Below are 555,362 nucleotides of genomic sequence, written 5' to 3' on the forward strand. Positions count from 1 at the left end.
CCTCCACCTTCCCGGGAAGTCCTCAGTAAAATCAGCATCACTAGCAAATGCTTTTGACCTTCATTCACCCATTCATGACATACATGGCATTCCTTCTGTGTGCTAGTCACTGACCAAGGTGCCGTCTCCCCAGCACAGCAATGCACAAAACACCCCCCACCCTGCTATTGTGGTGTCTGCCTGATACATGTTTTGTCTTCCCTTCAGTAAAGTAAAATTCAAAGCAAATAAATATATAACTCTTCCCTTCAGGAAAGTAAAATTAAAAGCAAATAAATATATAACTTTTCCAAAGACAAAAACAGGCAGGCCTGGAGAGGGACAGCGGGTGTTGGAATTATCTTCCTTGGCAGTGGTGCTGAGTGTTCCCGTCGGCAAGGTGAGTTCACGGTGGGCTCTGAGGCTGCTGGGCAGTATCACCACATCTGGTGTCCTGGGATACCTGTTGGCCTTCCCTCCCCTCCCCTCCACATGCCCACACAGGCCTGCTGCCAGCTGGGCATCACCAGCAGATGCTGCCTCTAGCCAGGAGTGGAGCACCATCTCATTTCAAGGTACAGTGTATGATGGAATTTGTGTCAGAGGCAGAGAGGAAAGGGGGAGTAGCCTAGGGAAAAATGGGGATATTGTACCCTCAGATTAATTCAACATCATTGCATTACCAAATGGCTTCTCATCGTTCACGTTTAGCAGGGGGCAGGGAAAATTATTCATTATTCAATATGAACTGAAATGAAAATGCCACACTTTTTAAAACATGCAAGGTTACCTACTATGGTAACTGCTTGTGGAGTTTTAATGTGTCTGCAGCACAGCTAATGAACTTGCTCTGAGCTTCGTTGGAGTTCCTATTTGAGATGATTGTCTTGGTAACTGAATGCACCACAGAGAGTGAGAACATCAGAAATGCTATCTGAGGCTGCTGTTACCAGTCTGAGCCTTTTTTCAGGGCTTTCTCAGGGCTGTTCTGTGTCCCTGTCTAGTCCTTTTCAGATGTGTAGGGTGGTCAGGGTTTTCTAGAAGTTCCATGGCCCATAATGTTATATGTGCTGTGGTTTAGAATCCAGACTCTGAAGTCAGACCAGTCTGGGTTCACATTTGCCAGAAGCCATTCACTGAGTGACTTCAGGCATTTAACATCACTGTTTCCTCATCAACATGTTAGAATAATTTTAGTACCTACCTCAGAGAGGTGCCGTATAAACCACAGCAGACGTGTTTGTAAAGCCCCTGGTCCACGTAGGCGCTCAGTAAACAGAGCTGTTCTCTTCTCATTCTCCTCCTCCTCCTTTGTCACCACCACCACCACCACCATCATGACTGGCATCATTTGTTCCCCTTTCTGCCTGTGTGTGTAATTGGTGTGTTGGGATCTGAGGTATTGTGTCCAAACCAGGCAAACACTAAAGGGAGGTGTTGGCACAATGGGTACCATCTTCTAAGGCCCCAAGGAAACAAGCAAGTGGGTGACTGAGCTCTGGTTGGTCCAGGCTTCGTGGCAGCCATGTGATTTGGGCCAATCCTTTCGTCTCTCTGGGCCCCACCCTCCTGTTTGGTAGGACAGAGAAATCAAACATAATGATCCCAGGAGCTGTCTGCTCCAAGGGGAGTGGCACCTAACAGACCACACCTAGCTAACCTAGGGTGTGTTTGGCAGCAAATAGCAAAGTAAACAACGGACAATGGCTTAAACAAATGACACAGGCTTAAAAAAATTCCAAATAAATTTTTAGCAAACCAAATCCAACAATGTGTAAAAATGATTATATAGTACCACCAAGCTGGAGTAATTTACTCTTTGCATCCTCTGAATACAGCTCATTCAATAACCCACTTAACATGTATATAGTTTCTTCTTTGACAACATTGGATCTTTCTTGAGAATGCTGGTGGTATCATATATTTTTGTACCTCTCAGAGTTTCTAGTTTAGTATTTTGCAAAATAAGCATCCATTAATTTAGCTGAAAAAATTAGAATGAATGCAAAATCCTGGTAATCATCATGGTGCCCAGCATGTTACTGCCAGGTATGTCTCAGGTCTATCAGCAATTTGTAAATTGGTAGATTGTTGAGACTTCTTTTTTTAGTCTAATGGTTTGCATATGTAATTCCTCGTGAGCTCTTATATCACAAGAATATTATAAAACAGCAATTGACCTTGTGAACAAAAGAGAAGTCACAAACATTATTTATTACTTTGCCAGTCTTAATAAAGACTTAGTGTGCTAATAGTTTCTCACGGAGACAGCTGCTATCAGTTAAGTAAAAACATTAAGTTGCAATCACAAGTATCAATAGAAGCAGAAGCAACTCATTTTCTGATTGCTGCCAGGCATTAACTGGTTTAGGGGTATCCATTCCAACAGCTTTCTGTTGTATTGTGTTATTTTATGACTGTCTATTCAATGCATCCACATCTACACACATTTATTGAATATTATAGCTGGAAGCACTTTAAGAGCATCTCACCCAACATTTTTCAAACTGTGGCCCAAAGATCTCTTAGGGGTTTCTGGAAACCTCTTAAGGGAGTTTCTGGGTGTTGTAACACAGGACTGGTGTACAGTTCTTTGGGTGAAGTGGGACACTTTGACAAGGCTATCTTGATATGAGATTCATCTTGGCTCAATCCGTTTGATGCAGACCTTGTGTCATGGCATGGCTGCACAAAATGATCCTGTAAAATCATAACATCACTGTTCCTCATCATCAATAATGTGTGCAATAGCTATTCTTGATCTTTACCCTAATCCCTACTCCTGTTCTGGGGATTTTCACTTTCTATTTTATTCACTTATCAATAGTCTGAATTCTTATGCTGCATATTTATTACTTATATTGAGAACAAATATTAAAGATATTTCTTAGAAGTCTGATTAAACTGGGATACGTTCTTAGGAGCATTGTGCGTATCTCCCCAAACCAGCAATATATAGAAATATTATGAAGTGAAAGTGTTTATTACCTAAAGGTCTGAGAGAACTGTTAGAAATATAAGTGGCAATTTCCTGTGCAGGCTGGAGCTGAGAATAAATGGCTAAATATCTCTACACAGAGGGTTTTTAACTCTGATAGGTGAATTAAAGAATTTGAGACGTGGACCAGTCAATGAGTAAATTCTTAGAGAACTCCTGAGCCTCACTCTGTCTCGGAGCACATCCACCCTTCACCACACCTTCAGCTTCACCCCATCCCTACTGCTCCATCCCAGAATGGTGTTGGCAGCATGAATGTATCATATGGGCTTATTGGTTTTTCACATTACTTTGTGTATTAGTTTCCTGTGACTGTTGTAACCAATTACTACATACTTGGATGCTTAAAACAACAGAAAGGTATTCTTTCACAGTTCTGGTTGCCATAAATCCCACATCAAGGTGTCAGCAGAGCTGTGATTCCTCTGAAGGCTTAGGGGAGATTTCCCCTTGTCCCTCCCAGCTTCTGGGGCCTCCAGTGTTCCCTGGCATGTGACCACTGAATGCCAGTCTCTGCCCCTGTGTTCATATGGCCTTTTCCTGTGTGTCTGTGTCTTCTCTTCTGTATCTTATAAGGACACCTCTCATTGGAGGTAGGGTCCACCTAGACAATACAGAATCATCTCCTCATCTCAAAGTCCTTAACTATCTGCAGAATCCCCCTTTTTAAATAAGGTAGCATTCCATCTTTTACCCTGTAACGTAATATTCACAAGCTCTGGGGATTAGGCTGTAGATATGCCTTTTTGAGGCTCCCATTCAACCTACTGCATTGATAATTAAAAAACAAAATGGGTAGTTGTTTTAAAATCTTAAAAGTTGAAATTTCAGCTTATTGTATTTTCTTCTGAGTCAAAATATTCCTTGGTCAAACAACTGCCAATATCAGAACGTCACTCATCTGACTCCGGAGCCTATCTCTCTATCAGCTGGAGCTGCTTACCTATTTCGGGCCTCTCTCCAGCAGCTTAGACTAGAATAAAACTTCTACAACTACATGTAAGATTGGTAACTCCTACTTCTTGCCTAATAACTTCATTTTTTTCTATGAGGAAATGAAGGCCCAGAGGTTGGAAAGAACACCGTTTTTGAGTGCTAAAGGCTGCAAACTTTGTTCCATTGTCACCAAACACCAGTTCTGGGACTGCAGTTACATCACCTAATTTCATTGCTCTTTAATCTCTTCATTGATAAAGAGATGCTAATAATGGTTCTGCCTCTCATTAGAATTGTTATGAGTAAAAAAATTCTTTAAAAGTAGGTATAATTCTATTTATGATATTATGAGGATTTCTCAACATAATTTTGAAATCACCCCAGAAATGTGTTTATGCCTTGACATTAAAAGTGAGCAGGGAAGACAGGTAATTATGAACTCCTGAGCTAGAAGAGACTTACTCTTTCATTATAACCTGCGGCTACCTGGGGAGCTATTGAGAACACAAACACAAATTATAATAATTTAAAGGTTCGGAAAGGGAAGTAAGGAAGAAGCTATGAATATTAGGGCCCATTTAGAGCAGAGGTGGCAGATTCACAAGCCTAAAGAGGCCAGGCAGGTAATAGAAACAAATAAAGCAGGTTAAGCATAAGAAAAATGGAGACAGACATGTAATGGAAAATGGTAATGGATATAATGGTTGGGGAACAATGAGTAGTGAGGAGTGTAGAGAACTGGAAACTGGGGAGCAGTACTTGGTTCCAACTCAGTGAAACTGTTCCTCTTTAGTTGTCTGCTGGTTGTTGCCACGAAGCAAGCTAGATCTTCCAAGGAGGAAATGTGTATTTTTACATGAGCTATTCTTGTATCAATAGGTGGGTAAGCCAGCCTATGTTGTAATAATAAACAGCTTTCAAATCCCAGTGGCTTAAACAATGGTTTATTTCTGCCTCATGTGACCTCTGGGAGTCTGACAACTCTTTAGTGCAACTTCCCGCTGTGCATCAACCCAGCATCCACACTCTGGCATCTCAACACCAGGCCTCCATGTTCCCAGTGGCCAAGTGTTAGGGGCTGAATTGCATCCCCCAAATATATATATATATATATATATATATATATATATATATATGTTGGAGGCTTAAACCCTAGTAGCAGAAAATATGACCTTATTTAGAGATTCAGTATTTATGAGCTAATCATGTTTAAATGAGGTCATCAAGTGGACCCTAAAGAACTACCAGAAGGAAGGAGAGAGCCCTGGATGGATCCTTCCCTAGTGTCAGAGGGGGAATGACCCAGCCAACACTTTGATCTCAAGGTGAGACAATGATTTCTGTTGTTGGAGTCACTCAGTTTGGGGTACTTTTTTACAGCAGCTCTAGGAAGTGAATACCCCGAGAAACAGAAGACTAGGGAACATGCATAGGGGCTTTTCCCTGCCTCAGCCTCAAAGACACATGTCATTTCTGCTCACAGTCCATTGGCCATATGCCCTCATATGGCCCCACTGACTGCTATGGGGCTGGAAAATATGTCCAGGAGAGGTTAAGTGGATGTTGGTAAGCACTAGTAATACCTATTTTCTACTCCTGATTTTAGAGTGTTAGCATCTAATATAGTTTGAAAAAAGGAAAACAAGACTGAACAAGCCTACATCGAATGAGCCAAACAAACCCTCCTTTGCTCTGGGGTCTCACCAGTGGGTACTGGACTGGGACCTGTAGGCAGTGCTGGACTGTTCATGGGTTAAGATTTTTGCTTCTGAAGGAATGTGGGTTTTGGTTATGGGCAGGCATCAGCACAACTGGAGCATGGCACCTTTGGTATCAAACGGAGGTCTGAGCTTGGAAAAAGGATTCCAGAACATGAGACAGTGCAGATGGAGGTCTTGGAAAGCAGAGGATGCAAAGACCACCACCCACTGATGGTTTTTGGCTGGAGCCGATTTTGTTCCTGTCCTACGTCCTGTGTCCTCTTTTGCTTCCTTCCTGAACAGCTACTCCATTCTCTCCAAGAACCAGGCCAGCCCTACCTAGTTCATCTGAATTACAGGTGAGGTTGGTTTATGCAGATAACCTGGGGAAGCTACCTACTATTCATGGCATTATTACTGGAAACACACAATTTAAATTTCAAATCACTGGCTTAGAAAATAAGTTTTACAAAACAGCTCATGGGTGAATTTGGGAATGTGGGTATATGAACATGTACATATTTACAACCTTGATTTATGCTCAACCTAGCAACAGCATTTTAAAATTATTGGTGTGCAATATACTTTACTCATGGGCATATAATTTAAAAATAATATGTCTGGATGCTTTCAACTGAATTTCTCTCAAAATATGTATCATATTAACTTGGCTCATGGATCGTGCTCAAAATTATTCTTGAAGAACATGCTTGGTTGGTTTTACTGAGCCAATTTTTTTTTGAGTATTCTAAAAAGCAAGAGAAAGAAATGAGACAAATTGTATTGTTCATGTCCTGTGGCACAAGCTAGAGAAATATAATTGGGCTTCAAGCCAAATTCTGAAGGCAACTGGAGTGGCTTATGTCAATTGGGCATAATTATTCCTCAGCTCCTATTGACAGAAAGAAAAATCGGTAGTGATCTGCTTCCTGATGCTGGGGATTCAGAGAGAATATATGGGTTCCAGATTACGACAGATGGGTGCGTGCAGAAGCTAGTGATTTGTCATGTGTCAGGAGCAGGGGATCCCCCGGTTTAGAGGAGTCCTTGTGGATCAGTTGCCTTGGCCATCTGTTCTATGGCTGGAGGCAGCACCATGCACTCAGCAAATGTTTGCGGAATGAATAATGAATGTTTTTCAGAGACTTTCCCTGCAAATGTGTCCTCCTTTTCTCTCCACCTGACCGCTGTATGGTCCATTCTCTGATGACCATAGGAACGTACAGAGTCTGGACCAAACAGGCTAAGGCTCCACCCTTAGATTCATTTACTCAACAATTATTTATGGGACCTACTAGGTGTTGGGACTGTGTACGTCCCAGATGTCTAGCTAATCATAGTCAAATCTGGGAAAATGTAGTTTTTCTTGAAAATGAGAGAGATGTCTGAGCAGGACAAAGGTCTTCAGTACAGCAGAAATGGTTCCGTGAGAGGTAGGAGCCTCGGCATGCTGATTTTCTTTTTAGGCTTCAGAGATGTAATCTGTCCATGCAAAAGATGTTTATGCCTGATGCCATTCCTTCCTCCTGGACCTTGCTGCCTTGGAATCCTTATACCATCAGTTTCCTACCCTCTGTTATATTTTCAGTCTGCTGTTTACGGGCACACCTCCCCCTCAGCATATAAATGTGTTTAAATCTTTTACCTGAACAGAACCAAGTCCTAAATTTGCTTTTCAGTTCCTCTTTAGTTTCCACTTTCCTTGTTGTTTCCTTCACGCAGAAACAAGCAAATAGCAAGGGTTAGTTTACTTGGTACCACCCTTTCCTCATGCCCCCTTGTCAGAGCCGCCAGCATGGCTTCTGCTTCTTGCACTGTGCTTGGAACTGTTCTGATGGGGGTAATGCATCACGATTGCACGCTTAATCCTTTTAAAATCGACATCGTTAATTATTTTGGTGGCATTTGACCCTGCTGACCAGGCCTTTACTAAAACCCTCTCCTCCGTGGCTTCTGTGACCTCTTGCTTTCTCATGTACCTTCCTGATTCTTTTTCTCAGGTACCTGCACAAGCAACTCTTATTCCACCCACTCTTTAAATGTCCTTTTCTGAGTTCTGGATTTTGGACACCTCTGCTTTGCACTCTATTTACTTTCCATGGGTGATTTCATCTACTTGCATGTCCTTAGCCAGCCCCTATGCTGACAATATCCCAATCTGTTTTTTCAGCCTAGGCTTTTTTTCTGGGTCAGACCACATACCTACTATTGTTAAATTTCTCCACTCATATGTCCCCCAGGGACTTCAAATAAACAGTGGAAAAGTGAACTCTTCATCTTTCCCCTCCATGTTTTCTCCCTCTGCCTCAAGGCATGTTTTAATTATTCCCTCAGTTGCCTATCATACTGCAATTAACAGCCACTAGGTCTCATCAATCCTGCCAAGTTGAGGCACTTCCCCCTTTCTGCATCCCTACTCCCACTAGCTTGTGAAGGCCTCATAACTTTCTGCTTGGATCACTGCTGCAGCTTTTACCCCTCTGGCTGGCCTGCCATCTAGGTTGCCCACTGTCACAGACCGCGTGGTGACCCACTCCCCCACCAACCCCACCAAAATACATGCATTGAAGCCCTAACCTCCACTGTGACTATATTTTGAGATAGGACTTTCAGAAAGTAATTAAGGTTAAATGAGGTCATAAGGGTGGGGCCCTAATCTAATGTGACTGGTATCCTCATAAGAAGAGGGAGTCAGCAGGAATGAATACATCACAGAGAAAATATCAAGTGAGGATGCAGCAAGAAGGTGGCCATCTGTAAGGCAGGGAGAAAGGCCTCGGGAGAAGCCCAACCCGCTGACACCCTGGTCTTGAAATTCCAGCTACCAGAACTGTGAGAAAATGAATTTCTGTTGTTTAAACCATCTGGCCTCTGGTATTCTAGTACACCCACTGTTGGGTAAAGGGAAGTTTTCAACTAGAACGTCCTACCTGGCCTTGATAGTGGTATGCATATAAGGGCCTGTTTATACTCAGTGTGAAGTTTACCATCGCTGGTCCATCTCAGGGCAGGTCAGGAGCATGAGAGAAAATGGCCATTTTCTCCTCCTCTTCTGTCTTGGTGCCCAATTGGTCAGGCCGTCACCAGTCATAAGAGATGTGCCCATGGTATTACTCCCAGAAGAAGGGATGGGGTGATGGGGAGTGCCCACCACTGTCACAGGGAGGGCTGGAGCTTGATTTGTAACGAGGCCAGAGAGGGAGGACTAGAGAGCACCACAGCAGAGGGGACTGAGCTGTGACAAATAAAAACCCTTTACCCTAATCTCTCATCCTAGTCTTCCTTCAGTCCTATCAGATCCATAAGGAACTTGCCCTTGGCAGGGAACCCACTTCCTCTTGGAGCCACACCCACTTAAATAGATTCTTTCAAAAACAAATTTGATCACATTGCTGCCCTGCTTAATCTTCTTTTTTGTGTAAAGTCCCCTCTGCATTTCCTGCCCCTCCCCTGCACTCAGTACTCTGGCCTTGCTAAATAACAGAATGGGCCAAGCTCTCTCTGTATCTTTGCAAATGTTTATTACCTGGCTGGGTTGTCCTTGCTAGTCTAGACCATCCCCCTTCCTTATAACTTCCATTTGCCTTCTGCGGCCTGGCTCTCGCCTCTCTGGCCAGCGGGGTGCTGTCCTAGAGCTTCCATAGACCTCGGCTTCTCCATTCTCCAGACTGTGAACTCTTGAAGGTCAGGACAGAGTTCTTACTCATCTTATTTTCAGCACTCTGTATGATGCTTGGAAGATAGTAGACATTCAAAAGTGATTTTAAATGAATGGGCAAACAGTAAAACTATTTTCGGGGGTACAAAAGAAAATTGGACAAATTTTCACAAATCACCGTGTTAAATTATGTTAATCACATGTATATCACAGTGATAAAAGCCAGTCAGGGAGTAACCTATTTTTGGTCCTGAAATATATTGGATCTTCACATGTTGGTGGCCCAAAGACTAAAAAAAACACAGTATTGTCATTGTTGCAATAACAATAGCAGTTTTCACTTACTGAGCCATACTCTATGCCTGAAGTATGTCATGGGTTATTAAAGAGTCTGAGCCCAATTCTTTTGTGTCCATGTTGTGGGGATTACCCACATCACCACTAATTCTCTGATGCCACCAATGGCGAGGAGGAGCAGACACCACCCCCCACCCTGTCCACTGCATGGATATGTAGTATGAGTGAGCAACAAACTCTTATAGTCTTGATGCTACTGAATATTTTGCTACAGCATGTTAAATTCCATCTTGACTATTAAAGATCCTTGTCATCCCCTCCACAGGGCAGCCCTGGGGTCCATTGCAGCAGTTCCCTCCCCGGTATAAAGAGAATGTACAAAGCAGAAGGGAAACTTGTACTTCTCAACAATCGAACCATCTCTGCCAACACAGAGTAAGTCTGCTGGATTCCAACTGCTCAACCAGGTCTTGCTGGGTTACTAAGTGTCTAGTATCATCTCTTTAAAGACCTTAAATTTCTAAGTTGGAGAGACAAGAAGGATGAAACTATAATCAAAAAAATATGTACAAATACAAGCTGTAATTATGTGAATGCATTGTGGAGGTGGTTAGCCACCAAATGATATTAATTATAATACATTAATGACATCAATGAGGGATGAAAGGTAGAGACCTTGAACTGTCACTTTAAAGTTGAAGGAGTTTACTGCAGGTTTTTCAATCTTAGCATTACTAACATTTTAGGCCAAATAATTGTTTGTTTTGCAATTCTTTGCTGTTCTGCACATTGTAGGCTGTTTAGGGTATTACAGTATTCCCGCCTCTATTTGCTAGCTGCCAGTAGCATCACACCCGACTCCAGTGGAAAACCAGTGATGTCTATATCATTGCTACAAGTTCCCTGGGGCCAACACCACCCCACCAGCTGAGGACCACTGGCTTACTGAATGCACCTGTGGATGATCTGATCTTATATTTCTACCAGGAGGTAGACCAGTGTAGTATGGAGAAAACAGCAGTTGCTTAGACAGAGGCTTGAGGAACAGGAAGGTGATGGCCACAAATGTTTCCTCTCCATGAAAGACATATTCCCTGGAGACCTTGGCCAGGGATCCCTTGTTGTGGGTTAAGCAGAGAGGCCTTGCTTTCTGTTTTAATGTTTAATATCCTTGAAAGGATTGCCCAGGAGGCTCTGGCCAAGTATTTATAAAGCAACAAAGGGAGAATCTAAGAATAAATTAGAGCTAAGAGAAAAAAGTAGCAAGACACTGCACTGAAAGAGCAGCAGGGCCCAGGAGGCAGAGCTGATAGCAGGAAGGAAGGATAGCAGAAAACTACTAGAATAGTGTTGTCTGCAGGCTGGCGGAGGATGAGAGCCTGGGTGTTTTCATGGGGAGGAAGGAGGGTGAGAGACGATTTAGGAATGTAAGAGGAGAGTGTGCAAAGCTGAATCAGAAGCAAACTGGGGAAACTCGGAGGGCACTGGCTGCTGGGGTGAGAGGAGAAAGGAAAGCCAAAGGTGAGAAAATCCTCAGCACCCTGGCATGTGTACAGGGGTCTGTTGGCCAGACCGTGTTCCTTCTATGGCCTCATCTCACTGCACTCCCCCGATGCTTGGGGCCTAGCCACTGAGGCCTTCATCTAGTTGTTAAAATGCTCTGAGTTTCATCCTGCTTTCCCACATGCTGATCTCCTTCCCTTATACCCCCCTTCCTTACCCTGCCGGAGTTTTTATCTATACCCCTTTTCCGACTTAATGATTACCCATGCTTCACAGCTCAGCTCTATCTGTTACCTCCTCTGAGATGATTCATAGCATCCTGCTTTTCATAGAACATTTCTTATTCATAACTGGACATTGATTTGTGGGGTTACTTTATTGCTGACCGTCTCCCTCCCAACTTAAGGCCCTAATGATAGCAGAAAATCTCTCAGTTTTGTTCACCATCTTCTCCAGAGAACCTACCTTCAGGCCTGGAATATAGTATGTGCTCCATAAATTATTTTTTGAATGAATTCATAAGGGCCAAGATTTTTCTACCTCAGAATTGTGCCTGGTTGTGTAGCAGCAGGATCCAGAGTGGTATAGAAAAAATAGTAGGGGATAAAGAAAGCAATCATAACAAAAGATACAAACTTATCACACCAATTGTCTTATCTTTATTATTAAAAAGATTTGTTCTCATTAAAATTCTAGGTTACTAAAAAATGGCATTGCTGGCTTATATGGTCAAAGTTCCCCTAGAAAGGTGCTAATAATTAGGTCAGGGGACTGTTTTGGCCAGACACCAAGTTTCTGTTTCATTTTGAGTTGAACCCTACTGGCCAATGGAGCCCTGGGTATGTGGGCTCAATGAATCTGATCAGCTATGCTCCCTGCAACTGGGAGTTTGTGAAACCCATTCTCATGGCTGCCACAGCTGGTAATTTATCAGAAGTTGGTTTGTAAAGCATGGCTTCTCTATGCAACAGATGGAATTGTTTTCAAGATTCTAAGGAAACATTTGGCAGGACAGATCCCAGTCGCAATTTCCAGAATGTTGGCTAACTTCTGTCTTCAAAATGGATGAAGTCATAGAAGAAATGATATTTGTGGAATGGAGTGACTTTCTTCTGTATCTGATATACGCAAGTTTTATAAATCTAAAAAGGCACAATGAAGTCTGATGATGGATGCAAATTATTTGAATTGAAATAATACCAAAAAATCAAGGTTGTAAGGATTACATTTATCTCGTAACTTCTTTCTACTTCGTTATGTTAAAAGCTAAAAGCAATTTGAAGTATTATGGTGGCTGAGTCATTTCTCTTTTCTCGCTCCTTTTGTTACAACTAATCAGATATCCATAACTGAAAAAGAAGCACCTCTGCACAGCATACCGGGCCATCTGAGTGATCCGTCCATCTATCTGCATCTGAAAGTGGGTGGATTGGCTGTGTAGCAGGTTGGAGTGAGGAGGTGGCAGTGGAGATGGCTGTGGAAGAGGCAGTGACAACAGAGAAGGTGTCAGCAGGTCCATCAGCAGCCAGTGTGACCTTTTTGGTAAAGGGAGTGGAGGGTGAAGGTAGGGAGCGGGGGTCTGCCTGGCCATGCCTGCTGCAGCTGGAGGGGCCGGGTGCTCTCTAAGAAGATGCCACAGTGACTGGGGGAGGAAGAGGAAAGGGAGCTCAGCAGACAGAGCCTGAAGGAATTCTCCTTCTACTGTCAGCCCTGGGAAGCAAGAGGACCACCCAGGGACCTCTAGACACTCCCTACTCCCAAATTTGAGGATACCCCTATTCTGCTGTAGGCATACCAGGAGCCCCAAAGCTCTGAATGCTAAGTAAATATACCCTGTCCTCACCTTTGCTTTTTTTTTTTAAATCGGGCATGCTTCCAAACTTGACAGCAAGTTGGCTCCAATAAAAGAAACCAAAAACTTGTGCCCTAGTGCCACCTTGTGGATAACAAAAGGATGGCTTCTAACTACCAATCTGTTGAACTGTTAGACTCAAAGTAAACAAAGCCTTGCTTAAAACAAGAAATATTCACTATTTCAAATGCTGGGGCAGAGGAGTTCTGAAACATTGTAAAAAGTCATGATAATATGGTATCAGGAAAAGAAAATGACAATTTCCCAGCAACTAAATCCAAAGACGTGAGATAACGTGATCTAACTGATATACAACTTAGAATAGTTGTTATGAAGAAATTCAATAAGCTGCAAGAAAAGGCAGGGAGATGATACAGTGATCTCAGGAATAAAATGAACAAACAGAAGGAATGACTATTTTACCAAAGAGAATGAAATTCTAAAAAAGAACCAAACAGAAATTTAAAACAGAACCAAACAGAGCTGAGGAACTCAATAAATGAGATGAAGAATTCATTAGAATGCATTGGAAATAGCGCAGATCATATGGAAGAGAAAATTTGCAAGCTTGAGGACAAATATATAGAAATAAGTCAGGTGGAAGAGGAGAGAGGACTAAGATTTTTGAAAAGTGAAAAAAACCCATGAGAACTGACTCTTATTAGAAAAGCTAACATAAGAATAATGGGTACACCACAAGAAGAAGAGAGGAAAAAGGGAACAGAGAGTGTATTTAAAGAAATAATAACTGAGTGTTTCCCACACCTGGAGAAGAAATGACATACACAGGTCCACAAAGTTAATGCAACATCCTATTATCTCAGTACAAGAAGACCTTCTCAAAGACACATTGTATTAAAACTGTCAAAAGTCAACAATAAAGACTCTAACAGCAGACAAAGGGAAAAAAAGATGGTAACTTACAAAGGAACCCCCATGAGGCTATCAGCAGATTTGTTAGCAGAATTTCTATGGGCCAGGAGGAAATGGGATGACATATTCAAAATATTGAAAGAGAAAAACTGCTAGCTGAGAATACTCTAGCAGGCAAAGTTACCCTGCAGACGTGAAGAAGAAATGCAGTTTTCCTGAACAAAAGCTGAGAGAGTTCACTGCCACTAGATGTGCCTTACAAGAAATGTTGAAAGGAGCACTTCAAGTTGAAACAAAGAAATGGAAAGTACACAAAATTCTGATTAAGGTGATAAAAAGCCAGTCAGATTTAGAATACTGTAATACTTATAAAATGTATATACTATTTTAAATATATTTTAATATGTATTTTAAAATATACATATTTATAAAAATATCCTGTTAACTATATTATAAACGTTAAAGAGAGCATTAAAAATAACTATATATTTTTAAATGACTAAATAACACTACTACAATGTGCTAACAAAATCACAGCATAAGAAGAGATGATTTGTGATGTCAAAAATATAAAAGGGGAAGAGTAAAAGAATAGAACCTTTAAGGGTAAATGAAGATAAATTGCCACCAGAAGAAAAAGGACTATTTTATCTATGAGATGTTTTATGTAAACCTCATGGTAACTACAAAGCAAAAATCTAGAACAGAGACACAAAAGAGTAAAAAAGAAGCCAAGGAGACTGAGCAAATCGCTGTGGAAAACCACCAACTTACAAAGGTAGACAAAAATGTAAGGAAAAAGAAACAATGGAGAGACAAAATAACCAGAAGATAGAAGATAAAATGACAAAAATATAAGCTCACATACCAATAACCACCATAAATGTGAATAGATTGAACTCATCAATCAAAAGGTACAGAGTGGCTGGATGGATAAAAGAAACAAGACCCTGACTATCTGCTGCCTACAGGGGGTTCATTTCAGCTCTAAGGACACACATAGGTTCAAAGTGAAATGATGGAAGATGATATTCCAAGCAAATGGAAATTAAAAGAAAGTGGGCATGGTTATATTTATATCAGTCAACATATACTTCAAGCCAAAAAGGGTAACAAGAGACAAGATCATTATGTAGTGATAAAGAGATCAGTACATCAAGAAGGTAAAATAATCATAAGTATAGTCCTAATACCTGAGCACCAAAATATTTTGAGTAATTAATAACAGATCTTAAGGGAGAAATAGACAATAATAAAATAATTGTAAGGACTTCAGTACCACACTGTCAGTACTGGATAGATTTCAGACAGAAAATCAACAAGGAAACATTGGGATTGAGCCACAATTTAAACAAATGGACTTAATAGACATATACAGAACATTCCAAAAGTGTCAGAATCCACATTGTTCTCAAGTGCACATGAAACATTCTTCAGGATTGATCATATGACAGGCCATAAATCAGATCTTAGCAAATTTAGAAAATTGAAATCATACCACATTTTCTCTGATCACAATGGTAAGAAACCAGTAATCAACAAGAAGAAGTAAGAAGATATTCAAATATGTGGAAACTAAACTACATACTTGTAACCAACCATTAGGTCAAATAAAAAAAATCAAAAGGGAAATAAAAAATTATCTGAAAACAAATGAAAATGAAAACACAACATGCCAAATATTGTGGGATGCAGTAAAAGCAATTCTGAGAGGAAAGTTTATAGTAATAAATGCATATATTAAGAAATGAGAACAATCTCAAACAACCTAACTTTGTGTCTCAAGGAGCTAGAAAAAGAAGGACAAATTAAGGCCAAAGTGAGCAGAAGGAAGGAAATCATAAGGATGAGAGCAGAAATAAATGGGAATAGAAACAGAAAAATAATAGAGAGGATCAATGAAACTAAGAGCTGTTTCTTTGAAAAGATAAAATTGATAAACACTTATCTAGACTATGAAAAAATGAGAAGACTCAAATAAATAAAATTAGAAGTGAAAGAGACATTTCAATGGATACTACAGAAATACACAGAATCATAAAAGACTACTATGAAGAATTATATGCCAACAAATTACATAACCTAGCAGAAATGGTCACATTTCCAAAAACACAAAACCTTCCAAGACTGAATCAGGTAGAAATAGAAAATCTGAACAGACCAATAATGAGTAAAGAGAGAGAGATTGAATCAGTAATTGGAAAAACTTCCAACACAGAAAATTCCAGGACCAGATGGCTTCACAGGAAAATGCTACCAAATACTTAAAGAAGATTTAATACCGATCCTCCCTGAACTCTTCCAAAATATCAAGGAGGAAGGAGCATTTCCAAACTCATTCTATGAGGCCAGAATTGCTTTGATACCAAAACTACAGAAGGATACTGTAAGAAAAGAAAACTGTAGACCAATATCATCAGTGAATGATGAATATAGATACAAAAATTCTCAACCAAATATTTGCAGGCTGAATTCAAGAACACATTAACAGGATTATATACCACGACCAAGTGGGATTTATCCCTGGATACAAGGATGGTTCAATGTATGCAAATCAATAAATGTAATACATCACAGCAATAAAACAAAACATAAAAATCACATGATCACCTCAGTAGATGCAGAAAAGCATTTGAGAATACATCTTTCCATGATAAAATACCTTAACAGCTTAGGTAGGAACATAATAAAGGCCATAAATGATAAACCCACAGCTCACATTATACTTAATGGAGATAAATTGAAAGTATTTTCCTGAGATCAGGAACAAGGCAAGGATGCCCATTCTCACCACTTGTATTAAACATAGTACTGGAAGTCCTAGCAGGAGCAACTAGGCAAGAAAAAGAAATAAAAGGCATCCAAACTGGAAAGGAGGAAGTTTTTGACATGATGCCAAAAGCATAAGCAACAAAAGAAAAAAATCAACAAATGGGGCTTCATCAAACTCAAAAGCTTCTGCACAGAAAAAAAATTAATGAAATGAAAAGACAATCTACACAATGGGAAAAAATTTTTGCCAACCATGTATGGTAAGGAGTTAGTGTCTAAAATTAAGAACTCGGTTAACTCAATAATAAGAAAATAAACAATCTGTTTAAAAAATGGGCAGAAGAACTAATAGACATTTCTCCAAAGAGAATATCAAATGGCCAACAGACACATGAAAAGATGCTCAACATCCCTAATCATCTGGGAAATGCAAATCAAAATCCTAAGATATGACCTCACACCTGTTAGAATGACTATCATCAAGGGGACAAGAGACAACAGGTGCTGGTGAGGCTCTGGTGAGAGGGGAACCCTTATACATTATTGTTGGGAATGTTAATTGGTCCAACAACTGTGGAAAATAGCACAGTTTCCTCAAAAATTAAAAATAGATCTACTATACAATCCAGCAATTCCACCTCTAAGTATATACCTAAAGGAAACGAAAATAGGATTTTGAAGAGATATATGCACTCCCATGTTTATAGCAACATTATTCACAATAGCCAAACTAGGGAAACAACCCCAATGTGCATCAAAAGATGAATGGATAAAAAGGATGGGTACATATGCACAATGGAATATTATTTAATCATAAGAAAGGAAGGTACCCTCCTATTTGCAACAATGTGGGTGGACCTTGATTACATTATGGTGAGATAAGTCAGAGAAACACAGTAAGTGCTGTATGATACGGCTTATATGTGGAACCTAAAGAAATTAAACTTGTAAGAAACAGAGTAAAATGGTGGTTACCAGGGGATGGTGGGGAGGATAACAGTGATAGTGACTTAGGGGTACAGACTTTTAATGAGTAGTAAATAAGCCAAAGAGATCTAATGCCCAGTATAATGAACATAGACAATAATATTGTACTATGTGCAATGTGATAAATATCACTATGTTGGCAATCATATTACAAGGCTAAAAGTATCAAAGTGACACACTGTATACATTAAACTTATACAATGTTACATGTCAAATATACTCAATAAAAACTATTTGTAAAAATTCCTGTAATAAATTAAATTTTAGATAAAAAGAAATCAGTATGCTATGTATGATGAGAAAGAAAGAAGTTAGGGCATTCATTAGTTAAAATAGCTAATAAATAAATAGGGCATAATAGCTTTAAAGGGTATATAGAAGAAGAGTGAGGAAATACTATTTATGCAATTACATCACTAGATTGTGTATCTTGAAGAAAGCACAAATTGCACAAATTCAATAAACTTGTATTAGAAACATATATAAAAAAGAAAGCTATAAAAGCTACATGTCCCAGATTCATAGATGTAAATTTTGTTCTGCCAATTAGGTGTACTCAGGCTGAGATCTGGAAGAAAGGATACACATGCCATTTTCAAAAGCTGTTGTTGGCAAGCTGGGTCATGACATGCGAGAGTTGGAAGGGTCTGGGTGAGGGGCCCGGGGTCCTGTCTGGTCATCGGATTTGTGGGTATGAAGGGTAGCTGAAGCTATGGCCAAAGCTGCAGCTTCCTAATCTGTGGCTTGTCGTGCTGGAGTGACCTTGAAATCTGTAGTAGAATGGCAGCTCTGACGCTCCTCCAGTCTTGCCGATGTCTTTGTAAGTCCCTAACACCCAATATTAAGCTCTCTGCTTCAACTATCTGGAGTAGTTTGTTTTCTGCACTCAGTCCTGACTGTATAGTAACTAAACTCACCACAAAGGAAGACTGTTGTTCATTAACGCATTTATTCATTTGTTTCTTTATTCATTCATTCAACAATTGCTCATGGACTTATGGAGTATAAGCCTGGTGCCAAGGCACTGAGGCCTCCCTGGTGGATGAGACACAGATTCTGCCCTTAAAGAATTTAGAGTAAGAGCCAGTGTCTGCAGTGGGGTGTGGAGGCAGTACAGAGAATTGTTAATGATTAAAAAGCCAGTGTGGAATGCCTAATAATATAAAAAAATGGAAAGTAACACTCATTGATTATTCATTATGTCAAATATTGCACTGGGATTTTATATGTCTTATTATATTCATTCTTCACAACAATCTAGTGAAGCTGGTTATTACCCTCATTTTGCAGAATCAAACTTAAACTCGAAAGGTTGAGTATCTTGTCTGAAGATCTGAATCAGCACCTGCCTGTCCCCAAAGCCCACGATCTTGGAAAACATTAATAACCTCAGGCTGTGCTGTGCAGTCGCCAGGCCCCCAGAAGAAATGCACAAAGGGCTCGGCCTCAGCGCCCCGTCAGCGTCTCAGTGTCTCAGCAGCCCACCAGCGTTCATTCGTCCATTCTGCTTTCCCTTCCATTTTGGGTTCTATTATTTTCCCTTCCTTTCGGGTTCTCTTGGCCTGCCCAGCAGAAAAGTTTTCTCTTTCCTTCTGCTGTTGATTTCCTCTCACTACACTTCTCTTCCCCTCAGTTTGGGCCTCTTCCGTTTCTGTCTCCCTATGTCTTTCTTTCCTTCACCACCTTGAATCATGTATTCTCTGTCTCGTCCCTCCCTCTGGGTGCCCTCAGGCTCCCTGCGCCTCTGTGCCCCTCATCCTCCGCCTGCCTGTTTATCTCCGGGGGAGTCCGTGGTGCGGAGCCCTGGAGCCTCTGTGTTCAGGGCGGGGGGCAGATGATTTCATCTTTTTCTTTTGGTTCTGCCTTTCGATGGGAGAATTAGAGAACTCTTACCTCTTAGTCGTCAGTGAAAATGCCCCTTTGTTAACAATGTAAGAGTTTTTACTTTCTGCCCCTGTCGTCTTCAGACTCGGTTTCTGCCCCGGGTTGCTCTTGCTTTCATAAAACTCATCCTGGTGACGCCACTTTTCCTTCTTTCTCCGCCTGGCTCCGTAGGGAAGTAATGGCTTTGCCGATGTGCCAGATGTAATGGGGAGGGCTCGGAATGTAGAAATCCCTGACAGATTTCTAAAAAAATTAGTATTGACCTTGGTACAAATTGAACAAGGAATGAAAAGTTCTAAATGGATCTTGTACCCTCTTAATCTCGTCTTGTGCTGTGATCACGTGGTAATTGTGGGTCTGTCTGCTGGGGCGTCGCTTCTCTGCTGACAGGCACCATGCCCTGGTTGGGCGTCTTCAGGGAAAAGGAAAAGTGGTTTCAAGGGTAAAAGGGCAGTGTTTAAAAAGATCATCTTAAGAAAATGAAAGAAATCCTGTTATGCTTTTTTTTAAGGGCAACTTTAACTTTTGAAATGACCTACATCTTCTTTTTTTCTTTCTTCCTTGCTTGTCAGATTCTATCCCAATATTCTGTTTGTCTCCCAGGATTCTAGTGGAATGGTTGCCTTCCAAGATTCCCAAATCTCCTTCCAGAAATTTCAGCAGTAAGATGCAAATTACTATTTATATTTTGTCATAGGCATCTCAACCTTTTTAAAGAAGGTAATAATCACAAATGAATCATATAACTCAAGATCGCATTTCTTCTCCATTTAGTAAAAACATAAATGGGTGGAGTTAGGTGGTTTCTTCCAAGTAAATTACCTTTTCTTGGCCCTTAGGCTAGAAGGGCCCTTTCCCATCCCTGTGTGGAAGGGTTGAAAAAGTTAATGATATCCAAGACTGAGTTGGTGAGGAAGTCAGCATGTTCAAGGGAAAGTAAATCCCATTGTACTTTGTGATGGTGAGCCTGGCGTTCCATCACAGATTCAGAAACCCTACTTTTTAAAAATTACCTATAAATTGGAATTGATAGAGGAGGACAATTGGGGTGATGGGGTGGCTGAAACCCACATTATATGAGGACTGAGGAAGTACCTAGGTAGGTAAAGAGAAGGGTCTAGAATGGGAAACAGGAGAGGCAGGTAAAAATACTGCTATATTATCATAGAATGGAACTCACCTTTTAATGTAGAACATAGGACATTGAGATGTGAAGTAATAAGAAGAATCCTTTATTGAATATTTAGTACTTATGCTTAGTGCCTTATATTCACTTTGTTTTAATCATCCTAACAACCTCAGAGGAGGCATAACTATCCCCATTTAGCAGGTGAGAAAACCAAGGCTCAAAGAAGGTAAGAATCTAGCCCAAGTTCAGGCTGTTAATAAAGGTCAGAGCAGAATTCACACTCAGGTCCCTCTGGCACTAAAGGCAATGCCTCTAAACACAGCACACCCATGTTTCAGAAAGAAGAAATGGTGATCAAACAAATGCTTGGATGGGGAGAAAAACAAACGTCCTTTGTTTTGTGAATGGCTGTGTTTTTGTACCTTCCCACTTGATACTGTGAGAAATACATTGCCTCTTATTTCTGTACATTAGCAAGGTGAATGCATCCCACTCATCTCAATTTACAAAGCAAATGCCGTGGCACAGGTTCAATGGAAATTTTCTCCCTTGTGTTCCAATCTGTTGCTGATGTGACAAGGACAGAATTGTCAGAGCAGCTTCTAATTAAATAGTTGAGAGCTTCATTAGGAAGATGTGGATGGATGTGGGACTCACCTGGAAAGTGTTGACATTAATTGGTCCCTTGGCTGGCAGCCTTGGCACATAGAGGGACGGGACACTGAGGGGAGGCAGAGTCAGCATCAGGAATGGAATTCCCATAGGTTCCACTGGTGAGGAATGGAATTCCCATAGGCACCACTGGTGAGGAATGGAATTCCCATAGGCACCACTGGTCAGGAATGGAATTCCCATAGGCGCCATTGGTCAGGAATGGAATTCCCATAGGCACCACTGGTGAGGAATGGAATTCCCATAGGCACCACTGGTCAGGAATGGAATTCCCATAGGCACCATTGGTCAGGAATGGAATTCCCATGGGCGCTAGGATCAAGCTTATCACTTTGGTTTTCTCTCCTTCAGTGACTTCTAGAGGTCAGTGACCTTCTAGACACAAGGCACTCCTATTGTGGCTGACTTGCAAGCACACACATGTGGGCTCATGCGTGTGTGAGCTCAGACTGTGGATGAACAACAGAGTTGAGGGTGTCTCTTTTGTAGAAGCAGGACTAACCTTTTTAATTAATCATTCTCCTTTTGGGTGTTGGATTCTTCCTGCATTGTGGGGCTTCCTGACTCAGGGACTCAGGATTGACAATTCCTTGCCCATGCCATGCAGGCCACCCTCAGACTATAAAATACTAACACAAACAATATTTCTTCAAAACGGATTCATAAATGTGTTAAATATCAGGATTCTGGGTCTATCACTGATTTGTCTTTATACTTTACTCCCTGAGATCCTCCATGATCTCAAATAAAAAAATTAATATTTTGATTTCACAAGGTCTATTTACTATCCATAGGCACCATAGATGATGAAACTGAGGCTTAAGAGAATATGAAGGACTTGTGCCATCTTACAATTGGTAAAAGGCAGAGCAATGACCTATTTTCATTCTTTTGGCCCTAAATTGACTCTTCTGCTATATGGATATATGACTTCTTATATCCCACTTTTCACCGTGGCAGACTGTACCCACTTTCAGGATTCCCTTCTCAGTGAACAAATTGTTTTACTCAAGTTCCCATATATACTTTGTATGTTTGCTGTCAGACCCTATAAAAACACAAGGTAATTAGAAAACAATTGAACAGTGGTTAACCTTATCTCCAGATATCACACCATCTGAGTTCTAACAGAGACACACCAAAAAGCTTGTGTTTGTTCCACCTTCCCCATGACCCCAAATAAATGAAGGAAGGCACTGTGGCTGCCATTTCAACCACCAACCCTTCACATAGGGTCTGGAATGGATTAGATTTCGGGGTTCATGTGTGTCCTATGACATAAGGCGTACATACTAAGTATTTGTAAGATTACAAAAATACTGTGACGGTCTTTACAAATCACTTGTGACTACTTGTTCATCTATAACCTGGTTACTGAATAATGCATTTTTGAAGGTGTCCAATTCTTTTTTAATCACACTGCATATCTAACACTCATAGCTGCCTCCCAGCCCCAGGGGAATTCCACCAGATGAGAGGAAACATGTTGAGTTTTCATTTATTATTATTTTTTTTTTTGTGGCACTTGAAGCAATACTTTAAAAGTTTGGAAATATAAACATAGTAAAAAAAGCTTTTTTTAAAATTGTATGAAGCTCTTTCTTCTATTGATTTAATGTTTTATTTCTGAGGATGGTGTCATTTTCCCAAAATCTAGTCTGGGTTATTGGAATTCTGGAATGCCATGAATTCTGGCTTCCTAATGGGCTCCCGGCAGCCTAACTCCATTTCCTTGAGCACTCTTAGGGTGTGACCATCTTGCGTTAGTCACCGGCCCTGTCTTGGTTCTTCCTGCAATTCTCCTCTAGGTTGAGCTGGGACTCTTCCTCCCAGTTGGTTAGCTCAGGTGTGACCTCATTCCTGGGGGCCTGACCCAGGGCATGCTTCCTCTATTTTGGACTGGGCTGTCTGAATAAATGCCCACAAGTGGGTGAGATTTCTCTCTTCTGATCTTCAAGGGTTAGGGTTAGGGTTAGGGTTAGGGTTAGGACCATAAATTTTCTAAATGGAATGTTTAGTCTTCCTGCCTCCTTCCAATCCAGGGGGACAGCGGCTTTGACTTTCAGGAGCTCCATCACAAGTGGGCAAGGACATCGTTCCCTGGCCTCCCTGAGACCTACTGTCCAGCACTGTGAGCTACAGAAATGGCTCTGAGCCTCTGCTTTCAGAGATGCTGAAGGGCTGTTATAAATGGGAATTTCTAGTTCAGAGAAAGGAAAGGAAATTACTGTTTTAAAAGGAGAGATAACATGTGTGGATAAAGAGAAGATTCCTATGGCCAGGATTCTCACCTGGCCCTGGTTGGCTAGCTCACTGCACATGCGTGGGTGATACATTGCTATTGACTCTATAAAGAGCTCTGCCCAGTGCTCTGGGTGACATGGTGGCAGGGCTTCATGGCTGCAGGAGAGTAGCGGCTGGAGAGGGGGCAGCGCAGAGGACAGAGACGGAATGGCTGCCGGGTAGAGGCCCAGAGGCAGAGACCAGCTTGCTGCATGCAGACTCGATCTGAGTGGACAGGATTCTAGTGACTGACCTGCCACCGTGGAAATAAGTTGGATACAACCCTTTCACCCCAATAACATTCCATTGTCATTTTTTGGTCTCATTGAATCTATAGTGAACTTACCCGAGGCTAAAACCCATTGACAAGACAATTGGTGACACTGGCAGGATTCATAGTTGACCAAGGAAAAGAACAGGCTGCCCTCATGGGAGGAGTGTTTCAGCGGACTGCCCCTGTGGATGGGGAGACACTCGAGTGTCCCCCAGTGGACGTGTGGTCTGAGGTGGCTTGCCTCCTAGAGTGCCGGGCCCCATCCCAAGACTGGGAAGGGGTGGAGGCGACACCCAGGCAAGTAGGGATGGCCCTTGGTATAATAACTAGGTTCCTTGAGAAACAGCGTGCCGGTGAGGTAGTGGGAAATGTGGGGAGTTTTTTCCTTACAATATTGAGAAAGGCTGTAAGGGAGAAAGATGCCCTCCTGCAGGAAGCGCAAGAAGAGGCAGCAGGAGAACATGAGCTGCGACATGCCATTGAAGAAGTAAAAAATTCACTGGTGACTGAAATGGCATCACTATGAGGTGCTGTGGAAATGGTAAAGGATGCCATGGTAGCCCAAGAGGAAGCAGCACGAGAAGGAGCAGCAGCCGGAGAAGCCATGGCCGGAGAGAGTGCAGGCCGCCCGGTGCCGTGAAGCAGGTAGTGGAGCCGTCAGAAATGGAGGAGCAGAGGTTTGAAGAACAGGTGGGATGGAGGCCCTGCCGGTGCCAGAGGTATCAGCCCCTCAGTTGAAACCCCATCTGGCTGAAAGCTGGTGGAAAGCCCAAAAGAAAATAAAGACAACTGCAGATTCTTCCAGGAGGAGTGCAGACCCCTCCCCAGGTCGTGGAGCACTCTATGGTCTGCTCCTATCCTCAGACTCAAGCAATGAAAACGAGAAAGGAAATACGGTCTGCTACTTGAAGGAAGAGTTTCAAGGGCCCCATGAAGGTCACGAGGACCCAGATGTGGGCTGATTTGATAAAGGCAGGAGCAGATGGAGAGAAATTGGATGGAAAGTCAAATATACTCTTACTGAAGCTGTGGCAACAGTTGAAACCAGAGCAGTGGTTTCAGCTGCTGAGGAAGCAGCAGAAGCCAGAGACAAAGCGACAAGACCAGCCTGTGGGTCTGCAAGACTTTTTGCTGGAAAGACTGGAGACACTGGAGAAGGTGGGTATTGTAAGGCCCACATGGTCCTTTCGGTTAACTCATTTGAGTAGAACTGGTTTGCACACAGCCAGGATGACCACTTGGTGGCAGTGGATCTCCTCAGGCTTGAGGGTTATTTTGGTTTGTCATAATTTTTGTTATTTGTATGTTATTATGGAACTTGGTTACAATGTTCCAGCTTCCTTACACAGGGACCATTGCAGAAGATTGAGGGCATATAGATTGAGAGGTGAGAATCCTAGAGGGGAGGAATGTGGATAAAATGAGAGTTCCTGTGGCCTGGATTCTCACCTGGCCCTGGTGGGCTAGCTCACTACACACTTGTGGGCAACACATTGCTGTTGCTATTGACTCTATGTAAAGAGCTCCACCCAGTGCTCTGGGTGACATAGTGCCATGACTGCAGGGGAGCAGAGACTGGAGTGGTGGCAGCCCTGGGGACAGAGGCTGAGATGGCTGCGTGGGTAAAGGGACTGGCTTGCTGCATGCAGACTCATCTGAGTGAACACGATTTTAGTGACTGACCTGCCACTGTGGGAATAAATTTGGGTATAAAATAAACGCTTTCACCCCAAGAAAGTTCCATTGTCATTTTTCAGTCTCACTGAGTCCATAGTAAACTTGCCCAGGGCTGAAATCCACTGGCAAGAAAACATGCTTTATAATTTAAATAGCAATTAAATGTTACTTGGGATTTATTTATCTCTTTTTTGCCTCAAATAATAGCTGTCTTTAAAAGGCTCATTTTATTCATTTATTCAGGCAGGTATTTAACATGTTCCTTCTATTTCTTTAATAATGATAATTATAACAAAAATTCACAAAGCCCTTACTTTGTTTGAGGACTGTGTTAAGTATCTTGCAAGGAGTATTTGAACCTCTCAAAAATTCTATGGTGTTATTATCAATCCCATTTAATAAATAAGGAAAGAGAATTCTAAGAGGTTAATGAAAATTAAGGGTAAATAGCTAATAAGTGTTATGGGGGATATTAAAGGGACAATTGCTGCCTCAGAAGTCTAGAATGTTAGAATGAGAGGGATCCCCCTTACAAACACCTCCTTTTGTAGAAAAGCTCTGAGAGGTTCCATCCTTCCCCCAGGAACATGCAGTGATTAGAGGCAGGGCCTGGACAGAATCAGTAACTCCCAGCTCCCATCCCAGTGTACTTCCCACTCTACGCTGCCTTCCTCCTGCAATTTGGAATATTGTGGAGACACTGCCCCTTATGCCCAACGCCCAGCATTGTTACAGTGAAAGCGGGCATGCGCATCATGTAGAAAAGGGGTGCAGTTGGAAATTTCCACAGGTGCTGAGAGAAGGAGGTGGTCTTTAGGGGCTGCTGGTGTTCCAGCAAGGCCTGGTAGAGAAGGTAGCACTGTAGCTCAACTCAAAGCACTGGAAGATGTGACTATTCAGGAAGAGAAGAGAAAAGGTATTCTAAGGACCAGTCTGAACAAAAGCTTTGCGTTTCAGGGAGGGATAAGGTGACACCTGCCTATTGGCAGGGGAGTCACATAAGGGAGGGAAGGGAGACAAAGGAGGCAGTTTATTCTAAGCTTTCCCTGTCATGTGTAGTGGGGGCGGGGGGAGCAGATGGAGGCAGAGGGAGCGGGTTTTGGAAATAATCTAGATGTGAAATGATGATGGCCTGGGTTCCAGTGGTGACCCTGGAGGGGGAGAAAGGGCATTTTCCTGTGATGATAGGATTTAGGGCATTTCAGGGGGAAACACACATTTGTGCAAACAGGCAGGTGTTGGGGGGAGGAGGTTGAGGTGGGCGGGAGGAGCTGTCCTGGGGCAGGGGAATGATGTGGCTCAGCTCTGGCGGTGGGTGCAAGGCCCCAGGGCTGAATGCAGTGGAGTTGCACCCTATTGATTTTTCTGAGCAGACCATTTTCACCTCATTGATTTTCTTGGTTGATTGGCCTATGTTTTCTCCTTGGTTAGAGGTCCCTTTGTTCCCTTTAGATTCATTTTTGGCCTCTTGCTACTTCCTCTTGTTAGTGTGTGCTGCTCCAGTCATGACTGCCAGCTAGTGATCAAATGTGACATTTCCACCTTTGATAGTTTTAATGTTTGGAGAAAAGTTGAAGTTGCAATCAAGAAACTGAATTTACAGAGGAGTTTGAGCTTAGCTCAGCCATCCTGAGAGAGGTGTCACCAGGGGTAGCACAAAGAGGCAGGGTAACACAGGAAGGTGACACCATCCATGTGTTAAATGCTCGGGGTGGACCATTTAGGACAGGTGGATAAGTGACCAGAGGTGCCTGCTCACTGCATTGTCACTCCCACCATTACAGCTGAGCCAAGTTTGTTGAAAACAGTGGAGAAAAGACCTCGGACAAAGCCATTTCATTTTCCTGGCTCAGGTTTCATCCTCTGTAAAGTGAGATGTTGTTATTGATACATGAATCCCCCATCTGGCTCCTCCTACCATTAAAATCCCATCAGCCCTCCCAAAGGCTGAGATTCCAGAGGTCTGTTGTGGAGCCTAGGAGTTGGTATGTTTAACAAACTCTTCACGTAATTCTAACAAACTCGTCTGAGGTCTGCTGTCCAGTGATCTCTGACCCGCCTGCCCTGAAGGATCCTCATGGTTTTACTTGTTTGCCTTTTTCTCTAGGTTCAGGGGGACTTTAGGGTGCACTGTCTCCCCTTTTCAACTTAGGGGTTTGGGGATGGCACAGGGTCTTCCTGTGAGAGAGTCTGTAAAAGGGAAGCCCTGTATTTTGGGTCCTTTTAATTCTTCTGGTCCTTCCCAGGGAGAAGATGGGAAACCACAGCAAATTTAATTTCTTCTTACCTACAGATTTTATGTCTCTTGCCAGGTTCCCAATTTAAATAAATAGTCTCTAAACAGCACAAGTATTTTAGCCTTATGGAGAGCTTCCCTGGAGAATTTATTTCCTAAGGATAATAATAATGGATGGTAATGGTGATAACTATCTTTATTGAGAGCTTACTATGGTCTGCACAGCCTGTGCTCAGTACTTTCTTACATCATCTCCATTTAATTTTCACAAAAACCATTTGCGATAGATACAATTGCTATCTCCACTTAACAGATGAGCAAATGAAGTTTAGAGAGGTTAAGTAATATATCCGTCACCACATAGCTAGTGAGCAATGGAGCAAGGACTGAGCATGGCTCTTGAGCCCCTTAAGGCCCGAGGGCTGAGTCACCACACTGTCACCTGAAGCGTGTGATCCGATAGAGGAGAGCCGGGCGTGGTCAGCAGGGGCCTTGGATTTGGATCCCTGACATTAGTCTATATTTCACTGCATTTCTCTGTATCTGCATCTCAAGTCAAAGCAAAGCTTAGGTACTTCCTGCTGGATGGGAGGGCATGTGACAACCCCAAGGACTTTTCCTGCTGCTTTAACTGCAGGTGAATTGGAAAGCTTTTGCGTCACAGGCACGTGCAGCACAGGCTTTGAGACCAGGGGAAAAGCCCACTGAGCTCTCCTCCCAGCTTGGAGTCCTCAACTTTCTAGTTAAACTCTGGTTGGGATCCCTCTTTCACAAAGTTAACTTACTTCTGCTATGGTTAGGGTATGTACTTTGTGTGACTTCCACTCCTTTAAATTTGGTAAGGTTTGCTTTGTGGTCCAGAACACAGCCTGTCTTAGTGCCCTGTCACCTCAACTCTCTAATGATTTCAAGAAAACTTTCAGATGTGCTGTTTGGCTCCTTGCCAATACTTTTTTGTCCGTGTAGAGTGGTGCTCTTTTTGGGTTTCTCTGTCTCAACCAGAAACTGGCAGTCTCCCCATGCAGCTGCAAGCCTCCCTGCTTCTGAACGCATTGTGCCTCACTTGGGCAAAGGGAGGGACGTTGCTCTCCCTTCCTGTCTATTTGGCAGACCCCTGCTTGTCTCGGTGAGCTCATGTTCTCATCTTCTCAGAAGACAGGGTGGGTTTACACAAAGATTAAACTATTAAATAACCTTGTGGATTTATAGACAAAAATCGGGATTTACTCTCAGAAAACAAAATTTGAGTCTCACCTTTACCCTCAGCAAATCCCTTGTCATACTGAAGCCTCAGATGCCTTATTTTAAAGTAGGAAGGCCAATATCTGCCTATCGCCCTCTGCTATGTGAGACAAGGTGTGTGGCAATACCTGAGATGCTTTCAAAGCTCAGTTCCAGCCCGTCAACCCAGCAACAGGCCTGCCCTGAAGAAGACCCAACTCTTCCCAAGAACTCAAGAGTATAGTGGCCGGCGGGGAGCTGGCTTGGTCTTGTGCGGTCTTGTGTGGTCTTGTGGTCTCTGACAGTGGAATCTCTAGGGGGACAAACCCTGTCCTCAGCCAGCAACCATGAAGTAAAATGCTGGCCTGGCCCTGGAAGCCCCATATATCCTTATTTTGTTAACAAAGCTTACTGCCAAGCAGTAAGGAAAATAAACTGATTTCCATCTTTACCGAAGTGTCAAAATTGCTGCAACCCCTCATAATACCAAATAGATTGACTGTATAAATTGGAACATAGTTTGTACTTCAGGCAGGTCACAAATCTACTTGGCGAGAGCATATCATTCATGGTACACTGGTTATAAAAATTAGTTAATTCAAGACAAACATTCCATTCTCTGATTCCTGGCACAAATCCTTCCAAATTCTCCATGCATTACTGCCACAGAGCCAGAAGATAGAGCTCCATCAGGTCACTTGATTCTCCGCAGACCTGATTTAGATGGTACTTACCTAGTGCATCCACCAAGAAGAGACAGATCTCATTTGTTAAATCTGTCAGGTGAGAACTTAAATGATGAGATTTATTAATATTGCACTAATCTGTTGCTTTTATTTACTGCACCCTGTCTTACTGCTGTAAATCTTCTCATGGAGAACGCCTCCTAATTCGTTCATTGTGACTCTCCTCATGAGGAACAGGGTTGGTTCCTGATCAGGGACATCTCATGAGAACAAGCATTTTTGAGTGCTTCTGTGCAGTGGACGATGTCAGTACTCCACCCCGATCCTGAATAAGTTTGTAATGGTGTTAGTAGTGGTGGCGTGTGTGTATATGTTGGTAGGGGGGCATGAAGCACACTGAGCCAGACACTGTGAAAGTGTTTTATATGTATGTTTCATTTCATCTTCACAACCCCATAAGGTAGGTACTGTTATTATCTCTGTTTGTAGATGGGGAAGCTGAGGAAACTGGCCCAAATAACTTGACAAGGATCGTGGTGCAAGGAAGGCGTAGTGCCAGGTCTGGCTCCAGAGCTTCTGCTTGGGACCCTTCTGCTACACTGTTTCTGTGCATTTCAGTGGCTAGGGAGACGATGCCCATGGGAGACGGCAGATGGCTAGTGGGTGGCCAGCCTCATGGTATGTGCTCTTCCCCATCTCCTTTGCCAATGCTTCTGAGTCCTGCCTGACCTGCAGAGTTACCATCTACCCTCTGTAAAAACTTGTGAGTCTTTTCTTGCTACTTATCTGAGGATCCTGTTCAAGTTATAGTTTAGATCCTCCAGGATATAATTGCTATTATTTTATACACTAACACAGGTCTTCTTTTATTTCATACAGGGTCATTATAGCTAAAGCTTCTGCTGCCTGTCAGGACATGCCACTATCTCTTAATAAAGAGGGAAGTTGAAGATAACTGAAAGCCACCAGCCCAAGTTTGCTGGCTGAGTCCCATGTTTAGGACCCAGAAACATCTCTTTGGTGAGCTGGAGAAGTGACTTTCTGAACAGGTAAGCAGAGATTGTGCTAGGTGTAAGAAAGGGGGAAATGAACTTGAAAATGAAAAGAAAAGAGGATGACCAGGCACAAAAATGAGATCCAGATACTAAATTTCCCAGCACTGCTTACCGTGGGGGGTGATGTGCACTACTTCTGGTCAATAAGATGTAGGGCAAGTCAACTTGGGATATCTGAAAATGTCTTTGCTTTCTGGATAAAAGGTACCTATCACCTTTTCTCCTTGAACCTGTCCCTGATGCACAGGGTACAGCTGTCCTCTTTTGACCATAAGGCAGCAAGCATGGGAGGAAAAGCTAGCAGGCTGCTGCTGGTGGGGCTGAATGCAGAAGGAATCTCCATCTTGAAATACTGCCAGTAACAGCCTATCTATAACTTCCTTGTTGTAGGAGAAAAATAAAACCCTATTTGTTTACAATAAAAGTACTGTGGAGGATGGCGGCGTGAGTAGAGCAGTGGAAATCTCCTCCCAAAAACACATAGAGCTATGAAAATATAACAAAGAAAAATCTTCCTAAAATAGAGACCACAGGACACAGGACAACATCCAGACCACATCCACACCTGCAAGAACCCAGCGCCTTGCAAAGGGGGTAAGATACAAGCCCCGGCCCGGCGGGACCTGAGCGCCCCTCCCCCCGGCTCCCAGCGGGTGGAAAGAAACCAGAGCGGTTTTTTTTTGGCGAGTGCTTTTTGGAAGCCTTAAAGGGACGGGCCCCCGTTGCTAGGGAGGCAGGGTGGCGGGACCAGTGAGCAGGTGCCTGGGACCAGCGCCTGAGGACAAAGAATATCCCGCGTTTCTCCCTGCAGGACCGGGCGGGCGGGTGCCTGAGACCGTCGCCTGAGGACGGAGGAAATCGCGCGTTTTTCCCTCTTTTTTTTCACTTTTTGGCGAGCGCTTTTTGGAAGCCTAAAAGGGGCAGGGACCCCGGTGCTAGGGAGGCAGGGCGGCGGGACTGGTGAGCGGGTGCCTGGGACCAGCGCCTGAGGACAAAGAATATCAAGCGTTTCTTCCCTGCAGGACCGGTGGGTGGGTGCATTTTGGAAGCCTTGAAAGGACAGGGACCGTGGTGCTAGGGAGACAGGGCAGCAGGACCAGTGAGCGAGTGCCTGGGACCGGCACCTGAGGACAAAAAAAAAAAGAAAATCGCGTGTTTTTTCCTTTTTTTTTCTTTCTGTTCCCTCTCTCATTGTTGCTGTTGTTGTTTTGGTTTGGAGAGTGCTTTTTGGAAGTCTTAAAGGGGCAGGACAGGTCACTTAGACCAGAGGCAGGGAATCTGGGGATCTCTGGGCACTCTAACCCCCTGGGCAGCAGGGAGCACAGAGGCCCCTTACAGAGATAAATAGCCCCCCGGCTGCTCCCCCTCCAACGGGGCTCCACCATTTTGGAGGAACAGCCCCAGCCAGGCCAAGCCCACAGCAACAGCGGAGATAAACCCCAAAGCAACTGGGCAGGAAGCAGAAGCCCTGTCTGCGCACAGCTGCCCAGCACAAGCCACTAGAGGTCGCTACTCTCGCAGGAAAAGGCCACAAACCAACAAGAAGGGAAGCTCTTCCAGCGGTCACTTGTACCAGCTCTGCAAACTATCTCTATCACCATGAAAAGGCAAAACTACAGGCAGACAAAGATCACAGAGACAACACCTGAGAGGGAGACAGACCTAACTAGTCCTCCTGAAAAAGAATTCAAAATAAAAATCATGAACATGCTGACAGAGATGCAGAGAAAAATGCAAGAGCAATGGGATGAGATGCAGAGAAAAATGCAAGAGCAGTGGGATGAGATGCAGAGAAAAATGCAAGAGCAGTGGGATGAAGTCCGGAAGGAGATCACAGAGGTCAGGAAGGAGATCACAGAAGTGAAACAATCCCTGGAAGGATTTATAAGCAGAATGGATAAGATGCAAGAGGCCATTGAAGGAATAGAAGCCAGAGAACAGGAACATATAGAAGCTGACATAGAGAGAGATAAAAGGATCTCCAGGAATGAAACAACACTAAGAGAAATATGTGACCAATACAAAAGGAATAACATTCGTATTATAGGGATACCAGAAGAGGAAGAAAGAGGAAAAGGGATAGAAAGTGTCTTTGAAGAAATAATTGCTGAAAACTTCCCCAAACTGGGGGAGGAAATAATCGAACAGACCATGGAATTACACAGAACTCCCAACAGAAAGGATCCAAGGAGGACAACACCAAGACACATAGTAATTAAAATGGCAAGGATCAAGGACAAGGAAAGAGTTTTAAAGGCAGCTAGAGAGAAAAAGGTGACCTATAAAGGAAAACCCATCAGGCTAACATCAGACTTCTCGACGAAACCCTACAGGCCAGAAGAGAATGGCATGATATACTTAATGCAATGAAACAGAAGGGCTTTGAACCAAGGATACTGTATCCAGCACGACTATCATTTAAATATGATGGCGGGATTAAACAATTCCCAGACAAGCAAAAGCTGAGGGAATTTGCTTCCCACAAACCACGTCTACAGGGCATCCTACAGGGACTGCTCTAGATGGGAGCACCCCTAAAAAGAGCACAGACCAAAACACACAACATATGAAGAATGGAGGAGGAGGAATAAGAAGGGAGAGAAGAAAAGAATCTCCAGACAGTGTATATAACAGCTCAATAAGCGAGCTAAGTTAGGCAGTAAGATACTAAAGAAGCTAACCTTGAACCTTTGGTAACCACAAATCTAAAGCCTGCAATTGCAATAAGTACATATCTCTCAATAGTCACCCTAAATGTAAATGGATTTAATGCACCAATCAAAAGACACAGAGTAATAGAATGGATAAAAAATCAAGACCCATCTATATGCTGCTTACAAGAAACTCACCTTAAACCCAAAGATAAGCATAGACTAAAAGTCAAGGGATGGAAAAACATATTTCAGGCAAACAACAGTGAGAAGAAAGCAGGGGTTGCAGTACTAATATCAGACAAAATAGACTTCAAAACAAAGAAAGTAACAAGAGATAAAGAAGGATACTACATAATGATAAAAGGCTCAGTCCAACAAGAGGATATAACCATTCTAAATATATATGCACCCAATACAGGAGCACCAGCATATGTGAAGCAAATACTAACAGAACTAAAGAGGGAAATAGACTGCAATGCATTCATTGTAGGAGACTTCAACACACCACTCACCCCAAAGGATAGATCCACTGGGCAGAAAATAAGTAAAGACACACAGGCACTAAACAACACACTAGAACAGATGGACCTAATAGACATCTATACAACTCTACATCCAAAAGCAACAGGATATACATTCTTCTCAAGTGCACATGGAACATTCTCCAGAATAGACCACATACTAGCTCACAAAAAGAGCCTCAGTAAATTCCACAATATTGAAATTCTACCAACCAATTTTTCAGACCACAAAGGTATGAAAGTAGAAATAAATTCTACAAAGAAAACAAAAAGGCTCACAAACACATGGAGGCTTAACAACATGCTACTAAATAATCAATGGATCAATGAACAAATCAAAATAGAGATCAAGGAATATATAGAAACAAATGACAACAACAACACTAAGCCCCAACTTCTGTGGGACGCAGCGAAAGCAGTCTTAAGAGGAAAGTATATAGCAATCCAGGCACACTTGAAGAAGGAAGACCAATCCCAAATGAATAGTCTAACATCACAATTATTAAAACTGGAAAAAGAAGAACAAATGAGGCCTAAAGTCAGCAGAAGGAGGGACATAATAAAGATCAGAGAAGAAATAAACAAAATTGAGAAGAATAAAACAATAGCAAAAATCAACGAATCCAAGAGCTGGTTCTTTGAGAAAATAAACAAAATAGATAAGCCTCTAGCCAAACTTATTAAGAGAAAAAGAGAATCAACACAAATCAATATAATCAGAAATGATAATGGAAAAATCACAACAGACTCCACAGAAATACAAAGAATTATTAAAGACTACTATGAAAACCTATATGCCAACAAGCTGAAAAACCTAGAAGAAATGGACAACTTCCTAGAAAAATACAACCTCCCAAGACTGACCAACGAAGAAACACAAAAGTTAAACAAACCAATTACAAGCAAAGAAATTGAAACAGTAATCAAAAAACTACCCAAGAACAAAACCCCAGGGCCGGACGGATTTACCTCGGAATTTTATCAGACACACAGAGAAGACATAATACCCATTCTCCTTAAAGTGTTCCACAAAATAGAAGAAGAGGGAATACTCCCAAACTCATTCTATGAGGCCAACATCACCCTAATACCAAAACCAGGCAAAGACCCCACCAAAAAAGAAAATTACAGACCAATATCCCTGATGAATGTAGATGCAAAAATACTCAATAAAATATTAGCAAACAGAATTCAACAGTATATCAAAAGGATCATACACCATGACCAAGTGGGGTTCATCCCAGGGATGCAAGGATGGTACAACATTCGAAAATCCATCAACATCATCCACCACATCAACAAAAAGAAAGACAAAAACCACATGATCAACTGCATGGATGCTGAAAAAGCATTTTACAAAATTCAACATCCATTCATGATAAAAACTCTCAGCAAAATGGGAATAGAGGGCAAGTACCTCAACATAATAAAGGCCATATATGATAAACCCACAGCCAGCATTATACTGAACAGCGAGAAGTTGAAAACATTTCCTCTGAGATCGGGAACCAGACAGGGATGCCCACTCTCCCCACTGTTATTTAACATAGTACTGGAGGTCCTAGCCACGGCAATCAGACAAAACAAAGAAATACAAGGAATCCAGATTGGTAAAGAAGAAGTTAAACTGTCACTATTTGCAGATGATATGATACTGTACATAAAAAACCCTAAAGACTCCACTCCAAAACTACTAGAACTGATATCGGAATACAGCAAAGTTGCAGGATACAAAATTAACACACAGAAATCTGTAGCTTTCCTATACACTAACAACGAATCAATAGAAAGAGAAATCAGGAAAACAATTCCATTCACCATTGCATCAAAAAGAATAAAATACCTAGGAATAAACCTAACCAAAGAAGTGAAAGACTTATGCTCTGAAAACTACAAGTCACTCTTAAGAGAAATTCAAGGGGACACTAATAAATGGAAACTCATCCCATGCTCATGGCTAGGAAGAATTAATATCGTCAAAATGGCCATCCTGCCCAAAGCAATATACAGATTTGATGCAATCCCTCTCAAATTACCAGCAACATTCTTCAATGAATTGGAACAAATAATTCAAAAATTCATATGGAAACGCCAAAGACCCCGAATAGCCAAAGCAATCCTGAAAAAGAAGAATAAAGTAGGGGGGATCTCACTCCCCAACTTCAAGCTCTACTACAAAGCCATAGTAATCAAGACAATTTGGTACTGGCACAAGAACAGAGCCACAGACCAGTGGAACAGATTAGAGACCCCAGAAATTAACCCAAACATATATGGTGAATTAATATTTGATAAAGGAGCCATGGACATACAATGGCAAAATGACAGTCTCTTCAACAGATGGTGCTGGCAAAACTGGACAGCTACATGTAGGAGAATGAAACTGGACCATTGTCTAACCCCATATACAAAGGTAAACTCAAAATGGATCAAAGACCTGAATGTAAGTCATGAAACCATTAAACTCTTGGAAAAAAACATAGGCAAAAACCTCTTAGACATAAACATGAGTAATCTCTTCTTGAACATATCTCCCCGGGCAAGGAAAACAACAGCAAAAATGAGCAAGTGGGACTACATTAAGCTGAAAAGCTTCTGTACAGTGAAAGACACCATCAATAGAACAAAAAGGAACCCTACAGTATGGGAGAATATATTTGAAAATGACAGATCCGATAAAGGCTTGACGTCCAGAATATATAAAGAGCTCACATGCCTCAACAAACAAAAAACAAATAACCCAATTAAAAAATGGGCAGAGGAACTGAACAGACAGTTCTCCAAAAAAGAAATACAGATGGCCAAGGGACACATGAAAAGATGCTCCACATCGCTAATTATCAGAGAAATGCAAATTAAAACTACAATGAGGTATCACCTCACACCAGTAAGGATAGCTGCCATCCAAAAGACAAAGAACAACAAATGTTGGCGAGGCTGTGGAGAAAGGGGAACCCTCCTACACTGCTGGTGGGAATGTAAATTAGTTCAACCATTGTGGAAAGCAGTATGGAGGTTCATCAAAATGCTCAAAACAGACCTACCATTTGACCCAGGAATTCCACTCCTAGGAATTTACCCTAAGAACGCAGCAATCAAGTTTGAGAAAGACAGATGCACTCCTATGTTTATCGCAGCACTATTTACAATAGCCAAGAATTGGAAGCAACCTAAATGTCCATCTGTAGATGAATGGATAAAGAAGATGTGGTACATATACACAATGGAATACTACTCAGCCATAAGAAGTGGAAAAATCCAACCATTTGCAGCAACATGGATGGAGCTGGAGAGTATTATGCTCAGTGAAATAAGCCAAGCGGAGAAAGAGAAATACCAAATGATTTCACTCATCTGAGGAGTATAGGAACAAAGGAAAACTGAAGGAACAAAACAGCAGTGGAATTACAGAACCCAAAAATGGACTAACAGGTACCAAAGGGAAAGGAACTGGGGAGGATGGGTGGGCAGGGAGGGATAGGGGCGGGAAGAAGAAGGGGGGTATTAAGATTAGCATGCATGGGGGGGAGGGAGAAAGGGGAGAGTGGGCTGCACAACACAGAGAGGACAAGTAGTGACTCTACAACATTTTGCTAAGCTGATGGACAGTAACCGTAATGTGGTTGTTAGGGGGGACCTGATATAGGGGAGAGCATAGTAAACATAGTATTCTTCATGTAAGTGTAGATTAAAAATTAAAAAAAAAAAAAAAAGGAAAGAAAGAATGAAAAGGGGGATTACTCCTTAACAGGATAAAACTATTGGTAAATCAAAGATCAACGCATGCTTTAAATATCCTTAATGTTGATCACTTAAAGGGTGTCAGATGATCAGCTATGGAGGTACTCTTTTCTGATAATATTCCTTTCTCTTAATTAAAAAAAAAAAAAAAAAAAGCAGTTACTGTGTGCTGACCTCCAATGAGTTCTGCACAGTGGTATAGAGGGCATGTCAAAGTGTGGCAAAGGGTCTGTTTGTTTCTATGCAGAAGATCAAGGCCTAGCTTGGATACCCAGAAAATGAACTAAGATACGATATGAGGAGGAGCTTCCGGCATCAGCACTCTCTGGAGGACTTGTGCCGGGGGATGATCATCAAAAAGCCTCCACAGGGATCCGGACGATGCTGCGGTTGTGGCTGCATCCAGCCCACCGTCTCCTGGACTTGCCATAGGAATGAGGAGGGAGATGTCTAGGCTGGCATGTGCATACAGTGAGACAACGAATTTGACCGGATCTGTACTGTTGGAACTCAACCAGGAGTTGGGAGGGGTGCAAGTTGTAGCACTCCAAAATCTCATGACTATAGACTATCTATGGTTAAAAGAACATATGGGATGTGAACAGATCCCAGAAATGGGCTGCTTTAATTTGTCTGATGGTTCAAGTACAGTTGTACAATATCCATCATATCATAGATAAATTTTCACAAATGCCTAGGGTGCCTAATGGTTTTCTTGGCTTCACTGGAGATGGATGGTAATTATAGATTTGCTTTGTTTATGTCACCGTATTCCTATTATGTTAATATGTGTGTGCAAATTAGTTAGTAGTTTAAAACCTATACATACTTAAGGTACTATACAAGAAGATATGTCAAAGAAATAATCAATCCTCCCATGTTTCCTTCATATGCTACATCTATAGCTTTTCTTCTTCCTTCCTAATTACAACCCTTAAATAGAATTCGTGCCTCATATTGAATTTACCGAGTATCATAATTCCTCCAGGGGTAAAGATACCTCGAGACAAGTGCTGGGCATAGAAGCCACAGGGCATAAATCTGCAAAGAAGTAAAAAGCTAACCTTTGCAAACAATATGGCTTCTCTCTCACTTACCAACTTTACATTTCCGTGTATGGCCCCGGAAGATGACTGGTTAGCCAGAGACGGGTAAGATTCCTCAAGGGAGGAACAACCTAAGACAGGCACAGTCGCAGGGGGGCCATCAGGTGAGAATTTGGGGATCAACAGAGGTGAGGCTCAGAACCTCACCCCCCCTGCTTTGAGAGAAGTCTTCTGCATCCGTGGATGTCTTGCTGCCCTTGTCTAGCCTGGATTAATACTTAGTCCATAGGCACACACCTGATCATCTGATCATCTACATTTGCCTTCTTACAGCACTAAACTATGTCTTCTACCTTTATCTTGCATCTACCTACCACTTCAGCATTTTATTAAAAATAAAAATAATAATAATAATAGGAGAAATGTGGGATCAACATATAAATCAAGTACAAAAATCAAACGAATATTCATATTTGACCTGATTGTTTATAGGTCATATTGCATGATCAAAACCGAAAGTTTCTGTGATGACTGCCCTTGTACTGTTCACCATGTAAGAATTTATTCACTATGTAAGAATTCGTTCACCATGTAAGAACTTGTTCGTTATGCTTCAGAAGATTGGAGACTGAAGAGAATTAGGCTTGAGATGGATTAATGATTGTACATTGAGCGTTGACCCCCCTATACTGAATTTTATTGTTGTTAACAACCATTTGATCAATAAATATGAGAGATGCCCTCTCAAAAAAAAAAAAAAAAGGCAGCATTAGGTACATTCCACAATGGATGTAAATTTATGCTCCCTGAGAATGCATTCTTATTCTACATCTACTCCCGTGGGGATGTTAATATTCAACGATGAAGGTTTTGAGTTTTTCCAGGTCTTTATAAACAAATTATTGTATAAACTGCTCTATTGTTATGAATGAGAGTAAAGTAATTTTTAATTTTTTGGTTCAATTTTGTTCCTGTATTTGCTTTTTACATTTGTCTTTATACCCTTTGGAGCCATGTATGATTTTTTTACAAAAAATTAGATCATTGCTTTATATTCTTGTGTAAAGAGCATTTTATTTAAAAATATATTGGAAACTTCCCCATGTCAATTAAGATAGCTCTGCATTATAATTTTTGATGGTTACCTAATACTCCACCTTATGAATTCCTAGAAGCTTTTTTTACATTTAGATTTTCGACTTTGTGTTGCTATTAACATAAATTGTAAAAAATGTGCTTATACCTGTATCTTTGGACAATTTATTTCCTTAGATTTCTAGTAATAGAATTGCTACATTAAGGTGCACACTCCTTTTAAATCTCCAAATGCTTTTATAAATTATATTCCAAATTGTTTTATAAACTACATTGTAAGTAGAAATTTATGACAATAAACATTTCCCCAAACTTAAAAAAAAAAAAAAGTACTGTGATACTTCTTATGTCAAAAATTTAAGAAATTAGCAAAAATAACTGAAGGGAAATCAGAAGCTAAAAGTTCTGATTAAAAAGACTGTACTGAACCAGTTGGAGAACCTGAAGAATCTCATCAGTTGAACAGCTAGATTTCATGTTGAACTTGCTCTTGTTTCTGCAACTAAAATTGGAAGTCCCCCACAGGTTTCTCCTTTGTCTTCCAGGAACCAGTAAACAACTTGGCAAGATGAGCTCTGAGTAAGTATTCCCTCTGGATTTTGGGCAGTGGGCAGTGGGCAGTCAGAGCTCTCCACTTTGCAGAGAGGCAAAAAAAAGCCTACTTGGCTTTGAAAAGCTCTCCCTTGTGCCTGGCACCCTCACTGCACATGCCAGCCTGGATTATAATTTGCTCTTAGGTGGTTGCCTGCTGCACAGTGAGCTCCTGGAGGAACTGTGTCTAATCCATATTTGCAGTCCCAGAGATTAGCAAGGTGCCTGGTGCTTGAGTGGTGCTGGTATGAGTCAGGGTCCCTACAGAAAGCAGCTGGTATCCTCAAAGCTATAACTCAAAGTTTATTAATATAATTATTTGCAAAAGTCTGGGTAGGAGGCAGGGAACCAGAAGGTACAGTGCAGCACCCCAAGCTAGCAACAGCAGGGAGCCCAAGCCTGAAGGCAGGAAGGGGTTGCTGGAACCCAGAGGTACCCATGGCTGGGAGAATGGGGCCACTCGATTCATGGCTGCAGCCTGTCCGTGGCCACATTTGGAGAGGAAGCAGGGGAACCAATTCTCTGATCTTACTCTCCTCCCTCCCTTACTGCCTGCTGGTGCTTCCCAGTCACTGAAGCCACCTGTGTGCCCTACTGGTGCAGTCTACATACGGTTTGCTCTTCCAGGACTCAGGGCAGGATGGACAAGGATGGGGGTGCATATGCAGAGGTGAAAGGGAGATCTCCATCTCGGCCCTCAGTAAGTCCCTGGTGAAGGAGTGGCTGTCAGGCCCACACAGCATGTTTGCTGAGGGAGTGAGCCTTAGGCTGCTGATGGCTCGCCTTCCTTCTGCCCTTCTTCCCTGCTTGCTCCTTCTCTTTCTCTATTTGCCTCCCTTTTCCCCCCTTGCTCCATAGGTGTTGGTTACTGGCTGTGTGCTGTGTGACAAACCACTGTGATAGGCACTAGACTATCTACATCATTATAAATGACATGTTTAGGTAGTATTGTGATGACCTCTGGTCAGGGAACACAGAAATGTCCAATCTCTGTCCTGCCCTGGCCATACTTCTATGCAAGGTTCTTGAAGGAAATAGCTGTTATGGGGAATGGAGTGATGAAAAGCAGGTGTCATCGTTGGTCAAGGCCAGGCAGCTGTGCCGGACCATGTAGACAGCCCCTTCTTGCCTCGTGGAGAAGGCCTAAGGAGCTTAAATTAGAGGAGGCTAAGGCCTTTGCTTTCCACCCATGATTCCAACCCCCAAATTCTGACATAAACAACCTGATTAGACCAAAAACTGCTTTTGCCTTAATTCTCTCTACCTTCATTTTCAGTCTGTTTACTGCTTAGGGATTTTTCTTTCTTTATCCCTGAGAAATTTTAGTGCTGCCTCTAGATTGTCTTGCTTCTTCTCATACCTAGATCATCTGTAGGAAGAGGAGAGGATTTTCCATATTAACAGCATGATTTTAGGAGGCACAGCAAGACCTTCTGATCCCAGCTGTCAAAACTTCCCTCCCCTCTTGGCTGGCATCTGAAATTCCACCCTCACTACTCATTTCCTCGGCTTGACTTTGTTATGAAGGCACTGCCGGCCAGAAAGAAGAGAAAGCAGTACTGAGGGATGAAAAGACAAGCTCAGAGCGCTGGGGAGAGCTTTCACCAGGGCAGTTTTGCTGAGAGTTGGACCTCCTTCTGCTCTGGCTGTTTAGTGACCCTGTTTTCTCAAGAGCATAATGACTCCCTCCCTCCCTCCCTTCTTCTTTCCCTTCCTTCCTTTCTTTTTCCTTTTCTTTTTACAGTTCTGTGTCTTTAAACACAGTGGAAACACCATAGTGAGGATGCAGACCAGTTCCCTCATCCCCAAAACTCCTTCAGTCTCCCTCAGCCCTGCCCCTGGGAGCCCCTGATCTTTCTCCTTCACTACCGTCTTGTCTTCTCAAGACTAATATATAAATGGAGTCATGCAGTGTGTAACCTCTTAAGCCTGCCTTCTTTCCCGCAGCATAAGGCCTTGGGGACTCATCCAGGTTGTTATGTGTTCTACCATCTTTTGATCTCTCTTGTATTGGATCTGCCCTCACTCAGCAGCACAGTGCCTGTAATCTAGAGACCTGTCTGGTCGACTCTTATTAAAAGTCTGTGGTCTCATCATGGAATAAAGACCCATCTAACTGTGAGAGGTTGAGTGTTTATTATAAGAATCCAGGGCTCTCCCAAGAATCCAAAAATAAGACTTTCATCATAGCCAGGTCTGGAAATGGGAGGTGGTTTTGGCTCCAAGGCAGCTTTTGGGGAAAGTATGTGATCATGATCTGTCTCAGGACCTGCACCGTCTCTCGTACTCCTTCCTCCATGCGTAGATGTGCTTTGTTCTTGCTCTTCCCCAGGATGCTTTTCCTGATTACATTGGTATCTACTTCCATCTCCCTCAACCTCAGTACTTGGCCATCACAATCTTCCCTACCCCTGTCCTTAAAACACTCCTGATTCCGAACAGGGCCCAGTGAACAGTTTGATTGGCTCTGTTCCTCTTTCAAGCCAGTGCTCAGAGCTGTCTGGCCATCTGATGGAATGCCTGCCCTGTGCTGACCACCTGTGTCCGGGGCGGATGGGGTCATGGTGACATGGTACAGTAGATCCCTTAGAAGAGGGGGCATTGGAGGGTGGGGTAGGCCCTGATTGACCCCTCCTTTATTTCCATAAAGAAAGTGCTCTTTGTGGAGGACTATTGCAAGGTCCATTCATTTCTTCAGATATTCTATTCTTCATTATTTGGTCAAACCTCAGGAAGGATGTAGTTGGGCCACCTTGCTCGGCTTCCAGGAGACTGCTCTCACTAAGCTGTGCTTTGCTATCCTGCTGGCTTGCACTAAGAGAAATTGTAAGCACACTATTGAAGTTGTGACTGCATTTTCTGTTGAGGACCTTATCCATGTGCAGTCTTCTAATATGAAGCTTCATGTGTGAAATTTATTTTCTGGAAAAATTTAAGGACAACTTTACTGACTTTACGGAACTGGCACATTTCCTTCCTCTTGAACAAGGAAAACTGGCGAACTCATCAAGCCTCCCTCTGTGTTGGGGTCCAGGAAACTGGGGTCTCAGTGAACTGAGGTTGAACTGCAGCAGCTGCCCAGTCGCTGATGGTCTCTGTCTCTGTGCTCTTGGCCTGGTCTTCCCATATTCTAGTTTTTCTTGATCCTGAATTTTAGAAATGCATTTTTTCCCCTTTTAACCATCTCATAATATCTCAAAAAATGAAGACTGTTATAAACAGACAGGTAGACAAACATAAGGAAACCATACTGGAGAAAGCAATGGGCTATGAAATTTCCTGGACCCAGGCTGCCTTCTGGACTGTCCCACCAGGTCTCTTCTAATGAGCTAATGGTAACAGTCCCCAACTTTTCAAAGTGAGGGAAACCTAAGCAGTCACCAAACAGCCCCTACTGGGCCTTACACCAAGGGTTCTAAGAGTTTACTTGTGTCACCTCATTTAATCTGTACATTTAATCTGAATGTGTTTACTGACCAATAGGCCATTGATACTAGGGCAAGTTATTTAAAACTCACTGATACCACATAAAAAAGAAAAAGGTAACTGTGTGAGGTGATATTTAAAAGTCACTTATACCATATAAAAAAGAAAAAGGTGACTGTGTGAGGTGATGGGTTATACCTCTTAGCTTGATTGTGGTATTTCACAATGTATACATATGTCAGATCATCAAGCTGCATGCATAACTGCATCCAATTTTTAATAGTCAATTATGCCTTTATGAAGCTGGAAAAACAAAACCAAAACAGCCAACCCAAAGCAAAACAGAAAACTAAATTAGCCTTTAACTTCCTCATTTTTTCAAAGGAGATAATACCTTCCCCCATGGGTATGATAAATGGGATAAAGCTATATAATACCTAACACAGCATGTGACACATAGTAGGCACTGAAAAATATTAATACCCTTTCCAAACTGCAGAGCAGCCTTTCCTGTCATCTGTGCTGAACCTCCTGTCTCACACGGTGACTTGATGTTGATTTTATCTAATCTAAGTGTGTCTTTAGTGCTTTGGTTTTCTTATCTGTGTGAGTTTACCTTATCTGACTATGGCTGGGCAAGAGTGATGCTTAATGTCCCTTGCCCAACCACAGCATAGGATCATTCCTGGTAATACATTTTCAATGATAAAATGAAGTTTTGCCTGTGGAAATTTTTTGCAGCCACTTTTGGATCTGGGAATTGATTAAGGAAAGGTTTGTTTTCTGAAAAATGTAGGGCTGGCTCTGATGGACCATTTGGCTTTCTTTGGAGGGATTGGAGTCAGGAGGGGTTGTCTGAGGGCAGCTCTGGGATCATTGCTGGTGACGTGACCTCCCTGAAGGAGATCACCCATGCTCCTCTAACAGGAACTGCTCCTTGTACTGTGAGGCAGTTAAGAGCTATTAGACTTGGCTGCACCTTTATAATCTTTATGACAACCTATCATGGGGCCCATAAGTATTTAGCCAGAGAGACTGCTCCTAAGCTTCAGTGACACAGAATAGGTCAATAGCAGGTCAGCTATTTTATAAAACTGCTGGGGCTGCTTAACACAGTACACCTGACAAGGAATCATTGTCAGGCAGATCTGAAATGGACACTGTTATCCCTGGTATGCAGAGCTCAGAGCAGGGAGCCAGGGAGAACCTGGGGCCACCCTCATCTCATCTCTACCTGCAACCCCTTGAAGGAAACACTGGTATTGTCATTAAGAGCCCAGAAGAGAATATTTGTGCAGAGCCCATGAGATGGTGCTTACCTTTCACACCCCTTTAATAGACTGTGACTGCTGTGAATGATGTTTTCTCATTATTAATAATTTCCTGGACATGATTCCAAACCAAGCTGCCTTGAGACCCGGCAGATAGAAGGAATTAGGGTGCCACATCTCAAGGTTCCATCCAGATGAGTCAGACTTATATGTCATGGTTGAATGTGTTTACTGACCTGCATCTCAAACATCGAATGACTGAGCATCTGATAGCATAGAGAGCTTCATTTTCTAGCCACTGACCTTGACTTAAATTTTAAATTACACAGAAAGTCAGTTTTTGTAGCCAAGAGGCTCCAGAAAGGGTAACGACTGGAAATCTCCCATGGGAGGCTCTAGAGTCATGGAGCTCCATCCGGAGCCGTGAGCTCCTGTCTTTCTTGCTTAAGCTTGAACTAGAGGGGGCAATCCTTTCTGGGGGAGAGTAGTCTTGAGCAACAGACTGGAAGCCCTAGTCCTCAATTCCCTCCTCAAACTTCCATTCCTTGTATGAATTTAGACAATTTCTCCTGAGCATTCAGCCTTGTGAAATACAACCCTCACCTCTTTCAGCACCAGAGCCTTCTGAGAGACCCTTATTTGGAGACTCGGGTCACATTACATCAATCACCCCCTGCAAAGGTAGGGTGAGAGATCCGGAGACGTACTTAATTATAGTCCCGTCCCTCCCAGACAATGACACTATTGTCCAGAATCTCCAGGGCCGTCAGCATCAGCCCAGTCAGGCTTTCTTCAGCTTTTGTGTTTCCCCTTTCAGGAAACCGGATGTCATGAGCTTAGTAGAAGCTGCAATTCCATCTAACACCTCGACGCCTTCCCTTCGTTCGGAACTCGACTCTCTGGCAGCAGCCTGAAGCCTCCCCAAAGAGCGTGAGGCTGAGCAAGTGAAAGAGGGAGGAAGGCACGAGAGGAAAAGATGCCAAAGGGAGAAGAGAAAGTAAAACCAGAGCCAAAATTAACCACCAAACCCAGCAAATGTGTATATATTTGGAGAATATAGAAAAACTTTCCTATAATGTGTTAAGTGAGTCTATGATTTAAATCTGAGCTTCGTTCACTTTGGACTCTGCCCCATGATAAGAAATAAATTTCATGTTGTTACTCAGTATGCACACACAGTTTTACAGGCCAGTGTGCACCGCCACTTCATGGGAGCAGCTGACGTTTTTTCTATCCTATTCTACTTCATTTTTCCCTGCCTTACCCCATCATACTCTATTCAAACATTTTCTATTTTATTAAAAAAAAAAAAGAGAGGGAATGGTGGCTACCCACTAAATTAATTTTATGATACAATAATAAATCATAACTGGCAATTTAAAAAATAGTGGTTTGTTTAAATTCATAGATATGCAGATTTGTAAACTTTCAGAACTGTAGATCATTCTTTTTTGGTGTAAGTTCATTTTCCAAGTGAAGAGACTGAGCCCTAAAGAAGTTGCAATTCATCCTTGACCATATGGCTGGTTGATAGCAGGAACTGTGTTCTTTCACAAATTCTCATGGTGATGCAAGAGGGAGTGAGGGTGGGGCAAAGAGTTCAGGGCTGGAATTTGTAGACATGTTCTGTCTAGAACTCTGTGACCTTGAGCAAACCACTTAAGCAATTTGACCTCAGTTTTCTATAAAATGGGCTGTTGTGAGGACCAATTAGGGAAGATGTAGGAGAGGCTTTGCAAGTGGTGAAGTCCAAAGAGAGACCAACTGTCTGTCTCCCCTGCCTTTCTACAATAGTCTGTGAGGCAGGGCAGGCTTTATGTGTATGTCTAGACCCCTGGCTTGGGGACAGGAATTGCTATAATTGGCCTCTTTATTTTCATCCTATAGAGCCTCCCATCCCTGTACTTTACCCTCTCCTTTTTTTTATGATTTGTTTTTTTTCTTCTTGGTTGAATCTAATCATTTCCTGACATTTTGCAACAAAGATCTTTGTCAGTGTACCGTGATTTTGGGGTCTTCCTAAATTTCCCAAGGTCCATGCATAGTTGGAAATGTGCAGTCTGTAGAAGGATGATAAACATATTCAAAAGTGACTGTGCAGGCCCATAGACCTGCATCTTTCTCAGTGGGAATGAAAAGGGGCAGACTAGCCATGTGGAAACTCATCTGCAGTGTTCCACCTATGTCTTAGGAGAATGTAACAGCTCAGCAGGGATGGATAAGCTGTGTGAATCTTTGCATCCCTTGGTCCTGGGGAGAACCATGCTGCCCCTGGAGCTTTCAGACATCTTCTCTGATTGGTAAGCAAGCAAGTAGGAATGGTCTCACACCAGGAGAAGCCACTCTTGTGTGCGGTGGCTTTGGAAGGCATCTGGAGAGCAGAGTCTTGTTCTCAGGTGGCTTTGTCCAGAGGGAGTTTCGAATGGCATCAACCACTTGGATGTTGTTCAGGATCCTCGGGGACAAATATCTCAGGAGGCCCAAGAGGAGGGGGCATGCTGTGGGCTCTCCTGGCAGCTCTTCACACTTGGGTGACCCTGGCTCAGTGCCTTCAGAAGGAGAGCTGAGCTTGATCTGGATTTGTGATCACTCTGGAGCCATTTCTCTGTACCACATCGGAGGGGTTCAAGGGACTGAAGTTCACTTCTTTAAGGACTTTGATGTCTTAGAGCCACAGGAAAAGTTTGCCTAGAAAACATTTAAATAAATCCATCTGCTTATTCCTCCTGTTTCAAAATTGAAAGATATGGGAAGGTAAAACTCATTTTATTTTTTCTCCTATCAACATAAATTCTGCTCAAATATCTGTTTCTGTTTCTTTCGTAATTTATGACTTCTCAGCTCAGTTATTTTCTGCAGAACCAGCCTTTTATGAGAAAGTACAATTTTCCCAGGGAGAAAATTGCCTTTTCTGTTACTGTAGCCCATATTTAGTGCATAACCACCTGTGTGACATGACTTCAGTTACCACATCTAAAATGAAACTATTTCTCAAGAGGACATCTTTTTTGGTGGCAAAGAGTGGAGATTTGGGAGCCAGGCTGCCTGGGGTTGATCCCTACTTTTCCACTTACTAGTGGTGTCATCTTAGGAAGATTACTTAACCCGTGTATGCTTCAATTTGTTCATCTATTAAATTGGTGATGATAGTAAATATCTATATCGTGAAAATGATATGAGTTAATGTGGTGCCCCCATTGTAGGCTTAGTGTTTTTCTCACTTGATGACTTGTAAGGTCCTCTGTAGTTTTTAAAGGGGGTGATAAGATAATAATGCAATTTTATACTGGAATAGCTATTTACTGTTTATAAGGCTTGTCTCCATGTATTGTTCTCCAGATAAGGAAACAGGCTAAAATCAGGTACTTGTTAAAGGATATACTTTTTAAGAGGAGCAACGGAATCTAGGGGTGAGCCTTCTGATTCTCAGTTTCTGCTTCTCTTCTCACAGGATAATGTCTTTCAGCTCGGTTTTCCTTCTTAAATTGTCCTCCTCCTAATATCTCTCATCATATTAAGACAGGGCTACCATTCTTCAAAGTACTGGATGCCAGTGGGGAGCCCAATTCATCCATGACTTTTCCTGCTCCTTCCTATTTTCAGTAAGATAACACCAGGTCCTATAACAGATAAACTAAAAACCTCAGGGGCTTAACCCAATAGCAGTTTACATCTCGCTCATATAAATTGCGGTATCCATATTTTCAGTTCCCAGTTGGTGGGTAGCCTTCCACATGGCCATTCAAGGATATGGGATTCTTTCAAAGTGTGTTCACCCTCCTCTAGGACCTTGGAATTCTCTCCTTCTGGTTAGTGGATGAAACAAATTTTTCATGCACTTTCAACTGAGAGTCACATACATCCCTTCTTTCTACATTTGAGTGACAAAAGCTAGTTGTGTGGTCCAACCTAGGTGCAAGGAGAGAGGGAAATGGAGTCCTTGGCTAGGCAGTCACTTCCTGATGATACCCTAGGGAGGCATGAATTTTTGGTCATCAGCTTGTCATCTCAGCCGCACTTCCTCACTCCACATCCAGTTACATGCCAGCCATGCCTGTTCTCTAAGTTGCCTCCCATATTGGTGCTCTACTTCCATTTCTATTGCCACCACCCTCGTTTAGACCCATCTGATCTCACCCGAAGATCCCATCTTAGCTTCTTCAGTGGCCTCCTTGTTTCCACTCCCTCATTCCACTATGATAAGCCCAACTAATCATCCTGAACTATTCTTTTAAAATGTCATTTCAGCAACAGCTCAACCAACAACAATGGGACTCCCACTCACGTGGTGAGAGGCGCTGAAGGGACACAGAGATGACTCATACCTGGGTCCTGCATTTAAGCAGATTACAGTGAGCTATGGAGCAAGGCAGGGAGTAAGTTCTAGGAGCACCAATAAATTGCTGTTTCTCAGAAAGGAAAAACAATTCTAGTTAATTATTCAGGAAAGTGAGGTACAAGACTTGGGAGGAGGTAATAAGAGTGTACTTAGTTTCTGAAAGTGAGCTCACATCTCTGGGCCTAGGGGAATTTCATTTCAGGGAGCTGAAAGTGGTACAGTTGAAACAAATGGGCAGCTGGGGAGGCTTTAGGGCATGGTAGTGATTTGGAAAGGTGCTGAGAGATTAAACATAAGTAGATATCTGAATTTTTTAAAAGAGAAGAAGATAAGAGATTCTATCTTCTATAGTCTAGTGAGTTTGAACATCTATAAAGAGAAAAATTATAAGACTTAGTAAGTAGATGGCATGAACCTGGGCAAACTATGAACAAACCATCTCAGACTGGTCCTGTTTTCTCTCTTTTAATATAATCACTAGAGTTAAAATCAATAGGAGATAGATTCAGTTTATCTGAATTTCAGTTAGAATTTTGATCAGTTTGAAATTCTCATGCAGAAGTTGGAACAATGTAGTCTGAATAATTATATGGTTTGGAGGATTTAAATTGTTAAATGAATTAATATAAACCGGGAGGAGGGAGGTTTATAAACCTGTTGTTGCTTCCACTCTCCTTTTCAAAAAGTTAATGATTTTGGTGGAAGACTTGGTGCTCAAGTTTTATGGTTGATGTGAATTTGGGAGCTAAGCTAGTATTTTTCAAGTAGTGAATTCTTCTTAAAATTCTCTGGGTGCCTTTCTAAACTTGAAGCTGGAATAAAAAAAGACAAATGAGATATTATGCTATGTATGATAAATTTCCTCTGTAAATGTTTCTCCCCTTTGAGAAATATAGAAGTCAAGGCATTTCTAATTATATTTTGACTCAGAAGTGATCGTGTATTGAAAGTTAACTTTTTCTTGTCAGCACGACTCAGCCAGAAGGATGTTCTTGCTTATTAAATTAAAAAATGAAGTGGTCAAATAGAAGTTAGAATCCCAGTCCTCTGCCTGAGTCTCAGGAGGAAATCAGTTGATGAGTTATACCCTCCTTCATGCCTTCCCAGTCCCTACCGTGATCCCTGCTTCTAAAGTAATAAAGTAATACCCGTGGGGAAAGGATCAGTGAGAAGCTGGCTATGCTCTGATGAAAAGAAGTTAGGAAATTCAGCATTAGCACCTGAACATTGGGTAATAACTGGAGGCAGTTGGTAGCATCAGGAGATGTCTGAAGGTACAACTCTATTTGCTGGTTACCTCAGAAGGAAAATCACGGTCCTTCTAGGCCAAACGATGGTATAGATAGAATGATTAAAACAATGACACTGTAAGTTAACTCCATTCTAAGGAAAAGTTAGAAGACTCTGGAAAATCTTCTCTTGGGCTAGGGATGAAGGAATATGGGGTGGGTCCGTGCTCCTAATATGTGGACTTCTTTTCATTTAAAAAGCCCATTCACTTGAAGTGCCTAATTTAGCTGAGCCCTGCAAGAGACTCTTCTGAATCACCAAGGTCCGTATCTGGAAGTGTGGACACAGAGGCTATGTGGCCCCTTGCTAGTGATGTAGAGGGTACAGGATAGGGGGCAAGCAAGTGGGGGACAGAAAGGCTTGAGGAGGAGGAACATCCTTTTGGGTACAAAAAATATCCCAACTTCTAAGTTGCTATTTAAAGCCTCCACTGTCTGGTTAAGAGCTTAGACTATAGCAACAGAGAGATCTGAGTTTTGGTTCCACCTCTGTCATTTAATTTTGAAACACTGAACAGGTCAGCTCACCTTTCGGTGCCTCAGTTTTCTCATCTGTAATAATAGGGCTATAATATTCTTATGCCAACAGCTGGCTCTTCAAAAGACAGCTTAAGAAAAACATCTGATATCAAGCACAGAGGAGTTGATTAGACATAACTGCTGTAAAGGAGAGATCACCATTTCGCAAGGACTGTAGTGTCTCATAAGGGAATGCCAGAGCTTTTAGGGCCTGGACTGCATGATTTTAAGGTGGGTTGGAAAGACAGGGGAGTTTGGGACTGGGCAGTTTACAAGAACAGCTTTGGATTGGCTGGTGCCATGAGGTGAGGATCTTAGAGTGAGTTTCTGTTCTTCACAGTCTTATCTTCCAGGAGTAAGTATCTGCCTGATTGCAGCATTGTTTCCAGGGATAGGAAAGTGTGCTGGTTTCAGTGAATACTTAGCTTATAAGGTTGTTCTGAAGATTAAATGAAAGAATGGACGACAGTACGTAAAGCACACATCAGGTATTTAGCAAATGGTAGGCATTATTAACCCATATTATCCACTCCTTTCCACTTCCTATGTTACCTGTGACCAGAGGAAACCCCACCTACTTTTATATGTCAATATCTTGATAAATATCATCCCGTCATCTCAAAATTCCCTCTCTCAACTTACGCAGTTATAGAGAAATACAAAACCTTACAATAGCTCCGTGTTGCTTCCTCCAGCCTGCCTCCCTAGGCCTCTCCTCACAGGAAGGGACTCTGTCTTCTGAACCACAGGTCGGTGTTAGCTTGGAGCTCTCCTTGGTCATACTTGCTGCATCCTACTTTCTACTTAGGATTGTTATGTGCATCTAGATATCAATTCTCCTGTTAGACTCCAAGATCATGTTTTTACTCCCACATAGCCCCCCAGAGTGTTCAGCCCACTACTCCTGGTCCATGGAGTGTTTCTCTAAAAGCTTGCTGATTTAATATACTAATGAATTATTAACCAAACATAAAATTGAAGACCTTAGATGAGAATTGCTTAGATGAGATAGCAAAAGCTGAGTCTTTTTGCATGCTTTGTACACAGTAGGTGAATCCAGTGCCTTAAGCTATCTGTAAACGTGACTGGGTGATGCCAGGCATAATAATATGGAAGACAGCTATGTGTGAAAATAGCAAATAGGCAGTGGGATGTCATGCAGAAAGTGGTGGTGAGAGAATACAAAGAGCTAGTAGTTAAGGTCAGGGATATGGGTAAAAAGGACCATTTCACACATGAATCATTGGCTATAACTTATAGCTAAAGATCTAACAGGAAAGACCAGCTAGCAAATTCATAAAATGAATCCAGTTTCCTTTAGGTTAAGGTCATTGCTTGTTAGGTTACCATGTTTATAAACATTTCCCCTCTTCAGATCCATCTAGCAGGTTGCACAATATTTTTGAAGTTAACCTTGGAAATAGGGACCAATTTTTTAAGTTAGAAACTGATTATGTCAATATAATACTTATTAAAGGTCCCATACAAAATTTATTAAACATTTTAATGAAAAAACATGTCACATTGTTTTATAATAATAGCCACCATTTTCTGAATGTAGTGCTTTATTATACATTAACTCATGTAATCCTCACAATAACTGTCTGAGGTATATACTTTTACCCCAATTTTCCCTGGGTCAGGGGAACCAAGGTTTACGAGGGTCAAGTTATTTGCCCAACATCTCTTGGCCATGAAACAATGGAGCCAAAATTGGAACTTAGGTTGGCTTTGCTCCAAAGATATTTTTAACCACAGAAGTAGTTGAATATATATATATACATGTATACTAAATAAGGCTTTCATCGAAAAACAAGATTTTTTACTATATAAACCTGGTTGTGAGGGAACAGGGGAGAAAATGTGGAAGAGATAGTACATAAATATTATATGTAAAGTTATATTAGTTTTATTAAGAAACTTATGTAGGTTTAATTATATGTATATGTATGATATGTATATATAAGCTCAACTAAGTATAAATATTAATAAATATATATTTTTTAATCAAATTTTTTCAGTGATCTTTAGTTATACCAGTTTTATAAACTCTCACATGAACATTATGGTTACAAGAGATATATACTTATTCATAAATGTAGGCAAACAGACCAAATAGTCAAGGAATATCAGAGACTCAAACTTTATTACTGCATTTACTTACACAAACTAACAAGTATAAAGTGAACACAGGGCTCTCAGACCCTTGAGTGGGCTCTGGAATTTACACATAATTTTTTAATAACTCTTTCCTACCGAAATCCCAAGCATAGCCAATATGTTCACAGAGAAGCATATCAAAGTGTCAAGGGTGACAAAAATGAACAATCAGCTTTGCATTTAAAATAGGATAACATATCATTTCAAATAGTTCTCCTATTGTTTCAAATAGTTTCACACCTCAGTCCCTTATGCCTGCGCCTTCCTCACAAACTGCCTGTGACTCTTACTAAATTGACATCATTTTGACTGATAATACTCTGGTATTTCTTGTGCTTTTCTCATTTTTGTTTTTGAACAGGTGGGTCAGAACCGCTCATTTCTGGCCTGCACTGTGACTGCCTAGAGCCCAGGCTCGCTGTCTATCTAGATGTAGGGCTTTGGGGGGGCCGCTGAACCACTTGTGTGCTCCTCCCTGACAGCAAGTTAGCTGTGGCTTCCTGAAATTGCTGCGCCCAGTGTCACGGGGTAATTCTCTTGCTACTGTAGGGATGGCTTGTTTTTTTCCTGGCTTGCTCATCTCAGAGAATTTTAGAACAGGAGGAGAGCTGAGAGATTACCTGCTTTCCTTTTTCACTTCATTGATTTGGAAACAGGCCCAGGCAGACCTGGTGGGTTCCAAAGTTTGATCCTTGGACCAGCAGCATCAGCCTCCCCTGGGAAGTGTTTGGCAATATGAATTCTCAGGCCCCACCCCCACATAGGGAATCTGAAACTCGAGGGGTAGTGCCCAGCAATCTGCATTTTAAGCAGCCCTCCAGAGCTATTACCTAATTATATTAACTTCATGTCTAAGGATTTTAACAATGATTTCTTCAAATGGAAGTTTTAATTTGACCAGGAACTCTGTATATTTTGCTCATTACTGTATCCCCAGTGCTGGCCCTCAGTAGACACCTGATATTTCTGTTGAATGAATGGGAATTCCTTCTAAGTTGAAGTCTGTAGAAGGCTGTATCTCTCTTGAGACTCTTGTCTTTGGTCAGGAGATGACAATCCATAGCTTCCCAGTGCTAAGTAGGTGGATAGCCAGACATAGCAGGAAAGGGGAAGGAGACTTCTGCTGGTGTTTACATTCAGCTAGATGCTTGCTTCTATTCTACAAATTCCCTGCAAGCTGTTCCCATGGGAGGTGAAATGGGAATATAGATAACAGATTGTCAAAACTGGCCAGTGTCAACATGAGTAGGTGACCCTAACTTCATCCCCAAATCCATTAACATAGTAACTGATAGAATGCCCCCCCACCCCCCGCCAGCCATGATACCACCCAACAGGAGGGTGGAGGAAGCCCAAACTCCAGGAAGACTCCCCATGTTCCATTTGAAACCTAACCTCATTTATTAAATATTCAACTCCCTTCCTATAAAAAGGCTCCCCATTGTTTGACCCCCTCTGGGCACGTACTCTTGTCTTTCTTCAAATTCTAAATCTCCAAATAAACTCTTAATGCTCAAGAGCTTTTTGCATCTGTTCTTGAATTCTTTCTGGAAAGGAGATCAAGTATGTGTCTACAGTAACACTAACAGTCTGGGCTGGGGGAAGCTGAGAAGGAACCCAGGAGTTACAACCACATCTCTACAACCACATTGACACAATTGATGCCAAAATACTCACCAGAGTGATAGTCGCTCAGGAAATATGGATGGGGGTGTTGAGAAAAACATGGCTATTATTTATGACCTTCAAGAAAAAACTGATGTGCTATGTTTAGTAAGACTCAATCGTAGCCATTGTGAATGATAGTATTTAGATTTACTACTTTCAAATTTCATAGGCTTTGTCAGCACAGTTCCAAAGAACTTAGCTAGTATCTGTTGGAGACCTTACCAACCTCTCTTCATCTTCAAAATGCATAAGATTAGAACCAATTACCTAAAGCACTCAAGACAGCATTCCAGGCATCACATTCTATCAGTTACTGTGTGTGGTTAGCATGTCCCTGCTCATCAGAGGCATACATGCCCATCTCCTCCGTTGGATTCTGAGGCCCTGGAAGTAAAAGCTGGGAAGGTTCTTTTGTGTGTTCTCTGAGGCAGGAAGCCAAGGAAAGGGACAAAGGTTTTGTTGAGGCTTCAGGAATGTTGAGGAATAACAGGGTGCTTGAGGTTGAAACAATTCACCCCCCGCTGGGACCCAGTGATATAGAACAGCGTGTTAATCATAGTCATGTGGGCCCATTAGTTTACAGTGGGGTATCCGGGTAACCTCTACAGAGATAGGTTACAACATAACTACATCCTGGCTACACCTCTAGTGACCTAATAGCTCCCACTGCTACATTTCCTGGGGGCTGACTCACCTTTTACTTGTAGTGAACACATAAAAGGCATGGCCCTGCTGCGCTTGGGGCTCAGCCTTTGGATGTGAATCCATGGAACCAGTGCTGACACTAATAAACTCTGCTTCTCCCCAAACGTCTTGGAGGCCTGACTCCTTGTTGGTAGTTCCCATGGTTCCTGCAATGATCCTGTGTCTTTTCCATGTGGTTCCTTCCCTAAATCCACGGTGAACTGGCCGTACTAAAATCTCATTAACACATATAGCTTCACACTGTCCATGAAACAGCCAACAAAATAAACGTTTAGGAATCTGTTTGTCATAAATGTGTTTAAATGTGACTTACGAATCCCCCAGGCTTGTAGATAAAAAGGGAGATCCTACAAAGAGTAGTATTTAGGACTTTACTCTTAAAATTCTCAGCTATTCTTTTTCTCTCTGATTTCATAAATCATATTTCTCCTCATTGTTGTTAAGAGCTTGGACTATAGAACCAAGTTGTCTCTGTTAAAATCCTGAATCTGCCTTAGTCAACTTGTTTAAACTCTCTGTGCCTTAGTCCTTATCTGTAAATTGTGTAAATAATTGGACCTACCTCATCAGGCTATATAGAAGATTAAATATAATGATGTGTATAACCTGCTAGCACAGTGAATGTGCTCAATAAATGTTAGATTTTCTTATACATATTTTGTTCTTGTATCTACCCTTCCCCCTGAAAATATTTCTAGATTTTTGTGAGATATAGTTGATTTACTACCTGGATGTATCTTAGCTTTTGTGTGTATTTATGATCTCTCCTAGCAGGCCACAAAAATCCCATTTAACCAACATTTGATATCTATGAGAAGCCTGTAGCTTTTAGCTGGAAAAAAATCATTACCTTTCTATAAAATATATCATGATTTTGGTGGCACAGGTCTTGCTGGGTAATGATGATCTTTGAGTTCCTTAGAATTAACTTGAAAAGGTGTTTTATAATGCTTGAAGTGAAAATGACCTATCAGAGTGGCTAAAAATACATTGCACAGAAAGACAGCATCTTTAGAGAATGTGTTATTTACTATACCTGTGCTCCAGGATCATTGGCTATGGTCAGTGGGGACGTTCTGTGACTAGATACATAATTGAAAGAGATCGAAGGAGGCATTTTTCACTGCAAAACAGCGTGTTGTAGTGAAATGAGAGTGGCCCAGAAGTCAGATCAGAATTCTCAAGTTGATTACCATTAACTTACTGTGTGATCTTGGACAAGGCTTTTCACCTGTGTGGGGGTTCTGTTTCTTCATCTGTAAAAGATGGTGATTGCATCAGACAGTCTGTGAAGCCTTCCTAGTTCTTTGATTCTATAGTTTACACCTACTTGGCTAGAGGTACCTGGATTTATGAAACTGGGAAGGCAGGACACCCTGATCCTTTATTAGTTGATGCTGTGTGTGTGTGGGGGGGGGGTATTTTTATCTCTGTCCTTTCTCAAACTGATTTATCTGATAACTAAAAGGCTTCCGTAGGGCCTTCTATGGATGGTTTCATGAATTCAAGATCAGATGAATTAGAAAAACAAGTATAATACGAGCGCACATCTTCTTTCATTACTTAAGTCAAATTGATTCTCTTCAAGCCTGTCTCCTGGTTCTGCTCCTAGTAGGTCATGCGAAAAGAGGACATGTTTCATCTCTTGGTACCACAGGCTTATTTTTTCAGATATGAAGGAGCATCGTCATTCTGGGATAAACACTCATTCATTCATAATTTATTGATTTACATCTGTATATGACACTGACATTTGATAAAGTTTCAAGGACCCAAAAGGCACATTTCTCAACCAATTCAATGCAAATTGCCAAGTATTGGCCCTTCTTGCTTGCATTGTGCTCCTCTTTAATGTAGATAACTACACTCTCTGAGCCTGGGGAAAGAGTTCCTGCAAAATTTCTGTTATTCCCTGAGGGATCACATGCTTAGACACTATGAAGAGAGCTCCTTATTTCATTCAGTTCCTTTAAAAATTAATATTTACTGTCTGATTAGAAAAGTATTTTAAATAGTATTTGTTGTTTCTGCTTATATAAGTGATACCTAATCTTTGTAGAAATTTAGAGAAAGTATTCATAAGTAAACAGAAGTACCAGAATCACCTACAATCCCATCAGTCAGTGATATCTCACCTGAGGATTTCAGCTCAGGGCAAGTTCATTCTGGATTTGCTGAGACCAAATAACAGCAATGGAATGTTGAGAATAAAGGGGCTCATACCATGTTTTATTCTCACAGTGGTCAGTCGGGCACTACAATCCCATCTGCCTCCATCTCTGCTTCTGGCTCAGCCTCTGCCCCAGGCTCTGCCTCCGCTCCAGGCTCTGCTCTCACCTCCAGCCTCTGCTCCCCTCTCTCTTGCTCTCTTGCTCTCCTCTCTAGGCTCGGCTCTTAGCACTGGGGGAGCTCTTTTTACAGCAATACTGACAGTAATGGCTGATTGCCAATGAGTGTACAAACATGCACCTGTAGAGTAGCTATGTGTTACATCATCACACGGACACAATGGGCAAGATTAAGAACAGCTGAGGATCCTAGCCATGGAACTCCCATTTTCCAACACTCCAGGTTTTTCACCTCACAGTCTATAATCTACACGCCCTCAATCTTGTGTGATGGTCCCTGTGCAAGAAAATTGGAGCACTGTAACCAGATTCCACAACAGCAACAGAGGCTATAACAACATACAAATAAAAATAGAAATTATGATACAAATAGCAACAAAATTATGATAAATAATAGTCATCTTCAAGTCTGTGGAGATCGATCACCACCAAGTGGTCATTCCATCTGTATTCAAACCAGTTCTACTCAGATGAGTCCATGACTCGCTTTCCATGGAAGGCCAGAAGCAGAACCAGTAGGGAGCTCCATGCACACGCAGCTCCATGCACACCCAGCTCCATGCACACCCAGCAAGTAGCAGTTTTTTCTAGGGTATATGATCAATCCACAAAGACATTAGAATAGATTAACCTTAAGGGTGATAAGATACATTTTAATGGTTTCTTGAGAAACCTTCATAAGAGTGTATATCAATGATACCTTAATAAAAAACAAAGAATAAAACGAAGATACATTTTAATGACACCAACATAGGCAAATCTTGTCCATTAGGTAGGATGCATGGAAAAAGGTGGTCCTATGGTAAGAGCATGGCAGGAAGGGGATCCCATCTGGGTCCAGTATACCATACCTTTATTCCTCTCCCTGTGGTGGTTACTGAGGCGTCTATGTATAGTGTTACTGGAGGTGCATGCCTGGCCAGAAAGATAAATTCCCCAGTAAGATGCTCCTACCTTCCAACTGCTTAGGGCACACTACCATGATCTTTGGGGGCCACTCTGCTATTACTTCAGTAATACACAGGAGGCCAGCCTCCAGGTCTTGTTCTCAAGGTGTCAGGAGGACTAGACATTGCTGGTCCATGTATTGAAATGTCCAAGGCCACATCCACTGAATGGAGTCTCCAGGTTGCTGTCAGACTTGGTCACAAAATGCACTCCTGCCAGGCTCTGCTGACTTCTTCAAAGGTCAAAGACAGGCCCCACCTATGGGCTACAGCCCACATTGTCTTCTACCCTGAGGCAGACTTTCTTTCTAGCCAAGGTACTTGGGCCAATTCATCGGCTTCATCATTTCCTGGGGATGCCAGTGGCAAATAGCCTGTGCTCTTTCCCAGAGTTGTAACCAGAATCCAAGAGGTTGGCAAGTTTGTTCAAGCCACTGCCATGCCACAGCCATAACCATCTTCAGTCACATGGACATCCAGCTCACAGGGCCTATCACACACAAGGCCTGCACACCCCTGACTGCCCATTTTGCAGAGGCAAAGGCAAATGCACATGTTTCATTGCAGCCCCACCTGATACCCTTTCATATTAAACAGTATAAGGGCTTCAGAATTTGTGCAAAGTGCAGATAAGCACTCTCCAGTAACCTAGAAGACCCAAAACCTTTTGCATTAGTGCCACATTTGCTTGTAAGAGAATCAGAATTGAGCATAATATTATATACAGTTTTAGATGCCGTTTTCCCAGTGGAAATTGGGCTTGTTTCACTCTAATAGCCTTACCCCCTTATCCATCTATAATGCAGGGGGTCCTGGGAAACTGCTCAGGGTTGCCATAAATCAGTGAGCACTCAGCTCCTACATCCACCAGAGCCAGGACATGTTGCACATTCACTGGGGACCATTGTATTGATATTCCAACATGTGGCCTCTGGTCCCCACCCAGTCCCCTAAGGTGGGTGCTTTGACCCTCCCCTCAGTCAAACTGTTTCACCCAATTATCTTCCCGTGAGGGTCCAGGTGGAGTCAGCTTACTCTCCATCAGGGAGTCCTGAAGACACATGGGCTGGACTTGTGGCTTTGTCACTGGCTTCCATTTCTTGGTCCTCTCCTTAGCCAACTGCCAAAACCACTGCTCTGGCTTCAGTTGTTGCCACAGTTCCAGTAATATTTTATTTGACTTCCTGTCCAATTTCTCTTTATCTGCTCCTGCCTTTATCAAATCAACCCACATCTGGGTCCTCATGACCTTCATGGGGCCCCTAAGCCCTTCCTCTCAGTAGCGAACCACACTCTCTTCCATGACCACATCGATTCCACCTCTCCCAAATCTGCTAAAGTACAGATAACCTCACTTATGGGTTGCCCTAAGTGAGGGGTAAGAATGGCCACTAAGGGCTCAAAGAGGGAGGAAGGAGCCATCTGAAGCACAGCACCCCTCTTCCCGGAGGTAAACAGCTCCTCATCTGGGACATGATTTCCTAGGTTATAAATGGCATTCTTCATGCTCAACTCCCATACTGCCTGTTAGAGTTTGGCATACATCTGCCACCTAGCAAGGAGAGATGGTCAGTCACCCTGATTAGGCCATACAGTGCAGTGTGGCCATTAGCCAATCCAGGAGGGAGGGGTTTCCTGGGGCCCAGTGTGCATTTTCTAACTGCTGCCACAGGGCAGGATGAGTTGTCAGGAAAGCCAACTTTTCCATTTCTAATGCAGACAGAATAAGCCCATCCACCCCTACATCCCAAAGATGCAGAAGGCAGGCTGACCTGGACTCCAAGGGTTTCTGCCAAAACCAGGGGTCCAAATCCACCAGCTCTGCCTGAGTATAGGAGTGGAGCATGGAGAGCTCCGTGACCTGGGGAGGGGGCTATACCTCTCCTGGAAGAGCCTGCAGTTGCTGTCTCTTTATTTTCTTAACTACAACCAGGTGGGATTTCAATAGAGGAGGGATTGTGCCTCTGGCACCATCTCTACCCCCTTGTTCTTATCTGATACAGCTTCCACAACTTCTGGAGCTGACAGCACCACTACATCTTTTACCTCCCCCACAGCACCTCATGGTGATGACATCTCAATCATCAACAAATTTTTTTACCTCTTCTATAGCACCTTAAAGCTTGTGTTCTGGTGTTGTTTCTCATGCTTCTCACAGGAATACATCCTTCTCCTTTATGGCCTTTCCTAACACTTGAGAAATAGCCAACCCAGGGTTCCTGCCATCTCACAGGAACTCTGTTTCTTTAAGGAATTCCCTATTTTGCAAAGAGCCTTCTCTACTGCCTCAGGCATCACCTCCACTTGCCTGTCACCCCATCCTGGGACGGGGCCCATTTCTCCAGGAGGCAAGCCACCTCAGACCATATGCCCACTGGGGGATACCTGAGTGTCTCCCTACCCATAGGGGCAGCCCACTGAAGTACCCCTCCCATGAGGGCAGCTTTTTCTGTTTTTCAGTCTGCAGTGAATCCTGCCTGCTGCACCAAATATCTCACCTGAGAGTTTTGGCCCCCGTAAGTTCACTCTGGATTCAGTGAGACCCAATAACAACAATGGAACGTTGTGGGTGAAAAGGTGCTCATACCAGTCTTTATTCTCACAGCACTAGGTCAAGCACTAGAATCCCATCTGCCTCCAGCTGAGCCTCTGCCCCAGCCTCTGCCCCAGGCTCTGCCCTCACTTCCAACCTCTACTCCCCTCTCTCCTGCTTTCTTGCTCTCTTCTCTAGGCTCGGCTCATAGCACTGGGGGAGCTCTTTTTACAGCAATACTGGCAATAATGGCTTATTGCCAGTTGCCAGTGGGTACACAAGCATGCACCTGTGTAGTAGGCTAAGTATCACATCACCACGTGTACACAGTGGTTAGATTAGGATCAGGTAAGGATCCTGGCATTGGAATTTCCATTTTCCCCATGAGAGATAACCACCATGGTTATGGTGGAATATTTCCTCCCACTCTGCTAGTTTTTTCTATGCATGTGGATATATGTGTATATGTGTGTGTGTGTATGTGTTTAAAAAACACAATAAGATTCATTTTGTATACAGTTTTGTGAACTGATATTTTCATCTAAAAATATATGGATAGTATCTTCCAAAATCTTTTGATCTGAAGTAATATGAAAATCCTTCAAAACGCATGTTTGGTTGCTTCCTACATGTTGATATATTGTCAATGTCAACATTTTGAGTTATTAATTTTCATTGTATTTATACCACAAAATCCCATAATTCTAGGACCATAATGAGCTAATTTTTAAAAAGAGTATAACTACTCAATAAAGAAGGGAAGCAGGCCAGAATAATTTCTTTAGTTTATTTTTCATTTAAAGTTATCAAGCCACAGTTAATACCATTTTTGGTTTTGGTTTATTTCTTTAATTTGAACCATTTCCAGATGATTTCTTTCATTTTTACTTTTTTTACCTATCACACATTTTCCATTGACACTTTTTCTTTGTTTAAATAGTAATGTCCCTATATTAATACTACCAAACATAACCTTCATTTATATTAAATAAATATTGCCATTTCCCCTGTCATCTTGTTTCCTTTATCTTTAATTTTTATTATGCTTATCAAGATACTTTATTTCTCTTTATGCTGTATTTTATTGTTACTTATCTTGACTATCTTCATTCAGAGAAACTAGAATTAGGAAAGACATTATTATCCACCAGTCTACTAGTCTCCTATAAGAGAATTCCGTGGATAAAGTCAGTCTCATCCAGTCATCCCTAGTTTTCCTTTAAATAATAATTCATATTCTACCTTTTTGGAAAATTAATTTCATAAAAAAATATATTCTTTCTCTGTAGTCTATGCATTTTTGCCATGCTGGTGTCATCATTTCCAAGTTCCATCATCCATCTTGATCTTTACTATGATTAGCGTCCCTACCTTTCCTATTTGGGGCATCCCTGTTCTCTCTTCAGGTGACCTACTCACTCTTCTCTCTATGTGCTTCCTTCTTTATGATGATTCCAAGACCAGCTGATTTCACTGGAAACTTCCAGGCAAGAACTGGAGATCAGCTGACTGGTCTGATTAAAGAAGAGGCTGAGAACCCAGAGCTTATGTGTTTGCAATTGCATTTTAGTGAACTGCTTGTGTAAATCCTTTGACTTAATGATGGACTTATTTTTTAAATTTTCAATTTGAGTTTATGTTACTGTTCAGTATTTTGTATTGATATCACACTTTGAATGAAGTGGCTGCTGATTTTGTGGATTTGGACCCTTGATACCTGTACAATAAAGGATGATTACATCTTCCTATAAGAGAACATGGGTTCACAATAAACATCAATGCTGTAACAGGCCAGCAGCGGTGTGTGAATTGGGTCAACTCTGATTCAGTTATCACTGCCATTTATTATATAATGGATAAAAACAACTGCATTAATTAAGCAAGCAGGCATTGTGCTTACATGGCTACATTAAGGAGTAATATACCAATTTATTGAATGTGTTTACTTGACAGCCATCTGTTTATCCTTTGATGCATTTCATCTTCAATGAAGATTTATACTAATTAAACAATTTAAGCTACCAATAAAAGTTACACTACTATATCCCCACATGCTCTGTGGAGCTTCTGTGTGCAATTTTTAGAGTCTATTTAAACTACTCAGATTGCTTTTTGGTCCAACATCTGACCTTTTTTATGAGCAAATTATGGTTTAATCTCAAGTTCGCTTCTCTCCAATGATAACAAGGGTGGCATCACTGTAACTCCAGATACACCTGGATATTTCCACCTGTTGGATTCTTTTCCATTTGGTTTCAAAGCTAGTCTTGGCACCAAATATTGTGAGGCTGTGTCTATCACAGAATAGATCCTGACAGTCTGTGAAAAATAGGCAGCAGCTGGTCAGCTGAGGGGAAGCTCTGTTCATGGCCAATCCCTAAGCAAGTCACAGCAGCAAGTATTCAGGAATTGCCTGCTCGAAGCTTGGAATATGAAACATTTGAAATATGGTAGTCATGCTTACAGCTGGCCTAGGACTCTGCCATTTTCATGGCCAGTGGAGTGGCCTGTTATTCCACAGCCTGTGGAGGAGGCCACAGGCGATGAGTGCCAGAATGTTGGGAAGGAAAGGACTCGGCTCGGTGTCGCAGGGAAGTGATACAGTGAGATGAGAGACCAAAGTCAAGAAAACAAAGTTTTAATACACTCTCTGCACAGAGTAACAGGGTGGGCCTGCCTAAGGTAAGACAGGCAGGTGTGGATGCTCCTTATGAGGCTTCTTTTATGTGGTTTTGGCAGGAGAGAAGTCCTTGATTGACAGCTGTCAGCTCTCTAGGCTTGTTCTGATGGGTGAAATGCAGACTTGGGGGTACCCTGGACATTTCCCGAGTCACTCTTGGGCCCTGTGGCTTCATCTGATTAAGTCTCTGAGTCATTTCTGGTTTTCTGGTTCTATTTGATCAACTCCCTGAGTCACCTTTGGGGGCACTTTCTCCTTTCCATCCTTCTCATTTCTGTCTTTCTGCCTAACAAGAACATTGTTTTTTTTCCCATCACACACATTATAAGGAAACCATTTTTAATGAACTTTATTCTCCAATCTATGGATTAAATTCTAAAATCTTATAAACCTGAACTGTGTGTATTCACACATGGTTTGTATGACAAGAAAATGCCTCTTTCCATTTTTTTAAAGACAAGACTGAATCCTTTCCCCTTGGTTTCTTCTGGGAGTGGTTGGCCTTGGACACCCCTCTCCTTGCTTCCGTTACTTCTCATTGCTTCTCAAAAGTAGGGACAGTTCCTGGAACAATTGGGGTTTTTCTTGCAGAGCAATTTCTGACATCTGCCTTGTGGGGGTAGGGCTAATTTTGTGGTCTTGAATCACTCTTCTAAGGCCGCTGGCTGTCTACACCTTCTCTACCAGGTTGGCCTTCTTCAAGTGATGGTACTGGAGCCTGCCTTTTGGCTGTATTGCTTTCTGAAGCCTTCCCAGAGACCACCTCCAGGTCTCCTTCAGTCAAAAATAATTATTTGCTCTAATGTCTTGCAACACAGATTCTTGCTCCTCGGTGAACCGGTAATACTCTCTGAAACAAAAGATTGTTGACTATTTAAATGGCAAATTATGGGAGCAGGAGTACCCTAATCTCAGCTGTGGATTGCCAGGGGTCTGCTGTCCTGGCTGCTGCCACATTCCTTCAGGGGCAGGAGCCTGAGAACAGAGCTTTGTCATTTACATATTTGCCCCCGCTGTCCTTGGTACTTTAGGGAAGACAGACAGCCTTCTGCAGCTTCCTGCACTGCTAAAATAAAAGCAAGGGCCATTTATTAAGAGGGGATGTCTCTCGGAAAAATACCCTGAGGCCACACGAATAAGTGAAATCTAATTAAAATACAGATTCTCAAAGCCACCCCAGCAATTCTTATTCATTCATTTACCCAGGAATCTGCATTTTATGAAGTACCTGGAGACACTGAGGAGAGATCCTCAAACTTTGAGAGACAAAGGTTGAAGGTCTATGCATGGCATTCCAGAAATGTACTTTACATGTTAAGACTACATTTAAAATCTCTACTTAAATTATACCAAGGCAGAGGCCTCATAGATTGCAGGTAACAGAAATAAGGGAAAAATATATTCCCTGGTTTATTTCCTTTGCTTGGCAAAACCATTTTTTTCCAGCCCACATTTTTACTCCTAATTAATTACCACCTTATTTCTGGGAAATTTAAGGCAATGGATTTGGCCCTCTCACCACTCACCTGACATGAAACCAATTCTCTCATTTTGGCAAAGTTGATTGAAATAATCCAACAAGGAGAACCTTCCCCTGATCCCTCTTTGGGGAAAGGTGCCTAAGCATGTATGGTACTTATGCTGTTACCACTCTGGGCTCAGGACAGACACAGCCTGAGAACTTTCCTCCCCATTTCTTCCTTGTGGTTCTTTGTATAGCCCCTGGCTGTGCAGTAAAGTTACCTGGCAGGCTTCTAGAAAAGACTAATTCTCCAGGCCTACCTGGAGACTCTGATGTAAAGGTCTAGGTTACTGAAAGTGTTGCCAAGAAGCTACATCTGGGGAGGTCTCTCCCTGCGCACTAGGTGAAATCTCAGCCTGAATGTGGGAGGTCCTTGACTCTGGAAGAGAAAGAATTCTCGAAAAGGTCAGACAGATAAGGGAGGAATTCATTAAAGCAAGAAAGCAGGGAATAGCAGCTGCTTTGCAGGCAGCAGAGGGCAAGGAATAACAGAGAGAGAAAAGGGAAGTTCATTGAACTACTGCTCAGCATAGGGCAAATCCCTTGCCGACTCCTGAAGCCAGGGTCACCTGGCGTCCAGTGTCTGCTTGTATTGGCATGGCATAGGAGCTAAGCCCCAACCACCCCAGGATTTGGGGAAACACAGAGCACTGCATGGAATGAAATTATGTTCTGAGAGCTTTCAAGGGCAAAAAAAGGAGATTTTTGGACAGGCTCCTAAAGAGCATGATTGTACAACCACAGCTCTGTCCAGGTCACCCAGGCAATGGGAACTTGCAAACCCAAATCAGAGCTTTCAGTAGCCCCTCCCTACTTATCTGGAATAGAACAGAGATAGAGGAAAGATTTGTGCCTAAGTCTGGAAAATAGAAAATAGAACAGAGATAGAGGGAAGACTTGTGCTTAAGTCTGGAAAACAGAATGAAATAGCAAAGTGACAAAGACACCACTGGAAGAGCACAGAGACAAAACACAGTAAGTTGAGCAGTAAGGAGGCTTTATTTAAAAAGTACACACTCAAAGAATGGGAGTGTGGGCAACTCAGAGAAGAGGTGCACCAAAGGGCTTAGGATTCTGTCTTTTAAGGCTTTCAATGGTGCAAAGGGCAGCGGGGGTGGGGCACATAGGCATGACATGTGGTCTCATGATGTCTCTCTCTGGTGAAAGACATTATGTCACAATGATGCCGGAGTTCTTGTTCACAAAGCCGAAGAATGAGCTTCACAAACACTCAAGGTAGGAGAGCAAGGTACAGGCTTTTATTTAGAAATAAAGTGAGAGAATAGAGCTCCTGGCTCATGCCAGGAGGGGACAAGAGAGCCCATGATGGTGCATTGTCTAGGGGTTTTATGGGCAGTTGAAGATTTTTCGAGAACATCAAAAAAAGCCTTAGGGGTGTGGACTTGTACCACCTTTCCTGTCCTCAAGGTGGGCTGGGTCTAAGTCTGATTGCTAGGGTGACAGCAGGGTCACGGGTTATGCTGATACCCTTGCAGAACACTCAAACATTCCAGGCCAAGTTGCTCCTGGCCTTTTGACCTTTAACTGATTTCACTGAAGATGTCTATATCTTTACCCTAGAGAATTAGTATGACCTTGACTTTGCATAATGCTTAGCACAGAGTTTCAGTAGGGACTTCTTTGCCCATTGTTACATTGCTCTGACTGTAAATATTCCACCCTGCTTTTTCCGGAGGCCCTCACCCTACTCTGACTACACTCACCATTCCTGTCTCAACAATCCACAGTCAGTCCTCCAGATAATTCTGTAAGATAAACTTAACAGAGGAATTCACTGATGTTGTTCTTCTCCAAGATAGTGGTTTCCTTCAAGCACTGGGAACGTATTGGTTAAGACTGCTTGCCCTGCCCTAAGATAGGGTGGATTATTGTCTGATAAACAAAGAATATGTTAGGAATTTACCTCCTAACTCCCTGGTTTTTAAAATGGAATCTTAGCCTTCAGATGGAGTCCTTCCTGTTCTTGATATACTGTATATCTTGGCCTTTTTCATCATAGTCAGGAGAAGTTAATTATGATGCTTGTCCCATGTCCCTGCCCTACTTTAAAAGGAAACACTAATATGTAAGTTGCTTTAAAAGGCTTAACTGCCTCTAGGGCAGAAAGAACATTCTGGAAGGGAGAAATACATTTGTAATAGCATAGAAGTATTCATTCATTTAATAAATATTTACTGGATACCTGCTCTATGCAGGGCTGGGAGCAAATAGCTGGAGAAAAAAAATGGAAAAATGAGATGCAGAGCCTGCCCTCAAGAAGCCTGGAGCTCAGAGGCCATGAAGGAACATCTCCATCTGGGCATCAGCAGTTGCCTACCCCTGGTCCCTGTACTTCTGCTCTTGCTCCCTTCAAACTATTCTTAGTTCAGTAGCAGCATGAACTAGTCACAACCTAGATCGGATAATACTGCTTCTCCCTCAAACCTGCTAGTGGTTTTGCATCTCACTGAGGGTGAATCCAGTTTTTATGACGGTCTAGTTGGCCCAACATTATGGGGCCCTTTCTTGCTTCTGACTTCATCTCTGGTCCTTCCCCTTGCTTCCCAAGGCCCCTCTCAGATTAAATGCAGCAGGTACCCAGCTGACTTCCTTTGCCTGTGGGCCGTGAAGGCTCCACAGGTCCCTCATTCCATCCTTCCAGCTTCAGGTCTCTGCTCCAATTTAACCTGGTCAGGCAGCCTTCAGTCTTCACTCAGTGTAACAAACAAAGACCTTCCCACCTTGCCAGCCTCTCCCATATCTGATTTATTTGTCCTCATAGCACTTTTGGCCATGTGACATATTGTATTTTCTTCTTTGATTTTGTCTTTCCTTTATCACAGGCCAGGACCCTATGCTGTGATATAATGCAAACTGCCCATAGCTGCATGCCACCTGCTTGGCACTGCTAAACACCTGGCAGCAGCAGCCAATAGTTGGCATGCAATAACATACTTGCATACTTGAATGAATGAATGAATGAATGAATACTTGGCAATCAATGCACAGGGGACAGGAGGGTGTGTGCAAGAAATGGAAAGTTCAGGAAGGGCCATTTTTGCCTTGTGGAAGAACCTCCATTTTGTTTTAAAGGAAGAGACAGGATCAGATCTGTAATTTAGAAAGATCGTTTAGTCAGAATGGAAGATTTGTAAAGTTATTTCTCCATTTTATAGATGACACGATTTGCCCACGTTTACAAAGCTGCTAAGTGAATTAGTAAGATTCAGACACAGGAAGTTCACCTCTAAAGTGTCTTCCTGAGTCACCAGGCTCAACCACCATTGGATTAAAACATTTTTTTGGCAGGATGTCTCTGATTCATCCTATACTTTAAACAAACACACAGCATCTAAGCTTAAACACAGTATGTGTGCATTTAATTCCCTTGTTCCAAAGAGAAGACAGTCACAAAACATCTGTGGACAGTCCCCCACACCTAGGCTGGCACTTCCCTCTCCTCTGTTCTATAAGGGGAAATCAGCTCTTCAGGGGGCAGTTTCCATACCAGTGCCTGGTATGTGGAGGCACCTGCCCAGGTATGCATGAGTATTGTATCAGGCTCTGAGGATGCAAGCAAACCTTCACCCAGGGGCCAGCTCCCTAGGACAACTGTTAACAAGAATGGTTATGGTTTTAAAAATGAAGGTATGAGAGAGCACGGGAGAGGACCCAGTTGGAAGGGGTATCTGTCCCAAGGTAGTGAAGACCAGGGGAGGGAGAGGCAGAGAGGCTGGGGGAGAACATTCTAGGCAGACAGAATAGGAACATGGAGATAGAACATACTGGTACGTTTTATTAAAAGCAGCAGTTAGTCTAATTCACAGAACTGCTTCTGTCCCTTAGTGTGAAGTTTCCAAGGCATTCTAGTGTTAGATATAAATAAGTACTTTCAAGAGAGTCTGCATTAGGTCTCACTTAAATGTCTTTGGGCTTAATTGAAATTCATTTTCTTTTGTCTGCCTTGAAAATAATGGAGTTTTCTCAGACAATGAACTGTGTGCCTCTGATTTTGAAAGGTCTCTGAGTGTAGCTAGCCAGAAGCGCTGGAGAGATTATTCAAGATTATTTTAAGGTTTTGTCCCAGGCAGTTCTGCTTATATTAATCTACACACTTTTGGGGAAAACTGGAAAACTGAGCTAATTTTACATCTAAGAAGTCCCTGAAATTTTTTCTTTTTCAGGGATTTTTGAAAAATGAACTAGCACATATATTTATGATTTTACTATGTTGGACATCAGAGGCCTTAAAATGAGATGACTAAGAAGAAAAAAAACAACAGACTATGACCTCCAACTATGTTTTAAAAGCAATATAATGAGAGTGAGACAGGGCAGGGCATAGTTTGAATTCCTGTCAAATTGAAAACTGCTTTGCTTGGCAACCTTTTGAGAAGTAACAGTCTCGTATCATTGCACATACAGAACATATACTTTTTCACCCTGTTTGAAGAGCCCTTGTGAGGTGTACACAACATATATTATTCATCCCAATCTGAGATGAGAAAACTAAGAACATGGACTTGCCTAGATTTACATGTTTAGTTCTCGAAGGGTCACCCTGAGGTCAAGGCTGATGTCCTTATATTCCAAGTGCTTTTCTTCTAGAAGATATCCAATGACAAATAAGCATACTTAGGTTGAAGGAAGGGATTTTTTAAATGTAATTAATTCCTTTGGTTTCTTTCACTTGACATTAAAAAGTGACTTAATATGTTAGAATCAAAACACTATCTCCCATTAAGCAAGGAAGAAGAGAAAACTTTTTTGCCCCACAGCACAATGTCTGCTCATGGCAGATTTTCTGTATTTACTGAAAGTGGATAAATAAATGACAGAACAAAAGAGAACTGGAAGCCTACACTCAGTACCCAGTTTGTACTTTCTGGGACACGTGGGCTGTTGTGGTAGAAGGGAGTTGACATCTAAGAGTTCTGACCATTGTTGGCGGTCGTAGGCATAGCCTAAGTGCTCACCACCACCTCATACCACGTTCTCAGTCACCACCTTCCAGCCCCAGCCCAGGCAAAAGGCCCATGTTTTAAACTATGTAGCTTTATCCAGTTGGGCCAGGGATGGGTGCCTGACCTCCAAAAAGCTGGTGACCCATATGATTATCTCTGATTATTAACAGTGTGAACAAGAGACCAGAAGCTCTAATCAGAAATTAAAGGTCACCATAGCAAGCTGCAAGCACGCACAGTAAAAGGGAATCAAAGAGGAAGCAGGGGAAATCCATATGCAGAGATGGAACTGCATAGAGGTGCCGGGAGAAGGGCAGAGGAGAGGCTCTGGGGCCAGGAAACACACACAAAACACAGAGACAAGGGAGGGAAATATTAAGTGAAAGACAGACAGACAGACAGACAGAACTTGGTTGCTGATTCCCCAGCTTTTTTAGTACAGTTTTCATGAAGACCAACTTAATTTTATTTCCTTGAGACTTCATTACATTGTTTCAATAAGCCTTCCTCTCCTTGTTGCATTTTATTCCACTCTTTTCTTTTAACCAAGAATTTTCATATTTCTAAGCTACAAAACAAACATTTTAAATCACGCTGAATATGAAAAGTGGTATATTCATCAATTTTGTTTCAGGTGGATTCTTTTAATTCAGAATTTCGTGCCAAAGCTTTCACACGGCTGTTGCTAGCTGACGTTGGTATCTAGGGCGTTTGAGCAAGTAAATGTGTTCTGTCACCTTGCCGACAGGCAGGGCTATTTGTAATGATTTCCAGAGAATTCTGACACCTTAAACTAATGAGTATCTTTACAGATCCAAAGCATTTATGAAAGGAAGTTTATTGTCCAATCTCCGGGAAAATAAGAAAATATTTGGTTTCCTTGAATGTGACAATAACTAGTTTTCTAATAAATGGGCAATGTCATCCGGGCACTTATATGGATGAATGATTACCTCCCTTAGCCTTTTAGATATACTGTTTGCTTTTTTTGCTAATAGAACTATGATTTATCATAGCAATACCTTTTATATAGTAATTCTTTATTCAAATTAATATAGTTGATATGCACCATGATAAATTTCTGTTTGCATGACATTTTTTTTTCTTTTAACAAATATCCTTTGAGGGTCTACTATGTACATGATGACAACAGATGTTGGTTGGGGAAAAGGGACACAGGACATCATCCCAACTCAATTTTATATTTAAAAAGCAGATTGATTATTGATTTTGTAAGTATTCTGCTAAAACATAAGTATATTGTGTTGTTCCTCCAGGGCTGGTGTGGAGAATTGTTTTCAAGTCTAGAAGTCTATATTCTCTTAGGAAAAGTTGATTTGGATAGAAATTCTCTTCCCTGTTGATCAGTAGTAATCTACTATGCTAAGCCCCAAAACTGGTGAATAAATGAAGGAATGGATAAAGAAATGAACTGATAAGATTTTAAACAAAATTTTTACATGTGAAATCTGGCACACTCAGAGAAGCAGTTAGCCTTCGTGTGACTAAATTAAATAACAGGTTTTTTTCCCCCTGGTTTTTACCCAGAGCATCAAAATTTCAACTCTGCTTGGTTTTTCTCAGTCTCAATTCGTGTCTGAGTGCCCTGTACAGACTTTATAGTAAAATATCCTCTGTTGAGACCATGGTTCTTACCCCTTGACCCATCCGAGAGAATTAATTAATAAGGAAGCCTTGCTTCCCTCCAGGATGTCTTGAAAACTGTCTTCCTTTAAGGTTTAAGACCAGAGAGAGATGCCTTTTCTTTCATTCAGCCCATTTTATGATTCAGGTCATTTTAAACTTCTTGCAGTAGGAAGAGTAATGGCCTGCAAATACTCCTAACTGAAAAAGATACTCCAATTGCACACTTTAATGATATTTTCTATGGAACAAATTTAAAACATTCAGACTATTATATATAGTACCACCAGATCTGCCTATTGTCACTGAAGGAGATAACCAAGTCCTATTTGTTGCGTATGTGATTTGGTATTACCTGCCAATCATTGTGATTTCAATAAATCCAAGGTTGTCGGTTTTTAGATTTGATGTGTACCATTAGTGAATTTAATCTTAAAAATAAATCTTGAATTTCACTTTTAAAATAGCAGACTAAAAATGGTGTTGCCTTTTTCTCCACTTCTAAATCATTCTAAAAAACACAGAGAGTTGAATATAAAGACATACATTTCCTCTAGGAGGCAGCTGTAACCCCAGACCATAATGGGTAAGGATGGTCTTTAGGAGGTGAAGTCAGATTTGAGTATGGAAAGACATAAGGAGAAATGCCTGCAGCTGTTTAGACAAAAGTGTAAGAGCTCCAACATGTAGGTGCATCTGGAGAGAGAAGGCCACAGCCCACTGTTTGACACAATGGGAACAGGATGCAAATGCTGGGGACTTACCTGGATGGGGTTTGGCACCAAGGGGAAGAAGGGAGCTGAAACTGAATGAAGGATCACATGTCAGGATGAAACAAGCTGGGCACTATGTAAAGTGCCAAGGACACTAGCTAAAGGGGTAAGTCAGATTTTAACTGTAATAACTTTGGGGATAAGGGCAAGAGCCCAGCATGAATGGAGCCCAGCTTTGATTTGTACAGAGGGAACAGGAATTTTTCAGGAAGAAAGAGGGAGTAGAGAGTGGTAAGTAGAGTCACAGAAGTGAAAAATTACAAAAAAGTGGGGAAGTGGGTGTTTGTCATGGGAAACCCATCTGGGTTTGCCGACCAGTGCTTATCAAAGTTAGGCTCCTCCTGTCCCACAGAATCTGGACAGAAGGGTCCCTGTCTTTGGATGTTGGTTGGAACATTCAGTTGATTTAGCAGGCTCCTTAAGGGCGAGCGTCATCCTAGGGATCCAGCCTTGAGCTGTTAGAAAGTGGGTTAGACTTTGTTCAAGTTTTTAGAGGTAAAGGTTGAGGCCTGGTTGAGGAGAGGGCTCAGAGGATCCTGGCTGGGGTTCGGTCAAGAAGAGACTGTTTCCTGCCACCAAATAAGAGAGGGAGGATATGCTAAGCAGTGAAGGAAGTGGACTCTACAGCCTGCTTCTCTGCCCTTACCACGTGTGTGACCTTGGGGGCAAATCACGAAAACTTGGCCTCTCCATTTCACTAGCTGTAAGATCATTGATTAAGAAAACATCCAGATTCAGCTTTCAAAATCCAGAATATTCTTTATGATAAAGGGTTACCTCTAAAGATAAGGATTTCTTATGGAATATGCATCATGGCAAAAAGCAAATGTGAAACAAAAAAACAAAATGTTCATAATATTTATCAAATGAAAATGTGTTGAATGTTTTATTGTCATATTATGCTATTTATTAGAGTCCTATGTGGCCTATAGATTGTGCCAAGGATAGAAATTGTTATGTCAAGCTGTGCACTGGAACCACAATCTGTAACTCCATTCTTAAAAAAAGTAAAAAATTTCTAATTACATTTGATTCATTTCTCCTGAAAGGAACTCACTATGTCAGGTAGACCCATATTGCTACCTTTCTTTAGATTAGCAGTAAAAAATAAATTGCTGAAACACCACCAGAGAATAGGGTTCCAGCTCACTGAAATTCTGCTTGGAGCTGCAGATGTTCAAGGAAGAGTGAGTTCTGCTCAGTCACCAGCAAGCTCCCGGTCCACAGATCCCCTTGACCCCAAACTGCCGGCAGGACAAACACCCACCCTTTGTCAGCTGGAAAATTAAGGTTGCTGCTAATGCACCTGGGCCACCTCACAGCTGGCACAGGCAACACAGGGGCTAACAAGGCATTGCCAGGCTGGAGTTATGGTAAGTGACAATTGTGCTCAGCTAGAAAAGGGTCTGACCCATGAAAGGGCAGATCCAGAGGGTCTCAGAGGCCAGCGTTTGGACTGTATTTCATCTTTCCATTTCTGCATATTCTCATAATTGAAAAGTTTATTTGCTATTTCAAAGCTCTTTTTAAAAATCAGTTGCCTGTTCACTGGTACTTCATTCCCCTGCAACACACACGGCCCCCTGCCCCATAGCACTCCCACTGATTGTATTAAATGGGTGGCCAAATTAATTAGGGAAATAGAGTCTCCTCACAAGGAAATTTCTGCTTAATTTAGACCAAGTGGTGGGAAATAAAGTTGGTTTTGTTGCTTCTCTCTGTTTGGTTTTTATTGATGGGTTTCTGCTTTTTTTTTTTCCTTTTTTGTTCTTTTCTTTATAATTTATTCAGGTGTACTATATTCTTACCTTAGTTTATTAATTGACTGTTTAGCTAACTTATTTCCAAATTTTCTTCTGTTTTTTTAAGGCAAGTGCATTTAAGACTATAAATTTGCTGTCACGTACCATGTTAAGTACAAATCCCTTATTATTATTATTTTTTTATTATAACCGTCCTCGTTGATATGAACTGTATCTCATTGTGGGTTTGGTTTGTGTTCCCTAGTAACTGATATCACCTTCACATGATTAACGTGCATTTCTCCCCAACTCTGCATTTAATGAGCTTTTTTTGGTAGCTTGAAATTGGCCATGGTGGGGATATTTACACCCCAGAAGTCAGCAATCTCAAAGAATTCTCTTATTTTTTTAAATGTAATGCCAGTGCAATGGAATCTGGAAACACAGACAGACAACACAGAAGATAATGTGAATCAGACCTGTTTGCAAGTCCCAGGTTGTGTCATCTACATTTGAATGAGTTTGTGTGAGTGTGTAGCAGTCAACCAGCGTATATATTCTCCAGTGACTTTCGGAGGATAATATCAGCCTGTGTCTGGTGTAGCATAGAATTCAGCTGTAGTTCGACTGAAGGACACTCAAGGAGACATTGTGAGCTTCCACTGGATTTTTTTAAGAAGCTAGAGCTTCTTTCTTATTTTTATGACAACCAAAGATGGCTATTAAGATTCCACTTGGAACTGAGTCATTATTTCAGCCAGTCATTCCCTTCCTCTTGAGTAAAACAACCATCTAGGTACAGAATCCAAGGAATTTGGGTTGGGAAGGTGATCAAGTTGATCTCTCACCAGTTGGAGGGTTCATTTTTATAACTTCCCTCAGAGAAAGTCTGAAAACAAGAGTCTCTCTCTCTCTCTCTCACTCACATACTCACCCACATATGCATTTCTCTGTCTCTCTGTAATGTGCTTCACTTACTAACTCTACTTTCACCAGTTTAAATAACAAAGAAATGTTTTCTCTTTCTTTTGCATGATAATTCTTCAAATATCAGGGCATCTGGATTCATTTTCTTCTAGTTAAATAAACATTCCTTCATAACTTGGTTTCATGCCTCCACTGTCCTAGTCAGTCCTCTCTGGATACACACTTAGTGAGAGAAGGAAAACTTTCTTTAGTTGATATTATTTCAGGCTTTTGGGAGGTTTAGAATAATTACATTGGTACCAAAAGTGACCATCAATTGTGACTATTTTATGGGATACAAACCTTGGATCCTGCACGTATTTGCCCATGCTTTAACCACAATTCATTTCCTTTTCCTGAATTTCAGAAAGCATGAAGGACTCACCCATTTGTGGCCCTGGGTGTTGCAGATAGAGACAGACCTTCTTGGTCTTAAACGTAGGCTCTGTCTATGACAGTCCGGCTAGGTTCCATGCTAACGGTCCCTTGTCACTATTGATGTTGACAACATTCATAGTGTTAGCCTTTTACACACTGCACAGGATACAAGATGAGTTAGGCACAGTCTTGCTTCAAACAACTTACCATCTAGTGTAGAAGCAAGGCAAAAATGTTAGCAGAGTACATATTTATAATAAGGCAAAATTAAAAGCCACACTATGTAATTATCTTAAATGTTTTGCATTTTTTTGTTTGTTTTTGAGTGTATATGGTGGTCCATGTCTACCATTTATCTCTCACAAGCTGAACAAAATAAATACTCTTCAAAACAATTTACACCTAAAAATGAATTTGAGTATGTAACTGCTTGGAATGAGTCTAATGTTACATACCTTGGTTGATTCTGCATGGGTAGGAAAGGAAATGATCTACTTAACAAAAAATAAGTTGCCAAGCAATAGCAATTGACTCCTTTAAGTACAAGATTCTTAAAATTACACCACTTTATGGGAAATTACCCTTAAAAATTTCCATACTCATCTGGCTTCTTAAATTAGTGGACTGAGTATAATTTAATCTTTTATTGATAACTCATCATCAGTATTGCAAACACCAGTCCTTGCACTCGGTATTAATACAGATATGCCGGTAAGGCCCACTGAGGAAGTAAGGCTGGATTTTGTATAATTGGAGTTTCTGCTCCTCAGGGGTTCAGCTTTTGGCTTTCTATTGTGACCCTGAGTTTATTGAATCAGTGCAGTTTAATGTACAATATTCTCAGCCCCCTTCTCTGAAATTAGGTGGCTCAGTGCCTCTTCTCAGAGCAAGGTGCATGGATGCTAATATGGCCAAAAACTATTCTTAATCAAGAGGGGAAAAAATATGAATAGCTCTTAGCAAATCACCCCAAATTTTACATCACATTCAACCTAACATCAGGGGACTGCAGATTCAAGGAAAAATACTGGGCAGGGAAAAAAAAGCTTTGAAAGGGCAACATAAAATCTGAGTATTACCTGTGGGCTGGATTATTGCCCCTATGCTTCTCCCTCACCCACACTAGTCACGGTGCTCTGCGCAGCCCTGCAAACAAAAAAGAAAAGAAAAATGGGTATATCCCTTTCCTTATGTATGATTCAGCCATTCAGAAGACACTTACTCTTTACCCAGGACTCTTGCTGTTTGAATGATTGAGCTAGCTAACATCTGACCACTAGACAAAAAATGCATTATCAGGACAAAATATCTTTGGAGTTGAAAACTATCATGGGAGAAAAGCAGTGTTTTTTAAAAAATTATTTACACCTTATTTTAAGAGACAAATCAAGTTTGTCATAAGATCAAGTTAGCATATCAAATGGGACTATCTATAGCCATTCAATACAACACAGTTTACTAATGGTCTATGATATGCTGGCTACAGAGACACAGGTGATGCTGACAAACTCATTTATAGCTCAGGGTATACGTATTAATGTGGGATTGATGGGATTAATACATAAATCAAGTAATATAGAAATCAAATGTACAAATGCATATGACCTGATTGTTTCTCCTACAACTCCTGATGCATGATCAATAACAAAATGGGTAAAGACAAAACAGTTCCTACAGCTCGTGACCACCCTCACATGGTTTCGGTGTCCTTGAGGAGCATCACGCCCTAGGGCTGGACTCAAGGTCAGATAATGTTGATCTTGAGTTGTTGATCATGTGTTGAACTCCCTACTCAAAATTCTTTGGATATTTAGGTTCATTTTCTCAATAAATATGAGGAGTGCCTTTTCGGCATGACTCTTGCGCTGTTACGCCTTGAGTCCCCTGGCTGGCCCTTTCAGATCTTCGATGTCTCATGGCGTCTCCCCCCTTATCTGCGGGACAGAGGCAGGGAGGGACTGACATATTAAGGTTTGGAATTAAAACCCACTGGCCTGTTAAAGTATAACAACAAACACTGGCTTTTAAAAAGTCTTGATTGGCCCTCATCTTAAAAATAAATTAGAAAAATGGGAAGAAAGACATGGTAACACAAGGAAGACAGAGAAGCCTACTAAGGCAGAGCTGCAGATTTCACGGCAGCTCAAGGCAGCAAAGGGAAGGTTTCATTTTGTGCTTCCAGGTGAGCGTTTTGATTCAAGCATTTCCTCTGCTTTGCTTTTTTATTGGAAATTACACATTTAGTCTATATAAAGGTTGTTTACATTGTTTTGTCTTGTATGTTTTGCAAACTTTTGTATTTATGGTATACAGCTTATATGATTTTTTTGGCCTTGGATACATTCTAATACATGAATTTAAATGTATTTATAAGCACTTTAAAAAAGTATTTGTTGTTGAAATACTGTCATATGAGAAAAGCAATAAAAAAAACTGATGTGTTGTTTGAAAAGAAAAATACAAGAGTAAGTTAGAATATCAAATGTGACCTTGTGTAATTGCTCGACACATATTCACTAAGGATCTGTGATATGCCCGGAACTGAGACACACAGATGAATGAACAATCAGCCCCTTGAGCGGCTGCCACAGTTGAAAGGGACACAAACACATTAAGTCCACAACCACAATTCAAGGTAGTAAGTGCTATAATAGGCATGGAAATTGAGCGAGGAAAGCATGGAGAAGACAAAAATATCAGATGAAGAAAGTGTTAAGTAAGGTTAACGTACTTAGGGATGGAATGTAATTTAAACAAAGAAGATATGATTTAGGGTTATTTCTAAATGATGCATAGAAGTGGAAGAGAGAGAAAAGGACGATTTTTACAAAAGTGCCAACAGAAGCAAAATACAATGGAATCTGGAATCTGTACACTGCGCTGAGGGCCTAAGGTTTCTGGAGTGAGGTTTAGGGATTGAATGGCCGAAACTGAGTTGAAGTTAATAACCAAATGCCATGAGAAGGAATTTGGAGAATGTGGGGGAAGGAGGTATTATGTGTTTTAAATTAGGAGAATAGCAAGCTAATTCTTAGCTTTTTAACTAAAAAAAAATGAAAGCAATGTGGAAAATGGCCTAGAATTGAGCAAACCAGAAATGGTGACATCAGTTAAGTGTTTGTTGGAATAGTTTACACAAAGCAGGGAGTGGGCCTCATCTGCAGTGGTATCAGTTATGCACAGGTGGGAATGAATGTATTCTAACAGTGAAGCAGATTTGTTTGGGTTTGGCTTGAAATTGAAAGAGAAGACAGATTCTAGGATAACCGTTAGATAACAAACTAAGATTGCCTCAGACATAAGGGACTATAACACAAGTCTGAGAGGGAAAATTCATTGTTCTGGATAAAATACCTTTGAGATGCCCATGGGGCATGTAGGCTGCCAGCTGAAACCCACACACCTGCAGATACCTCCACCAGCCCTCTCTGAACATGCAGTCACTACATTCTTTATCAGATGGAACAGATTTCACAACTGGGGGAAAGGCAGGCAGCATTTTTTGTTTGCAGTTGGAAATATGCATGCTCTCGGGAGTGAGGTTAGGTGACTGGATACATGTACCAGGTAGGATTGGGAAAAATAACAATGGAATGACAGGGAGAAAGCCTGTGTCTGGCCATGGCCTGGGTCTAGTGTGAGCTTAGTGACCATACCTTTCCATGTCCAGATTGTGATACTTGTTCTGAAAAGCATGTATGTATTTCCAAGTAGAAAGGACAGATCACTTCAGGTCAAGACTGTTCCAGAAAGTAGGGGTCATGGTTGCTTTCTAAGTGAGCAAACAAATGGTCGAGAAACAACCAGGGAAACAGTGTGGCTGAGACAGGGTTTCAACAGAGACTATTGAATTGCTCACCACTCCGTTTGCACATAGACGTGCAGTGGTGCTATTCCTAGATATTTCTCTGTAGTGTCTTCATTCACTTCGTTTCATCTTTCATTAAGGGGGCAGTTTTGCATAGGAGGGGAGCACAACAGACCCAGTTCATCCTGCCTGTAGGAGCCACGGCAGTTACCTACTGAGTCCTGGATCAGCGTTTTGGCCCCTGTGACTGGGTGGCCCAGTGAAGTGGCTGTGTGAACCGCAATGACTTCCTTTCCCTGGTACAGCCAGTTCTTTCATATTCTTAAATCTTCATTTAAAAAAATCCTCCTCAGCTCTATTGCAAGGAAAAAAAGGTTCTGTTTTCTTACCATTGTCCCTTTGGCTTGGGCTTTTAACTTTTGGAAGTCTGATGCAGCTTTTATTGAATAGAAAAATGTGCACAACAAAGGGTCACCCTTCTTCCTCAGAAAGGACCAGAGGTTCAGGTACTCATGTTGGTGCAGCAAAATAGTTACAGAATCTGCTCTCAAATGCAAGCAGTTTTGCTGTATCATCTGTATCTTCAATGGAGGATGGTCTGAAATATGAAAATATGAGGCACAGCCTATTAAAGCCACAGAAATGGAGCCCACACACCTGCAGATATCTCCACCAGCCCTCTCTGAACACTGTCACTCTCTGACAGTCTGTGACTGTCTGACAGTCACTACATGCTTTATCAGATAACAGATTCACAAATGGGAGAAAGGCAAACAGCATTTTTTGTTTGCATGCGAAGTTTCTCTGTGCTCCTCAGGCTGGCCAAGGCAGACGTTCCTTTCCACAAAATGAAAATGTCAGAAATGTGATAGCCAGGTACTTATGTTTAAGAGAAGTGGCCACAAATGTAAGGAGGAAATTAACATTCCAGTCACAGATTGCAAGCAGTTTATTCTGGAGTTCACTCTGAGGAGGTAATGACTAGGAAAATGACAAAGAAAACTGTTATTGACCATTAGTGAGCAATCACTCTGTCATATTACTGAGATAATTTAGATAAATGTGGGGTTTTGCTGTCTCCTGGGGAGATGGGCTGCTGACGGCTTTGATAATGGCAGCCCACTTAGAGGCTGCTTTTGACCAATGTACTTTTTCATCAGGAAAATGCAAAATAGTCATGTCTATGCCTTCTTGTTGGATGTGGTAATAGCTCATTTTAGAAGTTTTTCAAAAATGTCTGTCAATTCCTGTGTTTGGTGGCTGGGGATACATGCTGAAATGCTCCACGAAGACTTTTCAGCCACTATGGAAAACAGTGTTTGGAAACATAAGGTATTTAATAAATGATGGCAGAGCATAGCATATTTTTGTTCCATTGACTTCTATTATTTTAGCAGCTGCTAATTATGCACTGTTGATATTCAGAGGCTGGTAACAGCTTCCTCTGCTCCATCTGGATAATCAGGCTACTTGAGAATGGACTTTTCCCCACCCCATGTTAGTGGGATTTTGGCTGCTGTATTTTGAGGGCACTGATCAAATAAATTCAAAATGAGTAGGCAGACAGCAGTTTGCAAGGGAAAGGATGCCATCTGAGTAGTGTTGTTTGGAAACTATTTCATTTTATCATGGATGTCCTAGTGCCCCCCCTGGTGACATGTCACTTAGTGCCAACAGGAGAACAGGGGTGGCCATGCCCATGTTCAGAGCGAGTAATAGACACGTAAGTGCTGAGAATATTTTCAGAAAGTACCATCAAAAATGGCCACAGTGTATATTCTATTTATTAACAGTTTCCAGGAGCTACAGTGGGTGTGGGATTCAGCCTTCATTTGTAGTGGGATGGGGCAGGGCCAGGCAGGGAGCTGAATGTGGCGCCCCAAACCAGGTACTGCAATGCACTAGCTGTGTGAATGGGGAGCTTTGTACAATTTTCTCAGGTTTGGTTTCCTCATACTTAAAAGGGGTGAAAACAGCACCTCATTTTTAGGATTGTTGTAGAAATGACATAAGATAATGAATATATAGCTAATATTATAATAATGATAATGACAATGTTTTAAGAAATGCCAGACCCACCCTGCAATAACTGCAGGTGGTTTTAGTTCCTACGGTGCCCTGCCTTTGGGGATGACAGGCAGGCTTCCCCTTCCTTGCCTGCCCCACAGACAGGAAGGCAAAGAGCGACACAGAGATTCCAGTTAGTAGCTCCTATCCTATTCATCACCTATTTTGCTTCATACTTTGCCCTTGCAAGGGCAGCAGGCACCTTTAGTCCTCGCACATGGGTGGTTTATTTATTTTAATGAGGTTAATTAATGGAAGTACAAGCTAAAAAAGGGCTGCCTCATCTGAAGTCTGGGCAGTGGAACCTCCTGTGAAGGGAGGGGACTAGGGACCAGCTGTGCATTTAGGCCTGTCCAGTCCACCACCAAGGTGGGCTCCTTCACTATGTTCTTCTGCTCAGGTAGCCATAACACAGTGCCAGAGACTTGGTGGCTTACATAACAGAAATGATCTTCTCGCAGTTCTGGAGATTAGAAGTTCAGGATCAAGGTTCTAGCTAATTTGATTTCTGGTCATACCTCTTTTCCTGGCATACAGATCGCTGCCTTCTCACTGTGTCCTCACATGCCCTTTCCTTGGTACATGGGCACAGAGAGATCTCTCTCTTCCTCTTCTCATAGGGCTACCAGTCCTATAGTTTAGGGCCAACCCTATGACCTCATTCAACCTGAATTACCTCCTAAAGTCCCTGCTTATTTCCAAATACCATCACAATGGGACTTAGGGCTTCAATATATGAATTTGGAGGGGGACACCATTCAGTCCATAGCAATCACTGTCAAAAAGATGTGCATTTTCAGGGATCCCAAATCCCTATTCTTAAAAACTAGTCTTAGAAACAATACATAAAACAAATTGCAGGAATTCCCACAGCCACACATATTGTAAGTGGAGGTTCATTTCCAAAGATAGAAAAGATTATAAAATCCCTAATTGTATCATTCCTTTTAGGCATAATAACAGATGATACCTTTTGAGGATTTCATATGTAGTGTTGAAATTTGATTCTTTTTAATCCTAAGTAAACACATGGTTTGTTGGTTTAAGTTCAATGAGCTAAAGATCTTTGCCTTCAAACATCTAATGTAGAATTGTTTATTCCTCATAGTGCCTGAGACTCACCCGGAAAGTTGGTTTCTTTCTTCCGGTTCTTTGGCATTTTTAAGAAATACTCATTCTTAGGCTCTTTCCCAGGTTACTTAAATTGGAATCTCTGGGGGTGGGCACCAGCTTTAGTAGGCTCTAAAAGCAGTCCAGGGGATTCTAATTCACTACCAGGGTTGAGAATGACAGATATGATTCCCAGCTTTGTCTCAACTGTGTTAGGGCCAGAACTTAAGTTTTACAAAAAAAAAAAAATGAAGTCAAAATGTAAATAAATAATTACAGAAGCATTCTGGACGAATTAACAGCACTGCTGAAACACGGTTGACATGCACAATGATCATTAAACTGTCCCTCTCTCAGCCAATGTGTGAAAGTCTTTTTTCAATACATAAAGGGCTGCACAACCCTTAATGACTCCCATCTCACTCATAAGAGCCAAGGTTTAACACTAGTGAAAAATGTTATGGAAATAGATAAATCTAAGCATGAATCCTAATTTACTATCACTTTAAATTGATGGGTTTAGGCTTACCTTTGGCTTCTGACTCACATCAATCTCAAGAAATTACTCCATAGAAAGCCCTGGTTCTAAGCAGCAAAATCTGCCCCCTCAGGAAAACAAAGACAGTGGCCTTTGAACGCCACACCCACTTTGCTTTACATCTCTGATACCATCTTTCCTACTTTCTGCCTTGTATTTCTCTGTTCCAGCCAACTTACCTCCTTACTCTCTTTACCTTGGGGCCACTTCCTCCTCCTGGAATGCTCTGCCCAGCCTAAGGTCCTTATGTCCCTCTAATCTGATTCATATGACAACTTTCTAATGGGAGTGCCCCTAACTACCCTGTTTAAAATATGAAACTCATACTCCACGTGTGTCCATAGTGCTCCCGGTCCCTATTGTCCAACTTAATTTTTTCCCATAGCATTTCTCACCTTGAAACACACTACAACATTATAACTATGTAACTCAATGATCATGTTTGTTGGGTACTAATAATTTCCTACCATTAGAATGTATGCACCACAAAGGTAAGGATCTTTATTGCGTGATGTGTCCCAACTGTGCAGAAAAGCACCTGACACATAGCAGCCAATCAGAACATCATTGTTAAATGAATGAACGAAGTGTTTCCCTAGGCTTCTGATCTCAAGTCCTGCTGGATTCCCCAGGCAGGACACATGGCCAGCCCTGGAATTCTATCAGGCATCCAGACTTCTGACTTCTAGCTCTGGTAGGGAAGGATGAAGGACAAATCCTAGGCACAGCCACTCTAATTTTGTTTCTGATATTCCAGGGCCGATGGGAAGGTAAAGAAACTAACTACAACACCTGCAACAAAAGGAAAGTATTAATTCTACAATTTCTGGAGATAGTCCATGATATCCCAATGTCTTGATTATAATCTGTTTTATATCTTGGATCTTGCTTTTTGAAAGAGAGAGAAAATTTCCTCAAACAGAAATCTTTTAACCATTAGTAGGGGGAGTAGAACTAGTAACTGGATGCTGCCTATGCTTCCCATTTACACCTCTTAGTTCAGCATTATTCAGTGACAAAATTCCCATCAAAAGATTTCCTACTTAGCTGATTTTAACACTAGTGAAAAATGTTATGGAAATAGATAAATCTAAGCATGAATCCTAATTTACTATCACTTTAAATTGATGGGTTTAGGCTTACCTTTTGCTTCTGACTCACATTCTTCTCAAGAAATTACTCCATAGAAAGCCTTGGTTCTAAGCAGCAAAATCTGCCCCCTCAGGAAAACAAAGACAAAGTTTGAATTGAGTGTTTTTTGTTTATCTTTTCCTCTTTACATCTTAGCATGAGGACTTAAGAGAATACAATGATGTCGAAAATTCTAATTGGAACTAACTGGGGTTTTCCAATTTTATGTGTGATTGTAGGAGGAAAAATCTGTCCTGTAAACTCGTCTTTAGCAATATGAGTAATAGAGGGGAAAATTGCAGTCCAACATAAATGGCTTTGAGTACACTTATTCTTTGGGTTTCCCCAGATTTGGCACATTATAGAGTAACCTTTTAGTGGATTTGCAAAGCTTCCATGTTGCCCTCTTTTCTTTGCGGATGACTGGTGAGAGAAGAAAACTGTGTAGCTATAAAGCATTGACTTTTTAGTCCATAGATTTTTTTTTCCTTTCATCTAGCTGTGTTTGCCCATATCTTTAATGTCTTTCATCCTTTGGCTAATTCGTTGGAAGTAGCCATTCAGGGCATGGTGGGGAAGGGTGGACAGAAAGAAAACCCTTTTATTATTAAGGCAATGAAACTGAAACCAAAAAATGAAGATAAGCTAGCATTATGTGTGCAATAGGCCCTCGAATTTTCTGGTTCCTGAAGAGTTCAGAACAGCTGAGTGGGCAGGAATAATATAGAAACAGAGGTCGCACCGTGCATCTCAGACTCTGCCATAGACGTGAGCAACCAGTGCCTTCAGCTCTGCTCCCTGTGTGAGAGGAGGAGGGAACCGACTACCCAGATTGCCAAGTGAACCTGAAATGTGTAAATTAATCTGTGCAGATGGTAGGGGAGCTTTGTCTGTGGGAGGAAAGAATTGGGACCCACTCTTCCTGTTCAGCCAATGGTGACTGAAAGTCTTTCCAATTCTGGGAGAATTGCAAAATGTGGGGAGTCTGGATTTGGAGTTTACCCTTTCAGGACCCCCCAGTTCCTTCAGTGGCTGCTCTACTCATGCCGGGGTGGGCCCCTTATTGTGCTGTAGCTGGTCCCACCTAGCACCGGAGGTCCTGAAGGTTTCACGCACCTCCGTCACCCGGGCTTCCTCCTGGCATTCTTGATGACTAAGTCTGTTCTGGAGCCATAGTCTCTCCTGCCACCACTACAGGGTGGAGTGAGGGACATTACCAGTGAAGAGGATTTTATAGTGCCTCTCATGTCCCTGCAGGTAAGCAGTCACCCCTTCATCCTACACCCAAAGCCATAAACAGAACTTCAAGGGAATCTGTCACCACTCAAGATTTCCCACCTTCCTTCCAAGCTGCGCCAGTGACTTCTGCTTCCATTTCCCACCCCAGCATCTGATTCAATCACATGAACCCACTGCAGGAGTTGCTAATTCACAGTGAAAGGAAAATTTAGTGCCTGCAGGTTTTTACCTCTGGCTGAATCAAATGTCTCTGGAGAATGAGAAACCCCAGAGAAAAAGGCACTTATGTCATATAATATTTGTCACAAGAAGGAAAAAATGAATAGATATTATGATTTCATTGAGTCAGAGTTGAGAACATGAGGTCTGGGGAGATGAAATAACTTCCCCAGCCACCCAGGTAGTATACACTGGAGTCAGGTTAAAAGCACAGATTCCCTGAACCCCTTGTTCTGTTTTCTTTTCTCTGGATCATGAGAACCCTCTTTGAACATGCACTATCCTTTTAGAGAGTCAAATTTACCCTCAGGCACCAGGGTTCTTTTAGCTTGAGCCTGACCCATGTTCACTGCTGAGATACAGACATGTGTAACCATGTCTGGAGGTCCAGTGGCATGAGCCAGCCAAGGATTTCTTTACATGAAATAACCAGAGTTTTGCAAAATAACTCATCCAAAGGAGGAGTGAACTAGGCCACATGATAGGACTAGTAAGAATGTTGTGTTCTAAGGAAAAGGGTGATCTTTCTGTCAGTGAATGAACAACTTTCAATTCAATCCTAGTTGATTAATATCTGAGTTCTAGGAAGTGAACTATAGTCTTAAAAGACTTTACTAAGGAGGAAAAAATCAGGGAAGCTGTGTCTCCCTACCTTAACCCAGGGTATCACTGTCATGGTCCTAGTCAAGGGTAGGAGGCAGCACTATCCATTCTCTGCATCTTAGACTATATGAATGCCACCACCCAGAATTTTACAGTGCACAATCTGTGCAGCCAAATACAAGCGTCCTTGTCTAGAATATTAAATTCAACTCCCTGCTGGAGTAGGAGACAATGATGGAGAGGAAAGGCTTAAAAGCAGGAAATCTGGTTTTGACAGTTCATTTAGTCACTAATAACTGGGAAACCTTAAGAAAATCATTTCAACTTTCTGGACCTCAATTTCCTCATCAGTAAAATGGGCAGGTTAGTAGTAAATTTTCTGGGGTTAAAATTATATGACTCAATGTACCCTTCTATGCCTTTGCCATCATGCAGTATGAAATAGCTGTGCCCAGGAACCGGTTTTTGGGGCAGCACTTGCAACTTTGAGAACATTTTTGTACAATCTATGGATCATTTCCCAGGAAGGAACTTCCTAGGATGGGCATCATTTTGCACATAAGCCAGAGTTGCTGAAGTGATGGCTCAGCCACAGAAGCTCATAATAGACGTCTGATTAGCACCCGGGAGTCATGAGCAAGAGTTGAGTCAGCTGCACCTCCTTCTAAATATGGGTCTGGTCATGGCTGTGCCCTGACGGGACCCTCTCCCCTCGCCTTCAGAGAAATCAATTCCTCAGACAGCACCTCAGGGAGCTGCGTGGCTGATCACAGGCTGCATCCCAGAGTCAGGAGACAACACAGTGAACACACTTCTTTGATTTTCAGTCCTCTGCCCTCTTGTCAAATGATGCGTTCAGTTTCCTGTTCCAACAGCACGGCTACCGGAAATACCACGTGACCATTTCAAGGCACCTGCCCATGCCTTTGGGAAATGAATTGCGTTCATAGAAACATCTTTTAGGTTATTAAGATGAGGAAAGAAGACTACGTATGTCTTTTCGTACATTCAACAAAAAGATTCTTTTGCTGCCATTTAAAATGTTTGGGAACAGAAAGATCGAAAGCTTCCAAAATAATACCAAAATCAGATGAAGATAGTGCAAAAGAAAAACTTTTAGAAACAATTCTCATGGATGATGAATGCCAATGGGAGTTTAAATAAATAAAATAAACTTCTAATAGAACTTTTCAGGAAACTAAAAGAGTAGCACTGTAAGAAACAGTGTTCAGCATAGAGACTGAGCCCTAATTCTAGAGCCAGAATGTGTGTGTGAATGCTGGCTCTGCCATTTAACAAATGTAGAATCTTGGAAAAGTTACTAAACCTTTCTGTGTGTCCATTTCCTTATCTGTAAAAGGGGGATAATTACAGTACCTACCTGATGGATTGTTGTATGGATATAATTAGTTACTGTACATGAAGTGCATACACTAGGGCTTGGCACATAGCAAGTTAGCTTTTATTTTTGTTACAATTTTTCCAGAAATACAAGGTATGAGTCAGGGGTCAAACTTTTTTCCCAAATAAAATGATCATTTGGTTCAGCAAAATATATTAAATAATAGCTAATTTTCTGACTTATTTGAAATAACAGGCTTTGCCATATTCTAAATATTGGGGCTGTTCCTGGACTTTCTATTCTGTCACGTTAATTTGCAAGTCTATTCTTGAACCAGTAGCATATTGTTTATATTTTTAAAATAAGATTCAATAATTTGTATAATTATTCCTCACTAGTAGCTTACTTTTTCTAAATTGGTTTGGTCATTTGCCCTTATTACTCTTTCTGATAGTACAAAAAGGACTATAAACCAATTTCACTTACTAATAGAAAAAAATCTAATAGCAAATCACTGTTGGGTATTTTTGGGTACTTTCCAACTGCTCAAAGTATTCTTTTAATTATCTCAGTATGTTTTAAATTTTCTTTTGTAATGACTATTCTACCACTATTGTTAAATTGATTTATTGCTTCTTTCATTGTTACAGTGAAGGGCACTTCCTTCCTGTTGTGTGTTCTGGTTATTGTCTACTTACAGAGAAACTGTTAATCAATGTTCTGTATTTGTATTTTAAAATATGATTCTCTCTTTTCTTAATTCTAGTGTGTTTCTTCCTTTATTTTATTTTCTTGAGTTTCCAGATAATCACATCTGCAAATAAATGAAAATTTGGTGTCTGATTAAAAACCAAATTGCATTGACTCCCATGTATGCTTTAAGCCAGTATATTGGGATGCCTCCCTTAAACTTGAATTTAGAGTCCAATACTTGCTCTCTGGAGAGTAATGTCTAGTTTATGAAATATCTGGTTATGTAAGCATAAACGCTAGGTACAGTGAAGGAGTTTGGAATTGCTATTCAGACCTGTAACACCACAAGGTCCAGGGAAAAGCAGCTCCCAAGTCAGCTATTTGCTTTACAGGAGGGGAGGGAAAACTATTCTTTCATCATCATGAAATGGATGCACGCTGGATTTGAAGAAATTTCTGACTCATCATTTCTTTCAAAATCTTCTCTCTATATCTAGTTACCTTTCAGCATAAATTGATAGTAATTTTCACATTTTCCATGCCTTTTTGCCTCTAATAGCACAGATAATACAATTTTTACTTATATGAGCAAAGTCATCTCTATTATGACTTCAACTGTAAAAATCTGGCAGCCAGTAAATATTAACTAAATGCTTTCTCACTCTGCCCTCCAACAAATAATGCTCCCCTCAAAGGAAAGGATTAGCCACAAGACTTGCTATGTAAATTCTTGCCTCATGATGTATTTGTTTTGCAGAAAAACCTTTCACATAACAGCTTATAAATGCATCTCCTGATGAACATAATGCACATTTTACCAATCACATTGAAAGCAATAATGAATGATGAGAAAGAGTTAGATATTAGCTACACGACACCGCAGGTCAAGCTCTTGGAAAGTGGTAGGGATTTTTTATTTTCCCTATCAGTGCACAGCTTATGTGTGCTCCAAGCCTACTGCAGATTTTTGTTCTGAAAAGTCAATATCCAAGGGCATATTTTAAATTAATCAAACCTGTTTCTGAGAGATAAGCTAAATTTGTCCTTTGAAAGGAGAATGTGAAATGCAAACTTATGTATTTGTCATTATATTTAGCTTCAGCAGTAGCCTCACATAACCCCAAAGTTGGTTCAGATGACTAAAACCCAACTTCATGTTTGAAGCTGACATAAAATCTCTTAAGCTGTCATAATTTTCTGAAGTCATTGATTGCACTTAATATATTTCTGATTGTTTCATGAATTGACATCATAATTTTAACTATGGGAGTGATATTGACTCAAGCCAATAAATATTCATTAAGCACCCATATCTACCATAGACACAGGAATGGAGTACAAGATACAATTTGTCTGCCCAGGGAGTGAAGTCTTGCTGAGGAGGAAAGACTCAGACATGTGGAAACAGTTATAGATAAATAAACAGTACATGGAAATGACTCAAAGTTCATGTGTTCATGGCTGAAAGCCTAGCTCTTTTCCATCTAACCGCAGCCTACAGAAACCTTAGATTAAAGCAGGTTTTCTTTATCAAATGGAAGGTTACCCTTATTTCTCGAGAGTACTTTTAAAACAAAATTAGGACATAAATCTTAAGCAGTCTATAAAACAGAAGAGCTCCAGAGAAAATGAGTAAGGCGTCTGGAGCCACGTCAACTGGTAGCAAACTTCCCTCTGCAAATACCCTAAAATCTTTAGATACTCACTGATTTCTTAACCAGCAGGAACTTGAGGATGTCTAGTCTACAGACCCCTTAAGGGAAGATAATTTTTATCTTGGTGGTCCCAGTACCCACCAAAGTATTTAGCACACCTTAGACATTCAAAGTTCTCTGCTTGCTTGATAAAAAAAAAGAACAAATAAATAAGAGCATTCTTTATGACTGTTAAAATACAAGTTGGCTGTACCAAACATCAATAAATTCTTAATTCCAGAGCAATGATGTTGAAAAACTGCTGTATTCTTTTGGCTTTGTATGTATGAATATGGGAATTAAAATTTTTTGCAAATGTATAAGAAAGATTATTCCACCAAAAAACTACTGATTTAAGTAAAGAAATGTTATTACTTCTGAACTTTCCCATGATATTAGAGTTTTCCTTTCCAGAGTTGCAATCTCTAATCTTTGCAGTTTATGGTTGGCACTGAAATAGATGTCCTCATAAAATATATTGTTGAAATACCACTGGTAGGTTTCAATATTCTCATGTTGAGTAACAAGAGTAGTGCCTGATGACAGAACTATCTGTGGCCCACAGAATGGAAGTGATTCCTCAGAGTCTGAAATGAGACCAATATCTAGTTGATCAAGTGACATTAAAAGATCAATTAATGATTATAGATATGCCATAAGCTTAATGTTTGTCCCAAAATGCATTTGGTGAAACCTAATCTCTAATGTGACAGTATTTGGAGGTGCAGCCTTTGGGATGAGGTTAGGTCTTTGGGTGGAGCCCTCATGAATGGGATTAGTGCCCTCATAAGAGGACCCCAGAGAGTTCTCTTACTTCTTCTGTCCTGTGAGGATGTAGTGAGAAGATGTCTTTCCCTAGATATGAAATCTGCTGGTGCCTTGACCTTGGACTGACCACTCTCCAGAACTCTGAGAAATAAATGTTTGTTGTTTAAGCCACTCAGGCTATGGAATTTTGTTATAGCAGAATGGACAGACTAGGAAAAGATACAAATAGACTCCTAATGCAGTGAGGTGAGGAGAGATGATCCCTTCTTGCTCATTTAATACATCAAAAGCTAATTTCTCTGTTGCTGTGTCTCAGCAGCCAGTGTGAGCTTTCCCTCCTTAATCTGAATGGCCCTCACAAGTGAACCACAGACAAACTCCACTGTGGATGATCCAGGACCTCAGGCAAAAATTATAAGCAATTGCTGCCTGGAAGCCTGGACATTTTGAAAGCGTGTCATTATAGCAGTCATTTTCGTGGACGTTGCCATGGTTTCTGTGCTACACTTTCTCCTCTCTCTATAGTTGGATGATTTTAGTTCATCAATGGCAAACCACAGTGTAATCATTTTCTTTTCTGAGAGCACAAGGAAAAAGAACAAGCCTGGAATTTCTTGTAAAATGTCACTGCTGACAGTTATTTTTTTTGGCTACAAAAGAAAGACCTGTTCTTATTCTAAATGAAAAGCAGAAGAGGAAAGCTGAGAGAAAATTTAAACCACTTTTCAATCCAGGCTAGCCTTTGGAGAAGCATCAGAAAAGCTACTCTTCCAAATGATCTTCCTAACATGTATTTTCATTAGGGTGCTCGCAGGGGGATGTGAAGAAGAAATAGTCCCTGACCTCAGAATCTTTGGATTATTTTATTATTTCTGCAAGGTGTCTAGGCATTAAGAAGCTGTAATGAGGGCTTATTATTGTTCTAGCTACAGGTCATTACTGCTTCAGGGTTTTACAGTTTGTTTATGGAATATTATTAAGAGAAAAAGGCACTATTCCACATAATGTCAAATGCAAATAAAATACGGAAATGAATCCTATTCAGAGAAGCAGAGGAATAGAGAATCATAACGAGTAAAACCACAAAAGAGACTTGGGAGAACATTCAGAAAGCTGAATGTTCAAAAATTGGCACCAACTTTCCTATCTAGTCCCAAGAATTGATTGGGTAAAATTGAAGTATGTTGCACTTATTAGATTGCTGCTGTATTTAATACATTTAACTTTTGGTGTAGATGCTTGCATGAGACCCAGCATGATGTAAGCTATGGCTACCTTCATGCAGAGCCCGTTTCAATCCCCCTCACCACAGACAGCGGGCAACAGGCAGAAGTCATGGGAAATGGAGGTCTGTGTGGAAGTATTTCAAGACTGCTGGGTTTCATTGTCAAAGAAGATGAGTGGTGGGGATTACAAAAAAGGAAGGCAAGGTTCACATTTTGAGCAACTTTGCTGTAGAAACTATGAGACTTGAGTGATTTACAAAATTTTTCTAATTGTGAAACACAAAACCATGAAGTTCAGTCAATTTCCTTATTAAATTTTGTAAGAAGCAGTGAAGGCCAGAGTTTTGTGGTCTCGTATAAACAAGTCACATCACTCCTAACTGTTCTGATTTGAAAGGATGTGTTTAATTCAATTGCACTTAATTCGTATTTGAAAATAAGCTCATTTTCAGATAGACACAGCTCTCTACAAAAGAGCTGTGTTCCTTGCCTACGTGAAAAGAAATTCAGAGCCTTACCACACACGGTCAGATATATAAGAGAAATAACAGACTTGAAGTTTCAAAAGACAAGGTAGATTAAGTACAAATATAACTTTTTCCTTAATTTCTCTTATTTTAAAATGAAAATAAAATATAGATAATTGAAAATATAATATTTCAAGAAAGTATATCAATCTGTTAGAATACAGGCTGCCCTTGGATTCAGCAGTTAGTATTACATCCTTAAGCCTACAATACTGTTATTTTCACATTTGGCAGTATGGTGCATATCCCTGACTTGTTTAAAGAAATGGAATATTCTTCTTCTTGGCTCATCAGACAGGCTGAGAACTGATCAGTCTTCACAGAAATGACTTTCTGTTCACAATGGCCAACTTTTGAGCTCTAATGTGCATGACTCTTCCAAGTGAGACTCCCTTTGAAAGTGTTCAGAGTTCTTTTAGAGAACATGCCATCCACTCATTTTGAGGTCTGGACTGATTCTCACACTTTTGATGAAAACACATAGTACGCACATAAATAAGTTAAAAGTTCACTTCTATGATACACATTTAAGAATTTTTTCTGTGATAAAAGTCAGCTGGTATGTATTCCTTTCAAATACACACACCTCAGGAACACTGCAAACAAATAACTTTTCCCAAAGAAATATAAGATGGGAGATATTATTCACACTTCTGCTTGGGATATTTTCACAATATCTTTGAGACTGTTTTCACTGATTTTTTTTATTTGCTTACAAAAACACTATCTAATTAATATAGAAATGTAGTTAAATGAACATTAAAAGGTGTATATAACCACATTATCCAGTGATGACTACTGTTAATATATAGTGTATTTTCTTTAAAATGTTATACACTCACATTCATACATATACCCAAGTACATAAATACAGTGAGCTGTATATGTGATAGCATATACATACAATGAACTATATACAGTAACTAACTATCCCCTTTTCTCATTTATTTAATAGTGTGAACATTGGCCCATTATTAAATATCCTATGTGTTCTTAATGACTACATAATATTCCAACATGTGGTTGTACCATAATTTAATCATTCCCCAGTTTTTAACATTAAAAAAAATCTGTTTTCTTTATTATTGCAAATGAATGCTTTAATGAACACAATTATACATAAATATTTAGTCACATCTCTAATCCATTCCTTAATAAAAATTATAAAAATGGTATAGGATAAAAAAAAGAATATTTTTGAAACTTGACATTGAGTTGTATAATCTTGCTTTATTCATTTTGAGAGGTATAATAATTGTCACTCCCACCAACTCTCACTCCATTTGTCATTCTTATTTGACATTATAGTCTCCTAGTTTTTAAGAATATTGATGTAAATGATTCTACATTGTATGTTACTAGATTAAAAAATTTTTTCTTTTGTGACTCCTCTAACCACTTCCATGCTTAGAAAGTTGTTTCACACCAGTGTCTAACAGAGTTTGTGTCTTATACTATTTCACTTAAATTTTTCTGTTGAATACATCTGAACATTTTTTATTATCTAGTCTAATTTATTGACTAAACAGCTTACAAATGGTCTCAACAGTATTTCTTGACTATTCCTTTCTTTACTCATTGACTTTTGATATTACCTTTATCACACACAATTTATATCCTGAGATTTCTTTCTGGGCTAAGTATTATGTTACACCGATCTGTGTCTTTGTAAACTCATTTATTCGACAGCTGTTTATGAGGGTCTACTATGTGCTAGGCATCATTTTAGGCAACAGGGATAAAGCAGTAAATAACACACACAAAAATCCCTCCCCTTATGGAGTTTACATTGTGGCATGGAGTGGAGAGGAGATTATAAATAAAAGTTGAATAAGTAAAATATATATTCTACTAGATAGTAAAGAGAGCTGTGAAGAGAAAAATAAAGCAAAGCAGAGGAACAGGAAGTGTGTATGTGGAGGAAGATAGCAACTACTAGCTTGTTCTCAAACTTTCGTTGAAACTGCCTCTCTGACTGAGGGACAAACTAATCTTGAAACATGAAATAATCTTGTCTTGAGTGATGTCAGAGAATAATTTACTGGTGAGGGCAGTGCCCAGAGCAATTCTATAATAAAATAGAAGTGATCTGTGCAGTAACATACTATTTTCTTCTTATTAGACAGTACAAGCAGGTCGAATCTTTTCCCCTAGGACTTTTTCACCTTAGGAGCAGCTGGATTTTATTACCACTTGGGCAGTGCCTTATAAACACCTCTTGATTGACCAGCAAAGAGCTTCTTAGTTTATGGATGGCAGTTCAAAGGTGATCAGAGAGCATCCTGTTTAGAAGGCTACCACTGTGATCGATGAAGATAAAAACAAGTCAGCTCAAAGGGCTGAATTACAGGTTTTCCCCTATGTTTGGGTTATTACCAACTCATGCGCGGTGGCCAATGGCCTACCCATATGGCTACACCCTGGTGATTCAAAAGAGAAAGACAAGAAAAAGAAATAAAAGGTGTCAGAATTGAAAAGAAAGAAACAAAAATATTATTACTTGATTACTTAAAGACAATGTTGTTATACAGAAAACCACAAAGAATCTACATATAAATTGGTAAAATCAATAAGAAGTTAGGTTGGTTGTCAAAAGTTGTATCTTAGATGGGGGAGAGGGGACAAGGGTGGTGATCTAAGCTATCTGTCTAAGACTTTTGTGGGAAATGATAGAAAATTTTACCAAATGTAATTAAAGGACACCAGAAGAAATAGAAAGACAAACCATGGTCATCAATATCAGAAGGATATCTTTTCTTTCCAATTAATCTATAGCTTTGATGCAAACCCCAATAGTCCTTTTATAAAACCTGAGAAGCTAACTCTAAGTTTAATGTCAAAAAGCAAAAATGAAGAATAGCCAAGTCATTCCTAAAGAAAGTTGGGGTGACTTGTCCTACCAAATACCACTGTGTGGCTTGTTCCATGAATAGATAAATCAGCCAATGGGCTGGTTAGAGAACCCACAACTATAGGTAGGCATGTATGAACACTTAATATACGACAAGGGTAGAATTGATTCATGGAGAAAGAAAACTATTTAATCATGCAAGGACAATTGGTTTACATGAGAAAAAATTAAACTGGACTCTTACTTCACACCACACACTAATCATAATTCCATGTGAGGATTTAATATGAAATAAAACATTAAAAACTTTAAACACAAAAATTTATGCACATACGCACACTCATGTATATAATATTCGGGGAAGGAAATGACTTCTTAAGTGAGACAGACAGGCATACATCATTAAAAAATGATAAATATGATCATATTCAAATTAAAACTGTTCATCAAATGACTCCTTAAGGATATAAAAAGATAATCTACAAGCTGAGAGAAGATATAAAAACATGTATCTAATAAAGGACTTATATTCAGAATATTAAAGAATAATATGGCTCAATAACAACAACAAAAGAAAAACTAAAGAGAGAGAGAAATGGAAAAATACAATTCCCGAAAGAAGAAATATGGGTGATCAATCAGCAAATAAGATTACCAGTCTTATCAAGTCAGAACAATGCAAATTAAAACTGCCATGAAACACCCACTGATAGGAATAAAAAACAGAAAATAAAAATATGAAAGAGGTTACAGAACAGCTAATGTTAATACATTCCTGGAGGGGAGAGTAAATTAGTGTGACTATTTTGAAAAACCATCTGGCTTATCTACTGTATACCACACAGAAACTTTTATACATATGTTACTTGTAAGATTATTATTTGTTGTAGCAAACATCTAGTAACAACCAAAATGCCCACTAACAAGAAAATGACAATTCATGATCAGTATACAGCTGTGGAAATGATGTACAGTTACTTCAACATGTATGGGCTTCAGAAACATAAAATTTTGAGCCAAGAATATTCAGTGTTTTAAATAAAAATATTCAAGAAAAAACAACATATTCCTTTGGATTTGTACATAATATGGTCAAACTATAGTAAATTGAAAGAGAGTGATGAACATGAAATTCAGAGAAATTCTGGAGAAAGGAGGAAATGGAGACAGAGCAGATAAATGTTTCAAAGATATTAGGAATGTTGTGTTTCTTTAGCTTGGCAGTGGCTGGGTAGCTCTATTAAAAATGTGGTTAATAAATAAATGCTTATATAAGGGGCTAAAAACTATAAAGAAATGCTTTTACTTTTAACCTGTATATCTGAAATAAAAGATCCATATATTCTTTAGTGTTTAGTAATTCACAGTTACTAAAATTACTAAAAATATTTTCAATTTTTTAAATTAAGAGAAATGTATTGCATGACATCAGTAGATTTACATCCTTCAGCAGATACCTGTTACACAATTAACAGGTACCCTGAGAAATTCATGAAGATCTATGTCTTATACCTCACCAAATTTTCATCACAAAAAGTAATTGGCTTAAAAACAAAATATTAAATCTTATCAAACAAGTTAGCTTGATTGTTTTGTATCACTCTAGCATTAAGCTTCAAACTAATATTCTCCAGTCTTGAAGAATTACAAATATCACATCTCTGTTTAAATAGCCCCTTTAGAACTGTTATCTCCCATTTTATCAGGACCATCTCAAAGAGTAATAGGTAACAAGGATATTAAAATCTCATTTATTGAATAGAATCCTAAAAAGTGCACTTAGTGTTCAGAAACAACTTAGCAATTGCTGTGTGTGAGCACAAGAAAAGTGATCATATACAAAATAGAATGAATATTCTAGAAAATGGTTATTGAATTGGTGGTTATCGAATCACAGCCACACCTACCCACAGAGGTAAGAATCACCAGCTTTAAAGATTAAGGTACAGAAATGATAAAAAAAATAACAGTTCAACAGCAGATTTATATAAAACATAAAATGAAAGCAATGAGTGAATTAAATATTAAAAATTTCATGAAAAGTGTAAACAAAAGCATTTTAATTTCATTAGGAAGTATTTCATAAGAGATTGGTAAATTCAGCTACTCTTACTTGAAGAAAACAAATAACAAAATAGCAGATGGATTTTCTTCTCCAGATTTACTTTACACTGAACACTTAAAATGTCAGTGCTTTAGAAAACATTTAGCTATTACCATGTTTGCGAACATCACCCCAAATTCCCTCTCCTGTCCCCTATATAATAGCATTCACCATGCAGCAGAAATCATTATACAGCTATTTAACATTGGGCCCCTTTCAATAGAATCCGATTATCTCATAAAAAGCTGGGCCTGAGGACTGTGACACATGTGTGTGTGTGTGTGTGTGTGTGATGTCTAATAAAAATGGAAATTTTATACATATATGAAAAGAATCTCATTAGTGTCTGTAAAGTGATGTCATGGTTCATAGAAGAGAGTTTAACAATTTCTTGGTTTTATTTCCTAATTTTCCATTTTGCCTAGAATCTCTATTATGTGAAATCTGTTTCCCTGTTTCTGTCAAAGCTGTTCTGGCTAACAAACATCAGTGTGTCTGTCTCAGTAAAGACTGTACTATTTGAGTCATGTGAGCAGTATAAATGAGTAAAATATTAAAACAAATCCTGTCAATAAGCAGTATGAAATGTTTCAGAGATCATATGAAACTGAAGAAAATACACTAAAAGAAAGAGTAGTCCTTTGTGGTCGCTGGTCAACTGTGACTTCTCCACAAATGCAGAAAAGGAGCTTGCTCACACACAAATCTGGGACACTGACTTCCCCACAGATATGCTACGTCAACTAGCCGGAGGGCTTGCATAAGTCATTTATGCCCTCATTTCAGAATGAAGACCACATACATCTGGCACTGTTATGCTTGACTGGTGCTAGTTTGTGGCAAAGGAACAGCTGAGGAATAAATTTAGGGACATTATTAACCAAGACCAAAATGTGCCATTTTCTCTCACTGGCTTAAAATAATCACTCCTCTTTTTCTAAAATGTAGTCATCTTAGTATTCTAATATGTGCATTTCAATAGCAGTCACCTGTAAATTTATAACCAAATAACTCATATACCAGTTATTTGTAATCTGTATGTATCTATGTCTAGCAAACTGAAAAAATTAATTCAGGAATTTTAAATGGATAGTTTAAAAGATATATAAGGACATTTGAATCTGAAGGAAAGTCATTTTTGCATAGCTGTTTGAATATGCAAAATAAAAACCTGCTAACAAACATGTTCAAGGACGTGCATGAGCAAATACCATCCTACGTGCTAGAGGATATACAGAGACCATACAGTCCAGAAAAGGATATTATGCAGCAAAGGCTTGTACTATGGTTAAATCAGCAGGAATGGAGAGAAAACAATGAATACAAGACAAAGCCTATCGTCAGAGTCAAAAAGTCTCGGACCTGGGGACTCAGTTTGGGTGTGGGTAAGGTGGTAAGTGCAGTAACTGGATGACATAACGCGTGACTGGGAATAAAACATCATTAACAGGACAAGAACCAAGTGGGATCCAGTTTGGGGGTAAAGCATGGTGTTTGTGGTTTGACCCTTAAATAGTTGAATGCTTCCAGCCTGAAGTAAACTATCTAAAGTTGTTAGAGAAAAGAGGACTTCGTAATAATGGTGAATTAGAGCAAGACTGGGAACAAGAGCATTGATTTCAGAACACTCTGGTAGCCCAGCTGGTGAGAAAAAGAAAGAAGCTGCCTCCCGAGCCCTCAGCCTTCTCAGTCCAGAGCAGAGGGTGCGGAATTGAGGGAAGGCATGTTACTATAATCCAAGCAGAGTCATTTGCACTGGGCTATGTTTTTTTAACATGGAAAATGGCTTTTATTTCATAGAAAAAAATTTGTTTTGTTATCATTAATCTACAATTACATGAAGAACATTATGTTTACTAGGCTTCCCCCTTCACCAAGTCCCCCTCACAAACCCCATTACAGTCACTGTCCATCAGCACAGTAAGATGCTGTAGAATCACTACTTGTCTTCTCTGTGTTGCACAGCCCTCCCCGTGCCCCCCCCCACATTATACATGCTAATCTTAATGTCCCCCCTTTTTTTCCCCTGCCCTTATCCCTCCCTTCCCCCCCATCTTCCCCCAGTCCCTTTCCCTTTGGTAACTGTTAGTCCATTCTTAGGTTCTATGATTCTGCTGCTGTTTTTCTTTGTTCTTATACTCCACATATGAGTGAAATCATTTGGTACTTGTCTTTCTCTGCCTGGCTTATTTCACTGAGCATAATACCCTCTAGCTCCATCCATGCTGTTGCAAATGGTAGGATTTGTTTTCTTCTTATGGTTGAATAATATTCCATTGTGTATATGTACCACATTTTCTTTATCCATTCATCTACTGATGGACACTTAGGTTGCTTCCATTTTTTGGCTATTGTAAATAGTGCTGCGATAAACATAGGAGTGCATATGTCTTTTTCAAACTGGGCTGCTGTATTCTTAGGGTAAATTCCTAGAAGTGGAATTCCTGGGCCAAATGGTATTTCTATTTTGAGCTTTTTGAGGGACCTCCATACTGCTTTCCAAAATGGTTGAACTAATTGACATTCCCACCAGCAGTGTAGGAGGGTTCCCTTTCTCCACAACCTTGCCAACATTTGTTGTTGTTTGTCTTTTGGATGGTGGCGATCCTTACTGATGTGAGGTGATATCTCATTGTGGTTTTAATTTGCATTTCTCTGATGACTAGCGATGTGGAGCATCTTTTCATGTGTCTGTTGGCCATGTGAATTTCTTCTTTGGAGAAATGTCTGTTCAGCTCCTCTGCCCATTTTTTAATTGGATCATTTGCTTTTTGTTTGTTGAGGTGCATGAGCTCTTTATATATTTTGGATGTCAACCCTTTATCGGATCTGTCATTTATGAATATATTCTCCCATCCTGTAGGAAACCTTTTTGTTATATTGATGGTGTTCTTTGCTGTACAGAAGCTTTTCAGCTTGATATAGTTCCACTTGTTCATTTTTGCTTTTGTTTCCCTTGCCTGGGGAGATATGTTCATGAAGAAGTCGCTCATGTTTATGTCCAAGAGATTTTTGCGTATGTTTTTTTCTAAGAGTTTTTGCACTGAATTTTTAACTTACATGGTCTCTGATTATGTTGGTGCATATCACACTAAATATCCTTTGCTCAGCAAATTTGAGGTTGAAAGTTTCTATGTATTTTCATCTCCAGAGATGAAAAAAAATTCTCTCAGTTTTTTCTTGAAATTAGTTTAACTGAGTACATAGCAAGTATAGGAATGGCTAAAGGTGAGATTTCAAATTATTGAAGAAGGAAGTGATTTAAATGATCACATGCTCCTGACTTGTTATACACTATGCATAGAAGTAATGATCATAAAGACAGATTTTATTCTTCCTTGCAAGAAAAACCATGCTTTGATTACCTTAGATGTCTTTGTCAATTATCAACTAAAAATAACACTTAAAGATCAGGAATTATATCTGACTAAATTTATCTCCACTGAGCTCAATCCCAAGTCTAGTGCATGAAGACTTGGGACATTTACTGATAAATGAGAAATAGTTTGATAAGTCATTCAATACAATAAAAGTTTTCAATTTCAAATTGAGGTTTGAACAAATGTGGTATGTCATTGGGACAATAATTTCTATTTAGCTATTCTAATTAATGCAGAACTTTGTATACTTATATATTATTACTGACTATAAAATACAGTGGGACACTTTGGGAAGAGAGGAAGACTGGTGACTAAATCACTATTCACATTCACAAATTTAGCTCCTGGACTCACATGTTTCATCCTTCTATACATGTCCTGAATTTCAAAGTGTTGAGAGGGGCATCAGGTGTTCCAAAACCTTCCACAGTGGGTTCATTCCCCATTCATAGATTGAGAAGTCATGATGAGCTTTCCTTGCTGCAACCAGGTGACACAAGAATGACCAAAATGTGAGGACTCTCAAGCTTGGGACTAAAGCCAAATCGCTCTGTTGACCATTCCCCTGTGCAGATGAGGTTAGGCCAGTGTTTCTCCACTGGCAGGTATAAGGACAGACATTTTTTTTAATTAAGGTATAATTGATATACACTCTTATGAAGGTATCACATGAAAAAACAATGTGGTTACTACATTTACCCATATTATCAAGTCCCCACCCACACCCCAATGCAGTCACTGTCCATCAGTGCAGCAAGATGCCACAGATCCACTATGTGCCTTCTCTGTGCTACACTGTTCTCCCCATGATCCCCCACACCATGTGTACTAAACATGATACCCCTCAATCCCCTTCTCTCTCCCTCCCCACCCACCCTCCCACAATCCCTCCCCTTTGGTAACCACTAGCTCATTCTTGGAGTCTCTGAGTCTGCTGTTATTTTGTTCCTTCAGTTTTGCTTCATTATTATACTCCACAAATGAAAGAAATAATTTGACATTTGTCTTTCTCCACCTGGCTTATTTCACTGAGCATAATACCCTCTAGCTCCATCCATGTCATTGCAAATGGTAGGATTTGTTTCTTTCTTATGGCCGAATAATATTCCATTGTGTATATGTACCACCTCTTCTTTATCCATTCATCTACTGATGGACACTTAGGTTGCTTCCATATCTTGGCTATTGTAAAAAGTGCTGTGATAAACATAGGGGTGCATATGTCTTTTTGAATCTGAGAAGTTGTATTCTTTGGGAAAATTCCAAGGAGTGGGATTCCCAGGTCAAATGGTATTTCTATTTTTAGTTTTTTGAGGAACCTCCATACTGCTTTCCACAATGGCTGAACTAGCTTACATTCCCACCAGCAGTGTAGGAGGGTTCCCCTTTCTCTGCATCCTCACCAGCATTTGTTGTTCTTAGTCTTTTCAATGCCGGCCATCCTTACTGGTGTGAGGTGATATCTCATAGTGGTTTTAATTTACATTTCCCTGATGATTAGTGATGTGTAGCATCTTTTCATGTGTCTGTTGGCCATCTGAATTTTTTCTTTGGAGACTGTCTCTTCATATACAGGACAGACATTTTATAAATAGTGTGGTGTATTTCTACCATCACCAGAAATGCTACATTAAAATTTTATTTTGAGGATTTTTGTGTGTATACATGTTCTGAAGTCAAAGGGCCTAATTTGTATAAATTATGATCTGGAATAACAAGTTTGTTCATTTGTAAGTTTATCCATGATTATACCATTTTCATTTTATTCATTCTGAGAGCCATGAAACATATCCTAGAATTTTTTTAATTGTCTGTGGTCTTCTTCATGGGCCTGCATCTCATCAGAAAATATAAAAGGAGTAAAAGAAATAAAATTTTACAGTACTGAGCATGAGTTACTTTTTACTCACTCTAAATCAAACTGTAAGCTATCCAAATTAAATGATCAGGCCTGCTGGGCACTTAGCTGGGGAAAGATACTCAATGGTTGGCCACACATTATGTATAACTTTTAAGCTAACCATAATACTAGTTGCTTTATGCTTCTAAAATTCTATAGATGGGGAAAGAAGAATAAGAAGGAAATTGGAGAACTGAATTTTCCAAATACTTTTCATTGAATTATTATACTGTGTTTAATGTTTGTGCCATATGCAGATCTCTTCCCAAAGTCCTATTTCTGAAATTTATCTGGTATTATGTCCTTCCCAGTTAAACATTTAGTCTTGTCTTGAGTTCTGTATTTCATAGGGAGAGCAATTAAATGATGGAAATACTAACCTTAAAAGACATTACCTTTGCTTTTTCAAAGTTTGAAGGCATGGATCTCCAGATGACTGCAGTGAATACAAAAACCCATTTGCACAATACATTTAGTTTCCATTTCTTTTGGATAATTTAAGGATCCTTGTATTGCTCTAGCATGTCAAGCTCATAAACTTTAAGATAGGGCTGTAAAAGGCTGCGGCTGTCCATGGCTCTGTGTGGTCAGAGTCTAGAGATTAAGCTGCATTGAAACCTTTGAGTCAGCTGACTTTTTACACTAACAATGTCAAAATTAAGTAGCAAAGTTTAAAATTTAGCCTTTTCTTTTACTGTATATACATTAATGTAAAAAAAATTTTAAGTAAACTAATTGAAAAGAAAAAGCTAAAAAAAACCCTGTATTTAGAAACTTGGAAAAAACAAAACAGTCTTTTCACCAGAAACTGCTTGGAATTCAGACACTTAAATTTTATTTTCCCCATTCCTTTTAAATATTGAAAAGCAATATAGATCCATTTTAAATCAGATCAAATGTTTCTTTGGGAGATGAGAAATGCTCCCTGGAGGCTATTCTCTTTTTCTAGACTGTGGACAATATTATCATGGGAGATCTTTAGTGCTAAGATATACTGAACGCCATTCCAGGATTTCCCCTTGTAATAAATTGTGCTAATTTGTATGCCATTAATGAAGTGCTAGGAACAAAGGAAAGCATATTAATGGAAATAGGACTCCAATGATTAAGGCACTTTGAAGTGAGCAGCTGCTCCTATGTGGCTGGCTGGGGATATTTACATATGGCCAGGCCTCGGAGAATGAGACTGGCTGCTGGCCAGCACACTGGACCAGAGGCACGGACCCCAAGTGCTGGGCTTATTTGTACAGCTCCCTGGAGTATCAGCCTGAGCTGGGAGAATGTTGCAAGGAATAAAGCTGAAGCTCTGGTTGCCCCAGTTTGATGCAAACCTTCTCTTTTTCTTTCATCAAAAGCTCCAGGTATCCCTGAAGTAAAGGAGCTGCCCCGGCATCCGGTTGGCTTTGAGCTGAGCCACTAGTGACCGATTTGAGAACATTGTATAAATACATGATAGAGAAAGAACTAATGTCTAGATGACTCATTTGTGTCTAGGCCACTTCCATTAAGAAATATTTGATGATGAAGAGGAGGAAAGGATAACAACAGCATCAGCAAAAGAAACAACTGTAAAAATGAAAATGTGCCATATTTCAGTTTTTAGCTCTTTGGCCTTTACCCTATGACAGGGAAAATTCTATCCCATAAGTCATTAATATGAACTTAATTCATAGAGCCCACACAGTTACCTTAACAACCATTTGGAAGAAGTTAAAGATATCAATAAACAAATGCTTTAAATTTATTTGCTCCATCATTTCTAATGAATCAAGACCAAGTTAAGCTCCAGTTATGCACATCATTTCATTTCTCAGATTTTATACATCCCAGTCATTTTACTTTCTCACTCCTAACATACGGCCTGATTTCATCTTACAGCAAACTTGGTGAGACAGATACTGCAAAGATTACTTTCATTCCCTCATTGCAAATACCAAGAATGAGACCAGAAGAGGTTTGCTGACTTGCTCGAGGTCAGGCAGCACGTGTGGAAGGACTTGCTTGGATATCCTAAGACCAAGAACCAGCACCCTTTGCCACTCACCAGGATGTTAGAGTATTTTTAATGCATGTTATGAAGTTTTCAGGCTATCTGCCCATTGTGGGAAAGTCACTGGGAATACAGTTGCATCCATAATTATGGTTTACTGAACCCTCACAACTCTGATCTTCTGAATTAATTCAATGCACTCTGAACTTGGCACAGGCATGAACTATGCTTCTGAATTTCTCTTCCTGGGGTTTCAAACCATGTTCCCTGGAAGTAGGACTGTGGGCACCAGCACTCAGATTTTCTCAAACAGGTCCTGGGGACACTCATGCTCTTATTCTGCCTCATATTTACAATCTACCCAGGGCTTTGTGATAAAAATATTCAAAGTCATTACTCCAAGCCTTCAAGTAGGTCTTGTCTTTCTTCTTTATCAGTGATTAATGACCCACATGAGCTTGCCTCTTTGGCTTTTCTTATTTTTTGATTTCTCACATTTTATAATGCACACAGTCTTGAGTAATACAATCTCATCTAAGGAAAAATCCTTGGCCATTCATCTCCTGGCCATCTATAAATCTTCATCTTCCCAGCTGCCTTCCTGTCACCCCTAAATGTGCTTTCAGCTCTCTAACAGATTCTCCTCATCCCATCGCCCTCGCTCCAGTCTTAGGCTTTACTGGCCAAATCTCTGTTAGGCAACAGTGGTTCATCTCAGTTTTCCTGGGGATGTATTCAAGACCTAAGACAGCACGTGATAAAAAAAAATTCGGTTTTGTCAGTGATCCTTGCTATTTGTAGCATATAACTGAAGCATATGCGTGGGTATATTCTTTCTTTGGGACACTTTGATGCTAGTGGCCTGAAAGTTTGAGTAATGTTTTTAAAGTGATACAATTTAGCAGTTCTAGCTCCTACCCAGAAACCTGGGGCAGTCTCACCGATGGACTAAACCAGAGGTTTGATTTCAGGTCGATTGCATTATGCTAAAGGTATAAATAAATAGAAACAATAAAATATGAATAGAAATATACAAAGCACCACTAAATGGTGAGACTATAGGCTCCTGACATGCCCCACGGTGTTTTTCTTTGCCATCACACCCTGTGCAGATCCCATGAAGGCTGTTCCTTTACTAGTATTTATTTGGTGGCAAGTATTTACTTGCCACACGTCTCTCCTACTGATTTGTGGGGTCTGCCCTCCTTACCGCTAGCCAGACACTTCCTCATGCAGCCCCACTCTGCATATGGCCTCCTGTACAGTAAGATCAGAAATTGAAAGGAAGCACTTAGAAACTTTAAGTAATTGTATGTCTATTGAAGATAATAACAAAAATTATTATATTGTGTATGTTTTGATTTTTAAGTTCTTTTTCCAGTAATTCATGGCTTATTCTATTATATAAAAGCATTAGCCTATGATGGGTTGGAACTTCCTTTTTAATGATCCTTCAGATGGTCTGAGAAACTCAATTCTGATAGGCTGTAGGCAATGCCCCAGTTTGCCCCGAAATGGTCAAATTTTCTACATAACAGTAACACCCAGTGTTGGCCAGGGTGTGCAGAGTTCTGCTCTTGCCTGTAGTTGGGATCCATGGCCACATGTATTCACAAAGTGTTTGCAGAAACGTGGAGTCAACAGAGAGTAAAGCTTGTTCAGGGAGCTGAAGATAGTTCTGTCTGCCTGGCAAGCAGGGCTCAGGCAGAGCCTGAGGGGGTGGGCAGGGAAGGAGGCAGCAGGAGGTGACGGCTGCCTGCACTACGGCCTTAATAACTCCGGGTAGGGGGGAAGTAGATGGTCAGGACCTTGTTATGGACGGGACGGGGATGAGGGAAAGGGACGAATCCAGGGTGGCTTCCAGGTTCTTCCTCACATGGGACGCCTGGCCAGGCATGCCCAGCAGCAGTGCAGCGCACTTCCAGAAACTCTGTCATCCCTGGTGCCTGCCTAGCCAAGACAATGCAGAGCTTTGTATTCTGCAATGTACATACAAACAATGATATTATTCCATTCTTCAGATATAAAGTCACTTTATCTGCTCCCCCCCACCCCACCCCCGCCGGTGCTTTTCACACCATGCAGGGAAATGTACCCTCTGTGGTTTTGGAGCCATCCCTCTGCCCCACCGGGAATGGCTGCAGGAAAGGAAAGACCAGGAAGCCCAGAGGCAGGCAGCCTTGGGCTCAGGCCCTGGATCCTTTTCATGTGACTGTGTAATTGGCCAAGTCGCTTTAACTGCCTAAGCCTTTGTTTCTTCCCCTTAAAGTGAGTATAAACATGCCTATTTATTTTAACTTGTGGGGTGGTTGTAAGAAACATGTATTCTTCACTCACTCACTAATACTCACTAAGCATCTATGTGTGCCAAATAGTGCATCCTGCAGAGTATTCATTTGTGAACAAAACAGACATGGTTGGTAGCTGGCAGTCTTGTGCAATAACAATAAAAATAAACAAGTAACCTAATGATGATATGATTATATATATGGTAAATGCTCCAAGGAAATAGCAGGGTGCCACGAGAAAGAATAACTTATCTGGGTGGTGGGCGGAAGCAGGTTAAGAGGGCTGGGTATAGACCTCCACAGACAGTTGGGCCAGGGAAGGTCTCACCATGGAAGTGAGATGGAAGAATAAGAAGCCACCCATGCTCCATAGACTGAAGGGAAGGGTGTTCCTGGAAGAAGGAACAGCAGGTGTGAAGACTGAGGGAAAAGAACCCTATGTTCCAGCCAAAGGAAGCTGTGTTGCTACAAGCAAGCCATAAAGTATCAACAGATGAAGGTGCATAAACAATAGGAACGTTATACTCATTTCTCTAGTTTTCACAACCTCTACAAGGTATTATACCTTCTTTTTTATGGTTGAGGAAGTGTCTAAGAACTTAAATGATTTGACTGAGGACCTGAAGCCACTGGATGTTAGACCCAAGGCTGTGTGGCTCTGGCACCCTTCCTGGTTCCCTATGTCATGCTGCCTCACTGCAGTCCTTGCAACCCATCAAAGACTACAGTCTGTGCCATGGGGGGTGTTCTTGGTATTATAGATGAGACGAGATGACCCATGGCTGGCTCTCCGAAGGGATGTGCTATTTGATTTGTGCAGGGGTGCAACTCCCACACAAAGAAATGTGCATACAGACCCCTCCTCTTGGTTTCAGGAGCTTGTCTAGTGAGAAGAGAAAATGAGGCCAATGGTTCACAAAGAATTTCTGGAATAACAGAAAAGAGAATTAGAAAGATGTCTTTGAGAATGCAGAGTGACCCAGATTGCCAGGTATAGCTTTAAACTGGAGGGTTGTTATTTATCTCTTGTAAATACTCCAGTAAAAGAGATGTTACTGATGTCATTTACTGGGCTTTGGGGACAAAAACCCACCATGTCAATTACCTAGCATAGTTTGAAGACAAATTATTTTCATGTTGACTCCAACTTTACAAATCATCTAATTTAGTCTCCAGTGGGGAGTGTGGCTCCATGTCTCTCCTAGTCTGGCACCAAAGTGACTCTAAGGAAAGGAATACTTGGGACCTGGTTTCTCCCACTGGCTGATAGACAAAGTTGGCAGAAACTGAAGGGGTTTTGAGAGCACAAACACAGCAACTTTGAATGGTATTTCATTTGGTTCATTGGAGGGAGTTTCTCCTGATCTGGTGACCTTGGAAAAGCTGTTGTGAACCTTAAAACAGAAGAAACATACACAAACTGAAACTAATTTCCCCAGACAGGAAGTAGGGACAGTGGCGTGGGGAAACATTGAGAAAATATGATGAGTAATGTGACTGTTCAGTGCCTTGATTTATAGTATTGGTTCCTTACATATGCCTGAAAAAACAAGTTTAGATGGGTCACAGAAAATCGATCCTCCATCAAAGCCTTATCACAGCATCTTATAAAGCACATGCTGTCACCAAGAAGGAAAAATGTGTCCCATAGAAATACATTTTTGAATATCTCAAAAAACACCCTCTTATTTGGGAGAAATTGCTTCTCAAACAGAAAATCAAATATGCCTTCACAGGAAATCATTTTCTCTCCTCCTAATGACATGTAATCATTCTGTCTTTATTTTGCCAAGTTTCCATTCCACAGGTTTCCACGATGCCAACTTCAAAATGTCTATTCTTTCTTCAGCTCACAAAAACAGAAATAATTTCACTCTTGGTACAAAGTCACAATATAACACATTGTACATTTCTGTAATAGGCTAGAAATAGACAGAAATGTAGTAATTTACATTTCTGTTAATATACTAGAAATTTATGTAAGGAATTATTTTTAAACCCTCCATGTCCCTCATGCTGCAGGGTTCTACAGGCCCTTATTTCTATATTGGACATAACCAACCCCCTGGGCATCTCAGAGAGAATGTTTCTCATAACAGCAGCAAAGGGATCTATCAGATAACGAATCATTCAGTACCTTGTGGGATCAAGTCTATTGTTCCCTTATGATCTGAAAGCTTCTGTGTTTTGATCATTTCATGAGTTAACAAGGACTTTCTCCCAGTAGGGATGGCAATTTAACAACTATTAATAGAAATAGGGCATCATTCTAAGGGTTATTGAGGTAATGCAAAGAGGAGGTACAAGAAATTGCTTTGTAAAACAAACTATTTTTGGGGCTCCCTCTTTCTGTGAGAGGCTGTTTCCTTGGCCCAAGTTCCCAGACACCACAAGGAACAAGACTGTGGCCTGAGCAGGTGTGAGGCCGGTGCTGTCATGAACCCTGCTGACTGGACACTGCAAGCGAATATGACAGCCGGCTCTGCTTCCTGCTGATCAGGACCCCAGCAAACCCCACCTGGTGAAGAAGGTGCACAGACCACTTGGATATCTTTAGGAGGAGGCTGAGATCTACAATCTGGTGTAAGATCAGTGAGGGTAAGGACTTCACCATAGTCACCATGCTGAATCCTAGGGCCTAGAAGAGTACTTGGCACAGAGCAGATACTAAAATATTTAATGATAGGAGAAATGAGGGAAGGAAGGAAGGAAAAGAAGGAAAGAAAGAAAAGGAAATCTCTTTTTCTAAAGGGAAAAATCTATCAGCAGGCTCAGATTTCCTGGGTCGACAGACACCATATCCTACTGTGTGATGACATTTGTAGAGAGGGAAACAAGGAGGTTAGGACACATTAATCACTCATTAGGCCACAGTGCTTCAGTTTAGAGCTAGGGTGTGGGAGGACTTGACCTTTAGGGATGGTCTGAAGTGAGAGCTGTGCTGGAGGACATCAGGCCTATGGGTCTCCTCTGCTCTTTTGTTCAGGGAGAACAAAGGCTGTAGCTCTAGCTGGTGCCTGAAGCCACAGGCCACTCAGCCTGCTTTCAAAGATCTCACCCACAGTAAGAGATACAGGCGTGTCCATAAGTGACTGTGGCCCAGCTGTAAAGGGATCAGAGCCCTAAGAGAGATTCCAGAGAAGGGGCTGTGGGCTGCTTGACTGTGCTAAGTGGTGGCGGTGGCACGTTGCCTGCAAAGGGGACATTTAAGCCAGATCGGAAAGATGACAGCATATAGAGTTAGATGCTCCACACTGGTCATTTCAGAGGCAGGCAGACTGTCAGAGGCTGACCTTACCCTTCTCCTGCCCAAGTGATGGCTGTAGTCATGGGGAAGGCAGAGCCAAGGACACTGTCTCAAAACGCCTGCCAGCTCGAGTCTCCACACATTCCCAGCAGAGCCAGAATTGGCCACCAAATTCCTGAATCCGAGCTGTCTTCGTTAACATTTCACCCCTTCAGAACACATAAACCCCAAACCTCGCCCTCTTCTTGGTCTTGGTTTGAGAGCAGACCTCTAAGGCTGGAATGGGGAGAGGTACCGAAGAGAAGTACCTCAGTTAATTCCAGGTTCCCCACCAGGAACTCCTGAGATCAAGTCGGTTTCCCTTATAAGCTGAACAGTTCTGTGTTTTAGTCATTCACCAAGTTGACAGGAATGTGCTTCAAACAGGGCTGGCAATCTGACACAGAGTGCTAAGGGTTATTGAGATAGTAGAAACAGGAAGGGCAAGACGGCTTTGTAAAACAACAAGTCAATTTGCTACCGTCAAAGATCTGATGAATTTCTGGTATCTTCCTGACCCCTCACATTTTACACTGCCCTATTGAAAGGTATGTTGTGTTTGTGTTTAATCAGGCTCCCAGGATTGTAAACCTCAAGCACACTAAGTAGGAAAGCAATAAATGGGGGAATGGAAAGTGGGTTTTGTTTTTGAGAGGATAATGTAATGAGTCACTATTTAAATGAATCCTCAACGCTTTGCAAAGTCTTAAAAAAGGATCATTTAATTGTGTAATACTGAGTCCTTAACTTTATAGTGTCTGGAAGAAGATAGCCTTTGTGAAATGGTGGGGGGTAAGTGCTGCCATGTGATGCTAAGATGAGGACAATAGCTCAAGATGTGAGGAGGAAATTGGTGTATTGGATCCTGGAATGAACTGCAATAGCTGTCAGGAGGTCCTTGCTATGCCTGGGAAGATCTGTCACGCAGAAAGGCTATGTAAGTGCATTCATGAGATTGGTGGGGGAATTTCTCTCCCTTTTGGGAGAGTACCTTGACTAAAAGAATGTTCTGGATGTAAAATCGATAGGAATAGATCAGTCTAAGCCTCTTTCTTCTTTTTATCTTTTTTCCTTACTGGGAACAGTTTCCTCAGTTCTTTGATGGCCTGCTTCAGGTAAATTAAATATGGTGTGAGTTTAAGGCTCTGGTTCTCACCCAGGGTGATTTTGCACCACCACCACCACTCCCGCAGGGACATCTGACAATGACAGGAGACGTCTGTGGGTGTCACAAGTGAGAAGGTGCTAGAGCATCTAGAGGGTAGAAGCCAATATACTGGTAACCACTCTGCAGTGCACAGGGCTGCCCCCCACCAAAGACTTCTTGGGCCCCACGTAATGACAGTAATGAGGGGGACAAAACCTGGCTTAAGGTCTTTTTGTTGTTTAAATTGTCCAGGTGAGTCATATTTGTAATGACTTCCAAGACCAAAACGGAACCCTCCACATGTACTTCACCCACACCTGTGATGTCTACTTCTTCCAAATTCATGAACCACATATTTACTCCCTTAAATCAAGAATCAAACAACACTGTTGTGCTATCTGTCTCATGTAATTTTATGAGAAACTATGCAATTATATTTAAACAATAATGATAAGGTATCATAGACCTGGATACCACTGCCCCGGAGAGCAACATAACAAAACAAACATAGCAAAACACAGCATATGGATAATATCCATATATTCAGAATTACTTCTGATAACCTTGGCCACATATCAGGTCTTGGTGAGACAGATGTATTGCAGGGTCCCAGGAACACTAATCACTATACTGAAATATCATCTGAGTTTCAGAGAAAATTGATTTGATTCAGAGGAAAAATGAGAATAGCTACCACTTTCTAAGTGCTTGTTTTTTACTAGTTTCCTCTTCTCAGTATTTGGCATGATTTATTTTACCTAATATAAAAGTCCTGCAAGGTGGGTGTTAGTAGCCTTATGTTAGGGATGGATTGTCTCAGGCCCACAGCAGTAAAGGAACTCACCCCATCACAGTGAATTCCAGCGCATTGTATGTTTTCTATCCTACCCACATTCCCTTTTTGGCACCTGACAAGTAGTAAGTCAGAGAAAACAGAGGGGGCCTTTTGGAAACGGAATCCCAGGCACAGAAACAGGTTCGCTGAAGAAGGCGGATGGATGGCCCTGCACAACGAAGGGCTGTTTTCTCTGCCACTGGAGTCTGTGAGGTGGCAAGCCTGCCTGGCCCTGGGCCTGACAGAAGGCGCATTGTGTGGAACTAAGCAGTCATAGACCACGCTGCAGGGGGCAAGGAGAGGTGGGTCCTGGAGATGGCCAGCAAATGCAAGCATAGGAAAAGCCTCAGAGAGTGGGGCCAAGGGGGGCTACTGGGGAGCTCTCTGCCAAATGGGAGGGGAATGGCCACAGGCAACTGTCCTGAGAGACAAAACAGGGATTGCAAGCTCCAATGCCTTTTGGAATCTGGTTTGGGGGAGGCAGTAGATAGTGTGCAGGATCAGGGACTCTGGTTTCAGCCACTTGCATCTACATCCCAGTTTTACTGTTGATCAGCTGTGTGGCCTTGGGCCATATACTTGACTTCTCTGTGCTTCAGATGGTGTTCATTTTCTTAGGTTGTTTTTACCCCTTTACTTAATTCCTTTTTATACTGAGGCTAGTTGAGATTAACTTTTAAAAGTCACCCAACATTTAATAGAAACAAGTATTAATCCCAGTTCTTTTGACTTAGTGTTTAGGTGTTTACTGCATACCATCAAAATGCTCCTGAGAGGGATAGGTTACTCATTGCTGCTATGGGTGATAGTACAGTGGGTGGAGGGAAGGCTGTGAGGGATAAGGAATAGAGAAAAGAAGGGTGGGGAGTAACATGCTGAAATAATGAAGAAGAGGTGATAGAATTAGAGGGGAACTGAGAAGGAATAAAATGAATGTTGAATATGAACAGAACGAAGGAATGGTTGGTGATTAAAAGACACGCATCTTAGTGATGGGTGAAATGAACCTTATGTGTTAAACTATTTCTAATTTGAACAACAATTTGTAAGCTATAAATGTTTATAATGAGTATAATTTGTTCCACTTATGTGAATAGGATAAAGTAAGACATAGTGATAGCCATTAGGAGATACTTTGCAGATTTACAAAGGGATAATTACTTTTTTGGTTGGAACATAATCAATTCAGACATAAATCATTTTATTACTGTTAAAGTCAGAGAAATTCAACTTTCAGATAAATCTAAAAGGTAACCCTATCAATAGCTGCACTGATCACTGGATTTGAAATATAAAAGCAGGTTAACTGATCAAGATTAATGGACACTAAAGAAAAATAACCTGATCCTTGATTAGATCCTAGACTGAATAGCTACAAAGTGTATCATTCGGACAATTGGATAAAATTCACTAGCACTGTATATTGTATAATATTATCACATAATATTGATGTAACTAATATTTTTGGTATATATTGGTATTGTCATTATATTAGCGAATGAGCTTGTCCCAGGAAGTACATGCTGAAGTATTTAGAAGTGAAGTGTCATGAAGTCTACAAATCTACCTTCTTTCAAATGGCATAACAAAAATCAAACAATTGCCCACATACACAAAGAGGGAAGAAAAATATAGCAAAATAATCGGTTAATCTAGGCTAAGGCTATCTGAGTGTCTGTTGTAATATTCTTTCAATTTCTCTGTTGGTTTTTAAATTTTCAAAATAAAAATCTGGGATATATTTTAGTATTTACATGAAGTCAGAAATCCAAATGAAAAATGGCTGAGATTACTGAGGGAGTCATGGTGCGAATAACTGAGCTGCTCTAAATTCAAAACACTTAACTCTCTAATCCCATGAGAGAGAGCTAATCTATTCATCATCCTGCTAGTCAGCCAATCAGATGCCTGTCCTAGAATCTCTCTGATTCAATTCCATGAAATGACAACTCTTCTAGGGGAGAAATTAGCAGAAGTCAGGAAAATTTCTTCTTCTCTGAATAGATCAATTATCTGATATAAAGAAAATCAGCTATCTCCAAGAGATATAGTCAGTGTTACAGAAAGAATACAAAGTCCCTAAAATCATGGAGGAGCCAAAACAGGGAAATATTCAAATACAGAATTCCAGGTTATCAGTGCAGAATACCAGCAGAGACGTCTTCCAGTTTCTCTTGAAAAGCATCACATAGGTAGAGAATTACCCAACCAACCAAACAACAACAAAAACAGTCATGTCTTTTAAAACAAAATGTAAGAACAGATTTGGAGACAATCTCACTAAATGTACTTGGGAGTGGGGATAAGAGAGAAATGAATTCCTCCACATCATGCCCTCTGTCTTCAGAAAGCCTTAAAGAAAATAAATAGTCTTAAATTAACTCTAGGATGTAAAGATGCACAGTGGGGCAACAACTTGAACTTTATAGGGAATGATTTCCTGCCAGATCTTCCCTTTTCTTTTTTTAATCAGGTGTTTTTCTGAGCTGCACCATCTTCCTTCATTGTAACCCATCAATTCATTTTGGTAACTTCTCCATGGACAGCACAGTGTGTTCTGAAATGCCTGGCCACCCACAAAGAAACACTATTGATATTGCATTATATGTGTATATTTATATTTATACATGTATATGTTATTAAAACTCAACAGTAACCACAGCTACTAGATTGATAACAGATTGGGGGCAGGGAGTCATTTATCACTGTTACTTAAGAATTGCCAGCACATGGCAAAAATAAACATCAGCTGACTTTTCATCAGTTTGGTTGCTGGCTGAATTCTCTGCAGTGGATGTTCCCCCTTACCACCTGCACCTGGTAAATTGCTTTCACCATCCTTCTCTTAACAGAAAGTTATAAAAATCTCAAAAGGTCAGAGATGGGCTAGGAAGTTGTATTTTGGGAAACGGCAAGAAAAGTGTCATGCAAGCTGAAAAAATGGCCGTAGAAATTAAAATCAGGGTGGGCTGGCTTCTGGGAGAGGATTCGGGTGGAAAATTGAGAGCAGAGATAAGGGATAATATAGGGAAAATACTCCTATCTTCGATAGTGACGAGACTAATAAGGATTTTCAATAACAATAAAATAAGTAATAAAAGATAATAATTTACTATGTACCAGACATTGTTGTAGATGGTTTCTGTGCTTTACATGTTTTTAGTCACTGTAGTCTCACAATCATTGTACAACACTGGTATCATTATTATTCCCACTTTGCAGATAAAGTAACTGAGGCAGATGAAGTAACTGCTAGGAATTGACAGGGCCAGGTGGTAACCCAGGCAGTCTGCCTTCAGACTCTCACTCTGAACTACTACACTTGCATTTCTTGAGGGACTAAGTAAAGACTGGAACTGACATCAATTTTATTTTTTAGTCAGACTGCTGTTCATCTAAATTGATGTAGCAATAGGGGCTCAAGCACACAAGGAGTATTTGAGCTACACAAGGACAAGGTGATGAGGTTATGAAAATAGGAGAAAATGAATGGCATCCGGGAATATTTTGCAAAGCAATTATATATGTAGGATTCTATGGTGACTAGAATCAGAAGATAAGAAAAATGAGTCAATGATGACTCAGAAAATGAAGCTTTAATAAGCAGAAAATGATGGTGCTATTGACAGAGAGTGGGAAATGAGCAAGTGGGTGGATTGGAGGGTGCAAGGTGATGGTGAATTTAGCTTTGATAATCCAAGGAGAAAGTTTCAGGAAGCATTTAGAAGTACTGCCAGCACTATCGAGAAGAGGAGAATGGAAAAAAATACTTCAGAAGTAGTATAGATGTCACAGGACACAGTGGAAATTTTGCCTCGTGTTTTGTCTTTAGTATGTGATGTGCTGGTGGAATGCTCTATACCTCACTTCCTTCACAGAGGGCTTGAGGCAGTTTACAAGAAACTGAAAAAAGGTTAGGTCAACATTTTAAGCTTCTACATAAATACACTTAAAAATTTTATCTTCATGTTCATCTTTTCTAAATAAAATGATTTTGTTTTTTTCCTCAGCCCTTATTCTAGGTTCAAACTTGTGTTGATCAAATAATATTCATTTTTAAACAAGCTTTTTGTAGTTCTCTGACTTGGAGTGATGGCAATATTTGCCAGTTGTGGCATTTTACATGTATTGTTTTGTCTTCTCCCATTTGCTGTGTTTTATATCTTATAAAATTTTGGAAGTCTCAATGGTAAGGATCGTGGTAACAGCATTTGAAAATCGCAGTTGAAATTGTCGGTGTGCATTTTTTCCCTCCGCGAGGCATTTGCTCTTCCTGTGATCTCTTTTTCCATTTTCTCAACAATGGCTATTTTTAGGCAGATCTTTAGTAGAAAGTTCTGAAGTCAGTCTTCCTCCTCCAGGATCTAATCAACTAAGTATATAGATGTGGCTTTGACTTAAATAGTAGTAATCATGATAATAGTGTGTCAGGTAAGAAAATCAGTGGGTGGAATTAAGCAGAAACTTTGTATTCTTCTCAGTTAAACTTTAGTTTCGGTAGTTTATGTTGAACTGGGAATCTTTATTTTTTTGTTCTGTAAAATGAGTTTTGAGTTGGTAACAAGATTTTTTGGGTATTGTCCATTTGCTGCTTCTGATGACCTCTTTATTTGTAAGCAAGACTATTTTCATCTGTAAATATGGAGAATGTAGAATCTCAGCAGTGGCATTCATGATGTCCTCTAAGGAATCAATGAGGATCTACTATCTTGGTAAGGGTAGAGTGGATGGAATCAGATAGCAGGAGATTGTGATAATGGGGAACGTAGAAAGAAGGCTAGGAGCTGGTGATCCAAGTATCAGAATAATGTAGAATGTTAACAATAGTGGAAATAGTGTGGAGTATATAGGAACTTTCTAGTACCTTTTCAACTTCTTTTTAAATCTAAAACTACTCTAAAATAAAAAAAAAGTTTACCTTTAAAAAGCTAAGTCTTCCAATGTGTTTTAATAAGTTTAAAAAATGTAAAAATAAAGGAATGGAGAATTTTACCAGAATATCCAAATTATTTTTTAAAAAGAATCAAATATAGAGCAGTTTATATCAACATGGTAATTTGGACACAGCAGAAAACCGAATTTGTAAATAGGAAGGTAAGTCAAATGGAAAACAACCAATATGGAGCACAGAGAAGAACATTTGAAATAAGAGATATAAAGGACATGTTTAAATTTCTACATATACATGATCAGAATCCCAGATGGAGAGAGAGAGAAAATGGAAAGAAGAAATGCCCAAAGAGGAAATGGCTAAACTTTTTTCAAAATTGATAAAAACAAAACACCAAGCCAACCCACAGAATTAAAGAAGCTCAGAGGAACTGAAGTGTTACTGCAAGCCAAGAACAATAGAAAATCTTAAAGGATCCAGAAAAAACAATCAGATTGCCACAATATACAAAGAACTCTTACAATTCAAATAATAAGAAAATAAACAATCTGATTTTTTAAAGGAAGGAGCAGAGCTGTTTTTCCCTTTTGCCACAGTGACCAGCACTACGAATGACAGTGGCTGCTCCATTAGCACAGAAATTAGAGACAAGTGGGAGCAGGCCTCCAGCTCACCTTCAGTAGGTCTGTAACCTGAACGAGAAATTAAAGCATGGATTTTAGGAGCTCCTGACATTTTGGAATTGTTTTTACCATAGCAAAATCTAGTTTATCCTGATTAATATAAATATGCCCAACTAACTATACAGCCCATTGATGGAAAGATGTCTGGTTGTATTTTATGTACTTAAATCTAATATCTTGATCATTTTGCCTCACTCTTGTTTTTCTTTTCTCATTCCATACAGTTTAAGATATCCAATTGAGTCATATTGTATGCATCCTTCCTTGTAAGAAGTTTCTGAGAATAGATGGAGAATAAATAAATAAGGTAACATAATAGATTTGTATGAACCCTGGAGGAAGGTACCATTGTGAATCGGCTATGCAGGATAAACAGATTTTAAGCACAGACTGCTCTGGAAATTCTCTTCTTTTACTAGAAAATACTTGTATAAGCATAGAACCCGCAGCTGTCTTTCCAGAGGGGTGCACTAGAGGGAGTGTGGCATTTAGAGTACAGTAGTGACACTGTTGGCCAATATAGGTACAGGAAGAAAGGATTTCTTTGTCTATTTTTCCATTATTTGAAATTTAAGAAATCCATATTGACTGACTTCCTTTCATACAAAGTCAGTTTTAGGCAAAATAGCAAAACAAAAATTGAGAAATAAAGCCTGTATCATCATTTTATTATTAAATTCAGAATTAAAGGGCATTTTACTTGGAATTTTACAGTCTTTTCACACAGAAATTTTATTTCAGTGCAGAATTCTACCCAAACTTCCCAATGTTCTTTAGTTTTTCCACCTCTTCCCTCAAAACCAAGTGTGGCCCCTACTCCCTGGGAGAGACTGCTAAGTGGCAAGCTTGTTAATTTGGTAATCTAATTTGAGCTAAAGTGTTAATGACTGACAATGCCTTATTACTAACCACATCTATTTGTGCAGATAGAATTATGTTTTTAACTGGCTGTAGCTTCCAAATCAAAAGGGGATGATAGAGGTAAGAGAGGGTGTTGTTCAGAGGCTTCCAAGTGTGAGTACTATAACCAGCTCCCCAGAGGGTATCCATGTGCCTAAATTCACAGCATTTTAGCCATCACCCAAGACAACAGTTCTATTCTCAGTAGTATTACTACTCATGTAGCAAGTGCTACATGATGTAACACCGTTTACATATTTCATAGAAGAGTTCTGTGAATCTGATGACCAGTGTAAGGATAATGCATCTGGAGTTTCGATATGCTATCAGCTGGTTTTTTCACTGTTTAAGTCTTTTGTACCAGTGACAGGAATCTGACACAGGGTTGGAGTGCATTTGATGGTCTCCAAACAGTCCTACAGTCAAGGGCTTCCATCTTTCCTCTTTGGGAAAAATGAAAGAACACAGATTTTGGAGTCAAATAAATCTTGATTTAGACCCAGACCACCACATTATCCTGAGTTTTATATTCCTTGGCTCTAGAATGGGGACACCAATACAAAGCTCAAGGATTGAGGGGAACTTTATGTCATATGAACAATACCTGGAATATCTTAAGAAAATGTTGACTTTCTCTTTCCTACCAAACCTTTTGTCAGATGTAAGACTCATTCACAAATTAATTTAAATTGCCTTTCTAATATATAGACTTGAAATGGCATTTCTAGTTAATATTGGTGAAGTGAACCTCTGATAAAGACTACTAATGGTGAGGTGCCCAACACTGGCAAACTGGATTTGGGCTTGGTGTTAGCACCCCAGTGAACATCAACACGTGTGACATATGTCCACTGCATAAGGTCTGGGATTCTGATTCCCCAGTGGGAACAGATAAGCAGGGAATACTTTATTAGCTGGCAGCCTCCAGCCTTCATTCTCATGAAGGAATAGCCTTTATTCTCATCTCAATTTAATATTATTAACAAAGGGATTCCACATAAAAAGTAAATGAAAATTTAAACTAGAAAAGACAATATAACTAAAATATTCCTTTTGCGTGGACATGATCTAAGTTTCCTCTTTTAAAATTAGCCTTTTCAAAAGAATAACAAACTAAAGAAATGTTCAGTTGTAGGAACATTATCCAGGTCACAAATTATTTTTGTTTCTGACAAAGAAACTATATACTTGATTAAATGCAATTTTTATAAACTGTCATTTTCAAAATAATTTGTTAAGTTCAACATGTGATTGTTTTAACCAGTTAGAAAAAGTAGCCAGAACCAATAAGAAAGCAATACACACACACACACATACACACACAAACACACAGTATAGGAAGAACAGTTTCCGTTTTAAATTCCTGCTACAGGATGTGCTTTTTAGAAAAAGTTATTATTCCAGAAAATGAAATGACAGCAATTCTAGTTACACTCTAGACCCCTCCTATCTGCAGAGTGAATACAAAGAAAAATATAAAATTCCATGAAATCCCTGATTATCTGCTCTGAATTTTTATTGAGTTGTGCCTTGATCCTTGACACCCTTTGCTACAAATCTTTCATATTTCCATTCATTTCCTGGAGCCGGTACTGACTGAACTGAGGTTGGGGTGACACATTCTCTCTGTAGTTTCTGTCCTAGGTCTCAAAATCATTCTGAGGAAAGAAGAATCATTTTCATCACTATTTCTTTGGAGAGACAAATAACTCTGGTCAAAGTATTAATTTCCATGACTATCCTATTACGACACCTTGTTTGAACTAGGGATAGTGGTCGAAACTGATTAAAATACAATTACTGTGCAGTCTCTTGGGTTTCACTGTAAAATATAATTTCGTGCATTTCAAATTCAGTTAAGTTTTTATAGCTACATTTCCTGAGCTTTTTCTTTCTTTGCTAACTTGTATCATTTTGAATCTTATTTATATTATTAAATAAGGTTAAAGGAAGCCATTTCAGAGGGAGATCCATTCTATTTTTCTAGTTTGCCATCTTTAATTTCACCCAGGTGCTGGAGAACCAAGTCACCCCTAACCTAAGGATAAACTTCTGAGACCTTGTTCTGGGTTCTCACTTCTCTCCCTTTGCCCTCTCCATCTCCTCATCCTCCCCATACAAAAAGGATGTTTTGATCCTTTGTCCTTTTAAGCCTGGAAGGTCAGCAGAAATTGCATGAAAACCTTAGTCATTTTGAGCAAAGGAAATAGATAAACTGTCCAATAGAAGGCACAATAGGGAGGCGGCCATCCAACGATAAGTGTGGCAGAAGCAGGTTCAGTCTGGAGGAGGCCAGAAGAGCAAGCAGGTCAAGTGGAATAACAGCATGTGAGAATAGAAGAGGAAAATCAAACGTCAATCAGGGCTGCAGGGAGGGAGAGCCCAGAGGGCTGGTTATGTCGCCAGGCATTGAGCTGAGAACAGGGACCCATGTAGCAGTTAGGATTTGAGATGAACCAAAGGAAGGAGCTGTTGCCGGTGTTCCCAGTGGGAGTCACTTGGTTTTGTGACCATGAAAGACAGTAAACCCAGTAATGCCAATGAGAAGGATTCTGAAATACTTGGAATCCCTCGCTCAGGATGGAAAGGTTTGCAGGGACATAGCTTGCCCACCCCGTTATAATCTTGTCAACACTGAAGCTCATTTGGGTGTATTTTAGTGGTGGGGGGTGAGAGGGGAAGGGCTCTCTAAACAAGGCATTTACTGCTCTACTTCCTGGCATCCCTGGAAATGGGAGAGGTCAGAGGAAGGAGGGAGGGGACTGTCAAGAGGTAATTGATATGACCTAAGAATTGGCTGGTATGATGGGCATCTAGTTGATAGAGACAAGTCAAAATGTCAAGGTGAAGAAGAAGAGACATTTGTAGAGAGGGCAATTGAGGGAGAAAATGCACTGATGGCATCTCTCTCTCTCAAATGTTTTCAATTCATAATGAATATATCGTAATTATTACAGAATATAAAATCATATATAATAGATATGTTATAATTACACTAAATGTAAATGCATAATTATAATAAATACATTAATGTAAAAAGCAATCTCACCTGCTAAGAATAAGGGAGAGGGGTTCAGGGGTTTGAGGAAACTAATAATGTTCATAATATTAATATTGTATATCAACTAAAATCTAAAAGTATTTTGAATAACAACTGAATATCAACCCTTCAATTTATACTGGCCCTATGGACCACTAGCATAGAGACAGAAGAAAAAAGTTGTCTTTATATCCAGCAATTTCACGAGGCTGAGAGACTGTAGGGACTGTACTGACAGGATAGGTTTAGAAGAGAGAGAAATAATGAAAAAAAAAAAGGCACTGACAGGGTTTCGAGAAAAACAAATGGGGTACAAATTAGGACCAAATTAAATGGTTGCAGTTTTTTGTTTTTTGATTGTTTCACTCCTGTGTAATACATACTATACCATGTAATCTAGTTCATGGAGAAACAAGTAAAACACTGTATTAACAGTTACCAAAATCACACCAGAAAGAAGTGAAACCTGCTATTGAGATAAAGATACCCATTTCTAGAATATGCACATTTGTTGCTCTTTATTTTCATTTTCAACAAGCACTGGCAGCATTGAGTGAGAGAGTTTAAATGTACAGTTTCAATCAATTCATATTCTATTCTCATTTCATATTCCTTAAATTTATCTGTGTAAATCAATTTAGAGAAAGAAAACACACTCACCACCATCACTCTACCCCAAACCCTCAAAACTTTTTCTTCCTTTTCTGTTACCCATTTTTGCCTTATTTCATTATGATGGAAAGTACCCTGAGCATACAGATTTAGGCCCCAAAACACCAAAATCTACGTAAATGATAATTGAGCAAGTAGCCCAACCTGCCTGGACCCGAGTCCTCCTGTTAACAAGGAATAACATTCTAATTCCTTTGTATGTTGACAGATGGTCACTACACTAATCGTGGTGAGCATTTCATAGTTACATAATTGTTGAGTAACTCTGTTGTACACCTGCACCAATATAATATTTTATGTCAACTATATTTCAGTAAACCAAAAAACAAGAATTAAAAATGGTTTCTTTCTAGGATATGGGAAAGATATCCCTAAGCCCCTGCCTTGCCTGTAGACTTCCTCCTCTGACTCACAGGAGAGGAGAGAGCTGCAAGGCTAACCTCTATGGCTAAGAAGGCACCTGTAACTCCGGGACATTCCAGAATCCAAGTCCTGGGAAACGAGACTTGCTGTTTAGGGAAGACTTCTGAAGATGCAGAGTCACATCACGGAAATAGTAAAGTGAATGTGATGTTATTCTGTAGCCACAGGTCTGGGACAGCTGGCTCTCATCCTCAAATTACAGACAAGGAGGCGGGGATGCGGTGAGCCAGTGTCTTACTCAAAGTCATTTCAAGGTCACCCAATTGAAAGTGCAGAGCTGAGATTCTAATTAGCAATTTCTCAGAACATTCTTCTTGTCTGCAGGACCAGACTATTTAACCCCTCTGGCCAGGAGTATTAAGGTAGCTTATTAAAACAGAAATTCTGTCTTTTGTTAGATTGTTGGATGCTTCTTTATTTCAGTTTTTTCCCTTTTGTTGGGAGACTGTTCATCTTAAATCCTTTCATTTCTAACATACATTTTATTTTCTAAATGTAGAATATTCTCACCATTTGCATTTACAAGGCAAGAACATTTTGCACACATTTACTGCCCTCTAACGTGTTTTGCTTGTTTGCAGAGTGAAGGTCCCCTGCCACTCCCATGTGTGGGGATCTTTCTGAGGTCCCGCCCATACCTCAAGTTCAGCGCCCACCTGATGCTTATGGTTGTGGGCAAATGGCTCTGCTGTCCATGGTTTGTAGGAGGAGGGAAGATCCGTGTGTCTTACCTTTAAGATTCAATTCTCCAGTGATTACCCTGACTACTATCATAAGGCCCTCCTGCCCTTGCACTTTTTGCCTCTAGGGTTGGAGCTCCCCTGGACTCTCCCACCTGGACAGCATATTCGAAGAGCTGAGATTTTCCCCACTTACATTTCTCCATAGACCTGATCCTGACTGATTTATATAAAAGATTCTTCAGAATTTCTGCACTAATTAGACTTTTCTTGTTTTCCCATGCAATTATGGATTTTTTTTTGGTTTGGCATAATGTTTTCATAGGATAATAATTAGGAATGAGGAAAGGTACATGTGCTCAGTCTGCCAGTTTGACCCAACATCATTTCTGTCTGACCGTATCCCCTTTCATACCCTAATAACAGGGTGCATTTTGCTTCTTAACAAATGTCATTTGACATTCTAAGAAACATGGCATACTAAAGTAAAAAAAAAAAACAGTTACACAGGGTGCACCTAATAACATTTATGGGAACAGAGCTTTGCTTTTCTTCAAGCCTTGCCTGTTCTAGTAAGAGTCTTGCTACACATTTCTTTACCCATCCTGAGGATTTTCTATTCCTCAATGGCTTCCCTGATCCCTAAGTCTGAATGTTAATATTCTTCTCCAGTGAATCCTTACTGTCCTTAATTTGAATCTCTGTTATAACTAAGTGATAAGGTAGAGCAGAATTTATTATCTGCGAACTTATTACTCCTTCAGACTGTGTATGGTGTTTTTATTATCTTTGTAATCTCATTGCACCTAACAGTGCCTTGCGCACAGTAGGGACAAACATCCATGACTGAAATTGAAATAATTTGAATTGTGACCAGTTCCCACCAACAAAAGAAAATTCATTGTATACTGTGCTTGAGCTGAGTGTTCTATGGTAACTGTTTTTTTTTTTACTTTAGTATGCCATGTTTCTTAGAATGTCAAATGATATTTGTTAAGAAGCAAAATAAAATAAATTATACTTGTGATTCATTTTCATCCCTAAAATTGAATTGATGTCTCTTTCATGTTTCACATTTGTATATTCAGATCCCCTAAGAGAATATTAAAAATATTTTGTTTTGCTCATCACCTAAGACTTTAACTGATGAATTTTCTTAAACAGTGTTATCTGTGTCTGTGCCCAGCATGCACACCCTTAATCTCTTGCAGGGGGTGCCATGCTGACACATATTATTATTTATCACAACACTGCCCCAAATCATTCATGCTGCTCAACTTCATCAGATGTCCTTCCATCAAAGTTTGTCTCCATAGTAACACAAGCCAGATTTGGCCCTTTGTTCTCTGTTTAGAACACAAAGGTCTCCTGAGTGTTTATGACATTTGGGTTTGGTAGTGTATTTTCAAAACTAAGAGTTTTGTATGGCTTTGACATTTGAATACTCTTTATTAATAGTATTGTCCCTTGGTATCCATGTTTCAATTTGGAGGTATATTTGTTTATTGGAAATGAAAGCAACCAATGTAACCAATTTTAATGAGATCTGCATTTCTTTTTTCATTATGTTTCTTTTCAGAAAATAATACTTTGTGCTTTAAAAGAGTGCTTAAAGAAAATCACTGTAAAATATAAATCGCTAAGATTGCTAAAAATATCCTCAACTAACAAACCTGAAAAATTGACTATTCATTATTTTATAATGTTCTTTTATTCCTCAAAATGTAATTATATTTTGAATATTTGTTGAAATGGGGTAACAGACTTATTTAGGTTGTCAGCATACATTGTTACCTTTTTATATCCAGAAAGGATTTGATTTTCAGTTGGAAAGAACAAGCGTGTTTTCATTGAAATATAATCCTTTGCATCTAAATTGGAGATTGTCTAAAAAAGAAAAGCTTAAGTCTTTAATAAAATGTGTCAAACTCTAGAGTCTTGCAAAAGGAAATTTGGTTATAATAAATAACACAGTTGTTTCTATATAATAAGATTCAATGAGAGAATCAATACTTTCCAAATATAGTCTATTTAAAATAATACTAGCTAACACTAAGCACTTCCTATGTGCCTGATTCTGTTCTAAATTCTTTAGATATAGTAACTCATTCAATCCCTAAGAAGCACCCCTAAGAAGTTGATGCTATAATATCCCTCACTTTACCAATGAGAAACTGATACCTAGAGATTAATACCTTGCCCACAGTCATACAGCTACTAAATGGCATAATCAGGCTTCAGTGTCAGGCAGTCTGGTTCCACAGCCTAAATTAGACTGTCTACAGCTCTTTTAATTGAAGACATTCCAATTGAAATCTAAATAAATATTTCTCCAGAATTTTTTATGTGAAGGAATAAGCACCTGAGAGTAGCTTTAAAAGTCTCCAAAAAGAAGAATAACTTAGTAGATATTTATATTTTGAAAACAGAAAACTAGTTTAAAATTATAGGTTTATTTTTCTCAACAATTTTCTTAACCAGAAACCTTTGTAAGCAGTTGATTACCTGGACAGTGGTTCCATGACACCATCAAGAGAAAATGGGCTCCCTCTAAGGTCCCTTTTATCCATCCTCACTGAAGGCCTTAATTCTCAAGCTTGTTCCTCATGACTGCAAGATGTCTGCTTCACATCCTACATCACTTTTGGATTCCAGTGGTAAGAGAGAAAAAGGCATAAGCAAGATGAGTTGTCTCCTTTTAAAGAGCTTTTCAGAAACCATTCACAGTGATATTCACTCATATTACAATTACCTACCCTATTATATGACCAAATCTAGCTGCAAGGAAGGCAGATAAAATTTTTTTTTATATATTGGTTTTTGAGTGGACCCATTGCCACCTGGATCAAAATCAGTATTCTAATGGTAAAGAAGCAATGTTGGGGCAGGTCTAGAATAGCCTTTACTACAGGGCTGGTTTAGCCTTACACCAAGTCTTAGGATTCCTCAGTAGACCCTGGGTGTTCAATGAGCTTTCTCACTCTGACTACTCAGCACTCAGTTGTGTGTAAATGTTGAGTTTACAGATCCCTGGTAGTTCTTTGCTCTACTTCATGAAATTTCACACTAAGGAGACATTTTTTTCTGGGTGGCTCCCTCTCTCTTAACTCTTTCTGGAAAATTTTAGCTGCCTCAGCCTCCATGAACTCCACAGTCTCTGATAACACAGCTCAGGGAGGTGGTCATACTCTGCTTGGGTGCCCCTATGTTATCACACAGTTCTTGACAGGAATCTGAAGCAATTTGGGGCTCACATAGCTTATTGCCTTTGTGTCAGGTATTGAAGCCCTGTGCTGTGTGTCAACCAAAGTCTAAAAACAGGTTGTCAAGTTCTCCAGTTGTTTTCAAGGGAGGGCAAGTCCAGTACCGATTAGTTATTCCACCTCTAAGGAAGCAGGGGTCCTCCCTGACCATTGTTTTCATTGTTAAAGTGGCACTATGACACTAACAAAGCAGCAGCTTCCCTCATGTGAGTTGTGCATAAATCTTCCCTTATCAATCGGTTGCTTGTAAAATGAAATACATTTCTTATTGAAAGCTTGTCATGTTACAGAAAAACTGGAAAACCCAGACTGGATCGCTGACAGAAGAACCAAGTGGCACTAGGAGGCCTAGGAGGGTTGAGGTTTTATTTTAGACCAGCAGGCTCAGAGGAGAGTAAATCTCCAAAGGTCTGAGCCCCGAACACAAGCAAGGGGAGCAATTGATATCATTTTGATATGTTGCATTTTGGTGTGCACAAGGTGAGAGAGGAGCCCGGAGAAAGAGGGGAGTGGGGGGCTGGGAGTGTCCTGCTGATTTTGCCAATGGGAGTGAAGAAAAAAGCAATTTGCTGGCCTTGACAGCTGTGTTGAATATTTTCCTTATCAATCAGGTATTTGTAAATTGACCAAAGATGTGGGTTCCCATTGCCTACAATTTTAATCACAATTTATAACACTGAGTTGGTAGGAAAATGCCAGAAGAATTCCAAGTAATTTCCAAATGTGATAGATGACTTATGTGTCACTAATCCTGAGTTATAACAGAGGCCATGCTTTCAACAGCTGACCCCAGTCATTCCATATATTTTGGAAATGATTATTATTTATCAATTTGAAGTTATAATTACATAAATTAGTCACATCTCATGATAAATGTGCCATTGCATATTTTTTTTCAATATGAAGTGAAGTTTAGGTCACCATTTTTGAGTTTTATGCATAATTTTACAGTAGGTCTTACATTAGATGCCCTGTGACTAGGATTTACGAATCCATTCATGCCAGGTAAATTGTAGTCATTTTTGTAATTCTATTAAATGTATAATAAAGTTTAAATTATATGTTTACATATAAGTATATTACATAAAATATAAAATAAAAATGAAAAATAAAATAGGAAATAAACTATAACAATAATATAAAATAGAATAAATAAAATAATAATACATAATATGGGAATTTAGGGTTAATTACAAGTCATCATGGAGTTTTATTGTATTTTTGTTTTTGTGTTTTGTTTGTTTACTATTTCAAATGCTTTTAAACATCTCTCTAATTATGTCTAACTCAAGAAATTGAAGATGTTAGCTCTCATGTAGAAGAAATGACTGCACAGACTTATTAGATAGGTGGCAGAAAGACTGGCCTGTACCTCTCTCTTCCATCTCACTCACTTTGGGAGCACAGCTGAGAAAGATTTGTTAGACAGGAAAATAGATATGAGCGGGGTGGAAAGAGAGTAAGGCCAGGAATTAAAAAACACTCAAAAAGTTAACTAATTAAAATTAAAGAGCCAGAAAAGAACCAAAGTTAATGAGTTAAAAATAGAAAGTTCCGAGGGCCAGGAGTAACTTGGCCTAAAAGTTTAAATACTCCCCGGATAAGGCTCAGCATAGCCTATGCTTTATTGTGTCAATTAGATCATGCCATTGTAAGATTTATTTTAGCCTGCTAAAGGCTCATTTTGTTTTTTCCTTTACCCAGATATTGCTGTAATCAAGTGGTTTGCCACCTGGGCAATTAATATAGCAAGCAAGCCCAGTCATAAACAATGTAATAAACAAAAAGGATCCCATCTTAAAGACAAGATGGCCTTTTAAAACCTAATTAGTTGAAAAGTAAGTTTCTTAATATTCTTCTTAGCAAACAAACAATAACTCAGCTCACCTCGGGGGCAGAGCAAGAAGTCTTGTTTGAAAGCTCCCAGACCAAGACACCGGTATCCAGCAGCAAATTTCTTGTGTTAAGTCTTAACAAGTCTGTACCCGCAGCCCTTTGTCCATTCCTGAAAAGTCCTTAGAAGAGGGAACCCTCAACCTTTGAGGGTGTTTCTCTCTCCGAGGTCGCCCGCACTTTCTAATGCGTAGACTTTCTCCTCTTTCAATAAAACTTGAGCCTTTCAGGGCATTCCTCTCTCGGAGATCGCCTGCACTTTCTAAGTGTGCAGCTTTAACTTCTTCCCAATCTTTTAGGGGTGCCTCTTCTCTGGGGCAGCCCACCTTTCTCCGAGTGTGCTCATTTTTTACTTAAATAAACTTCTCTCTGTTCAACTTAGACATTTTGTCTCTTGGCTTTTCCGGTGGTAAGTGTCCTTAGTACTTCGCTTTGTCATTCTAATTCTCCAGATTTCAGCTCAAACCTTCACTCTTTATGTCCTATCTCAGACAAGTAGGGAGGGGCCGCTGAGAGCTCAGATGTGATCTTGCAAATTACCGTCGCCTCGGTGTTCGGGAACTGCAGTTTGCAATCGTGCTCTTTAGCAGCCTACCTGAAAGTCTTCTTTCTTTACCTATAGGAAATTCACAGAACATAATCTCACTCCATCCAGTGCTCTGCGGCTGCCCCAAATTCTGGGGTGGTAGGGACTCAGTTCCCACGCCCTGCAGATCCAAGGGGACACTGGACACCAGGTGACACAAGGAGTTAGCGGGGGATGCTCCCCATGCTGAGTGGCTGTTCATTGAACTTCCTTTATTATTCCATCTTTCATTCCCTAACACCCTCGCTTTAATGAATTCCTTCCTCACCTTGTACTCTGACTTCCCTGTGTCTCCGAACTGAGTCTCCAACAGATTCAGTTAACTCCATTGCATAAAGGTGGACTGGAAGGTGCTATTTCTAGACACGATATCTTGGGTTGCCCAAGGACTCTAAAAACAGGTTCGAGAGGGGAGGTTGGTCAGGTGGAAAGAGCTGACATCCAGAACCTATTGAGAATAGACACGAGGTACTCTGGGCAGTTGACGTGGTGCTGGGGCAGGGGGATCCCACACAGGCAAGCAGAAAAGGTAATTTGAAAGTGGATGGCATTAGAATCAGGCAGCAAGAGAGAATTAGCACCCAGGAAAATCTACTGGACAGAGCATAGTGGAACCCAGCAGAGGGTTTGGGGCAACAGCGTCAGTCTCTTGAAGCAAGATTAGAAAGAAATGCAGGCCTTAATTCTAGAAGCAGAATAGCACTAGGACAGCATCAAGGCAGAAGCCTGGGTCCAAGTTGAACAGGCAGCTGAAAGACCCATTCAGACTCTCAGAGTGTCAGGCAAGAACTCTCTAATCCCTTTGGTCTCCTGTATCGGTTGATCTTGGCAGTTTTTTATGAAGCTAAACCCAATGGAAGAGATAACGTAGAGCTATGTGGAGAAAAAAAATAAGACCCCTGTTACGGAAAATACTGTTACGGAAAATACTGGAAAACCTGGACTAGATTGCTGACAGAAGAACCAAGCGGCACTCGGAGGTCTTGGAGTGTTGAGGTTTATTTCACTCTGGCGGGCTCAGAGGGGAGTAATCTTCCCAGGTCTGAGCCCTGAGCACAAGGAAGGGGAGCAATTCATATAATTTTGATATGTGGCGTTTGGGCATGCGCAGGGCAAAAGAGGAGCCAGGAGGAGGGGAGGAGGGAGCTGGGGGTGCTTTGCCAACTGGAGGAAAAAGCAGGTTGCTGACCTTGGTGGCTCTGTTGAATATTTTCCTAATCACCCGGAGTGAAAACACTGGCAGGGCCAGAAATCACTAGGTTGCCTGTTATGGACTTAAGTGTTTCATGTTTAGAATCATTTTTGAGGTCTTTTAGAGGATTTGTTAAGATAAAAACTATTACTAGAGAGATACCACTTTAAGCCCCTAAGGGGTGATCATTAGCATATATTAGTTTATCCAATTATCTGTTAGTTTCAGAGTAAGATCCTGGGGGGATGAAATCCAGATGTTAAATTTAAAGGATACTTGAAGTAAGCAGAATTGCAGAGCTTGTAATCTTACCCATATTGAACATTAGGGGTGAATTTGCCTTTTATTCCCCTCATTTAAAATTTCCCTCTAGGCAAAATGCATCGAGAATTTACTATGTACCAGACACTTCCAAAGCCCTTTAAATATATTATTTCATTTAATTCTCTAACTTTATGGGTATGTTTTATCCTTTCCATATTAGGAATAGGAAAACCAAGGCTCAAATATTCCCCAAGATCACACAGCTTGTAGTTGCAGAACTGGGATTCAAATTCACCTATGTCTGCGGATACAGCTATTTTTACAGGAGGGGCTTTCAGAGGAAAAAGAGAGGCTTTGATGGTTCCATGAGGGAAAGTGTCACTGGGAATGGTGGGATGGGAATGAGGCAAAAAATATGTCACAGAGAGCAGATCAACAGTCAACTGCTATTTGTTCCAAGCCCCTCATTCTCAGGGGCTGTGCTAGGTACTGAGGAATTCAGTCAATAGCCTAGCAAGGAAAAGACATTCAACCGACAGCAATAGATAACTGTAAGTATCAATTTTAAAAAGAGTTGAAAGTTGAGATACTGGCTAGTGGCTGCCATCCCCAGAACAGACCCTTCTGTTTTGATAACTCACATTTTAAGCAAAAGGAAGGAACTGAACAGAATGGAGATAGGAAAATCAAGAAGAGCAGTCATGTGGGAGAGAACTGCTGAGGTGGGTTTAGGACATGCGGAGTTTAGGGGCAGTTGGAGACGCCCAAGAATTGTCCACTAAACAATTGGAGATAAGAGCAGGTGCCAGAGGCAGGGGGAGGAGATCCTGTCTTAAGCCCCGGAGGAACACTTTGTGCTCAACCAAGCTGGCCATGATGTAGGAGGCGGCCCAGGGCTGGCCAGGCAGGATCTTCAACCCCTACCCACGTCCACAGCTGCCCTGAGGTAGTGGAGGGGAGGTGGTGCTCCTGAGGGGCAGACAGACAAAGCTGGTAGCAACAGGGATCTGAGACATTTTAAGGATTCCTTTTAAAAGCCACAGCCTTTCTTGTTAAATAATAATAGCTAACATGCTTTGTGCTTATTCTGTGACTGGATGCCATCTATACCACCGTGAGGACATCAGTCTTACTATTAACTCCCCTCTGAACACCAAGAAATGGAGGCCCAGGGAGGGTGAGTAACTCCCGAGTCCTGTCATCTGGAGGTTGTATTCAGGTTCAGACTCAGTCTGGGCTGAGGGAGCAGGACTTTCTCCCTTCGGTCCTGGAATGAAGCTCCCTATTTTATCTTGCAAAGACAAAATGTATAACTTTATGTCCCCATGCTAGAGGGGAACTGACACTGTCAGCATCTCTGAGTCCTAAGCAGTTGAAACACATTTTGGCAGACTCTGATGTTCTGTATTTGGTCTCACCTCACACCTGAGCCTTTCAATTGATCTTGGGTATGCTCTATCCACAGGTTCCGACTAAACTGCTTTTGTGGCTGCTCCATAAAAACTTTGAAGATGGGGAGAAAAGGGGTTAGGATGCCAGAGGAGACATCAGCTATCTAATACTGGAAAAAGCAGCTATATCGAGAAATTTCCAAAATAGCCTCTGAAGTCTATGGGAATCTGGACCAGGATAACCAAATACAGAAAGAACTGTCTCATTTCTTAGCACTTGGTAGAAATGGAGCATAACCATGGGGAAATTACCTGACCTCTTTAACCTCTGTTCCCTCATCTATTTAACAGATTTAAGCTGAATGCCACCCTAGATTGCCCTTATGAAGATTTAATGAGATAATCCTTATATGCTTTCTGCACAGTGTCTGATGCTAAGCCAGGCCTTAATGAATGTTTGCCTTTTTAAAAATATGTGGTAATATATATATAAAAGCATTTTATAAACCCAAAGAACGGTATAAATGCAATGATTTTTATTGAAATATACTTGATATACAATGTTATATTGTTTTCAGGTGTACAACATAGTGATTCGACAACTATATACATTACTAAATGCCCATCATGATAGGTGTACTTACCATCTGTCAACATATGAAGATATTACAATTACAATTTTATTGATTCTATTCCCTATACTGTACTGTCTCAATTATTTATTTAGATGCAGAAAAAAATGACTCAGCAGTGCATTGTGAATACATAGGCACCTAGGAAGACCTATTTCAAACTGAAGTATTGATATTTAAGTTTCAATTTAAGGCTCTTTTTATTTTTCATGCCTAACATAATATTATCAAAAAACCATTTATTTTCTGTGCAAAGGTATATTGCAGAACTGAATAATAAAAGTTGCACCTTTGAAGACAATATGAAACATTTAAGCACCGATGACCTAGTATTCTCATCCAGCTGTGTGAATTGTTATCTTCTGACATCAGTGTTTCCACTGTCACTCTGCTGTTTCAGATAACAATGCTTTCTGGACGTTTGCCTGCTAGCCATTTAAGAGATTAGGGGCCTTTTTTTTGTCTTAGTCTACCACTGTGTGGATTCCCAGCTATACAGTTACCATGTGCAAATCAGTGGAGCAAGAAATTAAGGCCATACTGGCAGCCTTGCCTGTGAAATACCAAGAACAACAAAGAAATAGGATCGCCTCGCTGCCTTCCTGCTGCCTACTGTACTCTAACTAAAACACTACTCCTCCAAATTGGCATCATTATCTTAATCACCATGAGGAATAAATGAGGCACAGTAATAATGAGATTAGTATATGATGAAATAAAAGTCCTGGATTTGATAATACAAAAATGAAGACCTTTTTTAATGCTTTGTTTCTATGTTTTTGTTTTAAATCTTAGAGTAAGATTTTAATGTCTATGCTATCTGTGGTTTGTTCCCCTAGGTAGGCTTTGAGGTGCAAATTGTTCTGCCCAAATGATAGGTAATGATTAGGAAACAAAAGAGAGGGTTGGAAATGTGTTGAATAATATTAACTTAGTCCTGGAGCTTAGTTGTTCTTTTTGTGTGGAAGGACCCCAATCCACCTTCCCTGTTAGCTATTCATATCCCTGCAGACGCTCTGGTGAACTTTCTGGTTAGAAAGGGGCCCCCAACGTGCCTGTGTTCTTCCAGTATGTTCTAGGTGGCACCTATTCTCCCCTCTCAAGAGTCTAGGGCAAGCAAAGGAAATGGCTACACATGTAACAAAATGTGGGCAATGACACAAATTCCTCACACCCAAATATTGTCCTTAGTCATTTGACAGTGCTTCCAAATGTTCTGGGAACAGCAAAACTGTACCTTGGCATGCAAGATTTCTGGTGTAGGAAGATTGCCACAACAGACATTAAAATATAATGTAATAAAATATAATGTAATATAATATAATGTAATATAATATAATATAATATAATATAATATAATATAATATAATATAATATAATATAATATAATATAATATAATATAATATAATATAATATAATGCTACAATAATGAAAACTGGGTGGCTAGGCAAAAGAACCAACAGACAAAATGGACATCTCTGAGACCTTAATATGTAATATGAGAACATATTTGAAAACAGAGTATTATAGATGAGAAAATGATGTATTATTCCATAAAGTTTATTAGAGTTTGACTAATTGCTTGAAACAATAAATAAACAAGAATTTCATCTCATAACATACTCCAGGTAAATTCCAGATGAAGAAGTAAACAATAAAAAAAACACCAGTAAATGGGAATATGTGAATGAATAATTAGCTTGATGGACAAGGACTTTATGACATAAAAATAATGGAAGAAACTATTAATTTTAAAACATGATAGATTGAATATATAACAATTCTGATGCTTTCAAGATACATAGTTCTAGAAATAAATATTGACATGAACATACATGTGTATGCGATTCCCCCCTCTAGTTCTGTTTGCTCAGCAGGCCTGGGAGCACTGATAGCACAAAAGCAATGAGCACACCTAGTACCAGACCTGGCTTCTAAATACCAGGTCCCCTAAGAGGAACTAGGACTCTTTGGAGAAATAGCTGATTCCAGGGCTAGGGTGGAAAAGCATAAAATGGGCCTAGAACATCTTATTGTGCCAAAAGTAGGAAAATGCTCAAAGAATATTGAAGATAAATCCAAAGGACATAGAAGCTTCCACTGGCCAAATCTGGGGTGAGCTGAGCACCAAAATAAATGATAGTAACAGATCATTCCATTGACTATAATAGAAATGCACGAGTCCTATTATTTTAATTAATAATGAATTAATTGAAATTTTGAAGTGAAAACTCCTTTCTCTCAAAATGCTGATGACAAAGGAGGAAGAGTCCTGACAGACACCACCTTCATCAAGTGTTTAAGGTGAACATCACCAGTAATGGCACAAATCCAAGGTGTGCTCCACCCAATAGAATGTAATTAGAACACACCGCCCCTCTGTGATATTCCTGACCAACTGCATAACCCAAATCTACTCACGGGGGGGACATCAAACTTGCCAGGCCATTCTACAGAACAATTGACCTGTAATCTTCAAAAAGACCAAGGTTGTGAAAACCAAGGAAATGCAGAGTCACTGTCCTACATTTCAGGAGATTAAAGTGATGTGGCAGCTAAAAGCAATGTGATTCTGGATTGGAGCCTTTCAAGGAAGGACATTAGGGGAGAGTGGTTGAAACGAATGGGGCCTGAAGATTAGAAAGTAGGCATGTAGCAATGTTAATTTCCTGAATTGAGGGTATTGTGTTATGTAGCACAATATTTGTACTTTCAGGCAGTGCACACTAAAGAATTCAGAGGTGATGAGGTATCACGAAAGCCACTTAGTCTCAAATGGTTAATGAATAAAAAAAATTCTTGAAACATTTCTGTAAGTTTGAAATTATTTCAAAATAACTACATTAATAAAAATGCAGGTGTATTTCTCCCAAATTCTCTTTTGCCTTCTGCCAGTTGGATACATCTAAATATTATGCATCTTTATGTATTTTGGAGGAATTCTTAAGATGTAGCTATATTCTACAACACTATAAACATTTTTTATTGTTTTTATTTCAACAAGTGGGTCCATGGGAAATGTACCTACATGACAAGGGAAATCCTCACTGCGTTATATTCTTTTAAAATAAGATTAAAGTAGTACATACAAAATTAATCTGACTCCACATATAAATTTATGACCTGAAGGAATTACATTTCAAACATGGTTATATCTGGGTAGTGTGAATGTGGGTGACATTTTTATTTTTATTTTGGTGTACTGTCTCGATTTCCTACAATGATCATTCATTTTTTAATAATAAATATTGAAAGTATAACAGTAATTAGTATAAAGTGATATGGAGGTATAAGAAAAAGTGGTTGATGAAGGACGTAGTCTCTGAGGATGAGAAAAACACCTGGATGTATTACAGAGGTCATGGTGGTAAAGAAAGTATTAGTTTAACACTGGAGACCAATCATTTTGCCCAAAAAAGAAACTCCCGGTTGTGATTCTGCAACTGACCCCTGTGGTTTTGCTAAAATACAGCTTTAATCCTTGAGTGCCCTAAAGTGAGGGCCAAAAAATAATGGGGGCCACCAGGGCAGACTGGCTGTTGGCCTGGGTTTCCCTCTAATAGGGTATGAAGTTCAGAGACAATGTATGTGACACCACCTGCACAGTGGCTGGCACCCAGTTACAGCCCTTTCTGACTCATGCTCTGTTGGTGCAGAGAAACCTGGGTGGCCCCAGGTACACAGAGCAGCAGCTCTCCTGGAAGCTGGCCACTACCACTTGCATTCATGCACACAAGAGACCCTCTTTCCCACCCAAACCAGGTGGCCAGAGGGGGATGGCAGGGCTTAGCCTGCAATAAAGAAGGGGCAATAGATGTTAACAAAAATCCACAAAATCCAAATACTAAGTTTCCTGGCAGATACAGAATCATTCTTACTCTCAAAGCAAAAGGCTTTGTGGACTTCAGACAATTATTGCACCTAACTGCCTTTAACATTAATAGAAACTATAGGCAGAAATCCTCCTTACAAACAACAGACATTGTGGATTTGACAATTCTTCTTGCTCTCTATTCTAGGCTCAGTCTCAGCATACTTGAAATTTACTAGGAGGCATTTGTTGATATAAAATATTTGCAGACTTTGATCTACTGATGCTAAACTGATCATATGACAGATAGTGAAGTATGAAATGAAGTCACCATATGAACAATATGAAGGAAATAAGTCTCTTTGCAGAAATATTTATTTGAATGTGTCATAAAAACTGTCAAAAAAAATCTCAAAAGGCTTAAATTCAGTACGTAGAAAAGCTGTCAGCAGTGAAGTCCAGCTTCTTGGGTTCAGTGCCAGATAGATGCGTCATGTTACTTTGAGCAAGGACTTAAACTGTAGACTTCGGTTTCTTCATATGATGGTAAAAGGGATAACCTTTGGGATTATAGTGACAATTAATGAAATAACATATATACAGCACCCAGGACAATCCCTCGTCTGTATGGATAACACAATAAAATTTATTATCATCATTGTTGTTTTTATATTATTAATGCATTTGTTGTGTTATGCATAATTTATGTCTACATGCTGTGAAGGTATGTGCAGGCATGCTGATGGAGAAGGTGACAGGAAGGAGGAAGAAGAAGGAAAAAATAAATTCCACTTCACTCCCCAACTCTTAACACTCAGTTTTTCTTTTTTTCTGTTCATAGTCCTTTCTAGCTCAGCAAATGGAGCCACCATCTACCCAGCTGCTCAAGTCAGTATCTCTGAGCCACTCTCAACATGCCCCTTTCTCTTCCTGGTTGGCCCCACTCACCCACTAGGCAATTCCAATTACGCTAATCCCACCACCATCCCTCCCCAGCTTTTTGTAAATTTCCTAACTCTTCTCCTAGCTTTTGCTTCAAGCCCATTCTCTAGTCCATTCTCCATGCAAACCTAGAACCATCTTATTAAAATATAAATCAGACAGTTCTCTTCCCAGCAGAGAACCCTTCAATGACCTCCCATTGTACTTGGAATAAAATCTAACAGACCTCCGAGACCTTGCATGATCTGCATCCTAACATCCCCCAATGCCACCTGCTATCACTCATTCCTTCCCTGGATATGTCAGTCATTTGACAAGCCAGCACCTTCCCACTTCATAGCCTTTGCACATGCTGTTCACTCTCCCTGGGACACTTCCTTTTTTGCACAAATGTCTGGTCCCTTCCTGACCGTCAAACCAGAGCTTTTAATCTAACCAGAGTTTCAAGGTCACCTCCTCAGAGAGGCCTTTCCAGCATTCCAACTAAAGCAGCTGACTTCTTCACCTCATTTATTTTCCATATTGTCATGCCGCCTTCTTAACAGCATGTAAGACAATTTGTAATTATTTTATTTCATTTTTTACTTTTTATTTCTCTGTGCCTCCCAAAGACTGTAGATAACATGAAGGCTAGAGCCATATCTTTTCTTTCCTTTAAAGCACTCCTCATGCTTAGTTTATGCATTGTGCTGGGCATAGAGAAGATGTAAATATTTGTAATGTAAAGACAAATAGTAAATAATTGTTGAAAAGCATGGGGAATTGAATAATTCAATCTTGTACATTTCCAAAGTTAAAATACATTAGATGTATAATAATTTCTTTTCACTCTTTATTACAAGGTCAGAGATGAAAAAATGTGAGATAACACATTTTTATATGTTTATATGTATCCTGAAATGGTTAAAAATAGCTCACTCTATACAGAGTGATTATTTAAGAATTCTGTTATCTAGAAAGAGGTCATGTTGAAAAGGAAAATGTAAATCCAGGCATTTTGCTTATTGAAGTTACTTAATTGACAATTTCAGGGCCAGTTCCATTTAAAAAATCTGTTCATTGTTAGAGGATTGTTTGGTTTGAAACCAACATTACAACCACCTGTTTCATAGGATTCACCCATTTTTGATCAAGGATGATCAAAAACTAGTTTCTTTTTCAGGTGGGTATTTGTCATTTGGGGATTTATCATCTCAGGGGCCCCTGGCTGTTTCTGAATAATTTTGTCAATACATGTAAAATTGACAGTGGTAGATGCTGTGGTGTGTCACCTGGACCCTTGTCTCCAGCTCTGGGAGTGCAGGGAAAGAGAACTGCCTTGTCTGAGGTCATGTCTCATCCCAGGGATGGTCCTCCTCTGAAAATTGGTCCTGGATGTGTGTGTAGGGGGGCACTCCAGTCTCTGGTCTAGCAGGGGCATGCCCCAGAGGGGCCACCCCATCTACCGAGCTCCGGGGTCAGCTGAGGCCTCTGCTACAACCATGCTGACCATATTGAGTCCAGCTCCTCCCATGGCCAAAACCTGCTTCATTTACTTCACAAGTGTTGATTCAGAGAGCGTTTCCAATGAACTTTGGCACCCAAATCTCCATCTCATGATGGAGACATTGTCTCCTGCTTCAGACACTAAGCTGATTTAGTATCAGTCTTTTCCACCGTCTTCCTTTTCCTTGGCTTGAAAGGCTTCATCTCTGGAAAAGTTGGACAGGTAGAATCTGCTGCTCAGCTCTCTCCCAACCAAATAGAATCAGATGACAGGATTGGAAATGGTGAAATGCAGTCTCCTGCTGACCCATCCCCTAGCCTAAGCCACCATGTACCCACCTTGCCTACCCAATGCATTGTCCCAGGGAAGAGAAAAATGTACTAGAGAGTATGTTCTCCTAATTAATTAGAAAGCAACTAACCCTAAATATATACTCCAATACAATTATTTTTAAAATAAGTGCTATGAGCAGAATTGTGTCCCCATGAAATGCATATGCTAAAATCCTAACCTCTGGTACCTCAGAATGTGGCTGTATTTGGAGAGAGGATCTTTAGAGACAACTAAGGTTAAATGAGGTCATTTGAGTAAACCCTTATCAAATGTGACTGGTGTCCTTACAAAGGAGGAAATTACGACACAGATTCCTACAAAGTAAAGACCATGTGAGGCCACAGGGAGAAGGCAGCCATCTACAAGGAGGAGAGAGACCTCAGGAGAAATAAGCCCTGCTGACATCCTGATCTTAAACTTCTAGCTTCTGAAACTGTGAGAAAGCGAATTTCTGCTGCGTAAACCATTCAGTCTGTGGTACTTGGTTACGGCAGCCCCAGCACACTAATACAGCATGCCATTGTAAAACCTGTGGACTGCAAAGCCTGCTTCATGTCCTCTCAATGCATTGGGCACACCTAAGGGCCCAGAGGTATCTATGGGAGGGCTCTGGAATGTATGGCTGTGTGAATTCTTCATCCCTTGCTTTGCCCCATATTTGTGACCCTGTCTTTATTTCTGCTTGATGTGGGTCCCTCCAGACCATGGGATTTATAAGACCACATGGTTTTATAGTGTTTCCTCCAGCCCAACCTTGCATCTGTATCTGTATACATCTTCTTTTGTTTTGATGCTGTTTGGCTGATTCCTTATCCTGTAGCACAAAACCCAGACCCCAGAAAGCTCTCTTGGCCAGCTTCCAGACATCTAGCCTTTCCTGTAGGAACACATAGGGCTGAATGCCATAGCAGCGTCATGCAGCTCAGAGGACCTGAGTTACTGACTGGGGGTTAATCACATTGGTTTTATCTTGACTTCCCATCTAGAAATTCAGGTATTAGATCTTATGGACAGCCTAGTGCCACTTAGATATAAGGTTTTTGACTATAGTGTTTCAAAGAATGTAATTAAGGGAAGGAAAAGTTAATGAGTATATATTCCAGAAACAAATATCATTGTGACAATACCCATTTTCCCAGGCAGCCATTCATGCAACACTTTAGAGTCTCCATTCAGTCTTCTCCCAGCACTCTGATGGTCAAATCATCTCAGATGATGGCCTTCTAGCACTATCAAGCCACTGTCATCCCACACCTGGGCCACCACAGATGGTTATGAGCCCCAGGGACCTGAACTGTGTGGTGGTCTTTGGCAGAAGGGACACCTCTGTCTTCTTGTGCCATTTGTGCTTCCCAGGCACCAACTGTGTGCTGCCTGCATGGCAACTCAGCTTCCAGTGTCGCAAATGTTTGGTTGCTTCACTGACAGCTTCCATCCTTGCCCTTGGGTTCAGTCAAGGCCCAGGGATGTAGCTGAGTGACAGCTTCTGGTCTGTGCTCCGGTCTGATGACTAAGGCTTTGTTTCTGGGTCAAGCTTGTCACGACTCCTTTCCCCCTCAGGGAAATTCTCTCTTTATTCACTTCTCAATCCCTGGTGTGAAGAATCGTCTACTAGGTGGTCCTGCTGGCTCTTCGAGTATGCCAGAGGGCTGCCTGCTGGCTTCAGGACATGCCAGGGGCATCCTCTCTCCAGCACCTCCACCCACAGCCCTCTCGCATAAGTCTATGGAGAGTGGACTACAAATGAAAATAAACTACAAATGAAAATGAAAACACAGTTGTTTATTTAGGGACAAGCAGAAATGCTGGCTGTATTCCCCTCTGAATATTCTATGTTGCTCTTGTCCCTGTTGTCTGGTCTGAGAGAGGATGTCCAACTGTTGTACTAGTATTATTGCAGATAATTCTATTGCCTCTACTACTAGTTTACTAGAGAATGGCCATGACACGTCCTAGTTCTGTCACCTCAGTGCCCCGTGCCTGTAGATTTCCTGTCAGCTGAGTCTTCCGTGAAAAACCAGTGCTCTGTCCTGGTTTCCTCCCAAATCCCCTCGGTGCGCCTCATCAGGCAAAGAATTTGAGAGCATTTTCAGGGACAGTAGTCTCCTCCTGCTGAGAGGCCAAAGGGAACACTCCTCAATGTTTTAGTTTTAAAAGCTCATGTCTGATTTGACATGGAAATTGATGGAGTAAAAATATGATGTGTAAATGGCATTAGATTTTGGATCAGGGAGGGAATTATCTGGTATAGGGTCATTCAAGAGTTTTCTGTAACCAAGATCATCTGCTGGCCAGAAATGACTTTGTTAAATAAAATCTTCCTTGAAAAAAGTGATGTTTTCTATTTTTACTGTATATAAATCTAAAGTGCTACTATTAATAAAACAAGCGGTTAAAACTAAAGTGCAGTAGGGTTTTTGTTCATTTCTTGGCTGTTTTTTTTCCATCTGGAAAAGGACATGCACATCCAGCTTTCATAAGGACTTAGGAAAAAGGACAGGTAAAAAGGAGTTAATTCTTCTACTGATGTGGAAGCAATGGCCCTTAACATTGTCATTGTGCCTTCATCCCACTGAGGGGTGCATATGACCTGGTGGAGAAACTGCTCAGGGGATCAGCCTAGGGGATCAGCCTAGGCCTGCTATGACCTGGGTTTCCTTTGGAGTCATTCTTTCTGCAATGCACTAATATCGTTGAATAATACTAAGCCTTGCATGGGGTCAAAGTTAAACACCAGAGTCAAAAGCAGAGCTAGAGGGCATAGAGTATGCAAACCTGAGAAAGCACTGGGAGAAGAGGCTTCTTTTTCTGTGGATAGATTTCACAAACATAATGTTGTGAAGCACTCTCAAAGTGCATTCTATATGATTTCCTTATCAAGTTAAAAAAAAGTTGAAAAATTTGGAAAAGTGGGCTTCATTCAAATGCAGTAAACTAAAGTGGTCTTGATCAACCCCAATTCAGGGTAGTGGTTTTGAGGGGCAGCGGCCAGTAAGTGATAAATAATCCAGAGTAGAACCTGTATCTTGAGGTTGCATCATCTTAAAAAATTATATGTGTGTATAGACACACATACACACACACACATTTTTTTATGGTGTACTTAAGTGACTAAAGGGATTTAGAACTCAATAACTGCACTTCAACGCTGGTTCAGGATAAGCTCCCCATAGAATTGTTAGAAGGAAATAAATAGGAGACTGTAAGAAAGCACTTAACTATAAATCACCCTAAATGACAGCTTTTAAGTTTTCTGTTACGCTGTTCAAACTGAAAGACAAATATTAATGATGAAGCAGGAGCCATTTCACCTACTTTTTTTCCATTCACAGGGTAATGTAACACAGTGCTCAACACATATGGGTAATATTAACAGAGGAGAAATAAATACCTGCTCATTGAGAACAACCATGTTATCAGTAGGATAAGAAAACATTTAAAGGAAAAATATGAATAAAAATGAAAGAAGAGGAAAAAAGAAAGGAGGAATCAAGGGTTGTGTAGGTGGTTTACTCATGAAAATGTCTGGCATCTGATCAGATTCATTTTGCCTTTCTCAGATCCTCATTCACTAGTAGATTTAATATCACACATCTTGAAGTCAGACAGCCACTGGCACAAAAATGATTTTGAAAAAGGTGGCCTGTGGAATCCTGGATCAAAATGTCAAGTATAATTATTTCTTGTATTTACTCTCAGAAAGACTCAAGAGGATCAGATACTAAATGTGCAACCTGTTAAAGAATCAGGAGGGTAGTTCATAATCAGAGAGGAAGAAATTATATGTCACTCAGATAAACATACACTGTCTATAAGTGTTAATATACATGCAGCTCTCATATTGGATTGTTATGATCTGCAGCACCTTCTTAACGTTCTCTAGTGGGAGCAATAATCAACTTAGCTGGGCAGTCTTATTTGAACTTTAACGTTTGTGTTATTTTTTGTGCAAGTCACCCCACATGGGGGCCAGAAATGTTCTGATTGAAGGCTTTTCCTAATTGACACAGAAGGAAACCTGGGGATCCCAGATCAATCATGAGCCTGAGGTGACAATTTGATGATGGAGGTAGCACTTGGGCACACACATTCTGAGTCAGCCTCCGTCTTGCTGCTAGATTTGTTCTGCCTCTGTGCAGCCTGTGGTTTGAGCTAAGAACAACCATTTGTATGATCAAAGCTGACTTCTTAGGATAAGACACCCTCTGAAAACTAATCAGCCTAGTATTGGAGGAGGCCCTGGCTGCTTCTAGAAAAGAGACTGAAACTGGGGGTTTCTAGCCTTGGCTTAGCAGGGGAAAAAAATGACCCAATCAGAAATGGTGGGGTCACTTGCATTAATTTTCTTGCCTCCCTTCTCTCCCCAGACTGGATTCCCCAGCCAGGTGTCCTCAGTATGCCTGTCACCATCCCTCAGTGGCTTCTTCCTGCAGCTATCTGCCCCTTTCACTTTGTCGGTTCCCGGTTCCCTTTCTTCAGTTGCCAGCTATTGCAGGAGAAGAGATTTTTGCTCCAGTGATTGAGTTTATTTCAGCTATTTCCCCACCACACTTCCTCATGGGTGCCCAGCAATGCCACTACTCTTCCCCTGGAGCTTGGTGATATAAATTCCTTCTCTCCTCCAGGACATCCGGCTCCGCCCCCAATTGCACACATACACACTCTCAGGATGTAGTCCTGCTCTGCTCAACAGCACTGCCTCACTTTCACTTTAAATTCATCTCTCCAGTTCAGAATATTTCTATGTCCTTACTCCCTAAGTCGTCTTTTATTTACATTCCCAAAGGTGAACATCACCTTTCCGCGGCTAGCAGTGCCTCTGTGTTCAGGTGCCTGCCCTGTTTGCCCGCTTCAGACTAAGTCCATTGCTTCCTCCTCTTCTCCATGTCTTTTCAACCATTCATTCATTCAATCACCAAACAGAGCTCCCACCCTGTGCTAAGGCATCCATGACACCAAAATGAATAAATGATGGTCTCTGCCTTTGAGGAGACATAGAAAGAAAAATTCTAATGCAACGGTGTCAGATCTTTTCTAAAGGTACTGTGAGAGAGAAAATTTATGGAAAACTGGTTGTGCAGGGCATGATGTATGAACTTAATATATTCTGTATTTTTTTCCAAGCTAGATTGGCACATGATTTTCACTTGCTCCTCTTCTGTTGCTCCTTTCTCTTGCTCTGGTTTCTACTAGCCTAAAAAAGCCTTTTGAGATTGCTATCTCTTTTACTTGCCTTTATCATCAGGGTTCTTAACTGAGTGTCCCATGGCTAATTTTTCTATTTTCCTACTTATTTATTCAAAAAATATCTGTGACCTTGAGTGAAATAGGAATCATCCCAGTATATATGTGTGTGAAATTCATTTTATAAACAAAATCTTTTGGATTACCTATATTTATGTGTATGTGTGTATAATTTCTAGACAGTGGCAAACATTTCTGTACTGATTATTCTGGGGCTTTTCCTGATATGCTTTGCAGAAGTACTTTAACCAAAACTTGTTCTTTAAGATCTTCTTGGTCAAAGAGAAATTTTAGAGATGTCACATTCTCCAGGGTTGGCTTTAACCAGACTCAATTCCTTGGGGATGACCAAGGTTTTATTTTAATTTGCAGGACTGATCTACAATTGGACCTGCCTCTGGGAGCCAAAGAGTTGAGTAACATTTGCTGAGGCACGTGTCTAGGTGAGAACATTGAGCCATGAATATAATCTTTCATATCACACTCACCAAAAGATATAATACTCTCTCTTTTTTTTAAATTTTGGTATCATTAATCTACAATTACATGAGGAACATTATGTTTACCAGACTCCCCACATCACCAAGTCTCCCCCACAAACCCTATTATAGTCATTGTCCATCAGCATAGTAAGATGCTGTAGAATCACTACTTGTCTTCTCTGTGTTGCACAGCCCTTCCAATGGCCCCCCTCACATTATACATGCTAATCGTAATGCCCCCTTTCTTCCTCCACCCCCCTTATCCCTCCATTCCCATTCATCCTCCCCAGTCCCTTTCCCTTTGGTAACTGTTAGTCCATTCTTGAGGTTCTGTGATTCTGCTTCTGTTTTGTTCCTTCAGTTTTTTCTTTGTTCTTATACTCCACAAATGAATGAAACCATTTGATACTTGTCTTTCTCTGCCTGGCTTATTTCATTGAGCATAATACCCTCTAGCTCCATCCATTTTGTTGCAAGTGGTAGGAGTTGTTTTCTTCTTATTGCTAAATAATATTCCACTGTGTATATGTACCACATCTTCTTTATCCATTCATCTACTGATGGACACTTAGGTTGCTTCCATTTCCTGGCTATTGTAAATAGTGCTGTGATAAACATAGGGGTTAATATGTCTTTTTCAAACTGGGCTGCTGCATACTTAGGGTAAATGCCTAGAAGTGGAATTCCTGGGTCAAGTGGTCAATTTCTATTTTAAACTTTTTGAGGAACCTTCATATTGCTTCCCACAATGGTTGAACTGATTTACATTCCCACCAGCAGTGTAGGAGGTTTCCCCTTTATCCACAACCTTGCCAACATTTGTTGTTGTTTGTCTTGTGGATGGTGGCGATCCTTACTGATGTAAGGTGATATCTCATTGTGGTTTTAACTTGCATTTCTCTGATGACTGGTGATGTGGAGCATCTTTTCATGTGTCTGTTCGCCATCTGAATTTCTTCTTTAGAGAACTGTCTGTTCAGCTCCTCTGACCATTTTTTAATTGGATTATTTGCCTTTTGTTTGTTGAGGTGCATGAGCTCTTTATATATTTTGGATGTCAAGCCTTTATCGGATCTGTCATTTATGAATATATTCTCCCATGCTGTAGGATGCCTTTTTGTTCTATTGATATTGTCCTTTGCTGTAGAGAAGCTTTTCAGCTTGATATAGTCCCATTTGTTCATTTTTGCTTTTGTTTCCCTTGCCCAGGGAGATATGTTCATGAAGAAGTCACTCACGTTTATATCCAAGAGATTTTTGCCTATGTTTTTTTCTAAGAGTTTTATGGTTTCATGACTTACATTCAGGTCTTAGATCCATTTCAAACTTACTTTTGTGTATGGGGTTAAACAATGATCCAGTTTCATTCTCTTATGTGTAGCTGTCCAGTTTTACTAACACCAGTTATTGAAGAGGCTGTCATTTCCCATTGTATGTCCATGGCTCCTTTATCATATATTAATTGACCATATATGTCTGGGTTAATATCTGGAGTCTCTATTCTGTTCCACTGGTCTGTGGGTATGTTTTTGTGCCAGTACCAAATTATCTTGATTACAGTGGCCTGGTAGTAGAACTTGAAGTTAGAAGTGAGATCCCCCCAACTTCATTCTTCCTTCTCAGGATTGCTTTGGCTATTCAGGGTCTTTGGTGGTTCCATATGAATTTTAGAACTATTTGTTCCAGTTCATTGGAGAGTGCTGTTGGTAATTTGATAGGGATTGCATTGAATCTCTAGATTGTTTTAGGCAGGTTGGCCATTTTGACAATATTAATTCTTCCTCGCGAAGAGCATGGGATGAGTTTCCATTTGTTAGTGTCCTCTTTAATTTCTCTTAAGAGTATCTTGTAGTTTTCAGGCTTTAGGTCTTTCACTTCCTTGGTTAGGTTTATTCCTAGGTATTTTATTCTTTTTGATGCAATTGTTAATGGAATTGTTTTCCTGATTTCTCTGTCTGCTAGTTCATCATTAGTGTATAGGAAAGCAACAGATTTCTGTGTATTAATTTTGTATCCTGAAACTTTGCTGAATTCAGATATTAGTTCTAGTAGTTTTGGGGTGGAGTCTTTAGGGTTTTTAATATATAATATCATGTCATCTGCAAATAGTGACAGTTTGACTTCTTCTTTACCAATCTGGATACCTCATATTTCTTTGTTTTGTCTGATTGCCGTGGCTAGGACCTCCAGTACTATGTTGAAAAACAGTGGGGAGAGTGGGCATCCCTGTCTTGTTCCCAATCTTAGAGTTAAAGGTTTCAGCTTCTCGTTGTTCAGTATGATGTTGGCTGTGGGTTTATCATATATGGCCTTTATTATGTTGAGATACGTGCCCTCTATACCCATTTTGTTGAGAGTTTTTATCATGAATGGATGTTGAATTTTGTCGAATGCTTTTTTCAGCATCTATGGAGTTGATCATGTGGTGTCTGTCCTTCTTTTTGTTGATGTGGTGGATGATGTTGATGGATTTTCGAATGTTTTAACATCCTTGCATCCCTGAGATGAATCCCACTTAGTCATGGTGTATGATCCTCTTGAGGTGTTTTTGAATTTGGTTTGCTAATATTTTGTTGAGTATTTTTGCATCTATGTTTGTCAGGAATATTGGTCTATAATTTTCTTTTTTGGTGGGGTCTTTGCCTGATTTTGGTATTAGTGTGATGCTGGCTTCATAGAATGAGTCTGGAAGTATTCCCTCCTCTTCTATTTTTTGGAAGACTTTAAGGAGAATGGGTATTATGTTTTCTCTGTATGTCTGATAGAATTCCACAGTAAATCCATCTGGACCAGGAGTTTTGCTCTTGGGTAGTTTTTTGATTACCACTTCAATTTTGTTGCTGATAATTGGTCTGTTTAGATTTTCTGTTTCTTCCTTGGTCAGTCTTGGAATGTTGTATTTTTCTAGGAAGTTGTCCATTTCTTCTAGGTTTTCCAGCTTGTTAGGATATCAATTCTCATAGTATTCGCTAATGATTTTTTGTGTTCCTGTGGAGTCTTTTGTGATTTTTCCTTTCTTGTTTCTGATTCTGTTGATGTGTGTTAATTCTCTTTTTCTCTTAATACGTCTGGTTAGGGGTTTCTTGTATTTTGTTTATTTTCTCAAAGAACCAGCTCTTGATTTCATTGATTTTTTTCTATTGCTTTATTCTTCTCAATTTTATTTATTTCTTCTCTGATCTTTATTATGTCCCTCCTTCTGCTGACTTTGGGCCTCATTTGTTCTTCTTTTTCCAATTTCAATAATTGTGACTTTGGACAATTCATTTGGGATTGTTCTTCCTTCTTTAAACAGGCCTGGATTGCTATATACTTTCCTCTTAGAACTGCTTTCGCTGCATCCCACAGAAGTTGGGGCTTTGTACTGTTGTTGTCATTTGTCTCCATATATTGCTTGATCTCTATTTTAATTTGTTCATTGATCCATTGATTACTTAGGAGCGTGTTGTTAAACCTCCATGTGTTTGTGAGCCTTTTTGCTTTCTTTGTACAATTTATTTCTAGTTATATACCTTTGTGGTCTGAGAAGTTGGTTGGTAGAATTTCAATCTTTTTGAATTTACTGAGTCTCTTTTTGTGGCCTGGTATGTGGTCTATTCTGGAAAATGTTCCATGTGCACTTTAGAAGAATGTGTATTCTGTTGCTTTTGGGTGTAGAGTTCTATAGATGTCTATTAGGTCCATCTGTTCCCTTGTGTTGTTCAGTGCCTCTGTGTCCTTCCTTATTTTCTGTCTGGTGGATCTGTCCTTTGTAGTGAGTGGTGTGTTGAAGTCTCCTAAAATGAATGCATTGCATTCTATTTCCTCCTTTAATTCTGTGAGTATTTGTTTCACATATATTGGTGCTCCTGTATTGGGTGCATACATATTTATAATGGTTATATCCTCTTGTTGGAGTGACTCCTTTATCATTATGTAATGGCCTTCTTTATCTCTTGTTACTTTGTTCATTTTGAAGTCCATTTTGACTGATACAAGTACTGCAACACCTGCTTTTCTCTCCCTATTGTTTGCATGAAATATCTTTTCCGTCCCTTGATTTTTAGTTTGTGTCTGTTTTTGGGTTTGAGGTGAGTCTTTTGTAAGCAGCATATAGATGGGTCTTGCTTTTTTATTCATTCTGTTACTCTGTGTCTTTTGATTGGTGCACTCAGTTCATTTACATTTAGGGTGATTATTGAAAGATATATACTTATTGCCATTGCAGGCTTTAGATTCGTGGTTACGCAGGGTTCCAGGTTAGCTTCTTTACTATCTTACTGTCTAACTTAACTCACTTATTGAGCTATTTTAAATACTGTCTGATGTTTTTTTTATTTCTTTCCCTTCCTATTCCTACTCCTCCATTCTTTACATGTTGAGTGTTTTATTCTGTACTCTTTTGTGTTTCCTTTCACTGCTTTTGTGAGTTGTTGATTTTATTTTTTGCCTTTAGTTAGTATTTGGTTGATCTGCTTTCTTTGCTGTGGTTTTATTTTCTCTGGTGACATCTATTTAGCCTTAGGAGTGCTCCCATTTAGAGCAGTCCCTCTAAAATACCCTGTACAGGTGGTTTGTGGGAGGCAAGTTCCCTCAACTTTTGCTTGTCTGAGAATGGTTTAATCACTTCTTCATATTTAAATGATAATCGTGCTGGATACAGTATCCTTGGTTCAAGGCCCTTCTGTTTCATTGCATTGAGTATATCATGCCATTCTCTTCTGGCCTGTAAGGTTTCTGCTGAGAAGTCTGATGAGAGCCTGATGGGTTTTCCTTTGTAGGAGACCTTTTTTCTCTCTCTGGCTGCCTTTAATACTCTGTCCTTATCCTTGATCTTTGCCATTTTCATTACTATGTTTCTTGGTGTTGTCCTCCTTGGGTCCCTTATGTTGGGAGTTCTGTGGGCTTCCATGGTCTGAGAGACTATTTCCTCCCCAGTTTGGGGATGTTTTCAGCAATTATTTCTTCAAAGACACTTTCTATCCCTTTTTCTCTCTCTTCTTCTTCTGGTACCCCTATAATGTGAATATTGTTCTATTTCAATTCATCACACAGTTCTCTTAGCATTCTTTCATTCCTGGAGATCCTTTTATCTCTCTCTGCCTCAGCTTCTCTGTATTCCTGTTCTCTCATTTCTATTTTATTAATGGTCTCTTGCACCTCATCCAGTCTGCTCTTTAGTCCTTCTGGAGATTGTCTTATTTCTGTATTCTCCCTTCTAGCTTGATCCCTTAGGTCTTGTATATTTCTCTGCAGGTCCATCAGCAGGATTATGACCTTTATTTGAATTCTTTTTCAGGATGATTGATTAAATCTGTCTCTGCAGGCTCCCTCTCGGGGTTTGTCTGGATGATTCTGGACTGGATCAAATTCTTCTGCCTTTTCATGGCTTTAGAGGTAGTCGTGGGCAGTTGGCATGTGTTAGCTGGGAGAACAAAGTCCCTTCCTGTTTGCTTGTCACCTTGCCCTCCTCGGAGAAGCTTCTGGTTTTATTTCCTGAGCTGCCACGGGTGGGGCAGCTGTCAGGGCAACCCGAGCCCTTCGGGGAGGGGCAAGCATGCTGGATGTGCTCTCCTGCGAGAATGGCAACCCTTGGCGCCCTGTCCCAGCTTCCTCTGTCTGTGCGCGCCAGTGGGGCCTCTTAGTCTGGCCTGGAGGGGCTGCGGAGGAGGCTCTGGGTGGTTGCTGTGGTTGCGACCGCTCTCAGGCTGCTCCCCTGCTATGGCGGGGCTATGCCAGAGGGGGAATGGATGGGAGGCTGTTTATCACAGTGAGGGGCTTTCTCCAAGGGGGCTGGAGCACCTGAATTTCCCTGGGATTCCCAGATCCTGGGCTGAGTGTGCCAGGATGTTTCCATTCAGCTGTGAGGACCTGTCCCTTTAAGAGTTTCAAAAAGCACTCGCTTTTCTTTTGTCCCAGGGGCACCAGGTGCAGGGACCTGCTCACAGGTTTTACTGTTCCATTTCCCTAACATCCAGCGCACCATATAATGCATGTCTGTGCTCCTGGTGTGGATAACTAGGGCTGGGTATCTGGCACTCCTGGGCTCCCACTCCCTCCCTGCTCCAGTTCCTTTCCTCCCAGTGGGCTGGGGTGGGGGGAGCACTTGGGTCCCGTCAGGCTGCAGCTTATATCTTACCCCCTTCGTGAGGCGCCGAGTTCTCGCAGATGTAGATGTAGCCTGGCTGTTGTACTGTATCTTCTGGTCTCTCTTTTAGGAATAGTTGTATTTGTTGTATTTTCAAAAATATATCTGGTTTTAGGAGGAGATTTCTGCTGCCCTACTCACACCGCCATCTTGGCTCCTCCTTCAGCAGGGTTCAACACTCTCTCTTTTTTTATTTAAAACCTTTTAAGTTAGGCTCCATTCTTGATATTTTATATTGTCTAATTCACAATCTCTTTTAGGACAAATGTGTATAATTTCATTGGTGATGTGCTATCCCTGCTGATAAAGAATGCCTTTGGTAGTTTGCATAGTTTTAAATTAACAGTCATGTTGAATGTGTGAATTACATCACCACTGGGCACACTCTAAACTAAGAAATACTTTTAAATGGCTAAGGTACTGTTAGGAAATGACTTTTATTATGGGCACTTGATTGCATTAGGCCATTTTATAGTTATTTCCACATCATCTCATGTTTTTCCTGTTTATTCATGTTTCTAATTTTGTCTCATTTCTGAATTCAACACATTGCTATTCCATTCTTCCAAATTATTTAATTAAGAGTTCATGGGTTACTCATGGTTGGCCATATTTTAAAGTTCTTAGTGTCAATTGACAATGATGAATGGGGTCATAAGGCCCCATCTTTTAATTTCTTACTGTCTAGCTTATCTCAAATCACTGGTCTTGAAGTGACTTTTAAAATTGCATTATTAGAACGTCAAACATTACTAAAAGTATATTTTTTAAGTGTGGTGTCCACAGTAATTTTAGAGCTGTAATATAAAATTTCTGGAAGGGAGTTTAACAGAATCCTACACAGTGCTTCATTTTAAATACTCAAGTTTCATGATGAACTCAGAAACATTGTTTGATTATCTTTGTCATTTGTAGAGTTAAAGCAAGTAAATAGAATATAGTAAGCATTTTTCTTAGAAAATGTACATACACAAGTACTTTGCTTTTTCCTGTAAAATGTTAGTGATTTTGGTTTTTCAGGTGGAAAATTGAGAGGAAGAGAAACAATCTTGCCCAATGTATCTAGTTGTGCTGGTAGCAAATGTCCAAGAAAACAAAGCCTCCCTCCGTAAAACAGGGAAAAGGGTTACAATTGTATTCATTATTTCTCGATTTCCATGTCAATGTTCTTCACTTTTGAAGTGAAGGGACTTGCCGCATACAAATGTGCATTTAGGCATCCACTTCTTTTTGGAGACAAGAAGCAATAGTTCTGGATCTCGCCCTTCCTGTCTCTCCACCACCCAGTTTGTGCTCTACCAACACTGGAGAGAGCCACTGAGAGCAAGGAGCGAAAACGATTAGCTCTGCCTGAAAGCTGCTGCTGCACATGTTTTTAAGCATCAAAGACTGAACCTTCAAAGGTGTGCCACATCCTTGGTAGACTTGGGGGAAAGTGTATATTGCTGGGTATGAACACATTTTTAAATTAGTGTTAAAGATGGGTTTTGTTGTTTGTTTTTATTTACTCTGCTAGTTTTCCTGCTTTTCAAAGCTATCTTGTATAGAATCTACTGCTCCCATTACACTAATTGGCAATGTAAATATTTCAACAAACTCTGTGAGTCACTTTACCTGGGCAGTAGGGGATGTGTAATTAACACCAGCAAGGCAGCTGGTATCATCTCATTGTTTCATACTTCTCAGCCTTGAATTAATTACGTGACAAAGAATTTTGCAAAAGTTTGAAATAAGAAATGAATTTGTAATTCAGAAGACAAGGCTATGCCTTTGTTTCAGTTTCAGAAACTCTCAAAAAGGAATGTACATTGGAATTTTATTGGTGTTGCTCAAATCAAAGGAAACAAAATTCTTCCACATGTATACACCTATTACCTAACTACTGTAACCATAAGGGAGGCTAATTATACTGCTGGCCAGGAAAAGTTCACCCCGAACCAGGTATACCTAAAACTTTATTTCATGATCATTAAATGACATTTATGCAATCCCTCCTTGTCCTTCTCATTGCGCTAGAGGAGCCTTGCTTTGGAGTGGGATATGCAAAGATTATTTTTTTTCTGGTGGTTTTTCCATCACTCCTTCTTTCCATTTCTTCCTCCTCTTGCGCTTACTGTCCGCAAAAGTGGCTGGTTGATGATCTCTCTTCCTTCTTCATCAATTCCAGGAAAGAAGGGACTTTAGCTACATGACTACTTCTCAAATAACTTCTTAAATTTTTCAGCTTAGTGGGAAATCATTCCAGTTGGACAGCAGAAGAAGTTACTTGATTGTTTGCATGTGTCTTCCGCTACCATTGTGTTTACGTGCATACAAATGAAACCTTATTAAAAATGAACACCAAGGGAAATCTGATCTGTGGAACTCAAGAAAGAAATACTAGGACTCACAGCTTAGGAGGAGAATTCATGCTCAGAGCAAATGTCACACAGTCCGAGAGGGCCACAAGGATGCGGTGGGGAGGGGAGCATCAAAGAGAAGGGATTGGACACTGGGGTTAACTGTTTGGCACAACCTCAGGATCACTGTTGACCAGCCCTTAGCTCCTTTTTCCTGTGCCTCTTCCTTTATGACAAGTGCTCCTCACTTTTTAAAGTTCTAAATGCTTAGGGCAGCTCTGAACAGAAGGTGAGCTCTCTCACTCGGGCTGCATCTCCACTGGTAGGAGTGAAGATGGAGTAAGGATGGCACCTGGAGATCAGGTGCTTCAGAGGAGACACTGTCTCCCCATGAGAGGATACAATTCTGTGTCCCATGTGCTCTGGCCACCACCTTAAGTCTTGGCCTTTCACCCCTGCAGGGCCCACCTTCTTAGTCGGCCCTGCCCTCCTCACACTACCTTTTACAGCCTTTATCCCCCCACCTCGCCCTTTATCCTTTTTCCCTGCTGTATTTCTTTTCATATTTATCACCATCTGAAATGAAATATATTTTACTTATTTAGTCTCCACAGCTAGAACAATCTCCATAGGAATAGGGATTCTGACCATTTCTTGATTGGTATATTTTCTACACTTTACTTTGCATACAGGAAGCTCTTGATCCACAGTTTTTTTTTTAATAGCTGAACTGTTTCCTTGGATACCAAGGAAAACAATTTAATTTAGCATCAGTCTATATTTATTTCTCTGTTGCTCGAATATAAACCAATGATGACAAGAGAAGAAACTCTGGGCGTTTATTTAACAAAATTAAATTCACATTTCTGAGGCCATCATAGTGCATCCAATGTCCATCTATCTGGAAAGTGGCAGTATAATGATGTTCCTCTGTTAAATAATCTGGCACCTTCCAATAAATACTTATGATCAGATAAATCCAAGTAATAGGGTACATATGCCAGGTCTTCAGATTATCAATGCTGCATATTTAAGACAACAAAAGGGGGTGCCCCATGGCAGAAAACTCGTTGGGAAAATTCTCTTAAGCCACTACACCTCTTTCTCCTAAATGAGGAGTGCAGAAAAAACATCCAGTTAATTGAGGGTCCTGATAAGCTGGGTCTGCTTAACTAAGGTTTTATTGTACCCACTTTCTTCACACAGTTCAATCCTGGAACAGAATAACTCATCCACAGCCAGTCGTATCAAGTTTCCATGTGGTATTTCTTGGGGGAGGATTTATATTAATTGTGCGCTGCTGATCTTCTTGCACTCGAGTGGGGCATCGCCAGTTGGAACAGTAACTCTCCTGTATGGTAGACATGAGATTTTCAAGATTTTTTGTAAAATTTTCATGTTCATTCCCAAACAAATCAATTATTAGTGAAGCTTTATGAACTTCAGATTTGTATTGCTGTTTTTCCATCTTGTCCCAAATTCAGAGTAGCTTCACAGTTGTAAAACTGTACGTGTCCATTAAATAAAGAAAACAGTCTACAAACTCTCTACCTAAATGAAGAGAGAGTTCCCTGGAGAAATTTTCATTTTCATTAAGAATTACATATAATAACATCAAGAATCCATCTATGGTGCAGGTATTTTTCAGTCTTATTTCAACGTACAGTGGTGTACAGGATACTGCTTTGCGGCCAGCTTTGATAGTAAAAACACCTCCCCAAGGAAGAACAGGCCTCCAAAATGAGCGATCTTGGTTATAGTTATTTTTAACTGATGCTTTGATCTCTTCAAACAGTGTCTTCATCCTCCTCGGGGACCGAAAAACACCGGTGCCGCCGCACCCGTTGCCTCCGCCGCTTGCTCATGGAGAACCCGTTGCTGCGCCCCCGCCACTTCATCTACTAGCACCATCGGCTGTCTCGGCGGCTCCGGCGTGACCGCTGCGCATCGGCATGGCCTCCATCGCACCCGCCGCGGCGGGAGCCACAGCAGCTGCAGCGCCCAGGCTCGATCCGACCGGACCCACGGAGCCAGGACCGCAGGACGCGTAGCTTCTCACTACGGCGATACGTTCAGCCTGACCTCGCGCCCCTACCCCCAGCCCCCAGTGCCCTGCGCCTCTGATCCAGTTTTGAATGAATGAAATTAGAACTTATTTCCCTCACTCTTCTGCGTATTGAATCTGTACAACTAGCATTCCGTAACATTGGCATAAGGATATCTCTATACTCTGTAGGAACTGTGTTGGGTTCCATGAGCATAAGCTTAACAATAAGGATCATAAATATTTGCAACTCTCTGTACAGCTACCATGGGTGCCTTCCCAACTGAGTTCCAGTAGCCCAAAACCTACCATAAAATTAATTAGGCAGCGAGTGCAATGTTCTGGCAAGAACAAAGGCAAAAAGAAAGAAGGTTGGGGCTCCACCCTTGGTATACTTCCAGCTTGATATATGACTTCAGACAAGTGTGCTACTCTATACAACAGGATGTCGGAGTAAATGATGTTGAAATTTCCTTTTGCTCCTATCACATCCCTCTGTCTTCCAGTCCAATATACTCCACAGGAAAAATGCACAATTATACATGGCCTGCAACAATATAGAAAGGGTTGAAAAAAAACAAAACAAACCAAAGAAATCTCCCAACACATTTCAAATTTTAAAAAAAGCCACCTTAGCTATAAATATCTTGAAGCAAAGCTGTAAATACCTTCCTCTGCTTTCTAAAGAGGTTTTACCCTGTACTTCATGTCCTCAATTCTTGTCCCTTCTACCTGTTCCCAAAAGGTTTATATTATAGAATGCTTACCTTTATTGGTTATCTTCATTGAATTTTCTTGGGAAGCATAACTTTTAGAATGAAATTATTTTTAAATTGCAGGTGTATTTCTGATTAAGCATCGAAACCAAACATTTTTATTCTGATAGTGATTATTTTGCCAGTTCATTGGATTCAGTGGAAGTATCTGCTATTAAATGAATTTAGGTCAACTTAAAAAATGAAAAGCCAAAGGAAAAAAAATCACCCATCAAGAAATGAGTCATAATCTTCCTTTCTATTCACCATATTACTGCCTGGAACATAAGGGGTAGTAGGAAAATAAAGCCTTTGCAGTAGATGCTATTTGAAACAACTTGCATACGTTTTACAGAAGTGTAGCTTTCAATTAAACTACATAGTGAAGTTATACAGCTCCTTCCTCCCACACAATATAATGCAAAGGTATGGCAGAAGTTCAAAATTCATAGACAAAATCAAGTAGATAACACCAGTGAGATCTTAAAATGTGGAATATTTTACTAATGTATGTAAGTTAAATCTTGGACTCCATCTGCCTGAATAGATGAAATTAAAATGATCATTTTGATGGACTTTAACTAGCGGTATGCATATGTAAATGTTTACAGGTCCTTAGTTAGAGCTGGGAAAATGACAGTAAAAGGGGCAACTAGCCAAAATTGCCCAAAACAATGATTTAGGAAACACTTGGGCCACCTTTTCAAGAAAGTTAAAAATCCAGATAATAGTTTAGATGATTTCAATAAAGTTAGTGGTGAAATAATGTGTTAGTTTCAATTACTGAGTATCATTTATATTAATAATCTTCCACTTAGTTCTAGAGTGCCAGCTCATACCGAAAGCAATTCTTAAAAAGTGCCTCTGTACCCATCATACTGATTCTTGCAGATTCCTTCTGTGGAAAAAGAACAAGTGTATCAGAATTGAGATTCTAATGGTTGGGTAATTACAGAGGAGAGTGGGTGTTCAGTTTGGATAGAAGAGAAAGGTTCCAAGAAAGATTCCCCAGGCAAAGGTCGAAACCCATTCCCAGCCCCTCAGTGGGAAGCTGGTAAATGGAGTTTTGATCATATGAGACAGCATGGTTTCATCCTGGGCACCTCTGTGAGGGTCCAGCTCTAATTTGAGCATTTATAGAGGTCATAGCCTTTGGAATTTATTATCTTAAAGAAGCAGTTATTTCAATAAGATTTTTGCCTTTGAGAAGTCATTACTGAGGCTGTGCTTCAGTTTCCTTCTGCATCAACAGAGGCACCTACCTTACAGGCATTTCCATCAGAGAGGAATGTTTGCATATAAAAGGATATGATGCACTGGAAGAAAGTTGGTGTGTTAAAAAGAGGAAGATGTTAGAGAGGTTATTTACTATATTTTCTTGCTTCAGAGGGTCATCACATTGGTGTGCTGTCAATGCATGGAGTCTTCTTACAAGGAGCTCGAGTAATACACTCAATGATTTAACTTACAAAGTTGAAAGGGCAAGGCAGGGGAAAACATCGTGAACACTGTAGGGTGGTGAAATCCACATTAAGGCAATACCAGTGGTGTGGAGAGAAAGATACATTTGTGAATGAATTTACTTGGGCTGTAGTTTATGTACAAATATGGCAGGGCAGAGTTTTTGGGGTTCAGAAAACAGGAATGAGTGCTGTTCTGGCCCTTGCTTGCTGTCCTGAATCTCTGCACCCCTCTGCTGGGCTCAGTTACAAGGTGCTGTTTGCTTCCCCCACGCCCTTTCAGCACTCTGCTTGCCCTGAGCCTCTTTGTTCAGCACTGGATGGGTGGATTAAAACTGGAATGAGAGGTAAGAAGACTGGGCTTATTATTCAATTTGGATTTAACAGTAATAAAGGTGACATTCTACTTTAAGTGTCAGCTACTTGCCGCTCATTTCCAATTTGGTAGAAATGAATTGAGGATGTGTGTGTGATTAATTCCTCTAAACCTCTGACAGAGAGGATGAGCATCTCTGGATAAAATAGGAGAAAATACAGGAAAAAATAACAGCAGAAAAAAATACTGTGAGAAGGCAGAGAATGAAACTGATAAAAAGAGTCTGTGAGCCAAACAAAGTGACATAGAAGACAAAGAAGAAGCAAACCTGCCATTTCTGGAGTTGCAAACAGATATGAACCTATTCTAAAAGACAGAAACTTTGAACATTCTAGAACACTGCATCTTAGGCCTGATCATCATTATAATTCAAACTCATTATGTAAAATTTACAATTCATTGTTTCCATCGTAAGCCCATGTCTCCTGCTGTATTTTTGTCTGGTTTCTGGGACCACAGTTTGTAACTAGCTCAGAATGGACAGGGTCTTTATGAGGTACCTGGAGTCCAAACGTGATACTCATATTACCTCATCTCACACCTGCCTTATCCCTCCTGTATATTCTACCAAAGTTTTCATCAAGAGATGGCAGAGACATTCCATTCCCTAAGCCTCCAGCAAAATGTAATCAAGTGGCTCCTGGGCTTCTCAGGTTTTACCCTGAGTCTTTCCCAGAACTTTTCAATTCTACTCAGCACAACAAAGCCCTCAACTGGCCAAATCCAACTTTGCTAGAAAACAATCCTGCAATTACCTGTTACCACTCAACCATGCTCTTTGGGTGGTGGTAATTGTGTGTGTGTGTGTGTGTGTGTGCAAGTATGCTCATCACACTACTTCTCCATCAAAAATGTATCTCTTGAGAAGGAAGGAAGACATGTCTACATCTTTTCTTGGAAAAGAAAAGGAATAGCTCAAACTGAGAAAGTAAAAATCCACCTGGCTGTTCATCAGGCTGGTATAGCTAGCTGCAAGATGAAGAGGAAATCCTTATTTCTCCCAAGGGCGCGCAATAGCTGTGAAGTGTCCCAACATCCATCTTTTTGGGGTGACTACTGCTTTCTTACTCCTTGGAAGATCTTGTTCTCTAAAGTCACAGAGTATCAGAAAATTTGATTTTTAAAATTATATCAGTAAGATGGAAACATCCTATTCTTAGTTGGGGGTTCTAACTCACTTTGACATGGAGAAACAGCCCTGATTTACGTCTCAGGAGCAAAGCTCCAGACAAGGCTTTTTTGAATATGGCATTCCACATTTATTCATGGAAACAAACCCCGGGTTTTGCCGTCCAAGTCTCATGTCGATTCCTTTACTCCCAACCCTGCTATCAAAACTTGGCCTTACTATTGCTCTATTGAGCAGTCTCAATTTTTACAATAAGTCATTAAGCCTGATTGTGGAACTATAATTTTTGTCCTTGATGGTCTTGGACTGATTGGATTGGACACAGTCTTCTATTCTTGTGTCAGTGAAAAACTCTTAATTATTATAGTTTAACAAAATGGTTATTTTTCATTGTTATCTAAAGGTTTTCCAATTTTTTGGTCTTTCGGCCCTCCTGTACACTCTTAAAAATCATTTGAGGGCACCAAAGAGATTTGTGTCTTATCTTTTGGTATTTACCATAATAGAATAAAAACTGAGATGCTTAAAAAATATATTTCTTTTAAAGTTAATTTTAAAACACTGGTAAATTCAGTACATGTTAACATAAATAATATTTTTATTAGATGTCTATAGTTTTCAAAACAATAGCAATCTAGAAGGAGAAAAAGTATTATTTATATTGTTGCAAATTCTCTGTCTGACATAACAAAACGTATGTGCTTCTGCATTCAATCTGTTGTGATATCACATATCACATAGCCACTGGAAAACTTCACTGTATACTTGTGAGAAAATGGAAATCATAAAAGGAGTGAAAAGAGAAGTCTTACTATTATTATGAAAACAATTTAGATGCTGTGAACGTCTTGACAGGGCTTCCGGGACCCCAGATGCTCCCCCCAACGACAGCCTGAGAACTGGTCTTAGCTATTCCAGTTTCTTTAGATTCTCAGATGAATTCTAGAATATTTTTTGTCTTATAATTGGGAAGTAGTACTTATGTATTTAAAATCTTTTCTTCTCACTTAAGGATATCCTTTTCTGTCTTATAATTGGGAAGTAGTACTTATGTATTGTAAATTGGTTATTGTTGGCCTATTTTAATTTGTATGTGGTTCCTTGGCTACTCTTTATTCTTATGTTAATATATTTGATATGATGTTTTTTAAAGAAACAGCTTATAATTTGGTGCCTGTTTACATAATGTTGGTATTGATACAGACATTCTCAAGATTCTGAGAAAAATACACTGTTCAATGTCTAGATTTTGAAGATATTTTACGTGAAAGGATCTAGAACATGCTAAATGCCTTTTTGGCCTCAATTAAAATGATTGTTGCTTTTCTTAAGACAGATGCATTGATTAGGACTAGATAACCTCTGGTCTTTTCTAAAAGTCCTTAGGTAACATCATGAATGCCAGACCCATTTAGATTATTAACAGAATCAAAGAACATTTTGATTATGGTTCTCACCTTCTGAAGCGGAGACCTAACTACAGTCATAATGTCCTTTGAGGCTGTTTAGGGGAATCTGGCCAGCGTGGACCCACCAGTGAGCCCTGTTAGGAGACTGGACAGGACTCCTAGGCAGGAAACCCACTACAGGGCTGGTGGTGAACAGGCATCCTCCTGAGGCCAAGGGTTCCTGCCTTGACTTCAGCCTGAGCCCCAACTTCCTTAAGCCGCCAAAGGGAACTGGATTCTGGGGCGTCTCATAGTCACCCCCCTCTCGGGGCTGAGACCGCTGCTGATTTTCGGGCTCGGGGTCTGCGGGCCAGGAAGTGATGTCCTCGAGGTCTGGGGGAGTTCTTGGGGAGGGGACACCGAGCAGTACAAGGAGGTGACTTTCTTCCAGGACACTGGGCCCGCCCGCAACGGCTGCAGGGATCCGGGGGCGCGCCAGAGTGGGCGCCAGGCCAGGGAGGGCGCCCGAGTCCCGGGACCCCGCCCAGGGCCCCGCAGGGACCGGGCTCGGCTAGCGCGGCCTCCCCTTGGCTCACGGGCTGAGGGAGGGACGCTCCCCTCTGCCTGGAGGGGGCGGACGGCAGGCGCGGTCCTCGGGACTCCCTGGGCCGGGTCGCCGCCGCCGGCTCCTCCCGCCCGCCGTCGGCCCGCCCCTGGGGGGCGGCCCCGTCCCACCCCGCTGGCCGCCCGGAGGGCAGTGAGCGGGCGCCCGCTTCCGGCGCAGGTAGGCTGCGGGCGGGCCGCGCCCGGGCTCCGAGAGTGCGAGGCCTCCGCGCGCAGCCGCCCCGAGACCGGCCGGGGACGGTGAACCGTGCGGGGACGGCGCCCCGGGCCCCGGCGGGCTCCCGGAGGACCTGTGGCCTGTGGCCTGCGCCGCTGCAGGTCCACCCAGGGGAGCCCGCTTCGGGGTGATTTCTGTAGGACCAGGTCGGTGGAGCTGGGGTCCCCGCAACTCCAGACGTATGCAAAGTTTTCTTTTTAAGGAGAAAGTTGAGACAAGAACGTTGTGGTCCCTGGGGAGACCGAGAAATCCTTCCAGAAACCATGTCATTTCAATTTGCTCACTGCCGGCGCTGTTCTGTTCGCCAGTAGTTTCTGCATGCATTTCGCTGTGATTTTTGTACAAGAAAATGTTTAATTTTTATCTTTTATAAGTCACTTATACAATTTTTCTATTTTGTAAGTAATTTGTTATTATTAAGATGGTAATTGGACGTAAGGTTTGAAATAGCCGTTATAATGGACACTAACATTAAAAAATACATGTATTTTTGAAAACCCAAAGAGTTCTTGTGGGTTTTGTTGTTTCTGCGGTTTTCTTGGTGATTGTAGGTTGTCTTAAAGCCTCCTAAGTTCATTTATAATTTACATTGACTCAGTAACTAACTTGAGAAGTGTTTTATGCCAGTACAGGAAATGAGGTGCTTTGTATTCCTTATTACTAAAACTGAGGAATACATTATAGTCCTGTCATCCTACCTAAGTTTCCAAGTTCAATTTCTAATTTCTTTCTCCAGGTTCTGGATGCCTCTCCCTGAAGCACTGTGACTTTTTTGTTGTGTGTTACTGGCCCAGGGTCGCAGCTGCAGCCTGGACACTTATTCTAAGTCCTGATGTCTGAGCATTATTATGCATTATTTTCAAGCCTTGGTAAAGGTATGTGATAAAGTTATCAAGTTTTCTGAATTTACTGCAGCCTAAGGGCCAAGGCTTGACAGGTAGTTGAGCGCGCATGTTATTTATGACATACTGATGTTTTTATTACATTATGAAAGATAATTGTTTTCCAATGGGAAAATTTAAAGATGTATAAGATTTCAAAGATAACTTGTTCTGTATGAATATATTGATGTGATATCTAGCATGTGAAAAATTACTCTCATTTGTCTTAGTCCTCTTTTTATTATTGGGAACCAAAAAGTGCAAAGTAAAAGATGCAGTTTGCTGATTTTTACACCAGCTTAGTGTATCATTTGCAGAGATTTTGGTCACATCACATAAGGGGATAACATTACCCTGTGCTTCCTTTACAACTATAACTTTACAGCCTGATTTTTTGTGCAACTATTCTTTGAAAAATAACTTTGCTCTGAAATCCAAAATATTTGAATACCCATTAGTTGCTACTAATAGTTTGAGAAATAAATATTTAAAAGCAAAAGTATATCTTAGATTCTATAAATGTTAATTACATAAAGTTTGATGGAAAATGTTTTATCATTTTAATAATTTCTCCAATGTTAGTGCTCTAAACTATTTCCAACTTTTTGTTTGTTTGTTTGTTTAATCTTTACAAACAAGGATTCCTGCATTAGTTTTTTTGCCTGGATTACATATAATTTGTAATTACGTGTAACTTGAAGGATTGTATCTAACAAGCTCCCTTTTCTTGCTAATAGAAAACAAACTCAGCTGTCCGTTAGAGGGCAAATAGAAGAATGGGGCAAATAGGCTTTCAAACTTAATTCACAGAGACCTCTTACCACTCTGGGGAGTCAGCAACTTCAAATTGGGAAGCAGTGCTCTTTTGAACTGAAATCATCTGTCATTAAACACCAAATTTCTACCATGGACTTTGACTTGGTTTGTTTCTTGACTGTACCATTTACCAGCACTATGACCTGAAAAACTCTCTTTGATCTCTTTGATCCTCAGTCTTTTCTTCTGAAAGTGAGGGCTACACGTAATGCCTTTCTGAGGGCTTCTATGAGCATTTAAGGTTACTGACATAATGCATGTGAAACTCTGGTACCTGTTCTATGATAAAGAGTCAGAAAGTGTTATTCATTTTTTTTGATGCCTAAAACCTCTCCATAAGGATAGGTCTATGTTTATTGGCTATTTCTTAACAAAGAACAACAACAAAAAATCATGTAGATGTCATAGGCTGATACTGATGAAGGCTGAATTTGGCCTTCAGATGTTTATTTGTGTCAGCTCAGTGCTTTAGAATTGTTTACAAATGTTTTAAACTTAGTAACTTTTGAATAAATTCCCAGAATTCTAGCTTCCCCTGAAAAACAAGAGGACTGGCAAGGCAGGGCTCGAAGCTGCTGGCAGCTGAAGCCAGGATGTGGTTGCCCACTTCGGGGGCGGCATACATGCTCCTCTTTGCCGCAGTACCTCCACTTGCTGCTTTTACGTCATTCAGACCTGCTGCGCTCATGTATTTCACCTCCTGTGCCCCTGCAGACCTTTCAGTTTGTGATTTCTGACTCAGACGATGTACCTTACTAATTTGAACAGGAGTTATGTGACCAAAACTATAACCTGACTTCCATCCTTCAAAAAGGAGGAAGGTAATCCTGTATGACAATTAATGAAGCATTTCTTCCTAAAACTCATTGGACACAATATCAACTCTGAGAATTAGTTCTGACATGCATTATTATTCCAGTTTACAGCTGTGGACATTGAAGCTTGTAGGTTTGTACTAAAGCTTAAAATTTCTGATAAAGATTTTTGAATTCTCATTAATACCACTTTTTAAGAATGGAGAAATTTTCTAGGAAATGATAGCCTTTCTTTTGGTTCTAGTATTTATTTTAAGCAAGTACTTTTATCTCCATAATTACAAAGTAAGAAAATGAGTGGTAGAAAATAGAATACATGTGTAAAAAGACAAAGTAGACCATTTTTCTCCTCTCTATAAAACATTTTTGAACAAATCAAAGGAAACAAAACATTGATTATGGCTCATTTAAAACACCATACATGTAACTAGACAAAGTCTATTTTAAACCATATTTTTTAGGTTAGGGTTTTAGGCTTGTGTTAGGGGTAAGCTGAAAAGGATATGTGTTTAGCTCATCTGGTCTGTAGTTACATTGCATCAGAGACTTCTTTGAGTCTGTGTTTTAGAGTTCTGTGGGAAAAGAGATAACCAGCACTTCTTTCGTAATTCATCCTGGTGTCTCCAGAAGGTGGTTTCATATAACAAACTCACTTTTTCACAAGCTTCTTTAAATCAGGAAGGCTTAATTTTATTATTTCATAATCAAACCAGGAAAGTAATTGATATAATACATTAAAATCAGGAATAGTTCATTTGTGGGTGTAGTAACTCTGTGTGATCCTGAGGTATGTGAGTATGTATGAAGGAAGTTCAAACAAGCCATGCAGAGTGGGAGAAGCCTCCGGGTAAAGATAACAGGAGGTCCTGCAGCAGAAAAGGGTTTTCAGTGTCCTAAGACCTATCAGAAGGCAGTTGAGGCTGAAGTCACTGTGAGTGGTAAAAAAGAATGGAGGATGAGTTTAGGGAGGTCAGAAAGGGCCAGCTTTGATTCAGGGTCTGCAGGACATAGTAAGAATGTGGATTCTGAAGAATATTTAACAGGAAAATAATTTGATCTGATTTCTGTGTTGAAATCATTCTGGCTGCTCTGTGCAGAGATTAGTTCTATAGTGAACCAGTTTGACATTTCAGGATGTCTCCCACATCACAGGCAGGCACTCCTTTTGAATCTAACATAAACTTATGTGATGCGGTTTGAACAGCTTGACAGAAGTGTGTGCCTAAAGGGAAGGATCTTCCAATAATGTTCTACAGTAAACAAATGATGAATGTTTTTAAAAGTGAGAATCACAGCATTAAAATATTTCTTGGTTTTGAGTAAAGCCATCTGTTACTTTCTCTGTGTGTTCTATATCAAGGGCAAATTGCATTTTCATTGAGAAATGGTATTCTCCATGTATTTTCAGAAAGTTTACAATTTGATTGACATTTGTGTTATATGAGAAAGGAAAATGTGCTCATGTTCATTTATGAGGCAGTAATCCATAAATTAAATTTCTAGCCCCTTTTCACTGATAAATTTGGTTATTATATATAAAATATTAAAAGATACTTGGAGAAAATGATTTTCTGCTGTTAATTTGTGTACTCTCCTTAGATATTATATGACTTAAGAATTGTTACCTTAGGTAACAGTTGATACCTTAGGAGGTACCTTAGGGACCTTAGGAGGTAAGAGTATGAAGGCCCATTAATGCAAACATATGAGAAAAATAATTTTCATTTTTGTTTTTTTCTTTTGCTAATATTACTTCTAAGAAATTGTCCATTTAATATCAGTTTTAAAGTTTATTGATACAAACTTATGTTATCTTTTTCATCTCTGCTGTAATTTGTCAGTCTCTTCATCCTTAATATTGCTCATCTCTACCTTTTCTCTTGTTCTTTTTTTATTTCTTGATTAGTCTTGACAGATATTTGTCTATTATAAAAAATTTTCTTTGAAGAGCTGTTGTATTAGTTCCCTATCATCTTTTTTCTCTATAATGTCTTCCTTTAATTTCTACTCTTACCTTCCTTTTTTCTCTACTCTTTGGTTTTATTCTGTAATTGTCTCATTTTTAGTGTTTCTTCCTTTCTAATACAAAATTTGAGGCTAATGTTTTCTAAATGTACTGCTTTAGCTGTATCCCATAAACTTTCATGAGTAGTATTCCCATTATTATTTAGGTCAAAGTCTATTTTAAAATTGTGAGTATATTTCCTCTTTGGCTCCTGAATTGCTTAGTAGTGCCTTTCAAAGTATCTAATTGCATGGGTTTTTAAAAAAATCTTGTAATTGACTTCTTACTTAATTATATTGCAGTCATATGTGCTTAGGAAAAATATTTATCCATTTGTAGATATAGGCTATCATGTGTATCCCAGGATATCCATTAAATTCTCCTCATTAATCATGTTGTTTAAATTTTACTTATCCTTAAGAACTTTTTTGTCCACTTGATCCAAAAATCACTGAGAAAGTGTTTTAAAATCTCCTTTCTAACATTGTGATTTTCTCTATTTTTTTTTGTATTTCTTTCAGTTCTTATTTTATGTATTTTGGGGCTCTGTTTTGAGCTTTTATATTTTCTTGCCAAATTAAATCTTTTGATTATTATATAGTGAACCTTTTTACCTCTAATAAATATTTTTGCCTTAAAGTATATTTTATCTGATGTTTATCTAGTGATACTCACTTTCTTTTGTTGAGTATTTATATATACCACTATTTTACTTTCATTCTATTACTGACTGTGTGAATCTCTTGCAAACAGCCTGTAGCTATTACTTTCTGTCTTTTCTCTAGTAAGTTTGGTCCATTTACAATAATTATGATTCCTGGTAAACTTATAATTATTTCTACTGAGTTTTCTCATACTTTCTATTTCTCCTGCTTTTCCTATGCTTCCTTTATTCTCCTTTTCTGAGTTTTTTGATTGACTGAGTTTGTTAACATCAGTTTTTCTCCTCTAATATTTTGGAAGCTATGCAGGTATTTTGAGGTTCTAGGGTTTAATATATATTTTCTTTGTCAATCTACCTAAAGACTGATCAATTTTGTTTCTCTCTCTGAAGAATCAACTCTTGGTTTTGTTGATTATTCCTTATTGTTTTTCTGTTCTGTATTTATCTCTGCTCCAATCTTTATTATTTCTTTCCTTTTGTTATCTTTGGGTTTAATATGTTCCTCTTATTCTGATTCTATTCTAGGATATAAAGTTAGGTCATGGGTTTGAGATTTTTCCTTCTAAAAATATCTTTATATTTATTTACTTATTTATTGGAATAAAGTTGATATACAATATTATATTGGTTTCAAATGTACAACATAGTGAATCAGAAATTATCTACATTACTAACTGCTCATCACAAGTGTAGTTACTCCCATTACCATACCAAGATTTTACAACATTATTGGTTATATTCTCTATATTTCCATTCCTATGACTAATTTATTTTATTTTATTTTTTGATCTATTTGTATCAGAGGGTTTTACTTATTTATTTTTCCCAGTATATTTTTATTGAAATATAGTTGGTATACAATATAATATTGGTTTCAGGTATACAGCATAGGGAGTAAACAATTATATACATTACTAAGTGCTTAACACAATAAATTAGTTACCATCTGTTAACATAAAGCTTTTACAACTATAAATTTGCCTCTTGGCACTGCTTTTGTTACATCCCATAAATTTTACTATGCTGTATTTTTGTTTGTTGCCAGATATGTTCTAATTTTCCTTGTGATTTCTTGTATGATGAATCAGTTGTTTAGTTGTATGCTGTTTAATATCCACATATTTGTGGATTTTCTACTGATGTAAGTCCTAAAGGAAGTGAGGGAGTAAGCTGCGTAGATACCTGGAGAAAAAGCAATCTAGGCAGAAGGAAGAGCCAGCTTGGGAGATAATCCCTGCTGTGTTTTAGAATGAGTATAAAGGTAGTTTGGTTATTTTAGTAAAAAAGAATTAAGTGCAGGTTTACAAAAGCAATCAGAATAATTTGCTGAGATAAATGTTAATATCCTGAAGTAAGATTCATTGTATTATGGTCTTTTTTCTATCACAAAATACCCCCAACAATTCAATATGTAATAAATTGATTCAAAGAGATGATTCTTCATTTTTAAAATATAGCTTTATAAGTACCTTTTCAGAATGGTAAATATATATATGAAAATACAGTAATATGCATGAAAAAGTTTTTTAGCTTACCTAATCATATAATTAAAAACAATTGTGTGTTTTAGTTTTATGAGGGACAGAATTACTTTTTATTCCATGAGTGCTAAAGGGCTAGAAAAAATGTGAACATTCATTGCTATGTAGAATGCAATTTACTGCAATCATGAAATAATCAGTTGTTTACTGACTGTGACATTTTACTTTATTCTTAAAGAATAAAGAACTATGTAGTGGAAAGAATAGTTTAGGAGTCAGAAGACTTTCTTCTCTTCTAATTCTTGAGGTTCTTTAATGTTTAATTCTGAGGAAGTCATTTTACATTTCATTTCATTTACTCATTGGGAGTTTTGTTTGTTTTAAATGAGATTTGACTAGGTGTATTCTCTTTCCAAACTGTCTGTGCTTTTGTCATTCTGTTATTATTGTTTTATAATGTGTTACAGTAATGCACTGCCTTAATTATATGTCGTACTGCAAACTTTTAAAGAGGAAATTGTATTTGGACAAACTCCTGTTCATGTTTAATGTTCAGCTCCAATGCTGCCTATTTTGTATATCTTTTCATGATCACTTAAGATTAGTTGTTTCTTCATCTGGGCTTCTATGGTACTTTCTACCTGTTTCCATTTCTCTTTCATAGTATATTACAGCTACATATTTATTTATCTATCCTTGAGTTGCCTATTTTGGAATTCTCACAACTTGAAAATACTTTTCATGTATTTGGTGTTTAGTCATTTTTTAACTGGATTCTCATGCCTGTATATTGAAAGGTCAGTAGTTAATACACCAGAAATTAAAATTGTGTTCAATAACATTGCCACTTGAAAGGTAACATTCTACATAATGAATGTTTCTCCTAGTTGAAAACTCCTATTTCAGGCATTTAACAAGATTTAATTTGGTCTTTTGGTCTAACTTTTACATTACAAGGATGGCATAAATGCTTATTTGCATGACTCAAGTAGACAGATGTAAGAAGTAGTTATCTTGTCATTGATTATGAAATCACTAAAGTGGATGATTACTACTGATTACCTCCTACTTGTCCCTTTGCATTTTGGATCAAAGGCACATATTTCATAAAGATTAAGTCTTCCAAGGACTATTCATAAGTGTGTTTTTACATAGGAATGTAATTTTTAGCAGGCATTCATAGCCATTTACTGCATGGTGTGCCTGTAAGTATGATGAATCAGAGTATGATCCTTATTTTGTTTAGATTTTCAAATTCCTTTCATCTACTCACCTAACCTAATCTTTATTTCTCCCCCTCATTTAAAAACAGTTTTTAAAGAACCATACTGATGCATCTATTCAACAGCTACATATTTAATATCTATTACTTGCCAGACACAGAGTTAGGCATTATTAGATTTGAAATTGAACAGATAGATAGATAAGGTCTCTGTTGGCAGAATTAAAAGGTAAACAAAGATTTGCCCATTTAGCCAGCATTTACTAATTGCATACCATGTGCTAGACATTGTTCTGGAAATTGTGGACACAGTAGTAAAAATAACAAAGTCTATATACCCTCTTGTAGCTTACATTCTAATGGAGAAATAAACTATGTGGGACAGGTTGGTCAGGAATGGCCTCCCCAAGAAAGTGATGTTTGTGCTAAGATCTGAAAGCTGCCATAGGACAAATGGAGACGACTAATTGAGGCCAAACAGTGGTTACCAAAGATAGATAACGAGAGCATATTCATGTTTGATGCACATTGGTTTGTAGTCTTCAAGATGAGAAGATTAAGGAATTTATCATTGATTTTATTTTTTAAATTATTAACTGAGGGCATCAGTTGGGAAGTTTTGTGGGAGAGGGTGGGCAAGCAATGAGAGAACAATTTAGAGAGAGGTCACTGTGAAGCAGTCACTCCAGAGAGAAGCAGGTATACAAACCAGGGACATGCAGTGGGACTGCTGGGCAGTGTTGAGGGTCTACTTGTTAATCGTGAGTTTGAAGGGAAACTAGTCAACCTGGTTGTGTGGTTTCTTCCAGCTACGTCACAGGTGTAAAGATGTAAGGTTTAACCAGAGTTGGGGTTTTTTCACTCCAGGGGACTGGCCCTGGAGAGAGAGCAGAACAAGAGTGTTGATGAATTATGAAACATAATTCAAGAATTAGGATTTAGAGTGGGGAAGGAGAAAATGAAGAAGAATGCAGGCTGAGGAAAGTTGATGGATATAAAGAAAGTGAGGAATCCATGGATTGGAGGCATGGATGAGGTTGAAAGTTGTGGATAGAGAAGTGAATTTCATGGGTTAATATTATTATGCAATATTAAAAGATACTTATTAATAGATATTTTTCTCTGTATGCATTCACATAAAAACATACCAACTTTTTAACATTGAAAAGAGTGAGGCTTTGCTTAGATAATTGAAAAAATGTGATGGCCACCAGAAGTTCTGGGAGCCCTTCCTTTTTTTAGTAATTTCATACAAATGGCTGAATGCAATATAGCAAGGATGTAAAAGGTTAAAAGCACTACTTGGAAATCAAGAAATCTGGGAACTTGTTTCAGGTTCTGTGCAAAATTTCCTTTTTAAAGTCACCTGACCTCATTGGCCATATTCTCCTAATTATTTCAAGCACTGTGCCCCGTGCTGGGCATATAGTCACACCAGAAAATGAGAACAGGGTGCCACTGGAGTATGGAGATGGGCATTCAACCCAAATGGGATTGAGAGTGGTCCCATTTGGAGGAAATCATGTCTAAGCTGGAGTTTTGAAAGATAAGAAGGAGTTAGAAGATTGCTAAGAAACCACAGGCAGAAATGGGAGGGAATAGTGTATATAAAGATCCTCAGGCAAGAAAGAAATGACCTGAAGGATCCCAGGTGGCTGGTTCAGAGTGTCTGAGAGAAGAAATGTTGAGATACAAGACTAGGAAATTAATAAGGGCCATATTTTAAAGGACCTAGTAGGTTATGTTAAAAGAAATTCCATCCCCAAAGCAATGCATGGGCTTAGTGTTGGGTTTTGCCTAGAGCAGGACTGTAAGACGCAATCACTTTAACGTGTGTGGGATTTGCTTTGATGAAGAAGTTGAGTTTTACCATTTCTAAGGTGCATTCTAAAATTCTTTGATTCATTATATTAACACCTAAATATAAAGCATTACATCAAAATGAGTTAAATATGGTCCTCATATTTTAATCTGAAAAGAATTTTAATAGCAATTAATATGGGACTCTAATAAACATAAAAGTAAAGCCCTACTTAGAAAGTCTTATTAAACTTATATTCGTCTGTTTGCAAAAATAATGGCAATTAAAATTTCCTGTGACTCTGAGTACATTTGGTTACTGCTGTGTATCTTCTTCCATCATATCAGTGAAAATATTAGGTAATTTCCTATGAGTTTGTGTACCATTTAATATCCCTGATCAAATGTAGATGAAACTGCTTTCTGTCTCCAGTGATTTAGACTTTTGAGATGCTTCCATTAATTGGAAAAACAATCATCTTTGATAAGTTCCCTGATCCTTCGGATACATGGGAAATTACCGAAACCATTGGCAAAGGAACCTACGGGAAAGTTTTTAAAGTGTTGAACAAGAAAAATGGCCAAAAAGCAGCAGTCAAAATTCTGGATCCAATTCATGTAAGTCACATTACTTTTTTTCCCACTAATTAACTTTGTTTTTATCTGTATTGAATAGTTAAAAAGTCTATAGTCATATTATCTTGATTTATTTGTTACAGTGTCAGTTAGAACCTGAAGAAAATGTAAAAAGAAAGTCTACTTAGTTTTTCCTCATTTATCTGCTTAACATCTATTATGGGGCCAATAAATACTTAATAAGTCAATAAATATAAAGTACAAATAATTACATAAATATAGCTCTCAACAGCTCAAGTTTATTTAATATGATTTTAGATTTCAAAAATTGTAAAATACAGTCACATGGGTCTGTAAGTATTCCTCAAATGTCGTTTTGACCAGACCTTTTCTTCTTGCCTTTATTTAGGTTTCAGGTAGAATTTCTCTCAAGCTAAGTCAGAAATGTTTTTTAAAAATTAAATATCTTTCAGAGAAGGGATGTTAATGTTCAGGTTTGCTTAAATGTTTCTAAAGCAGAAATGGTGTATAATCAGGGTAAAGTTCCTTGTGACAAACTGGATTTCAGGTTTAGTCCTCATGGCCTATTTGTAAGTGATGCCCCAGTGGAACCTTCCTTTGATTTTTTTGGAATAGCAGTTGTGATAAGGGATCCTACGGAGCCTTGCCTTTGCCTTAAAGAGCATGAGGAGATTGACAAGATTCTTTTCAGGGGATGAAAGCTGGCCATTTGGAAGCATTTTCAGCTCCTGGGAAAAAAGTGGCTCTCCCATGGCACACGGTGAGCCAGAATGACTCAGCCATCACATAATGCCCCAACGTCTATGGAGAGAACCTTCTCCAATTACTTGATGGTTGCACGTGATGGGATTGTGGTTTGATGAAGTGACGTTATGTGTGCGGTGAGGACACGGAGTCCTAGACCTTGTCACAACTCTTACATGAACAAGCATACAACAGTGCAAAAGGTCCTGGGCCTCTGTTCACCTTAAGGTTGCTCTTTATTTTTCAATAGTTTATTTCTACTAAACCCATTATAACCACAGTGCTTCATGTATTTTGAGCAGAGAGGGAGAGTGGGGGTTTATTCTTAAGTAATAATTTAGGTACACTGGAGGAAAAAAAACGAGAAATACTATGCTCAGGTTAACTGATACTGAAGGTCTTCATATTCCCCTGTGGAAAGTTCTAACCATTTAAACTGAGAGAAGAGAGACACAAATAAGCTGCATCAAAGTGACTGTACCTCCTGCCTCCAGTCTTTGTAGCTACAGGTTGGGATTCATGGTGGCAACAGAAAGGCCTTCCCCTAGATCTCAGTGTCTGGCCCCACAATTAGGGTTTTTCTCTCCCATTTCCCTGCTTCTTAATGGAGAAGAATGAGTGGTTTACAGATTCATGAATCCACTATTCTTTCATAATGTACTCCTGTTGGTGTACTACTATCTTATAAACCATGTTTTGTTTCATTGTTTTATTAAAACATACTGAGTTCATAACTGTAGTATGAAGTTTTTTCTATGGCTGCTTTCATTCTTTTCATAGTACATATATACCTTTCTAGGAATTATTAATTTACTCTTCATCATGTCCCAAATCGAATAAAAAATACTTATAACCATAAGATTATAATCTTAATCAAATAAATGTAAATGCACCCAAGCATTTTACAGAATGGCTTTTTTATTAAAAGGATCCTACTATTATGAATTTTGAACTAGTACATTTCTTTCCAAGAAAGAGATGAAATGAACACAATTAGAAGATAGTAAGTGGGCTGCTTGTCTCGAGCCTGCCCGCACTCCCTTCTTGAGTGTGTACTTCACTTTTTTAAACTATTCTTTGTTTGTAAAAAAAGAAGGTAATAAGTGGTAGACTTCGAATCTAGACCTGCATCTTTTGCTAACTAGCTCTGTGACTTTAACTTCTCTGAGCTTTAGTTTGTTCCTCTCAAATTAGAGCTCTGGTCCATAACTCTTTACAGCTCTGTGATTGCATGGTTCTGTCTTCAAACAGTGTGGACACTAAATGTTACTGTAAAAACAGTTCAAGCTTTCTCTCATCTATTATTCTGTGAGTTGTTTCATGTATTGTGTGTTTTTCTAGAAACATGACTAAAGTGTCTATCTTGCATTTTTCTTGAAAAGATAGCAACCTCTTCTATTTCTGGTAAATGGACCTTTAGCTAACTAAAGGCTATATGCCATCTTCTATAATTTAACTCTATTTTACTTTTTTCGAAAGGTGGGAATGTATTGCTTATATGACTAGTATTTGAAAGCTTCTAAATATCCTGTATTTCAAAAACAAAATGAACCAACTAAGAGTTTTTATTTCATATCAGTGGCTTTGCCACTGAAACAAAGTTAATACTACAAAGAAAGGAAAATCATCTGGAGTAGTTCTCCATGCATGTTTCTTTCTAATTGCATACAAAAATAATATTTTATTTATTCCTTTCTAAGTCAGTGAGATTAACACAATCAGAGATGTATTTGATTAGCAAGAAAATTGCAATCTCTCCCCATAAACAATGTTATGAGAAATTTCAGTACATAATACTGAGAACAAGAAAAGCTATTAAGACCTTGCTTTGACAAAATTCTGTATTGGTAGTCTATAATAGGTTTCTTTGACATTAATCGTGCTTTTCTCATAGTTCTCTTCCTATGACTTTTTGAAACTAGGATATCGATGAAGAGATTGAAGTGGAGTATAACATACTAAAAGCACTTTCTGACCACCCTAATGTTGTTAAATTTTATGGGATGTACTTTAAGAAGGATGAAATAAATGGAGATAAGCTGTGGTTGGTTCTTGAGGTAAGTGTTCCACATGATTTTATAGTTGGATATTTACAATGTGGTATAGGAATGACTTAATGTTTATGTAACATTGACACCATAAAGCAGTTCTAGAATGTTCCTTACTGGTCACATCCTCAGTAAAATGTTGTGTCCAGTTCTGACCTTGTCACCTTAAGACACATAAGGAAATTAAATGTAAGCCACAAAGACTATTAAATATAAAAAGAAAATGTCTTCACAATAAAAGACTAAAGAAACTAGGGTTATTTTCTTTGCAGAAGAACAAGCTTAAAAGGGACTTCATTATAATATTTACTTATTCATCCATATTTTGTTCAACTAACACGTGATAGAGGCTCAGTGCCAGGTGCTAGAAAATAAGAGGAAATTAGTGTCAGTGAGGCTTCATTAGACAAAAATGGTGAGCTGTGATTTTGTTTTTCTGTCTTCATTGAATACTAATGACAAAGTACAGAACCAGATATTCACATTTATGGGGTAAAAAAATACCCTATTAGAAATGGTGTTGAATACTTAATAAGTTGTCCCCAAAGAACTACAGAGTGTGTCTTTTCAAGTCCCAAGAGTTGGTTTGGACAATTCTAATGTAGGAGTACTAAAAGGTATCTCTCTAAGGTAACTGTCAGCCCTAGTACAATGTGCTTTTTCTAATTTTCATTGAATATTATTATTCAAGAGGTAATCTTTCATTCTAATAAACTTCATAAGAAGTTTTAAAGTTTGCTTTTATCGAACTAAAGACTAGTAGAACCTTTATTTAACCACTGTAATGGCATATTTTGTATCCATTATGATGTTATTAGCATTTAATTATTGTATTTCTTTCAGAATGTTCTATTGGTTTTCCTGCAGGGGCATGATAATCACTATTAATTATAATGTTTCCATACTTTATATATATATTTTTTAATTATGGTTTTTAAGTGATTCTACAAGCAATGGATGATCATAGTAGAAAACACTTTAGACTATACAAAGAACCACTTGTAACATTTTATGAATTTACTTCATCCTTTTTTGTATGTTTAAAATGATTGGCAATATTATTTATGAAATTTTTTTCACTTAATATAATTCCAGATAGACAATCATTTTTATCTTTTTCAAAATAAATACATTGATGTTGTTTATTAAAAGCAAATATAACCAAAAGGCTTGTACTGTAGAGCAATAATAATGTAGGTGCACCTTCTCCTGAGCAGGTGATGTACCTGGAAATGTATGGCTGAGCTCTGCTCTTTCATTTTGTAATCTGTACTCTGAAATTTGGCAGGGTCCTTAAATTGTACTTCTGGAGTCCTACATCCCCCTGCTCCATTCTGGAGGTCTGTCATCTGACCTCTCTGATAGCTCTCTGCTGTGCCCTTGGGTGGAGTCAAGTTTCCTGGGCCTCCTGGCCTCCTCTTTGCAGGTTTGCTCTCTGTCTGGCCCATCATGTAGTAGTATGCACCATACACTCATTATCCACTGCCCTGGTGTCACCACATCTTGAGTCCCTTCCATTCAGTTTCTCTAGGGAATGAAACTTCCGTCTCTTGCCTGGGTGTGTGTGACAGAGGAGGGCCCAGGCAGGCTCCTAGATGTGGGGTAAGAAAGTGTCAGCACTTTGATTAGAGACTTCCAAAGGATCCCTTGCTTTCTGCTCCTCCTCTTCCAACTCTGCCTCCACTTTCACTATTAACTAGCTCTTCTTGGGCTGATCTGCTCAGGTGACCTCAGAGTAGCCCTCAGCTAGTACTTCAGCATGCAGCTGCCCCTGCATCGCTAAACCAGTTGTCACTAGGTTATCTGCTTTCCATACTGAAAAATTTTGTTGAAATTGCTTGTCCACTGCTCTCTTTCCTTGTGGTTTATACTGTTAAATATTCTTTTGCTATCGTTTTAATGAAGATTTATAGTGAGAGGAAATAAATTTATCTGTTAAATCTGCCACCTTTAGTTGAACCATAGAGCGTTTCAGTTGTAAAAAAGCATTTTCAAGAACTTTTTCAAAATCTGAAACTGTGTATTAAAGTATTTTATAGAAATTTAAAGATTTTTAAAAACCAGTTGTGCTCTTTAAAAATAGGCAATTTATTATGACAGCAGAATTATTTTGATTTCTCAAGTTAAGATAGCTTTGTTTTTAGTTGAATTATGTATTAAGACAAAGCAAAGCTTTTACTGATCTAAACTTAACTGCCTAAGTAATAGTACACAAATTATGAACTTAGACTATTTTGCCTTATGTCAGTGGATAATTCTTAAAAATTTACTTTCATGTTTGTGTTTGCATATTTGAGATGTAATGGTGTGCAAATCTTAATGTAGTCTTGAATAAAATTTTTTATCATTATTTCCTTCAAAACTTTTCAGTAATTAATTGTTTTTTTCCATGCAGAATCATTTACAGTTTAGCATTTGAGTGGAGATTCAGGTATTCTGCCTAATGGGCCTGGGCACAAGGTATAAATCTCTGTCCAGAGATTAAAATATTGAATGAGATCGATCATTGTCTTTTATGCCTATCAAATCCTTGTTCTAATTATATTGTTATTTCTCAGTATTGTCACTTGGGATTCGGAGAGAGTTGAAAACTCTGGATTATAGTTAAATGTCCTTTTGAGAGAGTAGAAAGGTTGATTAAAATGGTTTTAGAACATCTAGTACAAGTGAAGCAGTTTCCTGATATAATGAATTAGTAGAGAATTAATATCTTCTTTGAATTTTGTCCTTATATTTTATTATCAGGTGGAAGTATTGGAAATATTCCAAAGGGACCTGAGGGAAAAGAATATATGGTAGTTTATTAAAATAATATTTAAGAAATCTTATGTAACTGAATTTACAAAGTAGTGAAAGAAGAGTATAAAGAAAGTACAAAGTTGGCAAACTGTATGTAAGATAATTGATTTGCATATGTAAATTAGGCTAATTACATGTACACATAAGTGACTCAGAGTGCAATTATTTGATTTATAAACATGAATGGTGCAGGTGCTGCTTTAGAGGCTTGTTCAGAAAACTGGCTTGTGACATCAATACTTTGTTCTACAAAATGACTAATTATACTTCTTCGGTAATAAAGCCCAAATAAGTTATTTTACCCAAGGATACAAATGAGTGGCTAACGAGAGGCTGTAATACTATACAGAAAGTCATTTTATCAGTGCCGGGCTTCAACATGTATCTCCACAGAGAGGGTGTCCTGGAGAGGTGAGCAATCGGTGTTACACCCTGTTATTAGCTTGGCCTGTGGGAGGCTACACCTGCTCAAACTCCTGCTCAGTGACTTTTCCCCATGAAAAATCATTTTATTTATATTTTGATCCAGAATTGAAATCCTAAGAAAAATATTTCCCCAGCTCTTGCTGGGTGGCCTGTTTTCTTTATTATTTCGTCATGAGTTTTAATTATTCTTCCACCTTGATACAGTTTTGCTCTTTCCTGTATTTTTCCTTCATTTTGTTATACTCTTTGATCATGAGTGTATACAAAGCCCTGTTTAGCAAAATTTCCTTATAAATTCTCTGTATGTTCATATTCAGACTCTATTGCCCATATTTATTAAAAGAGCACTAGTTGCCCTCTGAAATTCCAGTCACATGCTTATAACAAAACTAATAAGAGAAGGGAAAGAAAGTTTTCTGTGGGAACTGATTTTTTAAAATATATTTTTTATAGAATGCCTGTGGGAGTTTTATTGTCACTTATATCTTAGGTTCTCCTAGTGATACAGGCATAAGGGGAGAACTAATTTTTTTTTTTACTTATGAAATACTATACTACATGATTTTTTAAAAATACCATCCTTACATTAATTGCTGCTTATTGCTGCCATATTTCTTGATGACATGCTTAGTAAACTATCGATACCTCTTTTGGCTTTGCATTTTCTTTAAGTCCTAGTGTGTGGTGTTGAGGGTCAGTGGCCAGGTTGGAGGGAAACCTGAGGACGTGGGAGTTGGTTAGGTTTCTGTATGTTTATCACTGAGCCGAGAGACTTAACAGAGTCAAAATTGAATTAAATCAGTCTGTTATTAAGCATTTGCCACTGAAAAAACAAGGGGAAAACAAATTTACCTGTAATTTTCCTTTTTGGTTGGATGAAGAGCCACAGTGCAATCATGTAAGGAAAGCAGTCTTTGTTCCAGGGACTGTTTATGTGGGACTTCAGCCGTAAGGGAGCCAAAATTCAGAGTTTGGGTATCTTTCTTTTAAGGGTCTCTTTCCCTCATAATCCAGTCTTAACTGTAATTACTCCTTTCACAGTGGTCCTGCAGACTGTATTCTGTTATTTATCTGAGTTGGTCTTGATTTGTTCACTCTTTTAATAGTGACATTGCTTTCTCTCATTGCTTTCCAATTTAAAAAATTTTTGTCTTTAAATTATATCCCTTCCAAGAAATCAAATACTGGAAATTACAGGTGGTACTTGGAAGCACAAAAATTAGGCAGATAGTCATAAAGGCTCTCAAATGCACATTTCAGGTAATTGAAGTGGTTTTCATAGATATAAATACTGCTTTCATCTGTCATGTGTAGTTCTGTTTTTATACTTACATCTAGTAAGATAAGATCTATCATTAGAAAAAGAAACATAGGGTGACAGAAAGAAAATAAGTTAGAGTAAGTGAATAAGTGGCTGCTATTTGTTTAGTTCTTAACCCTCTGATGTTTCTGCCCTGGAGATAACATGTCCACAGAAGGGGACATGAAGCCGCTGCAGGCTTGTCTATGTGGGAGGTCACGGAATCAGGGCAGGATTGGGAAGCCGGGCTTCTGGATTGCTCTAATAGCATAGCATTGTTCCTTCCTTCCTGTAGCTGTGCACAATTGCAGTGGAGGAGCAGACTGAGGGGATGGTTCCTTTTATGTTCATAGGGCTGAAACAACCATTCCCAGATCTCATATAAAAGGCTGTTATTTGGTGTACTTGCAGCACAACAGATAGCCAATTACCTACAGTCATTTCATTTAATTTTCTGTTTAAAGGACAAGTTGGAAAACCAGGCTAAATGTACTTCCTTACACTCATCTAACCCAGGAAATATATAAATACTATATGTCATATTTGTGCATCTTTCTTCCCTAGCCATACTTAATTCTTCCAACAGCATCAGCTCCCTGAAGAGGAGTGCAAGTATAGTATTATTTCAGGGGGAAAAAGTCAAGGGAGCCGAAGAGTTTTGCTGTTTGGTGAATCAATATATTTTTACCATATACATTAAAATATTTCACCCGAGTTCCTTTTTTATCATCAACTTCTTGTTGCTACTATTGTCGATGTTTATGGTGTTTTCCTAAGGATTTTAAAACCTGTTAGGGTGAGGGAACTGTTTAATATCTTGATTTAGTGATTACATCATTGTATACAATTGCCAAAACACATCCCACTGCATACTTAAATGAGTCAATTATGTCATATGTCAATAGTGCCTTAAAATACTGCTTCCAGTTTACACATTAGAAAAGTAATGTGAAAATTATATGTATTACAAAACTATACATTAGGAAATACCTATCAGGTGATGGTACCATTCTCATTAGTATTTTCTCAGGAATTTTTTGGAATGCAGAATTTGGTATGTTTTATTGAAATTAGGTCAAACATGTCAAACTTTGAAGAGGTACCTTCCATACCATGTGAAAAGATGGCCTTCTGTTATTGTGTGAGTGTGTGTGTGTGTGTGTGTGTGTGTGTGTGTGTGTGCACTCACGTGCATGCACACGTGTATGCATAAGGGTACAGAACTTAAGTGTATTCACCCAGTTACTTACTAATTTCTTAAATGTTATCTGTCACTTCGAGCCAGGCCCAAGTAGAGTGACCTATACCTGTTAGTGCTCCTATCTGTGCTGGTAGGGTTTGCATGTTCAACGGAGAGTCTGTCATCATAAAGCTTATAGTCCAATGGGGGAGAAAGACAACTTAAAAGAAATAAATATATAACTATATGTATGTATTAATGCTATAGGGAATATTAATGGGCTATTAATAAAGATGAAAGGAAAAACCTATGAAAATAGAAGTGAAAGGAGGGCTGAGTAGGTAACATTTCAGTCTGCCACCTGAAAAAATAGGATAGTTTTTATACCTTTATTCTTTAATATATCTTCCAAATACTCTGATGCTAGGAATCACTCCTGTCTCAAACCCACTGAAGCAAAAACTTCAAGAATGACATTTTAAAAACTAGTTTTTAAACAAATGCTAAGGTGATTCTTTTCAAAGGAAAATTTGGAAAACACTGTCAAAGGTTCTCAAATTTTAGTGTGCATAAAAATGATCTGAGACTTCTGCTTCTGGCTATTGCAGTAACTTGTGTCATCATGTACCAAAATTAGCTAGAAAACTGGATAAAATGTATTTTAAAAAACACAATACTTCTCAGACATTGGAAAAGAGACAGCTTAGGCCTGTGACATTGAAAAAAGAAAATCAATGAGGAGAATTTTACAGTCACCTCATTTTCATTGTTAGAGGCAGTAACGATCAAGGAAGGAATTCCCAAGGAGATCACAGCAGTCTTATTAAACTGAGAAGATTGGAAAGGTAGTTGTGGCTGAAATTTGCAGAAAAGAGGGAGTTAAGGAAGAAGAAAGTGCTAGAACTCTGCCTGGGGACTCCCATGAGCCTTTGACCAAAAACCAAACTCAATAGGTAGAGGGCAAGACTTCAGGTAGTTGGGCAAACAACAGTTACCAGGGAGAGAATTACAGAAAGCTATAATCGAAACAACTACCAGAGTTTGTGCAGGGTTGAGAGATGCTTGAGAAACTTTGTTAAACACCTGAAGCAGTTAGTAGAGACCCCTAGAAAGGTTATGTTTTAGGGGAAGGGCTAAACTAGACGTAAAGAGCTACCCTAAACCCACCCCAAAAACTATAAAAACAAGTCTTCAAAGGTTCATGTTGGTCCACAAGTAAATTAACTGCTTGCCAGAACAACATTCAACATTCATGAATGGAAACAATAAAACCCAAACATTCAAATATAAAATTAATAACATCCAAAATATAATAAAAATAATTAGATATGTGAAGAGGCAGGAATATGTCACCCATTATCAGAAGAACAATCAATCAATAGAAGCAGACCCACCAAATAAACTAAAATAAAATGACCAATCTGATGGAGTTAGAGGTAAGGACTTCAAAACAATTATAAATATGCTCAAGGATCTCAAGGAAAATCTGAACATAATGTTGAAAGAAATGGAAACTATAGAAAAGAACTGAATGCAACTTCTAGAACTGAAAAATACAGTATCTATAGTGAAAAATGCACAATATTGAGTTTTATGGCAGATTAGACATATGGAAGAAAAGATCAGTGAACTTAAAGACAGGAAAATAGAAGCTGCCCAGACTGAGCACCGAGAGAAAAAAAGAATGGGGAAAAAAGCCCGTTTGACCATAGTATATTATGTAGTATTCTAATCTACTTGTAACTGGAGTCTGAGAACTGGGGTGGCTGGGGGGTGGGGTGGTGGGGGTAGGGGAAGATACAATATTTAAATAAATAGTGGCTGAAATTTTTCTGAATTTGGTAAACACTAAAAAGCCACAGCTCTAAGAAGCTCAAAATCCCACTTGTAGAATAAACTAAAACCACTCTAAGATGTGTCACAATTAAGATGCTGAACATTAATAATGAAAATTATAAAAATACCAAGAGGAAAAAGATCACATTACATGTAGAGATCAAAGATCAGAGTAGCCACTAATTTTTGAAAACGAGTGCAATAGAATGACATCATTAATGCAATGCAATAGAATGGTATCTTCTCAGCTTGCCTCTTCTGGCATGGACCCATGCCTTGCGAGCAAGCTGGGGTGTGGGTAATGGGTACCCCGTTATTCTTGGCATGCCACTCCTGAGTTAAGACTCCATTGTATGAATGGAGGCTAGGTAGAGGGATGGAGTCCCCCACATGCTCTAGGAATTTAGCTCTGCAGTACAGAGTTGGGAGAGGAGGTGAGAAGTGCTGGTGGTCTCCCCATCCCAGGAAGCTACTGTAGACCTTGGATGAATCTGGAGGGACAGGAAACCCAGTCTTCTTGGCAACACTCACCCAGAGTGAGTTGGGAGGTGGAGGAAGAGAGTGGCTCAAGTGCACAGAGTCTTGCTGTTCCTACCAAGATTTAGGTATATTCTTGAGTGCTTCTTGATTTGCTGTATATCCTTTACAACAGTTTCCAAAGACTTTAAGTGGTTGTTCATTTTTATAATTTTCATTTGTTATGATTGTTTCACTGGCGATGGGTCCACAGAATTCTTCATAGCACCATTCTGGGAAAGAAGAATCCTATGAAGTCTTTACAAAAGAACTAATGATCTTTTGTCTTGTGTGAGGCCAGCATTATATTGACAAAGGAAGGCAAAGACATTGGAAGAAAAAACTATAACATTCCAGACGAATGTGTATACAATTCTTCACCAAATACTAATGAATAAAATCCAGTAATATATAAAAATGTTAATGTATCATGACTGAGTGGAGTTTATCCCAGGAATGCAAATTTATTAAAACATTTAAGTTTGTTAAATATTAAAATTCACTGCGTCATAATTCACTGCATTAACAGAATCAAAAAGCAAAAAAATCATGAAAAACATACCAAAATTCAACACGCTTTTGTGATAAACATTTTTAGCTCAGTAGGAGGAGATGGAAATTTTACCTAACAAAGTGCATTACCCAGTTTTTTTTTTAAGTAAGCAAAGTTTTGGACTTTTCACAAAAACATAAAATATGTTCAATATCTTTAGTGAAGTTCAAATTAAAACCATGGTGAGACTACTAGTACACACCCAATGGCTAAAAGTAAAGTGATAAAACAGTATTGGTGAGATTGTGGAGCAAGCTGAACTTTTACACATTGCTTACGCAGTGTGAAATTGCACAATCACTTTGGAAAGAGTACAACAGTGTATATAACATTACACATACATTTACCATATGATCCAGGTTTCACTTGTGGGCATTTACTAAAAACTAGTTTCTAGAAAAAGATCCATACATCAGTGATGGTAGCACTTTTATAAAATAAGCAAAGTAAAAACAAGAATGAATATTGCAAAATAAGAGTTTCTGCTTTTGTGGCCTCACACAGAAAATGGGCAGATGAAGCAAAAGGCATTCCTAAAATAAAAAAACAATGAAGTCAGGAAGCCTTCCCCTACCAAATATAACTCTTGTTAAGAAGTTATAGTTATTGACATAGATATTGATGCAGGAAAAGCCAGATAGGTGTACAAAGCGGATAAAGAGTTCAGAAATAGATCCATTAAGATCTATTTATAGATAAGATAAAGAAAAATGGAAAAACAACAAAAGTCAGGAATACCAACTGCAGAAATTAGCAGTCCTTTTTCAGAAATAGGAGTAAAAATCACATATGCTTTCCCAACATAGTAAAGACAGTGCATTCAGAAAATTTACAAGGGCTGTCTTGGGACGGTAACTGTAATGGTCTGTTTACAGACAATCATCCCTTTTGATTTAGGGCTTTTTGAAAAAAAATGTTTGACTACAGCTTCAGTAGAGAATTCATTTTCACTGCTGCTCTGTTGTTTAATTAGTGTAGCTCCGGTTTAAGAAAATTATACTTCAGTTTTGTTTGATTAAGGAATGTTAAGGGCTTAAAATAGCTTCGTGTTGCAAAGTTATACTTAACAGTTTTTCAGTCCTCTGTTACAAATCCTTCTTTTAGTCTTAGTGATTTAAGAATTGTATAGACTGTTTATGATGTATTCATTCACCTGGATGCAATTCTTTTAAAAGAGAAATATAACATCATTTGTATTTTTAAAAATCTGTTGCCTAGATCAAAAACATTTAAACTTCATTTTATATCTTTTAATCCTTCATATTCATGGAAAAAATGTACTTGAGTTAAATTTTTTTTTCTTTTGCAGGGAATGCATTTTATGCTAGTTGAGCAAATTTAAATTTCATCCCAGAGCATATTTGAAATTTTACTAATTCTAAATGAGGATTTAGAAAATTCATGACGTGATTTCATTTTATTCATCTTTAGAAAGAGTTCAGATACAAATTAAACATTGCAAAGGGATAACAACAATAAAATCAGGGACAGAACATTAAGAAAAAACTTGATAAATTTGAGTTCTCCCCTCTCCCCCCCATAAAATAAATTTCTTTATTGCAGAAGACACCATAACCAATGTAAATGTATCAAAATAACCTAGAGGAGACTTTTTGTCAACATATATGAAGGAAGATTCTCTCTGTCATTAAAACTTTTCTTTTTTTCCCTTCAACTTGATATTATCAGTCTGTCTGTGAAATGCTACAGTGCTGGCTCATAATTATCCACAGAACTATAATTCAAGACCTAGCATATAATCCAGGCAATTATACCTCTAATTTAGGGTTTTTCAAACTTGGCACTGTTGACATCAATGGTGGATTGTTCAGTGCAACGTTGGCAGCACCCCTGAGCTCCCAGTGCCAGTAGCATCTAGTCCTGACATTCAGAGATACCTCCAAGCAAAATCATCCTTGGGGCAAAATCATCCCTGTTTGAAAACCACTGTAAACTGTATTTTAAGCCCAGCAAGGGCTAAAGGTGCTTTGTCTGCCTTTGATCCATGTTAGCACCTATTTTGGTGCTTTGTACATAGGGACAATTCAGGAAATATTTGTTGAATATAAAGAAATAAAGAATAATTCTTCTAGAAACCTTTTCTTAACCAAAAATGCTATTACAACAGAAACTTATGTTATCAAGAATAATTTCTGCATTCATGCCTCACTTATGGGAAAATGTGTTGAATATAAAATGCAACCGTGAGTAGGATAATGTGCTTCTGAAATAGTATTATAGGGGGTCTATCATAACTTGTATTAATTCTTTATTGCTCCTTCATTGTTATTTTAGGACTTTTACAAAAATTCTTGCTTCTGGCACAGCTAGATTTTTAAAAAAATTAATGGACTTTATTTTTTGGACAGTTTTAGTTTTGTAGAAACATTGAACAGTCGGTACAGAGTTCCCATAAACTCCTTATCCCAGTTTTAACTAGTAGTAACATTTTGCAATTGTATGGTATATTTGTTACAGTTGATGAGCCAATAATGATACATTATTAACCCAAATCCATAGTTTACATTAAGATTTGTTTTTGTGTTGTTTATTTTGTGAATTTTTAGACTGTACTTTTTTTTAAGCAATTTTAGATTGCAAGAAGACCACAGACAAGAGTCCCAAAGAGAGGTGGGGTGAAATGCAAAAAAGCTAAAGGTCAGAGATTAGGGGATCCAGTACCCAGGGGTCACAGCTTCATTGGGACCATTTACTGACTTATCTGCCCTCTCAAATTCCTCTGCTAATACCAGTGTTTCTTTGTTCTTTAAATCGGAAGCTCCTTGAAAGTTTCCTGTGGGATTTACTGTTATTACCTAACACTGGTTAATCTGGAGATGAAAACCTCCCTTATCATGTTTTTCCCTCTTGTTTTTCCATTAGATTCCCCTACTTTGGGGAGGAGGCTAAAGAACTTGAGAAACATATTTAAACACAGTTTTCTAGAATGTTAATTGTGATCCTTATTTCAATACACTCTGAAATTTTGCCAGAAAGGAGGCATGTTTTAATATTAATGCACATATGAAATAGTACATAGCCATGTTTGGAAGTCATAGAATCTACTGCACTATTAAGCTATCAGAACTCAAAAATGGTTTTATGCCCTAGATCCTAATATTTGGGACGAATTTGTAGAATCATGATTCTTGTCCTTGAATTCAAAAACCAAGCCCGTGTGTCTCCAGATTCTCTTCTAAAAATTAATTCATATGAAAATTGTGTTCGAGTCACTAATCAGTCTTGCAAGTTTATATATTCATATAATTAATGAAACCATACAGATGATGGAAGTAATCATTTGAAACAAAAAATTGCAACAATTTTTAAAAGTATTTTCAGGAAACCTCTGATAGTATGTACTTAAGATGTCATACCTATTTTAATATATATCTTGAAATATGTTTTTATAGCTATGCAGTGGAGGGTCGGTGACTGATCTCGCAAAAGCCTTCCTGAAAAAGGGCGAAAGAATGAGTGAGCCCATAATTGCCTATATTTTGCATGAAGCACTATTGGTAAGACCATTTAAATTGTTTGTGTGTTAGTTATTGAGCATTCTTGTTAAATAAAAAATGTGAATCCTATTTTTAGAAAAAATCATTATATTAGTATTTATTGGTGCAAGAGTATATGCAAAATCTGAAATGTTTAGCAAAGAAATTCCTTTTTTCCATTCAAAAGCTACCCTCTTTTGTTAACAAAATGCTCAGTTCTGATTTCGTAAGTGCATTTCACTGATTGTAATTGTGATGAAGGTAGCTAATTTTTGTTTTTTTTACTAATAGTTAGGTTTTTATTTGCCCTTTATTTAAAAGAAGTTTATAGAATGCTCTTTTTCTATGGAGATCAACACTCTTTTAATAAACTATTTGATAGAAGCCATGGGTATACTCTGGTTTTAGGAATTTTTATATAGTCCAAAGTACAAATGATGTACTTTGATTGAGCTAATTCAGTGTGAAACATTTAAGAATGTTTGAGTGTTAAATCTTAACATGTATTTTCTATTAATTTTGCACAAATGCATCCACCTAAAAATTTGTTGTTTTTGTTGTTTGATGTTTTCTTTAAAAGTTATTATATATTTCCCACCTTTTAGGGACTTCAGCATTTGCATAGGAACAAAACTATCCACCGTGATGTAAAAGGAAATAACATCCTATTGACCACCGAAGGCGGAGTTAAACTCGTAGATTTCGGTAACTTCTGTTTGACATGCATGAGTTTGGGCTGCAAAATGAGTAGTATGATATGACAGGATAATTTTCCGTCAGCCTTGCTTTCTAGGCATTGAAAGTAGAAAAAAAACAGTATGTCCTTGAAGTGAGAAAATGCAGATATAAAAAAATTTGGCCTACGAGATATTCTTAAAAGGAAGGACTTCTTTCAAGCCAGCTGACTTGTGTTCCTAATGCCACTGTAGCAGTAAGTGTGGTTGATTTTCTCAAATAGACCACATCCCAAGAGATTACAGTGAGCCTTGAGCGGTCATCCCATGGCCCTTACTAATTGCTTTATAAATGGGCATGTCCCCAAATCCAGGATATTGAGACTTGAAGAGAAATCTTCAAAGGTCTCTGGGAAAATTTCTTCCTTCCTAAGGAGGACCAGGGAAAAGGGGTCCCTTTCTTCCGTGGGGCCCTTTGTGACTTATTGTGATGCCTGTAACTGCTGAAGCTGTGTTGTTCTACCTCGACTGGAAGACCAACCCTGAGACAGGCAGAGCTGAGAGGCAGGAAGAATGAGGGTCCTTGATGCCGTCACTGAGCCTCTAAATCTGACTTTGGAGGCTGCCCTATCTCTGGGCCTTTTGTTATGTCAGATGATAAATTTGTGTATTCACTAAGCTGATTTCAAGTTTCTGTGTGCAGCCCAGGGCACCTTAGCTAATACTCTTCCCTTCAGCTAGGAAGTTACTTAGACATTGGACAGCACCCCCCGCACCTCCTCTCATTTGATCCTTAGCACACCTGACTCCCGGGAGGACAAGGGACATTATGCTAGGAGAGCTTGGAATTCTTCAGTCATTCTTTACCTTCCCTCTGCCTGTGCTCTGGTGGGGATTGGGGGGCAGGGTCCCTCCCTGTGTATTTCGCCATCTTTGTGTTTATCACATGGGACTCTATCTTTTTGGTCTCTACAAATAGATAAAGATACTTAGAAAGATAAGTAGGGCCTTTAAGAGGTGGGACTGTGTCTTATTCTATTTTGTAGACCTAATGCTTTGGATATCGTTGTTCAGTGAGTCATAGTTGAATGAATGAATCTTCATTCATTTTGCTTTTCGGAGCTGAAAAGTTAGAGAAAGTAATTGATTAACTTTAGAAAGTAATTCTTTTAATATCCAAGTATGCAGCTCTCTGTAGATCTCATGCAGATCTGGCTTAACTCAGGAATGAATTTCACATCATGTAGAGAGGAATGGATGAATAACATCCTTCAAACAACCAGGCAGGTAGCTTTTCTTTCTTAGGTGAGCTTTTGAAAACTACTGAGCACTAGTGAGTTTGACAGTGAATTCCTGACTAATAACTGGGATACAGCTAATCTGTGTTGGTAGTTGAGTTCAGAGGTATGTGTTTGAATAAGCTGGCTGGGTTGGAATACTAAGAACTTGTGCCTGAAATTTAAAGAAAAAGAAAATACTCTTCACTGCTTCATAGGCATGGCCATGTTTCTCCTCAGAATAATTTTGGCTCTGCTCTAACAGACCCAACTGGAGAACTTAAAATATAACTTGAGATCCTATAATTCCTTGCTTTAAAAAATGGCTACAGTATTTATAGCCTAGATGAAAATTGTTAAAACAAGGGTAAGTGTCCATCATAAAGAAAAACTTGGTAAACCAATAACTTTGAGAAATGCAACTTCCTGGGATACCCTCCAAAGCAATCTAGATTAAAAATATATGCATAGATAATAAATAAAGTGACCTTTCACATGCTGTTTTTATAAAGTAGTCATACCACCTGGAAAACTGACAGAATGAGAGCCTTGGCTTTAGGTTAACAAACTTAAAGACTTAACTTTCAGCAGCAATTAGAATAGAAGGTCAGTTGTCTATTAAATGTGTTCTTAGTGTCTGATATTAAAATGTTATTATTTGCATATGAGAGAATGCTTATATTTCTGTTCTCCATGGTAAGGGGGCATGGATTCAGTTTGACAAAAATGATTTGTAAGTTTTCATATGAATTAATACCTTAGGGTCCTATGTAGTGAAATTTCTCAAGGGCAGAAGGAATAAGATGTGGTAAGTCACAGCCTGCAGAAACAAACTGAAAATCAATGTCCTTATTTTATGTTTAAATTAAGCTTTCAGAGAAGGTTATAGCTGGGAATAAAGGGTTTTGGGATACATTTTATTTGAATGTCTCATCTTATAAAATATATGGGGAGCTCATTGTTGGATAATGAAGATCTGTGTTTGGATGGCTGCCAGTCCTTAGAATGTCCAAAATGGAATTTCACCATCTTATCCATCCCTAGAAATCTGCTCATATCAGAGTTTCTTGTCTTAAAAAGACATCATCAGTATTTATTTTGTTGCTCAAGCCAGAAATCTTAGGCTCATCCTTGAGTCTTCTGTCTTCTTCTCCCACATTGGCAGCTAGTCCCAAAGCTCTGTCTCTCTGGTCTGTCTCCCCAAAGTCCATCTTTTCTGCTCCCCTGAGTCCCAGCCATCATTGCTGACCTGGGACCCTGCTGTCACATTTCAGTGAACTCCCTGAACCTCCTTGCCCACCTGCCACCAGAGGGACTCTCAGAAAGCACGTCCGACCCTGCTGCTCTTGCTCAGTGTTTTATGGACTGGCTTCCTCCAGCCTTTGGGGGAGCTTTGCTGATGGTCCTTTGTGCTGGCACAGAGTATACACTTAACGATTGGTACTTTCTGTATCACCATTCATCTCACCAGCTCCCTCCCTTCCTATTAACTTCAAGCGGGTCCCATCCCTGTCCCCAGTTGGCGCTTTCCACATGTGATTGAGGAAGTACTTTGAAACTTACTAACATGCTCTTTTCTTTTGCCTGTCTGAGAACATGATCTGCAGCTCTTAACAGGACTGCCTTCCATACTAAGGTATAAGCTTCATGATTACAAGGTGTCTCTCTGGTCTCTCCCTTTGTCCCTGGAGCCAAGCATGGTACTGGCACACTGAGCGTGTTCCCTAAGTGTTCTTGAATGAATGAATGAATTTAATGAGAGGCAGTATTTTCCATACAGTTGTGTGACCTTGTGAAAGTCACTTACAGTCTCCAAGGACATCAATCTGCTCATCTACAAGTATAAACAAAAACATTCTCTACCTCATATGGTTGATTGCCGTGAAGAGTAAATGTGATGATATAGGTAAACTACTCAGTATAATAATTGATTACTTTAAAATTTAAAAAATCTGAACTATGACCATTATCAGGAAATAATATTCTCACCTAGCCTCTAGCTCAGTGTTGTACACACTGCAGGTACTTGGTAAATAGTAAATAGATACTTTACTAAATAGTTCTAAATAACGAAAATCTGAGTCATCAAAATAGATGTTTGTTTCTGTGTCAGTAAAAAAAAAACAGCCCTTTGCTAGAATAATTTAGTATTACTTTAAGTATCAAACTACTAAATTACACTAAAAGTAAGATTCAGTTTGCTAATACTTGTTACGAATAGTCTTTATGAAAATCTTCTGTTTTTTCTTTATTAAGTGGGATATGCTCTTAGAGAAAACCACCAGATATTTCAGAGAGTGAAGAGACAAGTATGCTTGTAAACATTATTAGTGAAATCCATTAACAATTACTGGTATGTAATAAATCAATAAATAAAATGACCTCCCAGGAGAGAAACCCCTTTAGGCAAGCCATTGACTGTCTGAAAAAGTGGTCCTTACCTGGAAGTGAAAATGAGAGTCTAGATTTAAAGGGCAGTTCTCTGCTCTCATTTCTATGGATCTCTCTCTGAGGAACAAGGTTTCTAATAGGATAGTTAACATTTCAATGCAAAAGTACAGATTGTACTTTCTGTGATTTATTTAAACATCATTCTTGACAGAATATTTTATGGCTTTAAATTTCTTATTATTCACATGCCCAATTTTAGACCAAATCCCAAATCCCAAATGAGTAATGTAGGTCAAAGAGAAATTGTGATTTATTTATTAATAACCCACTTTTTAGCATCAAGTGAGGTAATTACACCTGAATTTCAAAACTGTGAAGTTTCCCTCATGCTTTCTGTTCCCTGAGTAAATCAGAACAAAAGCTTTAGGTGGGTCCTACAAGCAGGGGAGTCAGGGTGCAGGTAAGCATGGCCTGAAAGGGGTGAGGAGGTGTCCATGCCGGGAGGGTGGTGGTAGTGGTGGCTTAGCATGGTGTGTTGAGTCCCCAAGGGGGACAAAGACAGCATCCGTCTAGGAGTTGGATGGTGACCCCACTCAGATTATTAGAGCCAAAGCTATTATCTGGGGCATCTGCAAAGAGGTCAAGATGGAGACAAGAGATTGGTTACATAAAGGGGCTTAATACCATCAGGATGTATTATGAGGACAGTGGGAGCCAGGACCCTTTTGTTGGAAGGACATATTTGGGAAAACTAAAAAACTTCAATTGGAGTCTGTAGATCAGGTGGTAAAAATGCAGCAGGGTTAAATGTCCTGATTTTATTAATTGAATTGTGGGTATGTAGGGGAATATCCTTACTGTAGCAGTCACACACTAAAGGATTTGCAGCTAAAGGGACATCGTATAGCCCACTTAGCCTCAAGTGATTCAGGAAAAACTTACTTGTACTTCTCTTGTCAACTCTTCCAAGGATGAAATCATGTCAAATTTGTTTGAACTAAGGAATAAAGTTGGAGACTTAGCACAGAAGTCTGAATGTATTTATAGATCTATATGTCTAAAGACAACATATATATACTATATATAGATCTAGATATATATACACACACACACATACACATCAAACACCTGTATTTGGTATTGAACATTATGAATCTTGAAAATTTGAGAGCTAGTGCCTTGTTGAATGAAATTATTGAAAAAAAAAAGCTAGCGGGAAGAATCATTTTTAAAAGTTGACAGTTTAGAATTGTCACTTTAGAGTTTTCACACCTATACAAAAAATTAATATTTAATTCAGTGAGAATTTATTTTTGTATTTTGAGGAGGTGACCTTTAGTTGATAGGAAAGACATTTATAATCCTTTCATTATATAAAGCAAAACCATGAATAAATGGACTCTTCTTTCTAGAGTTTCATGGTTCCAGGTAAATCTGTGGTCCAGGTATTCCAAAGTGAAATTGTCCAAAGTTGAGTTAAGTATTCAACATTATAGATAATGTTGTGTATCTTAGTCAAGGGTCTTTTAGTTGTAAGGACAAAAAAACTAAACTAGCTCCAAAAAAGGGTAAGATGCAAAAGGCAATCTCCTGGGTGAGAAGAACAGGAAAATGGGGGCAAGAACCATGCGTGCTTGCTGCCTCCTGCGCTTTCACTGGAGAAACCAAGTCTCTCCTCTCTGCTTCTCTTCCGGTGTCTACAGACCAGCCTCTGAAGTTTGCATGTTGCCCATCAAGACCACTCAGAAATAGCAGCTTCAGTCTTCCCAGTCTGTATGACCTATGGGTCTAGTGCCAACAGACCCAGACTTTTAGCCCCAACTCAGAAGGGATTTGGAGTAGAAGAAGGAGCTCAGTGGGACGGACGGGCTGGATCAGATCTCCCCTTTTGATCCGGTCAGCGTGCCTGGGAATGGGCTGATACGACACAAAGCAAGCCTGCCTGCATCTTCCTGTTCTGCAAATAACTGTGAATAAAAAGATTTTTTTAAAAAGAGGGTTATGGAAAGTGAGAGACAAATATATTTTCTAAATAATCTGGAGAATATTTTTTTTCTAATTGATGTGCATTGCTCTGTATTCTGAGAGATGTTCAAAATTTTAGTTTTTGATTGTTGAAATTAAATTACATAAAAGACACCTAAGAAAGTTATATTTTGAAATTAAGAATGGATTTCAGACATTTTGAAAATGTTATCATTTATTAACAGATAAAAGAAAACTTTTCATCTAGGGATTTACCTAACACAAAAACTAATGACTTCAGTGAAGCTATAGAAATGTTCATAAAAGCTACCAACTGCCTTTCCGTGGTGTAATAACTTTCAGTGCATCAAGGACTTTCCTTATATTTTTTAAGAGTTTCTTCTTTGCTCCCTCAGTTTTCCTCAAATAGGAGTTGGTCTGTGCACAAGGGCATGCACAGTTGAGGGGTACAGGTGGCTGCAGGTGCGTAGTTCCAATGTTCAAAGCCAGTGAGAGTGCAGCGAGCAGTGTGGTCCTGGTGTCTTCAGAGAAAGCACTATCCTATCCTGTCTCCATTTAAGATATAAGCTGAGTATTAAAGAAAGGGAATGATCTAGTGCTTGGTGGACTGGAAAAAGGACAGATTTTCAGGGGAAATCACATTCGTTTTGAGGGGCATGGTGGTTGCATAGAAGCAGTTTCCTTGTGTCATCTTACAGACTCCTTGGATGTGAAAGCTGGAGATAACCTTGAATACTCTTTGCTATATTTCATAGTAGAACGTCAGAAGATTTTTGATATCCTTATATGCAAAATGTTTTGTGAATATGAATTTCCTGTTGAGAAAATATAAAGCTTTCATGCAACTAAGTAGTTTGTGACTCAAAGTAATAAAGAATAACTGATTTATTCCAATCTCCTAAATTAATAATGATAAAACAGAAGCCTGGGCCCTCTGTGAGATGGGTTTGAACTAAAACTCCATTGCTCACTTGACCTCTGTTAAGTCCCTACTCTGACTAGTGGAGCACAGTGACATTTGGGGTCTCCTGGAATAGTGTCAATTCAGTTAGTATCCAGATAGCCTGGAAAAGTCTGATTATTCCCTTTTCCCCAGTGCACCATCACCTTGGTAAAAGGCCATAGGTGCCTTTGTGGGGGAAGGTTGGGGGAAAGATTAACCGTAAAAATTTTTGGCAGTGTTGCTGGGGTCCTTCCTCAAGGAGTCAGAGTTGCTCCAGTCTTGAAGTTGATTGAAGGACCATGACTTTTTATGATTCAAGTTAGACTTTTGTTCACATGACTTAGAACTGTTTTGCTTATACAGATCAGGTAAGAACGTAGGCTTCCCACCTACTTCACTTTTAGGAACACCAAGATCAATGAGGCAATGCCGTAGGTCTCTGCGAATCAGACTCGGCCGTCCATTGTAGTGACTGCCCACCTTGCCTGTAGTGATTAAGGGCCACCACTTGGCTCCTGCCACTCTGTGATCCACTTATTTCCATTGCATTTAGCTTTTCCAGTTCACTGGCAGCAGTTCCCATTGTGAGTTCTAGTCTACAGAGAAGACTGATCACAGAGCTCTTCAAGGATGCTGGGGTCCTCAAAAATTTTTTCTTGTGGTTGTGTTGAAAGGTATGTCCTCTGCACCCTCCCATGTGTGTGAGTAGTTCTTAAATGGCAAATCCACTCTAACATTTCTATCTTCCTAAACTTTGAGCCCCTTCATTTAGAGTAGACCAATGTAGTTCTGGGACTTCAAATTCATTTACTAGGGGTTACTTTTTGGTCCATGGCTGACCCAACCAACTAAACAAAGTGGTGGAGCCCTTTCTAACTCCACAATCTGCAATATCAAATGCAAAGTCTCTGCTTCATAGCCCATGTCAATAAATTCAGCCTGATACAAGTTTATGATCCTTCCACCTTTATCCAACACCCTTAATATCCATTCCCACACACATTCTCTGAATTCATGTCTGTGTATATTCGATAAACCATGTACCTCACCTTTAGGGGACTGATGATATTTGAGTCTAATTGAGAGGTGGTTGGGGTGGGTCCCAAGGAGAATTAGCAGTGTCTTGTAAGGCAACCCCATCAGGAAACATTGTAGTTTGCTCAGGCCATGCAGGGTTAACTCCTCAGATGGGGTCAGAGAAGTTACCTTTACTGGTAAGAAAGACTCCAGAAGTTAGGGTTTCAGTGGCTCCAGCTTCAACAGGATCTTCCCATACGGCCATGTTCCTGTTTTCAGGATCCCATTCCTTCCCAATCACTGTGCTTGCTTTTACAGTAGATACCCTGTGAAGTTGGGCATTCAGTTTGCGTTATAATTCAGCGACGAACAGGATGAGATTCTGGGTTAGGTTTTCAGCAATCTTAGTGCTGTGGTTGCAGGAGAGAAGGGTCCTTTTCAGGGCAGACATGTGGTCTTCAGGTCACTTAGGCAGCACTTGAGCTGGGAATTAGGATTCCTGAGCACATCCTTTTCCTTCTTCACTCTGTCCAGTGGCATTAGAAGCAACCAGCAGTCTCATGACACTTGTTAGTTTGACAGAAATGTTCAAAGAAATCATATAGGTGGTTGCCTTGAACTGTGCCTCTATTAAGGATTTATGAGTATCCAGTGTTGATATTTTGTGTGTCCCTATTGCCACTTCATCCCATCAGTGATCCGTGCTGTGCTGTCTTTGCTACTGGAAAGAGAGGAATTTATGTCTTTAAATCTTATCAGATTAGAGAGCCAGTTCCAGAAACCCCAGAACCAATCCAGAAAACTCTTCTTTAGGTTTCTGTTTCTCTTGAATCAATCTCAGTACCTCAGGATTCTCCAGAGAAACAGAACCAACAGGATGGGCATGTGTGTGTGTGTGTGTGTGTGTGTGTGTGTATGTATAGATAGATAGATAGATAGATAGATAGATAGATGATAGATAGATTGAGAGAGAGACAGAGAGAGAGAGAGAGAGACAGAGAGCCGGGGGGAGAGAGAGAGAGAGAGAGAGAGAGAGAGAGAGACAGAGACAGAGAGAGAGACAGAGAGAGAGACAGGGCAGACGGGAGGGGTGCAGAGAGAAACTTATTTTAAGGAAATGGCTCACGTGACTGTGGAGGCTTGGCAACTCCAAAGTCTGATGGTAGGCTGGCAGGCTGGAGACCAGGGAAGAGTTGCAGTTTGAGTCCAAAGGCAGTCTGATGGCAGGATTCCTTCTTGCTCAGAGGTGGTCAGTCTTTGTTCTATTAAGTCCTTTCACTCACTGAAGGAAGCTCACTCACATTATGGAGGATAATCTGCTTTACTCAAAGTCCAGTGACATAAATGTTAACCTTGTCCAAAGACACACCTTCACAGAAATGTCCAGAATAATGTTTGCAGAAATATTTGGGTACCATGACCCAGCCAAGTTAACACACAAAATTTATCATCACATATCTTAACCCATCAATAAAATAAGGATGTTAGATGGTATAATAAATTTTATGAACCCTTCATGTTGAAAAATTCTATTTTTTAAATAATTTCTGTTCTCATTCCTGCAGTATTCTGTTTTTACAGCAACAAAAACCTATTGCTCCCCCCTTTGCTCTCTTGAGATGTCAAGTGTTTGGCTGTGTGGGTAAAATTGTAATATTTCCAGAATCTCTTGCCTGGCCTTAGTTCATCTGCATATCAATAGGTGTTTCCAAGGGGTGGAGAGTAACATCTACATATCAATAGGTAATTACAAGGGCATGTGAGGGTTTATCTGGACCAGAGAGGTTGGGTGGAGCTCTGTTCTGCTGCAGCCTGGTCAAGAGAGAGAGAGTCAGGATCACTGCTTGTAAGAAATAAAGGAGTTTTTTAACTTTACTTCTCCCTTTGACTGATTTTGGTTTTACAGGTATTGTGCCCCAGATTTCCCCCCAGAGTCACAGGCTGTATGGTTATAGCAAGCCAAGTTCTCTTAAGTTGTCTGGTCTATCTGAACCATGTTGGAAACCACATATTTGATGTCTTTTCTGACTCCCTAAGACCTTAAGAAACCTGTTGGTGACAAGTGTAAATCCTTTACATTTTTCTCCCTAGAGACGGGACCTATGCAGTAGGGAACAGAGTTGCTGTACAACCATCAAACAGTCCAGTAAGCCTTGTTGGAAGGGCCTAAAATAGCATAAAAATTCCCCAGAAGTGTAATCAAAGCAAAGAGCTGAAAAATCATTAACATAAATGTCCTCAATGTTCCTGTGGCTTTGACTTTTTAATGTATTATTGTCCTCCCTTCTAGCCTGTTTTCTGTTCAGTCCTGATCTCTTCTTGGCCTGCTGATCCTTTCAGTATCTGCTCACTATCCCAATGTTATGCCTGGAATTTTCCATCCATTAGGTCTTCTCCCTTGAGATGCTTATGTAACTGTTTACTTTGGTGACTTACTCCATTAGTTCCTCTGGACAAGATGATTTTCCTAATCTCCTTTACTTCCTAAGGCTTCTGAACTCATAATTTGAATTCCTGTTGCCTTTTAAAATAATTTGTTAATAATTTTTAATAGAATTCTGTATTTTGCTACCTTTTTAGCTTCTTGTCTGGTGAAAATTTATATGAAGTGAAAATGCCAGTTGCCCTTGGGAAACTTGTTTTCCTTTCTGGCTAAGTTTACTAACCTGAAAATGAACATGTTAGGCTTTATAACTATTAAGGTGCCTTCTAGCTCTGAAACTATGTGGTTGCATTGGTAAAATCATCTTGAGGTTTAACAACCATTGCAGAAGTATTCAAGACACATGAAATTCAGCAAATGCCTTCCTCTGCTGCTCTTTCCTAGTCAGATGTGTGTCCTGTTTTTAATGTAACAATCATCCAATATTCTCAGATGCAAGAGCTTCTTACTCTACTTACTTGCATTTTTCATTTTTCACTTATTTTGGGACTTTTTGTTTTTCCTTCTCCACATTTCCTGGGATGAATTTTTCTTGTTTCCATACAGTTTTCAGGAACCGGGTCTAAAATATTCTTTCAGCAGGGTCCCAGGACACTAAAAGATAGATGAGACTCCAAGAGCACTGCAGTCCTTTGCCCAGCACCCCTTAGACCAGTGGTCTTTGAAGCGGGTGCTAGTACCAGGGTGTTTACAAGACCTCATTGGAGAGCAAAAAGAAACGTTCAGACCTATTTGTGAAATTCATGATACAGTTCATAATACAGTTGTTACTTTAATCTCATTCTTTAAAATTATCTTCCTATATATGTTTCATAATGTATATATTAATATACTAGTAAGTAGTGAATAATCTATATTATATGTAGTGTGCTTGCTCAAAAGTCTCTTAATGTTTGGCATGTGTGGTTAAAGAATTTGGAGTCCAAATGTTTGCCTTAAAGAATTCTTCATCTTATATTAATATTAATATAAATATATAAAGGTAGTATAACCTCATGTTAACATAAGGCCTAATAACTCTTAGACTTTTAAACTCACTATTGACTATTACCCTTGTTAATTTGCTCATTCATATGTAAAATTACTAGGATTGTGTATAACTTAGGGTTCCTTGGTTGTAAGCAACAGAAACTGAGTGACCAACTTAGGCAAGAATACTGGAAATTACACCGGCTGGCTTATAAAGCTGAGGGAGAACTCGGGCAGTCCCGCCTCCTAAGAGGAGAACTATGGCAGCTCTGGCCCTCGAGCAGCATCACTTGGACTGATTCCTAGAGACCTGCTGTGGTTGACTCGACTCTAGTTCTCTCCCTTCTGATTGTCTTCACTTAAAATTCACATTTCCAAGAAAAAGAGTCTGAGTGGTTTACCTTGTGTCATGTGCCACACCCTAAAATACTTCTCTCATCATCCTTCCATATATATTTCCTATGAGGTGTAGTGGGAAGGTCCTTTCCTGCCATTCATGTCTATAATTCAAACACCATGACATGACTACTTGCTGAAAAATGGCAACATTTACTGACATAATCTTTTTTTCATATCCAGAAGGAGGATAAAAGTATCATACAATTAGTCTAAAATGTTACTTTCCTGCCAGGCACAAAACTTTTGATTTTTTACTTAGTCGTAAGGTTTTATTCCCTTTACTTTTCAGTTAAATGACATTTGAATTCTCAAACTATTTTCATGAGATTGAAACAAAAATGCATGCTAGGGGTCAAATACAATTAAAAAACTTTTCATATATAGTTAGTAACCTTTCAGTGAAGTTAGAATCAATTTGAAATTGCTTTTAAAATCCATTTGCTTTTCCCACTTACATGAAATTACTATGCTCTAATACTATCATAAAATCTAAGCTTAATCACTTTTGCCTTTATTTCATTGAAAAAGACAAGAAAGAAATTTTGGGATTTGAATTTAATATTTCTGAAAGGTAAAATGCCTGGAGTAGAGGTAGATATATTTTGGAAAAATGTGATATTAAGTGTTGATTCCCTTTTTTCAGATAGTTTGTTAGAAAATAGTTAAGGGAAAACATTCAAGCATAGATTAGATAATCACCTTTGAACCTGAAAAGTGATTTAGTAAGGGTATTTTTCTGTCAATGTTTTTAAAGGAAAATTTGAAGGGCCAAAGATAAAATCTGTTTACATTGGTGGAATAGGTCAATAAGGATGCAATTATGTGGTACCAAAACATACTGCCTGCCTCTCTGCCCAAGTATATTTCCATCAGTGAAATGCCCATTTGGCTGAATATGGCCTTTGAAATTCGTAATAAATGTCAAATGGCATTACAGAGGAATCAAATATATCCAACTTTAAATCTCAATCAGTGCCTTTGTTCTACTTGGCTTACAAGCTAAACAGACTCAGCCTAAAACAAATGTGAGACAAATTTCACAACAGGGAAATCAGGAAGCAGAAACTTGAGCATGACCCATCAAGCCCAGAGCGGGTCACAGTGAGCGGCACTGTTCAGCCAGAGGTTACCCAGCCCACCTGCGTGAGGAGCACAAGTATGCAATTCGAGCAGAGAGATTTTAATCCTCTTTTTCTGAAGGGCCAGCTCTGATTACATCTAACCAGCTGGAATTAATGGGATGACATGACTAAATATTTAACCAGATGGAATTAATGGGATAACATGACTAAATATTTGGCCATACCTTCTCAGTGTAGTCCTTCCATCTGTAATCTCACTAAAGGAAAATGACTGATTCTATTAATGGTGTTGGTTTCAATAGATAATGTTAGTTTGAAGCCTCGAGTGAGGTATAATTTGCCCAAAGTTGATAGGTGGAAAATAATTTTATTCACACTCATAAATCACCGACTGTCCTCATACCAACACATAAAAACTCTCAAATTGGCCTGAATAGGGAAGAGGAAGGGGAGGAAGCATACCATCAAAATAACAATTAGATGCCAAAATATGTAATATAGCAAATTGTTAAAAATTTGAAGGTCAAAAGAATTAGAATTTAGTATGATCAGGAGCAGATTAAAAGTCAATATGGGAGAATGAAAATTTGAAATGGACCTTTAAGGATGGATAGGAACACATTTTGGCTGCAGAAATCCTGATTTAGAATATGAACTTCATGGTGAAGTTCAAGTCCAGTGGCAGCAGCTTCAAGAGAACAGAAATTTAATATTAGTTTGTAAGGCAGGTACTGAAATTGGTATCCCTTTACATGAGTCATTAGTGCAGGAAGTAAGTCTTGTCTCTTTTTTCCAGGTGTGTCAGCCCAGCTCACGTACACCTGGCATGGCCGGAATACATCCGTGGGAACACCATTTTGGATGGCTCCTGAGGTTAGACAACTGAGCTTTGAGGGAGACAGATGTAATATTTGATCCTTTCTGACTTTCTTTTTCATGCTCACTGTCTCCATACGTTTTGAAATATACTAGAAGAAAATGTCAGTTGTGCTGTTTTTATGTGAGATTTTTGCATGAGTGAAGATGAAAATGTGAGATGCTCAATGAATATATGAATAAATGAAGGATTGAATGAATGGGTGCCACAAATGAGAGAAACTACTTGCCTTAATTTTTCAGTTAATTTACTTTTAATTGCTTAGCATGCATCTGTTTTAATGATATTTAGATTCTGTTTTTAAATTATAACAGAATTATTATGAAAACCCCTGGCCTCTAAGATCAGATTCAGGTCTCTTAACCTACATATAGCAGGTTCCCATATTGAGCCACTTGGCTTGAGGCTGTATTCAGCTTCCATAGATGCTTTTCACTATTAGTTTTGGGAAACTGTGGATAAACTGCCAAAATAGTTGAGGGACAAACTTTTCTAGAGTCATATCTCTGCAGTCACCGTTAATGCCTTTAATCTTTTTAATTATGCTTATCAGTAAAAAACACTTCTGTTTGAAAACTCTGCAGCCGTTGGGAAAAGCTCTGCTATTTATCTACATTTTCTAAGGAGTGAAGGGAGGAAAAGTAATTAAAATACTGTGTTAGTATTGAAAAGTCTTAGAATTAAATTAAGGATTAAATCCTGGTGTACTGTTTCCATTGTAATACTAATTCAATTATTACTGGCCAATAAAGTTAAAATATGAACATAATATAAAATAGAGGGAAAGGATATATTAAGTGATTTTTAAAAATTCCAGTGAATTCAAAAATATTTTCCATGGGATTTTTCTTAGAATTTTTCTTAGGATTAAAACAATGTATAACCATTTAAGCAAAAATAAAATTAAGTAAGAGAAGCTCAAGTCAGAGTTTCTTTAGTTTGTTTTCATATATGATTAGTGCTTTTTTTCCTTTTTCTTTTTTTTTAATAAGGTATCATTGATATACAATAATGTGAGTAACATTGTGGTTACTAGATTTCCCCCTATTATCAAGTCTCCACCACACACCCCATTACAGTCACTGTCCATCAGCATAGTAAGATGCTATAGAGTCACTATTTCTCTTCTCTGTGCTATACTTCCTTCCCTGTGCCCTGCCTACATTATGTGTGCTAATCATAATGCTCCTTAATCCCCATACCCATCCCTTCTGACCCACCCTCCCCAATCCCTTTCCCTTTGGTAACTGTTAGTCCATTCTTGGGTTCTGTGAGTCTGCTGCTGTTTTGCTCCTTCAGTTTTTGCATTATTGTTATACTCCACAGATGAGTGAAATCATTTGGTACTTACCTTTCTCCACCTGGCTTATTTCACTGAGCATAATACCCTCTAGCTCCATCCATGTTGTTGCAAATGGTAGGATTTGCTTTCTTCTTATGGCTGAATAATATTCCATTGTGTATATGTGCCACCTCTTCTTTATCCATTCATCTACTGATGGACACTTAGGTTGCTTCCATTTCTTGGCTATTTTAAATAGTGCTGTGATAAACATAGGGGTGCATATGTCTTTTTGAATTTGTGATCCTGTTTTCTTCAGGTAAATTCCTAGGAGTGGAATTCCTGGGTCAAACGGTATTTTTATTTTGAGCTTTTTGAGGAACCTCCATACTGCTTTCCACAATGGTTGAACTAATTTACATTCTCACCAGCAGTGTAGGAGGGTTCTCCTTTTTCCACATCCTCACCAACATTTGTTGTTGTTTGTCTTTTGGATGTTGGCCATCCTAACTGGTGTGAGGTGATACCTCATTGTGGTTTTAATTTGCATTTCTCTGATGATCAGTGATGTGGAGCATCTTTTCATGTGCCTGTTGGCCATCTGAATTTCTTCTTTGGAGAAGTGTCTGTTCAGATCCTCCGCCCATTCTTTAATTGGGTTATTTGCTTTTTTTTGTTGAGGCATGTGAGCTCTTTATATATTTTGGATGTCAACCTCTTATTGGATATGTCATTTATGAATATATTCTTCCATACTGTAAGGTGCCTTTTTGTTCTGTTGATGGTGTCCTTTGCTGTACAGAAGCTTTTTAGTTTGATATAGTCTTGCTTGTTCATTTTTGCTTTTGTTTCCCTTGCCCGGGGAGATATGTTCATGAAGAAAGTTGCTCATGATTATGTCCAAGAGAGTTTTGCCAATGTTTTTTTCTAAGAGTTTTATGGTTTCATGACTTACATTTAGGTCTTTGATCCATTTCAAATTTACTTTTGTGTATGGGGCTAGACAATGATCCAGTTTCATTCTCTTAAATGTAGCTGTCCAGTTTTGCCACCACCAGCTGTTGAACAGGCTGTCATTTCCCCATTGTATATCCATGGCTCCTTTATCATATATTAATTGGCCATATATGCTTGGGTTAATGTCTGGACTCTCTAGTCTGTTCCACTGGTTTGTGGGTCTGGTTTTGTGCCAGTGCCAAATTGTCTTGATACGTGTGGCATTGTAGTAGAGCTTGAAGTTGGGGAGCATAATTGCCCCTGCTTTATTCTTCCCTCTCAGAATTGCCTTTGGCTATTCGGTATTTTTTGTGGTTCCATATGAATTTTAGAACTGTTTGTTCCTGTTCATTGAAGAATGTTGCCAGTATTTTGATAGGGATTGCATTGAATCTGTAGATTGTTTTAGGCAGGATGGCCATTTTGACAATATTAATTTTTCCTAGCCAAGAGCATGGGATGAATTTCCATTTGTTAGTGTCCTCTTTAATTTCTCTCAAGAGTAGTTTTCAGGGTATAGGTCTTTCACTTCCTTGGTTAGGTTTATTCCTAGGTATTTTATTCTTTTTGGTGCAATTTTGAATTGAATTGTCTTCCTGATTTGTTTCTGCTAGTTCCTCATTAGTGTATAGGGATGCAAGAGATTTCTGTGTATTAAGTTTGTATCCTGGAACTTTTCTGAATTCAGATATTAGTTCTAGAAGTTTTGGAGTGGATTCTTTAGGTTTTTTTTTATGTACAATATCATGTCATCTGCAAACAGTGACAGTTTAACTTCTTCCTTAGTAATCTTAATGCCTTTTATTTCTTTGTGTTGTCTGATTGCCTTGGCTAGGGCTTCCAGTACTGTGTTGAATAAAGGTTGGGAGAAAGCAATCTTAGAAGAAAAGCTTTCAGCTTTTCACTGTTAAATATGATGTTGCCTGTGGGTTTGTCATGTACGGCATTTGTTATGTTGAGGTACTTGCCCTCTATACCCATTTTCTTGAGAGTTTTTATCATGAATGGCTGTTGAATTTTGTCAAATGCTTTTTCCAGATCTATGGAAGTGATCATGTAATTTTTGTCCTTTTTATTGATAGAGTGGATGATGATGGATTTTTGAATGTTGTACCATCCTTGCATCCATGGGATGAATCCCTCTTGATCATGACATACGATCCTCTTGATGTGTTTTTGAATTCAGTTTGTTGAGTATTTTTGCATGTATGTTCATCCAGCATATTGGTCTGTAATTTTCTTTTTTTGTGGTGTCTTTGCCTGGTTTTGGTATTAGAGTGATGCTGGCTTTATAGAATGAGTTTGGAAGTATTGCATCCTCTTCTATTTTTTGGAAAACTTTAAGGAGAATGGGTATTATGTCTTCTCTAAATGTCTGATAAAATTCAAAAGTGCAGCTATCTGGTCTGGCTCTTTTGTTCTTGGGTATTTTTTTGATTCACTTTCATTGCTGGTAATTGGTCTGTTTAGATTTTCTGTTTCTTCCTTGGTCAGTCATGGAAGGTTCTATTTTTCTAGGAAGTTGTCCACTTCTTTCAGGTTACCCAGGTTGTTAACATATAGATTTTCATAGTATTCTCTAGTAATTTTTTGTATTTCTGTGGTGTCCATAGGGGTTTTTCCTTTCTCATTTCTGATTCTGTTTATGTGTGTAGATTCTCTTTGTTTCTTGATAAGTCTGGCTAGGTGTTTATCTATTTTGTTTATTTTCTCAAAGAACCAGCTCTTTGTTTCATTAATTTTTTCTATTGTTTTATTCTTCTCAATTTTATTTATTTCTTCTCTGACCTTTATTATGTCCCTCCTTCTACTGACTTAGCCTCATTTGTTGTTCTTTTCTAGTTTCAATAATTGTGAATTTAGACTGTTCTTTTGAGATTGTTCTTCCTTCTTTAAATAGGCCTGGATTGCTATATACTTTCCTCTTACAACTGCCCTTGCTGCGTCCCATAAAAGTTGGGGCATTGAGCTGTTGTTTTCATTTGTCTCCATATATTGCTTGATTTCTGTTTTATTTTGGTCATTGATCCATTGATTATTTAGGAGCATGTTGTTAAGCCTCCATGTGTTTGTGAGCCTTTTTGTTTTCTTTGTACAATTTATTTCTAGTTTCATACCTTTGTGGTCTGAGAAGTCGGTTGGTAGAATTTCAATCTTTTTGAATTTGCTGAGGCTCTTTATGTGACCTATTTTGTGGTCTATTCTGAAAAATGTTCCATGTGAACTAGAGTAGATTATGTATCCTGCTGGTTTTTGGTGGTGTGTTCTTTAGATGTCTGTTAGGTCCATCTGTTCTAATGTGTTGTCCAGTGCCTCTGTCTTCTTACTTATTTTCTGTCTGGTTGATCTGTCCTTTGGAGCATGTTGAAGTCTCCTAAAATGAATGCATTGCATTCTATTTCCCCCTTTAATTCTGTTAGTATTTCTTTCACATATGTAAGTGCTCCTGTGTTGGGTGCATAGATACTTAGATTGGTTATATGCTGTTGTTGGACTGACCCCTTTATGATTATGTAATGTCCTTCTTTGTCTCTTGTGACCTTCTTTGTTTTGAAGTCTTATTTTGTCTGATGCAAGTACTGAAAAACCTGCTTTTCTCTCTCTAATGTTTGTATGAAATATCTTTTTCCATCCCTTCACTTTTAGTGTGTGTATGTCTTTGGGTTCAAAGTGAGTCTCTTTTAGGCAGCATATAGATGGGTCTTGCTTTTTTATCCATGCTATAACTCTGTGTCTTTTGATTGGTGCATTCCTTCCATTTACATTTAGGGTGATTATCAATACATATGTACTTACTGCCTTTGCAGGCTTTGGATCTGTGGTTACCAAAGGTTGAAGGGCAGCTTCTTTACTATATAGCAGTCTATTTAACTCACTTATACGCTATTATAAACACCCATCCGGATGATGCTTTTTTCTCTCCCTACTTTTTCTTCCTCCTCCATTCTTTATATGTTAGGTGTCATATTCTGTACTCTTTGTGTATCCCTTGACTGACTTTGTGGGTAGCTGATTTAATTTTGCATTTGGTTAATATTTAATTGGTCTACTTCCTTTGCTGTGGTTTTATTTCTCTGGTGACAGCTATTTAGTCTTAGGCACACTTCCATCTAGTGCAGTCCCTTTAAAATACACTGTAGAGATGGTTTGTGGGAGGTAAATTCCCTCTATTTTTGCTTATCTGGGAATTGTTTAATCCATCCTTCAAATTTAAATTATAATCTTGCTGGGTAGAGTATTCTGGTTTGAGGCCCTTCTTTTTCATTGCTGTGAATATATCATGCCACTCCCTTCTGGCCTGTAAGGTTTCTGCTGAGAAGTCTGATGATAGCCTGGTGGGTCTTCCTTTGTAGGTGATCTCTTTTCTCTCTCTGGCTGCTTTTAATACTCTGTCCTTGTCCTTGATCATTGCCATTTTAATTATTATATGTCTTGGTGTTGTCCTCCTTGGGTCCCTTGTACTGGGACTTCCATAGCCTGAGAGACTATTTCCTTCCCTAGATTGGGGAAATTTTCAGCAATTACTTGTTTGAAGATACTTTCTATCCCTTTTTCTCTCTCTTCTTCTTCTGGTACTCCTATAATGCGAATATTGTTGTGCATTTGGATTGGTCACACATTTCTCTTAATATTCTTTTACTCCTAGAGCTTCTTTTATCTCTCTCTGCCTCAGCTTCTCTGTATTCCTATTCTTTAATTTCTATTCCATTTACTGTCTCCTCTAACCCACCTAAATGCTTTTAAATCCCTCCATTGTTTGTTTCATTTCAGTTATCTCCATCCTGAATTCATCCCTTAGCTCTTGAATATTTTTGTGTAGCTGCATTAGCTGGCTTATGACTTTTATTTGGAATTATATTTTAGGAATATTGGTGATTTTGGTCTCAGTGAGCCCTCTTTCTGGTGTTTGAGGGATTTTGGATTGAACAAGGTTATTCTGCCTTTTCATAGTCCTGGAACAATTGGAGTGGTTGCAGGTGAGTGGCATGGTTGTCAGGTGGGAGGAGAAAGTCCCTTCCTGCTTGCTGGTCACCATGCCTGTCTCCACTGTGCTGGTTAACTGTGCACAGGGACCTGCCTCTGGGTTAATCACCTAAACTGCTGTGGGTGGGGTGGCCCTCCGGATGGCCTAGGGCGATGACGGGGGTTCAGGCAAATCACGTGGTTTCTGCCGCCATAACAGAGCCCATTTGTGGTATCATCGCCCATCTCTGCTATCTGTGCTGCTCAGCCATGCACAGGGGAAGCCTCTGTGTTAAGCTGTGTAGTGGCTGTGGGCGGAGCTGCCCTCTGGCTAGTCTTTAGCAATGGCAGGGACAGCTGGTCTGCATGTAGTTGCTGGCCAGGAGGAAGGAGCAACAGGCTGCTTATCGTGGTTAGGTGCCTCGGGGCTGTGTTGCCAACCAGAAGCATAGGGCACCTGAAGCTACTGAAAGTTCCCAGCCTGCTGGGTGGAGTATGCCCGGATGATTTTGTCCACCTGTTTTTTCTCCTAAACCCTTGCCCCTTTAGCAGCCCTCTGACTGTTGAGAGTCCCTTAAAGCACCTGCTTTTCTTTTGTCCCATGACAGCCAGTAGTGGGAACCTGTTTGCAGTCTTAGTCTCAGACTTTGGTTTTCAGCCCCTGTAATCTCCAGAGTACCATGCAATGTGGGTCTGTGCTCCCAGAGTAGATTTCTAGGGCTGGATATTTAGCAGTCCTGTGCTTCTACTCCCTCCCCTCTCTGATTCTCTTCCTTCCACCTGTGAGCTGGGCTTGGGGAAGTGCTTGGGTCCCTGCGGGTCATGGCTTTTCACGTTACCCTTTTCCGTGAGATGTTGACTTCTCCCAGATGTAGACTTTCTGATGTACTGTTACTTCTGGTTATTCTTTCAGGAATAGTTGTATTTGCTGTATTTTCAAAATATATGTGGTTTGGGGAGGAGATTTCCACCACACTAGCTTGCCACCATCTGTTCTCCCTCTTCTTCATTACTAGTGTTTTTAAAAGCTCAAAAAAATTTTTAATGGGAAATGAATGCAGTACATCTATAATATCAACATTGCATCATATACACATGCCTTAAAGTTAATATAATAAATAGCATAATATATAATACTATGATATAATAAATAATTAATAGTCTGGCTTTATATTTTTCATATGCTAATTTATTGTAGTAAAGCCATTTAAGTTTGCCATTTAGTAAAAGTAATTTTGATTGTGGATCCTGGAACCACTCTATGAGTAAAAGGAAATATTTTTTATCTATCTAAAATTTGTTTTATATATTAAATGATTTAATTTTGTATTAAATGAGTTAATAATTCAAATTGACACTTCTTAACATGTAACCCACAGACGTTTTACTGATAAGTGATTGTTTTTTATTAATAAGCCTACCGTAGGGCAACAAGGTTTGGAATTTCTTCTGTGGCGAGCAATCAATAGACACCATATAAAAGAGAAAGGTTCAGTGTTGTCTTTTCAAGCTGTCATGTAATATATGTTTGAGATTTTGTACATATTCTATTCATCTCTCTGTAATAAGCATTTTCCAAAGTTGTGAATGATTGGAAGTATTTTAATAAATTTCTACCCTTCTAGAATTTTTGAAGAATAAATTTGAATAAACACCCATCTAGTTAATGAGGATATAATATGTATACTAGCTCTATGGTATTAATGATAGATTTCTAGGAATTAGAAGTGAGGTCAAAAAATTTAGTATATTCTCCATAATTAATGGTATAGGATTTTGCAATGATTTTTTGACCTCTGAGGTGAACTTGTTGAAATCAGTTATCAGTTGAAAAGTGAAAATTTTAATTTCACATTTTTAAATTAAATTCAAGACCAAAGGTAGCATTTCTTGGTTACATAAAGCCATTCTTTCCAAACTGGAGTATGTATCAGGTTGAAGCAGACAAGGGAAATAATTATTGTTGTAGGTGACCCTATAGCTTATTGTACAAGCCAGGACACTTCTCAGAGTGAAAGGGTATGATATTTGTAATGACTGGAAAAGAAAGCATAAACCAAGCTGTCCCAGGAAAATTGGCACATAGATTTACCCAAGCCTTTGGGAGATATTCCTGGACCACGTGTGTGAAGGTGTAAAATAATGAATTTTCCTGAAGCAACAATCTTACTAGAAAAAAAAAAGATGGGTCAAAAAACATTTTTATTCTAAAGCAAAGGTATACTACAGAAAGGAAAATTCATAGATTGTATTTTTTACTTTTAACGGCTTTATCAAGATAGAATGCACATGCTATGTAATTCACTCGTGTCCAGTTTAATGATTTTTTAAGTGCATATTTGCAGGATTGTGCAGTTAACCATCACAATCTAATTTCAGAACATTTTTATTCCTCCTAAAAGAAACCTCGTACTCCTTCAAAGTCACTCCCCATCCAAACTCTCCTACACTAGGCCACCACTAATCTGCTTTCTGTTTGTATATTTGCCTGTTATGGGCATTTCCTATCAGTGTAGTCATGTGATATGTGGCCCTGTGTCTGGCTTCGTTCATCCACAATGTAACAGATATCAGCATTCCGTGCCTTGTGATGGCAGGATAATATGCCATTGTATGTGTGCACCACATTTTATTCATAAGCAGGGGATGGGTTGCTTCTAGTTTTGGGCTATTAATGAATAATACTTCTATGAGTATTTAACATATTAAATATGAAATTTGAATAGAAAACTTGGGACTCTTATGCTTGCACCTGATATTTCAGGCTGGGCTGTGCTCTGATTCGGCATTTACCTTCCCATGATGTTACAAATACTTTGGTTGGAAAAGTTGAGAAGTGTTGTGTAAGATGTTGTCACCATCATCATACTCTCAGTTGGGAAACTATATTCTCTCTTCTCTTTCTATATATATGATTTATATATGTCTGTATTTATTATTGGCCTTCATGTCTTTAGAAATGGATTGGTTCACAGCTATCTTGTTTATTTGCCCATAAGCTCACCACCCAATCTAGAACCAGAATGTTACCAATAGCAAGATTTGCCTCTATGCTCTTCCTCTATCCCACCATCTGGCTTCCTCCTAGGGTAACTTTTGTCCTGTGTATTGTGTTTATCATTACTTGTCTTTTATTCTTCCTCACACTCATAAATTTATACTTATATTCTTTTCTGCCATTGCCATTAGTATCAGGTATGAATAAAGATATACTTATGAAGGATTTACCCTTCCTGGGTGACATGTATGTAAATGATACCAACTAAACTGTGGTGTGTCAACACAAGGGCTTGTTAATGTGTTAAGTCTGAGGTTAAGTACAGTGAGAAAGGTGAAGTACTGTTCCAGACAGGCCATACTTTTCTTTCACTTTATGGGTCATTTCATAGTACTGTAGTCCAGTGATAAAACTCTAACTTGCCATTATGCCCAAGTCATTTTTTATTTTTTCTATGGGTTGGCATTCACTAAATGTAAAGGTTTTAAAAAATAGTTTAAAATGTAAAGTTGAATACTCTTTAGTGATCACTGACATTATAATTGTTTGTAGTCCATCTGTATATTTACATATTTTAAAGTAAATTCTGAAGTAATTAATAATTCTTATATGTAATACTACTTTACAATACTGAAAAAAATTTCCCTTTTCTCTTGTCTCTCAATCACATTCTTTGATTAGTGAACTTTTTTTGAAATTCATTGTAGTTATGTTTTTTATCTTTGCCAAGATAAATGTCTTCATTCACACTTAAAAGGTCTGTGGAGTGGCTATCCTCTGACAAGCCTTAGCTGTCCATTTAATCCCATCCTTTCCATGTGGGACACTGTTTCTTTTCCCTTTCTGTTTTGCATTTTCAGAAACATTCCTTTTCATAGGCTTCTTCTTTGATATTTGCAGCCTGCTAAGATATTCTCTGCTCGCAGCATACAAATACTTACTAATAATTTGAGCTTTTATTTTCCTAAGTCACTGCCTTTTCTCATAGTTGTCAAACCTTATCAGTTTGAACTCTTAAACATTGCTCCAAACATTTGCTGCATGTTTGTTAAAATCATAAGCTTCATCATTTTTTTTTCTAATTTTCTACTAGGTGATTGCATGTGAACAGCAATTGGATACCACGTATGATGCCAGATGTGACACATGGTCCCTGGGGATCACGGCTATTGAGCTAGGTGATGGAGATCCCCCACTAGCTGACCTGCATCCCATGAGAGCACTCTTTAAAATACCAAGGTGAGAGGACTAGCGTGGGGCCCAGTACCAGCATTGTATCTTTCTTCCTCCAGCCCTTGAGTGCTCTCATGGAAACAGTCAATGTAGTTCAGCAAGTTAGGAGCAGAATGGCCTGGAATGTCATTCTGCTTCTTCCAAATCACTGTATTTCTTCAATAGTTTCAGTTCCCCATTGTAAGTGAAGGAGCTTGCTGTTGACACTCAGTGTGTCTTTTTTCTTTTGCAAGGATTTGACCTCTGAAAACAGCAATTCCTCCTACTCTGTCTGCTCCCAAATCAGTCTTGAGGCTCTCTTGTCCATGGCCAATGCAGCATGACTTGTTCTGTCTCACTCTACCAGTCAAATAATTTTTTTACTACTTGCTAAGACTTCCCTTTATTTATAACTTTAAAATAATATTAAGAAAGTTATAAATGTACTGATAAAATAATAATTTAAAATATTCTCATGTTTGAATAATTTAATGTAAAACAGTAAACTTAGAAGAATGATCTCTTTGGAGTCATGAAAGCACTTTCCTCTCTGAAGCCCATTCTGCTTCCATGTGTATATTGACAAACTTTCCCCTGCTTATCCTATAACTATTCAAATGCTGTTTTGTATGGGCTTTGGTTAGTTCCCAGATATATCAGAAAACTGATGTGAAAAGTCTGCCTGTTTATTATTTTGTTATCTTTTTGAAGAGTTTCTTAAGGATTTGCCCTAATTCTAATGGATTGCACACACAGGGCCTATAGACAGGGGTCCAGGGCAGAGTGCTAAGGTGGTAAGTTATAGTTTGTTACCATGCTCTACATTAAAACAAATATTGTGGTCCTGGTGCCTATAATCATTTGTACAAAGCCCTGGCAGTGAGTGTTTGTGTTGGGGGTGGGAAGGTAGTTTTCTAGTCCTAAAGAAATAATGCCAATATGTTGTATTCATTTCCAAATAGATTCATTTGGAATATGTGGCATGGAGTTCAGTTAATATAAAACCAAAGCATTTGAACGTGTTTTTAATTTTACCTTTGAATTTCCTATCTTATGTATATGTTCTGAATTATAATACCTTAGATATATGTCATCCTTTGCATAATTTCAATGTATATCTCAAATCTTACTGTTTGTAAAATATACTGCTTATTTGGTAAATAGGAAACAAGGTTACAAAAAAGAACAAAAACCTATTCTATACCAAGTCTAAAACATTTCATTAAATATGAGGAAAATAGAAAAAAAAATCTACATTTCCTAGCTCCTACTGTCATTCAGTATATAAGATGGATCTCTGTACATCCTGAGCCATTGTAATCATTGTTTTAAACAGCCAGTTAGCCTAATGCTGTCATTCTTGGTGATTGTGCCCACATGGAGCAGGAATGACATTGTCAACACATGCAAGGCACTTCTGGAAACTGCATCATATTAGTCATTTCTTATTGCTTCTACAACCGGTATATCTCTAAAGCCAAATTTTTAGAATATTAGCGGTAGACAAATTTAGAAAGAGGGGATCTGAAAAGCTACCCAGTTCTGAGTGGTCTAATATCGTCTAAACTTCATTATACTCAAAGCAAGCCAATAAATCTCTTCCAAAGGAAATTTTCAGGACAAAAAACAAAACAAGATTGTTGGAGATAAGAATTGCTTCTTTTAATGTGCAAATCGGCAATCTTGAACGAGCTCTGAAGATTGTAAAATGAGCTTTAGGCCTGATCCAGGGCAAATGAGTAGCTGCACTTTTCTTTAATGAGCCTGTACAAACTGTACATTAATTTCATTATAAGCTATTTAAGGAGTAATGCAGAACTGAAGACAAAGTATTTCCATTCCACTAATGAAAACAAGGGCTGTTAGAATTAACATAAAGCAGTACTTCAGCAAATTCAACTATCATGGTTGATCAATGTTGCTTGATTACAGAGTTAGGTCAGCCTCGTTTTCAAGTTATATGCCTTTGTATTCATGAACATGCCAAAAAGAAAAGATTTGTTCAGCTTAAAATGACAGGAATTAGTAACAAAATCTTTTAAGTGGCATTCAGAGTTTATAGCTAATCATACTTTCCAGTCCCTTACTTTTGCAATCTTGTTTCCAGCCATGTGTCAGTACCAGAGCAGCTCATGAAGGCATTCTCTGTGTCCCTTTCTGCTGCTGTGCCTTACACATTCCCTCAGAGACTTCTGCAGGACTCGAGTACAAAATATTATTCCTCATATTCATTGTTTCTATTTTTCTGAGTACTGATGTTTTCTCCCAGGGCTCTCAGGTGGAAGCAAGAAAGTTCCTTAAAAGAAAAAAATTATCAGTTAGAAAAATTGGATCAAACATTTTTTTTTATGATTGATATACACTCTTATGAAGGTTTCACATGAAAAAACAATGTGGTTACTACATTTACCCACATTATCAAGTCGCCACCCATACTCCAAAGCAGTCACTGTCCATCAGTGTAGTAAGATGTCACAGATCCACTATGTGCCTTCTCTGTGCTACACTGTTCTCAACTGGGTCATACATTAAATGCTTTTGGAGAAACAAGGAATCTGTCATTTTATATAAAGAATGATTAACAACGAATTATCTGTCTGAACTGGGAAATGATGGTGCTGCTTGATTACACCTGGCAGCACCTGGCTGCCTCTGCCTCTGACTTTTCAGACTGACCAATGTGCACAGTCCAACTCTAATTTTTACTGTTCTAGAAACCCACCCCCAAAACTAAGGCAGCCTGAGATATGGTCAGCAGAATTCAATGACTTCATTAGCAGGTGAGTAACAGCAGAGTCTTTTTAAAAAATCAGAGATACCTTCCCATTGGAACTTTGAAGTGTGCCAAATACAATTCCTCCATGCTTCTGAATCTCTTCCTTATTTCTCATATACTAAATTTCTTGTCTATTAAATCTCCTCCTTATTTCTTACCTCTTAAATTGCCCCAGAGCTTTCCATTATTGTCTTCAAAAGAAGCATTTGTAGAGTCTTCTGAATGTTCAGTGAATTCATTGTTGTTCAAATAATGATCCTGGGGTCATGTTTAGTCGCTTAACGATGGCTATGCTTCTGCAGATGCTTCATCATCCATGAACACAATCTCTGTCCACCTGCTTTTTGCAGTTATGCCCTTAGCATCTTCCACCTGCTCACTTACATCTATTTTTTTCAGTGATTTAATCCCTCATTTATCTGTTACTAATTCTCATTACAATCAGAGAATTTTCATTGCAATCAGTGAATTAGATAATGATATTGATAAGATGCTTGTACATTTGAGATTCAATGAACATTTTTAATATGACAAATATTTAGCACAAGTGCAGTGCTTACAAAAAATTGCCTAGAAGCTATGAGACAACCATTTCTAAATATCTGCCCACAAATTTTTTTCATAATCTTTATTATGTCTTCACCTTAAAAAATAAGGTAAAACCCCAGGCTGTAAATGAGGGAGAGGAGACATTAAGATTTGGTGTGTCAAACACTACTCAGATACTGTAGAAAGTGCAAAGATAAAAGGTACTGGCAATACCCATCCATGCTGTCATCATTGGTTTTTCTACCAAGAATATCTTTGTATTACTATAAAGACAAGAGGCTTAGATTTAGAGTCATGCAAACCCAAGGAAGGTTGATAATCTGCTAGGATATTTTTTCAGATTTCACTTACCTATATATTACTGAGTGTAGTAGTTCCTCCTTATCAGCCAGGGATCTGTTCCAGGACCCCTAGTGGAAGCCTGAAACTACAGAGAGTGCCAAACCCTCTATATTCTATGTTTTTTCCTAAACATACATACCAATGAAAAAGTTTAATATAGAAATTTCAGTGAGAGATTAACAATACTAACAAAATAGAGCAATTATAAAAATATAATTAGAACAATTATAACAATAAAAAGTATGTGAATGTGGTCTGTCCCTCAAAATATCTTACTTTACTATACTCACCCTTCTTTTGATGATGTGAGGTGATAAAATGCCTTCATGAAGAGATGAAATGAGGTGAATGACATGGCACTGTGACTAGCCTTAGGCTACTGTTGACTTTCTGACCACATGGTCTCTTTCGAACTGTGGTTTACCATGGGTAACTGAAACTGTGTAAGGCAGAACCTCAGATAAGGGGGAACTACTCAATGTACCACAAAATACAGAATATTTAGTAAACTGCAGTCAAATTTCACAGATCCCTTGGGAGAATCACTGGTAACAGAAGGGCTCCCCACGATTCACAATCAGGCGCAATGTCTGCAGATCCTTCCACGCAGAGCCTCGGTGACATGTGGTGACTTTGACATGTTTCACAGAGTTTCACCTGTGAGAAACAGTTCCTGATTTCCTCCAGGCAGTCAGTCTTCAGTCCTGTGTGCTGTCATTGTATTTTGTTTCTCTTCCAGTGGTAGTATGGCCACTTTTACTTAACTCCTTGTTTAGGTATTTTTCTCCCTAAATAGACCATAAGCAACCACAGAGTCCTGAACATGCCTTACTTGTTGCCATGACTACAGTGTCTAGAAGAGTACCCATACTCATCAGCCATTCGATAAAGTTTTACTTGAATAAAGTGATTTAATATGTGACAGCTGATGCATTGACACAAACGCTACAGATATCTGAAACTGACACATACTGTTAAACTGAATGAAAACTAAGAGCACTTATTATCTTTAGACATTATCATCCAATTCCTTGGCATATTTTAGCATCCCTGGGAAGTAACTTTTTTGTTTAGCCCCAAAAATTAATCACCAAACTGTCCTCCTAAGAGGAGTAACAAAACAGATAAGAAATGTCACTGCTCAAGTCAAGGCATGAGCTTCTTCTTTTTTTCTTTTTCTATATCCCCAAATGGCAGCCTGGCTGACCAGCTTTCTCGTAATCCTCTGAATCTCGGGGTTAAAAAGGCATTGGAAATATATTTGGGTCCAACTCCTATCCAGAGTGTAAATCCTTCTAGAACATGTGCACTGAGTGGCCGTCCAGTCAGTACCTAATCATCCCTAATAAAAATGACCACACTTCCCAATGCAGCCCATTCTATCTTTGATAAGCCTCACAGTTGAAAAGTTCTTCCATATGCTGACCTGAAATGTTTCTCTTTTAATTCCACCAACTGATCCTAGGTTTTGTCCCTTGTGATCATTGAAAACTAATCTAAACCCTTTTCCAAATATTTGAAGACAGCTGTCACAGCTAATTCAACATCCTAAAATTGTTCAGTGGTGCTGTTTCAGATGCTCTCACTCACCATATCTTTTCTCATGACCATGGCTCTGGTTGAAGCTATTAAGTGTGATATGCTGTAGAACATCTACTGTCTGGCCTCCAAAAACATCTACTGACATGGAATTTAAACATCCTCAGCACATCAGTCTTCTCAAATGTGTTATCAGTTTTATCATGTAGGAAAACTACATCAATTGAGAAGCCTTTAAAAGCATTTGGGAAGAGAAACTGAGAAGTTTGTTTTAATTTTAGATAAGCATTGTAACTGTAATGACTTGATTGTCGCTAATATTTAGCTACTGGCTTGTGAAGGAGACTGGTAGAGACCAAGTTTAATTATCACTCTGCAAGAATGCTTGCTGGGAGACTGGGGACGGAGCGTTCAGTTGGAAGTTGGTGTCACTGCAGCCTAATCACACCCACAGATGTGTGCGCTTTCACGAATATTTCTTTCATTGTATTTCAGTTTAACATCTTTTCAGATATGCTCCTCGAGTTGAGCTTTGTGAGGAGCACTGTTCTTTTGTGTTAGAGCAGTTTTTAGGAATATGAAAAACAATTTCAGACTCTAACTTATCAAATAATTGCATGTTCCTTTTTTGCCAGTGCAGGTGCTTGACTAAAGATTATGAAAAGCGCCCAACAGTGTCAGATCTTTTACAGCATAAATTCATTACTCAAATTGTTGGCAAAGATGTAATGCTGCAAAAACAACTCATGGAATTCATCGATGTTCATCAATGTGTGGGAGGCACAGAAAAAGCCAGGTAATCAAATCATATCTTGACCCCCAAAATCTAAACATCTAAAGACTCTGAATGGTTTTATAATGCAATAATTGTTAAGGTAAGAAAAGAACTTGGGTTTGGAGAAAATGGGGTAATTGTATGAAAAGTGAATGTCACATGTTGGGTTGTATCCCAATAGGAGTAAAAATCACTGACAGCATTTTTGAAGCAATTTCATCAGAACAAAGAATGTAAACTTCAGTTAATGATTAGTATTGGTATAGGTCTTCTTGTATTTTCTGCTCATCTGTAAAGTTAGGTAACTTAGGTTTGAGACTTTAAAAAGAACACAAAAGTTCAAAGACTTTTTGGTACTATTATGTATTGGTATCCTTCTCCGTAGTTGAATTATACCCTCAAAGCATTTTTAATATCTTTATTCATTCCTCCTGTTTGGATTTTTAATAAACTACTATGTTTAGTTTTTATAATAATGGAGTATGTTTTTTACTTATTATAGTTGGTATGTATGTTTGTTTTTATTATTATTATAATTTTTTATTTTGGTACCATTAATCTACAACTACATGAGAAACATTATGTTTACTAGACTCCCCACATCACCAAGAAACCCCCACAAACCCCATTACAGTCACTGTCCATCAGCGAAGTAAGATGCTGTAGAATCACTACTTGTCTTCTCTGTGTTGCACAGCCCTCCACGTGCCCCCCCCATTATACATGCTAATCATAATTCCCCCCTTTTATTCCCCCACCTTATCCCTCCCTTCCCATTCATCCTCCCCAGTCCCTTTCCCTTTGGTAACTGTTAGTTCATTCTTGGGTTCTGTGATTCTGCTGCTGTTTTGTTCCTTCAGTTTTTTCTTTGTTCTTCTACTCCACATAAGAGTGAAATCATTTGGTACTTGTCTTTCTCTGCCTGGCTTATTTCACTGAGCATAATACTCTAGCTCCATCCATATTGTTGCAAATGGTAGGATTTGTTTTCTTCTTATGGCTAAATAGTATTCCACTGTGTATATGTACTAACCACATCTTCTTTATCCATTCATCTACCGATGGATACTTAGGTTGCTTCCATTTCTTGGCTATTATAAATAGTGCTGCAATAAACATAGAGGTGTATATGGCTTTTTCAAACTGGGATGCTGCATTTTTAGGGTAAATTCCTAGGAGTGGAATTCCTGGGTCAAATGGTGTTTTTATTTTGAGCTTTTTGAGGAACCTCCATACTGCTTTCCAAAATGGTTGAACTAATTGACATTCCCACCAGCAGTGTAGGAGGGTTCCCCTTTCTCCACAACCTCGCCAACATTTGTTGTTGTTTGTCTTTTGGATGGTGGCCATCCTTACTGGTGTGAGGTGATATCTCATTGTGGTTTTAATTTGCATTTCTCTGATGACTAGCGATGTGGAGCATCTTTTCATGTGTCTGTTGGCCATCTGAATTTCTTCTTTGGAGAACTGTCTGTTCAGCTCCTCTGCCCATTTCTTAATTGGATTATTTGCTTTTTCTTTGTTGAGGTACATGAGCTCTTTATATATCTTAGATCTCAACCCTTTATTGTATCTGTTATTTATGAATATATTCTCCCATACTGTTGGATGCCTTTTTGTTCTATTGATGGTGTCCTTTGCTGTACAGAAGATTTCAGCTTGATATAGTCTCACCTGTTCATTTTTGCTTTTGTTTCCCTTGCCTGGGGAGATAGGTTCATGAAGAAGTCGCTCATGTTTATGTCCAAGAGATTTTTACGTATGTCTTTTTCTAAGAGTTTTATAGTTTCATGACTTATATTTAGGTCTTTGATCCATTTAAAATTTACCTTTGTGTATGGTGTTAGACAATGATCCAGTTTCATTATCTTACATGTAGCTGTTCAGGTTTTTTTTTGTTTTTTTTTTTGTAGATAATAATTTTTTTTGAAGGGTAGTTGACATACAGTATTACATTAGTTTCAGGTGTGCAACACAATGATTCAACATTTATATACATGATAATTCTAGCTACCAGCTATCACCATACAAAGTTGTTACAATATTTTGACTATATTCCTTATGCTATGCATTACATCCCAGTTACTTATTTATTTTACACTTGGAAGTCTGTACTTTTTTTTTTTTTGAGAGGGCATCTCTCATATTTATTGATCAAATGGTTGTTAACAACAATAAAATTCTGTATAGGGGAGTCAATGCTCAAGGAACAATCATTAATCCACTCCAAGCCTAATTTTTGTCAGTCTCCAATCTTCTGAAGCATAACGAACAAGTTCTTACATGGAGAACAAATTCTCACATAGTGAATAAGTTACATGGTGAACAGTACAAGGGCAGTCATCACAGAAACTTTCAGTTTTGATCACACATTACGAACTATAAACAATCAGTTCAAATATGAATATTCGTTTGATTTTTATACTTGACTTATATGTGGATACAACATTTCTCTCTTTATTATTATTATTTTTAATAAAATGCTGAAGTGGTAGGTAGATGCAAGATAAAGGTAAAAAACATACTTTAGTGTTGTAAAAGAGCAAATGTAGATGATCAGGTGTGTGCCTGTAGACTATGTGTTAATACAAGCTAGACAAGGGCAATAAAACATCCATGGATACAGAAGATTTCTCTCAGAACAGGGGAGGTGAGGTTCTAAGCCTCATCTATGTTGATCCCCAATTTCTCACCTGATGGCCCCCCTGTGACTGTGCCTGTCTTAGGTTGTTCCTCCCTTGAGGAATCTTACCCGTCTCTCGCTAACCAGTCATTTTCTCGGGCCATACAGGGAAATGTAAAGTTGGTGAGAGAGAAGCCATATTGTTTGAAAAGGTTAGCTTCTTACTTCTTTGCAGATTTATGCCCTGTGGCTTCTATGCCCAGCATTTGTCTTGAGGTATCTTTACCACTTGGAGGAATTATGATACTCGGTAAATTTGATATGGGGCACGAATTCTATTTAAGGGTTGTAATTAGGAAGGTAGAAGAAAAGCTATAGAAGTAGCAGATGGAAGAAAACATGGGAAGATTGATTATTTCTTTGACATATCTTCTTGTAGAGTAACTTCAGCATGTATAGGTTTTAAACTACTAACTAAATTGTGCACACACATTAACATAATAGCAGTACAGTTACATAACCAAAGCAGACCTATAATTACCAGCCATCTCCAGTGAAACCAAGAAAACAGTTAGGCACCTTAGGCATTTGTGAAAACTTACCTATGATATGGTGGATATTGTCCAATGAACTTGAACAGTCTGAGAGAAATCAGACAAATTAAAACAACCCATTCCTGGGGACTGTTCACATTCCAGATGTTCTTTTAACAGTAGATAGTCCATAGTCACATGATTTTGGAGTGTTACGACTTGCACTTCTCCTAATTCTTGGTTGAGTTCCGACAGTATAGATCCAGTCAAATTTGTTGTTTTACTGTATGCACAGGCCAGCTTAGATATCTCCTTCATTCCCATGGTAAGTCCAAGAACCAGTGGGATGAATGCAGCTATAGCTGCAGCACCGCCTGGGTCTTTGTTGAGGTTTTTTGATGATCATCTTCTGGTATGAGTCTTCCAGAGAGTGCTGATGTTGGAAGTTCTTCTTCATATCGTATCTTAGTTCATTTTCTGGGTAGCCAAATTAGGCTTTGATCCTCTGTATAAACACAAACAGGCCCTTTGCCCACACTTTGATATGCCCTTTATACGATTGTGTAGAACTCATTGGAGGTCACCACACACAGGAACTGCTTTTTTTTTTTTTTTCTTAAGAGAAAGGAATATTATCAGAAAAATGTACCTCCATAGCCGATCATCTGACACCCTCTAAGTGATCAAAATTAAGGATATTTAAAGCATGCATTAATTGTTGATTTACAGTTAGTTTTATCCTATCAGGGAGTAATCCCCCTTTTCTTTCTTTCTTTTTTTTTGTTATTAATCTACACTTACATGACAAATATTATGTTTACTAGGCTCTCCCCTATACCAGGTCCCCCCTATAAACCCCTTTACAGTCACTGTCCATCAGCATAGCAAAATGTTGTAGAATCACTACTTGTCTTCTCTGTCTTGTACAGCCCTCCCCTTTCTCCCCCCCATGCATGCTAATCTTAATACCCCCCTTCTTCTTCCCCCCACTTATCCCTCCCTACCCACCCATCCTCCCCAGTCGCTTTCCCTTTGGTACCTGTTAGTCCATTCTTGGGTTCTGTGATTCTGCTGCTGTTTTGTTCCTTCAGTTTTTCCTTTGTTCTTATACTCCACAGATGAGTGAAATCATTTGGTATTTCTCTTTATCCGCTGGGCTTATTTCGCTGAGCATAATACCCTCCAGGTCCATCCATGTTGCTGCAAATGGTAGGATTTGCCCTCTTCTTATGGCTGAGTAGTATTCCATTGTGTATATGTACCATATCTTCTTTATCCATTCATCTATTGATGAACATTTAGGTTGCTTCCAATTCTTGGCTGTTGTAAATAGTGCTGTGATAAACGTAGGGGTGCATCTGTCTTTCTCAGACTTGATTGCTGCGTTCTTAGGGTAAATTCCTAGGAGTGGAATTCCTGGGTCAAATGGTAAGTCTGTTTTGAGCATTTTGATGAACCTCCATACTGCTTTCCACAATGGTTGAACTAATTTACAATCCCACCAGCAGTGTAGGAGGGTTCCCCTTTCTCCACAACCTTGCCAACATTTGTTGTTGGTTGACTTTTCGATGGCAGCCATCCTTACTGGTGTGAGGTGATACCTCATTGTAGTTTTAATTTGCATTTCTCTGATAATTAGTGATGTGGAGCATCTTTTCATGTGTCTGTTGGCCATCTGTATTTCTTTTTTGGGAAACTGTCTGTTCAGTTCCTCTGCCCATTTTTTAATTGGATTATTTGTTTTTTGTTTGTTGAGGCATGTGAGCTCTTTATATATTTTGGACGTCAAGCCTTTATCGGATCTGTCATTTTCAAATTTATTCTCCCATGCTGTAGAGTTCCTTTTTATTCTATTGATGGTGTCTTTTGCTATACAGAAGCTTTTCAGCTTAATATAGTCCCACTTGTTCATTTTTGCTGTTGTTTTCCTTGCCTGGGGAGATATGTTCAAGAAGAAGTCACTCATATTTATGTCTAAGAGGTTTTTGCCTATGTTTTTTTCCACGAGTTTAATGGTTTCATGACTTGCATTCAGGTCTTTGATCCATTTTGAATTTACTTTTGTATATGGAGTTAGACAATGTTTCAGTTTCATTCTCCTACATGTAGCTGTCCAGTTTTGCCAGCATGATCTGTTGAAGAGACTGTCATTTCGCCATTGTATGTCCATGGCTCCTTTATCAAATATTAATTGACCATATATGTCTGGGTTAATGTCTGGAGTCTGTATTCTGTTCCATTGGTCTGTGGCTCTGTTCTTGTGCCAGTACCAAATTGTCTTCAGTACTATGGCTTTATAGTAGAGCTTGAAGTTGGGTAGTGAGATCCCCCCTACTTTATTCTTCTTTCTCAGGATGGCTTTGGCTATTCGGGGTCTTTGGTGTTTCCATATGAATGTTTGAATTATTTGTTCCAGTTCATTGAAGAATGTTGCTGGTAGTTTCATAGGGATTGCATCAAATCTGTATATTACTTTGGGCAGGATGGCCATTTTGACGATATTAATTCTTTCTAGCCACGAGCATGGAATGAGTTTCCATTTGTTAGTGTCCCCTTTAATTTCTCTTAAGAGTGACTTGTAGTTTTCAGAGTATAAGTCTTTCACTTCTTTGGTTAGGTTTATTCCTAGGTATTTTATTCTTTTTAATGCAATTGTGAATGGAGTTGTTTTCCTGATTTCTCTTTCTGTTGGTTCATTGTTAGTGTATAGGAAAGCCACAGATTTCTGTGTGTTAATTTTGTATCCTGCAACTTTGCTGTATTCCGATATCAGTTCTAGTAGTTTTGGGGTAGAGTCTTTAGGGTTTTTTATGTACAGTATCATGTCATCTGCAAATAGTGACAGTTTAACTTCTTCTTTACCAATCTGGATTCCTTGTATTTCTTTGTTTTGTCTGATTGCCGCGGCTATGTCCTCCAGTACTGTGTTAAATAACTGTGGGGAGAGTGGGCATCTCTGTCTAGTTCCGTATCTCAGAGGAAAAGCTTTCAGCTTCTCGCTGTTCAATATAATGTTGGCTGTGGATTTATGATATATGGCTTTTATTATGTTGAAGTTCTTGCCCTCTATTCCCATTTTTCTGAGAGTTTTTATCTTGAATGGATGTTGAATTTTGTTGAATGCTTTTTCAGCATCTATGGAGATAATCATGTGGATTTTGTCTTTTTTTTTGTTGATGTGGTGGATGATGTTGATGGACTTTCGAATGTTGTACCATCGTTGCATCCCTGGGATGAATCCCACTTGGTCATGGTGTACGATCCTTTTGATGTATTTTTGAATTCGGTTTGCTAATATTCTGTTGAGTATTTTTGCATCTACGTTCATCAGGGATATTGGTCTGTAGTTTTCTTTTTTAGTGGGGTCTTTGCCTGGTTTTGGTATTAGGGTGATGTTGGCTTCGTAGAATGAGTTTGGGAGTATCCCCTCCTCTTCTCTTTTTTGGAAAACTTTAAGGAGAATGGGTATTATGTCTTCCCTGTATGTCTGATAAAATTCCGAGGTGAATCCATCTGGCCCGGGATTTTTTTTCTTTGGTAGTTTTTTGATTACTGCTTCAATTTCATTGCTGGTAATTGGTCTGTTTAGATTTTCTGTTTCTACCTTGGTCAGTCTTGGGAGGTTGCATTTTTCTAGAAAGTTGTCCATTTCTCCTAGGTTTCCCAGCTTGTTAGCATATAGGTTTTCATAGTACTCTCTAATAATTCTCTGTATTTCTCTGGGGTCTGTCATGATTTTTCCTTTCTTGTTTCTGATTCTGTTGATTTGTGTTGACTCTCTTTTCCTCGTAATAAGTCTTGCTAGAGGCTTATCTATTTTGTTTATTTTCTCGAAGAACCAGCTCTTGGTTTCATTGATTTTTGCTATTGTTTTATTCTTCTCAGTTTTATTTATTTCTTCTCTGATCTTTATTGTGTCCCTCCATCTGCTTACCTTAGGCCTCATTTGTTCTTCTTTTTCCAATTTCAATAGTTGTGACATTAGACCATTCATTTGGGATTGTTCTTCCTTTTTTAAATATGCCTGGATTGCTATGTACTTTCCTCTTAAGACTGCTTTTGCTGTGTCCCACAGTAGTTGGGGCTTTGTGTTGTTGTTGTCGTTTGTTTCCATATATTGCTGGATCTCCATTTTGATTTGGTCATTGATCCATTGATTATTTAGGAGTGTGTTGTTAAGCCTCCATGTGTTTGTGAGCCTTTTTGCTTTCTTTGTACAGTTTATTTCTAGTTTTATGCCTTTGTGGTCTGAAAAGTTGGTTGGTAGGATTCCAATCTTTTTGAATTACTGAGGCTCTTTTTGTGACCTAGTATATGGTCTCTTCTGGAGAATATTCGATGTGCACTTGAGAAGAATGTGTATCCTGTTGCTTTTGGATGTAGAGTTCTGTAGATGTCTATTAGGTCCACCTGTTATAGTGTGTTGTTCAGTGCCTGTGTGTCCTTACATATTTTCTGCCCGGTGGATCTCTCCTTTGGGCTGAGTGGTATGTTGAAGTCTCCTAAAATGGATGCATTGCAGTCTATTTCCCTCTTTAGTTCTGTTAGTATTTGTTTCACAAATGCTGGTGCTCCTGTATTGGGTGCATATATATTTATAATGGTTATATCCTCTTGTTGAACTGAGCCCTTTATCATTATGTAGTGTCCTTCTTTATCTCTTGTTACTTTCTTTGTTTTGAAGTCTATTTTGTCTGATATTAGTACTGCAGTCGCTGCTTTCTTCTCACTGTTGTTTGCCTGAAATATGTTTTTCCATCCCTTGAGTTTAAGTCTGTGCATGTCTTTCAGTTTGAGGTGAGTCCCTTGTAAGCAGCATATGGATGGATCTTGCTTTTTTTATCCATTCTATTACTCTGTGTCTTTTGATTGGTGTATTCAGTCCATTTACATTTAGGGTGATTATTGAAAGGTATGTACTTATTGCCATTGCAGGCTGTAAGTTTGTGGTTACCAAAGGTTCAGTGCTAGCTTCTTTACTATCTTACTGTCTAACTTAACTCGCTTGTTGAGCTATTATATACACGGTCTGATGATTCTTTATTTCTCTCCCTTCTTATTCTTCCTCCTCCTACCTTCTTCATATGTTGGGTGTTTTGTTCTCTTCTATTTTTAGGAGTGCTCCCATCTAAAGCAGTCCCTGTAAGATGCCCTGTAGAGGTGGTTTGTGGGATGCAAATTCCCTCAACTTTTGCTTGTCTGGGAATTGTTTAATCCCTCCTTCATATTTAAATGACAATCGTGCTGGATACAGTAGTCTTGGTTCGAGGCCCTTCTGTTTCATTGCATTAAGTAGATCATGCCATTCTCTTCTGGTCTGTAGGGTTTCTGTTGAGAAGTCTGATAGCCTGATTGGTTTTCCTTTGTAGGTAACCTTTTTTTTCTCTCTGGCTGCCTTTAATACTTTGTCCTTGTCTTTGATCTTTGCCATTTTACTTATTATGTGTCTTGGTGTTGCCCTCCTTGGATCCCTTGTCATGGGAGTTCTGTGTACCTCTGTGGTCTGAGAGGCCATTTCTTCCCCTAGTTTGGGGAAGTTTTCAGCAATTATTTCTTCAAAGACACTTTCTATCCCTTTTTCTCTCTCTTCTTCTTCTGGTACCCCTATAATGCAGATATTGTTCTTTTTAGATTGGTCACTCAGCTCTCTTAGAATTCTTTCATTCCTGGATCCTTTTATCTCTCTCTGCATCAGCTTCGCTGCATTCCTGTTCTCTGTTTTCTAGTCCATTAATGCTCTCTTGCATCTCATCCATTTTGTTCTGAAGTCCTTGCAGAGCTTGTTTTATTTCTATATTCTCCTTCCTTAGTTCTTGCATATTTCTCTGCAAATCCATCAGCATGGTTATGACTTTTGTTTTGAATTCTTTTTCAGGAAGACTGGTTAAATCTATCTCTCCAGGTTCCTTCTCAGGGGAAGATGTAGCAGATGCTGAAGCTGTCTGGGTTAGTCTTGTCTGGATCATATTTTTTTGCCTTTTCATTTTGGTAGGTGCTATTGACTGTCAGCTGGGGGGTGGCAAACTTTTCACTTGCTACTGGCCTTTCTTTACTGGGACAACTGCGACCCCTAGTGGCTTGTCTTCGGTAATTGCGTGTAGACTGGGTCTTTGTGTCTTGCCTGGCGAATATGGAGGAATCTCCCTTTCTGGGGGTGTGGTCTGCCTTAGGCTGCTTCTCTGGTTTCGCAGCGCCCGGAGGGGTGATGGACCGGGGTGGGGGGTGTTTGGCTGTTTTCCTTCGTGAGGGGTCTCAGAGCTGTTGCCCAGGGGGTTAGTGTGCCCGGTTTTCCCTGTAATTTCCAGCCACTGGGCTGTGACCTGTGTTGTTTCTGTCTAGCTGTTACGTCTCTGTCCCTTTAAGACTTTCAAAAAGCACTGCTTTTCTTTGTCACAGGGGCATGAGCTTCGGAACCCTCTCAGAGGTCTTGCTGCCCTGTTTCCCTAGTTTCCAGCCTTCCATACATGCACTGTGTCTGCGCTCTGTTGCGGGTGACTGGGCCTGGGTGTTTAGCAGTCCTGGGCTCCCTCTCCCTCCCCGCTCTGACACCTCTCCTCCTGCCGGGAGCTGGGGGGAGGCATGCTTGGGTCCTGCCGGGCCGGGGGTTGTATCTTACCCCTTTCACCAGGTGCTGGGCTCTTGCACGTGTGGATGTAGTCTGGCTATTGTCCTGTGTCTTCTGGTCTCTCTTTTAGGATTAGTTGTATTTGATGTATTTTCAAAAATATGTATGTTTTTGGGAGGAGATTTCCACTGTACTACTCACACCGCCATGTTGGCTCCACCCCTCGTAGCTACTTTTGAATTGCTAAGGTACTGTTAGGAAATGACTTTTATTATAGGCACCTGATTGCATTAGGCCATTTTATAGTTATTTTCACATCCTCTCCTATGTTTTCCTGTTTGTTTATGTTTCTAATTTTGTCTCATTTCTGAATTCAACACATTACTGTTCCACTCTTCCAAATTATTTAATTTTGGCTCCTATATATGTTTATTTTTAACAAATTTAGAAGATATAGAGAAGTGTATAACAATATCAATCATGCGTAACATTTTAATCTATTGCCTTCCTGCAGTTGACCCTTGAACAGCACACTTCTGAGTTGCACAGGTCCACTTATAGTTGCGTTGTTTTCAATAAATATAATGGAAAATATTTTGAAGATTGCGACAATTTGTAAAACATGTCTTTTCTCTAGCTGACTTTATTGTAGGAATACAGTATATAATCCATACAACATACAAAATGTGTGTGAATCGATTCGTTATGTTATCAGTAAGGCTTACAGTCAAAAGTTAGCTATTGGTACTTACATTTTGGGGGAGTCAGTTATACAAGGGGTTTGTAGCTGCATTGGGAGTTGGCCTGCTAACCCTTGCATTGTGCAAGGGTCAACTATACCAGAGAACTGTAATGGGGAGGGTAGGCATTGGAAGAACAAGAACTTCCTATTTTAAGGAATGGATACAAGAACTTCCTATTTTAAGGCAAGGCCTGAATAGAACAAGTCACTCATAACTTACCCAACTGTTTGGAAAAATCAAGATGCATATGCATGCTGCAGTTGCTTCTAGAATATATTCAAACCATGGGAACATGTTTTTCCCCCCAGGAGTTGAAATTGACAATGTTAGAATGTAAGACTGAATCAGTGGGAAATTTGAATTATAAAATTTTTGAAAGTTTTACTCCTGAATCCACTCTTACAGTTTTCAATTATCTGATTTAAGGGGAATACATAAGAGTCATTTGTGATTGAAATGTAGTATTTAGCATTCTTAACTAAAAAGAATACAAGCCAACTTCAGAAGAAAAGCAATTTAGTGAAAATTACTGGGTGGCTCAGAGAACCGAGAGGAAGGCATAGAGCCAGGCTTGGGCATGAAGTGGAGGAAGCAGGGTGCCTTAGATATGCTTCCTGAGCACCGGCCTGATAAGAGGCTGCCTTGGTGCCCACCCTCCCTGCACTTGCTGCAGCAGCACTGGTTTCTTGAATGCACAGCCACTACCAAATATTTGTAAACTGACCTTGAGCTTTGGGTCCCTCCCTCGAGATTCTAGGTTCCATACAAGACCATGTAATCCCCAAGCTTAGATGACAGTCCATGGTGCAGGTGAAAAAAATGCAGTGAGAAATACTGGTTTTCCCTCACTTCCAGTTCCTATGTGAGGCAGAGTCCTTACAAGCATCTGGGAATTTCTTGCCATAGAAGGGCATTTTGAGCTGCTGACGCAGTGAATACCTGTTTGGTGAAATATGTAAACTGGCTCCTAAAACTCTTTCTTTCCTATATCTTGAACATTTACCTGAAAGTATTTTCACAGCTATGACTTACACTCCTTGTAATAACGGAAAAACCTAGCCTAGAATCTGAGTGATAAACTCCAAGTTAAAATAGCTTTTTGTGGTAGTTACATTATTAACACATTATCATTTAAAATTTGTTTTATATAGAAAGAGAAATCACTTGAATATTTTACTTGATACCCTCGATATGCTAGTGATGAATAACTTTGATATGTATAAATTATATTTGCATATAATTGTATGGAAGCAAAAAGGAATATTTATAAGAATTTAATAATTCAGACATAGTTTTTAGGCCAAAAATACTGGCTGTATCTGTAGTTCTGTTGTAATCACTCAGTTGTCTCAGCATATATGGTCTTCAGACCAGGATCTGAGGCAACTTTGAGAAAATCTCCAAGGATTAACAAATGGAAAACAAACTAAAATATTGTCCAGCCATAAGGGGTTAAAAGTGCTCAGTTCAAGCTGTCAATTCCTTATTTAGGTGTGGGATATTATATAATATAAATTTACCTGAATGGGATTCTGATTTAAGCAAAATAAAAAAAAAATGAATGGAGAAAGCAGAGAAATCATTTATCATAGGCAGTGATAGTAGAGTTCTTTCAGTGCAATACAACTTGTGACTCATTTGCTTTCTCTTTTCCGGGCAAGGTAGTTTTTCTCTAATGGCTGTGACTGTGTCATGGTGAGAATTATTCTTTGGAACATTACTCTTTTCCTTTGACATATGCGACTTCTCAAATGCTGTCCTGGCTGCTCTTATATAACCATCCTTTTGATTCCCATTTCCATGTGACTGTTTCAAAGACTTCAAACTCAACATGTCTAAAATTGAACTTAAGCTGGCAGAACCAAAATCAATTATTTGTTTCCTTTCTTATTCATGCACAACAATTAATCCAGAAGTCTTGGGGTTATCTTGACATGTTCCTCTCTCCTACTTTCTGTTTCCAGACCATAGCAAGACTAAATGTCATACATCCCCCACCCAATCCAGTATCAATTATGATATAATCCTTGCTACTATAGGAATCATGAGTTGAGAACACACCAGTGTTGTCTCAATATTTATTGAGGCCATTGTGTAAAGCTCTGAATCAGGCCCCACACAGTGTCTGGCAGAATGGCAGCTCTAGAATCTGCACACCAGAGGCTTCCTTTTTAGAAAAGAATAAGACAAGCGTGTAGATAGCCACTACACAAAGTAGGAAGTACCAGTCCCGTAAAAGGAATACAAATAACATCCTGGGGGAGTTCAGAAGAAACAGAGCATATTTCCACTAGCAGGGATGGGAAGCTTATCCAGGAGATGGCCTTTGAATCAGCACTGCAAGGGATAAACAGGATTTTGTCATGTGAAGATAGAGTTACCACCAGATAAATATAATTGCTGGAAAGAATAGCCCGAGCCACACCATGGAAGTCAGGAGATACACCCACACAAAGGCAGGCATTTAATCCAGCAGAGAACTCATAAACAGGATTAGAGAGAAATGCAGAGACCAGACCACAGACAGCATTGAAAGTCAGCCTGAGTGGTTTGACTGTGTTCTTGACAGCCTACATTAGGAGGTACCCTGAAGCTACCTGTGTCCCACTCTGCTGTCTTTTCATTGGCTCTAAAAGGTGAACTATGGCTATACCGAGGCAGACTACAGCAGTGATTCTGTATGCATTTTGTTTGTTCCTAATATTTCTTCTTAAATTTAAAAGCAGGGGATGCAGGTGGGGGTGGGAGGCGGGGCTGGTTGGTTTCTGTCATGTTTGATTGTCAAGGCAGTTAGTGGCTAGTGTTTGGATATCTGGGTATTTTAAGATGAGGAATCTATTGATATATATTTCTTTTTTTAAGTTTTATTAAGGTATCATTAATATACAATTTTATGAAAGTTTCACATGAGCAACACTCGTTACAATATTCCTTACAACATGTAATGCAACATATTATATTGATACATTATTTCTGTGTTTTTGTGAAGTGTTGTAATTTGTGTGTGTGTGTATGTGTGTGCATGCATGCTTATATTCTAAGTAAATTGCATTTTGGAAAATTCCTATCTTATCTTGGCCAAAACAAGGTGCTAAAGTAATTGTCAATGTGAAATCTGGAGAAAAGGTCCCATCAAGCCATGAGCTGATGGCAGTGCCTTTCCAAGATAGAGAACTCAGAGAACTCAGACTGTGGTAAGGGCCCCTCTAGGACCAGGAAATCTGGAAAGAAATGATAACTTACCCTTCCCCTTGAGATGTTCCCTTACACCTGTCTTTACTCCTTCCTCTTCTGGAAAAGCTCCCAGAGAGGAGCTACATAGCTTCCAAACATGGTCTCTTACAGGAATTTTGTATGGATAGGTGGTTGAATAAGCACTCTTTGCAGAAAACCATTGTGAATATCTCTGCTCCTATGCAGCAAATAAATAAAGGAATTCAAATAAACAGAGAGTTGCTAAACTGAACTGAGAAGCTGTAAAAAATTCCTAGGAGTAAGTTACACTGAAGCTTCAAAACAAAACAAAACAGAGTATAGAACCATCACACTCATAACAATCTTCCACCTCTGTTGACTCATGTCACTAGAGGAAACTGAGATTAAGAAAGAAAGAAAAAAAGTCTTGTTCGACAGGTCCTATCATGTTATCAGAAGAACTGGGGCCAGAACCCACTTGTCTTCAACATCTAGTTCAATTCCTGTCTGTTTCATGCTGCCTTGTCTTTTTCCTCCAGAGAATAACATATAATCATAGATTATTATTTGTGGAAAGGTTCCTTATTTTAGAGGTCAGAAAATTAAAGCCCAGAGAAATCCAATCCAGCCAATTCCATAGCCAATTAATGACCAGCCCTGGGCCATAAATCAGATACTGTAATTTTCAGACCAGCACGTTTACTAATATCTGTGTTCCTCACTAGTAGTAAAAGTTAATACTCACAAAACTGGTGACCGGAGTCCTACAGTAGCATGTGATGGCAGTGAGCCAGCAAAATTTGCTAGTGTAATGATCCTTCAGGTGCCCAGAAGTGTTCTAAGATGGTCCATGCTATGCGACTCCAGGAAGTACCATTCATTTCACATTCCACATGAGTGCTTTCACCCTGGAGCACAGACCCCACATTAGTGGTGCTCCTGGAGCTGGGCAGTACGGGCTGTGGATCAGGACTCTGGGAAAAATCTGAATACATTTGTTTAACAACCCAGAATAGATTACCATCTGTGATGTTAGCTATGTACAAGTAGAGAATTGGGTACAGTAAAAAGCTGTCCCTGGCTCGTTGTTTATGATCTGGGTCCTAATTTAGCCTGAAAAACGTTGTCCTTAGTACTTTCCCATAAAAAATGATTTTGGCAAATCTATACAAGGATGAAATCTCAAGACATTTCCCTGAAGTTCATGTGACCAATTTATGTAATTTTCTTGGTATCTTCAGCATCATTCAAAGGAAGATGTTTTTCATTAGCACTTAGTACTAAAACATACTAATTACTCACAGGGAAATTTAAATTTTATCAGATATTAGGACCACTTTACAAATTCTGAAAGTTTTTATCAGATTCCAAAATTCCTGTAATGTTAGTGTTTCTAGTGATGTTCTGGAAATCATTATTTTAATGACATTTACCTATTTTTAACTATATTAAACTGACTCAAATCCTTGTTTAAAACTGAAAATTACCACATTTGATTTCATTGGCTAAAATGCTATTTACCCAATAGTATACTTACTTTATACAGAGCAAAATACAACATGTGTTTCTAAAAAGAACACAAATTCCTAAAAAATTCTGCATGTGCATATTTGACCTTTCTCTTAAAAGGCATTAGTCTTGAAAAAATTTTTGTCCTGGAAAGAAAAATAACCTAAGAAATTATCAAGAGCCTTAACCTACTTTATAAAGGTTGCAAGAAATAGTACAATGTTGACTATTTGTTTCTTTTCTTTCAAATTAGCAATAGCCTAGGATTTCACTGCATCCATTTTTTGTATTGTCACCATAAGGAAAGACCCATTTGCGTAGAAGTACATTTACTGTTGATTTCTGTAGTGCAAATGGGAGGTAGGACACTGAGTGTGAGTGAAACTAATTTGTTTGGCAGCAAAACAGATGCATGAATCACCCAAGTTGAGTGGAGGCAGAGCAGCTGGTTCCCCTGAATGCCTTTACATTTGTAATCCTCTATATACATTTTACCCTCATATCAAAGGCCTCAGTGATAAGTCTATTGAGAGTAATTTGATAGAAAATTTTGTGCTTTAAATAGCTAAAAGCTAACCATATTTTTGCTGGGGAAGAGGAAAGAAAATGTTAAGGTAATAGTCAAGGTTTAGAGAACAATATTTCAGTTTCTGAGTAGAATTCAAAATGACATGTCCCTCACTCCTACGGCCAGGCACGGAAAGCTTTATCTCTGGCTGTTCAGCTGCCCTAATCTTGTTTGCTTCCCTATTTTGTTTTGTAATCTCTGCAAAAAAAAAAAAAAAAAAGGGTGAGAGGGGACATAATGTATTTAACAGATTGTTAGTTTGTGGAAGATTTTGATTCAGTTTGCAGCTAGAATTTTATACATTTATATAAATACAGCTGGGCTTTTTCTTTAATTGAAAAATCTGAAGTCAAAATGCCCAGTGTTTTTTTTTTCAAAAAGAAGGAAAGAAGGGGAAATAAATAAATATCTAACTATGGCAATTCCAGTCTTGGGAATAGAAATTAAAGTAAAATACTATTATTTCTTAGTTCATTTTTATATAGATTTGAGTATCACAAATTCCCCTCAAGGAAAAAAACTATATATTTGTATTTATGTTTATATATATAAAAAACATTTCCTGAGAAGCCCAGCCTAAAATGTGGGTATTGTTCCCTTTCCATGGATGGTAATGTAATTCTCCTGTGTTTGTTCACATAGGGTGGAGGGTAGTCACGAATTCTGTTTGGGGGATGTTAAATTTGATAGGCCAATTAAACATGGAATAGTTACCAAGGAGGCAGTTGGATATAGGAGTCTGGACTCCAAGAGAGAAATTCATGTTAAGGGTAGTTTTTATGGGTAATTAGCATATGGAAGTATTTAATGCCATGGCGCTAGGTGGGGTCACTGAATATGAGTGTTAAGAAAGAGAAGGGAAGGGGGCCCAAAGCAGAGCTCTGGGTGACACCAACATTTAGGAACCTGGCAGTGGAGAGGAAACAAGGAGCATGGCCCTCTAGGGAGAAGGAGCAGGGGAATGTGGTTGGGGGCAGGCCACATAAATCAAGCATTTCTAGAATGAGGAAATCGTCAACTCTGCCAAATATTGTTGAAAACTCAAGGCCAGTAGAGTAATGCTGAGTTTGGACACAGGATATTCTTCAAAGACTTCAACAAGAGCCATCTAGCAGAGGGGGGTGGAAAGAAGCTCCAGTGGGTGAGATTAAGGAGAGACATGAGATGAAGAAGATATGAAAAACATGAACTAGCCTTTCCAGATGCTCAGCTGTAATAGGAATGGGGCAGTAGCTGGAAGGTGTGGAGCATGAAAGGGATTTTTAAAGATGGGATATACTAGAGTGCATTTGTATGCTGACAGAGGGAGAGGTTGATGATGCATATTCAAGGGCAGTAATAGCAGCAAGTCCTGGAGAAAACACATGTCCACCTACAAGAGTCAGCCTTCGCTCTTAAGGAGAGTTTACCCATGGTGACCAGAGCAGATGCTGAGAGAATAAGTTGACTCAGAGATGGAATTGTGTTGACTTGTTTAAAAAATAATGTGCATAGAAAAAATAAGAAGGAAACATCAGCATGTTAATAGTGGTTATCTCTTGGTGGTGGAGTTATAGGTGATTTTTTTATACCTTTTGGCAGTTTTCAATTTTTTAAAAAAACTAATGTACATCATTTTTATTGTAGGAAATAAATAAATGTGACAAGGAGAATTGCATTTTTCTGAGTGACCGTTCAAGTCACTGTTCTTGAAAAGGCAAACTACATGAAATTACCCAGCCATGTTTGTTCTTCAGCAAATTAATTTTCTGTAATGGTGTTTGCCCTACAGACACTTAGAGTGGTGCTGGCAGCTCTTCATACTGAAGAAACTGTGCACTATCCTTGCAACAAAATTATGCTTTCTGAAACTGTATATTCTCTACCCTCTTGTCTCTAAGCTAATAGTGAGAAGAAGAAAGATGTTGGAAACTCTTGGCGAATGGAGAATAGCCATCAAATATTCTTGCAAACACAGATGTCAGTTTTATTTCAACATCTAAAAACAGGTCACTCTGTCTAAAACAGACAGCACAGAGAAGTCACAGCCACAGCAGAAACAGACAAGATTTCCCAGTGGAGATACTTTTCTTTGGCCTCCAGATATCTGATTCCTTTTTAAGAGCACACAGGCATACTTTCACCTTGCCCAGAACCACCTAAAAGGGATTCCCAGGTGGTATATGTTGCTTAAAATTTGCTAATAGCCTTAATAAAATGGCCCTTTTTAATAGGTGAGATTGTGTCTATTGCCCAACTCTTTAACAAAGGATCATATACTTCTTGATTGATGCAGGTTGCTTGTTGGTTATAAATCAAAATCTAAACTAGATCATAACACTTATTTTCTTTTATTCTGTTCTTGAATAGGTTACCCATACATATTGAAATAATGCAAAAGACAGTCAGTGAAAAATAGTGTCCTTGTTACGTTTGTCTCTCCCCAAAGGCAACCAGTGTATCCAGCTTCTTGTGTGTATTGCCAGAGGTACTTTATTGATAGACAAGCAAATAACTGAGCATTGATGGAAAATTTAACAAGGCTTTGCAACATTATTTAATATTCTTCATCATTTTATGAAAAACATCAAGGATGGTGGTCAGAGGAGCCTATAACATTAGAAGCCACTGAAAGATAAAAGTCAGAGGGAATTTAATATTTTTTGGAAATCAGAGTGTGACTGGGGAAAAGACTCAGTTTTTTCAAAGCTGATGCCCATGCGTCTTCCACTCACATTTCCCATTGTATTAAATGAGATATTTAGCCTGTTCTGCAACTAACTTGTAAGCTTTAATAGTAGTAGTAAGCATTTCATTGTTTAACTTTTAAAAACAGTTTCACTCTCCCTATCATAGAGCATACATTAATACATACATTTTTAAAAAAGGATTGTCTGCTTTGTGAACCGCTAATCATAGACAGTATCTGCTGTCCCTCTCCTCCAGACCCTGCTCTTTCCCCCGGATCTCTTGCCCAACAGCTTGTCAGCAACCTATGACTTACAGGTCAGATCTGGCCTGCTGCCTTTTTTTTGTAAATGAAGTTTTATTAGAACATGGTGGCCCCTATTCTATGTATAAATTATCTGTGGCTGCTCCCACACCACAATGAGAAAATTGAATACCTCTGTCACAGGTCGTATGGCCCTCAAAGCTGAAAATATTTATTTATTTGGCCCTTTACAGAGAAAATTTGCCAACCCTTGCCCTGGAGGGTGAAATCCTGGTCATGGTAGTGAATGGGCAGAGAGCACTTGAGAAAATAGTAGGGAGATTTAGTACAAAGATTTAGAATAAAGAAGTCCCGAGAGTTGGAAGAAGTTAAGGAAGATGCTAATATAGGTCTAGATTTTCATTTGGTTCCATATATCACTTTTCCAACTTCATCCTTCCTTCCAGCCTTGCTACAAGTATTATAAACAAGTGTTTATCTGTACAGTCCAGATGGAAGTATTTCTTTAACAGATTATATGTGAAAGAGGAAGGGCTCTGGGAATGAACAGGGCTACAACAATGTGGTGTGGCCAGAGTGACTCTGGTATCTGTTGCCCTAGTCGGTGCCAGGCTGGTGTGTGCTCCTGTCCCCACCACTACTTCAGAACTGCACACTTGGCCAGAGATGTCAAAATTCAGGTAAGTGAAAAACAGTCCTCCAGAGCCCACCAATGAGAGCCTGTCCTCCCACTGATAATACCAGTTGTGACTTAGTTACTGAAATTTAAGGATGGTTAAGGAAACTGAAACAAAGCCACTGCTTAGATGTATTGTTAAGAGAGGATTTCTATATGACCCTCAGTGGCTCCTGAATCACCTGAGAAGATAGAGCTTGATATTTACAAGAGTATATTCAACCAAAGTAAAAGCAAATAAAGCTGTTGCATTAGAATAATACAACTGAATAGTAGGGATAAAAATTTAACAGGCAGCAGTAGTTGTTTCTTTTTTCCGTGTGTAGAACTGAAATACAAGTGAAGCCATAATAACTACCCCTAAGGGCGTTTGTGACCTTTGACAACACAGAAAGAAAATATTTCTAGTCTGAAACTATGTCTCTCCAGTATTACAGTGTAAATGGAAAATATAATCTGTTTAACAAGCTGTATTTTTCACAAGAGAATGAAATCTTATACAAGTCGCACAGAAATTAAATATTTAATAAAGTAACAAAAATGGAAGCCAGTTCTATAAAATGAAGGAAAAAGGAAAACATTAGAAGTGTAAAACTATCTTGAAACATATGTATATGTACGTGTGTGTGTATGTATGTTTGCTTTGAGCATTTGAATTGCTTATCACCAGAGTGGAAAATAATACTAAAATGTCTTTGGTCTTACAGTAGAAGAACATTTATTGAAAGCAAAGTATTTGCTTGAAATATATTTTGAGAATCTTCCATTTGTGAGAACCTGGTCTAAGAACAGGGGTTTATTAGTCAAAAACTGATATTTAAAAAAAAAAAAACCATTCTCATGGAGTTTGCATATCAATGGGAAGACCTAGACAGAAAACTCTGATGCACTAGTGAATGATGTGCCGTATTAGATGGTGGTGCATGTAAAGAAAATACAGAGCAGGGTCAGGAGGACTGAGAGCCCGGTGTGGGTAGGGCATGGACTCGCAGTGTCAGAGAGAGGGTGGTCAGCTGAGGCCTCACACGGACAGAGGTCCATTCACCTGGTGGAGTTCCAGGAGGGAAGGGTCAGCGTGAGCCTCTGGGGCAGGTGTGTCACAGTGCTATAGGCACTGCCAGGAGTGAGCAGGGGGCCAGTTAGAAGGTAAAAGTGGAAGCAGCTGGGTAGCTGAATAGTGTGGTAACTGAAACATTGCAGTAAGCTTCACAGGACCTTTCTCTGAGTGACATGAGACCATTGGAGGGTACTGACCAGTGACACATCCGAATTACATTTCAAAAAGACTATTCTCACCATGTGCAGTGGTCCATGTATGAAATAATGAGGGCTTAAAGATCAGGGTAGTAGCACAGGAGGTTTTACCTCAGAAATAGACATTTGAGGTTTTATTAAATACTTTCTATTTAGGAGTTAGAAGAGGAGCAGAATACTGTGCAGTTGTAAGAAAGTCCTTTTTTTTTACCCATGTATCAAGTCAGCAGCCCCAGGTGAACCATCTGAAATGTTCTTACATATGTTCTGTAGCATTTATGGCATCTGATTTTCTTTCCCTCCTTTCTCACTCTTCCTGACCTCAGTCACTTCATCTCAGGCAGTGAACCATCATCTCCTCCATGCAGATGGAAAAAAATGGAGACTTAAGAAATTTTGAGATGAAAACAGCATAATTTGATGGTGGAGTGTGTATAGGAGGTCAGAGAGATGGAGATTCCTGGTGTGTACTTGTGATTGGGTGGTGGGGTCAGCTGATGAGATAAATACCAGAGGAGTTCCAGGCCTTGTTGAAAATCATGCTTTGCTTTCAGGGCTTTTGCAGTTTGGGTGCATTTAAAACATTCGTATGCCTCAAAAATCATGCCCTCCTCCGACCTCATACCCTCTATATTCTGGCCATAGCACACCACCACTGTCCTGGCCATTGTCAGTTTACGCATGCTATTCTTTCACAGTTGGCCACCCACCAGTCCCCACTCTACATGCAAATACTCTTTCTCAGCTTTTGGAATCCTCTCCTCAGCGACAAAGACTGCAATTTATTGAATGCACGGTCTAGATCCCGTTTCACCTACAGTAACCCCTCAAAATTTAGGACGTGTTGCATATAGCAGGGTCTCAATCAATATTGGTTGAATTGAATTGCACACTTAGATTTTAAGATAGATTTTAAAGAGTTTTTTTTTAAGTCATTTAAATGATATGATATTGTAAAGAAAATGTCCTTCTAAAACCTATAGCTGTCACTCTCTATAAATGTGTATTTTTTGCCTTACAGTTCTACTGTCTGGTACCTGGCATATAGTCAACATTGAACAAATTGTATATGCATATTTAAAAAAATTATTTGTACTGGAAAACTGAAAGTTGACCAGAACAACAAAGTCATGATTGATTAGATATTCACTAATGTATAAAATTATAGAAACATTTAAATATTTTTGTGAAAATCTGGGTGTACTTCCTCATTTTAAGAAATACCCAATGTGATACTAAGAAAAATTCAAAGCTATTATTTACACAAACTCAAAAATGATCATTTTGTTTCAGACAAATGTGGATATCATATTATGGTAATGATGAAGATTGTATAGACATATTCCCTTGACAAATAATAATTTATTTGTCCATTTCATTCCATCTACATGTATTCATTTAGTACCTACTGTATCCCAGTTACTGTTTTAGGTACTTAGGATATAGCAAGGACCAAAAGGGACATGAAAGATGTAAAATATTTTCACAATTACAGATTCTTTTGGAATTTTTGTTATTAGAATATACATGTTTTTCTTAATCATTCCTTACAACTTTAATAGCTTTTAAAGTGTTTAATTCACAGAGAAAGCTTTTATGCACTTAATTTTACGTGCCTGAATTAACTACATAGGAGTTACGTATTTTCAAAACCCATGTGAGCAAATACGGCTTTGTCAACTAATCGAGTAATATTTGAAGCGGTATCCAGTGCTACATTCTTAATTTTAACATATTCTCCTCCAAAAATGAATCTGTCCACACATAGTCCTAGCGAAATTATCTTTATTTTATTTTGTTGATGTTTATTGTTAAGTCTTCCATCAGGATGTGGGCAAGGACCTTGTCTGTTTTCTTCATTGCTTCATCCCAGCTCATCCTAACTGCCTGGAGTCTATTACATGTTCCCAAAATGTAAATATCTGTTGAATGGATGAATGCAGTAATGGGTGTTGAAACATGTACAGTTTGTATTTGTGTGTTTGTGTATGTGTGTATGTGTGTGTTTGGGGTGGGGAGAAAGTCTAAGAAACCAGAACAGGAAAGGAGATGTCATATCAATCACCTAGTTCATTGAATTTTGCCACAAGGTTGGATACATCACAAACTTGCTGACCTCCCTTTCCCCATTCTTAAAATACAAGGAAACTCACTATAATATATTTAACTGTTCTTCTCTCCTTACACCCTATGATCTATATTATTAATTGTATAGCATTTAAAATGTTAAGCTAACTTTAAAGCTGAGCAGCAACATTTCACATGTAATTAATTATGCTGGTTGAAAGAGTAGAAGCGTGAGTCATTCACTAGTTGTATTGTTATGATGGTCATAAGTTCTCTCTTTTTTTTTTTTTTTGCTTTGTTGCTTCCATAATGTTTAAGGCTCAGCCAAGTGACAGCAATGCTGACCATGCTTTCCAGAGCAGCCCACTGTGGATGACCCTGCCTGACAGTAACTGATGGTGCAGAAATACAGATATGGGGGAGATACAGGCAATTCCAGTGGCCAGCGGGCTTCTTCAGTTAAACTAACCTGGCAGAGAGTAGCATTCTGCCCTGAACCAGAGAGAGAGAGAGGAGGAAAGTGTGCTGGAGCCAAGAGGTGCTAGACGGCTGTGTGCCTTTTCACTGCATTCCTCCAGCACCTAACTTAGCTTCAGGGCTGTTCCATAAAATCAGCCTGAACAACATGAAAGAGAAAGAATGAAAAAGGAGTTTGCCTTGTTTCCCAATGTCTGATGTGATGCATAATTCCTGCTGAGATTAAATCCCATAGGTTTTAATAATAAATGCAATGAAGTCCTGCAAAACTAATGTCTATGAAACCTCCATTAGCAAGGCCTGGCTCCAAATTCTTATTTCTTTGGTTTATGCTGAGCCCTGAGTCATGTATTTACAGTTAATGTTTGTTTAGGGGGCAGGGATCACCTGTGGAATAAGAAGAAAGTGGAGACAACTGAATATAAAGTAAATTTAAATATAAACTAAAATGTAATTAAATAAAATTTAAAGGAAATATTAACTATAAAGTAAATGATTGAAGCCATGATCGTAAGAGTTGTAGTAATAATATGTGAAAATATATTAAACAGCAGGTATTGAATGAATTACTTTACGTGTGTTGCATAACTTAATATAACAACACCTTATGAAATAGGTTGTTATTTCCATTGTATAACTGAGGAAGCAGAGTAAGTTACTTGTCAAGGCCACATGACTAGAAAGTGGTAGAGCCATAGCTGGAATTATCATAGCTGTTATACATTGGGCATCCCCATATGCCCATTTTAAATATGCATTTTATATGAAGTAACCCATTTTATTTATCCTTACAAACTCCTCTGTTTGATCTGAGCATTCTGATTCTAGAGCCCTTGCTCTTAACTATGAATTTGGCATAATTTAGACCATGATCTTAATAAAGGAAAAGGTTTATGTAGCTTCAGAAGTAACTTTTGATTTTCTTTATAACCAGAATTTAGTTTAGTGTCTACTGATTTGTTATGCCCTAACCTCCTGATTTTATGGCCATATTGCTACCTGTTTGGCCATATCCCACATGCCTCAGCCCCGCTACCATTTAAGTGGGGAGAAATCTTTTTTTTCTTTTATGGCTTGACATTGCTTTTATTTTTATTTTTTTTATTTTGGTATCATTAATATACAATTACTTGAACAACATTATGGTTACTAGACTTCCCCTGTTATCAAGTCCCCCCCACATACCCCATTACAGTAACTGTCTATCAGCATAGTAAGATGCTATAGAATCATTACTAGTCTTTTCTGTATATAATTCCTTTCCCGTGTCTCCCCTAACCCCTGCTACATTATGTGTGCTAAACGTAAAGCCTCTTTTTCCCCCTTATTTCTCCCTTCCCACCTATCCACCCCAGTCCCTTTTGCTTTGGTAACTGTTAGTCCATTCTTGGGTTCTGTGAGTCTGCTGCTGTTTTGTTCCTTCAGTTTTTTTCTTTGTTCTTATACTCTACAGATGAGTGAAATCATTTGATACTTGTCTTTTTCTGCCTGGCTTATTTCACTGAGCATAATACCCTCTAGCTTCATCCATGTTGTTGCAAATGGTAGGATTTGTTTTCTTCTTATGGCTGAATAATATTCCATTGTGTTTATGTTCCACATCTTCTTTATCTATTCATCTACTGATGAACACTTAGGTTGCTTCCATTTCTTGGCTATTGTAAATAGTGCTGCGACAAACATAGGGGTGCATATATCTTTTTGAAACTGGGCTCCTGCATTCTTAGCATAAATTCCTAGGAGTGAAATTTCTGGGTCAAATGGTATTTCTATTTTGATTTTTTTGAGGAACCTCCATACTGCTTTTCATAATGGTTGAACTAGTTTACATTCCCTCCAGCAGTATAGGAGGGTTCTCCTTTCTCCACATCCTCGGCAACATTTGTTGTTGTTTGTCTTTTGGATGTTGGCCATCCTAACTGGCGTGAGGTGATATCTCATTGTTTTAATTTGCATTTCTCTGATGTTTAGTGATATGGAGCATCTTTTCATGTGCCTGTTGGCCATCTGAATTTCTTCTTTGGAGAACTGTCTGTTCAGCTCCTCTGCCCATTTTTTAATTGGATTATTTGCTCTATGTTTGTTGAGGTGCATGAGCTCTTTATATAATTTGGATGTGAGCCCCATATCAGATATCATTTATGAATATATTCTCCCATACTGTAGGATGTCTTTTTGTTCTACTGATGGTGTCCTTTGCTCTACAGAAGCTTTTTAGTTTGATATAGTCCCACTTGTTCATTTTTGTTTTTGTTTCCCTTGCCTGGGGAGATATGTTCATGAAGAAGTTGCTCATGTTTTTGTCCAAAAGATTTTTGCCTGTATTTTTTCTAAGAGTTTTATGGTTTCATGACTTACATTAAGGTCTTTGATCCATTTTGAGTTTACTTTTGTATATGGGGTTGGAAAATAATCCACTTTCATTATCTTACATGTAGCTGTCCAATTTTTCTAACACTAGCTATTGAACAGGCTGTCATTTCCCCATTGTATATTATGGCTCCTATATTGTATATTAATTGACCATATATGCTTGGGTTTATATCTGGGCTCTCTATTCTGTTCCACTGGTCTGTGGGTCTGTTCTTGTGCAAGTACCAAATTGTCTTGATTACTGTGGCTCTGTAGTAGAGCTTAAAGTCAGGGAGCATAATTCCCCCTGCTTTATTCTTCCTTCTCAGGATTGCTTTGGATATTCAGGGTCTTTTGTCATTCCATATGAATTTTAGAAGTGTTTGCTCTAGTTCATTGAAGAATGCTATAGGTATTCTGATAGGGACTGCATTGAATCTGTAGATTGCTTTAGGCAGGATGGCCATTTTGACAATATTAATTCTTCCTAGCCAAGAGCATGGGATGAATTTCCATTTATTAGTGTCCTCTTTAATTTCTCTTTAGAGTGTCTTGTAGTTTTCATGGTATAGGTCTTTCACCTCCTTGGTTAGGTTTATTCTTTGGTGTTTTATTCTTTTTGATGCAGTTGTGAATGAAATTATTTTCCTGATTTCTCTTTCTACTAGTTCATTGTTAGTGTTTAGGAATGCAACAGATTTCTGTGTATTAATTTTGTATCCCGCAACTTTGCTGAATTCAGATATTAGATCTAGTAGTTTTGGAGTGAATTCTTTAGGGTTTTTTATGTACAGTATCATGTCATCTGCAAACAGGGACAGTTTGACTTTTTCCTGTCCAATCTGGATGCCTTTTATTTCTTTGTGTTTTCTGATTTCTGTGGCTAGGACCTCCAGAACTATGTTGAATAAAAGTGGGGATAGTGGGCATCCTTGTCTTGTTCCAGATATTAAAGGAAAAGCTTTCAGCTTCATGCTGTTAAGTATAATGTTGACTGTGGGTTTGTCATATATGGCCTTTATTATGTTGAGGTACTTGCCCTCTGTACCCATTTTGTTGAGAGTTTTTATTATGAATGGGTGTTGAATTTTGTTGAATGCTTTTTCAACATCTATGGAGATGATTTAGTGGTTTTTGCCTTCTTTTTGTTGATGTAGTGGATGATGTTGATGGATTTTTGAATGTTTTTCTGTCCTTGCATCCCTGGGATGAATTCCATTTGATCATGCTGGATGATCTTTTTTATGTATTTTTGAATTTGGTTTGCTAAGATTTTGTTGAGTATTTTTGCATCTATGTTCATCAGGCATATTGGTCTGTAATTTTCTTTTTTTGTGGTCTTTGCATTGTTTTGATATTAGATAGATGTTGGCCTCGTAGAATGAGTTTGGGATTATTCCCTCCTACTTTTTGGAAGACTTTAAGGAGTATGGGTATTAGATCTTCATTAAATGTTTGGTAAAATTCAGCAGTGATACCATCTGGTACAGGGAGTTGGTTCTTAGGCAGTTTTTTGATTACCAGTTCCATTTCTTTGCTTGTAATTGGTCTGTTCAGATTTTCTGTTTCTTCCTGGGTTAGCCTTGGAAGGTTGTGTTTTTCTAGAAAGTTGTCCATTTCTTCTAGGTTATCTAGTTTGTTACCATATAATTTTTCATAGTATTCTCTAATAATTCTTTGTATTTCTGTGGTGTCTGTAGTGAGTTTTCCTTTTTCATTTCTGATTCTATTTATGTGTGTAGACTCTCTTTTTTTCTTGATAAGTCTGTCTAAAGGTTTATCTATTTTGTTTATTTTCTTGAAGAACCTGCTCCTCCTTTAATTAATTCTTTCTATTGTTTAATTTGTCTCAATTTTATTTATTTATTATTTAATTTTTATTATGTCCCTCCTTCTACTGACTTGGGGCCTCATTTGTTCTTCCTTTTATAGTTTCATTAATTGTGAGTTTAGACTGTTCATTTGGGATTTTTCTTCTTTCCTGAGGTAGGCCTGTATTGCAATATATTTCCCTCTTAGCAAGGCCTTTGCTGCATCCCACAGATTTTGTGTTCTTGAATTATTTTTGTCATTTTTCTCCATATATTGCTTGATCTCTGTTTTTATTTGGTCATTGATCCATTGATTCTTTAGGAGCATGTTGTGAAACCTCCATGTGTTTGTGGGCTTTTTCATTTTCTTTGTGTAATTTATTTCTAGTTTCATACTTTTGTGATCTGAGAAGCTGGTTGGCACAATTTCAATCTTTTTGAATTTACTGAGGCTTTTTTTGTGGCTTAGTTTATGATCTTTTCTTGAAAATGTTCCATGTGCACTCGAGAAGAATGTGTATCCTGTTGCTTTGGATGGAGGGTTCTGTAGATGTCCATTAGGTTCATCTATTCTAATATGTTGTCAATGCCTCTGTCTCATTACTTATTTTCTCTCTGGTTGATCTGTCCTTTGGAGTGAGTGCAGTATTGAAGTCTCCTAGAATGAATGCATTGCATTCTATTTCCCCCTTTAATTCTATTAGTATTTGTTTCACATATGTAGGTGATCCTGTGTTGGATGCATAGATATTTATAATAATTGTATCCTGTTGTTGGACTGACCCCTTTATCATTATGTAATGTCCTTCTTTGTCTCTTGTGACTTTCTTTGTTTTGAAGTCTATTTTCTCTGATACAAGTACTGCAACTCCTCCTTTTTTCTCTCTATTAGTTGCATGAAATATCTTTTTCCATCCCTTTACTTTCAGCCTGTGTATGTATTTGGGTTTGAAATGAGTCTCTTGCAGGCAGCATATAAACAGGTCTTGCTTTTTTATCCATCAGTTACTCTATGTCTTTTGACTGGTGCATTCAGACCATTTACATTTAGCGTGATTATCGATAGGTACGTACTTATTGCCATTGCAGGCTTTAGACTCGTGGTTACCAAAAGTTCAGGGGTAGTTCCCTTACTATCTAACAGTCTAATTTAACTTGCTTCATATGCTATTACACACACAACCTAAAGGTTCTTTTTTTTTCCCTCCTTTTTCTTCCTCCTCCATTCTTTGTATGTTATGAATCATATTCTATACTCTTTGTCTATCCCTTGGGTGACATGTATTTAGCCTTAGGAATACTTCCATCTGTAGGAGTCCCTCCAAAATGCACTGTAGAGGTGGTTTGTGGGAGGTAAATTCTCTCAGCTTTTGTTTATCTGAAAATTGTTTAATTCCTCCTTCAAATTTAAATGATAATCTTGCCTGGTAGAGTATTCTTGATTCAAGGCCCTTCTGCTTCATTGCATTAAATATATCATGCCTCTGCCTTCTGGCCTATAAGGTTTCTGTTGAGAAGTCTGATGGGTTTTCCTTTTTATGTGATCTTTTTTCTCTCTCTAGCTGCTTTTAAAAGTCTGTCTTTATCCTTGATCTTTGCCATTTTAATTATTATATATCTTGATGTTGTCTTCCTTGGGTCCCTTGTGTTGGGAGATCTGTACATCTCTTTTCCTTGAGAGACTGTCTCCTTCCCCAGATTGGGAAAGTTTTTAGCAATTACCTGCTCAGTGACACTTTCTATCCCTTTTTCTCTCTCTTCTTCTTCTGGTACCCCTATAATGTGAATATTGTTCTGTTTGGATTGGTCACACAGTTCTCTCAATATTCTTTCACTCTTAGAGATTCTTTTTTCTCTTTTTGCCTCATCTTATGTGTATTCCTCTTCTCTAATTTCTGTTCCATTTACCTTCTCTTCTACTACATCACATCTGCTTCTAAATCCCTCCATTGTATGTTTCATTTCAGATATGGAATTTCTTAATGATTGAATCTCTGACTTAAATTTGTTCCTGAGTTCTTGAATATTTTTGTACCTCCATAAGCATGTTTATAATTTTTTTTTTAACTCTTTCAGGAAGATTGATGAGTTCAGTTTCATTTGGTCATTTTTCTGGGGTTTGTGAGATTTTGGTCGAACCATGTTCTTTTGACATTTCATATTTCTGTGTGGTGCCCACTAGTGCCCAGAAGCTCCAGTCTCTGGAGGTGCTCAGCCCCTAGAGTGACATTGGGGGTCCTAGGGGAGCAGAGCTGGTGCCTGAGGGCAGGAAAGATCTGTTTCCTGATTCCTGTCTGCAGTGAAGTGGGGAGAAATCTTAATGGTGGTGTCAATTTCTAGAACAGGGCCAAGCCATCTTCACAATTACCCTAATAAAGTCTTGAGGAGTGGTAAAAAAAAAGCTGGTTTTTCAAAGTCATAGGAAAGACTGCATTTTCTCTTCAGAATGAAACAATCAGCCATACCATAAGCCATACACCTGTCAGTACACCAATCAAGCCTATTAGGTTGACAAGTTATAGAATTCCAGGGTTGGAAGAGGCAACAGAGATTATATGATTCAGCTATTTCAATATCATCAGTCTAGTTAAGGTTATTAACTTTGAACATTTTTGGGGGATAATGTCTTTTTAGGAAATGATAATGATGGATTTGTCTTCCTAAATCAAAATAGAGAAGTCTAAAATTTGTATGTTCAGTACAAGATTACTATCCTATTATCTCATGGTATCTCATTTTCAATGTTCTTCTTATTGAGTTTCAAGAGTTCTTCATATATTAAACATGTTAGTTCTTTATCCATCATACATATTGCAAACGTTTTCCCCATTGTCTTGTAACTTGTGTTTTTCTTATACTTATCCAAATATTGTTATCTTATCAAATTTATTCAATTTTTTTCATTCTCTTTTTTATTTTATATGTATGGATTTCATCCTTTCCCCATTCACAACTATTCTTTTGCATCTTCTAGAACTTTTATGATTATATTTTAAAATCTGTATTTATTAATCCATCTGGAATTCATTTTTACATTCAACACATGATTTCCAAATTATTAACTAGCTATTTCAGCAAAATTTCTTAAATTTTTCTTTCTTTACTAATTTGAAAAGCCGCATCTATCACATAACATGTTCTTAGACTATGTTACCTTAAATTGTCAAATATTCCCTACTAGAACTTTAACTTTTTTGCCTGTCTTAGTGGTAATGTTTATTTTTTACAGGATAGTAAAATGATTTTATTTTCTCTATTAGCATAAGCTTCCACTCTGTTGCTTCTGCACTTTACCCTTTGATTAAAACTTTCATTGGCTCCCCATTGTGCCTGGAATCCAGCCTCATGGTGAACCACCAGCCCTCACTGTTCCAGCTGCAGGGCCCTTTCCTGAGCCCAGGGAACATGGCATGCTCTCTCCTGTAACTCTAGGGGCGATATATTTTCCCAGCCCAGGACAAAATACCTTTGAAACTGAAGTCAATCAAAGGGAGAAATAAAGTGGAAGAAACCCATTTATTGCTTACAAACAGTCATCTGCTTCTGCTTGCCCGAGTCTCTCAAGACCAGGCTGTAAAAAGGGGCCCCACCCAACCACTCAGGTCCAGATATGTCCTCACTTCCCCATGTAATTACTTATTGATATGGAGATGGACTACTTCTCTCCATCCCTTGTAAAATCCTATTGATATGGAGACGCAGTAAGGCCAGGCAAGAGATTCTGGAAGTATTGCAGTTTTACCCTCACTTCTACCCCCAGACTTCCACACATGTTCTTCCTCCTTCTCCCCATCACATACCAGCCCGACAGCCTCACCACGCTTGGGTCCATATAAAAGGCTTGATTTAATGTTTTCCATTAAAAGTGAAGGATGTACAGAATTACAATTGTACAGAATGTACAATTTCCATTGTCCTGAAGGATTAAAATGGCAAAGATCAAGGATAAAGACAGACTTTTAAAAGCAGCTTTTAAAAACTGAGAATTGAATTCTGTGAATATTAAATGTGCTTTGTGGTAAGAGATGGGAGATGGTGGGTCACATAGTTGTGGCTGCCTGAGCTAGACTGTTATTAGAAGGCTTGCCAGAAATGCTGGCCAAGTGAACTAAAGGGAAGGACAGGATTGGTCACACCTAGATACTGTACTTTGCATACCGGCTGGTTGGGAGAGCTCAGTATTGTGATTCAAGCTGCCAACTATATTTTCCATTTTCTTATCTTGGTGAAAGGCACAGGAAGATGAATAACACCTGATATTTGCTCACAAATTTCTCACGATCTGGCTGGAAGGATGAGTATACCTAAGTAATGTGGAAGCTTCCCTAATAGTGTGCATTATCCTTGTGAAGTCCTGCAATGGCTTCACAGAGAGAGTCAGAGGTTTGAGCCTGGACTTTGCATGATAAACAGAATTTTGCCAGACATGGAAGGAAAATAACTCCAGACAGAACAGAATGAGCAAAGCACAGAATATTGAAAGTATTCAGTATCTTGGGGAATGTTCTGTACAGAGATGATGGGTGATAATGCTTTGAGACAAGGCTGTGAAGGTCCATGACTTCCATGCCAAGGAATTTTAGCTCATGCTACAGAAAATGGGGAGCCATTTAAGGTTTTCAGTTGTCACAATAACAAAACCTTTTCTAAGTTTTTGCAAGCTGATACCGAAAGCACCAAGGAGGATGAATTCACAGGAGTGGAAGACTGAAAGTACCAGCCAACCAAATATTGATCCCCCAGTCCTTCACCATTTCCTGTTCATGGTCATTCTCCCAGAAAAATATTTAGCTGCCAACTGGGCCCATAAAAACAGTGAAAAATTCAGGGCTCTTCATTTAAATTGAATGGATAATTGGATTTCTTAATTTTCTTAAAAATAGTATCTGAGTTTCTTTGGAAGTAGGGTAATGAATAAGATGATACCTGTTGCATCCAGAAAATGTGGGGACAAGCTCTGCAAATCCTGGGCCAGAAGTGATGGGGGATATACATTCACTCACGCATTGAGTTAACATTTACGGAAGACTTACCATGTTCTAAACAGTACTCTTGTTCCTGGGATGCAGTAAAGAGCTAAAGACGTGTAGTTTCATGCATCTTGGAGCTTACACTGTAGTAAAGAATTCAAATATTAACTAAATTATCTATGCATTGAATGCATAACTGTAAATTTTTGGAAGTGCTATAAAAATTATTGAGGAATCTAAGAGTTACAAATGGGAATAAAACTATTCCTATCATCAGATACAAGTCCGTTCTCAGAGAGGTGATTCACAAATATTTTCTCCCAGTCTGTGGCTTCATTTTTGTTTTTTTAACAGTGCCTTTCTCAGAGCAGATGTTTTTAATTTTAATGAAATCTGACTTACTGATTTTTTCTTTCATGTATGGTATTTTTGGTATTGTAATCTAAAAACTCATTTCTGAACCCAAGTTTATCTAGATTGTCTCATATTTTCTAGGAGCTTCATAGTTTTGCATTTTACATTTAGGTTTATGATACATTTTGAATTAATTTTTCTGAAAGGTGTATGGTTAATTTCTAGACTCATTTTATTTTTTTGCGTGTGACTGTCCAGTTGTAGCAGCACCATATGATGAAGAGATATCCCTATCTACTGGAACTTTACAGTCTAGTAAAGGCAGTAAGACCTATATACAAATGATTGAAATGACTTCACTGAACTATTTGTCCTGAAGGATGTACAGAATTAAGCCGAGAGGTTTAAAAGTGACATTTGAGGTGGACTGTGAAGAATGAATAAAGTTTCATCATACAGATAGGGCTGAGAAAGAAATAACAGAAAACACACAAACTGTACTTATTTTTAAAAGGCCACCCTGATTGCAGCATTAAGAAATATGTAACAAGGCAAAGATGTCAGCAGGGAAACCATTTATTGGTACTTTAGCGAGATGAAAGGCAGTGGAAATGATGGTAGTAAGAAATACTTGGCTGTAGGTAGAATTTGTTAATAGAGCTGATGGGATTTACATATAGATTGCATGAAGGGCGTGAGAAAAAGAGAAGAGCCAAGGATCAAACTGAACACTCTTTGCTTAAACAGTCAGAAGAACGGAGTCACCATTTCCTGATTTGAGAATCACAGACAGGAGCAGGTGTGGGGCTGGGGCATCCCTGAGCATGGTTGGGATGTGTGAAGTCCACCTACTAGACTTCCAAGTGAAGTGTTGCAGAAGCAGTCGGATGCTTAAGCTTGGAGCTCAGCAGTTGTCTGTGCATGACTGGTATTTCAGCCGTGAAATCAGGAAGCGAATGTAGATAGAGAAGAAGACGGCTCCATGGACTGAAGCTTGGGGGACTCCAAAATGTGACAGTTAGAAAGATGAAGAGGAACCAGGGAAAGATACTCAGATGGAGAGGCCAGTGAGGGAAGGAAGAGGATTAAGAGAAGGGTACAGGACACCAAGAGTGATGTATTCAAGAAGGAGTTTGTCAAATGCTGCAGGTAGGTTAAGTAAAATGACGACTTACAGTTGACATTGGATTTATTGGTGTGAAGGTCATTTTTAATGTCCTTAACAAAGGCTGCTTCCATGGAATATAGAGATGACAGTCTGCCTGAAATGAGTTTTCTCAGTGGAGAGAAACTGAAGAGATTAAGTATAGATAATTCTTGTGAGGATGTTTTTTGCAACAAAACAAGGAAATGGAACAGTAGGTAGAGGAAACTGGAAGACAAGGAAGGCTGTTGTTTTTATTTGTTTGGTTAGTTAAGATGGGTGTAAAGCTGAGGGAAAAAATGACTAATGTAGGAGTGAGAGAGGAACCAGTGAGACTGATGTCCTTGAGTGAGAGGAAACAGAATCAGTGCACAAAAGGAGGGGCTGGGCATAGGAGGAGCTGGGGACAGTTTATCAATAGTGACAATTCTCTAAGCCATGAGGAACCATTAAAGTTTACTGAGTGGTATGATTCTGATTATTCCTCATAATCTATTTATTCCTTCCCCTTTTACAAATGGATGAATTCAAATGCATGAAAGTGTGTCCAAAAATAAACACGGGAAGCAGTTTTGCTCAAAATAAAATAGATGACATTTTCATGTCCAGAAAAGTTGAAGCAAACCGTTGTGTTTATTTCAGCAACTTCTCTAGCTTTCATATCAAGATCTTTTTGCTGTTATTAAATGTTGCTGAATTGTTTTACTTTGAAAATAAACTTCCTAGTATAAGAACAAAGAAAAAACTGAAGGAACAAAACAGCAGCAGACTCACAGAACCCAAGAATAGACTAACAGTTACCAAAGGGAAAAGGGACTGGGAAGGATGGGTGGGAAGGGAGGGATAAGGGGAAAAAAGGAGCATTATGATTAGCACACATAATGTAGTGGGGGGACACGGGAAAGGCAGTATATACAGAGAAGATAAGTAATGATTCTATAGCATCTTACTACACTGATGGACAGTGACTGTAATGGGGTATATCGGGGGGACTTGATAATAGGGGGAGTCTAGTAACCATAATGTTGTTCAAGTAATTGTATATTAATGATATAAAAAAAAGCCAAAACCTTCCTAGCACCTAAAATCAATTTTCTTTATGCATTTGAAAATGCACAGTGTGGTTTATTACTTTTAAATTTTGCTGAATAATAATTTTAAAATCACCATTCCTTGACTACCAATAGCCTACTACTATGTCAGACAAAACTGGAAACGTAAAGAATTCTAATCGGATTCCCCACTTTGAAACAGGTTCAGTCACACAAAGGAAATAGAGGAAACTTTGAAGCAAATTATATATATAGGATAGTTCTTTTTTTTTAAGTTAAGGCATCATTGATACACAATCTTATGAAGGTTTAACGTGAGCAACATTGTGGTTACTAGAATCACCCATATTATCAAGATCCCCCACACCCCATGCAGTCACTGTCCATCACACAGGAAGATGCTGTAGAGTCACTATTTGTCTTCTCTGTGCTGTACTGCCTTCCCCCTGACCCCCCTTCATTGTGTGCTAATCATAATGCCCTATATAGAATAATTTTTGATTGAAATAATGAACTTTTCTGATCATTCATGAAGTTTGACATGTTACATTTTTTTCAATGGAAAAACAAACATCAAATACATTAGTCTAATTCCCGGTAAATTGTTATCATTGAATGTACTAAGCTCCATAGAAGTTTTCCAGTCTCATACATATCTAAAATTACTTCCTCTGTGAATGTTACTCAGTTTTCAAATCTGAAAGGGTTTTTCTTTTTGTATCTCCACAGACACGAACGTATTCACACCAAGAAAAGTAACTTCAGCAGAACTCTGATTTCCGGTTTGAAGGATGTAGATGATTTAGCAATCCTAGAAGTTTTAGATGAGGCAAGAAACTCAGTTTAATTAATTTTAAACATTGTAGTTTTTTTGTGATTTATAGAAGTGATGTGAGCAGGAGGTGGTTTTAATAGCACCTGGTAGTTTCATGCTTGCTTTGTCTCTTAACCTCTGATTTCTCTCTCTCAATTTCAGTATAACTTGAAATTCCGTATCTCTCCAGCTTGATGTCAGTTTGCTTCGATACTCAAATTACAAAGGTTTAAGTTCCCACTAGCACGAGTTGCTCATAGTCCTAGGCCCTTCTTACCCTGAATTCTTGCAGTCTCAAAGGGATGATTTACTGAGTTAAAAAATAACCTGCCTCCTACAACCTCCAAGTGGCATCCTCCCTCTTTTTCCTCTCCTGTTTCACAACCAGCGGCTGTGTCCAGAGGCCCAAGATTCCTGGAAAGCTTGCTGCACCATGGTCAGTGTTCCCCCTTGTGAGATCACAGAGCTAATCTGGTAGAGCACTGAATTCTGCCTGAAACTCCTTATCCCACTGATCTCAGAAATATTTCAGACATCTCTTGTGAAGCTATAAATCCAAGCCAGTAAATTGCAGTCTGAGCATTCCTTCCTCTCATCCCCCTTTATTCCAGACAATCAGATCATTAGAGAAATAAGTAACTCCTCTTCAGTAAATGATTAGGCTCTCTATCCTGACTGAACAACAGATTTTTTTTAATACTTCTGATACATGCCTGAGCATTTTGCTCAGAAACGTAATAAATCAAGAGACATTTTCTGAGCAGAAGTAGTCATTTGGTAAATTTAGGGTTGCATAAACAACTCAAGTACTTCCTCAAAAGAATCTCTCTTGAGAACATCAAACATCTTGTAATCAAGTAGTGTTTCCAAGTCAGAGATTGCCAACACTTTTATAAATCTTTATGTATCCGATTTTCTGATGATGTGAATTTGGATTTCACAGCAGGCTTTGCTTATCATATTGCTGACCTACATATCAAATCCTGGGTTGGTTTGTTTCTACTACCTGTGTTTTCTTCGTCTGTATTTTGACCTCAGATCTTTTACTCCTCTCTTGTGTCATATACCATAAATGATTTCTGACATTATTAAAATTGATTCTGTGTACTCATGATTTATCGACTATAAAAGCTACTTTTCTGTACTTTTCACTATGCCTCATAAAGGACAGTGTCTAAACTGAGGGCTAGGATATTCCACAGAGCACTGAATAACCATAATTTGGAATAAAACCATGTTCACTCTGTCTTCTCTTCCCGTTTTGAGTGATCTTTCTCTTTACTTCATCTTCTGCATTTACTTAATTCCTTGAAAGTATTATATGTATACCCTGTCAGATCTAGTGTGTCCTTGGAAACTAGAAAATGCAATGACCACCCTCTAAGGCTCTCCAAACAAGAGAAAGTGCCTGATCAGGTAGTTGCTGACCCAGTTCTTACCATCAATATGTCTATTTCTTATTCTGATCTAAAACAGATTCCACATGTTTTATTATTGTTTACTTTCTAGAATTATAATCAACCATAAATGTTTTTTAAGAAAAATCCTTATTTTTATTCTTTTATAGAATACAGTCTCAGAACAACTTGAGAAGTGTTATTCCAGAGATCAGATTTATATCTATGTGGGAGATATACTCATTGCTCTTAACCCTTTTCAGAATCTGGGTCTTTATTCCACAGAGGTATGTGATGTGACTTGCATTCTCTTATTTTGTCCTGAAGATTATACTATTCAGATATTTAAAATAATTTAAATGATGCCAAAGGAAGTTTTCTTAAATACCTTGAGTAAAGAGTTAAATTATATTGTTAAAACATAGAGACAGGAAAAAATAGAAGATAAACCAATCTGGATGTGGGTTGTGGTCTTCCTTTTTCCAAAAGCATATGGCAGAATGCTAATTACTTCCAGTTATTGGCAGCTGGGCTATACTATGTATCATATCAATAAACAGATCCTAAAAAAGCATATACATAATGTCTACTTCTGAACCAAATATGAGAGAATCAAAGTATGATTACATTGTTTATACCAAACTGTATAAACTTAATGACTGTAAAACTTGTCACTTGAGTTTAAAAATTCCTTTTACAATATTGATGGTTTTTTAATGTCAAATAGTGGTTTGTGAATATAATTATCCATTATTCAACCCCTAATGATTTAAATGTAGAATAGTATTATGGAATTAAACTAGGCTATTTTTCATTTTTTAATTGGACACCTTCTTTTCTAGGTATTTGTGTACTCTAGAAAATTATTTAATATTGTACCAATAGTTATTTTTTAAATGTGGAAACTGGATAATTCTGTCATTCACTACCACCTTAAAACATAAAAAATATCCAATTTATTAACCTTGACCTAAATTTCGAGGGATCTGGGTTTTTGTGCAAATTCTGCCATCAATTAACTGTGTGATCTTAGACGAATTAAAGAAGAGAATATATGTTAAATGATATGAAGGGGAAAAGTAGTTATCGTATGTCAGGCACTATTATATTTAGGAGCCAAGAAAATGATGCCTGGAAGGAGGGTTCTTTTAAATACACTTTTAAGTAAGTGATATTGTCATATTATGTCATATTATGTTGCTAGACTGTATATGTCTAGCCTTATTTTACATAATTGTACATGATTTGTGCATGTGTGTGTGTGTGTGTGGTATGTGTATATAATATGCATGTAATGTTTTGGTGGTATGAAACCATATTTTCTTTCTGTTTTGCTTTAAACATTGGAGGTCTATCTGTAAATAATCTAGGGGTTTAAGCACAAACAAAAGCAAGAGCTCTACAACATGTGCTCTCTTTAACTTTTAGCATTCCAAGCTATATACTGGAGCAAAGAGAACTGCCAATCCTCCTCACATATTTGCAGTGGCTGACTTGGGATACCAGTCAATGGTAACCTACAATTCAGATCAGGTAAGGAGAGTCTCACATTTTTAGAAATATTCCCCTCTTAGTTTTTGTGTGTAAGCTGAATTATGTCAATAAAGTCTTCTTATGGTTCCCGTCTCACCGTGCAGTGCATTGTTATTTCTGGAGAAAGTGGTGCCGGGAAGACTGAAAGTGCTCATCTTTTAGTTCAGCAGCTGACGGTGCTTGGAAAGGTACACCTTTTTTCTCCATTCCAGTGGATCTATTTGTTATGTTTCATAGCCTGATTAAATCAATGTTCACTAATTCCCACATTTAATAATGCACAGAAACTATAAAACACACTTGTTATCCTTGTGAGTTAAAAATATAACAAACAATATAAAAATTATGTGGCCTATTTTGAGGATATTCTAACATTTCTCATTCTCAGTGAGTGGTAAGGCTTTATAAATATGATTTTCTCTCTTTTTAGCCTCAATACATTCACTGAATACTTTATTTTCTCACCTCTTTTTGCCAACAGGTTAAAAAGGAGTTAATATATGGAAATCAATTGTATTTACCTATATAAAAGAACTGTTTAAACCTAAATCTTACAAACTGTGCAAGATGTCTATGCTGAAAAGTAGAAAAAGTTGATAAAAGAAATAAAAAAGGACCTAAGAAATGGAAAGATACATCATGTTCATTGTTTAAAGACTCATATATTAATTAATATGTCAGTTCTCCACAAACTGACCTGTACAATCAGTGCAGTTAACAATACAAATCTGAGCAGTATTTTTTTTTTAAGGTAATGTAACTTTTTTTTTTTTTGAGAGGGCATCTCTCATATTTATTGATCAAATGGTTGTTAACAACAATAAAATTCAGTATAGGGGGGTCAATGCTCAATGTACAATCATTAATCCATCTCAAGCCTAACTCTCGTCAGTCTCCAATCTTCTGAAGCATAACGAACAAGTTCTTACATGGTGAACGAATTCTTACATAGTGAATAAATTCTTACATGGTGAACAGTACAAGGGCATTCATCACAGAAACTTTCAGTTTTGATCACGCATTATGAACTATAAACAATCAGGTCAAATATGAATATTCATTTGATTTTTATACTTGATTTATATGTTGATCCCACATTTCTCCCTTTATTATTATTATTATTATTATTTTTAATAAAATGCTGAAGTGGTAGGTAGATGCAAGATAAAGGTAGAAAACATAGTTTAGTGTTGTAGGAGAGCAATTGTAGATGATCAGGTGTGTGCCTGTAGACTATGTGTTAATCCAAGCTAGACAAGGGCAATAAACCATCCACGGATGCAGAAGATTTCTCTCAAAGCAGGGGGGATGAGGTTCTGAGCCTCACCTCTGTTGATCCCCAATTTCTCACCTGATGGCCCCCCTGCAACTGTGCCTGTCTTAGGTTGTTCCTCCCTTGAGGAATCTTACCCGTCTCTGGCTAACCAGTCATCTTCTGGGGCCATACAGGGAAATGTAAAGTTGGTAAGTGAGAGAAGCCATATTGTTTGAAAAGGTTAGCTTTTTACTTCTTTGCAGATTTATGCCCTGTGGCTTCTATGCCCAGCACTTGTCTCGAGGTATCTTTACCACCTGGAGGAATTATGATACTTGGTAACTTTGATATGAGGCACGAATTCTATTTAAGGGTTGTAATTAGGAAGGAAGAAGAAAAGCTATAGAGGTAGCATATGGAAGAAAACATGGGAGGATTGATTATTTCTTTGACATATCTTCTTGTAGAGTACCTTAAGTATGTATAGGTTTTAAACTACTAACTAATTTGTACACACATATTAACATAATAGGAATACGGTGACATAAACAAAGCAAATCTATAATTACCATCCATCTCCAGTGAAGCCAAGAAAACCATTTAGGCACCCTAGGCATTTGTGAAAATCTGTCTATGATATGATGGATATTGTCCAACTGTACTTGAACAGTCTGAGAGAAATCAGACAAATTAAAGCAGCCCATTTCTGGGTTCTGTTCACCTCCCATATGTCCTTTTAACCGTAGATAGTCTATAGTCATAAGATTTTGGAGTGCTACACCTTGCACCCCTCCCAACTCCTGGTTGAGTTCCAATAGTACAGATCCGGTCAAATTCGTTGTCTCACTGTATGCACATGCCAGCCTAGACATCTCCCTCCTCATTCCAATGGCAAGTCCAGGAAATGGTGGGGTGGACGCAGCCACAACCGCAGCATCGCCCGGATCCCTGTGGAGGCTTTTTGATGATCATCCCCCGGCACGAGTCCTCCAGAGAGTGCTGATGCCAGAAGCTCCTCCTCATATCGTATCTTAGTTCATTTTCTGGGTATCCAAGCTAGGCCTTGATCTTCTGTTAGTCCATTTTTGGGTTCTGTAATTCTGCTGCTGTTTTGTTCCTTCAGTTTTTCCTTTGTTCTTATACTCCTCAGATGAGTGAAATCATTTGCTATTTCTCTTTCTCCGCTTGACTTATTTCACGGAGCATAATACTCTCCAGCTCCATCCATGTTGCTGCAAATGGTTGGATTTTTCCACTTCTTATGGCTGAGTAGTATTCCATTGTGTATATGTACCATATCTTCTTTATCCATTCATCTACCGATGCCCATTTAGGTTGCTTCCAATTCTTGGCTATTGTAAATAGTGCTGTGATAAACATAGGGGTGCATCTGTCTTTCTCAAACTTGATTGCTGTGTTCTTAGGGTAAATTCCTAGGAGTGGAATACCTGGGTCAAATGGTAAGTCTGTTTTGAGCATTTTGATGAACCTCCAAACTGCTTTCCACAGTGGTTGAACTAATTTACATTCCCACCAGCAGTGTAGGAGGGTTCCCCTTTCTCCACAGCCTCGCCAACATTTGTTGTTGTTTGTCTTTTGCATGGCAGCTATCCTTACTGGTGTGAGGTGATACCTCATTGTAGTTTTAATTTGCATTTCTCTGATAATTAGTGATGTGGAGCATCTTTTCATGTGTCTCTTGGCCATCTGTATTTCTTTTTTAGAGAACTGTCTGTTCAGTTCCTCTGCCCATTTTTTAATTGGGTTATTTGTTTTTTGTTTGTTGAGGCGTGTGAGCTCTTTATATACTCTGGACGTCAAGCCTTTATCGGATCTGTCATTTTCAAATATATTCTCCCATACTGTAGGGTTCCTTTTTGTTCTATTGATGGTGTCTTTCGCTGTACAGAAGCTTTTCAGCTTAATGTAGTCCCACTTGCTCATTTTTGCTGTTGTTTTCCTTGCCCGGGGAGATATGTTCAAGAAGAGGTCACTCATGTTTATGTCTAAGAGGTTTTTGCCTATGTTTTTTTCCAAGAGTTTAATGGTTTCATGACTTACATTCAGGTCTTTGATCCATTTTGAGTTTACCTTTGTATATGGGGTTAGACAATGGTCCAGTTTCATTCTCCTACATGTAGCTGTCCAGTTTTGCCAACACCATCTGTTGAAGAGACTGTCATTTTGCCATTGTATGTCCATGGCTCCTTTATCAAATATTAATTAACCATATTTGTTTGGGTTAATGTCTGGAGTCTCTAATCTGTTCCACTGGTCTGTGGCTCTGTTCTTGTGCCAGTACCAAATTGTCTTGATTACTATGGCTTTATAGTAGAGCTTGAAGTTGGGGAGTGAGATCCCCCCTACTTTATTCTTCTTTTTCAGGATTGCTTTGGCTATTCAGGGTCTTTGGTGTTTCCATATGAATTTTTGAATTATTTGTTCCAATTCATTGAAGAATGTTGCTGGTAATTTGAGAGGGATTGCATCAAATCTGTATATTGCTTTGGGCAGGATGGCCATTTTGACGATATTAATTCTTGCTAGCCATGAGCATGGGATGAGTTTCCATTTGTTAGTGTCCCCTTTAATTTCTCTTAAGAGTGACTTGTAGTTTTCAGAGTGTAAGTCTTTCACTTCTTTGGTTAGGTTTATTCCTAGGTATTTTATTCTTTTTGATGCAATTGTGAATGGAGTTGTTTTCCTGATTTCTCTTTCTGTTGGTTCATTGTTAGTGTATAGGAAAACCACAGATTTCTGTTTGTTAATTTTGTATCCTGCAACTTTGCTGTGCTCCGATATCAGTTCTAGTAGTTTTTGAGTGGAGTCTTTAGGGTTTTTTATATACAGTATCATATCATCTGCAAATAGTGACAGTTTAACTTCTTCTTTACCAATCTGGATTCCTTGTATTTCTTTGTTTTGTCTGATTGCCATGGCTAGGACCTCCAGTACTATGTTAAATAACAGTGGGGAGAGTGGGCATCCCTGTCTGGTTCCCGATCTCAGAGGAAATGCTTTCAGCTTCTCGCTGTTCAGTATAATGCTGGCTGTGGGTTTATCATCTATGGCCTTTATTATGTTGAGGTACTTGCCCTCTATTCCCATTTTGCTGAGAGTTTTTATGATGAATGGATGTTGAATTTTGTCGAATGCTTTTTCAGCATCTATGGAGATGATCATGTGGTTTTTGTCTTTCTTTTTGTTGATGTGGTGGATAATGTTGATGGATTTTCGAATGTTGTACCATCTTTGCATCCCTGGGATGAATTCCACTTGGTCATGGTGTATGATCCTTTTGATACACTGTTGAATTCTGTTTGCTAATATTTTATTGAGTATTTTTGCATCTACATTCATCAGGGATATTGGTCTGTAATTTTCTTTTTTGGCGGGGTCTTTGCCTGGTTTTGGTATTAGGGTGATGTTGGCTTCATAGAATGAGTTTGGGAGTATTCCCTCTTCTTGTATTTTTTGGAACACTTTAAGGAGAATGGGTATTATGTCTTGTCTGTGTGTCTGATAAAATTCCAAGGTAAATCCGTCCGGCCCCGGAGTTTTGTTCTTGGGTAGTTTTTTGATTACTGTTTCAATTTCTTTGCTCGTAATTGGTTTGTTTAACTTTTGTGTTTCTTCCTTGGTCAGTCTTGGGAGGTTGTATTTTTCTAGGAAGTTGTCCATTTCTTCTAGGTTTTCCAGCTTGTTGGCATATAGGTTTTCATAGCAGTCTTTAATAATTCTTTGTATTTCTGTGGAGTCTGTCGTGATTTTTCCATTCTCATTTCTGATTATGTTGATTTGTGTTGATTCTCTTTTTCTCTTAATAAGTTGGGCTAGAGGCTTATCTATTTTGTTTATTCTCTCAAAGAACCAGCTCTTGGTTTCGTTGATTTTTGCTATTGTTTTATTCTTAATTTTGTTTATTTCTTCTCTGATCTTTTTTATGTCCCTCCTTCTGCTGACTTTAGGCCTCATTTGTTCTTCTTTTTCCAGTTTTGATAATTGTGATGTTAGACTATTCATTTGGGATTGTTCTTCCTTCTTCAAGTGTGCCTGGCTTGCTATATACTTTCCTCTTAAGACTGCTTTCGCTGCGTCCCACATAAGTTGGGGCTTAGTGTTGTTGTTTTCATTTGTTTCTATATATTCCTTGATCTCTATTTTGATTTGTTCATTGATCCATTGATTATTTAGTAGCATGTTGTTAAGCCTCCATGTGTTTGTGAGCCTTTTTGTTTTCTTTGTAGAATTTATTTCTAGTTTTATACCTTTGTGGTCTGAAAAATTGGTTGGTAGAATTTCAATATTTTGGAATTTACTGAGGCTCTTTTTGTGAGCTAGTATGTGGTCTATTCTGGAGAATGTTCCATGTGCACTTGAGAAGAATGTATATCCTGTTGCTTTTGGATGTAGAGTTGTATAGATGTCTATTAGGTCCATCTGTTCTAGTGTGTTGTTCAGTGCCTGTGTGTCCTTACTTATTTTCTGCCTGGTGGATCTATCCTTTGGGATGAGTGGTGTGTTGAAGTCTCCTAGAATGAATGCATTGCAGTCTATTTCCCTCTTTAGTTCTGTTAGTATTGGCTTCACATATGCTGGTTGAGCAGTTTTTTTTTTAATAGAAAGTGACAATCAGTAGAAAAATTTATATTGAAAAGCAAAAGAGCAATAATAGCCAAATAATTTTGAAAAAGAACAAAGTTGGATGTTTAATACTATTGGATTTTGAGACATAATTTAAAGCTACAAAAATTGTTAGATACAACAGAAACAGCATAATACATAACGGCAAAAATAGGATTTCACCAAAACTAAGAACTTCAGTTCTTTGAATTACACTGTTAAGAAAATGAAACCACAATCTACAGATTCAAAGAAACTATTTGCAAGTCACAATAACAAAAAATCAAAACAATTAAAATTGAACAAAATATTTGAACAATCACTTCACCAAAGATGATATGTAGATGCCAAATAAATGAATGAAAAGATGTACAACATTGGCAGTCATTAGAGAAATGCAAATCAAAACCATGATGAGACACCATTACACACCTATTAAATGGCTAAACAAATTTTTTTAATCTGACAATAGCAAGTGTTGCCAAGAATATGGAGCAACTGGAACTCTCATATATTGCTGGTGAGAATGCAAAATGGTACAGTCACTTTGGAAAGCAGTTTGGAAGTTTCTTATGAAGTTAAACTGTATTTACCAAACAACCCAGCAATCCTATTCTGAGGTATTGTTCCAAATGACATGAAAACCCATGTTCATACAAAAAACTCCAAACAAATATGTATAGTGGCTTTATTCATAGTCTCCAAGAAGTGGAAGCAGCCAAATTAGGTAACGGATAAGCAGACGGTGGTACATCTGTACAAGGGAATATTCCTCAGCAGTAAAAAGGAATGAACACTGAGAGAAATAATGAATTTCATTAGATATTTGGATAAGCCTCAGATGCATTATGCTAAGTCAAAGAAGCCAGATTCAGAAGACTGCACTGTGTATGATTCAATTGCAAATTTAAAATTGTATGGGAGAAACAAATCTGTGTTTATCACAGGCTGGAGATGAAGGGAAGGGTTAACTACTAAGGGTATTAATACAGTTTTGGGAGGTAATGGAATTGTTCAATGTATTGACTGTAGTGGGGGTTGTATGGCTATATGTCTAAAAACTTTCACAACTGTACCTATGAAGCATGATTTACTGTATGTAAATTATATATTAATTTTCAAAAAAAGGGAAGTTGATGTTAGAGACTTGGTTTGATTTTCTAGGTAGAGTCCTTGAAATGAGGTAAGTCAAGAATTATGTGTTCTTATTGGTCTAATGGCTAAAAAAGAAAATCATTGTGCATAGCTTATCCAAGTGAAAATTTTTATTCTGATCTACATAGCTACAATTAGAGTCATGTCAAAAATTTTGCCATCACTATAATTATAGGAACCTGTGTTACAAAGTACTGTGGGTACAAGGCCAGACCTAATTTCCCTATGAAAGGATAAGACTTCATAGTGTCAAAACAACTGATCAGTTGAATCTAATTCATTTTTTGAATAATGAGTTGAAAGAAGTCCATGTTCCTATTAAAAATCAACTAACTGGTTTTGATCTTGTCAGTCATATGTGTTGGTGTGGAACAGAAATATGCTTTGCTCAGTGGATTAATATGACCTCTACTGAACAGACCTGTGACCCTTCAGGACTGGAAGAGCCAGTAAAGACCAGGAAGCTAGTGCTATGTCAGGGCTGTCATCTCAGTCTCTTTCCCATCCCCACACCTATCAACTTCCCCTCTCCTTACTTCTAGAATAAGCATCATTCTAAAGGTTTTAAATAAGTGAAATGAGATATAATTTTAGAGGGAGAGGGTAGTAAGGCACAGCATACTACCCTGGCATAGAAGAGTTGAACATCTGAATTAATTTACTCAAGGGCCTTCTGCAAAGGCCTTTGCTGTTCTTTCTGGATTTGTGGGCCAATAGAGGTTCTCATTAATAATGGATTAACTTGTACATGAATGTTATTTTGTAAATGTCAACAAACTTGTTTATTTAATCTATCTTGTTCTAGATCTGAAAATGTGATTTAATATTAATTGGGGATGGTGAAACACATATATGCAAATACTATACTTATCAGATGATCTCATTGTATCTTTTATTTACCTTCTTGATAAAGATTTACCAGGTACAACAATGGGATGTTTGGTGGATTGAATTGTACATTTGTAATATGCAGTCCTCCAAACCTTACTTCAGCAGGGAAGTGCAGTTTCATGTAGGTGGATGATGCTTTCTCAACTTTTTCACGGGTTTGAAATGCCAGCCCTGAACAACATTTAAGAGTCAAGTTTGTCCCAATTCTCATTACTCTCTTCTCTCAACTCTTATTGCCTGTTTTAGAAGATCTGTAAAGTCCTTATATGCCCTCAGAATGTCCCTGTGAATGCTCCCTCCAGCCCGCTACATTCTAATGTAGCCTATGTTCTTGCAACACCTACTGCTCCTCTTCCTTACTTAGCGTTTAGCTGCACCTGTAACACAGCTGATCTCAGCAAGCGATTACACTGAACCTGATACACTTGGTCCAATTTCTACCAAGATGTGAATGACTGATACTAACTTAAACCTCTCAGAGAAGGGTTCTTTCTAAAAGAAATTGGTCTTTGACCCAGATAAATTTATACTCAGGAGAATGTCAAGTAAAGTGGTAAAACATATATGACACTTGTTTGAGGGTAGGAGAATATGAGATGAGGTGGGAGAATTTAGAGGGACAGGCAAGTAGGCCCGCTGGCCTTGACTGGGGTCCCACTCCTCTTGTCCACACTTCTAAGCTGTTCTCTTGTTTTCACAATACTCCCATTTTCTCTGCTTCTGAATTCACAATCTTCACTCCCTTAGTTGCAGGCTTAGCAGCGTCCATGGGAGCAAGGGAAATAGTCCTGGCTTTGGGGAGCATTTGAAAGGGGGCCCAGGCAGATAGAGGAAGAACAACAAAATGAGAGGTACATCCCAGTATGCACAGACTGCTTATCCAGTTGTGTTTGTAAATCAGGCACTGAGCAGAACTCTATTTCCGTAGAAAATGTATGAAACATTCTCCACTCCTCTAAGAAAGCAAGTAGGTGAATGCATACCTGGCAGGGGAAAAGAGGCCAGGTTGAAACATCTGGCAGTATGCCAAGAAGATGGTCTTGTTTGTTTATATCTACATTAAGTACTTATCAAAGAAGAAATGTTTTATTATATACCAAATTAATTCTTTACATTTAAAAAAATATCGTGACATTTTCTCAAGGCTAATAACAGATCCCTGCAAGAGAAGATATTACAAGTGAACAACTTGGTGGAAGCCTTTGGCAATGCCTGCACTATTATAAATGACAATTCCAGCCGATTTGGAAAATACTTAGAAATGAAATTTACCTCTTCTGGAGCTGTAGTGGGAGCACAGATTTCTGAATACCTTCTGGAGAAATCCCGAGTTATCCACCAAGCCCTGTAAGTTCATGTGAGATATTTCCTATTTTGGGGGGAACAGGCAAAGATAATGCTTTCATTTTAATAGTAAAATGTCTCACATATCCAACAAAATTCAAGAAAATTTTATTGATCCTCTACTATGTGCAAGGCAGGCACTTTCTGTTAGAAACAAAGAGATCCCTCACATATGTTACATCCAGAGGATTAATTAATAACCTTACGTGATATCAGAAAACCTATGCTCATCATAGATACTAGAAGGTAAATTAGAATAATTTCTGCAGTAGGAGAAAAATTATTTCTGTACCCAAAATAATGGTAAGCTTAATTAGAAATAAGTCTTTTTTTTTCTTTTAAATGGTGATATATATCTATATCTATATATATCTATATATCTATATATATATATATAGATATAAATAAATAGATCTTTGTATTAATATACATAAGAGACCAAATAAAAGATTCAGGAATGGGCTTTATTGTGTTCCCCTTTTTACTGCCAGCTGATTTAAGCCACCTGATGGTTTGGTATTAGGTTGCATGAGTTCCTTGGGGTGGTTTGCGTCTAAATGACAAAATCTCTCTCCTGTCCTAATGATTCCAAAACATCTTTGTTAACTTTTATGAGGAAGCTATACTCACAACACTGTATTTGGTTTTATATATATATATTTAAAGTGTGGCACATTAGAGTCTTCCATTTTTCCTATGTTGGTTTTATGATAAACACATCTCCATTATTGTAATAATACGTCATATGTTAAATTCATGAGGACACAAGCTCTTGTTTTGTATTGGTGCATTTTTATTTAATATAAGCTCCTTCGAATTTGCTCCTATTCAATTTAGGAGTAAATTGTGGATATAAGTTGCCTAGGGTCCTGCTCCTGAGCTCAGCCCTCAGTGTGGAAAATTTTCCTCTGATTTCCGTTCAAAATGTGTAAGGAAGGATCTTGAGACAAATGTGGTTTTGCATTGTGGCTCACTTTGGGTGAGATGTTTAAACTTCAAAGCCCTTCTAGGTACTTGGCCTCACAACTTACTGTATTTGATTTGTAATACTCAACTTTTGCACCTCAGTTTTTCATCTTTAAAATGGGTATAGCAAAAGTCCCGACCTATTGATTAAGATAATGCCTGTGTTCAGCACAATGAAAGAACCCCGTAAGTCTAGGCCAATATTAGCAATAGAAGTTTGACAGTTGTGTGAAAATTAAAAATAACGTCTAGCACAGTACATGGGACACTGACTATGCAGTAAACAGTAACTGCTATTATGTGTTCCCAGTGCCCAAAACTTAGTGGGCACGCATGGCAGTGCTTTTGCAACCAGATACAATAGGAGACAGCAACAGGATGGCAGGTATGGGGCCCTCCACTGTGGAGGATGGGAAAATGCTATTCGTTGGGGAATTACTCTCAGGCACTCTGCTAAGCACTTCATTTCCATTATCTTTTAGTTCAGTGCTATGACAGGATATCATTGTCTAGTTCATACATGAGGAATTGAAATTAGGAGAACTGTTGTGAGTTGCCTAATGTCAAAAAGTTAATGACTGGTTGAGTTGGGGTTTGAATCCCAGTCTCTATCTGACTCTGAAGTCCACCATTCATTCATCCATTCATCTATTTGGTGAATATTTGTTGAATGTCTACTCTGCATCCGGAACCATAGTAGACACGGGAGATGGAAAGTTGAATAAGAGGGTTCCTGTGATGAAGCAGCTCACAGTCTCCTGAGAGCCATTTGATACAAAGCCTGCTGATCCCTTCTTAGCTCCTAGCCTCTCAGGAAAGTAGGCAATGAGTTTATCTGCTGAGTGTGAGCAGGTGGGTAGCAAAGGGGAGGGACTGAGGAGACTGCATGTCTTGGAGGACGGAGCTGTTATTAAATGTGAAAAGTTGAAAACACTGTTTCATGAATATAATAAATGCAAACCTTTATTATTGGCTTTCCAAGCCTTATTGCTGCCACTTGGTCAAAGATTCAAAGGTTTCACAGTTGGAGGAAGCTGTACCGTTGTGAGGACTTAGCCATAGTTTTGACAGTGTTGGAAGATTTGGCTGCATAGGTGATTCCCAGGGTCTAGGGCAGGTGAGGCAGCCCTGAGGACCCTCCTGTAAATGGCTGAGTGGAACTCTGAGGAAGTGTTAGAACAATTAAGGGTGGGCTCAGAGTCAGAGAAATACTGTTTGGTAATTTGCTGAGACTCTATTTCCTCAGGACATTCTGACCTGGGGACTTTTGGTCCTAGGTGCACATATGGGATGCTGTGGTCCTCTGTCTTGGTGTAGTTAGGGCAAGACACAAGATGGGTCATTTGCAGCAGTATCCTCTTTCACTGTTTCTTTAACTCTCTGGTTGTTTATCCACCAAAGGTCAGTATATTTCCTATAGCACCACCATGTCCTGTCAAATTACAATTCTTAGTAAATGTAAACTGATAATTTTACAGAAAACCACCAATTTTGTGTGTCTACATTCATGAGTCACTTCTCTAATTGTACACTGTGTCATTTAAGCAGTGACACATAGGTGTGACACATAGGACAATCAATGTGATTTCATTAGAACAAAGCAAACTGAATTATATGCTGTGCCAGTCTTAGAGAAGTTTTATTGTTTGGTGGTGAGAATAGACAAGGACTAAACTTTTAGTTTTGTTCCAGCCTCACGCATGTGCAGTGTGAGCAGTCACTGCAGTGGTACTGGGACAGGCAGGTAATGGCTGGGGTGGAAAGTGTGGCTACGGCCGTTCTGAAGGATGTGCCCAGCCTCACTTCAGCACTGAGCCAGTGGACCACCCCTCTTAAAAAGCTCACCTGGCTTTGCTTCCATGACTGGGTTCCCCTGATTCCTCTCCTCCCTCTCTGAATTTTTCTCCTCTCAGATTCATCCATCTATTCCCAAAATGTGTATTCACCAAAAATGTGCCCTTGGAGTGTTACCCTTTTCTCTCTATTTTCTCTTATGTAGCAATTTCTTCTCATATCATGGCCTCGATTGAGGACATGTTATGTCATACACCATCCTGAGCCAGAGAATCACCTTGTTGTGTCCCATATTCCTTAATTGTATTATTCCAGAATCTGGGAAATGCTATTTATACATAGAACTGCAGAGTCATGGAACTTGAGTCTTATAAGAAGCAGATTCCTCATACAAGTGAAAATACAGCCCCTGGGAAAAGCAGTCACAAGGTGGTGAAAGGCGTGAGCTTTGGAATCAGACAGCGCTGGTTTGAATCCAGTGTAGCTATTGACTCTGTGCCCTGCCTCAGGGGAGGTTGGTAGCTCTCTAAGCCTCACTTTCCTTGTATGTAAAATAAAGGACTGCAAGAGTAACTAGGGGCAAATGGCAGGTACACGATGAGTTTTTGGCGTGCTATGGGGTTTTTTTTCTGTCTGTTCCCACTGGCAAGTAAACTCTAAGAAATCAGAGACTTCCTGCAGTGGTGGTCCTGCTGCCTCCCCAGGGCCTAGAAGAAGTGCCTGGAGGTCACTCACAAGGATGTGCTGAATGGTTCATATAAAGTGCTTAGCAATGTCCAGATTTTAATGACAGTGGTAGCTGAAAAAATGACAAGAATAACCATAGAAAGCCAAAATCCAGTATTCTGGGATGCCTGTGCTGGCATTCAGTTGTTCTGATGATTTTATTGCCAAGTAATTTTGACAATTAATAAATATTCTTACTAACCACCTTGCTGAAAATGTCTCTTTTTCAGTGGAGAAAAGAATTTTCATATTTTTTACTACATCTACGCTGGTTTAGCAGAAAAAAAGAAACTAGCCCATTACAAATTGCCTGAAAGTAAGCCTCCCAGGTAATCCAGGAGATGGTGTTCATAAATAATACTTTCACTTTCAACTGAATTTAGATGTTTACCCATCCTTTCATATTTTTTTCAGATACCTACAAAGTGACCACCTCAGAACAGTACAGGACTTAATGAATAATAGTTTCTATAAAGCCCAATATGAACTAGTTGAGCAATGTTTCAAGGTCATAGGTTTTACAATGGAGGTAAGTATGAAAGACCCTTGAAACTCTTGAGGAAGTACCTTTTTGTCGTCACTGATGGTAAGAGTTAGCACTTACTGAGTGATTAGTACATGCCAGGCACTGTGCTAAGTGTTTTATGTGAGTCATTCTTACAAAGTAGCTAGAATTATAATATTTACTTTATAGATTAGGAAACAGTGGTCTTGACATATAATTGAAGTTGGTTTTGTTCTTAATCTCTTATTTTTTATTTGTACCTCCACATATATGTATGTACAATTTTATGTAAATGCACAAATATGATCATATTACTGGTCTTTTTTTTCCCCACAACTTTATTAAGATACCACATACCATTCAAGCCAGCCATTTAAAGTGTACATTTTAATGACGTTTAGTATATTCACAGAGGTATGCATCCATCACCATAATCATTTTTAGAATATTTTCATGTTCTAAATTTTTCATGTTCTAGGACATTTGGGCTTACAAGGGGTTTTCAATCTCAAAAACAAAACAACAGCTGTTGGATATACTTACTACTTATGCTGTAGTATTTTTTATTATCTGTATTATTGATTTCAATTTTATTTTTATATTTTTATTCATTTGGTCATTTGGTTTCTTTTATTTTTCATTTTCTTAAGGAGAATACTTGCTTCCTCTATTTATATTTCATATTTAATAGTGAAGGGTTTTAGGGCTACAAATTTATCCCTGAGTAATAAAGATACTTTCTGTGCCGTAGGTTTTATATATTAATTTTTATAACAAACTACTTTTGTTTAATAGGGACTCCTAAAGGCTTAAGCTTTCAGACTCTGCTTTTAGCAATTTATTGTTTGCTGTGTTAATTCAGTCCTGCGATAAAAGGATGCTGTACTCTGAATCTGAGTCAGGCTTTTAGATGAACTCTTCAGGAAAGTCCTGTGAACTTTGTTGGTTTTTTATTTTATTTTATTCTCACAAATTACATCCCTGCAACTTTAAGCAGTTGAGATGTTGTGAAATATTTGCAGAGTATCTCTCCTGGCTTTAGTTCATTTGCATATCCTCACGGGTGGAGAGAAGTTCATCTCCGTGTCAGTGGGTAATTACCTGGGCCAGGAGGGCTTATGTGAACCTGAGAGGTTAGGGGGAGGTCCTTGCTTGCTTCTGCAGGAGCAGGAGGGAGAGACGGCTCGGACTGCAGTTTGTAATCAATAAACGGGTTTTAAACTTTATTTCTCCCTTTGACTGATTTCGGTTTTAGAGGTATTTTGCCCCAGGACTTCCTCTCCCAGGGCTTTTATCTGACGGTAGTTGGCACGATTCCTCTGAACCCTAAATCTGTCATAATAAGTGCAACCTTTGGGAGGGCTGCTCCTACAGATGATGGAGAAATGCCCTGAAGCCTCCATGTGGATGGTGGGGAGGCCCCAGTGGATGCAGCGGCAGAGGATGCTGCTTCACCTGTTTTTATCCCCCCAGCTGTGGGGCTTCCAATTTGGGAACCCCTAGTGGGGAATTGGTGTAGGATAAAGTACCTCTTAGAGGGGTGGGGCCTTCCCCAGAACTGGGGAAGGGTGGAAACACCGGAAGCTGCAGAATTAGCCCTCCATGAGTTGGAAGACTGCTTGGAGACCTTAGGGGGTCGTGTAGCAGCTGGCATTGTAGGGACTCTTTTCATCGGGATAGTGGAAAATGTTATCCAGGAGAAAGGGTTGTCGAGAGGGTTAGTGAGGAGAGAGAGGGACTTAGGTGGGAGAGAGACACTGCAGCATTGCTTGGAGGAGCTGGGCGATAACCTATGGGATGTTATTAAAGAAGAGAGACAAGTCACTGAAAAGACAGGTCACACTCCTAGAAGAGGCCTTAGCGGCAAGGGGGTTGGCAGCAGGAAAAGCCGCGTTGCTGGAGGCCATAGGGGAGGGGGAGCAAAGGGTGGTGACTTCAACCCTGGAGGTGGTGGATGAGCCTGGGGGGGAAGAGGAGGTGGTGGGGCCATGGGCGGGTCTGCTACCCAGGCCACCACTGGAAGTACCATCCTCTCCTATTTTAAAGGCATGCCCAGCTGTAGTTAAGAAAACAAAAGTAAAACAACCGCAGGCTCCTCAGGGGGAGGAGCCGCCCCCTCCCCAGGTTGTGGAGCACTCCATGCCCCGCCCCTATACCCAGGATGAGCTGGTGTACATGAGTGTCAGGTATAGGCAGAGGCCATGGTATCTCTGCCTACATGGCTTTTACGTCTCTGGGATATAGGGGTGGAAAACATTGTTATGTCAGGTAATGAGATGAGTAGAATGGCTTCTCTGACAACTCACCCTCCCCTCTGGCAGTGGTTGCAAAATGCCCGTCAGGCCTCAGGGAATCAGACACTCCTGGAATGGCTGACAGCTGCCATCAGGGTAGTCTGGCCTAATCAGGGTGATTTACCATATTTTTCCAGTAGCTGGAAAACGTATGCAGAACTTCAACAGGTATTGTGGGAATTTGGTATGAAAAATATCATCTGATGAGGGCCCTGATGAGGTGTTCACTATAGGAATGAGAAATCTGGTGCTGCATACAGCTCCCACATCTCTCTTTGGGTCCCTAGTGAATATTATTGCCCCCCCACCCACGCACCTAGAGCAACCCATAGTGAGGCTACTCGTACGTTAGCAGATCCGGGGGAGGTTGCAACAGTAAGTAAGGGAAGTACATTTTACGACTGAAAGGAGAAGTGCAAAAGGCCCCATGAAAGTGTCGAGGACCCAGATGTGGGTTGATTTGATAAAGGCCAGGTTAGTGGAAGAAAACTCGAGCCCAATAGAATCTTGTTAGAACTGTGGCACCAATTAAAGCCAGAGCAGCACTTCCAGCCACTGAGGTCCAGGATATGGAAAACAGAGTCTAGGCCTCATGCCTGGCCTGTGTCCCTGCAAAACTTCATGGGAGGCAGTACTGAGGATCCGCCTGAGCCCTCACCCCCACAGGAGAATGATAGGGCATTGTGGTTCGACTGAGGGTGGGGGTTAAAGTCTCCACCTTGGGTGACATGGTGGGGACCAGAGGCCACATGTAGAATTAGCAATTCGTTGGTCCCCTATGAATGTACAACATGTCCTGGCACTGGTGGACACAGGAGCTGAGTGTTCTCTGATTCATGGCAACCCTGAGCATTTTCCCAGGACCCCTGCTGTGATAGATGGCTATGGGAGTAAGGCAATTAGAGGTAAGAAAGCCCAAATCCCATTAGGGATAGGGTATTTACCCCCAAAGGAGTATATTGTGTACATTTCTCCCATCCCTGAATATATTCTGGGGAAAGATATCCTGCAGGGCCTGTGGTTACACGACTACTGCAGGACTGCTCATGAGTTCAGACTGAGGGTACATGTGATAAAGGCAGTTCTGAGGGGACATGCTAAGCACCCACCTGTCTGGGGGGCACATGGAAATTGGAGAAACTCTACAGGAGTTGAAGAGTGTAGGCATCATAAAGCCCATTCATAGTCCTTTTAATTTCCCAGTGTGGCCAGTGAAAAAGCCAGCCAGCTCCTGGTGTATGACTATGGACTATAGGAAATTGAATAAAGTCACACCCCCTTTGCATGTTGCCATCCCCTCTATGGCAGACATCCTGGACACTCCCAACCATGAGCTGGGAACGTATCATTATGTAGTAGACCTTGCTAATGCTTTCTTCTCTGTTGACATAGCACAGGAAAGCCTGGAACAGTTTGCCTTCACGTGGGAAGGCTGGCAGTGGACATTCACTGTCCTTCCACAGGGACATCTCCACAGTCCCACCATCTGTCATGAACTTGTAGCCCAGGACTTGGCCACATGGAAGAAACTGCTAATGATGGTTGTATCACTACACTGATGATATTATGTTCACATCTGATCCTTTCATATTTAGAAGGGGCAGTTCCTAGACTGTTGTAACATCTACAGGAAAAAGGATGGGCTGTAGCACCAAGGTTCAGGGACCAGGTTTGTGAAATTCTTGGGGGTTGTCTGGTAGGGTAAAACTAAAGTTCCTGAAGCAGTCATAGACAAGGTCCAGGCTTTCCCCCCTACCACTGTGGCAGTATTACAAGAGTTTTTGGGTCTTTGGGGTTACTGGAAAGTGTTTTTCCTGCACTTGGCACAAATTCTGAAGCCCTTATACCAGATGGTACAAAAGGGCATCAGGTGGGACTGGGATGAGACCTGTGCAGCTGCTTTTACTGCTGCCAAGCAGGCACTCAAGGCTGTACAGGACTTGAATGTAATGGATTCATCAAGGCCCTGTGAACTAGATGTTCATGTAACTGAAGATGGTTATGGATCTTTGGGGTCTTTGGCAGCAGCTTGAATGGACACGCCAACCTATTGGATTCTGGTCACAACTATGGAAAGGAGCAGTGGTCCGGTACCTTGATACAGAAGCACCTGACTGCTGTGTACCACACATTGCTGGCTATAGAGCCCATTGCTGGAACAGCTCCGACCAAGGTAATTACCACCTATCCCATCACAGGGTGGGTGCAAGACTGGACTCAAAGGCCATGGAGTAGCATGGCGCAGACACCTACGGTGGCCAAATGGGGCGCATATTTACAGCAGCACAGAGCCCTCTCTACTAGCCTCTTAAGTGGAGAACATCAATGCTTACTGGGGCCAGTGACCTATACCAGTGGAAAGCAGGAAGAACTTGCTTTTGAGCCATTGGTAGCTGAGATTCCTTATCAGGAGGGAAAAGCCCCTATACCTGAAGATGCTTGGTACACAGATGGCTCCGGTCATGGGCAGCCCCCAAAATGGAGGGCTGTGGCTTTCCATCCTAAGACTGAGACAATATGGATGGAGGATGTATAGGGGAAGAGCAGTCAATGGGCTGAGTTGCGGGCAGTACAGCTCGTGATCACCCAGGAACCTTACCCCATAGTTGTCTGCACTGACAGCTGGGCCATCTATTGGGGCTTAACCCTGTGGCTACTGACATGGTATCATGCCAACTGGATGGTTGGTCACCGGCCCCTTAGGGGGCAAGAGTTGTGGCAAGACCTATGGGCCTCTGGTCAGACTAAGACTGTTACCATATATCATATGACTGGCCATTTGCCTTTGGCATCCCCAGGGAATGATGAAGCAGACACACTGGCCCAGGTGCATTAGCTAGAAGGAAAGCCTGCCTCTGATGTGGCCCAGTGGCTACACCAACATTTGTTGCACATGGGGCAAAAGGCAATGTGGACTGTAGCCCATCGGTGGGGCTTGCCATTGACCTTTGAAGAAGTACGAGCCCAGAAGGAGTGCCTTGTGTGCTCTAAGAGGGACTTAAACCTAGTCCCACAGCAACAAGGGACAATAGTAAGGGGGCCAATATCCCTTCTCAGGTGGCAAATAGACTATATTGGTCCTCTGCCTATATCAGAAGGATATTGGTATGCCATGACTTGTGTGGACACGACTACTGAACTATTGTTTGCTTTTCCTGCATGATATGCAGACCAGCAAACCACCAAGAGGAACCTGGAGCATCTCTTTGCAGCCTATGGCCGGCTGCAGGTGATTGAGAGCAATCAAGGCACCTGCTTTTCTGGACATGCGTTACAAGAATGGGTGCAGCAATTAGGAATAAAATGGAAATTTTGTGTACCATGTAATCCTACTGGGGCAGGCATGATAGAGAGGTACAACAGTTTGTTGAAATCTGGCCTGAAGTTGGACACCAATAGTCTATGGGGCTGGTCAGTTCACCTATGGACAGTGGTGCAGTTTTGAATGAGGAGCCACGCAAAGGAGCTTTGAGCCCTGTGAATATGCTCACACACATTTCTGCCTCTCCTATACAACTGTATGTGCAAACCAAAGAGGAGTTATTGAAGCCAGGATATGGCCAGCAGAGCAACATCCTGCTGCCAGCCCCTACTGCATTAAACCCTGGGGACACAGTTTAATGGACGTGGCCCTGGACATTTTGACACATGCACCAGTGATAGCTGGCCCTTCTGGCACCTTGGGAAAAAGGCTTGGAAGCTGGCCTTGTATGTATTCGTACAGTAACAGTGGAGTGGCCCCCAAAGATCACAGTAGTGTACCCAAAATGTCCAGGAGGTAAGAGCATCTTGCAGGGAAGGTTTGTTTTATCTTTATGGCCAGTGCATGTACCTCCCGTAGCCCTATATACTGACCCATCTGTAACTCCCACAGGGAGGGGGGTGAAAGTCTGGTATACTAGACCAGAATGAGATCCCATTGCTGCCACTCTCCTGTCACAGGACCACTCTCTTGCATGTATCCTACCTGATGGACAAGATTTGCTTTTGCTGGTGTCATTAAAACATGTATCTTATCACCCTTAAGATTATTTTCTCCTACAGTCTTTGCAGCCTGAATGCACCCCCTGGCTTCAGCTGCCACATGATGATTGCTCTGAACCCTCAGCTACTGCCTGGCTATGGAATTGACAATCTGCATAAGACTTTGAACGTAGCTGAATCCTCCCACTTGAGGATTATCATGATTTTATTGCTGTTGCTATTGTATGTCATTAGTCTCGTCAAAATGCTCCAGTTTTCTCACCCAGGGACCATTGCAGAAGAGGGGGAACGAGTAGATTATAAGGTGAGATTTCTGGAGGGATGGCCTGTGGGTAAAATTGTAATATATCCAGAATATCTCACCTGGCTTTAGTGCATTTGCATCTCCTCAGTGGTGGAGAGAAGTTCATCTCAGGGCTTATGTGAACCTGAGAGGTTAGGGGGAGGTCCCTGCTTGCTTCTGCAGGAGCAGGAGGGAGAGACGGCTCGGACTGCAGTTGGTAAGCAATAAACTTCATTTCTCCCTTTGACTGATTTCGGTTTTAGAGGTATTTTGCCCCAGATTTTCCTCTCCCCAGACTTACAGGTGCCTAAATTTACTGCCATTCCTTGGGCTATCTGATTTCTACTAAGAGTTTGAGCTAAAAATAATACCTAATTCTTCTCCAAAAGATTGGAGAATTTTATCAGCAGGATATAAAATGTAGAGGTGCTGACAGAAGTGAAACTTAACAAAAATCATTCAAATTTAGTGCAGTGAAGTTACTGAATCTAATCACTTGGTAGCACATTCTTAAGAGAAACATGACCCTTCTAAAATGAAAGGCTGTCAATGATAACCTTTAGTCCATTGATCCATTTGCTTACCAGAAGTAGTATTTCTAAAGATGGTCATGTTATGACATAGAGAAAAATTTGCTATTAAGTGCATTTTCTCCAAATTTGGAACTAGAAGACTGTACTATTAAATAATAGTAAGTAAGCCTTCTTTTTGAAAGCTTTTGCCTCTACCTTGGGTGTCCTTGCTGCAGGCCATGAGGAGGATATTCTCAGGACCTTGAAACTAGGGAATCAAGTGTGGTCTCTGGCACCCTAGGTAGTCTGGGGAAGGAGAGATGAATGGCTTTTCCTTTGACTTGAAATTAATTAGGGCCCTACTTTCAAGGGAGGTGTAGGTAAATCCAGGGTAATCTTTGTCCATCAGGAAACATTTCACATTTTAGAGTTAATTTTTCTAGTGTGGCCTTTCTCCATAGCCAAGAGGAATTCAGATTTTGATGGGGAGACTCCCTACCTGATTGCTTTGACAGCCCCAAAATTCAGAGGTCCTCTTTGAGTTCTGTATCAACATTGCTTCTCTGTGTCTAGGTGAATTTATTCATTGTGGGAGATTGGGTGAAAGGTTGAAGAGCCATAGGGGAACTGGCGGGCTGTTTCCAGGACCAAGCAAGGAGAAGTAACTCCTCTTGGGGTCACAGAGGAATTATTACCATGATATCCCTAAAGAGTTCTCAGTTTTTGCTAGAATAGTATGAATTATGTGAGCAAGCGGGAAGCAATATTGTAGACTCAGTGGCAAACTAAGGTTGCCACTGCATCGTAAGGCAAATAGTTTACTCACAGAAAGTCTTAAGCTGCAGTTGAGTAACTTTTTGGTTTAGAAATAGAGGCGCTAACTTGATCATCTTCATATCTGAATGCTACATTCTTCCATAGATTCGTGACCCGTTCTGGAACTTTAGGATTATGATTCAAGCTGTCCACTCTATTACTACTAAACTGCAGCTCAAATCAGAAAATTCAGTGATTCTGTGGTCTGTAGACAAAAAGGAGATCATTAGGACCTTCACTCTGTTGATGAATTAAATAGCTTTCAGGCTGTAAAATAGAACAAAGAAGCCATTGTTTGACAAGATCTTTGAAGGTTTTTGAGGGAGATTGCAGACTGTTCTTGTAGCTGTAGAGACAGATGTCTGGTTCTTAAAGTGGCCAATATGTGACTCTTATTCCCTTACTCTACCCCCCACCCCCACCCCCACACGCACGCACACCGAAGTTGGCAGGGTCACTGGATTGATATATGAGAGCAGGAGAATTTGCTTGACCAACAGCAGCCTTTGCTGTAGAGTTGGGAGAAAAATGATGAGGACTGAAAAGGAGTTGAACAACTGAGAGATTGCTAAGCTTACTAGTAATTGTAATTAATTTAATAATTAGATATTCTATTAATTACAAATAATATGTGATTATTAATTACTAAGTCTTATTAAAATCACTAAGTTTTATAGAATTTATTGTGGCTATCTGTGTAAAGAGTAGAGTAGTGCACATGAGGGCTGGGGGATGGACATCAATCATGCTGAAAATGGTGCTGCTAACTTTACCTGGCCACCTTTTGGGAACATCTGAACTGTAACATCTGGACTCAGAGATGATCTTAATACATTTCCTAGTAAAATAGGTATTTTTCTTACTAGTGAAATGTGTTTGTAATTGATTCATCAATGGGAGAGGAAGTTCCTAACTCAGAAGACATGAGTTTCAGTCATATTCCAGATAACATAAGATCACCGTCCAGAGATTGCCGACAAGCTATGACAGATACTCCAGGAGACTCCACATGCCACCTGTTCCATAGGTAGTCCCATTCTTATGCTCAATTCTTATGTCCCAAGCACCATAGGTGACCCGGTGGGTTTTTTGCTCTTGTTCTGGCTCAGAGAACCAAGACCTTGTCCTCCTATGAGTGTTTCAGCACAATGTAAATCCTAAATTAGCTGCATCAGGAGTACAAATGAGATTATTTCTGCTCCAGCTGGCTGGCAGGATACCAATTGGTTTAACCCTGTCTCTTTCTGGACTCTGATCCCTTTCTGGACGTGACCACTTCCGTGCATCTCCCTCACTGCCCCCTGCCAAATGCCAATTCAAATCTGGCTCTTCCCTGCCGTCTCCCTGACCCTGCCTTCACCCACAGCTTGTACCTGTGGAGACAAGTTGATATAAGCCCTGGGGTAGGGGGTATCCTGACTCCTAAAGCAGAAGCCAGTTATTTGGTGGTGCAGTGAAGAAAGTAAAAAGCAGCACCCACCCTTTTCTCCAATCCTTACTCATACAGTGAATGTTCCTAGTGGCTGATGCTCCCTTGGACTGTGGCCTGGTTAGGAGAAGACAGGAGAGGTTAACTGGATCTCAGGGCATCCTCCAAACTGGCAGCATGTGGTACACCAAGCAAGCCGCTCTGCTTCTCACCGGGTGCTGGGCCTTTCTAGGATTTTTCCCTGTTTGTTATCAGAAGAGCTGATTTCTCACCAGTTCTCTCCCCCAGAAGTTGCTATCTTAGAAACAGGGAATCATTTTTAATTGGTTTGTTTATTTCTAAGTCCCACTCATTAGAGGCAATGTTTCACTTATATTTGGCTCAACTCCTTTCTCTTGCTTGGTAGAGGGATGTTTAGTGACATTAAAATGAAACCTGTCCTGCAGTTAGCATCTACTGACAGATATAATTCATTTATTTAAAACTGTATATTGCAAACTTAAACATACTCAGTGTTTATTGAACATCCAATCATCCAAACATATAGCTTAAGGTAAAGGAAAACACGTTTTGTCTCTGGAGCTGAAGTACAACCCCTGCTTACTAGTCTTTGAAGATTTTTGTAGGTTCAAGGTGATTCTCCCAGGACTGGCCATATAAAAGCAGAGACTCCGAAACTCTCACTGTCCTTGTTCGGGGACAGTAGAATTTAATTGAGTGGGGTTTATTTCCTCTTTCTCCCAGTCCTGATTTTTTTTTATGCTCTCTCACTGGCTTTCTTGGATTTGTCCTTTGTCATAGCTGCTTCAGTTCCATTTTGGAAAGACGCAACTTCAATATCAAGTTAAGCAGTACGATTGCCACAGCCTCTGAGCACAGCTTGCTGCCTTCAGTTTACCATAGCACTGTTTTGGTGACTCTCCAATAAAAAGAGTCTCCCTTCCTCTTCTCTTGTCTTTGTCTGATTGGTGTTGGCAGCACCCACTGTGTGTGTATCCCTTTAAATATTCCTGGGGCCTACAATTCACTTGTGCATTTGTGAGTCAGCACAATCCAAAGGAATGCCAGGAAAAGCAAAGTCAGATAATCTCTAAAATAACACAAATTAGAAAACTCTAAAGAGCTTTTCAAAAAATAATTTCCAAAACTGTTTTCCTGCCATAGTTTTAAAATAAATGATTACTAGTTTTATGATTCAACCCACTTAGAGTTTTAACATGTCATGACAGGAATTTTATTTGTCTTTCTTTGCACAAAGTCATCTGTCTTATGTCTAAGAGGCTAATGCCTTTTTTCCTTCTTTAATTTTGCCTGCATTTCCTATGATAGTCTAAAATCATAATCTAGCACATTTCCTTTGGACTGTCAGTTGTGACTTGAGTAATTCTCAAATAATATCTGTGAAATAAATTTTTAAGTGTTTTAAAGCATCACACATTCCATCTCTGTGGAATACCTCATTTAAAAAATCATTTTGGTCTGGGTGGGAGGGGTATATAGATCACTTTTAGTTAGTCATTCAGTAATAATTTAACATACTAATTTGATACCTAGTCTTCATTCAAGATACATTAAGTTACAAGTCTAGAGTGTCAAAATTCAGCCAACATTGATGACTTGGAATGAATGACAGGACCAAGGAAGGCAGTTGGTTAAAGTAAAACTTAATTCTGTCCTAGTGAGTCAAGATCTGTGGGTTAAAGTTCTTGGCACTACTTATCTTCAACTGTTTCTCTTAGACCAATAACTAACCTTCTCTGGTCTAAGTTTCTTTATCAGTAAAGGATTGTGGAGGGGTGGCTTATTTGTGAGTCATTTCCTACTTTCACTGTGTATGACTAAAACTGAGGGCAATCTAATCTCACTGCAATCTTTGAAGATTGTTAAAATCATTTTATTCCTTCAAGCATCTGCAAAATTCATCCTCAGCCTAGAGTACATATTAATATCCCTTAATATACACAACTGCAAATGCTGATTGTAGAGCTGCTCCTTTTCTCCCACCAGTTCCAATTTGCTTGGTTCATGGACTCAGATAGCATCCTGCCCTATGCACTGGCCCCAGCCTGCTGCTCCCCATCCTTTTTTTTGGGGGGGGGGAGCAAGTGGAGGCTTTTACTTAGAGATAAAGCAAGAGGAGAGAGCTCCCAGCTTATGCCAGGAGGGGACAAGAGAGCCCCCTCCCCATCCTGTCTTCTCTGTCCCTTTCTCGATGGCAGATCAGCGTCTTGGCTTTCCCAGGACTGGACTGGGTAGTGCCACATTCCCCAGCCTTTGATGGCATCACTTTGTCATGGTCCATGGTAATCCCCACCTATACTGAGGTCCAAGGGTTGCCCTCTCTCTCACCCCTCTCAAAAGGAGTAAAGGAAATTTTGCTATCACTTGACTAATACCAAAGAATAGTTTGACAAGCACTGAATGCCAGCTATGTACCAGGCCTTATGCTAGGAATTTGACATATGAATTAGGCATAGTCTCTGTCCTTAATGAGTTTATCCTCAGTGAATTTAAAGACACATAGGCTAAGAATAATTTCAATGAAATGTAGTCAATTCTATGATAATAAAGAGAAAGTTACAGAAACATGAAGTCAGGTGGTTGGTCATTGAAAGGTTCTGAGAAGAGATCATGTGTGAAGAATGAGGAAAAACACGGCACAGGGTGAGACCAAGGGATGACAATCGTATGGAATTCTTGGGACTCTACAAGGAGTTTGGCTGGCTGAAAAACGTGAGAGAAAAGTAGCTGGAAATGAAAGTGCAGAGGCAGGCTGGCACAAGAAGGTATAGAATCTTATCTGAGTGCCTTGGTAAGGAGCAGAACTTCCTCTTAAGGAAAGAGGGGCCACTGAAAGATGTTCACTGGGAACAAAAGGTAATGGGATTTGCCTGCTAGAAAGATGACTATGACAAGCAGTTTGGAAGGTGGATTGCAGAGTTGGCAGGAGCAGGGGTAGAGACTAGTTAGCAAAATACCAGAGGCTGAGTATGTGCATTGACCACATTTGTAAGTCTAGATCTGACCTCAGTCTTGATGGATAAATATGAAACTAGGAACAGGCAGTTCACCTGTTAGTTGTTTTAAATATTCAAAGAATGCATGCTTTTGATCATTAATGCAACATATTAATGATTTTGAAACCAAGTACATACTGTTTTCCTTAAGCTTTAAGTTTTGCTGATACACCTTTTTTAAAAAAGCCTTATTTTTTAGAGCTATTTTAGGTTTACAGGAAAACTGAGTGAAAAAAGCAGAGGTCTCATGTAACCCTTGTCCCCCACATGCATAGCCTCCCCATTATCAACTTCCTGCACTAAAGCAGGACATTTGTTAAATGAGTAAACCTACACTGACACGTTGTAATCATCCAAGGTCTACAGTTTACATTAGGGGTCACTCTTGGTGGTGTACTTTGACTTTGGACAGATGTTTAATGACATTATGGTATCACACAGAGTAGCTTCACTGCTCTAAAAATCCTCTCTGTTCCACCTGTTCATTCCTCCCTTCCTTCTAACCCCTGTCAACCACTGCTCTTTTTGCTGTCTCTCCATAGTTTTGCCTTTTCCAGGATAACATATAGTTGGAATCATATGGATTGGAGCCTTTTCAGATTGGTTTCTTTCACATAGTGATTTGCATTTCAGGTTCCACTATGTCTTCATAGTTTGATGGCTCATTTCTTCTCAGTGCTAAATAATATTCCATTGTCTGGCTGTACCACAGTTTATTTATCCACTCACCCACTGAAGGACATCTTAGTTGCTTCAAGTTTTGGCAGTTATGAGCAAACTTGCTACAACACATCCATGCATATTTTTTGTAGACACAAGTTTCCAGTTCCTTTGGATAAATACCAAAGGTCTGAATTGCTTGATCCTATGGTAGGAGTGTGTTTACTTTTGTAAGAAACCCCCAAAGTGTACTCCAGAGTAGCTCTACCAGTTTGCATTCCTTCCAGTGATGAATAAGAGTTTCCTGTTGCTCCACAACTTCAACAGTACTTGCTGGTGCTGGTGTTTTGGCTTTTGCCATTCTAAGAGGTATGTAGCAGTACTTCACTGTGGGCTCATTTGAATCTCACTGATGACATGTGATGTCATCTTTTATATGCTCATTTCCCATCTATACATCTACTTTGATGAGGTGTCTGTTAAGGTCTTTGGCCCATTTTTTAATTGGGTTGTTTGGGTTTTTTTATTCTTGAGTTTTAAAGGTGCTCTCTTTATTTTGGATGACAGTCCTTTATCAGATATGTCTTTTGCAAATATTTTCTCCCAGTCTGTGTCTTGTCTTCTCATTCTCTTGACACATCATTTTATTCAATTTCTGAACCTAACAATCTTTGAATAGGAATAGGAGAAACCTTCAGTCAACTTTGTTCACCTGATGACTCATAAATATAACCTTAAGTTGCCCAAGCAGACATAACTAATTTAATTCTTTTAAATGCCTGAACCTATATAAAAATTTAGTATGTTTCAGTCTTTCAAATACGCCAAATGACTGACACAGAGATCTTACAAGGATTAATAACACTTTCTAGACTTCCTAATCATTTAACTAAATATTCTTAAGCATTTAAACTTGTTAGCCCTGAAAATCTAATAATTAAAAATTATTAATGTAGTAGGCCAAGTTATCCTACACTTAAATACAATTTGCAAATTGTTATGCTTTTCAAATTAAAATCATACGTCATAAGTGTATTACCAAATAAGCATTTGAATTCAAGTCATAAGACAGTCAATTTTTAACATGTCTCTAATATTATCTTAAAGGTTTAAACATTTAAGAATGAGCACATTAATTATCCCAAGGTGATAACATGTTTTTTTTTTATTATGGTGTCATTGATATACAATCTTAAGCTCAGGTTTCACATGAGCAAAATTGTGATTACTACCTTCCCCCTATTATAAAGTCCCTACCACATGCCCCATTACAGTCACTGTCCATCAGCATAGTAAGATGCTATAGAGTCACTATCTTCTCTGTGCTATACTTCCTTCCCCATGTCCCCCCTATATTATGTGTGTTAATCATAATGCCCCTTAATCCCCTTATCCTTCCGTTCTCCCCCAACCTCCCCAGTCCCTTTCCCTTTGATAATCATTAGTCCATTCTTGGGTTCTCTGAGTCTGCTGCTGTTTTGTTCCTTCAGTTTTGCTTTGTTGTTATACTCCACAGATAAGTGAAATGATATGGTTCTTGTCTTTCTCCACCTGGCTTATTTCACTGAGCATAATACCTTCTAGCTCTATCCATGTTGTTACAAAAGGTAGGATTTGTTTTCTTTTCTTTTTTTTTTTTTGAGAGGGCATCTCTCATATTTATTGATCAAATGGTTGTTAACAACAATAAAATTCTGAATAGGGGACTCAATGCACAGTCATTAATCAACCCCAAGCCTATATGTCAACAGTCTCCAATCTTCTGAAGGATAACAAACAAGTCCTTACTTGGTGAACAAGGTCTTACATAGTAAATAAGTTCTTACATGGTGAACAGTGCAAGGGCAGTCATATCACAGAAACTTTCGGTTTTGATCACACATCCTGAACTATAAACAATCAAGTCAGATATGATTATTCATTTGATTTTTATACATGATTTATATGTGAATCCCACATTTCTCCCTTATTATTATTATTACTATTATTTTTTTAAATAAAATGATGAAGTGGTAGGTAGATGCAAGATAAAGGTAGAAAACATAATTTAGTGCTGTAAGAGGGCAAATGTAGATGATCAGGTCTGTGCCTATAGACTAAGTATTAATCCAAGCTACACAAGGGCAACAAGACATCCATGGATGCAGAAGATTTCTCTCAAAACGGGGGGGTGAGGTTCTAAGCCTCCCCTCTGTTGTTCCCCAATTTCTTCCCTGATGGCCCCCCTGCAACTGTGCCTGTCTTAGGTTGTTCCTCCCTTGAGGAATCTTACCCGTCTCTGGCTAACCAGTCATCTTACGGGGCCATACAGGGAAATGTAAAGTTGGGAAGTGGGAGAGAAACCTTATTGTTTGAAAAGGTTAGCTTTTTACTTCTTTGCATATTTATGCCCTGTGGCTTCTATGCCCAGCATTTGTCTTGAGGTATCTTTACCACTTGGAAGAATTAAAATACTCAGTAATTTTCTATATGAGGCACTAATTCTACTAAAGGGTTGTAATTAAGAAGGAAGAAGAAAAGCTATAGAAGTAGCAGATGGAAGAAAACATGGGAAGATTGATTATTTCTTTGACATATCTTCTTGTAGAGTAACATAAGCATGTATAGGTTTTAAACTACTAATTAAATTGCGCACATACATTAACATAATAGGACTACAACTACATAACAAAAGCAGATCTATAATTACCAGCCATATCCAGTGAAACCAAGAAAACCAGTTAGGTACCCTAGGCATTTGTGAAAACTTATCAATGATATGATGGATATTGTCTAACTGAATTTGAATAGTTTGAGAAAAATCAGACAAATTAAAACAACACATTCCTGAGAACTGTTCACATCCCATGTGTTCTTTTAACAGTAGATAGTCCATAGTCGCCGATTTTGGAGCACTGCAACTTGCACTTCTCCTAATCTTGGTTGAGTTCCGACAGTATAGATCCAGTCAAATTTGTTGTTTTACTGTATGCACAGGCCAGCTTAGATATCTCCTTCTTCATTCCCATGGCAAGTCCAGGAACCGGTGGGATGACCGCAGCTACAACAGCAGAAGCGCCAGGATCTTTGTTGAAGTTTTTTGATGTTCATCTTCTGGAATGACTCTTCCACAGGATGTTGATGTTGGAAGTTCTTCTTCATATCATATCTTAATTCGTTTTCTGTGTAGCCAAATTAGGCTTTGATTCTCTCTATAAACACAAACAAACCCTTTGCCCACACTTTGATATGACCTTTATACCATTGTGAAGAACCTATTGGAGATCACCACACAGGAACTGCTTTTTTTTTTTTAAGAGAAAGGAATATTATCAGAAAAATGTACTTCCATAGCTGACCATCTGACACCCTTTGAAAAATCAAAAGTAAGGATATGTAAAGCATGCATTAATCATTGATCTGCAGTTAGTTTTATCCTATCAGGGAGTAATCCCCCTTTTCTTTCTCTTTTTTTTTTTGTTATCATTAATCTACAATTACATGAAGAATATTATGTCTACTAGGCTCTCCCCTATACCAGGTCCCCCCCACAAACCCCATTACAGTCACTATCCATCAGCATAGCATAATGTTATAGAATCACTACTTGTCTTTTCTGTGTTGTACAGCCCTCCCCTTTCTCCCACCCCCCTCATTATCCATGCTAATCATAATACCCCCTTTCTTCTTCCCCCCTTATCCCTCCCTACCCACCCATCGTCCCCAGTCCCTTTCCCTTTGGTACCTGTTAGTCCATTCTTGGGTTCTGTGATTCTGCTGCTGTTTTGTTCCTTCAGTTTTTCCTTTGTTCTTATACTCCACAGATGAGTGAAATCATTTGGTTTTTCTCTTTCTCTGCTTGGCTTATTTCACTGAGCATAATACCCTCTAGCTCCATCCATGTTGTTACAAAAGGTAGGGTTTGTTTTCTTATATGGCTGAATAATATTCCATTGTGTATATGTACCACATCATCTTTATCCATTCATCTACTGATGGACACGTAGGTTGCTTCCATTTCTTGGCTATTGTAAATAGTGCTGCAATAAACATAGGGGTGCATAAGTCTTTCTGAATCTGTGATCCTGTATTCTTAGGGTAAATTTCTAGAAGTGGAATTCCTGGGTCAAATTGTATTTCTATTTTGAGTTTTTTGAGGACCTCCATACTGCTTTCCACAATGGTTGAAATAATTGATACATTCCCACCAGCAGTGTAGGAGGAGGGTTCTCTTTTCTCCACTTCTCACAAGCATTTGTTGTTGTTTGTCTTTTGGATGTTGGCCATCCTAACTGGTGTGAGGTAACATCTCATTGTGGTTTTAATTTGCATTTTCCTGATGATTAGTGATATGGAGCATCTTTTCATGTGCCTGTTGACCCACTGAATTTCTTCTTTGGAGAAGTGGCTGTTCAGATCCTCTGCCCATTTTTTAATCAGGTTATTTGCTTTTTGGTTGTTGAGGCTAGCAAGCTCTTTAAATATTTTGGATGTCAACCTCTTATTGGATATGTCATTTATGAATATATTATCCCATACTATAGGATACCTTTTTGTTCTGCTGATGGTGTCCATTGCTGTACAGAAGCTTTTTAGTTTGATATAGTCACACTTGTTCATTTTTGCTTTTCTTTCCCTTCCCCAAGGAGACATGTTCATAAAAATGTGCTCATGTTTATATTCAAGAGAATTTTGCCCATGTTTTCTTCTAAGAGTTTTATGGTTTCATGACTTACATTCAGGTGTTTGATCCATTTTGGGTTTACTTTTATATATGGAGTTTGACAGTAATCCAGTTTCAGTCTCTTACATGTAGCTGTCCTGTTTTGCCAACATGTAGCTGTCTAATTTTGCCAATGCCACCTGTTGAAGAAGCTGTCATTTCCCCATTTTATGTTCATGGCTCCTTTATCATATATTAATTGGCCATGTATGCTTGGGTTTATATCAGGGCTCTCTGTTCTGTTCCATTGATCTACGGATCTGTTCTTGTGCCAGTACCAAATTATTTTGATTACTATGGCTTTGTAATAGAGCTTGCAGTTGGGGAATGTAATCCCCCCTGCTTTCCTCTTCCTTCTTGGGATTGCTTTGGCTATTTGGGGTCTTTTGTGGTCCGTATGAATTTTAGAACTGTTTGTTCCAGTTTGTTGAAGAATGCTGTTATGCTGTTGGTCTTTTGATAGGGATTGCATTGAATCTGTATATTGCTTTCAGCAGGATGGCCATTTTGACAATATTAATTCTTCCTAGCCAAGAGCATTAGATGAATTTCCATTTATTAGTGTCCCCTTTAATTTCTGTTGTGAGTGTCCTGTAGTTTTCAGGGTATAGGTCTTTCACTTCCTTGGTTAGGTTTATTCCTAGGTATTTTATTATTTTTCATGCAATTGTGAGTGGAATTGTTTTCCTGATATCTCTTTCTGCTAGTTCATCATTAGTATGTAGGAATGCAACAGATTTTTGTGTATTAATTTTTTTTCCCGCAACTTTGCTGAATTCAAATATTATATCTAGTAGTTTTGGAGTGGATTCTTTAGGGTTTTTTTATGTACGGTATCATGTCATTTGCAAACAGGGACAGTTTGACTTCTTCCCTGCCTGTCTGGATGCCTTTTATTTCTTTGTGTTGTCTGACTGCTATGGCTAGGACCTCCAGAACTATGTTGAATAAAAGGGGGGAATGGGCATCCTTGTCTTGTTCCCAATCTTAGAAGAAAAGCTTTCAGCTTTTCACTGTTAAATATGATGTTGGCTCTGGGTCTGTTGTATATGGCCTTTATTATGTTAAGGTACTTGCCCTCTATACCCACTTTGTTGAGAGTTTTTATCACCAGTGGGTGTTGAATTTCTCAAATGTTTTTTCAGCTTCTATGGAGATGATCCTGTGATTTTTGTCCTTTTTATTGATGTAGTGGATAATATTGATGGATTTTAGGATTTTAGAATGTTGTACCATGCTTGCATCCTTGGGATGAATCCCTCTTATCATAATGTATGATCCTCTTGATGTATTTTTGAATTTGGTTTGCTAATATTTTGTTGAGTATTTTTGCATCTATGTTCATCAGGGATATTGGTCTGTAGTTTCTTTCTTTGTGGTGTCTTTGCCTGGTTTTGATATTAGAGTGATGCTGACTTCATAGAATGAGTTTGGAAGTATTCCCTCCTCTTCTATTTTTTGGAAAACTTTAAGGAGAATGGGTATTATGTCTTCTCTAAATGTCTATTAAAATTTTGCAGTGAAGCCTTCTGGTTCAGGGGTTTTGTTCTTGGGTAGTTTTTTGATTACCGATTCAATTTCATTGCTGGTAATTGGTCTGTTCAGATTTCCTGTTTCTTCCTGGGTCAGTCTTGGAAGGTTGTATTTTTCCAGAAAGTTGTCCACTTCTTCTAGGTTATCCAATTTGCTAGCCTATAATTTTTCATAGTATTCTCTAATAATTCTTTGTATTTCTGTGGTGTCCATAGTGATTTTTCCTTTCCCATTTCTGATTCTGTTTGTGTGTAGATTCTCTTTTTCTCTTAACAAGTCTGGCTAGGGGTTTATCTATTTTGTTTATTTTCTCAAAGAACCAGCTATTGCTTTCATTGATCCTTTCTATTGTTTTATTCTTCTCAATTTTATTTGTTTCTGCCCTAATCTTTATTATGTCCCTCCTTCTGTTGACTTTAGGCATCATTTGTTCTTCTTTTTCCAGTTTCAATAATTCTGAATTTAGACTGTTCATTTGGGATTGTTCTTCCTTCTTTAAATTGGCCTGAATTGCCATATACTTTCCTCTTCTAACTGCCTTTGCTGCATCCCACAGAATTTGGGGTGATGAGCTGTTGTTTTCATTTGTCTCCATATGTAGCTTGATGTCTGTTTAAATTTGGTCATTGACCCATTGATTATTTAGAAGAATGTTCTTAAGCCTCCATGTGTTTGTAAGTCCTTTTGTTTTCTTTGTATAATTTATTTCTAGTTTTATACCTTTGTTATCTGAGAAGTTGGTTGGTAGAATTTCAGTGTTAATTTGCTGAGGTTCTTTTTGTGACCTAGTGTGAACTCTATTCTGGAAAATGTTCCATGTGCACTTGAGAGGAATGTGTGTCCTTATCATTTTCAGTGGAGTGTTCTATAGATGTCTGTTAGGTTCATCTGTTCCAATATGTTGTTCAGTGCCTCTGTCTCCTTACTTATTTTCTGTCTGTTTGATCTGTCCTTTGGAGTGTGTGGTGTGTGGAACTCTCCTAAAATGAATGCATTTCATTCTATTTCCCCCTTTAATTCTGTTAGTATTTGTTGTACATATTTGGGTCCTCCTATGTTGGGTGTGTGGATGTTTATAATGGTTATATCTTCTTGTTGAACTGACCCCTTTATCATTATATAATGTCCTTCTTTGTCTTTTGTTACTTTCTTTGTTTTGAAGTCTATGTTGTCTGATACAAGTATTGCATCTGCTGCTTTTTTCTCTCCATTGTTTTCATGAAATCGCCTGCTATTGACTCACTCCCCTAGACTAGAACAGTGTCTGACAAAATGTATGTTTATTGGATAAATGAAAATATAGGTATATGCACAGATATCTATATATTAATTCAACAAGTATATTTATTTATATATTTAATGTTCATTTGGCATATATTTATTAATGTTATCTATGAATGAATAAACATCCCTGGAAGATTTTTTTCATATCCAATTTTTATCTTCACTTAGAATGTTGGAGTGGATGGAATAATCATTTTTGTTAAGTGTAAGAGCTGTTTTAGAGTAAATGCAGTAACAGAAGAAATAAATAAAGGTTTTCATTTCTTTTCTGTAGCTCACTGTACCATGAACATGGTTGGAATGACACCTAGAATCACCTTGACAAAGTGCTTCCAGTGCCTCTGAGAAGAGCCTATGTGTTTCTGAATAAATTTTTGATGTACCTTATTTAGGATTTTGCTACTATAAATTCTAAGCTGTAGTCTTAACTGCACAAATTTGTTAAGCCACACATACCCTTTGGTTTTAGTGCTGGGATCTTTCTCCTTTTATTTTTCTCCTGTATCCATGTGTAACCTCACTTTTAAGATGGCCTCAAGGAAAATGTACATATAGTAATGATCGCATGAAGTTCTGAAGGTAGATTTCACATGGCTTTCTCTGTGGCCTAATGATTAGATATTCCTCCCTCCACTGAGGGGAGCACCTCATTTCTGTTTTTTATTCATATTTGCATTCATAAAGTATTTGTAAGCACTCACTGGATAACAGGCCTCAGGCTCACCTCTAAGATTAAAATACTGAGGCTAACTTAGCCTGCTTGGATCCTTGCCTGCTCAGGGGTCTCATCTGACCGCATGCTGGAGCCCTAGTATTCTTCCCATCTGTCCCCCAGCATAGTCACTGTCTTGCTGTACTGGAGGGGTGAGTGATGCTAACACTTCTCTGGTGTATTTCAGCAACTTGGAAGTATATACAGTATACTGGCTGCAATCTTGAATGTTGGAAACATTGAATTTTCTTCTGTGGCAACTGAATACCAGATTGACAAGAGCCACATTTCCAATCATGGAGCTCTGGAGAACTGTGAGTTTTATTATCTTTCATGCAAAACTGAATTTTTAAACAAAATTTAATGACATGCTGTGTCACATAAGGGTAATTTCAAACAACTGTACTTATATGGGGTTCTAAAAAGTGAATGCTCAGATTCAATTTGTGTAAAATAAAATTTTTAAAGTCCACTATTTAAAACAGATTGTCATGCGTAGAAATAAACTAATTACTGTAAAAAATATTCCTAAATATTAGGCTTTTATGATTGTTTTAGGAGCTATTTACATTTCACTGTAAAAATACAGAAAAAATAAATAGTGAACTTTCAGAAAAAGAGTTAACGTTGTTATCTTATAGATTTAGCATCTATATCATTTTATAAGTAATAAATACCTACATATTTATTTTCATACTGGATGGAGTTTTTTAGACACATTCATGCTGGGTTGATTAATTCCAATCATTTTCTATATAAGAAAAGTAAATCATGGTATCTTCTTCAAATCAACTTTTCTCCTACTAGCAGAGTTTGATGAATTACTCCAATAATTTAAGGTTTCCCACTGATAGCTTCTAGTGACACAGCTTTTTTATTCAGAATATACTCTATTTTTTATTTTTAATATTGGCATATATCCTCATAATTCCAGATGTTATAAATGTCATTTGTAACCTAGGGAATCATGATACCAATTTTCATATATATATTTTTTCTGATTTATACTTACTCAGAAACAGAATGTAATATTTTAGGGTAAATTCAGAGGGCCAAATATCAAACCTTCCTTGTCTGGACCCGTCCTCAAATCCTTATCATCTCCCTCCACTGTGTCTCTGGAGCCATCGTGGTAACGCAGCAGAACAGGTGTCTGAGGTTGATGTGTAATAAGTGACAACATATACTTGGAAACTTGTTCTGATTTTTCATATATTAAAAAAAAAGCTTAACTGACACATAAGATATTAAGTTATCTGAAGTGGAAGAAATAATGAAAAAACTCCAGTGGTAAGATTAAAACTCACCATTGATCATAATTAGAAGAATGAGCTCTAATAGAGATATGTTGTAGACATGAGTATACTTAGAAATTACCAAGCTAAAAGTGATTTTGATGTTGAGAACCTTTTTCTGTATAGCAGGAGATAGTCACATATATGGGTCACAGAAAGTTAATGTGAATATAGTTAAAATTAATTATAGCACTTTCTGGAACAACCACTCATGGAAAATAGAAATTTTACTCACATTAAAATTATTTATAATCAAAGTTACAAGGAATTAATCTCCAAGCCAAGGCCATGTTTTTCTAGATGGTGTTACAAGTACCTTGTTCCAATCAGTCACCAGTTCTGGCAATTCTATACCATAAATATCAATCAGATCTGACCACTTCTCTCTGTCGTCATCATTCTCATCCAAGACATCACCACCTCTCATCTGAACTGAGTGAACTCCTAACTGTTCATCCACATCCATTCTTGAACTTTCCCAGGCCATTCTCCACAGTTCATTAAGAAACCACTCAGTGCATGTGTCAGTGGATTCTCTCAGACTCCCTGTCCTCCTCCTTGTCTCTCTCCTCCTCTCTCTATCTTCCCACCTCAATTTCTTGGTTGGCTCCCATTCCTTCTGTATAGAGACCATCAAGACTAGAATTTTGTTTTACAACATATTACATTTAGCAATGTATCCCCAGGTAAAATGCCTGGCAGATACTAGGTCCTCAGTAAATATATGTCAAAAGAATGGACAATATGGGACTAGAAATATATATATATATACATCAATCAGTGGGAGACACTATTCAGAAATAAGTCCAAGTGTAATTACCAGAAATGACTTTACAGATCACTAAAGAATCAGTATCCTAGGGACAACCAGTTGGCTAACTATTGGAGTGGGGGAGAATTTGAGTCCTTCTCATATACCATATACCAAAATGAATTCCAAATGGATATCAACTTAAGTGCAAAAACATCATAAAAGTACAAGACAAAATGCATTTATATAATCCTGAGATGGAAAAAACTTGAAGGGCTTTATGTGCAGAAAACCAAAAGCAGAAATGATTTTTAATGGATATTTGGCTACATAAAAATTTAAACATTTTCAAACTAAAAAAAGAAAAATAAATGAAATTGTAATGCAAACAGAAAATTGAGGGGAAAATTTTTATATATGTATGAAACATATCAAGGCATTATTCTCTTGAAGCTATAAAGATTTATATACTGATTAGGAAAGGGTAACTCTATCAATGAGAAAAGTCAGTTTACAAAATCAGATCACAAATCACCAATAAAAATAAAAGTTCTATGGTCTTTTGGGTATAAGTTACAGAAGTTACTTAACATACATTTGTTTGGGTATATCCTGAAGCCTGGGTTACCTTCTACAGTTAATTTCTACATTTTGAAAATGTATATAAAATAGTGGTATACATATCATACCAAATATATTCATTGTGCTTTTAAATTACTTACACAATTTAGTGAAATTATGTTTGGCGTCACAAACAACCACTGGCTCATGCAGATGCTTCACTCGGTCCACCAGTTCGGTTTGGCTTGGGCCCTATTATAGAGCGGCCGACATTTGACCGGTCAAGATAAGCAGAGAAAAATGATCAAGAAGAGACCTAGGACTACTATTGAATAGTAACTTTTTTTTTTTTTTCAATTAGCAATAATCGCGCCTCGGATAAACCTCATTGGCTACGATACTGCCACTGCGCAAAGCTTTATAGTAACTTATTTTTACATTATAAAACCTTCACATATTTGTCTCATGCCATTTGAAGAAGGCAAATTAAGACATTTTCATTCCCTGGGAACTTACTTTCTTACCATTATTTCTTCTAACAACACATCTGTTTTATTTCCAGCTGCCTCTTTGCTTTGCATTCAGGCAGAAGAGCTGCAGGAAGCTCTCACCTCGCACTGTGTGGTCACTAGAGGAGAAACCATCATACGACCCAATACCGTAGAGAAAGCTACGGACGTCAGAGACGCCATGGCTAAAACTCTCTATGGACGCCTCTTTAGCTGGATAGTGAATCGCATTAACAGCTTATTGAAGCATGACACATCACCAAGGTAAAGACCTTTTTGGAAACATGTTTTCCCAAGTATCAGGTGATACAAATCCATTTTCTAATTTTCCAATTTGTATATGAGTTCCTTTTAAGATTTCCTAATTGGTATCATTTCATTATTAAAGTTTTATTTCAGTCGATCTGCTTTATTTCCCAATGGTACCATTTCATTGTGACATCTAGCTATAACATTTTTAAGCTGCTGAAACATAAAAACTGTAGTAACGTGAATAAACATGATAGAATGTGAATTTTTAATGTGACATCTTACTGTCAATGTGTATGTTCTTTTAATTAGAAGTTGTAAAGTATATACTATGTTATACTTGCATAAAAAGTCAATTCAGCAGTTCTTTGTTTTTGTTTTGAGTGATTGAATTAAATCTTGAAGGCAAAGGAAAACTTTTTTCATATTTTGACACTCACTATATTGCCATGACAGTAGGAATTATGACCTCCAGTGAGATTTAGTTCAGAAATGTGCTAGTTAGCTAGCAAACAGTAGAGCCAGGATATGAGCAATAATGTTATCTGACCGTAAGTCTATGCCCTGCCTAGTATCTCATCTTAGAAATAAAGGTGGTCACAGTCACCATTGAATGAGTGCTCTTTATAGGCCAGGGGTTGTGCATAGGTGGCACTCCTTAATTTGCATCTAATGTTTTGTTCTGCCATAAATTATATAACTCTTAGAGATTTGTATTTGAAAAAACATGATAGAGGCCTACCTTAAGATCATCTCATTCATACTTACTTACTAAGCATAAAAGGCCATTTTATACACATTCAGGCATGTAATTCACTGCTATTTGTCCACTAAAATACATGCCATGCACACCATGATATATCCAAACTGTTCAAGAGACTATCCATTATTCCTCCATATGTTTTACTCTCTGTCCCTGAGAATTGCTTCTTTACCTTCCTGCTGAACTGTAACCTATTTGACTGCATGTGCAAATGACAGTCCAGTTTGCGCATTGTGATTTAATGGTCAGAATAGTCTGTATGTTGATGTGTGGCCATCTGTATGATGCCAAGCTTTCAGTTGAAAATGGAAAAATTTAAGAATTTTTCAATATCAATATAGTCCACAGAATGTAAGTGAAGATATTCAGAGATTTGACTTCATTTTGTCAGTTATCATCCTTATCTTTGGCACTAAGTGGTACCCAGAATGATCTGACTTTGAAACAGGTGATCTGCTGAAAATTCCACTGTAGTCTATTACTTGGTAACTTTCCGGTCTATACACTAATGAAAATTACCCAAATTTTAGATTTTTTAATTTCATACAGAATAGTTTTACAGTTTAGTGTAAAAAACAAAAACAAGACCACTAAAATAATTTATCATTTGAATAGTTTAGTTCAGTCTGTCAGGGTTTACACTGAGATTTTGGAGAGCCTGTGTTCAGTGCGACCAGCTTGTTGTGTGACCCTGGGCAAGTGACTGCATTTTCTTCATCTCTTCCTCCTCAGCCATAAAATAAAGGCATGGAATGGCAAGTCCGTGGTATGAATAGTTGGTGGGTATCTTGGAACCTTTTAAGAATCTCGAAAACTATACCCTTCACTCCAAAATAGAAAATGGATAATGTTTCTATGTACTCACCAAAATTATTGCACACTGTTGTGACTCCAGACCACCTGAAGGCCATTAACAGAGCCCCGTTTGAGAATCCTTGACCCTAATCATCTCTAAAGTCTTCCCGGCTCAAACACATTATTTTATGAGTTAAGTATCTATCTAAAGGACAAAGAGATTTTAAGAGAATAATAATTTTGATTAAACGTACATAAACTTTAGCTACATATTTTGCCTCATATGAATAGGTAGAATTGCACTTACAATTCAGAATTTGGGGAATTTTCAGAAATATCCGATAGCTTTCTTTGTGTTGATCCCATCTCATATTCAAAGTGTTCTGCAACTCTGAGTTCTGAATTCAGACAATTCTTCCAAGTGTAGAAAGCATCCTTCAGTTCAGAGCCCTCGGTTGCTAGTTGTCATTCCCAAATCACTTCCTTGCACCACACTGAGAGTTGGCATAGATTACATTAATAGAGAGTGCAAAGAGACATGTTGGTACTCTCCTTTTTAAATTCACATGAAATAACTTTGCAGTGTATATATTTACTGGCGGAGGGGCAAGCTTTTTGACAAAGTATCTACCCTTTAGTGAAAAGAGGTAACCATTGTGGAGGAGTAGGAAAAAAATGCTTTTGGAATATTTAGTTGTAAAATAGTATTTAATTGTATTTAAAAATATATTTAATTATAAAATAAATTCAAATACATTTGCATCTTCAGTTTACTATTTATTCTATATTAAAAATCATGAGTGAATGAGTCAAAAATAAATAACAGTTCTTTAAAATAAGTGTTTTTAGCAAGATCTTTTCATTGTTATCTTAAAATGAAGAACTAAATATCCTCTTTCACAGAAGTTTTGCTTTTCCACTATGGTCTTTATTGAACATGTTTTTGCTATGTTTGGACTGCTAGCCAGGCTTTCCCTACGATTCATAACTCACTCAGGGCTGTGATTCCTGTGCTCCCAAATTCATAGGACAATGTTTCTTTTGTGGGAGTATATAAGATAGTATGGAAGTGGTTTCTGTAGTACAAGGAAAATATTGTACCATTTACATACTAAAAAGATGCTACCTACTTTATCTCCCTGTTCTATGAAGGAAAATATTTTCAATTAAGAAAAGTTTTCACTCTTTGTCCTGGTAGTAATTTCTTAGCTAAATTACAAGTGTCCTTTGAGATACCCTGCTTTATATTACCTCTTAAGAAAATAAATAACTCAAAATAATGCCTCTTTAATTTTTCAGTGGGAATGGTGATAAACTGAGCATTGGCATTCTGGATATATTTGGCTTTGAAAATTTCAAAAAGAATTCCTTTGAGCAGCTGTGCATTAACATTGCAAATGAACAGATTCAGTATTATTTCAATCAACACGTGTTCACATGGGAACAGGTAAGTTAAGATACTGTAAAGATGAGTGCTTATTCCATTTATACACAGACTTGTACTAATGAAGCAGGACCTAAATCATAGATGTAAAGCTGTAAACATTTAAGAAAGTCAAAGAAAAGATTTTCTTTCTCCTTGCCCATGGTAAACACAAAACTAGTTATTCATTTAGGGCATCTTGATATATAATGTTGAATGTACTCCATTAAAAATCGATGCACCCTTCTCCAAAACTTAGCAAGTGTGAGCTCTTGGAAAGAAAGAAGTTTCCTTTGGTAATTTAAATAAGCTGATGTGTCCAACTGTTTCCCTTTCTGTAGACTGCATAGCTGAAATTCTTTTTGAAATTTAAATGTCCACCTAAAATGCATTAAACTTCAGAATCCCAGTAGCTCGGCAATGGAACACAAGATAATGGGTTTGATACAAATGCCATGAAATGGTAATTTGTCAGGATATATGTGTAATTTATGATTCAGTTTCAAAAATCAGACTTGAGTTGTATTTGGCAAAACTGGAGTATTAATATTATTAAATTACTTTATCAAGTCTAAAAGAAATAGTCATTTTATATGTCAGTATGTCATCTGTCTCCTTTAATAATATTAAATCTCTTTTTGTTTAGTAATTAGAACTGAAGGTTTTATTTAAATTTGAAATAAATTAGAAGTACATGAACCTCTTTTGATTCAAAATATTTAGGTTTATTGAGAATTTACTTTGAAATTGCATTTTGGAAACAGTGGTCACAGAAGAAAACATTTAGATCTTGACATTTCTAAAGCCAAAAAAAAAGAGAAATAAGTTAAGAGTTTTTATCTGTCTTTGTGCAGCTCTCATCTACCCCAGGATCTTGTTCTATCAAATATTCATTCTTTGTCTTTCTGACCCTCTCCATTAGTGCCATATCTTAGGCTAGATACATGATGAAATCTTTACAAATCTTTAAAGATAAAAAACTCCTAACCAGCTTGTCTGTGTAGTCATGGCGCTCTCTCTTCCCTTCACAACCAACCTCCTTGAAAGCATATTTAATATTCATTGCACTGTATTGATTATTTCCCCAACTGGGTATCTTGAGTCCATAGTATCTGGCTCTGACTCCCTAACTCTGCTGGAATGGCCCTTCCTAATTTCATCAGTCATTAGTATCAGGACCATTTTAACTTCCACATTATTAGCCTTTCTGTAATTTTCAACTTTGTTGACAAGATTCCTGTTTCTAGAAAACTTCTCTTTTGGCATCCCTAATAGTTTCTGTTTCTCTTCCTCTTTAATGGGTTCCTTTTTTACTCCTCCTACACCATCACTTACCCAACCCTGGCTGTATACTATAATCATTTGTGATTGTTTATCTTTGTTGAATACCAATGTCAAGACCCTGTCCTAGACCAATTAAATCAGATCTTTTGGAATGACCCTGGGAACAATAAGTTTTTAAAGGTTCCCGATCTATTCCAATGTGCAGCCAAGGTTGAGAATTATTGCCCTAAATTCTAGTTCCTCAAAGAGTTCTATCCTTGACCCTTTTCTTATGTTCCCTAGGAAAGATCACCCATTTCCATTATTTCAACCACCCTTACATGCTAGTGAAGCCCACCTTCCCACCTCCAACCCTCTCTCTCAACTCTTGGTCTCCATTTAGGACAGCTTCCAGAACTTTATCTGGAATTGAACTCAACATCTTTCCCTCTACTTATGTTCTTTTTCAGTGAATGATATCTCTATCCATCCACTTCCTCAAGCCAAAAATCTTGTTACATGTCATTTCTCATCATTGAAATCCAAAAAAATCAGCGAGATTTGTTCATATTCTTCCCTCCTCTATGTTCAGGTAAAAATAATTGACAGTACAATATCTGGTTTACATCTTTGCCTTTCTCACTAGGCCACAAATTCCTTGAGGTCAGAGATTGTGCTTTTAATGCATTTATCATCTTCAGAGCCTAACACTTAGCAAGTACTCAATAAATATTATTAAATTACAGTTGACACTTTAATAATGCAGGGATTTGGGATACTCGCCCCTGTGCCATCAAAAATCTGAGTGGAACTTTTGACTTCCAAAAAACTTAAATACTAAAAACCCACTGTTGACTGGAAACTTTACTGATAACATAAACAGTTGATTAGCACATATTATGTATGCTATATGTATTCTTACAATAAAGCAAGCTAGAGAAAATAAAATGTTTTTTCAAATTGTCATGAGTCTCCAAAACCATTTTCTATTATATCTGTTGAAAAAAATCCACATGCAAATGGACCTGCATAGTTCAAACTTGAGTTGTTAAAGGGTCAACTGTAATGTCATTGTACTTTATTGCCTAATAATGTTCACAGAATCCATTCTAGCCAGAGACTAAAAACAAGTAAATTTTTTTGTTTTGCACTCTTGGATAGGGATCTATTAGGATTACATTCTGCACAGGACCAGCTACAGGGTCATGTATTTCCTATTTAAATTAATTAACGACTTGTGTTGGTAGACGTCCATTCTTCTCCTTTTTGGGTTGAGGTGAGAACCTGGTTTTATTGGAACTAGACTTTAAACCAATAATATAGCTTGCAATAATTATTCATCTTTCACTTTTCATAGAATGATACAGTTTACAATTCACCTTAATTGAGAGCTTTAAATTTCATAATCCTAGTGCTCTTAATTCTTTTGTCTTTGGATTTGTTACAGATGCCGCTATTCTATATAGGGCTTTTTTTTAAAGGTATCAGTTTACAATTCACCTTAATTGAGAGCTTTAAATTTCATAATCCTAGTGCTCTTAATTCTTTTGTCTTTGGACTTGTTACAGATGCAACTATTCTATAGGGCTTTTTTTTTAAAGGTATAGTTGATATACAATCTTAAAGGTTTCACATGAGTAACATTGTGGTTATTACATTCACCCATATTATCAAAACCCCCACACACACCCCATTGCAGTCACTGTTGATCAGCATAGTAAGATGCTATAGAGTCACTACTTGTCTTCTCTGTGCTATACTCCCTTCCCTATGGACCCCCCCCCCACATTATGTGTGCTAATCATAATACCCCTTAATCCCCATCTCCCTTCCCTCCCCACACACCCACCCCACTCCCTTCCCTTTGGTAACTGCTAGTCCCTTCTTGGAGTCTGTGAGTCTTCTGCTGTTTTGTTCCTTCAGTTTTGCTTTATTGTTATCCAATAAGGGGTTAACAAATGAGGGAAATCATTTGGTACTTGTCTTTCTCTGCCTGGCTTATTTCACTGAGCATAATACTCTCTAGCTCTGAATCCGGGGTTCTTGTTCATGAAGCCAAAGAATGAGCTTCACAAACACTCAAGGTAGGAGAGCAAGGTACAGGAGGCTTTTATTTAGAAATAAAGTGAGAGGACAGAGCTCCCAGCTCAGGCCAGGAGGGAACAAGAGTCTGTTGTTGGCTCATTGTCTAGGGGTTTTATGCGTGGTTGAGGATTTTCAGGAATGAGGGTAAAGGGTTAGGGGTGCAGACTTGTTGAGTGGTCCCAGAATACTCATTCTTGATGAGAAACAGAGGAGATTTTCAGCTCTAGATTCTTTCTCAAGATAGCAGTTTCCCTCTGGGAGCATGTCAGTTAAGACTGCCTACCCTGCCCCCATGGGGGGCTGGGATGTTGCCTGTTTGCTGAAGTAAGTTAAGAATCTTACTTCTTAACTTCTTGGGCTGTTTATAGTTGGGCTTGTTTACTAAATTAGTCTTTTTCCTAGGTTGCAGATTACTTGGTTAGGATCAGAGAAGGAAATATAGCACATAGGTATGGTTAAAATAAGCTGGGCCTTTTAGCAGGCTAAGGTAAATTTTACAGTGAAGTCACGGGTTATGCTGAGACACTTTTCTTTATCTGCAGAACACTCAAGCATTCCCGGCTAAGTTGCTGCTGGCCTTTTGAGTTTTAACTGATCTCACTGAAGATGTCTATATATCCCTAGTCTGGTATCTTTACCCTAGAGAATTACTGTGACTCTGACTTTGCGTAATGCTTATCACAGAGTTTCAATAGGGACTTCTTTGCACATCGCTACATTGTTCTGACTGTAATTATCTTGCTCTGCCTTTTCTCCAGAGGCCCTCACCCTACTCTGCCTAATCCCATGGTCCCTGTCTCAGCTCCATCCATGTTGTTGCACATGGTAGAATTTGTTGTCTTCTTATGGCTGAGAAATATTCTACTGTGTGTATGTCCCACATCTTCTCTACCCATTCATCTACTGGTGGACACTTCAATTGCTTCGATGTCTTGGCTATTGTAAATAGTGCTACAAGAAACATAGAGATGAATATGTCTTTGAATCTATCATCTGTTTTCTTCGGGTAAATTCCTAGGAGTGGAATTCCTGGGTCAAATGGTATTTCTGTTTTTAGTTTTTTGAGAAACCTCCACATTGCTTTCCACAGTGTGTGAAGGTTCCCCTTTCTCTGCATCCTTCCAGCATTTGTTGTTGTTTGTCTTTTAGATGTTGGCCATCCTAACTGGTGTGAAGTGATATCCCATTGTGGTTTAATTTGCATTTCCCTGATAATAAGCAACGTGGAGCATCTTTTCATGTACCTGAATTTCTTCTTTGGAGAACTGTCTGTTCAGATCATCTGCCCATTTTTTATTTGTGTTATTTGCTTTTTGGGTGTTGAGGCGTATGAGTGTTTTATATATTTTGAATGTTAACCCCTTATTGGCTATGTCATTTATGAATATATTCTCCCATATTGTAGGATACATTTTTGTTCTGTTGATGGTATCCTTTGCTGTACAGAAGCTTTTTAGTTTGATGTTCATTTTTGCTTTTGTTTCCCTTGCCTGAGGAGATGCATTCAGGAAAAAATTGCTCATGTTTATATTCAAGAGATTTTTTGCCTGTGTTATCTTCTAAAAGTTTTATGGTTTGATGACTTATATTCAGGTCCTTTATCCATTTCGAGTTTACTTTTGTGTATGGAGTTAGACAGTAATGCCATGTCATTCTCTCTCTCACATGTAGCTGTCTAGTTTTGCCAACACCAGTTGTTGAAGAGGCTGTCATTCCCCCTTGTATGTCCATAGCTCCTTTATCATGTATTAATTGGTCATATATTTTTCGGTTTATATCAGGGATCTCTATTTTGTTCCATTGATCTATGGATCTGTTCTTGTGCCAGTACCAAATTGTCTTGATTACTGTGGCTTTGTAGTAGAGTTTGAAGTCAGGGAGCATAATCCCCGCTGCTTTATTCTTCCTTCTCACGATTGCTTTGACTCTTCAGAGTCTTTTGTGGTTCCATACAAACTTTAGAACCAGTTGTTCCAGTTCATTGAAGAATGCTGTAGGTATTTTGGTAGGGATTGCATTGAATCTGTAGATTCCTTTAGGCAGAATGGCCATTTTTACAACATTTATTCTTCCTATGCATGAGCACAGGATGTATTTCCATATATTGGTGTCTTCTTTAATTTCTCTCATGAGCGTCTTGTAGTTTTCAGGGTATAGGTCTTTCACTTCCTTGGTTAGGTTTATTCCTAAGTGTTTTATTCTTTTTGATGCAATTGTAAATGCAGTTGTTTTCCTGATTTCTCTTTCTTCTAGTTCATTGTTAGTATATAAGAATGCAACAGATTTTTGTGTATTCATTTTGTATCCTGCAAGTTTGCTGAATTCAATTATTCTAATAATTTTTGGGTGGATTCTTTAGGGTTTTTAATGTATAATATCATGTCATCTGCAAACAGTGACAGTTTAACTTTCTTCCTTACCAATTTGGATGTCTTTTATTTCTTTGTGTTGTCTGATTGCCATGGCTAGGACCTGTAGTACTATGTTGAATAAATATGGGGATAGTGGGCATCCTTGTCTTGTTCCAGATATTAAAGGAAAAGCTTTCAGCTTCATGCTGTTAAGTATAATGTTGGCTGTGGGTTTGTCATATATAGCCTTTACTATGTTGAGGTACTTGCCCTCTCTACCCATCTTGTTGGGAGTTTTTATCATGAATTGATATTGAATTTTGTTGAATGCTTTTTCAGCATCTATGGAGATGATCATGGGGTTTATTGTCTTTTTTTGTCGATGTGGTGGATAATGTCGATGGATTTTTGAATTTGTACCATCCTTGTGTCCCTGGAATCAATCTTTCTTGATCATTATGCATGATCTTTTTGATGTATTTTTGAATTTGGTTTGCTAATATTTTGTTGAGTATTTCTGTGTGTATTTTCATTAGGGATATTGGTCTGTAATTTTCTTTTTTGTGGTGTTTTTGCCTGGTTTTGGTATTAGAGTGATGTTGGCTGCATAGAATGAGTTTGGAAGTATTCCCTCCTCTTGTACTTTTTCAAAAACTTCAAAGAGGGTGGGTATTTGGTCTTCACTAAATGTTTGATAAAATTTGGCAGTGAAGTCATCAGTCCAGAGGTTTTGCTCTTAGGTAGTTTTTTGATTAGCAATTCAATGTCGTTGATGGTAATTGGTGTATTCAGATTTTTGGTTTGTTCCTGGACTATAAGGCTCTTTTAAAATATCTTTGAGAGGCTTTTAACAACTCAAAATTGCTCCCAACAAGTTCAAAATTCAACTAGAATTAGGATTATACTTTGAGGAATTGCAGCCATCCTTCCAAGTGCCTTCCTAAAGTAACTACCCAAGAATCCCTTCTTTTTAATCTTATGGACCAGTCACTGCAGCTGAGTGATCAGGTCAATGAATGGTGATCCAGTGGATTTTCATTATTCAGTGATTCTCTTCATTTGAACCCTGGGTCCACATTTGAAATTTTTTTCTTTCATTCTGTTACTTCCCTGTGGAAGCAAAAATTGTAGCTGAGAAAGGCTAACTGTATCTGTATGTATTAGCTATTACAGATAAAGAGAACACATTTCTATAAATGACAAACAGCTATTAATCATCAATGAAGGTCATAATCACACCTTCTTTGCTCAAATATAATCATAGGTTTGACCTGAGAGCTCTTTCAGGTAATAAAGCCATTATTGTTTATCAGTTAGACCTATAGTATTCTCAATTTCATGAATATACAAATGACCCAGGCAATCCAAGCAAGAAGCTGCCTTGGGCAGCACATTCACAGGTAAAACAACTTCTGGTCGTGTGTAAGCCAGCAAACGTTATCTTTATTGACTGATCCACAACAGTGGGATATAAATAAAGCTTTCTGCTGTAGCCCAAGTTCAGTTTACATGTAATACACAGTGGAAACACTCCAACATAGTTGGTTAGGAAGCTATTTCAAATCTCATATTCCCATTATTTCCACTGAAAGAATAATCATCAGAGTATAATAGAACAATTTTAGTGAAAGAACTCATGAGAGTGACATAATCCATAATTTGCTGAGTGCATAGTTTAAAATAATATATAGCCCCTTAAATTGATATTTCATAATGTTTGAAGCTTCCACTTCCATACTTCACCAGATCTAGAAGAACCATTGTACATATACTGCCTTTGAGAAAAGATAAAGGGACAATTTGTATATGAAAATAATAGTCTGAAAATACATGGTAATCTAGGTCTCCATCCCTGCAAATAAATGATGAGTATAGTTGTAATCTTTTAATTAAAAGTTGAGACTCAATCAAACTTTCTCAATGAATTGCAACTGAAACGTGTATAATTTTCTCTCAGTTTTATTAATTGCACAAATAGAGCACTCATATTTCAGCCTTCTAATATATTTATAGAACATTATGTTTATGTACACTATTTCCTCCCATATTTTTTAAAAGACTTTAAGTTAGCAGCTCAAATGGAGACAAGTTATAGCATTTCCAGTAGGTCAATCCTCTGTACTGACTCTTCATGGTAATTATGTAGCTTAGATTTTGGTTTTGTTTGTTTTCTGGTTTTCCTCCATGTCAAAAAGAGCTCAGCAGCAATCAGAGTGTGATAGAAAGCCTGAAGTTCTCTTCGAGTTAGAGCCATAGTGCTGTTTTTTGTGCGTGCTGCACTTTGGTATAATCATTATGGTATAGAACATACAAAAAATATTGAGTCCTGTTCCCTAGTTTACTTTTCAAGTCTAGGGGAGTGAACACCAACCATTGATTAATCACCCGTGGGCATGACTTTAAGTTGGAACAAATGCTATTGTTGCTCAGGCCCACGAGGCCCCCAGAACATGCATGTGATACTACAAAGCATTGTTCTGGAATCCTGTGAGAGCCACTCTGTATCCTTATGTGCCTGTTTATATCCGGATAAGCTTTCTTATCCATTAGTGCAGCACGTCTTTCTGGCCATTAACTGAACTAAAGTTCATGTTTAAAGTGAGCAAATAATATTTGTTTTTGTACAAAAGTAAATTGTTACTTATATGATTTATATATGCACCTGTGGCTTTTGAGTTAAAAGTCAGAAGTCATTTTATAAGCAGGAAACCATTTACAGCACATAATGGAAACAATAACTACAATTATGGCTCTGGGTTCTCCTGAGAAAGTGATGTGTATGACTTTCATCACCAGCTGTTCATACTGTAAAGTTTAAAGCTTTTGAAATTTTGAATGTGGTCTCTCACATGTAATATGTGGCAATTACAGAGAACAAAAATTCGTTCAATTATATAAAGTTTATACTTTCAATATTTTTTACATTTAAAGTAAAAAGAGTCAGTCATCTGATAAAAAGAATGTGTGGATAATTTAAAATAAACCCCTTACAACTGCCTCCAAAATTGTTTTGCCTGCAAAGTGTGAATTTTTATTTTATGTCCAACTTTGTTCCCTATTAAACAAACCCCATGTGTGGTGATAGCTTGTGCCTTATTTTAGCTTTCCAAGTGATGAAGGCTATATTTAGGTATTTCCTTTAAGCCTTAAAATAGCCAAATGTTTAAGAAACGATTGATACCACAACCCTTCCTTTTTAAAATGCTTGGCCAAGTTTTGAGTTATTGTTTGTGATCACATACAAATACCCCTTGAGCTTCTCACATACTAAATGAGTATGGAAGTTGATACCCAAATGACACATGTGGGCACATCCCTGCAGCAGCTCTGCCTCTGGACCTGTCCTCCTCTCCCTCTGGTCCTGCAGGCAGTCCCTGGCCTCCCGACTTCCCTCCCTCCCTCAGCAGCTTCACTGCGCACAGGTGTTTCACTTTCATGGATGAGGTTGGGTCAGCACCCTTAATGTGATGGGAGGATTTGTGGTCCTTATTTTCGTAATTTGAAATTATTTTAAAATATTTTTTTATCTTTTAAGTATGATAAAAATAATTTTCAGTGGAATATGCAATTAGGAGCACAGATCTATATAGATGCTGTAGTTTTCTGTATGTGAGGTTAGGGCATCCCATTTACAAAATGATGGCAAATTTCTTCGTAAATATTTTAACACAACAGTTAAGGAGAAATTGTGCCAGGTGAAAGAGATCCCAGTATATAGAAAACTACACTTCTGATTTCATGACTGAAATTCCTTTTTCTTCTAAGTTGATACCTATACTTGTAAAGTCCTATATGACTTTTAAGGAGTTTTCAAGAATAGGTATCCTACACAAAAAGTGGCTAGATTAGAATTTTCATCTTAACATGCATTGTATACCTCTTTTTCTGAAAAAGGAAGCTGCTCTAGGAAACATCATTTAAAACTCCTTCTTCCAAAGTTCATTAAATATAAATAAAATAAAACATGGATATTTTATTAGGAATTATCCAAAATATTTTCTCACTAGGTTATTTTTCTAACTCTGGATTAATGACCTATGTCATCTCAAATTAATGATGATAACATTCCCTGAGGCTTGCCATTAGCATTACACAAAAATCAAAAGGATCATTGATACCAGCTTTGAATAGAAAATACAGGAATAGATTTCAAGTCACGAATTTTATTTTGCATCAAAAGTATAGATTTTTTTTATTAAAGTATCACTGGTATACACTCTTATGAAGGTTTCATAAGAAAAACAATGTGGTTATTGCATTCACCCTTATTATCAAATCCCCCCCATACCCCATTGCAATTACTGTCCATCAGTGTAGTACGATGCCACAGAGTCTCTGAATGTCTTCTCTGAGCTACACTGTCTTCCCCGTGACCCCATACCATGTGCACCAATCATGATACCTCACAATCCCCTTCTCCCTTCCTTCACACCCACCTTCCCCAACCCCTTTCCCTTTGGTAACCACTAGTCCTTTCTTGGATTCTGTGAGTCTGCTGCTATTTTGTTCCTTGAGTTTTGCTTCATTGTTATACTCCACAAATGAGGGAAATCATTTGGTATTTGTCTTTCTCTGCCTGATTTATTTCACTGAGCATAATACCGTCTAGCTTCACCCATGTTGTTGCAAATGGTAGGATATGTTCTTTCTTATGGCTGAATAGGATTCCATTGTGTATATGTACCACTTCTTTATCCATTCATCTACTGATGGACACTTAGGTTGCTTCCATTTCTTGGCTATTGTAAATAGTGCTGCAATAAACATAGGGGTGCATATATCTTTTTGAATCTAATAAGTTGTTTTCTTTGGGTAAATTCCTAGGAGTGGAATTCCTGGGTCAAGTGGTATTCCTAATTTTTAGTTTTTTGAGGAACCTCCATATTGCATTCCACATGGTAGAACTAATTTACATTCCCACCAGCAGTGTAGAAGGGTTCCCCTTTCTACACATCCTCACCAACATTTGTTGTTGTTTGTCTTTTCTATGTTGACCATCCTAACTGGTGAGAGGTGATATCTCATTGTGGTTTTAATCTGCATTTCCCTGATAATTAGCAATGTGGAGTATGTTTTCATGTGCCTGTTGGCCATCTGAATTTCTTCTTTGGAGAAGTCGTCTTTCTGATATGTCATTTACAAATGTGCTCTCCCATACTGTAGGATGCCTTTTTGTTCTGCTGATGGTGTCCTTAGTTGTACAGAAGCTTTTTAGCATGATGTAGTCACACTTGTTCATTTTTTATTTTGTTTCCCTTGCCGGAGGAGATGCGTTCAGGAAAAGGTTGCTCATATTTATATTCAAGAGATTTTTGCCTATGTTTTCTTCTAAGAGTTTTATGGTTTCATGACTTACATTCAGGTCTTTGATCCATTTTGAGTTTACTTTTGTGTATGGAGTTAGACAATAATCCTGTTTCATTCTCTTGCATGTAGTTTTCCTGTTTTGCCAACACCAGTTGTTGAAGAGGCTGTCATTTCCCCCTTGTATATCCATGGCTCTTTTATCATATATTAATTGACCATATATGCTTGGGTTTATATCTGGGCTCTCTAGTCTGTTCCATTGGTTTAGTCTATGGGTCTGTTCTTGTGCCAGTACCAAATTGTCTTGAATACTGTGGCTTTGAAGTAGAACTTGAAACTGGGGAGCATAACCCCCCCCCCATTCTCCCACCACTGCTTTATTCTTCCTTCTCAGGATTGCTTTGGCTATTCGGGTCTTTTGTGGTCCATATGAATTTTAGAACTATTTGATCCAGTTTGTTGAAGATTGCTATTGGTACTTTGATAGGGATTGCATTGAATCTGTAGATTGCTTTAGGCAGGATGGCCATTTTGACAATATTAATTCTTCCTATCCATGAGCACTGGACGTGTTTCCATTTCTTGGTATCTTCTTTAATTTCTCTCATGAGTGTCTTGTAGTTTTTGGAGTATATAGGTCTTTCATTTCCTTGGTTAGGTTTATTCCTAGGTATTTTATTCTTTTTGATGCAATTGTGAATAGAATTGTTCTCCTGATTTATCTTTCTGCTAGCTCATCATTAGTGTATAGGAATGCAACAGATTTCTGTGTGTTGATATTGTGTCCTGCAAGTTTGCATAATTCAGGTATTAGATCTAATAGTTTTGTGGTGGATTCTTTAGGGTTTTTTTACATACAGTATCATGGCATCTGTAAACAGGGACAGTTTAACTTCTTCCTTAACAATTCAGATGCCGTTTATTTCTTTGTGTTGTCTGATTGTTGTGGCTAGGACCTCCAGAACTATGTTGAATAAAAGTGGGGACAGTGCACATCCTTGTCTTGTTCCCAATCTTAAAGGAAAAGCTTTCAGCTCTTTACTGTTATGTATGATGTTGGATGTGGGGTTTTCATATATGGCCTTTATTATGTTGAGGTACTTGCCCTCTATACCCATTTTGTTGAGAGTTTTTATCATGAATGCATGTTGAATTTTGTTGAATGCTTTTTCAGCATCTATGAAGATGATTGTGTGGTTTTTGTCCTTTTTGTTGATGCGGTGGATGATGTTGATGGATTTTCAAATGTTGTACCATCCTTGCATCCCTGGAATAAATCCTACTTGATCATGATGGATAATCTTTTTTATGTATTTTTTAATTTGGTTTGCTAAGATTTTGTTGAGTATTTTTGCATCTATGTTCATCAGGGATATTGGTCTGTAAGTTTCTTTTTTTGTGGTGTCTTTGCCTGGTTTTGGTATTAGAGTGATGCTGGACTCATAGAATGAGTTAGGGAGTATTCCCTCCTCTTCTACTTTTTGGAAAACTTTAAGGAGGATGGATATTAGGTCTTCACTAAATTTTTGTTAAAATTCAGTGGTGAAACCATCAGGTTCAGGGGTTTTGTCCTTAGGTAGTTTTTTGATTGCCAATTCTATTTCATTGCTGGAAATAGGTCTGTTCAGATTTTCTGATTCTTTCTGGGTCAGCATTTGAAGGTTGTATTTTTCTAGAAAGTTGCCCATTTCTTGTAGGTTATCCAGTTTGTTAGCATATAATTTTTCATAGTATTCTCTCATAACTTTTGTATTTCTGTGGTGCACATAGGTGTTTTTTCTTTCTAATTTCTGTTCTGTTTATGTGTGTAGACTCTCTTTTTTTCTTGATAAGTCTGGCTAGGGGTTTATCTATTTTGTTTATTTTCTCAAAGACCCAGCTTTTGCTTTCACTGATTCTTTCTGTTGTTTTATTCTTCTTGATTTTATTTATTTATGCTCTAATCTTTATTATGTCCCTCCTTCTACTGGCTTTGAGCCTCATTTTTTCTTCTTTTTCTGGTTTCATTAATTCTGAGTTTAGACTGTCTATATAGGATTGTTCTTCTTTCCTGAGGTAGGCCTGTATTGCAATATACTTTCCTCTTAGCACAGCATTCGCTGTGTCCCACAGATTTTATGTTGTTGAATTATTGTTGTCATTTTTCTCTGTATATTGCTTGTTCTCTGTTTTTATTTAGCCATTGATCCCTTGATTATTTAGGAGCATGGTGTGAAGCCTCCATATGCTTGTTGGCTTTTTTGTTTCCTTTCTGTAATTTATTTCTAGTTTCATATCTCTGTGATCTGAGTTGGTTAGTACAATTTCAATCTTTTTGAATTCACTAGGGCTCTTTTTGTGGCCTAGTATATGATCTATTGTTGAAAATATTCCATGTGCACTTGAGAAGAATGTGTGTCCTGTTGCTTTTGGACAGAGTGTTCTCTAGATGTCTGTTAGGTCCATCCATTCTAATGTGTTGTTCAGTGCCTCTGTCTTCTTACTTATTTTCTTTCTGGTTGATTTGTCCTTTGGAGTGAGTGGTGTGTTGAAGTGTCCTAAAATGAATGCATTACATTATATTTCCCCCTTTAATTTCTGTTAGTATTTGTTTCACATATGTGGGTGATCCTATGTTGGGTTCATAGATATTTATAATAGCTATATCCTCTTGTTGGACTGATTCCTTTATCATTATATAATGGCCTTCTTTGTCTCTTGTTACTTTCTTTGTTTTGAAGTCTATTTTATTTGATACAAGTACTGTAACTCCTGCTTTTTTCTCCCTATTAGTTGCATGAAATATCTTTTTCCTTCCCTTTATTTTCAGCCTGTGTATTTCTTTGGATTTGAGATGAGACTCTTGTGGGCAGCATATAGACGGGTCTTGTTTTTTAATCCATTCAGTGACTCTATGTCTTTTGACTGGTGCATTCAGACCATTTACATTTAGGGAGATTATTGATAGGTATGTACTTATTGCCATTGCAGGTTCTAGATTCATGGTTACCATAGGTTCAAGGGTAATTCCCTTACTATCTAACAGTCTAATTTAACTCACTTTTAGTATTCTACTAGAAACACAACCGAAAGGTTCTTTTTTTTTCTCCTTTTTCATCCTCCTCCATTCTTTGTATATTAGGTGTCATGTTTTATACTCTTTCTCTATCCCTTGACTGACTTTGGGGGTAGTTGATTTGATTTTGCATCTGCTCAGTAATTAATTATTCTACTTTCTTTGCTGTGGTTTTATTTCCCCTGGTGATAGCTATTTTGCTTTAGAAACACGTCCATCTATAGCAATCCCTCCAAAATGCACTGTAGAGGTGGTTTGTGGGAGGTAAATTCTCTCAGCTTTTGCTTATCTGGAAATTGTTTAATCCCTCTCAGTCTATCCACATTTCCTTTGTCCCAGAGCAGCTGAATGTGGATCCCTGTCCTCCACAAATGGCTGGACTCTCATTCTCTCCAAGTATTCCACCTGTCTTAGCTTTCCAACCCCATTTAATATCCATAGTACTATGCAGTGTATGCTTGTGCTCCCAAAGCAGATCTCCAGGGCTGGGTGTTCAGCAGTCCTAGGCTTCCACTCCCTCCCCGCTCCATTTCTTTTCCTCCCTCAAGTGAGCTGGGGTGGGAGAACAGTTTGGGTCCTGCCAAATCAAGGCTTTGGTACGTTACCCTGTTTCGTGAGGTCTACTCTGTTCTCCAGGTGTATGCAGTCTGGTGCGGCCTTCTTTCCTGTTGCTCTTTTAGGATTAGTTGTAGTAACTATATTTTTATATTATATATGGTTTTGGGAGGAGTTCTATGTCTCACCTCTCATGCCACCATCTTTAATCTCTGTGTCCAAGAGGTTAGATTTTTACAACACATATTGTCATATTGTTTTCATCATTTTTAGTTTTTAAATATATGTTACTTTGGTAAAATGTCATTACAAAAAGTAATGTGTATATGTAGAAAAAGAAAATGATAAAGCAAATGTGGTAAAATGTTAGCAATTGGGTAATTCTGGTAAGCTGTACCTGGGAATTCTTTGTAGTGTTCTTGCAACGTTTCTGTAACTTTGAAATTATTTCAAAGAAAAGTGGCAACATTTCTTTTTTCACTATAATGAATGTACACAATTCACCCTGAGTGAGTAACACCCTGAATTCTAGATTTTCAGCCTTTAAAATCTTTCTCTCAGAATGTGGATGATTAACATGAGTAGCTTCTCATGGTTTCCTTTCTCAGTGGGCAATGTTTTTCATAATATGTATACTCATATGAGCAGTTGGGGAGCAGAAGTTCTTTCATTAAAAGACAATTCCAAGAATAAATGTGTTTATGTGCCTTCTTTCCCCTTGTAAGTGTTCTGCCAAAAGAACATATATTAGTTTGTTCACCAAGTTTCATACCACATTCAGCCAGTTTTGGCATTTTGAAATGTTAGAAGCAGAAGAAACATAAATACATCACCTATATTTCACAGATAGTAAATGACTCCTGTAACTTGCCCAAGGTTACAAATGGTTAAACAAAGCCAGAACTAGAACCTGGGCTTTCTGATTCCTATCATGGGTTCTTCTCATGTACAAAGAAGCAAAGTTGAAAAGAACCAGGGACCTAACAATATAACCTCTTATGCTGATGAAAAGTGTTCTCCACCTATGAGGAAGAAAGGGGGAGAGGGAGGGAGAGAGGGAGAAAGGGCACAAGTGAGAAAAAGAAAGACAGAGACTGTTTTTTCACATGAAAGGCCAAGGAGAATCAACATGAGACAGGAAATCAGGAAATTGGAGAGAACACGAGCATGGAGGATGGTGGCAGTGGTGACAGAGAAGTGACAGGAAGGAGCAAAGACCACCTAAGTGGAAGGATGTAGAATCAGCACATGGAAGAAATGGAAAACAGAATATAGCAAAAGCAAAGAAATCCTAGGATATGACTTCAGGGCTGGAGTGGAAGAGAAGAGAGCATCTTTGCTGTGCCCTGAAGGATAGGGATGCTGCCTTTTTCATCATCATCTCTGCCTCTCCAGCCCCACCCATCACTGAACAGACACACCCTTGGTGCTCCAAGAAAGTTTGAGAAATTTCAGATGCACCACTTTTTACAGTGATACAGAGAGACAGTGTCAGAAACCTAGGTGGATTCCTAATGCCATCTCTTGATATGAATCCCATTTCTTCCTCTCATGCTTGAAATGAGTAGAAGCATAAAAATGTGGAGTTACTTACAAAATAAAAGAGATGCTGATGATGACTGAAAAACAGCAAACACAGGAGAGTAAATATTGAGGATCATCTATACCAGCCATTAAAAGATTTCCACATTATAAAATATGTAAAGCTGCAGAGCAGTGTCATATGATGCACTCACCTACATGAGAGTGATATGACTTCATTTCACACGTACAAAAAAAGAAAAGAAAACCAACAAAGTTAATCTGAAAACCAGATGGTTTCACTGCTGAATTCTACCAAACAGTTAAGAAAAATTAGTACCAATTTTTCTCCAACTCTTCCAAAAACATACAAAAGGAAGGAACTCTTCCAAACATATTTTACAAAGCCAACATTACATTGTTACCAGGCGAAGACACCAAAACAAAATGAATATCCCTGATGAACAATAGACGTGAAAATCTTCAACTAAATATTAGCAAACCAAATTTGACAGTAAATTAAAAGGATCACACACCATGATCAAGGGAGATTTATATCAGGATGATTCAATGTACACAACTCTATCAGTACAATACACCAAGGATGTTTTCAATAAAGTCCCTGAGCTTTTCATTCTGTTTATTTCTGTCTGGTCTCTAGCTTCACAGATCTTCAGCAACATCGCAGTTACTGCTTATGCGTCTCTGAGCCCAAGAAAAAGTCAAATTATGCTTATTATATTCTGTTTCAAAATAACTCTCATTATAGCTGGCAGGCATTAGATGTGTAATATGTGCCATATTCACTTTATTTCCTTAAAAACTATCCACATAGGTAGGTTTGTTTTGATATCATTAATGTACAATTACTTGAACATTATAGTTACTAGACTCCACCTATTATCAAGTCCCCCCCACATACCCCATTACAGTCACTGCCTATCAGCATAGTAAGATGCTATAGAATCATTACTTGTCTTCTCTGTATATACTGCCTTCCCCATGTCCCCACCCTCCTACATTATGTGTGCTAATCATAATGCCTCATGTTCCCCCCCTTATCCCTGCCTTCCTACCCATCCTCCCCAGTCCCTTTCTCTCTGTTAGTCCATTCTTGGGTTCTGTGAATCTGCTGCTGTTTTGTTCCTTCAGTTTTTTTCTTTGTTCTTATACTCCACAGATGAGTGAAATCATTTGATACTTGTCTTTCTCCACCTGGCTTATTTCACTGAGCATAATACCCTTTAGCTCCATCCATGTTGTTACAAATGGTAGGATTTGTTTTCTTCTTATGGTTGAATAATATTCCATTGTGTGTATGTACCACATCTTCTCTATATATTCACCTACTGATGGACACTTAGGTTGCTTCCATTTCTTGGCTATTGTAAATAGTGCTGTGATAAACATAGGGGTGCATATGTCCTTTTCAAACTGGGCTGCTTCATTCTTACAGTAGATTCCTAAGAGTGGAATTCCTGGCTCAAATGGTATTTCTATTTTGAGTTTTTTGAGGAACTTCCACACTGCTTTCCACAATGGCTGAACTAGTTTACATTCCCACCAGCAGTTTAGGAGGGTTCCCCTTTCTCCACATCCTCTCCAACATTTGTTGTTGTTTGTCTTTTGGATGTTGGCCATACTATCTGGTGTGAAGTGATATCTCATTGTGGTTTTAATTTGCATTTCCCTGATGATTAGCGATGTGGAGTAATCTTTTCATGTGCCTGTTGGCCATCTGAATTTCTTCTTTGGAGAAGTGTCTGTTCAGATCCTCTGCCCATTCTTTAATTGGGTTATTTGCTTTTTGTTTGTTGAGGCACATGAACTCTTTATATATTTTGGATGTCAATCTCTTATCGGGTATGTCATTTATGAATATATTCTCCCATACTATAGGATGTCTTTTTGTTCTACTGAAGGTATCCTTTGCTGAACAGAAGCTTTTCAGCTTGATATAGTCCCACTTGTTCATTTTTGCTTTTGTTTCCCTTGCCCAGGGAGATATGTTCATGAAGAAGTTGCTCATGTTTATATCCAAGAGATTTTTGCCTGTATTTTTTTCTAAGAGTTTTATGGTTTCATGACTTACATTCAGGTCTTTGATCCATTTTGAGTTTACTTTTGTGTATGGAGTTAGACAATAATCCAGTTTCATTCTCTTACATGTAGCTGTCCAGTTTTGCCATCACCAGCTGTTGAAGTGGCTGTCATTTCTCCATTGTATATCCATGGCTCCTTTATCATATATTAATTGATGATATATGCTTGGGTTTATATCTGGACTCTCTAGTCTGTTACACTGGTCTATGGGTTTGTTCTTGTGCCAGTACTAAATTGTCTTGAATACTGTGGCATTGTAGTAGAGCTTGAAGTCAGGGAACGTAATTACTCCTGTTTTATTCTTCCCTCTCAGGATTGCTTTGCCTATTCAGGGTCTTTTGTAGTTCCATATGAATTTTAGAACTATTTGCTCTAGTTCATTGAAGAATGCTTTAGGCATTTTGATAGGGATTGCATTGAATCTCTTTATTGCTTTATGCAGGCTGGCCATTTTGACAATATTAATTCTTCCTAGCCAAGAGCATGGGATGAATTTCCATTTATTAGTGTTCTCTTTAATTTCTTTTAAGAGTGTCCCATAGTTTTCAGGTTATAGGTCTTTCACTTCCTTGGTTAGGTTTATTCCTAGGTATTTTATTCTTTTTGATGCAATTGTGAGTGGAATTGCTTTCCTGATTTCTCTTTCTGCTAGATCATCATTAATATGTAGGAATGCAACAGATTTATGTGTTTTAATTTTGCTTCCTGCAACTTTGCTGAATTCAGATATTATATCTAGTAGTTTTGGAGTGGATTCTTTAGGGTTTTTTATGTACGGTATCATGTCATCTGCAAACAGGGACAGTTTGACTTTTTCCTGTCCAGTCTGGATGCCTTTTATTTCTTTGTGTTTTCTGATTGCTGTGGCTAGGACCTCCAGATCTATGTTGAATAAAAGTGGTGATAGTGGGCATCCTTGTCTTGTTCCAGATATTAAAGGAAAAGCTTTCAGCTTCATGCTGTTGAGTATAATGTTGGCTGTGCGTTTGTCATATATGGCCTTTATTATGTTGAGGTAGTTGCTCTCATACCCATTTTGTTGTGAGTTTTTATCACGAATGGATGTTGAATTTTGTCAAATGCTTTTTCAGCATCTATGGAGATGATCATGTGGTTTTCTTCCTTCTTTTTGTTGATGTAGTGGATGATGTTGATGGATTTTCAAATGTACCATCCTTGCATCCCTGGAATGAATCCCACTTGATCATGATGCATGATCTTTTCATGTGTTGTTGAATTCGGTTTGCTAAGATTTTGTTGAGTATTTTTGCATCTGTGTTCATCAGGGGTATTGGTCTGTAATTTTCTTTTTTGGTGGTGTCTTTGCCTGGTTTTGGTATTATAGTGATGTTGGCCTTGTAGAATGAGTTTGGGAGTATTTCCTCGTCTTCTACTTTTTTTAAAACTTTAAGGAGGATGGATATTAGGTCTTCACTAAATGTTTGATAAAATTCAGCAGTGAAACCCATCTGTGCCAGGAGTTTTGTTTTATTACCAATTCAATTTCTTTGCTGATAATTGGTCTATTCAGATTTTCTGTTTCTTCCTGGGTCAGCTTTGGTAGGTTGTAGTTTTCTAGAAAGTTCTCCATTTCTTCTAGGTTATCCAGTTTGTTACCATATATTTTTTCATAGTATTCTCTCATAATTCTTTGTATTTCTGTGGTGTCCGTGGTGATTTTTCCTTTCTTATTTCTCATTCTGTTTCTGTGTGTAGACTCCCTTTTTTTCTTGATTAGTCTGGCTTGGGTTTTGTCTATTTTGTTTATTTCCTATAAGAACCAGTTCCTGCTTTCATTAATTCTTTCTGTTGTTTTATTCTTCTCAATTTTATTTATTTCTGCTTTAGTCTTTATTATGTCCCACCTTCTACTGACTTTGGGACTCATTTGTTCTTCCTTTTCTAGTTTCATTAATTGTGAGTTTAGGCTGTTCATTTGGGATTGTTCTTCTTTCCTGAGGTATGCCTGTATTGCAGTATGTTTCCATCTTAACAAGGCCTTTGCTGCATCCCACAGGTTTTGTGTTGTTGAATTATTATTGTCATTTGTCTCCGTATATTGCTTATTCTCTGTTTTTATTTGGTCACTGATCCATTGATTATTAAGGAGCATGTTATTAAGCCTCCATGTGTTTGTGGACTTTCTCATTTTCTTTTTGTAATTTATTCCTAGTTTCATACCTTTGAGATCTGAGAAGCTGGTTGGTACAATTTCAATCTTTTTGAATTTACTGAGGCTCTTTTTGTGGTCTAGTATATGGTCTATTGTTGAAAATGTTCATGTGCACTTGAGAAGAATGTGTATCCTGTTGCTTTTGGATGGAGTATTCTGTAGATGTCCGTTAGGCCCATATGTTCTAATATGTTGTTCAGTGCCTCTGTCTTCTTACTTATTTTCTTTCTGGTTGATCTGTCCTTTGGAGTGAATGGTGTGTTGAAGTGTCCTAAAATGAATGCATTGCATTCTATTTCCCCCTTTAATTTCTGTTAGTATTTGTTTCACATATGTAGGTGATCCTGTGTTGGGTTCATAGATATTTATAATAGTTATGTCCTCTTGTTGGACTGACCCCTTTATCATTATGTAATTTCCTTCTTTGTCTCTTGTTACTTTCTTTGTTTTGAAGTCTATTTTGTCTGATAGAAGTACTGCAACACCTGCTTTTTCTCCCTGTTAGTTTCATAAAATATATTTTTCCGTCCCTTTACTTTCAGCCTATGTATGTCTTTGGGTTTGAAGTGAGTCTCTTGTAGGCAGCGTATAGACAGGTCTTGTTTTTTAATCCATTCAGTGACTCTATGTCTTTTGATTGGTGCATCAGACCATTTATATTTAGGGTGGTTATCGACAGGTATGTACTTATTGCCATTGCAGGCTTTAGATTTGTGGTAACCAAAAGTTCAAGGGTAATTCCCTTACTATCTGACAGTCCAATTTAACTCACTTCATGTGCTATTACACACAGAACCTAAAGGTTCTTTTTTTTTCCCTCCTTTTTCTTCCTCCTCCATTCTTTGTACATTATGAATCATAGTCTGTGCTCTTTGTCTATCCCTTGGGTGACATCTACTTAGCCTTAGGAATACTTCCATCTATAGGAGTCCCTCCGAAATGCACTGTAGAGGTGGTTTTTGGTAGGTAAATTCTCTCAACTTTTATCTGAAAATTGCTTACTCCCTCCTTCAAATTTAAATGATAATCTTGCTGGGTATAGTATTCTTTGTTAGAGGCTGTTCTGCTTCATTGCATTAAATAATATCATGCCACTCCCTTCTGGCCTGTAAGGTTTCTGTTGAGAAGTCTGATGATAGCCTGATGGGTTTTCCTTTGTATGTGATCTTTTTTCTCTCTTTAGCTGCTTTTAAAAGTCTGTCTTTATCCTTGATATTTTCCATTTTAATTATTATATGTTTTGATGTTGTTTTCCTTGGGTCCCTTGTGTTGGGAGGTCTGTGCACCTCCATGGCTTGAGAGACTATCTCCTTCCCCAGATTGGGGACGTTTTCAGTAATTACCTCCTCAATGACACTATCCCTTTTTCTCTCTCTTCTTCTTCTGGTACCCCTGTAATACAAATATTGTTCCTTTTGGATTGGTCACACAGTTCTCTCAATATTCTTTCATTCTTAGAGATTCTTTTTTCTCTTTTTGCCTCAGCTTCTTTGTATTCCTCTTCTCTAATTTCTATTCCATTTGGCATCTCTTCTACTACATCTAATCTGCTTTTAAATCCCTCCATTGTAAGTTTCATTTCAGATATGGAATTTCTTAATGATTGAATCTCCAACTTAAATTCGTTCCTGAGTTCTTGAATATTTTTCTGTACCTTCATAAGCATGTTTATGATATTTATTTTGACCTCTCTTTCAGGCAGATTGGTGAGTTCAGTTTCATTAGGCCCTTTTTCTGGGGTTTGTGAAATTTTGGTCTGAACCATGTTCTTTTGACATTTCATATTTCTGTGTGGTGCCCACTAGTGCCCAGAAGCTCCAGTCTCTGGAGGTGCTCAGCCCCTAGAGTGACATTGGGGGTCCTAGGGGAGCAGAGCTGGTGCCTGAGGGTAGGAAAGATCTGTTTCCTGATTCCCATCTCTGGTGCCTGTCTCAAGTGTCAGAACCAGTGGGCCGAACACACAGATGTAAGCCTCTGTGCTTGGCATCTATAGCTGTTGTAGGCTGATCCTCCTTCTGGCTGGCCTGATGCCAGCGCAGTGATTGCTGGTTTGCATACTGGTGCTGGTAAGCCAGGAGGAAGGTGCAGTAGGTTGTGTGTCACAGTGGGGCTCTCGGAGCTGAGTAGGCATCCAGGGGGATGGGGTGCCTGAAGCTCCTCAAAGTTCCCAACCAGCTGGTCAGAGCACACCCAGACAACCTTGTCCAGCTCTCCCCTCCCCTGTGCAGCAAGCTCCATGCAAACCCTGTTCCTTCATCAACCTCTCGCTGCTAGGTAGCCTCTCAAACCACCTGTCTTTCCTTTGTCCCAGTGTAACCGGGTGTGGATCCCCTCCTCCACAAATGGCCACAGTCTGTCTCTGAAGCACTCCACCTGTCTGAGCTCCCCAACGTCCAGAGCACCACACAGTGTAGGTTTCTGCTCCCAAAGAAGACCTCCAGGTATTGGTGTTCAGCAGTTCTAGGCTTCCACCCCCTACCCCATTCTGTTTCTCTTCCTCACCCCGGTGAGCTGGGGTTGGGGAAGGGCTTGGGTCCCGCTTGATAAAGACTTTCATACATTACCCTGTGTTCATGAGGTGTGCGGTGTTCATGAGGTCTGCATGCAGTCTGGTTCAGCCTTCTTTCTTGTTGCTGTTTTAGGGTTAGTTGTAGCAAATAACTATATTTTCATACTATTTGTGATTCTGGGAGGAATTCTCCATCTCACCTCTCACACCACCATCTTGAATCTCTCTCGTCTTAGTTTAAGAAGAAGTCAAAGAAATGCATGTATAGTAGGCTATCATTTCACCTATCAAGAATACCAGGGAAAAAAATGCTTGATGAGAATATTAATTGCTAGTGAGGATGCAGCAAGGTAGGAGTGCTGATTAGGGAGCACATTGCTGTAAGATTCTTTTTTAAATCTAAAGATGCACAGCAGTAGTCTGTAAAATATTTATGTGAGTTGATCAGCTAATCTGTCCTAAAGATAAAATCACCAAAACACAGAAAAGCTTGGTGCACAAAGATATGCATCAGAGCACTATTTAAAATAGATAAAAGAGTAATCCAAAATATCCCAAGATAAGAGAAAGGAATAGAAAACTATAGGATATAATCTCATGTAACCATTAAAATAATGTTTATGAAAATATATTATTTACATGGGTATATGCTTACATTATAATGTTATTTTTCTTTTGTCAAAGGAAATAAAATTAAATAAATAGGATGATTTTTGTCATTAAAAATATTAGGCATAGAAAAAGACTGTAAAGAGTCCACTAAATGTTAAGGCATTATCTATGGGAGATAAATTTGTAAATGAATTATAAGGTCTTAACCATTTTTCTGTATTTAAAATTTATGTGAGCATGTATTGCATTTATAATCAGATATTAAGGATTATAAACACACATCTACATGACTTACTATTTTCACCCTAGTCACCATCTGTCTGGGAAACTACTTTCCAAATGACTTTTACAAAAGGAACCCAGAAAGGTTGTTAGGGCTACCATAAAATATCACAGACTGGGTGGCTTAAAAAACAATTTTATTTTCTCCCAGTTCTGGAAGCTGGAAGTATAAGGTCAAAGTATGGACGGGCTTGGTTTCCCCTGAGGCCTGTTTCCTGGACTTGCAGATGCAGCCTTCTTGCTGTGTCCTCGTGTGGCCTTTTCTCCAGGCAGGATCCTCACCAGTGTCTCTTCTTCTTCTTCTAAATCCTATGGGATTAGGGCTTTGCCCTTGTGGCCTGATTTACCTTTAAAGGGCCTCTCTCCAGATGCAGTCACATTGGAGAATAGGGCTTCAACAATGAATTTTGAGAGGACACAATTCATTCCATACCATGCAATCATTTATTTAACATTATCAAGTCTTCCGACATTCAGAGGGGGTAATACAGAGGTGAATAGAAGTTCCTGTCCTCATGGAGTTTCAATTCTCCTGAGAAACAGAGGATAATAAACAAGTAAAACTGCTGGAAATCCTGTCTGGGAGATGGGGGAAGGTGTCTCTGAGGGGGTGAGAACTGACTGATGAGTTGAGCCGTTCTGGTGTTAAATCTGTGCTGAGAGATCAGCACTTATATTTTCACCTGCCTTTCAAGCCAGGTGAAAGCTTGCAACCTCTCTCAGCCTGTGGTAGCCCCTTTTCACTCTGCTGTGTGAGTCTTAGGACTCAATTTAGTAATCTCAAATCTCTCCTGGGGTGAACTTTGGCCCTAAATATTTAAGCTTGTCTAAGCCCTTGCTGTGGAGAGGTGCCACCCATCAGCTTTCTTGCCACTGTGCCCTTGAGAACCCACACTCGAGTCAATGAAGAAAAAGGAGAACTTGACTCAGGCATGAGGTTTCCTAACATCTTAAAATGATATATATGTACCATGATTATTCATCTACCCCTTTTCAAAATGGAACTCAGACCACTGGAACTGCCAAAGAGTTCAGCTTTACTACACGTACAAAAAATGAAAGTTCCTGTGGCCAGGATTCTCCTGGCCCTGGTTGGCTTGCTCACTACACATGTGTGGGCGATACGTTATTACTGACTCTATATAAAGAGCTCTGCCCAGTGCTCTGGGGCTGCGTGGCTGCAGGGCTGCAGGAGTCGGAGGCTGGGGTGGTGGCAGTGCCAAGAACAGAAACTGAGAAGACTGGCAGGGCAGGGAAGCTCTGAGGCAGAGGAGACCTGCTTGCTGCATGCAGACTTGCTCTAAGGCAGATGAGATTCTGGCACTTGACCTGCTACCATGGTAGTAAAGTTATAAAAAACCCTTTATATCCAACCTCAAGAATGTTCCATTGTCATTTTTTGGTCCCAGTGAATCAAGAGTGCACTTGCCTGGGACTGAAACCCACTAGCAAGACACTACAGTTAACTCTACTCATCTGCATTTAAATGTATTTTTAAATGTATAGGGCAGAGCAGAGGAATCAGAAGAGTTATGTGAGCTTTGTTTCTCCACATCTGCTTAAAAAACAGTGAAGCATTTTGAGAGCATAACTGCTATAAAAATACATAATATTTCGTTTTACGCATGATCATTTCACTGAAAGTGGTTTATAAATCCTGAATAATAGCATTTTTCCCTCCATTGGTTTGCCTGGAATCCCTAGTGCTAACAACTATCTTAAAGGGGAACCCATTCTTTCCCAAGTTACTCATTTCTGTTACATTTGACTTGCCACGAAAGCATTCAGTGGATTTTGACAGAGACAAATAAAAATGACAATGCATTGATTTAGACCGTAACCTCGTGCTTTCTATAGAAAACATACAAAAGCCCTTTTGCACTTTGCAGCTGTCATTTAAGCTCTAATATGCTGCCATCATAACGTGTCCAAAAGCCAAGTAATTCTAGGGCTGCGAACTTCTACCAAGGTTACCTTCAAGTGAAAAAGCTCTGAAGCTTCAAACGTTGTTTCCCACTGGATAAACTAAATGTCTTTCAGGTGATCTACCTTTGAAATCAATGCTTCTGTCTCATTTTTATATATTAGATCCTGTTTTATTAAAAAATATACATTTATTTTTCCTGGTGATATCCTTGAAATGAAATTTCAATTTCATAAGGCTCCAGAAGCAATGATTAAGTTTTGGCTTATCCAGTGCCCTACCTGCCATTGGCTAAATTCCTCTGTGAAGTTGCCAGGAGTAAGGCCTCTGTCTGTGAACGCCTTAAAGTACATTGTACATAGTGTTTATCTGTCTATGTTACCTGGCATTTTGAATATTTATTTACTAAACTTATCACTCAAGTTCTACTTTAAATCCACTGAGGACAAGGAGTTTGTTTCAGACATTTTTATCACCCATCACAGTGCCTTATTATAAAATGTTTAATGAAAATTAATGAATTAAAGAATATATTAAAGTAATAATAGACATAGACTGTAATTTTTATTTGTGAATGGTGCAAGACATTCTGACTTAGTGGGTATTTGACATACTTCCCCCAGTAACTGGGCCTTATCACTGATATCGGGCCAGTACCCTACATAAGCATCACCATAAGTCATAGTTCAGAGGTCATGTATGCCCTCTTCTTTACAGACTGCAGTGCTGGGGCGGGGATGCAGTAGGAAGGCAAAGTCATTGAAACAAAACTGCAGCACAATTTAGTGTCCCCTTTGTAAAATGGATCATCAGTACCTATGTTGTGCTGGCACCACAGTCTTACATTAATTATTCACTTTTTAAATCGTATGCATCTTATACTCAAAAGCAAATGATTATTATTATACCAAGTATTTTGACTTTGTTAAAAGGAGATTGTTACCTCCATTTAGTAGATGAGAAAGTGCAGGGTTACTGAGAAGTTATGTAAATGTTCTTGAGAGATCCATTTCTGAAACTAGGTAAAGGACTTAAATTGGGGGAGGGGTAACCTTACATTATACCAAATGAGTATTATATAAATTCTGGAAATTTCATTATTGCTAATTCACAACATATTCTCTTGCATTTTGAAATCTCAAGATGTCTGTAATTCTAGTATAGAGACTAGAAACTTTTTTGTACTACCCTTAGTATAATCTGGGCTAATTTTAATGAGCTAGCAGTTTTGGGAAAAGAGAAATAAAATGATATCCTTAGTTTAAGGGCAAGATCATAGGGAACAATTTCTTATAATATGTATAAAGTAGAATTTTAGATAATTACTGTCAAGCCACAAATTATTCACAAAATTTTAAGTAAAATTTCTGCATGTATCATGTGCTGTTATAGAATGAATACATAAATGAAGATGTTGATGCTAGAGTCATTGAATTTGAAGATAACCGGCCCCTCCTAGATATGTTTCTGCAGAAGCCAATGGGTTTACTATCCCTACTCGATGAAGAAAGTAGATTTCCTAAGGCCACCGATCAGACTCTTGTAGGTGAGTTTTAAGTCCAATGTTGTCTGCATATGTTTCTGATACAGTCATATATGTAATTATTAATGGTCAAAAATGTTTTTTTTTAAATATCTGGGAAAAAAATACCTGTCACAAAACCTCCATATCTAACTTTAAAGAAGGGGCTTTGGATCTAATATTTGGACCAATGAATGTTCATAATAAGATGAAACATTTAGGATGAATTAAACAAGTTTGGATATTGGGCTTGCATATTTGGATATTGGATATTATGTTAGAACCCAACCCTAAGAGCCTATGTTAGAATGATGTTGGAAATTATCCAGTCCAAAGTTAAAAACTGGAGGGCAAGGCAAAAGGACAGCTCTAGAATTTGAAGAGATAGCTAATGGGAAGTAAATAAGTTCATCTGTGATGTTCTAGTCATTTCTCTAAATAGCCTCAAATACCTTAATAATCCCTAGTTATAGTACATTAATAAATATTCACAGTAATACTTCTGAGTTATCAAAGAAAGATTAAACATCCATTTTTTTCTGTTTGAGAAGGCACAGATGTATATACTGTATTTAAAATAGTATCATCTAAAATGGTTAAAATAAAAAAGATCCTACTCCTTAAGAAAACCCAGATTTTTCAAGTAGCTGAAAAATCATTTTTTAATGTAGAAACATCATATTCCCTGATGGTAGGAGATACTGATTATGTATAATGAATACTTGCAGAAAATTTAGATTCACATTTTCTCTCATTTACTTTTGGTAATACACAGAGTCTGTTTCTTACCATAAAGTCTGTAATGTTGTTTCTTTCAAATTCATTGACTGGCTTAGTCATTCCTCTAATTGGACAATACTAATTAAAAGAAGATGACCCCAAGGTCGTGGGGGAAATCATCTTATAGCAGTCACTTTATTTTTGCTACTAAATTTTCCTTCTTGGACATGGAGTAAAAACTCTCTGAAGGCAGTAAAGTTGTTGCAGAAATGTAACTGCCTTTATGATCGCTTTGTGTTTCCTAGGTAATCAATAATAGCGTATAGCTCCTATAATAGAAAAGAGAGCCTAAACACCAAGTCTCTAGGCTAATGGCTTCACCTCAAACTGTGTCTCACAAACCACTCTGATTGGTCAATGTCACAGTTTCCTTCCTGTGTACCAGTGGGTCTCAGAATGTGGTCCCCAGACCAGCAGCATCAGCATCACTTGAGAAACTGCTAGAAATGTGACTTCTTGGATCCCAGTCTAGACCTACTAAGTCAGAAACTCTGGGTGGAGGAGACCCTGAAATATGCTTAAATTGCCTTCCAGAAAATTCTTATGCTTGCTAAGTTTGAGAACTGCTGTTCTAAATCATAATGGAATGGCAAAATTATGATCTTGAGTTTCGCCTTACCTCTTATAATTGTATTCCAAATATGCATAGGTTCATTATGTAAGGTTTCTTTTTTCACCATACATCATCCGTTTTATGGTGAAAGAGATGGTTCTGCCAATCAACATTTTTTGAGAATCTCCTACATACTTGATATTGGGTTTCAATATTTTTCTATAGAAAAATTTGAAGGTAACCTGAAATCACAGTACTTCTGGAGGCCCAAAAGACTGGAACTTAGTTTTGGAATTCACCATTATGCAGGAAAGGTAAGAATTTTGAAGAATTATGACTGAGTTTCTCTTTGGTCTTTTCAACAATAGGGGCAGACATGAAATTAGGCTCCAAAATATTTATGGGTAGCTATAATAAGAGAATCACATGTTTCCGACCCTATCTGGCCCTAACTCTGTTCTCCAACTAGAGCCTTTTCTTAGTTCAGCAAACAGGTTATAGTTTTTTTAGAGTAATATGTATGGAGAAACTAAGGGAAAACAAGAAAGAAAAGAAAGACACAGCCTCAGAGACACCATCTTTCTGAACCTAAGATCTGGCTTCACGTGAGACTGGGTGGCAATGGGTACCAATTTTTTCTTTCTTTTAATGGTAGCCGGGACTGTTTACATAAACGGCCTTTTCCAAACTTCAGGTGCTTCTCTCTCCACTACAGCCTTTGTCTCTCCTCCCTCCCAACAAGAGAAGGTGCCAGGCTGGAGGTATCATCAGAGCACTGAGCTAACCCAGAGAGGTGGACAGTTAAGCAGTTAGAGGAAGAAATGTCTGTGCATCAGTAGACACACGCCCCCACCCCAGAGCAACCTCAGATATGTTGTCCTACACTTAAGGACACTTTCTTGCCCTTCTGCAGAAAAGAACAGGACATTCCTTTTCAATGCTGTTTGAAGTATTGGAGGTCTAAGAAATCAAGAAAAATGCATAGAATGGGAATTACATAAACAAAGGAAAAGAACACAGAGCCCTAAGCAGTCTACTTTACTAGAATTTCTGTACTCCACAGACTTCAATATTCCACAGACTTTCATCCCTAAGAAAGTACCTTAAATGTTATAGTTATAGCCTCTGTCATGATTTTTAGCATATAATTTTCCAGATAAGCCTCGTTTAAAACATCTGCTAAGAATTGCCTCAGATCATTGAGTCCAGCTGTTTTTAACAACTGTGTCAGTTGGCTTGGACTGCCATAACAAAATTCCACAGGCTGGGTGGCTTAAACAACAAAGAGACTAAAGGTCCAAGATCAAGGGGCCAGCAGGGTTGGTGTGTAGTGAGAGCTCTTTTCCCGGTTTGCAGAGGGCTGCCTTCTCAAAGCATCCCCCTATGGCCTCTTTGTGTACATGAGGGGTGGGGATAAACAGGTCTCTAGTGTATCCTCCTCTTCTTTTAAGGACACCATCCTCTGGGTTTAAGACCCCAGAGTTATGACTGCATTGAACCTTAATTATTTCCTTAAAGATCCTATCTCCAAACATAGTCACATTTTGGGTTAGAGATTCAACCTATTAATTTTGGAGGGATACAGTTCAGTTCACACAACTGTATTGGATCATCCTACAGAAATCTTTTCATTACACTGATCTTTAGAAAATCTTAAATTTAAACGTGCCTAAAGAGTAAATACCCACAGAGTAGACCACACTACTACCGAGAAAAATCTGTAGTGGCCAATTCCCTGCCAGTGAACCATGTGTCACAGAAATGTGAATGGCGTGGTGGCCTGGTGTGCTGCCTTTGTGCCCCCCACAGCCCTCCAGATAGAAAAAGGAGGCACACCAACTTCCAACATCATTTTTAGCAGGAATCAAGCCTCTACTATCATTTCAACCCAGAGAAAATCTGTAAGACAAATTTTTCTGACAAGATACACTGGAAACCTGGAGAGGTTTGCTTTTCCAACCAAGTTGTAAGGGACTAACTACCCTTATAGATCTGTGTATCTGTTGCTCCCCACAGAGTAAGCTCTCAGATACCTCTCGATGATGATGACGATGTGATGATAACATTGATTATAATAATGATGGCAGCATACTTTTCCAATAGGTCCTCTATAATGCAAATGGGTTCCTAGCTAAAAATAGAGACACTCTTCCAACTGACATTGTGCTACTTTTGAGGTCATCAGAAAACAGTGTAATTCGGCAACTAGTCAGCCACCCTCTGACAAAAACAGGTAAGGTAAGGCAATTTCCTTAAACTAAGGTTCCTCAGGCTACATCAAGTGGTTTCTGCCTGTGTTTTTGTAGTATAAGCTTCAGTTTTTCACATTGTTTTTTTTTGCAGCTTATGAAATATGCATTTATTAGTATCCTCTGCCAAAATCCTCTGGAGAAAATATAAAAATGAATATAAAGAAGCTAGGTTTTCATTAAAAAAAAGTATGTGGAGCAGTCACCAGACAATATCATGGTGTCCTAGCTGCTCAGAGGAATACACTCACCTCCAGAGAGTTCAGAGCTGCCTGCTGTTTCAGAGTGGGCAACTTTTGAATGGTTCCTTGAGGTTCTTTAACGGTTAGTGAGCTCCACCTCATTGATTAAAAACTTGTGTGACTTTGTCCGGCCCACCCATACATCCTTGTACTTGCCTTTAAATAGAAAAAAATGTAGTTTGGGTTGTTTTTCTTTATTGGAGTTTAAAATTGTTCTCTGTATTTCTTTTTGCATAATTTTTTTGAGGTATAACTAATATACAGTAAGCAAATATTAAGACACTAAAATTTGATGAGTTTTTCACATGTATAAGCTAGAAAACTGTCACCACAATCAACAGTGAACATATTTATCACATCACGTGATGTTTCTTTGTGCTCTTTGTAATCCTTCCTTCCCCGCCTCCCTATCCCTATCCAATTGTTCTAGCACCATTTGTTGAAAAGACTGTTCTTTCCTCCATTGAAGTGCTTGGGTGCCCATGTGAAAAATGAATTGACTACATGTGTATAGATCTATTTCTAGGCTCTCTATTGTGTGTGACTGATATTTATCTTTATGCCAATTCTACACTTCTTGGTTACTATAGCTGTATAAAAAATGTTGAAATCAGGTAGTATAAGTTACCCAACATTGTCCTCCTCTTTGAGAATTTTCCAGGCAATTATGATTTCTTTGCTTTATAAATGTAAAAATGGGCTGCTCAATTTCTACCAAAAATACAGTGAAACTTAATTTTGAAAGAATTGATATCTTCACAATGTTGAGTCTTTTAACCCTTAATTTCTCTCAGCCATGTTTTATAGTTTTCAGTGAATATTCTCGCACATCTCGTCAAGTTATTTCCAAGTATATCACATTTTTAGCTATTATAAATGAAAATTTTTAATCCAAATTCTGTTTGTTCCTAGTATATAGAAATCCAATTGATTTTTGTGTATAGGTCATTTGCACTGCAATTTGCTAAGCTTATCTATTAGAGTGGCTTTTTTTGTTAGTTCTGTAGGATTTTCTACATAGATAATCATGTCATCTGTGAATAGTTTGCCCTTTCTTTTCCATTCTGTTTACTTTTATTCCTTCGCCTTGCCTAGTTGTGCCAGCGAGACTCACCAATGCAATATTGAATATGAACGTTCAGAGTGAACTTTCTTCCTGGAACCTTATTCCTGATCTTGAAGGGAGAGCATTCAGTTTTTCTCCATTAAGTATATTAGCTGTAGGTTTTTCACAGATGTCCTTTATCAGGGGGAGAAAGTTACTTTCTATTCTTAGTTTGCTGAGTATTTATCAGGTATGCATGTGTCTTGCCAATGGGTTTCAGCCCCGGGCAGGTTCACTGTGTATTCAATGAGACCAAAGAGTGATAAGGGAATGTTCTTGGGGTGAAAGGGTTTATACCCAGCTTTATTCCCATGGTGGCAGGTCAATTACTAGAATCCCATCCACTCAGAGTGAGTCTGCATGCAGCAAGCAGGTCTCTGTCTCTGGGCCTCTCTGCACCTGCAGCCATCTCAGTCTCTGTCCTTGGTGCTGCCACCACTCCAGTCTTGTCTCTGCTCTCCTGAAGCCTTGCAGCCATGCCACCATGTTGCCCAGAGCACTGGGCAGAGCTCTTTATGTAGAGTCAATAACAACGTATTGCCCACATGTGTTTAGTGAGCTAGCCAAGTAGGGCCAGGTGAGAATCCTGGCCATAGGAGCCTTCACTTAATCCACACCATATAAAACATATGCAACCAGAATCTCAATACTGTGTTGCATCTTCCGGCTATCAGCACAACAGTGCTAGTTGGCTGGAAAGAAAATAAGAACTTAACGGTCCAAAATGTTTCAGTAATTCAGATCCTTAAAGCTATCAGAGGCATTTTTGTTTTATTTTCACCTAGACATGAAAACATAATAATGATAGCAATAGATAAATTTGTTATAAATTGCAACATGCTAGGCATTGTGTTGAGTACTTTCCTTTCCCCCTGATAACAACCCTCTGAGGAGGGACTACTTTTGCAGATGAGACATAGAGTCTTGGAAATGCAGAGAAACTTTCCCAAAGTTACCTTACTGGGAAGTCTTAAGAAGTCAGCTTGAAAGTTCAGGTTCTTTAATTCCGTATTATTCTGCCTCCAGGATTCTAAAATAACCATGGTCCTTCGCATGTGTGAGTTCAAATATGAAATATATTTCAGCCATTATTAGGGGAAAATGTACTGCAATTCCTTGCAATGGACAAACATCTCTGGTATGGTTTATTACAAGTTTCTTCATCATGTCAACTATAAATGGATATATTTTCTGAAATTAAGATCTATGCTGCTTTCAGTCCCTGCTGATATCCAAATGAACTTGCAAGACTTGCACTTATTTTGCTGTTAAATAATTTGATGTCTTGTGTATAATATTTGTTAAAATGAAATTATTACTCCTTTACTAAATTTATTCTAGTTCCATTTTCACACGAACTTAAAATTTTAGTGCTTGGCTAATATTAAGTAGTGGTACTGTTAAGTAATGGGTCTAGCCTAATTAATTCATTAATAGCACTTTGTATAGTCATCATGCTTCCAAGAATGCTCCAAGTCTGTGGTAATTTTTTTCTAAAACTTTCCCTGGTAATCCTAAAAAAAGGGAGAATAAGTACAGTTCCTGAAGCTGCCCCTCTGAAGATCATCTGGTATATTCAATAAGTGTCACCTTTGAAGAGTGAACACTACAGTGTACAGCCAGCATGAAAGCATCGCACACATCCATCTCCTGAGCAATGAGGGAAGGCGGAAGAGAGCAGGGCAGAGGCACTGCCAGCCACATCCCAGGCAGGGTTCATTCCTGCACCATTGCCTCAGAGCCAGTCTTTTGCAACCACAAAGAATGTGAAGGATTTGACGAAAACACATAGCCTCTACCTATCCCCTAAAAGAATGAGTGGTGACAAGAAACCTTTCTGAAGTGATAATGAATTCTGGAGCTAGTTTGAACATTACCTTTAGGATGATAAATCCCTGGATTGTGGGTCAGTTGGTTTGTTGTGCTCAGTGGGGGATGGGAGAGGAATAAAGTTGAACTCACATTTTCAGGGCCTACCATGTGCCAGACATACTGTTGCATATCACCAAAATTCTGTGAGGCAGGCATCATTGTCACCATTGTATAGATTCAAACTGCAACCCAGAGACTAAGTAAATAAACGATCCATGGGCAATGCAATTTAAATACTAGCACTGGTTTTCAAGCCCATGTCTTCCTGGCTTCCATGGCCATAATTTTTTCCCTACACTGTCATTTTGTTATGGCCTTGGGTTATGTACACTAATGTAGCCCTAGCACCAAGCACAACATATTTCTGAATGTTAGCTTGAAAATGTCCATTGCTCTCAACCATACTTGATTTGCTTATAACCACTTCACTTGAATTAATCTTAATGATTTTTAACGCCCATTGTAACACTTACCTTTGCATTAAAGAAAATCTCAGGAAAAAAAGCAAATTGCTCCCTTTTTCACAATCACAGCATATCCTGAAACATCTAAAAGGAAATTCAACACTTACCGCTACTTTTTCTATTCTGCAAGCTGGAGTTTTTTCTGAATTTAAAATTTGTAATATTATTTTATCCCTAATTTTCTTAACAGTTAATCAAGTGAGTATGAATATTGTGGGATTAACAGTGTATATTTTAATATTTAAGTAAATGAGGAACATCTTCTAGCCATTAAGTATTCTAAAAGGTATATTAATTTTACCTACATTCCCATAGGTAATCTGCCACATTCTAAAACTCAAAATAAAGTAAATTATCAGATGAGGACTTCAGAAAAATCAGTCAACCTGACAAAGGTAAGAAAATGTATTTTTCATAGCAGAGTGTTTAAGATTTGAACCTTTACAATTTTCTGTAGATTTTTCCCTTTGATCTTTTATGCTTAAACACATATTTGTTATGTTCACATACTGCTATTCACTAAAATAATCATGTATATCTAATATATCTGACTCTTCTTTTATAGCTAGTTTCCATATTACACTAAGTCCAACTAAAAATATATTAGCTAAGACCAGAGATACTCTCATTCTACCCAAGACCAATTAAAATTCCAATTAGACGGACAAAACAGTTACCTTAAAGTAAAAATACCAATCATATCTTGCTACTTTATGTATTTGAATGCATAGACTATGATTACCTGGAGAAAAATTCCCCTTGCGCCCTATAGTACCAGGTACCAAATCATCACTGCTTTTTCTGGTCTTAGGGTGAAATTGGAGAAGCCACACGTCATGCCAGAGAAACAACCAACATGAAAACACAAACGGTTGCATCATATTTTCGAGTAAGATACCAAATTATGATGTGTTGTGCTTAGGGGTGTTTTTTATTCTAAATGGGAGATATAGATCACAGCTAGTAACAAATAACAGAGTGCTGTTAGCAAAAAAATGTTTATGGATTTCCATTGACTATTTATTAGGTACAGGGTATAGTTGAGTGCACTAAAACCTATGATTGCTTTACTTTTGTATCTGTGAAGGTATTATATTCCTGGTCAGTCTGAGTGGAGGTCTACACCTTGATTAAAATTTGTTCATAGATCCAAATGCATTTCCATGAGAATAAAATCTAAAAGTATTTTTAACCCAGTACTTTAATAGCTCTCAATTCTCCTTCTTGCTCCTCAGTGACCTCAGGATGGGCAAACAGGAATATCTCCCTGCACATAGATGAGCTGAAAACCTCAAACAAAAAGCAGGCCACAGAGAAAGGACACCAGGGAAGCACAGTAACATGCCCAGGAAGCAAGTCACTGGCTCCTTAGCTTAGGTGCAAGGTGACCCTTCTTCCTTGGACAATATGGGAAAAAGGAAAGGAAAGAAGCTCATTGCTCTCTCTTGCCTGGATTCCTCCAGATAAACCCACCCTTGGTCTGGGGCATTTATCTCTTCTGATAAAATCATATTAACCAGCCAATGAAAATGAAGAAAATACCACCTAAAACTTGGAAATTATTAATATTATCAGTTAAAATGGGGGAAGGGGAGGAAATTGGGTTAAATTTACAGTAGTGTCAGTGAATAAATCCAGTCCCCTAAAAGAATCATGAAATAATTTTTTTAAAAGCTGGGTAGTTTTATTAATATTTTTCAAGTCCTAAGCTCATAGCAGACAGTGTGTGCTTATTCACCTTTACATAGCACCAGGTACATTTATATGCTTAATTTCATATGCTTAATATCTTGAGTTTGCTGCTGGCACATTTTCTTCACATTAGGACCACAGCACAGCTGAATTACTGTGAACATTTACAGCCAGATTATTTTCTTTTTATTAGTGAGTTAGCCAAGATGATTATCATACTGTTGTTGACATCAAACACTGTATGTTTAAACCATTAGTTCATAAAATCATTTTATTCCTCAGGCTGAAGTGAAAAGTGATCGAAGATAATTCTATATAGTATGTAATGTATTTCGAAAGTTATTTTTCATTCTGCAGAGAAGAATAAACGTAGTGTTACACTCTGCCTTGGTCCCTAAGAAAAAGCAATGCCTAAATTGCAGTAAGCTCTCGCTCAGAAGGCCAACAGACATCTATTTATCACCTTTGCATCTCCAGTGCCTGACAAATGTTTGCATGTCCAAAGGAATGATGACTCAGATCAGTGTAATGAGAGGGGCTCCCAAGAGGCAGACCCAGCTGTCTGAAGAGGATCACATCTGAGTCTCATGCCCAGGAGGAAGCGATGCAAATCCAATGCTTTATCAGTTGTCCAGTTCCAGTGTTTGGTCTGCACTGGCTTTGTAACCATAGGCTTTTGTATTTCCAACACTGAAAGAGATCCAGACGTCAACAGCTGTCTGTGTTCCTGCAGTCATTACCTTGCCAAGTCATCCTGGTGTTTGACATACTTGTTTGCTGAATTCCACTTGCAGTTGAGCCATAATTACCCTAAGATGATATATACTTAGTTGTCCAGCAATTGGCTGCTGTCTTTGTAAGGTATTGCTGCAGAATTGGTTTTTTAAATTCCAAAATAAATAAGTAAATTATCAAACTAGAGCAGATTTACAGTACTTAAATGGATTTGCTTATTTTTATAACTAATATGTCCTATATATTAAACTGAATTAATTTCTTGGTCCTTATTTTAAACTAGGTTAATCACATTAAAGAAAGAGATGGACAAGGAAATTAGTAGTATAAGCAGGAAACCAGATTGTGTGTTTAAATATTGTAAAACAGCAAGTTTCCCTGAGAGAATATTATTATTTACAAACTATAGCAAAAGTAATTTTATCTGTTAAAGTTCCCTTAAGAATTTACAAACTACCCGTCAGTAACTAAGTTCCTAGTTATTGTCTCTATAATTTAATGAGCAAATCTGTGTTTTTAAAATTTACTATAAATAAAATAATCATTAATATAGATTTCTCTCCATTTACAGTGAATTAGTGTGAGCCTGTATAACATTCAGTTTTCAGGGTTTTTTTCTCAAAATAGAAAGACCTGCAAGCTTGTAGGCTTTTGTATGCTACACTGGGAAATTTATTTTTGTTGCATTTATAGTATTCACTAATGGATTTGTTATCTAAAATGGTGGTGGGCCAACCTCATTTTGTCCGTTGCATCAAACCAAATAATGAACGTCAGGCGAGAAAATACGACAAAGACAAAGTTGTGCAGCAGCTTCGCTACACGGGGATTCTGGGGACGGCAAGAATTCGAAGGTTGGGATACTCACACCGGATACTTTTTGCTAACTTTATCAAGCGGTATGTGAATTTCTTTTTAAGTTTCCAAGTACAATTTATATAAAAATTCTTCAGAAGAATTGTAGAAAACAAAATATGAAATAGAATTACTTCAGTGTTCTAATAGGGAGGCATTTTATTCATGCACATGCTCATGTATTGAAGGAGACAGTGAGGGCTGGAAGTTTCTGTGGCCATGTTCCAGGCGATCCTAAGTGGTACATATCACAGGCAGTGTGATTAACACGTCTGAGCTGCTGTGCTAGGAGTTGGAGGGTTGGTCCTGGTCCTCCCTGCGCCACTAGCTCTGTGTCCATGGTCCCTAGACAGCGAGGGGAGATTGTGCTCCAAAGGACATTTTTTAAGGTCTGGAGACACTACGGGTTGTATCAGCTGGTAGGGTGGCTGCTGGCATCTAGTCAAGGCCAGAGGTCCTGCTACATGAAGCACAGGACAAATCCCCCAACAAACAATTATCCAGCCACAGATGTCAGCAGTGGCCAGGTCGAGACACACTGGCCTATATGCAACCTCAGTTTCTTATCTGATAAATCTACCATGACCATCTGATAGAATTGTTATAAGCATCAAATGAGATGTTATCACTAAAGGTGATCTGGAAGACATAAGGAACCAATTAGGTATAAGGAGTCCTTCTTAGTAGTTGGGATTAATGTACAATGGAGTGTGCTATATATTAAATATATTTTATTAAGTAATACATTTGTGGTGATTAAGAGGTTCAATATTTTACATATTTACTATTTTCAATGTCCATATTTCTGATATTTATCAATTCTGTTATTTCTATCAGCCTTTAAACTTAAATTTCCATTTTCAGAGGTGAAGTCCATTACAATTTTCAAGTGAAACCTAACATTTGAAGCACTCTCTATATAACACCCTCTGGCCTGTTTTAGAGTGTATAAACTAGGGTCAAGAACAATATTCGGTCTTGTGATTGCACAACAAACTGTGATTTCTAACACCCTCCCCCAGGAAAAAAACAAAACATTATCTTAAGTCAGGCATTCTTTTAGTTGGGGTAAACAAGACCCTTATGAAATGAAATGAGAATTCTAATTCTTTTTTGAAAATTGTCATATTTTCAGCAATTCATGGTAGTTTTTCAATTTTTTTCTTTAGAGACCTAGGAAAGAAAAGAAAGGTATTCATTTGGAGTAACTTGAAATGAAGAAAACCCAACCCACATTTTTATGACAGAGAGCAAAATTACATAAATATGGGGACTTTCACATTTTCAAATCCTCTATAGTAGTTTAAGACAAACAACATCAAGTTTTAGAGTACAGTAGATTATTTTGTGTTTTTTTTTTTTGGATTGACAAGTGTTATTCTGCAAAGTAAAATATTGCAGATAACATTAATTCTTGAGGTTCAAGACAATTTAAAAAAACAAAACAAAAAAAGAAAGAAAAAGAATTAACAATCCAGTTAAGATTATTAGAGCCATAGATGTGGAAAGTTAATAAGCAGTAATGAGGTAATAAATCACAAGGGTAAAGGGAATGGTAGACAATGTGTAGGAGTTCGGGGAAGAAAAAGATTATCTCCAGGAGGGCTGATCAGAGAGAATATCAAGCAAGAAGTTTCAGATTGGGATCCGATGGTGGATATAGTTTGTGAAAAAAAACAGGAAGGGGATTTCTCAGTGTACAGCTTGGTGTGCCAAAAACTAGAGGGACTCAGATTTTTCTGGATTGACAAAGTGGGCATTAGTGAATCAACAGAAGATAAAATGGAAGAAGGTGAGAAAAACTGATAAGGTTAAAATCATGAAGAGAGAGCCTTGAATGCCAGGTTAAACTTATCATTTCCAAATTATCTATGGTTTCACAAAATGAGAACTAAACCTATATTCTAGGGCTATTGTAGTTGAAAGTTGCTTATTTAGGAGGTCAGAAGTGAAAATAAATTCTTGTGTATTTCCAAATCCTGTGCCATTGCAGAATAACGAATTACTCCATGATAAATGAGGAGGGGGAAAAACTAAGTATATAGAGAACACGTGAATAACTGTTCTGAATACAGGAAGTTCTGCAAGTAAAAGCCTAAACCTTTTCTCTGTCAATAGTTTGAAAGCTGTCATCTAAGTTGGTATAGACTCTAGGAAGGCAGAACAATTTGCAAAGGCCCTGTGGAGATGTACATAAGACCAAACCACCCTCCTCTGGTCTGCCTTAGCCTTTGCCTGACCCTTCTTGTTTGATACAGAATTCATCAGACTCTGACCATTCTGTTGTAGACAAACTTTTCTGTTTTGTGACAAAGAAATCATCTTCACAGAAGATACCATGAACTTACTTTGCATAAGACACTTGCTTTGCTGGTTATTTCAGATGAACCCCTATACTCAGAAGCCCCTGAAGTTAGCTCTGTTTTCCCAGTAGGCATCTATACACAATGATCTGGCTGCCAGAGCTCTGTTCAACCAGAACTTACTGAAGGCAGTAGTATCGTGGAGTAGGTGATAACACATGCTTCAAAGTCAGAAAACCCAGGCTTGAATCCCAATTCTGCCACCTACTAAAGGCATGGAAGCAAGAGCAAGCAGGGCCCTTGGGCATAATTTTAAGTGATCTTTATGACTAGAGCTCAAGTTGTCAGCAGAAAATAGCAAAAGGTTAGGCAGGAAAGACAAGCAGGGCAGCTGTCATGCTAGTCAAGGAGGGAGCTTTGGTGCTAGTCCTCCTATGTGGCAGCTAATTTTAAATGACGTTAAATGACTTGTAAGTGCTTTTCGGCAGGTGTGAGCTTTCCTTTTCCCACATTGCCACTGCTTCCCAGCTCACATACTTACGGTATCTGCCCAGCCTTTGAAAGTACTCGGTTTTGCCTTCACAGCTTAGAACTTGGGATGTTCTTGGAGCCCTTCCAATCAGGAAAAGACACAATCAGGTTTTCATTTTATTAAGATAATTCAGACAGAGCTGTGCAAGTTGGCTAGGCAGCAGGGAGGGGAGATTGAGGATGACATAACCAGGTGGGAAGTAAGTACAGACGTCACAAGGAGCAGGTTTAAGGTGATGTCAGTGAGAACAGAGAAAAAAAATGGATTCCAGAGAGATTTTTAGGCTTGTTGGATTCACTGAATGAACAATAGGGAAGAATCTAGAATGACACACAGATTTCTAGCTTCAGGGCCTTTTAAAAAGTGATGATAGCATTCACAGAGATAACTAGCAGAGGAAAGAAACATTGATGAATTTCACTGAGTTTGGAGTGTCTGTGGGATAAACAAGTGAGGATGTAGGGGAGGCAGTCAGAGGTAACATGTTTCGAGTTTATGCAAACAGGGCTGAGGATGTAGATTTAGGCATCATCCACTAGGGTAGTCAGAACACTGATGGAGAGAGCTTAGAAAGAAATGGAACATTGTAGAACCCTGGCCTGTAAGCAGCAGGCCTGAGGATGGAGCATGTTGGGGAGACGAGAGGGAGGAGGAGAGAAAGGACGGAGGCCTGGAGGACACCCCAGACAGAAAGAGTAGTCGCCGCATCCCAAGCTTCAGAAAAAACACAGATGCTGGGCTTGTGGGCAGGAGACGGAATACTGTTGAGAAGGCTGCATGAGGAGAGTGGCCGTGGACACCACTCAGCATTCTCGTGGGCCCAGCTGAATCAGCGAGCTGCGTGTTCATAGGGGAGCATGCTGTGAACAAATGGTTAGTTTCTCTGGCTGTGCACCAAAGCCAGACATGAGAGCAGAGAAACAGATGATTCGATGGTCCAGGTCTGCACATTTGCAGAGCATGTGCTTCAAAAGGACCAGAGTGAGAGAGCTGAGGGAGCTCGCGACACGGGTGCTCACGTGATGGACCATGAGATACTGGCTGGACCTAGAAGGAAGTGAGGCAGCCAGGAAGTGGCTGGTAGGCTGAGAACGCAGGGTAGCTATTCAGGTGACAGTGTGTCACAAGCAGGTCTAGGGTCTAGTCCTGGAGTGGGCAGGCCTGACAGATGGGGGAGGCTGATGGGCACTCCCTGAGGTTATGTGCACAGACAGCAAAAGCTACCATCTTCACTTCATTCTAGACCAGGATTCTCCAAAGAGCCCAACATAAACTGGTTCATCTGCAGATTTAATGGATGAAACTTAGTAGAGCTGGAATATATTATTTTTACAGGTTTAACTATAGGCTCATTTTTAGAAGAGAAAATTCATTCTTAAAGAGGTGCTGCAATGTGTCCACGTTCACACAGATGACTAGTCAAGATTCGGACTCGGCTCTCCCGACTGGGTACAGTACTCTTCATTTCTCCATGCTGACTCAGTCTTGGACACATCGTGGCCTCTGTTATGAAATTCAGAACCTATCAGAACTTGCTGCTTTGTTTCCTCTGAACTGTCAGGTTAATCTTGCATCAAGAAATTAAGTAAAAATAAAGGAGTGTTGGAAATTCTAAGATCTGCCTTTTGCACAAGATTGTTGACCAGTGTGAACTGATTTTTGTTCCTTTAATCCCCCTGTTCCTCCTCAAAGCTGTTTCCATTCTCTCTTGCATTGACCTCTTACTCATTTCCTTCCCTCAATTACTGATATATTAAACCAATAGAGAAAAACTCCTGTGAGAGACATAGTGTAACTCAAAAAAAAAAAAATAATGATGGCATGCGAACAGTGGTGGTAAGTTTGCGTAGAATTAAACTGCATCCAGTTTTAAGATCTTCCAACGTTTTTGGGCAAAGGTGAAAAAAAAAACAATTAAATCTTTCCATCTGCTTCCTACCACCATAGTCCTGCTTTTATGCACAGGGAATGGTAGCTTTTTAAAAAATACCCAGCTAATTTTTTTTTTGAGTGACAGAGTTTTTGTGGGGGATTTCACTGTGAAGTGCTGAAAAGCAATCACTAAACTGAGAAAACAACCCTCACATTTACACAAACAGGTGGTCTGGACTTGGGTCAGCCTGAAACCTTTAGTCTGCTTCAGAGTTGTTCTGAGAATGTGTAAAGGATCCCCTGGGTTAAGTCTGGGGAGTCTCTTTGCACCCCCGCAGAGACCTGTTGTGTGTCCACCAGGCAACTGATACTTTGAACCATCGTGAAATGCTAACCAGCCCTTTCTCCCACTCAAAGGTATCATATCCTCTGCTACAAATGGAATGAAGAACCCCCAGTGAGCCCTGACACCTGCACTGCCATTTTGGAAAAAGCTGGTCTTGATAACTGGGCTCTTGGAAAAACAAAAGTAATGTTTTCATATCATTTTCAAGAACAGAATTAATAATTATGTTGGATTTACTGAGCATTGTAACATATTGCAGTGATTGAAAATATGGCTTTTTATGTTACAGAATCTCTAGCTTAAAATAGGACAAGTAAACTGATACATTCATAAATGTGTCCTTCAGCAAAATTAAGCACTTTGCTCTCATAAAGGTTTTTTTTAAGAAACTCAAAAATTTATGTTGACTATCAAAAAAATAGATGAAATTTAGTATGTTTTGCTTCCAATGGTATTGAAAACAGACTGATATAGTTTCTCTATTTAATGACCTCCAGATATAGTCAGAAATCCATACAGAATTGTAATAATTCTAAATAAGATGCTCTTTTTCTTTGTGTGCCTATTTCTCAAATCTGTTATTGTAAACTTGAAATTTATCCCGAGTGAAATATTCACCATTATTACTAGATTTGCTATTTGTGTTTGACTGTTGTTGTGTTTATATATTAGATCTGAGACCTATGGGAGCTTATCTTACTTAATCTCATAGAAAATGAGTAAAAAATCATAACCAATTTTGAATATGGAAGTGAGACAGGTGGCTGCTTAGAAAAAAGGGTTCATTGGGCTCCTCAGATATCTTCAGAGCATTACAAGATTGGCATAAGGAGCAAAACAGGGTACCGGGTTGTAGGGGCACACTCAATGTGTCACTGAGCTAGGATGGAGAAAAGAGCCAATCTAAAGAAAAGAAGCCTTCATGGATGCACCACTCAAGATAACCACTGTCAGCCACACCGTGGCTTAGACCAAAACAAACTTACAGATTTGCAAGGAAATTTATATTAGTTGTGTCTTGAGCGGGAAGTGTGGTGGAGAATTTTCATAGTGTTCAGATATATAATTACCTGTAACAATTTAAGGAATTTCTAAAAATATTTATCTTAGACTGTCCTACATATTCAGTAATCCCTATTTACTTTAGTATTTAGTACTTAGAGAATTCTGAACACTAAAAAGATGTGTATTTTATTCATACCATTTTCATTTAGATAATCACAAAGGTGAATTTACCCAGGCTGAAATCTATCTCATGACTTACAGTCTGAAACACATGCCTAACTCCAAATGGAGTTTTAACTTGTAAAAAGGCCTTTGCAGTTCCAGTTCTGTATGGTATTTAAGTAGCATTTTAAAGCTATTTGTGTGTTTCTACTTCACCTTCTCCAACTCATTAAGATGGGTAAAAGTATTCAATACTAGAACATTTCTAATGCTGTGCAAAAAAAAAATGACCTTTTTAAACAGATTGCATTTTAAATGAATTGTCAACAGTAGAATGGACTCGCATATATTAACATCTCGAGTCCTGCAGATATTAAAACTAAATTCACTCAGAACCTATCATGCTAAACCATTTGCCTTTGGTGCCGAGTGAATTCTACAGTCAGAGCTACCAGTTCTCAGGACTCTGCTGTTAAATTTGAATTTAAGTAACTTCCATAGTGGAGTCAATAAACTCTTTAAGGTGACTTTTATTAGTAAATGGAGCCATTATAAGAAAAAAAATCTTCACATTTTCCAGGTGAGGTTGAAAACTCAGATGAAAACAACTCCAAGACTGCAGGCTGCTCTGTTGCTCTGATCCACTTTTATTTTATAAAGATCAGAAGTCAGCTTCCTTTCCTCAAGGTGGCTGCTGGGTCTAGGAGAATGTTGTCCATTCTACCCGGGGCCCTCCGTCTGCCTTATTCCCTCCACAGACAACATTATGAGCCCCTGAAGGAGTGTCCCTGCCTTATTCACCTTTGTATGCCCAGCAGATACGTATGTATAACAGGTCTCAATAAACATTTGATGCATGAACTAGTACTATAACTGTCCTCTATCTTACAAATAGATTTGTAAGATTTAAAAATTTTGGAACTATAATTGTCTTTTTTATTTTAAAAAAGCGTAAAAATTAGTTTGACACAGATAATGCTAACACTTGATAGAAGAGCTCACCATCCTCCACTCCTATTGGCCCATCCAGCAAAACCCAGTTAGCTGTTGCAACTAAACCACATGATAGTTAAACTGTATTCTACCTCACAGACAGGTTTTCTTCAAGCATAAAAATCTGGAATGTTATAGCAACTTCCAGGCCAAACAAGCAAAAGACAGTATTTTCAAAACCTAAAAAGATTTAGAAAATAATCTATTATGCAAGACATAGCACATAACTGTTTCACATCTCTGTGCTGTACTTTTATTTGTATTTTATTCTTTTAAGGTGTTCCTTAAATACTATCATGTGGAACAGTTAAATTTAATGCGAAAGGAAGCCATTGACAAGCTTATTTTGATTCAAGCCTGTGTCAGAGGATTCTTGGGTTCAAGAAGGTACCAAAAAATACAGGAGAAAAGGAAAGAGAGCGCTATAATACTACAGTCAGGTAATTACCCAGACCATTTCTCAGTGTAACTAAGCATAAAATTCTTTTTAGATACGGACCTAAGATCCAATCTTCTCTACAAACTTCCAATTCTTATGAAGCTTTTGTGTCTAATTTCAGACTGTTACTTTGATACTTTCTCTATACTAAATCTAAATCAGATTGTTTTAGTGATTGACACTTTTAATATCTGGATAAATGTTTCATCTTTAAAATTTGTCATGTATTAGTGAAACACATTTGATGTACTATGCAAGATATGGCAAGTAATTAAATTAATTATAGATCTCAAGAATATATTATTATAATCTGTTGAACAATAACATTTTTCCTGCTTTATTCCAAAGGTTATACTTGCCATAATTTTTGACAATTTAATTAAATTGGGAAAAGGCATTTTTGAGAAAGGACATCCGTTCCTTTCTATGATCTGTAGGAAATAATATTTATAATTATACTTCATAAATTTGTATTGAAATATATTAATAGACTTTGTATATTTCACTTTCCATGTTTCTATAAGAAACTAAATTTAGAACCTTGCATGGCTTTGTACAGCATCATACAAAATCTTTTGACTGGACATTTCACAGTAAAAATATATTTTACGATGTAACCTAGTACACTCATATACTAAAAGCAATGCAATCTGATCACTTCTGTTCTGGTTTATTCCACTTTATTGTTAAATGCTCAGTTTGGCCCACTAAATTGATTTTATGATCCGGTACTGATTTGTAGCCTATGTTCTGAAGAACACTAATGTACTGGGCAGGACAGCTGATAAACATTCAGGACACTCATGGTCCAGTCCTAGTTCTGCTGATCCATAATGCTCATCAGCATCTCTTTTGCAAATTTCAACCCTTAACATTTCACTGGGACAGCAAAATGCAAACCCTGTAGTTTGGGATTCATTCCTTATCCTCAATTCCAGAATTCACAAATGCTGAAAATAAGCAGTTTTTCACAATTCATTTGGCAATGAAATATAACCAAATATTTGCAGTCTTTTATTCATCCCAATTAGTAAAAAATATTGTGCTTTTCTGAAGAAATACTCATGTGTTTAATTATGGAATGCTGCCCTGACATGGGGAATGTTATAGAAATATGTTGTTTACTCTGAAATCCCTTCCTAAAATGAAAAAGTTTAAATCTGAATTCTGAAATATATCTGGATCTGAAGATAATTGGCCAAAAGTTCCAAGCATACACTTAGCTATAGAGGTTTTCTACCATGAATGGCTGACCATGATAAAACTAAAAGGAAAATAATTATTAGCATGTTTCAAGCAAATGAGTACAATTTATCTTTTGCATCAACTTAGCTCATCTCTATAATTTTAGTTTCATTTTAGTACTCTCTCTAATATGAAAGTTACTTTAATTATTTTCTATCACTTGTCATCTATAAGAGTGTTGTTAATGGATCCCATATTTTTTTGTGAACCAGTTCTATTTGGAGTCTTTAATTTCATTTTCCTCTTTCACTTTGATGGTCAAAAAAAACATTTGTTTCCACTCATCTAGGCAATGTTCTTTTGTTTATTATGATTAACATTACTCCGGGCTTTATATGTTTCAGCTGCAAGAGGACATCTAGCCAGGAAACAAAGAAAAGAAACTGTTAACACAAAAAACACAGCAATGACAACCGTTCGGACTCATGATCAGGAATGTGACTACAAGAAAAACTTCGAAAATAAAAGGTATAGTGATGTCTATTCTTATAACATTTTGATACTATAGATTTTTCAAGTCTGTAAAGTCACAAAATAAAGTTCAGTCTTTCTAATACCTAACCAGGTTGCTAATGCTGATGCATTAAATGTTAGTGAACACCCAGTGGCCAGTTTCATGTTCTTTATGCTCTTCGGCAATTTACACTGATGAACACACTTTACCTCTCGAAGCATTTTCTTCCTCAGCCTCTGCCAGACTGCTCTCTACATTTCTGCTCCTAATTGTGAGTGTCTTTTGCTAATTCCTCCTCCTCTCCCTATATCTAAATCCTCCTCCACATCTAAATACTGTCCCTGGGCTCTATCATTTATTCCCATGGCTTCAATAACCAATATGTCATTGGCTGCCCAGTCATAATCTAATCTTCAAAGCATAGCTCCGTTGCCCTTCTTGTGAGCCTCCTTATCTATGTCTCTTAGTGCATATTAGCAGATCCACCTGAATTCATTTATACAGTAGGCTTTGTGCCAAACAGTGGATACACACTAATAAATGAGACAAAATCCTTATCCTCAAAATACTCCCAGATTCATGGAAGAGAAATATAACCAATAAATACATAATTCTAAAAACTTGAGTTCATTCTGCTATAAAAATATGCAAAGGGTGCAGTAGGGGCATGAAGGAGGGAACCCTGCCTTGGTTGAAAGGGGAAAATATCTATATTTTGCTTAAGTAATAAAACTTGAACTGATTGAAAGATGAGTAAGTGGTTTTACAGGCAGATAGTGATCATTCCAGCCCCACTACAGTCCTTTTGTCTTTTTTATCCCCAAATTGATTGAGATTTACTTGACATATAGCATGTATAATCTTAAGGTGTACAACATAATGATTTGATTTGTGGAAAGACCACCACATAAGATTAGTTAACACCTCTGTCACCTCAATGAATATAGTTGTATGTGTGGGAGAATGAGAACATGTAAGACCTACACTCTTAGCAACTTACAAATGTACAATACAGTCTTGTTAGCAGTCATTATGCCCTATATTAGATCTCCAGAACTTCTCTATCATTTTTAAATTTCAACTTTATTGAGGTACATATAATTGACATATATAATTATAAATACTGAACATCATGGCAATTTGATAAATGTCTACATTGTGAAAGGATTCCCTCCTTTTAGGTAATTAATACATCCACACATCCATCACCTCACATAGTTATCTTGTGTGTGTGTGTGTGTGTGTGTGTGAGAGAGAGAGAGAGAGAGAGAGAACATTTCAGTTCTATTCTCTGGGCAAAATTCAGTTATACAATTCAGTGTTGTCAACTACAGTCCCCATATTTTATGTTAGATTCTGAGACCTATTCATCTTATAGCTGACAGTTTGTTGTACTTTTACCAACCTCTCCCAATTTTCCCCACAGTCCATCTCTGGTAACCACTTTTCTGCTTTTCTGTTTCTGTGAATTTTACTCTTTCTTTTTTTTAGGTTCCATATAAAAGTGATACCATGTGGTATTTGTCTTTCTCTGTCTGATTTATTTCACTTCACCTGATTCCCTAAAGCCCATCCATGTCGTCACAAATGGTAGGATTTCCTTCTTTCTTGTGGTTGAATAATACCCCACTTTATGCAAATACCATATATTCTTTATCCATTCATCCATTGGTGGACATTTAGGTTGATATTTCAGTGAACATGGAAGTGCAGAAATCTCTTTGATAAAATGGTTTCATTTCCTTTGGATCTAATCAGGAAGTGGGATTGGATTGCTGTATCATATGGCAATTATATTTTCAGTTTTTTGAGGAACCTCCATACTGTTTTCCATAGTGGCTGCACCAGTTTACATTCACACCAACACTGACCTAGAATTCCCCTTCTCCACACCTTCACCAATACTTGTTTATCTCTTGTCTTTTTGATGAAAGCCATTCTAACAGGTAGAAGGTAACGTCTAATTGTGATTTAAGTTTGCATTTCCCTGGTGATTAGTGATGTTGAGCATCTTTTCACGTGTGTGTTGTATGTCTTCTTTGACGAATTTCTCTTCAGATCATCTGCACATGTTTATTTTTTCTGTTGAATTGTATAAATTCTTTATATATTTTGGATATTAGCCCCTTATCAGATATATTATTTGCAAATGTTTTCCCCCATTTGGCAAATTCCTTTTTTACTTTGTTGATGACTTCCTTTGTTCTGTAGAAGTTTTTTTATTTGATGTGGTCCCATTTGTTTATTTTTGCTTTCATTTCCTTTGGTTTAGTTTCAGATCCAAAAAATTTATTGCCAACACTGACATCAGAAACTTACTGCCAATGTTTTCTTCTAGGAGTTTTATGGTTTCAAGTGTTATGTTCAAGTCTTTAATCCATTTTGAGTTGAATTTCATGTATGGTGTAAGATAGAAATCCAGTTTCATTCTTTTGCATGTGGCCATCCAGTTTTCCAGCACCATTTATTGAAGAGATTATTCTTTCCCATGGTATATTCTTGGCTCCTTTGTCATAAATTAATTGACCATAAATGAATGTGTTTATTTCTGGGCTCTGTATTCTGTTCCATTGATCTTTCATATGTCTGTTTTCCTGTCAATACCATACTGTTTTGATGATTATAGCTTTGTAATATAATTTACTCATGTCCTCTCATTAATGACATTTTGACTAATATAAGCATTCTGTGGAGATATTCAAAATACCTACATAGCCATTCATTTAAATTATGGGATTCTTGGTCCCCTGCCTTATTCCATGATCCCTGGCAGAACAATTGGGATTTTGTTATGCTTCCCATATAAAAACCTAAGGATGTTATAGTAGACCTAGGAAGTGGCCAGTGAAATTAGGAAAATTGAGTCCCAGAAGCTTTTTCCCAGTTTGATTAAAAAAGAAGTCCTTCTTTACAAACAGACTGTAAAAGACCAAAACTCTCCCGTGGCTTTCCTGGATCAAAAAAGAAAAGTTTTTGGCAAAAGCCCCCCGAGTAGCATGTCAGGTGTCAGGTTATGACTTTTTAAGTTGACCCTAACACCCATACTGCTCTTGTGAGGGTTTTGCCCTCCTCAAAAAGAAAATTGAGAAAACAAGCTGTGTGACTACAAAAAGAGATGCAGAGATCTTATCTTCAAGTTGAGGGGAAATCATTTTGGAAGGATGCTGGTAAAGTACTACTATAAAATTTTGGCCAACATATACGATCATGGGCTATAGTTGGAATGCTACTTTACCTTTAATTTTGTAATATTTTTCCTATGATCAGTAGCTTAGAGTTTATTAAAGCACAGCATGTCAGCTGAGAGAACATACCCTGTGTCCTGGTCTCAAATTGAGATATATTTTCCACAACATCTCCTGACTATAGATACTTAGTTTTGAAAAGGACTTAATTTGAAGTGATTAAACACCTAGGTTTTCTCACTCTAAGTTGAAACTGGCTTTATCATTATTTGAGTAGCCATCACAGTTGTCGTGAAAGTGCTTTGGGAAACACTTGATTATTTGATTAAAGTGACTTGATAATTTTTCATCTTGAGCTTTTTGTCCCTTTTGCTTTTTCTCCCAAAGTTATGTAGATGCAGCTATTACCAAAAGAAATAATAAGCTCTAGTTTAGTGTTATATATTCAGATGCCATATGTTTTACACAGGGAATCTTTTGTGAAGAAACAGACAGAAAATGCAGTCTCTACTAATGAAATAGTCATTCCAGCTCCAAATAATAAAGGGAGTGCATCTGCAGTGATGGCTTCTACTTTGAAAGCAGAAGGAGAGGTTGTGAATGCTGTTGAAAATAACAACAGCACCTATCAGACTCAGAAAAAAGTCAATAATGTGTATAGGGAAGAAGACAACCAACAACCGAGTTTGGTGGGGGACCTCTGGATGGACGCAAGCTCCAAAAAGAAACATATGAAACACCTAGAAGAAAACAGTGAGACAAATAAAGTGGAGGAGAAGGACACTGTGATCCAGAAGTACTACCAGAGGTACACAGAAGAGAGGAATATTGAAGACTCAAAAGCAGCATATCTGGAAAGGAGGGCCATATCGGAGAGGCCACACTGCCCAGGACTTTGGTTAGCTGAGAATGATGCTAAGCAGCCCTCTTTTAAAAAATCTTTGGAACCTAGTCTTAGCCAAAGGCCGATTTATCAAAATGTAAACAGCAAAGAAACAGAGAAGAAGACATCATTGGTCACCCAGAATGCACCAGTATGCAGCCCACAGAGGAGCCATCAGAGGCATGGGACAGTCACAGAGAGGAAAGTTGGACCAACGAAACAAGGCCCGGAAGCAGATAGAGCAGCCATGTTCATCCAGAGCAAATTCCGGGGCTACAGGAGGAGGCAGTGGTTAAGGATGGACAGGATGACTTCTTTTAGAAATCAAAAGACTGTTGTAGCACCAACAGATGTAGCAAGAAATACCCACAATTTGTGTTCCTATCCCACAAAACACAGGGAACCCTGTCACATCAACATGAAGAACGGTAAAGACTCAAAAGCAATTTCAGAAAAAGAAGCGTCTGATTTGGCCATTTTTTCAAAACAGGTATGTGAATAAATAGATTTTTTTTAACTAGTAAAATCTTGGGGAACTAAACAACTGAATTAAATAATTATTAAGTCATGTATTGTTTCTTCTGTTTTTTAGGAGACTGCAAATATTTTAAATAAAATGTCTCAAGGGTTGTATTACTCAAATAGCTGTTAAACCTTTAAACAAATTGCTGTGATAAAATAGTAGAAAAGAATGTAGAAATCTTGTGTAATAAGGAGACCAGTCATTGGTTTATATAGCTTACTAAAATGCTAGTATTTGACAATGCAAATTTCCACGTATCTAAGATCTTTCATTATAGCTAAAAAAAATAGGAAAAGTTTCCAAATCCTCTTAAGTCCCAAATTTTGAGGAGACACAATCAGGTATCAAAATTAGGTGTGTAGCTATACTGAAACATATACGCAATGAAGATGGAGGTCTACATGATATATCATGCCAAGTGGAACCATAAAGAAAATCCACCAAGACAAATTACATCTTGTGCTATTAGTAGGCTATATTTTGGCTGTTTCTAGAAGGGAGCAATTGGCTGTAGGGAGTTTGCATGGATGCACAGGAACAATGATGAATTAGTGCAATGGCGATACCAAGGGGTAGCTCCTACAAATGGTGATTCCAGTTCTTGCTCTTCCTAGTGGTTGGACCTTAAGAAAATCACTTTATGTGTTAGTACCTTCATTTTCTCCTGTGTAAAGTGAAGTATTTAAACCAGATGACCTCTAAAATTCATATTGTATATTGTAAATTAATATACATCACCAATGTAATCAAGTTTATAAAATCCTAGAAGAAATACCATAATGAATTAGTTCAAAGAACACCTAATACTCCTGAGTCCCTAAACTCTGCTTTTTGTCTCTGATGGTGGCTGGGCCCCTAAGAAAGCACATTCACTGCCCTTGAACACCTCCCTAGTGTTAGAGGTGTGCCCCAAACATGTCCAGCTTCTAGCTGTGAGTAGAGATCTGCGCTGATTAGTTTACTAGTCCCTGCCTATTCTGTTTTTTTCTAAGCATATAGAAATAATTTAATGTACATGCAGGCCTTCCTTTCTTATTGCGTAAGTTTTCTCACTCTAAAGACCAAACCAGGGGTTAGTACCCTGACCTGCTGTGCAGCTGAAACATTGAGGAGATGGAGAATTTTCACGTCATCTACAGCGACCTGGCTGATAACGCCACAGGAGTGGATTCAACTCTCTACCGGGAGAAAGCCAGAGGCAGAAAAGCAGGAACCCCCCACATTCAACCTGGCAGAATAGCCATGTTAACAGAGCTGGGACCCAGACCAGAGGCAGAGGGACCCAGGCAGAAAGAGGGAGCAGAAGAGAGTAGCCCCCTAGGATCAGGCTAAGACTAAAGGAATGGAGGGAGGGTAACATGATCCAAGGCAGCTGAGGGGGTTCCTCAGGATAAAAGCAGGACAGCAGTCACAGCAGAATGGTAAGGACAGACGGCAGATGCAAGAACCCCAGGAAGCCCATCAGGAGACAATGCTTCATGTAGCCTGACGTGTTTGGCAGTTTTAAATTGAAAGTGTAAGATGGAAGACAGCACAAAGGGGGAGGTTTTGTCAAGTGAGGACTTTACAGGACCTTGGTGCACCGGTCAGGGCAGGTTCTGGAGAAGAAGCTAGTGAGAGTCCCAGGTATAGCTGACCAAGGATTTATCAGACCTCAGAGTACCTGTGGCGCGCTCTGAATTCTTTTCCTTGATTTAATCTGACACATGACCTTCTTCTTAGATCTCCAGGTTATCAGAAGACTACTTCATTCTGCAGAAGAAACTGAATCAAATGATTTTGTCTCAGCAACTGAAGCCTTTTTATCTGGGTGTCTATCTTCATAAGCCAGTTAATAGACAAGTTTCTTCTCAGCACTGCCTCTCAGGTAAAAATCAGTAGACTTAGAACTTCCTAAAGGAAAAGGCTGTGCCAGATACCTTACTGTTTATTAGTTTCCCACTTTTCCTCTATAGCAGATTTGGGGTGATTATGTTCTAACTGCCTTGGCGAGAACCTTCATTTCATTCCATTTCTTGTGAGTGTAAACACATTTTTGCAGAGTATTCCACATACCTCCTACCTTCTCTGACTTCATTCTCCTCTCTTTTCTGTTTTTTGCTCTGTATGTATATAATTCAACTAGAACTTGACATATGATACCAGAAAGGAATAGAAAGGGAGTTTCGGGGAGTGGGGGAGTATGCAGGCTTGATAAAAGGGAACAAATGACTAAAATATATCTATGCCTTTTGGGAGTGTCTGCTACCTTAAGTAGAGTGTAGAAGGTGCAAATCTCCATTCAGATGTACAAACCCAGATGCATCATTAAATTTTCTCTTAATCTAAGTCACACTCTGCCCCTATCCCACTAAACTGGTGGGGAAGTCAGACTCAGTAATAATCAGGCCTCCACTTCTCGAGGACTGTGCAAATGCCCTAGGGCCTTATACACCCACCCAGGATCCGGGAGAGCCTGTGGTCACCAGCTGTTTGCCCACACGGGTACTGTTGGGACACCCGTCTCCTAGCTGGCCTCATGACCCTAAAGTCAGGAGGCTCTGCCGCTCCCACCCCTGCAGGAGGTACCCAGAAACTGAGAGGTTCACCTGGTCCACATGTGCTCCAGGTAGCCAATTTTTCTGCACCCTTATCACCTCCCCCAGGGGCTGCCACTGAGGGCCCTGCTGATCTCTGCCCCAAAGAATCTGCATTTGTTTTCCCGTGATCATTTTCACTGGCTCTGTCGGAGGCCCTCTGCTCCCTCCCCACCTGCTCTAGGACACCTGGCTCCACCTCTGCAATGAGCTTGGCTCTTAACAAGACAGGAAGGACTGCTAGCCTCGTGCAGCTTCCGGAGAAGCCCCTTGGGCTGGAAGATATGAAGATGAGCCTGGCTGTTTGTCTGATATGGGAGGAAAGGAAGTAACTTAATGTTTCAAGCAGCGATCCTAAAAAACCAAAAAGCAGCCCAGAGAGTGGTTCTCCAGCCTTTCTACTGCCGCTGTCTCAGGCCCTGGCCCAGAACCTCTAAACGAGTCAGAGCCCAGAGCCCCACTCGTGTGCCACCCACCAGTGACGCCTGCGCAGAAGGCACGATGGCACGCGGGAGCAGAAGGGGAGGGCAGGGCTTCAGCGTCCCTCTGGTTGTGTACGCAGCAGCCCTAGTGCACGTGGGCAGTGAGGTGCCCTTGGTGCAGAGGAAGCAAGAGCAGCCGGGATGTGTCTCCCTGTAAGCAGCTCAGCCTGTCCTCAGCCGGAAGGAGGCGGGATGGGGGTAGCTTCCTAGGAAGGGAAGGGAGGGTACTGAGGTTTGCAGTGACTTTTCACTTCTGAACATCTCAGGGACTTGTGTGTGTGTTTGATAAAAACTGTATGTATTTAGGGTGTGCAACGTGATGATTTGATATAAATACACATAGTAAAATAATTACTACAGTCAAGCTAATTAACATATCTCCTCATCACATAGTTATCATTTTGGGTGTGTATGTGATGAGAGCCCCCAAATTCACTCTGGTATCAAATTTCCAGCATTCAACACAGTATTACTAACTGTTGCCACCATGCTGCTCATTAGCTCTCTAGACTTCCTCATCCCACGTATCTGTAACTCTGGAGCCTTTGGCCACTATCTCCTCATTTCCCTCGCCTCCCAGCTCTGGGAACCACAGTTCTCCTCTCTGCTTCTGTGTGTTTAATTTTTCTAGGTTCCACGTGTAAGTGACAGCATGCAGTTTTTCTCTTTCTGGCTTATTTCACTTAACATAATGTCTTTCAGGTTCATCCATGTTACCACAAATGGCAGGATTACTTTTTTCTCATGGCTGAGTAATATTCATATATGTATATACACACACACACACACACACCACTTTTGTTACCTATTCATCTGCTGATAGACACTTGGGTTGTTTCCATACCTTGGCAATTATGAAAAATACTATAATGAACATAGGAGTGTATATATCTCTTCAAGATACTGATTTCATTTCCTTTGACATATACCAGAAGAGGGATTGCTGGATCATATAGCAGCTATATTTTTAAATTTTGGGGGAAGCTCCATATTGTTTTCCATAGTGGCTGCACCAAATCACATTCCCACCAACAATGGAAAGGGTTCTCTTTTCTCCACATCCTCGCCAGCATTTGTTTCTCCTGTCTTTTTGATAGCAGCCATCCTAACTGGTATGAGGTGATATCTCATTGTGGTTTGCATTTGCATTTTCCTGATGATTAGTGCCATTTATTGAAGAGACTGTCTTCTCCTCATTATGTATTACTGGTGCCCTTGTCAAACATAAGTTGACCATATATGCTTGAGTTTATTTCTGGGCTCTGTATTCTGGCCCATTGGCCTAGATGTCTGTTTTTTGCCAGTACCATATTGTTTTGATTACAATAGCTTTATGATATGGCTTGAAATCAGGAAGTGTGATACCTCCAACTCTGTTCTTTCTCTAGACTGCCTTGTCAGGGAGTATGAATTGTCCTAAAAGCAGAATTTATTTTAGTAGAAAGTCAAATTATTTCATTTTATTCTTCACTCTGCTATTTTTTAAAAATGGACCTAAGAAGAATATCAGAGATCAGTTCTTAGCTTACACTGAAAGGACTGTAATTGAGTGGCATATCTAATCCTTCAGGTTTAGAGGGAGAAACAATTTCTTCAGTGCACATGTAGACAGGTTGCATATTCTACTATGTATATACTTGTCTAAAGCTAAATTGGACAGCATCTGAATTGTCCCACTTGCCTGGGACTAGCCTTAGAGGAAGTACCTGAGAGGGGCCTGAAGTAACCTAAAGACACAGAGGCATCTGGGTGGACCTGACAAGCCAGAACCAAGAGCAAAGGAGAACATGGGAGGTGTAGTAGATGCCAGTGACCAGAGACTAGACCGAGCAGTTACCCTCAGCAGACGCTGATGAGGACCGAAGGATAGTACAGAGTAGGTGGCCTGTCTCCATTAAAGCTGTGAAGCTGCCAAAGTCCCCTGTCCCTCTACCCTAGATGTGGTCCAGGGAGAAGAAGAGAGTCAGAAACCTAAAATGACTAAATTTACTCATAAAACCGTAAGGAAATTGAAAGCAACTGAGTTTAATGGCCATTTGTTAAAAATAATGTAATGCTAGAAATTAGAAATTAAAAAGGAGTACTAAGAGGTAAAAATTAGGTCAATTTTAGAAAAATCAAGTGACATTTTTGTGCATCTGAATTATACGCTGTGAAAATTTAACCCTGCTATAGATAACTGCTGTTTTAAAAAACCATTCTGATTACATTGTGTGAATATACTTTGATGGCAGGGAAACGTGGAAGGACAGCAGGGGATGATGATGGTTTGGATAAAGTGGTGGCTGAGAAGGTAAACAGGCTCAAGCAATGGTTAGTCAGTAGACGACCTGCCAGGCAAATAGGTGGACACGTGCATGGTTACTGAAGCCATGGGGTGAATGAGATCATTCTGGAACCCACCTACAGCGAGGAGAGGAGAGAACCTAGAGCAGGAGTTGCACGTGCACTGGTCAGGCAGAAAGGAACCAGCCAAGAGGAGCAGCTGGAGAGGTGGGAAGAACACCAGGCAGCCTGGTATCTAGAAGAGGGTTTCCTAGAAGTCATGCAGAAATGACGCTGCAGAGCAAGTGAGAGGACTGAAATACCATTGAATTTCCTATGCATTAGCAGTTACTTACTAAGTCCCCAAGTTTTTTAAATGTTAGGCTAGATACAATAGAAAAGTGGATGCAAATAACCATTGTGCTGCTTTTTAGGAGATTCTCCCCCAATACTTGCTAGGCTTTATCATTGGAGAGAATCTATATTAATGTATTTTAATTATCTATGATTTTTTTTTAATTCCTTGAATAGTTTGTAAAATTTGATGGTAAAATATACTTCAAAGAATTCAGACTGAGGTCGCAAATTGGACCAGATATTGGTTGGTCAGTAATAAGTCCCTGCAGGGGTTCTGGATCCATTCTTTTTTTTTTTTTTTAGATTCATATTCAGGTGTTTTAATGCATTATAGGAGCTACCGTGTAGTTCGTTCTTTTTTTAATTTTTTTTAATTTTGGTATCATCAATCTACAATTACATGAGCAACATTATGTTTACTAGACACCCCCCATCATCAGGCCCCCCCCACATACCCCATTACAGTCACTGTCTAGATCCATTCTTGTACCTTGGGATGCACTTGGTTTACCACAGGATAGGCAAACTGCATCCTAAATTTTAGACTGGTTTTCTTTATGAAACAGGCTTGGTTTGCCATCTCCTGCCCACATTTAAACCAAGAATTCCCACCACCCATTCTTCATTCCTCCAGTTCTGCTGATTTTCTCAGTTGTCTTTGTATACCTGCAGACATCACAGATTTCACACAGGTATTCAGGTACACACTTACAGAGGCAGTAGATTATCAGTGCCATAGTCTGCATTTACTCATCCTCAAAGTTACTTCATGTAATTAGTTTTGTCTTCTTCAAACAGATTTTCAACCCTTTGCAGGCAAGACCATGTCATACTATAAACTCATTTTCCTGTTACACTAGCACACCTATTCATCACACAGTAGACTTTCAGGACCTACTTATTAACTGGCTGGAAAGCTGATTAATTCTTTCCAAGAATTATAGTGGAACAAAGTATAGTAGGCAGTGGAGTGAAGATCTGAGAATTTGGCTTTAATTAAAACAAAAAATGGAACATTACATTCTTTAAATATTCATGGATTTTTATGTCATCTGCCTTTAAATTCCTTCTTGTCAGAAAAGAAAGTCTTACAACATATAGAAGTTCTTTCTCCTTAGATCATCAGAATTACTAACCATAGAATTTGGAACCTCCCAGTGTGAGCGGCTGCCCTCACCTGCAGAGGCAGTTTTAACTAATATGCTGTGGAAGTTGTTAGCTCAGGTTCAGGAGGCCACCTTGCAGTACTGGCCTTCACAACAAACCATGCCTCCCCATGAAAAATTTCACTTGGGAAATCAAAACCGAGCTCATTTACAAATAATCCCATCATTAAAATAAGCATAATGTTAGTTATCTGAAATTTTAATTATCTCATGCATCTTAAAAATTTACAGGCATCTTCAAATAATTGCTACCTGCAGCTCTGCTGTAAGCTTTGGCTGGATTATGCAAATTAGCCTGGGAAAGCTTCTTATCTATTCTAAAGAAAGTTCTAGAAAACATGGATAGTAAATGAGGATAATTAAAATTTTCAAATTAGTTTTAACAAGCTGTAACCTTATTTTATAAGGTTTCTCTTTCTGTGAGCTGTATTTTTCAATGTGCAAAAGTGTCAAAGTAAAATGTCTAAGTGAAAACTGCAGTGCTAATTACAAAGTTCAAAATAAATAAGGTAACTACATGGATTTATTTCATATCTTTGTTTTGATAACAGTTGTGATAGTTGAAACTGATATGAGCTAACTTCACTTGCATTTTCACTGCAAGAAATACAGAGATAGATAGATGATAGGTAACTAGATCTATATAAATAGAGATTTATATGTGTAACTAGACATGGCCAGTTGATCATAGATCCTAGTAGAAACTGTTTTATTTATGTGGCATCATTTCTCCCTGAATGGTATGCAGAGTGCTTGTTTTTTGGAGATGTTTTTCTTCTTAATTGTGTTACACCTGATAGTTTATGTTGACTATCAAGAAGAGAAGAAAAAAATTAATTGCAGGACAAATAAAACCTGTTAATGCAAAAGCATATTCTCTTCCTCTCCTTTTACAAAGAAATTATGACTATCCAACAGGCTGTCATTTTTTTAACGGGTTGCAAGATCAACAAATAAGGATGCAATAATAATTCCCACATTTCATTTACATAATAGCATCAGTAAATACAGCACTAAACCAAAGCAGTCTCTTGCCATGCACACATACAATATATAATAAAAATGCCTTTATGTTTCTTTCAGAGGAAATACCAGGGAAAAATTAGCAATTTTCCATTTATTTCTAAATTTTTATGGTATTTAGTTTCATGTGATAACCTAATATTTTCAGTTATTGCAGTACAGATTTGATCGGCTTTCTTTTTCAGTTGTGCCTATGAGTTTACCAGTGTAATGCTGGCACCCAGAAATGTACTTTGCCAACTATCCAATGTCTTTACATGTATCTATAAGCATGCTTACATTTATGTGAAAGCCAGTGGCTCAAATAATGTTGAGTTGTGTATTTATAGAAATATTTTTTCATTAAGAATACAAAGTAGAGAGATTTCAGAAATTCTGTTTCTTTTCACACAACATACCTCTGAAGAGCACTTACCTTCCTAAGTCTTCTTCCTCTTCCTCTTTCTTTACAAGAAGTAATACAAATTCCCCAGAACTCTTAGGAAAAACATATGAAATTAAGTGATTTTATTTACAACTTAACAATTCAGTGAGAATCTTTTATTTTTAGTGTTTAATTATATAAAATACTGATCAAATGAAGCAGTTTGCCTTACACAAGTCTACACTCTGAAATACAGATTTCTAATGAATTAACTGAATTAGTTCAAAGTACTTGACCTAGAAGCTTTAAACGGAAACAGCCACATTGTTTGCACCCAAATTATTTCTCCTCACATCCTACTTTTTATCTACTCTAAACTACAGAGGACGTGGGAGCTAACATGAAGGCAGGAGAATAATGAACAACATGCTTCCCCAACTTCCCATTAAATGTTTGATAAAAATGCACAAAAAAGACCAGTAATATCAGCAGTACTAGAAGCTGAGTTTGTCTCTACATGTTTTGACACCATATTACTTAGATACAGGAGATAAATTCAAAGTGGAATTACATAGCATATTTAATAAAATAAAATAACCGATGAGGTAAATTCACATATAGTATATTTATAATTTCATAGCACATAGAAAAGATACCTTCTTTTTAAATCCCTGGTATGTCTTTTTAAATTGTTCTTACAATGAGACATACCAGGCCAGTCCACAAAATTGTAATTAAAGTAGATTATATTTTTGACCATGATAGAATTGAGATAGAAGTGAAAAAAAGCCTGCAAGTTAAAAATTAATAAGATAATCTGAAGTGAAGAAAGTATAGAGTTACAAATTATTACAAAATAGTAAAAATGAGACTAACTACCTGTAAAAACTGTGAATGGGATGTAACCAGATCTGTATCCATAGGAAAATTCAAATAATTAAATATTCTCATTATTAATTAAGAGAAAATAATGAAAAAGGGATGTAAATAAGAAATTGTTTTAACAGGGAAAACAAATAGTGAACCCCAGGAAAAACAGAAAAGAGAAATAATTGCCATAAGACAGAAATACACCAAATACGTATATGAAGTGAAGACAATGTTTTTTTTAAATAGAGCAACAAAATTAATAAATTCGTCTCTGATTACTTGAACAAGAAGCCACAAAAAAAAATTAGAAGTAAGAACAAGATTATTAAAACTGTAGTTAATAATATTAAAATCTTGGCATGCTATAAATTCAATCAATTTCACAAGGACAATTTGAGGCTGAAATACAAATTTCCAAGAAGAAATTAGACAGTTTGACAATATGCTTCCAAAGAATTGCCTAAGGCTCTAAGAACTCAGAGTGTCTTAGGCTACTGCAGTCAGAGTTCATGGAATAGGTAATTCCTGTAACTATGTAATTTGCTTGAGGAAAAAAAAAAGGAAAATAGAGAGTTACTTATTTTGTGAAACTCATGTACCCTAAAATCAAACTCTGACATAACGTTTTAGAGAGGAAGAAAAAGAAGGAAAGAAGGAAGCAAGCAAGCTATGGATCAATCTCACAGATTTAGAGGTTACTACTAGCTAATAGGATACTACTAGCTAATAGAGTGTAATATTACATTAGAAGACTCTCCAAATACCACATATTAATGTAACACAGTATCAAAAGGTCAAAAGAAAAAAGTCATGTTGATAAATGTTGAAACAGTTTTTCAATAAAATCCAATACTCAGTCCTGCTGAAAAGCAAAGCTCTTGCTAAAGTAGGACATTCTTTAACAATATGAAGAATATATTTCTTAAACAAATTGTCACTGGAACCAGTTCCATTAGAAAGCTGGATTAGGGTAAGGATGCTAGTAACCACATTTTCTTGTATTATTTGAGAATTTCTAGCTGATACAGTAAAACAGCAAACAAGTTTCTAGAAAGCACAACTTTTGAAAAGGAGAAGATAGGATTACAAGGGTATTAGTAGTCAACATGAGTTTTGATCTCAAAAATTCAAGGAATGAACCAAAATATGATTGGTTCTAGCAAGATAATTCTTCAGGGATATATAGGCATATAGATATTCTTTCCTATAAAATTTATAATGGAAAAAGAACTCAATGGAAATAACAGCAAAAATGTATTACCTTGAAATAAAGCTGGCAAGAAAATCACAAAGACAAAAAAGAAGAGGTGGGTAATGGAATGACATACTGTGTTTCTGGTTTGGGAGGTGAGATATTGTAAATATGACTATTCCAAAATTAATTTCTAGATTTAAAAAAGCTGGATGAAATCTCTATGAGATTTTCCTCTTAGAACTTAAGAAAATGTCCCTAAAGATGATTTGTACATTTCAGGAAAAAATAATAATAAATGAAGACTTTCCTTATTAGATAGTAAAATTAATACTATAAATCTATAATAATTAAAACCATAAACCTCTGTTATAAAATTCAACCACAAATTAATGCAACAGGATAGCCCTCAAGTTGATCCTCGTATTTATAAAAACCTGTCACAAAAAGATGCACAGGAAACCAGTAAGAAATAGACCTATGATGCTTAAAATTTTTCTGATTTGAAGAAATAAGATAGTCTTACCAAATATTTCCCACCTATATTAATGATTTAAGTGCATAAAATTGTTAAAAGTCACACGATATGAAAAATTGGCTTAGGAAAAGAAAAACCATAAGAATAAAAGGAATCACAAAGAGAAATTGTCATAGACGTGGACTGCATGAACACTAAAACCTCCTAGAGATTACAAAGCATCAGTAAAAGTTAAAGAGTTGAAAATGCAAAGTGGATACAATGTCTACAACAGATAAAGGGTTAACGTGTCATGTAGAAAGAGCTCCTACAAATTAAGAAAAGCATTAACACCCCAGTGGAGAAATGGGCACAAGACATTCATTTGTTTATAGAATAACAAATGCAAATGGCAAGTAAGCATATATATGACCACCTTAGAAATAAAAAATACAAATGAAAAGTTTTATGGATGAAAAATTATTTAATGGTGATGAGAATGTGCTAATTTTATTCTCAAACAGTAGTGGTGAGATGGTAAGGAGTCAACATTTTGAAAAGTGATTGGGCAATACATAAAAAGAAAAACAAACATTGAAATAGTTTACACTTTCAATGCAATACTTACGAGAACATAGCCAAGGAAATTATCAGAACAAAAAAATGTATGTATGTGGCAAAAACTAAAATTAGAAAATAAGGATATGGCAGCCCTTAGAAGTCATTTTTCAAAGAATAATCTTGGCAAACTGCTAGCTAATCTAAAGTACTGGATAAGATATTACAGAATTGGAAGTGAAATAGTAGGAGTTATCTTACTCTCCCAGCTGTAAGGTGGTTCATTAACAAGAACACCTGTATGTAGCATCCTAGAAAAACCCTTGCTGACTTGGACCTTCAGAGTCCACTTCTGTATAAAACTAAGAATCCCAGTAATGTTACTACGGCCTGGTACAGAGTCCTGTGTTTTAAGACTCCATTGTCATCTCCAGATATGGCTTCTTTGCTACCAGGCTGTCTTGAGCCGCTGAAAGCTTGCTTGGCATCTCTGCTTGGTCATGCTTATAGCCAGACTTCCTCTAATAAGGAGTGATGGCTTATTAAAAATACTTGTATGTTTCATCTCACCTTGATATTAACCACCTGTGTGTTATAAAATGTGAGCAGAAGGCAAGAAGAAACAAAATATTGCTTGTTTAAAATCAGATCATGTACTTTTCTCTTCTGTTTTTAAAAGGCCAATCTGAGGAAATGATTATGAACAGTCAATGAACAATTTTCTTAAATTTGGCTGTTTGTGAAAAATTAACATAGGTTTCACCTCAGGCTATACACTCAAATATTTTTCAGATAGATTAGGATCAATATGAGCTTGAAAAATAATCAAGATCTAATTAAGGGTCCTTAAATGCCACTTCTGAGTTTTCCTTATTCCAGGCAAATAAGCATGTCTTTTGTTGTTTGACTGCCTTCATAGTCCCATGTATTGCCCTACAACAGGATACAGTCCAGCCCAGCCACTCACTGTCCCCAAAGAAGGCGGCACGCTTAACACACCGTCAGCATCACGTGTTCATTCCCATATAGCTCTGCCGGGAGGAGGGGGGGCGCCCTCCTTTGACGACTGTGCACGCATGTGCAGTATGGCTGGGAGCAAGGGTGTAGCCTAACCCCACAGATTAGAAGGAAACAAACCAGCCTCTGAGGACACGAAGGCATGACCTCAGCCCAACAGAGGACGGTAGCCAGCAGGTACTTAGCGATCATGTCCGGGAGACAAATGATCATCCAGAGGGCATGTCTTTTGGTGACCCCACAAACAGAGTTGCTTTATTCTCCTCTGCCTCTCCTGTGGCTTAAGTGGAAGAGACAGGAGGGTCAGGCAGGGGGCGGCACTTCAGCTAAACCTTAAGAGGGTGATTAAAAAACGAAATGCTCAGTTTTCTAGATGCCATTACACAGTACCCATCTCAGAGAGTGGTGAAAGCTTACAGCCGGGGACCTGGAGGGTACGTACAGGTGTAAGCTGGCTCTAGGGCATCCGTGTTCAGCTTGGACAAAAGGAAGAGCCAAAGGCGTTCCTTGAGCAGTTCCGAGCGAGCTGGGGCCCCAGAGCTGCCTGCAGAGGAGGTCAGAGGAAGCCTGGGAGCCAGACCCATGAGCAGCACACCATCCCCAAAGTGTTCAGGGCACGCGCGGTGAGGGAGAACCACCTGCCCTTCCAGCCTGTCACCTCGGGTGGACTGAGGAGACCACAGATAGAGCACTGAGTACAATAAAGCAAGTGGTCAGACCCCGGGCACCCGGGGGGAATGAAAGTCAGGAGCCCAGAGCAGAAGGCCGTGCACGGCAGGCAGCAGCACTGAGGACCCACCGGTATCCGGTTCAAGCACTGCTCGCCTGGCTGAAAGGACAGATGAGGTAAAAGGCACAATAGCGGCTTCAGAAAAGCAGGTCGCAGCCCTGACTAGGGTGAATCTTGCCTTTGACATGCAGCAATGAATATTCCCCTCCTCCCAGATGTCACTATATTGCTTTAAGTTCACAGACTGTCAGAAGTAAATGGAGATTTACAAAAACCAAAATATTGATTTCTTAAAGAAGAAATTACAATAACATAAGTGCATTTCTGTTCTGCTAATATCTGATGTAGACATGTGATACTTATGCAAATTATACTCTGCATGTATACTTAAGTAAAATGGTGTTGTTATCATTAAAATGAGAACCATACTGAAATTTAATTTTCTAAAGCAAATATTGGCAATGAGTTTTATGCTGAGTACAAAAAGTTGAGATTTTTATCCATGCATTATTTCTAAAATGTGCATTCCTGGGAAACTAAAACACTTAATGAAATTATTATTAGAACTATAATATAAATAATATTTTATCTTCTGGCTATTTGATATAGCAGTAACCTTTGCAGCTATTATTTATCATGCACAGTACATAAACTAGTCATAAACCTAATTTTGTTACTACCAACATTGATATGCTGGTGATAATTTGTGATTATAAATGTTTATGTCACTTTTGTAATAAAAGGGTTGGAATGATGTTACCAGGCAGTGTTTTTACTCCCCCAAAGGAACAAAAATTTCCAGAGAAAATAAGTTTATGCCATTCTGAAATGTTTGTATGCTGCTAGAGTCACGGGTAGTTTGTTCTTCAAAAATAGCCTGGGGAAATTTAATCTGAGCAATCAGACCCTGTTGAATACATCCATCAATAATTTTCACTTACCGGCTGCCCATTTTGCATGTCAATATCTTAAGTGTGACACCATTGAAGAACAAACAGTCAGCCCTCTGCTTTAGATTATTCTGGTGTAGAAGGTCAATGAACTAACACTAAAGCAGATTCTGTGAGAGATAACAATTAAACAGAAATTCTAAAAATTCAGTGCACTTTGACATTATTTTTTATTAAGGTAACACTGATATACAATAACATGAGCAACATTGTGGTTACTGTATTCCCCCATTATCAAATTTCCACCACATACCCCATTACAGTCATTGTCCTTCAGCGTAGTAAGATGCTATAGAGCCACTACTTGTCTTCTCTGTGCTATACTTCCTTCCCCGTGCCCTCCCTATATTATGTGTGCTAATCATCATATCCCTTAATTCCTTTATCCCTCCCTTGCCCCCAACCCTCCCAGTCCCTTTACCTTTGGTAACTGTTAGTCCATTCTTGGGTTCTGTGAGTCTGATGCTGTTTTGTTCCTTCAGTTACTGCTTTGTTGTTATACTCCACAGATGAGTGAAATCATTTGGTATTTGTCTTTCTCTGCCTGGCTTATTTCACTAAGCATAATATCCTCTAGCTCCATCCATGTTGTTGCAAGTGGTCGAATTTGCTTTCTTCTTATGGCTGAATAATATTCCATTGTGTATATGTACCACCTCTTCTTTATCCATTCATCTACTGATGGACACTTAGGTTGCTTCCAAGTCTTGGCTATTGTAAATAGTGCTGCGATAAACATAGGGTGCATATGTCTTTTTGAATCTGCAAACCTGCATTCCTAGGGTAAATTCCTAAAAGTAGAATTCCTGGGTCAAATGGTATTTCTATTTTGAGCTTTTTGAGGAATCTCCATACTGCTTTCCACAATGGTTGAACTAATTTACATTCCCACCAGCAGGGTAGGAACAATCCCCTTTCTCTGCATCCTCACCAGCATTTGTTGTTTGTCTTTTGGATGTTGGCCATCCTAACTGGTGTGAGGTGATATCTCATTGTGGTTTTAATTTGCATTTCTCTGGTGATTAGTGATGTGGAGCATCTTTTTATATGCCTGTTGGCCATCTGAATTTCTTCTTTGGAGAATTGTCTGTTCAGATCCCTGGCCATTTTTTAATTGGGTTACTATGTTGAATAAAAGCAAGGAGAGTGGGCATTCTTGTCTCATCCCAATCTTAAGAGGGGAAGCTTTCAGCTTTTCACTGTTAAGTATGATGTTGGCTGTGGGTTTGTCTTATATGGCCTTATTATGTTGAGTTACTTGCCCTCTATACCCATTTTGTTTAGAGTTTTTATCATGAATGGATGTTGAATTTTGTTGAATGCTTTTTCAGCATCTGTGGAGGTGATCATGTGGTTTTTGTCCTTCTTTTTGTTTATGTGGTTGATGTTGATGGATTTTTGAATGTTGTACCATCCTTGCATCCCTGGAATGAATCACACTTGGTCATGGTGTGTGACCTTCTTGATGTATTTTTGAATTTGGTGTGCTAATATTTTTTGAGTATTTCTGCATCTATGTTCATCACGGATATGGATCTGTAATTTTCTTTTTTTGTGGTGTCTTTGCCTGGTTTTGGTATTAGAGTGATGCAGGCTTCATAGAATGAGTTTGAAAGTATTTCCTCTTCTTCTGTTTTTGGAAAACTTTAAGGAGAATGGGTATTATGTCTTCTTCTCTAAATGTCTGATAAAATTCAGTGGTGAAGCCATCTGGTCTGGGAGTTTTGTTCTTGGGTTGTTTTTTGATTACCGATTCAATTTCATTGCTGGTAATTGGTATGTTCAGATTTTCTGTTTCTTCATGTGTCAGTCTTGGTAAGTTGTATTTTTCTAGAAAATTGTCCCCTTCTTCTAGGTTATCCAATTTGTTAGCATATAATTTTTGATAGTATTCTCTAATAATTCTTTGTATTTTGGTGGTGTCCATTGTGATTTTTCCTTTCTCATTTCTGATTCTGTTTATGTGTGTAGATTCTCTGTTTCTTGATAAGTCTGGCAAGGGGTTTATCTATTTTGTTTATTTTTTTCAAAGAACCTCCTCTTGGTTTCATTAATTTTTTCTATTGTTTTATTCTTCTCAATTTTATTTATTTCTTCTCTCATCTTTATTATGTCCCTCCCTCTGTTGACTTTGGACCTCATTTGCTCTTCTTTTTCCAGTTTCAATAATTGTTAATTTAGACTGTTCATTTGGGATTGTTTTTCCTTCTTTAAATAGGCCTGGATTGCTAAATACTTTCCTCTTAGAACTGCCTTCGCTGCCTCCCACAGAAGTTGGGGCTTTGTGCTCTTGTTTTAATTTGTCTCCATATAGTTTTTGACCTCTGATATAATTTGGTCATTGATCCATTGATTATTTAGGAGCATGTTGTTAAGCTTCCATGTGTTTGTGTGCCTTTTTGGTTTTCTTTGTACAATTTATTTCTAGTTTTATACCTTTGTGATCTGAGAAGTTGTTTGGTAGAATTTCAATGTTTTTAAATTTACTGAGGCTCTTTTTGTGGCTAGTATGTGGTCTATTCTGGAAAATGTTCCATGTGCACTTGAGAAGAATGTGTATCTTGCTGCTTTTGGGTGTAGAGTTCTATGGATGTCTTTTAGGTGCATCTGTTGTAATGTGTTGTCCAGTGCCTCTGTCTCCTTTCTTGTTTTCTGTCTTGTTGATCTCTACTTTGGAGTGAATGGTGTGTTGAAGTCTCCCAAAATGAATGCATTGCAGTCTTTTTCCCCCTTTAATTCTGTTAGTATTTGTTTCACATATGTCGGTGCTCCTGTGTTGGGTGCATATATATTTATAATGGTTATATCTCCTTGTTCGATTGACCCTTTTATCATCATGTAATGTCATTCTTTGTCTCTTGTTACTTTGTTTTGAAGTCTATTTTGTCTGATTCAAGTACTGAAAATCCTGCTTTTGTCTCCCTATTGTTTACATGAAATATCTTTTTCCATCCCTTCACTTTTAGTTTGTGCATGTGTTTGGGTTTGAGGTGAGTCTCTTGTAGGCAGAATATAGATGGGTCTTGCTTTTTTATCCATTCTGTAACTCTTTGTCTTTTGATTGGTGCATTCAGTCCATTTAAATTTAGGGTGATTATTGATAGATATGTACTTGTTGCCATCCCAGGCTTTAGATTCATAGTTACCAAAGTTTCAAGGGCAGCTTCTTTACTATCTAGCATCTACCTTAACTCACTTACTACGTTATTATAAACACAGTCTGATGTTTCTTTTTTCTCTCCCTTCTTTTTCTTCGTCCTCCATTCTTTATATGTTAGGTGTCATATTCTGTACTCTTTGTATCCCTTGACTGAGTTTGTGTGTAGCTGATTTAATTTTGCATTTGGTTAGTATTTAGTTGGTCTAATTCCTTTGCTGTGGTTTTATTTTCTTTGGTGACAGCTTTTTAGTCTTAAGCACACTTCCATCTAGAGCAGTCCTTTTAAAATACACTGTAGAGATGGTTTCTGGGAGGTAAATTCCCTTAATTTTTACTTATCTGGGAATTGTTTAATCCCTCCTTCATTTAAATGATAATCTTGCTGGGTAGAGTATTCTTGGCTTGAGGCCCTTCTGTTTCATTGCACTGTATATATCATGCCACTCCCTCCTGGCTTGTAAGGTTTCTGCTGAAAAGTCTGATGATAACCTGATGGGTTTTCCTTTGTAGGTGATCTTTTTTCTCTCTCTGGCTGCTTTTAATACTCTGACCTTGTCTTTGATCTTTTCCATTTTAATTATTATATGTCTTGTTGTTGTCCTCCTTGGGTCCCTTGTATTGGGAGATCTGTGGACTTCTGTGGCACTTTGACATTTTTTATCTCTATAATACACACATCCCTGCATGCCTACTTACATGTAGAAGTTAAGTAATGATCCCCCATCCAAAATATATGGTCCCACTATTTAAAAAAAAATACAATTTCACATAATTGTGATCATACCATACATTCCAAGATTCCTTTGAGAGCAGTATTTTTTAATTTTTTTTTTCTGTTTCTTTCTCCCTGTTATTCTTCCCCAACTCACACATTATGCTCCCCTCAAAGTACCCTTTATTATAAAACATGTTGTCTCTTATGTTTCTTGCAGAGATGCATACGTGGACTTACACACATATGCACACACAGATTTTTGTCATTTTTCTATAAAAAATTTTTCTATAAATAGGATCATTATATGAACATTTACATACCTTGCTTTTACCCTCCAGAACCTTAGCTGGAATCCCTGCACAGCAACTGGAATAGCCATAGTTCATTCTTTTCAATGGATGTATAATATTTCATGCATGCAGCCCAGTAATTTGTATAACCATTTCCCTGTTAGATTTTCACTTTACTTCAACTTATTGGTACTATGAGAAATGTTGCAGTAAACATCTTTGAAAATGTCCTTGTATACTAGGGTTTTATTTTTATGGCATAAGTCCTCAGGGAGGGTTGAGTTGAAAGATATTTAGAGTTTTGATAAACTCATTTTTTGAAAGCCCTAACAGCTGATATTTCCTTCAATGATTTGTGAGAATAGACTTTTTCTGACATTCTGTCCATCAGTGTTATTCCTCTCTTTAACCTTTGCTAATGTGTCTGAAGTAAAATGGTATTTTACTGTTTTCTTAGTTTATATTTCTGCATCTGCTAGCAAGCTCAGGTGCCTTCCCATGCTGTCAGCTTTTTGGATTTGCTCACCTTGGACTTCCTGTTTATATCTTTTGCCCATTTTTCATTCGGTTTGTATTTTTGCAGTCATTTGTTAACACTCTTGTGTGTTAGAAATACCAACCTGTTACTTGTCATCTATGCTGTAAATAAAGTTTGCCAGATCTATTATGTGTCCTTTGACCATATTGGCATGTTAAGGTTTTTCATCTATTTTTTATGAGGCAAGTATGTCTGCCTTTCTTAAGACTTCTGAATTTTGGTTAAGACATTTGTACCCATAGATTGTTCATGAAGTCCTTGGGATTCTCCTTCAAGAGTTTTGTTAATTCTTTTATTTACATTTATCTTTAAAGAATTAGAAATTCATTTTTATATGTCGTGACTAGAGTGATCAGTTAACAAAAATATAGAGCATATCTGCTATTCACTTAGCACTGTGGCTCTAAGCTAAAATGGAACCAATCAAGCTTCTTAGCATCTCCAAACCCCTACCACATGCAGACCACCAGTGACAAGGCAGAAGAGCAATAAAACTTAAGTAATGATCCCCCCATCCCAAAACATGTGGTCTCACTATTTTAAAAAAATTCATAAGTACAGTTTTTATTGTGTATAATATAGTAAGGTTTTATATTACTGTGTTAGGGCTGCTGCAACAAATTTCTGCAGACTGGGTGGCTTACAAAGAAGAAATATATTTCCTCACAGTTCTGAGGTTAGAAGTTCAGGATGGTGTTGGCAAGGTTGTTTCCTTCTGAGGCCTCTCCTTGGCCTGTAGGCAGCTGTTAGCCGTCTTCACCTCATGTCTTTACATGGTCTGCCTTCCATGTGAGTCTGTATCCTAATCTGTTCTTGTAAGGACACCAGTCATACTGGATTAGGGCCACCCTAATGACCTCACTTTAAAGTTCCTTTCTCAAAATACAGTCACATTCTCAGGTCTTGGGAATGAGGATTTCAACATATGAATTTTGAGGGGAAACAATTCAGACTTGCAAAGACATCTTCAAGAGTAAGTCTGTAAGTACAGTTGATGTTCTTGTAAGAAGGAACTCACTGATCAGTCAACCAAAGCTCATGGAAGGGGTGGCATGGGAGACAAGCATTGAAGGATGCTTAAGATTTCAGTGAACCTATGCAAAGCTTTTCTATGAGAAGATGAGAATAAGAAAAGTTATAGCTATAAACACAGTGTGTCAGGGTTCCAAAAAGGTAACAAGAAGATAAGTCATTTTGTGGGGGAATGGAAATTAAAATTGGAATTGCTAAGACCTTAACTAATCTGGATCTAGGAGAAGTTTGGGCTTATTGAAGAACAAAAGAAGAAGTATCTTAAATTTTTTTTTGTTGTTGTTATTATCATTAATCTACAATTACATGAAGAACATTATGTTTACTAGCCTCCCCCCTATACCAAGTCCCCCCCACAAACCCTATTAGTGTCACTGTCCATCAGCATAGTAAGATGCTGTAGAATCACTACTTGTCTTCTCTGTGTTGCACAGCCCTCCCCATGCCCCTCCCCCCTACATTATACATGCTAATCATAAGGCCCCTTTCTTTTTCCCCCGCCCTTATCCCTTCCTTCCCACCCATCCTCCCTAGTCCCTTTCCCTTTGGTAACTGTTACTCCATTCTTGGGTTCTGTGAGTCTGATGCTGTTTTGTTCCTTCAGTTACTCCTTTGTTCTTATACTCCACATATGAGTGAAATCATTTGGTACTTGTCTTTCTCCACCTGGCTTATTTCACTGAGCATAATACCCTCTAGCTCCATCCATGTTGTTGTGAATGGTAGGATTTGTTTTCTTCTTATGGCTGAATAATATTCCATTGTGTACATGTACCACATCTTCTTTATCCATTCATCTACCAAAATGGATCAAAGATCTGAATGTAAGTCATGAAACCATAAAACTCTTAGAAAAAAACATAGGCAAAAATCTCTTGGACATGAATATGAGCAACTTCCTCATGAACATATCTCCCCAGGCAAGGGAAACAAAAGCAAAAATGAACAAATGGGACTATATCAAGCTGAAAAGCTTCTGTACAGCAAAGGACACCATCAATAGAACAAAAACGTACCCTACAGTATGGGAGAATATATTCATAAATGACAGGTCTGATAAAGGGTTGACATCCAAAATATATAAAGAGCTCATGTGCCTCAACAAACAAAAAGCAAATAATCCAATTAAAAAATGGGCAGAGGAGCTGAACAGACAGTTCTCCAAAGAAGAAATTCAGATGGCCAACAGACACATGAAAAGATGCTCCACATTGCTAGTCATCAGAGAAATGCAAATTAAAACCACAATGAGATTTCACCTCACACCAGTAAGGATCACCACCATCCAAAAGACAAACAACAACAAATGTTGGTGAAGTTGTGGAGAAAGGGGAACCCTCCTACACTGCTGGTGGGTATGTAAATTAGTTCAACCACTGTGGAAAGCAGTATGGAGGTTCCTCAAAAAGCTCAAAATAGAAATACCATTTGACCCAAGAATTCCACTTCTAGGTATTTACCCTAAGAATGCAGCAGCCCAGTTTGAAAAAGACAGATGCACCCCTATGTTTATCACAGCACTATTTACAATAGCCAAGAAATGGAAGCAACTGAAGTGTCCATCAGTAGATGAATGTTATCTTAAGTTTTTGAAAAATGAAATTGCATAATAAAGTGGTATTCCCAGAAGGAAAACCTGATTTTCATCAGTGGGATCAAGTGTAGAGACCAGATGAAGACTCTGCCCCCACTAGTAATAAGCAGTTTAGTCCCAGGATCTAAATGGGCCCAGATATTTGGATTCTTCTGTCTACTATTGTGGAGAAGAAAGGAGACAGAGCCCAACATCAGAGATTGGTTGGAAAAGTGCCTTCACTCTTTCTGTCTATCACAAATCTCAGTTAACATAGTCTCATCAACAAAGATCTCATTTTCCCTTGTTTCATGAGTAAAAGGATGGTAATGCATGACTGAGTGGTTTTCTCTGATTAGCACTGTTCCATGCATGCCGCCTCAATGAAGTACTCCCCAACTAGCTGACCTGTCTTTGTCATCCAGCAATTTCTCACAGAATTTGAAAGGAATGAGATGGATAATGTTAGAATATGAATGCTATAAGTGATAAGCATGTTCACCTAGTAGACTGGACATGGGCCTAGAAAGTTAGATATTATAAGTCTCTATGCTGCTTGAAACTGCCAATTATGGTTGTTTACATGCAGTAAGTGTTAAATATTCATTGACTTGTTTCTACTTGGATTGATTTGATTAGTATTGTTTGGAGAAATTCTGTTTCTCTGTGTATTTCTACATCTAAGGATTAGGAATCATTACTCCTTTTATTATATGTAATAATAATCTGTTCCTGCCCTTAATATCCTGCTAGGAGATGCATGCCCAGATACCTGTTGAGTGTAAGTCATCCTTCAATAAGTATCCATACTCCACTCCCACCTGATCTCGATATATCTATAGAGCAGACATTCCTGCACAAATGCAGTTGAAAGATGGGGTGGTGAAGAATCATGAGAAACAGGAAGGCTTCATGGCAGACTGTTAGCTCTGTAAATACAAAGCCACTTGGAATGAGCACTAACCACTGGGCGTGCAGATCATCACAAGGTCTCACCATATTGCTACTGCTTTGAGAATTTGGCTATATTGACAAAGCAGGAAAAGATGACCAACATTATTCTTTCTTGGTCAAGGTTTTTGAAGACACAGCTGAGAAGTCTAATAGTTGAGGTTCTAAATCTTGGTGAAAGAGCAGATCGGACTTTTAAAAGAATCAAGCTACACATGAGCATTCTCCTTGTTTGGGCACAACACAGGGGGTGGTATCAATGTGAACACCATGCAGTGCTTAGATGGGTGGGTCACTGTGTAAGGCCAGTGCTGAGGGAGGGAAGGGGACAGCAAGATTCTATGAGCATTAGACCCCTTTTTAAGTGTTGTATGGTGGCTTTGGCCCCTCTCCCGATCCATCCTCTGAACTGCGGTACCTTTGCTGCATTACCAGACTATGCATTTCTTTTCTTACTCTTCTTTCCTTTCCCTTAGCGTTCAAAGTCCTAGACCACCCGACAATGGGAAGGAAGCATGTGGTCAGGAATATAAGGGTTGGTGCAAGGGACAAAGGTATTTCCTCTTGCACTTTAGCTCCAATTGTATGTGTGTAATTTCCTATTCCCCCAAAAGGAGAACACTGCTTGATAATAGTCTTTGTAATTGAACACTTGTTTATGATCACCTTTCTTGCAGGTATTTCTAATGGAGAAGAGCCAAAAATATTAAGACCCCCAAGAAGGGCCCAGAAACCCAAAACATTAAACAGCCCTGAAGACTCCACATACTACTATCTGCTACATGTAAGTGGCTCACTCTTCTTATCAGATGGGCCCCATCGCATGCACTAATGCTCCTCTTCCTCTGGGTCTGAGTCTCTCCCATAGTCCTGTAAACCCACATCATCCCCGCCATTCTCTCTGCTGGTCCATTAATCTGAGACGATATGCAAATATCAACCCTGAAAAAGAAACACATGAAAGCAGGGCTCTCCAGAGAGGGGCTATAATGTAAGGGGGCGAGCTATGATGAAATTAGAAGACGTGGAAGGAGGGACAGATGGAGCCTTTTACTGAGTGCTCTCAAATCCCAGGTCTAGAGTGAGGCACGTTCACATACATTGTGATGTCTAGTCCTGGAAACAGCCCTTAAGGTGGATTCCCATCTCGTGGATCAGGACTCTGGGCACAGAGAAGGCTGTCCTCCTCTGCCAGGGTTGACTGTCCTGAGGCCTTCCGACTGCTCAGCTCCTGCCCACTAGGCAGTGTGAGGGCTCCTGGGCATCGCCCCTGCCAGCCCACCCTTCCTCTTCTGCTCCTGTCCTCCATGCATGCCACCATCATCCCCTCAATTACCTAAACCAAGGACTTGGGAGCCATCCTGATCTTGCCCTCTCCCTCTTACCTGACATCCGACTAGTCATTGCATAGTGGGGCTCCCACTGGCAAAGCCCCCTCCAGTTCATGTCCCTTCTCTCACCTCACAGCACTGACTCTCCTTAAGACCATCACATTCCTCCTTGAGAACAGTGCAGGCCCCACATCACTGCTTCCCGTCAGCCTCTCCAGCTCATGCCAGAAACCCTCTAAGACAGAAATGTGATTGTGTTTCTCCCCTGATGGTTCCTTTAGCTAAAGCCCAGCCCTCCCGAGGCCGTCCTCACTGGGGCCAGGAAGCCCTTCAGTCTCACCTCCCGGTTCCCATGCTACCTGCCATGGTTAGCTGCCCCCGAGTCCTTCGTGCCTGCCAGCCTTTCCCTTTGCAGGACTGACTCACTCTTCCACGTCCCTCTGCCAGACTGAGAAAGCAGCGATTCTCCATGCCCAGATGGCACCCAGAGAATGATTGCAATCTGCTGGGATGAAGCTTCCCACTTGACTTCCAAGCCAACCAGTCTCCTAGTCCTCTCCCTTCTCCCTGGAGAGAAGGCTCCTCTCCACCACGGTGCTGCCTAGCGCCCCATCTCAGACTGTCTCTTCTCATTACCTTTGGGTAATCTCATGACCCCAATTGCTGCTGATTCTGAATCTTTATCTGTGGCTCACATCTCTTTCTAATAATGACTCAGGGCCAACAGTTTCCTCAGAAACTGAGTAATGGAGCACATTCATATCAAAGGCCCTGTCGAGTTTTATTATTTTCTTTAGTAATTTCCCTGATGCACCGCATTGGTAGTTGGGGCCACCCCAAGGCTTTGTTTCCCCTGGTTTGGTTACCTTCTTCATTCTTGGGAAGACCTCTCCATGAATAAAATGGTAGGTATATTTCCAAAAGGAATGACTGAGGAACAGTCTTCAAAGTCTTCTGAGCTGAGACCTCTGTTCTCTCAAAGGAAGGCGTCCTCAAGAAATACGTTGAAGTCATCTTTTTTTAAATTGCTCATGCATGTTTTTGAATAAGTACAAGGGTCCCTACCCTGTGAGGCATACAAGGTTCAGTGACTCAGGATGTACTTCAGGGAGAATGAGCTTGCTGCCAAAGTTTTCTCAGTGTAAAATTATCCCAACAATGTTTGCCTTAAGAATGTAAGGTTAAATCCATCTAGGAAAAATGGCTGAAATAATTTTTAGTGAGTTATTTTTCCCTCCTCTTTCCCTGTTCTGTACTCTAGTTCTGTAAGAAACTGCCTTGGGACATTTGCTTCTTTATTTTCTCTCCAAAATTCAAGTTGATAATCTGTAATTTTGAAACTATAATTGAAAACATTCTTTGTTTCAGTGATAAATGTCCTTAATATAAAGCCCCAGGTGTTAGAATTTGTATTAAACTCTCTCCCATGAGTACAGTGCGCTTCCCTCTTCACAGTGAAGATGCAATTTCATGCTTTTCTTGTTGACCTTGCTGCTAGGAAACTAAGAGACAAATGTAGGGCTTCATCTTCACACACTTCTGCCCTTTTAGTTCCTTACTTACAGCTCCTATTTTATTATCTTGATTGTATAATTGCTTCTATTATAAACCATCTTAAATAATTTTTGCAAAGATATCTTACTGAATTACACTTCATTAGAATATTCTAACACAGGCAAGAGTGAAACAAGCCTGGGCAGCATTTCCTCTTCTAAGAATTCCTGTAACTGAGAACCAGCTTCTGTACACCATCTCCCAGAGGAGATGCTGGTCAAGAATAAAAGGGGGTCCTCATCAGCTTGAGAACTCAGGGGCAGAATGTTATTTGATTCTTGTACATGGGGGATCTCTTGTCACTCAACACAGTGCTATCATGTAAGTATAACTTTGGATTATAGAAATTGTTACCAGCAAAGAGACATTTTTCAGATAATGGGTCTAGGAGGCAGGACCTCTGTCAAATTAAATTGATCACAACAGCCACAGCAGACCCACCCTGGTCCCAGGGATCACTGACTAGATGGCCAGGGTCATTGTACCTATGGTGGTATTGTACTTATTTTGTAAGCATGACCTAGCTTATGGCACTGGATCAAGAATGTGAAGTAATAGGAAATGGGAAGGAGGATGGAATGTAACTGGTGTCGTGCCTCCAACATTGTTGTTTCCTGTATGGTCCCCTTCCAGACTTGATGCACCTATGCTCATTTCTACCTCATCCACCCACTAAATACCAACCAGTAAGAGTAAGAGAGGCCAAGAACTATTAGACTCCTCCACATTTTAGTATATTACAAGCAAAAAATCATGAGAAACAAATGATTTAGTGTATCTAAAAATACTGGGGAAAACCCTCAATATTTACAAACCACAATTCATTGCCATTTTTATTACCTTGCACTTCTATGGTGCCGCCAGCTTGAAATCTCCATTAGGGTTTCAACAGTTATATTATCTTTGGCTTGTTCAAGGTGGGTGTGATATTTGTTTTCTCGGCCTATGAAGACATATATGTTCTTGCAAAATGTAAACATATGAGCTCAAATATATTGAGTCAGCACACAGTGGATCACATTACTAATGTTATAATATGAAAGATAATATTGCTCTATATGAAAAGTAGAATGAAGTACCATTTGTAGGTGCTCAAATTAAAGTATTGATTAAAATATATCTAATTACATCTATACTTAAATATCGCAGTTTGTACCTTGATGAAGTTCTCAACTACGAAAATATCTTATAAATGAACTTATATATCATCTACACTTCTACTTTTGTGCCATAAACGATTAGTGAAGTCATATTTTCTTTCTTTTGTGGACGGCAGCACCTACCCTCACTAGCCACCCATCTGGTTTCCCAGCAAACAAGAAAGATATATAGCAAGACATCAAAGCAGCCCAATTAACCTGCCTGAATCACAAGTGCTTTTGTGGTAGAGAGAGGAGTTTTCATTCTGGTATTTGTTCCCCCATTTGTAGGTAGATGGACCTTATGTAATCTTGTATATACTGAGTACTATGTAAAAAACTCTTTTTTTCATATGTAATTGCAAAGATTAATTGCCTTCCATGCCTGGTGAAATAATCCCAAGTTCAGAATTAGTTAAATTTGAGTAAATGATATTTCTTTAGATTTTAAAAATATGGTATCCACTTATTTCTAAATTAGTTTGATAAGAACAAATGTACTTATGTATGCTAAAACTATAGGAATATATCAATTATATTAAGATCATAGTGTTTCATAGATTTTTAAAATTCTATTCCCTTTAGAAGTCAATCCAAGAAGAAAAAAGACGACCAAGGAAAGATAGGTAATTACTATTTTTAGATTTCAGTAAATCATCTTATTTAACCAAAATATATGTCCATATGGTCAAATTATGATTGAAAATCACCTATTTTATATGAATAGTTTTGGGAAGTAGTGTGCTTTCAATATATTTATAAATATGTGACTTATATGTAATTTATAAGATCTTGCCTTTTGGGAATTTGTTGAGCTAACACAGTGCAAGACATACAGTATGAACACAGATATGGTAGTTTTTGGATGAATTGTACTGTCCCAGGACAGAATCTGCTTTTCCTGGTCTATCGATAAATGGTTTTGACTGGGGCAATAAAGGTTTTGATTTTCTTTTTAATTTATGGTATATACTGTTTTTGCACATTTCAAGGCTTCTCCTATTTCTATTAACATGTATGTGTGACTCCTGCATTAGACTAAATAGTTTAAAAGAACAAAGTAAGTATCCTGTAAGTTTACAGGAGTAGAAAATAACATTGACACTGTGGTGTGTTTATGTGTTCATTTACAGTCAGGGAAAATTACTAGATTTGGAAGATTTTTATTACAAGGAATTTTTGCCCAGTCATTCCAGACCAAAGGAACATAACATATGTTTAAAAGAACGAAGACAACAGAGAGAACTTCAAAATCAATGTTTTAAGGCTGGTGAAAGGTAATAAATTATACATTAAAGTACAGCATTTTCAATTTTATACTCACAATTCTGTTTCTAAAGCACTTTCATATTATGAATGGATTGATGGCAAAGCATTCTTAAGATGCCTCTTAAAATTAATATGTTGTTTAAAAGTAAAATCATAAGTATTATAGTAGAGAAATCAGACATTTAAGCACAATCCCAGTTTATACCTGTTTCCTTGGTGTGTGTAATCATTAATAAGCACCCCCTTTTATTTATTTTATTAAAATATCGTTGATATACAATCTTATGAAGGTTTCGCATTAACAACATTGTAGTTTCAACATTCACCCATATTAAGTCCTCACCACCCCCCACATTGCAGTCACTGTCTATCAGCATAGTAAGATGCTGTAGAGTCATTACTTGTCTTCTCTGTGTTGTACTAATAAGCACCCCCTTTTAAAAGTACCTCAGTTTCCTTGAAACCAATATAAGATTGTATACCAACTATACTTCAATTAAAGATAATACCTCAGTTTGGATAAAAAATCATATCATATTAATTATAAATAAATCATATCTAGAAAATCTGTGTTTTAAGTCTAGGCATGTAATTTTAATCCCTTGTGGGTTTCTCAATTATGCTGTGTAATTGCTCAGAATTAGTGGGTGACCTCAGACCAAAAACTATTTTGGAAAAAGTTTCATATAGAAATATTTATTTTGGATTTGATTTCTCACTTTGACACTGACTGGGTGACATTAAGTAAAATAAACCATTTGTAGCTTGCTTATTACTACTTTAGGAATTTTTTTTCCTTTCTCCAAAAATTCTTTGTGAAGTTTTGAAGTTGAGGGCACATAATAAAATGGAAACATGGCTTATGAAAAATGGAAGCAATGAAAAGCTATGTTTCCAAAACCCTAAGCAAACATCCTGTCAGCCTCGGACACTCACCGTCTCTTTTATAGGGTGACACGGTGCTTAAGAGGAGAGGTTTTAGAGTCAGTTTTAGATTGGGATCCCTATTCTTCCACTTAGTAGTTCAGTGACCTTGCTCATGTTGCTAGACCACTGTTAGCTTCTCTTTTCACATGTGCAAAAGTATTTCCTAATAACTGCCTCACCGTGTCATCATAGAGATTAAATGAAATGATATAATTGAAGCACTTAACCCCAGATGTGGCCTAGGGGAGGCATTCCCTAAATAGTGACTATTATCATCTTGATTTACTTTTTCGGAATCTACCTATGATTTCTAGCCCTTGTCTCCAAAAGAAGATGTGTTCTCCCTTCTTGGGATCAAGAACTATAGCTTGTTGGAGCTTAGAGATGTTCTAATCTAAGCACCGAGCTCTGTACAGGAGAATAAAAAGTCACATGTTGAGTTAGTGAACTGAAAGTCAAGGTGTTTCACTCCTTTCTCAACTTGCTTTTCACTGACTTAACCTGCTTCTCATTTTAACAACCTGGCCTGCCTCCTGCCCAGTATATTCTTCCGCTTCCCCCATACACAGACACTTAACTGCTGTAAAGCATTCTATTGCTGAAATACTGCGTGATGCCTATGGATATGTAGTTAGCATTCACTAGAAAAGAATGCTAGAAGCTAGTATTAACTGAATGCTGACTTTGTGCTAGGCGCTGTGCTGTTACCTGATTTCATCCTTACAGCAGTGAGGCAATTTCTATTATTGCCCCGTTTTATAGATGAGAAGGCAAAGTCTACAAAGGTTAATGACTGCAAGGAGTCAGGTAGATAAGTGTTGGAGCCAAAACTTAAACATAGGCCTTTTTGAGTTTAGAGTCCATGGCCTTCACTACGCCTCTGCATGGCCTCCTTGTGCAAAGCCCATGCTAGGTGCTTGAGGGAGGGGTGGATACAGCGACGCGGGAGGTGGGACCTTAGGTCCAAGGCACTGGGCTCTGGAGAGAACGCATACTGAGCTAACAAAGCTAAGCAAGGGACTCCAACAGGATTTTTCTAAACTAAGGAAGATTAAAGAGACAACAACCGAAATGCAGTAGGTAAACCTTGAGAGGATCCTGGGTTTAAAATAGAAAGCAAAAGCAAAACAGGAAAACAGCTCCAAAGGACATTTTGGGACAATTACAGAGTTGAGGCCAAACTGTATGTTGGAAGATGTTATTTCAGAAAGAGAATATGTATCTTATTATCTATATTAAAGTATTATATAATAAATAAATGTATTCTATATTTTATACACTTATAAACAAATATAATGCATTATGTTAATAATATGTCACATATATTTTACATACACACACACCCCAAGTACTGATGTCATCCCAGAAGGTGTGCGTAGATCTGGGAATCAGGGACAATAGCAATGATGAGTTGAGTACGTTACAGATTTTAATGAGTGGAGGAGGAAGGCAGGTAGCCGGGGACTAGAGAATGCCCTTAGAGGCAGCAGGAGAACTGATGTCTTCTTGTCTCCTCCTAAGGTGGGCCTTGGTGGGGGGGTCTCTGGGGAGCAATAATGAGAGAGATGTGGGGTATTTAAGGTATAGCCAGGTTTTAATTATGGCAAGGAGATATAGGGAGGAAGGAAGGGGGGAAATGGAACAAGAGTGCCTGAGTTAAGGATAGGAGAATCACGAAAGGAGCATCAGCACAGAAGAGGCCAAGGGGTGCAGTGGGAAAGTGTGAGGAGTGAGTGCTGTAGACGGGGGTTTGATCCTCACTCCACTCCTCACTGTCTGTATCAAGTAGAATCTTTCTGTTTCCTCATCTGTAGATTGAGGAAAGAAGAATCTAAGGCCTGGACATGCTGTCCTTAAAATTAGAGTTAATGTGTGTGATGTACCCGGCAGATGGTTGATAATCAGCAGAAATAAGCTGAACAGGTATGAGAATCAAGTCAGTTACTAACAGAGAACACTGATCTGCCCCATAGACACCCATGGTGATGCTACACCAACACTTCCCCTGCCAAGTAACCACTGAGCTCAGGATGCCCTGCAAGACCTTCTTTATAAAAGGGTTCTTTTATTTTTTTAATTCCCTATTCAGTAAAGGCATATCATCTGCAGGCAAAATTCTAGTTCTCTCCTTCCATCATTATTTCCACTCATTTGCATATACCTTCAACAATGTAGCCCTTTCTTCTCCCTTATATTCAAGTAGCAAGCCCCACTTTCCAACTCAATCCATACCTGAACCCATAGAGCTGAACTTCTCAGCACTGGGGGTGGGGCGGGGGGCTAGTCCTTTGCTTTATCAACACACACTTATCATGAACTTAAATGTCTATCACCTGTTTCCTTAAAATTCCTAAACTGAAATTCCTAGTCGTAGGTTAGGATTTATATATCAACTGCCTATTCAATATCTCCTCTATATCTAATAAGTATCTTGAATTTAGCTTAACTGAAACCAAAAATCTGTATTTCCCTCTCCCCCAAAATATACTCCTCCTATAGCTTCCCCCTTCCTTTAATGGTGACTTCATCCTTTAAGTTGTTTCAGCCCAAATCCTTGGAGACATTCTTGATTCCTTTCTTTTACAACCCACATCCAGTCCATCAGCAAACTTTCAGTTCTGCCTGCCAGATATGATCAAAATCTGACCAACTCTTTCTCCTCTACAAGCCGAGCCCAAACCACGATCATCACTCTTGCTTGGACTGGTGCAGTATCCTTACTTCCACTTTGGCAGCCGGATCCTTTCGTGAATCATTCCTCCTCTCAGATCTCTTCCAAATCCATCTTGATCTAAGTAAAATTCAAGTCTTTCTACGGTCTCAAACCACTGAATCATCTGCTACGTATCCCTCTTTCCTTGCTCTTCTCCCCCTTGCTTACTCCATTCAGGCCACGATGGCCTCCTTGCTGTGCCTCAAACTAAGTATACACACTGTAGTCTTGGGACCTTTACATTGGTTGACTCATCATTCTAGAATGAAGGCTCCTCTCAGAGATCTGGCTGGCTCACTCTTCCCCATCCTTCAGGTCTCTCCTCACAGGTCACCTTATCAGAGAGACCTTTCCTGATCACCTTCTATGAGACTGCATGGACACACACCACCGCCTACTCTCCATCTGTCTGTCCTGTAAGCCTGCCTTACTTCCCTGTATAGCATCTCCCACCACCTGGTGTATGAAAGTTGTTGGGGGTCCTCCCTCAGGCTAGACTATAAACTCCATCAGAATGGAGCCTCTTGGCACTGCACTGGGGGTTGATCCAGTAAGTAGGTGGTCCACGAACAGAGGAATAAATCTATGTAGCTGCACTTGCCCCACTTCCCAGGCAAACTGCAGAATCTAAAGGTAAATGTAAAGGTAGGGCTTATGAATGGTGGCCCAACACTGAAACGTTGAAAAAGTGGACAGGGCCTACAGCTCCTGTGCTGCTCAGGGAGTGTTTGTTTAGATGGGGGTGGGAGGGTGTTTAAAGAAACATTTGAGCAGTTTTAAAATGTGAAATGATGGTTGTCTATTTATGCACCTTGAGTTTTCCTGTTTGACCAGAATGTTAAAAATTAAGGTATTAAAATAAATATTTGTTTATTGCTTGTTGAGTTATCTCAAGCCAAACGAAGCTGACCTTCCTGAACTGCACCTTCTGACGCTTTCTTTAGGTGTTGTCCACACACACTGCTGCCGGGTTCCACCAGTCCTGCTCCTCACTCAGAGGTGTTTTGAAAACCTGCTGAGAAAATGATGGCAGATACGTTTGGCACTATCCAGACGTCTGAACATGCAGTTCTTAAATGCCCGCAGTTGGTGGGAGGTGTGGAGAGGAGGACCCGCCTAAATTGGGGTGGGCGGGGACGAGCTGTGCGGTGTGGCGTCGCTGACGCTCGGGCCCGGATCTCGCTCGCAGGTGCTGGGCGGCGGCGAACCCAGAGGAAGAGGAGGACGAAGCGCCCGCAGCCAACCCCTACGACTACCGGAGGCTCCTGCGCAAAACCTCCCAGCGCCGGCGCCTGGTCCAGCAGCTGTAGCCCCTCTGCCCAGCGGCCACCGCCGTCCTAATGTGCCAGAAACCGCGGGGCTTGCAGGGGCCTACGCGGGGGACCGCAGGAGCCCGCACCTCCAGGCGCTGAAGCCGCGCCTCTGACCTCGGCCGGGGCTGCGGCTGCGCCCGCCCCGCCAGTGCCCGGGCCAGCCTTCGGTGCTCCTGATGGGGCTGCCAGTTGGACCATCCCTCTCTCTGCGCCCCCCCTCCCCACCCCCGTGTATCTCTTTGTTCACTTGTTTTTTTGGCTCCTGTGAGCCCGACTACGCCTGAGTTCTCGCAGACTCCTCCTGTCTCATTTTGGATGACTTTAAAGAAATGTCTTCTTTCTTGGAGACAGCTCTCCCAGGCCGCGGGACACCTGCGACTGTATTGCGTCTGCAAGAACCTCCTCTCCCGGGTGGAGGAGAAGAAGGGAGGCAGGGGAGCTTTGAAGATGAAATTCACCTCAACCTCGTTCTTTCCCTTTCCTTGCTTTATTAAGATTATTAAATAAAGTGCTTTGGAAAGTCCATGGCCTTCTGGGCTGGTCTGCCACAGTCCCTTTTGGGGTCAGGCCCCTGGCTGATCGGTGCCCAGGGAGTGTAAGGTGCCTTCTGTTTCCATCAGCGATCAACCCCCGACCCCCAGCCATGCCAAACAAACATAACCATCTGAGTTAAAACCCCGAACTCGAGACACAAACGTGGCCTCCAGACAAATCTCTAAATCACCCCCACGCCCACCCCCACAGGCTTCCCAACCAACGTGGCTCCCCTTGGCTCCGCCTATAAAAATTCTGTCGGGTTTTTAAGGTTCTCCTAGTCTATAGATTTGGGGCAATCCCTGCTGCTCGGATTTTGGTGTATTTTAGATAGAGGGGAGGGCAGTGGTGGGTAGAGGTTTGCATTCCACGGTTGACTGCATCTTATTTAACACCCGGGTTGAGCTCCTCAATGAAACTAACACCCTCCCTGTCTACGCCGTCTGGAAAGGGTGAGGAAGGGTGACACGACAGTTTTGTGGACGACTGACTTGGAAGACGGTCAGACTGGGACCGGCTTGTCCCTTCTGCTGCCGTCCCCTAGCTCCTGTACTCGCTGCCGCGAACCTGGAGACTCTGGGAAAATATTCGAGGAGACAGTGAGGGCACGTTGAGCTACACGCCCTCCAAATGTGAGGTTGGTTCTTTCTTACCCAGATCAGCGCCACAAGGTCCCCTGAGGTGACTGTACAGCCTCTTCATTTCACAAATAAGACCCACGTGAAGGGAAACCTTCCACTGTGGCAGGGTTCAGCTCGGAGTCCGAGCACGCTCTAGGCCCTGCTCTTTCCCTGGGATGCAGGCTGGGCCCGGCACCCGCACCAACGAAACCTGCACCTCGGGGGACACTGTACTAGCGGGGTAAGGGAGGAATAGCTGTAACCCCAGGTTCGCCGGTCCCTTCCGCCCTAACCCACCCATCCACCCAGCACCCGGAGGCCCTTGCGCGGGGAGTGGGGCGGGGGGGCGGAGGGGGAGGTAACCCAGCCTGCTTCCCCACCAGGCCTCACCTTAAAACCAGTTCCTGAGTGGCCCCTGCAGACCGGAGCCTCTTCCATGGCTGGACAGGGAGGCAGGAGGCTCGCCCCCGTATCTCCCCCCTCACCCCCACCTTTTAAAAGTGGGACTGGAAAAGAAAATGGCAAACTGCTTCGTGAAAAGATGCAATATTTTTATTTTCCTTTTTTCTTTTGCGATTCTTTGTCTTTTTCCTCCTTTTTCTTTCTTTGCACCTTCTTGCTCTGTCCTTCGATATTTAAGCACTCACTAGGCAGACATAACGAAAAACTTGCACTCTCTTTGACGGGACTGCAAGGCAACTTCATTTCTGGGTAAACTAGTAACAAGAATTAGGTCAACCCAGGAAACCTGCCCGGCTGTCGACGCCTGGAGCTGACGCCTGGAGCAGGGGTCTCTCTCCGTTTGTAGAGAAAAACCTTCCCCAGCTCTGCCCCTCCTCCCTTCCCACTGGCTGCCTCCTTTGTGAACTAATGACTGTAATTATTACTTCCCTAAGCTCTTTTGTTATCTCCCAACCCCAAGCCAGAGAGAGGGAAGAATGGGCTCTTTGGCGAAATGTCTTTATAAAGCAAATTGCGGTCTAGGGAGGGACAGCGTTAAGGAAAGACAAATCAGATTCCCGCGACCATCTGAGAGGTAGGCTGTGTTAAATAAAAAATGTAAATACCACCATTAGATTCAAAGTGCTCCGAACCTGTGGGATTTAGTGGAGTTTTAGTAGGGTATTTAAGTCTTTGTATTAAAAATATTCCGTTAAATCCAGGTGTTTTGATTTCTACCTTCCTCGCGCTTTAATCCGTTTAATCTTTTGTGGCTTTACGTTTGCTTTAAACGCTTGTTTTAAAGAACCTTTATGTTTTCGACCATTCATGCATAGTAGAAATGTTTTGCAACCCTAGCCTGCTGACTTGAACCGAAACGTTTGCAGGATTTGGTGTGGATTTAAAGAAAGAAACAGTCTCTCCGACTTAAACCTGCACTGCTCGAGCAAGAGCTGCGGAGCTGTGCAGACGGCCAAATCACGAAGCCTTTACAGCCCTGGAGTTGTTACCTGAACCCATAGGAGCACTGGAGCTCGGAGCACCGGGGGGAGGGGCCGAGCTGAGAGGCCTGGGTTAGAGACCACCGCCCGCTGGCAGCCTGGTGCAGCTTTCACCATCACTGCCCGCACCATTCCCCGCTGCCACTCGGGGCCCCGCCCGGCGGCCGCGGTGCGGATCCTCCCTGCCCGGGCACGTGCGAAGAGAACTAAGCTTTGTGGGGAGAATTTACCAGGACCCCGCATGCCTGAGGACACAGAAGTTAGACTTGCACGCGGCCACCTTGGGCCCGACGACGCCCTTCCCAAGCCAGCCAGGGTCGATGGGTGGTAGCCAAGATTGAAGATCCTTGGATCTCTGCTTTGGGAACATCTTTGGTGGCTTTAATCAGGAGGTCAGAGAAAGAATGGCTTGTTAACTCAATGGAAATGAAAAGGAGAGCGGCGAAGAGCCGAGAAATGCACACCGCGCGGGAGGCCCGGGTCAGTCTCTCCCTCCCCGGTCATCCTCGCCCTCTCTCCCCGACTCTCCCAGCCGCAAGGTGGACTGATCCTGACCTCGACTGACAAAGGAAAGCAGCGCCGACTCGACGGACTCCGGATCCTCGGGGCGCCCTCGCTTTGTTTCACAACTTCTAAAGAAAGGAAATTGTATGAGAGGACAGATTCTGACTTTCTCAGGAAGGGAGAAACCCCTTCCCACCAGACCTCAGAAAAAGGGAATCGCCCTCCTCCCCAACGCTGTCGCGAAAATAATCTTGGGGGAACTAGGGACAGGGGGTTGGAGGTAGGAGGGATATAGCTTTATATGAGGTCCACTAAAAAACAGGCCCAGCAGGCGATGCTTTTCCTTCCGCCTTTTGGAAAGCTCAGATTGCTTAGTTGGAAACTGTGCACGTCTCCCTCGCACACACCGATTCCAGTCCCAAGTAAGCAGAAGGGCCCTTTACCCGCTTCCGCGGACCAAGGTCACTAAACAATGGCATGCCATTCCACAACAGCCGTCAGTCCTGCCCGCTCTAGAGGATCTCCCTCGCCAACCTCCAGGGAGTTTCCATTGGTTTTATTTTTTTCGCCTGTCCTCGGTCCTGGGTGATAGACTCTAGCATGGATTTTAATTGCCGCAACCGATAGTCTTTCTCCCCAGCCTTCACTCAGAACCTGGACGGTGGCTCTGGCGACCAAGATCTTGAAAGAACAGGAATGGTGCGCCCCCGGGGACCGCGCGGCTCAGTGGGCCGGCATAAGGCTCTACTAAGGAGCTGAAAGCAGTCCATCAGTGCGTTGGCACCTTTCCCCCACTGTCCCCTCCTCAAGCTCACGAGCAGCTCTATTCCAGCCCTACCGCCGGGGCTATCGAGGTCACAACGACCTCAGCATCCTCTTGGAGAAGGCGGCGCGGGAACCGCGGCTTCTTTCCCGCAGCCGGAGCCACACCTCAAATGATATGGCAATGGACGCGAATATATGACTCGCCACGGCCACCCTTCCTACCCAGCCAAGGTCTCTGTGATCTGCCCCCGCCAGGCCAGCGCTGTCAGCCGCGTTAGCACTCTGGACAGCGCACCCGGCCCGCGGCTGCTGCCCTCTCCCCGCGCTCAGCAGGGGCTTGCCTGAGCGCCTCCCACGCACTCGCTCTGACTCCAGCTCGTGGGCATTGCCTGCCTCACCCTCCCTCTCTCGTTTTTTCCCTCCGCCGCCCCCTCATTCGTCCCTATTGGTCTCCTTCAGAATCACTCGGGCGCTCCGCGCTTTCCCATCTTCTGGCTGCGGGGACCCATCCGTCCCCTTCCCAATTTAACCTCCTGTTTTCAGAGCGTTGCCACGTCTCCAAGCCCTAACCCCACACATACACGCGCGCACGCAGACACGCACGCTTCCTGTCCCTGTGTGACACCCATCTTCAACGGCGCGGTGCCCCCCTCTCGCCACACTCACACACGCACGCGCGCTCGGGCCGAGCAGAGGGCAGCTCGCCGACAGTTCGCACTCGGAGGAGACGCGCTCCGGTCTAGCAGCGCCGATGGCATCTCCGGGCTCCGGCTTTTGGTCCTTCGGGTCTGAAGATGGCTCCGGGGACCCCGAGAACCCCGGCACAGGTAGGAGAACCGGGACCCGCAGTAGGCGAGCTTTGCTGGAGGACTGGAATTTGCGAGGCTTGGGAAGAAGGAGATTTTCCCACCTGCAACCTGGAAACTTCCGACGCTTCGCTCTGCTCTCGGGGTAGTCCCGGCAGGCCCCTGGGACCAACTCCCCATACGCCCTTGTCCCCTGGGAAGATGCCTGAAGAATCCTTGGCCCTTTCTGCAAAGTGTAGGAGAGTCCTCCAAACAAGCGGCATCTCCGCGATACCGAGTTCGAATTCCGTGGGCCTGAGGCACTGCCGCCATCTTGGTGTCTGGATCCTGGAGAGAAACGGAGTGGCAGTAGGGAGAGGGGAAACTGGCAAAGGGAGAGAATTCTTGGTTTGGAAGGAGAGGCCGGGAGGAAAAAGGCAGTCCCAGTGTATGGGAAAACTCGCCCCAGCGAGGCAGGGAGGTGAGTTTGCCTGGAACGATTGGCACTGGAAGGCAAGAGCGAGGGGCTGCAGAGTGCGATTCTCCTTGGAAACCAAACAGCTAACCAAGGGCAGGTCCGCGCCGTCCGGCTCCCGCACCTGCCCATGGTGCCCAGCCCTGGGCGGCCGCTGCCGGATCCCGGCATTTTTTTTTTTTTTGACGTTGTTCACCTAGAACGAAATTTCACCCATCCGTCTGTTGTCTTTCTGCTTCGCTGTCCCCCGGTTTGTCTTTCCTTGCAGCGAGAGCTTGGTGTCAGGTGGCCCAGAAGTTCACGGGCGGCATCGGAAACAAGCTGTGCGGTGAGTGCCAGTGCTCAGGGCGCGAGTTGGACAAGGCCGGGCGCCTGGGGCCCGCGGGGACAAAGCCGCCTTATCACCTGCGTGTTCCCATCAGCGGAATCGGGGGCTTTTGCCGGGAATGGGCTGGGACGAGGGGGCCGGGCCTGGCAGGCGACTGACCGGCGCACCCCTTGTACTTGCCCAGCCCTGCTCTATGGAGATGCCGAGAAGCCAGGAGAGAGCGGCAGGAGCGAGCCCCCACGGGCCACCTCCCAGAAGGCCTGCGCCTGCAACCAGAAGCCCTGCAGCTGCCCCAAAGCCGACGTCAACTATGAGTTCCTACACGCAACAGGTAAGGGCGCCTCGCCGGCCCTGGGAGCCGCGGTCCTCTGGAGCCAGGGGTCGAGGTAGAGGGCGGAGGCGGCCTTACGCGCATCTGTGGCGGAAAGCGAGAAACGCTGGGCCTGCTCCCGAGGTCCCAGCCGGACCCCTGCCTCTGCGTGGAGCTGGTCGCCGGCGTTCCAAGGGGGCCTCAGGGCTGCGGGGCTCTTCCCCCCGTGCTCGGGTCTGCGCCGGACGAGGCGCGCTCGCGCGCCAGAGCTCTAGGCCGGCTTCCTGGTGCCGCATATCCAGCTGTATAGAGGTCTTCAGCTCCCAAGAGTTATTTTGTAGCTGCGATTTTATTCACGTGAGACCATTGCGCGGTTTTACTGTCTTGCGCTCATACACCCAATCACCCATACATGCGCGCGCGCGCGCGCACACACACACACACACACACACACACACACACACACACACACACCACTTTGGAAACAGCGGGCCTTCCTAACAGGCGAGAGAGCCGAACATTGCATGGTCCACTTTGTCTGATTAACATTTCTAACGTGAGGTGTTTCCATAATCATTTGAGATGATTTGCTGAGAAATAACGTGTAGGATAAATCCCTGTGAAATAGCACACTATTTTAAAATAGAAAGCAAACAATTGAATGAATTGAACATGAAATGCAAAAATTAATTTGGGGTGGGAGGATAAATCATAATTTCATTGCTTCATCTTTGAAAAATATCTTGTCTTTAAAGAAAATGCTGAGCGTTTCCAGACTTTTTTAAACAAAATCATCTATCAGTTGAAAGAGAAATTGCTGGATCAAGATCTTGCCTGATGTTTTCACGGTAATATTTAAATGTGGCATTTTGATTCCATTCTTTAGACCTGCTGCCAGCATGTGATGGAGAAAGGCCCACTTTGGCATTTCTGCAAGATGTTATGAACATTTTGCTTCAGTATGTGGTGAAAAGTTTCGATAGATCGACCAAAGTGATTGACTTCCATTACCCCAATGAGCTTCTTCAAGAGTATAATTGGGAATTGGCTGACCAACCACAAAATTTGGAGGAAATTTTGACGCATTGCCAAACAACTCTAAAATACGCAATTAAAACAGGTATTGTCCAATTAGAAATAATAAAGCTCTTTTTTTCTTTTACACTTTTACTTTTTCTATAAAAATGTTTTGCTTTATGGAGTTACTAATATTTTCAGACTTAAAAAGTTATTTTCATTTAAGTAGTAGTCATTAGAACGATTAAAATCAAAAGCACCCTTTATTATTAGTGTTAATGCTTCTGAAGTTGAAATTGTCAGAGACATTATCTACATAAAAATTGTCAGATTTTACACTGCATACATTTGCCACAGCGCTCAACCACTAATGCAGAAGCAACCATTTGTCAGCAGAGGCCAGTAGAGGAGACCCAAAATGGAGAAAGAAAAGGAATATGGAAATGACATCTCAAAAGGCATAATAGAAACAAAGCCCAAATACCAGTATAGTACTGGTAATTTGCTTGGCAGAGAAATGATCTGAAATTGGGCAAGTCATCCTATGTAATCACTGAACCAGAGGAAAAATATTTTGGCATTGTTTCAAATGGCCAAGACTTCAGATTTGAGATTCAGTCTGCAGAATATGCTTTTTGAAGGCTTCTTATATATTATTCTCAATTATGTTCCTGGAGAATCCACATGATGTGGATTAAAGATGTTCTTCCTCCCAGCTTTTCAAGTTTCTGTAGGTGCAAACTTGAACAATGCTTTTAATTCCTTTTTGTTTGACCCATTCCCTTAACCTAATATTTAACATATTAATAGTAAGTAGCTACTTTAGAAAAAAACAATTTTATTGCTACAAACCATAAAGAACCTATAAAAATGTCTTCGATTTTCATCTTTATAAGCAATTTAAAGAGTCAAGATAATGGGAATTGCAAGTCAATGAAAGTAATCTGTCTATCAATGTTCCATTTGGTGGCAGGAAAAAGATGGGTCAATTTAATACTTAGATTTTGCCATAATGCTTGTGATCTGTTGGTCAAGTGTGGCTCCAATATATTTGGTTTTAAAGTTTAGGGAAAAAAATGTGATACGTTGGATTTCTAAGCAAGGTATGTCAGTATTACTCATAATATATGTAGTCTTCTTGCCTCCCCTTGCCCATCCCACAAACAGCATTTCAAAGAACTAATAGCATCATGTTCCCTTTTGACTGGCAAGTTTATAGGTGTTTATGCTATAATTTGTATTTGACAACTAGTACCATTTTAGGGTCTATAAAGTAGTCACTATTCCTGCATCCATTAGGCATTTTAAAGCTTTTTGGGAGGTAGTTTTATGAAATGCATGTTACTATCTGCTTTCCTCTGAGTCCTTAACCTGATTTCCACTTGGGCTCCTAGCTTTGAGAGGAGTGAGGGACAGAGGGGAAATAACTTTAAAACGAAGTCTTCATGGACTGTTAGAATGACCTTTGTAAGAAATGTTGAAACACAGACTGAAAGCTGCAGAGAATGATCGATTCTGGAATAATTAGCATCGGTGGGTATCATTAGATTTGGTGGTCGCAGGGATTGAGGGTGGCGGGATTCATGTGTCTTGGGTCTTTTAACTGAACCATCAGACAAAAGAATTGAAGCGTAAATAAATAATGCCTTCTTGGGTATGTGTGGCTAGTACACAGAGAGCAGTGTGGGCCAACTTTGGGCCCCTCCCCAGCTAACTGTAGACTTCAGGGTCAGAGCTGCCTGGGGCTGGCGGTTCACAGCTCTGGCACATCCCTCCTGGCTCATTTGCTAATCTATGGGGAGTGTTCCAGGGACAGGAGCCACTCTGCTCTTGCATTTCAACTGCCTGCCTCCCTGTCTGTTCCTGGTCACTGATTCCCCAGCATGGGGCCAGGTGGGGGTCTTCAGAAGCAGCAGGCAGAACGGCTGGCAGGTTCCAAGGAACGTCTCTCACACCATTCTCTCAGAGAGCCCCGCCTGGATTTGCTGGCAGCCAGTAGGGGTCATGAGAAGAGAACAAAGATAATATTTCTGCAGAATACTTCAGAAATCAGGAGACTATATTCTCACCAATCAAGCTGTCTCCTTACATTTTTTCACAGCATTATCAATGAATGAAAATTTTCAGGCCGGAGAAAGTCAGGTGAATTGGGAGACTGAGGTCAGAAAATATAGAAGGGTGCCAAGCAACTGAAGCATCAAACCGGTTTCCCGAAGGCAGTCGTGGGGGTGGGAGGCACTGGCCTTTCTGGGGCACAACACACCCTTGGAATCCCTCTCAACTGCATGCAGATTTTCGTGCCCAAGTTTTCATAGAGGTAAATAGTATGTGATAACAGGCGCCAGATTCATCCAGAAAATGCATGTAAATTGGGAAAGTAGATTAATGGATAGATTTGTGAATCCTTATTAATTTCCTCTCTTTAAAGAAATGGCTTAAGGAAAGAGAAATAAAGGGGCATCGGGAGAAAGAAAGAGGCTGTGATTTCAGCTGTGAGCTCTATTGACATGGGGAGTCAATGGGGCAGAGAGGAGGGAGGGGCTGTTCCAGAGGCGGCAGTGAGGGCAGCAGCAAAGAAGCTTCTTCCCGCGGAGGCATAAACTGACAGGGTCAGCATCGGAGGGCTGGGAGGAAAGCAAAAGATGGAAGGGCATGTGCAAGGCCACAGGATATAAAACAATGCTGGAGGAAAAGCGAGAGCTGCAGAAATCCCAGTCTCTTTAAATTGTGTCCTTTCCCAGCTCCTGTCTTTGCTCAGTGTCTAATAGTCTAGCCACATGGCGGAGGCTGATAAGAAAGCACTCCAGGCCTGGAGATAAGCAATGTGTTGACTCTTTGTCCCTGCTTTCCCAATTGCCTTCTTTTATCTTGTTTTGCCCATGCTGGCGTGAGAGACTATCACATCTCCAGGCTTCAGACAGGTATCCAGTAAGTGGCAAATACCTTTTTATCAGATGCTATTTCCATAAATGTTAATCTTCCAAAATTTTTGATGCGAAGCAAACCACAGATTTAGAGATAGTCTTTAAGGGGCAAGACAAGGAAACAGAATTCTAATGATATATTTATAATCACATTTTAAATAATAGCCTCAGGAGTGTTTGGATGTCAACCCCTTTAAAGAATTTTAGAGAAGTCCAGAAGTTAATTAGATAATCCTTGCTAATGGACTGATCAGTCTATTGAATGTATCTTCATGTATCTTGCTGACAAGATGGTAATGTTGCCTGTATTCAGCTTTATTTTAAATCGCAACTACAAAGGAGTTCTGTTGTTTATATCAAGTATTTGGACAGAAAGGAATTGAGGAGAGTTGTGTTTGTCCATGCCATTTTTAGACAATCATCACCTTTTGAATCCAGGGCAAATCACTCAACAGTGTCCTATTTTCTCACTTTTGGCTTGTCTTTTGTAATCATCAGCCATTTGTCACTGGTATTGTTATAAATGCTTGCATACCTGGTGGATGTCATGGTATGACTGATTCCCAGAACAACTTCAACAGAAAAAGGATTTTAGCAGCATGAGCGTAAACAAGAATAGCCTGTCTGAATAGCTTTGGATTGCACTAGCATGTTAGTTTGCAAATATGTTGAAAGAATGCTAGGAAATAAATTAATGTCCACATTGCAAACCACATTTTGTTATTTTTGGTAGGGTACATTTAAAGGAAGATTTTTGGAGTGTGTTTTAAGAAATAAAAAACCAAATAGTCTCTTTTGTTAGAGGAAATGCTCCCAGGGTGGGAGGTTGGGGGTATCTGTATGTATACTGGGTTTTTGAATATGGATTTCCTATTACTGAAGGATCTTTCAAGGTTCTTTAACTAAAGAAATAATGTGTTTGAGAGACATTCATTTTCCCTGGATGTGGTCCTGATTCTGGTATTCCCTTTCATTCAGGACATCCCAGGTATTTCAATCAACTTTCCACTGGACTGGATATGGTTGGATTAGCAGCAGACTGGCTGACATCGACAGCAAACACCAACATGTACGGAGCTAAATGTGTTTTTGTGTAATCCAGGATAATTATTAGAGATATTCCATAGTCTTTATTCTATCTGTCATGTGAAAATATCTTTTTATAGTAGCCCCTAAATCGTGATACAAAGTTCATAAGTATGTGAGTATTCATGCTAGCTTACAAGAAAATAATGCTGTTACATCTTTCTTGCAATCAAAGCTATACGACATTTTTTAAAGAGAAAGAGAGAAAGGCACTTTTTTTTGGCATTTTGGATTCATAATTTTATGATGTGGAAGAGAAATGGGACCACATGTTGGCTTTTACATATGTTATTCTGCATTGTTGTTTATTTATTCAATATGATAAATGACAGTTGGGCATTAAGCCAATAATTGAAGCTCTTGACTCGATGAATGAGAAAATGAGCAAACCTTTTAGAAGACATAATTTTCTCTCTGCCGAATGCTATAATTGTGACATTTATGAATGTAGGGTTTAGAAAAGGAAACAGTTCTGTAGATATTGCAATGGTGAATTATGTCTTTGTGTTACATACATAAAGTATGGCCATTATTACATTTCAGGTTCACCTATGAAATTGCTCCAGTATTTGTGCTTTTGGAATATGTCACGCTAAAGAAAATGAGAGAAATCATTGGCTGGCCAGGTGGCTCTGGCGATGGGATATTTTCTCCTGGTATTTGACATTTCAACTTTTCTTTGCGTTTTTTTCTTCTGATATGCAATGCCTCATTATGAAAACAGGAATGATTAAATATCTAGTCTGTATTTCTGCTTAGATTAAATAGGTTGTATGTTGATTTAAAAAATGAGTGTGACAAAGTCCATGTGACCATTGGCCACGCCTCCAAGCCAACTATCCCAGGCTTGAACATTAGTTATTTGTGTCCAAAAGAGCGTAAACAGAGATGGTATTTACCTAGTACCTCTGCTATGGTCCTACACAGAAGATGTATGGATCATGTGGAACAAAGGCATAAAGACTCCTAGTAAGGGAATTTACTCTCTGATACTCTTCCCAGAACTAATGCAAGGATGAGGATAGCCTCATTTAATAAAGCATTTTCTGTTTTGGGGTGCATAGTGAGGCAAAGCTACTTAATAGAGCCAATATGCCCTATCCCTTTCAAGTAACAAGTAGAAGCTGATTTACACTAATTTCAAGGAGGGCACAGTGCCTCAGGAGACAATTTCTTAAAACTAAAAGGGATGGTGAAGATATCTTGAGAGATGGCTCATTGCTTCTCTTCTTTATCATGTCATTCAACCTCTTCCATCTGCCTTTTACCATCAGCCACCAATTCTAAGCTCCATTGTTTTACCTTTTCCAGCCAAGAGACTCATCCTGAAACAAAAAGCCCTGCCCTTGGTTCAGGATCTGTATGAACCTTGGTTTGATGCAGAGCAGAAGGAGAAGTTAGGAAGCAGTGGGCAGAGTCACTGAGCCATGGAAAAGATGCCTGCACCCAGTCAGTGGCTGGAGGGGCAGGGGTCTGCAGAAGTGGTGGGCGCTCCCCTGGGGCTCAGTACTCTGAGACTGATTCATCTGGGGAGGCCAGAGCCATCCCTGCCATGTGTCAGGTTGGCAAAGGCCATGTTGAGATCTCTCTTCGTCAAATTTACAAAGACAAGCAGATGATGAGGAAGAAAAAAAGTAAAGAACAGGAGGAAAAAAGAAATTACAATGAGCAATAGTGGCCTCAAGGCCAGGTCTTTAAATTAAGCAGCTTGACCTACAAGCTCGGATCTGCTCTTTTATGTTGTGTTTTTAAAGATAGAGTGGAATTTTTCAATTGTTGAAGGAAGATGTGTTAGTTAAATGGAAGGGAAAATCAGCCTTTTTTAGAAGTCATTGAAGACCAGCTGTGGTGAAGTTTAATCTAGCCTTTATTTTGTAGGAAACTTAGAACTTAGTTTCCTTTGGAAACCATGCTCTGTTGAGGGAACTTTGTCAACGTTGTCTAGAACTGAAGCTCTTCAGGTGTTTTTCATGAGGAATTAGGTAGGGCTCAGAGATCAACAGCATTTCCACCTTTATTCTCTTATGAACTCAGTCACGTTCATAAGAGTTCTCTTTTATGAGTGGCCTCTTTTAAAGAGTGGGCAGAGAAGAGCTCTTCTTAAGTTTGAACAGTTTGTACTTAAGTTTGATCGTGGGGCTCCTTCCTTAGATCCTGAAGACCTGTATGCTGTGCCCACCCGACCCCCAGGATGGAAGCCATCGTGTCATGCTCAATGTAATGTAGGCATTGCAAAGTGGGGAGGTGACAGAAGGAAAGCTGGCAACCATTTCTGCTCTGCTTTCTACAAGACATTACAAAGGAGAGACAGATTACAGCATCCTTACTTGCCAATGGGTGCCTTGCTAGGTAGTGTCCAGCCTCATTTCTGAAGGAAACAGTCTTATTTTGTAAGGGTTTGGGATAAGGGAGACCACACATCTTATGTACCTGAGATCTGAAAGTCCCATTGCCGGGGATTAAATATGAAGAGTTAGGTCTGTGATTTGAATATATAGCTCAGCTCAGTTTGCCTTAACTTTGCCATCTACATCCTCCAAAGGCTTCATGCTTTGTGGAGGGTCCTTTGGGACTTCCAGAAGAAATCTATCATTGTGATGACACCGTCTACACACAGAGAGCTGGAGCACTCCTCACTGCTCAGCAAGTCATGGGGGGCTTGTGTTTGCATCCTTTTTCTGGAAGATTCATAATCAGTAAGAGCATGTCATGCATCTGTCCTCCTACCTGGGTTGTTCAGGGAAGTCTGCTCTGTCCGGAGGCCCAGAAGCCTCTAGGGGCTACTGAACCTTTAGACGGAAAATGACTGAACTGCAGAACGAGGAGTGGGAAAGCAGAGCTGGAAGCCTCTTGGATCATTAAGCTATGCAGTGGACTTTCTTTATGGACATATTCCCTTTTCCTTCTGCCCTTCTTTCTCCTCAGCTTCTCTGAGAGGACACCTAGGGCAGTGCTTTTCAACTAGGGACAATTTTGCCCCCTGGGGCATGTTTGGCAACATCTGGAGACATTGATAATTTCTGGTTGTCACAACTTGGGTGAAGGGACATTGTGCTATTGGCACCAGGTGGGTGGAGGCAAGGGGTGCTGCTAAACACCATACAGTACACAGGACAGCCCCCACTGCAAGGAATTACACAGCCCAATATATCATCATGTGTCAGTGTTGAGAAACCATGAGCTGGAGAAGTTCCCTTAAAAGCTGGTCCCTTGCCTAACAGCACCCTATACACTGGGCCCAGGCATGACCTGGATTCTGCTTGCCCTCCGTCTCTGGGGTCCAGAAGATTTAGAAATTGCCCTCATTCTGACTGATGATGGAGCCAAGATTTGGGTGATGCCTATTCTGTACCAGGCTTCCTGCTTGCATCAGAGCCCAGCTCTCACAAGGCAAAGGTCATGGCCTTGTGTGGGCCATTCAGCTTGGTACGGAGGCCCTTTCTGAGTTCCCACCTGAAGGGAAGGGATCTCAAAGCACCCACATGATCGCATGGCCTGGCTGTGTCCCCCTTTGGGTGAAAGGAGGAGATAATACCTTCATTCTGCCTCATGGTCTCACAACTTCCATGCCAGCATGTTCATTTGCATGCACAAAAATATTTTTCCTGTGTAATAAAACCCATAAACTTTCCAACAATCTTGGGGAAAAGCTCACTTTTTATTTGCTTATCAAATGAGACCATTTTATATGGATACAAATCTTATGGTGTGACATCCTTGACAATTTTAGGATCACACAAGAAAAGCAATTCAATATGGTATTGAATTCCCTTAGTTGTCTGTTTTCCTATAATTATAAAATAAGATTTGGTTAAATATCACAATTTTATTTCAATGTCTTTGAGAGGTAAGACCTGTTTTGGGGGATTAACAAACATGATTATGATGAGATGAGCTTAGATGTTTATCCTCATTCTTTAAAAATTGTTGATTAACAGTCCACATCATTAAGAGCAACCGATTTGCCTCAGTCCAAGTGCACATCATTGTGTGAGCTGAAACGAACAGAAATAAGTGTTCTCCATCAGGATGTAAGCAGGATTTCACGGGCCTGAGGTAGAATGGCCACACTTGCAATCTGGAAGGGAAGGCAGCTATTTCACAGTTCTTACAAGCATGTTCAAAGGGTTCACAGGAAGAGGAGAGTCAAATGCAGCTCCCCTTAGTGACAGAGAAGGGGTGCGGAGGGAGAGCGTCTGTCCTGTGGCTGGCCCGGTGCTCCTTCTTTGGACCATCTGAGCCAGCACCTGAGTCTGAGGATTCAGTTCAAAGGATAACCAATGAGATGGTCTCCTGCAACCAAGGAGGACTGTAGATTGGTGGAAATGAGGGTTGTTGCATGTGAATCGGTGTTCATGGTGACCAGGAAAGGTAACTGCATTGCTGTACTTTTAGGTGGCGCCATATCTAACATGTATGCCATGCTGATTGCACGCTTTAAGATGTTCCCAGAAGTCAAGGAGAAAGGAATGGCTGCGGTTCCCAGGCTCATTGCCTTCACATCTGAGCATGTATGTATTTCTGTTCTCTCCAAGTTTAAGATTATATTCCATAAAACCTGAGTTGAAGGAATCATCTTTGGAGATGCTTTATCCACAGGTCATTTTCCAGAAGGTACTACTTGGGGGAGAATCTGTGGCAAGAATGGCTGAGTAATACAAGGGGGTGAACTCCTTACTCTTTGAAATTCAGGAAAACCCTCAGAGAGAAAGCAGAATGGTTTTACTCTAGTTCCTGCATTTCATTTTTCTATAATAATGTTGCATGTTGGGGGAAGACAAGGAGGACAGGGCAGTGTACCTGTGAGCTTCTTTGGACAATTGGTGCTGTTTGAATATGCTGATCAGATATCCTCTCCTCATCTTATCTTGAACCACTGAATGTTAACCTTTGGTGGACCTAACCAGAGACTTCATCCTGTAGAGAAATGCTCTAGTGGTCTATCATATCTGACCTCTGGGCCAGATCCGTCCCAGCAAAGCACAGGCTTCTGCTTTCTGCCAGGCTGCTCTGAAGGCAGGATGCCAAGAACTTGGGTCTTCCTTGTGGAACATCATGGCACAGGACTTCATATCCCTGCTGTGACCTTCAAAAAGCTAATGCCATTCTCATCACTACCACCAAGGCACTGAAAAAACTGGCTCACCCTGTTCACATAAATTGAGCTGAACAGCTTTAGCCTGCTAGGCCACCAGCTTGTGTCACGTGCCTGTGTGAAGCAGCACACAAGCTCAAAGCCATACTACAGCCATTTGAGAGACATCTTGGTTCCAAACTCTCTCATCACACAAGCCCTGCCACAAACCAGAGACTTCTTGACAGGCGTTAGTAAGCATTGCCTACCATGTGATTCCTAAGTGTTCCACCATGGACTCTGCCTCAAAGTAGCCTGGAGTTTGGGAAACAATTGCCTCAAAAAGATCAAGAAGCCCTGTGGTGGTGGGGAAAAAAGGATATGGGGAGGCAAGAGAGGGGTCTGTAGGGAAAGTAGGGGCTCCTGTAAAGCAGGGAGTCATAGTGGACCTCTGATCTACCATGGAACTTTTTTTGTTTTAGACTGTGTGTCTGTGCGTGTGTGTGTGTGTGCATGTGTGTGTGTGTGTGTGTGTATGTATGTGACTGAGTTCATAATGAGAAAACACAGGGCTAGAACAGATCAGAAACCTTTGAATACAATTCACAACCATAGCAGTAGCCATGGAATCAAAAGGAACTAATGATTTATGTTTACAGATTATATTTAGCATCTTGTTTTTATTGTCCTGGTTTAGCACTTCATTTATTTATTTTGTTAGTGCCCTTCTTCAACTTCTAGGGGTCAAATTTAGTAGAGAAGCCCACAGCCAGAATTTACCTGGTGTTTCACTTTCCTATGGCTGCTGAAACGAATTACCACAAAGTTAATGGCTTAAAACAACATGAATTTATTATCTTATAGTTCTGGAGGCCAGTAAACCAGGTGGGTCCAGCGAGGCTGCGCTCCTTCTGGAGCTGCTCTAGGGGAGAATCTGTTTCCTTGTCTTTTCAAGCTTCTGGAGGCCACCTGCCTTCTTTGGTTCATGGCCACTTCTCCCATCTTCAAAGCCAGCTGAGAACATCTTCAAATCTCTCTCTGTCTCTCTCTCCCTGACCTCTGCTTCTGCCACATCTCCTTCTCTGGCTCTCTCTCTCCCATCTCCTGCTTTCCCTTATAAGGACCCTTGTGATTGCACTGGGTTCACCCAGATAACCCAGGATAATCTACCATTTCAAGACCCTGAATTTCACCAAATCTGGTCAACCAGCAAGCTGCCCTATGCTCCCTGGCTCCTGCATGATTATCTTGGGCTCAAGCTTCATGTAAATTGACTTAACCTTGTCCAGAAAGCCCAGGTCAGGTGGTCTGAGAATAATTTTACCATGCCTTCTTTTCTTGATATTGCAGTCTTTTTTGCCATGTAAGGTAACATATGCTCAGATTTCAGGATTTAGGATCATCTTTGAGAGGAGAAGGCATTATTCAGCCTATCAAGCCTAGTACCCCACCATGAGATAACTTTCATTTCTCAACTTATCCAAGGGTAGAGAAACATGATATAATTTCTGTCCAATTATTATTTCCCTGAAGTGGATTTTTGCATAGTTAAATGTTACTATATTCTCAGTCTCAAATAGCCCCAGTGATCTCATATTGGGCATCTTTTTCTTTTGGCTTCCATGTTGTTTGCACGACCTGAAATAAGGTTGGTCAAACAGCAAGCTGCCCTGTGCTCTCTGGTTTTTGCCTGAATTTCTTCGGTTCACACTTCAGATAAATTGATTTAACCTTGCCCAGAAAGCCCAGGTTATGTGGTCTGAGAATGATTTTGCTGTACTTTGATTGATATTGCAAACTTGGAGTCTACTTCTTCATTTCAAAGGGAAAGAAAGGTGATTTGGCTATACAACAACCGTTTGATTCTCCCTGCTCCTTCTTGTATCTCTATCCATGTACATAATTGTGAAAGAACATTTGAATTATGAACCTTTCTTAAAATACCAATTAATTCTAACTACAGGCTTATTTTTGATAGATGAACTATTTTTCTAATGTATAATGCCTATATTTGATAACTGTTTGACCATTGCCAACACACTTCCAATATACAAAACTCATTTGATTTTCAGATTCTCATGACAATTGTGTAAGACATGCAGAACAGAGATGGCAATCAGCATTGTAAAAACAAAGAGACTGCAGTTAGCTAGATAGGTAGCGCCAGGATTAAAGGGGTTTCCTAACTCCCAGATCAGTGTGGTCCCTGCCCTGAACTACCAGTGCAGAAACCAGACTAAAAGGTTCAGTGACAAAATTTTGTACAGCGTAGTTCATAAATTAATCAAACACTTTATCCCTTCTTGAATCAAAATTCCACCAAGAGCTTTTTCTTAACGTGAAGGGGATGCTAAATTGTTACTCCCTCCCTCCACCAAAAATACCCTTCTCATTATCTCAAAGGGCTGGGCTACAGGGGGCTTTCAGAGCTCAGTTAAAGGCATTTCCGTGTCTCCTTGAGTACTTGATCCAGACCATTGTAGAGATAGGAGCTCTTAAAAGTGAGCCCTGCCCTTGCAACGCTAGGTTAAGAAGTAACTTGACCCCCGTATTTAGTTACTTCTGGGCTCTAGACCTCAGGGCCATTCCATTCCATTCATCACTGAGTGTAGCCTCTTGCAGCTTCAGGCCGGGCCATATATTCCTTCAGTCTTTTCAGATTTTACAATCACTTTGCCCATCAGTCCCAGAAATATATCTCCACAGGCTGAAGAAAAAGCATTACCAAGTCATGTCTCTTACGCCTTTTCTCCGGGCTGAACAATGGCCTTCTTTGCGTGTGGGTTTCCTCCCTGACTGACCTGCAGGGAGGAAGGGCAGTGGAGGGGCTGCTGGCAGGACCCAATGGGGAGAGGGGAGCCCAATGGCTGTGGCAGAAGCTGCTTCAGGTATTTCTCTCTTGATGAGCTTTGAGAGTTTCCAAGACCCAAGACCTCTGAAAATCAGATGAAAGCCTTACGAAACACCTCAGTGCCTGGCACATGAGAAACTCTGCATAAGTACTGGTAACATAAAAATAAACTTGTTGTATAGATGAAGAAGCCCTCGCCCAAGATGGGGGAGGCTTTGCCCAAGGTTTCGTGGCCAGCCAGTGGCACGTCAGACCAAGAGCATTATTTGCCAACACGCTTGTTTCTTGACAATCCTTGGGCTGCTTTCCCACCGCGGGGCAGGTGCCCTGAGCACTAGTCTCTAGCAGGCTGCTCCAAAGTCACCCACAGCATGTTTCCTCGGATCCGTTTTCCCCGTGTTGGTTATCTCCTGCCATATAATTTCTTCATCTTTTGAACCAGGTAAAGTTACGATCTTTTCTTCTATTGTGAGCACTAAGTTTATAACTTGACATGCTTAGAGCCACAGAGATGGAAATGGCATTGAGAAACTTTGTGGTCTTCCATCACCCAACCAGAAACTTCACACAATCAAGAAGGGAAGGGTCATCTTTTATTTTCTAAATGGCCTTTCACACACTCTCTGTTGCACCCCACAGAGCTATTCATCTCTTTTCTGGCCACCAATACAAACTAAAACTTTCCCTAGCTGATAAGGACATTCATTTTTCCTACTTGTTCAAAGCAAACTGTTGACTTGAAGTTTTGGATAGGACTAAATTAAACAAATAGTGTTGCTGTGAAGAACATTAGAAGTAAATCAATTGCTGAGTTGAAACAGGAGATAGCATTTAAGCTGAGTGAAGAGTTCCAAGATTGTTTTCCTCCAAAATACAGAATCACAAAATTTCAAAATTGGGAGGAATCTTCAAGATAGCCTGGTTCAGTAGTCATCCTTTGCTGGAATCTTGTCACCTTTACCAAATCTTCAGTGATAGAAAAACTTGGCAAAAATTAATCTGATGAGTTTTTAGGTCCTTTTTTGAAAGTAGGTTTGGAGGGAAGCTACAGTCACAGCTTAGTAGTTCACATCTCTAGCTCTGAATCCTTTGAAAGCCCAAACCATGAGCTTAATTCCAAATTCCTTTGTTTCCCTCTTGTGACACAAGCTCTTCCAGAAACAACGTCAATGAGGCAGCATAACTGTGTCTAGGAAAAGTGTTCTTTGTAATCACAAAAGACCCTGGGATCTGTTATGCAAATCACCATAACTCACTGCACTCTTCACACCCCAGGCCCGCTTCAAGCCAGGTCACCTGGAACTGGTCACTGGTGTTCTGCTGAGGCCCTGCATGGCCTCAGCCCACTTCTGTGCAGAGGCGATTCTCATAGTTTCTTGAGAAAGATGGTTTTCACATCACACTATTTGAAATGTTTCCAAACCAAAAGTAGATGTCCTTTCTGTTTAAAAAAAAAAAAAGACTAACAGTACCCAGGCATCTTGGAAAAAGAGAGCTCTCATGTAATGCTTCCCGTTACACAGAAACTTAGCGGGACAGAGCCTCCAGGATGTGCAGTGTGAGCTCAGTTCAGTTTGCTGTTCGCCCCCCATTCCACCTCTGCATTCCTGCCACCATTGCATTTCAGGGCCTTCATCAGCCCCTGTGTTATTTTCTCTATCCAATCCCATCATCACCTACTCTCAGGAAACCACCTGAGAGCCATGTCAGTGATGGGTAAAAGCTAAGTGTTGCCTCTCCTGGGGATATTTCCATTCAGTAGGAGACAAAGAATGAGGCACTGAGAGACAAGTGCGGTCAGAGGGCAGTGGGAAGCTTTCTCTGTCTTCCTGCTCAGGACGGCTGTGTGCCCGGCACTACCTCAGGCACTAGGGGGCAGCAGTGGGCAGAACAAACCCTGTGCCTGCACTCAAAGAACCCCCCACAAGGTACCCAAGGGAAGGGAAGGGCAGGAGATCTGGAGGGGACAGTTAACCTCCCGGGTGCGCCTGAGATCACATGGAATAATCGTGTGTCTGAGCACATGCTCAGTGCTGATGTTCACGTTTGTCACCAAATTATCAGCTTTGGGTCTCTTTTTATGTCAACAATCCTGGTACACACTTTCTTTTACCACTCACCTAGGGCACAAGCTCACAGTGGGTGACTTTAAACCATAGAATTGTGTGTGAAATATCAGGTAGCAGCTTCCCAGAAATGCCTCGTGTGCAGGACCATATCGCCTTCGAATCTCATGGCGTCTCTGAGAAGACTGTTGGCTGATCGCCTCCTCCAAATCATAGAAGTCAATGAGGTGGTGTCACAGAGTACACGCTTCTCAGTAGAGCAGATGCTTTAGAAAGTGGGAAGCTCTTTTGGCCATTTGATGGGTAGAAGCAAGACCAAGGACTACCAGTCTCCCTAAGGCAGATGCAGCTGTCATTTCCCTCAAACCTCGGGATGCAGAGGGGGCAAGCCAAAGGGTGTGTGTGGGGTGGAGGAAGGACAGAGAGTCCGGCCATCGCTGAGGGAGGTGGGGGCCCAAGGCAAGAACCTGGGAAGGGCCAAAGCAGGCAGATTGCAGCTCCTTCATAGGTTGGGCTTGAAGACCTTCTTGCTAGGAATCCTTGATGTGTAATGACCCCCATTCATCTCTGTCCAGTGTTCTTACATACACATACACACTTCATCCACTCTGCCCACAAAGGAGAGTATTGGTATAAAAGGATCAAGTTAAGGACAACTGATAGACCTTAAAGCCAGAAGACAGAGCTTTGATAGAATGTTAGCAGAGTTAAGAGCTGCTGTTTCCAAGTCGTGCCCTTTCTCTTTCTTTAGTTGAAGTCTTTTTGTTGCTTCTTTTTCCCCCTGCAAGCAGCTGGTCAGGTTAGAAGGGCCTACAACTGCTCCCCGCTTAGTAAGGACCCCATCTTAGGCCTTGCGGGCTGGGTGCCAAGATTTCTCGATTTGCTTTTACAAGTGTCCTTAGATTGGAGGTGTTGGGATCCATTAAGCCCCAGCTGTCCGGCCCCAATCACCAAAGTTACATCTCAACCTTGGAATTAGTGGCCAGAGATTTATGGCAACAAAAAGGGGGCATATCCCTGGACTTGGTCTCTGAGCTTATGGTTCAGATTCAACAAATACTTGTTAACTGTATACTACAACAAAATCTTTGCCCTCATGCAGCCTATGTTCTAGAAGGGGACAGGCAGTAAACAGATAAATATTTACTCTCATGTCGCATGGTGACAAGAGAGCAGAATGGTAGTGGGCTGTTGTGTAAGATGGCCATAAAGGGTCTCTGTGGAGGTGATATAGAGCAGAGACCTCCACTGAATGAGGAAGGGAGCCATCTAAGAACTGGAGGGAAGGATTTTCCAAGAAATGTGCCAGTATGTACAAAGGCTCAGAGGCAAGGACAGATTTAACAAGCTCTCAAAGACCAGAAAGGCCAGTCCCACCAGGCAGAGAGAGAGCTAGAGGGGGGGAAGTAGGAGGCGAGGTGGGGGAGGCCGCTGGGGACTGAGCTCTGTTGTCATAATCTTCATGTCCCCTGCGCCTAGCAGAGGCTTTTCCTGAAGCCCTGCGGTCCACTAGGCAGTGGAATCTGAGTCTTAGTTAAATATCCGGAGGTTACTAGTAATGGCTTAAAAGAATTAGTGCAGCTTTTCAAGCTGCTTATCTGCATTGTAACAGAGGAAGAGGAACCAGCATGTCGGGAGAGTGAAGTGGTTTATCTCAGAGCTTTCCACCATTCCCCTTTCTCTCCTGCCTTCCTCAAAGATGGGTAAGATGTATTATTCCCAGTAAAGAAGGAAGGAGTGGGCAGCACCCTCCTGTCACAGGGCCGGATGGAGTGGCGAGGCTCAAGCCTCCACCCCAGCCTATGGGCTCTCACTCTCCCCATTCTCATCCCACTCACACCCAGAAAGCCTGCTTATTTTTTACCTATATAACTATAAAATCCCATCCTTATTTGCACATATTTTAAATGTCAGCTGAAATCATGTAGCCTGTATCTAGAGTACTTATGATTTTTTAAGGTAAATGGATCTTTCTTGAATTTTTCATTTAGTATAAATAAAAATCAAATTGGTTTTAATATCTATTACCCCTAAATATAAATATGATTTAGTCCTAAATAAGCACTCAATTCTCTCAGACATCTATTGTTATTCTTCCAAAATCATGGCCAGGAAGTCAGGGGTGTTGGTTAACTCATTCCGCAGCCATTCTATTGATGAACACTCATCTCTGTTAGTCTTGATTACTTGGAGATGCACATGGATCCTTGCAGCTTCCAATTTTTGATCATTGTTTTACCATCTGAAACTTCCAGAGCAGTGTACCCCTCTGCCATTGCCTTGGCACAGCCCTTCAGATATAAGGCCACCCATGCCACATGCCCCCAGTGCCCTCTGCTCACAGCCAGGTGTCCTCTGAGCTCTCCCTGGACACTGGGATTCCAGGCTCCTTAGCTTCCTGGATGTGCTCTGCTCTGGCTCACCAGTAAGTGGCTCCATTAAGTGTGGTGCCAGGAATTAAAAATGACTGTCCATGTGTTGTCTCACCAGCCCAGAGAGGCAGGCCATCTCAGCTATCTTCCCTGTTCCTCCTCATTAGGGAGTGGCTTTTTTGTCTCTCAAGTTCACTCCTCTCCTTGGTCCCTTCCTGCTGTGGGTAACATTTAGTTCTTTCCCTCCTTCCTTTCCTGAAAGTATAAATTGCCTCTGTCTTTGGTACCTTATTTTCTTTTTCATGCCTCATATCACCTTTGTTACCCATCTTGAAGCTTCCCACTTGGGCATGTGTTTTTCTATAAGTGTGGCAATTGCTACAGAGATCAATTATCCTAGGTAATTGCTCCTCATTTGAGAATCCCTATTTTTTCTCATTAAAGACCAGACAAGACTACTTCCTCTCCTTGACAAGGTGCACCAGATCTCTTATTTATCCCCAATTTACTATTTGGTAGTTTTGTGCTGTCAAAAGTTCAGGGTGAAAAAAAAACAGAAGTCAAACTAAAACCACTGAACCGCTGTAGTAGTAATTAATAAGAGTTTATTGTGCTCATACCAAAAAGGCAGGATGCAAACCAGGAGCCCTTGCCAAAACAGGAAATAAGTCTCAGGTATATTGTTATAAAGCCATGTATACAGTGTGGAAGCAGTGAGAGTTTATTCATGAATCAATCTAGTGATTGATTACAATATTAGAATTTTCTTAAGCCAAAGGGGATTGATTCATGGTTACCTAATATCCATGTGGGGGAACAATTAAATTTCACTCATAATTTTCAGAGGCACAAGCAAAAAATGAACCAGATCATTAGCCTCGTTTGTCTTGCAGAATAAGCTAAATTAAGCTTTGCTTGTATGACGAAACTGGTTTTGTCTGCTCAGGGAATTTTCAAGTCTGGTCTACGACTGTGGTTCTAACAGTGCTTATGAGCTCATTTGCTGTGGGACCCAGTTGGAGTAGCTTGTGCTTGCTTGGTGGGGCCGCTGGGGCCTCTGTTCTGAGCCCTCCTGGCAGTAACAGCCTTAGCCCTGTTTTCCCCTGAGCGCCTTCTTTTTGGGGTCACCCAGGTATCTGCTAACTGGAGGACAAGAGGACAGCTTTTTTGGTGAGAGAGTCATGCATCTTTAAGCATTCTCTCCTATTTCCCTTATCTGTTGGTAAGAATATTCAGTTTCTCTTTCCAAGGTTGTAAAATGAAGCCCTTTCTCATTACTTCTTAGCTACACTGGGTTTTTAAACTTCTCTATTCAGCGTCTCGTTTATTGGTGTACACTATTTGCTGCTGTTATAAACGTGCTTTCTTCTTATTAGACACACCCCTTAAAACTATGTGTGTTAGTATTTCCTATGCTACATATTTTAAGAACTCAGATGAGTCTAAAGTGGGCATTAGAAGAGAGGACACTCTGGAGCTATGACTTAAAATTCCAGTCAGCAACCCTTTGGAGATGTAAATTGAGGAAGCAGCTCTCCTTTCCAGACAGCTTAATGATCTGTAGTTAATGGTAAAAGGCTGCTGGGCAGATGCAGTACAGCTGGGCTTAGGTCAGCCTCCCCAGCTCTCTCTCCAAATTGCACAGTGATTACAGCCATTGAGATTCAGAGTCCTACCCAGAATCAATAACCAAAAGCGCAAACAAAGATTTGGCATTGGCTTGTCAGTGTGGCCTTTCTGCACACACTGTTCTGCCCACGCCAGTTACCCATGCCTCCTTCCTGGTCCCGTCCCAGGCTGGGCAGGCACCTGCACAAAATATAGCCCCTCCAGCAAGTGTGCCTTGAAGACTGCTGAATTTGAGGCAAACCTCTCTGCTTACTTGACTGCACACAATTTCACTGAATGTGAGAGAACCAATAGAGCTGTTGGTAGCAAAATATCAATCTGGAAGCCATGTAATACATACCTGCTGGAGGAGTTGATGTGTTCTTACATTTTATATGTAAGATTGGCTTGAATTATATGAAGATTGGTTTGTTGGGGGAGCAGCTCTATTTACAGTTTCCATGGTCTTGTTGTCTTCATTCACTCAAAAGCCCAAGTAAACCAAACAGCAATAAGAACAAAAACCCAAATGATCCCATTAAAAAATGAGCAAAGGGCTTGGATAGTCATTTCTCCAAAGAACATGTACAAATGGCCAATAAGCACATGAAAATATGTTCAATGTCACCAGTCAGGAAAATGCAAATCAAAGCCATAAGGTGGTACCATGCCACGCCCATCTGAATGACTTATCAAAGAAGGAGGAAATAACTGTTGACAAGGATGTAGACAAGTTGGAACGGTAGTGCACTGCTCATGGAAATGTAAAACGGTGCAGCTGCTGTGGAAAACAGTGTGGCAGCTCCTCAAAAATAGAATTACTATATGATCCAGTAATTCCATTTCTGGGTGTATATCTAAGTTGATTAAAAGCAGGGCTTAAAGAGATGTTGGTACATCCATGTTGATAGCATCATTATCCACAATGGCCAAAAAGTAGAAGCAAGCCCACGTATCCATTGATGGATGAATGGAAAAACAAAGCATGGTGTGTACATACAATGAATGTGATTCAGCCTTAAAAAGGAAAGGAATTCTGACACATGCTGCATCGCAGATGAACCTTGAGGACATTATACTGAGTGAAATAAGTCAGTCACAAAAGGTCAAATATTGTAGTTTCCATTTATATGAAGTGGGTGCCCAGAGTAGCTAAACTCATGAAGACAGAAGTAGATGGTGGTCACCAGGGGCTGTGGGGAGAAGGAATGGGGAGTCAGCATTTCATGGGGACAGAGTTTCAGTTTTGCAAGGTGAAAAGTTCTGGAGATGGATGGTAGCAATGGCTGTACCACAGTGTGATGTACTTGAGGCCGCTGAACTGTGCCCTCAAAAACGAGGAAGGGGGTAAATTCTGTTATGTGCATTTCAGCACATGTTTTATATGAGAAGTCTCAACTAAAGAATGCCATCTTCTCTTAGCAATCCAGGCTTTGGAGGGAAAGATTAGAAATAAATGAAGAAAAAAAACAGACAAAGGGATGGATTTTGTCTTTACAATGCAACTAATTACAAATATGCTTTTTTTTTTAGAGTCATTTTTCACTCAAGAAGGGAGCTGCAGCCTTGGGGATTGGAACAGACAGTGTGATCCTGATTAAATGTGACGAGAGGTGAGCATGAGTCCACAACCCTTGCTGGGTAACAGTTTGCAAATGCCACATACATGCCTTCTGGTCTCAGAACGGGTGAAGCCTGTGGGCAGCAAATCTGCCTCCATTGCAGCTGCCATTGGCTGTTTCTTTGTCACATGGGCTCTTGCTTGGAGCCCTGGGACATTTTGTCAGTGCCACGAAGACTTGCATGGCCCTTGACCAAATCAGAACTTTTGTTAAATCCATCAAAATATTCTGTGCCAAAGAGATGCTGAAGGACATTCATCACCTGGGCACTTAAGCAGCAGCCATCTTCTGAGCACTAATTGCTGGAGGCATCAGCATTCTAGACTCCATGGATTGTGTGAACTAGATGGAGTGATTGTAGGAGGGGAGGTCTTCCTTATCAGCTCAGATGGCAAGTGTCCCTGAGTGTGGTCCCCAGGGACGGATAGACAGTCTGGAAGGAAGGAGCTCTTGACTCCACTCCTTAAGGCTTTAGTACTGCTGCTTCCACTCCTGTGTAAATCAGTAGACAGTGTGACAATGCAGGTGGCCTGGGGATGAGTCCGCCATGCCTGTCAGCCAGGTATTCACGGGAGCAGAAGTCTGGGCTGAGGACAGCTGACTGTCTGCAGGCAGCGCTTTGCTTCAAAGAGAAGTTCAGGCCTGGAAGATGGAAGAACAAGGAGAAAAAGCAAAATCGTTGCAGGGAAGGGGAGCCCAGACAGGGCTGCCAGGGAGAGATATGTGTTGTTGTCCAACAGCAGAGAAGGGAACAGAAAGCAGAGGGTGCTGGAAAAACCAATGCGCTCTAGATCAGTAACTGGCCGGGTAGTCTCAGATTTTAAGGTCAAAGAATTTTATGTCAATAATTTTTTCAGAAAATAACTCTTTATGTGCTGCCCCTCCCCCATATACCCATTGTACATACAGACAGAAGGGGGCCGTCAGGCAGCAAGGGCTGGGGGGGCTTCTTCTCCTTCTGCTCATGAGCCTTGTGGACGTGGAAGGGAGGAGAGAGTGCCACAGGAGGAAGAAGAAAGGAAAAAGGATGAGAAATAAAAGCGGGGAGAAATGAGGCCTTGGAGAAAAAAAATTTGCTGCGAAGGTGTGACATGTAGCAAGACGGGAAGTAGAGGGAAATGTGAGTGGACACAGGAAACACATGGGAGCTTTACAAAGGAGTAACTGATCATTTTTATCACCTAAAAAGCAATACATGCTTCCTTTCAAAAAATGGAAAATGACAGGAGAAATTGTAATTCCACCATCCATTGAACATCACTAATACCATATTGGTGTCTCAACTTTTGAATCTCTTTTTCAAAGCATAGAGATTTGATCTTGTTGCTGTTGTTCCTTTTTCTATGTATGTACTTGTGATCCTGTTTCTTTTTCTAACTAGACATAACATAACTATTTTTCCACATTATTACAAACACTTAAGTTCATAGTATTTGCAGTGTGACTATGTCAGAAAGCATGATACACAGTCCTCTGATGTGCTGGCTCTGGAGCTGGACTGTGTACATCCGGACATCAGCTCCAGCACTAGCTTGGGCGAGTGCCTCTGTGCCCAGTTTCTTTATCTGAAAAAAGGGAAAAATCTGGCACCTATATCATAGGGTTGTTATGAAGATTAAACGTGTTTACAAATGTAAAACCAAAAATGACACCTAGAACAGAGCAAACACAAAGTATTAGTCCCCTACTATTCATTTCCTGGTTTTTTTGGTGTTGCTGTTACAAACTTTCCATCCTCTGGTGAATGTTCTGCTACCAGGGCTTCTCCATTTATGAGAATTTCTTAATATAATAGCTCACTTAAATGATACACACAGTCTTTTTTATTTAAATTGATGTATAGTTGATATACAGTATTACATTGGTTTCGGGTGTACTGCATAGTGATTCGACAGTTATCTACATTATTAAATGCTCACCCTAACTAGTGTAGTTACTATCTGTCAGTACAGAAAAATATTACAGTATTATTGATTATGTTCTCTATGCTATACTTTCATTCCATTGACTAATTTATATTATGATTGAAATTCTGTGCTTCTTTAACCTCTTCACCTATTTCACCCACCTACCCCAACACCTCCCCCTGTGGTAACCACCTGTCTCTTCTCTATGTCTATGAGTCTGTTTCTGTTTTGTTTGTTCTGTTTTGTTTCTTTAGATTCTGCATATAAGTGAAATCATATGGTATTTGTCTTTCTCTGACTGGTTTTATTTCACTTAACATAATACCCTCAAGGTCCTTTCATGTTGTTGCAATAGCAAGGTTTTTTCTTTTTTAATGGCTGAGTAATATTCCATTGTGTATACATACCACATCTTCTTTATCCATTCATCTATCGATGGACATTTCAGATATGCTTCTATATCTTGGTTATTGTAAATAATGTGGTGATAAACATAGGGGTGAGTATGTCTTTTTGAGTCAGTGATTTTCTTTTCTTATATAAATACCTGGAAGTAGAATTATTTGGTCATATGGTATTTCTATTTTTAGTTTTTGAGGAACCTCCGTATTGCCTTCCACAGTGGCTGGACCATTCCCACTACCAGTGTAGGGATGGTTCCCTTTTCTCCAGCTCCTTACCAACACCTATTTGTTGTCTTCTGAATAGTGGCTGCTCTGACTGGTGTGAGGTGGTAGCTCCTTTGCATTTCCCTGATGAATAGCAATGTGGAGCACCTTTTCATGTGCCTGTTGGCCATCTGTATGTCTTCTTGCATGCACACTCTTAAGGCAAGGGGCCCTAGGCCCAATTGCCTTGCAAAGGTTTTTGCCAATGTATTCTCCTAGCAGTGTTGTCTGAGAGTGTGTTGGGGAGAAAATGAAAGCTGTGTTGGTAACTACTTGTCATCTTTGTTTCCCATCATCTGTATAGCATGAGTTTAAGACTGAGAGCCTGGCCTAATGGATTAACTGAATTTGAAATGTTTGGGGTCAGGGGCCAAGGAGCAGACCTTGGGCAGTCACCTGAAGCCACTGTTCAGTCAGCCAGTCAAACAGTCTTGGCAGCCATTTTGTTTTTATTATCTCGTCCTTGCGAAAAAGTCAGGGGAGCAGCTCCAGAAATCACTTGCAGCTGACAAAGTGCGAACCTACGTTCTTTCTCCTAACGTGCTTTGCAAAGTTCATCCAGGCTCGGCAAAACACCAATCTGGCCCTGCTCTCGGAGCCATTCATTTCTGACACTCACTGTCTCCAGCTCTGCAGGTTATTCTGTCAGCGTCTGGGTGACAGGTTTTACCTTGTTCTGCAGACAGTTGACTCAGTAGGAAGTTCACAATGGAAGGAAACGTCCTAGTGAAGAGGAAGAGCATGTGCCTTTCTAACAAGCAAGCCCAAAGTCACATGGGGAGAAGATCCTGTGAGATGTTGTCACTTAATTAGCCATCACAGGGGCTCACTTTGGTGACCCATTCAGGGTGAAATATGGTTCTCAGTTCACATGAAGAAAGAGAAATGTATAGCATATCTTTATTTGTTTGGAGTAGGTTCTTTAAGAGTTGAAAAATCAAAAAGCACTTTAATTTTATTATATATGCTCTAATAAGTAAAATAAGGTAAGGTAATGGAAAACCTCATTACACTATAGCTTATATTTTAGTAGGAAGTATAACTAAAAAGAGTATTCTGTTTTTTAAAGATGAATTATTAAATTCAAAAGAGGAGAGTATGTTAAATGGATCTTTAATGTCATAAGTTCTAGTTTAAGAATTCCCTTTCCTTGTAGCAAAAAGTTGAATATTTATAGCAATGAGATTGATGAATTTTCATTCAAGGATCATTGGATCTAATATTTGCAAATTTTGAATTAGTGGAATCCAAATGAATGTCTTGATGTGTCTAAGGATAGGGAGGAAAAGTCAGAGGAAAATAAGTGTTTCTGAAAGAAAACTGAGTGATATTTCAGAACCAGATTGGGCCACTAGGCAAAAGATGTTTACCAATGTTTGAGAGAGGGGAGGGGAGAAAAATTCTATTCTCTGGATGAAAAATTAGACGAATACAAAGTTCCCACTTGATGGAAGTGGGAGCCCTATTTTGGCTGCAGGCAGTGACCTTGGTTGGGAACACAGTGGTGTCCAAGGTGGACATGGTCACAGATGCTACAAAACTTAGTCTAGTGTGCTGAAGGCAGGCATTGAAACAATGCTAACTCTTGAGGAAGGTAAGCCCTCAGAGAGGGAAGGTACAGGCTGACCTCACTAGGGCAGCGGAGCTGACATGCTGGAATCATGGGAGTTACTGACGGGTGTGCAGGTTGAGAGAGGAGTCAGAGATGAATGCCAGGCTTCGGGCTTGCCAGCTCCATCCATATGCTGCTGTTCTCTGAGAGCAGGAATCCTGGCTGGAGTGAAAAGCTCAGATGTGGAGATGTTGCGTTTGAAGAGCTTATGAGACATCCAAGTGCAGGTGTCAGGCAGGCAATTGAAAATTTGAGCCTGGAGCTCAGAAGATACACAATGGAAGCCATACAGGGAGCCTAGAAAAGAACCATGAGGAGCACCCACATTCCAGGGACAGGCAGAGTCAGGGGAGCCTGCAACAGAGACGGGCAAGGAGCACCCAGCATTGTCGGAGGAGAGTCAGCAACTGGGGCTGCGAGGGCCAGGAGAGTGTTTTTCTAGAAGGCGTGGTTAACAGCATCAAAAGCTACCAGTAGATGAAGTGAGGGTCGCAACTGCCCTTCAGCTTTACTTATCACAAGGTGGCAGGTGAGTTAGGCAAGAGCAGTTTGCATCGTGGGAGAGAAGGGGAACAAACAGATGCAAGTCTCCAGAGGCTGAGCCACGAAAGGGAGGAAGGTGGCAGAAGCTGGAGGCGGTGTTGAGTCCAGGATGACTTCGGTTTTTTTTAAGGAGGTGGCTTAAGGCATATTTAACTAGGACAAAGGACCTGCTAGAGAGGGAATGTGAGTTATATGGAAAAAAGTGAAGATCAAATAGATAGCAGAGGTTTAATTTCCCTTGTGTGTTCCTTACTCTTTTGGCTAGAATTGTGTAGGATCTTTCTCTGAAAAGCTCATAAGAACTCGAAGTTATCTTACCTTCTAAACTTGGAAGGAGATGAGGGGGAGAAAACTGCAGCTGTGACCATGGCAGGGCAGGAGGAAGGGTCGGGCAAGTTGGACAAGAGGCAAATGGGCAAAGCCCAGACTTACACTAGGCCGACAAGCTATGGATGGATTTCAGTTCAGAAACCCTCTGAGCTGGAAAGGTGCTGACACATTAACTCATCCAACCTTTTATTTTACTTTGCATTTTTGTGAATAACTTCAAATGTAAAAGAAGCTTGGAAGAATAGTAACAAGAACTCCCATACACTCTACACCCAAATTCAACAATTGTCAGCATTTTGACATATTTGCTATAGCGTTCTCTCTCCACATGCATCATTCAGTATTACATATTGACTATAATGAATATTACAATGCTGTATATATAAATTATGTATATGTCACAGATATAATTTTTCCTGAAACATTTGAGCCTTCCTGGTAAACGTCATGCCCCTTTATCCCTTAGGACTTAAGTGTGTATTTCCTAAGAGCTAAGATACTCACTTATGCCATCACAGTACGATGATCAAAATCAGGAAATCTGACATTGACACAAGACTATTATTTAATCTGTGCACCTTATTCAAATTTCATCAGTTGTCCCAGTAATAGCCTACAGAGCTATTTTTTTTTGCCCAGGCCAGTATCACACTTGCACTTAGCTGTTTCTTTAGTCTCTTTAATCTGTGCATCATCTCATCCTTCATCTTTCATGATACTGATATTTTTGAAGAGTATAGACCATTTATTTTGTAGGCTCTTTCTTAATTTGGGTTTGTTGGATGTATCCTCATGATTAGATTCAGGTGATGCATATTTGAGCAGGAATTCCTGGGAGGGGATGCTTGTCTTTCCCAAGTGCACCTTCTCAGGAGGTCTGTCACATCATCAGCAACGTCAGCTTTGACCAGTAGGCTAAGATGGCATCTGCCAGGTTTCTCTACTGTAAAATGACCAGTCTCTGCTTTGCCATTAATAAGTATCTCACAGGGGATGCTTCAAGACTATGTAAGTTCCTCCTGAAATGTTCACTCACTCACTAGTTTAGCATCCATTGAAGATTCTTGCCTGAATTATTATGATGGCTGCAAAAGAGTAATTTCGTATCTCCATCATTCCTTCTACATTTATTAGTTCCTTTCATCCCACTGTAAGGAAGGGTTTCTCTCTCTCTCTCTCTCTCTCTTTCCTCATCCCTCCCCCTCTCTGCAACCCCTATCTGTTATTTGTTATCAGTGTGTACTAATAGGAGTGTTTATAAATCAATTCTCTCCCCACCCCTTCCATTTCTCCACCTCTTCCCTTCAGGGTTTCCTTTAAATTATCTAAATTACTAGAAAATTGCTATAAAACCCTCCAGAAAATAAACCTGACCAGGATTTGTGATACCTGGTTGGCATAAGACTAGACAAGGCACTGGCCTTCCTAACTCCCAGGTAACATGACAGTTCTGTCAGGATGTGATTAATACTTTCATACCACAAAAACTAACTACTTTTGCTTTGGTATGCAGTTTAGTTTTTTTCTTTAACTGCATCACTTAGCTTTATATTACAGTTAGAGTACATTGTCCTGTACTTACTTGCCACATTTTACCATACAATTGATTTAAACAATTGAAAGCATAAGTAATCTGGGGTTATTATTCTCTTTTATTAAATTAGCTGAATTGCGGCCAGGGCCTGAAGGTGGTTAGGGAAGCTGATGAACTCTTTCAGGTCCCTGGGGAGCTGTCGAGTGCACTGGAATAGGATAGACTTCATGGAGACCCTGAACCTACTATGACTGAGCAGGGCTGTGGTAAGGCTCCGAGGGTCACAGTTCCTATGGGTTTACGTGCAGAGAGCCAGAGGTGCTTGCAGCAGTATGGTGTCCTACCACAGCAAGGATATAAATAATAACAGCTGACACGTGCTGTTTATTACGTGCCAGGCACAGTCCTAAGCCCCTTGCACAACTGACCTAATGAATTCATTCATTAGAGACACAAAAGAGTGTATTCCCTCACAGTGTGTTGACAGCGCTGATGAAGAGTTTCTACAGACAATAGTCCTCAACAGGCCGCTAAGTTCTCCTTCCTCCATTGACTCATCACCAGGGCAGCAGTGCAGCATGCCCAAGGTCACGTAGCTGGGAAGTGAGGAATCAGAGCTCAGGCTCAGCAGAGAACCCCTAGAGTACACCAGTTAAACATGGTCCCTTCCCCCCTCCCCACAGTTTTTAAACTGTGGTAAAGATCCCCATAAAATTTACTATTGTGACCATTATTAAGTGCACAGCTCAGGGGGAGGAAGCACGTTCATATTGATGTGCAGTCGTCGTCATCACCCATCTCCAGAACTTTCATCTTGCAAAACTGCGGCTCCACACCCGTGAGATTCCAGCTCCCCCAGCTCTTCCCCCAGCCCCTGGTGACCACCATCCTACTTTCTGTCTCTTTGAATTTGATGACTTGAGGTATAGGAGTATTTCTTGACTTTTTTGTGATCAACTTATTTCACTTAGCAGAATATCCTCAAGGTTCATGCCTGTTGTCATGAATGGAAGGATTTTATGGATGAATTATATATATATATATATATATATATATATATAAAACCACATTTCTTTATCCATTCATCTGTTGACACCTAGGTTGTTTCCTAATCTTGCCTACTGTGAATAAGCTACAGTGAACATGTAAATACATGTATCTCTTCAAAATATTCATTTCATCTCCTTTGCATACTTGCCAATGACTGAGATTCATGGATCATATGGTGGTTCTATATTTAGTTTTTGAGGGACCTCCATCCTCTTCCATAGTGGCTGTACCAATTTACATTCCCAACCAACAGTATGAGGGTTCCCTTTACTTCATACCCTCACCAACATGTTTTTTTATCTCTTTTCTTTTTGATAATAGCCATCCTAGCAGGTGTGAGGTGATAGCTCACTGTCATTTGGCTTTGCGTTTCCCTGATGACTGGTGATGTGGAACATCTTTTCATGCACCTGTTAGTGATTTGTATGTCTTATTTGGGAAGATACCTATTCAGGTTCTTTGTCTGCTTGGGTCCATGGGCATCCTTTGCTGTCTTATATTGCAGTCTATGTTAAAAAATAGTTTTGCTTAGCACTGACTAGCTAAAAAAAAAAAAAAAAAATGAAACAATGAAACAAACTAAAAACTAATAGCCCTCAAATTGAGTAGTTCATTGATCCTAGTTTTCTGTTACTTCTATAGCATTTGGGTGCTATACTAGAAAGAACATTACCATCAAAGAGTGATAAAGTGATATATTTTAGTAAGAGGACATAAATTTTTCTTATTTTATTAATCAGTGCTAATCACAGGAAGAATTAGGATCAATTCAGGGGGATTCCAAAAAAAACATAGTGGAAGTATTATATACATCATTACAATTCAAGAACTCAACCTGAAAGATTTCTTCTTAAGTCAAAGTACTAAGTATTTTGTTTAAATCCCATTAATGCTTTGGAAGACATTTATTACATGGTGCTAAGAACCTGGGTTCTGAGATCAGAGAGTTCTGTGTTTGAAATCTGCTCCCAACTAACTGTGTGCCATCCGTGAAGTCCCATCATGCAAATTCTCCTATTGCTAATAGCAATGAGACCATCTAATGTGTACTGAGTGGTTACTATATGCTGGGCAGAGTTTTTCAGTTAGTGTTTATTATGCTTTATATTTACTCTCACTTAATCCTCATGCAAACCTTGTGAGGGAGGTAATCCGATCATGATTTTATAAATAAATGGAAGGAAGACCTTAACTCTTCAAGTACACACAATTAGCCTAGGATCTGGGCAGGAACCAGATTATTCTGTCTACACATTCCAAACTCTTAGCCACATTCAGCTGCCTCTCTAAGCCTCAGTTTCCTCATCTGAAAAGTAAAAACAATAATAACTCTTGTAGGGTTGGCTTGAGGAGCAGCGATCATGGAGGAAGGCATAGTGCAGTGACTGCTTCTAAAACTGGCAGTTCACTGGGGCTGCGGGTAGCTTTGCTATTAATGTGATTGTAACATTAGTCCCTTTCTAACAGGAAGGATTCATGCATCCTTTCTTCTTTGCACACATATCTCTGTGAACAGAGCCAGGTTCTGCTCACCTAGGAAAGGTTGTAGTGACAGGAGGGCCAATGAGCAGTGTTACTACTGATTCAAGGGCTGGACTTGTGGCCATTTGGATACCTGCCTTGAGGCTTATACTCTCCAGTAATGTGCTCCCTTCGGTGACATAATTGTCTCCTTCAGAGCAATGGGAAGATAGCTGTGAATCTGGGTCAAAAGCCCATGCATGGTAGTATGTGTCTTTTGCTGCTTTCCTTAAAGAGAAGATATTTCCTGCTGGCAGCTCTAGCTGGCATGGGGATTTTGTCCAGGCAACTTCATGAAGTTATCTGACCCTATAGTATCATATAGATTTTTAAAGGCTACTGAAAAAGTATCAGGATCTCCATGCAAAACATCCACCTCCCAAGCAGCAGTCTGGTTTACCGGCAGCCTTTCCTCAGCACTGACACCTAGCATGCAGCATGACAGACCATCAGCCACTGCTTAACTGTGTGCTAAAGGCTGTATGTGTAAATGTTCAAGAGACTCATTTTGCTGTGGAAATACTTTTAGACCTGAGATGTGGGATGCAACAGCTGCCACCAAAGATTGCAGCTGTTAAAATATGCTTGTCTGGAGATGCCAGGACTGGCCAGACAGCAGCCAGTCCTCAGAGGAGCCTACTGACTGTCACCCAGTACTCTCATTCCACAGCACATAGAAAGGTAGGGGGATGCACATCTGGATGACTTTCTGCTTGCTGCCCTACAGCCATGAGGGCTCAAATCTATAGGTCCCATGGAAATTACTTGGCTAGTGTGTTATACACCATTATTTAAAAGCCTACTAGGCTAAAATTTCCATTTCTAAAGCAATGTTTCTCTGCCTGTATCAGAATCATCTGGAGAGTTTGTTAGCAGTGCAGCTTCATAGGAATGTTTGTCTGTTTACTATGTTACTGTTTGCCTCACATGCCAGCATATAAGCCCCGAAGAATAGAAACTGGTTTGTTGACCCTCATACCCCTCCTGACAGTGTTTGGCACAGAGGAAGTACTCAATAAATATTTGTGGAATGAGTTAATTCCTGGGCCCTCTAACTGACCTTCTGAATCAAAATGCCTAAGAGCAAGGCCAAGACACCTGCATTTCAAAGACCTACCCAGGTGATGTTTATGTGCACTAAGTTTTAAGAACCATTGTTCTATAGTAGTTCAGCCAGTCCTAAGATAAATGGAAAGATGCAAACTTTTGTCTCCAGAGGTCCTCAGACCAACTGCCTGGTCAGTCCTTAAGGAAAAGTGAACATAGTTAATACCACCCCTGAGTTAACCTTTTTGCCCTTCTGGTCACAGACCTCCAACAAATGCTGATCTGCCCCCTGCAGTGTGCCAGGGTCCAGATTCCTAAGTAGGCAATGTAACTAAGGGCTTGGAAAGCAGAGGAAAGCCCAAGAAGACAGGAGGCTGCCCTGTCTAGAGCCACACCCCTCACATTCCACCCTGTGAGAAGTACACTTGAACTTGATTATCTGACAAGCTTGCCCCTTCCTTATGCCCCAAAGCTCATTGATGGAAATGAGACCTATTGTGTGCTTATTACTGCTTTCCTGGCAAGCTTGAAAGATACCTCTGATCTGTGAAAGCCAGATATTCACTTAAAAGATTTATCTTAATAAGATTTCAACCTTCCCAAATACATTTCCCATATGCTTGGCCCTTTGAGTTTACTCTAGAAGCATGGCATTTTATTTCTAGTTGGCCTTTTACCAACATTTGATCTTGGACAGTTGATCTTGGCATTAGACCACTTCCATTAGCCTCTTTCTTCATTTGAAAAATGACACAATTAGACTAGAAATAGGTCTTGAGCTCCTTCCAATTCTAATGTCCCCTAATCTGTGACTTCTTGTGACACCTTAGTGCCTTATGCCTAACAAAACATCCAGATGTGATTAGCTGAGCAAAGAGCAACTGTGAAGCTAATCTGCCCAACACTGTCCAGGGCAGAGATGGCTAGCTTGTGGGAGACTAGGTAGAATTTAGGATTTGCAAACAATCTCTCTCAATGTCCCTGTTTACCTACAAAAATATTATGGCAATTTTAATATGCTTAAAACTTTATGTAGAAGATAAATATAAAATACCTGAATATATAAAATACCCAAGTCTCTGAATTTTGAACCTTGTGTTTCTAGCAGGGCTGTAACAAGATGTTTTAGCACAGCCTGATCTAGGACAGGCTAAAAATCACTGCTTGGGAAGTGCCCCCAGGCCAAGCTATGGAGTGTGACAAGTACAGCAAGAGAACGGCCCTCTTCTGCTCCTTTCCCCACCCCACCATCCAGCCTTCCCTTCCCATTTTCTGCCCTCAGAGGCCGTGTCTCACAGGAGTTTCCCCAAAGGTGGGCTGCTCTGAAGAGAAGTCCAACCCGGCACACCAAAGTACAGTTATTGCCCTTTGTTCCATCCCAGCCTGACTGACTTGTCCCTGGTAACTGGTCCATTCTGGTTGCCAGGTAATTGCATTTTAACTGCCTTTCTTGGGAGAACAGCTGTGCATAAATCATTGGTTCTCAGTATGCTCAGGGCCACTGTCTGCTTTATTTCCAGCTATTTTATACATCTCCAATACTAGCCTGAAATGAAAAATGCAGAAAATATAACTTACTCACTATATCATGCTCAAATTATTTTTATAAAATGGAGAAATGTTTCAAAAATAATTTATACTAAGATAACATCTTTCAATAGGTAAAGCTTAGGCAAGACAACACTAAGAGGTGTAATGACGTAGCCCAGGGCTTGCACTGTATCTAAAACCACAGGGACACAGTCACAAAGGGACTATTGAGCTAGACCAGTACCAACCACCCCTCCTCCAATCACTGCTCCCTAGGTGCCAGGAGCATGTGCCAGCCATTTCCTGTGAATGTCCTCCTCTGTAGTTTTTCTCCAAATTGCCTTTTAAAACCCTAGATCAATGACCCTGATGTGAAGAGTTTAGCCAGTTTAGCTCTTTCTGTTTAAAGAATATTTCACGGCCTCTAACTTTACTTTTAAAATAATTTTACATTTGCTAACTCATTTACTCCTCCTAACTCCACAGGTAAAATTGTTATCCCTATGTTCCAGGGATAATAATAGGCAATGGGAAATTACTGACTTGACTAAGATCACACATCCAGCTTCTACTAGAAATCACCTCCTTTGGTCACTGTAATAATGGGGTTTTATAGTAGGCAAAAGCACTTTCTGTGCTTTTACTTTAGGAAAGAGACATTTCAGGGATGAAACGATGTTTCTTTCTCTAAAGTCAATCACACATTTGAAGTTTGAGGCTATGAGTTCTTGGCTTGCTTTATGCCTTTAGCACTTGGAATATAACTAGGTGACTTTTTTCTTTTTACTTAATATTTTTATTCAAACGTTTCAGAATGGATTTTCTCTACTTGGCATTGCATCTCTCTGACATTGCAGGTCCAGTCATTCGGAGATTTGGAATTCAAATTTTTTCTGCACTCTCCATTCCTCTCCAAATGTCTTGCTCCAAAGCAGGCGTGTTTTAACCGAATTAAGAGCATAACCTGAAGAGCAGGCTCTGTGGAGGCGAAGGACATGCAGCTGCTGTAATAGCGCAATGTGGCTGGTGTCTCCCAAATGTGTCAGAGATCACAGTCATGCATCTTTCAGAGAGGAAATACAGTTCTTTCTGGAAACAGCCAAGTTGTTGTTTTCACTGATCATTATTATCAGTGGTTTCGTGTTGGACATTTAAATCCTCCTGTGGTAAAGACAAAGTAAATTATTCAAAGCAAACCTATATTTCTTTTTCCTTTCAGGGGGAAAATGATCCCATCTGATCTTGAAAGAAGGATCCTTGAAGCCAAACAAAGAGTAAGTTTTTGTGGAGATCTTTATCCAGCCCAAAACAAGCTGAGGGTCCATATTTCTATTTCCATTCAGTGGAGAACACACTTTGGTTTTATTTTAAAAAGAGGGCCCAAGTCTCAACTTCCCCTCTTTAATGAGAAAATGGAATTTTGTAACCAGTCCTTATTCATTTCTTGGAGTTGTAGGCTCTGCTATAGAAAGGGCCAAGCTCCTGGATAAATAATATGCACAGTGATATGGTAAGAGTTTTCAAAGCACCTGTCTTCCTAGGTGTCAAGGTTGGCATTAAACAAACATTTAAAAGATCGTGTTCACAAGTGGAAAATAACAGAATGCTAAGGCAGCATGTGTCACTGTTGTGTGGCTGTTTCAAAGGGGCCAATTTCTCCTGCCTAGACACATATGGATATGACTGGCTTTCAAAACATCTTATTTTTTAGGAAGCAAATTAGAACTCTTAGAAGTAACGTGTTCTGGAGAACTACTAAAGATTCCTACAGAGCTCTAGAAAATCACTTACATCTCTGGATAGCTTGCAAACCATAGAGCTTGCTTTTTAGAGCTCTCTTAGTGTAATTTTTAGTAGATATAACCTGCCATTCCTAGTTCAAAGATGGAACAAATGCATTTTGCTGAAGTATAGTTGAAATTATATTAGTTTCATGTGTACAACATAGCAGTTTGATAGTTATATACATTTAAAAAATGCTCCCCATAATGTGTAGTTGCCATCTGTCACCATACCAAGTTATCATGGTATTACTGACTGTTCCCTATGGTGTATCTTTCACCTTCATGATTTACTTATTTTATAATTAGAAGTTTGCACCTTTCTCTCATCCCCTTCACTTTTCTCCCATTCTCTCTCCCCCTCCCCTCTGACAACCTCCAGTTTTTCTTCTGTACTTAGGAGTCTGTTTCCGAGTTTTTTGTTTGTTTGCTTGTTGCTCATTTGTTTTGTGTTTTAGATTCCACATGTAAAGGAAATCATATGGTATTTGTCTCTGGCTTATTTCACTTAGCCTAATAATTCTAGGTCCATCCATGTTGTTGCAAATGGCAAGATTCCATTATTTTTTTGGCCGAGTAATATTCAAATTAGTGTTTTTGTTTTCTTTGGGTAAATGCCCAGATGTGGAATTACTGGATTGTATGGTATTTCTATTTTAAGTTTTTTGAGGAGACTCCATTATGTTTTCCATGTTGGCTCAAGAATATTTATTTTAGATGCCTTTTTTGTTTGTTTCCTTCAAAGTGGAAGCAGGAGGTTCCCCTTGTTCCTGTAATAGAACTACTTCTAGTGACAAAGCCATAAGATTAAACCTTTGCTGCCACCTAAAGACCGACTCTGTAACATCACGTTACCTCGTGTCATCGACTATGTTCATCCTGTGTGAGCCTTTCTTCCGCCCTCTTTCAGCAGCCACTTGTTATTTCAATCAGTGTTCCCTTAGCCAGGGCCAGACAGACTGAGGATACTAAGATGGATAAAAGCCAAGCTTATTGTTTAGTCCCATATAAATTCTTCCCTCAAAGATGCCAAATATATCATCTGAGGATTTTCCAAATAGGAATAATGAGTTCCTGCTTTTCATTCTCTTGGCTGCTTACTCTGGGCATTTATTAAGTTCAGAGACCCTGTTATGAAAAAGGGACCCTAGAACGTGAGCAAAGGGGGCATGAGAGACCAGAAAATCGACCTGGAATTTATAAATGGCCTGTGGGCACCATGAAGCTTACTCACCTCTGGGTCCAGGGTAGCCGCTTCTGAAAACCAGAGTAACTCTTCTCATAAGGCACCTGGCGGGTCCGATAGGATGTCCTGGAGAGTGGACACCCTCCCTACCAGGCTCCACGGTGTCAGTAACCCTTCTGATAGTTCCAAAAATGCAGCTATTTATGATAAGGGGAGAATTTCCACTGTTTTTATTGGCTTTTTGAAAGAATCCTTGAACCCTACTTTACATTATTTGGGGCTTTCTCATTTGCCTAGGGATTTGTTCCTTTCCTTGTGAGTGCTACGGCTGGGACCACCGTGTACGGCGCATTTGATCCCCTCTTAGCTGTTGCTGACCTTTGCAAAAAGTACAAGATCTGGATGCATGTGGATGTAAGTATCCCATGGGGACTGCCACTAAAATGCCCTATTTTTTTACTTGGAGCTGGTGAAATGAAATTTGTTCTCTCTGTTTTATTTTTTTACTTTAGGAACTTATTTTCAGACTGATGATACTTAAGCTTTTAAAGATCACAGAGCCAAAACTACACACAACTCACACAGTATAACACTGGCTGGAAGCAGTCAGAGGTTGATTATGCCTTAATGTTCCCAACACAATAATATTCTTATTTCTATGACCAGTACCTGAACTGAGCGCTTGGTTCTCAGTTCATTGGGCCATACATCCGTGGAGGAATACAGCCTATGGACATATGCATGCAGCCGCACACATGTAGATCATATTACTTCCACATAGAAATGATCAAAAAGGTCAAAAGGAGATGCATTTATATAGGAAGCCCAGAGGATAAAAACTCAAGCTCAGATCAGGTATTTGTATATTGGGAGAGGAATGCAAGTGTGACAACCTGTTAGAACACATAGACCACCAGATTTCCAGTTTCTTAGCTTCAGAAGCTAAGAAGATAAATTATATTTGAGGTGTTTTCACTCCAGGCCTAGTCACACTAAAGTTTAATGGATATGTGCTCACCAAAACACCTCCAAATGAAGAACTGTCCATTTTTAGAAGGACAAATTGAGGAGATTTAAGTTTAGACCAGTATAAAGTCATTTTGGCTTTATAGTAAGTATTTAGACCAAATTAATTCCCTTCTTTTGGAGCAGAAATCTTCCACTGACTAGGCTGGGTCCATTTCCATTATCCCAGAGGCATCTTACACAGCAGTTAGCCATCTTCCATTCCCTCCTTGATTCACAATGTGATAGTTCATTAGGCTGCCAGAGACCCCTTCAGTTTTACACAGGAAGACACTGAAACAAGTTGATCAGCTCGAGCTCCATCAGTGACTTGGGGCTGGGAACTGGACAGCCCACCGAACCTTGCTGGCTGATTCAGGAAGAGGGTTACTCGGACAGATTTAAAACTAACAGTGCCTATGTATCCTGAGCCCACAGATGCTGAAGCTCAGATTCTCTAACATTTCTACTTGAAATAGAGCCAGGAGATCTTTTAACCAGTTGTATGAGCTTTTTTGGAAACACATCAAGTTTACCACATATTATCTTTATGTTTATTCATTCTATCATCAAAGTACAAAAGAATGTTAAAGTCGTACACATTTGGAAAATTGGATAGTTTTTCAAAGTGTAAAAGAAATGAATATTATAACAAAGAAAAAATAAGCAATTATACCATGGTTTTTTCTTCTTTAAAATTATCCCAGGATAATTTTACCCACAAAGGATGTTAACATTTTCCAATAAATCTCCATCTTGACATTTTATTTTTAAGGGAGTATTACACCAATTCAAATCTTCAAACTTGAGTACAGGTTTTTAAGGGACATGTAACTGCTCAACTAATTGACTGGTATGAATCTTCCCTGGTTTTTTTTTCTTTTCCACAGAGAAATAGTCTTATCCAAAATTACACATCAGTAATATGGGGTTCTCAAACTGCTTCCTCTATCTTGGATGGTTTTCTTGTACTAGGAAGCTACTTAATGGGCTCTTGGCCCATCTTGTCTTCTCTAAACTGTGAAGATAATAGCATTTCTCATTCTGATATCATGTGCTTCCCTAGGACTAAGGGTGGTGGTGATGGGTGGGGATCTTTTCCTCCTCTATCAGACTGAGGATGCATGCCCTTAATTTGGCTCCTTACACCCATGGAATATGACATGGAACCAGAGACCTTAGAATAGTCCCCAATTTAAACTTTCAAAATCTACTGTCAGAAGGTGGCCACCTCCCTAAGTTGCCAGGGGTTGAGGAGCTAACTTACACCCCATGAGACCCTCACTGTTCTGGAAGACATCAAACTATAGAAATCTAGGCAGTGAGAAACTACTACCTTTCTCCTTGTGTGATCTTCCTTTTCAGGCCGCTTGGGGTGGGGGATTACTGATGTCCCGGAAACACAAGTGGAAACTGAGCGGCGTGGAGAGGTACACTCATTCTTCTTACTAACAACATAAAATGTGAAAGTTAAATATGAAAAATAAGTTACCTACAGCCTCCAGGAACACCTGGAATACAGGTGAGTCTGTTCTGCGCAGCGAGTGTGCACCTTACCTTGTGCAGCCATATACTCAGGAATTTTCCACATGAACAACAAAAATAAATCAAATCCCATATCACTTGGTCCCATTGAAATGCCTCATGAGCATAGGGGTTCCTAACTGGGGTCCATGGTTGGCCGGAGGACTCAGGAATGGCCTTCCTCGGCCCTCCAAACCAACTGCCAAACTTGTTTAAAACCTGCAGGCTGTCCGGTTTCCTATGGAGAACGTGCATAGCTTTCATGTGGATAGAAGGATAATATTCACAGCTTTAAAGAAGCCAGTTTTGCACCTTGTGATTTATCAGTGTTGAGAGTTTACTTAAAGCCAGACATACTTGTGATAACATCATCTCATGGTTTCATTCCCATAGTAATTTTTTCCTACATGGCCAGTAGCCCATTGAGAAAAGCTGCAAATCACAAAGGAGGTGATATTTGGTTAGCATAAAGCATATTCAAATCAAAAGAAAAAAGTACAGAATGCAAAGTGAGCCTCAGGGTTGACTCTGGACCGTGTGTAAAGGGGGCTCTGCCACTCTGCCCGTTCTGCCGTCCCTACATGGCAGGCCAACCATAGCTGTGAGCTCTGACACTCCAGGCAACTGAGAAAGCCTGAGTTCACCAGAGGCTGCCCAGTGCCCGCCATGCCCTGCCAAGTAGCCAGATGCTGCCCAGGTAAAGCTTCTCATTGGCTCTTCCCCTAGACATCTTGGCATCACTTCTGTTCCAGGATGAGAGAGGCTGATGGAGTGTGGGAGCATCTGTCAGCCTTGAGTACACAGGGCAGCCAGGCCAGAATGAATGTTCAGAGTGTGCGGGTGGTGCCCAGGCCCACTCACATGCAGAGGACCCATGAGGGCAGAAAGAGTGGAATGGGAAACTGAGGCAGAGTCAGGGGCACCCTGCAAAGTTAATGGGAGACTCAAGGTAGACCAGGTACGGCCCATGTCAGCAAGGCTGCTGTTCCTGAGTCTGACGGCAGGGGTCAGGGTCTGGCCTGGGCAGAGCTGGCGGAGGAATTTAGAGCTGCCACCTCTAATCACAGGTGCCCACCCAGGTGTGAGTGGGTGAGGGCAGCCAGGGCCCTCCCCAGACTGAGCCAGGTGAGGCCTCTGCCTCCGGCCCCTGGGGCCTCTCCCAGGCTGAATTTCTTCCCAGCATGAAGATCTGTATGAAACTAGAAATGAACTAAACAGGGAGAGATGATATAAAAAAGAGAACTGGGGAAGTGCCTGATCAGATGACCAGAACAAGAACCAGACTCGTGCGCTTTCCAGAGAGGAGGCTGTACACAGTGCCTCCTCTTTGAGCTTCTTCCTGACCAGCACAGAAAGTAAGTGCCTGTTACTGACCATGGCTCCAAGTGCTGAAGCCATGGGGCAGCCTCAACCAATGGTTACTTAAAAGCTTGTGAAATTACCCACCCTGTGCATTGGAAAAATAAACACCCACAAGCCTTTGTACCAAAGACTATTATTTGAGAGCAAAGCTTAGAACATTCATCATGGAACATCGAGTCCTAATGGCCACTATTCTTGAAACCATATTGTCACTAAATCTACTCTGTGGAAAGCAAATCTGAGGTCTTAAGGTGAGGGGTTTCTACTTTTCTGCTTTGGGCAGAACCCCGTAGCCACCCATGTCCCCAAGCATATGTCCATCTTGCTGACTTTTTGCAAAAGTCACACTTTGGGGACTGAGGTTGTAGGGCCAGTGCAGACCCCTGGGCATAATGCGCATATGGGCACAAGCTTAGGAAAGGAATTTGCCTCACTCGGGGGCATCACATTTCCCCAAGCATTAGGAGTCATTCTAAAGTGAAGGAAATCCATGGTCGATTCTGGTCGCCACATCTGGAGATTCCCAGTGGTCAGGGGGTCCCAGCATGCCATCCTCAGAGCAAACTGGTACAAGAACCTGCAACCCTGCCTGGCATCACCTTTGAGAACCAACCAAATTCTCAGAAAGCAACTTTCTCCCTTGCTAACACTGTCAAAATTTCTAGAGATGGTGTAGCTGAGACGGTGTGCCCAGAACCTTGACATGCTGAAGTATGTTTCTGTGCATAAACGGGCTCTTTTTAAATTCCCCCCTGTGGAAGACTGCTGCTTACCTACAGTAGGCCATTGCTTAAGTCCCCTCTCAGCGCTTTCTGGCCCTGCTGAAGGTCTGGTGCAGTGCTGCTAGATCACTGTCGTCCTTACTGCCTTCCCAAGAACCAGGGGTTCAGAAATGCATGTTACCGAGCTGCTGCCATATGCAAGCCACAGCACTAAGCTTGGGGAAGGCACAAAGATGCATATGATATGAAGCCAATCTGCAAGAGAATCTAGTAGGGAAGACTGAGAGTCAACAATGGACTGACCTTCAAGGCAGAGGAAGTAAAGGTTCAAAAGGCAGACAAGGGAGCTGATTGGTGGGCACAGAGGAAGTAAATGATTACTGCTAGAAAGGACTATTAAAGGCACCTTCATCCAGGGGTGGAGTCTGGAGCTTAGCCCCAAGGATGAGGGGTGCTTGGTCAAGTCAAAGTGGGAGAAGGGCATCAAGGTGAAGAGCAGGGACCCACTCAGGGTCCTTGGAGCAAGTTCAGATATGTGTAAAACTGAGATGGACTCATGGCAGTGGCCAGGAAGCTAGTAGAGTGTCCAGAAGCCCTGGCCACAGAGCCAGGTCCAAACCAAGACCAGTCCCCGCACCTAGGACCACCCCTGTGTGAGCCACTGCTAAGTGTGGGGAATGTTATCTTGCTCAGGGTGGGAAAAGAGATGGAAAGCCTCCATCCTAACAGCCTGAGTGGAGGAGAGGAGGGAGATGATCTCAGCTGCCCTTTAGAACGATAATCCTGGATTTGAGAGGAGAGAGAAGACAGGGACTGATGCGAAGCTATTTGGCTGTCGTTATCGTCCAGGTGCGGGAGGCAGTGGAGGTCGGGGAGCTCAGGGTGTGAGCTGGAGCAGCAGCAGCTGGGAGGGAATTAAGTGGATGAATCCAGGAGTGTCCCTTCAATGGGACAAGATCAACAATCACAGATACTTGCTCATCTACGAGATCAAGTGTAACTTAAGAAACTGCTGCTTTTGTTTGCTTCACTGGGTTCTGAACTAATTTCTATGGATGTATAGGTTGCTGTCCAGCCACACTAACACCATATATTACAGAATGCTTGATTACTATTTGTATATAATGCTTTATTTTACCTTTGTGTACTTTCCAATCCTTCAAGAAATTTCAGAGAGTTTCGACCTCAACAGATTTTACAGTTTTGAATATTACGTTGAAAAGTGTGGGGGTCATTTTTTGTGTGTGTGGATATCTTTGACCAAGCTAACATTAGCTTCTTGTACATGAAACATCTTCCTTAAAATTACATAAAAAATCTAGCACCAAATTACTACAGAATAAAGCATTTTAGAAGAATTTTTAGAAAAAAAAAAGAAGGAACTTCAAGGGGTGATGAGATGGGGTAGAAATGGAACCCAAATGCTAGAGTTCAGGAGTTGGACGTGGGTGGGGAAAACAGTGAAAGGAGCAGACTGAGGCACAGAACAGGCTGGGAGGAAGAGGGGCAGGTTAATGGGTTCATGCGGGCTCTGCGAGTCTGAGGTGCAAACACAGGCACAAGGATGTGTTTTAAAACAGCCCTACGGGATTTCTGTAATTCTCTCCCAACTCACAGAAAATCACAGAAGCCACGTGACTGAATCCCCCCAGCAAAACAGTTTGAAATGAACCCGAGGTTGTTTTCCACAGTTTCCAACATTTCTCCAATACACTGAGCCCAGGTTTCATGACTTCAGGGTCATCCCACAGGAGCAAGTTGAACCACTCTGGGCAGCTTTTTGCCATCTTTATGAGGCAGCCCCTCAGAGAGGGAGGCAGGACAGAGGATTCAGTGTGGGTACAGGTGGGTCTTGGCTGATTCTAAAACAACAGGTTGGCCACTATATAAAAATAAACACCTCTGTTTAGAGAAATGGAGAAGATCCATTTTCTTCTCCATCTGGTGACATTATTGACAAAGCTAAGTTTCATCAGCATTGGGTATATAGCTATAGAATAGTATAGAATAGAGATGTATTTGTGCTCAGTGTCACAAAACTTGTGAATAACAGTTGACATCAATAGCAAGAGCCAAACTTATTTAATGCCTCCTGTGTGTCAGACAGTTACAAGCACTTTACCCAAACCAGTTACTCTTATTTTCCTTTTAGAGACAAGGAAATCTAGGCACAGAGAGGTTGAGTCACTTGCTCAGCATCACACAGTGAGAGGACCTAGATGCAAATGCAGACTCTCTGCCTCCCAGGCTCCCTCCCTTAACCATTATTACCTACTGCTTATAGCCCAGGTTTCTTGACTTCAGGGTCATTCCACAGAGCAAGGAGACATTTTCTTCGAAGTGTTTTTCAGCACCACAGTTCCGTTGTTACTCCTGAAGTTGTGAAGAGGCCGTTTAGTCCTCTTGCCCCTGCTGGTAGCGTCTGGCCATGAGCTGCTGATGCTGCTTTCCTCAGGTCCAGGCCTAATGGGTCTGACAGCCAGTGTCCAAGCCAAAGAAAGACTAGAAGATGAACTGGACTCTGCACTGATTCAGATAAGATCCCAGGCCAGGAAGTGCGCTCTGACTGACTGGCTGACACCCACGGTCCATCAAATAGATGAATGGGATCTTTCCCAGCTTTGAATTTCTTCCTAGGGTTTTCATACCTCGAGGGCTAGATGCAGGGTGAGCCCACGTCTGTTGTTCAGGGAACGGGAGGAGGAGGGCTTAGAGCAGGACAGCGGGATGAGGGAGAGAAGCTGAATGAAGGCTGCAGTGATAAGCCTGGATCCAGCCTTACAGAACAAGTAGAATTTAACCAAGTGAAGCAAGGGGAGATGACCTTCTGGAAGAGAAAATAGCATTAAGGGACCCAGAAACATGAAAACAGAATTTCCTGAGAGCAAAAACTACTCCAGTGTGATGGACATGGTGTACCCACCCGCTTCAGGAAAGTGAAAGGATGCACGATGGAAAACACAGGGCTGGGGCACACCCTGAGGGCATCAGGAGCCGCCCCCCCAGTATGGAATTTGTCAGCAATCTAGAAAGAGGAGAGAGAACCATAAGCATAGAAGACAACCATGGTACCAGATAGAGGATGAAATGGAAACCGAGAGTCAGTTCAGACACTATTGCTGTATCCCAACTGAAATAATAATAGTAATTATGATTAAAGGAATCTGAAATAGGACTACGGTTTAGACTCTTCAGATAGCATCAACTCCCTGAGCTGGGACTCTTCATTACTGATGGGAGAGCACTGTGTTTTGCGAGTGTGTTGCGATTAAAGAAAAAGATGGAAAACTGCTGTAGCACCCACGGTGTATTCCACCTGCAGTCTAGAAGGATAACTCTGGATTAAAGAAGAGACGGCAGCAGGTGCTGAGCTAGAAGCTATTATGAAAGGACGTACTTGAGAAATCTGGGAATCAGTTGAATAAGAAGAAAAAGGAATTGGCTAGCCCTTACCTCCTGTCTCTGTGGACAAAGAAAAGGTTGTTGATTTAAGAGTCCACTTCCTCTGTGAATTTAATGTTGTCCTGAAGTCTAGGAAACAGTGCCAAGAACTCTGAAGCCCTGTTGCTCACACACCGGACCTTGGTAATCTCAGCTGATCATGAGCAGCACCGTCTTGACCTGATTTCTTTCCTCTAGGGCCAACTCTGTGACATGGAATCCGCACAAGATGATGGGCGTTCCTTTGCAGTGCTCCGCTCTCCTGGTTAGAGAAGAGGTACGTCTTTCCTGACTTGTGGCCCAGTCCAGTCAGGGTGTTTCATAGAGTGAGTGTGTGTAGTGACTAAATTGAAACACAAGGTGATTTTTATGCCTGGAACAGCGAGCCACAAACAGAAAGGGGAAATTGTTAATGAGGATAATTGTAAGGCCTGCTCTTGTCCAAGTACAGGATGGTTATGCTTTGACTAGGCAAAACAGGCATGCTTCACACATGGCCCAGTGGCCCTTGTGAAAAAGATGTAGGATATTAGGCTACACTCTGCAAGGGCATCAGGAGGTCAGGAGAGAAACACCACTCAGAAACCATTAGTGGAATAAAAGAAGTGGTGTTTCACAATGAGGGAGGTGGTGGCCCCTACTGCCCTCTGGTTAAACTATACCTGGGGTGGTTTGCTTAGGTACGTGTCGAATTGTACATGGTACCCCATCAGGCTAGAGTTCCAACAGTGGGGAACAACTGGTAAAGATGTAAGAGGGAGTGATTGAAAGAGCTAAGGATGTTTAATCTAATTTTTTTAAAAAAGAAACTTAAAAGTCTGAAAGGATGGTGGCCTTCAGTTTGAAAGACTCTCAAGTGAAAGAGACTCATTTTCTTGAGGTTTCCTGGAGCTGGGTTAGTAACACTGGGTTAGTTAGTTACCACTGATTTGTTAGTACCATTGATTTGATGACAAAATCAGACCACACCATGATTTTAGGTTTGACCTACAGTCAATTAATGTTCTAAAAATCACACTGCCCAACAGGTAATGAATGTTTTATGGGGAAATAAATTCATCATCAGGGAAATGATGAATGGAGACTGGACAGCCACTTGTAAGAGGATGATAGTAAGGATTCCCTCATTGGGAAGGTATAGATTAATAGCCCTAGGCTCCCTTCCAAACCCAAGAGTTTATGAGGCTGTGACAGCATTTCCCTAATTGGGGTCCAAGGAATAATGCCATGCTGTAAGATTGTAACAGTTATTCTGTGATAAAGGAGTTCTTGGTTTTAAGAAAGTGTGGGATATATTAATTAAAGAGTTAAAATCAGGTTTCATTACTTCAAGGCATATCAGAGCCTTTACTTGCTGATACTACAAATATAAAAATAAAGTATTTGTGATAGTTTCTTTGACCATGGGAATTTCTTTCATAGCAGCTATGAGTATATTTAAAATAGTTGGGCATATAATAATTTATAACTTTATAATGGCTCAGAATCAGAATATTATCTCACCAAGGCCTTTTTGTGAAAAACAGTGACACTTTCACTTATCCTTTTGTACAATGAGACTGCTGCTATCTGACCTTTTAGAGGTCATGTGCTTTGAGTTGCTCTTCCTGTCTCAGGAGAAGCTGGTCTCACCTACCCAGCATTCCACACTGCCAAGGATCAATGGCACGTATTTGTGAACTTGCTTGGCCTGGGAGAGGATGATGCCAAGTTTCTGTGACCATGAAACAAAATAGAAGATGCAATTGTCAGTCTTACTGGTCTTCAAGTGAACTTTCTTTTTCAAACTTGATGGCTTTCTATCATTCTATTACAATTACATTGTGTTTAATTTCTCTTGGTTTCAAAAAGTAGCTTAATGATTCTGACTGAATGTGAAGCCCAGACTGCAAGGTGGAGCCCAGCTCTGCTGTCTACTGTCTGGGCACTTGGTCCTTCAGCACCTGGCTAGAACCTTAGTTGTACTGCCTTATGTCTTAGTTTGGTTAATTTTTAAGAAGTGTTCTTGCTTCTAATTTCAACCAAGCGATGGAATTTTAGTCTTTTCTTCTCTTGTCATGAGTCACAAATGAAAAAAAAAACATATGCCAAAGCTTCTGGTAAATCACAGTGGTACCCTAGTTAATGGAAGAGCCCTTCTTGTGGTTCGTGACAAATTGAAACGTGATGGGGTTTCTAGTGAGGAGGCTGGTAATGCTGTGTTAGTCAGAGAGCATGACTTATTCACTGTTCTTGGAATAGCTCAATCATGTTGCTACCCATTTTCCATAGGAAGCTTATGGCATTAGGGCAGATTCAGGGGTATAAACAGTGAAACTTCTGCCGACCATTAGCAACTGAGGTTGGAAATGCTCTACTGAAGCTCTAACCTGTCTGAGAGACGAACATGACAATCAAAAGATGAGTTTAGATAATAACATCTGACATCTCAGAAGAGCACTGTCTTTATTTTTTTATATTTCAGTATAAAAGTGATAGCACTATCTTAAAAGCTATGATTTCCAGAAAGAACTCACATTCTAATAGCTAAATGATAAGTACTTGAACTAAATATGAATGAAACACTAGAACAATCTCACTAATCATATTTTACAGAACCAGAGTTCCCAAAATATTTTAATTACAACAAAATCAGAACATCAAAATGGTCTCCCAAGGAATGAACATTATATACTCTGATCATGATTTTTTTTAAATAAATGCCTTCTCTTAAGAAGGTCATGCTTGTGGTTGACCTCTGGTAACATTTGACCCTGGGCCATTTATGCCACAGAGCTGACCTATCGTAATGGCCTATCCTGTCTAGATATTGGCCCTATTTATTTTTCATTTGATTCTCACTATTTTCTTTCTCTAGGATATTCAATGTCTCTTTAATTTTTTCTAAATAATTTTTACCACAGCATAAATCTAATGGAATAACTGATAAAATCAGTAAATTTCCTGTTTTCTCTTCTTTTCTAGGGACTGATGCAGAGTTGCAATCAGATGCATGCCTCCTACCTCTTTCAGCAAGATAAACACTACGACCTGTCCTACGACACTGGAGACAAGGCCTTACAGTGCGGGCGCCATGTGGATGTTTTTAAGTTATGGCTAATGTGGAGGGCAAAGGTGAGCATGTGTGGATCAGCTGAATGTTCACTAAAAACAGAAACTGTATCTGGTGACCCTTATTATGATAGGTTGAAAATTGATTTCCAAATTGACAATTACTTGCTAAAGATTTTTTTTAATACTATACTTACTTGCATTCCAGATACCGTGTAGGTAGGAATACAGTGAAACCCATTGTTTTAGTTTTTTCCCACTTAAGTCAAATTGCTTGTAATGCTCACTCATGTAGAAAACAAATCTATGCTGCTTTATTCGGCAGAACTATCTGGATTCTTCAGGTGCATTTTCTTGTAGTGGTTGTCCCACCTCCTGGTCCTTAGGCAGTAACTGAGCCCTGGATAGGTTAATGAAGTCTTTTCATTTGGAGAACAAAAAGGAAAAAAACCCACCATGACAGCTTATTTTTGATATTTTGAAGGGCAACCTCTAGTTTTAAAGTCTTTTAAAAGCTCAAGAACTACCCAGTAGCCTCCTTTTCTATATTTATCTCAGAAATTAACTATAGTTGATCACTCCTCTCAGAAACAGAAACCCCGTAACTCCTGGTGATCGGTACTGGCAGGACTGAACTGTAGCCTTCAAAGAGCAAAAATGTATGCTTCAATGTAAGCAGTCTGGAAAGGTCAAAGATTTTGTTTTTGATTTTGACCAGATTCGTAACCTAAATGTCACACAGTGGTGATTTCCCACCTGGTTTCATTTCTGTCCCACAGGAGGCAAAGGCCAAGGCCAGCTGGAGATGCTAGCAAAACCCCACTGCTAGCAAAACCCCACCACCAAAAGAGTACATAAGACCAAGGGAGATGAGAAAGAGGGAGATTAGAGGGAAGCTGGCCTGCCCCGAGGTCCTGTGTGTGGAGGAGAGGGGCCATAAATTTGGCTCTCAGCTCTCTAAGTAGCCCACACCAGGAAGTGGCAAGTTCAGTCCCCCAGGAACAAGCAGAGAGCTTGGGTCAGTGACAGTGACACGTGCCAGGATGAGAACACAGATGGATTCTTTCTCAGGTCTGTGTGATGAGCTCTGAGCTGTGTCCACAGCAACAAGATCAATACAGTGCTGTTTATAAAATTTTTCAAGGAAAACTAAATTCTTTAAGCAGTTTAGAGAAGAGCAGTGGCTAGCAAGGAAAAGAGGGGGCTTGGGAGTAAAACGATGCATTCAACAACTATTTTATGGAATCTTCTTTAAATCCATCCTGGAAAAGGGTTGTTTAAATAGAAAGATGGTCATGCTTAATTCCAGGCAAGCCTCTGTAATGGTATATGCCTCAGCTGAATTTTCTCTGAGCATTGCAAGGTATTTTGGGCAGCTCCCCGGAGTGAGGCCCCGGATAAGTTGTTCCCCATAAAAGGAGTGTGGTAGGTGGGCTCCAGTCCCCTGAGCTGGGCAGGGGCCCCCACCTCTTTGGAAAATTGAGAGCCTCACAAGGACATACACCAGGTCCTCACCACCCACTACAAGACTCACTTTCATTTGGCAAAAATAAATAAATCAAGAAGGTGAATTATTGGTGTACTCTCAAGCAGTTTTTAAAAAGTAGGTTTTTCATTTCATTGATTGGTGGGAATTATAAAATGACAAATGTAAATATCAGCTCGTAAGCTAAGGAAAGTTTGATCCCTAAATATTGTTCAGTATCATTCCTTTGTCTCTTTTTCCTGTGGTGCTTTTACTCAGATGACAATTGTTAACTAGATCTGCACAAAAATGTTTTCCTCCTGGTTCATCAGCTCCTGCTGCTCCTTTGCCATCCAAAGCCTCCTCACCAGCATGGGGCAGCCAGTTGGTTCTTAGAGAAATAAATTGGAGGACACCAGGTGTGAATTACACAGCAGGACCTAATGGAGCCTGAAGTAAAGGCAAAAAAATCCAATTTCTAAAGTGCTGCAGTAAATGCACCAGAATGGAGGATAAAAAGAAAAAGGAACATCACAGCAGCCATGTAGCCTATAGACACATATTCTTTTGGTTCCTTATGTAAAACCTCAAGTATATAGGCATGTAAATGGCAAAAACTTACATTTGGTCTTCGACTTAAAGCTATGTATTTTTTTGCAAAGTGAAATAATAATAATCACCAAAGTAATAAGTTCAGTGCTGCCATTGGGATCAGAGGTGAGGCTAGTTACCTTCCCACATCCGAAGTGCTCTAGGAATTCCAAGCGGGGAAGAAGTCATCCTCTCCTAGGAAGAACCATGGAAGAGCTGGCCATGAAATTCTACTGTATCCCCTCAGGAATGAAGAGATAATCTGTAAAAAGAGTAATGAAGAGGGGGGAGTACTACGTTCATCAGTAAGCTCCCTGTTATCAGATACACCTGGAGAACGCAATGTTCAAACAGACCCAATTTTCTCCTTCAAAAGATAAACTACCTGAGAAATAGTAACCTAAGTATAAATTACTATTCTTTAATCCATTAATGACTAGTGGGGCTAAATGCACTGGTGATGGCCATCTTATAAAGTCCAAGATAACTCAGAGCAAATATATGTTTAAAATATGAGCTTCCCGATGTGGGATGCTAGGAGGTGCTCTAGATGGTGCACTGTGCAGGCCTATCACTAGCAAAAGCACAGTGCCTGCCCTCAACTCCATTCTTACTGGGTAGAGCTCTCATTTTGTCTCTGTTTTGTTGAGAATCCTTGGACTTGATCTTGACAGATTTCCTCAGTGGTTGAAAGTGAGTGGTGGACAGAAAAAAGAAACCCCTAAAAATTAGTCCCCCCTTTTTAGGCCTGCAGGAGTGGCTTCCTATATAACTATCAAGTTTTCCAGGATATCTCTCTGTTTATATATGGTTATGCATATAGTTTTCTATGATTCCCTCCCAAAATAAAAACATAGATAACAAAGAAACTGGCAAATGGCTGGGGAAAAGAAATAGAAGAGGAAAAAACTAATAAACAGAAGGTGATACCTGGCACCCTTTGCTGAGTGACTGAATGAATGTTCACTTTCTCTCTAAAATGTTAATTTATTTCAGTAAGTAGATGTTGTGTATCTCTTATTGTGCCTGATGCTGAATGGGGTAAGGTGGCTACAGTTTTCCAGATAGGATAAGATCTGTGCTCAGATACAAAAGAAACACAGACACACCTTGAGAAGCTAAAGGATGGAGAGCTCATTCCTAGTGTGAGAGTCAGTAATGGTTCACCAAAAGATGTCTTCTCAGATGGGTCTTGAGCAGAATGGCAGAAATAGGATTTCAATGGGCAGAGTTGGGAGGATGACATTCCAGGAGGAAGGAGAGTCTAAATTGCCAGGAGGGTAATTAGGGCACTGTCATCCCCAGGAAAAGCAGCCTTAGCAGGTAGATATTCAGGAAAAATGGAGACAGCAGCAAGGGCTTCAGTGATTGTTTCAGAAGCTGCATCTCTGAAGCTGAGCATGTTAGCTGAGGGGTTTGCTATGCAGATAAAGGTCATGAGCAGCGCTGGAGACATCAGGCTCTTTAGGCAACACAGAGCCAGTAGCTGAATGCTGCAGATGGTGAGATCCCTTAATGAGAAAATACTGTTCATCTTCCTGAAATTCTGACTTAGGAGACTGGTGGGGCCCGAGAATCTACATTTTTAACACAATTGATCTTGTTCTGATACAGATAGGTCCTTAGAACATATTTAGTAAAAACATTGCCTCAGGGACTAAAAGTTATATTTTCATTCATTCATCCATTCATTCAGCAAATATGCATGGAGGACCTAGTGTATATCAGCAATGCTGGTATAAGGGTGTTAACAGTGAACAAAAGAAGCACGACTCTCCCACACTTGTGGCCAAGTCTCCCACATGCCCGTCATTCCCTCAATAAGAACTGTGTTGTGTATGATGACTCAACAGGTAATTTGATGAACGAATGGAGTTTGGAGAATCTCCTAAAATCTTTCCAAATACTGAAAATAAAATAGGGACCTTACTCCCATAAATATCCAACATGAAAGGAGGGATGCCAGGCTCCTGGGGGCACACTGGAGTTTCCTGTGTCACTCTCCTTGCACCTCTTCAGCCTTCAACTAAAGGGGCAGTCAGATTGCTCCTGTCCGTCTCCAGAGTGAAGTCCTAGATTTCCCATGGCCAGAGGACCCCCACTCCCTTTGTAATACAGTTAAACCCATTTTCAGAGCATTCATGTTATCTTCCTGTCTCTGTATGGAAATCAGTTAGGCACCATCATTCCCAGACTGGAGAGATTAGCCAAGGCCATACAGCTTTGGACAGGGTCAGAGTCATACTGGTCTTGGGCATATCCTAGATCAGGTATGTGCAAGCTTAAATCCAAGTATCACTGATCCAAAGGATCCAGTTTGGAGAACAGTTAACTTCTGAAAGTTAATTCTAGGGTCCATCCCAAGTGGCCCCAAACTGCCAGGTTAGTCCACACTCACTCTAAATCCTTGGCACCCATAGACTTGTAGGGTGCATGGTGTAGATACTGGCCTGGCATTCAGACATCATCCCAGGCCCTTCCTTGGGGTCATCAGGAAGTCAGCCTCCTTGAACCCATCAGCTAGGGGGGCGATCTCCAAAGAAAGGAATTTTGAACCCCTCAGATTTCTTTAATGCTTCAGATGTTAAAAGTCATTGGCTATGCTGTGTCCCCCATTTAGCTGAGATGGTGAGACTGTGTGTAAACAGGAAAGGGGGCCCATCTCAGCTCTGCTGCAGCTGCTCCCTCATGTCCCCCCTGTGGTCACTGGTCGGCCTGTTCTCGGTGCTCCCGGATGAGCATTGGCTGTTTCCTAACCTTGCGTTAGTACTCCATAAATGCTGACTGAGGTAGGAGGAAAGCCATTTCAAAAAATAATTCCCTCGAGTGTCACAAGGTGGCTTTAATAGCTCCCATCCGAGGCTATTATACTGGTTTTCACAAGTCCAGATCCTAGGCTTCCAGAGTTGGAAACTAAAAGACCTTGTTCGTAATGTTCGCCCATTACAGACACATGAGTCATTTATCCCCAGAGGAGAAATCTAATGAGCTCTGCAGAACGACAGGCTAGCAAAGCCTCTGTGTGCCCCTGAAGATTCACTCATTCATTTGTTCTACCAATATTCATTAGGCACCCATCTTATTTGTTCTGTAATGAGGGTATATCGGTGAACCAAAGTGGGGTCTGGCCATGGTAAATGTACATGATGGGCAGGGGCTGAGCAGGCATCTGGGGTCTCTCTGAGGCTGCTGCTTATCCACGCGAATAGGCCAGCCCTCCTGTCATTACTGACTTCCATAATTACTCCTCTGAATGGCAGAGGCAAATCTTCCTCTCGAGTAATCAAAATAATTGCCTAGGGATGGAGGCTGGGGAAGAAAAGGAATCCACTGTAGAGAGCTGTGATGACATGAAACAAACAAAGCACCTGAGGGGGAGAGCATTAGAGGAGAAATAACTGCCAAAAACCTTCTAGAAACACAGACGCGTGGAAGGAATGTGCGCAGAGCAGAGCTGAGCTGGAAGAGGCAGAAAGACCATCAGCCTCCAGAAGGGTTCGTCCTCACGTCAGCCTCAGAGTTCACCCACCTTTCTCAGCCTGCCTGATAAGCTTTCTTCCTCTCTTACTTAGGGCACAACTGGCTTTGAAGCACATATTGATAAGTGTTTGGAGCTGGCAGAGTATTTATACAATATCATAAAAAACCGAGAAGGATATGAAATGGTGTTTGACGGAAAGGTATGTATTCTGACTTCTATGATCCCAATAAGTTTAGTCGATTCCAATTCTTATCACTGATATTTCTTGATGTCAGTAATGTACTGTCCAGTATGTGGGGCCATTACAAAAGAGATGTTGGGATGATGGGGTAGCATTTCTGAGCTGAAATCATAATCAAAATCAAACAAAAAGACAAAGAAAAAAAAAGGAGAGACTAAATTTCTTGGAGGGTAATTAGGGCACTATCATCCCAAGGAAAGCAGCCTGAGCAGGTGGATATGCAGTAAAAATGGAGACAGCAGCAAGGGATTCAGTCCTGGCTGAAAGTCAGGCACTCCAAAAGTGATTACAGACTGAAAAGTAGAAATTGTATTCAGAGGCCGCATAATAGATTTGGAACATCCTTGGAATTTTTGAAATTGTCAGTTTGGGCTGAGTGTGAATCTTACTTTCCCTCTTTGTAGCCGCAGCACACGAATGTGTGCTTCTGGTATGTCCCTCCGAGTTTGCGTGTCCTGGAAGACAATGAAGAGAGAATGAGCCGCCTCTCAAAAGTAAGTGATACCAGCTCCTCTGATGGACGTTGGTGTGGACCTTGGGCCTCTCGCATGCACACTGTCTTTATGACACATGCATGTGTCTCTGGCAGAAATCCAACCTAGCCTGGGTGCATGGGCCCATTTCCCTCTGTGGGCTCCTGCATAATCAGGACATTCAGAGCTGGTATATCCAGACTTTTAGCAACTCCATTTGCTTCTTTTTTCTGATAGTGACATGATGATGCTTTAAAATGAGCAATTAGGTGATACCTTCACTGGCATTCACAATATAGCAAGAACCCTTCTCAAGTTCACTGGCCTGCCAGGTGAAACTGCTGCTCAGTTATAAGCACTGAAGCGACTACAGACACCAAAGATGGCTAGAAAACAAAGGTGCTGCTGATGCTCTTGAGATGCCAAGGTCAAGGCTACCCTGTGGGGTCTTTAGAGTGAACCAGGGGTAATGGGGCAGGGACCATTAATAATAATGGCTCCCTTTTAGAGTGTGTATTGTGTCCTGAGCTCACCTTTGGTCTAGCTCTAGATCACTTACCTCTCATAAATGTTAAAAATTATTAAAGCAGATGGTTCAGTTCATGCAAACACACTTTATTAAACACCTCATGACGTGGACAGTCTCTGTTTCCAAGGATCCAGAAAACTGCAAAATGGAGCAGCAGACAAGTAACTTTTATGGGATAAAGAGTAAGGAACAGGGAAATAAGTATACAGCCCAGAGATGGCTTGGTGTTTGGGGATCTGTTGGCTGTGCAGGCTGTGTTTCTGGTCAAGCAGAGCATTTCTGGTTGCTGACATGGCATCCAGGCAGAAGACATTTATTTTAACATAAGCAACCTAAAGTGGGAAGTGCTATTATCTCCCCACTTTGCTGAAGGGAAACTGAAACACAGGGGGGAAAAAGTCATTTTCCTAAAATAATTGAGCCCAGAGCCAAAGGAGCATGAGCTTCAAATTCTTCTGTAGCCAGTAAGGCACCCTTAGCAAATCATATGAACTGTGGTGGGGATGGAGATTAGCAAACTAATATTCTATTTGTTATTCAATTTTTAGACTCTTGGTAATTCAAATTTTAAAGTCTCTGGGGTTTGCCAGATGAATTCTCCTAGTTTTTTCCTCTCCTGTGTTTTGGTTTTCCTGGCTGTAGTAGACAAAATTCAGCAATTCAGAAATCGAAATCAAAAGAAAGTCATGTAAAATGATACAATATCAAGGTTAAGTCTTTGTTTACTTAAGTCAATTTTTTAGAGTTTCAGAAACTTTTCTTCTTAAGTAGGAGCTCTTAATGTATAATGTCTAAGGACCAGTAAAATATTTACACACACACAAACTTCCAGAGGGAAAAGGACAGAGGCAAAATTGATCATCTGGACTGTCCCATATGGTAGCAATAGCTGCATTTGGCACTTAAATTTAAATCAATTAAAATTAAATTCAGAAGTTCATTTCTTCAGTCCCACTAGCCACACTGCCTGTGCTCAACTAGTGGCTGGTGGCTATTGTACCAGATACTATCGATAAAACATATTTTTATCATCATATAAAGTTCTCCTGGTCAGTGCTGATATACACCCAAAATGGGAGGAAATGTGGAGTCTTCTGTGTGGCATGTGGCAAACAAGAGAATTAAGTTAAGCTCTGGACCTGACAAAGTAGAATTACTCTGTGCTCTTTTGCCTGGTGCACAGCTCAGCATATGACAGGTGCTAAAAAAGGTTTGTTTAGCTAAAGTGCTGTTTGCATGTCCCAGAATAGGGAAGGGGAACAAGACTTAGGACACCCACTAGTGGATCCCAGGCCTTTCCCCAGTGTGCGCCCTGGCATGGGGACAGACATCTAGGTAACAAGTGGTTAACACTCAAGGAAGCAGAGGTGTCTTTACCAGGGAGGCAAAGATAAGATGGTCGGGCCATTTCTTACTGTCCCGGCAGAACAGTGAGTGTGCAGGTGGCCCATTGTCACCGAAGCTGGGGGTTGGGGGGACACAGAAGGCCTGGGGCACCAGGGAGCCATGGCCACATACAAATGCCTTAGTCACACACAAAGGCAGAAGGTAGACTCTATGCGGACTTTCATAGGACAAGAATCCACAGGAGGGCACGTTGATTGCCTCTTTTGTCTGGTTCTTCCTCACCATCTTCTTATTTTTTAATTTTTATTACATTTGATCATTATCTGCATATCTTCTACCAGCTTTTATAGTTCTATACTGATTGATGGACTTTCAAAAGGTCACCAGTATATTCAAAAGTACATTGGGAAGGAAATAGATTGGACTCACAAAATGACTCTTTTAAAGTCTGTGTTATTAAGTGTAATGGGGAATTTAGCTGGTGAGCTTTTAATGTTTCAGGATGTCTCATTTACAGTTTTTCTACTTTTTCATCTTTCAAAATCTCACTGAGACTTCCAAGATTTAAAAACTGAAAGGTTTTATAATACATCATGAAACATATGTTTCTGTGATATCTTGTAAGGTTATTTCATGATGCTTTAACCTGAGCTCTCTTTGGATGAAATGAATGTGGATTCAAATTCTGGAATAGTTCCCTGGTTATGGTTTGCAAGCAAATAACACAAGGGAGAAAATGATATTCCAGAATTCTTAAGGCAACCCCAAACAGCTCTTGACGATTAGGTCTTTAGTGATTTCAACGTGCAGCCCCCCTCTCCTTCCTGACTTTATCAAAACCAAGAATGTGACCAAGAAGAAAAGTCTACAAATAAATGAAAATGCTATATATTCATCAGAGTAGTCAGAATCTTATTTTCCTTCTGAACTTATAATTAGTGATTATGTAATGAAGTAGATGTTCATGTTCCTGCTAATTTTAGTTCATCATCATTCTCTGAAAACAGCCAAAAGTCTTTAGACAGCTGTGATTTCTGTCAACCCAGCTAGCTTCAGGAAATTGGGGAACTTCATCTTGCTTTATGCCAAAAACTGTTTGGGATGATGGCTGTTACCTTTAATCTTTGGCCTTTGATTTGCATTTATCTGAAAAGTTATAGGTGATTGTCCTTAATAATTAATACCATTCCTCTGCGCTTTTTTCTTGACTTGCCCATGAAAACAAAAGCAGTTTATTTCACTGAGTAGAGTATTATCATTGTTTTATCAGTTCTAAAGAACAAGCATGATTTATGGCATAAACAAAACTAAGGAATAGTTATGTGATTTTTCCTTAAATTCCTGCAGACCTACAGATTTGGAATTCCTTTTCTAATTTGGGATTTCTCTTTCAGGACACTGATCTGCCGTACCTCACAGCACAGTGATACATTTCATGTCTTTAGGTTAGAATATTCTAGCAGATCCATTTTTAGAATTCAATCCCAGGCTCAAGATATTTAAATTCTTTTTTATATTTATTCTCTGGGTTGAACCTGATGCTCTGTGTACATCCTTAATCCGATAGCGGAAAGAAGGATCAACCCAACAGAAACATTCCTCTTTACATGACCTCTCTGTGGAATAAGGAAGGGTCAGGAAGGGATTTAAGAATGTGTTAATCTAGAATCAGAAAATGTCAGTGCTGGAACCATCATCCACACTCATTTTTACATGAGGAAATGAGGTCCGGGATGTGAAATGAAGGTGAAGTAGTCTTTGGCTCTGGTTTTGGTAGCTAACAAATAACTGGGCCTGATGGGAAATGTGTTGATTTTGCTCACTGAGTGCTTTGAAGATGAAAACTTCATTGTAAGCCAATGATTATTTAAATGTTGTTATTGAAAAGTCACATGTTCGTAACAGCATTCCACTGGAATCTATCCCTCATTTAACGCAAATACAGCTGTGATGTGGGGTATGGTCCCCATTTTGAAGTGAGTTGCTTAATATATATTACCTAAATAAGTCTAAAGCTTCCCTGACATCTGCCATTCCTGGCTACATATTTGCTGGCAATGAACTTAAAAGATCAGATATTATATTTAAAAATTCCAATTGTAAAATATGTGAACAGATCATACATACTGTTAAGATGTCATTAAAATGCACACCTCTTCCTAGATTGCTGTTTCTGTTAGGCTCCTCTTTATATTCAGTAAGGACTAAGAGAGCCCTTAATGCACACCCAGTGCTATGCTGGTGAACAAAAGAAGTAAAGAACTCTATACCTGCCCTCCAGGAGCTTACAGTTGAAGTACAGAGATTAAATGTATTTTCTCATAAATAAAAGGACAATAGGAAATTAGCATATAGTCCAAATCTATGGGTGAGGATCATGTATTTACAGCTTACAGCTTAGAAGAGACACGAATGGACTAGAGAAATCAGAACAGGCTTCACAGTGGTTATGAACTGTGGGGTACCCTTACACAGTGTGTAGGGTCTGACCTGGAAGAGAACTGGGATCCTAAGCAAAGAGAACAGCATGACCTGTTAGGACAAATGTGAAGGGATGAAAATATGTGTGGTACATTCAAGGGATATTAACTAACAGGTCTCATCAGAGCTAAAGGTTCACTTTGGTGCACACTGAACAATGAGTCCTCAGAGCTATGAGACAAAAGTCCTGATCTAAAGAGTTTGAGCTTAATTTCATACACAGTAGAGAATAGCTGTAATCATCAGTCTGGTATAAGTGTGATAGAATCTTGCCTGTGGTCCACTTCTGTACTATTAAGTCTTGAGCTTTTTGCCTCAGCTAATTCTTCATCACCATTAAGGAATAGATTTCAAAATATCTTATCAACACGGTCTCTCCCCCAGGTGGCCCCAGTGATTAAAGCCAGAATGATGGAGTATGGGACCACAATGGTCAGCTACCAGCCCTTGGCAGACAAGGTCAATTTTTTCCGCATGGTCATCTCAAATCCCGCAGCCACTCACCAAGACATTGACTTCCTGATTGAAGAAATAGAACGTCTTGGACAAGATTTATAATAATCTAGCTCACTAAACTGTGTCAATTCTCTAGGTAGACAATTAAGTTGTCACAAACTGTGTGAATGTATTTGTAGTTTGTTCCAAAGTAAATCTATTTCTATATTGTGGTGTCAAAGTAGAGTACAGTTTAAAAATCAAAACAAAACAAAACAAAACATTACTCCTTCTAAAAATCCTTTCTTAAGTTTAGAATACCTCTCTAATAATTAGTGACAAAAGGCTATGTTCTAATCAATGAGGAAAAGCTTTAAAATTGTTAATAAGTACTTCCCTTTTAATATAGTCTGCAAATCAAACTTTATTTTCACTCAGAGTAGCAGGGTTGAATAGTACCAAATTGCCCCTGAATCATAAAAGGTTCTTTGGGGTGCAGCAAAAAGGATAAAGTACATATAAAAATGTATGTTGACAATAAAAATTCTTGCCTTTTTCATAGTATTAGAAAAAAATTTCTAATTTACCTAGAGCAGCATTTCAAGTGTATTTAAATACATATAATTTTACAAAAGGAAAATATATATATTAAAAAGAAATCCTATTTTGTAACATATAGATTTTTATTTTATATGGGTTATACAAACTGCAGGGGCAGATATAAAAACTAAGCCAGATTTTTTTTCTTTTTTTTTTTTATTGGAGGCACAATAAAACACTTAGCAAAGTTATTTTGAAACAAAATTCTTCAAAGTTACGATGCATTCTTTCTATTCGTGTTATGGCTCATTTTATCTCTAAAGTGAGTATTACAAAACAAACACAAAAAATACTGCAAGTTCTTTGAAGTGATTACCAGATGGACAATAAGATTCTCTTCCTGTTTAAGTTTGCCACCCAGTTGACCCTTAGCAGACCCGCTCAGCTTCATCTTAGACTAACTTGGGGTAATTGTTTCTATACCCCTTTCCAGTTCAGCCTGTTTTGAACAGAAGGTTGATGCTGGTTCCTGAGGTATCTTCCCAAACAATATGCTTTTATTAGGTCATTTGGATTAATTTAGGAAAGATAAAAATAAAATCTAATCAGCCTGAGCAAAGAGGAATGTGGTGAGCCCAGAAAATTAAACTTGGCCTTGAGAGAAGAGATCTCTGTGTGAGGATAATGATGTCACCTTGATGCCATATTGCTACTGTCCAGGAAGGAGCCATTTGCCTCCTGGGTAATATCTTACTCCCACTGCCTCCCTACTCCTATCCACTAAGGTCCTCTCCTGCTTGGCTCCCCATCACTGGAATCCCAAATAATTAATTCCTGTGCCAGGGGTGCTTACTTCCCTCTTCTGCAATGAGCCCCTCCCCCAAGATTTGAGACAACATCTAAGACCTTTTATCTGTCTCCCATCAAGATCCAAAATGACCTTTGTATGCAGAGATAATAAGATCCTCAGAATTCAAACAATATTTTAAAAGTATCCTGCTTCCACTGCAAGCTAATGGAGAGACATGAGCTAATAAGAGCTCTCATAGATGTTTAGGGGGTCATGGATTCCAAGTCAGATTCCAAGTTCTAGTAAGAAGACTGTAGCCTCATTGTGCAGACTGCACATGTAAATTTAGAGACTTTCATCCTTTCCATATGGACAAATCAGATCAGTAGTCAGAAAGATTACAGGTATACAGGAAGAAAGAGGCCACTGTCCTCCAACAGATAAAAAAGTCCTGTAATACAACCAGAGGACCCAACCATTTGAACTCTTCATGAGCTTGTCCCTACATTCTTTCTCTCAGATGATATACAAAAACACTGAAGTTTGGGATGAACATAAATCCTTTTATCTAAGAAGCAAATGGGCTCCCAATGACTATCAGAAAAATCTCTTCATCTCTGACCCAGAAATTCATGAAGAAATAAGCCACCTGTTCTAGGCTGAGTCTGATGGCCAAGTCTCCCTTTCTTTCTGGAAACTGGCTGTTGAGAATAAGCATGTAGTTGCCCACCTGTCTTGAGCCTCAAGCTAAAATGTCCCATTTCAGACACAGGGATGCTAATCATCGAACCCACTGTCCTGCTTGGAGGAGAAGGTGGGGCCCAGTGCCAAAATCCGGACAGGTCCTTATAACCTCCAAGATACTGACACCCTAGGGTGCACATCCTCTTTGAGAAACTGCTGCTTTGTAACTTGATGGTGTGAGTGAATTTAAAAAGAAAAGCCTTTGTGCCTGTGTGTGAAATTTCAGCAAAGCAACTTTTATCAATAAATTCCTTCCCCACTGCCTGCCTCTTCCAGATCCTTTGCTGAATTTTCTGGGAGCCTTGCTCAGTCCTATGCAGTGAAATCCTGACCAATAAAATAAAAGCTTAATACATCCCAGTAGTTTAATAAATATTCTTTGAAGTAGGTCTGTAATCTACTCAGGAGGGAGGGAGGAAAGAAGGGAGGGAAGAAGGAAGAAAGGTTGCTTTGAACATCAGCTCAAATTCCCAGTGCCGAAGGCTTTTATAAGGACCATTCTTTACAAATTTTAGAAAAGTTTGGTTTGAGCTTTAAGCAGAACTGACATGGCCATTTTTATTTATACAGCAATATCATGTTTATTATTTTAGAATACTTGAAAAAAGTGTGATATGTCTTTATCTGAGACGCACAAGTGGTACTGACTTTATGTACTGTCACAAGGATGCAAGGGAAGCAAAGGAAGTCAAATGTGTGTATAATTGTGTTGACTTCGTTATATTGATAGTACTGTCTCCTCACCTCAGATTGGGGTTTTGAACTTTAGATATGAACTGTAGAGTGTCGCAAACCAACATGTATTGCTGTAAAAGCTTGTACAATATATTATTGATATGTCTTTTTCCATGTGGTAGCTGTGTTGATACTGTGAGAACTACATTTGCACCTGTTCCTGTACTCTCTCACTCCCTCTTTCTGCTAAACTGTGTGCCCTCCACATCAGCTGTAATAGAGACCATGCTCCTGGCTAAGCTCCCTACTGAGAAATCTCCTCTAAGAAGTGTGCGATTTCACCAATGCAAGGTGAACGCTATGTTGTCTCTAAGACTAGGAGAAACCTATATGGAGTGTCACAAACTGCCAGCATTGCAGGTATTGTCCCTGCTGGGTTTGGAGTAGGTGCTACTCCTTAGAATATTGGCAAAAAAAGAACACTGGTGTAAATATAGTAGCAGGACAAGGAGTCAAGGAACCTAACTGGGTGTCATCTTGCACATTTTCAAATGCTAACTACAAACACTGTGTATTTATTTATTAGGTACGTGTGCCAAAATACTGTCCCAATTGGTGTTTCTGAAAGACATCAACATATTCCCAACATTACTCTGTTACTAAAGACAGAAAAAATAAAATAAAAAGTATAAACACGTGGCAACCTGTTCTTCTGACCAAATATAAACTTGTGTATGATCAAAGTGTTTTATCTGTGTTGTCTCTCTAAACCGAAATAAATGTGTAAATGTTGACACATCTTAGGCTCTGAACGCTTATTTCTCACTCTGCCATGTCGTGGAGTTAATTTTTCACAAACCGCCTGAGTAGGAGGCCTCCTCACTTGGCACAGGGCTCAGCGTGCCGGTGGGTCTTTGTTGGGGAAAGAAAGCTCTTAATTCGGGAGTCGCCCCCTGCTGGAGCTTCTGAAAGATATTGTTTCACCACTTTGGTTTATCCTTCAACCAGATCCAATCTTTAAAAACATACTTTATTATGGAAAATTTCATGTACATACAAAAATGGAAAGAAAACAGTATAATGAACTTCCATGCAGGCTTCAACCAGATTCAACATGTGCTGGTTAAGAGCCTGAATCTTATTTCATCCATCCCCAAACCAAATTATTTTTATACAAATCCGCAAAAGAAAAGGACCCCTAAAAAAACTCTAATTATCACAACTAAAACTATAATAATAATACTGCCATAAATAATATCAAATATTCAGCTAGTGTTTCCATTTCCTTGATCAATTTTCTAGCAAAGCCCATAGCCTATGACCTGTGGCCCAGGAAACTCAGTGACACCCCACTCAGCTTTCAGGATATACAATTCAGGCGCCTAATATGACCCATATGTGCAGGGGCTATATGTAGGCTGTTGTATATTTCAATTGTTTTGAATTTATTTCCTTACCTCTGTGGGTTATGAGGTTTAGAGGTATCAAGTGTTCAGGGACTTTCTCTCCCATGCACTTAGGGGTTAGGAAGTGCAGGTGGGCTAAAAGCTAGAAAGCTGTGAAAATATAATCGGTGGAACATATCCTGAGGTGCCTGGTCAGGCCCAGGCTGCCCCAGTGGGCTTGAGATGCCCTCAAAGGTGTCCGCCTGGAGTAAAGAGATACAACTTCATGCAGGTGTGCGGGTGGGTGAGGACATAAAAGAGAGAAGGGGATGAAGTTTCCACATAATTCCAATTTTGCTTCTAGGGGAACCAATGGACAAACAAGGAACATCTTGTCTATTCCTGCCTTTGTTCACATTTATTCCCTGTGCCTGGGAAGAATTTCCCATTCCTCCTCGCTCTGGGGCACAACATCTCATGGATGTTCTTACAACAGTAACCTTGTCCATGAGGTTTTTGTGTGAATTAAATAAAATGTGTGTATAGCACTTAGCACAGTGCTTTGCATCCAGTAAGTGCTCACACACCTTCTTCTTGTAGTGATGATGGTAATTAATACATGAATTCTATACACTGGCTTCTGTCCCCTCCATAAACACTCAACCTCCCCTGGATTCCCCTCCTCTTTCAGTCAGTAGTGCCCACTGAGCACCTACCTCTCTAACAAGCTCAGGCTGGAAATATCATTTTCACCATTGTCTTCGGCTCAACCAATGGAGATTAGAAGCAGAGTCTGTTTCTTTTTCATCTGGGTTGTCACCCCTCCAAAAACACGGGCTCTGGTGGTGCCCCACAGGTAGTTTGCACTCCGTCCATGCTGTCACGGCTCTCCCCTGATGGCGCAACCTTAACCAAGCCAAGTTCCTCAGCTGAGAAATGACAGGGGCACTACTTGATCTCCAAGGAAGAATGTAGGTGGAAGATGGTCTAAGATTACAGGTATCTAAATCTGAAAGGGCCCTAGATACCTTAATTCAGCTAACCTTTACTGAAGGACGACCATATGCCAGATGCTTTCATATATGAATCCAGGGCCTTCTTTTTTTTTTTTTTTTTTTGAGAGGGCATCTCTCATATTTATTGATCAAATGGTTGTTAACAACAATAAAATTCAGTATAGGGGGGTCAACGCTCAATGTACAATCATTAATCCATCTCAAGCCTAATTCTCGTCAGTCTCCAATCTTCTGATGCATAACGAACAAGTTCTTACATGGTGAACGAATTCTTACATAGTGAATAAATTCTTACATGGTGAACAGTACAAGGGCATTCATCACAGAAACTTTCGGTTTTGATCATGCATTATGACCTATAAACAATCAGGTCAAATATGAATATTCGTTTGATTTTTGTACTTGATTTATATGTTGATCCCACATTTCTCCCATTATTATTATTATTTTTATTTTAATAAAATGCTGAAGTGGTAGGTAGATGCAAGATAAAGGTAGAAAACATAGTTTAGTGCTGTAAGAGGGCAAATGTAGATGATCAGATGATCAGGTGTGTGCCTATGGACTAAGTATTAATCCAGGCTAGACAAGGGCAGCAAGACATCCACGGATGCAGAAGATTTCTCTCAAAACAGGGGGGGTGAGGTTCTGAGCCTCACCTCTGTTGATCCCCAAATTCTCACCTGATGGCCCCCCTGCGACTGTGCCTGTCTTAGGTTGTTCCTCCCTTGAGGAATCTTACCCGTCTCTGGCTAACCAGTCATCTTCCGGGGCCATACAGGGAAATGTAAAGTTGGTAAGTGACAGAGAAGCCATATTGTTTGCAAAGGTTAGCTTTTTACTTCTTTGCAGATTTATGCCCTGTGGCTTCTATGCCCAGCACTTGTCTCGAGGTATCTTTACCACCTGGAGGAATTATGATACTCGGTAAATTCGATATGAGGCACGAATTCTATTTAAGGGTTGTAATTAGGAAGGAAGAAGAAAAGCTATAGATGTAGCATATGAAGGAAACATGGGAGGATTGATCATTTCTTTGACATATCTTCTTGTATAGTACCTTAAGTATGTATAGGTTTTAAACTACTAATTTGCACACACATATTAACATAATAGGAATACGGTGACATAAACAAAGCAAATCTATAATTACCATCCATCTCCAGTGAAGCCAAGAAAACCATTTAGGCACCCTAGGCATTTGTGAAAATTTATCTATGATATGATGGATATTGTCCAACTGTACTTGAACCATCAGACAAATTAAAGCAGCCCATTTCTGGGATCTGTTCACATCCCATATGTTCTTTTAACCATAGATAGTCTATAATCATGAGATTTTCGAGTGCTACAACTTGCACCCCTCCCAACTCCTGGTTGAGTTCCAACAGTACAGATCTGGTCAAATTCGTTGTCTCACTGTATGCACATGCCAGCCTAGACATCTCCCTCCTCCTTCTTATGGCAAGTCCAGGAGACGGTGGGCTGGATGCAGCCACAACCACAGCATCGTCCGGATACCTGTGGAGGCTTTTTGTTGATCATCCTCCGGCACAAGTCCTCCAGAGAGTGCTGATGCCGGAAGCTCCTCCTCATATTGTATCTTAGTTCATTTTCTGGGTATCCAAGCTAGGCCTTGATCTGCTGCATAGAAACAAACAGACCCTTTGCCCACACTTTGACATGCCCTCTATACCACTGTGCAGAACTCATTGGAGGTCAGCACACAGTAACTGCTTTTTTTTTTTTTTTTAATTAAGAGAAAGGAATATTATCAGAAAAGAGTACCTCCATAGCTGATCATCTGACACCCTTTAAGTGATCAACATTAAGGATATTTAAAGCATGCGTTGATCTTTGATTTACCAATAGTTTTATCCTGTCAAGGAGTAATCCCCCTTTTCTTTCTTTCTTTCTTTTTTTTTTTTTTAATTTTTAATCTACACTTACATGAAGAATACTATGTTTACTATGCTCTCCCCTATATCAGGTCCCCCCTAACAACCACATTACGGTTACTGTCCATCAGCTTAGCAAAATGTTGTAGAGTCACTACTTGTCCTCTCTGTGTTGTGCAGCCCACCCTCCCCTTGCTCCCGCCCCCCCATGCATGCTAATCTTAATACCCCCCTTCTTCTTCCCCCCCCATCCCTCCCTGCCCACCCATCCTCCCCAGTTCCTTTCCCTTTGGTACCTGTTAGTCCATTTTTGGGTTCTGTAATTCCGCTGCTGTTTTGTTCCTTCAGTTTTTCCTTTGTTCCTATACTCCTCAGATGAGTGAAATCATTTGGTATTTCTCTTTCTCCGCTTGGCTTATTTCACTGAGCATAATACTCTCCAGCTCCATCCATGTTGCTGCAAATGGTTGGATTTTTCCACTTCTTATGGCTGAGTAGTATTCCATTGTGTATATGTACCACATCTTCTTTATCCATTCATCTACCGATGGACATTTAGGTTGCTTCCAATTCTTGGCTATTGTAAATAGTGCTGCAATAAACATAGGGGTGCATCTGTCTTTCTCAAACTTGATTGCTGCGTTCTTAGGGTAAATTCCTAGGAGTGGAATTCCTGGGTCAAATGGTAGGTCTGTTTTGAGCATTTTGATGAACCTCCATACTGCTTTCCACAATGGTTCAACTAATTTACATTCCCACCAGCAGTGTAGGAGGGTTCCCCTTTCTCCACAGCCTCGCCAACATTTGTTGTTCTTTGTCTTTTGGATGGCAGCTATCCTTACTGGTGTGAGGTGATACCTCATTGTAGTTTTAATTTGCATTTCTCTGATAATTAGCGATGTGGAGCATCTTTTCATGTGTCCCTTGGCCATCTGTATTTCTTTTTTGGAGAACTGTCTGTTCAGTTCCTCTGCCCATTTTTTAATTGGGTTATTTGTTTTTGTTTGTTGAGGCGTGTGAGCTCTTTATATATTCTGGACGTCAAGCCTTTATCAGATCTGTCATTTTCAAATATATTCTCCCATACTGTAGGGTTCCTTTTTGTTCTATTGATGGTGTCTTTCGCTGTACAGAAGCTTTTCAGCTTAATGTAGTCCCACTTGCTCATTTTTGCTGTTTTTTTCCTTGCCCAGGGAGATATGTTCAAGAAGAGGTCACTCATGTTTATGTCTAAGAGGTTTTTGCCTATGTTTTTTTCCAAGAGTTTAATGGTTTCATGACTTACATTCAGGTCTTTGATCCATTTTGAGTTTACCTTTGTATATGGGGTTAGACAATGGTCCAGTTTCATTCTCCTACATGTAGCCGTCCAGTTTTGCCAGCACCATCTGTTGAAGACACTGTCATTTTGCCATTGTATGTCCATGGATCCTTTATCAAATATTAATTGACCATATGTGTTTGGGTTAATTTCTGGGGTCTCTAATCTGTTCCACTGGTCTGTGGCTCTGTTCTTGTGCCAGTACCAAATTGTCTTGATTACTATGGCTTTGTAGTAGAGCTTGAAGTTGGGGAGTGAGATCCTCCCTACTTTATTCTTCTTTTTCAGGATTGCTTTGGCTATTCGGGGTCTTTGGTGTTTCCATATGAATTTTTGAATTATTTGTTCCAATTCATTGAAGAATGTTGCTGGTAATTTGAGAGGGATTGCATCAAATCTGTATATTGCTTTGGGCAGGATGGCCATTTTGACGATATTAATTCTTCCTAGCCATGAGCATGGGATGAGTTTCCATTTATTAGTGTCCCCTTTAATTTCTCTTAAGAGTGACTTGTAGTTTTCAGAGTATAAGTCTTTCACTTCTTTGGTTAGGTTTATTCCTAGGTATTTTATTCTTTTTGATGCAATGGTGAATGGAATTGTTTTCCTGATTTCTATTTCTATTGATTCATTGTTAGTGTATAGGAAAGCTACAGATTTCTGTGTGTTAATTTTGTATCCTGCAATTTTGCTGCATTCCGATATCAGTTCTAGTAGTTTTGGAGTGGAGTCTTTAGGGTTTTTTATGTACAGTATCATATCATCTGCAAATAGTGACAGTTTAACTTCTTCTTTACCAATCTGGATTCCTTGTATTTCTTTGTTTTGTCTGATTGCCGTGGCTAGGACCTCCAGTACTATGTTAAATAACAGTGGGGAGAGTGGGCATCCCTGTCTGGTTCCCGATCTCAGAGAAAATGCTTTCAGCTTCTCGCTGTTCAGTATAATGCTGGCTGTGGGTTTATCATATATGACCTTTATTATGTTGAGGTACTTGCCCTCTATTCCCATTTTGCTGAGAGTTTTTATCATGAATGGATGTTGAATTTTGTCAAATGCTTTTTCAGCATCTATGGAGATGATCATGTGGTTTTTGTCTTTCTTTTTGTTGATGTGGTGGATGATGTTGATGGATTTTCGAATGTTGTACCATCCTTGCATCCCTGGGATGAACCCCACTTGGCCATGGTGTATGATCCTTTTGATATACTGTTGAATTCTGTTTGCTAATATTTTATTGAATATTTTTGCATCTACATTCATCAGGGATATTGGTCTGTAATTTTCTTTTTTGGTGGGGTCTTTGCCTGGTTTTGCTAATAGGGTGATGTTGGCCTCATAGAATAAGTCTGGGAGTATTCCGTCTTCTTCTATTTTGTGGAACACTTTAAGGAGAATGGGTATTATGTCTTCTCTGTGTGCCTGATAAAATTCCGAGGTAAATCCGTCCGGCCCCAGGGTTTTGTTCTTGGGTAGTTTTTTGATTACTGTTTCAATTTCTTTGCTCGTAATTGGTTTGTTTAACTTTTGTGTTTCTTCCTTGGTCAGTCTTGGGAGGTTGTATTTTTCTAGGAAGTTGTCCATTTCTTCTAGGTTTTTCAGCTTGTTGGCATATAGGTTTTCATAGTAGTCTTTAATAATTCTTTGTATTTCTGTGGAGTCTGTCGTGATTTTTCCATTCTCATTTCTGATTATGTTGATTTGTGTTGACTCTCTTTTTCTCTTAATAAGTCGGGCTAGAGGCTTATCTATTTTGTTTATTTTCTCGAAGAACCAGCTCTTGATTTCGTTGATTTTTGCTACTGTTTTATTCTTCTCAATTTTGTTCATTTCTTCTCTGATCTTTATTATGTCCCTCCTTCTGCTGACTTTAGGCCTCCTTTGTTCTTCTTTTTCCAGTTTTAATAATTGTGATGTTAGACTATTCATTTGGGATTGGTCTTCCTTCTTCAAGTGTGCCTGGATTGCTATATACTTTCTTCTTAAGACTGCTTTCGCTGCATCCCACAGAAGTTGGGGCTTAGTGTTGTTGTTGTCATTTGTTTCTATATATTCCTTGATCTCTATTTTGATTTGTTCATTGATCCATTGATTATTTAGTAGCATGTTGTTAAGCCTCCATGTGTTTGTGAGCCTTTTTGTTTTCTTTGTAGAATTTATTTCTACTTTCATACCTTTGTGGTCTGAAAAATTGGTTGGTAGAATTTCAATATTTTGGAATTTACCGAGGCTCTTTTTGTGAGCTAGTATGTGGTCTATTCTGGAGAATGTTCCATGTGCACTTGAGAAGAATGTATATCCTATTGTTTTTGGATGTAGAGTTCTATAGATGTCTATTAGGTCCATCTGTTCTAGTGTGTTGGTTCAGTGCCTGTGTGTCTTTACTTATTTTCTGCCCGGTAGATCTATCCTTTGGGGTGAGTGGTGTGTTGAAGTCTCCTACAATGAATGCATTGCAGTCTATTTCCCTCTTTAGTTCTGTTAGTATTTGCTTCACATATGCTGGTGCTCCTGTATTGGGTGCATATATATTTAGAATGGTTATATCCTCTTGTTGGACTGAGCCCTTTATCATTATGTAGTGGCCTTCTTTATCTCTTGTTACTTTCTTTGTTTTGAAGTCTATTTTGTCTGATATTAGTACTGCAACCCCTGCTTTCTTCACACTGTTGTTTGCCTGAAATATGTTTTTCCATCCCTTGACTTTTAGTCTATGCTTATCTTTGGGTTTAAGGTGAGTTTCTTGTAAGCAGCATATAGATGGGTCTTGCTTTTTTATCCATTCTATTACTCTATGTCTTTTGATTGGTGCATTAAGTCCATTTACATTTAGGGTGACTATTGAGAGATATGTGCTTATTGCCATTGCAGGCTTTAGATTCGTGGTTACCAAAGGTTCAAGGTTAGCTTCTTTAGTATCTTACTGCCTAACTTAGCTCGCTTATTGAGCTGTTATATACACTGTCTGGAGATTCTTTTCTTCTCTCCCTTCTTATTCCTCCTCCTCCATTCTTCATATGTTGTGTGTTTTGTTCTGTGCTCTTTTTAGGAGTGCTCCCATCTAGAGCAGTCCCTGTAGGATGCCCTGTAGACGTGGTTTGTGGGAATCAAATTCCCTCAGCTTTGCTTGTCTGGGAATTGTTTAATCCCGCCATCATATTTAAATGATAGTCGTGCTGGATACAGTATCCTTGGTTCAAGGCCCTTCTGTTTCATTGCATTAAGTATATCATGCCATTCTCTTCTGGCCTGTAGGGTTTCTGTCGAGAAGTCTGATGTTAGCCTGATGGGTTTTCCTTTATAGGTGACCTTTTTCTCTCTAGCTGCCTTTAAAACTCTTTCCTTGTCCTTGATCCTTGCCATTTTAATTACTATGTGTCTTGGTGTTGTCCTCCTTGGATCCTTTCTGTTGGGGGTTCTGTGTAATTCCATGGTCTGGTCGATTATTTTCTCCCCCAGTTTGGGGAAGTTTTCAGCAATTATTTCTTCAAAGAGACTTTCTATCCCTTTTCCTCTTTCTTCTTCTTCTGGTATCCCTATAATATGAATATTATTCCTTTTGGCTTGTTCACATATTTCTCTTAGTGTTGTTTCATTCCTGGAGATCCTTTTATCTCTCTCTATGTCAGCTTCTACACGTTCCTGTTCTCTGGCTTCTATTCTTTCAATGGCCTCTTGCATCTTATCCATTCTGCTTATAAATCCTTCCAGAGATTGTTTCACTTCTGTGATCTCCTTCCTGACATCTGTGATCTCCTTCCAGACTTTATCCCACTGCTCTTGCATTTTTCTCTGCATCTCACCCCACTGCTCTTGCATTTTTCTCTGCATCTCATCCCATTGCTCTTGCATTTTTCTCTGCATCTCTGTCAGCATGTTCATGATTTTTATTTTGAATTCTTTTTCAGGAGGACTAGTTAGGTCTGTCTCCCTCTCAGGTGTTGTCTCTGTGATCTTTGTCTGCCTGTAGTTTTGCCTTTTCCTGGTGATAGAGATAGTTTGCAGAGCTGGTACAAGTGACCGCTGGAAGAGCTTCCCTTCTTGTTGGTTTGTGGCCTTCTCCTCGGAGAATAGCGACCTCTAGTGGCTTGTGCTGGGCAGCTGTGCGCAGACAGGGCTTCTGCTTCCTGCCCAGTTGCTATGGGGTTTATCTCCACTGTTGCTGTGGGCTTGGCCTGGCTGGGGCTGTTCCTCCAAAATGGTGGAGCCCGTTGGAGGGGGAGCGGCCGGGAGGCTATTTATCTCCGTAAGGGGCCTCTGTGCTCCCTGCTGCTTAGGGGGTTAGAGTGCCCAGAGATCCCCAGATTCCCTGCCTCTGGTCTAAGTGACCTGTCCTGCGCCTTTAAGACTTCCAAAAAGCACTCTCCAAACCAAAACAACAACAGCAACAATGAGAGAGGGAACAGAAAGAAAGAAAAAAAAAGGAAAAAACACGCAATTTTTTTTTTTTGTCCTCATGTGCCGGTCCCAGGCACCCGCTCACTGGTCCTGCTGCCCTGTCTCCCTAGCACCAGCATCCCTGTCCTTTCAAGGCTTCCAAAAAGCACCCACCCACTGGTCCTGCAGGGAAAGAATGCTCGATATTCTTTGTCCTCAGGCGCTGGTCCCAGGCACCCGCTCACCAGTCCCACCGCCCTGCCTCCCTAGCACCGGGGTCCCTGTCCCTTTAAGGCTTCCAAAAAGCACTCGCCAAAAGGAGAGAAAAAAAGGGGAAAAACGCACGATTTCCTCCGTCCTCAGGTGCCAGTCTCAGGCACCCGCCCACCCGTCCCACAGGGAAAAATGCGGGATATTCTTTGTCCTCAGGTGCCGGTCCCAGGCACCCGCTCACCAGTCCCGCCGCCCTGCCTCCCTAGCACTGGGATCCCTGTCCCTTTAAGGTTTCCAAAAAGTGCTTGCCAAAAAGAAAAAAAAAGGGGAAAAACACACGATTTCCTCCGTCCTCAGGTGCCGGTCTCAGGCACCCGCCCGCCGGTCCCGCAGGGAGAAACGCGGGATATTCTTTGTCCTCAGGCGCCAGTCCCAGGCACCTGCACACCGGTCCCACCACCCTGCCTCCCTAGCAATGGGGGCCCATCCCTTTAAGGCTTCCAAAAAGCACTCGCCAAAAAAAAACCACTCCAGTTTCTTTCCACCCGCCGGGAGCCGGGGGGAGGGGCGCTCGGGTCCCGCCGGGCCGGGGCTTGTATCTTACCCCCTTCGAAAGGTGCTGGGTTCTTGCAGGTGTGGATGTGGTCTGGATGTTGTCCTGTGTCCTGTGGTCTCTATTTTAGGAAGATTTTTCTTATATTTTCATAGCTCTATGTGTTTTTGGGAGGAGATTTCCACTGCTCTACTCAGCCGCCATCCTGGCTCTGCCCCAGGGCCTTCTTTTTACAGACGGGAAAGTTGTGACCAAGAAGTTTAGCCATATTCCAAGTCAGTGAATTCCCAGAATTTCACTTTTTAATGAGTTGGTATACCTGGAGAAGCCTCAGGACACTGCCTAACTATTCCAGACTGCTGGCTTCACCTGGGCTGCCATTTACCCCTATCTGCAAATCCCTCCTCTGCTGTTACCATTCTCTCCCAGGCTTGATGCCTTTCTGACTCCTGCTCCAGCACCATTGTCCTTGCTATGTCCTCCTCTTAGAACTTGCTGGCCCCAGAAATTTCCATAGCCAAGTTTCTTCATCTCAAGTCTGCCTCGGCTGCAATACCACATCTTTGGCAAGGCCTTCCCAGACCAACTCATCTGACTTTCTTCAATCTTTATGATGTCATTGAATCATGGAGGTGGGGTGGGTTCATGATGATTTTTTCTCTTTATTTATTTTGCACAAACTTCTAAAATGTCACAGTGGGAGATAACAATCCAAACCATTGCCTATCCACAGAAATTTGTGATTCAAAACAGAATTTTCACAGACTCTGTAATTGCCAAATGAGGAAATTCAATGCATGCATGTGTGAAAAGAAGAGCAATATGCCCCTTTATAACATGCTGAAAATATCCAATACCTAAAGGTCCTGTAATAGCATGCTGCCCTATATTAACTTTCTCTGATCATTCCCACCTCAGAGCTTAAAATGTGCTATTACATGATCGTTCACATTTTAATTTGGGCTTCTTACATTCTGCTTTTATGAAGTACTTTTTTTAAAAATTTACCTTTTGAGCTGGCTGAAAGAATTGCTGCCTACTCCAATTAGGTGAACACATCTGGCTCTGACTGGAACCCAAGGCAATGATCAGTTTAACGCAGTTTTGTTAGGAAGGAATGGACTCGACTCTGTGTAGCAGGAAGTCAAGATACAGTAAGATGAGAAACCAAAGTCAAGAAAGCAAAGTCAGTTTTAATGCACTTTGCCCAGAGTAACAGAGCAGACCTGCCTAAGGGGAGACAGGCAGGAATGGAGGCTTATTCTGAGGCTTCTTTAATGTGATTTTGGCAGGGCAGAGAGGTCCTTGATTGACAGCTGTAAACTCTTTCTAGGCTTGTTCTGATTGGTGAAATGGGGACAGGGGCTGTGCTGTGCCTGTGCCTCTGATGTTTCTTATCTGGGGGGACCCTGGACACTTCCTGAGTCACTCTTGAACCCTGTGGCTTCATCTGATTAACTCTCTGAGTCATTTCTGGCTTTCTGGTTCTATTTGATCAACTCCCTGAGCCATCTTTGGGGCCCTTTCTCCTTTCCATCCCACTAATTTCTATCCTTCTGCCTAACAGTTTCACCATCTCAGGTGACTCCGTCTGAGGTTTCATTTATGTTTTCCAATAGCAGGACCAGCCAGAACAGTTTTGCTTTTTTAATTTACTTCCCTATTAAAACACACAAACATACATGTATATATATTTATGTTTACATATTATATATCTATATATACTATATATACACCCACACATACCCTTATATATAATTTTATAGATAAGATTGCACATGCACATGCAAATAAATCTATTATAATTGAATGGACTTACTGGTCCAATGATAAAATTCAAGTTTATTTCAGTTATTGACATGAGACAGGAGCAAGCACTCACTGAATGATCAATTAAGGAGAGCTGGAGAGATTGATTTCCCACAGAGTTAAGGGGTGGTGCTATAAATAAAAACACACAATGAGCATTTGGTTGGTTAATAAGTGTTAAGTGTTTATTTATCCCTATGAAACAGAGAGGCCTGGAGAGGAGGAAAGACCTGGGGCAGAGAAGCTGAGGAGGGCAGCAGGCTTTGGGTGGTAACTGCCACTGTCCCCATCTCATAAGCCCTTTCCCAGCTGTTGTTATACCAGTGATCTTTGTGGAAAATGTAAAATAAACTGCTTTCAAAGGCTAAAATAAATACAAATGATGATTTTCTGCCATAGAGAGAGCCAATAAGTTCATGTGAAAGTAAAGATGAGCTAAAACGGCACTGAGGGGCCGAGAGTGTGGATAGAATAGACCAAAGCCCAAGCGAGTGAGTGTATTCTCCTCTGATCTGGCTGCTCCCCGCTGAGGGGCCTACAGCCCCTTCTCCACACCTGGGCTGGCTGAATCCTCTTCCGTACCCCAACCTGAGGGAGGGAGTCCCATTCGCCAGATCCTCACTAGAAGTGAACACCATTAATGAAAACACCTGAGTCACTGGGTTTCACCTTCCCCACAAAGCCGTCCTCATGCACCCTTAAAAATGTGCTGTGATTTTAAAGGCTTAGTCTGCAGTGCCACCCCTTGCTAGCATCCAGGCTGCTCTGTTACTGCCTGGGAGTCTAATCTTTCTCAGTTAGTGCTTTGAGGCCTTCTAGCCACAGGTTTAGAGACCTGGAAAGACTGAAAGACCATCAGTCAGGGCGTTTCCCAAACCCTGAACTAGGGACCCCAGCAGACTGAAGATGTCTTCAACCTGGGGCAAAAGAAGACACTGAGGAGACTAGTGGTTACCAAAGGGGAAGGGCGGGGGAGGGCGAGTGGGGAGGGAGGGAGAAGGGGATTGTGGGGTATCATGACTGGTGCACATGCTGTGGGGGGGGGTGGTCACAGGGACGACAGTGTAGCTCAGAGAAGACAAATAGGGACTCTGGGGCATCTTACTACACTGATGGACAGTGACTGCAGTGGGCTTTGGAGGGGGCTGGATAATAAGGGTGAATGTTATAACCACATTGTTTTTCTTGTGAAGCCTTCATAAGACTGTATATCAATGATACCTTTAAAAAAAAAAAGAAAAGACAATGAGGACAGGCAAGGGCTTTTGTATGTGCAAGGTGTCCCATCAGGAGGGTGGCCTCTCAGCCTGTGCCCCTGGTACACTCTGCTGCTGTTCTTCATCAGCACAACTCTGTGCACTGCATTTTTTTAATGTAAACCATAAATGTGAGAACCACTAATTCCATCACATCTTTCAGATTCTCCCCACCTGCAACCTCCATTTCCAGGCACTTAATAAGCCTTTAATAAATGCTCTTAAAACTGGCTTGAATATTTATAAGTTAAATTGAATGCTTTGAAAGACTGTGCATGTGTACAGTCTACATGTTGCTAGATGCTGATCCACCCATAACATTTCCATTTTTCAGGTTCACATGCATCCCGACACCTCTTGGCATTGGACCCTTTATACTTGATTGCTGGAATTTTCCTGCATTTTGCCCAGGCTAGTGCTATTTTGGCTTCACTTTGACCATTGTGAAACAATGAGATTTTCATCTTTTCCCCTCCCAAACCCCCAGGCAACCACTTAAAGATATTAGAACTTAATATATTTCATGTTGGTACAAATAAACAAAAACTTTCCAAATTAGTCTTCAGTAGATTGATGAGAAGCTCTGACTACGAAATATCAAAACCACCTCTTTGCTTTACCCTGTTGACTTCCCTATGAGAGTGAGTTTTAAGGCTGTTTCAAAATCTAGATGCTTCCTATAGTCAGTGAGGAGAATGGCAATTTGTTTTCTATTTCACATTGCCTAGTTTCCTTGTCTGTCCTTCAAACAAATTTACACATTTGACACTATTTGGCACTGCGTGGTGTGGGGAAGTTGGGGTTCCCATGGCCAGGATCCTCAATGAACTTAAACCACCTGATGATGTAACTGGCCTGTTGCTGGGCTGCCTCTTCCACAGCTTTAGGCAATAAGCTATTATCATGCGATATAGAGAGCTCGGCCCAGTGCTCTGGGTGGAGGCGGAGATGCTAGTGCTCAACCTACCGAGGGAGAACAAGCTGTGTAATAAATCCTTTCACCCAAAGAACGTTTTGCTGTCAATGTCTTTGGTCACATTGAATCCATAGTGAACTTGCCCGGGGCGGAAACCCATTGGCAAGACAATTGGTGAAAGTCGGCAGGGTTCATTGTTGACCAAGGAAAAAGACAAGCTGCCCTTATGGGAGGGGTGCTTCAGCAGGCTGCCCCTGTAAATGGGGAGACCGTGGATCGTCCCCCAATGGGTATGTGGTCTGAGGTGGCTTGCCTCCTAGAGGACTGGGCCTCACCCCAGGACTGGAGGCAAGTGGAGGTGACACCTGAGGCTGTAGGGGTGGCTCTTGGTATACTAAATAGGTCTTTTGAGAAACAGAGTGCTCGTGAGGCAGCAGGGACTGTGGGTTGGCTGCTTCTCACAGTATTAAAAAGGTTTACAGAAGAGACCCAAGAAATGGCAGCATGAGAATGTGAGCTGCAAACTTCTGTGGATTCCCTGAGGAAGGAGATGGCATTGATGCAAGAGGAGACAGCATGAGAACGCCAGCAGCAAAGTGTCATTGGAGAGGTAAACAATTCCTTCCAGAATGAGATGGCAGTGCTGCCAGGTGTTCTGAAGGAGGAAGAGGCCATCAAGGAAAAAGACGAACTCCTGAGGGAAGCACAGGCAGAGGTGGCATGAGAACACCAGCTGCAAAGCATTAAGGTGAAGGTAAGAGACCTTCTGAAGACTGAGCTGGCATTGCTGTGAGGCAAAGTAGAAAAGGTAAAGTTTGTAACAGAGGAGGCACTCAGGGTAGGGGACAGAAAGGTGCCATCAGACCCAGAAATGGAGGAGCTGGGGAAGGATGAAGGGGTGGTGCCAAAGGCACTGGCCCCTCCTATATTGAAAGCACACCCAGTGGTTGTAAAGAAATAAAGACCCATCAGCTGAAAGTTCCCCAAGGAGAGGAGCAGCCCCCTCCCCAGGTCGTAGGGCACTCTATGCTCTGCCCCTGTACTCAGGCTGAACTGGTGGATTTGGGCCCCCGGTTTAGGCAGAAGCCCTCAGAGTCAATATCAGCTTGGCTCCTGCATCTGTGGGACTTAGGGGTGGATGGAATTATTCTGTCTGAATCAGAGATGGGAAAGCTGTCTTCTCTGACAGTGCAACCCACTTTGAGGCAGCAATTACAAAATGCAAAACAGACCCCAGGGAGTCACTCCCTCCTCAATTGGATTATGGCTGCACTTGTGCTGTGTGGCCCAATCTGGGTGATCTACCATCCTCTCCTGTTAGATAGCAGATGTATGCTTAGCTCCAACAGGTGTTAGAAGAGCTAGGCATAAGAAATGCCATCTATAGTCCAGAGAATCATGGCCCAGATGAAGAGATTTTTCACTACTGGGATGAGAAATATTGTACTTTAAATGGCTCCTACATCCCTCTTTGGGTCTCTAGTAGCCATTCTTTCCCCTCACTTAGGGCAGCCCATAAGTGAGGTGACATGTACAGTAGCAGACTTAGGAGAGGCTGAAGCAATGAGAACCTGGAAAGAAAGAAGATCTGTTACAAGAAGAATTTACAGGGCCCATCAAGGTTATGAGAACTCAGATGTGGGTTGATTTAATATGGGCAGGAGCAGATGGAAGGAAATTAGAAGGGAAGTCAAATAAGATCTTACTAGAACTATGGCAACAACTGAAACCAGAGCAGCAGTTCCAGCCATTAAGAATAAAGATGCAGAGGTAAGAGACAGAGCCACCAATCCAGCCTGTGTGTTTGCAAGACTTCCTGCTGGAGAGTGAGACAACCTCACTCGAGCCCACACAGGAAGGTGATTGGGGGACATGGTTTGACTGAGGGGAAGGTCAAGGTATATGCCCTGAGGGACCAGGAGGCTACATGTTGGAATAGCTATCCATTGGTCCCCAGTGAACATACAACATGTCCTGGCTCTGGTGGACACAGGGGCTGAATGTTCACTGATTCATGGTAACCCTGAGTGGTTCCCCAGAACCCCCACTATCATAGATGGATACAGGGGTAAGGCTGAGTGAAAAAAGCCCAAATCCCTTTGTGAATAGGGTGCCTACTCCCAAAAGAGTATACTGTGTGTATATTTCCTATCCCTGAGTATATTTTGGGGATTGATATCCTGCAGGGTCTATGGTTGCAGACCACTGCAGGTGAGTTCAGACTGTGAGTACGTGTGGTGAAGGCAGGTCTGAGGGGACATGCTAGGCACCTGCCCATAGCTTTGCCTTTGCCTCGGCGGGTGACTAATACCAAACAATTCAAACTGCCTGGAGGGCATAAAGAGATTGGAGAAACTCTGCAGGAGCTGGAAGAGGTGGGTATTATAAAGCCCACCCATAGTCCTTTCAATTCCCCAGTGTGGCCAATAAAAAAGCCAGATGGCTCCTGGCATATGACTGTGGATTATGGAGAGCTGAATATAGTCATACCCCCTATGCATGCTGCTGTCCCCTCTATTGCAGGCCTGATGGATACCCTCAGTCATGAACTAGGATCATACCATTATGTGCTGGATCTTGCTAATGCCTTCTTTTCCATTGACATTGAGTAGGAAAGTCAAGAACAGTTTGCCTTCACATGGGAAGGATGGCAATGGACTTTCACTGTCCTTCCACAAGTATATCTCCACAGCCCCACCATCTGTCATGGACTTGTAGCCCAGGAGTTGTATACATGGGAGAATCCACCAATGGTGCAGCTGTACCATTATATTGATGATGTCATGCTCACGTCTGATTCTCTTTCAGATCTAGAAGGTGCAGCACCTAGACTGCTGCAACATTTATAGGAGAAAGGATGGGCTGTGAACAGCACCAAGGTTCAGGGACCTGGTTTGTCTGTCAAATTCTTGGGGGCTGTCTGGTCGTGTAAGACCAAAGCTACACCAGAAGCAGTTATAGATAAAGTCCAGGACTTTACTAACCCCATACTGTTGCATTGCTACAGGAGTTTCTGGGTTTTCTAGGCTACTGGAGAGTATTTATCCCACACTTGGCACAAATTCTGAAGCCCTTATACTGGTTGGTATGAAAGAGCATCAGGTGGGACTGGGATGAGACATGTGCATCTGCCTTTACTACAGCAAAATGGGCAGTCAAGGCTGTGCAGGCCTTGAGTGTGATAGACCCATTAAGGCCCTGTGAGCTGGATGTTCATGTGACTGAAGATGGTTATGGCTGGGGTCTCTGGCAGCAGCTTGAACAAACTTGCCAACCTATTGGATTCTGGTCACAACTCTGGAAAGGGGAAGAGGTACAATACACTTTGATAGAAAAACAACTGGCTGCCATGTATCACGCCTTGCTGGCTACAGAACCCATCACTGGAATGGCCCCAATAAAGGTAATAACCACCTATCCCATCTTGAGGTAGGTACGAGACTGGACCCAAAAGCCAAGGAGTGGTGTGGCACAAACACCCACACTGGCCAAGTGGGGTACTTACCTACCACAGTGTAGTGCCCTCTCTAGTAGCCCCTTGAGTGAAGAACTCCAATGCTTAATGGGGCCGGTGACATATACTAGTGAAAAGCAGGAAGAGCTTGCTTTTGAACCATTAGTAGCAGAGAGTCCCTATTGGGAGGGAAGAGCCCCTATAACTGAAGATGCATGGTGCACAGACGGCCCCAGCCATGGGCAGGCCCCAAAATGGAGGGCCATAGCTTTTCATCCTAAGACTAAGATAATATGGATGGAAGGTGGTGAGGGGAAGAGCAGCCAATGGACAGAGTTGTGGGCTGTGTGGCTTGTGATCAGCCAGGAGCCCTCCCCTATAGTTGTCTGCACTGAAAGCTGGGCTGTCTATTGGGGCTTGACCCTGTGGCTACCAACATGGTAGGTACCATGCCAACTGGCTGGTTGGTCACCAACCCCTTTGGGGTCAAGAATTGTGGCAAGACTTATGGGCCTGTGGTCAGACTAAAAATAATTACAATATACCATGTGACAAGTCATTTGCTACTGGCATCCCCAGGAAATGATGAGGCAGATAAATTGGCCCAGATACATTGGTTAGAAGGAGAGCCTGCCTCTGATGTAGCCCAACAGTTACATCAGCATTTGTTGCATGTGGGGCAAAAGACAATGTGGGCTGTAGCCCGTCAGTGGGGCTTGCCTTTGACCTTGAAGAAGTTAGTAGAGTTCAGCAGGAATGTGTCGTGTGCTCCCAAAGGGACTTACACCAAATCCCACAGCAATATGGGACAATAGCTAAGGGGCCTATACCTCTCATGAGGTGGCAGATAGACTAATTTGGGCCTTTACCTTGTCAGAAGGATATTGGTATGCTGTGACTTGTGTGGACACAGCTACTGGACTTCTGGTTGCTTTTCCTACCTGTTGTGCAGACCAGCAGATGACCAAAACAGGCCTGGTGTGTCTCTTTGCTGCTTATGGCTGACCACAGATAATTGAGAGTGATCAGGGCATCCATTTTACTGAACATACACTGCAAAATTGGGTGCGATAGCTGGGAATCAAATGGAAGTTTCATGTGCCATACAATCCTACTGCAGCAGACATGATAGAGAGGCACAATGGCTTGTTAAAATCCAGACTAAAGTCAGATACCAACAGTCTGCAAGGATGGTCAGTTTGCTTATGGATCATGCGACGGCATTTGAACAAGAGACTCCGAAAGGAAGCCCTAAGTCCTGTAGACATGTTAACACATATGGCTGCCTCCCCTATACAATGGCAAGTACAAACCAAGGAAGAATTATTGAAGCCGAGGTTCAGCCATCAGAATAATATCTTGCTGCCAGTACCAACTGCATTGCACCCTGGAGACTCCGTTGAGTGGACGTGGCCTTGGACCTTTTGACACATGGACCAATGAAGGCTGGCTTTCCTGGCAACTTGGGAACAAGGCCTGGAAGCTGGTCTCCTGTGTATTCCTGGAATAACTGCAGAGTGGCCCCCAAAGGTCACAGTAGTATATCCTGAACAGCTGGAAGGTAGGTGCATCTTTCCGGGGAGTTTTGTTTTATCATTATGACCAGTGTGTGCACCTCCAGTAGCACTATGTATAGACCCTTCAGTATCCCCTATGGGGAAAGGAGTAAAAGTATGGTGTACTAGATCTGGAAGGGACCCCCTTCCTGCTACAATCCTATTACAGGATGACTCTCTTGAATGCATCCTACCTGATGGACAAGATTTGCCTATGTTTGTGTCATTAAAACATGTGTCTCATCACCCCTAAAGTCTTTGTGGAGTGGATCCTCTGGCTTGAGGATTATTATAATTTTTGTTATTAGGAACCTCCTCTGGCTTGAGGATTATTATATGTTTTGTTACCAGTATCAAAATCTTGCTGTATCTTAATTTTTATTATCTCTAAGTTGTTGTTATTCTCTGTTGCTATTATGGAATCTGGTTATTACAGTGATCCAGCTTTCTTGCACAGGGACCATTGCGGAATATTGAAAGCGTGTAGAATGTAAGGTGTGCATCCTGGAGGGGTGGAGTGTGGGGAAGTTGGGGTTCCTATGGCCATGATCCTCACTGAACTTAAACCACCTGATGATGTAACTAGCCTTTTGCTAGGCTACTGCTTCCACACCTTTAGGCAATAAGCTATTACTGCGCTATATAGAGAGCTCAGCCCAGTGCTCTAGGCAGAGGAAGAGATGTTAGTGCTTGACCTACCCCTGGGAGAACAAGCCGGTAATAAACCCTTTCACCCCAAAGAACGTTTTGTTGTCAATTTCTTTGGTCACATTGAATCCATAAGGAACTTGCCCGGGGCTGAATCCCATTGGCAAGACACATGGAAACTGACAATTCTCAGCAACATATACCAAAGTGTTCACTGAAGGAAAGCACATGATTTAACATCTGTCTTTGCTCATGTGAAAAAAGCTTTGATTGGCAATGACTTTATAAATGCCCTGCTTTTCTTTATTCTTGCTGTCCCGATAAATTCCTAGGAAAAGTTTGCAGTAGGAGAGGGTATGAGGAGAAGAAACGAAGCTGCTATTGTTTTAACCTCTTCATCCCAAAAGAATGTCAGACAAGGTTTGTTTTCTTCTTGCCTTTGACGAACTGCCATCACCAAATAGTACATCATGTGTATATGTGAGTTTTATAAGACTAAATGACTAAAGGAATCTGAGTAGTAAAAACAGTATTATCCCAATGTACGTGAGGTTTTTCAAGATGACCCTATTCTCACACCCTCACCTAATCGTTTGTTTCATGTGCAATATAGTAAAGGCATTCCCGTTTTCACACTAAGCCAACCAACACTGAAATTACCTGCCTGGCATTTACAATAAAACAACAAATTAGACATGTTAATTATGGAAACTCAGAGTTCTCAGGGTCCCTCTTCTTGTCTTTGATGCCCACTGAGGCACCAAGTCGTATTAACTTTCTTCCCAGGGACTTCCAAGGCTAAGTAAATTCAAGTATGCTTTAGTATGTGCGTGCTCTCACTGCACCAAAGGAGTCACCCTGAAGCACTGAGTTTGTGGAGCCTGGAAGCTTGAGGCTCCAGTGCTGAAGAGGGTGGACCTCTGTGCTCAGGCTGTTCTTCCTCCAGCAAGGCAGCAGCAGGGGCTGGAGTCCAGGCTGTCTGGCCTCAGGCACTGTCTCTGCCATTTATGAGCTCTGTGACCCTGAGCAAGTCACTTAATCTCTCTGAACCTCAGCTCTTTCATCTGTTAGGTAAGGCCAAACACAGCCCTTACTTACCTCAGAGAGAGGCAGTGCACATTCACAAGAGAAGAAAACCTGTCTGGAGGATAGTGAATGTTCAATACAGGTTAATCTTTTTTTTCTGTGCTCTGCTTGTAAGGACCAGCTGATCCTCTTTCACTCACCTCGAGGGGACTGTCCTGAGCACAGAGGGTGGGAGAGCAGCACCTCCAGTGGAAGGCCGTTCTGGCTTGGGGCTGAGGCCACCCGGTCCCCTGAGCCTTAGAGTTAGTAGAGCCCGGGACGTGCCCCTGAGGAGTGGGCTGGATGGCTGGGGGGAAAGAAAGAGGAGGAGGAAGTGAGTCATTATAGATGATGAATTACCCAGTGCTTATTTTGAACCCCTTTCCACAGGGTGTGGCCTTGCTTTAAACAGGCCCCCATCAGAGTTACAGCAAAATGACATGGGATGCCAGCTTAGCTTTATTGGAATTGCTAATATGGTCACTTAGTGAAGGCTTTACCAGCCTCCATCTATACAATGAGACTTGATCACTGGGCATGAAGCATGAGAAGGACGAGGGACTTGGTCTCCCTTGAGCCATTCAGGAGTTTCAATGCCTCTTTTAAAAAGCAAGGGGTACAGGTGCACCAGAAGCCCTGCTTTTCCAAGTCCTGGCCTTGTGGTGTGCTCACAGACACACACAAACTACATACGTTACGTACCCGAGTAACACAAACTCCTCTGCTTGGAATCCTGTTTCCCGCTCTTGGAAAAAATGTTTGTGATCTGAATTAATGTGTCAGAGCTGCGGCTTCTGGTGGTGGAAAAGTAACTAAAAGCTACAACAGTTGGCAAGAAGATGACTTGCAAGAAGAATTGCAGTTTATTGAAATACAGTAACTCTGTAAATTCCAAGAAAAGTCAATTATACAAACTTGAGAAAAGGAGAAATTATTTCAATTCTGATTTTAGTCAAAAGGAGACCCTGCTGCCAAGTCTTCCACCTTCTCTTTATTTGTGTGTGTGTGTTCAAGGATTGTGGAGATCAAGATAGTAAAGCATAGGACTTTCCATTAGCGTCCGTTTTTATTTAAACTGCTGTGGGAGGTTTCCATTCCCTCTGTGCTGCTGAGGCCTGAGAGGGAGAAAGCATTCCTGGTCGCTCGTCGCCTTGGCTGGCTGGGCTGGTGCTGGTTTATGTTCAGGAAAGAGCAGATGGTTCCAATCATTACTTAGCAGCCAAGATGTAAAGAAACTGTTTTCTTTCCTTCTATGTGTGTGCCGTAAAAACTGGCAAAACAAAGCATCTCCTCATTTCTCTTTCTTAGTGGGTGGATGAAATTTTAGGGAAAGTATCTAAGAATGAAATTAGATTCTGATATTGAGACATTATCTCTGCTCCTGTCACAATGAGCTGTGATAATGTATTATGAGATTAGGTGCTAATTCAATGCATTAAGGACCCTGACTCACTGTCACTGTAAGGCTGGAGATACCAGAGGGAGAAGGGCGAGGACAATGCAGGTGGAGCAGAGACAGCACCAAGTAGCTCTGTGCCATGTGGGGAAGGAACGAACAGCTCTTCCTGGATTCCAGTCCCATGACGTGCTGACAAACCCCGGATGCAGACCCCCTCCATCCAGAAGGAGGAGACCTCTGGCTGTCCATCACCCAACCCTGAGCCAATAAAAAATTCCCTACATACCCCTTGCGAGGACCACTTCCCCCTCCCTTCCCTGTTCCCTTAAAAACTCCCAGCCTCCCCTCCTGCGTGCAACTTGCCCAGTGTGCTTTCCTGCAGACTGGTGAACCTCGCCCGGGAATTGCGCTCAAATAAACTGCCTGGCCCTTTGTTGCCTCTCGTCGCCTGCTTATTTCGGTTAGAATTTATCTTACAGTCACCATTAATCAAGAAACCAGAGAAAAAATCACTGAGGGAATTGGGACATGGAGGACTGGGAGGAGGCATGGTCTCATTCTTTCACCTTACACTCACCTGAATCCAAATTCTGGAAGCCCCTTCAGTGACAAAATTTCCTACTCCTTGATAATATATTATCCCTTCTCTTTATAAATTCTGAACGTCTGTAAAATTGGGTTACTGATGCTCATCACGAAGGTTGTAAGAATTGAGTAAGAGAGCATCTCTGAGGCCCTCGGCCTAGTGAGCTACCAGAGACTACCTCCTCCCCCCTCCTTCCTTGCTGGGGTATTAGACTCACCACCTGACGGTGTTGCTGCTGGGGAGCTCACCGGACCAACATACTCACTACAAATGGTCTCATTTGCTACTCTGAGTAGCTCTTCACATAAACTAAGGAGGTTTTGTTTGATTTCTTAAACAAAACATCAACTGAGACCAGGCACTTCTGCAAAAAGAGCCATTGGTTTGAGCACCCTAGGAGCAGGTTTTATTCCAGTAAACTCATTTATGAGGACTTTATTGGATTCTATTTAGACAGGGTCCCACAAGGGACAATCAGATAATCATCCATTAGCTTGTAAGCAGCAGCCACCTGAGACAGACGACCCCAGGTTGACAGAAGCCACTGCAGCTGCCTTTGCTGCAAAGAGATGACTCATGTGGGCTACTGAAGGCCTCAGCGCTCAAGGAACATAATTAGCCAGGCTGTGTCTCCCACACCCCACACCATGACACTGGTGCTTAGAAAGAATCATATTCTGCCTTCATTAGCCTCATGCACAGGCTATGGAGGGACCACATCCTTTGAACTCTGTCTGACACAGGAACCAGAGTTAGCTTGGCCTTGTGTCCAATGAAGGGGTTCCTCCGAGAAGGTCTTAGTCATTATTCCCTTCTGAGATTGAATGGCACACAATTTGTTTCAGGAAGAGGCACCACAGTGGTGCCTAAGAATGAAAGTATAAACTTACCATGTTAAAGAATCTATCTTTGCACTACAAAATAATCTAAACTTCCTACTCCCATGGTCCTGCTTCCCTTCTCCAGCTGCCTGCCTTCCAGGTGTTATACCCTAGCTCCAAAAGAGTAAATCAAGAGTAAGCCAACATAAACAGTGTGTATTTGTGTTGCATTTGTGAGTATTTAGCTTCTGAGAGATAAGGATGAAATATTATTGTATCAGGCTTCCACTTGCTTACAGAGTGACAAGGGAGATAATGAGGCCAATCAATACAGGTCATCATCGTAATTGCCAGAGTGTGAGAGCACCTCGGTGGGAGGACAGTGGAGCCTGGATCTTGGAGGGTGCTTCTCTAAAGGACAGGAGGGAGAGCCACATTCCAGGTCTCCTGTAGAGCAAGTAGCCAGAAGGAGGTGACTTCAGGAATGCCTTCATCTCCTCATCCAGGGAGGCCCTCTGGATGCCCCCACTCAGGAACTGTTCCCAGCCACTAGGTCTCAGTTAGCCATGCTGGTACAGCCCTAATTCAGCCATGCAGGTGGCACACCTGCCCATCTGACACTCCCCTCCCTCTTTTCTGCAACAGCCACCCGTCAACCCCTACCAGCTTTCCTTTCTAGGGGCCACCAGGGCCACATCACATCTGAAAGAAGTGAGTCCCATTCACTTCAGGATGAGGTCTTATGAGTGGGTGTGGAATTATCTCAGGGGGTTCTGCTCCTCAGAGTTTTATTCTCTTCCTGGCTGATGCCTGAAACTCCTTCAAATGCAAATGAAGCCTCTCTTTCCCGCTGTGGGGAGTGGGGAATGGAAATTGCAGTGTTTAATTCAGTAATCATCCTGGCTGCAATTTGCTACATTGAAATGTTATCAAGCAGTGACTAATTCTTTCTCTTTTCCTGGCCAGCTCACCCACCACATCTGCAAAATCTAACACCCAAACACTCCCCAGAACCTCTGCTAGCACCACCTGGCTCCACCTCACCCCGCAGTCTGCCAGAATTACCCAAGTGCCCTCCCAACTTGCCATATTAGTCTTCTACCTTTTCTAAAAAATGCATTTAAGTCTATAGGTTTCCCTCTGAATCATGATTTCCTCCTTTTTCATAGATATCAATTTAAGGCACTTCATTGGCATTTATTTCTTAACTGTAATTTTAGTTTTAATTTTCTCTTGAACACATGAAGTATACAGAGCAGTATTCTTACTTTTCATGTAATGAATTTTGTTTTACCATCTTCTTATTTTCTTATTAACTACCGAGAGCCATAGTTAGAGCCTGTAAAATAGAATTTAGTGACATTTACTGTCTAGCCATGTATATGATTAATTTTCATAAATATTTAATAGTCACTTGCATATGGATATACCTTTCTATGTGTGTGCAATGTACATATATGGGCACACACACATATATGTAGATAGAAAAAGCCTCTTCATATATATGTATGTTATATATGATATCTATATACATGTATATATAATCTAATTGTAAAATTTGCTATTGAAATCTTCCACATTCACTGGAATGTAACTCCATGATGTCAGAGATTTTTGCTTATGTTTTTCTTTGCTATAATCCTCAGCATAAAAGTTCCTAGAACATGGTAGGCATCTAATAATATTTACTGAATGAATGCTAAATATCCCTATTTTTTCCCTTCTTATGTCAATTTTTGGGACAGAGAGAGGTTAAAATGTCCCATTATGACTGTGGCTTTGTCAAAAACTGCTTGAATGAGCCAAACATTTGTGAGGGAAACAAGCTGACAACACTGTTTAAAAACCAAAACAAAACTCTGACAACACAGATTTACTGTATACCTCTGCTTTTCCAGGGACACACTATTTAAAGATGAAAAGACCTCATGCCAGAGCTGCTGTTTTGCCTAATTCCAGGGGCACCATCTGCCTTCTGTTCTACATGATGCCGCCCCCTAGAGTCGTGCTGTGTGCTTACACAGCCATTTGCTGGGACCTGACTGCCTGTTCCCAAAGATGCTTGAAAAATCTATTAGGTGGCTCAGAGGCTTGTATTTGGAGGTGCAATAATACCATGTATCATTACATTCAAGCCATGTATTCTTTTGCCTTCTGCCCCCGCCCAGCACCTACACACACACACACCCCTCCCTCCCTTCCTCTCTCATTGGAATCATGGCTGACCTTTAATGTGCTGGCAGGTTCACTTTGGCAGCAAAATTTCTTCTTTTCAGGGATTATTTAGCTCTCGATTTTGGATGATAGTCCTAAACACACACACACCTACAATAAAAATACCACCAGTGTATAAATCTTATTTAGAGCTGTCTGACCACAAGTCAGGGGAGGTCAGTCTCTCTTAGTCTCTTACAATACCAGACCTTTATAAGTCTGGGTAAACCAGACCTCAGAAGAGCCTCCAATCAGTAATTCACTAGCTGGAAAACTGAACCCAATCGTTGCTCATTGACCCTGCCCGAAACAGGTGCCACAAAATGAAACCATTTCTCTAAGGATATTTTCAAAGTGACTGATTCCTAGGAATTACAAAAGAACCAAGATTCTGCTTGACAACTATCTGAGTGAAGTGATAATAAGTTACATGGAACTTTCAAGAGTGTAGGAGACAAAAAAACCTTTACCAAAGATTTACCAGACAATCTGTTAAGCATTTTTGATGTTTTAACCAATTTATTTTGTCTGGAACATTTCTCTATCCCTAGTTCAGCTTAGAACCTGGATATTAAGCATGATTTTCCTTCTTTCTTGTCCAGCCAGGGTCCCTGATACCGTTCTTCAGTCAGCGCTACAAAGTCCATCTCAAAGTAACACTGTTTAGTTCCTTACCCACCTCCACCCCTCCTGGATGCCTGATAGTCTTAAAAGTTTAAGGAAAATAAGATTCCACTACACACCTATTAGATGGCCAAAATCCAGAACACCAAAAGTACTGGCGAGGATGTGGAGCATCAGGACCTGCATTCATTGGTTGTGGGAAATGAGATGGGACAACCACTTTGGAAAACGGTTTGGTGGTTTCTTACAAAGCTAAACATAGTCGGACCATAAGATCCAGCACTTGCACCCCTAGGTATTTCCGGAAATTAGTTAAAACTTAACATCCACATAAAAATCTGCATATGGATGTTTATAACCACCTTATTCATAAATGCAAAAACTTGGAAGCAACCAAGATATCATTCAGTAGGTAAAAGGATACACGGTGGTACATCCAAAAATTGAATATTATTCAGCACTTGAAAGAAATAAGCCATCAAGCCATGGAAAGATATGAAGGAAGCTTAAATGCATATCACTGAGTGAAAGAAGTCAAGCTGAAAAGGCTACTGACTGTATGATTCCAACCATATGATATTCTGGAAACAGCAAAACTATGGAGACAATAAAAGACCAGTTGTTGCCAGGGGCTGGGGGAGGGAGGGATGAATAGGCAGAGCACAGAGGATTCTAAGGCAATAAAACTATTCTGTATAACACTATAATTGTGGATACATGTCATTGTACATTTGTCCAAACCTACAGAATCTATTACACCACAAGTGAATCCTAATATAAACTATGGACTTTGAGTGATTATGATGTGTCAGTGCAGGCTCATCACCTGTCACAAATATACCACTCTGGTGTGGGATGCTGATAATGGGGGAGGTTATGCATGAATCATGGCAAGGGGTGGGGTATATGGGAAATCTTTATGACTTATGCTCAAATTTTCTGTGAATCTAAAATTGCTCTAAGCAATAAAATCTATTTTTTTAAATTCTAAGTAAAGAGGCTGATTGGAATAAAGATGGTGGCATGAGAGATAAGACAGAGGCTGCCACCTAAAACTGTATATAATATGAAAATATAATTAATACAACTAATACTGAAAGGACAACAGGAAAGAGGGCTGTACCAGACTGCATACATTTGGAGAAAAGACTAAACCTCACAGAACATGGTAACATACCAAAGCCATGGCCCGATGGGACCCAAGCTCTTCCCCCACCACAGCTCACTGGCAGAAGAAAGAGAAATGGAGTGGGGAGGGATTGGAGGCCTGGGACTGCTGAACACCTAGCTCTGGAGATCTGCTCTGGGAGCACAAACCTACACTTCATGGTGCTCTCATGATTAGGGGAGTTGGAAAGCAAAGACAGGCAGAATACCTGGAGAGACTGAGATTCCAGCACCTTGTGGAAAGCCGAGATCCATATCTGTCTGCTCTAGGACAAAAGAAATGCAGGCAGTCTGAGAGACTTCCTAACAGGGACAGGGCTGCTAAAGGAGCAAGGATTTCACAGAGCTTACTGCTCAGGGGAAACGACAGGTAGACAAAATTGTCCAGGTGCACTTTGCCCAAGAGATTAGGAACTTTCATGATCTTCATGCACTCCAGCCCCGTGGCTTGCTACACAGCTCCAAGGCTCCCTCCATGATACGCAGACTACTGTGCCTTTCTCCCAGACAGCCCCACATGGCTTGCAAACCCTACCCAGGCATTAGGCCAGCCAGAAGGAAGTCCTGTCTACAACAGGGACAAATGCAAAGCATAGAGGCTTATGCCTGTGTGATCGTCCCACTGGTTCTAGCAGTGGAGACAGGCATAGCAGCAGGGAAACAGGAAACAGCTCTTACCTCCCCACAGGCAACAACACCACTCACCCCCGACATTGCACCAGGGGATGACCAGCTCCAGAGAGTAGAGCTTCTGGGCGCTAGAGGGCGCCACATACAAATATGAAATATCAAAGGAACCTGGTTCAAAGAAAAATTATGAATACAACACCAGAGAAAGATTCAAATGAAATCAACATCATGAATCTTCCTGAAAGAGATTTCAAAATAAATATCATTAACATGCTCATGGAGGTACAGAAAAATATTCAAGAATTCAGGAATGAATTCCAGTCAGAGATCCAATTATTATGGGATATGGTATCAGAAATGAAACATACAATGGAAAGTTTTGAACCAGATTAGATACAGTGGAGGAGACTATAAAAGAACTAGAGATTAGAGAATATGAACACAGAGAAGCTGAGGCACAGAGAGAAAAAAGGATCTATAAGAATGAAAGAATATTGAGAGAAATGTGTGACCAATTGATATGGAAAAATATTTGCATTATAAGGGTATGAGAAGAAGAAGAGAGAAAAAAAAGGGATAGAAAGTGTATTTGAGGAGATAATTTCTGAAAACTTCCCCAATCTTGGGAAGGAGATAGTCATACAGGCCATAGAGGTGCACAGATCTCCCAACACAAGGGACCCAAGGAAGACAACATTAAGACATACAGTAATTAAAATAGCAAAGACCAAGGATAAGGAAAGACTATTAAAAGCAGTCAGAGAGAAAAATAAGATCACATACAAAGGAAAGCCCATCAGGGTATCATCAGACTTCTCAGCAGAAACCTTACAGGCCAGAAGAGAGTGGCATGATATATTTAAAGCAATGAAGCAGAAGAGCCTTGAACCAAGAATACTTTATCCTGCAAGATTATCATTTAAATTTGAAGGAGGGATTAAACAATTTCCAGATAAGCAAAAGTTGAGAGAATTTACCTCCTACAAACCATCTCTACAGCGTATTTTGGAGGGACTACTAGAGATGGAAGTGTTCCTAAGGTTTAATAGCTGTCACCAGAGGTAATAAAACCACAGTAAAGAAAATAGAACAGTTAATTACTACGCAAATGCAAAATTACATCAACTAACCCCAAAGTCAATCAAGGGATAGAAAAAGAATACAGAATATGATTCCTAATATATAAAGACGAAAAATGAGGAGAAAAAAAGAACTTTTAGATTGTGTCTATAATAGCATACTAAATGAGTTAAGTTACACTCTTAGATAGTAAGGAACTTAACCTTGAACCTTTGGTAACCACGAATCTAAAGACTGCAATGGCAATAAGTATAAACCTATCGATAATCCCCTAAATGTAAATGGTCTCAATGTACCAATCAAAAGACATAGAGTCAGGAGGCAGATCCAAGTGGCAGTGTGAGTAGAGCAGCAGAAATCTCCTCCCAAAACCATATATATATTTGAAAATACGACAAGTACAACTATTCCTAAAAGAGTGACCAGAAGACACAGGACAACAGCCAGACTGCATCTACACCTGTGAGAACACAGCACCTCATGAAGGGGGTAAGATACAAGCTGCAGCCTGGCTGGATCCAAGCACCCCTCACCCCAGCTCCCAGTGGGAGGAGAGGAGTTGGAGTGGGGAGGGAGAGGGAGCCCAGGACTGCTAAATATCTAGCCCTAGCCATCCACACCGAGAGTGCAGACACACAGTGTGTGGTGTGCTGGATACTAGGGAAACAGAACAGTAAGACCTGTGAGTGAATCCCTGCAGCCAGCCCTCCTGGGACCAAAGAAAAGTGGGTGCCCTTTGAAAATCTTAAAGGGACAGGGGCCTCACAGCTGGACAGGAGCATGCTAGTGCATTCATCCCAGTAACTGGGAATCCCGGGGAACACCAGGTACCCCAATCCCCTGGGAGGCAGTGCAGATCAGAGGCCCCTCCCAGTGATAAACACCCTCCCGCCCATTCCCTCTCCAGAGCTACTCCATCATAGCGGCAGAGGCCACGCCCACAGCAACTGGGCAGAGCTTCTTCCACAGCAGCCGGGCAAGAATCAGAAACCCTGTCTGTGCACAGTTGCCCAGAACAAGCCACTAGGGGTCGCTGTTCTCCCAGGAGAAGAAGGCCACAACTGGCAAGAAGGGACGTTCTCCCAGTCAACACATGCACCAGCTCCCCACACCTACCTGCCATGAAAAGGCAGAAGAACTTGATCCAGACCAAAATCACAGAGTTCAACCCCTGAGAAGGAGATAGACCTAACCAATCTTCCTGAAAATGAATGCAAAATAAAGATCATAACCATGCTGATGGATCTTCAGAGAAATATGCAAGAGCTAAGGAATGAAGTCCTAAAGGAGACAACAGAAATGAAACAATCTCTGGAAGGACTTACAAGCAGACTGGATGAGGTACAAGAGGCCGTTAATGGAATAGAAATCAGAGAACAGGAACACAGAGAAGCTGATGCAGACAGAGATAAAAGGATCTCAAGGAATGAACCACTATTAAGAGAACTGTGTGACCAATCCAAAAGGAACAATATCTTCATTATAGGGGTATCAGAAGAAGAAGAGAGAGAAAAAGGGATAGAAAGCATATTTGAAGAAATAATTACTGAAAACTTCCCCAAACTGGGGGAGGAAATAATCGATCAGACCACGGAAGTACACAGAACTCCCAACAGAAGGGACCCAAGGAGGATAACACCAAGACACATAATAATTAAAGTGGCAAAGATCAAGGAAAAGACAGTTTTCAAGGCAGCTACAGAGAGGAAAAAGGTAACATACAAAGGAAAATCAGACTAACATCAGACTTCTCAACAGAAATCTTACAGGCCAGAAGAGAATGGCATGATATATTTAATGCAATGAAACAGAAGGGCCTTGAACCAAGAATACTGTATCCAGAATGATTATCATTTAAATATGAAGGAGGTATTAAACAATTCCCAGACAAGAAAAAGTTGAGAGAATTTGCCTCCCACAAACCACCTCTACAGGGTATTTTAGAGGGACTGCTCTAATTGGGAGCACTCCTAAGACTAAATAGATGTCACCAGAGAAAATAAAATCACAGCAAAGAAAGCAGACCAAACAAATACTAACTAAAGGCAAAAATTAAAATCAACTACCCACAAAAGCAGTGAAAGGAAACATAAAAGAGCACAGAATAAAACAACCAACATATAAAGAATGGAGGAGGAGAAATAAGAAGGAAGAGAAATAATCACCAGACAGTGTTTATAATAGCTCAATAAGTGAGTTAAGTTAGACAGTAAGATACTAAAGAAGGTAATCTTGAAAGTTTGGTAAAGCCTGCAATGGCAATAAGTACATACCTTTCAAAAATCACCCTAAATGTAAATGGACTGAATGCACCAATCAAAAGACACAGAGTAATAGAATGGATAAAAAAGCAAGACCCATCTATATGCTGCCTACAACAGACTCACCTCAAAACCAAAGACATGCAGAGACTAAAAGTCAAGGGATGGAAAAAGATATTTCATGCAAACAACAGGGAGAAAAAAGTAGGTGTTGCATTACTAGTATCAAACAAAATAGACTTCAAAACAAAGAAAGTAACAAGAGATAAAGAATGACATTACATAATGATAAAGGGCTCAGTCCAACAAGTGGATATAACCATTATAAATATATATGCACCCAACACAGGTACACCAGCATATGTGAAACAAATACTAACAGAACTAAAGGAGGAAATAGAACGCAATGCATTCATTTTAGGAGACTTCAACACAACACTCACACCAAAGGATAGATCCACCAGACAGAAAATAAGTAAGGACACAGAGGCACTGAACAAGACACTAGAACAGATGGACCTAATAGATATCGATAGAACTCTACATCCAAAAGCAACAGGATACACATTCTTCGCAACTGCACATGGAACATTCTTCAGAATAGACCACATACTAGGCCACAAAAAGACCCTCAGCAAATTCAAAAAGATTGAAATTCTACCACCAACTTCTCAGACCACAGAGGTATAAAACTAGTACTAAATTGTACAAAGAAAGCAAAAAGGCCCACAAACACATGGAGGCTTAAAAACACACTCCTAAATAATCAATGGATCAATGACCAAATTAAAATATAGAACAAGCAATATATGCAAATAAATGATAGCAACAATACAAAGCTGCAACTTCTGTGGGACACAGCAAAAGCAGTCTTAAGAGGAAAGCACATAGCAATCCAGGGATACTTAAAGAAACAAGAAAAATCCCAAATAAATAGTCTAAAGTCACAATTATCAAAATTGGTAAAAGAAGAACAAATGAGGCCTAAAGTCAGCAGAAGGAGGGACATAATAAAGATCAGACAATAAATAAATAAAATTGAGAAGAATAAAACAACAGAAAAAATCAATGAAACCAAGAGCTGGTTCTTTGAGAAAATAAACAAAATAGATAAGCCTCTAGCCAAACTTATTAAGAGAAAAAGAGAATCAACACACGTCAACAAAATCAGAAATGAGAAAGGAAAAATCACAACGGACCCAAAGAAATACAAAGAATTATTAGAGAATACTATGAAAACCTATATGCTAATAAGCTGGAAAACCTAGAAGAAATGGACACCATCCTAGAAAAATACAACATTCCAAGACTGACCAAGGAAGAAACACAAAATTTAAACAAACCAGTTACGAGCAAAGAAATTGAAGCGGTAATCAAAAAACTACCAAAGAACAAAACCCCCAGGCCAGATGGATATACCTCGAAATTTTATCAGACATAGGGGATATAATACCCATTCTCCTTAAAGTTTTCCAAAAAATAGAAGAGGAGGGAATACTCCCAAACTCATTCTATGAAGCCAACATCACCCTAATACCAAAACCAGGCAAAGACTCCACCAAAAAAAGAAAATTACAGACCTATATCCCTGATGAACATAGATACAAAAATACTCAACAAAATATTAGCAAACCGAATTCAAAAGTATATCAAAATGATCATACACCATGACCAAGTGGGATTCATCCCAGGGATGCAAGGATGGTGCAACATTCGAAAATCCATCAACATCATCCACCACATCAACAAAAAGAAGGACAAAAACCACATGATCATCTCCATAGATGCTGAAAAAGCATTCGACAAAATTCAACATCCATTCATGATAAAAACTCTCAGCAAAATGGGAATAGAGGGCAAGTACCTCAACATAATAAAGGCCATATATCATGAACCCACAGCCAGCATTATACTGAACAGCGAGAAGCTGAAAGCTTTTCCTCTGAGATCGGGAACTAGACAGGGATGACCACTCTCCCCACTGCTCTTTAACATATTACTGGAGGTCCTAGCCACAGCTATTAGACAAAACAAAGAAATACAAGGAATCCAGATTGGTAAAGAAGTTATACTGTCCCTATTTGCAGATGACATAATATTGTACATAAAAAACCCTAAAGACTCCACTCCAAAAGTATTAGAAGTGATATCAGAATACAGCAAAGTTGCAGGATACAAAATTAATACACAGAAATCTGTGACTTTCCTATACACTAAAAATGAACCAATAGAAAGAGAAATCAGGAAAACAATTCCATTCACAATTACATCAAAAAGAATAAAATATTTAGGAATAAACCTAACCAAGGAAGTGAAAGACCTACACCCTGAAAACTATAAGACACTCTTAAGAGATATTAAAGAGGACACTAACAAATGGAAACATCCCATGCTCTTGGCTAGGAATAATTAATATCATCAAAATGGCCATCCTGCCCAAAGCAATATAAAGATTTGATGCAATCTCTATCAAATTACCAACAACATTCTTCAATGAACTGGAACAAAAGTTGAAAAATTCATATGGAAACACCAAAGACCCCTAAAAGCCAAAGCAACACTGAGAAGGAAGAATAAAGTGGGGGGAGGTGGATCTCACCCCCCAACTTCAAGCTCTACTACAAAGCCATAGTAATCAAGACAATTTGGTACTGGCACATGAACAGAGCCACAGACCAGTGGAACAGAATAGAGACTCCAGACATTAACCCAAACATATATGGTCATTTAATATACAATAAAAGAGCCATGGACATACAATGGGGAAATTACAGTCTCTTCAACAGATGGTACTGCAAAAGTGGACAGCTACATGTAAGAGAATGAAACTAGATCACTGTCTAATCCCATACACAAAAGTAAATTCGAAATGGATCAAAGACCTAAATGTCAGTCATGAAACCATAAAACTCTTAGAAAAAAACAAAGACAAAGATCTCTTGGACATAAACATGAGTGACTTCTTCATGAACATATCTCCCTCAGCAAGGGAAACAACAGCAAAAATGAATAAGTGGGACTACATCAAGCTGAAAAGCTTCTGTGCAGCAAAGGACACCATCAATAGGACAAAATGGTACCCTACAGTATGGGAGGATATATTCATAAATGACAGATCCGATAAAGAGTTGACATCCAAAATATATAAAGAGCACCTCAACAAACAAAAAGCACATAATCCAATTAAAAATGGGCAGAGGAGCTGAACAGTTCTTCAAATAAGAAATTCAGATGGCCAACAGACACATGAAAAGATGCTCCACATTGCTAGTCATCAGAGAAATGCAAATTAAAACCATAATGAGATATCACCTCATACCAGTAAGGATGGCTACCATTCCAAAAGACAGACAAAAACAAATGTTTGCAAGGTTGTGGATAAAGGGGAACCTGTCCTACACTGCCGGTGGGAATGTAAATTAGTTCAACCACTATGGAAAGCAGTATGGAGGTTCCTCAAAAAGCTCAAAATAGAAATACCATTTGATCCAGGAATTCCACTCCTAGGAATTTACCCTAAGAATGCAGCAGCCCAGTTTGAAAAAGACAGATGCACCCCTATGTTTATCAGAGCACTATTTACAATAGCCAAGACATGGAAGCAACCTAAGTGTCCATCAGAAGATGAATGGATGAAGAAGATGTGGTACATATACACAATGGAATATTTTTCGGCCATAAGAAGAACACAAATCCTACCATTTGCAACAAATATGGATGTAGCTAGAGGGTATTATGCTCAGTAAAATGAGCTAGGTGGAAAAAGGCAATTACCAAAGGATTTCACTCATCTGTAGAGCATAAGAACAAATCAAAAACTGAAGGAACAAAACAGCAGCAGACTCACAGAACCCAAGAATGGACCAACAGTTACCAAAGGGAAAGGGACTGGGGAGGATGGGAGGGAAGGGAGGGATAAGGGTGAGGAAAAGGAAGGGGTATTATGATTAGCATGTATAATGTGGGAGTGGGATGGGGAGGGCTGTGCAACACAGAGAAGACAAGTAGTAATTCTACAACATCTTACTACGCTGATGGACAGTGACTCTAATGGGGTTTGTGTGGGGAACTTGGGGAAATGGGGGACCCTAGTAAACAAAATGTTCTTCATGTAATTATAGATTAATGATAACAAAATAAATAAACAAACAAACAAACAAACAAATCTTGCAAAAATTTCCAAAAAAAAAAAAAAAGACACAGAGTCAATGAATGGATGAAATAAACAAGGCCCATCTATAAGTGACTATAAGAGACTCAATTTAAACCCGAAGACATACACAGACTGCAAGTAAAGGGATGGGAAAAGAGATTTCATGTTAACTAATAGAGAGAAAAAAGCAGGAGTTGCAGTACTTGTGTCAGACAAAATAGATTTCGAAACAAAGAAAGTCACAAGACACAAAGAAGGACATTACATAATGATAAAGGGGTCAATCCAACAAGAAGATATAACCATTATAAATTTCTATGCACCCAACACAGGAGCACCTACATATGTGAAACAAATACTAACAGAATTAAAAGGGGAAATAGAACGCAATGTATTCATTCTAGGAGACTTTAGCACTCCATTCACTCCAAAGGACAAATCAACCAGACAGGAAATAAGTAAGGATACAGAGGCACTGAGCAACACATTAGAACAGATGAACCTAACAGACATCTTCAGAACTCTACACTGAAAAGCAGCAGAATACACATTCTTCTCAAGTATACATGGAACATTTTCAAAAATAGATCATATACTAGGCCACAAGAAGAGCCTAGGTAAATTCAGAATGATTGAAATTGTACCAACCAGTTTCTCAGACCACAAAGGTATGAAACTAGAAATAAAATATTCAAAGAAAATTAAAATCCAACAAACACATGGAGGTTTCAGAACATGCTCCTACATAACCAGTGAATCAATGAATAAATTAAAACAGATATCAAGCAATATATGGACACAAATTACAACAATAATTTAACATTGCAAAATCTGGACACAGCGAAGGCTGTGCTAAGAGGGAAGTATATTGCAATACAGTCCTTGCTCAGGAAAGAAGAATCTCAGATGAACAGTCTAAACCTACAATTAATGAAACTAGAAAGAGAAGAACAAATGATGCCCAAAGTTAATAGAAGGAGGGACATAATAAGGTTAGAGCATAAATTTTAAAAAGTGAGAAGAATAGAACAACAGAAACAATCAATGAAAACAAGAACTGGTTCTTTGAAAAAATTAACAAAATAGATAAACCCCTAGCCAGACTTATCAAGAAAAGAAGGGTCTATATACATAAACAGAATCAGAAATGAGAAAGGAAAAATCACTATGGAAACAACAGAAATACAAAGAATTATTAGAGAATACTGAAAAATTATATGTTAACAAACTGGATAACCTAGAAGAAATGGACAACTTTCTAGAAAAATACAACCTTCCAAGACTGACCCAGAAACAAACAGAAAATCTGAACAGACCAATTACCAGCAATGAAATTGAATTGGTAATCAAAAAACTACCTAAGAACAAAACTTCAGGCACAGATGGCTTCACTGCTGAATTTTATCAAACATTTAGTAAAGACCTAATACCCATACTTCTTAGCTTTCCAAAAAGTAGAAGAAGAGGAATACTCCCAAACTCATTCTATGTGGCCAGCATCACTCTGACACCAAAACCAGGCAAAGACACCACAAAAAAAATAAAATTAAATTAAAGACCAATATCCCTGATGAACATAGATGCAAAAATACTCAACAAAATATTAGCAAACCAAATTCAAAAATATATCAAAAAGATAATCCATCATGATCAAGTAGGATTTATTCCAGGAATGCAAGTATGGTACAACATTCAAAAATCCATCAACATTATCCACCATATAAACAGAAAGAAAGACAAAAACCACATAATCATCTCCAGAGATGCTGAAAAAACATTTGACAAAATTCAATATGCATTCATGATAAAAACTCTCAACAAAATGGGTATAGAGGGCAAGTACCTCAACATAATAAAGGCCATATATGAAAAACCCACAGCCAACACTATACTTAACAGCGAGAAGCTGAAAACTTTTCCTTTAAAATGGAGATCAAAACAAGGATGCCCACTCTCCCCACTTCTACTCAACATAGTACTGGAGGTCCTAGCCATGGCAATCAGATAAAACAAAGTAATAAAAGGCATCCAGATTGGCAAGGAAGAAGTTAAACTGTCCCTGTTTGCAGATGACATGATATTGTACATAAAAAACCCTAAAGAATCCACTCAAAAACTACTAGATCTAATATCTGAATTCAGCAAAGTTGCAGGATACAAAATTAATACACAGAAATCTGTTGCATTCCTATACACTAGTGATGAACTAGCAGAGAGAGAAATCATGTAAACAATTCCATTCACAGTTGCATCAAAAGGAACTAAATATCTAGGAATAAACCTAACTAAGGAAGTGAAAGACCTATACTCTGAAAAGTACAAGACACTCATGAGAGAAATTAAAAATAAATGGAAACACATCCCATGTTCATGGATAGGAGCCATTAATATTGTCAAAATGGCCATCCTGCCTAAAGCTATCTACAGATTCAATGCCATCCCTATCAAAATACAACAGCATTCTTCAATGAACTAGAGAAAATCATTCTAAACTGCAAGTTAAACCACAAAAGACCCTGAATAGCTGAAGCAATCCTTAGAAGGAAGAGTAAAGCTGGGGGGATTATGCACCCCAACATCTATCTCTACTACAAAGCCATAGTAATCAAGATAATTGGGTACTGGTAGAAGAACAGAACCATAGACCAATGGAACAGACTAGAGAGCCCAGATATAAACCCAACCACATATGGTCAATTAATATATAATAAAGGAGCCACAGACATACAATGGGAAAATGGCAGCCTCTTCAACAGGTGGTGTTGGCAAACTGGACAGCTACATGCAAAAGAATGAAACTGGACTATTGTTTAATGCCATACACAAAAGTAAACTTAAAATGGATCAAAGACCTGAATGTAAGTGATGAAACCATAAAACTCATAGAAGACAACATAGGCAAAAATCTCCTGAATATAAACATGAACAACTTTTTCCTGAATGCATCTCCTCAAGCAAGGGAAACAAAAGCAAAAATGAACACATGGGACTACATCAAACTAAAATGCTTCTGTATGGTAAAGGACACCATCAACAGAACATAAAGACATCCTACAGTATGGGAGAATATATTTGTAAAGGACATGTCTGAGAAGGGGTTAACATCCAAAATGTATAAAGAACTCAAATGCCTCAACACCCAAAAAGCAAACAACCTGATTAACAAATGGGCAGAAGATATGAAGTGACGATTCTCCAAAGAAGAAATTCAGATGGCCAACAGACACATGAAAAGATGCTCCACATCACTACTCATCAGGGAAATGCAAGTTAAAACCACAATGAGATATCACTTCACACTAGTTAGGATGTTCAGCATCGAAAAGACTAAGAACTAATGCTGGTGAGTATGTGGAGAAGGGGGAACCCTCCTACCCTGCTGGTGGGAATGTAATCTAGTTCAACCTTTATGGAAAGCAATTTGGAGGTTCCTTGAAAGACTAAAAATAGAAATACCACTTGACCTGGGAATCCCGCTCCTTGGAATTTACCCCAAAAATAAAACTTCTCAGATTCAAAAAGACATATGTACCCCTATGTTTATTGCAGCAGTATTTACAATAGCTAACATATGGAAGCTACCTAAGTGTCCATTAGTAGATGAATGGATAAAGAAAAAGTGGTACATATATACACAATGGAATACTATTCAGCCATAAGAAAGAAACAAATCCTACCATTTGCAACAACATGGATGGAGCTGGAGGATATTACGCTCAGTGAAATAAGGCAGCTGTAGAAAGACAAGTGCCAAATGATTTCTCTCAAGAAGGATCTAGAGGTTTCCAAAGGGGAGGGTTGTGGGAGAGCAGCAGATGGGGAGGGAGGGAGAAGGGGAATAAGGGGTATTATGTTTAGTACACATAGTGTGTGGGGTCACAGGCAGGACAGTGTAGCACAGAGAAGGCAAATACTGAATCTGTGGCATCTTACTACACTGACAGACAGTGACTGCAATGGGGTATGGGTGGGGACTCGATAATATGGGTTAATGTGGTAACCGCATTGTTTTTTCATGTGAAACCTTCATAAGAGTGTATATCAACAATACCTTAATAGAAAAAAGGAAAAAATATACTGCCTTTATTAATTACTCCTCAAAATACCCATTTTTGACTGTGCTGTATTTTTTGCTTAACTTATTTCACACCTCCTACTATACCATGCCCTCATACCAGAGACTTTCAGTAGAGTTCTAAGGTGTGCTGAAGACTGTCGAGACAGGGCTTTAAAGTGAGTGGTGGCTCACCCATGTACATTCACCTTTTTCTTGGTATTCATGAAGAGGACTAAAACCCTGACTGGAGAGCTTCCAGTTTTCTGTAGTGATCAGCATCAGATTGGGCTCTGGTCCATGGAAATGGCACAAAGTGTTGAGAATCAGCTGCTTCATAGAAAACACAAGAGAACCATGAGATTAAATTGCCACTTTCACACTGGAGAATGTGTGGTATAATTTTTAAAATTAAAAAAAAGAAATACTCAAAAGGATATTTGAAGTTTGCACTTAATCCTGATAGATTAAAATATTCCTTTATTACTGTTCACCCCTCAAACATACTAACATAAAAGGATTGAAAGGATAAAAAAAGAAAGCTACCAGTAAATAGAACAGGAAAGAATAAAATAGCAGAGAAAAGTTTGTAACATTTTTGGAAAAATTAAATAATGAGACTTGGTAACAGACTTAGTAAGTAAGAAAGACAACACTGCAAAGTGCTTGCAAAGGGTGATTACAGAATAAAGGAACACAATATCTATATAGCATCAAAACAGCTCAGGAGGTAGGGACACCAAAGATCTTATAATGCAGAGATCTGCCCTCAGGCTCAAAACAGGAGGGTGATAATCCTCTTGGAGCCTTCAGATTCCTCATTCGACCTGAGTAGCTGGAGCTCTCCTTACCTATCCCTACAGCAAACCAGGAAAGGAGGCAGGACTGCCAGATTGAAAATGGGGGGATTAAATGAAAGTCAGCATGTTGAATGATGACACCCCAGGTTCCTTTCTCCCACATATGTGCAAAATGGAAATTGGGGGATTCCCTTCTGGGGAGACTGAAAGGCCCCAGAGAAATGAAATTTTAGAAACAGGGAGTTCACAACTTACTCACCCTTCAGTAAAGCCCAGCAGATGACAAGCATCACCTACATACAGAGAGATTTTAATCACTTTTCAAAGCTACATTCTTTAATATGAATGGCATGTCAATGGTGAGCAAGCATTGAAGGAAAACCTCCAACATGAAGGACATAGGCAAATATAAACAAAGTAAAGAAACTTGGAGGAAACAGAGTTAATACAGAGACCAGAGAAAATCCTTAAAAAATTTTCTGAGAAAAGCAAGATAAGAATTCACCTATGGAATCAAAACTGATGCTGCTTTTTAAAATGTAGTAGATGGTGGTGAAAGAACTCTTGGAAATTAACACTAATGAGTTACATAAAAATGTCAACAGAATAGGTAGAGGAAAAAGTCTAATGTCTCACAATGTGGACAAAAACACAGATAGATGGATAAAAAAATAGTAAAAGTAAGAAAAGGAGAGGGCCAGTCCTGGAGATCTAATATCCATCAAACCAAAGTTTTAGACAGTGTTAATAGAGGAAATTATCAAAGAAAAATCAATTTCTCAGAATTAAGACTTCATCTTAAAAGGTAAGTTTCGTGGGCATGCAACCGCATAGTCACATAGTATCTTGTGTTTGGAAGGACCCCACCTCTGGTATAGTGCTATGCTGTGACAAGCTTGAAATTTTTTGTTTGTTTGTTTTGAGAGGGCATCTCTCATATTTACTGATCAAATGGTTGTTAACAATGATAGAATTCTGTATAGGGGAGTCAATGCTCAATGCACAATCATTAACCCACCCCCAGCCTAATTCTCGTCAGTCTCCAATCTTCTGAAGCATAATGAACAAGTTCTTACATGGTGAACAAATTCTTACATAGTGAATAAGTTCTTACATGGTGAACAGTACAAGGGCAGTCATCACAAAAACTTTCGGTTTTGATCACTCATTATGAACTATAAACAATCAGGTCAAATATGAATATTCATTTGATTTTTATACTTGATTTATATGTGAATCCCACATTTCTCCCTTTATTATTATTATTATTTTTTTTTAATAAAATACTGAAGTGGTAGGTAGATGCAAGATAAAGGTAGAAAACATACTTTAGTGTTGTAAGAGAGCAAATGTAGATGATCAGGTGTGTGCCTGTAGACTATGTGTTAATCCAAGCTAGACAAGGGTAATAATACATCCACGGATGCAGAAGATTTCTCTCAAAACAAGGGGGGAGAGGTTCTAAGCCTCACCTCTGTTGATCCCCAATTTCTCACCTGATGACCCCCCTGGACTGTGCCTGTCTTAGGTTGTTCCTCCCTTGAGGAATCTTACCCGTCTCTGGCTAACCAGTCATCTTCCGGGGCCATACAGGGAAATGTAAAGTTGTAAGTGGGAGAGTAGCCTTACTGTTTGAAAAGGTTAGCCTTTTACTTCTTTGCAGATTTATGCCCTGTGGCTTCTATGCCCAGCATTTGTCTTGAGGTATCTTTACCACTTGGAGGAATTATGATACTCGGTGAATTCGATATGAGGCACGAATTCTATTTAAGGGTTGTAATTAGGAAGGAGAAAGAAAAGCTATAGTGGTAGCAGACGGAAGAAAACATGGGAAGATTGATTATGTCTTTGACATATCTTCTTGTAGAGTAACTTAAGCATGTATAGGTTTTAAACTACTAATTAAATTGTGCACACACATTAACATAAAAGGAATATAGTTACATAACCAAAGCAGATCTATAATTACCAGCCATCTCCAGTGAAGCCAAGAAAACCAGTTAGGCACCCTAGGCATTTGTGAAAATTTGTCTATGATATAATGGATATTGTCCAACTGTACTTGAACAGTCTGAGAGAAATCAGACAAATTAAAACAACCCATTCCTGGGAACTGTTCACATCCCGTATGTTCTTTTAACAGTAGATAGTCTGTAGTTGTAAGATTTTGGAGCGCTACTACTTGCACTTCTCCTAATTCTTGGCTGAGTTCCAACAGTATAGATCCAGTCAAATTTGTTGTTTTACTGTATGCACAGGCCAGCTTAGATATCTCCTTCTTCATTCCCATGGCAAGTCCAGGAACCCGTGGGATGAATGCAGCTACAACTACAGCATCGCCTGGATCTTTGTTGAGGTTTCTTGATGATCATCTTCTGGTATGTCTCTTCCAGAGAGTGCTGATGTTGGAAGTTCTTGTTCATATCGTATCTTAGTTCATTTTCTGGGTAGCCAAATTAGGCTTTGATCCTCTGTGTAAACACAAACAGACCCTTTGCCCACACTTTGATATGCCCTTTATACCATTGTGTAGAACTCATTGGAGGTCACCACACAGGAACTGCTTTTCTTTTTTTTAAGAGAAAGGAATATTATCAGAAAAGTGTACATCCATAGCTGATCATCTGACACCCTTTAAGTGATCAAAATTAAGGATATTTAAAGCATGCATTAATCATTGATTTACAGTTAGTTTTATCCTATCAGGGAGTAATCAACCTTCTCTTTCATTCTTTTTTCTTTATCTTTAATCTACACGTACATGAAGAATATTATGTTTACTGGGCTCTCCGCTATACCAGGTCCCCCTTATAAACCCCTTTACATTCACTGTCCATCAGCATAGCAAAATGTTGTAGAATCACTACTTGTCTTCTCTGTCTTGTACAGCCCTACCCTTTCTCCCACCCCACCCATGCATGCTAATCTTAATACCCCTCTTCTTCCCGCCCTCTTATCCCTCCCTACCCACCCATCCTCCCCAGTCCCTTTCCCTTTGGTACCTGTTAGTTCATTCTTAGGTTCTGTGATTCCACTGCTGTTTTGTTTCTTCAGTTTTTCCTTTGTTCTTATACTCCACAGATGAGTGAAATCACTTGGTATTTCTCTTTCTCCACTTGGCTTATTTCACTGAGCATAATACCCTCCAGTTCCATCCATGTTGCTGCAAATGGTAGGATTTGCCCTCTTCTTATGGCTGAGTAGTATTCCATTGTGTATATGTACCATATCTTCTTTATCCATTCATCTATCGATGAACATTTACGTTGCTTCCAATTCTTGGCTATTGTAAATAGTGCTGCGATAAACGTAGGGGTGCATCTGTCCTTCTCAAACTTGATTGCTGCATTCTTAGGGTAAATTCCTAGGAGTGGAATTCCTGGGTCAAATGGTAAGTCTGTTTTGAGCATTTTGATGAACCTCCATACTGCTTTCCACAATGGTTGAACTAATTTTCATTCCCACCAGCAGTGTAGGAGGGTTCCCTTTTCTCCACAACCTCGCCAACATTTGTTGTTGGTTGTCTTTTGGATGGCAGCCATCCTTACTGGTGTGAGGTGATACCTCATTGTAGTTTTAATTTGCATTTCTCTGATAATTAGCGATGTGGAGCATCTTTTCATGTGTCTGTTGGCCATCTGTATTTCTTTTTTGGAGAACTGTCTGTTCAGTTCCTCTGCCCATTTTTTAATTGGATTATTTGATGTTTGTTTGTTGAGGCATGTGAGCTCTTTATATATTTTGGACGTCAAGCCTTTATCGGATCTGTCATTTTCAAATATATTCTCCCATACTGTGGGGTTCCTTTTTGTTCTATTGATGGTGTCTTTTGCTGTACAGAAGCTTTTCAGCTTAATATAGTCCCACTTGTTCATTTTTGCTGTTGTTTTCTTTTCCTTGCCTGGGGAGATATGTTCAAGAAGAGGTCACTCATGTTTATGTCTAAGAGGTTTTTGCCTATGTTTTTTTCCATGAGTTTAATGGTTTAATGACTTACATTCAGGTCTTTGATCCATTTTGAATTTACTTCTGTAGATGGGGTTAGACAATGGTCCAGTTTCATTCTCCTACATGTAGCTGTCCAGTTTTGCCAGCACCATCTGTTGAAGAGACTGTCATTTTGCCATTGTATGTCCTTGGCTCCTTTATCAAATATTAATTGATCATATATGTTTCAGTTAATGTCTGAAGTCTCTAGTCTGTTCCACTGGTCTGTGGCTCTGTTCTTGTGCCAGTACCAAATTGTCTTGATTACTATGGCTTTTTAGTAGAGCTTGAAGTTGGGGAGTGAGATCCCCCCTACTTTATTCTTCTTTTTCAGGATTGCTTTGGCTATTTGGGGTCTTTGGTGTTTCCATATGAATTTTTGAATTATTTGTTCCAATTCATTGAAGAATGTTGCTGGTAATTTGAGAGGGATTGCATCAAATCTGTATATTGCTTTGGGCAGGATGGCCATTTTGACAATATTGATTCTTCCTAGCCACGAGCATGAGATGAGTTTCCATTTGTTAGTGTCCCCTTTAATTTCTCTTAAGAGTGACTTGTAGTTTTCAGAGTATAGGTCATTCATTTCTTTGGTTAGATTTATTCTTAGGTATTTTACTCTTTTTGATGCAATTGTGAATGGAATTGTTTTCCTGATTTCTCCTTCTATTGGTTCATTGTTTGTGTATAGGAAAGCTACAGATTTCTGTGTGTTAATTTTGTATCCTGCAACTTTGCTGTATTCCGGTATCAGTTCTAGTAGTTTTGCGGTGGAGTCTTTAGGGTTTTTTATGTACAATATCATGTCATCTGCAAACAGTGACAGTTTAACTTCTTCTTTACCAATCTGGATTCCTTGTATTTCTTTGTTTTGTCTGATTGCTGTGGCTTGGACCTCCAGTACTATGTTAAAGAGCAGTGGGGAGAGTGGTCATCCCTGTCTAGTTCCCGATCTCAGAGGGAAAGCTTTCAGCTTCTCGCTGTTCAGTATAATGTTGGCTGTGGGTTTATGATATATGGCCTTTATTATGTTGAGGTACTTGCCCTCTATTCCCATTTTGCTGAGAGTTTTTATCATGAATGGATGTTGAATTTTGTCAAATGCTTTTTTAGCATCTATGGAGATGATCATGTGGTTTTTGTCTTTTTTTTTGTTGATGTGGTGGATGATGTTGATGGATTTTCGAATGTTGTACCATCCTTGCATCCCTGGGATGAATCCCACTTGGTCATGGTGTACGATCCTTTTGATGTATTTTTGAATTCGGTTTGCTAATATTTTGTTGAGTATTTTTGCATCTACATTCATCAGGGATATTGGTCTGTAGTTTTCTTTTTTGGTGGGGTCTTTGCCTGGTTTTGGTATTAGGGTGATGTTAGCTTCATAGAATGAGTTTGGGAGTATCCCCTTCTCTTGTATTTTTTGGAAAACTTTAAGGAGAATGGGTATTATGTCTTCCCTGTATGTCTGATAAAATTCCGAGGTGAATCCATCTGGCCCGGGGGTTTTGTTCTTTGGTAGTTTTTTGATTACCGCTTCAATTTCTTTGCTCGTAACTGGTTTGTTTAAATTTTGTGTTTCTTCCTTGGTCAGTCTTGGAAAGTTGTATTTTTCTAGGATGGTGTCCATTTCTTCTAGGTTTTCCAGCTTGTTAGCATATAGGTTTTCATAGTATTCTCTAATAATTCTTTGTATTTCTTTGGGTCCGTTGTGATTTTTCCTTCCTCATTTCTGATTTTGTTGACGTGTGTTGATTCTCTTTTTCTCTTAATAAGTTTGGCTAGAGGCTTATCTATTTTGTTTATTTTCTCAAAGAACCAGCTCTTGGTTTCATTGATTTTTTGCTATTGTTTTATTCTTCTCAATTTTATTTATTTCTTCCTTGATCTTTATTATGTCTCTCCTTCTGCTGACCTTAGGTATCATTTGTTCTTCTTTTTCCAATTTTGATAATTGTGACATTAGACCATTCATTTGGGATTGTTCTTCCTTTTTAAATTTGCCTGGATTGCTGTATACTTTCCTCTTAAGACCACTTTTGCTGTGTCCCACAGTAGTTGGGACTTTGTGTTGTTGTTGTCGTTTGTTTCCATATAATGCTGGATCTCCATTTTGATTTGGTCATTGATCCATTGATTCTTTAGGAGTGTGTTGTTAAGCCTCCATGTGTTTGTGAGCCTTTTTGCTTTCTTTGTACAGTTTATTTCTAGTTTTATTCCTTTGTGGTCTGAACAGTTGGTTGGTAGGATTTCAATCTTTTGGAATTTACTGAGGCTCTTTTTGTGGCCTAGTATGTGGTCTATTCTGCAGAATATTCCATGTGCACTTGAGAAGAATGTATATCCTGTTGCTTTTGGATGTAGAGTTCTGTAGATGCCTATTAGGTCCATCTGTTCTAGTGTGTTGTTCAGTGCCTCTCTGTCCTTACTTATTTTCTGTCTGGTGGATCTGTCTTTTGGAATGAGTGGTGTGTTGAAGTCTCCTAAAATGAATGCATTGCATTCTATTTCCTCCTTTAGTTCTGTTAATATTTGTTTCACTTATGTTGGTGCTCCTGTATTGGGTGCATATATATTTATAATGGTTATATCCTCTTGTTGGACTGAGCCCTTTATCATTATGTAATATCATTCTCTATCTCTTGTTACTTTCTTTATTTTGAAGTCTGTTTTGTCTGATACCAGAATTGCAACACCTGATTTCTTCTCTCTGTTGTTTGCATGAAATATCTTTTTCCATCCCTTGACTTTAGTCTGTGCATGTCTTTGGGTTTGAGGTGAGTCTCTTGTAAGCAGCATATGGATGGATCTTGCTTTTTTATCCATTCTATTACTCTGTGTCTTTTGATTGGTCATTCAGTCCATTTACATTCAGGATTATTATTGAAAGGTATGTACTTATTGCCATTGCAGGCTTTAAGTTTGTGGTTACCAAGGGTTCAGGGTTAGCTTCTTTACTATCTTACTGTCTAACTTAACTCGCTTGTTGAGCTATTATAAACGTGATCTGATGATTCTTCATTTCTCTCCCTTCTTATTCCTCCTCCTCCCTTCTTCATATGTTGGGTGTTTTGTTCTGTGCTCTTTTTAGGAGTGCTCCCATCTAGAGCAGTCCCTGTAGGATGCCCTGTAGAGGTGGTTTGTGGGAGGCAAATTCCCTCAACTTTTGCTTGTATGGGAATTGTTTAATCCCTCCTTCATATTTAAATGATATTCGTGCCAGATACAGTAGTCTTGATTCGAGCCCCTTCTGTTTCATTGCATTAAGTATATCAAGCCATTCTCTTCTGGCCTGTAGGGTTTCTGTTGAGAAGTCTGATGATAACCTGATGGGTTTTCCTTTGTAGGTAACCTTTTTTTTTCTCTCTGGCTGCCTTTAATACTTTGTCCTTGTCTTTGATCTTGCCATTTTAATTATTATGTGTCTTGGTGTTGCCCTCCTTGGATCCCTTGTCATGGGAGTTCTGTGTACCTCTGTGGTCTGAGAGGCCATTTCTTCCCCTCATTTGGGGAAGTTTCCAACAATTATTTCTTCAAAGACACTTTCTATCCCTTTTTCTCTCTCTTCTTCTTCTGGTACCCCTATAATGCAGATATTGTTCCATTTAGATTGGTCACTCAGCTCTCTTAGAATTCTTTCATTCCTGGAGATCCTTTTATCTCTCTCTGCATCAGCTTCTCTGCGTTCCTGTTCTCTGTTTTCTAGTCCATTAATGGTCTCTTGCATCTCGTCCACTCTGTTTTGAAGTCCTTGCAGAGCTTGTTTTATTTCTGTATTCTCCTTCCTTAGTTCTTGCATATTTCTCTGCAAGTCCATCAGCATGGTTATGACTTTTGTTTTGAATTCTTTTTCAGGAAGACTGGTTAAATCTATCTCCCTAGGTTCCTTCTCAGGGGAAGATGTAGCAGATGCCAAAGCTGTCTGGGTTAGTCTTGTCTGGATCATATTTTTTTGCCTTTTCATGTTGATAGGTGCTATTGACTGTCAGCTGGGAGTTCCAAACTTTTCACTTGCTATAGGCTTTTCTTTACTGGGACAACTGCATCCCCTAGTGGCTTGTATTTGGTAATTGTATGTAGACTGGGTCTTTGTGTCTTGCCTGGCCAAAAAAAAGGAATCTCCCTTTCTGGGGGTGTGGTCTGCCTTAGGCTGCTTCTCTGCTTTCGCAGCGCCCAGAGGGGTGATGGACCTGGATGGGGGGTGTTTGGCTGTTTACCTCCGTGAGGGGTCTCAGAGCTGTTGCCCAGGGGGTTAGTGCACCCAGTTTTCCCTGTAATTTCCAGCCACTGGGCTGTGACCTGTGTTCTTTCCATCCAGCTGTTATGTCCCTGTCCGTTTAAGACTTTCAAAAAGCACTCACTTTTCTTTGTCATAGGGGCATCAGCTTCGGAACCTGCTCAGAGGTCTTGCTGCCCTGATTCCCTAGTTTCCAGCCCTCCACGCATGCACTGTGTCTGCACTCTGGTGCGGGTGGCTGGGGCTGGGTGTTTAGCAGTCCTGGGCTCCCTCTCCCTCCCACCGGGAGCTGGGAGGAGGTGTGCTTGGGTCCTGCTAGGCCAGGGGTAGTATCTTACCCCTTTCACCAGGCTCTGGGCTCTTGCACGTGTGGATGTAGTCTGGCTGTTGTCCTGTGTCTTCTGGTCTCTGTTTTAGGATTAGTTGTATTTGTTGTATTTTCAAAAATATATATGTTTTTGGGAGGAGATTCCCACTGTCCTACTCACATCGCCATGTTGGCTCCACCCCCTGAGTAGTTACCTTTTTACCCTCCACAAAATGAATTTCCATTCCTTATACCTTCTCTTATTAAAATACACATCTTTTCTAGCAAGCAGAGATGTTTTATTACTTTCAGTAATTTTATTTAGAAGTTAAAATGATTAGGAACCTTAATTTTCAGTGAACACTGAGAAGTGGGCTATTGTAAACCATTACACTAGCATTCTTTAGATTAACAAATTTATGAACACACTTCTTAATTTCTGGAACCATGTGCTTTACAGCACAATCTCTAAGCAGAAAATATGTCTACTTAGCAAAACATTAAGGTTTTAGGTTACCACAAAGATTCTCAGGCCATTTGTAGGTATACACACTGTAACACAGTTATTAAGATGTTCACTTGCTACACTTAGTTTACTTATTCCTAACAGCTATGCTATTTTACTCACATTAGACAAAGCCAAGCCTCACTTTAAGCATTTTTCCTTGAAAGATTTAACAGATAACATAAACTTAAATGACTTGAGGTAAACTTAGGCAGCTGATAACCATAAGGACATGTCTGTTTCAGTTCAACTTAAATTAGCATTAATGCTTATTATTTTCTATTAGAATTTTCTGGAAGTTTTAGAATGCCCAATTTTTACAAGTGCTTCTATTTAAATCAACTTTCATTAATACCATTTGGAGGTAGAAAAATATTTTTCATTTACAGATTTAGATGTACAAACATACAGATTGAGACATAATGAGCACAGTTAGCAACACTTTTCATAAGAGAACATATACACAGACAGATAAACTGATACAAAGATTTGAGTTACTAATATTCAATTGCCTTCTTTCTTTTTAGCTTACTTGATTAAGAGTATCTCAATTTTCAAGAATACACTCTAAGGGTGAGTAGTTTACATAACTGGGTTAAGGTTTAGATGACCCCAAACTAAAAGGGCTGATGAAGGCTCTGTACTGATAGGGACTGTGTGTGTCTAGGGGGCTGGAAATGAAATGCAAGTACAATTCTAGCACCAGTTATCTAAAGCCAGGCTGTATTGCAGAACATAAGTTTCTTCCATTTCAGGGAGTCTAGTTTAAAAACCTCCCAATTTTTGATGATAATGATGAACCCGATAACTAGAATAGATTTTCACTAAAAAAATTTAGAAAACTAGTTTCAAATTATAGTCTATGGGATTTTTGAACATTTCCCTTCTTTGCATCAAAATATATTTAGCTGCATAGTCTTATTATTTTGTATACTTCTCTCAGGGGCCAAGCCTTTCCAATCAGAGACTTAAGACTGGTAGCTGACACTAATCATCTTTTAAGGGGCTAACGGGTGCTCAGACACATTTTATGAAATAAAGAGTACAGCATTTAGTCAGGAATAAGAGCATCTCTTACCTTGCAGTGGTGGGCATCAGGTTCCATGAAACTGATGAAGTTAGAAGAGAGTTAGGAATGTCTTCTGCTTGACTCAGAGGCCAGGGCATCCTGAAGAAGAAGGCTGGAAGTCAGAGATAGAGTCATGCCACACAGATACCCAGTCGGGCTGTTGGGGTCTGATTCCAGACACGCAGACCTTTGAGGAGCCGCTGAAGCATAGCCTCAGCCTGAACTCTCGCAGTTGCCCATGGCTTTCCTTAGACCCTTGCATCCAAGGAGATGCCTCTGAATGGGAATCCTGGCCTCCACTCAGGTGACATTCCCAGCTCCCAAGGGAGACAGGGGGTCCACTGAGGGAGATGCAGGGGAACCTGTCGCTCGAGACTTTGAGAATGGCAGCTGGGCTAGTCCCATTTAAGTGGCTGATGAGCACCTGATGTTGTGTGCCATAGACGGCTTCCTTCTATAAGGACAGTGAAAGAAAAGGCAGGCTTGGATGCCGATACTCACCTCCTTAGTTATCCCAGATGAGCCACCAGAGATGATGCCAGGGTTCTTGTTTGCACAGTCGAAGAATGAACTTAGCAAATAGTCAAGGTAGGAGAGCTAAGGGGAGGCTTTTATTTAGAGATAAAGTGAAAGGACAGACAGAGCTCCTGGCTTATGTCAGGAGGGGACAAGAGAGCCCTGTGCACATAATTTTGACAAATTGTAGGGCTGGTTAACATTCCTTGAGTTAGTACTTTCCATTGGAATCTTTCAGAAGGAGCTTGTAAATTTAAGGAGGGTACAGTAAAAGCAAAATTTTTCCTATCGGCCACAGCTAAAGGAATTGTGAAAAACAATCTCTAAGCTCAATGATAGCCATTTCCCAGTCTTTTGGAATCATAGCTGGAGAAGGGAGGCCTTGTTGTAAAGAACCCATAGGTTTAAGGACTGCATTAATTTGTCATAAGTCATGTAAGAGTCTCTATTTTTCTGACTCCTTTTTATAACGAATACAGGGGAATTCCATGGGCATGTGGAAAATTCTAATCTATTTAGCTGAAGCTGTTCTTGAACTACTGTGTGTAAGGCTGCCAGTTTTTCTTTATTGAGGGATCATTGATCCACCCAAACAGGTAAAGGGATAATGTTTCCTTGTCTGTGGGCCTTTTTGAAATCTCTTAATACATTACTACAATCAGTTTGTCTGAGGATTCCTTGTGACAGCAACCAATAATGATGTTTTTTAATATATTTGTGAAGTTGAGCAAAGTCTTTTTTAGAAGTTTTCATTCCTGAGGTTTTTAGGAAGGCACAGAGTAATTTTAAATTATCCTCTAGGTTGGCTGCTTTAGTTTTGTTTTGGCCCATTATAGTGTCCCTGACATCTCGATCCTGTCCCTACGTACACTTTCCCGGGCGTCTTACCAGATTGATGATCTTCAGTGCTTCCCCGCTCTGAGTTTCAGGGTCCCTGTTTCGGGGCCACTTGTAGGTCCTTCCTGCTTCAGACCCACAGATAAAGGAGGAGACACAATGAGATATTGAAGATCTGAAAGGACCAGCCAGGGAACTCAAGGTTTAACAGGGCAAGAATCATACTGAGAGGTCACCCTTCGAATTTATTGAGCAAATAAATGTTAACAATAATAGAATTCTGTGGGGAATACACAATCATTAACTAATTCTAAACTTAATCATTGGCAGTCTCCAGTCTCCTGGGGCGTGATGTCTTCCATGGTATTAAAACAATAACAAGGGCAATTATGTCACAGAAACTGTTTTGGTCTTGTTTGTTCTGTTTGTGATCATGTATCAGGAATTACAGGAAAAATAATCAAGTCATATATGATTATACATTTGATTTCTGTACTTGATTTATATATTAATCCCACACACTCACTAGGGACTTAGAAACAAATTAAGGTACAATGTAGCTCTTTTGAGAAGATGAGGGTAAGGAAGTCAGTGAAGTGATTGTATAGCACTATTTCCTCTACTATCATCATGTATATCAGCTGATAAAGTCTGAAACTGATAAATCAAGAAATTCTAAAAGCATATAATTTGGAAATATGCTTTAAAAATAACTAAAAATGAATCCATTGAGATTATTTACTTCTAAGAAACTGCTGTTTCTGAGTTAATAATAAAACAAATTTTAATAACAAAATCCCTTTTTATAAGGTACAATCTTCAATATACTGCTCATAAGACAAGTGATTGAGAAGTCAGGTCCTTTACTTGGTGGTTTTGAAATCACTGACAATGACAAATTTAAATGACTGGAAAAACAAAAAGATGTCAACATTCATCTTTAATTGAAAACAAAGAAAAACTTGGAAAAGGTACAAAGAATTTCAGTCATGAGTTATGGTTATGTTGAATTCCAGTTGTTCTAGGCTCTTTCAGACACATAGTGAGGCCAAGGGAAAGAAAATTACACTTGAAAATTAAATATAAATCTGTTTATCACATGCCCCAAGCTTATGAATGAAACTGACTTAGAACAGGCACATATGTTTCAGATTTGTGTTAGACACATAAAAGGAAATGTATATTATGAAAAAGAGAAAGAGATACAGAGAAATAATATAAAACATGAGTAGACCGAATTATGATGTTTGAGTTTTGTACATATTTTTTTGCAGAACCAGAAAAGAAGAAAATATACTGAGTAGTGCTACAAAAGTCAAATTAGAATGTGGTTTAGAAAGAATGAAAGTGCATAGACAAGAAGTTGAGTGGGGTAAAGAACACTATTAGACTGGGGTGCTCCTGAAGCAGTAAGGGCTATAACCCAGCAAAGTCTTACTATATTGGCTGAACAAAGCCATCTCAGTACTAGTTCCACCAAAAATAACAAAGAAATGTTTAAAAGTGGAATTGGGACATTTACTCTTCATTTATGCAGTAACATGTACCAACAGACTTCAAAAATACACTAGAAGAGAAGGAAAATCATATTAAAGTAGATTATTAAGGAAATGTGCCTGCAAAAAATAAAACTATGGAAAGAAAAACATGGAATTATTCCAATTACAATAGATTACACAACATAAGAAAGCCTAATAAGCAGAAATATTCCCATGGCAGACACTATCACATCCTATCAGGAAGCAAAGAAATAGAGAAGTCCTTATTACTCCTTTACTTTTTTTATTGACATATAGTGGATATACAATCTTCTTTCTCTTAACATTCAGAGATAGGAAAACTGTGGTCAATGAAAGGAGAGTGTCTTGAAAGTGCAGTCCCTTTGTGAGGGCAGAATTTGTAGTATAATAAGCAACCAAAATTAGCACAAATTGATTGAGAAGATGTACTTATTACAAAGATTCTTGTATGTATTAGAAACAGTATTTTACCCTAATTTGAATGATTTTCTCTGTCTCTCATTCTCTGTGTGACTATCTCTTTCCACATGTCAATGAATACTCTGGGTTTCAAGACACCACTAAATTTGCATGACAAAAAAATAAATGCATTTTGAACCAGTTATAACTTCTTATTGATGCCCTCATTATTAATGATTTGAACAAAACTGCATACATTCAATTTGTATTTGCATGAATCATGATTTACCTTTTTGAAATATATATATATCTATCTGCAGGGCCTTCATAAAAATTAGTACTTTCTTCACTACCCAGTCCTACTCTATGTTCTGTTCACTGGAGACATCTACTTCTAAATATTTTGGTTATTTTTTTCTGGGGTTTTTCTTCATGTTTTAAAATAGTACACAGTTGACCCCTAAACAACACAGGTTTGAACTGGTAAGTCCACTTTTATGTGTATTTATTCAATAAATATTGTATAGTACTATAAATGTGTTTTTCTTCTTTATTATTGTCTAACATTTTTCCTCTAGCTTACTTTATTATGAGAATAGCATATTAATATAGCCCACAAAATATATGTTAATCAACTATTTCTGTTATCAGTAATGCTTCCAGGTCATGATTAGTAGCCACTTTCAGAAGGCTATTAGTAGTTAAGTTTTGGGAGACTTAAAAATTAAATATGGATTTCTGACTACATGGTAGATCAACACTCCTAACTCTTGCAGTTTTTAAGGGTCAACTGTACTTATTTTCCTGTTTCTTGATTTATTGATACTGGCTACTACCTATTGACTTTCTGTTATGGTAAAGAAGGATTGGCGTTTGAGATGTCTGACTGACCATTTTACCTTACCCTCAGTTCCCAATACAGTTCTATGCTACTCTTAATCAGTAATCACTGCTTAATAGGATATGTTCCAAAGGAATGAACAAGATAAAATACCAAGGAAAAAATCCTAATGAAATGGAGATAAGTAATTTATCTGTAAATACTTTATAAAGATGCTCACCAGTATTGGGAGAAGAATGAATGAACACAGAGAGAATTTCAACAAAGAAATTAAAAATATAAGAAAGTACCAAACAGAAGTCACAGAGCTGAAGAATGTAATAACTGAACTGAAAATGTACAAGAGGGGTTCAACAATAAACTAATGACAAAATAAAGGATCAGTGACCTCAAACACAGGGTGGCTGAACCTACACAAATAGAGCAGCAAAAAGGAAAAGGAATTATAAAACTGAAGATAGCTTAAGGCTCCTATAGGACAATAATCCAGCAGAACAACATTTGCATAATAGGGGTCCCAAAAGGAGAAGAGAGAGAGAGAAATGGGAAGAAAATTTATTTAAAGAAATAATGGCTGAAAACTTCCCTAACCTGGGAAGGGAAACAGAAATCCAGATCCAGGTATCCCAGTGAGTTCCAAATAAAATGAACCCAAAGAGATCCATACCAACACATTATAATTAAAATGTCAAAAATTAAATATACAGAATCTTAACTCAGCAGTAAAAAAAAACCTCATGATGTGCAAAGGAACCCCCTTAAGACTATAAGCAGATTTTTTTCAGCAGAAACCTTGCAGGCCAGAAAGGAGTGGTACAATATATTTAAAGTGATGAAAGCGAAATGCTTCCAACCAAGAACATTCTACCCAGCAAGGTTATCACTCAGAATTGCAAGAGGGATGAGAGCCCTCCAGACAAGCAAACACTAAAGCTCACCACCATTAACCTGGCTTTATAAGAAATGCCAAAGGGACTTCTTTAAGCTGAAAAGAAAGAGCACTAATTAGTAACAAGAAAATATATGAAAGTAAAAATGTCACAGGTAAAGATAAATATATAGTGACGTTGATGGTCTAATCACTTAGAAGGCTATCATGAAGTGGCATCATCATCACTATTCATCAGTAAAATCCAAATACAAAACCACAATGAGCTACCATCTTACAACTGTCAGAATGGCTATTATCAAAAAGGTAAAAAATAACAAGTGTTGTTATGGATGTGGAGAAAAGCAAACCCTTGTGCACTGTTGATGAGATTGTAAATTGGTGCAGCCACTATGGAAAACAATAAGGAGCTTCCTCAAAACACTCAAGACAGAACTACCATATGTTCCAGTAATTTCACTTCTGGGTATTTAAGGAAAACAAGAGCTAATTAAAAAAATACATGCACCCATATGTTCATGCAGCGTTAATGGCAATTACCAAGATATAGAAACAACCTAAGTGTCCAAGAACTGATGAGTGAATAAAGAAGATGTGATTGAGGTATATGTGTACACACACACAGGAATACTACTGAGCTTGAATAGAAATCTTGCTATTTGTGACAACATGGATGGACTATGAGGGTATTATGCTAAGTGAAATGGTCAAAGATAAATAGTGTATGATTTCATTTATAATGTTAAACCTAAAATATAAAACAAATGAAAAAACAAAACTCAAAGATGCAGAAAACAGATTGGTGACCACCACAGTGGGGTGGAAGTGGACGGAGGGTAAAATTGAAGGAGGGGGTCAAGAGGCACAACCTTCCACTCATAAAATAAATAAGTCATGAGGATGTAATGTACAGCATGGTGAATATAGTCAATATTTTGTTGCATGTTATATAACTTCACATGGTGATGGGGGAAACTAGACTTATTGTGGTGATCATTTTGTAAATGTACAAATGTGAATCATTATATTGTACATCTGAAACTAATATAAGATTAAATATTGATTATTTGTCCAATCATTATTCATTTTATCACTTATCAATGACAAAATTTAATCTTAGCTTGATGGCTCCTCAGCCTGCTCTTGGCCTCCCTTACTTGGTCACAAATGATGTGCAATCAAGGAATACAACTTAAATTGAATGCCGGCCTAAGGGATGCTGCCAGCAGTTTACAGTTTGGTATAAATGCACTGGAGATTGGTAATGCCATTGTTTCCTTCCAATGATCTGGAAATCAAAAGTTGACAGTAATAGGGGCTAACTACATCATATTATGACAGTAGTTTAGATCAGAAAGCAATCTATTTGTGGAGCTGATATGAATTTCTGTAGACTAACAACTTTTTTTTTGCTTTGTCACTTTTAAAAAATTTTGGTATCATTAATCTACAATTACATGAAGAACATTATGTTTACCAAGCTCCCCCCTTCACCAAGTCCCCCCCCAACATACCCCCTCACAGTCACTGTCCATCTGCATAGTAAGATGCTGTAAAATCACTACTTGTCTTCTCTCTGTTGCACAGCCCTCCCTGTGCCCCCCACGCACTATACATGCTAACCGTAATGCCCTCTTTCTTTCTCCCTGCCCTTATCTCTCCCTTCCCACCCATCCTCCCCAGTCCCTTTCCCTTTGGTAACTGTTAGTCCATTCTTGGGTTCTGTGATTCTGCTGCTGTTTTGTGCCTTCAGTTTTCTTTTGTTCTTATACTCCACATGTGAGTGAAATCATTTGGTACTTGTCTTTCTCTGCCTGGCTTATTTCATTCAGCATAATACCCTCTAGCTCCATCCATGTTGTTGTGAATGGTAGGATCTATTTTTTCCTTATGGCTGAGTAATATTCCATTGTGTATATGTACCACATCTTCTTTATCCATTCATCTACTGATGGACATTTAGGTTGCTTCCATATCATGGCTATTGTAAATAGTGCAGCGATAAACATAGGGGTGCATCTGTCTTTTTCAAACTGGGCTGCTGCATTCTTAGGGTAAATTCCTAAGAGTGGAATTACAGGGTCAAATGGTATTTCTATTTTAAGTTTTTTGAGGAACCTCTATACTGCTTTCTACAGTGGTTGAAGTAATTTACATTCCCACCAGAAGTGTAGGACGATTCTCCTTTCTCCAGTATCTCGCCAACATTTGTTGTTGTTCGTCTTTTGGATGGTGGCGATCTTTACAGATGTGAGGTGATATCTCATTGTGGTTTTAATTTGCATTTCTCTGATGACTAGTGATGTGGAGTATCTTTTCATGTGTCTGTTGGACATCTGAATTTCTTCTTTGGAGAACTGTCTGTTCAGCTCCTCTGACCATTTTTTTATTGGATTATTTGCTTTTTGTTTGTTGAGGTGCATGAGCTCTTTATATATCTTGGATGTCAACCCTTTATCGGATCTGTCATTTATGAATATATTCTCCCATACTGTAGGATGCCTTTTTATTCTATTGGTGGTGTCCTTTACTGTATAGAAGCTTTTCAGTTTGATGTAGTTCCACTTATTCATTTTTGCTTTTGTTTCCCTTGCCCAGGGAGATATGTTCATGAAGAAGTCGCTCATGTTTATGTCCGAGAGATTTTTTTTTTATTTACTGGGGCCTTTAGTACCACAGACAGATGGAGAACTTTATTTGGAGCTTATGCAGAGTAAATAGGAACAAGTTTTAGAACTTAGGTGAACCTTAGAAGGGATGGGGGACTTGTCCAGTGCCACTCAAGTCTTTCCTTGTTAGCTGTTGCTGAAGGACAATCTTTCCTATAGTTGTGATAAAGACCAGTCAACATGATCTAGTGAGTGCCAGGATTCATTAATGGGAACATATCCTGCACATGCCCCCTGCTGTTGAGCAGTTCACACTGAGGACTTCTACCCACATTCTCTTTCTTTTCTTTTTTTTTTTTTTTGAGAGGACATCTCTCATATTTATTGATCAAATGATTGTTAACAACAATAAAATTCTGTATAGGGGAGTCAATGCTCAATGCACAATCATTAATCCACCCCAAGCCTAATTCTTGTCAGTCTCCAATCTTCTGAAGCATAACAAACAAGTTCTTACATGGTGAACAAATTCTTACATAGTGAATAAGTTCTTACATGGTGAACAGTACAAGGGCAGTTATCACAGAAACTTTCGGTTTTGATCATGCATTATGAGCTACCAAGAGATTTTTGAATGTTTGTTTCTAAGACTTTTATGGTTTCATGACTTACATTCAGGTCTTTGATCCATTTCGAATTTACTTTTGTGTATGGGTTTAGACAGTGATCCAGTTTCATTCTCTTACATGTAGCTGTCCAGTTTTGCCAGGACCATCTGTTGAAGAGACTGTCATTTCCCCATTGTATGTCCATGGGTCCTTTAGCAAATATTAATTGACCGTATGTGTTTAGGTTAATATCTGAGCTCTGTATTCTGTTCCACTGGTCTGTGGCTCTGTTCTTGTGCCTATACCAAATTGTCTTCATTGCTGTGGCTTTGTAGTAGAGCTTGAAGTTGGAGAGCGAGATCTCCCCTGCTTTATTCTTCCATCTTAGGATTGCTTTGGCTATTCGAGGTCTTTTGTGGTTCCATATGAATTCTAAAACTGTTTGTTCCTGTTCATTGAAGAATGCTGTTGGTATTTTGATAGGTTTTTTATGTACAATATCATGTCATCTGCAAATAGTGACATTTTGACTTGTTCTTTACCAATCTGGATTCCTTATATTTCTTTGTTTTGTCTGATTGCCGTGGCCAGGACCTCCAGTACTATGTTGGAGTAACAGCGGGGAGAGTGGGCATCCCTGTCCTTTCCCGATCTTAGAGGAAAAGTTTCAAGAAGTAGACTTATTTTATATTGCAGAATGTGGAGAAGTAAGCTATGTTAAAAAGTCTTCTGTTAGAAACTGTCTACTTGCTATATTCTTTATTATATCTACCTACTACTTAAAAGAAAAGGAGGAAATGTGGAATTAATGGAATTAATATACAAATCAAATAGAATAGAAGTCAAATGTACAAATACATATGACTTGCTTATTTTTCCTACAACAGAATGATTAGAGCCAAAACAGTTCCTACAACTCGTGATGGCACCTCAGATGATTTCGGTATCCTTGAGGAGTGTCACGCCCTAGGGCTGGACTCAAGGTCAGTTAATGATTGTGTGTTGATCATGTGTTGAACCTCCTATTCAGAATTCTTTAGATGTTAAGATTCATTTGCTCAATAAATATGAGGAGTGTCTTTTCGGCATTACTCCTGTGCTGTGATGCCTTGAGTTCCCTGGCTGGCCTTTCAAATCTTCAGCATTCCATCACGTTCCCTCCAAATCTGTGGGTCAGAGGCAGAGAGGAGCTGACAGGTGCAAGCACAGCACAGCCCCTGTCACGATTTCCCCAATCAGGACAACTCTAGAGAGCTGACTGCTGTTAATCAAGGACCTCTCTGTCCAGCCAAAACCACATAAAAGAAGCCTCAGAATGAGCATACGGGCCTGTCTTGTCTTAGGCAGGCCTTCTCTGCTGCTCTACGCAGTGTATTAAAACTTACTTTGCTTTCTTGACTTTGGTCTCTCATCTCACTATATCTGACTTCCCTGCAACACTGAGCCAAGTCCTCTCCTTCCCAATAGTACTTGTCTTCTCTGTGCTGCACTGTCTTCCCCATGAACACCCCCCACACACACCATGTGTACCAATCACAATATCCCTCAATCCCCTTCTCCCTCCCACCCTATCCATCCTCCCCCACCCCTCCCCTTCTGTAATTGCTACTCCCTTCTTGGGGTCTGTGAGTCTGCTGCTGTTTTGTTCCTTCAGTTTCACTTTGTTGCTACACTCCACAAATGAGTGAAATCATTTGGTACTTGTCTTTCTCTGCCTGGCTTATTTCATGGACCATAATACCCTCTGGCTCCATCTGTGTTGTTGGAATACAGAGATTTCATACAAGAGAATTTAATGTATGATAAAGTGACTTAAACTAGGTGAGAAAACATAATTTAGGACAAGTGAATAACCATTTTTTTTAAGTTCTTAAGTAATAAATCTTGGGTTGATTAAAGATTCAGTTGGGGGAAAATAAAAGCAAAGAAAATGTAAATCTATGGCTGGCCCAAAGGGGAGGGCTTATTTGAGATTTTACTAGAGAACATGCATTCTATTCTCATCAGTCTGCAGTTGATGACACACACTGCCACAGTCTCTGAAACCAAGAAAACCACCTTCTATTACTGTATCCTTGGAGACCACCCAGGGTCCAGCAGAATATAGAAAAGGAATAAGCAGATGGATAAAGAGATTTAGAGTTTTTTAAGGGAGTTTTGTGGGGAGGAGGCTTTCGGCATCCTGAAGTTTCACACTGCTCTAACCCCTGTACACAGATGACTTTTACATATGGACTAGTCTACCTTCTGCCAATCTCCCAACCCAGCCACCCCTCACTGAAGTTGAAGGGAACCCAACACTGATCTCAAGCACCGACCAAAATTTGCCTTGTCCGGGCCCTGCATATAGGCTTTCAACACCCTTGGCTTCTGAGTGCTCTGCACTCTGATGCCATCTGGACGGGGCACCCAGCATGCTGTGTATGTATGGAGACCAGGAGGTAGCTGTGCTGGTATAGCCTTGTTTCTGTTAATTGCACAACTGTGGTTCAGGTGGGTTGATTGATTGCCCCGTGATTTCATGGTTGCCCATAGCTGACCCATGATTTAACTGTCAGTCTGCCTAGCTCCTGAGTCTATCCCTTGTCAGTATAGATTGATAGGAATCTGCTCACCAGTGGACCATTTTATAAAGTAAAATTCAGCTATTTGTTAACTCTGATGTAGAGTTTTCTTAAGAAGCCTGGTTAGTCCAAGCATTTGTCCTAACATATTTTGACACTCACAGTGGTTACTAGTACCTTGTTTTTACTAGCTAGCATCAAGGGTTTAGGGCACATCTCAGATGCCTTGCAGCCACAGAACCATAGGTTATATAGGAAGCAAGACCTAGTCAGGCATGTATCTTTGGATATAATGATATATACTCTCCTTTAGATGAATTATTTTTCTATAAGCAGAGAATATTTATGAATAGACCATGTTATGTTGGTAAAATTCAGTGTCTAATTGGAAACTATTTCTGAAAGATTTCTGTACATGCTGACTTCCCAGTCTGGTTTTCCCTTCCTGTTAAAACCCTTGCCTGGTTCTGTGAAAGTTCATCCTTTCTTCCCTCCTTCCATCCTTTTCCCTTTTCTGTTTCCCTTTCCCTTTCCTTCTTTTGACTTTTTTCTTCCATGACATTGCTATAATCTTTTCTTTACTTTTTTACTTCCTTCTCTGCTTTTCACAGTGTTTGTTTCATTCTATTAGTTTTCCCACTTCTGCCGCTAAGTATGCTCCCTATCTCTGTAGACATCAAAACCTCAAAGAATTTCAGGATTTGAAGGATTCTCAGAGATTAATTAATGAAAACACCCTTTAGAACTTCAGTCTGTGTTTACTATCCTGGCCAAGTGGTGTTCAGATGGAGAATTTGAAACCCAAAGAGAGTAAAGTAGTTAACTAATTAGTTAATTGGATATAGTAAGTGCCAGAGATGAGATTTAAATTCAGGTTTCTTCCTTTTTTTTTTTTTTATCATCCTGTAGGTGGGTGTTCTCATAATAGAAAGGTGGGGAGCAGGTCTAATGAACACAAAGAGGAGAAGAATGAATTTCTAGGAGAGATCAAGTTTCAGGAGGAGCCACATTGAGTTGGACAGAAATAGGGTTTTATAAAAAAGATCAGCGTTTTGGGGTTTATGACACATCAGATGAAGATAAATTACAGGAATGAGGGACACAGGGTGTTGGGAGTAGAAAGGCATTGGAAATCATGGGCTCAAGGGAGTCCTGAACAGGTTGCTGCTCTTTTGTTTCATTGAGGGAATTAGCATACTTTGGGGTTTCTACTGGAAGATAATGAAGTCATTTAAGGCTTTTTTGAAAACAGACCAAATTTTCATTATATCAAAAAAACTTCATTTAATAGTTAGCTAACTCTTCACTTTTTTTTTAAAGAAATGAACTCACTCACTTTTTTTTTTTTTTTTTTACATATTTTTGCTTTAATGTCTTTCCAGACAACTTGGCAGTCCTAGTTCATGGCCTGCATCATCTGATAAAGACTTAAATTTTGATACCAAGGTAAAACACCCTCCTGTCAAATTAATTTTCCTGCTCTGGATTTAATGTTTTATAGTGTTTACTCTTAAAATTTAGCAGTGGCCACCAATCATCATTTTGTATTTGTAATGGAAATTTGTTCAGAGTAAATAATTTTATAGAAGTACTACTAGTTGAGTTTTTTTTTATTACTTTGGTAAATAGTGAAGGTGGGAGCTGAGGAGAAAAATGGGCTGGGACATACATAGTGATAGGAGAATTATAATGGGAAGATCTTTCCTACAATGGGAAAAACAAGAAATTTGGTCAAGGGTAAGAATTCATACTGTTTCTTTTAAATCATACCAATATGAATTTTATAATACTCATGCCTAAAGGAATTCTTTAATGGATCAAGTTACTTATTATAATCATCATGGGGTCTTCCTGGTGAATTTCAGTTCAAAAACTATGTAGCATATATATGTTTTTTTTCTTGGACACTTTTTATTTTGGTATCATATAACTGTTAGGAGAGACTTTTTTCTCTATTTCTGTCCTTGGTTCTGCATTTGGATTAAAATATTATTAAAAATGTGGAAATTTAGATATTTAAATTCCCTTTTTCAAAATTAATATTACAAAGGGATTCAACTGTGTTTTCTAAATCATTTCATTTCAAGAAAATTTAAAACTCTTGCTCTAATTGAGAAGTACATGTTTTGCCTAAAATAATAACCAGCTCTAAGAACAGAGACACCTATTAGCCATATGGTAAAACTTACAATTTCAGACTTTTTTGTTCTATAGTTTTAAAAAATACCTACTCAACAGACTGTATCACATTATAAAATTTCATACTCCAGAGATTTTTAAAATTATAGTTATTTAAATATTCATTTTAAAGCCCATACCTCACTACTGGAGGTTAGGAAATGTAATCATGCATCTCCTGGATCACCTAGAGTAAGGTCTGGCACAGAAGAAGCAGTTTCATATTTTTTTTAGTGTGAATAAATGGAAAATGGAATTCTGTATAGTGAAATGTTACACTTGACAGAATATGCATAATAATCATAATTAAACCTCTTTGAATTTCTAAATACATGGCCTAGGTTTATATTCCCTTTTAATGTTTAGGATGTATAAGTTCAGTTGTGTTTTGTTGAAGAAATGCATCATAAACAAGAAGGAAGTTTATAATAAATACGTGGTGATAAGAAAGAAGGTGACAATATGTTTTTTAGTATCCTCCAATTGTGAGCTTACAATTTTAGATTAAAAATTTTCAAGTTTTTTTAGCCTCATCTCATTAGATATATCTTTTCAAGCCATGTATTTCTCTTTAGAATTCTGATTATCAATTCTTTCTCCAAGTGGAAAGTTGATGTATTGGGGACATTTCTTTTTCTATTTTTCTCTCTTTTGTAATAATTTACAGCTTTTAGGTAGTGATAGATGACCGTGTTCAACTAACTGAATGACTTATTTTAGAGTGACTAAATTAACTCTATTAGTGTAGTATTTATAAGCAAATAATTGTAGAGTAATGCAAATCAGTATGATTAGGAATATAGTATGAACAAAAGCCTCTATTTTACATATATTACATACAGTAAGGTATGTAGAGAAATATATGTATTTCAGTATTTCTAAATATATACACATAGTATATTTAGGGATATACAATGAACAAAAGCCTCAGAAGAGAAGCAAGTTACACTGCAATTCCAGTTGGGCTAAATAAAATAATTCTAAAAACCGAACTTGTATTTTCCCCATGAGAGATGATTTGTGCAAGTATGAATCATGGCAAACACATTTTCAAAATATAACAAAAAATTGGAATTTCTTAATGTTAGTTTTTTCAATACTTTGGAATTCAGAGTTGTTAAACCTAGCATAAAAGTTTGCATATCTCAAACTCAGAAATCATGGTGACTTGATTTTTTTTAATTCCTCCTTTCAGTGTTTTACAATTAAATCTTTTCATTAAACTTAAAAATGCTTCTATTACTATAATATTCCAGACATGAGTATTTGCATACATTCGTAAAGGAGTTTATTTTTAATCTCTGAAGCAAATGCAGAAATATGCAATTGGAAAAGTGAGTCCCATGGCGGTTCCGTTCTTATTTTCAAAATTTCAGAGGTCTGTGTAGGTTTGCATTACTTGATTATATTCGTTTACTATATTTTTCAAATTTTTATCTTCTAACATCATATGCTTCTCCTGAGTAAGTTCATTGATTATTACTCCAAATGTTTTTAATCCAAACCTTTCCTCCCAGTCCTCTGAGTGCCTCAAATTTGGTAGGTCCCAAACTAAGGACATTGTCCATGACCCTTTCCTGACTCTTGCAATCTGCTGTGTGCCCCACTCACCTTATCCGAGTAACAGCACCACTAAAACACTGAAGCAGGAAAAATCCTGGCCTCCAAGCCACATACAGTCATACACCAAGTTCAGTCTTTTCTATCTGCTGACCATAATTCACTTTCTCACCTATAATTTTATTTTTGAGTGCTCATATGCATGAATATGATATCTCTATTTTTTTAAATTAAGGTATCATTGATATCCAATCTTACAAAGATTTCACATGAGCAACATTGTGGTTACTACATTCACCCACATTATTAAGTCCCCCCGTACACCCCCATTACAGTCACTGTCCATTAGTGTAGTGAGATGCTATAAAGTCACTACTTGTCTTCTCTGTGCTATCCTGCCTTCTTGTGTGCCCCCTACATTATGTGTGCTAATACTCCTTAATCCCCTTCTCCCTCTCTTCTCATCCACCATCCCCAACCCCTTTCCTTTTCATAACCACTAGTCCCTTCTAGAAGTCTGTGTGTCTGCTGCTATTTTATTCCTTCGGTTTTTGCATTATTATACTGCACAAGAGAGTGAAATCACTTGGTACTTGTCTTTCTCTGCCTGGCTTATTTCACTAAGCATAATAACTCTAGCTCCATCCACATTGTTGCAAATGGTAGGATTTGTTTTCTTCTTATGGCTGAATAATATTCCATTGTGTATATGTACCACCTCATCTATTGATGGCCACCTAGATTGCTATTGTAAATAGTGCTGTGATAAGCATAGGGGTGCATATGTCTTTTTGAATCTGTGATCTTGTTTTCTTTGGGTAAATTTCTAGAAGTGGAATTCCTGGGTCAAATGGTATTTCTTTTTAGTTTTCGGAGGAACCTCCATATTGCTTTCCACAGTGGTTGAACTAATTTACATTCCTACCAATAGTGCGTGAGGGTTCCCCTTTCTCTGCATCCTTGCCAACATTTGTTGTTCCTTATCTTTTGGATGTTGGCCATCCTACCTGGTGTGAGGTGATATCTCATTGTGTTTTTAATTTGCATTTCCCTGATAATTAGCGATGTGTAGCATCTTTTCATGTGCCTGTCATTCTTCTGAATTTCTTCTTTAGAGAAGTGTCTGTTCAGGTTCTCTGCCCCCCCCCTTTTTGTGTGGGTCACTTTTTATATGTGAAGGACAATAAAATGATAGTAGTGTCAAGAAAAGAATGGGAGAAGTTGGGAGAGTATGTGGATTTCTAATTTGGGGTATGTGAAATTTAATTAAGCTTTATTGGAGATACACCATAGATACACTTATGGCCTTCTGAGTGAAATTTTAAATGTTTTGATCTTAGATAAATTTCTGTAATTGAATTCCAACTATGTGTTGGGCAGTTAGTTTCTGTAAAAGTTGAAGGGTTAGGCTATAGTAGGAGCAGAAAAATGTATTATAAGTCACTGTGAGTGCTTCATATAAAGAAAGTGGAGAATGTTAGGTTAGAGAATATTGGGGGAATCTGTAGCTAGGATAGGGATGGGACTGGGAGTGGAATTTAGATAGAAAAGGTCTCTGCGTATGTCACATGCTGCTAAGTGACAGGTGAGAAGGAGTCAGTCATGTGAAGGTCTAGAAGGATTCTGGATAGAAAGAATGATGGATCACATCTGTCCAGCATTTTACTCTAGCCTCTTGGAGTGACCAGGAAGCAGGAAGTGGAGTAACCATCATCATGATCACTTTTATTATTGTTGTTGTGTGTAGTAAAAGTAAATGTGCCTGGCACATTTTAGATGGTTAATAATGTTCGTATTCTTTCCTTATTAAAACTTTCTGTACTTTTTTGAAGAGTTGCATTAACTATGTCTAAAATTTTTTACTATTAAACATAATATCTAAGATCTTTCTTTACTACTTTGCCACTTCATTCAAGCATTTTTCCTGTCAATAAAATTTTCATCAATAGTTGTATCCTTCCAAACTCCTGCTTACTGAAATGAAGCAGCTACTACAATTACCTGTTTATGTTTAATACAATGTGCTGTAGGGTTTCTTATCATGCCAAGTATCTTATTTTAACACTAAAAAAATTTCCTTCTTTAGAAATAATTTTAAATTTATAGTAAGTATACCTGTTAAGGAGTTTGTTTAAATTAGTATCTTATTAATTGTCCTCTTATTTTGGTGGGAATGACAAGTAAAGTTAGATGTTTTTGTTTTGTTAGTTCCTTATTGAAATGTGCATGTTAGTCAAGCCTTTTGTCTGTGAAAATACTCACTCTGGCCTTCCATGCATAGTTTTACAGAGACAGTAAACAACTGAAGGTAAAAGGTAGACTTAATCTAGAGAGAATAAATGAGGTTCCCTATTTAAATATTTTGATTTTTACCACATGCTTCTCCTGTTTTTAAATCTAATTCTTTTTAAAGTAGGAAATTCAGATGCGCTCTTAGAAAATGATTAAGAAATCTTTTTGCAACTCAATGTTGATGTTAATTTTAAGAGAGTTTCTCTGAGAGTCTTCCACAGCAGCATACTGATAATTTTTCTGGAGCTGCAGCTCAAAGAGGTAAAAATATATTAAGTAAACAAGTAGAAGGTAAGAACTGTATTTTATAAAATGCTCATTTGACAGAATGTTGATTTAAACATGTATACTGAAATACTGTAATATCCAAAGGAAATCACGTATTAAATACATATAGGGAAAAAAGATATGAAAAGGAGATAAGTTATATATTTTATCCAGTGTCAGCAACAGAGTTGTTAACACTAAAGGCATTCAATTATTGGTTCCATTTCAAGATACTCTTAACACCTAAGAAAAGTCAGGAAATAAACAAGAGAAAAAGAGGTAATGAAGAATGAGAAAGGCAGAGAGTAAAGGGAATACAGGCAGTAAAATACAGGAGAAAAAGTAGGTGTATATAGGGGATGGTGGTAAAATAAGGGAAGAGCAGAGCATTTGAAATATGGGAATCCTAGAAAGTGAGCTTCCAGTAGCAAAGATTGTCAGAGAAGGATAGCCAGAATTTCCCACTCTTCCTGTTTTCCTGACTGTTGAGAAGGCATCAGGGACTGAGGCTTCTGATCATGCAGAGAGAGCTGTGTTTACCTGCCATGGAGGAACATAGACATTTGTGGTCAGCTCTAAGTGTATGTACTTGAATGTCACATAAAATGTTGCAGCTTCATAGGAGAGCATCATGTGGGTCAAAGTGAGAGAACTGGAAGGAAGATGAGAGCAAGGATGCTAAAAATATGCTTTCTGATGAAAAGTCCATCAGAAAGCTCATGACTTTTAATGCATTTTCAGTTATGGAGATGTAATAGTGAGGAACTTGACCCTCGCTAGATTCCAGAGGTTAATAAGTTAAAGTAAAGGAATGGGGAAGCAGACTCAAAAGAGACCAGTTTCTCAAATGTTAATGAATCACCTGGGACCTTGTTAAAAATGCACTTTCTGAGCAGCAGGTCTGAGATTCTTCTTTTCTAACAACCTGTCAGGTGATGCCAATGCTGCTGGTCCTCAGATCCATGTGCCCAGTACCAACTAGAGTGTAGACTTTCCCGTAGAGAGATCTGGGAGCCATTGATTAGTTCAAGACATAACAAGATCAAGGAAGAGCATTATTTTGCTTTGATTTCTGAGCATGTTATAGCCAGGGGCAGCAAAGAGAGAAAGACATAGGAATTGTAGATGTTACACACTATGGCTAAATGAAGAGGAAAGAAGAAGCAAAAGAATGTCGAAGAGGAAGAATCAAGACCCTAAATCTAGAGGTGACTTTTGAAGAGGAAGGGGGATGGTGAAAGGAAAGAGGGAGGAAAGAAAGGTGTTCGCTAGGAAATTTTGGAGTTGAAGAAACTTGAGAGAAACCACTTTAGACGGCCTCAATATGTTTGCACTGGAACCAGAGATTAGATGATCGCTGCTCCAGAGATTACTGGGAGCAGGAGGGAGCGCTCGAATCAGGGTAAACTACAGCCACTCGTTTTTCCTTTTCATAACTACCAGGCATCAAAGATAGATGTTGCATTGGTTTCATTATTTAAATACAATTAATTTGAATAGGGAGGCACTGGCTGTTATTTTTTTAAGATATTTTTTTTGGTAAGATATGTGCTTCACAAACATTCATTAAGGGCTAGCATGGTACACCAAGCCTAATTAATTTTGGAAATGAGAAATGAGAGAGTTCATTCCCTAAATGCTAAAATTGTGATTTTCAGCAAATGTTAAACTGATTGTGAAGTATAAAAGATTTTTGATGTCTAATAATTCAGGGGCAATTACATTTCTTTCTTCCTTTTCAGTAGCCATATTTCAGTATTGAAAGCTCATTATACATTATCTCTTAGGAGTGTTTTTTTTTTTTTTTTTTTTTTTGAGAGGGCATCTCTCATATTTATTGATCAAGTGGTTGTTAACAACAATAAAATTCAGTATAGGGGGGTCAACGCTCAATGTACAATCATTACTCCATCTCAAGCCTAATTCTCGTCAGTCTCCAATCTTCTGATGCATAACGAACAAGTTCTTACATGGTGAACGAATTCTTACATAGTGAATAAATTCTTACATGGTGAACAGTACAAGGGCATTCATCACAGAAACTTTCAGTTTTGATCATGCAATATGACCTATAAACAATCAGGTCAAATATGAATATTCGTTTGATTTTTGTACTTGATTTATATGTTGATCCCACATTTCTCCTATTATTATTATTATTTTTATTTTTAATAAAATGCTGAAGTGGTAGGTAGATGCAAGATAAAGGTAGAAAACATAGTTTAGTGCTGTAAGAAGGCAAATGTAGATGATCAGATGATCAGGTGTGTGCCTATGGACTAAGTATTAATCCAGGCTAGACAAGGACAGCAAGACATCCACGGATGCAGAAGATTTCTCTCAAAGCAGGGGGGGTGAGGTTCTGAGCCTCACCTCTGTTGATCCCCAAATTCTCACCTGATGGCCCCCCTGCGACTGTGCCTGTCTTAGGTTGTTCCTCCCTTGAGGAATCTTACCCGTCTCTGGCTAACCAGTCATCTTCCGGGGCCATACAGGGAAATGTAAAGTTGGTAAGTGAGAGAGAAGCCATATTGTTTGCAAAGGTTAGTTTTTTACTTCTTTGCAGATTTATGCCCTGTGGCTTCTATGCCCAGCACTTGTCTCGAGGTATCTTTACCACCTGGAGGAATTATGATACTCGGTAAATTCGATATGAGGCACGAATTCTATTTAAGGGTTGTAATTAGGAAGGAAGAAGAAAAGCTATAGATGTAGCATATGAAGGAAACATGGGAGGATTGATCATTTCTTTGACATATCTTCTTGTAGAGTACCTTAAGTATGTATAGGTTTTAAACTACTAACTAATTTGCACACACATATTAACATAATAGGAATACAGTGACATAAACAAAGCAAATCTATAATTACCATCCATCTCCAGTGAAGCCAAGAAAACCATTTAGGCACCCTAGGCATTTGTGAAAATTTATCTATGATATGATGGATATTGTCCAACTGTACTTGAACCATCAGACAAATTAAAGCAGCCCATTTCTGGGATCTGTTCACATCCCATATGTTCTTTTAACCATAGATAGTCTATAGTCATGAGATTTTGGAGTGCTACAACTTGCACCCCTCCCAACTCCTGGTTGAGTTGCAACAGTACAGATCCAGTCAAATTCGTTGTCTCACTGTATGCACGTGCCAGCCTAGACATCTCCCTCCTCCTTCTTATGGCAAGTCCAGGAGACGGTGGGCTGGATGCAGCCACAACCACAGCATCGTCCGGATCCCTATGGAGGCTTTTTGATGATCATCCACCGGCACAAGTCCTCCAGAGAGTGCTGATGCCGGAAGCTCCTCCTCATATCGTATCTTAGTTCATTTTCTGGGTATCCAAGCTAGGCCTTGATCTTCTGCGTAGAAACAAACAGACCCTTTGCCCACACTTTGACATGCCCTCTATACCACTGTGCAGAACTCATTGGAGGTCAGCACACAGGGACTGCTTTTTTTTTTTTTTTTAATTAAGAGAAAGGAATATTATCAGAAAAGAGTACCTCCATAGCTGATCATCTGACACCCTTTAAGTGATCAACATTAAGGATATTTAAAGCATGCGTTGATCTTTGATTTACCAATAGTTTTATCCTGTTAAGGAGTAATCCCCCTTTTCTTTCTTTCTTTCTTTCTTTTTTTTTTTAATTTTTAATCTACACTTACATGAAGAATACTATGTTTACTATGCTCTCCCCTATATCAGGTCCCCCCTAACAACCACATTACGGTTACTGTCCATCAGCTTAGCAAAATGTTGTAGAGTCACTACTTGTCCTCTCTGTGTTGTGCAGCCCACCCTCCCCTTTCTCCCTCCCCACCATGCATGCTAATCTTAATACCTCCCTTCTTCTTCCCCCCCCCTTATCCCTCCCTGCCCACCCATCCTCCCCAGTTCCTTTCCCTTTGGTACCTGTTAGTCCATTTTTGGGTTCTGTAATTCTGCTGCTGTTTTGTTCCTTCAGTTTTTCCTTTGTTCCTATACTCCTCAGATGAGTGAAATCATTTGGTATTTCTCTTTCTCCGCTTGGCTTATTTCACTGAGCATAATACTCTCCAGCTCCATCCATGTTGCTGCAAATGGTTGGATTTTTCCACTTCTTATGGCTGAGTAGTATTCCATTGTGTATATGTACCACATCTTCTTTATCCATTCATCCACCGATGGACATTTAGGTTGCTTCCAATTCTTGGCTATTGTAAATAGTGCTGCGATAAACATAGGAGTGCATCTGTCTTTCTCAAACTTGATTGCTGCGTTCTTAGGGTAAATTCCTAGGAGTGGAATTCCTGGGTCAAATGGTAGGTCTGTTTTGAGCATTTTGATGAACCTCCATACTGCTTTCCACAATGGTTGAACTAATTTACATTCCCACCAGCAGTGTAGGAGGGTTCCCCTTTCTCCACAGCCTTGCCAACATTTGTTGTTCTTTGTCTTTTGGATGGCAGCTATCCTTACTGGTGTGAGGTGATACCTCATTGTAGTTTTAATTTGCATTTCTCTGATAATTAGCGATGTGGAGCATCTTTTCATGTGTCTCTTGGCCATCTGTATTTCTTTTTTGGAGAACTGTCTGTTCAGTTCCTCTGCCCATTTTTTAATTGGGTTATTTGTTTTTTGTTTGTTGAGGCGTGTGAGCTCTTTATATATTCTGGATGTCAAGCCTTTATCGGATCTGTCATTTTCAAATATATTCTCCCATACTGTAGGGTTCCTTTTTGTTCTAATGATGGTGTCTTTCGCTGTACAGAAGCTTTTCAGCTTAATGTAGTCCCACTTGCTCATTTTTGCTGTTGTTTTCCTTGCCCGGGGAGATATGTTCAAGAAAAGGTCACTCATGTTTATGTCTAAGAGGTTTTTGCCTATGTTTTTTTCCAAGAGTTTAATGGTTTCATGACTTACATTCAGGTCTTTGATCCATTTTGAGTTTACCTTTGTATATGGGGTTAGACAATGGTCCAGTTTCATTCTCCTACATGTAGCCGTCCAGTTTTGCCAGCACCATCTGTTGAAGACACTGTCATTTTGCCATTGTATGTCCATGGATCCTTTATCAAATATTAATTGACCATATATGTTTGGGTTAATTTCTGGGGTCTCTAATCTGTTCCACTGGTCTGTGGCTCTGTTCTTGTGCCAGTACCAAATTGTCTTGATTACTATGGCTTTGTAGTAGAGCTTGAAGTTGGGGAGTGAGATCCCCCCTACTTTATTCTTCTTTTTCAGGATTGCTTTGGCTATTCGGGGTCTTTGGTGTTTCCATATGAATTTTTGAATTATTTGTTCCAATTCATTGAAGAATGTTGCTGGTAATTTGAGAGGGATTGCATCAAATCTGTATATTGCTTTGGGCAGGATGGCCATTTTGACGATATTAATTCTTCCTAGCCATGAGCATGGGATGAGTTTCCATTTATTAGTGTCCCCTTTAATTTCTCTTAAGAGTGACTTGTAGTTTTCAGAGTATAAGTCTTTCACTTCTTTGGTTAGGTTTATTCCTAGGTATTTTATTCTTTTTGATGCAATGGTGAATGGAATTGTTTTCCTGATTTCTCTTTCTATTGATTCGTTGTTAGTGTATAGGAAAGCTACAGATTTCTGTGTGTTAATTTTGTATCCTGCAACTTTGCTGTATTCTGATATCAGTTCTAGTAGTTTTGGAGTGGAGTCTTTAGGGTTTTTTATGTACAGTATCATATCATCTGCAAATAGTGACAGTTTAACTTCTTCTTTACCAATCTGGATTCCTTGTATTTCTTTGTTTTGTCTGATTGCCGTGGCTAGGACCTCCAGTACTATGTTAAATAACAGTGGGGAGAGTGGGCATCCCTGTCTGGTTCCCCATCTCAATGGAAATGCTTTCAGCTTCTCGCTGTTCAGTATAATGCTGGCTGTAGGTTTATCATAATGACCTTTATTATGTTAAGGTACTTGCCCTCTATTCCCATTTTGCTGAGAGTTTTTAGCATGAATGGATGTTGAATTTTGTCAAATGCTTTTTCAGCATCTATGGAGATGATCATGTGGTTTTTGTCTTTCTTTTTGTTGATGTGGTGGATGATGTTGATGGATTTTCAAATGTTGTACCATCCTTGCATCCCTGGGATGAACCCCACTTGGCCATGGTGTATGATCCTTTTGATATACTGTTGAATTCTGTTTGCTAATATTTTATTGAGTATTTTTGCATCTACATTCATCAGGGATATTGGTCTGTAATTTTCTTTTTTGGTGGGGTCTTTGCCTGGTTTTGGTATTAGGGTGATGTTGGCCTCATAGAATGAGTTTGGGAGTATTCCCTCTTCTTCTATTTTGTGGAACACTTTAAGGAGAATGGGTATTATGTCTTCTCTGTGTGTCTGATAAAATTCCGAGGTAAGTCCGTCCGGCCCCGGGGTTTTGTTCTTGGGTAGTTTTTTGATTACTGTTTCAATTTCTTTGCTTGTAATTGGTTTGTTTAACTTTTGTGTTTCTTCCTTGGTCAGTCTTGGGAGGTTGTATTTTTCTAGGAAGTTGTCCATTTCTTCTAGGTTTTCCAGCTTGTTGGCATATAGGTTTTCATTGTAGTCTTTAATAATTCTTTGTATTTCTGTGGAGTCTGTCGTGATTTTTCCATTCTCATTTCTGATTATGTTGATTTGTGTTGACTCTCTTTTTCTCTTAATAAGTTGGGCTAGAGGCTTATCTATTTTGTTTATTTTCTCAAAGAACCAGCTCTTGGTTTCGTTGATTTTTGCTATTGTTTAATTCTTCTCAATTTTGTTTATTTCTTCTCTGATCTTTATTATGTCCCTCCTTCTGCTGACTTTAGGCCTCCTTTGTTCTTCTTTTTCCAGTTTTAATAATTGTGATGTTAGACTATTCATTTGGGATTGGTCTTCCTTCTTCAAGTGTGCCTGTATTGCTATATACTTTCTTCTTAAGACTGCTTTCGCTGCATCCCACAGAAGTTGGGGCTTAGTGTTGTTGTTGTCATTTGTTTCTATATATTCCTTGATCTCTATTTTGATTTGTTCATTGATCCATTGATTATTTAGTAGCATGTTGTTAAGCCTCCATGTGTTTGTGAGCCTTTTTGTTTTCTTTGTAGAATTTATTTCTACTTTCATACCTTTGTGGTCTGAAAAATTGGTTGGTAGAATTTCAATATTTTGGAATTTACTGAGGCTCTTTTTGTGAGCTAGTATGTGGTCTATTCTGGAGAATGTTCCATGTGCACTTGAGAAGAATGTATATCCTGTTGCTTTTGGATGTAGAGTTCTATAGATGTCTATTAGGTCCATCTGTTCTAGTGTGTTGTTCAGTGCCTGTGTGTCTTTACTTATTTTCTGCCCAGTGGATCTATCCTTTGGGGTGAGTGGTGTGTTGAAGTCTCCTACAATGAATGCATTGCAGTCTATTTCCCTCTTTAGTTCTGTTAGTATTTGCTTCACATATGCTGGTGCTCCTGTATTGGGTGCATATATATTTAGAATGGTTATATCCTCTTGTTGGACTGAGCCCTTTATCATTATGTAGTGGCCTTCTTTATCTCTTGTTACTTTCTTTGTTTTGAAGTCTATTTTGTCTGATATTAGTACTGCAACCCCTGCTTTCTTCTCACTGTTGTTTGCCTGAAATATGTTTTTCCGTCCCTTGACTTTTAGTCTATGCTTATCTTTGGGTTTAAGGTGAGTCTCTTGTAAGCAGCATATAGATGGGTCTTGCTTTTTTATCCATTCTATTACTCTATGTCTTTTGATTGGTGCATTAAGTCCATTTACATTTAGGGTGACTATTGAGAGATATGTGCTTATTGCCATTGCAGGCTTTAGATTTGTGGTTACCAAAGGTTCAAGGTTAGCTTCTTTAGTATCTTACTGCCTAACTTAGCTTGCTTATTGAGCTGTTATATACACTGTCTGGAGATTCTTTTCTTCTCTCCCTTCTTATTCCTCCTCCTCCATTCTTCATATGTTGTGTGTTTTGTTCTGTGCTCTTTCTAGGGGTGCTCCCATCTAGAGCAGTCCCTGTAGGATGCCCTGTAGAGGTGGTTTTTGGGAAGCAAATTCCCTCAGCTTTTGCTTGTCTGGGAATTGTTTAATCCCACCATCATATTTAAATGATAGTCGTGCTGGATACAGTATCCTTGGTTCAAGGCCCTTCTGTTTCATTGCATTAAGTATATCATGCCATTCTCTTCTGGCCTGTAGGGTTTCTGTTGAGAAGTCTGATGTTAGCCTGATTGGTTTTCCTTTATAGGTGACCTTTTTCTCTCTAGCTGCCTTTAAAACTCTTTCCTTGTCCTTGATCCTTGCCATTTCAATTACTGTGTCTTGGTGTTGTCCTCCTTGGATCCTTTCTGTTGGGGGTTCTGTGTACTTCCATGGTCTGTTCGATTATTTCCTCCCCCAGTTTGGGGAAGTTTTCAGCAATTATTTCTTCAAAGACCTTTCTATCCCTTTTCCTCTTTCTTCCTCTTCTGGTATCCCTATAATACAAATGTTATTCCTTTTGGCTTGGTCACATTTTTCTCTTAGTGTTGTTTCATTCCTGGAGATCCTTTTATCTCTCTCTATGTCAGCTTCTATACGTTCCTGTTCTCTGGCTTCTATTCCTTCAATGGCCTCTTGCATCTTACCCATTCTGCTTATAAATCCTTCCAGGGATTGTTTCACTTCTGTGATCTCTTTCCTGACATCTGTGATCTCCTTCCGGACTTCATCCCACTGCTCTTGCATTTTTCTCTGCATCTCATCCCATTGCTCTTGCATTTTTCTCTGCATCTCTGTCAGCATGTTCATGATTTTTATTTTGAATTCTTTTTCAGGAGGACTAATTAGGTCTGTCTCCTTCTCAGGTGTTGTCTCTGTGATCTTTGTCTGCCTGTAGTTTTGCCTTTTCATGGTGATAGAGATAGTTTGCAGAGCTGGTACAAGTGACCACTGGAAGAGCTTCCCTTCTTGTTGGTTTGTAGCCTTTTCCTGGGAGAATAGCGACCTCTAGTGGCTTGTGCTGGGCAGCTGTGCGCAGACAGGGCTTCTGCTTCCTGCCCAGTTGCTATGGGGTTTATCTCCACTGTTGCTGTGGGCTTGGCTTGGCTGGGGCTGTTCCTCCAAAATGGTGGAGCCCCATTGGAGGGGGAGCGGCCAGGAGGCTATTTATCTCCATAAGGGGCCTCTGTGCTCCCTGCTGCTTAGGGGGTTAGAGTGCCCAGAGATCCCCAGATTCCCTGCCTCTGGTCTAAGTGACCTGTCCTGCCCCTTTAAGACTTCCAAAAAGCACTGTCCAAACCAAAACAACAACAGCAACAATGAGAGAGGGATCAATGAGAGAAAGAAAAAAAAAAAAGGAAAAAACAAGCGATTTTTTTTTTTTTTTTTTTGTCCTCAGGTGCCGGTCCCAGGCACCCGCTCACTGGTCCTGCTGCCCTGTCTCCCTAGCACCAGGGTCCCTGTCATTTCAAGGCTTCCAAAAAGCACCCACCCACCGGTCCCGCAGGGAAGGAACGCTCGATATTCTTTGTCCTCAGGCGCTGGTCCCAGGCACCCGCTCACCAGTCCCACCGCCCTGCCTCCCTAGCACCGGGGTCCCTGTCCCTTTTAGGCTTCCAAAAAGCGCTCGCCAAAAAGAGAAAAAAAAAGGGGGAAAACGCGCGATTTCCTCCATCCTCAGGCACCGGTCTCAGGCACCCGCCCGCCGGTCCCGCAGGGAGAAACGCGGGATATTCTTTGTCCTCAGGCGCCGGTCCCAGGCACCCACTCACCGGTCCCACCACCCTGCCTCCCTAGCAACGGTGGCCTGTCCCTTTAAGGCTTCCAAAAAGCGCTCGCCAAAAAGAGAAAAAAAAAGGGGGAAAACGCGCTATTTCCTCCATCCTCAGGCACCGGTCTCAGGCACCCGCCCGCCGGTCCCGCAGGGAGAAACGCGGGATATTCTTTGTCCTCAGGCGCCGGTCCCAGGCACCTGCTCACCGGTCCCACCACCCTGCCTCCCTAGCAACGGTGGCCTGTCCCTTTAAGGCTTCCAAAAAGCACTCGCCAAAAAAAAAAAAACCGCTCCAGTTTCTTTACACCCGCCGGGAGCCGGGGGAAGGGACGCTCGGGTCCCGCCGGGCCGGGGCTTGTATCTTACCCCCTTCACAAGGCGCTGGGTTCTTGCAGGTGTGGATGTGGTCTGGATGTTGTCCTGTGTCCTGTGGTCTCTATTTTAGGAAGATTTTTCTTTGTTATATTTTCATAGCTCTATGTGTTTTTGGGAGGAGATTTCCACTGCTCTACTCACGCCGCCATCCTGGCTCCGCCCTCAGAAGTGTTTTTTATATACCTTCTTGCATGAGTGAATCAAGAAATTGAAAGAAGGCCAAACTAGAGAATGCAAGAAATGTAGGCATATCAGTAGGCCACACAGGTATGAAAAAAAGAGTATTTTTAAACTATTATTCTACAACCTGTATATCCAACCTGATCAATTCATAACACTTTCTCTGATGAGAAAGGCATTCCCCTGAACTGCCATCACAACTGTGTACTTCCTGAATTACAGGACAAAAGGAATTTGACAAATGCTTGTAGTATAAGGGTATGAATGATTCTGCTGTACAAACTAAAGACACATTGTTGCATTCTATATCAGCTTTCACATTTATCCCCTCAGGGTCATGATTTGTTCCTCTGACTAAAGATCACTTTTCTTACCATCAGTCAGCATGTTCACATTCACATATGTGCATTTTTCTGTGTTATGGTCATCTGAAACAAAATCTTACTTTTGAAATCTTAACTGCATGTTTTGGTTAACCTATATAGTCCTATGTTTCTCTTCCGCATTTATAGTGGCTTCATATTTATGGCTTGTTGCTGTCCTAACCACTCAAAATAACAAAGCACCAAAACCTAATGTAATAATTTTCAAAGCCAAGCATGAAGATTCAGCTTAGCACTATATCTGCATGAATATATAGTTGTCTTTCTTGTTAACATATCATTGATTACATATCCCTTTTGCTTTTCAGATTCTCTTGGAAACTATTCCCACCTGGAGGTAAAACTTACATATTTTTATCTTGATTTATTAACCACAGATTATATGAAGTCTACATTATTTATTATTCACCTTGTTTTAAAACCCATTCAGTCTATCATGGAAGAACACTTTCTGGGTCATAAAGCAGTAGAAGAGAAAGCAACACAAATGTCCAGAGCAGGTAAATTTTGCAATACACGTTTAACTCTGAAAAGAAGTACACTAAAATATTTTAAATACTCACAGTGTTCTTATTCCTAATTCTGTTTCTTTTTCTTTTTTAAGTTTAATTGAAGGCATAAGTAAGGCAGATGTTATTGTTGGTATTCGTGTTTGAAAAAAAGGCTTATAAATATTTGAAAAGGAGATTGTAAAAATAAAAGTTTTAACTCAGAATTTTCTACTTTTATGTTTTGATACCCTGACATTGCCAGTTTGAAATCCCTGTATTTCTTAGGGAATTTTCAGAGGTTAATTATTAGACTCTGAGATTTTTCCAGTGTTTTAAAATGCTTATTTGAATTCTAACCTTCATGTACCTAGGGTAAAACTTCCCGCTTATGTGTCAATTGTGTTTTAACTTTACCTCAACACTGATGATCTTAAGCCAACCAGATGTTCTGATTAGCAGAGTGTGTGTGTGTGTGTGTGTGTGTGTGTGTGTGTGTGTGTGTGTGTGAAGTCTTTGATTACTAAAAATGGGCAAAGTAACTGATTGTACCCTAATTTTGGTAGACTTTTAAAACAGTGATTCTGAAATGTTTTGGTCTTAGGATTCCTCTGTATTATTAAAAATTACTGAGAATTCCAAAGAACTTTTAGTTAAATGGGTTGTATCTATTGATAGTTAACATTAGAAGTTAGAACTGAAAAGTTTTAAATACAGATGTACATGATCATACATTGTATTAGCCATTAGAAGTATGATATTATCACATACCATATCTCTGGAACATTACCTTACCTGTATGCCTGTAAGTGAATGAGAGTGAAAATGGCAAATAGCATTGAGTTTTATAGTAAAAATAGTTTGACCTCTTGGACCCCATGATCAGATAGATCTTGGGACTCCAGGGATTCCCAGGTGATGCTTCACAACCACCACTTTAAGCCATGTGGGGCTCATAGATGAAACTTTTACCAGTCCTTGTGATGGAAGGGCTTCAAAGTTTCCATCCAGATTTCTTCTTCTTTTCTCACTTGTTTTAAAAAGCGTAAATCTGACAATTCTGTCTTAAAAAAAAGAAAATTATTTAGTTATATATTCATTTCCTATCCCATGGCAGTCTGTACTCTTTGGGCCTAGACTTGCCCTCTTTTTACAAGGAAACAGGTCACTCAAGGCTGCTTTTCTCACAAAAATGGATTGTGCTTATTCAGGTTTAACAAGTGAATTCTGAAGATACTGGTGCAGACTGCAATTAAAGTGATGCCATTCACTGACAGCTTTTTTGAAACTTATGTGTCTACAGCACACAATACTATTATGCATATTTAAATGTAAAATAAATGGTTACCCATAAATTTCATTAATAATAAAATTCATACCTTGAGGAATCTTAATTCCTTATAAAGCTCTACAGAATATAGAATATGTAATAGAGATTGATGAGCAAGTCTAAGTGAGCAGAAAATATAAAAGTAGAAAAAATGAAGGACAGTAGTTAATTAAACTTACCTACTTGAATGGCAGTACAGAGCATGTAAAATGAAATAAGTCATGAGGGAGCAGTGTGTTTTAGTGGGTAGAGGAGGATGTGGGAGTGCTTCTTTAATAAAGATGTTGCACAAGTTAGCCAAATTTGTGTCATTACTTACAGACTAATACATGCAAACTTTGTTTTCGTGTTTTTCAGATTGGGATTCTTCCAATATCACTGTTAGTGATGAGACAGGTTTCAATCTGGGGATTTGAAAACTGAGGGTAAGTGTCCATTTGTATCACCGTCAATGACCAAAAATCAGTCAGCATCCACAGAATTTGGACAGATGACCTTAAGAGATAAAGGAAAGATTAATATTGGAGCTGTGTTTCTGTCAGGGGAGTATGCAATCTGTGACCTTTATGAGACCTTTATGAATCAGAGCTTCCAGAAGACAGAGCACAGAAGTTAAAAAAAAAAAAGCATAGGAAATTCAACCCTTGATCACCTCTGCATGGCTTCACATAGTTTTGACTTTTCAAAAATCATTTTGTTACACAGTCTTTGTGATTACTCTTTTTATGCAACCTACAAGCAAACAGAATACCTTTTAGTAAGACATTGACATTCTTTCTCTCACCAAAGCAATATATAAATAACAGAATTAGGAGAACGTAGTTTCTTTTAGGCTAGTATTGAGAATATACTTCAGACTGTGTAGCAAGATTGTGTTTAGTGTTTAGGAACCATTTGGGAAACTGGATAGATAGCTTAAGATTGCCTACTAAGACCAAGCACAGTTTCTTAGCTTCATATTTATATAGCCCTGAATTCACAAGTATTAGTTATAACTACATTAAGTATAACTAAAAGAGTACCTTCCAAAACCAAAAATTGAAATATTCTTTGTATTTTCTATGACTTTATATAATTTAGAGTTGGCTTTCCCAGGAGTAATGGGAATTATTGGGAATTTACTACAGAGTACCTCCTCAGATATGTACACATAGTCTATCCACCTGTTTATAATTTTTTAATGAATAGTTCACAAGAGTGTTGGTTTTAAGGAGTACTGTATCATTTAAAACTAATATATAGAAAATCAATTTTAATTCTGCTAGGGTACCCAGTCTTTTGATTTACCACATCTAATGTGTGTTCTACTTTATGTACCAGTTAATTCAGTGCCCTGCATCTGTCACAGTCTCAGGTCTGTACTAATAAATCATACAATATTTTTTCCACCTCTATAGTTTTATCTTCTTTTTCTTTTTACCTTTAGAATTAACAGTGTAGTTATAAAAGATTTTCAGTTATATCCTGTAGTAGTGACAATGAGCCATCAGCCCAGTTATTTACCTGTACAACTGACTTGTTTGCTTTATTTCCTCACAAGTTGGGCAGACCCCAAAAGCAGGACATTTAAAACAAAACACCTCCTGTTGCACTGGAAGATGTGAGATGGAAAAATCACAAAATAAATACAAGCAACTTAAAACAGACTGTGTAGACCATTGCTCTCCTTAGCTGGTACCTTTTACAAAGTAATGAGCAGAGTTAGTTTTCCAGGGACCTTAATATTATAATGAACCCTAAGTATTTCCAGAAACATCTCAGGTCAGGCCTGTATCATCTTTATTTTGCATTATTGCCTTATGTCTCCTTCCATTTATTCACCTGACCCCATAATCATCCCTCCCCATAGCACTTAGAATGATCTATCTCAGCTGTAAATACAACACGAAGCACTCTAAAACACATTCATGTCCAGGCATCCAAAATTACATATAAGGTTTTTGTAGTCTGACTTCTACCTGACTTCAGCCTTTTCTACTGTCCACTCTCTTCTCTAGCATTCTGAACTGCTGGGCTTGCCAGCCTCACCAATCCCTGTATTCCAAACAAATAGTTACCCCATTGTGTGCTTCTCTGCCTGTCCTGCAGTGGTCTTGCATGCATTCCACGGTCCTGCCCTCTGCCCACTTGGGTCTGGCTTACCTCAGTGTTTAAGTCGGCACAGGCATTGTCTCTAAAAACCCCTTTCTGATTGCCTTTGTCCATGGTCTTTTTTAAACCTTCTTTAAAGTACTTAGTTGGAACTCAGTAAATAACTATTGAGTAAAGTAAATAAAGACTATTTATACAAATATGATTACGAGATTGTCCCCTATAGTTTCGGACCAAAGGGGATAGACACGTAAATAAGAAATTTACAGCTCGTATGGTGAAGACATACAACAAAAATCTATAAAGTACTAAGGTAGTCCCAAAGACTATTTATCTTGGGAACAATACGCACAGTAAGGGAGGACTTTACATAGCCATCTGAATCCTTCCCCCTCCCCTTTTTTTTTATTAAGGTATCATTGATACACACTCTTCTGAAGGTTTCACATGAAAAACATTGTGGTTACTACATTCAACCATATTATCAATTTCCCCCCATACCTCATTGAAGTCACTGTCCATCAGTGTAGTAAAATGCCAGAGTCACTTGTCTCTGTGCTGCACTGTCTTCCCCATGATCTTCAACACAGCTTGTTTACTAATAATAATACCCTTCAATCTCCTTCTCCCTCTCTCCCACCCCTCCCATTTGGAAACCGCAAGTACCTTCTTGGATTCTGTGAGTCTGCTGCTGTTGTGTTCCTTCAGTTTTTTCTTTTTTCTTATACTCCACAAATGAAAGAAATCATTTGGTTCTTGTCTTTCTCCACCTGGCTTATTTCACTAAGCATAATTCCCTCTAGCTCTATCCATATTGTTGCAAATGGTAGGAATTGTTTTCTTCTTATGGCACAATAGTATATTCCATTGTGTATATGTAGCACATCTTCTTCATCCATTCTGTATTGATGGACACTTAGGTTGCTTCCAGATCTTGGCTATTGTAAATAGTTCTGCAGTAAATATAGGGGTGCATAGGTCTTTTTTAATCTGAGAACTTATTTTCTTTGGGTAAATTCCTAGAAGTGAAAATCCTGGGTTAAATGGTCTTTCTATTTTTAATTTTTGAGGAACCTCCATGTTGCTTTCCACAATAGTTGAACTAATTTACATTCCCACCAGCAGCAAAAGAGGGTTCCCCTTTCTCTGCATCCTCTCCAGCATTTGTTGTTCCTAGTCTTGATGTTGGCCATCCTAACTGGTGTGAGGTGATATCTCATTGTGGTTTTAATTTGCATCTTTCCATGTGCCTGTTGCCCATCTGAATTTCGTCTTTGGAGAATTGTATGTTCATATCTTCTGCCCATTTTTTAATTGGGTTATTTGCTTTTTGGGTGTTGAGGCATGGGAGCTCTTTATATATTTTGGATGTTGACTCCTTGTCAGATATGTCATTTACAAATATATTCTCCCATACTGTAGGATGCCCTTTTGTTCTACTAATGGTGTCCTTTGCTGTACAGAAGCTTTTCAGCTTGATATAGTCTCATTTGCTCATTTTTGCTTTTGTTTCCATTGCATGAGGCAATGTGTTCAGGAAAAAGTTGCTCATGTTTATATTCAAGAGATTTTTGCCTGTTTTCTTCTAAGAGTTTTATGGTTTCATGACTTACATTCAGGTCTTTGATCCATTTCAAGTTTACTTTCAGGTATGGAGTTAGACAATAATCCAGTTTGATTCTCTTACATGTAGCTGTCCAGTTTTGCCAACACCAGTTGTGGAAGAGGCTATCATTTCCCCATTGTATGTCTATGGCTCTTTTATCATATATTAATTGACCATATATGCTTGGGTTTATGTCTGGGCTCTCTATTCTGTTTCATTGATCTGTGGGTTTGTTCTTGTGCCAGTACCAAATTGTCTTGATTATTGTGGCTTTTTAGTAGAGCTTGAAGACAGGGAGCATAATCCCCCCAGCTTTATTCTTCCTTCTCAAGATTGCGTTATCTATTGGTGTTCTTTAGTGGCTCCATATGTATTTTAGAACTATTTGCTCTCATTCATTGAAGGATGCCATTGGCATTTTGATAGGAATTGAATTGATTGTAGATTGTAGATTTATTCAGATTAATTGTAGATTGCTTTAGGCAGGATGGCCATTTTGACAATATGAATTATTTCCATGAGCAAGGGATGTATTTCCATTTATTGGTATTTTCTTTAATTTCTCTCATGAATGTGTTGTAGTTTTCAGGGTCTAGGTCTTTCACTTCATTGGTTAGCTTTATTCCTAGGAATTTTATTCTTTTTGATGAAATTGTGAATGGAATTGTTTACTTGATTTCTCTTGCTGCTAGTTCATCGTTAGTATATAGGAACGCAACAGATTTCTGTGTATTAAGTTGTATCCTGCAACTTTGCTGAATTCAGTTATTCTAGTAGTTCTGGAGTGGATTCTTTAGGGTTTTTTATGTACAATATCATGTCATCTACATAGTCTGAATCTTAAAAGAGGAAAAGGAGTTTGTCATATAGCAGAGTCAAACATTTTGCATAAAAGTAAGGGTATACACTAATAAAGGCATAAAATGTAATAATTTGGAATCCTGACTAATGGAGCTGAAGCTTAGCATTTTGTTAAAATGGTACAGTTCTGAAGTAGAAAATTAGAGTATGTTGTGGCTTTATGTATTTCTACTGTATTTTTAAATTTTGTTTTGTTTTTGATCATTTTGTTTATTGATGTTGGATGAATGGATTTTTTAATGAGTTTTTGAGCTGTTTATATGCTTCTAACCTGGAGATTTCTAGTACTTCCCAGTATTTGTTGAAGTTGTAGACAGTTTAGAAGTATTGCCTTTACAAGTAAACATTCAGCTAAAGATTAAGCTTAATTTAAACTCTCAGTCAATAAAATGTTATTTTCTATTTTTTTGTAAGATCATGGCTTTTATTCAACCATTCTATGTATTTCATTTTAACTAAACATATCCATTTTGTCAGCAGAGCAAGATTTAGAAATTATATCAGTGGAAGAAGAAGAAAGTCTTGATGGAAGTGAATATAATCACCCACAGGTATGTAAAGTTTTTAATTTAATTTCTTGTTTAATATTGTTTACTATGCTTTAATATTGTAACATAATTCAAATTAATTATCTTTTGAACTAGCGTTTCAGAGTCAATAGATAATCACTCAGTAAGAAGTCTGTAAAATTTTACTACTTGCAGAAATGAATGAGGAATGTGATAGAATGTATCTCTATATTCAGATCTTCCTCATATGCAGAACTGTGAGGAAGTGTCAATCAAAGTAGGCAAATTCGAGTCAGAAATAATTTTAAACTCATCATAAGTGAGTTAAAGCAGAAGTTTGTTGATTTTCAGAAAAAGAATTTTAGGCATTTCACTATGCCCAAATATATGCTGATCTGATAAGGCTTACTTCAGGGTAACTGAATAGGTTAGATTTCAGACCATAAAGTCAATTTTTAAGTGTATTTTAATTGATTTATTATTCTTTTAATTTATGCCTTCTGAGTTGTAATTCAAGGAATGGTCTTTTTACTTCTAAGAGTCTTGAAAATTCTCATTTCTTTTTTTTTGCTTTCATGGACTCATTGCAGTTAAATTTTTGAACTGTTGGGAATTTATGCTTGAATAAAGTTTGATGTTTGTATTTAAATTATTACAGTGCCAAAAGAAGAAAATTGAACACAAGTATCAAAACAAACATGATAAACTGAATAAATACATTGGAAAGCAGGAGTCCTTAGAAGAGAGATTATTTCAACTACAACTTGAAAATGAGTTGCTCTGACAGCAACTGGATGATGAAGCTGAAAATAATAGACAGGTGTTTTTTAAGAGCCTAAATCTGCTTCAAGAATTTGTAAAAGAACTTCAAGCTGAATCCAAAAAACATTCTATGCTAAAAAGAAAAAATGAAGAATTTATCAATGATTGTACTTCTCTTAAAGAAAGAATGAATCAAGGTGAAAATGAAAAAAGAGAAGAAGAAGTAAGTATCCAAGAAAATAAATATTTTTCAAACTTCCTGAAAGAAAATTCAAAGTAATATTTGATCATGGAAAAATGTTGAGTCTAGTGGATATAAATATGTAGAATATAGAATATAAATCAGCTTAAAAGCATGCATTGTATCCAGCAAAAAAATTGGACCTGGCAGGGTGCTTATTTTGAAGAAAGACATTTGTGTTGACTATGAAATTTTAAGAGGTTAAGTTATAAATTTTTACTGATAGTAATAATTTAGTCTTATGCTGCTAAAATAATAGTTTTACTCTTTGTGTCATCACATTTTAATACCATGATGAAGCAGATAAATGGAAATGCTCATACCTAAAATGAACTTCTGGATTCCATCAAGTGGATCACCTTGACAGTTATTTCAGATTTCCCAGATGAAATGAAGGGCAAATGTTGTATATGTCACAGTCCTTTTCCTTCTGTAGCTTTTATACATTTTTGGTCGGTATAATTTTATTTTGATTCATGTCAATTTGAATTAAATTTGGAACATTTTAGTGTCAAATCATGTTTTCTTATGATGTCTAACTGTTTAAAGGCATCTACTTTCTAATACATCATAATTTGGGACAAATGTGCTGAGGTATAGCAAAACCACACTTGATTTAATCTTCCCACTACTATTTATAGTTTTCTTCAAACATTTTTACAAACAGTTTGCTCATAATTCACATTTCAAGGAGAAATGTAGTTAAGGACAGAGTATAAGGCCTAGGTCTGTACATAACAAACTTACTAGATGTACTAGAGAGAACTTACAGTACTAGAGAGAACTGTAACTGTCTGTAATTGGAGCTCTTTTTCAGACTAATCGACAGCAGCAGGATTCATGTATAGCAGGAATGGAGTGCCTTATAGGAGCCAAGGTCAGGGAGGCAGGCAGAGGCCGGGTTACCTGGGGCCTGAGTCCCATTTATGCTCAAATGGGGATCTTTTGGAAGGACTCAAGCAGAGGATTCAATATGTGAGGAACTCTGAAGTCAATTTAGGTTACTAGGAAGAAAAGAAACCTTTTCACAATGTAGAATTTACCACCCCAAGTCCCATTCACATGCCATTTTTTCTTTTTTCTTTTTGAAACTTTACTAGGTGGTAAAGCTCTCCACATTCTTAGGGGGAGTGGATAGAGGGGCTGAATCCATTGTCTTAAGTACAGAATATTGATTAGGCAGGAGGATCACACCAAATTCAATAAACAGGAATGTGTATGCATGAGGAAAAGGTGAATTGATGAATGTGGTGATGTTTTTCAAAACATCTATGTTAGAGTGATATATTATTAACATAATTTGATAATGTGATTTATAAAAGCAATAACAGAAATATCTTAAATATCTTATTAGGTAGTTGTGAGACAACTCCAGAGACAATGGGATGACGCCGTAATACAACCTAAGTCAGAGGCTTCACTAGAGGTTACATTACATTGCTGTATTAATGTATGACATAAGACATGGTACTTAACGAAGAAATTAAATAAATTCAGAAGTTGCGTATGTATGAAATTTAACATATCAACATTTAATCTAGAGCTGATTAAATAATACACAGTGTTTTAGAATACTAATTTCTGTGGACAGCTTTCTTTTATATTTTCATTATAATAAATTGTAATTTTACTGTCTTTACAATGTACTTCTTAAACTCTGACTTTAGTCCTGCCATTTATATTATACATTTTTTCTTAAAACATTTACTCTCAGAAAAGCTGAGGATTATACATCATTTCTCACATCAGTTGAGACTTTGTCTTTTTAGTACCAAACATTGTTTTTTTTATAGATCTCTGTTTTGCCATGATGAGGGAAGCCAGATGAAATCAGAGGAAAATGTTTAATGGAATGTTCCAGAAAATTATCATTTTTCTCATCTTCACTTTTGTGAATGGATATAGAATCTGTGTACATTTATTTCATAGATTTCAGGATAATCTGTACAAAAGGTCATTATATAAACAAGTTGAAATTAGATACTTCCATCATTTCCTTTCCCCTTTAGATATCCTGTAAAAATGTAGGTTTAGATTATGTACAGTATGTACCCCAAAATAGGGAATTAAGAAAATAGTCTACATCCAGCCATTGGACTTTTTTAAGTCTTATTGAGATATAATTCATACACTATAAAATTCACCCATTTAAAATGTCCAATTCAGTATCTCTGAGTAAATTCACAGACTTCTGTAACTGTCCCTGCAATCAAGTAGAACATTTTCATCACCCCAAAGAGAAACTCACATCCCTTAGCCACCACCCCCACCTCCCATCTTCCCCAGTTGCAGGCAGCCACCAGTCTACATTCTATCTCCAAGGTTTGCCTACTCTGGATATGTCACGTAAGTGGAACCATAATTTGTGGTCCTTTGTGACTAGATCTTTCACTTAACATAAAGTGTTCGGTGTTCATCATGTGATAGCACATATCAATACTTCATTTCTTTTTATTGTAAACAATACTCCACTATTGTGGTGTGGCATAACCACTTACTCCTAAGTTGATGGACCTTTGGGTTGTGTCCACTTGTTGACTTTTAATAATGATGCTATGAGCATTCATTTACAAGTTACTGGGTGGACATAGGTTTTTATTTCCCTGCCACTTAATTTTATCCTGAGTTAATTGGGCTGATCTCACCATCTCTTGACCTTTTCTCATGTGCCTTTTCTGTTTCTCAGTTTCTGACCCTCTTACTTATTCCTGCATTACTCAAACCTGCTCATACCTCCATTCTCCTGAAGTTCTAACTGTTCTGATTGGCCCTTACCCTCATCAGCATTTATCATCTAGTCTGTGCAGAACAATTTTAATTTAGCCCCTCATTTTACATTTTTTTCATGAGACATAATCTTTTCTTTCTCAGTATAAGTTTGTCTAAGGGGACATAACAGTTGATATGCATGGTACCTACCCTTGTATCAATTAAAGTATTTTAGCTCTTTATACTATACCAATTAATTTCTCCTTAGAAACACTGATATAATAAAGCTTTTTGTATCATTAATGTACAATTACATGAACAACATTATGGTTACTCGACTCCCCCTATTATCAAGTCCCCACCACACACTGCATTACAGTCACTGTCCATCAGCATAGTAAGACATTATAGAATCATTACTTGTGTTCACTGTGTTATAGTGCCTTCCCCTTGTCCCCCACTCCACTACATTATGTGTGCTAATCATAATGCCCCTTTTCCCCCCTTATCCCTCCCTTCCCACTCATCCTCCCCAATCCTTTCCCTTTGGTAACTGTTAGCCCATTCTTGGGTTCCATGAGTCTGCTGCTGTTTTGTTCCTTCAGTTTTTGCTTTGTTCTTATACTCCACAGATGAATGAAATCATTTGATACTTGTCTTTCTCCTGGCTTATTTCACTGAGCATAATACCCTCTAACTCCATTCATGTTGTTGCAAATGGTAGGATTTGTTTTTTTCTTATGGCTGAACAATATTCCATTGTGTATATGTACCACATCTTCTTTATCCATTCATCTAATGATGGACACTTAGGATGCTTCCATTTCTTGGCTATTGTAAATAGCGCTGTGATTAACATAGGGGTGCATATGTCTTTTTCAAACTGGGCCTCTGCATTCTTAGGGTAAATTCCTAGGAGTGGAATTCCTGGGTCAAATGGTATTTCTATTTTGAGTTTTTTGAGGAACTTCCACAGTGCTTTCCACAATGGTTGAACTAATTTACATTCCCACCAGCAGTGTAGGAGGGTTCCCCTTTCTCCACATCCCCTCTAACATTTGTTGTTGTATAAAGCTTTTATTCTAAGTGTATTTTAAGTTATTAAATATAAAATTGAAAAGCCTTAACCTAATAGAGGAGAATTGTTTAACCAAATGCTCTTTTTTCCCCCCTCACTATGAGGAAAAGTCTAAATTTGCCTTCCTTCATTATGCAGCCAGAACTGGAATTTATGTATGTAAATCTCTGGGTCAGCTTTTCTGAGATGCCATATTATCTAACGCTGTGACAGTATTTGGTAAAGCAGCTGAACAGGAACAGTTGCTGGTTAATGTAGTGGTTTGGGAACTTTGATTTAGCAATAGAGCCTTTTATTAATGTTTTCATTTCTCTTGGGTATATACGTATGAATGGTATATACTGACATATGGTAACTCTGTTTAACCTTTTGAAGAACTGCCAGTCTGTTTTCCAAAATGGCTGCCCCATTTTACATTTTCCTAACTGGTGCTTGATTTTTTTCTACATTCTTGCCAACATCTGTTGTCATCTGTCTTTTTTATTATAATCTTCCTAGTTGATGTGAAGTGGTGTCTCATTGTGGTTTTGATTTGCATTTTTTTTTTTTTTTTTTTTTTTCAGACCTTTATATTCAGGATTTATTTTACATAAATGGGACTATACCATACATACTTTTCTCTGACTTGCCTATTTTTTTTTTTTTTTTTTTTTTTTGTAGATTTCATTCATTGTACATAAGTCATTAAACAAATATTTATTGAATACTTTTTTTTTTTTTTTTTTTTTTTTTTTTTTTTTTGAGAGGGCATCTCTCATATTTATTGATCAAATGGTTGTTAACAACAATAAAATTCAGTATAGGGGGGTCAATGCTCAATGTACAATCATTAATCCATCTCAAGCCTAATTCTCGTCAGTCTCCAATCTTCTGAAGCATAACGAACAAGTTCTTACATGGTGAACGAATTCTTACAGAGTGAATAAATTCTTACATGGTGAACAGTACAAGGGCAGTCATCACAGAAACTTTCGGTTTTGATCATGCAATATGACCTATAAACCATCAGGTCAAATATGAATATTCATTTGATTTTTGTACTTGATTTATATGTTGATCCCACATTTCTCCTATTATTATTATTATTTTTATTTTTAATAAAATGCTGAAGTGGTAGGTAGATGCAAGATAAAGGTAGAAAACATAGTTTAGTGCTGTAAGAAGGCAAATGTAGATGATCAGATGATCAGGTGTGTGCCTATGGACTAAGTATTAATCCAGGCTAGACAAGGGCAGCAAAACATCCACGGATGCAGAAGATTTCTCTCAAAGCAGGGGGGGTGAGGTTCTGAGCCTCACCTCTGTTGATCCCCAAATTCTCACCTGATGGCCCCCCTGCGACTGTGCCTGTCTTAGGTTGTTCCTCCCTTGAGGAATCTTACCCGTCTCTGGCTAACCAGTCATCTTCCGGGGCCATACAGGGAAATGTAAAGTTGGTAAGTGAGAGAGAAGCCATATTGTTTGCAAAGGTTAGCTTTTTACTTCTTTGCAGATTTATGCCCTGTGGCTTCTATGCCCAGCACTTGTCTCGAGGTATCTTTACCACCTGGAGGAATTGTGATACTCGGTAAATTCGATATGAGGCACGAATTCTATTTAAAGTTTGTAATTAGGAAGGAAGAAGAAAAGCTATAGATGTAGCATATGAAGGAAACTTGGGAGGATTGATTATTTCTTTGACATATCTTCTTGTATAGTACCTTAAGTATGTATAGGTTTTAAACTACTAACTAATTTGCACACACATATTGACATAATAGGAATACGGTGACATAAACAAAGCAAATCTATAATTACCAGCCATCTCCAGTGAAGCCAAGAAAACCATTTAGGCACCCTAGGCATTTGTGAAAATTTATCTATGATATGATGGATATTTTCCAACTGTACTTGAACCATCAGACAAATTAAAGCAGCCCATTTCTGGGATCTGTTCACATCCCATATGTTCTTTTAACCATAGATAGTCTATAGTCATGAGATTTTGGGGTGCTACAACTTGCACCCCTCCCAACTCCTGGTTGAGTTCCAACAGTACAGATCCAGTCAAATTCGTTGTCTCACTGTATGCACATGCCAGCCTAGACATCTCCCTCCTCCTTCTCATGGCAAGTCCAGGAGATGGTGGGCTGGATGCAGCCACAACCGCAGCATCGTCCGGATCCCTGTGGAGGCTTTTTGATGATCATCCCCCGGCACGAGTCCTCCAGAGAGTGCTGATGCCGGAAGCTCCTCCTCATATCGTATCTTAGTTCATTTTCTGGGTATCCAAGCTAGGCCTTGATCTTCTGCGTAGAAACAAACAGACCCTTTGCCCACACTTTGACATGCCCTCTATACCACTGTGCAGAACTCATTGGAGGTCAGCACACAGTAACTGCTTTTTTTTTTTTTTTTTTAATTAAGAGAAAGGAATATTATCAGAAAAGAGTACCTCCATAGCTGATCATCTGACACCCTTTAAGTGATCAACATTAAGGATATTTAAAGCATGCGTTGATCTTTGATTTACCAATAGTTTTATCCTGTTAAGGAGTAATCCCCCTTTTCTTTCTTTCTTTCTTTTTTTTTTTTTTAAATTTTTAATCTACACTTACCTGAAGAATACTATGTTTACTATGCTCTCCCCTATATCAGGTCCCCCCTAACAACCACATTACGGTTACTGTCCATCAGCTTAGCAAAATGTTGTAGAGTCACTACTTGTCCTCTCTGTGTTGTGCAGCCCACCCTCCCCTTTCTCCCTCCCCCCCATGCATGCTAATCTTAATACCCCCCTTCTTCTTCCCCCCCCTTATCCCTCCCTGCCCACCCATCCTCCCCAGTTCCTTTCCCTTTGGTACCTGTTAGTCCATTTTTGGGTTCTGTAATTCTGCTGCTGTTTTGTTCCTTCAGTTTTTCCTTTGTTCCTATACTCCTCAGATGAGTGAAATCATTTGGTATTTCTCTTTCTCCGCTTGGCTTATTTCACTGAGCATAATACTCTCCAGCTCCATCCATGTTGCTGCAAATGGTTGGATTTTTCCACTTCTTATGGCTGAGTAGTATTCCATTGTGTATATGTACCACATCTTCTTTATCCATTCATCTACAGATGGACATTTAGGTTGCTTCCAATTCTTGGCTATTGTAAATAGTGCTGCGATAAACATAGGAGTGCATCTGTCTTTCTCAAACTTGATTGCTGCGTTCTTAGGGTAAATTCCTAGGAGTGGAATTCCTGGGTCAAATGGTAGGTCTGTTTTGAGCATTTTGATGCACCTCCATACTGCTTTCCACAATGGTTGAACTAATTTACATTCCCACCAGCAGTGTAGGAGGGTTCCCCTTTCTCCACAGCCTCGCCAACATTTGTTGTTGTTTGTCTTTTGGATGGCAGCTATCCTTACTGGTGTGAGGTGATACCTCATTGTAGTTTTAATTTGCATTTCTCTGATAATTAGCGATGTGGAGCATCTTTTCATGTGTCTCTTGGCCATCTGTATTTCTTTTTTGGAGAACTGTCTGTTCAGTTCCTCTGCCCATTTTTTAATTGGGTTATTTGTTTTTTGTTTGTTGAGGCGTGTGAGCTCTTTATATATTCTGGACGTCAAGCCTTTATCAGATCTGTCATTTTCAAATATATTCTCCCATACTGTAGGGTTCCTTTTTGTTCTATTGATGGTGTCTTTCGCTGTACAGAAGCTTTTCAGCTTAATGTAGTCCCACTTGCTCATTTTTGCTGTTGTTTTCCTTGCCCGGGGAGATATGTTCAAGAAGAGATCACTCATGTTTATGTCTAAGAGGTTTTTGCCTATGTTTTTTTCCAAGAGTTTAATGGTTTCGTGACTTACATTCAGGTCTTTGATCCATTTTGAGTTTACCTTTGTATATGGGGTTAGACAATGGTCCAGTTTCATTCTCCTACATGTAGCTGTCCAGTTTTGCCAGCACCATCTGTTGAAGAGACTGTCATTTTGCCATTGTATGTCCATGGCTCCTTTATCAAATATTAATTGACCATATATGTTTGGGTTAATTTCTGGGGTCTCTAATCTGTTCCACTGGTCTGTGGCTCTGTTCTTGTGCCAGTACCAAATTGTCTTGATTACTATGGCTTTGTAGTAGAGCTTGAAGTTGGGGAGTGAGATCCCCCCTACTTTATTCTTCTTTTTCAGGATTGCTTTGGCTATTCGGGGTCTTTGGTGTTTCCATATGAATTTTTGAATTATTTGTTCCAATTCATTGAAGAATGTTGCTGGTAATTTGAGAGGGATTGCATCAAATTTGTATATTGCTTTTGGCAGGATGGCCATTTTGACGATATTAATTCTTCCTAGCCATGAGCATGGGATGAGTTTCCATTTATTAGTGTCCCCTTTAATTTCTCTTAAGAGTGACTTGTAGTTTTCAGAGTATAAGTCTTTCACTTCCTTGGTTAGGTTTATTCCTAGGTATTTTATTCTTTTTGATGCAATGGTGAATGGAATTGTTTTCCTGATTTCTCTTTCTATTGATTCGTTGTTAGTGTATAGGAAAGCTACAGATTTCTGTGTGTTGATTTTGTATCCTGCAACTTTGCTGTATTCCGATATCAGTTCTAGTAGTTTTGGAGTGGAGTCTTTAGGGTTTTTTATGTACAGTATCATATCATCTGCAAATAGTGACAGTTTAACTTCTTCTTTACCAATCTGGATTCCTTGTATTTCTTTGTTTTGTCTGATTGCCGTAGCTAGGACCTCCAGTACTATGTTAAATAACAGTGGGGAGAGTGGGCATCCCTGTCTGGTTCCCGATCTCAGTGGAAATGCTTTCAGCTTCTCGCTGTTCAGTATAATGCTGGCTGTGGGTTTATCATATATGGCCTTTATTATGTTGAGGTACTTGCCCTCTATTCCCATTTTGCTGAGAGTTTTTATCATGAATGGATGTTGAATTTTGTCAAATGCTTTTTCAGCATCTATGGAGATGATCATGTGGTTTTTGTCTTTCTTTTTGTTGATGTGGTGGATGATGTTGATGGATTTTCGAATGTTGTACCATCCTTGCATCCCTGGGATGAACCCCACTTGGTCATGGTGTATGATCCTTTTGATATACTGTTGAATTCTGTTTGCTAATATTTTATTGAGTATTTTTGCATCTACGTTCATCAGGGATATTGGTCTGTAATTTTCTTTTTTGGTGGGGTCTCTTCCTGGTTTTGGTATTAGGGTGATGTTGGCTTCATAGAATGAGTTTGGGAGTATTCCCTCTTCTTCTATTTTGTGGAACACTTTAAGGAGAATGGGTATTATGTCTTCTCTGTGTGTCTGATAAAATTCCGAGGTAAATCCGTCCGGCCCCGGGGTTTTGTTCTTGGGTAGTTTTTTGATTACTGTTTCAATTTCTTTGCTTGTAATTGGTTTGTTTAACTTTTGTGTTTCTTCCTTGGTCAGTCTTGGGAGGTTGTATTTTTCTAGGAAGTTGTCCATTTCTTCTAGGTTTTCCAGCTTGTTGGCATATAGGTTTTCATAGTAGTCTTTAATAATTCTTTGTATTTCTGTGGAGTCTGTCGTGATTTTTCCATTCTCATTTCTGATTATGTTGATTTGTGTTGACTCTCTTTTTCTCTTAATAAGTTGGGCTAGAGGCTTATCTATTTTGTTTATTTTCTCAAAGAACCAGCTCTTGGTTTCGTTGATTTTTGCTATTGTTTTATTCTTCTCAATTTTGTTTATTTCTTCTCTGATCTTTATTATGTCCCTCCTTCTGCTGACTTTAGGCCTCATTTGTTCTTCTTTTTCCAGTTTTAATAATTGTGATGTTAGACTATTCATTTGGGATTGTTCTTCCTTCTTCAAGTGTGCCTGGATTGCTATATACTTTCCTCTTAAGACTGCTTTCGCTGCATCCCAGAGAAGTTGGGGCTTAGTGTTGTTGTTGTCATTTGTTTCTATATATTCCTTGATCTCTATTTTGATTTGTTCATTGATCCATTGATTATTTAGTAGCATGTTGTTAAGCCTCCATGTGTTTGTGAGCCTTTTTGTTTTCTTTGTAGAATTTATTTCTACTTTCATACCTTTGTGGTCTGAAAAATTGGTTGGTAGAATTTCAATATTTTGGAATTTACTGAGGCTCTTTTTGTGAGCTAGTATGTGGTCTATTCTAGAGAATGTTCCATGTGCACTTGAGAAGAATGTATATCCTGTTGCTTTTGGATGTAAAGTTCTATAGATGTCTATTAGGTCCATCTGTTCTAGTGTGTTGTTCAGTGCCTGTGTGTCTTTACTTATTTTCTGCCCGGTGGATCTATCCTTTGGGGTGAGTGGTGTGTTGAAGTCTCCTACAATGAATGCATTGCAGTCTATTTCCCTCTTTAGTTCTGTTAGTATTTGCTTCACATATGCTGGTGCTCCTGTATTGGGTGCATATATATTTAGAATGGTTATATCCTCTTGTTGGACTAAGCCCTTTATCATTATGTAGTGGCCTTCTTTATCTCTTGTTACTTTCTTTGTTTTGAAGTCTATTTTGTCTGATATTAGTACTGCAACCCCTGCTTTCTTCTCACTGTTGTTTGCCTGAAATATGTTTTTCCATCCCTTGACTTTTAGTCTATGCTTATCTTTGGGTTTAAGGTGAGTTTCTTGTAAGCAGCATATAGATGGGTCTTGCTTTTTTATCCATTCTATTACTCTATGTCTTTTGATTGGTGCATTAAGTCCATTTACATTTAGGGTGACTATTGAAAGATATGTACTTATTGCCATTGCAGGCTTTAGATTCGTGGTTACCAAAGGTTCAAGGTTAGCTTCTTTAGTATCTTACTGCCTAACTTAGCTCGCTTATTGAGCTGTTATATACACTGTCTGGAGAGTCTTTTCTTCTCTCCCTTCTTATTCCTCCTCCTCCCTTCTTCATATGTTGTGTGTTTTGTTCTGTGCTCTTTTTAGGGGTGCTCCCATCTAGAGCAGTCCCTGTAGGATGCCCTGTAGAGGTGGTTTGTGGGAAGCAAATTCCCTCAGCTTTTGCTTGTCTGGGAATTGTTTGATCCCACCATCATATTTAAATGATAGTCGTGCTGGATACAGTATCCTTGGTTCAAGGCCCTTCTGTTTCATTGCATTAAGTATATCATGCCATTCTCTTCTGGCCTGTAGGGTTTCTGTTGAGAAGTCTGATGTTAGCCTGATTGGTTTTCCTTTATAGGTGACCTTTTTCTCTCTAGCTGCCTTTAAAACTCTTTCCTTGTCCTTGATCCTTGCCATTTTAATTATTATGTGTCTTGGTGTTGTCCTCCTTGGATCCTTTCTGTTGGGGGTTCTGTATAATTCCATGGTCTGTTCGATTATTTCCTCCCCCAGTTTGGGGAAGTTTTCAGCAATTATTTCTTCAAAGACCCTTTCTATCCCTTTTCCTCTTTCTTCCTCTTCTGGTATCCCTATAATACGAATGTTTTTCCTTTTGTATTGGTCACATATTTCTCTTAGTGTTGTTTCATTCCTGGAGATCCTTTTATCTCTCTCTATGTCAGCTTCTATACGTTCCTGTTCTCTGGCTTCTATTCCTTCAATGGCCTCTTGCATCTTATCCATTCTGCTTATAAATCCTTCCAGGGATTGTTTCACTTCTGTGATCTCTTTCCTGACATCTGTGATCTCCTTCCGGACTTCATCCCACTGCTCTTGCATTTTTCTCTGCATCTCATCCCACTGCTCTTGCATTTTTCTCTGCATCTCATCCCATTGCTCTTGCATTTTTTTCTGCATCTCTGTCAGCATGTTCATGATTTTTATTTTGAATTCTTTTTCAGGAGGACTAGTTAGGTCTGTCTCCTTCTCAGGTGTTGTCTCTGTGATCTTTGTCTGCCTGTAGTTTTGCCTTTTCATGGTGATAGAGATAGTCTGCAGAGCTGGTACAAGTGACCGCTGGAAGAGCTTCCCTTCTTGTTGGTTTGTAGCCTTTTCCTGGGAGAATAGCGACCTCTAGTGGCTTGTGCTGGGCAGCTGTGCGCAGACAGGGCTTCTGCTTCCTGCCCAGTTGCTTTGGGGTTTATCTCCACTGTTGCTGTGGGCTTGGCCTGGCTGGGGCTGTTCCTTCAAAATGGTGGAGCCCCGTTAGAGGGGGAGCAGCCAGGAGACTATTTATCTCCGTAAGGGGCCTCTGTGCTCCCTGCTGCCCAGGGGGTTAGAGTGCCCAGAGATCCCCAGATTCCCTGCTTCTGGTCTAAGTGACCTGTCCTGCCCCTTTAAGATTTCCAAAAAGCACTCTCCAAACCAAAACAACAACAGCAACAATGAGAGAGGGAACAGAAAGGAAAAAAAAAAGAAAAAACACGCGATTTTTTTTTTTTTTTTCCTCAGGTGCCGGTCCCAGGCACCCGCGCACTGGTCCTGCTGCCCTGTCTCCCTAGCACCAGGGTCCCTGTCCTTTCAAGGCTTCCAAAAAGCACCCACCCACCTGTCCCGCAGGGAAGGAACGCTCAATATTCTTTGTCCTCAGGCACTGGTCCCACGCACCCGCTCACCAGTCCTGCCGCCCTGCCTCCCTAGCACCGGGGTCCCTGTCCCTTCAAGGCTTCCAAAAAGCACTTGGCAAAAAGAGAGAAAAAAAAGGGGAAAAACGCGCGATTTCTTCCGTCCTCAGGTGCTGGTCTCAGGCACCCACCCACCGGTCCCACAGGGAAAAATGCGGGATATTCTTTGTCCTCAGGTGCCGGTCCCAGGCACCCGCTCACCAGTCCCGCCGCCCTGCCTCCCTAGCACCGGGGTCCCTGTCCCTTTTAGGCTTCCAAAAAGCACTCGCAGAAAAGAGAAAAAAAAAAGGGGAAAAACGCGCGATTTCCTCTGTCCTCAAGTGCCGGTCTCAGGCACCCGCCCACCGGTCCCGCAAGGAAAAACGGGGGATATTCTTTGTCCTCAGGCGCCGGTCCCAGCCACCCGCTCACCAGTCCTGCCACCGTGCCTCCCTAGCACTGGGGTCCCCGTCCCTTCAAGGCTTCCAAAAAGCGCTTGCCAAAAAGAGAAAAAAAAAAAGGGGAAAAACGCGCGACCTCCTCCGTCCTCAGGCACCAGTCTCAGGCACCCGCCCCCAGGTCTCGCAGGGAGAAACGCGGGATATTCTTTGTCCTCCGGCGCTGTTCCCAGGCACCTCCTCACCGGTCCCGCCACCCTGCCTCCCCAGCAACGGGGGCCCGTCCCTCTAAGGCTTCCAAAAAGCGCTCGCCAAAAAAAAACTGCTCCGGTTTCTCTCCACCCGCCGGGAGCCGGGGGGAGGGGTGCTCGGGTCCCGCCGGGCTGGGGCTTGTATCTTACCCCCTTCACAAGGCGCTGGGTTCTTGCAGGTGTGGATGTGGTCTGGATGTTGTCCTGTGTCCTGTGGTCTCTATTTTAGGAAGATTTTTCTTTGTTATATTTTCATAGCTCTATGTGTTTTTGGGAGGAGATTTCCACTGCTCTACTCACGCCGCCATCTTGGCTCCCGCCCCTGATTTGCATTTTTATGATGAATAATGATGTTGAACATTTTTTCCTATGCTTATTATTCATTCATATATCTTCTTTGAAGAACTACCTGTTCAATTCCTTTGCCCATTTTGATATTGGATTGTCTTTTTATAAGTTAGTTGTAAGAGTTATTTCTATATCCTAGATACAAATCCCTTATCAGATAAAGGGTTTTCAAGTATTTCTCCTATTTCATAGCTTCCCTTTTCACTGGGAGAAGTCCAGTTAATTTGCTTTTCTCCTTTGGTGTCATATCTAAGAAACCATTGCCAAATCTAGTCACTAAGACATAGATCTTTGTTTTTTACTGAGTTTTATATTTTGAACTCTTACATGTTGAGTTAACTTTGTATATATGCTATGAAGTAGAGGTCTGATTTTATTCTTGTGTATGTGGATATTTAGTGGTAGCAATACCATGTGTTAAAAAGACTATTCATGTTCCACTTGACTGTTTGGCACCCTTGTTTACCACAAATGTGAGTTTATTTTGTATTCCCAATTCTAACACAGTTGTCTGTACGTCTATCCTTATGCCAATACCAAATCAAATTTTGTGAGAACACTTTTCCAGTCATCTTGCATATTACCACTTGCTTCTGTCCACTCCTGGGGAGAGATTCTGCTTCTCAGAGAGCCTTTGTTCAGCTTGTGCCCTGGTGACTGTGCTATGATGGGAAGTCAGGCAGACAAAGGTAGAGAGCCCATTCCCTTTCTTTTCTCCATTCACACCTTTAGTCTCTTACCCAGTTCCTCCACTTCACTACATTTGCGTCAGTCTTGGTCACAGAATCTGCTGACTCAGTCTGTGTACTTCATTATCTTTCATTGACTTATTATACTGCATAGACCGATGGAAATACCAGAAAAATTAAAACCAGTCAATTGGTTTTTACACATTAATTTATTAATCTGTAATGTGCCTTAATTCATTTCACAGCAGATTACATTTTGGATATGTACATTGTCTCTTTTCCTCTACTTAAAGCAGTTGGTTTTATAGATTTCTGGAAGGATGGTAGCATGTTTTTCCTTCCTTTATATATTTCAGTTTCCATCATTATTATTACAAAATTGATCTTTCAGAATGACTCTCACTAGATAATCATTTTATTTTTAAGACTGGTTGGTATAAAACTACTAAGAGGACAAGAAAACTTATGATTTAAAAATTGTACCATACTCTTGGATAATATTGTTTAGTTTAGAATAAATAGATTTTGTTATTCTTTGAATTGTCATATGAGTACTAAAATAAAAATGATTCAAATTTATTTTTATAATGCAGATTTAATTCAATTGAGGTCCTAATAAATGTATTAAACTTCAGGTCTTTTTTTCATATTTAAAATTGTTCTCTGTATCATTGACTCAAAACTAAAAAAAATATGCTATAATTATTCACATTATAGTTATTTAAAAATGTATTCTTTTAATTTGCTTTAGGTATGTCTTGCCAATGAATTTCAGCCCCAGGCAAGTTCGCTATGGATTCAGTGTGACCAAAGAAAATGACAGCAAAATGTTCTTGGGGTGAAAGGGTTATACCCAACTTTATTTCCAGGTGGCAGGTCAGTCACTAAAATTCTGTTCACTCAGAGCGAGTCTGCATGCAGCAAGCTGGTCTCTGCTTCTGGGCCCCTCTGTCTGCACAGCCATCCCGCACAGCCCTCCTCTGAGCCTCTGTCCTCTGCTCTCCTGCACCCTTGTAGCCCTGCCACCATGTCATGCCCAGAGCACTAGGCAGAGCTATTTATATAGAGTCAACAGCTATGTATTGCCCACAGGTGAGCCAGTCAACCAGGGCCAGGTGAGAATCCTGGCCACAGGAACTCTCATTTTATCCACAAGGTAGAACCGGCACCACCACAGGAGAAGTTAGAGCAGTTGAGACAGAATGATAATTCTTCATGTAGAGGGCAAATGGAACTCAGAATTAAGTATCTGGAATCTCAACTCTCCAAAAAAATTTCTCAAGAGGACCATATTAAAACTGAATTGGAGAAATATAGACAATTCTACCTAGAAGAAGTAAAGATTATCAAGTCATTGGCAAATCAACTAAAGTCAAAACAGAATCAGAGAAAATAAATTAAGCTCAGTAGATTGCCTCTAAACCATTATTTCTATTGAGCCAGGTTTATAAGATTAGAAGGTAGTGAAAGCTAACTGGATAGTATATTCTGGAAAATGATGTTTGTAAATGAACTTACCTTTAAAATGTTTGTCCAACACAGTTTATCTCTCTCTCCCTTGGTTTTAAATTACTTTATTTTTTCCTTTTAATTTCATAGTTAACCTGATCTACTGGTCTTGAAGCGCTCAGTGTTTTTGAAGCCTTGTAACTTAGACAGTGATATTATTATAAAACTGCTTCCTAAAGAATTCCGCTAAATAGAAACATTAATGAGTTTAACTATTTTTTGGAAGATTACATCTTAAACTCCAAGGGCCAAGTACTACTACTCAGCTGTCTTGCCTGAGGGTTTCAGCCCCAGGCAAGTTCACTATGGATTCAGTGAGACCAAGAAATGACAATGGAACCTTCCTAGGGTTAAAGGGTTTCTACCTGGTTTTATTCTCCCAGCAATAGTTGGACACTAGAATCATATGCATTCAACAGTGTGCAGGTCTGTAATCCTCATCTCTGCCTCTGGGCAGGGTTCTTTATATAATGACTCAGTCAGTAATAGCTTATTGCCTCTGGGTGCAGAAGCAGTGGCCTAGCAGCAGGCCAATTAAATCAGAGCAGTTTAGGTTCTGGTGAGGATCCTGGCAATAGGAACTTCCATTTTCCTCACATTAGCACATCCGGTGCTTGGAAGTTTTGTTTTCCTGATTGTAAGCTTTGGTGTTATCACTAGAGGGCTCCTTGGAACAAATCATCCTTTATACTTTTTCTGCTCTACATAAAGTCATGCATATGAAATAAAGACTGACATAGAGATGAAGAGCAATATAATTCACAATGTGGTTAAAAATAACACTGTGGTCTGCCTGAGGAGGTGCGTGGAAAACAGAAAGGATGGATCCCTTGGTGACAATGTTACACACTAACTGCCTCCTGAGCTATTAGTCCTCTTTGGTCACCCACCCCCTTTTTCCTCCCCTAGAGATTGTTGCTCTAAATTATGCCTCAGTGCTTAATGCCTAATTTCTCTGAGATAATGAGACATAAAGGGTGGTGAAAGCAAATGCTTGAAATTGTCTTTGATTGATGCTTTATCTCTTATCTCTAAACTGGTTTACTAAATAGGTTTAAGTGGCCTCCTCATAAATCTTGTAAATACAACCATTCCAGAATGCAGGAAGTTTTACTTGTAAGCAGTCTACATCATGGATAGCCATTTCTCTCCCTTCCCTACTTCGAATTACTTGTTAGGAATCACCCTAGAAAAATATGTACTTCTATAGAACAAGTTTAAACCTGTATTTAATTGTATACAGTAGTTCTTCAGCACATTTTCAGTGCTGAAGCACTGTTTTGTAAGAAATTCAATTTACTATTATAGTAACTGTTTTTAATGCAAGTCATTTACGTATTACTTAGGGAAAAGTTAAATAATAAGCATTTGTTTAGAGCTGTCTCCACAAGACTAATGAAAGGGTAGCAGACATCAATACCAAACGTGGAGAGAAACAGAAGAGATCTTCACCCAGTACTCTTACTACCAGGCCAGTGCTTCAGCCAACTTGTGTTGGAAATCTTAACCGGTCCAGGTCTCAGTAGAGATCGTAATCCAAGAGAAAATGTAGTGATTCACACCTCAAGCTGCTGGACTCAAGGTAACGAAATAGTATAACTAACCTTGGTAAAGAATGTCTCTTTTTTCCTCCTGGGTTTCAAATTTCTGATGTAATTCTTGTTTTCAGTTTGTTGAAATTCTGAGTTTAATTGATTAATGCTCACTATTTAAAAGTCATAATTATTTGTGCTTCTAAGAAAGGAGACAGAAATTTTATTTTTTAAAGTCCTTGGATTTCTCATTTTCAAGAGATACCTAATGTTAACTCTAGTCAATAAATTTAACTAAACTGACACATTTTAAATTTTGTGAAAATCTGCATCCTGGGGCCGTCCGAAAGTTTGAGTCATATCCTGCGCCTCTCTGCACCGCACCTGGTTTACGACACTCGCGTCTTTACGACATCACGTTCCTCAGACCTAGAGCCTCTCGCTCTACAGCAGGAACCTTGTTGCTAAGGAGAGGACGCTGCATCCAGCGGCGAGCGAAACGTTTACTGCAGGTGTAGGGGATGGGGAGGGGACCGCTGGGAAACTTCAGTTTAAACAATAAAAAATTACTGAGAAAGGGTGGGTGAGGAGTGAGGGGGAAGGGGATTAAAGGGCATTGTGATTAGCACACATAATGTAGGGGGTCACGGGAGGGCAGTACAGCACAGTGAAGACAAATAGTGACTACAGCATCTTACTGCACTGATGGACAGTGACTGCAATGGGGAGTGACATGACCATGGTGCTCATGTGAATCCTTCATAACATTGAATATCAATGATACCTTAATAAAAAATACAAAAACATTACTGAGAAAAACTAAAGAACACTTGAATAAATGAAGAGAGGAGATGTGTTCACTGATTCAAAGATTCAGTTGGATGACGGTTCTTCCTAGGTTGGCTGTAGATTCAACATAATCCCCATCATAATCCCAAAGACTTTTATTTCTTTGCATTGACAAGCTGATCTTAAAGTTATGGATTTATCTAACTGTTATATGTTACAGAAATAACCAAATTTCCTTGTCAGTTGTGTTTTGATGAACTCTCACCAGATCTTTAACCATTGCCATTTCCAAGTCTTGTTATTTATAGTTACTGTTTTACTCTGAAACTAGTAAAGAACTAGATTGAGGCATAGCAAGAGTTAATTATGTAAAATTGAGTAAACTGAAGAAGATGATTTTAAGTTTTATGACTTTTTGTTTCAAATGTTGCTGATCTTAAAAGTGTTTATTTTAACCTTTTTCTCTTAAACTGACAATAGTAATTACACTTCATAAGCAGAACTGAAACATTCATCTTTCCCTCTACCTAATTACTCCAGAATTTAGAAACTCCCAGTATTTTTATATTTTTATGGTAATATTTTTATTTGCATAAAATCAGTAAGAATCTGTTCTCCTTGTGACAGAACCAATTAAAAACACTGGTTATATTACCTAGACTTTGGCTGGAATATCATATTTGAGAGACACGTGCATAAACTCAGATACGACAAGCAGCTTTAAAGAACTAAGGTTGACTTTACAAAGCCAATAAAGCTCCTTGGAAGAACTGATGTGGTACCTTGCTTACAAGGTTCTCAGCAGCCCTACCAAGTGAGTAAGGAAGGTCACTTCCTGGCAGGGGCAGGAACCTCAGAATATCTTGGGGGACCTCAAGAAGAGAGGAATTCACCCAAACCTACAGGTACTGTAGGTAAAACCAGATGTCAAGTCTGGCTTGGCTTTCCTGGCTTTGAGAAGCCTTTAAAAATTCAATCTGAGAATTCTTACAAGAAGTTCAAGCAAAGCACATTTAAAAGAGCCTGTGTGATCATTTGCTGTTCCTGCTGCACTTGGGTAAATAATCCAAGTGTTTTGAAGCCAAACTTATTTTACAAATTAGTCTTAATATGGTTGCCTCTAATAAAAACGAGGGTGAATTGAGAGAGAAAAGAATTATATTTCAGTAATGCAGATAATTATTTTACAAGCATACAAACCTCTCCTTTTGACCCTGGGGGCCATGGGATCCCTCTATTCCAGCCAACTATGGTAGCCTCCCGACCTCACACAAATATGCTTGGCTACAAGGATGGTCCACTGGAGCCATGCTGGCTGGGACTGGACTATTCTTCCTTTGTGGAACAAATGTGTACTTGACCCTGCTGAGGGGAAGAAGATGGCGGTGCACAGTAATTGCAGCTGTATCTGATGTACTGACTATTAGCAGTACCTCCTCCCCAGCCTCTGGGCAGCTGCCTAACCTAGACTCCTTCCTAGGTGCGTCACTTGGCACAGGCCTAAAAGAAGCCTAGTGCCCCAGATCCCTGATTTTAGCGGGCTAGCCACAGATAACATGATATTAGAATCAAATGGCCTAGGATACTCAATATTCCCTGGCCTCTTTTGGTTTATAGGGATTCCTGACCTGACCTCAAAAGGAGCATTAGAAACATCTCCCTAGTACTGCAGGGCACCTGGAAAGGGACAAGTTGCAGCTATAGAAGCCCAGTAAAAAGCTTTGGCCTCCTTAGGTCAAGTGGTCCTTTAGAACAGGACAGCCTTGGACAAGTTAATGAGTTTAGGAAAAAGGAAACACAGGACCCCTGGCTAGGCCAGATTTTCAAATTCCTCATGGGGTGGGTGTGGCCCTGGTTGGCACCCTTCATTCCCCTCCTTGCAGTAATAATATTTGCTCTCATATTCATATCATGCTTGCTTAATCTAATCTAATCTGTTTCTTCTTGCTTAGAATAATCAAGCTCTTGATGGTGATGCAGATGGAACTCCCATGACAGTCCCTCACTTTTACCATGGGCCGCTCAGAGAGTGAACCCAGACTGCCATTCCCCAGCCGTCACCCTTTGTCAGAAGGAATTTCTTTGAGCAATCTTCACCCATCTTCCTAAGGAGTTAGGGTTACCTCTGTTGAGGGGGGATGGAGGCAGGATTAATGGGACAGGCAGCCTTAGAATTCATGGCTCTCATAAAGGGAAGCCAGGAGGGGACTACAGTCAAGGCTTCGCAGCAAAGAAGGAGCTACATCCCAGGCATCTACATAATTCAGTGTGAGAAACCAGGCCTACATCCTGAACATCTGGAGAATTCAGCCTGAAAGACAAAATGATCTTCCTAGCAATAAGCCCCTGCCAATCCCGTAAACGTCTTTCTTTTGGCTTAAAAACTCTAGACACTGCAGCCCTAAAGGCCTCCACTCTTGGAGTCTCTCCCATTTAGAGGGAGTCTCTTTTTTTCCCCCTTTTCATCGTTATTAAAAATTTTTCTGGTTACTCCGTACCCTTATCTACTGGCTTCATTCTTTGTCCCTCCAAGACACAATCCTGGGAAAAACAGCATCTCAGCCAGTAACACAGAATCTTAACATGTCAGGTCATATAAATTTATCTTTATCTTTTTCTTTTGAACTGATTGATAGTTTTCCAATATATGGGTGAAACATAAATTAGCCATAACCGTATTGGCAAATCTGTGGGTTGTTTAGAGTATTTTGCAGTTATAAACAGTGCCAAGTGAATAAATGTCTTTTATTCAAATATATCTGTGAGATAATATTTTAGAAGTGGATTTACTGGGCCAAAAGATACCCCCTTTTAAATTTCTAGAGCTCTCATAGAATTAATATTCATAGTATGAAGTCAGCAATTTACACCTTTGTAAGCAGTGTGTGAGGTTCTGTTTTGCCACACCTATCCCAGGATGTCAGTAAAGTGTTTGATTTGTGCCTTTGGCACAAATACATCTATAGTGACTGTTACATGAGTGAGAAATATAGTTCCTTGTGATGAGCCACTGAAATGTTGGGGCTTTTTTA

At 39.6% G+C, this 555,362-nt stretch overlaps 2 protein-coding genes, 1 long non-coding RNA gene, 1 other non-coding gene and 1 pseudogene across 14 annotated transcripts; 2 read left to right on the forward strand and 3 right to left on the reverse strand.

The window, feature by feature from the left end:
* Positions 1-154,996: 154,996 nt before the first annotated feature.
* Positions 154,997-156,410, reverse strand: LOC140847843 (uncharacterized protein C14orf28-like; annotated as a pseudogene).
* A 5,586-nt stretch (positions 156,411-161,996) lies between these two features.
* LOC118970050 (myosin-IIIa-like) lies at positions 161,997-382,064 on the forward strand. Of its 11 annotated transcripts, none has more exons than XR_012128036.1 (35): positions 161,997-162,354; positions 162,945-163,083; positions 172,326-172,510; positions 175,156-175,290; positions 187,305-187,409; positions 187,994-188,093; positions 201,366-201,442; positions 211,779-211,924; positions 214,612-214,677; positions 217,744-217,899; positions 253,433-253,532; positions 255,085-255,201; positions 256,343-256,447; positions 256,552-256,635; positions 265,516-265,718; positions 269,432-269,530; positions 269,616-269,730; positions 291,120-291,246; positions 294,102-294,312; positions 297,155-297,302; positions 324,411-324,564; positions 326,099-326,187; positions 327,977-328,106; positions 332,121-332,200; positions 332,617-332,694; positions 334,926-335,131; positions 340,212-340,323; positions 342,578-342,740; positions 344,329-344,452; positions 348,093-348,996; positions 350,752-350,896; positions 371,973-372,079; positions 373,042-373,268; positions 375,905-375,945; positions 376,453-376,506. XR_012128036.1 is itself a non-coding variant. In XM_073229235.1 (35 exons), the coding sequence occupies exons 3-35, from the start codon at positions 172,343-172,345 to the stop codon at positions 381,536-381,538; spliced, it is 4,047 nt and encodes a 1,348-aa protein (XP_073085336.1). In that variant the 5' UTR covers positions 162,002-162,354; positions 162,945-163,083; positions 172,326-172,342; the 3' UTR covers positions 381,539-382,064. The 11 variants fall into 11 exon arrangements, 8 of the variants coding, with proteins under 8 accessions (XP_073085333.1, XP_073085336.1, XP_073085335.1 ...); XR_012128035.1 differs by having other exon boundaries at positions 373,074-373,268; XM_073229235.1 differs by lacking the exon at positions 373,042-373,268 and adding an exon at positions 381,418-382,064 and having other exon boundaries at positions 162,002-162,354; positions 348,906-348,996; positions 376,453-376,596.
* LOC140847845 (uncharacterized) lies at positions 230,429-250,444 on the reverse strand. The gene is made up of 3 exons (XR_012128038.1): positions 250,217-250,444; positions 231,586-231,754; positions 230,429-230,679 (listed from the first exon to the last, which is right to left on the reverse strand). It is a non-coding gene; the product is annotated as an uncharacterized lncRNA (long non-coding RNA).
* On the reverse strand, positions 293,820-293,957 carry LOC118969418 (U4 spliceosomal RNA). Its single transcript, XR_012128664.1, has one exon. It is a non-coding gene; the product is annotated as a U4 spliceosomal RNA (small nuclear RNA).
* A 2,748-nt stretch (positions 382,065-384,812) lies between the features above and the next one.
* GAD2 (glutamate decarboxylase 2) lies at positions 384,813-448,326 on the forward strand. The gene is made up of 16 exons (XM_073229237.1): positions 384,813-386,233; positions 386,935-386,994; positions 387,179-387,325; positions 388,191-388,424; positions 392,224-392,314; positions 392,875-392,987; positions 396,727-396,842; positions 407,836-407,915; positions 420,886-420,940; positions 422,931-423,047; positions 425,004-425,068; positions 430,886-430,964; positions 433,652-433,801; positions 439,367-439,474; positions 439,921-440,010; positions 444,731-448,326. The coding sequence occupies exons 1-16, from the start codon at positions 386,158-386,160 to the stop codon at positions 444,902-444,904; spliced, it is 1,755 nt and encodes a 584-aa protein (XP_073085338.1). The 5' UTR covers positions 384,813-386,157; the 3' UTR covers positions 444,905-448,326.
* Positions 448,327-555,362: the final 107,036 nt, after the last annotated feature.

The sequence above is a fragment of the Manis javanica genome, chromosome 2, assembly GCF_040802235.1.
Source record: "Manis javanica isolate MJ-LG chromosome 2, MJ_LKY, whole genome shotgun sequence".
In the NCBI taxonomy this organism is placed as follows: domain Eukaryota; kingdom Metazoa; phylum Chordata; class Mammalia; order Pholidota; family Manidae; genus Manis; species Manis javanica.

What these genes read in the sequence shown, in the direction of transcription:
- LOC118970050 (XM_073229229.1), top strand. Translation starts at nt 172,343, where the DNA reads ATGCTTCCATTAATTGGAAAAACAATCATCTTTGATAAGTTCCCTGAT. An exon ending in TCCTAGAAGTTTTAGATGAG is followed by an intron (nt 253,533 to 255,084) that starts GCAAGAAACTCA and finishes ATTCTTTTATAG; the next exon opens with AATACAGTCTCAGAACAACT. An exon ending in AGACGACCAAGGAAAGATAG is followed by an intron (nt 375,946 to 376,452) that starts GTAATTACTATT and finishes GTTCATTTACAG; the next exon opens with TCAGGGAAAATTACTAGATT.
- GAD2 (XM_073229237.1), top strand. Translation starts at nt 386,158, where the DNA reads ATGGCATCTCCGGGCTCCGGCTTTTGGTCCTTCGGGTCTGAAGATGGC. An exon ending in CGATGGGATATTTTCTCCTG is followed by an intron (nt 392,988 to 396,726) that starts GTATTTGACATT and finishes CTGTACTTTTAG; the next exon opens with GTGGCGCCATATCTAACATG. An exon ending in TTGCCTTCACATCTGAGCAT is followed by an intron (nt 396,843 to 407,835) that starts GTATGTATTTCT and finishes TTTTTTTTTTAG; the next exon opens with AGTCATTTTTCACTCAAGAA.